Source organism: Dreissena polymorpha, chromosome 10 (genome assembly GCF_020536995.1).
Source record: "Dreissena polymorpha isolate Duluth1 chromosome 10, UMN_Dpol_1.0, whole genome shotgun sequence".
NCBI lineage: Eukaryota > Metazoa > Mollusca > Bivalvia > Myida > Dreissenidae > Dreissena > Dreissena polymorpha.
The window spans coordinates 33917529-34487631 of record NC_068364.1 but is presented as its reverse complement, the minus strand read 5'-3'; the positions used below and the strand labels follow the sequence as shown (position 1 = coordinate 34487631).

At 35.9% G+C, this 570103-nt stretch overlaps 11 protein-coding genes, 2 long non-coding RNA genes and 3 other non-coding genes across 21 annotated transcripts in view; 7 read left to right on the top strand and 9 right to left on the bottom strand.

Moving 5' to 3' along the window:
- The first annotated feature begins 12100 nt into the window (after nt 1-12100).
- On the top strand, nt 12101-13227 carry LOC127849035 (uncharacterized). Its single transcript, XM_052381760.1, has 2 exons — nt 12101-12475; nt 12571-13227. Exons 1-2 carry the CDS (start codon nt 12101-12103, stop codon nt 13225-13227), a joined length of 1032 nt encoding a protein of 343 aa, XP_052237720.1.
- Nucleotides 13228-36853: 23626 nt separating this feature from the next.
- LOC127849034 (clumping factor A-like) lies at nt 36854-48268 on the top strand. The gene is made up of 4 exons (XM_052381759.1): nt 36854-36924; nt 37247-37595; nt 39551-39721; nt 47370-48268. Exons 1-4 carry the CDS (start codon nt 36910-36912, stop codon nt 48266-48268), a joined length of 1434 nt encoding a protein of 477 aa, XP_052237719.1. The 5' UTR covers nt 36854-36909.
- A 6725-nt stretch (nt 48269-54993) lies between these two features.
- On the top strand, nt 54994-63175 carry LOC127849033 (uncharacterized). The gene is made up of 3 exons (XM_052381758.1): nt 54994-55135; nt 61238-61975; nt 63165-63175. Exons 1-3 carry the CDS (start codon nt 55087-55089, stop codon nt 63173-63175), a joined length of 798 nt encoding a protein of 265 aa, XP_052237718.1. The 5' UTR covers nt 54994-55086.
- A 3774-nt stretch (nt 63176-66949) lies between these two features.
- Nucleotides 66950-69517, bottom strand: LOC127847229 (uncharacterized). The gene is made up of 3 exons (XR_008033871.1): nt 69421-69517; nt 68034-68155; nt 66950-67243 (listed from the first exon to the last, which is right to left on the bottom strand). It is a non-coding gene; the product is annotated as an uncharacterized LOC127847229 (long non-coding RNA).
- A 13648-nt stretch (nt 69518-83165) lies between these two features.
- LOC127847198 (uncharacterized) lies at nt 83166-91239 on the top strand. 3 transcript variants are annotated; one of them, XM_052378933.1, is made up of 6 exons: nt 83166-83329; nt 85428-85506; nt 85734-86408; nt 86801-86959; nt 87319-87517; nt 87717-91239. In XM_052378933.1, exons 3-6 carry the CDS (start codon nt 85875-85877, stop codon nt 90131-90133), a joined length of 3309 nt encoding a protein of 1102 aa, XP_052234893.1. In that variant the 5' UTR covers nt 83166-83329; nt 85428-85506; nt 85734-85874; the 3' UTR covers nt 90134-91239. The 3 variants fall into 3 exon arrangements, with proteins under 3 accessions (XP_052234893.1, XP_052234892.1, XP_052234891.1); XM_052378932.1 differs by having other exon boundaries at nt 85428-85562; XM_052378931.1 differs by lacking the exon at nt 85428-85506.
- A 12830-nt stretch (nt 91240-104069) lies between these two features.
- LOC127849032 (uncharacterized) lies at nt 104070-145774 on the top strand. The gene is made up of 8 exons (XM_052381757.1): nt 104070-104208; nt 113846-114827; nt 115290-115448; nt 115822-116020; nt 116250-117400; nt 131258-131456; nt 132569-132837; nt 145730-145774. The coding sequence occupies exons 2-8, from the start codon at nt 114294-114296 to the stop codon at nt 145772-145774; spliced, it is 2556 nt and encodes an 851-aa protein (XP_052237717.1). The 5' UTR covers nt 104070-104208; nt 113846-114293.
- A 6288-nt stretch (nt 145775-152062) lies between these two features.
- Nucleotides 152063-157872, bottom strand: LOC127847220 (uncharacterized). Its single transcript, XR_008033863.1, has 2 exons — nt 153033-157872; nt 152063-152974 (listed from the first exon to the last, which is right to left on the bottom strand). It is a non-coding gene; the product is annotated as an uncharacterized LOC127847220 (long non-coding RNA).
- Nucleotides 157873-160934: 3062 nt separating this feature from the next.
- LOC127847203 (frizzled-2-like) lies at nt 160935-169138 on the bottom strand. The gene is made up of 2 exons (XM_052378949.1): nt 168741-169138; nt 160935-166115 (listed from the first exon to the last, which is right to left on the bottom strand). Exons 1-2 carry the CDS (start codon nt 168963-168965, stop codon nt 164577-164579), a joined length of 1764 nt encoding a protein of 587 aa, XP_052234909.1. The 5' UTR covers nt 168966-169138; the 3' UTR covers nt 160935-164576.
- Nucleotides 169139-177577: 8439 nt separating this feature from the next.
- On the bottom strand, nt 177578-177650 carry Trnai-aau (transfer RNA isoleucine (anticodon AAU)). Its single transcript has one exon. It is a non-coding gene; the product is annotated as a tRNA-Ile (tRNA).
- A 394-nt stretch (nt 177651-178044) lies between these two features.
- Nucleotides 178045-178118, bottom strand: Trnai-aau (transfer RNA isoleucine (anticodon AAU)). The gene has a single exon. It is a non-coding gene; the product is annotated as a tRNA-Ile (tRNA).
- Nucleotides 178119-182340: 4222 nt separating this feature from the next.
- Trnar-ccu (transfer RNA arginine (anticodon CCU)) lies at nt 182341-182413 on the top strand. Its single transcript has one exon. It is a non-coding gene; the product is annotated as a tRNA-Arg (tRNA).
- Nucleotides 182414-190702: 8289 nt separating this feature from the next.
- Nucleotides 190703-237270, bottom strand: LOC127849031 (collagen alpha-1(I) chain-like). The gene is made up of 27 exons (XM_052381756.1): nt 237267-237270; nt 236280-236830; nt 233177-233284; nt 229233-229484; nt 227991-228179; nt 227536-227842; nt 225847-225932; nt 221994-222056; nt 221562-221720; nt 219583-219756; nt 218416-218532; nt 216053-216257; nt 215088-215311; nt 214383-214487; nt 213027-213116; nt 211775-211915; nt 210633-210668; nt 209860-209967; nt 209283-209462; nt 206751-206882; nt 206195-206236; nt 202711-202731; nt 197985-198056; nt 196771-196968; nt 193182-193297; nt 192245-192331; nt 190703-190829 (listed from the first exon to the last, which is right to left on the bottom strand). Exons 1-27 carry the CDS (start codon nt 237268-237270, stop codon nt 190703-190705), a joined length of 3894 nt encoding a protein of 1297 aa, XP_052237716.1.
- A 26374-nt stretch (nt 237271-263644) lies between these two features.
- LOC127847215 (frizzled-7-A-like) lies at nt 263645-326865 on the bottom strand. The gene is made up of 4 exons (XM_052378968.1): nt 326720-326865; nt 326187-326263; nt 266299-266441; nt 263645-265772 (listed from the first exon to the last, which is right to left on the bottom strand). The coding sequence occupies exons 1-4, from the start codon at nt 326728-326730 to the stop codon at nt 265488-265490; spliced, it is 516 nt and encodes a 171-aa protein (XP_052234928.1). The 5' UTR covers nt 326731-326865; the 3' UTR covers nt 263645-265487.
- A 4679-nt stretch (nt 326866-331544) lies between these two features.
- LOC127847193 (uncharacterized) lies at nt 331545-558564 on the top strand. Of its 3 annotated transcripts, none has more exons than XM_052378918.1 (49): nt 331545-331601; nt 333660-333723; nt 334701-334813; nt 335037-335105; nt 338240-338334; nt 340692-340847; nt 346510-346591; nt 348408-348464; nt 353242-353325; nt 358744-358796; nt 364211-364271; nt 371412-371475; nt 373245-373333; nt 376672-376779; nt 378418-378513; nt 380634-380708; nt 383924-383990; nt 385096-385196; nt 391164-391229; nt 393224-393454; nt 400039-400130; nt 402873-402984; nt 405835-405903; nt 406822-406937; nt 429826-429901; nt 431221-431270; nt 433018-433163; nt 436902-437015; nt 443096-443320; nt 445007-445101; nt 462305-462391; nt 480947-481124; nt 493687-493844; nt 495623-495807; nt 496193-496364; nt 497782-497910; nt 501843-501959; nt 503392-503509; nt 510090-510147; nt 510630-510725; nt 519114-519199; nt 525883-525953; nt 533688-533769; nt 534232-534315; nt 541061-541254; nt 543811-543884; nt 547862-548029; nt 549146-549368; nt 558265-558564. In XM_052378918.1, the coding sequence occupies exons 2-49, from the start codon at nt 333702-333704 to the stop codon at nt 558433-558435; spliced, it is 5235 nt and encodes a 1744-aa protein (XP_052234878.1). In that variant the 5' UTR covers nt 331545-331601; nt 333660-333701; the 3' UTR covers nt 558436-558564. The 3 variants fall into 3 exon arrangements, with proteins under 3 accessions (XP_052234878.1, XP_052234877.1, XP_052234876.1); XM_052378917.1 differs by having other exon boundaries at nt 400009-400130; nt 510090-510132; XM_052378916.1 differs by having other exon boundaries at nt 400009-400130.
- LOC127847205 (uncharacterized) lies at nt 445506-448884 on the bottom strand. Its single transcript, XM_052378955.1, has 3 exons — nt 448367-448884; nt 446964-447952; nt 445506-446752 (listed from the first exon to the last, which is right to left on the bottom strand). Exons 1-3 carry the CDS (start codon nt 448696-448698, stop codon nt 446406-446408), a joined length of 1668 nt encoding a protein of 555 aa, XP_052234915.1. The 5' UTR covers nt 448699-448884; the 3' UTR covers nt 445506-446405.
- An 11416-nt stretch (nt 558565-569980) lies between the features above and the next one.
- The window catches only part of LOC127847195 (uncharacterized), a 16240-nt gene continuing 16117 nt past the window's right edge, over nt 569981-570103 (bottom strand). For both annotated transcript variants that reach the window (XM_052378924.1, XM_052378925.1), the window contains one exon: nt 569981-570103. This exon is cut by the window's right edge. The gene's annotated coding sequence lies outside the window, so the exon portion shown is untranslated.

The following is a 570103-nucleotide window of genomic DNA, read 5'->3' as shown; positions in this document are numbered from 1 at the left end:
GGCCAGCTGTAATATATACTTGGATGCAGTTTGTGCTTCAAAAGGAGCCACTTTTCATGTCGGTCTATTGTTTGTAAGAATCACTAAACACGAAACTAGACTAACTAAACACGTTGCAATACTGTATATTCGAAATAGTAAATAAATATAAATCATAAATAAATATTTATAATTAAATACCAGTTGAAATTTGAGAGCGTAAACGATTTAAAATAAACGCTGTGAACATTACAAGGAATCGTACATGTAGGCCTACTGTGTGATAGAATTAATCAGGGATAAATTAAAACGGAGTTCGAAGGATCTAACATTTTGAGGAGGACGTCATGGTACAGAATGTAATTTGGGTGACATAGCCAACCAGATGATGAAGTTTGAAACGGCACAAAAAGAGACAGGTGCACAATCTTTAGCAAAGCAAGTTTTGGTGGTGATGTTGAGAAGTGTTTATGGGAATATGTGCTATCCACTGTGTGCCTTTGCGACAAACACCATTACTTCTGACTTCCTTTATCCTTTGATTTGGCAAACTGTTGATGCTGTACAAACTGGTCTTAAATTAAGAGTGCTGTTTTTTACATGTGATGGGGCTAGTCCCAACCGACGATTTTTCCATTTGCACCGTGTAGGAAATGAGGAACTCGTATATAGAACAGTAAATCCAAATGAACCAGACCATTACATTTATTTCATATCAGATGTACCCCCATTTGGTTAAAGCCCTAAGAAACAACCTGAGTAATTCGTATTCCCATAACAAGTCTAGGACCTTATGGCGCAATGGAAAAGACATCTCTTGGATGCATGTGGTGCGTCTCTTTGAAGAGCACTGTGAAACCAGTTTATATAATGCATGTCCAAGATTGACAAGGAAACATGTTTACCTTCAGTCATTCAACTACATGAAGGTAAATTTGGCAGCGCAGGTTCTGAGCTCGTCGGTTGCAAATGCCATGCAGGACCTTTGTGGTCCCGAGACTGAGGAAACAGTTCTTTTTTTGAAAACTTTTGATAAGTTTTTTGACTGTTTGAATGTGAGAAGTGTTTGGGAAGGGCGGATCTCGAGGAACCCAAACATGAATCCATACCGTGATCGTGACGACCCCAGGCTTGAATTTTTGACAGTGGAGGTCATAAATTATTTGAATGATTGGGAGAAACAAGTTAACAACAGATGCGGACCATTCACAAAGACCCAAAGAGCAAACATGCTACTAAGCTATCAAACATTAGAAGGTATTAAATTAGCTATACACGCCATTAGCAGTTGTGTTAAATTTTTGTTGGAAGAAGGGGCGGAGTATGTTCTGACAAATCGCTTCAACCAGGACCCCCTAGAGCAACATTTTGGACATTATAGATTAAAGTGTGGTTCGAATAGAAATCCCTCTGTCTATGAAGTACGTAATGTGTTGCGAACAATTCGAGCCGTCAATTCACAGGCAATAGGCACCAAACGAGGAAATACTCAGCGTGACCCTGTTGATGTGCAAACAATAGACAATGCCAAAATCCCACGGAGAAAATAACTTTTTGTTATAATAGGTAGTAGATAAGGACTTCATGAGATTAAACAATCGAGCATGTTCTTCATTTATCCAAATTGCTGCCTAAAATGAACATTACTTGAAAATAAAATTAATCATACTGTAAAATTTTCTTCAGATCCATGATGTATATATGTCCTGCATATGTCAAATCTAAGTGATTTCTACTTCTAGGGAAAAGCATGTAGGCTATTATGTATAAATTGCAAGTAATTCTAATCCAGAGCAGTACTTATCTTAAACAATTTTCAGATAAACAGAAACGTTTAACTCTGTTCATACTTCAATTGCTTGACTATGTTTGTGTTGTGAATGTCAACATGTACATTATAATTTTCTTTGAAATATCTGTATCAAATTGATATTTGTATCACACCAAGCATAAGTCTCCCATTGGGTATTAAGCACAGAACATGAAAGTAACATAAAGGAATAGGTGCTTTTAATGTAGATTTTTACTAAATTTCAATCATTCCCCATTTCAGTGAAGAAAACATGTCCATTTTCCCTATTATAGCAATAATTGCGCTTATACATGTAATATGAATTAATTTTGATGTCAGAGCTTAAATTGCTGCTGTACATTCCATATCTTGTGTTGGTTGACTAGGTAAAAAGTAAAGGTAAATGTGACCTCTCATACAAAACTTCGATATTGAGTCTTAATTGAAAATGAGTCTTGCTGAAACTTTATAAGTACATGATTTATGAATAAGCATATCTATGCGCTGTAAGATGCAGTTTGAAAAATATCTGTATCGGACTCTTTTAGAAATAAAAATCTGAAATTTGAAAATTGTACAGCATTTAATAAAAAGGTTTACCGATAAAAAAATAAATAAGAGTATTTCTTTGTGTGGTGCTAGTCTCAATGAGTTATTTATAAATTGTACATATCCTACATGAAGATACACGTATATTTTGATTCACAGATGAAATTTTCAACCGTCTAAATATACTGCCTAAATATCTATCGGTTGGTTTGGTAACATTTGACCTTTTTGTGTGGAGAATTTTGCCTATGAAATTTTTTTTTTTAAATCTGTCCGCAAACGGTTTCCCATGCAGTAGATAAGTATTTATGTAATTGTTTTGTTGTAAACTAAATTAAGATAAAATGTATAGAGGATATTACATGAGTGTTTTTTCATATTTAATTTATAATTTGGATAAAAGGATAAATTGCGAGGCTCTGCGGAGCTTTTTATCATTTTATTTGACAAGTTTAATAAATTCCATATGAAAAGACGGGAATGTAATATTCTTTCTATATCACATGTCACTTTCATTGCTGAAACTTAGACATATCATGCTTTTTTGCCCTATATAAACGCAGCAAATGCCAAAAACGTCCGTATGCTAAAACAACATAACGTCAAAATTTTTATTACACCAGTGAAATATGAAAAATATGTAATGACTTTATTCCACTTCTGCGAGTCAAACATGTGATAAGTAGAATTATTATGTTGTAATCTGATTTTATAATATATTATGTATAGAATTACTATGTTGTTATCTAAATGTTGATTTTATGTATATAGTATTCTATATGTAGTTTGCATTGCATGTAGAATAGTATCTATAGTTTATATGTGTCACGTTCTGAGAAAACTGTGCATAATACCTGTGCGTAAAGCGTTATCCCAGATTAGCATGTGCAGTCCTCACAGGCTAATCAGGGACGACACTGTACGCCTTATTAAGACTTTTGGTAAGAAGGGACTTTCTTTTAACAAAAAATACCATAAAAGCTGAAGTGTCGTCCCTGATTAGCCTGTGCGGACTGCAAAGGCTGATCTGGGATGACACTTTACGCACATGCATTAAGCCCAGTTTTCTCAGAACAAGGCTCATTTCTATCTCGTACAAATTTATTACTGTTCATACTCATGATAATATAAAAGAAAATTAAAATTATGTTCTCCTGACTACTGTGTTGTTCACTTTAAAGTATTATACTGTAGACAGCACTAATACTTAATAGCTAAATGGACCTTTTAAAACTAGCAAGGTTTTCTTATTACTATTGTAGGCGAAAGACATACATCCATTATTTAAATTAAAAACAGCAAAGAACATATATTTCAAGAAATTATTTCTCATTACATACCTTTCAAGTTTTTATCATGTTTCTTAGTAACATGACCACGGAACCCTGCGACAGTCATGTATTCACGTGAACACTCGGGACAAACATAAATGTCAGAACATTTCTCAACACTTGAACTAGACTTAGAGACACTAGATATATTAACATTCTCTTCGTCGTTTGTATAATCACATAAAAGATCGTCAAGATCAATATCACTCTCCCATGATAAAAAGTTCGGATCTTTTTTACGTGACATAATTACAGCTCACAAAATTTAATTTAAATCCAAACAACAATTTTTATCACCGATTTCAGTTAGACAAGAACAACAAATGGAAGGCGTATGCAAAATATCATACTTAATATAATGTTATGATTTACGAATGTAGAGTTGTACCTATTGAGACCAATTACAAACAGCGGTAATTAATTGCGCGAGAATCTTTAATATGTATTAATTGAAATTAAAATAATTAAAATATAATCTGCTTGATGTTGCGGTTATGAAAAACAACACAACAAAACATGCGTGAATTGTTTGTAACAAGTAAAAAGTCTCATCAAAGACATAATATGAGCGGCTGAATCGGCAAATTTTAGCCGATAATTAACACTTGTTTACAAACACACACAACAAATACACAAAGCATCTTAAACATTTTATTTGTAACAAACAATCTCAACTTCAAACAATTATTTTAACAACACAACGTGATAATCGCCTGAAAATAATTCTTTAAGTAATTTATTTAACCGACATCGGCAAAGCGAGATCGGTTTCCATACACGCGCGGCCATTTTGAAAGGTACGCGCTTGTAGCTAACCACGTGACCCCGCCGCAAGATTATTACGAGAAAGCGCGTGGTTTCCTATCCTGTGTATTATAGGTCTTTGTTTAAAATAAGAAGAATGTTATTTCGATACAATGTCATTGTAACAATGAAAAACATATTAAGATTCAAATTTGATCAGGGAATCAAGGATACAAATTAGAATTGAAGACAGCTGAGGTATTTGTGCATTTTTTCTCATCCTTCCCTCTCAATGAGAAGTAATTGATTTAGTTGCCTATTCCCTTTTAAATCATTTGAGACCAGTAGAGCATAACATAATCGCACAGTTGCTCCTCTAAAACAAGGAGTTTACAGGTGCATAAATGGCGAAATAGTCTATTAGCAGGTGTGTGTGTTTTTTAATACCTTAAGTATTCATTGATGATTGATTACTGTTTAAAATTACCAAGACATAAGCATCAATTAAATTTACCGGTAATAAAAACTCAGTAGATTATTTATTATTTCGCAATTAGTTTTAAAAGTAGACCCCAGGACACTTTGGACTGGTGCAGTACAGGGCAAGTAGTTTTTGAAAATGCATACATATGCGTGTGCACTATTGATGAATGGAATTGTATTGCTATATAGTTCTTATTGAACTGTATGGTTTCTTTCATTGTGAGTTCCAATCCGATTGGAACTATGAATAAACAAATGTTTGCGCGGTCGGAGACATATACCCCCAAAACAGGGCTTTAAACTAGTGACCCCAATTTCAATTGGGGTCATCTACTGTCCAGGGCCAATGCACATAGGAAATATCAAGACAATCAGTATATATATCTGTTGACGAGTCTTTGATTGGAAACGATTTCACTCTTAATGTGCGACAGTGACCTTGACCTAATGACATAGTGACTCCAATTTCAATATGGGAAATCTACTGTCCAAGGCCAATGCATATGGGAAGTATCAATCCAATCGGTGAATCAGTTGACGAGTTATTGATCGGACACCATTTCACTCTTAATGTGTGACCGTGACCTTTGACCTAGTGACCCCAATTTCAATAGGGGTCATCTACTGTCCAATGCCAATTCATATGGCAAGTATCAAACCAATCGGTAAATCAGTTGACGAGTTATTGATCAGAAACGATTTATCTCTTAGTGTAACAATGACCTTGACCTTTGACCATGTGACCCCATTTCTAATTTAATTGGGGTTATCTACAGTCCAAGGCCAATGCACATGTGTACTATCAAGCCAATCGGTCAATTCGTTTATGAGTTATTGATCTGAAACGATTTTCACACTTAGTGTGATAGTAAAATTGACCTTTGACCTAGTGACCCCAATTTCAATAGGGGTCATTTACTGTACAAGGCCAATGCACATGTGAAATATCAAGCCACTCGGTCGATTCGTTGACAAGTTATTGATCAGAAACGATTTTAACACTTACTGTGATAGTGAACATGACCTTTGACCTAGTGACCCCGATTTAAATACGGGCATCTAATATACAAGGCCGATGCATATGTAAGTTATCAAGCCAAACGGTCGATTCCTGACAAGTTATTGATCGGAAACGATTTTAACACTTAGTGTGATAGTGACCTTTACCTATGACCTAGTTACCCCAATTTCAGTGGGAGTCATTTACTGTACAAGGTAAATGCTCATGTGAAGTATCAAGCCAATCTGTCAATTTGTTAACTAGTTATTGATCGGAAACAATGTTTACACTTATTATAATAGTGACCTTAACCTTTGATCTTGTAATCCCAATTTCATTACAGGTCATTTACAGTCCAAGGCCAATGCACTTCTTAAGTATCGAGCCAATCGGTCAGATCGTTGACGAGTTATTGATTGGAAACGAACTGGTTTACCGACAAACCGACCGACATCCAGCAAAACAATATAACCCGTCTTCTTCGAAGAGGGGCATACAAATGCATATTTAGTACTGTTTTATCAACTTATTTTTTGTACATGTTATTTCAAAACGCTGTGTTTGTAAAACACAATACCCCCTACTGCATGTCCATTCGTCGAAAGCCCACAACTGTCTATGATTTTGCCGAAATCAGTAACAGTGAACAAAATTCATATATGAGCTATAATTCCAAAATAATGTTTATTCTAAATTGTTAAAGAACAATGTCTAGAAAACTGTTATTTTATATAAATATGGTAAACTAATAATTGACCGGAACAAAACCCTGCCTTGATCTAAAAGTCATGCACGTAGACTCACGTTCCAAATATCAGGTAAGTATCTAAAAACGTTTTTGAAAACAAATCCGGTTATTTTACAGAAAAGTCCAAGATCTGTAACTTCGTCAAAAATCAAAGGACTGGAACAAAACTCCAACTTGATATGAAAGTCATGTTGGTAGACCCACACTACAAGATATGAACTGTACATGAAAGCGTTGCGGAAATGTTTCCTGAAAAAGTGAGAATTCGTAAGTCCAAACCCGTAAATTTGCCAAAAAATCAACGGAAAGAAACAAAACTCTAACTTGGTCGCTTAGTCATGAAGGTTGGTTCTCACACCTATCATATATATAAATACCTTATGGAGTTAAAAAAAACTTCAGAAATGGATGCTAGACGTACGGTCAGTGCGACTGCTATATGCTTCCCTACCGGGCCATAAAAATGTGACTTTTAGAGTAATACAAGGTTTCACCAAAGCCATTTAAAAAAAATAGACACATCCTCTGGTGGTAAACTTTAAGAACGAAATTGTTTTAAACTTTCTATCAGTTTTGGTTGTGTGAGCCTGGTACATATATCAATTGAAAGATGGTGGTTCCCTATTCTTATTTTGTTTAATGTCTTGATAATTCTTTTAAAAAATCATCTGAAGGCAGACACATGTACACAACAGGAAACCAGCAGTAATATTATGATAAAAACATAACCACAGATAAAACAAACTTCAAAAAGTCAACTTTGAACTTAGACTCCAATAAAGTTTACACAAAAATGCAGACATCAACAGGAACTTACAACTAAAGTCATGTTTGCTAAATTGCTGAATTACACAAAGACAAAATAAATTCTTAAGAATTAACCACTACTTCGGTATGGACTATGAAAGCATACCCAATAATGTACTGGTATGTAACCTACATAAAACAAAGAGATGGAGATAACTGAGAGAAATAGAAATATCAATAAAACCGTTTGATGTTCCCCGATTAATGTGATTTGTCAGTGCCACAGGGGCCAGTCAAAAACGTAGTGTATGTTAGAACAAGAGCTGTCACCATAGGATGACTTATGCCCCCTATAAACGCTTGATAGAAGTTATGAGCTTTTTTCGAAACCTAAACACAGATTTCGAAACCTCAACGCGGACCCTAAGTTCAAGGTCAAGGTCACAGGGGTCAAAATTTGTGTGCGAATGGAAAGTGTCCGTATACACATGCATACCAAATATGAAGGTTATATCTCACGGGACATTTTTCAAAACCTAAACGCAGATTTCGAAACCTAAACGCGGACCCTAAGTTCAAGGTCAAGGTCACAGGGGTAAAAAAAAATTGTGCGTATGAAAAGGCCTTGTCCATATACACATGCATACCAAATATGAAGGTTATATCTCAAGGGACATAGAAGTTATGAGCATTTTTCGAAACCTAAACGCAGATTTCGAAACCTAAACGCGGACGCTAAGTTCAAGGTCAAGGTCACAGGGGTAAAAAATTGTGTGCGTATGGAAAGGACTTTTCCATATACACATACATACCAAATATGAAGGTAACATCTCGGAGACAAAGAAGTTATGAGCATTTTTCGAAACCTAAACGCAAAGTGTAACGGAAAAACAGACAGACGGACAGACAGACGGACAGTCCGATCACTAATAAAAAACACATAAAAAAGTAAGAAAAATTTCCCGGCCTGCGCGCGCATTTTTATACGCGAGCGGGTTGACAGCGATTTTATTATGGGTAATGACGCACTTCCGTTGTTTGAGAAAAGGGCGAGTGGCTTACCTTGTCATTATCTGTGTACATAGTCGAACTATCTTTTTTGTTTTAAGAAGACGTCTCGTCGGAAGATTTTTATTAATTTAGTATATGTATGCATTAAAATAAACCACGGGTAACTAAAACAATAAAAATATAAAAAAATAAAAAATACATTGCCATCGAGCGCCTATGCTCTTAAGGGATGCTTCTTATCAGGTTTAATCAATTTTGGATCATAATTTTGATATTAAGCGACTGAGATCTGGCAAGAAAACAACAGTGTATAGAATGGAAGTAAGGACATACGGACAGGCATATATGATCATGATGATAGGAAATGTGGTTCACAACCAAGCAAACTCAATTCCCTCAAAATAAGAATGAGAACGGACAAAAATGCGACTATGTGCATCGCCTTCGGAGGAGCATAATCCGGCCAATTGATGTTAAAAAGTAACATTTTGATTTTCAAAAAAACATAATGCAATTTTTTACACTATAAAAAGCTTTCATATATACGTTTCGATTCATACACAAACTCCCTCAACAGTAAGAAAGATACTTGCTGTCGTCGTACTTCATGATTTTAGTATTCATTGATAGATTTATGTCCCTTTTTACATGTAAACTCATCTACCACTTTCGTTTGGTGATAAGATAACACATTGACCCACATATAGGTCTCAATAATCATGTGAATGGAGATCATGTGATACTGGTTCAAGCATTAGAATGTCAATTTATCCACTTACACAAAGTGCAAAAAGTAAACTACTAATATGGCCTCCAATTTTGAGAGTTCAGTTAATAGAGGATCAGATTTGTTCTTTGACTTTACTTGTTTCACTTGTCAGGGAAATGACAGAAACACTGAAGCTGAATTTTACTGCGAAGAATGTTGCACGTGTTAGTGTGGCAAATGTATGGAGTACCATAACTATCTTTTTAAAAAGCATGAAACTTTGGGGACAGAAAACATCAACAAGTGGCCTTTTTCCACAGTGAATGCACAAGAGAAATGTCAGGAGCACAGGAAAGCAAAACTGACGGGATTCTGTGAGGACTACAGTGAGCTGATGTCTGCCATGTCTACAATCAGTACAACAATGTTGGCATTTAATGCAACATATTATTAGTATTCTGTGATGATCACAGTTCATAAGGTATTTCTAGCACTGCATGCAAAGATTAAATTAAATTATATTTACTTCAGTTACAATATTTTTGTAATCAAATGACAGTAATTGTTTGTATGTTCGAAAGACCTTAATTAATACAAAAACAACTATTACTTACTATACACTTGATATCAAATTTAATGTATTGGCATTAAGGTGACATATTATTGATATCCTGTGATGATCACAGTGAGATGTTGTGTCATATCTGCCATATGATATTTACAATCATCAGGTAGTTCTATCTCTGTTTGCAAAGATTTCATTAAGTGATGTTTAAAATATGTTTTATTCTTTCAAATGCCAAGTGCCAAGTGCGTTAATGTTCCAATGAACAATTATTATTTCCTATACACTTGATATCAACGCTTATATTTACATAAATTATTTACTAATGAGGCACACTTAATACTTATCAAATCAGCATTACTAAACCAATTTAGATGTTGTTCATGTACATTTGATCTCAAGGATGTACATAAAAAAGTTTTCTCACAGTTAATTTGTTCACAAGCTCAAAGTAACAGTAGTAGCGCTCATTCAGCAGTCTAATCATTGAACACGCTATTCAAATAAATGATAGATCCAAGTGCATTTTTTATGAAAAACTGGATTAAAAGTGGATTATTTTACAGGGAATGCAGCCATGTTGTTATAATTGCGGATAAAGTGAAAGACCTCAACCAGAAAGGAGAATTTATACATTTGTCAGCAAGTCTTAGTTCATTACATCGACAGTTGATTCAAAAGAAAGATGACTTTGAGAAAAGCATGCAGTCACTTGATGAATCATCTTACAAAATTATAGATGAAATCCATGCTTTGCGCAAGGCTATCAATGATTTATTGGATCAACTGGAGACAAATACTATCAAGGAATTGGACACGTTATTAGCTAGGTTGAGGGCATCTATTCAAACTGATACTGAAAACTGCACCATTTCAATCCAAAAAATGACACGTGTACAAGATGATTGGCTGAATGCAAAAGACAAAAGTGAAGCCGTCAACTTGATCATGTATAGAAAATGCCTCGACCAGTCCCTTAAGACTAAAGAAGTTTTAAAAGGAATGACAGTAAAGAATGATATGATATTAACATTTAACCCTGATACAACCATTCAAAAAACCCTGTCTTCCCTATCAGGATTGGGACAAATACTATGTCAGATGAACACAGGCACCAGACAGAACAGACCTAAAGCAAGTGGTACAATATACAGCCAGTTTTACCATGGACATCAAACCAGTGGTTCGAACAAGCCAGACGTGGATTCCAATCCAGGATTGAACACACTTAGACAAGCTGACATTGCAAACCAAACTACTAGGCAAAACAAAACCGGACTTGTGCACAATCCATTGCCCATTTTCTCTACTACTCAGTCTAGCACTGGAAACTTCATTGGTGATCAAAACAAGCCCAGACTGGTGTCCAATCAATGGTCTAGTCCCTATACTCAGTCTAGCACTAGAAACCTCATTGGTGATCAGAACAAGCCCAGCCTGGTGTCCAATCAATGGTCTCGTCCCTATACTCAATATAGCAATAGAAACCTCATTGGTGATCAAAACAAGGCCAGACTGGTGTCCGATCCATTGACCATTCCCTATACTCAGTCTAGCACTAGAAACCTCATTGGTGATCAAAACAAGGCCGGACTGGTGTCCGATCCATTGACCATTCCCTCTACTCAGTCTAGCACTAGAAACCTCATTGGTGATCAAAACAAGCCCGGACTGGTGTCCAATCCATTGGCCATTTCCTCTATTCAGCCTAGCACTAGAAACCTCATTGGTGATCAAAACAAGGCCGGACTGGTGTTCAATCCCTTGGCCGTCCGCTCTACTCAGTCAAGCACTGGAAACCTCATTGGTGATCAAAACAAGGCCGGACTGGTGTCCAATCCATTTTCCAGTTTCTCTACTCAGTCTAGCACTGGAAACCTCATTGGTGATCAAAACAAGACCGGACTGGTGTCCAATCCATTGACCGTCCGCTCTACTCAGTCTAGCAATAGAAACTTTATTGGTGATCAAAACAAGGCCGGACAAGTGTCCGATCCAGTTTCCAGTTTCTCTACTCATTCTGTCAATGGAAACCTCATTGGTGATCAAAACAAGCCCGGACTGGTGTCCGATCCATTTTCCAGTTTCTCTATTCAGTCTAGCAATGGAAACTTCATTGGTGAATAAAACAATGCCTGCCTAGTGTCCGATTCAGTTTCCAGTTTCGCTCTTCAGTCTAGCAATGGAAACTTCATTAGTGATCAAAACAAAGCCGGACTGGTGTCCGATACATTTTCCAGTTTTTCTATTCAGTTTAGCTATGGAAACTTCATTGGTGATCAAAAAAAGTCCTGACAGGTGTCCGATCCAGTTTCCAGTTTCTCTACTCAGTCTAGCAATGGAAACCTCATTGGTGATCAAAACAAGGCCGGACTGGTGTCCGATCAATTTTCCAATTTCTCTATTCAGTCTAGCAATCGAAACCTAATTTGTGATCAAAACATGGCCGGACTGGTGTCCGATCCATTTTCCAGTTCCTCCACTCAGTCTAGCACTAAAAACCTCATTGGTGATCAAAACAAGGCCGGACAGGTGTCTGATCCATTTTCCAAATTCTCTACTCAGTCTAGCACTAGAAACCTCATTGGTGATCAAAACAAGCCCGGACTGGTGTCCGATCCATTGACCATTCCCTCTAGTCAGTCTAGCACTAGAAACCTCATTGGTGATCAAAACAAGGCCGGACTGGTGTCCGTTCCATTGACCATTCCCTCTACTCAGTCTAGCACTAGAAACCTCATTGGTTATCAAAACAAGCCCGGACTGGTGTCCGATCCATTGACCATTCCCTCTACTCGGTCTAGCACTAGAAACCTCGTTGGTGATCAAAACAAGGCCGGACTGGTGTCCGATCCATTGACCATTCCCTCTACTCAGTCTAGCACTAGAAACCTCATTGGTGATCAAAACAGGCCCGCACATTTGTGTCCGATCCATTGACCATTCCCTCTACTCAGTCTAGCACTAGAAACCTCATTGGTGATCAAAACAAGGCCGGACTGGTGTCCGATCCATTGACCATTCCCTCTACTCAGTCTAGCACTAGAAACCTCATTGGTGATCAAAACAAGCCCGGACTGGTGTCCGATCCATTGAACATTCCCTCTACTCAGTCAAGCACTAGAAATCTCATTGGTGATCAAAACAAGCCCGGACTGGTGTCCGATCCATTGACCATTCCCTCTACTCAGTCTAACACTAGAAACCTCATTGGTGATCAAAACCAGGCCGGACTGGTGTCCGATCCATTGACCATTCCCTCTACTCAGTCTAGCACTAGAAACCTCATTGGTGATCAAAACAGGCCCGGACTGGTGTCCGATCCATTGACCATTCCCTCTACTCAGTCTAGCACTAGAAACCTCATTGGTGATCAAAACAAGGCCGGACTGGTGTCCGATCCATTGACCATTCCCTCTACTCAGTCTAGCACTAGAAACCTCATTGGTGATCAAAACAAGCCCGGACTGGTGTCCGATCCATTGAACATTCCCTCTATTCAGCCTAGCACTAGAAACCTCATTGGTGATCAAAACAAGCCGGGCCTAGTTCCAATTCACAGCGCATAGAAATTGATGGCTGTTTATTAAGTGTAATTATTAGTATACAATTCTTTTGTAAATGTGTTATAACTTGTGTATTTCAGAATAGTGTTTACTGTTTTATTGAGAATTATTACATATATACGTATTGTTGTTGTTTCAAGCATTTTACAAACTGTTCTCCATTTTATTATCAACTGATATTATGTTTTAAACAAGTGCTGTCACTAAAATGCCAAATTCTTAAGTATTGCTCTGATCAAAAACTTTGATCTTGACCGTAAAATAAGAGAAAAATAGGCTGAATTTTATTGTATACTTCAATGGCTCTAAGTGTTCTTGTTCAATAAAATAAACTTTTTAAAGAATCCCGTAAATTATATTAGAGTAATGCTCCAATTAAAATAAAATATATGAATGCTGAAAAACGGTGGCTTGTTTAAATAAGTTAAAGGTCACGTTGAGATACATGTATAAGGTATTTTTCAAGAATACTGGATCTTATGTTTAAACTTTAGAGTATTTAAAAGTGAAAAATTTTAGACATTAAGTGTAGTATTTAATAATTAAAGATGATGCATACTTTGAAAATGGATAAAATGAATTAAATTAAATGCTTATAATATAGTGCTGTATCATTTAAAGTAATCAAATATCCTTAGAAGTGTATTATTGGGTTACATAAATATAAGCCTTGGAAAGCTGGGCTCAATGCATGTGTTTGAAGTGTCAACCCACAATAATCTGTTCAATCAGCACAAGCTATTCAGGGACGACACTTTCTGCCTTGACTAGATTTTCGTTTAGAACAGACTTCCTCTTAACAAATTCCATGAAAGCCACACACGTTCTCCTGTATCAGCCAGTGCAGTTTTCAAAGGCTAATCTGGGATTACACTTTATGCCCATGAATTAAATCCAGTTTTCCAAGAATGTGGCGTATATTATTAAGAGTTTCTTGATGTTTCTGGAGATCTAGCAGTTCATACATAATCTTGATCTCAAACACTGACCTCATACAACTGCAGTTTACATCAGATGTCTGGAGCTTTGCTCCACAGAAACTTGCCACATTTAGAGCTTTTACATTCTGAAAATACACTTAACCCAAAAATTGTATTTTGTCCTCAAACATAAAGTAAAAATACCCAGTAATAGGTTTTAGTGAAAAAAATAGGACAAAAGCAAGAAAAAACATATATAAATTTTTAAGTTTCATAGCAAACAAGAGCTGTCACCATAGGATGACTTATGCCCCCTATAAATGCTTGGTAGAAGTTATGAGCTTTTTTTCGAAACCTAAACGCAGATTTCGAAACCTAAACGCGGACCCTAAGTTCAAGGTCAAGGTCACAGGGGTGAAAATTTGTGTGCGTATGGAAAGGCATTGTCCATATGCACATGCATGCCAAATATGAAACTGCTATCTGAAGCGACATAGAAGTTATGAGCATTTTTCGAAATCTAAACGCAAAGTGTGACGGACAGACAGACGGACAGTCCGATCACTATATGCCCTCCTTCAGGGGCTTAAAAATGTCTTAGAATATCAAAAGAAATCAGAAAGCCACATAATCTAGGGAGCGTACACCAGGCTAAATCCTTGAAATGCACTAAGTGACCCTGTGACCTAGTTTTTGACCTGGCATGACCTATATTTGAACTTGACCTAGATATTGTCTTGGTACAACTTTTGACCAAGTTTGGTAAAGATCAGATGAAAACTACTTCAATTAGAGAGCGGACACCATGCTAAATCCTTTAAATGCACTAAGTGACCCTGTGACCTAGTTTTTGACCCGGCATGACCCATATTCGAACTTGACCTAGATACTGACTTGATAGAACTTCTGACCAAGTTTGGTAAAGATCAGATAAAAACTTCTTCAATTAGAGAGTTAACACCACGCTTAATCTTTGAAATGCAGTAAGTGACCCCGTGACCTAGTTTTTGACTCGGCATGACCCATATTCACACTTGACCTAGATATTGACTTGATATAACTTCTGACCAAGTTTGGTAAAGATCAGATGAAAACTACTTCAATTAGAGAGGGGACACCATGCTAAATCCTTGAAATGCACTAAGTGACCCGGTGACCTAGTTTTTGACCCGGTATGACCCATATTCGAACTTGAACCAGATATTGTCTAGATACAACTTCTGATCAAGTTTGGTTAAGATGGGATGAAAACTATTTGAATTAGAGAGCGGACAAGAGAGTGTGACAGAGACAGACAGACAGATAGACAGACTGACAGACGGACAGTGCGAAAATTATATACCCCCTTTTCTTCGAAAGGGGGCATAAAAAGGGAAAATGAAGGAATACATTTTTTAAATGTTTTGAGTTTTTTTTTTAAGTTTTAAGGTTTTCTTTCAAGTTTAAAAAAAATTAAGTTTCAGAGCAAAATAAGGAACATGTAGGGGAAAAAAGTATGAAAATTAGGGAACAAATAGGAACTGTTAAAGACCTGTGAGTAATCCTCCACAAAATAAATGTAACTGACTGACAGACATAACAAGACTATTGTCAAGCAATATGGTCCCCTACCAGTGAAACTCCACCATTGTCAGATTATTATTTTTTATTTGTTACCATAGCAACCAGAATTTTTGACGTAGGAACACAATGAAATGACGTGCATAATCTCCATATTGCCATCTAACCATGCTTCAAGTTTCATGAAAAAATAATAAGAACTTTTTAAGTTATCGCAGGATCCATAAAAGTGTGTGACAGACTGACTGACTGACTGATTGACTGACTGACATACTGACGGACACACAGAGCGCAAACCATAAGTCCCCTCCGGTTTCACCGGTAGGGGACAATAAAGGAAAGGAGGCAATTACTATATGCCCTCCTTAAGCGGCATTAAGAAATGTAGGATTTTGATTAACATCAGAGGTAGTTAGTCTTTATTTCCTGGTGTACTTCACTTATTCCAAACTGAAACATTAACAATGAATACGCACAAAGTTAAAATTACTTTGTTTAATTGTATTTTTACAACAAAAGATTTACAATTACAATTCATAACAATTAAGGTCAAATAACACGCATGATGGATGTATGAAAATGAATATCAAATCATTTCATGAACACATTGTAATATCATATAATTATATTTGGACTTTGATATAAAACTAGGTACATCATGATGGCCCCACATGTTGGGATACAAATGACATGTTGCCAACACTTTATTTTGCTATCAAATTCCTTCAATGATTTGAATAGTGGAGACATAACAAAAGTTACTAACAAAGTTGGAAGACATCCTAATATTTTTAACAGTTGAAACGTGACAAAAGTAACTAACAAAGAAATCCTTATATTTTTTACACTGGAAACGTGACAAAAGTAACTGCTGGTAACAAAGACACCCTTATTTATTGAAGCGAAAAGTCCCCATGATCATTACCAATTTTAACTTCAATCAATAAATCTATGACTGAATGAATAAAACAAAACAATAAATCAATCACACAGTTTCCCCTCTTTGTGAAAGAAAGAGAGAAAATCTACCATCAATAAAGTATGTGTATTAATGGATGTATGTACAAACAGTCATTAAAGTGCATAGCTTAATACCAACTGCTTTATGGGGCATAAAAGGTAACAAAATTTGAGTAGGCCATGAGAGCCCTTGAAAACTTAACTGAGGTCCCTGAAAACTTATAGAGATTTGTGATATGATTACATTGTTTATTGCATGTGCGCAAATTGTCATCTTAGGTTTGCCTGTGCAGTCCGCATACATGTAGGTTTTAAAGGGACGACACTTTCGGCTTATATTGATTTTTCGTTTAGAAGAGACCTATGTTACAGGAAAAAATCAATTAAAGGCCATCATTTCAATTTTGTTTAGAGAGGACGGCCAGATATTGATATACATGTTATTTTTACATTAAATATTTGCCAAATTTAGGAGATTTTTAAAGCAAATTTCTTTTCAAGGAAATATAAACCATGTTACAGCAGGAATCAGGCTTTTGTAGCAGACCACTATAGTATGTTATGTACAAAAATGTGAAAGCACTGGGTCTTGTAGTTTAAAAGATATTTTCAAGTCAATTAACATAAAGAAGGGGAGTGGCCAGTTTTTACCTCAGGTTAATAATTTGAATATTGTGTAGAGGACATTATTTAATGTTATATACCAAAACTCAAAACTGTATGCCTTGCTGTGTCTTTGCTTTACTAGTCATCTGATCCCCACATACCGTAAAATCTGTGCTATCTGTAATCTTCACAATTTTGTCATTTTACTATTAAAGTTCATTTTAACAATGGAGCACCTTAGTAGTAGTACCTTTAGACATGTTTAAAGTAATTTTTCTACTGAAGTCTTTATTTTTCTTCAAACCATGATGTGATTCCTGAAGCAAGGTCAGTATTGACTCCCAAGCAAAATTAAATTTAAATGAACAAAATCTATACAGGACCACTACCGGGTATTGACCTTTTCCCACTTAAATATGTATTTTGACGTGTTTGCAGTCTTTTAGAAAGTTAAATTTAATTGAAGGCCTTTCTTACTAGTTTCAAGTTTTAAAGGTTTCATTTCCATCCCTTAGATACTGATTAGCAGCAGACAGCATAAAACCTGAACAGAGTGACTCGCAGGCTGTTCAGGTTTTATGCAGTTGGACATAGCAATTTTCACTTTGCCTCTGAGTGGGAAAGGGTTAATTGCTAAATACCAAATATGAAACCTCTTGGGTTTGCTGTTTCATCAGCTGTTTTTATTATTATTTTATAAATTGTAGAACGAGTGATCTTCAAGCATAGTTAACTATTTCAGTGTTAACTAAAATCCCTTTATGTGAAGTTGTGAAAATCTGTCAAGGTATTACAAAGAAGCTGTTCAAGTGAAAAGTTGGAGGCATATTAACAGACAAGGGAACAAGGGTGATCACAAAACCTCTGCAATAACACTCTGTGAGCTTATAAGGTTCTAACAAAGGCTTAGACCATAAAATACAGATGAATGTGCACCCTAAAACTCAGTCTGAACTTAAAATAGTGTCCAAATAAATAAAGGTAAAATGTCAAAAAATTATGTTTACACTTCAGCTTTGATTTCACTTTTTAGTTATTTGCGGCTGGTTGATACAACAACGCAGCCTTGGACTTGTCTTGTTTCCTGCTGATGTAACCCTCCAAATCCATTCCATAATAGTAGTCCGAACCATTATAGTAGTCCGCATTATAATAGAAGTCCGAACCATTATAGCAGTCCACACCATAATAGTATTCTGCACCAGAAGTAGTAGTATTCATTGATGTCCTTTGATGTAATGGTATTTACCTGAAAACAGATGGAATAAATATGAGCCTTTCCTGAGAAAATTGGACCTAATGCATGTTCATATAGTATCGTCCTAGATTAGCATGTGCAGTCCTCAGAAGAAATACAAACTCTTACAAACACATACCTTGATCATTTCAGGAAAGCATCAAACAAGAAGTAAGGTTTGTTGAATCACAACACATAAAAATATGCATATATTTCATGTTCTGCTATATACTCTAGACAGAGTTGAACTCATTTTGATCTGTTTACCTTTAGCCTTAAAACCAGTGTTTTTTTATCATCTCAGGAATTGGTTCGGGTGTCTTTGTATTTGAAAAATCACGTTGTTTTTACAACATTAAGGAAATTATTGTTGTAGATTTTTTGCTAACAAATAATTTATAACAGAAGGAAAGTGATTTCAATTTTCACTACTTAGATGAAACCTTTAGAGCTGGATTTGAGATTAATTTACTTTGAGAATCATTAACAAAAATTGTTCGAAACCTTCAATTGGAAATTTAAGCTTCCATTTAGGAAAAATATATACTTTTTTCCATGGGGAATGGGTCCCGGTACCAGGCCCAAATTTTAACCCCAAAAAACTGTAAAACGTGATCTTATCATAGGACCAAGTACCCTTGTTTTTGTGTGCTCTACACAATGATCCATAACTTATAAATAAATGTAAACAATCAAATAATATATACAATATATAATAATATATACAATAAGTGGAGCAAGCTCCTGGGAAAACTAGGCTTAATGCATGTGTGTAAAGTGTCGTCCTAGATTACCCTGTGCAGTCCGCACATGTGTGTAAAGTGTCGTCCTAGATTACCCTGTGCAGTCCGCACATGTGTGTAAAGTGTCGTCCTAGATTTTCCTGTGCAGTCCGCACATGTGTGTAAAGTGTCGTCCTAGATTACCCTATGCAGTCCGCACATGTGTGTAAAGTGTCGTCCTAGATTACCCTGTGCAGTCCGCACATGTGTGTAAAGTGTCGTCCAAGATTACCCTGTGCAGTCCGCACTCCTAGATTACCCTGTGCAGTCCGCACTCCTAGATTACCCTGTGCAGTCCGCACTGGGCTTAATGCATGTGTGTAAAGTGTATTCCTAGATTACCCTGTGCAGTCCGCACTCCTAGATTACCCTGTGCAGTCCGCACTGGGCTTAATGCATGTGTGTAAAGTGTCGTCCTAGATTACCCTGTGCAGTCCGCACTCCTAGATTACCCTGTGCAGTCCGCACTGGGCTTAATGCATGTGTGTAAAGTGTCGTCCTAGATTACCCTGTGCAGTCCGCACTCCTAGATTACCCTTAGCAGTCCGCACTGGGCTTAATGCATGTGTGTAAAGTGTCGTCCTAGATTACCCTCTGCAGTCCCCACATGGTAATCAGGAACGAGACTTTCCGCCTTAACTGAATTTTTGGTAAGAAAAGACTACCTGTAAACAAATTACCACAAAAGGGAGGAAAGTGTCGTCCCTGATGAGCTGTCAGACTGCACAGGCTAGACATGGTGGACATTTTCCAACAGCGCTTATCATGTCAACAAACATTCACACAGAACAAATGGATCTGTAGTTTTATGCTAACAATAACGTACAGTTTTCTCTGGCCACATGTTACAGGTTTATAGTTCAGAGAGACCTAACCTACTTTCACATATTTTGCATAAGTAGTGAAAGAGTGGTTCAGTGTACAAATGGACCCAGGGTTGCCAGGGTGTGTCCAGAACCTAACCAAAAAAAATTAAAAGAGACTTAAGTAGAAGTGTCATTCATGGAAAAAATTGAATACATACATGTAAGATTGTCCAATTGATCTAGCCAGCAGTTTTGGATTTGATTTTAAATTAAGCAGTTTGGCAATCCATGTTTTTTTTCATTCAAATTTGAGTCCTGTTGGGGGAACCATTTACAATAGACAAACAACTTATAAACAAATATTTTTCCCAAACGGTAAAATTTCTAATTGAAGGTTTCAAAAAAAAAATAATATATTTATTTCTTTTAATTAGCCTCAGCATTGAGTTCATCTCCAAGTCCAGCTCTATAAGTTGAAACTTAGTTAGCACATATAGGATCTTGCACGAGTTGTCATATCATACCATATTTTATTAAACGAGTTCAGGAATTTTGTTAGTTACTATTGAATTTTCTATTCTAATAAAATATGGTATGATATGACAACGAGTGTCAGATCTTTTTTTATCACATGCTTTACATGAGCAAATTAAATAAATTTTTACGCAAACATAATGATAAATCCTGAATGTTGTTTACATTTCGTGATGCATTTGACGTTGCAAAGTCATTTCAGCAAAATAACAAAATGCGATTGGTCAATAAACGAAAATTAAGTCAATGAAAATGCTTAAAATGTTGTTTTATACATGTGTAATATAAAAAAAAATGAATGATTATATTACATGGGAAACAGGGAATGGCATGTGATAAAATATTGCAATCATTTTTATTCTCAAAGTACAAGCATTTTCACAATCCAAAGGGACCCTGTTCCATTTACAAAATGGTGAAAAAACACACATGCAATGGAAACAAAACTGTTTCTACATGTATAGCTTTACTATGTTTAAAGGAAACATAAATTGTTTGTAGTGATTTCGAAGATAGTGTACTAAATTTTTGTTTAATCTAGTTAATGGCTTTGAGCCACACAAAAATTCCATTTTAGCATTTTTTTTAAATAATATCAACAAATTTGCATTTATTTAATATAATTATATAACTAGAAATGGCGCAGCAGAGGCCGACACATAACCCCATGCCGCATGTTTTACCCAGGGGCCCCAGGGTTGGTTACAGTAAGGGGCCATGCATAGTTGAGATTGACTGTATTGTCATAAGGGATGTTCAGTATCAATTGGAAGTGATTCAGTGTAGAAATGAAGAACTTAATGTAAAATAACATAAACAAGAGATGTTAGAAACACAATGCCCCCTCCTGCGCTGCTTTGATTTATTTAAAAAAAAATCATTTAGCAGGTTCATTACTTACCTCCCTTTATAGCTTATTACTTCCCTAGGATTAGTTTATCAGACCTTTGACCTTGAAGGATGACCTTGACCATTCACTACTCAAAATGTGCAGCTCCATGAGATGCGCATGCATGCCAAATATCATAGTTGCTATCTTCAATATTGCAAAAGTTATGGCCAATGCACCATACCGGGGGCAAAACAAGAGCTGTCTGAGGACAGCGCGCTCGACCATTCGAGTGCTTGACAGTATAACGTGAGCCATCATGGGAAAATTGTTCAAATTATTCAATTAGGTCAAGGTAATGGTTCAGGTATATTTTCCACAATCTATTGAACATTTGTAAAGACATAAAACAAACTACTAAGATTTTATTTCAAGTTTGATAGCAATAGCTTGTGTGGGCAGTTTGGACGGTCCTTCAAAAATAAAGTAAATAAATATTTTTTGTTTTCATTCATTAGACGATCTTTCAAAAAAGAAAAAAAAAACAAAAAAATATTTTATTTTTTTTTGGGGGGGGAGGGGGGGGGGGGGGGGGCAGGGATTCTAGGTTGGGGTGTGGGGTATTGTTTGGGTGGAATCCATTGTGGTATTCAGGTAAGTGTTGTTTTGTCAAAGTATTAACAAAATCTGATCATAAATAAAGAAGTTATGGAAATTTAACTAAAATTTATTATTCTTACCTTGAGAGTAAGGTCATGCAAAGGTCAAGGTCAAATTAAACTTGCCAGGTACAGTACCCTATTGATAGTAAGAAAGCATTTGAAGTTTGAAAGCAATAGCTTTGATACTTAAGAAGTAAAGTGGATCTAAACACAAAATTTAACAAAATATTCAGTAACTTAGACAACAAGAGGGCCATGATGGCCCTGCATCGCTCACCTGACTAACCAACTACAATCCCAACCCAGTTGTCATCAAGATAAACATTCTGACCAAATTTCATAAAGATTAGATGAAAACTGTGACCACTATTGTCTACACAAGGTTTTTCTAATATTTGACCTATTGACCTAGTTTTTGACCCCAGGAGACCCAAATACAATCACAACCCATATTTCATCAAGATAAACATTCTGACCAAATTTCATAAAGATTGGATGAAAACTGTGACCTCTACTGTCTACACATGGTCACATAAGCTCACCATGTCACTTCGTGACAGGTGAGCTAAAAAAAAGGGCCATTATTCTTACAAAATGCTTGATACAGTTGTCTGCTTTTGTTTATAGATTGGGGTCATGTTAGTAAAGAAGTTTGCAAACTAGGCCTAATTATTCTTGAGTTATCATCAGGAAACCATTTAACTGTTTTGAGTCACTGTGACCTTGACCTTTGACCTAGTGACCTGAAAATTAATAGTGGTCATCTGCCAGTCATGATCAATGTACCAATGAAGTTTCATGATCCTAGGCGTAAGCATTCTTGAGTTATCATCCAGAAACCATTTTACTATTTTGAGTCACTGTGACCTTGATCTTTGACCTAGTGACCTGAAAATCAATAGGGGTCATCTGCCAGTCATTATCAATGTACCTATGAAGTTTCATGATCCTAGACGTAAGCATTTTTGAGTTATCATTCTGAAACCATTTTACTATTTTGAGTCACTGTGACCTTGACCTTTGACCTAGTGATCTAAAAATCAATAGGGGTCATCTGCCAGTCATGATTAATGTACCTATGAAGTTTCATGATCCTAGACCTAAGCATTCTTGAGTTATCATCCGGAAACCATTTTACTATTTCAAGTCATTGTGACCTTGACCTTTGTTCTAGTGACCTAAAATCAATAGGGGTCATCTGCCAGTCGTGATCAATGTACCTATGAAGTTTCATGATCCTAGGCGTAAGCATTCCATCTGGTGGACGGACCGACCGACGGACAAACCGACATGTGCAAAACAATATACCCCTCTTCTTCGAAGAGGGGCATAAACATGAAAGCAATATGTCAAGGGACATGGACAATATTTGAGGTGGTAGGCAAACTTTAACATAGATTTATCAATAATATGCATATTCTAAGTGGAAAAAGGGCCATAATTCTTACAAAATGCTTGATACAGTTGTCTGCTCTTGTTTATAGATTGGAGTCATGTTGGTAAAGAAGTTTGCAAAATATGAAAGCAATATGTCAAGGGACATTAAAAATATTTGAGTTGGTACTCAAACTTTAACATAGATTTATCAGTAATATGCAATATTCTAAGTGAAAAAAGGGCCATAATTCTTACAAAATGCTTGTCTGCTCTTGCTTAAAGGTAGGGGTCATGTGGGTAAAGAAGTATGCAAAATATTAAAGAAATATGTATGTCAAGGGACATTAAAAATATGTGAGTTGGTACTCAAATTTTAACATAGATTTATCAATAATATGCAATATTCTAAGTGAAAAAAAAGGCCATAATTCTTACAAAATGCTTGTCTGCTCTTGCTTAAAGGTAGGGGTCATGTTGGTAAAGAAGTATGCAAAATATTAAAGAAATATGTATGTCAAGGGACATAGGAAATATTTGGGGTGGTACTCAAACTTTAACATTTGCACGCTCACTCTAACGCTCAAGCCGACACCGGGGTGAGTAGGATAGCTCCACTATATATATTTCATAAACAATGTATAATAGTGGAGCTAAAATGAGTGAAAATCTGTGACTCAGCCCCACCCCAACCCACATAACTTTTGACCTAGAGGTCAGATCAAAATTCCAAATAGTGCAGGGTCGCACATATGCTCATAGCTACCATGTGTGTAAGTTTCAAGGTTCTAGTGCTTATAATGTAGGAGGAGATAGTGGCCAGGACGGACGGAAGGACTGACGGACAGACAGACGGCGGAAATAACCACAATATCCCCACGCTTTTCAAAAAGCGTGAAAAAAATTAGTATTTACGGCTAAATTCATGAGATTATTAAGGTCTTTTACTGAAGTTCCCAATAAATCTTTTTAAGTATACCGTCTTTATCCTAATAAACGCTCCCGCCTTAATAAACGTGCCCCTATCATATAATAAAATGAAAGAGTGATCAAAATAATAGCCCCACCAATGAACAAATGCCAACAGGTAAAGTAATTGCATTTTTTTATGTAAAATTATTTTTTGTCATCAACAAGGTAATTGGCAAGAACCTTATAGAAATAAAACATTAATCATAATAACAAAAAAATATATATTTGGAACATATCGATGTTAGGATTAAACTCCAACATGCAGGTAATTTTATTTTTTACACCATGCGTTTAAAGTACAGGGCTTACATTGTATACATACCGGGTAGATTGCAATATAACTTTGTGTAGACACAATGCAGGCTTAACTTAGTAACAAGAGGGCCAAGATGGCCCTAGTTCGCTCACCTGAGAGGAGTCGGTTCATTCAATCTTTACCTAATGTCAAACTTGACCTAGATATTGACCAGACAAACATCCTGGTCAAGTTTCATCATTATTGAACCAAAATTCTGGCGTAGGGAGTGTTTTTGTTTTTGTAAGATTTGAAATGGTGACCTATATTTTGCTTACACTTATTTTGAATGATATAATTAAAATTTGGACAATCTAAGGGCAATAATTATGGCATTAATTGTGTGATTTTGCTCATCATCAAACTTGACTGATATTTTTCAGCAACTTTGATAAAGAATGCTTGAGAAATGTGAATGCTAGAGTGTTAACAAACCAACGTGGACGAACGGACAGCGAACAAAGACCAATCCTAAAACCTCACCTGAGCAATCAGGTGAGCTCAAAAGTGTATTTCACCAATCTGAGCCAACTTGTCCAAGAAATCAATAAAACCAATGTATTGACTAATTTCACGCTGATTAGGCAAAATATGTGACTTCTATAGTGTTCAATCACAAGGTTTCTCTCTATATATAGTCACATAAGGACAACTGCCCCACCCCCCTGGCAGCCATATTTATTGACCCATCGGGACCATTTGCAAACTCATCTGAGAAATATATAAAACCAATCTTTTCACCAAGTTTCATGATGATTGGGCAAAAAATGTGACTTCTAGAGTGTTCACAAGCTTTTTTTTACTATATAAATATAAGAAAACCTCCCCCCCCCCCCGGCAGCCATGTTATTCAGCTGACCGGAACCATTTTCCAACTTAACTCTCGTATCAAGGAAACAAATGTTCTGACCAAATTTCATGAAAATTGGACAAAAAATGTGACTTCTAGAGTGTTCACATGTTTTCACTATAATACATATAGAGAAAAATGCCCCGCCCACCGGCAGCCATGTTTTTTCACTGATCTGGACCATTTTCGAACTCGTCCGACATATCAATAAAACCAATGTTTTGATTAACATTCATGATGATGGGCCAAAATTGTGACTTCTAGAGTGTTTACAAGGTTTTTCTTTAGCCATTTAAGGAAAACTGCCCCGCCCACTGCCGGCCATGTTTTTCAACAGACCGGAACCACTTTTGAACTCAACCAACATATCATTAAGACAGACATTTAGACAAAGTTACATGAGTATACAGTGTTTACAAGCTTTTTCTTTTTTTTTTTACCTAGTGACCTAGTTTTTGACCCAGCATGACCCAGTTTCGAACTCGATAGAGATATCATTATGACAAATCTTCTGACCAAGTTTCATGAAGATCGGACAATAAATGTGGCCTCTAGAGTGTTTACGAACAAATGTGGACGGACAGACGACGGACAAAGACCAGTCACAAAAGGTCAACTGAGCAAACAGGTGAGCTTAAAACAAGAGCTGTCACCATGTGATGACATATGCCCCCTATTAACGCTTTGATAGAAGTTATAGCATTTTTCAAAACCAAAACGCAGATTTCGAAACTTAAACGCAGACCCTAAGTTCAAGGTCAAGGTCACAGGGGTAAATAATTGTGTGCGTATGGAAAGGCCTTGTCCACATACACATGCATACCAAATATGAAGGTTATATCTCAAGGGACATATAATTTATGAGCATTTTCCGAAACCTAAACGTAAAGTGTGAAGGAAAGACGGACAGACAGACAGTCCGATCACTATATGCCCCCTTCGAAAGGGGGATTAAAAACATCCAACCTCAAATAATAATTAACACATAAATGACACAAGTACACGGTATTATGAAAACATTAATAATCAAGGGGAGTAACTACTGTAAACTTAAATGCAATATTTAGAAAAGTTGTCTTGCATGTTACATGACCTTAATTCATGATAGTTAACAAGCCTTTTTACTATATTAAAATAAGGAAAACTGCCACTTCCCCCTGGCAACCATGTTTTTCAACGGACCGGAACCATTTTCAAACTTAACTCATGTATCTAGGAAACAAAAGTTCTGACAAAATTTCATGAAAATTGGGCCAAAAATGTGACTTCTAGAGTGTTGACATGTTTTCACTATATACATATAGAGAAAAATGCGGCCATGTTTTTTCAACAATCTGGACCATTTTCGAACTCCTCCGAGAAATCAATAAAACCAATGTTTTGACCAACTTTCATGATGATTGAGCAAAAATTGTGACTTCCAGAGTGTTTACAAGGTTTCTCTATAGCCAAATAAGGAAAACTGCCCCGCCTACTGGCGGCCATGTTTTTCAATGGACCGGAACCACTTTTGAACTCAACCAACATATCATCAAGAAAAAACATTTTGACAAAGTTACATGAAGATTGGGCATGAAATGTGACTTCTACAGTGTTTACAAGTTTCTTCATTTTTTTTTAACCTATAAACCTAGTTTTTGCTCCAGCACGACCCAGTTTCGAACTCGACCAAGATTTCATTGGGACGAAGCTTATGACCAAGTTTCATGAAGATCGGACAATAAATGTGGCCTCTAGAGTGTTTACGAACAAATGATAAAAGACGGACAGACGGATGGACGACGGACAAAGACCGGTCACAAAAGCTCACCTAAGAATCAGGTGAGCTAAAAACTAAAATTAGGATCTATTTATTGTGTTGCTATAGTTTGTTTTTGTTTTCTTTTTGACAAATAAATATAATCACTATCAACATCAGTGCTTGTGTAGTGATCTTCGCTGTCTATGTCATCAAGGAGTTCGATCCCTGATGTCGTCCCGGCCTTATTATCTGCATATCTTCTCCTGATTTATTGTATTGCTACATGTAAGCCCAATGCAACCAGAAAATTTTATGGTCTGGTTTATGAGGTATCTTCCGTAACCATAAACCTTCACTAATTAACACTATTGCTATCTTGGCCACGCGTATTGTTACAGTTCTCACTACGGTCATATCGACAAAGGCCCTTTCATCTCGTCTGATAATAGGGTGTAGTATTCTGTTTAAACTAATAGTGCTCTGTTTACGATTGCTCAATGAATTTGGAACTTTTCGCAAATACTCGTAAACACATTTTAAGTGTTGGCTCATAATATACCTAAAGGGGGGTGAAATTAACCCGCCCCCTTTGTGATTTGCATTGCGCCCGGGCCCGTTTATTGGGATAAAGACAGTACTCATTTCATTTTAAATTCAATATTTGCACAATTGTATGCATATTAACCAAGGACTGACACACAACAAACATTAAAAGCCTTATTAGCACCCCAGAGGAGCAGTAGGACAACAGGGTGGAAGAGGGTACACAAGGACCACAGTACAGCATCGTGCTATTACACTGTAGATGTTTTGTCTAAACCTATTTAGTTTAACTCCATTGCATCGAAAGCCTATTGTTTATTAAAAAGCTCTAGAGTACAATTTTTGATGTCTTTGGAAAGTCCAATAGAACACTCCCACAGTTGAGATTGGACCAGTGCTCCAGCCTAAATGGAAAGGCGCTGTCTACTGCCCTTGTGATGCCCCACCCTGCCCCTTTATTAATTTTTATTTTTCAGACATATTATAATTTATAAATCTCATATTACATTGTAATTAATTAATTCCTCATTGCAGACATTTTATTTGCAAGGTTTAATATAAATGGCAATAATATATTCTAACAATTATTCGAAACATAATAATATTAAAAAATTTGCAACAGGCAGCATTCCAGATACGACCCCGCGCTATGAAGTGCCCTTTTGACAAATGTCTGTGCATTGAAAGTGCCCTTTTGACAAAAAAGCCCCCCTGCCCTTTTCAATTCCTAGCTGGAGCACTACAACCTGTAGATATTCCCCCTACACACAAGCGCAATGACACCTACTTTTGAGGTATAGTTGCCTCGTCCAGTTCCCGCCTCAGTGCCTCGAGTTCGCGGTCTTGCTGCTCGATTTCCTTCCGTATCTTGCGTCGTTCCTTCATGTCATCTCGCTTCTTATTCTGGACGGCCTTCACGGTCAAGTAGTAGGTGGCAAAACCCGACACAGCTATCAGTGACCTGTGAAATAAAGGAGTTTGTAACATGATTTCAATTGAGCTGAATTCTGGGAAATCTGTACTTAACATTAAACTAGTTTAAAGCAACCTTTGTATTGAAGTGTTTCATTAAATTCTTTATATTCATAAATGTAAACAGTGGATCTAAAAAGCTCCAGCAAAAAACAAGAACATTAAAGAAAGAAAAAAAGTAACTATCAACCGGGTTCGAACCACTGATCCCTGGAGTAAAACTCTTAGACAACTCTGCCATCCGTGCTCATACAATTAAAGATTAACTCTTAATCTGAAATTCTCGTAGTATCACAAAATGTAAGGACAACAGAACTCACCCAAATTATTCAATCCTTTCGCGTTTCAACACTTAATAGTTTGCAGGTTTTTACATCCTCAAAAGATGCATATAATGGATATTTTAGAGCATGGTAAATGTTCAGTATAACTATTTCCTCACAAATATTATGACTTAAACAAAATTTGCAAATCTAATGCATGTGCATAGTATTGATTCAGCAAGCATGCACAGTACAGTGACGTCATTTTGTTTATTTTCATGTCATTTGATGTTTAAGTGTTACTATTTTCAGAAGTATTCTTTTGTAAACAGAAACATTCAAACACAATTGGATAAATAGAATACCAGAGTAAAATGGTTGCCTTTAACAAATTCATCCTTTGAAGTGAATGATTTTACTTTATAGGGTAGTTTCCAGGTATCCGGAAAATTTATTTTTTAACAATGTTTTGCGCATTCTTTGGCATAAATACGCATTAATTTTGTGATGCGTACTTTGCAAAAATACATCAGTATGGAAATTGAGCCAAAGGTTTCCCTGTTAGAAGGTTGGATTGTGCACTGTGGGGAAGGAAACCCCCAAAATAAGGCATTCTGCTGCTCAATTTCCTTCAAACAAAGAAATGGCTTATAGCTACAAGCTTATGTTTTAACTTCTTTCCATTTTCAAAATGTAAATTTGCAGCTAATGAAAATGGCGGCTCTTTTAAACAATCTTGAGAAAATACAAATACTTCCCAGATGGAATTATAATTTTGTTAATGCAGCATGAAAATCACAAAGTTTGGGATTTTTTTGCAGTTTTTCGGTGAACTTTTTGTTGCAATAATTCAAATCTAAGCTTTATAACCCTAAGGGTTTCTAAGAGTAGCAATGCTACGTCTTTTTTCTAAAGGAGAAAAATTTGATTACCAATGCAAGGGCTTAGGAACACTTAAACTGCAAAAACTTATCAACGTTTAACTGTCTAAACCACAAACTCATGCAAATGGTACCATTAAAGCACAACATAATTGCTTTTTTAAATTTTATTTACCATGTTTTTCTTTTGTACTCTCTATCCACCATATCATTAAACTGTTGCGATGTTGCAGCCTTAAAGTGTAGCTATCGATTAGGTTGCAGTACACCGTTTGTTTTTGTTTCTTAAATTACATTTCCAACATTCTGGCAGTGGGTTTGTAATATCAATCAAAATGTGAAATGAAAATATACTATTGTAAGATATTTTATGAAAATCATTACAGGTTGTAAAACCTACACCAAGAAAATCCGCATCTAGGGAGCTTTGTTGGCTGTGAAATGAACTAAGTGTGCTGTAGCATTAGTGGATTATTATGTGGAACATTACACCGTTCCAAATTTCAACAAAAAATGTCAACTGAACAAGAATATTAAGTTGATGCATTGCCATGTTAGTTAGGTTTAATGCAAATGATTACACCAGTAGTTTGCCATTCAGGTAAATTTAACATGTTTTTGAAGATTTGTCATTGCCTTCCTTAAAGGGGCCTTTTCATGTTTGGGTAAATTAACAAAATGGAAAAGTTGTATCAGATTCGCAAATTTTCGTTTAGTTATGATATTTGTGAGGAAATAGTTACTGAACATTCCCCATGTTCTAAAATAGCCATTATATGCATCTTTTGACGATTTAAAAACCCCAAAACTATAAAACGTTCCAACTAGAGCTGCAACGATTCGATCAGATTCATCGAAAATCGATTCGAAATGCTTCGATTCGATTACGATACCAAGCCTACCAAATTGGATTCGATTCTTTAACATATATACATATATATACATAGATACGTAAAGCTCGCTGTATTCTGACTATTGATACGGGAAGGTGAAGGTTTTATCTTTACCTGTAATTACGACGCGCGTGATTGGTTGCTTATTACTTTAGTCATCCAATCAATAAGCGCGTTACGGTCTACTTTTGGAAAAAGCGTCAAAATGGCTGAACAAGTTGTTGCAGACAAATTGAAATTATCAGATGCGCCTAAGAAGCTAAAATCAAAAGTGTGGCAGTATTTTGGGTTTAGGGATGGTAGCCCTACCGATAAAGCAAAGTGTAAACTGTGCTTCACGGATGTGGCGTACGCTAAGTCCGGCTCAACCACTAATCTAATGCAACATGTCAAACGCAAACATAACGTTGATTTAGCAAGACTAAGAGGTCGCACAAGTGTAACAACTGAAGTCGCGAGCCAGAAAAGTAGTTCTATTTCTGTTGGAATTGTGTTAAGTTTATTAGAGAATGTGATTTGTCATACAGGTAACAGGTGATGCTGTCATGACACAACAGGGTCTTCCCCAGGCCATTTAAGCGCCCTTTGCCGGGGCGCTTGAAGTTCGAACTCAGAGTCCCCGGGGCGCTTGAAATTTTCCGATCAGTGTATTCTTCAGTAAAAGAAAGTGGTGATTGTCCAAAAAAATCAAGGTTTCCCTATCAGTGTATCAATATTCCCTGTTTTAAAAGAGCACTCGGTACCTACTTTCACAAGTTATCGCCATAAACACAACACGGGGTAATGGATAATCCACTGATAAGAGAATAGCATGACGCGCGTATCGATTATTCTAGCCACATTACACGGTCATTTAAATGCTGACAAGGATGTATCTGGTAACTTTCCAGTCGTCAAACTGTGAAGTTCATCGTCCAATCGGTTACGCGAATGCTTATGAGGGCGGGGTTAACTATCGACAATTATTTTTGAATGACGTCGGGCATGAAGTAAGAGTTTATCGCAGCTTGATTAGCAAGTAGTTGTACCATTTGAGTAATATAAAACCGGTAATTAGTACAGTACAGAACATAAAAGACGGTTTCGGGCATCATCATCACACCTTTTTACTGTAAACAAGTGTTACCTATGACTCATAATTAATACGAGAAATTAATTGCAAGTGGTAAACAATTAATTATTATAGAGGTTACAATTATGTGATAACAATTTATTTAATTCCAGTACATGTATATTTCAACATGTCCATTTATAGAACCGATTCACCTCGTTTTTCTGACATTTATTCGACACGTAATGCGCTTTAACACATTTTCGTTGAATTAATTACGCACACTTGTAAATGTTTCGTCCGATAATCGATAGTTAGAAGACTGATGATGGCAACCGGCCGTGATCCTCGTGGACAACGTGAATTTCATGCATAATTCCGTCAAAACATTTATTCGACTCGTTAAGTGTGTAAACAAATTATCGTTGAATTTATAACGCAACGGTTAATATTTGTTGAAATCTCAAATGGGAATAATTAAATTTGTAATCCGAAACCCATTACCGTAAGTCGATGTTCACGCGTTTTTTATCCGAAACACACTTCCGAATGTAAATGTTACCGCAACGTTAAATATTTTTGCTTCAAATTAGCAGTGCAAATTTATTTTGTGTCGAATCTTTTTCTCAATTAAAAAGAGCGCGAAAATTATGCAGCATGTACAACGTCGCGTCTATTGCATACAAATGGCGTGTATTGAGCGTTTTAACAAGCACACAACAGGTCAGGGGATTGACGCATATTCAGAGGCAATATTTCATAAAATCTATAAATAGTCACTTAAAAAATGGCAAGGTTTGTGTTAAAGAAATAACTGAAAGCTTTTATCGTAAATATTTACCAGAAAGAGATTGGTAAAAACGGAATAAACGGGATTATCGGGTAATAAATAGAAACTTGAAAAATAGTAATATACAGTAATAGAGTCGGGTTGAAACGGATGTATTGGGGAATCGTTCGAGTCGGGATTTTACTATCTGTGCGGAAAAGTTTTAAAACAATTAAAAAATAAAAAAAAAAATTTTTTTAAATGACTGGGGGATTTTTTTTTGACGAGTCATAGCGCACCAAAGACGTCTTTTGACGCTGTTTTTCTTTGAGTTATAACGCACCACAGAACGTGAATTGACACGATAAATTAAAAAAAATCTACGTCGGGAGGGGACACCCCTCGCGAACCCACCCCCGGGGCGCCTTAACAAATTCCTGGGGAAGGCACTGCACAATGGTAGATATGCTTATAGCGGTTTTGGGTAAAAGTATAATAGTGATAGTTCTACCATTCAACTGATTCCAGATACGTTCTTATAATTATTTATTTATTTTTTATATTATTGTGTAATCAACACAATCTTCTAGCAGAAGTTTTTATATTAAAATTCCTAATTTGCTTTTCTTTTTTATGTGTTTTATTGAAATCACATTTGAACAGAAATGAAAATTTTGAGGCATAAGAGTGATTAAATGATTAAACTAGGTTTGAAGATGAATACAATCGAAAAAATTGGTATCGGAGTGTCTGAAATCGATATCGAATCGAGCTGTTGGTGAATCGTTGCAGCTCTAGTTCCTACGTGAAACGAATTAATAATTTGGAGAGATCTGTTGTTGTCGTTAAATTTTGTGAAACTACGAGGATTGCTTATATAAAGTATAAAATACATCTGTTATTGTATCCGGAAGGATGGCTGAGTGGTCTACAGTACACTCCACGCGTTTTTTTTCTGCTAGCGAGTGTTATGGCACGCCTGAACCACAAAAATGAGAAAAACTAAGTTTAAGTTACTTAAACTAGGTTTTTCTCTACTTAAATTCAATTTAAGTTACTTAATTCGAATTAACGCTGCTTAAAATGAATTTAAGTAGTTTTTGTGGTTCCCGCGGCGTTAACGCTAATTAAAACACCGAAAATGCATTAACGGTGCTTAATGGTAATTTTCTTACTTAAGTTGAATTAATTCAACTTAACAAGGATTTTCTCTATCAATTGTACTATTTTCAATTAAGTTGCGTTAAAATAGGTTTTTCTACTTAAAATATGTTTTTAGTTACACGAATTCAACTTTAGTAAGGAATTTTACTTAAGTTGTAAAGTCGAATTGTTTTGATTGGTCAGTTAATGATCCGGAAGACCAAAGCCAATCAGAAACGTCGTAACAAACGTAAACAGGAAAGGATTTTCTTCTACCGCCATTTACAATTTTGCAATGGATCGGTTACAACGCACGCATTTACCTACAGCTGACAGTGTTCTTGAAAGAGTTTCAATAACACTCAGAGATGTACAGAGAGGCAAACAGAACGGCAACCTTGACGTTTCTGCAGCTCGCACCCAGATCGCCAGTCTTCTTACAAACTTGCAGAGACTTGAAGCTGGTATGACTACTCGTATACAAGACAAGTTATTACTACAGGTAAATGCGATATGACCCGGAAATATATAGACGGGCGGATCGTTTTTGATGTTTATTGCATAGTTACTGACTGTCAGCAAAATTTGATGATGAAAGGGTGTTTTGAATGTTATTCCAGGCTAAAACAAATTTTAGCTGACTTAAGATTCTAATCCAAATTTATAATATCTGTATTTTTTGCTCGTACCACATGGCAATCTTTTTCTTCCGACCTCGGGCATGAATTTATTAACAAACCTGACAACCAATCAAAACGCTTGTTTCATATGCTTATTTTCGGACGCGAGTTTTGACTTAACGATAATTAATAATTCAACTTAAGTAAAAATTTTATTACTTAAGTTATAATTAAATACAATTAACGCTGCGAAAGCACTTAAATTAATTTTAAGCAGCGTTAAATGCAATTTAAGTAACTTAACGGTAATAAAAATCAATTTTTGTTGTTCGGGCGCACTTAACGAGCTAAACTAAGTTTTTCTCTGCTTAATTCATTTTTCTCACATAAATAGAAAATAACTCTTCTTAACTACTTAATGCATTTAGTAGCGTTAATTCGAATTAAGTTACTTAAATTGAGTTTAAGTAGTGAAAAACTAAGTTTAAGTTACTTAAACTTAGTTTTTCTCTTTTTTGTGGTTCAGGCGTGCCATAGAGTGTTCACGCGGAGTTGGAAGAGCGAGGTGAACTTGATAAAACGCTCAGCGTTACGCCGTGTTCGCTAATTCCCGCGACGTGTATTACTTTACGCTAGTCGGTAAATGCAGACACTTTCCGTTCTTATCAGTGATCGCCGCTCAACGCCGCGTTAGCAGTGTGCTACTTGGCATGCCAAAAAATATAAACATTGTTATAATAAATTGTTTAAATACTGTAGTGCATGTATAAAAAAGATAATTGTATAGAAAATTAATACGTATAAAAATTATGTTTTTTAATTCACAGGTACGTCTACAATATGAATAAGTCTAATATAATACATTTGACAAATTAATATTTAAATCATAACACATATGACACAAGAATAAAAAATGTTCCGTAAAATTTCCAAATGAGAATAATAATTAGTAATCCGAAACACACTACGATTTTTAATTGTTAACACGACGTTTACAGATGCTTCCAATATACAGTCATCATGTATATTTCCAGACAAAAGCGCGCGAAAATTATGCTGCAATGTACAAGGTCAAGGTACAATGTATTCTCCTGCAAAGCGTGCGTGTATTGATTTTTTTTATACAAACTTTGTAGCGCAGAGAACATTGAATTTTGTTGATTTCGGTTAAAAGTTTCTTTGGTATTTATTAACAAAATTATATCGCGAATAAGTTGATGTTTCCTCTAAAATAATTTCAAATCGAACACGCCGAATCTTTATTGTTACGATATTTTAGTAGAGTAATTATTTTAACACTAATTTTACTGTAAACTGCTTAAAGAAGACATATGGAACTGGATTTTAAGTGTTTGATGTTATGAAAACACGCAAAGCTTGTCTACTGACCTATTGTGTAGACAGTGTCTGCGGTGTTTTGACAAAAGGGATTAACATGTGTGAATGTCACTCTGCCGATTTGGTCCATAATTACTGGTAAACATTGTTTAGAATGTCGACGCAACAAGAATACAACTGTGAATATTAAATGCAATTATCAACTCAATAGTTACCACCTTTTAGCAATTAATGGAATAACCTACAAACAAAGAGATAATCAATGCATTAGCAAGCAGAGAATTGACTTTGTTCCGACAATTAAAACCATTCCTTATGCATTCGTTGAACGTGTTTACTTGATTGAGTTATGCCTTTAGACAGGAAGCGGCTTTTCTTTGATTACGTCAAACTGTCAATTCACACAGATTTGCGAGATTTTTAGGGTCCTTGGTCATTTGTATACATGTTCAGTAAAGAAAATCACCTGATAACATGAAAACTTTGGATTAAATTATCAAAATAAAAACAATGTTGCAAACTGTGTTTATATTAATTGGTAAGTATTAGTTAAAAGACGACGTTTTGTGTGTCATAAATCAACGAGTTTTCTATACAACAACAACTACTTCTACAACCACGTCGGGATCGATCTATCTTGGTTGTTTTTTTTAATTGTAAATATTATACTAGTATGTACTTGTAATAAATGTAATTTTATTTGAAAATCAGGAAGTCAAACAAAATTAAATTGATCATTATCTCGTAAAATGCGGAGTTTCCCCCGCGTTGCCAACGCCGAGGGCCGCCACGTCGGCTTATCAGTTTTGCCGATCGTTAACCGCCGCGTCCAAAATCATGCAAACGCCGCGTATAGCGGGATTTTCTTAATCTCCCTCCAGGTCGAAACCCGCGGAGTATGGAGGGAAATTGGGGAAAACGCGTGGAGTGTATCCTGTCACAACCCGAATTCGACCACTTCCTGTTTTCGACCGGCCCCGGTAAATTATTCATGCATAAGTAAAATAAGCGAATTTCCGGACGTCGCACGCAAGTTTTGTTTACAAGTGTCGGTGAAATGTCATCCAGGTTTAAATGACGTAAAATGGAGATCCGACAGGTAAAATTGTTTCACTTTAATATGAAATGCTGCATTTTAAAAAGTTTTTACTAATCCCTAATTATCTTTAGCTTCTAGAACGGTTTCACTCGCTTTAAACTTGACCGATGATTTCTCTCTCGTAACGAAGGTGTTTTACATATTTGTCCAGGGCCACCTAAATTGTCGTTTGGTAGTAGTAGTATACTGCGCATAGAAAATTAGGTGTTTTGACCACTGAACCTTATCAGAAAACCATTTTATAACAACTAATTGGATTGTAATTGCTATATATTCATTCTATTGCACATATTAAAATAGAACATAATTGGTATATTTTCAGAAAACTAATCCTGTCCGTGGCCCCTACAGGTCATCCTATGACATTGATGACTTACAAAGGGCCTTTATGGCTGTAAAAGACAATCAAATGTCAATTAGAAAATCAGCATTGTACTTTAATGTCCCCAAAACAACACTTATTGACAGGTTGCATGGGAGAATTAGTATTGACACTGTGAAACCAGGCCCTGACCCACTGTTTACTCTTGATCAGGAGTCTCTACTGGCAAGTCACATCCAAACTATGGGTGAAGTAGGCTTTGGGTACACCAGGCAAGAGACTATAAACCTTGCAAGTGATTATGCCTTCACCTTAGGCCTGAGACCAAGAGAAAAACCTCTTACTGATTGTTGGTTGTACAAGTTTTTGGACCGGTGGCCAGAACTAATGGTGAAAAAAATAAGGAGCCTTGATATAGCCCGTGCAAGATGTGCGACAAGAGATGCTGTTGATCGATATTTCAACAAATTGCATGAAATTCTTGTCAAGTATGATCTATTATCAAAACCCCATCGGTTGTACAATATTGATGAGAAGGGGCTCAGTCTAGAACATAAACCACCAAAAATTGTCTCATCAAAGCATGGCACAACTCCTGCCGTGACAGGTAGCAGAGGAAAAAATGTAACTGTCATTGGTTGTGTAAATGGGGTAGGTCAGCAAGTGCCTCCTTACTTTGTTTTTCCAGGTCAGAGAATGCAGCCAAATCTGTTAGATGGTGTGACACCTGGTACAAATGGAACTGTTTCCCCAACAGGATGGTCTAATACAGAGGTGTTCTCTGGTTATTTGAAAGAGCACGTCTTACAATACTTACCCCTATGATCACAAAATGAACCAGTCCTGATACTTTATGATGGCCACAGTAGTCACATTTCATTGGACCTAATACAATGGGCTAAACAGGAAGATATTATCCTCTTTGTATTACCCCCTCATTGCAGCAGGGCTTTTTTTAAGCGGACGCCCGCTTGCCCGTGCCGGGTTAAAATCTTTGCGGGCAAGTGATTTTCCAAAGTATATAGTCAGCCGGGCAAGTCCGTTTCGTATAAGTATAATTGCGGTATTTTTTCGACTTTTCCCCTTGTATCTATTTATTTTCTTTGGGTCAATATATTTTTTATCGAGTACAAATAAAACGAGATTTGATTGGTCGCTTGCGTTGTATAAGCCAATCTAAACGCTCAAAACAAGTTCTACTCGGCAGACGTTTCAACATGGCGGACGGTAGCGTCCAGCCGATTTTTTTCTATTTTTAATAAAAGTAAACTGGAAACACTCAAAGGAACAAACCAAAACAATCGAAAAAGAAAGGAAGAGAAATATTAAAATGAATCACGAAAGCCTAACTTTCAAACATCGTGGCTTGATGAAATTCCATAATAACAAGCAAGATAAAATGTGTTGGTAGTAACTGTGCTATTCCAATTTTCTTGTGTAAAAGCACTCAAACTGAAACAATTTCAGAACAGTTACTAGAACTGGATGAAGAAGCGTATACTAGTGATAGTGATGTCTGTGAACATGAATATAATAACTGTGAAAAGGATTGTTCACAGTTTGAAAATCAAGTTGAATATGCAGACCGTTTCAAACTTGCTAAGAATGCATATGAAGAGTTTCTCACTATTTTGAACTGTGAATAACTTGTATGTTACATATTCAAAGTTTAAAATAGTGAGAAACTCTTCATCAACGATATCAACATGATTTTCAAACTCTGAACAATCATTTGCACAGTACTATTTTAATCCCTCCCCCCTTTTAATCTTTGCCATAACTTGTATAGATATAGTGACAAGTATACCGTTTTAAAATTTTAATAGTAATAAACTCTTCATATGTATTGTATTCAATAGTGACTATTCAATGAAATAAAACTGTCCAGATTTTGTTTTGTTGACAACTTTATATTATAAAACGATTATTGTTTTATTCTTGATACATTGAATATAGCTGAAATTAAATCTAGCATAATAATGCATGTGAATCAATGCTTTAAAGATCAAATGACAATAAAAAATTGACTTCAAAATAGGGCAACCAGTTTTTAATGAGGGCAAGTAGATGTTCAAAGTAACTTGCCCCCCGGGCAAGTGAGTGTCAATTTCTTACGTCAACCCCTGTGCAGCCACCTATTGCAACCCCTAGATGTCAGCTGCTTTGGACTTTTCGAGGTTGCTTGGAACGCAGCTCTACACAGCAACTTAAGAGCATCTGGGGGTCGTACACTATCACGATATGATGTTGCCAGTTTAGCTTGTAAAGTGTACAGCTCAACACTCACAGCTACCAACATTCAAGCTGCCTTCCGCAAGAGTGGTGTTTACCCATTCAACAAAAATGTGATATCTGATCACCAAGTGGCCCCATCAACCTGTTTCCACGTTACAGCTGCAGGTGATGCTTGTAGTAAAGGGTCTGAGCCGTTGGAGGATAATGAAAAGGCAGATCAGTTTTTACAGAAGCGTGGGGGCAAGATTTTGCAAAATGTGGACACAGCAAAAAACAAAGAAACACACTTAGCAAAGTTGTAGGTGGACAAGCTGTTACTGAAACTGAAGTCCTTAACAAAATTCAGACATATAAACATAATCAAAGTAACAAACGTTCAAAAGATGCAAATAAAGAAAATATCAATCCAAGACCAAGTGTATCTGGTTGTGCCAAAAAACCTAAGGTTATAAGAACAGTGACTGAAAGTGATACATGTAGTTCTGAGGAAGATATAACAGACTCTGAAAAATGCATTGTGTGCAAAAAGTTTAGCCCTGACCTAAGTAAGAGGCCATACATTGTTATTGTGAAATGGGGACAGTGTGACAAGTGTTCTGGCTGGGTCCACCTGTCTTTCTGCACAACTATCAGAGTTATCAGAAGGGGAGACAACTTCTTGTGCCCCCAGTGCTCAACCAATTAACATGAATATAAAATTAAACAAGTACTGTAAATATGTTCAAAATATGTTCCAAAATAAAACAGTTTTTTGCAGTTTAAATTACTTTAGATTATATTTACTGTTGTTTAAAGCACTTTAAAATGATTTTATTTGTGTACTAACTTTTGTTGTGCAGTATAGTTGGAAAAACATGAATTATCTGAAAGTGGTCGAAAACAGGTTGGATGAAAATAAAAATGGCCGATTTGGGCATGATAAAAGAAGTGTGGAATTAAAAGATATAACAAACAGGTAAGTCTATACAAAATCTGTGTTCATACTTTGCTTTGCGTATCAAGTTCATTGTTATTCAAGTTAAACATGTATCTCTTCGTGGATGTAAGCGGTTTTCTAAATAAGTCTTAAGCGGTCGAAAACTGGTTGTACGAGGATACTGTAAATGGATTTTACCACTTTTTACTCCAGGACCATAGGGATCAGTGGTTCGAGCCCTGCTGAGGGTTACCTTTTTTTTCTTTTTTAAATTGTATTCTTGATTTTTTTGCGGAAGCTTGTTAGATTCTATGTTAACATTTATCAATATAAAGCATTTTATGACCAACTTCAAAATGTGCCAAAATCTGTGAAAAGGCCCCTTTAATTTGTCACTAACAACATCTGTTTAGGGAAAGGCTCTGATCAGCTGTGGTGAACTGCAGTTGTGGTTATGAAGGGGTTAATATTGACAGGAGGTTCGTTTATATGGACTAGATGAACTCCATCATGATTTAGTTTTCGTTATGACATGTATGATGGTCATGATGGTTGGTTTTACCTACCGGAGTTACAACGTTCAGATTTATTCTTCATGCTAATAATTTCAAACATATTTTAAATGCATTTCATTTAAATAATTCGACTTTACCAGCCTAAAGCTATTTTCCTTGGCCAATGCATCCCGTTTTTCTCTTACAAAATGTGTAAAATACAAATATTTTCCTTGACTTTCATTTCATCTGTGTCGAAATGTTGCTTGAGTAGGCAGACGCTTGGGGTATTTCTGAGACAATCCGGGCTCAGAACGAAGTGGTCTACATTAAAACGGGATTCCTTAGGTTAGAGATTTGGGAGATAAAGCCATGATAAGTATATATTTATTTTCTGTTGTTTTTTAAGCCATTCGTTTATTGTGTACATATTTAGTCAAAGAAAACATCGTGGATACATAATGCATCCATCGGAGTTGGACGGTATTTTTGCGATATTTAAAAAGGAGTAATCCGATCAACACGCAACAAATACAAATGAAGTTATATATTAAATATTCATCAGATTGCCTATTTGTGTAATATCTTGTCAAATCGGTATAGAAAATTATTAGCGATGTACAGGTCCTAAGTTGTGTAAGAAATTAACATGATACTGCCTTAATCTGCCGACTCTCTAAAAAAGTTTAAACTGAATGGACATTTTTTTGTAAGAAATGCGTTTTTCAAAACAAGTTCTGTTTAATTCAAAACGAAAATCTGTAACTTTTGTTTATTCGATGTAATGATCTATATTGTTTTATAGGGGTATGGTTGAGTAAAGTCGAACATCGAGAAACAAGAAGCTTATAGTACTAAATGTTGTCGGATCAATTAAGTACTTTAGGTACTATCGTAAGATGCGTCAAATATTAAAAGGAGAATTCGATGCCCAAATACGAAATTTAAACAAAATAACAGCTGCAATTTATATAAAGAACGCGACGGTCAGGCGCTTTCACCTTCTTCTGAGAAAAAAACTGTGAAATATATATAGAGAGAGATATATATGAGAGGCGTGGGATTTCATGTTAATTTATGTATTGAATTATTTTTAGTTTTTATAGAAACGAGATTACCGGACATGCACATGTGCATATTATGAAAGTTTCCTAGCTTTCAAGTACAACAAATCTGTCCTGAAATGAAATTATACTGTAAGATAATTCATTTGTTTTGGGCCTGACATTTCGTGGGTGTTTTAATAAATGTATTTTTTCGTGGACATGTAAATGCATGGATAACTGTTTGTTGAAAAGAAAGAAACAAAATAATTTCGTCGGTCATTTTCTGATGTGGTAAATTCATGGATCGGTTAACCCATGAAATCAGAGAAAACTATTGTCCCACGAGTAGCAATGGTGTAACAGTATACGGAACAATTAAATACACGTCTCTTGAATCGAACATAAATATAGTGTTAACAAATGAGTTATGTTTACTTGTACTCTCTTTGTGTTTTTTTTGTTATGAACCACAACTCAAAGACATACATAGAAATACACTTTGTTCCTGAAGGTTAAGAAGTCAATGTACTTTTCAAAATTATTGTTGAATTAAAAGCCTATTATGAATCATTTATGATATTACAACGTCCAATACTAATGGGTAGTATATCTTGTTGGTGTCCGTTGTAAGTGTTACCAATCAATAACGACAGGCGGAAATAATTTCGGTTCGGTGCTTGTTCAGAAACTAACCGAACATTAATTTAGCACGAATGTGGATTGTTGTACATGAGTGGCAAATACCAAGTTTCAATAATTTGCAACAATTATCTATTATTCAATGTTGGCAATAACATCGACGTATTTGGAGAAAAGTTTTCAAAAGGGTTATTCAAAATGAAAGTCTAACCAAATATCAACAGAGGTACTCTTTAGCTTTTTTGCCTCGAGTTTTATGTTACTAGCAGGGGTCTTTGAACTAATATAGCTATTGTAAGCACGTACAATTGTTTCACACGCAACCTATATATAGCAAATTGCAAAACAAAAACATGCACGCAGTACAACACATTGGAAACGCACTATTATAAACCCAATGAGGTGATATTTATTTATTTATCGTAGCTGTTTTAACTTTGTTAATATCCAATGAACAGTTGAACAAATTTCCACGTCAGTAGGAACACATAATTTAGTGAATTTAGTGAATAGAACACACACGTGAATTTGTTTGCACCATTTTAAACTAAACAAAAATACTCATAAATTAATTTTGAATCAAATGTTCACGAAATGTATATGCAGCAAACAACAAAAATGATATAAGTCGGCAGCATGTCGAGCCCGATGTAAAGAGCGCCAATTATTAAGTAAGAAATGTAAATTACTTTTAAGTGTAAGTAAGATTTGAAAATGACTTTAAATTGTGAACTTGCAACATCTCCTGTTGGTGAATATGTTTTGTAAATTAAAATATTTTACATGATTACATAGAGGATATTTGTTGGATTCGGTGGATTATCGATTTTATCCCACTTTTACAGCGAAATCGGTTGATTAAAGCCCCGTTGATTAAATTTCATCTATAATCAACGGCAAGGCTATAATCAATGGCACGAAATGACGTCATCAACTGCCGAACCGGGACTACTTTTTCCCACGCACCTCGTCACCTGTATTTGCCAAGTGCATCAATAATAAAAACAATCTCAAATGTGTGTCAATCTTTATGACCTTAAAACAAAGGAAAGTAGCAAAAACGAGTTTTTTGGCATTTATTGTCATTAAAACCTAGTATTAGGTAAATTTAACACTATGCAAATAGATTCTGTTGTTGTTGCTCCCCTTTGAAGAAGTCAGTTCGAGTTGCTCCCCTTTGACCGTAGAAAACAATCGTCTGGACCAAGAAATCCTGTGTTCATTTACAAGCTGTACTCGGATATGCGTCCATCTGATTTTTCTTCAAAGCATCTTTTCTACCTGGCAATACGCACAAATGACACTGCATCCCGGTGATTCTTGCGTCAACAATTGGGTGTCAACAAGTTAGGTCAGATGCTGAAGGCCATGGCAAAACACCGGCTTTCTCAAGCACAAGAGAATAACGAACCACTCAGTTCGCAAATTACTGGTCCAAAAACTTCGAAATGCAAACATTCCAGCCACTGAAACCATGGCCATAACAGGGCACAAAAATGTCCAGTCCATAACAAATTATTCAAACATATCTGTTGAACAGCAGCAAAAGTGATCATTCTTGCTCAGTCCAGTAAATGTAACAATCCAACAGATTCCTCTTGTTCACCTTCATGCACCGAAACTATGGCCGAAATGCAGCCTAGAAAACCACTGTCTACCGTCGAACAAGTTGATCTTCATGTTCGCCCCACCCAGTCACTTCACCAGCAAATGTCTTTCTCTAGTTCGAACAACTTTGCCTCACAATTCTTTGGTGTCACGTTTAACATTCAAAATGTTAATGTATATAATTAGCTTAAATCCAAGTAATCTTTGTTATTTCGTCACGAATAACCACATATTATAACAAAGAAGCAAATATTGTGCACCTCGTGATCAACTCGATAGTTTGATATCGAAAGTGAATTGTGTGTGGTGTTAGGCTACGTTGTAAACAAATGTAGTTCCTTGTATATAACAACTTAATGTAATATTGATATCATAAAACTTAAAGATTTGCAATTCAATATGATTAAAATTGTGATTAATAACGCTCGACACTTTGTTACAGAACGACATTCTGATTTTAAAAAAATGATTATTTGATCAGCGGTTATTTTTGGAACGCGGAGTAATACACTGACCTTGGTTACACTACAGTCATTATCAAAGTACGACAAACACCCATGAAAACTTATTTTGTTTAAATAAAAAAGTTTACTGAATAAAAAGTGGGATAAATAGAATAATAGGTTAGTGTTGATTATAGATCAGGTTTATCATGCTCGGCACGAAAACGAAAAAGCACTCGCCAAGGCTCGTGCTTTTTGTTTTCTAAGCCTCGCATGATAAACCTGATCTATAATCAACACTAACCTATTATTCTCTATTTAACTCACGAGTGATCATAGAAAATAATATATATATATATATATATATATAAAAATATATATTTTATATGATCACGAGTGAATTAAAATCGATAATCCACCGAACCCAACAAATTTTCTTTTTATTTAATGCTTTTTTCACAGTTCATATACATTGAGTTTAACTAAAGAATTTCGCTGGGAAAATGACGTCATTTCGTCAAAAAAATAACGTCATTTAACATAAACAGTGAATATAATCGATAATTTTCACTGATAATTTTCTTGAGCTACAGACGTCTCGACGAATGTCTGTACCGTATGACTTGGTGATTGCACTTGGAAATCGCCATTACATCGATATGGCAATTTCATAATAGATCTGTTGCAAATTATTAGAAATGGTGTTAACATATATAGTGTCTTAGTATTGGAGCTCGTCAGCTGAAGACCACAAGAGTGTAGCGGATATGGTGTCCGCCTAGCGATCGGGAGGTCTCGGGTTCGATCCCCACCGTGGGAGCATTCCTTACATTCCCCCCATAGACACCAAGTAATGATTCCAGTCCCAGGAAACGGACTCGAGAGAGTTTCAAATAAGCCTGATGCTTTCTATACAATCGAGCTAAAAATTTCACCAACTGTAAACACAACTTTCTTTCCTGATAATATTTCTGGAGTTAAATTATGGCTACCGGTATTTGTTATATCTTACAAATACAACTTTTTATATGTCAAGTAGTAGTCCGTGGCGAATTTAGATGGGGTCGAAACGCATTTGATAACATTGTGAGACATCACAGTTACACAAACATAAGCACTAATAACTTGACAAAAACTGTCGTAAAAAATATATTGTGATATTTCGATGTTTCCCCTTTTTTATTTCGTTCAAAACGTTATTCTAAGCATGTATTACTTACATACATGTTTTTATAGTAATTCATGTGATTAACTTTCACCTTGATCAGGAATTTGTATGACAGCCCTCTCTCTGTACGATTCTTTCGAGAAACATTTACTGACAAGTATAAATACTAGATATTTTAAACAGTTACACGTTGTGCATTCTTTTACAACACTGCTTATGATTGAGACCTCATGGAAACTGTTATTTATAAGCAAAATGTGATGCAGGCATAATTCGGTGTTACGGTCACAACATTTGGTCATATGCAGAGGGGGTAATCACGTGATAGTGAAGATGGCGATGTCCATGCCGCGACAGTTATTTTTCACTTTTTTTGTACCCTCTGATATGTTAAGGCGACCTTTTGTCAAAGTTAATGATCCACCTTTGTGTTTGTCTTTGGATACAGGCGTCTCAAAGGGTTATAACGTTTCTGTAAATATGTACAGGCGATATTACATGAAAACTCTCGCCATTAGTATAGAATCGATATAGCCATGCTTATACAAAGCACCAGTTCTATGCATATCTATTTAAAAAATACTCCGTATTGTATCGAAAGGGTGTCTTATTATTAAAGCATGTCACCTCATTTTCAAGATAAATGCAGCACTTGTTTGGCTAATTGATCCACCATGGGTCGCAAACCAAATTCGAACACCGAAATATTTGCTTTAATTTAAAGTACATGTTCAATGGGGAATGAACATGCCATATAATTTATACTAAATTTCATGTATATTGATTTTTTCCTCGTTAGTATTATACTGTTTATCACGGTTGAATCAAGAAGTTGTTATAACCCTTAATCAAGAAAAAACAAACAAGTAACATTAAAAGGCAAATTTTCGTCGTCGAGATGGAATGTTTATTTAGGCATGAGATGTTTATGAAAGCATTTTTGTTTGGAAGTTCTTTACTTTTATTTGATGCCTATTTTGATATTTATCTACGCAAGTGAGTAAATAAATTAACATTGCTGATGAAACGGCTTTATAAGCCTGAATAAAAAGTTGGAAATATAAATTATATCAAAATGCAAATGTCCATGACGTAAAGACGAAAAACGTACAGTTTTGTGTTGATTTTACAATTGTCATTATCATTAATAACTTAGATAGTAAAATTTGTTGACAATGAGTATTATTATTATATTTATAATATACTTTATAATTGTATTAACACGACAAACAAAAGCATTACGTCGGCGCGGGTTGTTTTTTTAAGCGAACACAAAACAAGGCAACGTGATCGAATAGAAAAAAATATACCAGCGCACGTGTAATATTGTGTATGTTCTTCATCGAAACAAGTCGTTTAAATTGCTTGTTTTCCATTCAATTGACCGATCATATTTGTTTATTCCGAACGTAAACGTTGATATAGTTTTGCAAATTGAGTTTGATATCTGTTTACAGATTCGACCATACTCTTTAAATGTATTTAAATGTACTGAAAAGAGATTTGGAAAACTTCTGTGATTATTATTTTAATAGGCTTATAACTCCTGTATGGTAAAAACGATAATGACACAGACGAAAGCGACACAGACGTTAGCGACACAGACGTTAGTGACATAGACGTTAGCGACACAGACGTTAGCGACACAGACGTTAGCGACACAGACGTTAGCGACACAGACGTTAGCGACACAGACGTTAGCGACACAGACGTTAGCGACACAGACGTTAGCGGCACAGACGTTAGCGACACAGACGTTAGCGACAAAGACGTTAGCGACACAGACGTTAGCGACACAGACGTTAGCGACACAGACGTTAGCGACACAGACGATAGCGACACAAACGTTAACGACACAGACGTTAGCGACACAGACGTTAGCGGCACAGACGTTAGCGACACAGACGTTAGCGGCACAGACGTTAGCGACACAGACGTTAGCGACACAGACGTTAGCGACACAGACGTTAGCGACACAGACGTTAGCGACACAGACGTTAGCGACACAGACGTTAGCGACACAGACGTTAGCGACACAGACGTTAGCGACAAAGACGTTAGCGACACAGACGTTAGCGACACAGACGTTAGCGACACAGACGTTAGCGACACAGACGATAGCGACACAAACGTTAACGAAACAGACGTTAGCGACACAGACGTTAGCGGCACAGACGTTAGCGACACAGACGTTAGCGACACAGACGTTAGCGACACAGACGTTAGCGACACAGACGATAGCGACACAGACGTTAACGACACAGACGTTAGCGACACAGACGTTAGCGACACAGACGTTAGCGACACAGACGATAGCGACACAGACGTTAGCGGCACAGACGTTAGCGACACAGACTTTAACGACACAGACTTTAGCGACACAGACGTTAGCGGCACAGACGTTAGCGACACAGACGTTAACAACAGAGACGTTAAGCCGGCGTACATACCATATATTTTTTCGAAAAGTTAGTAAAGCAAAATCTTAATACCATCTCTTAGTAATGAGACAATTTTCAAAAATTACCTTGCATAAACGCTCATTTAAAAATATGAATTACAGGAACGTTTAGCAATATCCTTCCGAGATATCAAGTTCTGGTTTCTCACAGGAAATGGGCTCGATAGTATCTGAATACGCCTAAGGCCTTTGATGCAGCCGAGCATAAATACATAGGTTTAACTTTAAACTAAATATGTAAATGTATTGCCTTTCAAAACGAAAATGAAGTCTCGCCAACACTTCCAACATAATCAAATTCCCTTTTTATGTGAATGGACTTAATTCATTTTACTTGTTTAAATGTATTTAGATTACATTCATACAATCTTTGTATATATAAAATAAATTATTCATATATATTTAATTGAAACGGAGATAACTGACACGCGAAATTTGTAGTTAAATGAAATGTAAGTAATTAAACACGAGTTTCGAATGTGGTACATTTATTTTACCCAAGACTTACAGTGCCAATTATTTAACGTTCAACATTGGCAACCCTTCAAAAGGACCACGCATTTAGAGAAAAGTTTTATAAAAAGTTATTTTCGATGAAAGTCTTAACAAATATCGAAAAACTTGAAACTTGGGCTACGTTAGCGAGAGTCTTTTGTTACTAAACATAACCTACAACAGCGGGAGTTTTCTGTCAATAGAATCACAAAGTCCTTCCTAAAGGACGAATTAAGCGCCCCACTATTGCATATTATTGAATAATTGAACAAGAAATATATTTAAAGAATAAATTTGAAAATTAAAAAAAATTGAATTCAAAATGGCCATGTATGCATATTAATTAAATAGAGAAAATCTTCAAAAGCTTAACCGGTATCAATTTTTATCCGCCATATATAGCCTGTAGGTCAAAACTAACGGGCCATTTATTTCCACAGGCATCGCACTAAAATAGGTAGGTAGGTTGACGACACTTTTTTTCTTTTATCGATATTATATTACACGATTTTTTTTCCACTTTAAATGTATGGGCTGAAATACAAACATCTTTTAAATATTTATTTAATAGTATGTCTACAGTTAATATATAATTAATGACGAGAATATGATCGAATGTACAAATTATAACCGCAGTCTCAATAGTTAAAGGGGCCTTTTCACAGATTTTGGCATGTATTACAGTGTGTCATTAAATGCTTTATATTGATAAATGTAAACATTGGATCTAAAAAAGCTCCAGTAAAAAAACACAAGAATATCATTAAATGGAGTAGAAGTCTACCACTAAGACCACTCGGCCATCCGTCTTCATACAATGAGAAGTGTATTTTATACTTTATTCAAGAAATCCTCGTAGTATCATAGAATATAACGACAACAACAGAACCCTTCAAAAAATTCAAAAGTTTCGCGTTGCAACGCTTTATAATTTTCAGTTTTTTAAATCGTCAAAATATGCATATAATGGATATTTTAGAGCATGATAAATGTTCAGTATTACTGTTTCCTCACAAAATTTCATACCTACAACAAAAATTTGCAAATAGGATACTAGTTGTTTTTTTATTTACCCAAACGTGAAAAGACCCCTTTAATAGTTAAGATAGCGGATGATGATGATCGAATGAAGCAAAAATGCTCGAAAAGTCAAATTGAATACCAAAAAGGTTTTACATCACAAAAAAGGTCGGTCGGTCTAGCGGAAACTAAATGCTTTGTTTTTGCTATGGAATTATGATCCACACAAGAAACGAACTATACACAAAATAAACAAACGGCAATAGCTACACAAATGCTGACAAAAGAGTTGTGGTTCTTGTACTATACATGTATTGCTAATGTCCTATTTAGATATACACAGTTTTATATGAGTACCTCAATTACTAAGCGAGTTATGCTTCACACAAGAAACACTTACTACGTACTTTTTACTCTGCCCTTTAATCTCTATGTTAAATGAAGTTGTTGTTTTTTAAATATTGGAATCTCTTAAATACTGACTGAGCTATGCTTCGCACAAAAACACTTACAGCGTACTTTTTACTCTACACTTTCCCTTTTAGCTCTATGTCAAATGAAGTGTTTTTTGTTAATATTGAAATTATGCCCCGTACAAGAAGAAGAAAGGGACAAGACAAAAAACAAAAAAGCAAAGTGTAATTACTGAAAGTACTTTTAATAGAATTGTGTTTTTTGTACTTTGAAAATGCACTTTTATTCGTAATAAGGCAGGTTTACATCATAATTAAGATACAACTAGTCGCAATCAAGAATGCACAAAACACAAGAAGAAAGCACATATCATAAAGATATAAAGACATAGAATAAAGGAAGGATTAGTAATAATAGAAAAATACAAGTTTAAATAAGGAGCCCCGAGTCATAATAAATAATGCAACAACATAATTAAGACACCACATTTTATTTAAAAAAGGCAACTTCTTAAAAACAAAAATTGAGCCATGTGCATTTATCGATGTAAATGTTGGTGATGTCTTATATAAATTTATGTATTATAATTATAACAAAAATGGGATTGCCGGCCATACAAATTTGTATGATAATGAAATACCATTGTTTGCAATTTACACACATATTCTGCAAAATAAGTTCCAATATAATATGACAACTATCTAGCCTTAAAGGGATCTTTTCACGCTTTGGTAAATTGACAAAATTGAAAAAAGTTGTTTCAGATTCGCAAATTTTCGTTTTAGTTATGATATTTGTGAGGAAACAGTAATACTGAACATTTACCAAGGTCTAATATAGCCATTATATGCATCTTTTGACGATTTTAAAACCTAAAAATTATAAAGCGTTGCAACGCGAAACGATTGAATAATTTGGAGAGTTCTGTTTTTGTCGTTAAATTTTGTGAAACTACGAAGATTGCTTATATAGGGTATAAAATACACCGAGTATGTGTACACGGCGGAATAGCTCAGTAGGCTAAAGCGTTTTTACTTCAGGACTCTGGCAAGACTCCAGGGGTCACTGGTTCGAAACCTGCTCCGGGCAATGTTCTTTTCCTTTTTTTAATTTTATTCTTGATTTTTTGCTGGAGCTTTTACGATCCAATGTTTACATTTATCAATATAAAGCATTTAATGAATAAGTTAAAAAATGCCAAAATCTGTGAAAAGGCCCCTTTAAATGTTGGTAATTAGGACGCATTTAGAGAGCAGTTTTCAAAAGACTATTTAAAATAAAAGTCTAAACACCTTAACTGTAGTTTTCTGTCACAAGTATCACGATTTCCTTGTTTTATCGAGAGTTGAGCTCGAAACGACTGTATCAAATACATATTTATTTTTAAGCAGATACATTATTTTCACACACACATATAGTTATAGAAATATATATACATATATAAACACAATTGGCATTAAAGGGGCCTTTTCACAGATTTTGGCATTTTTTAACTTATTCATTAAATGCTTTATATCGATAAATGTAAACATTGGATCGTAATAGCACCAGTAAAAAATCAAGAATAAAATTTAAAAAAGGAAAAGAACATTGCCCGGACCAGGTTTCGAACCAGTGACCCCTGGAGTCCTGTCAGAGTCCTGAAGTAAAAACGCTTTAGCCGACTGAGCTATTCCGCGGATTACACTAGATGATGTATTTTATACCTTATATAAGCAATCTTCGTAGTTTCACAAAATTTAACGACAAAAACAGAACTCTCCAAATTATTCAATCGTTTCGCGTTGCAACGCTTTATAATTTTTAGGTTTTAAAATCGTCAAAAGATGCATATAATGGCTATATTAGACCATGGTAAATGTTCAGTATTACTGTTTCCTCACAAATATCATAACTAAAACGAAAATTTGCGAATCTGAAACAACTTTTTTCAATTTTGTCAATTTACCAAAGCGTGAAAAGATCCCTTTAAGTACAACGCTTTGGAAATACAATAATATTTGCGAAATTCGGTGGTATAAATGTTGTTTTTTGGCGAAGCTGTCTGAAACCAGGTTTGGCTTATGTTAGGCGCGTACGAATAAATGAACAACAGCAATACTGTGTAATATTCTGATTTTTCCATCAAATAAAATGAATGACAAAACTCTAAAATTTGTAATGAGTAGCAAAAAATTATATCCGACAAATATCAAGATCACTGTCGGTAACAGGTTGAGTCCGATATAAAAAATACCAATCATTAAGTATGATTTGAAAATGAACTATATGTGTGAACTTATAAACGTTTCCATATAGTGAACTATTGTTCTATCGCTGCGAAGTTTAAAACATAGCTTTACAGTATTTACCAATTATCAACCAATTAAAATTGCAATGTAAAATGTACGGTTCATTACTGATCTATGTTTTACGGATTTCAATATTCTTTTGATGTCTTAAGGAAGTCTGTTACTAATATGACGAAAAAGATCCCAACCACCTACTGAGACCGTGTGACCCACCACTGAGGACAGTGTGTACAACTACAGAGAACTTGATTGATTGATTGATTGATTTATTTCGGCATGGAATACACATACATGGGCATTTAATACAGAATCGTAATGCAAAGCATCAAAGGTCGTCGGGAATTTCAGTGTAAAAGGCACTCAATGAAGTTACATGGAACGATTTTTTTTCTACTGTAAATATTAACATATTGGTCGATTATTTTAAACAAAATAGAAAAAGATACTGGTATAACCGTTATCTATGAAATTTATGTTATAACCCCCAAATAATCATTATCTATGATGTTTTGTTATAACCCCCAAATAACCATTATATATGATTTTGTGTTGTAACCCCCAAATATTTCATAGTTCATTTTATTTACGTTGGTTTACTTTTTTTAACTGGCATCTATGTTCAGTTTTCATTAATGGAACAGAACTGTGTAGGTTTTAAAAAATCTGCTTCATCCTGTAAGCGTAATTTCATATTTTTCTCAACTTCAAGGGGAGATGATTCTGAACTTATTCTTACGTTGATCATTTACGATAGGGGTTGAGTACTCATTGATATGAAAACACTGTAAAAGTTTTAATGTGTTTACGAACCCCCCCCCCCCCCTCTCACACATATATTTCATGGGCATAATAAAAACAAAAAATTGTTACATTAAAACAGCATATTTATTTAAATTAAAATGTCTACATCAAAACAAAAAGTTAACATAGAACACAAATAAAATAATTTGATTCTACTGGGGCTCGAACCTTGGGCCTTTCACATGTGAAGCGAGCGTGTAACCACTACACTACGGAGCCGTCTGAAAAATCACCTTCTAACTAAGACATTAATAAGTGACTGTGGTGTAACGGTAACGGTTATCAATAAAGCAATAAACAGTGTAATCGCTGTCGTGTTGTAAAATTGAAGAACATACGCGTTAACCAAAACTCGAACATCAAAAGTCTGCGCTATTGTTAGAAAAACCACAAAATAAATATATTTTGATTATTAGTATGTTTTGTTTTTATACAAAACCAGAAAGTCTCACCGGTTCGCGTATTTGCCCAGTCCCTGTGATCTTTTATTATTGCCCAGTCCCTGTGATCAGTTATAAATTAAAAGAATTAGCTTTGCATTATTGGCAATAAATGTTGTAGTAAATGTAATAGGCACAAATGCAGTACTTATTTACACTAATTTACACAAAAAATCACCACTATGCAAGATATTCTGACAACAAAAATATATTGATCCGTAAAATAACTTCTCCTCCCATAAGCGAAAAAAACCGTATTACATACGAGTTGCCGCACTTCAGTGCGACGCCAATAAATAAACCATGACATGCACACCAGCACCAAGGATAACACAAACAAGAGCGACTCTTATTATTATTGTGGTCTTTTGTGCTGGTGGCATGACATAGAGAGCTTTTTACTGACAAAAAGTAGCTTTTAAACGTTAACCTTATAATAAAGTTCATATTAATAAACCTTGTAAAATGGAATGATATCACAGACAAATGGCCTAGTTTTATTATCACTGTACAAATCTATATTTGGCATTGTGTATTCACAGTAGGGAATAGACTATAAAGGAATATAAAGAAATATATTTATGGATTTCAAAAAAGCTAGAAAATACTTGAAATTAAGAGACAACTTGCACATTTAGTAATGTCCCTAAAACCTAATAAAAATAATTTAATATAAATTAAACGAAAGCTGATAAAAATAATATCACAGAACAGTGTGAACTGTGTTTATTTACAGTATGACGAATAAGATCCCAACCGCGCGCTGACGACAGTGTGAACTTTTTTTATTAACAATATGAAGAAAACAATCCCGAAACAATTCTCTGTGAAATGTCTGAACAATGACAGTTTGTACTGTTGTCTCCTCGTCATATTGTAAGAAGTTCATGGCTCACCTTTAAAACTTGCTTTAGCTACAGACGCCACATGTTTATGTACCGTCTTACCTGGTGATTGTTCTTGAAAATCGTCAGTACTTTTAAATCGATATGGCAAGGTATCATACTGATCTGTTGCAAAATACACCAAATGGTATTCAAAGTGTGTCCTATTATGAGAGCTCGTCACCTGTTTGTTCAGGACAAGGTCAGCACTTGTTTGGCGTATGAATTTACCACGGGTTCCAAACCAAATCCGAAAACAGAAACGTCTGCTGATAAATATTAAGTTTGAAGTACATATTTGATCAGGAGAGAACATGAAAGATCATGAGGGAAGAACATGCAAGATAATGTTTACCAAATTACATGTATATTGCTTTTTCTCTCGTTGATATAAAAGTGTTCATAACTGTTTGGTCGCATACGAGTAATAAACCTTGATATAGAAGTAAATAAGTTACATTAAAAAGCAATATTTCGTCGTCGATATGGAATGTTTTGTTTGGCATAAGATGTTAATAAAAGCATTTTTGTTTGGTAAGTTCTTTGGTTTTATTTTGTGTCTACATGCATTTTGATATTTATCTACACATATGTGTAAATATATAAACTTTGTTTTTGGAACGGCTGTGAACAAAAGTTGGAACTAATAATAACTATGAACTATCTATGTGTCTTTAATTAACAATATTGAAGTTATCGTACAATATTGTAACTAAATTTTTACATTAAATACAAACATCTAAACTCTCTTAACATGAAATGTCCATGACGTTTCGACATGAGTTAAATACGTTCAGTTGTTATGCAGATTTTCAAATTTACATTGCATTAAAGGGGCCGTTTAACAGATTTCACGTTTTGGCAAATTGAAAAAAATAAAAAAAAGTTGTTTCAGATTCGCAAATTTTCGTTTTAGTTATGATATGTGTGAGGAAATAGTAATACTGACCATTTACCACGCTCTTAAATATCTATTATATGCATCTTTTGACGATTTGAAAACCTGAAAATTATAAAGCGTCGTGCGTCGCGAAACGATTGAAAAAGTTCTGTTGTTGTCCTTATATTTTGGGAAACTACGAGGATTGCTAATATAGGTAAATAATACATCCGCTCTAAGCATGAGCATGGATGGTCGAGTGGTCTAGGCGGGAGACTTTTTACTCCAGGACTGCAGGGGTCAGTGGTTCGAGGCCTGTTGTGCGTTACTTTTTTCACTTTTAAAAAATTGTATTCATATTTTTTTACTGGAGATTTTTAGTTCAAATGTTGAAATTTATCAATATAAAGCATTTAATGACAAGCTTCAATACATGCCACAATCTGTTTAATGGCCCCTTTAATTATTGAGAGTGTAAAATAAGTTTAAATATAGTTTAGAATTGTATGGAAACGATACATAACTTTCCAGCATATTTGTATTTGTACTGATTCACTGTGTGATGTCCATCCTGTACCAAAATATATTTTAAACATGAAGCAGTAATGTTTAATAGTGACGTTACTTCATGATTAAAAACTATAATAGGATTCTTCTGCTACAAAGAAGGTTAAAGGGGCCTTTTCACAGATTTTGGCATTTTTTTACTTATTCATTAAATGCTTTATATTGATAAATGTAAACATTGGATCGTAAAAGCTCCAGTAAAAAATCAAGAATAAAATTAAAAAAAGGAAAAGAACATTGCCCGGAGCAGGTTTCGAACCAGTGACCCCTGGAGTCCTGCCAGAGTCCTGAAGTAAAAACGCTTTAGCCTACTGAGCTATTCCGCCAAGTACCCAAACTTGGTGTATTTTATACCTTATATAAGCAATCTTCGTAGTTTCACAAAATTTAACGACAAAAACAGAACTCTCCAAATTATTCAATCGTTTCGCGTTGCAACGCTTTATAATTTTTAGGTTTTCAAATCGTCAAAAGATGCATATAATGGCTATATTAGACCATGGTAAATGTTCAGTAATACTGTTTCCTCACAAATATCATGACTAAAACGAAAATTTGCGAATCTTAAACAACTTTTTTCAATTTTGTCAATTTACCAAAGCGTGAAAAGATCCCTTTAATAAGAAATACTTCATATAACTAGTGCAAACGTGATGCATGTAAAGGCGCCATTTCACGTTTTGGTTAATTGACAAAATTAACAAATAGTTGTTTTAGATTCGCAAATTTCCGTTGTAGTTGAAATATGTTAGCAAACAGTAATACTTAACATTAACCCTGCTCTAAAATATCCATTATATACACCTTTTGCGATTTAAAAATCTGCAAAATTATAAAGCGTTGCAACGCAAAACGATTGAATAATTTGGAGAGTTCTTTTGTTGTCGTTATATTTTGTGATACTACGACGATTGCTTATATAAAGTATAAAATACATCATTCATTGGACACGCGCGGATGGCCGAGTGTTCTATGAGTTAGACGTTTACTCAAGGGGTTAGTGGTTCAAGCCCAATTGAGAGTTACTATTTTTTCTTTCTTAAATTTTAGTCGTGTTATTTACAGGAGCTTTTAAGATCCAATGTTAACATTTATCAATATAAAGCATTTAGTGTCAAACTTCAATACATGCCAAAATCTGTGAAAAGATCCATTTAAGTGATTGTTAATGCGTTGGTACGTGATAGCCAAACGAACCCATCACGTGGGCTTTCTTGAAACAAAAAAGCACCCACGAAACAAGGTTATGTGATCGCACAGGATAGAAATAAAGGTAGGAAAGTTCGCACGCTTAACCTGTTTTTGAAAGTTTACTTACCCTACCTGCAATACTTTGGGAGAAATACGTACCACAATTTGATTAACGTATTTATTTTATTTCATTTTTTGCGAAAATGGGGCGATAACTCCATTACTTAGGTTATGTCTAAAAAATATGGAAGTGCACAAGGCTACATGCTTCCTAATATGTTTGGACTAGCCATTCCGAAAGACAACGGACCTCCATTTCCAAAATAGAGGCCCTCGTGTCAGACAAAAAAGATATGTTAAATTTGTTAAGGTTGATCATAAACACAAAACTTCGAATCTGTCAAAAATATTGATTTGTGTAGGTTTATTTTACTTAGATAGATGGTTTTGCGATAAAAAAGAACGGTTCAATAATAACCAGTCTAGCCAAATTGCTATCTGTGCTGGTGACTTAACAAACTCAAGCGCTTTTTCTCAGAAACAGTCAAATCCTGCACGGAGTTTTGTGACAATAACAAAACACAACAGTGGTAAATTGGTTGAACTGTCGTTTACTGGTTTTATCCTTGTTATGATCGTAAGCATAAGCGGGGAACCAAACGACCTTCGCCTTGTCGTTGACCTTGTCAGTATAATTATGATGTGAAAGTAAGAACATCTTGCGGCTGTAAAATTTCACCGAGTATTATAGTGTTTAATATTAATATAATTTAAAATACGTGCAATATAAACAAAAACGACAAAGCAGTATTTACTATTTATTGATAGTTTTTGCCATATTTATAAAATAATGCGTCAACATTTAGTTTTCACTGTATTTTTCATTGTTAAACATCGTTAACGTCAATACGATAAAAATAAACAAGATACAATTTATTGTCTATGTTTTGTGTAAAAGTTAAAGGACATAATGTCCTGTTAAATGTTTTGTCTTTCAAATGGGTTGGTTTTGACGAACGGACGAACAAAATAAAATCTATATGCCCCTTCCCCTCTGAAAGTGGCGGCATTAACAGTGCTTTTTATGTAGTTTTATGGATCAAACCGTATTTTAACAATCATAATATGTATTTTTTATTTGATTCTCGTTTGAATACTGTGTACGGCATAAAACGCGGGTGAAAGTTTTTTGTTCAATATTTTAAGCAGATTTAAAAAAAAAACTTTTTAAAAAGTAGACCATTTTTTAAAGGACTTCTCGTTGTAAACTATTTTAATGACGGAATCGAGGTCCACTTTAGAATGCCTTACAAATCAACTTAACTACCCAACAACTAACAATTAAAACTGAAACAAATAATATCTAGTTGCTCGTCTGCGTCGATATAGAGAGGCAGGGATTTTCTAAGATAAATAATGTATTTGTGTTATTCAATTGAAACGAATTACCGAACACGCGAATAAGTATGATGATGAAATGTCAGCAATTAAACACGAGTTTGGGCTGTGGTATATTTGTGTTCTTAAGATTGTGAAGTACAAATATAGTGTACCAATTATTTAACCTTCAATATTGACAACTGTCCAATATGATCACGCATTTGGAAAAAACTTGTCAAAAGAGTTATTTTCGATTAAAGTCTAAACAAATATAGAAACATGTGAAACTGTAGCTGTGTTAGCGGGAGTCTTCTGGTACTAAACAAATATAGAAAAATGTGAAAGTGTTCTACCATAGCGGGCATTTTAGTCAATAGCAGCACGGATTCCTTCACATATCGAGAGCAGATTCCGATGCTGATAAACGATATGATATGATATATATATATATATATATATATATATATATATATATATATATATATATATATATATATATATATATATATATTCTAGCCGCCGTATCGCGTTGAGGCCAAAAGCGCGTTGAGGCCAAAACTAAGATGCCATTTCTTTCCACAAACATCGCAGAAATAGGTAGCTCGGCGAAACTTTTCTCTTTAATCTCTTTATATTACTTATGTAAGGGTCGATCGGTATAGTGGAGACAAAATACTTGTTTACGCTACGGAGTCATGTTCTACACAAAAACGAACTTTACACAAAATAAGCAAATGGCTAAAGCTGAAACAATAATGACAAAAGAGAAGGGTTCTTGAACTCTACATTTATTGTCAATGTCTTTTATCGTTGTACACAGTTTTATATAATTACCTAAACTTCTAAATGAGTTATGCTGCGAACAATAACATTTACTATGGACGTTCTTCTCTGTATTTGCCTTTAAGCCCTCTGTCATATGACTATTTTATTTGAAGTCCTTCAATACTTCCTGAGGTATATAAATATTAAAAAATTAGTGTTAAAGGGGCCTTTTCACAGATTTTGGCATTTTTTAACTTATTCATTAAATGCTTTATATTGATAAATGTAAATATTGGATCGTAAAAGCTCCAGTAAAAAATCAAGAATAAAATTTAAAAAAAAGGAAAAGAACATTGCCCGGAGCAGGTTTCGAACCAGTGACCCCTGGATTCCTGAAGTAAAAACGCTTTCACCTACTGAGCTATTCCGCCGAGTACACATACTAAACGTATTTTATACCTTATATAAGCAATCTTCGTAGTTTCACAAAATTTAACGACAAAAACAGAACTCTCCAAATTTTTCAATCGTTTCGCGTTGCAACGCTTTATAATTTTTAGGTTTTAAAATCGTCAAAAGATGGATATACATGTAATGGCTATATAAGAGCATGGTAAATGTTCAGTATTACTGTTTCCTCACAAATATCATAACCAAAACGAAAATTTGCGAATCTGAAATAACTTTTTTTCAATTTTGTCAATTTACCAAAGCGTGAAAAGATCCCTTTAATACTAAAATAAACTGATAAAGACAATAGCGTTCTGGTTCTTGTAATTCACACTTTGTCTAAATGTCGCCTATCAATGTACACACTTTTATTGAAATACCATCAATACAAAGAGAGTAATGTTCCGCACAAAATGTTACCAAAATGCAATAACGTTGTACATCCTGATGTGAGAGTTATTGTCCTTGTATAAATTCATTTGAATCCCTTCAATATCTCCCGAGGTCTACTCCGCACACAAGCGGGGCAGACTATCGAGCGGAAGAACAGACGGAAGGACGGACGGACGATGCCATTACTATAAGCCTCCTTTTGGACTCCGACCAGTCATTCGACACTATTTTGTGGAACGTTTGCATCGAATGCTTACCTTTCTGACCAAAAACACTTATTACGAAATCGAAGGACATGTCGGAGAGATATATTTGTATATGTTATCGAAGTTAGGCATGATGCTTTTATATCTTACTATTAAATAGACCACCACGTCCGAATTGTTGCCACTAAAATACAGAGAGTCCAGCTTAAACTGGTGTGATTCATCATAGAAATTACGTCACACGAGATTCATCATATATTAAATGATCAACGGAATGACAACAAAAATACGGAACGCTGACTCTGTAATCAATGGTAGTGAATAAACCCAATAGGATGATATGTAATATAAATGATGACACACGTCAGAGCTTAGCCGTTTGTCTTTATTCGTACCCAGTCGCATGTTTTGGGATATTTAGTTCAAATTAACCAATAAAATAATAGTATGTATTCATTCGGGCCTACTAGCGTGAAATTCCTCTTACATTATATTGGATATTCGCCGCTATTGAAATTAATCAAAACATGGATAAAACAGCTACGCAAAAAATACGTTCAATGTTTGCTCGATTGGTTATTGTCGGCTCAGGTACTGCTTTAAAATACCCCGGGTACTCATAAAAAGTATCCGAGGTACGGACAATATACTAAAAAGTGCTCCGGAGTTAGGTCGGCTACCTTTATGTGTATTTTTCGTACCCGGGGTAGATTGTTGTGTATTTAGGAGTGAACGAGGTTATTTTCAGTATTACCGGAGCCGTCACTGACAAATTGGGATTATTATAAAGTGCATGTATTGCAGTTGCAGCCAATGTCGTCGCCGTCACAAATACTGTCTCCTACGAGCCTCCAGTACTGGTTTGGCCACTAGCTCCTTCATCACCAACGACGGAAATTAAGTTAGGAGTGATTTCGGAAAATAATGGCTGCAGTCTCGCTTCCGGTCCACATACATCCGGATTAGACTATCCGTCATTGAAGTTTACCGGAAAAATTGGTTCCTTTGTAGAATTAGACCTCCAGCTCACCCCTTGGCAAACTGACTTCTCCTTCTTAGTGTTTATTTCACCGGAAAATATTACCCGAGGCGTTCTTTTGCACTACAAGCAAGACCAACAAGCCATCCAAGCATCCAATGACTTTTTTGGCGAGTTGATAGTATCTTACAATGGCGACACCCTTTCGGGAATTGGCTTTGACCAAGCCGGACAAGTAGTCCATTCTGTTAACATACCAAATCCCTTTGCTGCTCAACAAACGGGGCAGTGGTACGGTGTTGCCTTGAGTTATGACAGACACCAAAAGGAGATGATTCTTTCACTTAATGAAACGAGCGTGTCAACTTCAGGGAGTAAAAAGTTTGGTCTCGGTCTTCCCGGAAAGCTTAGAGTTGGTGGCGCGTTTGACAACGCCATGACCCGTTTCAATGGTAGTATGACATGTGCACAAGTGAAACAAGATGAGACGCGTGTCCACCATTTTGAAATTGCCATGCAAGAGTGCCTAACAGCTAAATGGCCAACTGTGACGGCTTCGGTTGGTAGGTACTTATGCGTATCAACATATTCCATCATAGGAATATTAAAATAGCCATAGCAGCGCGATCTGGGCATAATGCATGTGCTTAAAATGTCGTCCCAGATAAGCATGTGCAGTCAGCACAGAATAATCAGGGGCGACACTTTCCGCCTAAACTGGATTTTCTCTAAGAAGATACTTTCTATAAATAGAAATGAAGATACTTCCTATAAATATAAATGAAGATACTTCCTATAAATAGAAATGAAGATAATTCCTATAAATAGAAATGAAGATACTTCCTATAAATAGAAATGAAGATAATTCCTATAAATAGAAAAATACCATAAACGCGGAGCTTCGTCCAAGAATAACATGTGCGAACAACTCATGTAAAATTGCAACGACACTTTACGTACATGTATTAAACCCAGAACGAGGTTCATAGATTAAAAGAACCCTTAACGCATGTCGCTGTTTAAAAAAATATAGTCTAAGTAAAAAATATAGTCTAAGTACACACTTTTCTCCACAGTTTTCTTTATCGTTAGTCTGCAAGTAACCCAATTACTGCTGGCTTCAATACATGCTTTTGTATAATATATAATATTTATGAAACCGCAGACTCGTTGCCATTCAAGAAAATCTTATCCCCACACACAAGTCTTTTATTTAAGACAAGTGACCAATTGCCTATACAATGCATTGTCCTGGGGGCCGTTTCATAAACGTTCGTACGACAATGTTAACTTACGAGAGAATTTTGAAATCTTAACACGTAGACGAACTAGCTCGTCATGTTCGTCAAATATTTACGGCGCTTGAGATGCCAATGTAATTAATTAAGTACTGAAAATTGATTATCATTTTGATATGGGCTTTAGCAATTATGTATCTTCGAAAAATGTATCGTATCGTAAATGTGTACTACGATGTTTATTGAAACTGTCCTGAGGACGATGCATACAACGCACATTTAAATTGGGGTCATCGCCTTGGTCGACTTACCGGTTGCATGACGAGTCGATTCTTACATTTAGCAAATAATCAATCACAAACGCACACTTGTAAGTAAAAACCTCGTATATTGTTATTACAAGTTCCATGCAATTAAAAGCAAATTGTTTAAAATTTACAAGAATAACAGCTTTATGCGGCACGATTCAATTAACAACATAAACATATCAACTAAATTCATTCTTGTTTGCAAGATTTGATGTAGCAGCATGGTATATAGTACAAACCCTAGATAATCGCAATGCATATCAGGAAAAATATGTGATAAAAAAGATCTCACACTCGTTGTCATATCATACCATATTTTATTAAACTCGTCCAGGAAATTCGTTAGTAAGCTCGCAAAAGTCTCGCTTACTCACAAAATTCCTGCACTCGTTTAATAAAATATGGTATGATATGACAACTCGTGCCAGATCCTATATATATCAATTTAAATTGCTTACCATTATTCTCATTCCAACGTAACAATTGCTCTGTGTGTATTGCTTTGTTAATTGAATCATTTGATATTTCTAAAAAAAACTCTCCTTGTTTCATATATACCCAGTGTCGTTGTTTTTAGCACCGACAACCTGTTCAAGAGACAAAGTCAGTTTTTACCAGGTGGCCAAGGATAAACGTCCGCACCCTAGCGTGGAAGCGTTTTACGTCGCGACTGACGTTAAGTCCAAACTCAAGTGCGGTGACGTATGCATAAAAACGGAACGCTGCGTATCGTTTACGTTTATGACGTCACTAAAGGAATGCATACTTTACGACGATGACCAACAGACGAACGTTGTTACTGCAGTGGGGACGTCTTATTACGTCAAGAAAAACGTCTGCTGTTAGACACTTGTGATATTTTGACGTTCTTATAACAAGTATATGTTCTTGCGTACAGACGTTTAAAATCGGTTGCAAAAACATTTTACCAGCCAGTTTAATATGCTGTTTGTGCAGTTCTGTTGTAATTAATTTATACTCTTTTTACGAACCCCATAAGTTTGTTTCTTCTTTAGCAGGTAAATTTCAATGTGAAGACCTAGATCTGAAAAGCTCATCTATTGAACGTTACCACGATTTCTATTATAATCGGAGACTGCTAACAGTCCTTCCTCGTTTAAATTTATTTTATTTTCGAAACTCCCCACTACAAAGATTACAACTTCAACGACTTCCTTCTTGTTTTACAGTGCTTTGGCCTTTTTATTTGAATACATTCATTTTTGTGACAAAGTACGAATTCAATGTTCAGAAGTACAAAAAAATCTATAAAACACATAGAAACTCGGTATGTTTAGATTTAAAATCGAATTAAAATGAAAGAAAGCTTCTTTTTTAAATCTTCATTCAATATCTGAAATTCCGTTTAAGTTGTATGATATTAGTCGGTAAAATAACCTATGTGTTCTCGCACAAGATGAGTTTATCTAGTTTTAATATCGGTTTTAATATCGGTTCTTTTTAACGATGATATTTAAATTTGGATTTTTTTGCACACTTACGTTTATTTGATGGCGTTATACACCTTAACAGTTTCTTAATATTCGTCAGATGGATATTGTTTGATGCGTTCTCCTGATTCGAAAAGAATACGCAGTTATTGATTTTGAAGACGCATTTAACGTTAAAGTTTCTAATACACATTTTTAGTACGTGTCATATGTTTATGTCTCGGATCTGTTTCTTATATACATTATAAGTACGTGTCAAATGTTTATGTCTCGGATCTGTTTCTTATATACATTATTAGTACGTGTCAAATGTTTATGTCTCGGATCTGTTTCTTATATACATTATTAGTACGTGTCAAATGTTTATGTCTCGGATCTGTTTCTTATAAACATTATTAGTACGTGTCAAATGTTTATGTCTCGGATCTGTTCTTTTATACATTATTAGTACGTGTCAAATATTTATGTCTCGGATCTGTTTCTTATATACATTATTAGTACTTGTCAATTGTTTATGTCTCGGATCTGTTTCTTATATACATTATTAGTACGGTTCAAATGTTTATGTCTCTGATTTGTTTCTTATATACACTATTAGTACGTTTCAAATGTTTATTTCTTGGATCTGTTTCTAATGTACATTATTAGTACGTGTCAAATGTTTATGTCTCGGATCTGTTTCTTATATACATTAATACTACGTGTCAAATGTTTATGTTTCGGATCTGTTTCTTATATACAGTATTAGTACGTGTCAAATGTTTATGTCTCGAATCTGTTTCTTATATACATTATTAGTACGTATCAAATGTTTATGTCTCGGATCTGTTTCTTATATACATTATTAGTACGTGTCAAATGTTTATGTCTCGGATCTGTTTCTTATATACATTATTAGTACGTGTCAAATGTTTATGTCTCGAATCTGTTTCTAATGTACATTATTAGTACGTGTCAAATTTTTATGTCACGGATCGACTACGTAACGCGTGTGTTTTATATTACACCTAACTAATCATATTTATCGATATGGTATATTCATTGTAATCAGTTAAATAGAAAAATTACATTTACTTTTATGTAACATACGTCGTGATAAAAAACATAATAATGATAATAATGATAAAAAATCTAATAATGATAATATTAATAATATCATTATTCTCATAATTGTCAATAGAACAAATAATAATAATACTTTTATTATAATAAAACATCATCATAATCATCACGCATTACATTTCTATAGCATAGAGATAAAAATGCGATTAATATGTTTCGATTTTCGTTGTGTGTGTGGGGTGTGTGTGTGTGTGTGTGTGTGTGCGTGCGTGCGTGCGTGCGTGCGTGCGTGCGTGCGTGTGTGTGTGTGTGTGTGTGTGTGTGTGTGTGTGCGTGTGTGTGAATTTAATTGGTGTAACACATTCGTTTTGGGTCGAATTAAAAATCATACGTCGCACAAATAAATAACATTTTATGTGGAATAATTGTTTGATGCGCGTGTTACAATTCCGATCCGTGAAATATACAGATCAACAAAGCTTTAATGTTTATACTTGAATAGGTGGGTTGAGATGTTCACGTCGTCTTGAGACGTTAATATTCAGCCAAAAGTCTCACAACACTAATCGATTAATTCCTTGTTTTTTAGCATGAGTACTTGGATAACAATTCGCACAATCTCACCTGAATGAGTAAATTTTGAATTTTTGACTTGTGTTTTAATGAAAGAAAGCGGTTGATCTCAGGTATTACTGATACAATTTACATGCATGTTATTTGTGATATGCGGTGACGTCTGTAATGCACACTCTAAGATATATCGAAACTGAAAACGAATTCGGTCAATTACAATGGAAAAATGAAGTTTGTCCACTTTCTACTTCAGAAGTTCGGAGTGACAGATTTCGCGTGAAAACGAATAGGCTTGTCTCGTTTAAATTGGCTTAAGGGTGGAAGTGTCTCTGTTTATTTTGCCTGTCTCGTGTTCTTAGATTGGTTCGGTTTTCAGAGAGATGTTGTTGTACTTGAAACGCAGAGGTTTTGCGATTTGTACATCATTATATTGATAAATACGCGCATCATATGTGAACAAGTGCGTTATTATTATTTAAAATGTGCTGTTCTACCTTTACATTCCGACATCCTTTTTGCAGGAAAAACAAATCGCTACCTCGCAGCAACGATTATTATACCCAGTTTGATGCGCTGCCGTTAAACTTGGCCAACGCTATTACGTCAAAACTAACTTGGGGTGACGTATGCATAAAAAAGGTCGATTGCGTAGCGTTCACGTGCATAATGTTAATTAAGGAATCGACACAGTTTGATGATGGCTATCAGACATACCTGTTCACTATGTCGGGGACATCCAATCGCGTAATGAAACCCATGTACTGTTAGAAGAACGATCACGAAATAAAACAGCCTATACAGATTTGTTCATGTCAATAAATTATGAGAACAAGTCCGATCAAGTGTTTATGGAAATTTATTATATCATCTATGATTCATTAAGATGTTTCTTTTTTCGTGTTTTAAATCATACATTGATCCAGTTTCTTCAGATGTACAATAGTGCTGTTTTCATTAATTTTCAACTACAAATGGTGATATACAGCAAAGATTATAATGTCGAAAGATTATGGGAACGAAGCTTGTAAGAGAACTCCTGTAAAAGACGTCATTCTTGCGTTGTCATCACCAAACACAGGATGATTTGAGTCATGTTCATACGAAATCCAGACTTCGTCCCCCACATCAAACCGAACAACCTCGGTATTGCTGCCTTGATGGTCGTCCCATTCCAATCGCGATTCGGCCATAGCTCCTAGCTTTTAAATTATATTATAAAATAATAGATCATTGGTGCTTGTTTAATGTATCTAACAGATGTTACATCAACACACTTCTATTCTATACTACTTCTGTTGCTGCGCTGCTGCTGCTGCTACTGCTATCGCTACTGCTATTACTTCTACTACTTCTACTTCTGGTACTGTTGTTACTGCTACTACTACGACTTCTTCTGCTACTTGTTTACAATTTCAAATAAGTAACTGCAATAACTATCGTTCACGCAGCAATGAACATTATTTGAAACAATATAATATAATATATTAAATGATTCATGGTAGATTCTTGCACAGCTTATCTAGTAAATTTTCGCATCAATTAAATATATTACTACTACTGATGTTGATGCGCTGCTACTAATATAACTTATACTTCTTCTACTAGTACTACTGCTGCTGCTGTTATAACTGCTGCTGCTGCTACTTCTACTTCTACGAGTAATATATAGTATACAACTGCTACAACCACTGCATCTACTACAACTGCTACTTCTACTACTACTACAATTACTACTACTACTACTACTACTACTACTACTACTACTACTACTACTACTACTACTACTACTACTACTACTACTACTACTACTATTACTACTACTACTACTACTACTACTACTACTACTACTACTACTACTACTACTACTACTACTACTACTACTACTACTAGTACTACTACTACTACTACTACTACTACTACTACTACTACTACTACTACTACTACTATTACTACTACGTCTACACCACTATTTGATAAAATGACTCAAACCTGTCGTGAACCGTTGACAATTAGTCGCGCCCACACGTCAAATACAGGATCGCCCGCCTCATGCCTTGCACCTACTGCTCAAGAAAACGAGAACAGGCACGCAACATGTGACCTGAAAATGCCTAAGAAATAGAGAGATTTGATGTAGTCATTCAATATTAAAAAAGCAAATTCGTTGAATTAGTTGATATCCCCCGCCATAAATTTTGTGTTTGTGGATGGGTGCAAAACCCTTGATGATTTGGAGAATCCTACCAAATAACAATAACTATTATTTAAAAAAAAAGTAGGGTTATGGTTCTTTTGCATGGAACGTTTTTCCTCATTTATATGTATACACCAATGAAATTTTATGTTGAAATCGTGTGTCGTATCTGAGATGTGGCCCTCACAAGTAACAGCACACACAAAACAAAGAGCAATAACTCTTATATAAGAAAATGTCGGTTTATAATGCTTGTGCATGGCAATTCTCCTTATTGATATCTATGCACAATGAAGTTTCATGTTGAAATCTTGGATCGTCTCTGAGATGTAGCCCTGAAAAGTTAAATCATATAAAACAACAAAGGCCAATGCCTATTATCCAAGAAACTGTAAGAATGTGGGTTTTATGCACGACACTTCTTTTCATTGATATATAAACACCAATTGAGTTTCGTGTTGAAATCCTGTCTCATTTATGAGATATAGCCGTGAACATTTTGTGAAAACGGACGGATACGCCAAAACTGCATCCCTCCGCCTTCGGCGGGGAATAATAAGATAAAACCATTAGTCTGTGCACTTTTTTTACTTATTAATATTACTCAAGAAGAGTAATCGATTAAACAATCAATTTCAACAGTCAGAGATATGTGATAATTAGCTGTAAACAAACGTTTAAAGTGGTGGCCGATAATTGTAAATATTGCTCCTCCAAACTAAACGATAAAAAATCTAATGGTATGCAAACTTACCAGAATTGCCACTGTAGGCATGTCCTTCGTTAAGAAGGACAAGATTGAAAACAAGCGTTTGGTCCGGGCACAGTGTAATTTTGTGATCTAGAAACGCACTGAAGGCAACTGGAGGAAGGGTAATATCTCGTGTTTCTTAAGTAAATTCGAGAATTAAAGCAAGTTTGTACAGTGTTCCACCAGTCAACAATTGTGACTACCATATATATGCGTTCGTATAAGTCTGAATAAACTATTTGTCTGTCTATCTGTCTGTTATTGTAGGAAAATATGTACGAAATATCTTGGTCACAATCGGCTCGGGGCACAAATATGCATAATTTATACAATAACATAGACAGGTTTGCATAAATACGTACGGTGATATGCAGATCTTAATGTTTATATTTGATCGAAGATAACTGTATATGCAAGGTTGTAACACCCACCTGGTCTAATTTGATAAGTACAGCTTGGCATTCGTTGAGGCCAATCAAACACTTCTTGTCACTGAGTAGAATTTTCAGCGTTTGAATGACGTTAAACATCTCACAGTCTGGCATATCCGTCTCAGAAGCATGTCTTATGTTTCGTAACACGTCTCTTGCCTTGAATCGGTACGATTGCAGTTAAAAATTCATAGCAAAAATACTAAAATACTTTCTTTGTTTGTTGTTTGTTCTTTAAACACGAATATCTATTAAGGAAAATAATAGATCAAGAAATGTTTCTACAATTACTGTTAGAAATGCATAGTCGTATGGTATTTATTGAACTTACCTTTACACAGATGTTCGTCGTTTGTCTCTGGTTATCATCAGACTCAGCTTCGAATTCCATGCAGTTTATGATTAAATTAATTATCCCATTGAAATCAGAATCGCCAGTAGAATGTTTGTCTGCGTACCCATCCGGTGGAAGGAAACATTTTGCAAGTTCCCATGGGTTTGTGAGCCATTGCTTTGCGTCTGTGTTGTTCAATGATGGTTGTTGAAAGCGATGCAAACTGAATATGAAATCTCTGGCTTTAGTGCATACTGTCTTTGTGCACGTTTGGTATTGATGAACTTTATTATACTTGCAGGGATTTGCACGACATATGCCCTGAGTTTTGCATTTTATAAGGTTCGGTGTTGAGCAGACACCACAGTTAATATTTCCCGTCTGTTGTAAAAGTGACTTGTGCAATTTCGCTATTTTATCGTTGACAAACTTCTTTAGTGCATCTCTGGTAACAAATCCTTCTATAAATCACTTTAGCAGGTAAGCCATATTCCGGTCTCTTATCGCATCACCCAGATTGATATACTTCGTAGACTTCCGTCCTTAAAATGTGTACCATTGAATTATTTAGCTTTGTTTATTGTCCGATAACAATTGTTCACAGAGTAAAGATTGTACATGAGTTGGAAGTTTGTTAAATATACATGTATAAAACACGCGTGTCTCTCGGACGTATTAGCTAGCTATTATGCTTATAGTTCTTATATTTCTTTTTAACTTATTTTGTTTTATTATAGACCGATGGCATTTTTCCTTCCTAATCTTAGAGAATCGCAGTTGTTCACATTTGAGACGTTCGCGACTCAAACTTCCACAATTAAAAGAGGTTCGGACCTTAAATTTTCACAATTTTAGAAAAGTTTGCCAATCAAATTTGAACGTTTCGCGACTCATTTTTTAACAGAATGAGGGGGCAAAGGTCGCCTTACAAAGATGGGGGAAAAGCCCTGAGACTATATCCAAGAAATAAGTCCCATGACTAATCAGAATTTTCTTTCAAATATATTATGAATGCGGATGCTTTACAAAAAAAGAGTTTGGAATATGCCTTAACTAATGTATTACATTTACACGTTGCTCGTGTATATATCTTTCAAATGATAGTATAGATTTATAGTTCTATATATTTCATACGGTGAAAATACTTCATCAAGAGATGATCTTTGGACTTGAACACGAATTTATGTTTTGTGGAGTTAACGAACGCTATACAAATTCATAACTTAATCGTTAAATTATGTTGATTGTGACCTCTTAGGTTGTTGTTAAAACTAAACTGTAAACTAATTTTCACCGGTAATAACACTGACTGTTGTAAGTTTGATTTTCCTACTTCACGTGCTGGTGATTATTTTCGCAACTCTAGTTCGTATCGAACTACTACTGCTACTACTACTACTTCTACTACTACTACTACTACTACTACTACTACTACTACTACTACTACTACTACTACTACTACTACTACTACTATTACTACTACTACTACTACTACTTCTACTACTACTACTACTACTACTACTACTTCTACTACTACTTCTACTACTACTACTATTACTACTACTACTACTACTGCTACTACTACTACTACTACTACTACTACTACAACAAACTACTACTACTACTACTACTACTACAACTACAACAACTACTACTACTACTACTACCACTACTACTACTACTACTACTACTACTACTACTACTACTACTACTACTACTACTACTACTATTACTACTACTACTACTACTACTACTACTACTACTACTACTACTACTACTGCTGCTACTACTACTACTACGACTACTACTACTACTACTACTACCACTACTACTACTACTACTACTAGTAGTACTACTACTACTACTACTACTTCTACTACTACTTCTACTACTTCTACTACTACTACTACTACTACTACTACTACTACTACTACTACTACTACTACTACTACTACTGCTACTACTACTACTACTACTACTACTACTACTTCTACTACTATTACTACTACTTCTACAAAACTATTTAATAAAATGACTCAAACCTGTCGTGAACCGTTGACAATAAGTCTCACCCACACGTCAAATACAGGATCGCCCGCCTCATGCCTTGCACAAACTGCCCAAGAAAACGAGAACAGGCCCGCAACAGGTGACTTGAAAATGCATAAGAAATAGAGAGATTTGATGTAGTCATTCAATATTTAAAAAGCAAATTCGTTGAATCAGTTGATATCCCCCGCCATAAATTTTGTGGATGGGTGCAAAACCCTTGATGATTGGTAGAATCCTATCAAATAACAATAACTATTATTTAAAAAAAAAATTGGGTTATTGTTCTTTTGCATGGAACGTTTTCTCATTTATATGTATACACCAATGAAATTTCATGTTAAAATCGTGTGTCGTATCTGAGATGTGGCCCTCACAAGTAACAGCATACAAAAAACAAAGAGCAATAACTCTTATATAAGAAAATGTCGGTTTATAATTCTTGTGCATGGCCATTCTCCTTATTGATATCTATGCACCATGAAGTTTCATGTTGAAATCTTGGATCGTCTCTGAGATGTAGCCCTGAAAAGTTAAATCATATAAAACAACAAAGGACAATGCCTATTATCCAAGAAACTGTAGGAATGTGGGTTTTATGCACGACACTTCTTTTCATTGATATATAAACACCAAATGAGTTTCGTGTTGAAATCCTGTCTCATTTATGAGATATAGCCGTGAACATTTTGTGAAAACGGACGGATACGCCAAAACTGCATCCCTCCGATAATAAGAGAAAACCATTAGTCTGTGCACTATTTTTTACTTATTAATATTACTCAAGAAGAGTAATCGATTAAACAATCTATTTCAACAGTCAACGATATGTGATAAATAGTTGTAAACAAACGTTTAAAGTGGTGGCCGATAATTGTAAATATTGCTCCTCCAAACTAAACGATACAAATCTAATGGTATGCAAACTTACCAGAATTGCCACTGTATGCATTTCCTTCGTTAAGAAAGACAAGATTGAAAACACGCGTTTGGTCCGGGCCCAGTGTAATTTTGTGATCTAGAAACGCACTGAAGACAACTGAGGGAAGGGTAATGTCTCGTGTTCCTTAAGTAAATTCGATAATTAAAGCAAGTTTGTAAAGTGTTCCACCAGTCAACAATTGTGACTACCATATATATGCGTTCGTGTGATTTAATCTGGTTATTAAAGGGAGATAATACGATTTTGTAAAATATTTATGAATTTATATAAATTGTATAAAAAAAACTTATTATACATGTATTTCAATATCAATTAAGATAAAAGTTAAGAAGAACATGTGTCGAAAAATGCGAAATAAGCCAGATATTTAATTCTGAAATCGAAAATGTCAATATCATGCATGTACGATGTGAATCTACATTTAGTTTTACGGATCATTTTAATTTCCTGCAACGATATCTATTCATACGACACACGAACACTAACTGTGATGCCCCCAGCCTCAAGCTGGGAACCAGGCGATTTCGAAAATCAAGTTTCTTGTTGGTTATTTTTCTTGAGCTTAATTTTTCTTGGGTGTAAATAGGAAAATGATTTCCGCGTCCGGCTAATACTTTTGGCATGTTACGTAAACACATTTTGGTTTAATTATCTCTCATCATCTTGATGCTAAAGCCCATGGCGTGAGTATTTTACATATTATAACATTTTTGTATTAAAATTGTTTTAGATTTAAATCTTATTTCCTAAAGAATGTTGAATTTAATGATGTATTTTGCATCGATATTTTGGTCTTTCGTAGAAAGATTTAGTTTACTTGTTTATGAGGTATTTTGTACATACTGGCAATCGTTGTTGTATTGCTAAGATTAAGTTAACTTTTTCTTTGTATGTTTCAGTAATTTACCACATACACGACTGTCTTAACATCTGTAAAATAAAAGAATAACACGGAATGTTTGGACTTGGTAACTGGCGTCTTTTCGTAGACAGCACAGTAAATTAGCCAGGCGTTATGTACCACACATCGAGGTTATGGGAACCACACAACGAGGTTATAGGAACAACACATCGAGGTTATAGGAACCACACATCGAGTTTTTGCTGATGGCAGCTGGCCTCAGGGTAAGCAGAAAAATGACGGGAAAAGCTATGGAGAGAGAGAAGGTAAGGATAGATGAAGAAGAAAAAATACAAGCGGCAGCTGTCGCAAGACGTAAATCGGAAGTTCAGATACAAATAAAACTGTTAGAAAGTAAAAGAGAATTGAAAACAGAATCTAAAGCAAGTACCGAGTTAGACCTACCTATTGAAAACAAATATGCAAGAACAGCAGACTATGTTACACAGACATCTACAGTTAAACATGAACATTCTGATGATCATGAGTTAAATATGCCTGCAAAGGATATAACAAGATACCTTCTTAGAAGAGACATTATTATGTCGAGGTTGACACAGTTCAATGACAGACCAGAAGATTTCCATGCTTGGAAGGCGACTTTCATCTCGGTCAAGACATAAATAAGTGCTTCTCCAGCAGAAGAAATTGACTTGATGATAAAATATTTGGGTAACCACTCCAAAAGACAAGTTGTTGCTTTAAAAGGTGCATATATCAATAATCCAAGTGCTGGTTTGGAAAAAATTTGGTCCCGGTTAAATGAAAGATATGGTGCAGCAGAGAATATATACAGTTCCGTTATGAAGAAATTGGATGCGTTTCCAAGGTTTACAATACGAAACCCACAAAAACTGTATGATCTATCAGATATTTTGGTTAAAATCCAAGGACTTAAGCAGGATCCCAGCTATTCAACCATTTTGTCCAGCTTCGATTCATTTGTAGGCGTGTCTCCAATTGTGGCCAAGCTGCCTCCAAGTATGCAAGAAAAGTGGGCTACTTTTGCAAGCACATATAAGAAAAATAAAGGGTGTATTTTCCCTCCATTTACAGTGTTTGTTGACTTTGTGAACGACCAAGCCAAAATTAGGAATGATCCTAGTTTCAGATATGACCTCACAACAAGCAATAACACCAGAAGCGGTCTCACATCAGTCTTCACGAAGAAGTCCTTTGATGTCATGAAAACTGAAGTACCAGCTGAAACCGAAAGTGTAAAAAGTGATAAGTTGTGTCTAATTCATAATGCTAATCATAGTTTGATTCAGTGTAAAGTATTTAGATACAAGTCATTAAATGATAAGAAAAGGTTCTTGTTTGAAAACAAGATATGTTTTAAATGTTGTGTTTCAAAGAATCATAAGTCTAAAGAGTGTGATGTTAACATAAAGTGTGAAGAGTGTGGTAGCACCAGTCACATTACGTTGATGCACAAAAGTTCACGTTTCGGAGGCGAGGTGCAGCATGGCGGGGAGGGAAAGCAGTCCACTCCTGTGAATTCCAGATGTACAGAGATTTGTGGAACTGGTGTAAATCACCCTAAGTCTTGTGCCAAAGTGTTACTTGCGAAAGTGTATTGTAACGATAACCCAGATAATATTGTACAATGCTATGTGATCATAGATGATCAGTCTAACAAAACTTTAGCAAAACCAGAATTGTTTGATAAACTTTGTGTAAAAGGTGATAAGTTTGATTATTGTATCAATTCATGTTCAGGCACCTCTTTTGTATCTGGTCGCAAGTTAAATGATTGTACAATTATGTCACTAGATAATAAAGTTAGCTACAAATTGCCAACTGTATTAGAATGTGATGATATGCCTGGCAATAAGGATGAGATTTGTTTGTCAGAATATGCATGCCAATTTGCACATTTAAGTCATGTTGCAGATAATTTGCCATCTCTTGATACCAATGCTGGGGTACTAATGCTTATTGGTAGGGATTTAGTTGATGCACACCATGTTTAGAACAGGTCACAGGCCCTCCGGGTACACCGTTTGCTCAACGTCTTGGTTTGGGTTGGGTTGTTGTGGGTGAGATGTGTTTAGGTCAATTTCATGCCAGTAATACTGTGAATGTTAACAAGACTCATTTGTTGACAAATGGACATTGTTCTTTGTTTAAGCCTTGTGATTCACAGCTTTTGATAAGTGAAGCTGGGTCTCTTCAGAAGGATTCTGATATGAATGATGTTTCAGAGTGTGAGGCTATTTTTCACAGAAGCAGAGATGACAATAAGATTGGACTGTCAATTGAGGACCAGGAGTTTCTAGAAGTTATGGACAAAAACTTTTGTAAGGACGTAAGTGGTCATTGGATTGCCCCCCTTCCATTTAGAAAAGATAGGCAACGTTTGCCCAATAACTATGAGTTAGCCTTGCATAGGGCAAGGAGTCTGCATGCGAATTTGTCAAAACACCCAAATAAAAGACTTATGTTTGTAGAGTTTATGGCCAACATCTTTGATAAAGGGCATGCAGAGGTAGCCCCTCCTTTAGCAAATGGAGAAGAGTGTTGGTATTTGCCTATTTTCAGTGTGACCCATCCACAAAAGCCTAATCAAGTTCGTGCAGTATTTGATTCATCGGCTCAGTTCAAGGGCATGTCATTGAATTCAGTTTTGTTACAGGGTCCAGATCTGACCAATAGTTTGGTAGGCGTGTTGCTAAGATTTCGCCGCGAACAAGTTCCTATTATGGCTGATGTAGAACAGATGTTCTATAGTTTTTTGGTCACAGAGAAGCACAGGAACTTTTTACGGTTTCTTTGGTACATGGACAATGACCCAAATCTTGATCTGATAGAGTATCGTATGTGTGTCCATGTTTTTGGAAACAGTCCTAGTCCAGCGGTAGCTACTTACGGCTTGAGGAAGTCTGTAGAAAATTCTGATCTTGATGTTCGTGAATTCGTTAACAACAATTTCTATGTTGACGATGGTTTAACGTCACAACCATCTGTGGAAAGTGTTGTAAGTTTGGTCAAAAGAACTCAAAATGTGTTAGCTGAAAGTAAAATACGTTTGCACAAGTTGGCATCTAGCAATGTTCAGGTGTTAAAGCAGTTTCCAGAAACTGACCTAGCAAAAGGTATCAAGTCTGCTGACTTTGATAGAGAAACTGATCATGTTCAACGTAGTTTAGGAGTTAGTTGGGACTTATGTTCAGATAAATTTATCTGCAGAGTTCAGGTCTTAAATCATCCTATTACCAGACGTGGGATCCTTGCTTCAGTAAATAGTGTATTTGATCCACTAGGCTTTTTGGCACCATTTGTTTTGCTTGGAAAGGTCATTCTGAGACAATTGGTGATTTCTGGTAAATCTTGGGACGATCCCATTGACCCTGACATTGAATTAAGATTTTTAACTTGGAGGAACTCGCTGGATGACCTTAGTGTAATAACAATATCCAGACCCTATTTCAAGGTTTCCATGAACTGTTTGAAACATTTAGAGTTACATGTTTTTTCAGATGCATCGGAGACAGCTGTTTCCGCAGTAGCATATTTAGTAGGAGTAAGTGAAGGTGTCAAACATGTAAGCTTTGTATTAGGGAAGTCGAAACTGGCCCCTACGAGCGGACACACCATTCCTAGGTTGGAACTTTGTGCTGCTGTTTTGGCAGTAGAGTTAGCAGATACAGTCACTGATAAGTTAGATGTCTCTGTTTTCAAAACCACCTTTTACACTGATAGTAGAATTGTTCTTGGTTATATTAATAATCAGTCCAGACGTTTTTACACGTATGTCTGTAATAGAGTAAACAGGATTAGACAATCTAGTATCCCCACACAATGGTGCTATGTTCAATCGTGCATCAATCCTGCTGACATTGGAAGTCGTGGTGCTAACCCTCAGCAGTTAAGAAGTAGTACATGGCTTGAGGGTCCCACATTTTTAAAGGAAATTGTGATTGATATACCAGAGTTCTTTCCACTTTTGAGTCCAGATCATGACAATGAGGTTCGATCTCAAGCTAAAGTGTTACATTTAAGTGTTCGTGAAACTTCACAGTTAGGAACAAAAGGTTTTGAGAATTTCTCTTCATGGAAGAGGTTGGTTGGTGCAGTTAGTGTTCTCAGACATGTGGCCATTTCTTACCATGAACGTCTACAGTGTAGGGGCTGGCATATTTGCAGTTCTGCGCAATCTAAGGAAGAAACTAAGAGGTTCATTTTGAGACAAGTGCAACTTGAAGTATACCCCAGAGAGTTTGAGTGTCTTAGCAACAATCAATCTCTTGACAAGAATAGCTCTATCCTGTCATTAGACCCTTTCCTAGATGGTGGCCTGTTAAGAGTTGGCGGTCGTTTAGGTAGAGGTTATCTCCCTGAAATTGAAAAACACCCTATTATACTACCTGGTAGGCATCATGTTGGTAAGCTCATTGTCTTTCATTGTCATCAGGCTGTACATCATCAGGGCCGTCATTTCACAGAGGGTGCTATTAGGTCGAGCGGCTACTGGTTGATTGGTTGCAAGCGTGTGGTTGAAAGCATTATTTTCAATTGTGTCAAGTGCAAAAAACTCCGAGGTCAGTTCGAATGTCAGAATTGCCTAAAGAAAGGGTAACCCAAGCAGCTCCATTCTCATATGTAGGAGTAGATGTATTTGGTCCGTGGCAGGTGGTTGCTAGACGGACTAGATGTGGACAAGTATTATCAAAACGATGGGCAGTTCTTTTTACGTGTTTAACAATCAGGGCCGTACACATTAAAGTTATTGAAGAAATGTCAGCATCTGCTTTCATAAATGCTCTCAGACGATTTAATGCCATTAGGGGAAAAGTAATGGTTTTTCGTTCGGATCGTGGAACAAATTTCGTTGGTTCTACAGCTAAAATTGACGTTATCAATGTTGAAGATGGCAAAACTAAGAGTTTTCTATATCATTCAGGTTGTGTCTGGTTGTTTAACCCACCATATAGTTCACATTTTGGTGGTTCGTGGGAAAGAATGATTGGTGTCGCACGTAGAATTCTTGATTCTATGCTTACAGGTTGTGGACATCTCACACATGATGTTTTGGTTACAGTTATGGCAGAAGTTATGGCTATCATAAATGCTCGCCCTATCGTGCCTGTGTCAAGCGATGTAGATGATCCAAGTGTTCTTTCTCCAGCTGCACTTCTTACTCAGAAACTCCAAGGTGATGAACAGTTTGTTGGTAATTTAGATCTCAAGGATTTGAACAGGGATCAATGGAAGAAAGTCCAGTTTTGGGCTGATCAATTCTAAGTTCGCTGGAGCCGTGATTATTTGCACACTTTACAGAAGAGAATTAAGTGGAATATTGAAGAAAATCCTGTAAATGTTGGGGACATTGTTCTTTTGAAGGATCAGGAATTGGTTCGAAATAGATGGCCATTAGCTCGCATAACTAGGGTTTTTCCAAGCGCTGACGATCGGATTCGTACAGTGGAGGTTGTAGTGTCAAAAACTGGAAAGAAATCCTTTTATACTCGGCCTATTGTCAATATGATAAAATTGGTTTAAACTTCTGTAATTAGTAACAGTAACTTTTCATTGTCTAACAGAACCGAATAACCTGTGTTGTTGATTGACATGAACATAGTTTAGAAGACTTATACACACGATTTTGTTATGCAATGCGTAAGACTCTTGTATAGGAAAATAAATTCCAGCATAGTGTACATATTGTTAACTACAATATTGAATTGAATTGTATTATGATGACACAATGTATGTGGGTCATTTTGTTTTCTATTGTATTAAGGTATGTTTGTTTAATTTGAGACTTAAGTATTAATTTTTCTTTGTGATACTTAATGATTCATAATTTTTGGTGATATTTGTTATATCAGGCGGGGAGTGTGATGCCCCCAGCCTCAAGCTGGGAACCAGGCGATTTCGAAAATCAAGTTTCTTGTTGGTTATTTTTCTTTAGCTTAATTTTTCGTGGGTGTAAATAGGAAAATGATTTCCGCGTCCGGCTAATACTTTTGGCATGTTACGTAAACACATTTTGGTTTAATTATCTCTCATCATCTTGATGCTAAAGCCCATGGCGTGAGTATTTTACATATTATAACATTTTTGTATTAAAATTGTTTTAGATGTAAATCTTATTTCTTAAAGAATTTTGAATTTAATGATGTATTTTGCATCGATATTTTGGTCTTTCGTAGAAAGAGTTAGTTTACTTGTTTATGAGGTATTTTGTACATACTGGCAATCGTTGTTGTATTGCTAAGATTAAGTTAACTTTTTCTTTGTATGTTTCAGTAATTTACCACATACACGACTGTCTTAACATCTTTAAAATAAAAGAATAACACGGAATGTTTGGACTTGGTAACTGACGTCTTTTCGTAGACAGCATACTAACTCCGATCCTAATAAAAAGACGAATGCTTCGGTTATTAAAAAAAAGAAAAAGGAAAAAAAAAGAAAAGAATTTGTATATTTTAGTTAAAGACGATGTACTGTTGTATAAGTCTGAATAAACTATCTGTCTGTCTATCTGTCTGTTATTGTAGGAAAATATGTACGAAATATCTTGGTCACAATCGGCTCGGGGCGCAAATATGCAGATCTAAATGTTTATATTTGATCGAAGATAACTGTGTATGCAAGGTTGTAACACCCACCTGGTCTAATTTAATAAGTGCAGCTTGGCATTCGTTGAGGCCAATAAAACACTTCTTGTCACTGAGAAGAATTTTCAGCGTTTGAATGACGTTATACATCTCACAATCTGGCATATCCGTCTCAGAAGCATGTCTTATCTTTCGTAACACGTCTCTTGCCTGAATCGGTACGATTGCAGTTTAAAATTCATAGCAAAAATACTAAAATACTGTCTTTGTTTGTTGTTTGTTCTTTAAGCACGAATATCTATTAAGGAAAATTATAGATCAAGAAATATTTCTACAATTACTGTTAGAAATGCATAGTCGTATGGTATTTATTGAACTTACCTTTACACAGGTGTTCGTCGTTTGTCTCTGGTTATCATCAGACTCAGCTTCGAATTCCATGCAGTTTATGATTAAATTAATTATCCCATTAAAATCGCCAGCAGAATGTTTGTCTGCGTACCCATCCGGTGGAAGGAAACATTTTGCAAGTTCCCATGGGTTTGTGAGCCATTGCTTTGCGTCTGTGTTGTTCCATGATGGTTGGTGAAAGCGATAAACTGAATATGAAATCTCTGGCTTTAGTGCATACTGTCTTTGTGCACGTTTGGTATTGATGAACTTTATGATACTTGCAGGGATTTGCACGACATATGCCCTGGGTTTGGCATTTTATAAGGTTCGGTGTTGAGCAGACACAACAGTTAATATTTCCCGTCTGTTGTAAAAGTGACTAGTGCAATTTCGCCATTTTATCGGTGACAAACTCCTGCAGCGCATCTCTGGTAACAAATCCTTCTATAAATCACTTTAGCAGGTAAGCCATATTCCGGTCTCTTATCGCATCACCCAGATTGATATACTTCGTAGACTTCCGTCCTTAAAATGTGTACCATTACATTATTTAGCTTTGTTTATTGTCCGATAACAATTTTTCATAGAGTAAAGATTGTACATGAGTTGGAAGTTTGTTAAATATACATGTATAAAACACGCGTGTCTCTCGGACGCATTAGCTAGCTATTATGCTTATAGTTCTTATATTTCTTTTTAACTTATTTTGTTTAATTATAGACCGATGGCATTTTTCCTTCCTAATCTTAGAGAATGGCAGTTGTTCACATTTGAGACGTTCGCGACTCAAACTTCCACAATTAAAGAGGTTCGTGCCTTAAATTTTCACAATTTTAGAAAAGTTTGCCACTCAAATTTGAACGTTTCGCGACTCATTTTTTTAACAGAATGAGGGGGCTAAGGTCGCCTTTCAAAGATGGGGGAAAAGCCATGAGACTATATCCAAGAAATAAGTCCCATGGCTAATCAGAATTTACTTTCAGATATGAATATGAATGCGAATGCTTTACAAAAAAAGAGTTTGGAATATGCCCTAACTAATGTATTACATTTACATGTTGCTCGTGTATATATCTTTCAAATGATAGTATAGATTTATAGTTCTATATATTTCATACGGTGAAAATACTTCATCAAGAGATGATCTTTGGACTTGAACACGAATTTATGTTTTGTGGAGTTAACGAACGCTATACAAATTCATAACTTAATCGTTAAATTATATTGATGGTGACCTCTTAGGTTGTTGTTAAAACTAAACTGTAAACTAATTTTCACCGGTAATAACACTGACTGTTGTGAGTTTGAATTTCCTACTTCACGTGCTGGTGATTATTTTCGCAACTCTAGTTCGTATCGAAAAGGAAACATCGCACTTTGAGTTTGTACACAGCAAATCAACAATAAACGTAATTATAATTTATATTCCATTACATTGTATAACAAACATAAATTATTTATCATCTAACCATTAACCATACTCTGAACTGAGAAAATGGAGTATAACAAGTATACTTGTTTATGTCCGGAACCAATGTCCCTTTCTATCTCAAGTCATCGGTATGCTCTCATAAAACTCACTGAAACACAAAAAGTATAATATTAACCTAACAAACAGAGCATGAAAAAATAAAACGATTTCAATCACGTCAACGCTCTACCCTGCTTGCCTGTCGAATTACCAAACCTGCAAATCTGTGCACGAGGAAATCTTGATTTCCGCACCAGTGAACATGCAACGCCTTCAAAACCTGTATCACCAGTTTATTCCTTCCATCACACAACGATAATAAATACATTTGATCTGGTAACATATTGCAAATACGGAAATGCAAGTAATCGCCTTTACCACGGGAAACTCCCTTAAAAACACGGTGATAAAAATAATAATAAATTATGGAAGCGTGATTGTGACATGCTGAAGTCAAGGTTGATTTAGATGACTTCTAGAAGTGGTAGAAGCACTAGTATTAGTAGTGGTACGAGTTCTCGATTGGTCATTGTCGGCTCAGGTACTTCTTAAAAGTTCACCGGATACTCTTAAGTAAACTACAAGGTATACGGGGTACGGAATATATGCTAAAATTACCCCGGAATATGGCCGGGTCATTAAGCGTACATTTTAGTATCCTTAAGAGTATCAGGGGTACTTATAAGTATTACCTGTTGTTGTTGATGTTGTTTTTCTTTATAAATGCAGCAGCAGCAGAAGCAACAGCAGCTATTGTTGTCTTTCTTTGGTGGTAATGCCCTTAAGCGTCGCAAAAAGCTTGCCAGGAAATTTAATTTTGAATTCAGAACGGCTGGATTCTGCATTAACTTTTTGACAAGCATGATGAAACCAATAGTTCTGTGAACAGATTTTACTGCTGATATAATTTTGTTGGTAGATTATCAGCGTCATAAACCGGCCTCTTCGTCGTTGACAAATATTTATCATCCTAAAGTAAATAAACCAGCAGTTCTAAAACGACGTGCATGAATGCGCTACCTCCTCCACGCTTCCATAGACTGCAAATAACGGGAAGTTTTCATATAAACAACGCAATCACTAAACCGATTTTCAGTAAATGGGAAGTGATTGTATAGCACGTTAATAAATACGCGTAAGGAGAAAACATTCATTTAATGTGAGTTGAACACATAGAGCAAAACAACAGATTATGTGGTCTTGACGTGGTGCTGATGGACGAGAAACGGCAGCGTGCATTAGGCATTTGGTAAGTTTATACTTATTTTGGATAATTAACGCGGTAGTTTTAGAAAGTGTGTACAGCCTGTTTTCAACATGTGGTTTTCGTTTCGTGGTAACAGCTGACGATGTTATTGATATTGATCACATCAAGACAAGTATCGAGAAAACATTGAAATAGAATATCGTTGTAATGCTTTCCTTTAGTAAGTATTCTTATTATCAACAAATGTTTCAGAAGAATCAAACTGTGTTCCTAAATAATTTCCTACCAGTGCTACTGATTGTTAGTTCTTACACGCACACAGACTGCTGTTTGACAGTCTCTATAGTGTTCAAATGTGCTTATGTGGACTCGATTTTTACATGTTTATTAATCTTTGTTTTCGAAACAACGGCTGTTCATTTGACGCGTCATGCGAAAATTGGTCTTATGTCATAGGCGGCAAGTGGAGCTCCATGCCATCACCTACATTGTCCGCTTATGAGACAACGCGACCTTGCAGAAGTTTATAGCGGAGAGCGTATCTCCCTCCCGACCAGATTGCGCGATTGCGCAGGCTGGTCTAGAGCTACGTTGGCCGCATATCATGGCATAAGACCCTTTTTCGCCTTACGTGGCTCACTTTATCTGTCACGTATGCTGTTACTACCAAAACGTAATGAATAAATGACTAAGCGTTTACCGTGGGGTTGCTTTAATATAAAACAGGGTGGCGACTTAAAACGAATCGTGTGAAATGTCGCACATACTTTAAATAGAGATAACATAATCATTTATGATTAGATTGTCTTAAATGTAACTCACAGCTTAACTGTTTACAAAATGCACCATACAGTTATAGAAACAACTTAAAATTCTTTGTGGTTTACAACAACACATTCCTAAGCAATCATTGAATCTTAGATGGTCGCATCCGGTTGGCCTTTTAAATATATATGAGCCGTGCTCTGTGAAAAGGGGGTTTAATGCATGTGCGTAAAGTGCCGTCCAAGATTAGCTTGTGCATTCCGCACAGGCTAATCAGGGATAACACTTTCCGCTTTTATGATAGTTTTCGTTTATAGAAAATCTCTTCTTCGCGAAAATAAGTTAAGGCGGAAAGTTTTACACTCCTTTCGTCACTGCACCGCATTTGCTGTATCGTAAGCGTTCATTTCCTCAACACGGTCATTAAATACATCCGTGCACAATGATTACTAATACAATTTCCAAATATGAGGTGTTCATATCAAAATGTAATATATGGCAAGCATCAATGAAATAACGAACGCACGGATTGGTCATTATATTGTTGGTTGCTAAAAACCGAAACTGAAATTGAATTAATTAAATGATTGTTTCTTCTGACGTTTGAATATGCTGAGATATAAACGCTTTTAACATTGTATGGCTTATCATCTGAATACTAAACATGTTGAAACAAGAAAGAGTTAACTGTATGATAATACCGTCAACATTTTACCGGGCTTATCAGTTCTAGTCAGGCTGGGGTTGTCGAAACCTTGAGAACAGAAAGACATTTGTTGCAAATGAAGTCGGCAGGCAACAGTAACATTTATTTGTGCATGCATGAGCAAATAATTTAATTTTATCAGAGGTTGAAATATTTAAACAAATCCCTGTCACTTTACCCACCTTGTTTACAAAGATGTATTCTTGTTGCTTTAAATTTACATATGAACACATATTTAAAACATATTGAGTTAATGCTCCTTTACATATGATTTATGTCATATGATTACCATTCAACAAACTGCCACAGTTTGCAAAGTTGAAACAAAAGAAAACAACGATGCACGGGTGCCATGTACCTAGAGAACTTATTTCGTCAACTATAATAAAAGATGGAATTCTATATTTTTCATACACTAAAAATAACCCATTTAATGGAAATAGCATATTGAACACCAAAAACACTATAATATGTAATGTTTTTGTGAATACAGTAAACATATCATATAAAAATGTGGAAGGTGTGTTTGCTTTAATGCATTGTATTTGTGTTGTGTGTGTTGCCGATACAGTAGAGTTGGTAATATTGTAATAGCCTGTACTTTTTATAATTGTAACCTACATTCTAAATATATAAACAATATTCAACGAATCTTTTTTTGTTTTGTAGACATTACCAACCTCGAGTGCGGTTGAACAAAAGAACACAAACGAACCACTACTTTCAGTGAAAATATGAGCGCAAATATGTAACACATATCCTTATTCAATAAACCAAGTTGAAACAGCTATGAAATGTGAAACGGTCTGGTTTGAAATCATCGTGCAACACTTTTTTCAACTTAGCTTTTGGTGCATTGTTGAATCACTCATTATGTTCATAAACTGAAGAGATAAACGTAGTTGAACATAAATAAATTGACATCACCCCAAAGTTTGATATTCTTAACTTATATACAACAATCTATTTTTGCAGGTCATGAATGGTGCAGTCACATATCAAGCATTTATATCAGTACTGGTAGCAAGAAACGCCATTAAGCATGTAAAGCGTGAATACGAAATAGCAGTAAAACATACAGACTAGGTGGCTAGGTAGAGATACTTTTCATAAAAAATGACGGATCTGAAAGAAAAAATCAGTGATCACAAAATGGTCAATTTGATTAAGTGCATTCTTGCCGGGTTTGTAACCAGGGAAGCTCTTATACCATTCGTCACGAATGTTATGGAGGATGTAAAGGAATGCTTAAGACGTCAAACTAAAAATGTAACATGCGGTATTTGCTCAACACCAAATGTCATTGATTGCCCAGCGAAGGGCACATGCAATATATATCAACGAAAGTGCTCCTTTCATTTGAAACATAAGTTCAAGAAGTGCGTATCAGGTGTTTGTCAGACGCTTAGAGACGCCATATCAAAACTACACCGCCATGAAAACCCAACTTGGTGTAATACGGACGCCACAATATGGTTGAAAGAACCGTGGGAAGTCGCAAAGTGTTTTCTTCCTCCAAAAGGCTACGTTGGTAAGGCCAGTGCTGATGAAACAGATATCAATGGAATAATAAATTTGATCATTAACTGTCGACACTTTGACAACGAAATTGGTGACGACCTTCGCAAGCAGGAAAACGTTTGTACCATCGTAAGTTTTATGCGACCTATTCAACTTTGCTTACACTTAATATATTCTGTAAAAAGTATCACAATCCTCATCTTACATAAATAGTTTAAATTGTGCATCGTATAAGTGCATAATTAAATAACATAGCAATAAGATAATTTAACGGCAATCATATGTTTGTCGAAAAGTAGTTTCGTTTGTCTGTGCATAAATTGTACTAGTTTTGTATTTTTATTCCGTCAACAACAAATTAAGCTGATAATGTGAGAAAACTAGTTGAAAGCAATGACTTCCAAGCAACGGTTTCAGTTCATTAATAACCATGCAGGTATGTATTCACCCGCAAATTAAAATACGCCACTTCGTACTACTGTCGATGCTTATTTATATTTACTAAGAAAATGCCCTTTCAGGTAAGAGAAAAGATGCGAGATATAAGACACGCGTCACAGACTGATGTTTCTGATGACGTCATGCATGACGTCATTAACGCGTTGACCAATCTTCTGAAAGATATAAGACGCCCTGACAGTGTTCCAGAATGCATAAAGGCAATACATAAACTGAATGAGGTAACAAACATTATAAAACAAGCTCTTTTCAAACCAAATAGAAAACGTACATTAATGAGTTAGGATCTCTGTATAATGAAGGATAAATGAAACTGCTAAACTTAGTCTGGAGATTATTTGTATTACCTCCTGTTGCTAGATTTTCATTTATGGCAGGTGGATAATTACCTATACCATAAAGGGTAATGAATTTAGCCTTGTTGTAAACGTTGTCCATGTAAACAAAAACAGCTAAAAGAGGTATACATCCGATCTAATTCCTAAACCTTATTTGCCATTTATCGAGCTCGATATATTTAAATAGGTCTTTCTCTCAATGAATGTACTACTTATACGTTCTTTTTTTATGAATTTTGTAGATAGAGCAAGACGATTACGACATCAAATCTGAAAGTATCGATGTACAAAATGACGTGTTGAAAGAGCTTGTGTCATTGAACGTAGAGGACAAAGTGGAATATTTATACCATCACTTTAGCAAGAAGCTCCAAATTTTGAGTACCGAAATTGCGAAAATGAAGGATGCACCAGAAACAAATCATGCTCGTCTGACAGAAGGTACCAATTAAAAATTACACTCTGAACTCAAATAGTATATTGTCAATTTTGCACATAAGAGAAATTTCTAGAATAAATTCACTAGTGTATAATATCTTTCACATTACATTTAATTGTTGATTTTGGTAAATATGTTCACGTACATTAATGATTTATAACATTTAAAATCCATGTATTTATGGATCAAATTATTTTACAGACTTCCAAGAAGATTTGAAAAACTTTTATATCAAGTTCAAAAATCAGCTTCCCATCTATCCATTACCGCCGCGTGTGAAAGGGACGGTAGAACACCTTTATGTTACGCCAAATGTTATCAGACTTGACCACGGAAAATTCAACAGAGAATCACAGCACCGCAGACATTCATTTAGAAAGTCATACTCAGCAGATGAATTACACCTGTCTGACGTTCTACTCGACCATGGCAACATCGTTAACGTAGTTTATATCGAAGGTGAGCCAGGGGTTGGAAAAACCGCCTTTTGCGTGAAAACTGCATTGGCATGGGCTTCAAATCATGACCCTACAGACACTGACAGGTTTTTTCAGTCTGAAACGCTTGGTCAATTCAAATTCGTTTTCTTGGTGTTCCTACGGGACTTCAGTGGTCGTGAATGCGATATTGACAAGATGATTTACCACCATATTCTTGCAAACCTGCCGGCCAAATACACTGATCAATTTCTACAGAGGGTGCTTGATGAAGAAGTTTGTCTCATTATTCTGGACGGACTGGATGAGTGGCGACATAGGAACAACAGTGATTGCTATTGTGGAGCACAAACAATGATTCCACGGCGAAGAATGCGCGACAAATGTTTAGTCCTGACAACCACACGACCGTGGAAAATGGCATTCGCAAGGATGTCGTCCGATATCGAAATTGAACGAGTTTTCGAAATAACTGGTGTGAAAGATCCACGCGACCTTGCAGAAAAGGTTATCCAATGTCTTAACAAAAAGACAGGAAGAAATGTGTTGCCAGATGATTTCTTCAACTCGGTAGAGGACCACAATTTGACACACTGTCTTAACGTGCCAGTGCTCAACATGCAACTCCTGTATCTTTGGTATACAGGAGGAAAACTTGGATCATCCGTGTGCGACATCTATAGGAACATGATAGATATGTTGTTTGGGCAACTTAGAATGCGTATGTCATCGGGCAGTGATATGGAGCAGTTGCGAGACGATGCAAATGACAAAACTCAAGATGACCTTTTAGAAAAACTGCAAAAACTAGCGTTCGACACCTTGATTGACCATGAAAGAGAATCGTCAATTGTGTTTGACCAATCTGTGGTTGACAAAGCCTTAAATTCAGAAGAAAAGAAAAAGGCACTACAAGTTGGGATTTTAACCCAAAGATCTTTTCTCCAACCGAACGCTCAACATGGCTCAGTTTTGTCATTCTTACATAAAACATTCCAAGAGTTTCTTGCAGCACGCCACATTGCTAAGTCGGTGTCTCAGACAAACAATTTAAAGAAATCAATTGCAAATCTCGATGGACACTTGCTCAAAATACATGACATCGCAACCTTTTTCGAATTTTTGTGCGGCATTGACAGCGAAAAAGCAGTTGCGTTCTCGGCATCTCTCATGAACTTTGTTTCTAATGATTGTGAAGCAAACTTAAATGCTATTGGTACAGAAAACAGTGTACAGGACTTACAAAATCTGCATATAATTCAGCAAGCACAAGACTTGGTTCTCAAGGGACTCAGAGAATCAAAAAGCAATCAGCATGAAGCGCATTTATATCTTACCCATGTGACTGACAGACACGTGAAAAACACAGAGGTATGGAGGGAGCTTGTTAAAAGAAACGAAACGAGGATCGTATCGGTGTATTTAGAGGAACTCAATGACAAACCGACCATTGATGTCTTCAGATCAGTTTTTTCATCGTCGAATGATACACTTGTGTACGTAACACTGAAAGAGCGATGTACGGAAATAGATCTTAGTGTATGTAGACATTTGAAATACCTCTGCATCGCTGGAGAAAAAGAGCCAGCAAAAACTACCGCGTCCACAGAGAGTATGATTACCTGTAGCCTTGAACGCGTTTCGGAAGTGACAGAAAAGGTTATGTTTGCGGCATTATCGAAGAATTCTGAATGTTTGCAAAATCTACACGTACATCAATGTAAACATACAAATGATCTTGTCAACATGCTGCCGGAATTGACGCATCTTAAACGCTTGAAAATATGCCACATTGACTTTACGAAAGAGCCAATTGAACGACTTTCGGGAACATTGACTTATGTGTACTTTGAACTTGTAACTATTAACGTTGTTACGATAGAGAGGCTGACGATGTTATATGAAGGATCCAACCATTCCGTGACCTTTAAACTAAAAGAATGCAATGTTGTACCACATCAGGAATTCATTGCTTTTAAAAAGAAAATCAGTTCTTCTAACAAATATAACGTCATGAAAGACGGGTACAAAATGCAAGCGCAAAATCTCCCCTTAGATTACGTCTTTGATGGAATGGACGAAATGTATGTATTCAAATACTCGCTCAATCCGAACACTAAGTTAAATACAGATGACAGCAAGTGCACTACGCTATATGATAGAACCGTTTCAAGCGTTTGAGATAACCATAGATGTATATTCTTTACATATTTGATGACAGGTCTATTGAAACAATCAAGAACTATAACAAAAGAATACGTTGAATTTACGAGCAAAGCTCATTATTTGCCCACGGACGAATGGACATCATCTAATCAGGTTGGCTTCGATAAATGTTCATATTATGACATAGTTACACCTGTTTTTCATGACATAACATGTTACACTGAGCACTTGCACAGTCTTCTACGACAAGTAGATACATATGTTTGTAGAAAATGATGCAAACTTCGGACAAATGGAAGAACAATTATGTCATATTGCAGTTTCTCTTCAAACAAGAATTGTATTGGAATGAAATAATCTGTGTATTTTTGTAACATATGTATTTTTGTTTATGTATAGAATTTAAATTGTTTGACGATCTTCAAATTTCGTATATTGTGCATATACTAGTATATTTGCAGCATATACTAGTGTATTTGAAGCATATACTAGTGTATTTGAAGATTTTGATATGTGCATAGTATGTCTAAAGTTTAGATCTGTACGAGCTGTGCGGTAAAACATTTTCAAAAATAAGACAATCGTTCAATAAGTATTTATAACATTATTGCCTAAAACATGGTCTAATTTTGCTCAGTACAACATTATTTTCTATCATTCTAGAATTTTTTTCGTCGGTTCATTTCCAGCTAACGGAAATGAAGTGTTGACAAAATTCATTTTAGTTTGAAACTCCTTTCTTGAGGCGCAAGTTGGAATCTCGCTTGGGCCTTGTATCGAAACATAGTTTTGGAGATGTTCACACATTTTTCTTAAAGATAAGCGTTATATTTTAATTGCTGCTGAAAACATAGTGTAATAGTGAACAGTGGGAATATGAATTATTGTAATATGTTTCTAAATGTTTGGGGTAACAGCGTCGATATGCCCCTTGAATTCGAAACAAAGTGGTTTGGTTTTTGTTACCTTTATAATACAAGAGATCTTATTGCCATTTTTGACAATCCGTAATGTTGCGGTCATGATTGATAGCTGACAATTTTAATTGTGCTTTGTACACAAGTTGTAATGTTCACATAATTTGCATAGTATATGTATTTAATAAAATATTTTGGATTTAATGACTTTTTTCATAATACATAAACCTTATGTAATGCAGTATAAAACGTATAGCAAAAAATGAAGTTGTTGTTTTGTTTGTTTGATAATTTTTACGATAAAATTCATGTAACTGTAACGTGAATATTTGTAAATAATACGTTATCAACAAGATGGTTCACAAACGACACCTTTCATCAAAGACAAAAAGTGGCCTACACTATCTGTAATAAAACACGTTTTTTTCATGTTACAAATAAAGAATGGTTGCCACAAAGTATTTTGAATCAAGATTTGTTATAATCCCATTATTCTTCTTAAATAAGTGGTAATATATAATACACATGAAGTGAGACTTAAGCTGCACCAGCTGGAGAGCAAACCCTTATAATACAATGTGTAATTTTCACATAATATCAGGACGATCGTACGCATAGATGATATAACTGACATTTGGTACATATCTATTTCAACCACTAAATAGTTTCATCCAACACTGAAATAGTACAACACACAAGCAATTGAGAAATACCCATTTAAATCTAGAATGATACACTTCTCAATTTTAATAAAGGGTAGTTGTTTGGTCACAGCCAAAACTCATTTCTCTACGATCACCTACACATTAATGCGGAACTAATAGATGTTCGAGGAACAAAGTCCGAATTATATGAGAAAGAGCGTACGTACAACTGATGTAACTGACATTTGGTACATTCCTGTTTCAACCACTTTATATAATCAACACTAAAAGAGTACGAAACAAAAACATTTGTCGAATACCCATTCAAATTTGGAATTAAGAACTTTTCAGTTTTCATAAAGGCTATTTGTTTTGTAGATTGTTTATGAAACTTAAATACCCACTTCGTGAGGGGGAACACGGGGTAAAAGCATTTACGAAATTACGAATATTCACAAAAAGAACAATACCTGCGTCGAATATAGTTGCCTTTATATGACCACGCACCAGAATAAAGACCGGGGAAATTGTCAGAGGTGTTTTGAAGTAAGTGTGATCATAAATAACATATTTATCCTCCAGTGCTTTGATTTTGCATTTGTTTTGATGGTAAAATATCAACACAAAGAATGCTCAGGATTGCATAATGCGACTTATTGCAAAACCATGGGATGAGTCAGACGAAACAGAAATCCGCATGTAATTGGGCCTCTCTCTGGTTCGTTACTATGCAATACACTGCATAACAAACATTTCGTGTGGTGGATATCAACAAACAACTGAAAACAAGACCAAAACAAACTACTTTTGATTTAGTTATCTCAAAATGTTAATGTTAAATCTTTATTTCACGTCGCTAATGAAAGTTTAGTTTTTTTTCTGATTTTAAATCATAAATTGACCCAGTTTCTTCAGATGTGCAATACTGCTGTTTTCATTACTTTCCAAATACAAGTGGTGAAATACAGCACAGATTATAATGTCCAAAGATTATGGGAACGACGCTTGAACTCCTGTAAAAGATGTTGATCTTGCGTTGTCATCGCCATACAGAGGATGATTACAATGTTTATGAGCTATCCAGACTTCGTCCCCACCTTAAGACGAACAACCACGGTATTGCTCTCCTGATGGTCGTCCCCCTCCGCTCGCGATTCGGTCATAGCTCCTAACTTTTTATTATATGATATAATATTTGATGATTTGTGAAAGATGCTTGCACAATTGATATAGCAATTTTCACCTCAATAAAAATCTATTACTTCTACTTATGTTGATGCGCTGCTATCTCCCCTTGTTATAGGTCACAATATACTAAAATATTTCCGTAACAAATTCAACGTGAAAGCAATAACTTTAACAAACAAGAAACCGTCGGAGACGGGTGATGCTCCCAAAAGTTTCTTTTTGTCACAACATTGCACTATATATTCAGATAAAAGGAAACGTCTTGAGGGGCATAACTTTGGACAAAATAATACGATGGATGGTTTAGCAACTTAGAAATTTCAAAGGGCCATAACTCTCTAAACAAGAAACCGTCGGAGACGGGTGATGCTCCCCAAAGTTTTTTTGTCACAATATTGCACTATATATTCAGATAAAGAGAAACGTCTTGAGGGGCATAACTTTGGACAAAATAATACGATGGATGGTTTAGCAACATAACCGGCTGATAATATGCACATCTCCTATTGGTAGTGAAGCTTCCCATAAAGTTTCATTGAATTCCCGTAATAAGTTGCTGAGAAATAGCTCGGACAAGAATTGCACTATAAGTAGAATGGAAAATTTCAAAGGGCCATAACTCTGTGAAAAATCATCCGACCAGAACCGGCTGATAATATGCACATCTCCTCTTGGTAGTGAAGCTTCCCATAAAGTTTCATTGAATTCCGGTCATTAGTTGCTGAGAAATAGCCCGGACAAGAATTGCACTATATGTACAGTTAATGGAAAATTTCAAACGGCCATAGCTCTGTGAAAAATCGTCCAACCAGAACTGGCTGATAATATGCACATCTCCTCTTGGTAGTGAAGCTTCCCATAAAGTTTCATTGAATTCCGGTCATTAGTTGCTGAAAAATAGCCCGGACAAGAATTGCACTATATGTACAGTTAATGGAAAATTTCAAAGGGCCATTACTCTGTGAAAAATCATCCGACCAGATACCGCTGATAATATGCACATCTCCTCTTGGTAGTGAAGCTTCCCATAAAGTTTACTTGAATTCCGGTCATTAGTTGCTGAGAAATAGCCCGGACAAGAATTGCACTATATGTACAGTTAATGGAAAATTTCAAAGGGCCATAACTCTGTGAAATCTCATCCGACCAGAACCGGCTGATAATATGCACATCTCCTTTTGGTAGTGAAGCTTTCCATAAAGTTTACTTGAATTCCGGTCATTAGTTGATGAGAAATAGCCCGGACAAAAATTGTGCACTGACGGACACACGGACGGACAGACGAAGCGGCGACTATATGCTCCTGGGGGGAGCATAAAAATAAAGTCACAATTTGCGCGCAGACACCATCATAACCGTACCTTTTCTTAAAGAGCATTCCAAGCCTAATTGATTTAAACAATAAAAAATATAGGTCATAAAGTATGTAAAAAAAAGAACTCGACGCGAATCAACGGTCACTTTTTAAGGCCATCTTTTTATCGGCTTCTCTCTAGTTGATGAGGGTTTTCCGCCATCTGTCAAAGTCTCATGTAGTCTCCAACCTAAAAGCAAAACACTGAATTTGTAGTATACAACAATATTTTCCCTACCACATGCACACAGAAATATTCAAAAATAAAGCAATGGCTAGTGACCATACAGAGAATTGTGTCTTCAAATAAATGACGTTCCATTTTTTAGAGGGAATAGAATTGAACACCAAAAGTATTTAGTATACTGTAACCTTATATATATATATATAGCATACACCTGCTACAGCCACTGCTTCTACAACAACTACTGCTACTGCTACTACTTCTACTACTATTACTACTATTACTTCTACTTCTACTACTACTTCTACTACTACTACTACTACTACTACTACTACTACTACTACTACTACTACTACTACTACTACTACTACTACTACTACTTCTACTACTACTACTACTACTACTACTACTACTTCTACTACTACCACTACTACTACTACTACTACTACTACTACTACTACTACTACTACTACTACTACTACTACTACTAAAGTTCATATTTCAGTATATTCGGTAATACAATTTCGTGATGTGAAATCGAAAGTACATCACAAAAATGGGTGACATAACGATATACACACTATAAATAACGCAAGTATATTGATCATTTTATATATAAAATATATACAATTCACTACGCATGCACAATTTGCATTCCTGTGTTTACCACGTGACGATGATGATCAATCTACGTGCGTGATTTATAGTTAACTGGTAGTTACCTGGTACCAGTACCCAGTAAAAATTATTACCGAATATAGTGAAAATATGAAAACTTAACAACTTTTTTCAAGAAATGTAATATACCAGTCGTGATATTTAAATCAATATAAACTAATTATTGTAAAAGTACGGTATTTTAGAACTTTTCTTTGTTCGTCAATCGCGGTTGACGGTCCCTTTAAAGTGGTGGCCTATAATTGTAAATAGTGCTCATGCAAACAAAAACAAACGAATCAAATGGTAAGCAAACTTACCAGAATAGCCACTGTATGCGTGTGCTTCATTACGAAGGACACGATTGAAAATAATTGTTTGGTCTGGACCCAGTTTTATCCTGTGGTTGAGAAACGCACTAAAAGCAACTGGAGGAAGGTCTTTTTCCCAAAGTAAATTAAATAAAGAAAAGGAATTGTTTTTATTTACATAGTGTTCCATCAGTCAAAAAATTGACAATATCATATACATGTGCGCGTGCGATTTATTCTTATGATTAAATGACTATTTTTTATGCTGCCTGTCATAATTAAACTTGATTTAAAACAATGATAATACATGTTTTGCTCAATGGGACACCACATAGCATATCACATTATTTAATACACGCACACTTATTTTAATCATTTTGTTTATGAGAACTTAGTCGTAAAATATTTCCAATACCTAGAATCCGCCATTGTTTCTGATCATTGTCTTTTTGCTTTCTTCCTTTGACGTAATTTTCCAAATCCTCCACCCGTTCTTGCATATCTGTCATCTTGCGCATCATTTCCTTCATCTTGCTCATCATTTCAACAAGGTCAGTATTATCGTTATTTTGCAAGACATTTTGTTGGGACTCATCCGTCCAAATCGTCAGAAGAAGAAGGATAATGAACGCTGTCATAGTTAAACACTTCGTCCTGAAAAATGACAGTTTTGAGTTTCTTTTTAAAAGCAGGTAAACTTCACATACTGATAAGTGCGTGACAACGTGGCGATTAAAATGGCAACGGGCAATCATATTCAGTAACTTACTTAATAACTGATACAAAATTCGGTCTTCTTCTTATAGTTTCCCATTGAGTACGCGTAATTTAAGCTCTGCGGGGTAAAAAGTAAAACTGTTCAAGTGCATTTTACTTTCGATGGATTAATAAAACATATGTATGTATTGCTCAACTACTCATTAACAACGCAAAAGGTAGTCCCGTGCCCGAGAAAAGCTTACTTAGATATAGTTCTCATTTTAAGTAAACGTATATTTAAGAAATTATGATAGAATCGAAACAATTTTTGCATTACCGTCATATATTGGTTATTAAACAAATCTGTGTCGTTCTGACGGCTTTTACACACCATTTTTAAAAAGTCGAGCGAACGCTCTTTTGGTTAACTTTTCATGCACACGAAAGCTGAAATTTTTTTTTACCATCTAACAATGATAACTCAAACATTATTCAATTAACAACTTACTGTTGTCATACGGTACTTGTCATACGGTTCTCATGAATACGCACTTCTTCCGACGCTGCCCGAAGCTAGTCTTGTGTTCTCTCGTAAATGTTCGGATATCGTCGCGGGAAATTGACACGGAATATATTGTGGCAAAAAAGAGCATTTTGTACCTCGTTAAATCTATGTTCACATACCACATCTCGCGTTGAAATGTAGGCTTATACTATAAGAAACACTGATTTTATGGGTTAACTTTATTTTACGAAATATTTTGCAAAATATTCGTTGATTTTTAGTATCTATGTGACTTTCATGTATTTTTAAATAAGTTATGTCACTTCATAGTAAGAAGTATTGGTTACAAATTAGCATAAAGATCCATTGCAAATAGTTTCAATACAGTACTTCATATTTTAATATCCAAAGATCAAGCTGGTTTTATTAAAGGCCGATGTTTTGTTGTAAACACAAGAAACCTTACGAAATCTTAAAATATAAACTAGTATGATATTGAAGTTACATGGCAAAATGACATCAGATGGGTTTTTATTAATAAAATTATATAAAGCATTTTCAACACAATTACATGAAATCTTTTGAAATATAAGCATTTGGTTTGTATTCACCAACGCATCCCTTTTAGTTAATAATAAATTATATATTAATTAAACTTAAATTCATATGATTTTGTTAATATGTTTTATAGCGACGTCTTAATTGAGGCGTTTCACGGGCGTTCCTCACGTCTAGAATAAAATGTTGTGCCAAGAACACATAACATTCACTACTGATTAGCAGAACAAAGCAAACATGCGAAATATAAATCATTTAGAACAAGAAATATATTTTGAAAAGTTTGGTAAGATAATACGGAGGAAATAAAAATGTCTCCTCCATTATTATCACCTCTCTCTTTTTCTTGATCTTATATCAATTAACTAATCGGGTGTTCTCAATGACATGATTTATGACATTCAATAAGCATGCTTTGTTCAAAAATAATATTCTCAAATTGTTCGATGCTAACTTTCTTGAAACGCAGGCTCTTATATACAAAACAGAAAATGAATCATGGTCATTTTCAAAACCGCAGAATAAAAATAACATATTTAGGAATTCTCCTTATGGGAATAACGTTATGAAAGAGCATATTTGTGTTGTACCAGTAGTATCCCCTATTTGCAGGTACACAAGTCAAATTTTAAACATATTTATAGCAATTCTAATTGCTAAACCTAAACAAATGTAAATGCAAAAAGGACACCACGTGCCTTTTTCTCAGTTAAGACATCTTTAGATATGCAAATACGTTTAATCTTTAGACACATATTTAGTTTAACGCTCCGGCTAGTCTCCATAGATCTTTATCACATCCGTCTCCATGCATCTTCTGATTAAATAAATGCATGTGTTGCCGATTTGCTAAGTCATCAACTTCAGTTTGTGATAAGGCAAGGCCATCTCTTTCTTCAACAGTGATCTTTAATGTTCATATTGCTGAACATGTGATTAATCATTTGTTTACGTCGTGCACGTCGCAAACGCGTTCTGGGTAAAGTCACTCAAACATTTCTGGACGCCTTTGTCGTTTAGGTATACATTTTGAAGCACATAAAGGTCCAATCTGCAACTTTTAAGTGTTTACCGTTGTTAAACATGACATACATTAATTGTGTTAAATGTAAATAAGGAATCAAAATAACATCACATACCTAATACGCCTTTAACACGTATAATATTAAAAGTACTCTAGCGTCAGCAAAAAACAATATTCACTAGTGTGTATCCATAATATCAGTTTCTTCATCATGGTTAAATTGTTCACTTATGTAAGGATTCACCGAGTATTTGAAGATGCGTATCTCATCGTCACCGACGAAAACATCGTTTACATTAGTTATTTTGTACCCGTCTTTTTAAACATTGTATCTCTCTGAAGATTTGATCATTGTTTTGAACGCCTCAAACTGATCATATGGAATAACTGTACTTAATTCTTAAGTTTGAATGTTACTGAGTGTTTGGAGTCTAATAAAATATTTGTGACTGTTTCCAGAGTATCTGCATGGATTGTTACGTTTTGAAATAAAATGTATCTTAGAGAGACGAGTCAGTCGGCTCTTTGTTAAGTCCACATGGCAAACTTTCAAACGTAACAATGTTCCCAAAGACGGTAACATGCTAACGAGTCCGTCGACATTTCTACATTGATGAATGTGTAGATTTTGCAAGCGCTTTGACTCTTTCAATGAAGCTAACATGTGTATTTCTGTTTTTTCGGAAACACGATTGAGACAGCATACTTTTTGAGTTTGCCAATGTTTTAGCATCCTTTTTTATACAGATATATTTCACCATTGTACACTGACTCAAGTTAATTTCTGCATGCTGGTTTTTTTAAACTTACATAGACCAAAGAGCCAAACGTGTGCGCAAAAACTGATATCAGAATATCAGTTATTTCCGTTTCATGGTTCTCTTCAAAATGTACGGAGACAATTCTGTTTTGGTTCATCTGGACATGCTTTTTCCAAAGTTCCAAGGTGCCACTCTGTTTTATGTTTCTGTCGGTAAAGTGTGTTAGATAGAGCTCGGCATCCACTTTGTTGCTTGCAGCTTCTGTGTACCCTTTAAGGATCAAATCTTGCGCTTGTCGAATGAGAGCGATATTCTGTAAGTCTTGAGCACTGTTTTCTGTACCAATTGTCTGAAATATTTTTCCGCATTCTCCGGAAAAACTTTCCATCAGCGATTCCGAATATACCGTAGCTGAATGACCATTGATACCACACATGAATTTAAAAAATACTTCAACGTCATGTATTTTGATCATTTGTTGCTGAAGGTTTGCAAGGGTCTTCCCTTCGCTATCAGGAGTCGGCGTCGAAAAAGCGATATGTCGTGCGGCGAGGTATTCCTGGAATGTTTTATTTAAGAATTGAATAGCATTTTTCTGCATTTCATCGGTGTATGAACTGTCGGGAAAATTACGCCTAATTGGCATAAATTAGGTGTATTTTTCCCGACAGTTCATACACCGATGAAATGCAGAAAAATGCTATTCAATTCTTATAATTACAACACAAAATGATCTTAAAGCTGAAATTATATCGTGGTAAGGGTCATAAAAGTCCTTTTTAATCTAGCGTATGAATCTATTTTCAGTTTCGGTTTCATCTCCGTTAAAGTTAAAAGGTAAAGTTTGCACAAAAAATATAACGTCATTTCGCTATTGACCCATAAAAAAACAACGCCATTAAGTTTCGCGCAAATCATAACGTCATTTTGGCAACTTGTTTATGACCAGAAAGTAGCGACATGAATATTCATGTTTAAATTTGGATGATGGAAAGATGTACTATTTTGACGACCACAATACCCTGGAAAATGGCGTAAAAGGGGCCATGATTCTGTCAAAATGCTTTATACAGCTGTCTTCTCTTGTTTATAGATTGGGATCATGTTGGTAAAGAAGTATGCAAAATATGAAAGCAATATGTCAAAGGACATAGAAAATATTTGAGGTGGTACGCAAACTTTAACATAGATATATCAATAATATGCATATTCTAAGTATAAAAGGGCAATAAATATGTCAAAATGCTTGATACAGTTGTCTGCTCTTGTTTATAGATTGGGGTCATGTTGGTAAAGAAGTATGCAAAATATAAAAGCAATATGTCAAAGGACATAGGAAATATTTGGGGTGGTACGCAAACCCATTTGCACGCTAACGCTAACGCCGACGCCGGGGTGAGTAGGATAGCTCCACTATATATATTTCATATATAATAGTCGAGCTAAAAATGCGTTCGTTCTCGTTTTCCGCGGCGGAGTTGTATTATATTCGGTGTTACATATATATCCTCTATCTTTTCGATTACCTCTGGCACAAGCGGAAACATCGGAATGGAACTTTTGAATTTTTTGTAGAATGCCCGAAGATCTTTTTCAAAATCTGAAAACATAAAGATATTTAAAGATTCAAAATACTTTTATAAATGATTGAAAAAAAATTTATGACTAGTCATGTGTTACCATTGCGGCATTTATGTAGTACCAGACTTCATTTTCTTGTTCGATGTCTTTTCCGTGCTCTCGACTTTAGCGTTAAGATCGTCCAGTCTACTTTCGATGACCACTGTCTTTAATCTATAAAGAACATTTCGATAATCATTTTCCACTGTACGTTCATGAAAAGATAACTCTGTTTAAAGTTAATAAGGCCTTAAGCCGTTGTTTTCCGAGCGAATTTAACGTTTGTGCCGACCATAAGATATTTTATTTACCCAATATTCGTCTTACTGATCCTGTACTTTATGTTCATGAAATATGCTAACGCGGGAAACATATCAAACTGCAAACAAAAACGTTGGGTTCCCAGCTATGATATGGGTTTATTATTAACAACAAAGATCGTCAATTTGTATGACGTGGCATTGAATTACAAGGCGTTCTGCAAATATCGGTCGACTTTATGCGTGCTAAAATTAGAGACAAAAATCAGCTAATGTTTATAAATACGTAAGCATTCGCTGTAGAATTATGATAAACTTCCATCTATACATGCTTCGATAAATCTAACCCCGACGATATTGCTTTCAATGCATGATGGCAATATTTCAATCAATGGCAAATATGCATTATTTATACAACAACATAAACAGGTTTGCATAACTGCGTACGGTGATATTCAGATCAAAATGTTCATATTTGATCGAATGATACTTTATATGCAAGGTTGTAACACCTACCTGGTCTAATTTAATAAGTGCAGCTTGGCATTCGGTTAGGCCAATCAAATATTTCTTGTCACTGAGAAGAATTTTCAGCGTTTGAATGACGTTAAACATCTCAAAATCTGGAATGTCCGTCTCAGAATCATGTCTTATGTTTCGTAACACCTCTCTTGCCTGAATCGGTACGATTGCAGTTTCAAATTCATAGCAAAAATACTGAAATACTTTCTTTGTTTGTTGTTTGTTCTTTAAACACGAATATGTATTAAGGAAAATTATAGATCAAGAAATCTTTCAACAATTTATGTAGAAATGTATAGTCGTATGGTATTTATTTCACTTACCTTTACACAAATGTTCGTCGTTTGTCTCAGGTCGTCAGCAAATTCAGCTTCGAACTCCGTGCAGTTTATGATAACATTTATTATCCCATTGAAATCAGTATCTCCAGCAGAATGTTTGTCTGCGTACCTATCCGGTGGGAGAACAATTTTGCAAGTTTCCATGGGTTTGTGAGCCATTGTTTATGCGTCTGTGTTTTGATGGTTGGTGAAAGCGATGCGAACTGAGTATGAAATCTCATATGCATACTTTTTTGTGCAGGTTTGGTATTGATGAACTTGAGGAAACGTGCAGAGATATCCACGACGACGTATGCTCTGAGTTGGGCATTTTATAAGGTTCGGTGTTGAGCAGACATCCAATTAATATTTCCCGTCTGTTGTAAAAGTGACTTGTGCAATTTCGCCATTTTATCGGTGACAAACTCCTATAGCGCGTCTCTGGTCACAAATCCTGCTAGTATACACTTAAGCAAGTTAGCCATATTCCGGTCTCGTATTTCTTCGCCCAGATGACCTGTGGTACACGACGCCATAGTGTACGAACAACTAATTGATTTATGTACTTTGTAAATGTCCGTCCTGAAACAATGTGGACATTGGAATTATTTAGCATTCATTTTGTTCCACAATACATTTTCAAATAGTAAAGATTGTGCATGTGTTGTTGTTTTTAATATAAAAAAACACGTGTCTCTTGGACGTTTAAGCTAGTGACAATAATATCTCTTACTTGAAAGTAAGAAAATAGTTATTTGTACTATTCTTAAAGGATATTGTCATTTTCTTTAAAGCACATATTAATTGAAAAAATATTAAAACACGAATAATTTGAAATAGATTTAATGTTTCAACAGCGTAATTTTTAGTTTACTTACCACGAATCATATCCGAAACGGTGCAAAATCACTTCTGTTTGTGTTTGCGTAAACAAGTGTATTGATTTCAAATTTCTTGGTATGGCTTTTATTACAGAACATTCGCGCTGCATGATACGAATTAATGCTCCTTGCGCCGTATTATGACGCGCAATAATTACTCATGTTCCATATCCAGGTATGTTCTAGTTCCAATATTCTTTCACCGGGTATGTATCTTGCAAATTATACAAATGTATAACTTAGAGACTGTATACGGCAAAGAATTTCAATGAAAAGATGAGCATTGCACTAGAACGCAAATCTACGTTTTGTGGAGTTACAGCAAGCTATACAAATTCATAAGTAAAAAATTAGATTGTGTTGATGGTGACATTTTATGTTATTGTGAAACCAAAGAGTAAACTAATGTTCACTGGCAATAAAACTGATTGTTGTGATTGTATTGTTTCCTAGTTCACTTGACGGTGCTTGTTTTCGAAAAGCTCGTTCATAATAAACAGGAAACGCAGCAAATGAGTAAGTGCACAGCAAATGAAAAATAAACATTATTGATTCGGTAACATCATGCAAATACGGAAATACAAGTAATCGCCTTTTCCACGGGAAACTCCCTAAAAAACCGCGGTGATAAAAATAATAATAAATTATGGTAGCGTGATTGTGATATGTTAAAGTCAAGGTTGACTTCTAGAAAATGTAGAAGCAGTAGAATTAGTAGTGGTACGAGTGCTCGATTGGTCATTGTCGGCTCACATACTTCTTAAAAGTTCCCCGGGTATACTACAACGTACCCGGGTTACATAATATATATTACAATTACCCCGTTGTATGGCCGGGTGCCTTTAGCGATTTTCCGTACCCGGGGTACTTTTTAGTATACTTAAGAGTACCACGGTACATATAAGTATTACCTGTTGTTGTTGATGTTATTGATTCTTATAACTGCAGCAGCAGCACAAGCAACAGCAGATGTTATTGTCGTTGTATTTTTGCGTGTGTGTTTGTTTGCGGTAATGCCCTTGACGGTCGGGCGGGAGAGCGTCGGAAAAAGCTTGCCAGTAAATTTTATTTTGTTTTCAGAAAGGCAGGATTTTGCAATAACTTTGCAGATTTGCCTAGCGTCTAGAAAAAAATCCTTGGCAAACAGCGTAGACCCTGATGAGACGCCGCATGATGCGGCGTCTCATCAGGGTCTGCGCTGTTTGCTTAAAGTTATTTCTGTAAGAAATATTCTAAATACAGAAATAAATATACTAGACATCCCTAATTTTGGAAATAAATTGATCCAATTTAGAAGGATGGGAGAGTTCACTAGGCATAAATGGGTAAACTTTGCAGATTTGACAAGCATGCTGAGACCAATAGTACTAGGAACATGTTTTGATGCTGATATAACTTCGTCGTCGATAAATATGTGATCATTCTAAAGTAATAAACCAGCCGTTGTTTAACAATGTGCATGACTGCGTTACCACTTCCACTCTTCCATAGACTGCTCATAACGGGAAGTTTTATATAAACAACGCAATCAATAAACAGATTTTCAGTAAACGGGTAGTGAATACAGGACACGTTGGTTAATGCGCGTAAAGACAAAGCAATCAGTTAATGTGCCTTGAACACAATGAGCAAAACAACAAGTTGTGGCCGTTAAGTGTTGCGGGTGGACGTGCTTTACTCATTTGGTAAGTTTATACTTATTTTGGATAATTTACGCGGCAGTTTTAGAAATTGTAAGTACTGCCTGTTGCATATGGTTGTCGTTTCGTAGTAACATCTGATGATGTTATTTTCAATTGATGAATAAAACATGTGGATCGCATTAAGACAAATAAAAAGAAGACAATGAAATATTATTTCGCTGTTGTACTTTCGTTTTGTAAGTATTCTTATTATCAACAGCTATATGTTTAGAATATTCAAAGTCTGTTCCTAAATAATTTCCTATTATTAGTATTGATTGTTATTTTTTACACAAATACACAAACTGCGTTATGTTTCAGAGCCTCTATAGTGTTCAAATGTGCTTATGTAGACTCAATGTTTACATGTGTATCGATCTTTATTTTCAAAACATCGGCTGTTCATTTGATCCACGTCATGCGAAACTGGGTCTTATGCCATAGGCGGCAAGCGGGGCACATCTGTCGGACCGTATTTGGTACAAAAACGAATATGGTACATTTATACCATATTCGGCCGAATATGGTACAAATGTACCATACTCGGACCGAAGATGGTACAATTTTCGACCGAATATGGTACAAACATTGTACCATATTCGGTTGGAATAAGTTTTTCTATGCTCGCCAAAACGTATTTGGTACATACCAAAAAAACTCATAAAAATGAAAATGGCCTACGTATATGGTACATAAATTATGTATTTCTTAATAAATGAAATAGTCTGCCGATGTGTAAACTTTTTTTCAAACTCAAATACATTGTATTAACCTAATATTGGAAGTGACAAAAGTATCATCATCATCATCATCATCATCATCATCATCATCATCATCATCATCATCATCGTCGTCGTCGTCGTCGTCGTCGTCGTCGTCGTCGTAACTAGCAGTAACAGAAACAGCTAACCTAACCACACTTTACATGGATTTTGCTGGTTGTGTAACTGTTTCTCCGGCGAGCTCAGTCGGTTGCGCGTCAGATTGGCACGCAGGCGGCCTGGGTTCGATTCCCGGGCGGGCCAGATACTTTCGCTGAGATCATTAATAGCAATTTATTTTCAAATTTTTAAAACTTTTTTTTTCGAAAGTGTATTTTCACCAAAATCCGATTTAAGAGATTTTGAGCTCTTTTAAATGAATATATCTCTCCAAAAATAAGGATGTTTGACTGGCTGCTTTAGACAGGTGTGACTGTATTCCTAAACATTACTTTGTAAAGTTGATTTGTCGTTCCGACGTCATATTGCTGAGAAGCCGACAAAGCTTTGAAGTTTCCGATTTTTTCTTTGATAACGTGCCGCTTTAAAAAGGCGGGAATTTTGCACACGAGTCTTACTCAGAAGTCAGTAACCATATTTGACTTGGCGGTCGGCAAGAAAAGTTGTGATTTTCGACTAGAAAGAATTGAAATCCAAACTTTCTTCAAACTTCAAAAGAATTCTTGACAGTAAGTACTGTACATAATTTTAATTTTCAGTTGTCTTAATATGCATTGATGTTTTAACATGCATTGATTTTTATGTTTTATGCCCCCCCCCCCCCCCCTCAGAGTGCATTTGCAGTTGTCCGTCCGTCTATCCAACTGTCCGTGGCATTCCTTCCGGGTGCGTAACTCCTAAACTGCTAAAATATTTAAGCTACAGTCATTTTTTCGAAAGTGTATTTTCCACCAAAATCAGATCGAGCTCCTGTAATCTGTAGATTTGAACATTTTAAATTTTATGGAGTTTATAGGTCTTTGACCTTCGAACCCTGCCTAGTCGTGACTTCTGGTGAGCGACCTAGGCCCCCAGGGCCCCTTCTTTATATCCCTTCCATCCACGTAGCATTGGTTTCTACAGACCGTTTGTCCGTTGACCGCCATAAGTTTGCCCGCTATTTTTCCCCTGAATTTGAATTCGGTTGGATTTCAATGAAACTTTACATGAAGTACTTGCTACTTTCATTGCGCATATTGCCCGGAAGTTCGGATTGTAAATTTTAGCGGAGCTATCAGACGAGTGATTTTAGCTCAGCTCATGTCGTGAGACATTCGTTTTCGACACGCGGTGTTCAATACAAGCTCTATTAACTAATGAAGTATAAATGTATAATAACTTATTATATTATTTCAGATGAAGGAAGCAATTAGGAGAAAAAGGAAGCAATTAGGGTGCTTGCCCAGGTCGAAGTACGACATTATTGTCATATGTTTAAACGGATCGTTCGATGTCCCTGTGAAGAAACGGACACCTGAAGAGAATAATTGTTTGGCCATGATTAGAAAACGTAAGGACTTCGAGCTTGGTGACCGGGGTTCTTTATTGTGTGGCGGAAAGCAAGTCCTTGTGAAAGAAGATCTTCCTAGATTTGTTGAGAAGATGTTCATGGAAAACAAAGGATGTGGAGCAAGGGTTATTTACAACAAACTGAAAGTAAATTACACGGGGTTCTCGGAACAAGCTATCCTTGAAATACTGTACAATAGCAAGTATTACCATGAGAAGTATCCGAGATTTACAAACAAGCCAAAGCCAAAGACAATTTCAGAAGAGAAACCAGGCAAAAGATGGCAGATTGACATAATTAACATGAAAAATCAAAGTGTTAGCTACAAGGGGTCCACATACAGTTATATTCTACAAGTCGTGGACGTTTATTCTAGGTACGTTATGCCAAAACCCCTGAAAACGAAGAGTTCGCGTGAAGTTGCAAAGGCATTAGAGGACGTGTTGATGGTTAACCTTGCCCCTGACATCATCCAATGTGACAACGGACTGGAATTTAAAGGCCCTAGTATGAAACTTTTGTTGAACAAGTACAACATCAAAATGATCAATAGTAGGCCGTATCATCCTCAATCACAGGGCAAGTGTGAAAGGTCAAACAGTGTTATAAAGGCCAAGATTCTATTTGCAACAAAAAGTAAACGTGGATTTAACTGGGTCGAAGGGCTTCAAGATTTAGCCTATGCAATAAACACAAGTTTCAAACGAGTTCTTGGGGGTCTCACGCCCTTTGAAGCCTACTACGGAAGAAGTCATGTTTTTACCAAAGAACGTCATAGTTCTCGTGAAATAAAGAAAACCATACGGCGAGCAAATAAAAAGGCTTACAGGTCGCTGTTGAAAAACGCAACTTCCCCAAGCAAGTACAAAGTAGGAGAGACAGTATTAATTCGCTATCCCTTTCGAAAATCCAGGGTGCCAACCAAAAGATATGTTATCGAAGGCAAGGTAGAAAAAGTAAAACGAAATGGTGTTTATATCGTGTCATTTCAAGTACCGAACAAACCCGAACTTGGATTCGTAAGCAAATCGGTTGGGGTCGAAAACATGACTAGCCTAACTGTTGCGTTAGAGAAACAACGAAAAATTAAAAAACATTCATTAAAACAGAACCGCTCAGAGAAACAAAATCACAGAACTAAGTACTATCATGTTTTAACACACCATGAAAATCTGCAGTTGTTGGATGGGGTGAATATTGCCATGGACCCAAATCCGGATGGAAATTGTCAATTTGCTGCTATATCGCATCAACTTGGTAAAATTGGTATATACAAAGACGTAGATGCTTTACGTAAGGAAGCAGTCCATCACATTGTAGAAAACAGATATTTCTATGAAACTTTTGTCTATGATGAAACATTTGATGAATACGTTAAGAATATGTCTAAGAATGGGACATACGGCGACAACCTCACGCTCATTGCACTTATGAGAGAATATAATTTGCAGTGCCTGGTAGTTTCTACCCGAGGACTAGAACACTCATCAATTGTGTCAGCAGATGGAAAGTTCGATGGTGATGTTGGAACAATTGCATTGGGGTATTTCCCAGAAGGATTTGGCATGCATTACGTTAGTATCCGTATCAATCAACGCGTGTACAAGGACATAATATCACGCTTAGAACAGTCGTATGACAACGGTGACTCTGGCGACAGCGCTGCGTCTGGCGACAACGCTGCGTCAGGCGACAACGCTGCGTCTGGCGACAACGGTGACTCTGGCGACAACGGTGACTCCGGCGACACCGCTGCGTCTGGCGACAACACTGCATCTGGCGACAACGCTGCGTCTGGCGACAACGGTGACTCTTGCGACAACGGTGACTCCGGCGACAACGGTGACTCCAGCGACAACGGTGACTCCGGCGACAACGGTGACTCCGGCGACAACGCTGCGTCTGGCGACAACGGTGACTCCGGCGACAACGCTGCGTCTGGCGACAACACTGCATCTGGCGACAACGCTGCGTCTGGCGACAACGGTGACTCTTGCGACAACGGTGACTCCGGCGACAACGGTGACTCCAGCGACAACGGTGACTCCGGCGACAACGGTGACTCCGGCGACAACGCTGCGTCTGGCGACAACGGTGACTCCGGCGACAACGGTGACTCTGGCGACAACGGTGACGTCTCTGTGTGTTCAGCCCTGAAAGAGCTTCAAGATATGATAAACAATAGGAGGGCACAGAAGCGAACGACTTTTCCATTTCTGATGTTACCACTTCACATTCAAGTTGAAATTTTTAAGTTCTGCATACAATCAAACCCGTCAATCCAGTTTGTGTTGGCGAAGGTCGGCAAACCCTTTAGAGATTTAATAAGGTCAATGAGTTTGCAAACACCTAGAATTTACATTCGGCCGGATATTGGACTAGATACTAGTAACAGAAATCCTGTTAGCGTTCGTTTCCTATTAACAAGAGCGGGCAGAAACAGCGGTCTTATTTCGGCAATAAAAGAAATCATCAAGGGGCCAAAATGGGCAAACGCATGGCTGCGTTTGCGTGTTAGTGGAATCGGTTGGTATGATATCATAGATGTCATGTACAGACATTACAGGTGAAATATACATGTATATCGGTGTTTGGAAACCTGTTATGTTATTTTTGTGATTGATGATTATGTTTTTCTACCGGAAATTTGTTGTCATTTGCTCATTTACTGGTAACTTTTTACGAAGCACATTTGGGATATTTTGGCTGCTACTAAAATGAATGTATATATGTATATTATGTCTTGTCAAAATGCTACAGTTGGATTAAAATTTAAATGCTGTTCTATGTTCTTCAATATTACTTTGAAAAATCCTGTCAGTATACCAATAAATGAAAAAAGTACAAGTTTGTTGAATCTCTTGAATGAAACAAATTATAAAATACAAAATGTAAAATGAATATGTGATGATGATGATGACAAAACATTTGTGATGATGATGATGGTAAAAAAATTGTGATGATGATGGTGGTGGTGATGATGATGACAGTGGTTATGATGATTGGGGTTTGATGATTGTGGTGATGATGATGATGGTGATGATAATGATGATGATGATGATGATAACAAACGTTTTGGGATGATGATGACAGCGATGTTTATCGGACGATGATGATGGTTATAATGATGATGATAAGTTTTTAGATGATGATGACGGCGATGTTTATCGGCCGACGATGATGATAATGATGATGATGATAACAAAATATTTGTGATGATGATGATGGCGATGTTTATTGGCCGATGATGATGATGATATTCTCATCGTCGTCATCATCATCACAACATCCTCATTATCGACCGAAAACATCGCTGTCATTATCATTACAAAAAAAACTTTTGTGACCACCATTACGATCATGATAATGGATATGATGATGTTGGTTTTGATGGTGATGATGATGGTGGTGTTGGTAAAGATAACAACGATGATGATCATTGGGGTGTTGATAATTGATGTGATGATGATGATGATGATGATGATGATGATGATGATGATGATGATGATGATGATGATGATGATGATGATGATGATGATGAGATAACGATGATGATGATGATGATGATGATGAGATAACGATGATGATGATGATGATGATTACGATGATGAGTGTGTATCATATTCGGAACGAATGTGGTACATTTTTCATCCGAATATGGTACAAGTTTGTACCATATTCGGTCAGGCATTTTACCCCAAAACTGCAGATACGTATATGGTACAATTAGACAGTTGTACCATATTCGGCCGAATATGGTACAAACTTGTACCATATTCGTTTTTGTACCAAATACGGTCCGACAGGGCTCCATACCAGCCTGCGCATCAGCTACATTATCCGCTAATGAGAAAACGAAACCTTGCATAAGTTTATAGCGGAGAGCGTATCCCCCTCCCGACCAGTTTGCGCGATATTTCAGACTGGTCTAAAGTACGTTGGCCGCATATCATAGCATAAGACCCTTCTTCGCCTTACGTGGCTCAATTTATTGTTCACGGATGCTGTTACTTCCAAAAAGTAATGAATAAAAATAAATGACTTAGCGTTTACCTTGGGTCTTTCTTGAATTAAAACAAAAACAGAATGTGTGAAATGTCGCGCATATTTGCTCTATCGCCCAAAGTTAAGATGCATTGTGCTTACCAAATTTTAAATAGAGATTCCTTAAATAACATGATCATAAATGTTTAGATTGCCTTAAATGTAACTCACAGCTTAACTGTTTACAAAATGGGCCATACAGTTATAGAAACAACTTAAAATTCTTTGCGGTTTACACTAACAATTTCTTAAGCAATCATTGAATCTTAGATGGTTGCCTCCGGTTGGACTTTTAAATATATATGAGCCGTGCTCTGTGAAAAGGGAGTTTAAAGCATGTGCGTAAATTGCCGTCCCATATTAGCCTGTGCAGTTCGCACAGGCTAATCAGGACGATACTTTCCTCTTTTATGATAGTTTTCGTTTAAGGAAAGTCTCTTCTTAGCAAAAAAAAGTTAAGGCGGAATGTGTCGTCCCCGATTAGCCTGTGCGGACTGCACAGGCTAATCTGAAACGACACTTTACGCACGCGCATTAAACCCATTTTTCACAGAGCATGGCCCATATAGATATTGAGAAATTTTTCACTCCTTTCGTCACTGCACCACATTTGCCGAAACGTAAGCGTTCATTTCCTTAACACGGTCATTAAATACATTTAGGTCGGTTTATTTGTGGTTATGTATCGAGATATTTAGTTAGATTTTTTATCTTTCGTGTACAATGATTACTAATAAAATTTCCAGATATGAGGTGTTCATATCAAAAGGTAATATATGGCAAGCATCAATAAAATAACGAACGCACGGATTAGCCATTATATTGATAGTTAAAAAAAAGAAACTAAAATTGAATTTATTAAATGATTGTTTCTTCTGACATTTAATATGCTGGGATATAAAAAAAATACATGTTGTGGATTATCAACTGAATACTAAACATGTTAAACAAGAAATATCTTTTTTTTAAGATATACGGCGTTGATTGTGGTAGGAGTTGGTGAAAGGTAAAGGGTTCCATGAATGAGATCAAAGATAGCGAATGTCTTTTTATGTGCAGTTCTTAGCTGCATCACAGGCAGTACGGGATGTTACGCGGAGTTTTCGCGGCTTATTTTACATTATCACATATTGCTGGTCATAAACCTATAGATACAAAACAGAAAACCAAAACAAGAATGGAAGTGAAATTAAAAAATATGAGTCAACCGGCCACACGCGAAGTATCCGCACATATTTTAAATATTTATGCGCGCGTTCTTCGAACAAAGCTGTTTTAGTTGTTTGTCGGGCATTGCTATTTGATTCGATTATTAACAGTATCGAGAATCATCGCGCTCATGCTTAATACATTAGTCAATATGGTGGACTAATTCTTGTTAAATTAATCAAAAATAATATTTATCATGGTATTGTTGAAAAACACATTAATAATCTATTATTGACATACCATAATTATATCGCGGAATATCTTCATTTAACATATTTCTGGTCTAAAGAAAATTCCAGTTCACAAAGTTCACGCGAAAGCGTCTATATTATATAACGATTATTGTACTGGCCGCGAATTGACCCTGATACCTTGCGGATTGGAATGCAATGCATTAAAGGGAGGCCACGCTTCCACTGCTGGAACGACAGCTTGTTTCAACCTTTATACTTTTACATGTTAAATGTTCAATTTCGAAAACAATTTAAAATGGTTTGGCAAAACCGAATATCAGAATAGGGAAAAACGATACTGTTATGAACTTAAATATACTAATACACAGACAGGAATATGGAAGTAATTACAAAATATGAGAACATAGCCTTTAAGTACAAACGCTCTGGCGCTGACAATCCTCTGAAAATAAAAGGTGCACGCACAAACTGTAATGATGTCGAGAGTTGAGTGTAAAACTGTTCTATCTATCAAGCTTTTTCATTAGAGATCAAGTTGTTTCATGCTGAACACGCAGTAAAACAGTGTTACAAAGACGCGTTCATGTTTCCAATGTTCTGGTGGTATGTTCAAATCAGCCAATTGAATAAATGAAGTGTATTCATTCGTATCTAGCCGCGGGAAATTTTATTTGAATTTTATTGGACACTTACAAAGGTCAGGTAAGGTGAAAAGCTGGCTTATGGTCACAATATACCAAAAGATTTCCTACACAAATTTAATGTGAAAGCAATAACTTTTACAAAAAATAAAGTAAAACTTTTGCGCATAGAGACCCCCATAACCATACCTTTTCTTAAAGAGCATTCCAAGCCGCAATGATTAAAACAATAAAAAGGTAGGTCATGCGTTATGCAAGAAAGAACTCGACGCGAATCAGCGGTCACTATTTTATGGCCATCTATTTACCGGCTTCGTACCAGTGGATGAGGGTTTCCCGCCATCTGTCAAAGTCTCATGTAGTCTCCAATCTAAAAGCAAAACACTGACTTTGTAGTATACAACAATGTTTCCCTACCACATGCACACAGAAAAATTCAAAATTAAAGTCATTACAAGTGCCCATACTGAGAATTGTGCCTTCAAATAAATGTCGTTCCATTTTTTAGATGGTATAGCATTGCACTCCAAAAATATTTAGTATATTGTAACCTTATACAGCTGTGCCGAAAACGAAAGAGTTAACTGTACGATAATAAACTCAACATTTTACGAGGCTTATCAGTTCTGACCAGGCTGAGATTGTAGAAACCTTGAGAACAGAAATACATTTGTTGCAAATTAAGTCGACAACAAGCAACAGTAACATTTTTATGTGCACACAATGTGCAAATAATTTAATTTTATCAGAAGTTGAAGTATTTAAACAAACCCCTGTCACTTTACCCCCCCCCCCCCCACCCCCACCCTTGTTTACAAATATGTACTCGTATAGCTTTTATTTTGCATATGTACACATATTTAAAACAGATTGAGCTAATGCTTCTTTACATACATGTATATGATTCCCATATAACAAACTGCTAGTTTACATAGTGAAAACACAAGAACACACTGATGCACGGGTGCCTTATGCCTACATAAGTAATTTCGTCAATTATAGTACTAGTTGAAATTCTAAAATGTTCATTCACTAAAAATAACTCATTAAATGGAAATATTATATTGAACGCCAAAAACACTATTATATGTTAAGTTTTTCTTAATACAGTAAACATATCATATAAAAATGTTGAAGGTGTGTTGCTTTAATGCATTTTATTTTTGTTGTGTGTATTGCCGATACAGTAGAGTTTGTAATATTGAAAAAGCCCGTACTTTTATAATTGTAACCTTAATTCTAAATATAAACAATATTCAACGAATTTGTTTTTGTTTTTAGACATTACCAACCACGAGTGCGGTCAAACAAAGAAACATAATCGAACAGCTACTGCGCAGCGAAGATATGAGCGCAAATATGTAACACAAATCCTAATTCAATAAACCAAGTTGAAACAGCTGCGAAATATGAAACTAACTGGTTTGAAATATTCGTGCAAACAATTGTTCAACATAGCTCTTGGTGCATTGTTGAATCACCCATAAACTGTTCATAAACTGGAGAGATCAACATAGTTGAACTTAAATAACTTGACATCAACCAAAAGTTTGACTTTCGAAACGCACATACAACAAGATCTTGTTTCAGGCACTGAAATGTGCAGTAAAATAAAATGCAAGTAAACCAGAACCGGTAGCAAGAAACACCATTAAACGTATAAAGAGTTAATACGAAATAGCAGTGAAATATACAGACGGCCTGGTGGCTATGTAGAGACACAACAAAAATGGCGGATCTTAAAGAAAAAATCAGGGATCACAAAATGGTTAATTTGATTAAATGCATTCTTGCCGGGTTTGTAACCAGGGATGCTCTTATTCCAATTGTCACGAATGTAATGGAAGCTGTGAAGGTATCCCTGACGCGCCAAACTGGAAATTTAACATGCGGTGTGTGCTCGACCCCGAATGTCATTGATTGTCCAGCGAAGGACATATGCGATAGAAACAAACGAAAATGCTCCTTTCATGCCAAGCAAAAGTTCCAGAAGTGCGGAAAAGGTGTTTGTCAGACGGTAAGAGACGCAATATCACAACTACACCGTCATGAAAACCCATCTTGGTGCAATACGGATGCCACACAATGGTTGACAGAGTCGTGGGAGGTCGCAAAGTGTTTTCTGCCTCCACAAGGCTACGACGATAAGGACAGTGCTGATAAAACAGATATCAACGGAATATTGAACTTGATTATAAATTGTCGAGACTTCGACAACGAAATCGGTGACGATCTTAGCAAGCGGGAAAATGTTTGCACCATCGTAAGTTTCCTGCGACTTAGACTTAAGATATTATGCAAAATACTGTAAAATCATTTGCATTCGTCGGTATGAAATTGTGTGGCTCTCTCAAAAATTCGTGTATTGGTCAATCCATTAAATCAACTTACACTAATGTAACATAACAAATAATGATTTTACAGTAAATCATTTTGCTTATCTTAAATATATATTGTACATGTATATATATTGTTAAGTGTAAACCTTATAATTTCGGGATTAACCAACTCAGCGATACAATGTTATAAGGCGTTACGGCAATCCTATGTTCGTTAGTTACTTATTCTGTGTGTTTGTTCGTAATTTGAAGTAATTTTGTTAACACACTATGCTGATCATGTTAGAAAACGAGTTGCAAGATATGACTTCTACATCGTGGTTTAGTTCATACAAACCCGTACAGGGATTTATTCACAAACATACAAAACAAAAATAATCTTTCAGGTGAGGGAAAAGATGCGCAGTATTAGACACGCGTCACAGACTGATGTTCCTGATGTCATTATGCATGACGTCATTAATGCGTTGACCAATCTTCTGAAAGATATCAGACGCCCTGGCAATTTTCCAGAATGCATAAAGGCAATAAGTAAACTGAATGAGGTAACAAACTTGGATCATTATAAAACAAGCTCTTTTCAAACCAAATAGTTATGGTACATTTATGAGTAAGGATCTCTGTATAATGAAGTATTAATGACACTGCTAAACTTAATCTGGAGATTATTCTTATTACCTCCTGTTGCAAGACTTTCATTTATGGCAGGTGGATAATTACCTATACAATAAAGGGTAATACATTTAGCCTTGTTGTAAACGCCTTTCATGTTTTAAAAAAGGCACAGATAGTAGAGGTATATATCCGATCTTATGCCAAAACCTTATGTGCCATATATTGAACTCTATGTAGCTAGTTAAATCGGTCTTTCTAACTCAAATAATATTATACTTATATTTTTTATATTTTTTTTTGTAGATAAAGCAAGGCGATTTCGACATCAAATCTGAAAGTATCGATGTACAACAGGACGTGTTAAAAGAGCTGGTGTCAATGAACTTAGAGGAAAAAGTGGAATATTTATACCATTACTTTAGCAAAAAGATCCAAATAATAAGTACCGAAATTGCGACCCTGAAGGACGTATCAGAAACAAAACACGCGCGTCTGACAGAAGGTATCTATTTAACATAATACACTGAACTCAAAGAGTATATTGTCAATTATGCAGATAAGTGACCATTTTAGTATTAATTCACTACTGTATAACGTGTTAAAGATTGCGCAATAAACAACTGTAAACAACGCTATCATCTTAAATTGTTGATTTTGGTAAATATGTTGACGTACATTAATAATTCATAACATTAACAATCCATGTATGTATGAATCAAAATATTTTACAGACTTCAAAAAAGATTTGAAAAACTTTTATATCAAGTTCAAAAATCAGCTTCCCATCTATCCATTACCGCCGCATGTGAAAGGGACGGTAGGAGACCTTTATGTTACGCCAAATGTTATCAGACTTGACCACGGAAAAAACAACAGAGAAGTACAGCCCCACAGACATTCATTTAGAAAGTCGTACTCAGCAGATGAATTACACCTGTCTGACGTTCTACTCAACCATGGCAACATCGTTAACGAAGTTTATATGATAGGTGAGCCAGGGGTTGGAAAAACCGCCTTTTGCGTTAAAACTGCATTGGCATGGGCTTCAAATCATGGCCCTACAGACACTGACAGGTTTTTTCAGTTTGAAACGCTTGGTCAATTCAAATTCGTGTTCTTGGTGTTCTTACGGGACTTCAGTGGCCGTGAATGTGATGTTGACAAGATGATATACTACCACATTCTTGCAAACCTGCCGGCCAAATACACTGATCAATTCCTACAGAGGGTGCTTGATGAAGAGGTTTGTCTCATTATTCTGGACGGACTTGATGAGTGGCGACATAGGGACGACAGCGATTGCTATTGTGGAGCACAAACAATGATTCCACGGCGAAGAATGCGCGACAAATGTTTAGTCCTGACAACCACACGACCGTGGAAAATGGCATTCGCGAGAATGTCGTCCGATATCGAAATTGAACGCCGTTTCGAAATAACTGGTGTGAAAGATCCACGCGACCTTGCAGAAAAGGTTATTCAATGTCTTAACAACAAGACAGGAAGAAATGTGTTGCCAGATGATTTCTTCAACTCAGTAAAGGACCACAATTTGACACACTGTCTTAACGTGCCAGTGCTCAACATGCAACTCCTGTATCTTTGGTATACAGGAGGAAAACTTGGATCATCCGTGTGCGACATCTATAGGAACATGATAGATATGTTGTTTGGGCAACTAAGAATGCGGTTGTCATCGGGCAGTGATATGGAGCAAATGAGTGACGATGCAAATGACAAAGCTCAAGATGGCCTTTTAGAAAAACTGCAAAAACTAGCGTTCGACACCCTAATTGACCATGAAAGAGAATCGTCGATTGTGTTTGACCAATCTGTGGTTGACAAAGCCTTAAATTCAGATGAAAAGAAAAAGGCACTTCAAGTTGGGATCTTAACCCAAAGGTCTTTTCTGCAACCAAACGCTCAACATGGCTCAGTATTGTCATTCTTACATAAAACATTCCAAGAGTTTCTTGCAGCACGCCACATTGCTACGTCGGTGTCTCAGGCATATAATGTAGAGAAATCAATTGCAAATCTGGATGGACACATGCTCAGGATACAGGACTTTGCAACTTTTTTTGAATTTATGTGTGGCATTGACAGCGAAAAGGCAGTTGCGTTCTCAGTATCTCTCATGAACTTTGTTTCTAATGATTGTGAAGCAAAATTAAATGCTATTGGTACAGAAAATAGTGTACAGGACTTACAAAATCTGCATATAATTCAGCAAGCACAAGACTTGGTTCTCAAAGGATTAACAGAATCAAAAAGCAATCAGCATGAAGCACATTTATATCTTACCCATGTGACTGACATACACGTGAAAAACACACAGGTATGGAGGGAGCTTGTCAAAAGAAACGAAACGAGGATCGTATCGGTGTATTTACAGGAACACCATGACAAACTAACTATAGATGTCTTCAGATCAGTTTTTTCATCGTCGAATGACACTCTTGTGTACGTAACACTGAAAGAGCGACGTACGGAAATAGACCTAAGTAGGTGTAGACATTTGAAGTACCTCTGCATCGCTGGAGAAAAAGAGCCTGCAATAACTACTGCGTCCACAGGGAAAATGGTTACCTGTAGCCTCGAACGCGTTACGGAAGGGACGGAAAAGATGATGTTTGCGGCATTATCGAATAACTCTGAATGTTTGCAAAATCTACACGTACATCAATGTAAACATACAAATGATCTCGTCAACATGCTGCCTGAACTGAAGAATCTTAAACGCTTGAAAATATGCCACGTTGACTTTACCAAAGAGCCAATCGAACGACTTTCGGGAACATTGACGTATGTGTACTTTGAACTTGTAATTATTAACGTTGTTACGCTAGATAGGCTAACGAAATTATATGAAGGATCCAGCCATTCTGTGACCTTTAAACTAAAAGAATGCACTGTTGTACCACATCAGAAATTCGTTGCTTTCAAAGAAAAAATCAGTTCTTCTAACAAATATAACGTCATAAAAGACGGATACAAAATGCAAGCGCGAAATCTCCACTTAGATGACGTCTTTGATGGAATGGACGAAATGTATGTATTCAAATACTCGCTCAATCCGGACACTAAGTTAAATACCGATGACCGCAAGTGCACTACGCAGTATGATAGAACCGTTTCAAGCGTTTGAGATAACCGTAGATGTATATTCGTGAAATATTTGATGACAGGTCTATTGAAACTATCAAGAACTATAACAAAAGAATAAGTTTAATTTACGAACAAAGCTCAATATTTGCCCATGGATAAATGGACATCCTCTGATCAGGTTGGCTACGATAAATGTTCATATTATGACATAGTTTCTTCTGTTTTTCATGACATAAAATGTTACACTGAGCACTAGCAAAGTTATCTACGACAATTAGATACATGTGTTAGATGAAAATGATGCAAAACTTCAGACAAATGGAAGAACAATTATGTCATATTGCGGTTGCTCTTCAACCAAGAGTTGTACTGTAATGAAATAATCTGTGTATTTTTGTAACATATGTATTTTTGTTTATGTAAAGAATTTAAATTGTTTGACGAACTTAAATTTTCGTATCTTGTGCATATGCTAGTATATTTGCAGCATGTACTAGTGTATTTAAAGCATATACTAGTGTATTTGAAGATTTTGATATGTGCATAGTATGTCAAAAGTTTAGATCTGTACGAGCTGTGCGGTAAAACATTTTCAAAAATAAGACAATCGTTCAATAACTATTTATAACATTATTGCCTTAAACATGGTCTAATTTTGCTCAGTGCAACATTATTTTTTATCTTTCTAGAATGTTTTCGTCGGTTTATTTCCAGCTAACGGAAATGAAGTGTTGATAAAATTCATTTAAGTTCGAAACTCCTTTCTTTAGGCGCAAGTTGGAATCCCACGTGGGCCTTGTATCGAAACATAGTTTTGGAAAAAAATTCACATTTCTCTTACAGATAACCGTTATATTGTAATTGCTACTGAATAAATAGTATATTAGTGAACAGTGTGAATATGAATTATTGTAATATGCTTCTAAATTGTGGGGGTAACAGCCTCGATATGCCCCTTGCATTCGAAACAAAGTGGTTTGTTTGTGTTACCTTTAGAATAAAAGAGATCTTATTGACATTTTTGACAATCCGTAATGTTGCGGTCATGATTGATAAGTTGACAATATAATTGTGCTTTGTACACAAGTTGTAATGTTCACATAATTTGCATAGTATATGTATTTATTAAAATATTTTGGATTTAATGACTTTTTTCATAATACATAAACCTTATGTAATGCAGTATAAAACGTATAGCAAAAATGAAGTTGTTGTTTTGTTTGTTTGATAATTTTAACGATAAAATTCATGTAACTGTAACGTAAATATTTGTAAATAATACGTTATCAACAAGATGGTTCACAAACGACACCTTTCATCAAAGACAAAAAGTGGCCTACACTATCTGTAATAAAACACGTTTTTTTCATGTAACAAATAAAGAATGGTTGCCACAAAGTATTTTGAATCAAGATTTGTTATAATCCCATTATTCTGCTTAAATTAGTGGCAATATAAAATAAACATGAAGTGAAACTTAAGCTGCACCAGCTGGAGAGCAAACACTTATTATACAATGTGTAATTTTCACATAATATCAGGACGATCGTACGCACAGATGATATAACTGACATTTGGTACAGATCTATTTCAACCACTAAATAGTTTCATCCAACACTGAAAAAGTACAACACACAAGCAATTGAGAAATACCCATTTAGATTTAGAATGATACACTTCTCAATTTTACTAAAGGGTAGTTGTTTGGTCACAGCCAAAACTCATTTCTTTACGATCACCTACACGTTAATGGGGAACTAATAGATGTTCGAGGAACAAAGTCCGAATTGTATGAGAAAGAGCGTACGTACAACTGATGTTACTGACATTTGGTACATTCCTGTTTCACCCACTTAATATAATTAACACTAAAAGAGTACGAAATAGAAACATTTGTCGAATACCCATTCAAATTTGGAATTAAGAATTTTTCAGTTTTCATAAAGGCTATTTGTTTTGTAGATTGTTTATGAAACTTAAATACCCACTTCATGAAGGGGAACACGGGGTATAAGCATTTACGAAATTACGAATATTCACAAAAAGAACAATACTTGCGTCGAATATAGTGTTTGAGTTGCCTTTATATGACCACGCACCAGAATAAAGACCGGGGAAATTGTCAGAGGTGTTTTGAAGTAAGTGTGATCATAAATAACATATTGATCCTCCAGTGCTTTGATTTTGCAATCGTTTTGATGGTAAAATATCACCACAAAGATAGCTCAGGATTGCATAATGCGACTTATTGCAAAACCATGGGATGAGTCAGACGAAACAGAAATCCGCATGTAATTGGACCTCTCTCTGGTTCGTTACTATGCACTGCATAACAAACATTTCGTGTGGTGGATATCAACAAACAACTGAAAACAAGACCAAAACAAACTACTTTTGATTTAATTATCTCAAAATGTTAATGTTAAATCTTTATTTCACGTCGCTAATGAAAGTTAAGTTTTTTTTCGTATTTTAAATCATAAATTGACCCAGTTTCTTCAGATGTGCAATACTGCTGTTTTCATTACTTTCCAAATACAAGTGGTGATATACAGCAAAGATTATAATGTCCAAAGATTATGGGAACGACGCTTGAACTCCTGTAAAAGATGTTGATCTTGCGTTGGCATCGCCATACAGAGGATGATTACAATGTCAATGAGCTATCCAGACTTCGTCCCCACCTTAAGACGAACAACCACGGTATTGCTCTCCTGATGGTCGTCCCCCTCCGCTCGCGATTCGGTCATAGCTCCTAACTTTTAATTATATGATATAATATTTGATGATTTGTGAAAAATGCTTGCACAATTGATATAGCAAATTTTCACCTCAATAAAAATCTATTACTTCTACTTATGTTGATGCGCTGCTACCTCCCCTAGTTATAGGTCACAATATACTAAAAGATTTCCTTAACAAATTCAACGTGAAAGCAATGACTTTAACAAACAAGAAACCGTCGGAGACGGGTAATTCTCCCAAAAGTTTTTTTTGTCACAACATTGCACTATATATTCAGATAAAAGGAAACGTCTTGAGGGGCATAACTTTGGACAAAATAATACGATGGATGGTTTAGCAACTTAGAAATTTCAAAGGCCCATAACTCTCTAAACAAGAAACCGTCGGAGACGGGTGATGCTCCCCAAAGTTTTTTTTGTCACAATATTGCACTATATATTCAGATAAAGAGAAACGTCTTGAGGGGCTTAACTTTGGACAAAATAATACGATGGATGGTTTAGCAACATAACCGGCTGATAATATGCACATCTCCTATTGGTAGTGAAGCTTCCCATAAAGTTTCATTGAATTCCCGTAATAAGTTGCTGAGAAATAGCTCGGACAAGAATTGCACTATAAGTAAAATGGAAAATTTCAAAGGGCCATAACTCTGTGAAAAATCATCCGACCAGAACCGGCTGATAATATGCACATCTGCTCTTGGTAGTGAAGCTTCCCATAAAGTTTCATTGAATTCCGGTCATTAGTTGCTGAGAAATAGCCCGGACAAGAATTGCACTATATGTACAGTTAATGGAAAATTTCAAAGGGCCATAACTCTGTGAAAAATCGTCCGACCAGAACTGGCTGATAATATGCACATCTCCTCTTGGTAGTGAAGCTTCCCATAAAGTTTCATTGAATTCCGGTCATTAGTTGCTGAGAAATAGCCCGGACAAGAATTGCACTATAAGTACAGTAAATGGAAAATTTCAAAGGGCCATAACTCTGTGAAAACTCATTCGACCAGAACCGACTGATAATATGCACATCTCCTCTTGGTAGTGAAGCTTCCCATAAAGTTTAATTGAATTCCGGTCATTAGTTGCTGAGAAATAGCCCGGACAAAAATTGTGCACGGACGGACACACGGACGGACAGACGAAGCGGCGACTATATGCTCCCCCCCAAAAAAAATTAGGGGGGAGCATAAAAATAAAGTCACAATTTGCGCGCAGACACCATCATAACCGTACCTTTTCTTAAAGAACATTCCAAGCCTAATTGATTTAAACAATAAAAAAGATAGGTCATAAAGTATTTATAAAAAAAAAGAACTCTACGCGAATCAACGGTCACTTTTTAAGGCCATCTTTTTATCGGCTTCTCTCTAGTTGATGAGGGTTTCCCGCCATCTGTCAAAGTCTCATGTAGTCTCCAACCTAAAAGCAAAACACTGAATTTGTAGTATACAACAATATTTTCCCTACCACATGCACACAGAAATATTCAGAAATAAAGCAATGGCTAGTGACCATACAGAGAATTGTGTCTTCAAATAAATGACGTTCCCTTTTTTAGAGGGTATAGAATTGAACACCAAAAGTATTTAGTATACTGTAACCTTATATATATATAGCATACACCTGCTACAGCCACTGCTTCTACAACAACTACTGCTACTGCTACTACTTCTAATACTATTACTACTATTACTACTACTTCTACTACTACTTCTACTACTACTACTACTACTACTACTACTACTACTACTACTACTACTACTACTACTACTACTACTACTACTACTACTACTACTACTACTACTTCTACTACTACTACTACTACTACTACTACTACTACTACTACTACTACTACTACTACTACTAAAGTTCATATTTCAGTATATTCGGTAATACAATTTCGTGATGTGAAATCGAAAGTACATCACAAAAATGGGTGACAACGATATACACACTATAAATAACGCAAGTATATTGATCATTTTATATATAAAATATATACAATTCACTACGCATGCACAATTTGCATTCCTGTGTTTACCACGTGACGATGATGATCAATCTACTTGCGTGATTTATAGTTAACTGGTAGTTACCTGGTACCAGTACCCTTAATCCGTTGTTTGTTTTCACTTACCCGACCGAATTGAGCGTTTGAGATAAGATATTTTATTTATCCAATATTCGTCTTACTGATTCTGTACTTTATGTTCATGAAATATGTTAACGAGGAAAACATGGAAAAATGCGATAAAAACGTTGGTTTCCCAGCTTTGATATGGGTTTATTATTTACAACTAAGATCGTCGATGTATGGCGTGGCATTGATTTACAAAGCAGTCGGCAAATATCGTTCGACTTAATGTGTGCTAAAATAAGCGACAATAATGAGCTAACGTTTATACAGAAACATTCGCTGTAGAATTATGATAAACTTCCATGTTAAAATGCTTTGATTATTCTAACCCCGACGATATTGCTTTCAATGCATGATGGCAATATTTTAATCAATGGCAAATGTGCATATTTTATCGGTGACAAACTCCTGTAGCGCATCTCTGGTCACAAATCCTGCTAGTATACACTTTAGCAAGTTAGCCATATTCCGGTCTCGAATTTCTTTCCCCAGATCACCTGTGGTACACGACGCCATAGTGCACGAACAACGAATTGATTTATATACTTCGTAAATATCCGTCCTGAAACGATGTGGACCATTGAATTATTAAGCATTCATTTTGTTCCACAATAACTTTTCAAATAGTAAAGATTGTGCATGTGTTGTTGTTTTAATATAAAAAAACACGTGTGTCTCTTGGACGTTTAAGCTAGTGCCCATAATATCTCTAACTTGAAAGTAAGAAAATAGTTATTTTTACTAGTCTTAAGAGACTTTGCCATTGTTTTAAAAGCACACATTTATTAAAACTATTAAAACACGAATAATTATAAATAGATATAATGTTTAAACAGCGTAATTTTGAGTTTACTTACCACGAATCATATCCGAAATCCGAAACGGTGCAAAATCACTTATGTTTGTGTTTGTGTAAACAAGTGTATTGATTTCAGATTTCTTGGTATGGCTTTTATTATAGAACATTCGCGCTACATAATACCAATGAATCATAGGCAGATCCAGGGGGGGGGGGTCGCACGCGGGGTACGCCCCCCCCCCCCCCTAAAATCGCCAAAGTAAAGTCAATTCATTTGAGGTTTCACACTTAACTAGATCTAAATCACCTAAATAACCTATTTAAACTCATTTTTCTTCTTTTTCTTACACACCATTTCCCACTTATCACAGACAATCGCTAAATGTTTTAACTTTAGACTTTTTGTCGCCCGGTTGTTCAAGTCGAACTTTGCGAGTCTGATGGATCCCTCCTTCAAAATCATTAAAATCATGGAGCTTCCGGGGGGCGGACCTGAACCGCCTAGCAGGGCTATGCTCTGCACCCAGAAGGGGCCCTAGCGGCCCCCTGGACGCCCAGCAAATCTTTCGATATCTTGCCTCCCCCCCCCCTGTCAGAAATCCTGGATCCGCCCCTGTGAATGCTCCCTGCGCATTATTATAACGCGCAATAATTAGTCATGTTCAATATCCAGTTTTGTCCTATTTACAATATTCTTAAATCGATTAAATTACCAGACATTCATGTCATTGGTTTTGCATGTCTTAAAAAAAGAATGACAATGCACGATGTATTATAAGGCACATTTGGAAACATAATAATGGGCCATATGTTTAAATAAACATATAGCTAAGACTCCTACTATCATATCACCATTCTATACTTTCATTTCGGCTCTTCGAACACTTACCCGATGCTATGAATAATTACCTGTTACTTTAAATTATAAAGTTGAATATGAATGCTTGAAAAAAAGACATTACAATTTGTCTTAGATAATTAATTACATTTAATTTTTGACCGGGTATGTATCTTGCAAATTATACAAACATATAACCTAGAGATTTCATACGGCGAAAAATTTCAATGAAAAGATGAGCATTGCAGTAAAACACAAATCTATGTTTTGTGGAGTTACAGCAAGCCAAACAAATTCATAAGTAAACAATAACATTGTGTTGATGGTGACATTGCATGTTGTTGTGAAACCAAAGAGTAAACTAATATTCACTGGCAATAACACTGATTGTTGTGATTGTATTGTTTCCTAGTTCACTTGACGGTGCTTGTTTTCGAAAAGCTCGTTCATAATCAACAGCAAACGCCGCAAATGAGTAAGTGCAGGGCGAAGGAACAATAAACATTATTGATTTGGTATCATCCTGCAAATACGGAAATGCAAGTAATCACCTTTTCCACGGGAAACTCCCTAAAATACACGTGATAAAAATAATAAATTTTGGAAGCGTGATAGGACAAGCTGACGTCGAGGTTGACTTAGATGACTTCTAGAAAATGTAGAAGCAGTAATATTAGTAGTGGTACGAGTGCTCGATTGGTCATTGTCGGCTCAGATACTTCTTAAACGTACCCGGAGTACGGCATATATAGTAAAATTACCCCCGGTGTATGGCCGGGTGCCTTTAGCGTATTTTCCGTACCCGGGGTACATTTTAGTATACTAAAGAGTACCCGGGGATAATTATTACTTGTTGCTGTTGATGTTATTGTTTTTTATAAATGCAGCAGCAGCAAAAAACAACAGCAGCTTATGCTTTCGTTGTTTTTGTTTGTGTTTTTGATGTTGTGGTAATGCCCTTGACGGTCGGGCGTGAGAGCATCGGAAAAAGCTTGCCAGGAAATTTTATTTTGTATTCAGAACGGCAGGATTTTACAATAACTTTGTATTCAGAACGGCAGGATTTTGCAATAACTTTGTATTCAGAACGGCAGGATTTTGCAATAACTTTGTATTCAGAATGGCAGGATTTTGCAATAACTTTGTATTCAGAACGGCAGGATTTTGCAATAGCTTTGTATTCAGAACGGCAGGATTTTGCAATAACTTTGTATTCAGAACGGCAGGATTTTGCAATAACTTTGTATTCAGAACGGCAGGATTTTGCAATAACTTTGCAGATTTGACAAGCATGATGAGACCAATATTACTAGGAACAGATTTTGCTGCTGATATAATTTTATTGGTACATAATCGGCGCCATGTATCGGCTTATTCGTAGTTGACAAATATATGATCATTCTTAAGTAATAACCCAGCCGTTCTAAAACAACGTGCATGAATGCGCTAAAACTTCCACGCATCCATAGACTGCATATCAACGGGAAGTTTAATATAAACTACGCAACCAATCACACTCTGTCAGCAGAGAGTTGGTAATACGCGTAATGACAAACCAATCATTTAATGTGATGAACACATAGAGCAAAACAACATATTATGTGGTCGTGCAGTGGTGCAGATGGACGAAAAACGGCAGCGTGCTTTACGCATTTGGTAAGTTTATTTTCTAATTTTGGATAATTTACGCGGTAGTTTTAGAAAGTGTGTGTACTGCCTGGTTATTGTGGTTTTTGTTTTCTGGTAACAAGTGATGAATTTATTATTAATTGATGAACAAAGCATATTGATCGCATTATGACAAACGGAAAAAATCATTGAAATAGAATCTCGTTGTTGTACTTTCGTTTAGTAAGTATTCTTAATATCAACAGTTATATGTTTAAGAATATTCCAAGAGTGCTCCTAAATAATTTCCTATCATTAGTATTTATTGTTAATTTTTTCACAACCACACAAATTGCGTTATGTTTCAGAGTCTCTATAGTGTTCAAATGTGCTTGTGTAGACTAAATATTTACATGTTTGTTAATATTTGTTTCGAAACAACGGCTGTTCATTTGACGCGTCATGCGAAAATTGGTCTTATGTCGTAGGCGGCAAGTGGAGCTCCATGCCATCACCTACATTGTCCGCTAATGAGACAACGCGACCTTGCAGAAGTTTATAGCGGAGAGCGTATCTCCCGACTAGATTGCACGATTGCTCAGGCTGGTCTGGAGCTACGTTGGCCACATATCATGTCTTAAGACCCTTTTTCGCCTTACGTGGTTCACTTGATCTGTCACGTTTGCTGTTACTGCCAAAACGTAATGACTAAATGACTTAGCATTTACCGTGTGGGTCTTTCTTTAATATAAAACAGGGTGGCGACTTAAAACGAATCATGTAAAATGTCGCATATATTTGCACTATCGCGCAATGTTTAGATGGGTTGTGCTTACCAAAATTTAAATAGAGATTCCTCAAATTACATGAGCATAAATGATTAGATTGTCTTAAATGTAACTTACAGGTTTACTGTTTACAAAATGGACAATGCAGTTATAGAAACAACTTAAAATGCTTTATGGTTACAACAACAAAAATTCCTAATCAATCATTAAATCTTAGATCATAGCTTCCGGTTGGCCATTTAAATATTTCTTACAAGATATTGTTTACTCCTTTCGTCACTGCACCGTATTTGCCGAATAGTTAGGCGTTCATTTCCTTAACATTGTCATTATATACTAGTACATTGTGGTCGGTTTATATGTTGTTACGTATCGGGATCAGTAGATAGCTTTTTTATCTTCCGTGTACAAGGACAACTAATAAAATTTCCAAATATGATGTGTTCACATTAAAAAGTAATATATTGCAAGCATCAATGAAATAACGAATGCACGGATAGGCCAGTATATTGATGGTTGTTAAAAAACCGAAACTGAAATTGAATTTATTAAATGATTGTTTCTTCCGACATTTGAATATTCTGAGATATAAACACTTTTAAGATTGTATGGCTTTTCAGCTGAATACTTAACATGCTGAAACAAGAAAGAGTTAACTGTATGATAATAAACTCAACATTTTACGTGGCTTATCAGTGCTAGTCAGGCTGGGATGGTCTAAACATTTAGAACAGAAAGACATTTGTTTCAAACAAAGTCGACAAGCAACAGTAACATTTTTATTTCCACACATGTGCAAATTATTTAATTTTATCAGAAGTTTAAGTATTTAAACAAACCCCTGTCACATTACCCACCTTTTTTACAAATATGGACTCTTACTGCTTTTATTTTGCACATGTTCACATATATGAAACATATTGAGTTAATGCTCCTTTATATAAATATGTCATATGATTCCCTTTCAACAAACTGCCACTGTTTACACAGTCGAATCAGAAGAACACAACGATGCACATGTGCTATGTGCCTACAGAAGCTTAGGTAACATAAATACCCAATAAACGAATATTTCGCAAAATATTTCGTAAAATAAAGTTTACCCATAAAAAATCAGTGTTCCTTGTAGCAAAAGCTAAAATTTTAACGCTATATGTGGTATGGTAACATAAATTTAACACGATACAAAATGCCAGTTATTATTTTTCTGTGACACAATATATATCATTTAATTTCCTGCAACTATATCTATTGATACGACACTCGAACACTAACATCGTACATGAATATGTGTTGAATATGTTGTCCCACAAAAAAGAAAAAATGATAATTTTGTATCTTGTTAAGTCTAAGGTACAAGACCACATCTAGCGTTGATAATTTGGTCATTGCTATAAGGAACATTGATTTGTTATATGCTAATTTTATTTTTCGAAATGGTGAACGAAATATTCTTTGATTTTGAGTGTTTAAGGGCTTTTTTGTTATTTCCACTATAATAATAATTGAAATAATATAATTTCCATTTCACACATTAAGAAAAATACCCATTTTATGGAAATATTATATTGTTCGCCAAAACCACTATTATATGTAAAGTTTTTCGTAATACAGTAAAAATATCATATAAAAAGTGGAAGGTTTGTTGCTTTAATGCATTTTATTTGTGTTGTGTGTGTTGCCGATACTGTATAGTTGGTAATATTGTAATAGCCTTCACTTGTATAATTGTAACCTACATTCTAAATATGAACAATATTCAACGAATCTGTTTCTGTTTTGTAGACATTTCCAACCTTGAGAACGATTAAACAAATGAACTAAATCGAACAACTACTGCGCAGTGAAAATATGGGCGCAAATATGTAACACAAATCCTTATACAATAAACCAAGTTGAAACAGCTGCGAAACTGCCTGGTTTAAAGTAATCGTGCAAAATAGTGTCCAACCTAGCTCTTGCTGCATTGTTGAATCACTCATAAACTGTTTATAAACTGGAGAGATCAACAACGTTGAACGTAAATAACTTGAAATCACCAAAATATGAACATTCGAAATTAACAAACAAAAAGCTCTTGTTTCAGGAACTAATAGGTACACTCGAATATGCAATTATATCAGTACTGGTAGCAAGAAACACCATAAGGTGTGTAAAACGTGAATACGAAATAGCAGTAAATATACAGACGGCCAGGTGGCTAGGTAGTGACACAACAAAAATGGCGGATCTTAATGAGAAAATCAGGGATCACAAAATGGTTAATTTTATTAAATGCATTCTTGCCGGGTTTGTAACAAAGGATGCTCTTATTCCATTTGTCACGGATGTAATGGAGGCTGTGAAAGAATCCCTTACGCGCCAAACTGGAAATGTAACATGCGGTGTGTGCTCGACACCGAATGTCATTGATTGTCCAGCGAAGGGCATATGCGATAGAAACAAACGAAAATGCTCCTTTCATGCCAAGCAAAAGTTCCAGAAGTGCGGAAAAGGTGTTTGTCAGACGGTAAGAGACGCAATATCACAACTACACCGTTATGAAAACCCATCTTGGTGCAATACGGATGCCACACAATGGTTGACAGAGTGGTGGGAGGTCGCAAAGTGTTTTTTGCCTCCACAAGGCTATGACGATAAGGACAGTGCTGATAAAACAGATATCAATGGAATACTTAATTTGATTATTAATTGTCGAGAATTCGACAACGAAATATGTGACGATCTAAGCAAGCGAGAAAACGTTTGCACTATCGTAAGTTTCCTGCGACTTAGACTTAAAATATTCTGCAAAATATTGTAAAATCTTTTTAATAGTCGGCATGAAATTATTATGCTTTCTCAAAAATTCGTGTATAGGTCAATCCACGAAATCAAAAAACACTAATGTAACAAAACAAATGATGATTTTACAGTAAATCATTTTGCTAATCTTAAATATATATTGTTAAGTGTAAACCTTATTATTTTGGGATTTACTAGCTCAGCGATACAATGTTATAAGGCGTTACGGCAATCCTTTGTTCGATAGTTACTTATTCTATGTGTTTGTTTGTAACTTGTAGTAATTATAACACTATGCCGATAATGTTAGAAACAAGTTGTCAAATATGACTTCTACGCCGTGGTTTCAGTTCATACAAACCCGTACAGCGCTTTATTCACAAAAATACAAAACACAAATAATATTTCAGGTGAGGGATAAGATGCGAAATATTAGACATGCGGCAAAGCCTGATGTTCCTGATGTCATAATGCATGACGCCATTAATGCATTGACCAATCTTCTCAAAGATGTCAGACGCCATGGCAATTTTCCAGAATGCTTAAAGGCAATTAGTAAACTGAATGAGGTAACATACTTGAAACATTATGAGCTCTGTTCAAACCAAATAGCAAACGCACATTTATGCGTTAGAATCTCTATATAATAAAGGATTAAGGAAACTGCTAAAGTTAACCTGGAAATTATTCTTACTTCCTCCTGTTGCTAGACTTTCATTAATGGCAGGTGGATATGTATCTATACAATAAAAGGTCATAAATATAGCCTTGTTGTAAACGCTGTTCCTGTAAAACACAAGCACAGATAAAAGAGGTATAGATTCGTTCCAATACCTAAACATTTTGTGCCATATATTAAACTATATATATTTAAATGGTCTTTCTAACTCAACTAATGTACTACTTATATGTTTTGATTGTTTGTAGATAAAGCAAGGCGATTTCGACATCAAATCAGAAAGTATCGATGTACAACAGGACGTGTGGAAAGAACTGGTGTCATTGAACTTCGAGGACAAAGTGAAATATTTATACCATCACTTTAGCAAACAGATCCAAATTATGAGTACCGAAATAGCGACACTGAAGGACGCATCAGAAACAAAACACGCGCGTCTAATAGAAGGTACCAATTTTACATAATACCCTGAACTCAAAGAGTATATTGTAAATTATATAGATAAGTGAACTTTTTGGTATTAATTCACAACTGTATAACTTGTTAAACATTGAGCAATAAACAACTGTAAACAACGCTATCATCATTAATTGTTGGTTTTTGGTAAATATGTTGACATACATTAAGAATTCATAACATTTACAATCCTTGTATGTATGGATCAAATTATTTTACAGACTTCCAAGAAGATTTGAAAACCTTTTATATCAAGTTCAAAAATCAGCTTCCCATCTATCCTCTACCGCCGCATGTGAAAGGGATGGTAGGAGACCTTTATGTTACGCCAAATGTTATCAGACTTGACCACGGAAAATACAACAGAGAATCACAGCACCGCAGACATTCATTAAGAAAGTCATACTCAGCAAATGAATTACACCTATCTGACATTCTACTCTACCATGGCACCATCGTTAACGAAGTTTATATCGAAGGTGAGCCCGGGGTTGGAAAAACAGCCTTTTGCGTGAAAACTGCATTGGCATGGGCTTTAAAGCCTTTCCCTACCGACCCTGACAGGTTTTTTCAGTTTGAAACGCTTGGTCTATTCAAATTTGTTTTCTTGGTTTTCCTAAGGGACTTCAGTGGCCTTGAATGCGATATTGAGAAGATGATTTACCACCACATTCTTACAAACCTGCCGGCCAAGTACACTGATCAATTTCTACAGAGGATTCTTGATGAAGAGGTTTGCCTCATTATTCTGGACGGACTTGATGAGTGGCGACATAGGGACAACAGTGATTGCTTTTGTGGAGCACAAACAATGATTCCACGGCGAAGAATGCGCGACAAATGTTTATTACTGACAACCACACGTCCGTGGAAAATGGCATTCGCGAGGATGTCGTCCGATATCGAAATTGAACGCCGTTTCGAAATAACTGGTGTAAAAGATCCACGAGACCTTGCAGAAAAAGTTATTCAATGTCTTAACAACAAAACACGGAGAAGTGTGATGCCAGATGATTTCTTCAACTCAGTAGAGGACCACAATTTGACACACTGTCTTAACTTACCAGTGCTCAACATGCAACTCCTGTATCTTTGGTATACAGGAGGAAAACTTGGATCATCAGTGTGCGACATCTACAGGAACATGATCGATATGTTGTTTGGGCAACAAAGAATGCGGTTGTCAACGGGCAGAGATATTGAGCAGTTTCGGGACGATGAAAATAACAAAACTCAAGATGACCTTTTAGAAAAACTGCAAAAACTAGCGTTCGACACCCTGATTGACCATGAAAGAGAATCGTCCATCGTGTTTGACCAATCTGAAGTTGACAAAGCTTTAAATTCAGAAGAAAAGAAAAGGTCACTACAAGTTGGGATTTTAACCCAAAGGTCTTTTCTGCAACCAAACGCTCAACATGGCTCAGTATTGTCATTCTTACATAAAACATTCCAAGAGTTTCTTGCAGTACGCCACATTGCTACGACGGTGTCTCAGACATATAATTTAGAGAAATTTATTGCAAATCTTGATGGACACATGCTTAAAATACAGGACATCGCAACGTTTTTCGAATTTGTGTGCGGCATTGACAGCGAAAAGTCAGTTGCGTTCTCGGCATCTCTCATGAACTTTGTTTCTAATGATTTTGAAGCAAAATTAAATGCTATTGGTACTGAAAAAAGTGTACAGGACTTACAAAATCTGCATATAATTCAGCAAGCGCAAGACTTGATTATCAAGGGACTAAGAGAATCAAAAAGCAATCGGCATGAAGCACATTTATATCTTACCCATGTGACTGACAGACACGTGAAAAACACAGAGGTATGGAGGGAGCTTGTTAAAAGAAACGAAACGAGGATCGTATCGGTGTATTTACAGGAACACCATGACAACCCGACCATTGATGTCTTCAGATCAGTTTTTTCATCGTCGAATGACACTCTTGTGTACGTAACACTGAAAGAGCGACGTACGGATATAGACCTTAGTGGATGTATACATTTAAAATACCTCTGCATCGTTGGAGAAAAAGAGCCTGCAAAAACTACCGCGTCCACAGAGAGTATGATTACTTGCAGCCTTGAACGCGTTACGGAAGGGACGGAAAAGATGTTTGCGGCATTATCGAATAATTCTGAATGTTTGCAAAATCTACACGTACATCAATGTAAACATACAAATGATCTCGTCAACATGCTGCCTGAACTGAAGAATCTTAAACGCTTGAAAATATGCCACGTTGACTTTACCAAAGAGCCAATCGAACGACTTTCGGGAACATTGACGTATGTGTACTTTGAAATTGTAACTATTAACATAGTTACGTTAGAGAGGCTGACGAAATTATATGAAGGATCCAGCCATTCCGTGACCTTTAAACTAAAAGAATGCAATGTTGTACCACATCAGGAATTCATTGCTTTTAAAGAGAAAATCAGTTCTTCTAACAAATATAATGTCATGAAAGACGGGTACGAAATGCAAGCGCAAAATCTCCACTTAAATGACGTCTTTGATGGAATGGACGAAATGTATATATTCAAATACTCGCTCAATCCGGACACTAAGTTAAATACCGATGACAGCAAGTGCACTACGCTATATGATAGAACCGTTTCAAGCGTTTGAGATAACCGTAGATGTGTATTCGTTAAATATTAGATGACATGTCTATTGAAACTATCAAGAACTATTACAAAAGAATAAGTTGAATTTACGAGCAAAGCTCAATATTTGCCCACGGATAAATGGACATCCTCTGATCAGGTTGGCTACGATAAATGTTCATATTATGACATAGTTACACCTGTTTTTCATGACATAACATGTTACACTGAGCACTTGCACATTCTTCTACGACAAGTAGATACATATGTTAAATGACAATGATGCAAAACTTCAGACAAATGGAAGAACAATTATGTCATATTGCAGTTTCTCTTCAACCAAGAGTTGTATTGTAATGAAATAATCTGTGTATTTTTGTAACATATGTATTTTTGTTTATGTAAAGAATTTAAATTGTTTGACGAACTTAAATTTTCGTATCTTGTGCATATGCTAGTATATTTGCAGCATGTACTAGTGTATTTAAAGCATATACTAGTGTATTTGAAGATTTTGATATGTGCATAGTATGTCAAAAGTTTAGATCTGTACGAGCTGTGCGGTAAAACATTTTCAAAAATAAGACAATCGTTCAATAACTATTTATAACATTATTGCCTTAAACATGGTCTAATTTTGTACAGTAAAACATTATTTTTTATCATCCTAGAATGTTTTCGTCGGTTTATTTCGGAAATGAAGTATTTCGGAAATGAAGTGTTTGACAAAATTCATTTAAGTTCGAAACTCCTTTCTTTAGGCGCAAGTTGGAATCCCTCGTGGGCCTTGTATCGAAACATAGTTTTGGAAATGTTTTCACATTTCTCTTACAGATAACCGTTATATTGTAATTGCTGCTGAATAAATAGTATATTAGTGAACAGTGTGAATATGAATTATTGTAATATGTTTCTAAATTGTGGGGTAACCGCGTCGATATGCCCCTTGAATTCGAAACAAAGTGGTTTGTTTTTGTTATCTTTACAATAGAAGAAATCTTATTATTGACAATCCGTAATGTTGCGGTCATGAAGCATAGTTGACAATTTAATTGTGCTTTGTACACAAGTTCTAATCTTCACATAATTTACATAGTACATGTATTTATTAAAATATTTAGGATTTACTGACATTTTTCATAATACATAAACCTTGTGTACTGCAGTATAAACCACATAGCAAAAATGAAGTTGTTGTTGATAATTTTTACGTTTAACTTCTGAATAATAATAATAATAATAATAATAACATCTTTATTTAAAGAAGATAGACTTGTTAAGAAATACATCAGATGAAATTACATAATATGCAATTTATATAATACATTTCTTATTTTCAACAAGGTCTTCTAACAAGAAACAATTTACAACAAATACATCATATTTCATCTTGAGCAATAAGAACAAAACATAAAGAATCATATATGCATACACATATAATGATATATATTATAATTAAAAACAAAATGACAGACATAAAACTACAATAACCATTTATGCAAGAACAGTATTTAAACATTAAACTAATGTTATTTACTAAAACAACATGAAGCATGTTCAGTTTATTTCATAAAGTGTGGAAGAAAGATAAGCTTTCAATTTTTTCTTAAATGTAATTAAATTGTTTGTTTGACGTATAGATTGGGGTAACGAATTCCAAATTGTTTTGCTAGAAAATTCAAACGATTGTTTGAAATAGTTTGTTTTTGGTATTCGCACTAGCTTTAAATCCCCCTTTTCGCAAGATCGCAAGTTATAGTGAATATTTTGTGATGGTGTCAAAAGGTCACGTATGTGTGTTGGGGTTTGATTGTGAAATGCTTTAAATACAATAACTGACGTGAAATAGTGATTACGCTGTTCGAAAGTCAACCATTTTAGATCTTTAAATAGTGTTTTTGAATTTGTGCTGTACTTTTTATTTAAAATATGTGCACCACAACGCTTTTGTATTTTGACTATTTTATTAATTTCCGTTTTGGCCGCTGAACTCCAGGTAACGCATGCGTAGTCGGATATAGGTGAGATATAACCATTATAGAAGAGCTTACGCATTTCAAGGGTTAAATATGGTTTTATTTTTTGCAAAAGAAACATTCGTGATGACATTTTTGAACAAACGCTGTTAATGTGTAGTTTCCAAGATAGAGTATTGTCAATATAAAGGCCAAGAAGTTTTTGACAATTTACTGTTTTGATCACTGTATCTGAAATTTTAAGTTTTAGATCTGTCATGTTTTGAGCTTTCCGTTTTGACCCTAATACCATACAAGTAGTTTTTAGTGGATTAATAATCATGTTATTAGTTTGGCACCAATCATTTACAATTGAAAGATTTGTTTGTAGCTTATTTTGAAGTGTTTGAATATTTGTTCCCACAGTGTGCAATGTTGTATCATCAGCATACATTGCAGAATCACATGTAAGATCTAGCGAAAGATCATTAACGTAAATAAGAAATAGAAGAGGTCCTAAAATAGATCCTTGGGGAACACCAGCAATGATGCTTTTACAAGTAGAGGTAGTGTTTTCTGCTTTGATAAACTGAAATCGATTGCGGAGATATGAAGAAAATAGGTCGCATGAACTATCATTAAAATGATAAAGTTTTAATTTGTGTAAAAGAACCCTATGGTCCACAAGATCAAATGCTTTTTTAAAATCCAAGAAAATTGTACCTACCAGATTTCCATTATCAATTTGTTTAAGCCATGAATCAACTATATTAATCAATGCTGTTTGACAAGAATGATATTTGCGAAAACCCGACTGGGTTTTGTTTAATAGACCTGTAGATTCTAGATATATATGCAATTGTTTAGCTATATGCTTTTCAAATATTTTAGATATAGTAGGTAAAAGTGATATTGGTCTATAATTATTGGGATCTTCTACCGATCCACCCTTGTATAAAGGTATTACGTTTGCAATTTTAAGCATGTCGGGAAAGGTTCCATGTGATATACAGTTATTTATAAGAGCAGTGATTGGTTGTATAATGAAATCTTTGCAAAGTTTAATAATGCTGGGTCCTATACCATCAGCCCCAGCAGATTTGTTTGAATGAAGTTGATTAATTAAAGTACTAACTTCTGATGTGGTAATAAACTGAACAGAGAAATGCTTAGACTCTAGCTTAGCATCCAGATATGTTTTAGTGAGTGGAAATCGTGTTCAGCAAATTTAGTCTTTTTAATAAGTTTCGAGATGTCAACAAAGTGATCATTAAGTGCATTAGCTACATTTGTTTTACCAGATATTATCCGATCATCCTTCCTTATTACATTTGGCAAAATAGAGGATTCTGTGTGTTCATTTGATGCTAATTTAATAGTTTTCCAGAGCGATTTCGCACTTGTTTTGTTTTGTACCGCATTCGAAAAATATTCTTTTTTAGCCATTTTGATTGCACTGTTACATTTATTACGCCACAACTTATATTGTGGCCAATTAGATTCACGTTTATATTTATCCCTTAAAGACCTTGCTTGTTTTACGTTTTCGTTGTACCAACCAGGTTGTTGTAATCTCTTCACTTTTTTATATTTGATAGGGGCATTCTTATTAAGGACTGAGTTTAATATGTTATAAAATACTTCAAATGCCTCATTAGCATCCTCTATTGTTTCAACCATATCAAAATTAGCATTTGCTAAGTCATTTTGAAAATTGATTTCATTAAATTTGTTAAAACATCTGTACTTAATAATTTTATGATCATCTGTTTTAACAATTTTACCTTTGACGCTTAATGTAAAAACTACTGGGTAATGGTCACTTATGCCTATTTTTGGTATGATTATCTCAGAAATGTTGTCATATTTTGAATACAAATGGTCTAATATTGATGATGAACGTTCCGTAACCCTTGTTGGAAAAGACACGTGTTGTTTTAAATTAAAATCAGTGATAAGTTTTTCCCATTTCTTATTGTTAAATATGTTTTGGCTTAAACAATGAAAATTAAAATCCCCGGTTGAATACATATTACAATCTTCCATGTCTGCCTTATTTATCTGTAATTCAAATGAGTCAATCCAAGATTGAGGGCTATTTGGTGGGCGATAAACAAAGTTAATTAGATATGGTTTGTACTTTACAATGTTGATTTGTAGCCAAATAGATTCAATATCGTCACTTTCTAAATCATGTCTACGTACAAAAGAGATGCTATCTTTTATATAAACTATTATACCGCCTCCAGCAGAAATAGCCCTATCACGTCTTACAATGCTGTAACCGGAAATGGATATTGTATTAATCTCCGTTTTATCATTTAAAAATGTTTCACAAAAGCCTACTATATCTAAAGAACTATTTTCGTGTAAGTAAACACGAATTTCATCCAATTTAGGCAATAAATGTTGGATATTCAAATGCATAATATGCAAACCTTTATATGTAAATGGAATATAATAATCATTATTTATGTTACATTTTAAAGTAGATTGTATGTGAGATTCCATAAGAACGTTACTATCCAGGGATGATATATCAGTGTCTAAATTATTTATTGTGCTACATTTAATATTATTCAATCTTAAGCAATGTGGTTTATGTTGATTTGTATCATCATTAGCAATAATTAAACTACACTTACATTTGTGCGAGTCACATTGGTTACATACCGACGAAAGAATGTCAAATTTATTTGTGCTATATAACGATGTAGTACGTCTGTCATCAGTAACCTATTGTCTTTTGGGTAGTCTGCAGTCACGTGTAACATGATTTTGACGTCCACAGTTCGTGCAGTGTCGACTGTTTTCATGATTGACGTGTCGACGAACGTACCGGAAGTCACGATTTTCATTATGACAATCCTGATATTCACTCCGGGTGTCCAGGTGTGCGTTCCTTAGATCATGCTGCCTGAAGAAGTTATGGTGCCCATTACGGAAGTCATGATGCCCTTTCCGGAAGTCATGATAACCGTTCCGGAAGTCACGATGCCCGTTCCTAAAGCCATGAAGCCCGTATTGGAAGTTCGGTTTAGCGCTCCGGTATTCACGATGCCCGTTTTTGAAGTCACCGTTAGAAGTTCGCCTCCGCTGATTTTGATCAAGTTGACGATGTTGTTGTTGTTGCTGCTGCATTCTTTTCTTAGTTATATGCACTACTTCATTGATTGCTGCCACAAGTGAACTTGATCCATAATTACTTGGGTGAATTCCATCAGGTCTGAATAGTCGATTCGCCAATTGTCCGTTTCCGTACACAAAACAATTATAACAATCGATCAGCTTTACCGGAAGTTCGCTTGATACATCTTCTAGCATTGAGTTGAAATCGCGTACATCAACATCACGTCGAGGACTTATTTTACAAATAAATATTTCACAATTTGTTTGATCTTGAATGCATTGCGAAGTCTGCAAGATTACATCTTTGATTATTGAAATTGGCTGGCCATTCGAGACATCATTCCCACCAGCAAATATTATTATTTTTGATAAGTCAAAGATATTCATTTTTCGCAGCTTTTCACAGATATCCAGCATTGTCTTCCCTGGCAAAGTGCATATGTCCACAGATTCGCATAATCCTCGCTTATTTATGCCTCTCAAAATTGAATCTCCAATCAGTAACGTCTTCGACGTTTGTGGCGTAATGTTCGATCTATGCTCGCCTTTATTGGTTTCTTCTTCAAAATGCACAGTACTTTCTTGTATATCGGAGATTGCTTGTGGGCTAGGCTCAAGTGTCATTTGTTCGGTTTCTAGTAATGTGTCATTTTCAACGGAATCATCGGACATCCGTTTACTTGTTGCTTCTACAGAGCCATTCCTATAACCTTTGGAAAGAACACTTGGTAGGGAGTTTGCCTTAAGTATATCTCCGAGCGATTGAATTTTTTTCTGTACAGATATATTTAATTGGTCGAGTGTTTGCTTCAGGTCTTGAACGTTTTCCTGTAAACAATCGCATTTGTCTTCCGTACCTCGGGAATTCGTTGTACTAATTACTTTTACACTATGGATAATGTCTTTCATCTCATTGAATCCGCGATTGGTGTTTAAGCTGTGCTCACATACATCTTTGCGCATATCACTTACAGACTTTTGAATGGTTTGAATCAAACAAAAAAGTGTTTCAAAATCAAATTCAATCCCAGTGCTCTCCGTTTGAGTACTTGCGTCAATTTTCACGTGTTGAACTTTTAACACCGATTCGAAATGTTCAGGTTGCTTGGTATTTACCATGAAATTGAAATCATTTATTTCCGGTCTCAAACAACATACATCTTTTTCTTCAGTTTGTTTATTTGTCAACACTAGCATGCATTCTTGAAGAATTTCTTGAAATTTTGCGTTCACTTCATCGACGGTCAAGTTTTCTGTTATTAATTTATTTGAAGTGAGTTGTATGATTTCTAATAAGTCACTTTCCGCAAACTGATTCACCATTTTCCCATTAACCAGACACGAACATTTTGTGTGATACAAGTTAATTGTATACACACCATTTCTTCCGGATGATAGCCTGTATTTAGTTTCCACTAAACTACCAATATTATCATACACTGGTGTTTTTTGACATTTAAATTTCAAAGTTTCAGACTGGTAAAACTCATCAGCACAGCTTTTGAAAAGTTCATACATACCAGTACTAAATTCGATTTTCAGCCCACCACCAGTCACCTTGACAATCGCGTGGTCCCTTGTGGTCGCATAGAGTTTCTTTCTCATTGCCTTTTCACTATTTAACTCGTAGTCTCTTGTTTCCATCGGTCCACTTGTTGTTTCAAGTCCGGATTTTTTTGTAGCGATCAACGCGCAATTCTGTATCCGTTCTGCCATGTTCAATTGGTATCAAAATGACCGCTGTCAAATACTCTATTATTTACATTAAATTTCACATTGATATCATTGTTATTTTCTGTAAAATCTTAGATAAAGCGCATAATTTAACGGAGCTTTTTAAAACTTGTTATGCCGGAAGTAACGTCATGACGTCGCGCGTTGTGCAGACCTTGGTACAACTTAAATTGTTTCAATCCGTTTTCTAATCACATAAATAAAGGGTACTTGTTTGGTCGTAGTCAAAATTCCTATCTTTGCGATCACCTACACGTTAAGGTCAATGTAGGAACTACCGGTAATCGCTGTTCAGGGAACAAAGTCCGCATAATATCAGAAAGATCGTACGGGCAACTGATGTACACTCCTGTTTCAACCCCTTAATATTATCCAATATTGGAAGAGTACGAAACAAAAGCATATCTCGAATACCCATTCAAATGTAGAATTAGGAAGTTTTAAGTTTTTGTAGAGGGTTTTCATGTTTCAATAATGTTTATGACATAATGATATAAGTTGTTATTGTAACGTACAAGAGTTTACGAAATTACAAACTCACACAAAAAGATCATCAGAGATCTAACAATAATTGCGTTGAATATAGTGTTTGTGTTGGCTTTATATGATTTCGCACCAGAATAAAGACCGAGGAAATTAGATTTAGCGTCTGTTTAGCCATTCGAAATGCAATTGTTTTATTTCTTGACCAAACATCTTCTATAGTGTGACTACGTTTGTCAAAGGTGTTTTGAAGTAAGTGTGATCATAAATAACACATCGATCTTCCATTTCTTTTATTTTGCAATCGTTTTTTATGGTAAAATATCACCCTGTGATCCTAAATAATACATCGATCCTCCAGTGCTTTGATTTCGCAACCGTTTTATCGTAAATTGTCACCGCAAAGCAAGCGCAGGATTGCATAATGCGACTTATTGCAAAACCATCGGATGAGTCAGACGAAACAGAATTCCGCTTGTAATTTAGCCTTTCTCTGGGAAAACAGGGTTTAATATATGTGCGTAAAGTGTCGTTCCAGATAAGCCAGTGCAGTCTGGCTAATCAAGGACGAACACATTTCTCCTTAACTGGATTTTCGCTAAGAAGGGACTTCATTTAAACGAAATATTCCATTAAACCGGAAAGTGTCGAGTAGCCTGTGTGGACTTCACAGGCTGATCTGGGACGATACTTTACGCACATGAATTAAGTCCAGTTTTCTCAGAGCGAGGTTCAAGTTGACTGGAGAATCTTAATGCGGGGGAAATAACTGGTACAATGTAAATATCACATCCTGTAGAGTCGTTCCCCTTAATAGAATTCCAAATGTGTTATTTTTGCTCTGAGGGTTTGAAAATGGCCATTCTTCGTTTCCTGTATTGTAGGTAAGAGTCAGCGTTTTGAGCTAGTTTACATCGAACGTTTTTAGAGAATTCCGTTTTTAACAAAGCATTCTTAACGAATTTCATAAAGTCACGCACTTAAGAACATCCGTAGTGATAAGTTAATTGTGCCTGAATCTGGTAAAACGGGACTTATGTGCAAATATAGTCGTCCCATATTAGCCTGTGCAGTCCGCACAAGCTTCTTAGTGACGAAACTTTCCGCCTTAACTGGATTTTCGGTAAGAAAAAAAATCTTTTAACCGAAAAATTCCATAAAAGCGGACAGTGTCGTCCCCGATTAGTACCAGAGAACTATGCAGGCTTAACTGTGACGACACTTCATGCACATGCATTAAACCCTGTTTTCCCAAAACGAGACTTGATTGTTATAAGATCCGGAAAAAGAGGGTAATGATGATAAAATAAAATACTTTTTATTTGTGTCATATTATCTAAAACAAACGTTTTTAAGCAGTGTTCTAAACGATTTTTCGTGCATATGTATTCAGCTATACAGTAGTGAATGTTAGCTTTACATTTACGCTGAATACTTTATTAGGATTTTCCTTTCAAACATGTCTACGAACTCATATCAATCTAAGTTTTATTAATTTTTTAATTTATTCTAAAATGGAGAAATACGCTGATGAAAAAAAGCAGTATGCTTTTTAAAAAGATTGCATTACAGGTAACATTCTCGAAAATGTTTACTTTTCTGAGCTAAAAATCCCTTTTAACGAAATTGACATTATAACTACAATAACATACATAGTTTGTTTCTGTTAAACTAGTGAGACTAGTACGTGTGATCTTTATTGTATGGTACTGTATTGTGTTGTATTGTAGTGCATTGTACTGTTTTGTATTTTACTGTGTTGCATTGTACTGTATTGTATTGCACTTTATTGTATTATATTTGTGGTTTCTCTAATATTTTATTATAGTGTACTATGCGTATTGTAGTAATACTATTAGTGTAATCAGCATTTCATTGCAGTGCTTGCATAATATTAGTTTGCATAGCTATATTAGTTTTGTATTGTTAGTATTGTTTGTATGATATAATATTGTATTTTTAGTGTGTTTGTATTGTATTGTACTATATTGTTTTGTTTTATATTATATCGTTAGTATAATTATATATATAACATTGTATTGTACTGTATTGTATTGTACTGTACTGTTTTTGTTGTTTTTACAATATTGTTTTTTGTTGCATTATGCGTATTGTAGTATTACTATAAGTATACTTAGTATTGCATTACAGTGTTTGCATAATAGTGTTTGTATTGTTATATTAGTTTTTTATTGTTAGTATAATTGTATTGTAGTAAATTGTATTGTGTTATGCTGTGCTGATATGTGATGTGCGCAGAGCTGATTGTGGTGTGTTATGTTGAGCTATGCTATGTTGTGATGTGGTGTTTTATGATGGGCTTATCTATGCTGATTTGTTTTGTGATGTTTTGTGTTTTTGTGAAGTTTTGTGTTTTTGTGATGTTTTGTGGTGTGCTATGCTATGTATGTACAAATCTACTGTGCACAGATGTACTTTAATGTACTGTGATGTGCTGTACTGTACCAAGAAATAGAAGTGAATAACTTTATATCATTCAGAACACAATTATTATCAGTATAAAGCATAGACGGTTCAATAATGATACAATCAGCTCCGTAAATTCGAACAGAAAACTATAAACTTAAGAATTACGTCTGCTTCAAACGCGCCACGTGCAGGCGCGTCTGTTTAACGAATAAAACGTGCCTCTGTGCACTTGCCGCGCATTCCTTCTATCGAGAGAATGTATTGCTAAAACACATGAGGCCGCTCGCTATCCACCTTCATCTCTCCTCATAATTATAAGAATCGCTCTGAGAACACGGGGCGTAATGCATTTGCGTAAAATGTCGTCCCAATTCAACCTTTGCAGTCCGCACAAGCTAATCAGGGACGACACTTACCGCTTTATTTTATGATTTTTTTTTTTTTAATGAAGTCCCCTCTTAGTGAAAATCCTGAAGGCGGCTCAATACTATTTGATACACTTAACTCAACACTATTGGGACCATTTACATAGAAATCTCTTATAAAAACATGACGACGTATAGTTTATAGAGCAGAGGTGGAAACCAATGTTTATATACCGTGAAACAAAGTATTCGTCGGACACAAATTTGTGTGGATTTTCGTGGGCCCTCTCAAAGCCGAAAGCAATCGTTATCCTCCGTAAGATAGGCACATTTAAGCAATAAATCGCCTGCTGATCTAGAGTGAGACGAAAGCAAATGTCAAATGAACACGCAAGTCCGTAGTCAACTATCAGTCATAAGTAAAACAATCATCGATTTTAAAATTAAACGAAAATACCAGATTTTATGAATGCGCGGAATGTCATGTCAACGAAAATAAAAGAGCCTACAGTAAAACATATCGGTGAGCTTGACCGTTGAACAACAATATCAATAGAGATCATGTGAGATGTGGAATCTTTTAAACTTATAGTTCTCAATACATTAAACAGACACAAAATATTACAAAAGTTTACCACGTGGCATTGACCTTTGACTCACAGAAACGTAAATTAAGAGAAGTCACGTCTTTATAACAACCAATCAACATGTGAAATATCAAGTTAAATATAAATGAAAAGTTTTCAAGACATTGAAAAGAAACTAAATATTGCATAAGCGATCCCCGTGGCCTCAACCTTTGCCTTGCATTACCATAAATTAATAAAGTTCATAAAGACCAATCACCATGTGAAATATGATAGCTCTTCGTGAATACTTCTAACGATACACAACGGACCGAATGTCATGGTGGACACGTGTTACGTTGACCTTTGAACTATAGAACCTAAAATCAAAAGTCGCCTTTCAGAAAGACCAATTAACTCATGAAAAAGTAAAGCCCTACAAATATTTTTTTTCAAGATATTGTGCGGAATCGAATTGTGACGGCGCATTGACGAAGGGACGGACAGAAGGGCAGACAGAGAGGGAAAATTCAATATGTATCCATTTGGGTTGAGGGGAAAACATATCGTTACACCATGACGCAATGAAAAACATCATAAAAGCCAATGACTTTAATACGACATTCTTAAGAACAGTATAGTTAGAATTAAACGAAATACACACGCACATCGTATAATGTAGAGTACCCGGTATGCTGTAGTTGTTTTTAAATTTTAACTACATGTTTGCAGGTTTAATTCACGACGTGCTGTAAATTATGCACAATTTGATACTTTTCGTATCCAGCTTAGTCAGAAATGTCATGGTTCAGACGACGGTGTTCGTTTCATGTACGGGAGATCACACAGTACACGACAAATAGTTTGGGTGATGTTTAAGATGCGGTGTCTTGTGTGCCATTTACTCGTAAACCAAGTTTGCGAGTTGGTAACTTTCGTTGTATTGCGCCTGTTATATTAACATTAATTACATTATGTTTTTCCAACAGAGGGCAGAGGCGGGACGAATAAAAGACATAGATGTCCGACGTTAATAGTCATTCACGATACAATTTACTTACTACTAATTCGTCTCTAGACTTTACTTGCTTTCACAGACGTAAATCGTAATCAGGCAATGATTGAGTAGCAAATTAAGGTGTATTACTATTAATACAGTAGATAATAAAATATTTTTAAGCTTCTTATGAGTATTCATTATAATGATATCGTTATTGGTATTTTTATCATCATTAATATCGTTATAAGTATTACTGTTTCGTGGTATGCAAGCGGCATTTGCGTCAGTAATTTTTAGTTAGATGCTCATAACCATAAGCAATTAAGCCAGTTAAGTGCTATTAAAACGTCACGTACGATTAACATTAATTGGACTTAATCTTTGTCAGCGGTTGACAAGGCAACAAAAACTAAACTTCAAAATTACCGACATTCATTGCTTTACAAGAAGCAATTCGTGAGCGTCTGTTAATTAAGTGAATTACGTTTTTTGTAATTCTATGTCCGATTTAGGGAAAAAGAGAGAAGAAGGATGTGAATACAAGACGACCAAATGACACAGTTCGCTCGTCTGACACTTGTTAAAACTTAACTGTACTATGCAGCTTCAGTGATTTTTCCAGAACCATATTAGAACAAAGCCAATATTGCATTATAACATGGTATTCGCAAGTTTTATACTGGTTCAGTCTAAAAACTGTCTTCTATGTGGTTCGCCGTGTTTCACTAATAATTGCCATATAATATCAAGGTGCAGAATCAACGGGGTTTTCAGGGATTTACACACGGGCTGGACTGAATATAATCACATCGTTAAGAACTTTATTTTTGCAAATATCTCAAGTTATTGAAATACATTTGCAAAAGTCTTAAGTGCATAAACGTCAGTTGTTCTTGCAGTTTGTACCGATGTCTTACGGAAAAAGAATAAATCCTTGAGTATGTATGATATCGTTGACAAAATTTCAGGTTCCGTGAAGCATAACCGTGTAGTACAAATCGAATTTTGAACAGAACACAGGCGTATTAAATAAAGTAATTCTGATGTATTTCACATTGCCATAGGCAGCAAAAAAGGTCAGTCTTTCGAGAACTTGTTGAAATTCATAAGAATTTTTTTTCAAAAAGCTATTTGAAATAAAGCACTAACTAACCGTCGTGTTTAAATCCATTAAAGCTAAAAGGGGGAACCCCACAAAGTCCCATGATCCTACAACATGGTAATGTGCAAGTTTCATACTAATTCAGTCTAAAAACTGTCTTCTATGGGGGTTCGCCGGGTTTCACGTAGAATTGCCATATTACCAGTATATGGTGGCCTTCTTTTCCACCCCAGGAAACCCGATACCTTGCGGGTCGTGTAAAACCATAGGGGACAGTGCTGTGCAGTTTGGCATGAACGTACATAGAGTAAGTAAATTGGAAAAATTAAAATTTTCAAAGTCCAATCTGAAACAACATATGGTTTCCTGGTTTTCCCCAGATGGTACATGTATCAATGATTTCCCAACATGGTCATTAAAAACGCAAATTTCTCCACAATAAATAGTTTTCTGGAGAAATGCTGCTGAGAGGTTATGGCAGACATGTGAAAGTTTTATAAATCCTTTAAAAATGGTAGTGGCTTGCAAATTAAAGGAGTTTTTTCTCCTCTAAATGCCTGAACATGGCCCGTTTTGCCCGATCTTCTACTTCAGAGAGCCACATTTCGCTAATTTTTTAAAGAAAATTTGTCAGGATTTTTTCTACATGTAGGCCAATACCTTTGTTATCAATGTTAATACACAGTTGTTTCAAAGTGGACTTTGAAAAGAATTTACTTTTTCCAATTTACTTACCCTATGTAAGTTCATGCCAAAATGCACAGCACTGTCCCCTATGGTATTACACGACCCGCAAGGTATCGGGTTTCCTGGGGTGTTTTCTACGGTCTTTCAACCTCAACCAAGTAATCATTAGAACAAAAACTTCTTGCATGTTTTATGAGGATTATGTTGAGGAAGAGGAAAATGGAAGGGAGGAGAAGCGATTGCACCAACCACTGAGTTAGCCGTATTTTTGAATATTATCAGTACATTAATTTAGCTATTATCGTAAAAATCTTAATCAATTTAATCGATTGCAAGCAACATCAATATTTTCAACCTCCGCACAGAGATTTGACGGGAACTAACATAATAGTAGCTGGATCAAATATGTGAGACCAAGAAACGACAACTCTGCGTGGAGATTGCAATATTTTCTAGGCCTTCATATTCGGGCTTAATATATTTTAGTTTGCGACCATGACACACTGGGAAGACGGGAAGAGAATTCTCCACAGTCATCGTCAACAAAACTAGTCATTTAAGCTATAAAGCTAAGTGCAACGTGTTCTTAAACAAAAATGGTCGATAAACAATCAATATTTAGCAAAACGTGTTCTGAAACGATGTTTATATTTGTAACCGAAATTCTCGCATTCCAATCACCGTACTTTCCCGTCCAGGATTTTTTAACCGAACTATACGCATTCCAATCACCAGTCGTTTTCTGTCCCGGATCAAATACCTTCGGATCTCCTCGCAAGATCGATACGACCTGTCATTCCTCCGAAGATATTGCCTTTAATGGGAGGAATGCAGAAAATGAGAACATTTGATAGCGACACCGGGAGCGTCTGTGCATTTATCCGTGATTAAAATAAACTTGCGGAAAACGATATCGAGATCGGCGATTTTGAGTTTTGTGTGTGCGTCAAATGGAATGAAATGAATAAGACTGCTAACGCTTTGATTTATGGAGTGGGCATTGGTTGGGGTGTATTTAATTGTGTGCTCTTTGTGGTTCCAAATTTTGAATTCGGCTTAAAATGTAAAATACATGTATGTTTGATATTGGCATCTGAAATCGCAATAACGTGACTAGTTTGCAGATCCTACGTAGAAATGCATTACTCAGTAACATTTGCAAATTAAGATATATATTCGATTTTGTGTAGATTTATAGGCGTGCAGTCGTATGAATACACACTTTATGTCGTCGTTTTTATTTTCATTGACTTATACTCATATTTTATTGTCCGCCTATTGCTTGTTTCTGTTGCTTTTTATCTAAAAACCTTTGAGTAATCTTTGCTTTCATGTTATGTGTCTGTTAATGGCTGATCAGAATGCGCGTAATGATAAGAGTCGTGTTCTGACAAAACTGGGTTTAATGCATGTGCGTAAAGTGTCGTTCCAGATTAGCCTGTGTAGTCCGCACAGGCTAATCAGGGACGACACTTTCCGCTTTTATGGTATTTTTCATTTTAAGGAAGTCTCTTCTACACGAAAATCCAGTTAAGGCGGAAAGTGTCGTCCCTGATTAGCCTGTGCGGACTACACAGGCTAATCTGGAGCGACACTACGCACATGCATTAAGCACAGTTTTCTCAGAATGCGCGTAATGATAAATCTCACGTCAGTTACTAATGGGAAAACGTGACTTCTTTCGTGTGCGTAAAGTGTCGTCAAAGGCAAATCAGGGACGATACTTTCCGCCTTAACTGGATTTTCGCTAAGAAAAGACTTACTTCAGACAAAAACCCATTACAACGGACAGTGTTGTCCTAGATAAGCGTGCGCAGACTGCACATGCAAATTTGGGTTGACACTCAATGCACATGCATTAAGCCCCGTTTTCACAGAGCTAGGCCAATTTTGATCCAAAGATTTTCACGGACTAATTCCGCCAATACATGTACATATACTTCGACACTAGGAATATGTTAAGAGCTTGGATTCACGGCATATACCCAATCGTTTCATTTATCAACCAAGTTCAAACTCACCGCGAACCAAGACCTTGTTTATACAACCCCGGTAACCGACGGCTTCAATTTCATAACGCGGCTCTCTTCAGCGTGTATTTGATGTACCTTTGTACTAGTTCGGCGGGGATCTTCTTATAAAACCTTGCGATGACGCGCGATTTTCGTCAGTAATCTGATATCCTTGCGCCTTCTGACGATTTAAAGCTCAGCACCTGTTTTGTGAAACAGCAAAATGTTGGTTCGAGGTTCTCGATTAACATCGTATGCGCGTATATCTTTATGCCATATACTGTTGAACAATTTGCTTATCAGTGCTGAGAAATTTATTGTCTGACATGCAAAGACGTTGAATTGATATCACCCGCCAAAAAAATAAATTGTGTTACTGGATGAGTGCAAATTGCTTGAAGTATGGTAGAATCCTAACAATTCTTGTATCGTATCTGAGACATAGCCCTGAAAAGTTGCATCATAACAAACAAAGGGCAATAACTCTTATTTGAGAAAGTGTGCAGCTATGGTTCTCGTGCATGGTACTTCACAAAATTGATATCTATACACCTATGAAGTTTCATGTTAAAATCTTATATACATGTAGTTTATGAGATTAAGCCCTGAAAAGTTTTTGACAAAAGGACGGACAGACAACGCAAAAGCAATACCCCTCAGCTTTTGGCAATAGATCAAAATACGTATCATTGCGCAACGGTTAGTAAGAGCGTGTATACATAATACTAGTATCAATAGATGTTTGTAAAACATATATGCCTTGGACTTGCGGTCAATTCGTCAATAAGTGCAATTGTTCAGCAATTGTTATCAAAAGCTGAAGACCTGTGACCTTTACCCTTTTTGTATTGATCGAAAAAGTCGATATAGGTCACCCTTCCATCAAGACAAACCAGCATTCTAAAATATGATTATGAACGGTCTCTTGATCTTGTATCTACAATATTAAAATATGCATAACCCAAGCCCCGGTGACCTTGACGTTTGACCTCAAAATTTACAAACGTCTTCTTTTCGTCCCAAGCGATCAACATTCCGTTATAGACGAGTGTAGGTCACAGCATTCTAAGGCCATCGTGCTGAAACCAAAGTTCATGTTACACGGTCAATTGACCTTTGCTCTCAATATCAAGTTTTCGTCCTTTCCTTTCAAGTAACCTATATAGTATCGATTAACATGATTGTAGGACGAAGCGTTTTCTTAATATCATGCAAACACAAAACGATCTACGGACCAACCATCCGTCTGACTGATACATACTTATACTGACTAACAGATTGATTCAATTTTTTAGCTGGAATAAAATATAAAACAAAGGCTGTTTGTAAAACATGCATGCCCCCCATATGGGCTGTCGATGTAGTGGCAGCCATTGTGTGAATACGTTTTTTGTCGCTGTGACCTTGACCTTTGACCTGGTTACTTGAGAATCAATAGGGGTCATCTGCCAGTCATGATCAATGTACCTATGAAGTTTCATGATACAAGGCCTAATTATTCTTGAGTTATCATCCTGAAACCATTTTATTATTTCGAGTCACTGTGACCGTGACCTTTGACCTAGTGACCTGAAAATCAATAGGGTCATCTGCCAGTCATGATCAATGTTCCTATGAAGTTTCATGATCCTAGGCGTGAGCATTCTTGAGTTATCATCCGGATACCATTTTACTGTTTCGAGTCACTTTGACCTTGACCTTTGACTAAGTGACCTGAAAATCAATAGGGGTCATTTGCCAGTCATGATCAATGTACCTATTAAGTTTCATGATCCTAGGCCTTAGCATTCTTGAGTTATCATCTGGAAACCATTTTACTATTTTGAGTCACTGTGACCTTGACCTTTGATCTAGAGACCTGAAAATCAATAGGGGTCATCTGCCAGTCATCAGCAATGTACCTATGAAGTTTAATGATCCTAGGCCTAAGCGTTCTTGCGTTATCATCCAGAAACCATCTGGTGGACGGACCGACCGACATGTGCAAAACAATATACCCCCTCTTTTTCGAAGGGGGCATAATAATGCTTTGTTCCTCATGAAATGCATTCCAATGTTTGTAGTTTTTGAAGGGGGTACATGACTCGCAATACTTCCTATTGAGCCCCACTTTTGGCACTAATAAGAAGATGCCTCTACTCCCATAACAAGCGAGTATACAATACTCTGAAATGTATGCAAGTACATGTTTTGCGTCCTTGTACTAAGACTTATACAACATCACTATTAAATTGTACCGAGCTCTTAGAAAACCGGGCATACTGCATGTGCATGAAGTGCCGTCACACCTTTACCAGTGCAGTCCACACATACAAATCAGGGACGAAATTTTCCGTTTTTATGATTTATTTTTTTTAAAGTCTCTTCTATACAAAATGCAGTCTAGGCGGAACGTGATGTCCCTGATAAGCATGTGCTGACTGCACAGGCTAATATGTGACGAAACTTTGCGCACATGCATTAAGACCTGTTTTACCAGAACGCGGCTCATTTCTAGAGATATTTATGACAACAATGCAAATATGTTCCACATTTATTTTATACAAAACGAACAAACGTCAATATGCACTACACAAGTTTATACCAACACTTGTGCCTTGAAATGACTCGAAAGCGTGAGGATATACGTATATACTAGTTAAGTACGCACTGTACACCATTAATAACTAATTGAAATGAAATAATGAACACGGGACGCGTTCAAAATGCAAATAAAACAAAACGCAAGTACAAAACTTGGCAGGATGATAAAATAACAAAGTAACACAGCTGAGAATGTACATGTACTAAAATATAAAACCTGCACAACTTCAAAAAAAAATCTTTTAAAATCAAAATGGTATTGCTTTCTTAACAATTGCGCAATCATATATACTAGTAGCTATCATCGCCGAAATAATTGGGAGTAACATAAAACTAAGTTTCAACTATAAAATGAGGTAAAAACGGTTTCCTTGGAAACATGAAAAGAAAAAAGCCCTGCTGTCTAACAGACGAATGAATTCTAGCAACAACAAAAAAAATCAACTTGGAAGCAAGACTACTGCAGAAACAGGCGGTGACCTAAGCAACAACACACTTACATTTGAACCACACTCTCGGAAAAATGGGGATTCATGCATGTGCGTAAAGTATCATCCCAGAGTAGCCTGTGCAGTCCGCACAGGCTTATCAGGAATGACACTTTGCCCCCTAGACTGTTGTTTCGTTTACAATATGTTGAACGAAAAAAAGCTGAAAGTATTGTCCCTGATTAGCCTGTGTTAAATGCACAGGCTAATCTGGGACGACACTTGACGCTATGCATTGAGACTAGTTGTACCAGAGCGAGGTTCCTTCAGTTACACAGTTGACTCAGAACATTGCATTGAAAACCTGCAGAAACACATTACATAATGCTTGAAATCTTGCAACAGAACATTGCATTGAAAACCTGCAGAAACACATTACATAATGCTTGAAATCTTGCAACAGAACATTGCATTGAAAACCTGTATTGCAGAAACACATTACATAATGCTTGAAATCTTGCAACCAGTTTACATTGTTTCTATCAAAGCACTGGGGGTCCATATTACAGATGAATACCATAAAGCACACAATAACAGATTCAAAAGCTACATTTGATATTTATATCACTAGAAATCTCCAAACGCTTTTTTAAGCTGCTGTTTTTATTTTAAGCCTTTGCTTATCAAAACAGGTAGAAATAAGTTTTGCAAGATGCAGGTATAAATCAAAGCACAGTAAAACTGCAAGCATTTTAAGTCTATACAAAGAAAACATAATTATTGGAAAAGGCCACAACATAAAAACCATTAACAAGATTTTATTCTACAAACATGAAATTCTTCTATTAGCATTTTAATATCAAAATCATTGAAAGAAATTGATTGAAATGTTATTAAAAGTACTCCAAAATGTAAGGCCCAGTATAGGCAAATGTGTACACAACTTATTCAGATTAATACATGGATTGTTAAAAAAGCATTTTCGTATTTGCATTGTGCACTTGAAAAATGGTTTTAGCTTCATCATTGTGGGAAGCAAACACACATCATTTATAAATGGTCCAGTTCGCTATATGAATATACATGTGTGTATATTATTTATATGAAACACATACCGAATAGTTAACCCTCTGTCTAGTTTATGCACCAGATTGATTTATCTCTGATTGTAGTGTATAAACAAAGCAGTAGTAATTAACCCCTGTACCTCCCACATTTTTTCCTTTCTTTCATCCACAACTGATTACGAGTTTCAAATTTCAGCCAGTGGTATGGTAAAGGCAGATATCTTTTAATGGTGAAAATGTTCAGTACAATATAAGAAATACAAAACCCCAATGAGGGCCCAATCCCTTAATAGTGACCAGCCAGGCAGCCCCAAAATGTTATACAGTGTGTTTTTTTCACAATTTTGGGAATGGGGCCGGGTCACTTTGGATTGCGAAAATATGCAGCATTTTGACTAAAATTGGGAAATTAGTGTTGTTGTTTTGCTAAAAAATACTTCACAATTGAGAATACGTGTCTTCAGTATTATATTTACTAAGTTTAAACTTATTCATAATTGAATTGTATGAGAAATTACACAACATGATCAAAGTAGAAATAATAACATATAAAGTATACCAGTAGATAGTAACATGTGCATGCATTTAGAAATAACATTATTATTAACATATTACTTTCATTACTATTATAAATCACATACATCTTTTAATTAATACTAAAACACTGTACAATGAAATATGTATTTGAATGTCCTATGAAATATGTTACTACATATATGTAAAACAAGAGGGGCCAAGATGGCCCTAGTTCGCTCACCTGAGAGGAGTCGGTTCATTCAATCTTTACCGAACTTCAAACTTGTACAGACAAACATCCTGGTCAAGTTTCATCATTATTGAACCAAAACTCTGGCATATGGAGTGTTTTTGTTTTTGTAAGATTTGACCTGGTTACCTTTATTTTGAGTTGAACCCCTTACCAAACATCAAACTTTGCTTACAAAAATAAATATTTTGAGCCAGATGCATAAAATCTGAAACAAAATTGTGACCTCTAGAGTGTTTACAAGGATTTTGTATAATATAAAGAAAATTTGGACAATATAAGGGCAATAATTATGGCATTAATTATGTGATTTTGCTCATTATCAAACTTTACTGATATCTTTCAGAAACTTTCATAAAGAATGCTTGAGAAGTGTGAATGCTAGAGTGTTTACAAACCATAAAACCTCTTCTGAGCAATCAGGTGAGCTAAAAAGTGTGTTTCACCAATCTGAGCCATTTTCCAACTTGTCCGAGAAATCAATAAAACCAATTTATTGACTAAGTTTCACAATGATTAGGCAAAAAATGTGACTTCTATAGTGTTCGATCACACAGTTTCTCTCGAGTCACGTAAGGAAACCCCCCCCCCCCCCCCCCCCGTTTTTTGACCGATCCGGACCATTTGAAATATATATAAAACCAATCTTTTCACCAAGTTTCATGATGATTGGGCAAAAAACGTTATTTCTAGAGTGTTCACAAGCTTTTTTTATTTTTTACTATATAAATATAAGAAAACCGCCCCCCCCCCAGCAGCCATGTTATTCATGTCATGAAAATTGGGCCAAAAATGTGACTTCTAGAGTGTTCACATGTTTTCACTATATACATGTACATATAGAGAAAAATGCCCTGCCCACTGGCGGCCATGTTTTTTCACTGATCTGGACAATTTTCGAACTCGTCCGAGATATCAATAAAACCAATGTTTTGACCAACTTTCATGATGATTGGGCAAAAATTGTGACTTCTAGTGTGTTAACAAGGTTTCTCTATAGCCAAATAAGGAAAACTGCCCCGCCCACTGGCGGCCATGTTTTTCAACGGACCAGAACCACTTTTGAACTCAACCAACATATCATTAAGACAAACATTTTGACAAAGTTACATGAAGATTGGGCATGAAATGTGACATCTACAGTGTTTACAAAGTTTTTCTTTTTTTTGACCAAGTGACCTAGTTTTTTACCCGGCATGACCCAGTTTCAAACTCGACCGAGATATCATTGGGACAAAGCTTCTGACCAAGTTTCATGAAGATCGGAATAGAGATGTGCCCTCTAGAGTGTTTACGAACAAATGTAAACGGACGGACGACGGACAAAGACCGGTCACAAAAGCTCACCTGAGGAATCAGGTGAGCTAAAAATGTAAGGGAATTACAAAATATGTTGCACTTCAAAAAAATCAGAAATGCAGGGAGAGCTATTATGTAATACTCTTTACATCCTTTCAAGTGATAACAAAACTCTTTGTACAAAATATAAAAGTATCAGTCCAAAAAAAAACCACACAGTCTTGTATATTCAACAAAATGTTTTATTGCCAAAGGCAAACAACAGTATTATAAATACTGCTATGCAGTGTGAAAAAACTAAATTGTAAACAGGGTTGAAAAAAAATCAAACAAGTGAGGAAAGAAAGAACAATGATGATTATATATTTATCATTCAAATGAAAACTTGTTTGCTTAAAATATTGGGATAACAAGAAATGTTTCACAGACATTGATGCCCCCACAAGACATGTTAGGACACTGTATAATCCGCAGAATATGCTTTTAAACAAGTTAGTAAAAAATCGAAAAATGTAGTCCTCATATACATGTATTTGTAATTACAAATGCCACAAATGCCCAAAGTTTCCAGAGTTAAAAACAGATGACAGTTAAAAAGATAAAAATATCACTTATATATGAAGCTTCCTAAAAATGACAAACAAACATACATAAAAATTATACAAGTTTTTTTTTTTAAATACATGCAAACATATATTTATATACATTATTTAGTAAGCCATTAACATAGCACACTTGTATGTTTTACGTTCCAGTATTATTTACTTCAGTTTCATACCAGATGCAATTATGGGCACTGTGTCAGTGAAATAAGTCATTCAAATTTCAACTCTATGCTATGCATACATGTATGAAAGAAGAGTGATTTTTTAAGCACATATTTACAAACATTAAATCTTCACATCATATTTTCAGACACAATACTTCCGGTGAACATGTCCATAAAAGAAATAATTCACACAAAATAAAATAAATACATAAATTATACTGAAAATGGAAAGATATAGAGCAAAATGCTTCAACCTGTTCCTTTTTTTTTATCCCCCCCCCCCATGCTTAAAGGCATTTATTACAAGTGTTAAAGTGGTTATTTCCAATCTTTGAATTTAACATATGTTATGAAAATAATTCCAGACTGGTGCAGCTTTCCACCCTGCCCAATATCAGCTTCACCTTGTAACCATGGTGATCAGAGATCTTAAAGACTTAACCATTATGTAACCATCATATTTTGTTCTTAATGAGGAAAACTACTCCGCCCACTGGCAGCCATGTTTTTCAACGGACCAGAACCACTTTTGAACTCAACCAACATATCATTAAGACAAACATTTTGACAAAGTTACATGAAGATTGGGCATGTAATGTGACTTCTACAGTGTTTACAAGGTTTTTCTTTTTTTTGACCAAGTGACATAGTTTTTTACTCAGCATGACCCAGTTTCGAACTTGATCGAGATATCATTGGGACAAATGTTCTGACCAAGTTTCATGATGATCCGATAAAAAATGTGGCCTCTAGAGTGTTTACAAGGTATCTCTATAGCCAAATACTGAAAACTGCCCCGCCCACTGGCGGCCATGTTTTTAACGGACCAGAACCACTTTTGAACTCAACCATCATATCATTAAGACAAACATTTTGACAAAGTTGCATGAAGATTGGGCATGAAATGTTACTTCTATAGTGTTTACAAGGTTATTCTTTTTTTTGACCTAGTGACCTAGTTTTTGACCCGGCATGACCCAGTTTCGAAATCAACCGAGATATCATTGGGACAAAGCTTCTGACCAAGTTTCATGAAGATAGGAAAAGAAATGTGCCCTCTAGAGTGTTTACGAAACAATTGTTAACTGACGGACCACGGACGGACGACGGAAAAAGACCTGTCACAAAAGCTCACCTGAGCAATCAGGTGAGCATAAAAGATTTCAAACCCTTAAAACAAGAGAGAAAATTCTACTGGCCACATTGCTAATACATGTACAAACATCTGAATTCGACAGTGGACAAAGTATAGAGGGAAAACACCATGTACATCAAATGAATTATTAACTGCTAAGACAAAGTAAAGTGCTATATAAATGCAGCAAAAATTCTACAATCTGTACTAACTGGGGTACAAAAATAATTATTACAAAAGTCAAAAGTGAAAGCATAGAAGTATCTTAGAAGAGTAACTGAACACTTAACAAGAACAAAAATATCCTTTCTACAGTTTAATGCTAGCTTCTAAGTACAAGATTGAAGAAATAATTGTCCTTGATATTTCAAATCCATTGTCACCATGCATTATGATGGATGAAGTATACATTTTCACAGAATACAATGAAAATGTCAAAACAGCAATTGACATTTTGAGATTCATTCAGCTTGTCTACTGTTTTACCACAGCTGTCCTTTCACACCTACTTACAATGATCATTTACATGTAATACTTCAGACCAATGGAATTTAAATTTCATGAGGTGACACGCAAACTGTCTCTGGTATAATTAGCTCTTTAAATTTGCAGCGTAAATAAAAGTAGGCATATTTCGGTCTTAATGCGGAGACAAGAATTAATTACATCTAACACAATTAATGCAAGATTTAACATACACAATACACCACATTCATTAATGATTTAACTTAAGTTATGCTTTACGCTAATTTCAATTTTCTAAGAGGCAATGCTTTTTACTGAACAAAAACGGAGCATCACTTCAATAACCTCGAGCAATTGTTTCTTTTCTTTTCTGTATTTAAGAAATATGTTAATTACTAACATGCACTAAAATTTCAAACTTCAATCCAATAGCCCAATAGCGCAGGCTTAATGCATGTGGGTAAAGTATTGTCCCAGATTAACCTGTGCAGTCCACACAGGCTATCCAGGTACATGTTGAAATTCAGTTGAACGATACTTTCTGTCTGGATTTTTTTTCCTTTAAAAGAGATTTTCTTGAAACGAAAAATTGCCTTAAAAGCAGAAAGTGTAGTCACTGACTAGCCAGTGGGGACTGCATACAATCATCTTTGAAAACATTTTACCCACATGCATAAACCCTGGTTTTACAAAAGCAAGGCTAAAAAAAATAGGTCTATGAAACTTCTCTGAAAGATAAATAACCTTGCCTTAGGTACAGTGTAATTGCATTAATTTACAACCAAAAGAACACATTCAAAGGTTAACATGATCCAGGGGAAAAAACTAAACTTGCTTAGGGCAAGACTACATTCAGCCAAACAAAACCTTCCCATGTTCACTTACAATTGAAAATGAAAACCCAGACATTTAATATACATCACTCATGATGCAGATTTGATTTTTTCAAGTGAGTGGAAACCAAACTTAGCCTTTTCCTAATGGCTTTTCTAAAACACACTACCACAACAGCCAAATTGTTTCCTTTATCAGGAGTTATCAGTGTTTAACAACCCAACCAGTCTTTTTACTAACCATCAAAACGGTAAGGGTCAATTATTACCTTTGATGTTTTCTGCTTCATGGTAAATATGCAAATTGAAAAGTCAGAACTCTGTCAAAATGCCACTGACTTTGATATGAGCACGACCCAGTTTTGAAAACGTTAATCACAACACACAAAAGCGGTGTAAAATAGTACAATTATTGTGGCAAGTTAACAATTGCTATTTGTGTGCATCATTACAAACATCAGCATGCTTATGATCAGCTTCCATTAAAAAATTGTTCCATACCAAACCAAAATGCTTTGTAAACAGTAACATTATTTTGTGTTATCAATAATGCTTGAAAAAGATGGCCATTTTGAATTGTGGAACAGTTATTATTATTATTATTTTAATGTCTACAGCTTTGAAAGAACCATTGTTTCAAGAGAAATGAAGTCATCAGTGTCCTTGGGTTGTACCAATGGCCCATCCTCCCAAGTTTTATTAAGATAAGATAAGACGCCTCTGCGCTGTTTGCTGAAAGGAATTTCTGTAAGAAATATTCTTAAAATAGAACTAAAATTAATATACAAGACATCCCTAATTTTGGAAATAAACTGATCCAATTAAGAAGGATGGGAGAGTCCACTAGTCATAAATGGGTTAATCAGATGCAACAGCAACCAGTGTATCACATTACAACAGCTTATAATCTGCAGCACAATTTTCTGCTCAGAATCTGTACAAGTACCTCACCAAATTGCAGATTTGTACACAGAAACCCCTTAATCTGTGATTTACTGCTTATAACTCAGGGAAAGTGCAGTTTAAGGATGCAACAGCCAAACTGTTTTATCTACTTCACACTTGTATAATCACATACAACAGTTGTGTACTCAATTCTAGATTTAACAATGTTCATGTGAAGCCATGAAGCATCAGATACAAGAGATAGAGCCAGATGAGAGGTGTCTCTTTCAATCAAGTTTCTACAGATTCTCTCTCCATTTCTCTCAACAAGCACCCCATTTATTGATTTCTCCCACCAACAGATAGGAAGCTATGCTGCTGAATGGATACAGACTTTCACTGTGCAAAAATAGCATAGGGGCGCATTAAACTGCAATCTAATTTGTAAAAACGTTGAATTTGAAGCTAAGTTTGCTAAAATTCTGTATAAACTAATACCGGCTTGTACAGTGTAATATACATTAAACTGCAGACTACTTTTGTTGCAATATTGAAGTCCGAGCTAGTTTTACTGGAAATTCTGAAGTATGATTGCAAAAAATGAAGGGAATATAGATACCGGGAAGCATTAACTGGTGTGGAATGCAGTCACAATAACCCAACAAGCATTCATGTGAATATTTTCTTTCAACTGTTATAACTGATAGCAAAACCAACCCCCATTCCAAACCCCTTCCATTTTACACTTTAACACAACAGGTCTGGAAAATGCATCCACTGGGAAACAAATATGGCGAGGCATTGAAAGTTATAATTTATAATATATGACATTGATTGTAAAGATACATGTATCTCATTTAACAAGTAAAACTCATTTCTATTCTTTCTTATTGTTTTGGAAAAATTTAACTTGTCTCAACAAAAATTACAAAACAATTATTATGAAATAGCCAAGGCCCATGTAACATAACCTAGCAAAGTCACTTCTTAAATACATGTAACTAGACATCCTTATCTAGCGAGGTAAGGTATTTAATTACTGGATGTCCAAAAAAATCTCAATCCAACTGCAATTTGAACCAAAAATTATCATTGAAACCCAAAGTTGGAATTTGAACAAAAAGTTATGGCTAAAGGCCAGTTTAGGGGGGGGGGGGGGGGGGGGGGGCAGACTTGCAATTTATATCTTGGGAGTGGAAGAAAATTCATTCACTCATCTGTTTAGGTTAGGTTATTCTTAGATTTCTTCAACAGCATCTGGCTGGTAGGAGATTTGAAGACCAGCTAAACATGCACATGCTTTTGTTTGAAGAATCTCTCTCAATAATTATAGAACAAGAAACAATGTCTTTCAATTTCAAAAGCCTTTTTGAGCAGCCGTTTTCGAAGTTTTGCTTTTCAACGCTTACAGTAAGAAGTAAATGATAGTACAAAAATGTGTTGACTTTGAAGAATGCAGAAACATCAAATTTAATGAATGAACCACCCTCTAGGAAAACTGGGACTAACGCATGAGCATTAAGTGTCGTCCCAGATTAGCCTGCGCAGTACATGCAGGCTAATCAGATACCACACTTTCCAATGCAATGGTATTTTCCGCTTTGAGGAAGCGTCTTCTAAACGAAAATCCAGTGTAGGTGTAAAGTGCCATCTCTAATAAGCCTGTGCAAACAGACTGCACATGCTTAAGTGGGACAACATTTGACGCACAGGCATTAAGACCAGTTTTCTCAAAAGGTACCTCAGTCACCATTCGCAGGACACGAAACCAGAATTAATTTCATTCTGCCTGATTGATCCTACAATCATTAAACAAAATATGAACAGGGTAGGCAAATCCCATCATCTATCAGGTCTCAAGGTTTATAGCAGAAACAGTAGTTCTTAATGGTGCAACGGGCTCTCTTATGTCATTTTTGTTCAAGCCTTTCAAAAACGCCTCAAGTTGGCAGATGTTTCCTAAGCACATAACTTCTCATTAGTCATTATGTCTGCTAGAGCTGTCTGGTGGAATGGAAACCATTGAAATGGGGAGAATTAAAAGCAAGCTTTCAGTTTGGAAGTACACGTATGTCCCAATAAAATGAATGGTAAGTTGGTGTTGGGCATTGTTTATGGATCGTTAACTTTTGGTCCAAAACAAGGCTTGTACTAAAATAAATTATATGCATAGGTATTTAGAAGACAAAATGTTATTACAAAATGAAATTATATCCAATCCAGGTACAACAGAAAATGATAGGGAACCAATTAGAGACATTATCACAAAGAAACTGTTCCCCAGTATGGTTGGTAAAAGTGTAAAAGGTTTAAAATTAAATCAAATGCTAGCAGTTTTACAATTAACATAAACAGTTACATATAATGAAGTATGACAAAACATAAGTTACTAAACAATAATAAAACAATTGACACAGAGCCTTTGCTGCTTTAAGGGGTGTTGCTGCAGTTTTACTGATTTTTTTCCACCAAGTACTATATGCAAATACTATATGAAAAATGAAATAAAAATATTGGGTCACCGGCCTTCTTTTGATTTTATTCACCATTTTATAACATGTACTTTTTCATTTAAACTGGAAAATCTCTAATTGCATGCCTCAAACCAATTAATAACCTATGAAATAGACAACATATAGATATTATATAAACTGAGATACATAAAATACCATTTAATTTAACAACACAATGCCAAACAAATGGAGAACAAAAGTTAAATAAAAAAAATATTTTTTTTTTAAATTTTTATGTCACCCCAAAAAACATCAATTTTTTACTATTTTTAACACCAAAATGTAATTTAAAAAAATTCTGTCAAATAGAATTCTGCAAAACTGCTCATATATGATCATCTACGTGTTGTCATCATAAAACACAAATAAAAAAAGGGGGTCACCGAACTTTTAACCGAGATTTTTTGTTTTAACTATCCCTACCGTCTATGTCAACATTTATAAAAATACATCAATTAGGCAAAACCCAAGTACCGGTACATAGATTGTTAGAAATATGCATAAACATTAGAAATTGTTTACAATCTTAACTGCCAACTGGGATCACAACAGCTTACCAAAAGACATTAATAAAAACCAATATTTAATCACAAACATAATACCATACAGTATCAAACTCGACCTTAATCATTAATAACTTACATGTACTTGATCACAGATTTCGGCTTGTTTTGAAGTTTGTGATTAACCCTTTGCATGCTGGGTAATTTGTCTTCTGCTAAAATGTCGTCTGCTGAATTTCTAAAATTAGCATTTTCTTCGATTTTTTTCAAAGAATACTATCAGAATAGCAAACAGTTTGGATCCTGATGAGACGCCATGTTCTGTGGCGTCTCATCAGGATCCAAACTGTTTGCAAAGGCCTTCAAAATTCGGTTCCCGCACTGAAAGGGTTAAATGCTTTAAATTGATTAATAAGATAACATGACTAAAAAGCTCCAGTATAAAACAAGAATGAAATTAAAAAAAAAAAAAAAAAGTAAAAAAAAAAGTTAACCCCACCTGGGATCGAACCACTGACAATTGAATTATGAACCAACTCGGTCATTTCTGATGATACTGATAACAAAAAAATTGAGTTGTGATAATAGCATCATCGGTGTTGCTATAAATATATTCTCGGTTAAATAAACTGCCGCAACACCCCTTAAGATCTACTGCAAACATGCATACAATAACCATTTTATACAGTAAATTACTTAACATAAAAAAAATCATTTTACAACTAAAATAATATACATATACCGAACAGTGCGTCGGCTAAAAATCCTCAAAAGTCATTATCTTAATTCTTATAAATTAGTAATTAAATATTTATTACTAAAATAATAGTAGTTTTTCTTAATTTAATTTGAAATTATAAAACACGAACAAGTTACTATGTGGATTGAAAAAACATGTACATCACAAAATCTGACATGAAAATACATGTAGTGCAAATGCTTTACTTTTCTATCTCAATTTACTGACATAACAATGAACAAGCAGGACTGGAGTCAATAACTTCAGGGAGATGTAGAGAATTTATAATACTGTAAAATCATTATTACATGTATTTGTAGTATTGTATTATTTTTCGTTGATTTAATGGGTTGATCTATCCACAAATTTAGCACAAACACTTTGGAAAATGACCGATTCCTTAAGTCAGAAATCTCAAATTTAAGTATTCACAAAACTAACATAAAATGATGTTACAGTAAAGAGACTTCATAATACAGAACAAAAGGCTGACGCTCAAACAAATGCTACTTTCATTTCAGATATGGACAACGTTCTTTGGCAAAATGCATGGTCACTTTTAACAGGCCATACAATACACATCATGACATGCATGCGCCGGCAATCACACACAGCTATTGTTTTACACAAATTACATTTAGTAATATAAGTCATAATCTTAAATATCATAATTAGATACCAGATTATGAGATAAATGTGTTTCTGGCCTTCCACTAAGTCTTGTAAAACTGATGCACAAATGTCAGAGCTTTGCTAGAGTGCAAACAGTTTTGCATTTCAGAACAAAATACCAAATTCCTTTTGACTGTTTGAATTTCACAATTCACACTATGAAATGCACATAAAATACGTGTCCCAGGTTTGCAGAATGCAGATACACTGCAATTTTGCATTTCAGAATAAGACACCATATCCCATTCTTACTTCTTGAACTGAAATGACATTTTGAATTTCACAACTTGACTACAGAACATGTAATTTACACTATGACATGCACATGGTTCAATACTTTGGTGGGAAGACCCCATTATTACATGTAGTCGATATCTTTCACACAACGGCTTCATGATTACGGTGGGACCGGGACCCACAAAGACGTGCGTAAAACCCTTGCCAGGAGTTCAAAGTCTTCCCCGTCCAGATCCAAACTCCTGAGGTGATGCCAACAATCACCGACATCAAGTATTTGATCATGAAAACATTGAAATCTGGTGATAGCTGCTTAACGTCCGTCATTTGGCACAGGTACTCGCTTCCTGATGTTTTAAAGCCTTTGCAATTAGCCGCCCACCAAGATGTCATCCAGGCATCTCTGGACGATTGTTCGTAGAAATAGCAGGCGATAACTATCGTCGCTGGCACGGTATACAAAACAGAGAAAATACCGATTCGCACCATGAGTTTTTCGAGCTTATCCGTCTTGGTACCGTCAGACTTCATAATGGTGCGAATCTTAAATAGGGACACGAAACCTGCCAAGAGGAATGACGTGCCTATTATTAAATAAACAACCAATGGGGCTATAAGGAATCCTCGGAGCGCGTCTACATTCGAAATACCCACATAACAAACTCCACTCAACACATCACCATCCACTTTCCCCATCGCAAGAATGGCTATGGTCTTGATGGCAGGGACAGCCCAGGCAGCCAGATGGAAGTACTGTGAGTTGGCTTCGATGGGCTCGTGACCCCATTTCATGCCTGCCGCCAGGAACCAGGTTAAGGTCAGAATAACCCACCAGATTGAAGAGGCCATACTGAAAAAGTAGAGCAACATAAAGAGGATTGTGCACCATTCCTTCTTCGTTCCTTGCGTGATCAGCGGGACACTCTGCGTGATACTCGAGACACCCAGCTTGTCTTTGTGCGTGAAAACGCTACAGGCGTATTCGTCTTTCAGGAAGAATCCAATCACGTAGGCGAGCGCAACCATGAAGTAACACCCTGACAGGAATATTATCGGTCTTTCCGGGTAACGAAATCGCTGCATGTCTATCAAGAATGTCATCACGGTGAACATGGTGGAAGCCAGGCACACGAAGGACCAGATACCTATCCAGTGCCGCGCAAAGCTTCTCTGGTCATCCTTAAAGAACATGTCCTTACATGGTGCTCCACAGTTGTCAATCTCTTTCGGCCCAACTCGCAGTTTGTATTCGTATCCTTCCAGCACTATCTGGTCCAGGGGACATTCCAAATCCTCTTTTCTATAGCTTGGATTGATAGTAACTCCACCGCCACTGCCACCAGAACCACTACCACCACCCGCTGACCCTGATCCTCCACTACTTCCACCACCTCCAGACGGTTTATTTGGTGGTTTGGTGGTCGTTATTGCATGATCAGTGGTGTTTTCTCCAACGCAAAGCCCGGTTACCGGAAACTGCTCACATTCCAAGCTGGCCGGCCACTCAAACCCGAATTTATTCATCAGTGTTTCGCATCCGGTTCGGGCCTCTACGCACAGACTACGGCAGGGTGGGATGGCTTCTGGAAGCACTGTGCACACAGGAGCGTACATGGTGCACAGGAAAAACTTGAGCTGTTTACTGCACTGAACTTTGACGAGTGGAAAGAATTGATGAACCTTGAATAAAAATATAAAAACATGCTGAAAATTGAGAAATTAATATTATATTGTGAATTGTTGCAACATGAAAAATGGTCTGTATAGACATAATTTTTTGTACGAGTGCATCATACCTTTGGCTATGAATTATCACCATTATTAACCCTTTACCACTCACACATATATATATATATATATATATATATATATATATATGTGTGTATTTTGACGCATTTGTAGTCTCTTAGAAAGTTACATTTCATTACATGTAATTACCTTTCTTACTAAATTCAAGTTTTAAAGGCTTCATTTCCATCCCTTAGTTCCTCTTATTAATGAGCAGCAAACAGCATAAAACCTGAACAGGCTGCGAGTTACTCGCAGACTGTTCTGGTTTTATGCTGGTTGCAAAAGCAATTTTCACTTGCTTTTTATGGAGGGAAAGGGTTAACCCATTTATGCCTAGGCTAGCGTCTAGAAAAAAGGTCACCTGTGTCTGCGCTGTTTGCTTAAAGGAATTTCTGTAAGAAATATGAAATATTCTTAAAATATAAATAAATATACTAGACATCCCTAATTTTGGAAATAAAGTGACCCAATTTAGAAGGATGGGAGTGTCCACTGGGCATAAATGGGTTAATGTTCACAATCACTATCCATAAGGGAGCGTGACTGGGCTATGGAGTTCAATCCGGACGAGTGTGAGGTGCTAAGGATCACCCGTAAAAAAACCACCATCGTCCAATTTACCCTACATGACAAAACCCTAAAATCCGCTGATACTGCTAAGAAGCTTGGAGTAACTATCTAAAAAGACTTAAACTGGACCCATCACATCAATAAGATAACCTCCAAGGCAGAAAACTCTCTAAGATTCATACAGAGAAACATCAAAACTCAAAATAAGGAAATAAAGATCCCAACTAGAATAGTGCTCTGTAATTTGGCACCCTTGGCATAAAAATCTTACTAACAATATAGAAAGTGTCCAAAGAGCTGTAGCTAGTAGCGGCTAGATATGTGTGTAACAACTATAATTTCCAAAGTAGCGTAACACAAATGCAGCGCCCGCACACTACTTTGGGGGAAGGGGTCCGCAGCCCTTACTGCAGGGCCCTCACACTACTTTGGGGGAAGGGGTCCGCAGCCCTTAGGAGGGGGAATTTTCGCGGCGTTTCCCTTTTTGGGGGAATTTTTTACTTACTCTCTCATTATTTCATTTGTACATGTCTGCACTATATTCATTGCATTTTTCATAATTTAGTATGTTTGAAACTATTAAATTGAAATAGAATTGAGATATAATTATCATGAGACACATCTTTCTATTTAAAAAAAAAAAAAATTTTTTTTTTTTTTTTTTTTAGGGGGAATTTTTCCCCCCAAAAGGGGAAAAAGTATACTTTTCAGGTGGGGGACTGACGCCGGAATTCGGCGGCAGATTTGATAGATTGAGGGCCCTGTAACTTAGTAAGGGGAATTTTTGCGGCATTTCCCTTTTTGGGGGATTTTTTTTTACTTACTCTCTCATTATTACATGTGTACATGTTTGCACTATATTCATTGCATTTTTCATAATTTAGTTTGTTTGAAAAGATTAAATTGAAAAAGAATTGAGATATAATAATCATGAGACACATCTTACTATTAAAAAAAAAAAAAAAAAAAATTTTTTTTTTTAGGGGGAATTTTCCCCCCCAAAAGGGGAATAAAGTATACTTTTCAGGTGGGGAACTGTCGCTGAAATTCGGCGGCAGATTTCATAGATTGAGGGCCCTGAAATACTAAATGATCTTGGTTGGCCCACCTTAGAAAGCTGCAGACTGCAAACCTCCATCAACAATCATCATACTATATAAAATTTAGTATAACCTAGTTTATGTTGACCATGTCCACCTCACCCCTTCCCGTAACTTGAACTTCCTAATCCCTCATTACCGTACCCAGTACCACCTAAACTCCTTCCCCAGAACCCTAAGGCATTGGAATAGTCTCCCATACCAGGTCAAGTCCAGTCCCAGCCTAGATATCTTCAAAGATATGCTGGTGACAGTTAAAGTCTAGCCACCTTACTATGTTATTTTTTTTATTTTTATTCTGCACACTTTTATCTTTGAACTTTCATCTTTTAACTTGTCCTCATATGTTATTTTTAACATAGTTTTCTTGACAGCACCTCCCAGCTATAGTCAGAATTGATTGTTCGGGAGTAACACGTAGACGTATGCATGGGCTTTAACATCGAGATTCTATATGTAAAATACAAGCAGGCTCCAGTAAATTTACGGATATCAAGTAAACAGAACTTGCAGCTCAATTAAATTTACATTAGATATCTTATTAAATTAATATTGAATAACCTGAATGTGTTTATTAGTTAATTATTGATAGATAACACAATCTAACTTATATTCCATAATATTGATCTTGTAAATATTAGATAACTTGAATGTATAAATTAATTATCAATGAAGGGTAACGCTGGTTCGAGTTCAGCAACAGACCCTGCATGATCCCCATAGCATTTAATTTAGATTTTTATATATTTTATAAAGTTGATCAAATTAATAATTGAACAACTTGCATTCGTTAAATTAATTAATCAATCAAGGAAGGGTAACTCGGTTTTCATTTCAATCTCACCTCCATCCCGGCGTCTTCTTGTTTTGTGTGTGTCAAAAGATTCGGCATGATAGTCTGGTTGTACTGTATATCCTTACAGAGGGGAATATTTATCGGTTCACATCTGCCGTGGGGTTCCATATCCTCGCCACCACTTACGACTTTGGTATATTCGTTACTCGTTACAAATCCGAAACCAAGAATAGTCCAAACAATAGGGAAAAATCCGATTTTTCTGCTCGCCATTTTCGTTAGATGTGCGTTAAGACTGGCAGAAATATTCAGCTATTTTTTGTTTGTACTTATAACACTTTATTCCGAAATGAAATGTCACATTTTAGGCACATAGACGCTGTTTACTTACAGTTGAAGTATTTTACTAACTCCCAACAGTAAAGATGGCTGCCTTTGTTCGCCACTAATCATACACAGACAGTTTCTAGATCCCCAGCGAGTATTCTTCGCGTATTAGTCTATTGTAAGTGTAGTGCGGGGTGGAAGAAACGGTCCTATTACTGATTGGTCCTTTGAAATCAATTATCATTTTTGCTGTTCCGTTTGCCTCCAGTGTGTACGTAATAAATACTTCGAGTTTGCCAGAGATTACACTTGTAGTAAAATTAATGCAAACTGCAACATATATTCGAACAATTAATATTTTATTTCCTACATACTTTTGTTAAATGACTGAACAACTATAGTTGATGTTGTTTAAACAGTAATTTAATGGAGCGCATAATTTAACTTTTAATGTATGATAAGATTTAACTATAAAGTTAGCTATAAAGTTAGTTGTATATGTATATTTCGTTGTTCAAAAACACGCTGACAATTAAAATGCACATGTTGGCTATTTCGTGCAATTCTTATACGCGTTTGACATAACATTGTACAGTCTTTTTCTTGGAGATAATTTGTCCCATTTGCATGTGAATTTTTGCCACGATTTACATCATTATTTGGCAGTTCGGGCCATTTTTGGAAAAAAATATACGTTCGGGATTGTGAATTGTATTTTTATGCTCCCCCCAAAAAAATTTGGGGGAGGGGAGCATATAGTCGCCGCTTCGTCTGTCCGTCCGTGTGCAAAATTTTTGTCCGGGCTATTTCTCATCAACTAATGACCGGAATTCAATGAAACTTTATGGGAAGCTTCACTACAAAGAGGAGATGTGCATATTATCAGCGGGTTCTGGTCGGATGATTTTTCAAAGAGTTATGGCCCTTTGAAATTTTCCATTAACTGTACATATAGTGCAATACTTGTTTGGGCTATTTCTCAGCAACTAATGACCGGAATTCAATGAAACTTTAAGGGAAGCTTCACTACCAAGAGGAGATGTGCATATTATCAGCCGGTTCTCGTCGGACGATTTTTTTTACAGAGTTATGGCCCTTTGAAATTTTCCATTAACTGCACATATAGTGCAATACTTGTTTTGGCTATTTCTCAGCAACTAATGACCGGAATTCAATGAAACTTTATGGGAAGCTTCACTACCAACAGGAGATGTGCATATTATCAGCCGGTTATGGTCGGATGATTTTTCACAGAGTTATGGTCCTTTGAAATTTTCTATAAACTGTACATTTAGTGCAATTCTTGTCCGGGCTATTTCTCCCCAACTACTGACTGGAATTCAATGAAGCTTTATGGAAAGCTTAACTACCTTGAGGAGATACGCATGTTATTTGTGGGTTCTGGTCAGATGATTTATTTAGAGAGTTATGACCCTTTAAATTTTTTAAGTTGCTAAACCATCCATCGTATTATTTTGTCCAAAGTAATGCCCCTCCTTTTATCTGAATATATAGTGCAATATTGTGACAAAAAAAAACTTTGGGGAGCATCACCCGTCTCCGACGGTTTCTTTTTTTTTTTAAATTTCGATTTGTGAATGGGGCCGTTCGACTGACCCGTAGATACGCCCGGGAAAGGCCTGCAGTGTACATGCCGTGGAGAGATGTTCTCAATACAACAGCTTGTACTGGTCCACTATTGCAATCAACAATATATATCTGGAACATTAATTTCAAATTATTCTGATTGACAATACTTCACAAATCTTTTTATTATTTCGATGCACCCTTGATAGGCATGAAAGTGTGTGTTTGTGCTTTGAAGTTTACGAGGTCCCTCCGCACCGTATGCTGCTTTATGTCAGAAACCGGAAAGCATCCAAGCACTCCTATCAAAGAAATTGCTAGAATTGAGATGCAGTTTGAATAAAGCTTCCCTTTCTAGCTTAATGTTTACTTAAAGATAGGAATTTAATTGTGATGCGGTTTTCGTGCTGTGATCGGAAACCGGATTACCCGGAGAAAATCCCACATGTCCGGTATGGGAACCCCTAACCTAGCTCACATGGCCAGCGAAATGTGAACTGGTATTCAACCCGGGTCGGCAATGTGAGAAGCACATGTATCAACCACTGCTCTAACCGGACAGTTATGGCACGAATGTTATCTTCATATCTTCAAATACATTGTATACCCGAGCTAATTATAATAGTCAATTAGTCAAATACATTTTATACCCGAGCTAATTATTATAGTCAATTAGTCAATACAATTTATACCCCAGCTAATTATTATAGTAAATTAGTCAAATACATTGTATACCCGAACTAATTATTACAGTCAATTAGTTGAATACATTGTACACTCGAGCTAATTATTATTAGGTGAAACCGGTAGGGGACAAAAATATGAGGAGGGGGGGCGGGGAGAGGAAGAAAACGAAGAGGAATATTGTTCACCAGACTGACTGACTGACTGATTAAGTCACACAGTTAAAATGTAGATATCCACACATTTCGTTTATTTTGTAATTGCCCTTTTTGACAATTAAGGCGATGACAACACATTAAGAATGTAAGTCACACGGATAGAAATGTCTCATCTCTTGAATTTTCGCCGTGAATGATCGGGTCGCAATGTTACAATGCACGCATTGTCATTTTCCGACAAAGTCACGGTGCCTATACCACGTGACTTTTTAAGATCTGTTTTGGGAGAATAAAGCGCGACCCAGTTAACATTTAAAATGATGTCTTTTAAAATATTTCACCATTTTTTATGGAATAAAGTGGAGAGCCCGCTCATTCGTGAGAGTTTTCTATAGGTATCATAACCTTTTAAACAAATAAGTATTTTTTCAGTATAGTGCAACCGCGCGTTTGTAATTTGAAGTCCCCACACTGATCCGACATTTTTCAAACCGTTCAAACGCGCGGTTGCACTTTACTGAAAGAAAAATACTTATTTGTTTAAAAAGATCGTGATACCTATAGAAAACTTTTACGAATGAACGGGCTCTCCACTTTATCCATTTAAAATGGTGAAATATTTAAAAAGATATACTCATTTTAAAATGTTAACTGTGCCGCGCTTTATTCTCCCAACACAGATCCGAAAAAGTCACGTGGTATAGGCACCGTGAAAGTGGCGCTATTTAATCCCGTTTATTCTGTGTGTGTTTTTTTTTCGTTCGAAAAGCCTTTGTTTCGTCTGACACCTTTGCCAACATTGGTACCTAGACAACAATGCGCGCCGCGGCTAGCGTCATTGTTGTTGACATTATTGTATTTTTGGTGAAAACAATGCCAACACGCCTTTCAATCTTCGGCTTGCACCAAACCTAGATTATTTTCAGTGCAACAATAAAATAAAAAGGTATACTTAGGGACTTTTCTAACGCATCACTTTTCAAACTTGAATATATCATTTATGAGTGAAGATATTGATTTAACATTTTACACACGATCATTTGACTACATTCTATGCAAGCTCACGATAAAACCATTCATCCAAGGCGATTGGACGCTTCAGCACGTGGGGTAGGTGTGGTTTCATATTTTTGCACGTGGAAATGTTGAAACGCGATTTAATGCTAGTTTTATTTCAATTTAATTATTTTAGGTGGGTTCTTACACAAGGAAAACATAAAATAAATTTACAAAACAATATAGCTCGTATGAATATTCAGGAGCGCTATCGAGCACTTTGCATTTTAAAGGCTACCTTTCCCACTTGCTAAAGCGTCCGATCGTCACGTATGAATGATTATATCGATAGCTTGCACATATTCTGATCACAGGTGCAATTTTAAATAAAAATATTTACTCATTACTGAGATATGTTAGTTTTTAAAGTGTTGCGTTAGAATAATTACCACGTGTAGTAAAAGGCGATATACATGTTATTCCAATTTATTTTCAATTTCATAATTCTAGGTAAGTTTTTACACAAGAAAAACAATATGGCTCATATGAATATTCAGGAGCAAAACGGCTCAATCAGCATGTTGCAAGCCGGTCAGTTATTAAGACGTGTAAGTTTATGCGTTTTAGTTTTACGAGTTTGCGACTTTGACTTTTGAAGTGACGTTTTTAATTTGTTAAGTTATATATTTTGTTGTTTTTCAGTTTCAATTAAATTTTCAGGAGTTATCAGATATGTGTTGAATAATTCTTCGTCCAAATTTCAACACAAGTCGTTCAAAAATAAGGGAGCTATATTGATTGGCGTCGCATATGTAATGCAGTTTTTTTCGCTTATGGGAGGAGAAGTTATTTTACGAATCAATGTATATATTTTTGTTTTAAGAATATCTTGCATAGTGGTGATTTTTTGTGTAAATTAGTGTAAATAAGTACTGCATTTGTGCCTATTACATTTATTACAACATTTATTGCCAATAATGCAAAGCTAATTGTTTTAATTAATAACTGAACCACAACTGATCACAGGGGAAAGATCACAGGGACTGGGCAAATACGCGAAACTTTCTTGTTTCGTATAAAAACAAAACATAATAAAAACATATTTATTTTGTGGTTTTTCTAATTTGCTTATTTAGTGGAGAATCAATGTAGAACGATATTTGACGACCTATCGGGCAAGCAAGTTTATTGGAAGGCGTAGTGGTACGAAAACGTACAATGTATTAGTTTAGTATTAGACATATAATAACGATCGCTATACACAACTTCACCAAATAGCAGTACATAAATGCTGTCAGCCGGAATAGCTCAGTTGGGAGAGCGTTAGACTGAAGTTGTTAACGCAACAATCATCTAAAGGCCCCCGTCTCAATCCCGGGTTCCGGCACGAACGGAACAGTTCGGCGGCTGACAATTTTTTTCAGTCAGGTAAATAAATATAATAAAGCTTTATTTTTTGTCGACATTTTAAAATCCATTTTACTACAATTGGACATTTTTATTAAAATTAATGGATGCCGCGTGGTGACAACGTTAATTAAAATCTCTTACATCACTTGAATATCTTATAAAAAATAAACATGTTTTTATATTAACATATAAATGCAAACAACACATCTATTATACATGTCTTTTTATGGTTGTCTATCATAGGCCCTAAGTACTATCCCTACCACACATAGAGCGCGAAGCGCGGCACGTATTATTGATTGTAACAATGAGTTGCGATACAGGAAGCAGCCGCTTATCAAGGAGGAGCTGTGTCCCAGCAACCCGTTTCCCTAGAGTCAAGCACTCATCGGATTTTTTTTTTAAGAACCACATATAGAGCGCGAAGCGCGACACGTATTACTATCCAGGTGGTTTGGGCCCTTAAGCATTATCCGACCATTACGTCCATAGTTATCTTCCTTAGAATTTGAGAAATTTTGAAATCGTTGTTCGAAGTCCAAAATTGTTATCCGATTCCCAAACTTGCACAGGTTTTTTTATCAATGGGGACCCAACCCAAACTTTATATGAGCAATATCGGACCACACGTTTAGAATTATGTCTCTTTGAATTTCAAAATAAAAGTGAAAAACTGCTTGGTTTGGTGGTTATGCCAACATTTTTCAGCAGATTCTTTCCAAACTTACAGTGTCTTCATATTAATGAGCATTTTTCCTCATTTAAAATTAGAAACATAGGGACAATAAGTCCAGATTTTTTTCTATTAAATTTGACAAAATAAACAAGTTCCACATGTTTAAAAGATTTCACAACTTTCGTCTGAATCTTTCCAAACTTGTTAAGTGTTTTTATATCAGTATTACTCGAACCCTATTGAAAATGATGAATATCGGAGCAATAAATCTATTATGATCTTTTACTGAATTTCAAAGTATTGTGAAATGCAGCTTCTTTATGCAAATTAGTTTCCATTCATTTTTTTCAAACTATTACATTGTTTTCATATCAATGAGTACTCAACCCCTATCGTAAATGAGCAACGTAAGAATAAGTTCAGAATCATCTCCCCTTGAAGTTGAGAAAAATATGAAAATACGCTTACAAGATGCAGCAGATTTTTTTGAAACCTTCACAGTTCTGTTCCATTGATGAAAACTGCACACGGATGCCAGTAAAAAAGGAAACCAATATAAATAAAATGAACTATGAACTATTTGGGGGTTACAACACAAAATCATAGATAATGGTTATTAATGGGTTATAACACGGCATCATAAATAATGGTTATTGGGGGGTTATAACACAAAATTATAGATAATGGTCATACCAGTATCTTTTTCTATTTTGTTTAAAATAATCGGCCAATATATTAATATTTACAGTAGAAAAAACATCGTTCCATGTAACTTCATTGAGTGCCTTTTACACTGAAATTCCCGACGCCATTTGATGCTTTGCATCAATACTTATCTTGTATGATTAAGTGATGCGTCAGCAAAGTCTCCAAGTGTATAATTAAGGTATTTTATCTAAAAATAGAATCCGAACAGCATGTGGAATCAATGAGAAACCATGGAACGCCATAACTACCTTTTGCTCAGAGAAAGTGATGTTTTTGGTAAGTTTAACTTATATTGGGTCAACTTAACATTACTTTGGCTTATGTTAACATAATGCTTCGTTAAGTTGAATTTATTTTGGGTTTAGTGGATATTATGTTGGGTTAAGTTGACATTATGTCGGGTTAAGTTGACACTATGTTAAGTTAACATTATGTTGGGTTATGGTGACCCCGTCACGCCCAAGGTCTCACATGATTTATGTAGGCTCGTAAAGTAAGATGCCTTAAAGGGGCTTTTTCACGTTTCGGAAAATTGACAAAATTAAAAACGAGAGCGCCGACGGCGTTTCAAGTCCATTGGCAAGATGCCGGGAAGTTTGTGCTGAAGTAAATGTTAAAGGAACAGTTGACTGAATGAAAATCTAAAAGGCTATCAAAAAGAAAAGTTAAAAAAATAAGTACACATAAATGAAACAAGAAGTGTAGAAATATTGCAAACTATCCTATATCAATCGGAAAATCAGAAATATGGTTCAATGGAAATCGGTATTTTGAGAGAAAACTAAGACTAAATGTCCGGATGTTAATATTATTTCTGATTGGCTAGACGTGTATTTATGCTCTTGTTTTAATTAACCTTAGCATTACATAATTAGAATTTACGGGACTGAACGACATTTTTATTCGGATGGTAAGATCAAAGTTGTATCTTTGTTTTTCTTGTTTTGTTACTATTCATTATACTGTTACGATCGCTTCATTTTCATTTAATCAGAAAGGTGCACTGCGTCGATGTTATTGTTGTGTTGTTGTTGCAATATTTACGCAAAATATAACGTGCACGCTAAATTTTGAGCACACGTTCTGTAGGTGTGAATCCTTATTCAAATTATTAAAATAATTTCGAATAATATGCAAAATAATTTGCAGATTAATTTCAAAATATTGTAATACTGTCTAAGCGGTAGACTTTAACTCCAGGGGTCAGTCGTTTGATCTAGGTTGAGGGTCACTTTTGTCTTTCTTTAATTTTATTCTTGTTTTTGTTTACTTGATCTGTTAAGTTCCAGTGTTTACGTTTATCAATATAAAGCTTTAATGACAAACTTCTATACATTCCAAAATATGTGAAAAGGTCCCTTTAGAAATTATATATAATGACAAGTGAGGAGTAATATTTGGCATGTACATCGTTTTGATGGTCCTATACTAAGTTTGTTTAAACATGTCACTAGCGTTAAAATTGGCCCGGGGCTATCTTGTTTCCCTGTCTGAATCAGCAAGGCCTTGAGGTTTGGTATTTTGCACGTAATATCATACTCTTAATTTGGAGTTTTTTAAAATTATGTTTTATTTATGTTTTGTCCACATGTTTTTTTTTAATTTAATTTTCGGTGTATTTCTGAACAAAATAAAACAACGCGTGCTGAGCTAATTTACGGAGTTACATCTCCAGGGTTATTTACAAGATTAGACAGGTTTCTATGATGGACTTCTAGTGTCAGCCGCTAATAAAATTATTGTTCTAACCATATGAAATTTATAATATATAATTGCTCGTAAAAGTTCGGATATGTTCGTGGGTAATTCACATAGAATATATTGCGACGCAAAAAAATGAAAACGAGCATTTTATATTTCACTAAATCTATGTTACCAGACCACATCTAGCGTTTACAGTTTTGCTTTTGATATCTATAAAGAACTGAACACTAATTTTTTTATGTGTTAACTTTATTTTTCGAAATAGTTTACGACATATTCGTAAATTTTGAGTGTTAATGTGGTATTAACCCTTTCCCATTTATATACGTATTTTCACGCATGGCTGTTGTCCCTATGAAAGTTAGATTTAATTTAAGACCTTTCTACTAGAATCAAATTGTAAAGGCTTCATTTTCAACCTTAGATACTGATGAGCAGAAAACAGCATAAAACCTGAACAGACAGCGAGTTACTCGCAGGCCGTTCTGGTTTCATGCTGTTTGCAAAGCCTTTTTCACTTTGCTTCTTATTGGAGAAAGGGTTAACCAAAACGTAAGTTAGTAAATAGGGTCGGATAATCGGAATGCATATACCCTGTTCTGTACACAATTTAATTAACGCCCACTTTAAAACATTGGCCAGTAGGGGGATCAAACCCATGACCTCGCGTTATTAGCACGATGCTCTAACCAACTGATCTAACCGGCCACCTGATCCATGGCCAGTTATGTTTGAGGAAACAACCATGATACATTTTCCAAATCTGTATTTATTTTTTTCTCTATCTCTATATAAATATATTTATATATGTTAAGTAAATTTTGCGAATAATGTTACCAAATGTACCTCGTGACAATTATTGATTTCGAACGAACATCAGGAAGGATCAGATAAGAGGAATGAACCTTTTTTTTTAGTATTTGTGGAAAACCAATAATTATATTGAAACGTTAGTAAGTAGATAGATATAACAGGGAACCATTTCGCCCTTTGAAAGGCAATCGGAAGCTCAACTTATAATAAGTTGTTTTTATTTCTATACAAAATATTGAAGGTTATTTCGATAGTCAAATAAAATGATACAAAAATGTGAAAAAACGTATGGCCATTGGGGGGATCGAACCCACGACCTTCGCGTTATTAGCACGACGCTCTAACCAACTGAGCTAAACGGCCACATGCGCAACTTCCGTTTTTGTAAATCTCTAAACCTGCACTACCGAGGTTTACACTAAAGTCTTAACTGAATAACGCAATGACGTTTTCACCTATTTATAGTATAAACATGCGTCTACATGAATTATGAAGAATCGCATTTCTTCGGATTCCTCCGTAAGATACTATATGAAGGTGATCGAATATGAAAATAAGTTAATCAAGAATAAAATGTATGTTACGTCTTATGGTGTTAAACAGCTTACTCATCATTCAACGAGGTTTATTAGTATTTGAAAGCCCTATGGGTAGTACCGTTACAATGCTATATATTTTGTCCACAGGATAATGCCATTGATTTCGGAAGAAATAATTAAAATATAGAGATCGTGAATACATTATGGTAGACACACATATGTGGAATATAAATTATTGATCCATTATGATCATCTATTGAGTTATGCCAAATGGTTTCTTTGTGTTTAAAAGTTTAGTTCTTCCTGAATGCTCCGAGCTTGTATGAGAATTATGCGTACAGCTCGGAGAGTGAATACGGGTAGCTGTGAGTTGGATTATTGCAACAATTAAAAAAAAGACATGTGAATACAGTACATGCTATATCTAGCGTTATTTAAGTTAAAACGGATTGGATGGATTTTAACAGCAGCGTCATAGTCTTATCCCTGCCAAAAGACCTGCTTTATTGTCACCGACATTACATGATACAAGATAAATAGCTTGCAACTGTGCTTGAAAAATGGTACAAGCTCCAAACGAAAATCCTGGATCAGCCCTTGACCCACAGGCAGACCACCGTCTAGATTTCCATACGTTGCAAACATGCCAGCTGGTGTTCGCTAAGAAAGGGCACGTCATGTGGGCATTTCAATGTGAGCCTCGGTATGGGAAATAAACATAATGCATGTGCGTAGAGTGACATCCCACATTACGCTGTGCAGTTCACACAGGTTAATTTCCTTTAAGAAAATACTTCATTTTTTAAAAACAAGAACATTCACATAAGCGGAAAGTGTCGTCCCTGATTAGCATGTGCGGACTGCACAGGTTAATCTGGGACGACATTTTATTAACATGCATTAAGCTCTGTTTTCACAAGACGACGCTCATTTAAGCATTACCTGTTATGGCGAGAGAACTGCATATACATGCACCAACATGATGTAGAAACACGTGTTGGAATACGACAGCCACTGTCTGGTGCCGAAGAATGTTGATTTTTTTTGGTCAATAGTTTTGAGCATATCGTATAGTAAATAGTATTTTGAGAATATAGTATTTGAGCATATAATAGTTTTGATTTTAAATACATATAGTATTTTACCATATCATATAGTTTTGAGCCATCGTTAAAATGCTTTCACAATTAAAACTGATGTTTAACATTTTACCACTTTCTTGATTATGGAAAATTATTATATTGTGCTACTTGTGATATAATTGATAAGTGTGCTTCTTCGTACCGATTCAACGAAACGGCGAAGAGCTTGTTGGGATGGTTATGCTATATTTATGCTTATTTATAAATTTAATTCAACTCCTCCGCTTAGCGACCGGGAGGTCACGAGTTCTATCTCCGCTGTGAGAGCGTTCTTAGGATCCCAAACCATGGGCACCAAGTACTGGTTCTACCCAGGAAACGGGCTCGAGAGCGTTTCAATAAGTATTAGGCTTTCGATGCCATCTAAAACAAAAAGGTTTAAATCAACGCTCGAGTAAGGATAAGTCTTGGTACGGATATGTCAAGTCGTTCTCGCATTCCCGACGACTTCAAGGTAAACCGTCCTGCTGAGTAATATTTTAAACTTATAATTATTTAAAAATAACATTGTTAAACTTAGCTTGTGTTTGATTTTGAATGCTGAGAAACTCATGTTTAGTGACACACAGGACGCGACTATCTTACGGAAAGAATATGGCGAGAGATTTTGCGGTTTTAAACGGACATACCGGGTAATGGCATTTACTCTACTGGTTTCTAGCCTTATTCCCTATAAACGTGATTTCGTGCAACCTATTCAATTATTTACTTTGACGGAAATACGATACGCTTCTTAATTATATGTACGCACCTACTTGAACCGGGGTTCAACAATTACCCGTCAATGTAAACATCGGCGACACGGGTTGGTTTGATGTAGATTAACAGTATCTGGTTGCTTTATTGTGAATCTGCAAAGATTTTATCAGTGAAATAATGTCCGAACTATTTTAACCATAGACAACCAGCGGTTTGGAAGTTAAAATTTTGTGTGAAACAAGATCCGCTCTTGTATGTGCTTTTGTTCAGCACAAGAAATATCATTTGTATAACAAGTACGCACCATCGACTTTAATGTTAATAAAAGATACGGCCATTAATATAATAGTAGCGACACTAATAAACTAATATGATACATACCAAAATGTTTGTTTAAGACAACCAGACTCTAAAACATTTTATTTAACATGTAAGGTTTTAATTTGTTTGATTTTTTTTTAAGTTGGCTTTCCATATCTTGTGTTATTTATACTAAAATGCGTTTGTTTTATTATAACCCTATCTATTTCAAAACAACGTGTTAAACATATTACAGATATATCTACCGATTCTTACTCGATTTTTTCTTTTCTTTTAATCACGTTCAATGTGATCGTAAGATCCCAATAAATATGAATGTTTAGTCCCGAATTACCCTTTAGGCAAAGTAGGCAACTGCCTATGGGACCCGCGACTTATAGGGGTCGCATACGAAAACGACGATAGAATTTGTTTACTTACTTAGCCTGCAACACGGTAAGCTCGCGGTAAACACCCATATTTACATACCAGATAAATGAATGAATACATAATCATTTTTGAATTTACATATTTTTAGAATAGCTTTTTTATAACGAAAATCCATAAATTTTAACTGTTCATAGTCACAACAAAAACAACACCGCATGGGCCCTAAAAGTTTCACTGCATATGGGCACCACGGTGCCTAAGCCGGCACTGTGAATGTTAAAACAATACGACATAAAACGTATCACGTGTTATGATATTTATTAACCCATTATAAAGAAGGTGCAATGTATAGATGTAAAGATTTCCCCATTTAGGATGTCCGTATTGTGTTGTTTTATAAAAATGTGCTAGTCAAGCAGTTGTTTATCTGTTCAAATAATTTATTGCCGCCAAAATAAACCGCCTACACTGCCCATGCCCCTTGAATGGTAGAGGATACAAATTGCGAGTTTAATGTACAGTATAAGTGTTTGTTAACAAACGAAAACGCCGATTAATCGAAAATTAGAATAAATGGTCAGAAGAAGTAGAACGGGTAAACAAACGAAAGTTCAGCTGTACTCAATTGCAAATAATGTTCTGCCGTAGAGCAGAAAAAAACAACTTCAAGCGCACATGACATGTAAACTGATGATAAAACTTCATTACTGCAACATCTGCAGATTCGTTCATACGACACATAGACCACAATTTTCGTCCTGCAGCATAGCGAGTAAACGTGTTCGTATTCACTATGCATTTAAATAAAGTAAACAATATTTTTTATTGTATCATATATAAAAAGATTTTTCATTAATTTATTCAACATTCCACGTTCATATTCATATATTGGTTAAAGAGATGGTGAGGATAAAATGTTGACAACGAAATCGTGTTATTATCGCTTTTAACTGTATTATAATTTTTCGAAGCCTTATTAATATTGATTTTGAAGCCAAAGATAAATTAACAAAAATATTTCCGTCTAGTTACAATATTCCAACTCCAAAATATTTCCGTCTAGTTACAATATTCCAACTCCCAGCTATCGACCCTCTGGATCTGTACGTATATAGAATTCACTGAAAAGAACTAATTTCCAACATAACCCAGATGTAAGATCTTATATCAATGCCGCTCATGTTTATTTTTAGTAGTGTGTAGCCAGAAAAAAACGAGATATACACATCGGTCCATTGTGTCACACCGGTCACAATAACGTAGTGACGTCACCATCTATGTATAGAATGCACATCGGTCTTGCTGACAATAACGTAGTGACGTCAGCATCTATGTATAGAAAGGATATAAAAGTAACAATTACATAAACAGTAAATATTGACACAAAACTATGAACAAAATAAAAATTATGTTTATTCGAAAAGTAAAGGTGTTTGTTTATATCGTTGCTAAGGAACAGAGTGACTGACATCAATTAAAGAACATGTTGCAATTTATTTGCCACGAGTAGTAACAGCCTCTGTGGCCCAATGGATAAGGCACCGGCCTCCTAAGCCGGGGATTGCGGGTTCGAGTCCCGCCAGAGGTTGAACTTTTTAAAAATTAATACCGATTCTTTTTTATGCGAACTCATTGAATGCATTTAAAAAAAAATTGCACGATCACGTTAAAAAAAAAAATTAACAAATATTTTCATATGCTTAAACGCAGCGACCATTTATTTTAAGACTGGAGCGTATCGATAGAATCGGCAATTATAATATATGCCGCATTTTAGGCTACTTTATGTGGCGAGTACAGCCGTTTCATAAATATCTTCATCTTGACAGTTGTGTACGATCAGCATTGAAGAAACCTGACTAAATACAACCGACCCAATGCAAAACGAAATGTTAGATCAATACAGACTACAGTAAGGTATATTATCTGGAGAAAAATATGCGACTGGTTGAAAAACGCAGGCATGCATTCAAATTTCGACAGCTGCTAGCTATCTAAACGCTCAACTAATTGTTTTTGTTGAGAACACAGATAAAGATCAAAGGCATACCTTAGTTGCTCCAGAAAATCTGCCAATTATTACGAGAAATATATTTTCTTTTTTGAACAATGGATACACATAATTAAAGGGAGGCGACTCTTATAGATGGTGAGCGTCAACTGTTTACAGTATTCTCCCCTAATACGAATTTCTTTTGCTTTGGGGTAAAATAATGTTTCGGTTGTCTTGATTTAAAGGGATCTTTTCACGCTTTGGTAAATTGACAAAATTGAAAAAAGTTGTTTCAGATTCGCAAATTTTCGTTTTAGTTATGATATTTGTGAGGAAACAGTAATACTGAACATTTACCATGGTCTAATATAGCCATAATATGCATCTTTTGACGATTTTAAAACCTAAAAATTATAAAGCGTTGCAACGCGAAACGATTGAATAATTTGGAGAGTTCTGTTTTTGTCGTTAAATTTTGTGAAACTACAAAGATTGCTTATATAAGGTATAAAATACGTCAAGTATGTGTACTTGGCGGAATAGCTCAGTAGGCTAAAGCGTTTTTACTTCAGGACTCTGGCAGGACCTCAGGGGTCACTGGTTCGAAACCTGCTCTGGGCAATGTTCTTTTCCTTTTTTTAATTTTATTCTTGATTTTTTACTGGAGCTTTTACGATCCAATGTTTACATTTATCAATATAAAGCATTTAATGAATAAGTTAAAAAATGCCAAAATCTGTGAAAAGGCCCCTTTAAACAAATGATTTACTTAACAAAACTGACACGGGGTAATCCGGAAATTATTTCAATATATAATCCTTTCTAGTGTGTATGACCTATTAACATGGCAATACATGACACGGTTAGGAAATCTATGTACGATAATACGCATGCAACTTTGAGGCACAAAGAATTCGTTTCATTTTGCTTTAAAATATATTGAAGTTGTTTATGAAAACGGATTACCGAAAAAATATTATTTAAAAGCAATTGGACTTTTGTTCAGAGCAGGTGGAGGCTGTAGGCATTGTCTGTTTTTTTGTGTGCTAAATCGTCGAATTGACGTAAAACATGCCAGCAAATGCATATTGCGTCTAACTTGATTTGAGTGAATGTTTGTGCCGATCGGTTCACTACTTTATATAAAAAACAACTTCAAAATATGGCGGATTTAGTCACTGCACTAGAGCGCAGGCTTAACATTTATTTTGGGGGAATTTTTACCAAATGTTAGACAAAGTTTCAGCGAAACTCAGGTGTAGTCTGATATTACAATTTTAGCTATACAAGTTTTAGCGAGTTCGAGCCATCGGGTTTCGACTGTATCTGCAACTTGATTTCTTTCTGATGTTGCATGTGTAACTGTCTGCTTGTTCGTCCGCACCGCGCCCCATCTTGTCTGACACGTTTAAAGAGAATTCGGGAATTCCAATAATGACGTCAATTTTGCGCGTACGTATTTAACGACGGATGTGACGTCACACCAACTTCTCCTTCCCGTAACCTACCGACGTGTGTTTGCTGGAATGGCAAAAGTCGATCGAAGTAACACAAAAATGTCGCGTTTGATTAACCCCCACTGGTTTGCACTGGAAAATCTTTTGGGGTTGAAAATAAGGTCAGGGTCATTACAATCAAGTTGGGCAAATTAGATATGGACAGAAATGCCATTAGCAACAACGGTGAAAGAGTTGAGGCGACAAAGCGATAATAATATCTTGTTCGTACAGACGGGGTTTGACCGACCAAAATGACCCACGGCATCAAAATATCGGGCGTTTGGGTGGAGGGAGGGGGTCAGAGTGGAGTTAAGAAAAACAAGTAAATGTTATTTACAAAGTTTTATTAAGAGAATACAGGCAGCCAATGATGTGCGACAATTTTCATGCTTTAGAGAAAAGTTATGAGAAACTACACAGCTTGCATATAAGCCGCACTTTGGGAGGACGGGGTTTAATGCATGTGTGTTATGTGTCGCCCTGCTTTAACCGGATTTTTCCTAAGAGAAACTTCCTTTACACGAAAAAATCCGAAAAAGCAGAAAGTGTCTAACCTAATAAGCCTGAGGGGACTGTATTCGTTTATCTGTGACGACACTTAATGCACATGCATTAAGCCCCATTTTCCCATAGCGATTATGAAAACTCAGTCCTTAGTAAGGTTGCTGACTTATTTACAAACTGTACAGCATTGTACAAAATCAGTGAATCTGACATTGTTGTCAGATCAGAGAATATAAGAGGCAGAAACACATTGTGAAAGCTAGTTAACTTAGTTACCAAATTGTTACTTATATAAGGTTAACATTTTTGGTAAACGCACACTTTTTAATAAAAAAGTCATACATATGAACTTGAAAAATGGATAAGCAATTCTGGTGTATGAAACAAAAATAAAAATGCTGATAAATGAATGTTTATGCTCACCGTAATAAAAGCTATGGTACAACATGCTACAGTAGAACGTTTTGGACATAGTAAGAGTTGACTTATATTATAAAATATCATGAAACTTGTTGGTAAAAATATTCAAAGAATAAGATAGTTTTCCCCTTAGTGGTTTATTGAAATATATAAACATACCGGTAATGATACCTTATCAGGCATCATTTGTTTTATTTTTACTACTCAATTTCAAAGGGAAAAGAAATACTTGTACGAAAAGAAAATACAAAAAATAATACTGGCCAATTAATCGCATGCAGCAAAGCATTTTTAAAAAGTTTGCTCTAATACAACAATAAATCAAAGAGAACATAAAGCTTCTGTTTGCCATTATCCTTGATAATTTTGAAAAATGAATTCTATTTTTGGTATCAGTAATACAGCTGTATGATCGTGTTAAAGTTGCACTTCATATCTGTTTAAATTTTTTCAAAACAAATTGAAGGAGAACTATAGTTTGGTCAAAACAATTGTATGGGTAAGTTTCAAAGCATACATGTAGAAACATTATTTTATTATAAGCATATTTTACATGAAAATTTATACAGTGGTATACAGTAACAATCTAATTTTCCAGAAAGAATGCACGTCTAGCAACAAAACATACAGACACATTGATTAAATAAAATGATTATGCTACACAAATAGTTGTAATAAAAATAAATTACAAGCAGTATTGAAATAGAAGCAGTAAATTGTAACATACATAGCATCTTCACTGGATAATATTCTCTCAGCACTCATAATCCAACATAAGCATAATTATCAACTAAATTAGTTTTCTATATTTGCATTCTGTTTCATTCCCAAAACATAAAAAAAGAACAATGTTCTACATGAATTGAAAACAACTTTGGCACGGTTGAAATATGTTTGCATTCACAACTAATGGCGCATTCACTCGAGAAGGGGAAATCTATTCAAGTATTCTAACCATACCCTTGAAATACCAACATCATTTGTGAACAAGATGTGTTTGTGAAACACAATGTCCCCCTATATATGACCTTGACCTTGTGAAGGATGACCTTGACCTTGTGAAGGATGACCTTGACTTTTCACCACTCAAAATGTGCAGCTCCATGAGATACACATGCATGCCAAATATCAAGTTGCTATCTTCAATATTGCAAAAGTATTCATAAAATAAGTGATTTAGGCCACATATATTTGACCTCTGACCTTGAAGGATGACCATGACCTTGACCTTTCAACACTCAAAATGTTAGCTCCATAAGATACAAATGCATGCCAAATATCAAGTTGCTATCTTCAATATTGCAAAAGTATTCATAAAATAAGCGATTTGGGCCACATATATTCGACCTCTGACCTTGAAGGATGACCTTGACCTTGACCATTCAACACTCAAAATGTGCAGCTCCATAAGATACACATGCATGCCAAATATCAAGTTGCTATCTTCAATATTGCAAAAGTATTCATAAAATGAGCGATTTTGGCCACATATATTTGACCTCTGACCTTGAAGGATGACCTTGACCTTGACCTTTCACCACTCAAAATGTGCAGCTTCATAAGATACACATGCATGCCAAATATGAAGTTGCTATCTTCAATATAGCAAAAGTTATTACAAAATGTTAAAGTTGGCGCAAACAGACCAACAGACAGACAGACAGACAGGGCAAAAACAATATGTCCCCCACTACTATAGTGGGGGAAATAAAAAGTGGTTAACAAATTAATATGTTTTGTTTTTTGAGTAAAAATATAATTCCCTCACTATGTTACCTTAGAAAATAAAGCCATACTTTTCTGTTAGTCTTTGATGGGAATATTTCACGAATGTATTTTTACATTATATTTCGAGTAAGTATAAATAACAATTCAACCATTGGTAAACATTAAATCAATGGATTTCACAAAGTAAATTTTTTCATACATTTTTACTTTAGAACAGATAGTCAGGATTTAATACTACATTTTATGATGATAAGAAAAGATTTTTTGACACTACTGCCCACAAATAAAATTCAAGCCCAAAACAGGCACAAGTGTTTTTTGTGTGTTTCTTGTTACATGACAAAAGAACACACACTAATTTAATGCGCTGAAGATAACATTCCTCCCACTTTTACTACAAAACTTTTTTCCCGAAACAGGCTATAGCGGATCTGTGTGTGTGTGTGTTTATTGTTACATGACAAAAAAAAACAACACTTATTTTACACGATAAAGATAACTTTCCTCCCACTTTTACTACAAAACTTTTCTTTTGCTACTTTTACTACAAAACGTTTTTTTCACTTAAGGTCTGGGGACCGTTTCAATAAACATCGTAGTACACATTTACGATACGATACATGTACATTTTTCGAGGATACATAATTGCTTAAGTCCATATCATATGTTAATAAATTTTCAGTACTTAATTACATTGGGAAATCAAGCACCGTATATATTTGACGAGCATGGTGAGCTAGGTCGTCTACTTATGAAGAGTACAAAATTCTCTTGTAAGTTAAAATTGTTGTACGATCGTTTATGAAACGGCCCTCAGGTTTGCAAACTTATATGTAGACAGATCAACACAAAATGTAGTAAAACATTGGAACTTATCTATATTTACCACGACTGTTTCTCCTTTAGGTACACATGGCCTTCGGCCCAACAGTGCCCAACATAGAGTTGAAACAGACCATCAGAGTGAATGTAGGATAAACGGAATTCAGGAAGAACTTTGCTTAAAGCATGAGTGTAAAGCATCGTCCCATATTAGCCTGTGCAGTCAGCGCAGGTTAATTATAAGGGATGACACTTTTTACCTAGACTGGATTTTCTTTAGAAGATTTTTTTTTCATTTAAACAAAATTCTGTAAAAGTGGAAAGTATTGTCCCTGATTAGCCAGTGCAGAATGCACAGGCTAATCTGAGACAACACTTTACACACATGCCTGAAGCCCCGTTTTCCCATGAGGGAGGCTCATTTGATGGCAATCTAATTTGATCAATTTCTTATGGCAGCTCTAAAAAACAATATCATGTAAAGAGCTCAAATGTATTGCATTAACTTTCACATTTTAAAACTGCTGAAATCTGATTAAATCTGAAAACGTAAAAATAAAATTACAATTGATTTAATTGAAAAAAGCTACCCCCCCCCCCCACCCCCAAAACAAAAAAAGACATAAAAAACTAACGCATATTACATTTAAGTCTGTTTCTAACACATATAATAAATTTCATTGAAGCTATTTTTATAGCTTATAATAAGAAATTATAACTTAACAATTAATGTTGATGCTTTGCTTAAAAAGCCACTCAAAATAAAAGACTTTTGAAACAATCTGACTTCAAGATGCAATTTAAAATTCAGACCTCTGAAAACATACACACATGTTAAGCTGACATGAATTGATATACAATAAGCTAGTAGGCACTGTTTTGGAAACTAAACACAAGCATTTTATCAATGGTAAGAATAGATACAGACAAGTAAAGTCTTATGATGAAAATACACAAAAATGAAAGCAAGTAACGCATGTTCAAAGCAAACTATACATGTACAGGGCATATTAATTAATTAAAATGATTAATATTAATGAACAATGCTTGAAAGTCCATATAATGACAAAAGGCACTTTTGGTAAAGCCATTTTCAACATAGATATAGAAAATAAGAATTTTAAACAGAAGAAAGGTATATTCAAGCAATTAAGTAATGCATTATTCCATTCCTATTGTTATATTTGCAATTAACCTGATAAGCAAAATACAACGATTTGGACACGCATCAGCCTCAGTGTTTGATTTCAACAATTTTCAGCCTTCACATTTTTTAACAATCTTAAGCATTCTAAATTTTTTAAACAATCTTCAGTCTTAACATTTTTTTACAATCTTAAGCATTCTAAATTGTTTAAACAATTTTCAGCCTTCACATTTTTTACAATCTTAAGCCTTCACACTTTTTGACAATCTTAAGGTGACATAATGCAATTTGATGACTTTTGTGCATTTAGAAAAATCTATATACAACGTAAAATTGTCATGTTTTTTATCAGTCAAGTGTTACTAATTACAGACCTGAATTAAAAATATTTTATTGTATAGCAAGCTTAAACGCAGTGGCAACACATAATATCAGCTATTGATATTATACATATGGAAAATGATCAAGGCTACACAAAATTTGCATAATTTGTTTATCAGCAGTTACATAACAATTTTCTTCAGACTTTAAATTCTTTTTCAGACACACGTCATTATTGAACTCGACAGAAAAACATCGAAACACAACAACATACATTAAATGTTGCATTCTTATGTTTCAACTATGTGCACGTCATTGATCAAAGCTTAACAGTTGTTCACTTGCCAATATATAATATTATATAGGTTTGAGTTTAAAACTTATGCATCTGCCTTTATATTTTAATCCCAGATACGCTTGTATAAAACTCAACACTAAATTCAGTATAGTTGTTATTTTAATGGAATTATTAACATTAGCTAAATATCTATACACTAAAAGTCTGTTCACGCGATTACAAAATATTTTATTCAGAAGCGGACATAATGCGCATTTACAATCATTTGTGGGCACTATATATATTCTCTATTTAAAGCTTTGTTCATTTGTAGATACTGGATACTGATAAGATGTCTGCACGAGCTAAAACTTCTAATCTATTTTTATGTCAATTGACACTATGGCAACTCACAAATACTGGATTTTCATTGGTCAACCGAAATTCAAATCCTCCAATCAGATCACTGTTTACTTTTCAAATCCATTCACTGCAGATACGAGTGACAGTACATATATTGATTTCAGAAGTAAGGTTATCACAGATTGTTCTTTCAAAATTACCATTTATCAACTTACACAAGTTAATTGATATCAATATAGTTTTATCTAAAATCTCCAGCAAAAAATATATAGCTATGGGTATAAACATATTTTTTTGTATCTTTTAGACCACAATAACTCATCATACAAAAATCCTATCCAAAAAAAAGGAAAATATTCCTGTTTAATCATGTTTATGTTTAATTAATCGCATAACCAGATTTTATTTAACAATTCCAATGAAAAATTCCCATTTCTCGCTGAATTTCCTGACCAGCGGATTCTTTTACATAAAAACAATTCCAGCTAAATAGTAGTGCTTCATTTCCACTGATTTTTTTAAAACAACTCCAACTAAACAGTAACTCGCTTCATTTAAGGATTCTTTTTTTTTTTTTAACAGTTCCATCTAAAAAGTCACACGCCGCCTCATTTCCGCAATTTCTGTTGACTGGTGATCTCCATACACAGAATAAAAAACGTGTAAAAAATGGGAAAAAATCCCGTTAAAATCATCTTCATTTTAAATGGGAAAAAAATCCCTTTAAAATCAGTTTTGTGTTTGTTTGTTCAACTTCAAGACCGGATATTTTTTTAAAAACATAACTTAAGTCAGACAACGCCTCATTTCCGCAACTTCTGTTGACTGGTGATCTCCACACACAGGATGACGAAGGCGTTGTTACAGCTGTACTCGTCCATATCCATCATCTTCCCATCCATGAGAGAGCTGCCCAGGCCGCTTGAATACCTGAAGTGTTAGCATAGTTTAACTAGCCATATAAGAGCAACTGCCCCGCCCACTGGTAGCTATGTTTTTCAAGGAACTGGAACCATTTTTTAACTCAGCAGATATATCATTAGAACAAATATTCTGACAAAGTTTTATGAAGATTGGACCTTAAATTTTAATTCTAAAGTGTAAACAAGGTTTTACTATAACCTTAACAGGAAAATTGCCTCATCCCCTGTCTGCAATGTTTTTCAACAGACTGGAACCATTTTGATCACGGCCAAGATTGAATTAAAACAAACAATCCTACAAAGTTTCATGAACATTTGACTAAAAATGTGACTTCTACAGTGTTAACAGTGCTCCCACTTAAAAGCAAAGTGAAAATGGCTATGTGTAAACAGCATAAAACCAGAACAGCCTGTGAGTAACTTGCAGACTGTTCCGGTTTAATGCTGTTTGCTGCTCATGAAGCCTTTAAAACTTGAATCTTGTAAGAAAGGTCTTTAATTAAATTTAACTTTCTAATGGACCACAAATGCATCAAAATATGTATGTAAGTGGTAAAGCTTTCAATACGTATCTAAATGGTAAAGGGTTTAATACGTATCTATCTGGTAAAGTGTTAAAGGGGCCTTTTCACAGATTTTGGCATTTTTTAACTTATTCATTAAATGCTTTATATTGATAAATGTAAACATTGGATCGTAAAAGCTCCAGTAAAAAATCAAGAATAAAATTAAAAAAAGGAAAAGAACATTGCCCAGAGCAGGTTTCGAACCAGTGACCCCTGAGGTCCTGCCAGAGTCCTGAAGTAAAAACGCTTTAGCCTACTGAGCTATTCCGCCAAGTACACATACTTGACGTATTTTATACCTTATATAAGCAATCTTTGTAGTTTCACAAAATTTAACGACAAAAACAGAACTCTCCAAATTATTCAATCGTTTCGCGTTGCAACGCTTTATAATTTTTAGGTTTTAAAATCGTCAAAAGATGCATATTATGGCTATATTAGACCATGGTAAATGTTCAGTATTACTGTTTCCTCACAAATATCATAACTAAAACGAAAATTTGCGAATCTGAAACAACTTTTTTCAATTTTGTCAATTTACCAAAGCGTGAAAAGATCCCTTTAAATACGTATCTAAGTGGTAAAGGGTTAAATACGTATCTAAGTGGTAAAGGGTTAAATACATATCTAAGTGGTAAAGGGTTAAATACATATCTAATTGGTAAAGGGTTAAATACGTATGTAAGTGGTAAAGGGTTAAATACGTATCTAAGTGGTAAAGGGTTAAATACATATCTAAGTGGTAAAGGGTTAAATACGTATCTAAGTGGTAAAGGGTTACATACGTATCTAAGTGGTGAAGCGTTAAATACGCATAAAAGTGTTAAAGGGTTAACAATGTTGTAGGCTGGCGTACCGAGAGTGTGAGCTCCAGCCTCGACACGACTTATCCTCCATGCGGTTACCCTTCCTGTCAGAGCCATGCCAGAGAACCTTCATTGGCCTGCAAAAAAGAGCAACAATACAGTATTGTCGTATGGTAAAAAGAACCCAAAACAGATTTGTCAGGTATGTTAAATGGCAAATAATTCAGTAATGTTTGGAGAGCTGGGGATATAAAAAGCCCTTCCTGTCCAAGCCGACAAGAGCACCTTCATATAGGCCTGGAAAAAAAGCACCGAGCAACAATAGAGTTTTGTCATATGAGCATTCCTCTGTGAAAATGGTGTTTAATGCACATGAGTGTGAAGTTTTGTCCCAGATTAGCCTGTGCAGTTCACACAGGCTAATCAGAGACAACACTTTCTTCCTAAACTTAGCAATTTTTAAGGCAGATGCATTTAATGTTTTTAAGTTTTTGGATCACACTTTTCTCATTTCTCAAGCTATTGAATTTTAACTTTAATTGTGTCACCACCTTGAAGTTAAGGTTGTGCAGGACGTCTTCATTGCCATTTACACAGGGTGTAAAGTATTTTGATTCCTTTGATCATAATGCTCAAGCTGGCACACCAAAGCCTGATTAATTCTTTTCATGCTGGGAAATTTGTCGTCTGCTAAAATGTTGTCTGCTGAATTTTTAAAATTAGCATTTTCTTTGATTTTTTTCAAAGAATACTATCAGAATAGCAAACAATTTGGATCCTGATGAGAGGCCACGTTCTGTGGGATCTCATCTGGATCCAAACTGTTTGCAAAGGCCTTCAAAATTGGGTTCCACCACTGAAAGAGTTAATACACAGCGTTTATTTCGCAATCCAGGGCAAACCAGGTACTAAGCAAAGGGTAGGATTTGAATATGATAAGTATTTTGATCAAACTGCCAGATCAAAAGAGGCGTGATCAGTACGTACCACTGCCGATCATCCTTCACGTTTTTCCCGTTGAAGGAGTAGATGGAGGCGCCGTGGTTGAAGGCCCCGCCCCCGCCATTCAGCATGTCATTCCAGGAGTTGAACAGCAACTCATCCTAGATAAGCATAATGACATGAGTTAAACAGCAACTCATCCTTAAACAAGGGCTGTTTGTAAAACATGCATGCCCCCCTATATGGGCTATAAGTTGTAGTAGCAGCCATTGTGTGAATACGTTTTTTGTCACTGTGAATGGTGGTGGTGGTGGTGGTGGTGGTAGCAGAAGAAATAGTAGAAGTAGTAGTAGTAGTAGTAGTAGTAGTAGTAGTAGTAGTAGTAGTAGTAGTGGTAGTAGTAAAAGTAGTAGTGGTAGTAGTAGTAGTAGTAAAGTAGTAGTAGAAGTAGTAGTAGTAGTAGTAGTAGTAGTAGTAGTAGTCAGGGTTTTTTTTAGAAAAAGGGGAAGACGCTGGACGCTGGGTAAAAGGGGAAAATAGAGCGCGAAAGAGACATATTTGGGGAAAAAGTAAAAACTGTTCATTTCAATGTCTATAACTCACCTACAGACTTCAGGTTTTTTTTAGAAAAAGAGGGATGTCTCTGACCTTTTTGTTCTTAAACACATAACAAGTATGATATTAAAGTCAAAGTCCTAAATAAAGTTGCAGGGGTAGATCTAATAATGGGAAATGTTTTCAACTGGGGCCAGGGAACGATGTCAATATTGTAATTTCAATTTCATGATGAATGGGTAGACGATCTAGATCTGCTACAGTATTGGAAGGAAAAGGTGCGGCAGCTGCCGATTGTCTACTTTCACTTTCACAATAATCCGACAGTATTAATCGATGTTGATTACATGTACCACCAAATCCTGCTGGGTTTCAACGGTTTTTGATGATTCATTCTTAAAAATGCGTCAACGCAATTAATATTTTCCGAGTCCGAACGTTTTATTTTGTTCGTGTATGAACGCCAATTGTGAGACTTTTTCTGTTTTAACGTATATCTTGGCTTTCACATAGCTCGGAAGAAAATTCGACTGGTTTCCGGTAGTTAATTGACGAAACACCCTTCTCGCGCAAGACCGGCATCCAGTAAAATAGTCACATGATTAATACGATAAGTTGCCAGGTTCCATGACGTAATTTAAGAGCTATATTTAGAATCACTGGGATTCCCAGATTTGAGTGTTCGTCAGGAGAGAGAGAGAGAGTGAGATCTTTGTACATGGTACAAATTGGATAAGTGTCGACTTCCCAAAAGAAAAAAAACATTTCTTTGAGGTTAAAATATTATATTTTGGTGAAAAATTATATTTTTGGAGGGGAAATGGTATTTTTAGGGGGAAAATTCTGGTAGGGGAAGACGCCGAATATCGGCGTCACTTTCTTAGTAAAAAAAAACCCTGGTAGTAGTAGTAGTAGTAGTAGTAGTAGTAGTAGTAGTAGTAGTAATAGAGTAGTAGTAGGTGGTGGTAGCAGAAGAAATAGTAGTAGTAGTAGTAGTAGTAGAAGTAGTAGTAGTAGTAGTAGTAGTAGTAGTAGTAGTAGTAGTAGTAGTAGAAGTAGTAATAGAAGTAGTAGTAGTAGTAGTAGTAGTAGTAGTAGTAGTAGTAGTAGTAGTAGTAGTAGTAGTAGTAGTAGTAGTAGTAGTAGTAGAGTAGTAGTAGAAGTAGTAGTAGTAGTAGTAGTAGAAGTAGAAGTAGTAGTAGTAGTAGTAGTAGTAGTAGTAGTAGAGTAGTAGTAGTAGTAGTAGTAGTAGTAGTAGTAGTAGTAGTAGTAGTAGTAGTAGCAGCAGTAGAAGGTAGTAGTAATAGTAGTAGTAGTAGTAGTAGTAGTAGTAGTAGTAGTAGTAGTAATAGTAGAAGTAGAAGTAGTAGTAGTAGTAGTAGTAGTAGTAGCAGCAGCAGCACCAGTAGTAGTAGTAGTAGTAGTAGTAGTAGTAGTAGTAGTAGTAGTGCAGTTAGCCTTACATTTGGTAAAATTTAAATATATTACAAAGGAGGCAAATCTGTAACAATAAATTTAAACTTATTGCATTTGTTTCCCCTGTAGTGTATTACCTCCCCTGTCCTGCTTATATTTATATTAATCAACAAAATTAAACATTAACACAATATTTAATATACAAAATATACAAAAAATCTCATATTCTAATAATATTTTTACTGATCCACTGTATTTTACTAAAAGGATGATGTTTCATTGGACTGATAATTATAGATTTAGGATTACAGACCAGTTGCTTCAGTAATATTGTTCAGAGTGTGCCCTGTTGGCCGCGTATGCATTCTTGAATTATCATTCAAAAACCATTTTACTATTTCGAGTCACAGTGACCTTGACCTTTGACCTAGTGACCTCAAAATCAATAGGGGTCATCTGCGAGTCATGATCAATGTACCTATGAAGTTTCATGATCCTAGGCCCAAGCGTTCTTGAGTTATCGTCTGACAACCACCTGGTGGACGGACCGACCGACAGACCGACCGACAGACCGACATGAGCAAAGCAATATACCCCCTCTTCTTTGAAGGGGGGCATAAAAATAAAAGTTAGAGGAGTTAAACAGCAATTCATCCTAGATAATTATTGTGACAAGAACCATTCAACATGTCATTCAAGGAGTTGAACAGCAACTCATCCTAGAAATCACAGTGACAGGAGTTAAACAGCAACTCATCCTAGATAAGCATAGTGACATGAGTTAAACAGTAACTCATCCTTTAAAATCATAGTGACACCAGCTAAACAGCAATTCATCCTAGATAATCATTGTCACAGGAGTTAAACAGCAATTCATCCTAGATAATCATAGTGACAGGAGTTAAACAGCAACTCATCCTAGAAATCATAGTGACAGGAGTTAAACAGCAACTCATCCTAGAAATCATAGTGACAGGAGTTAAGCAGTAATTCATCCTAGATAATCATTGTATTAAGAACCATTCAACATGTCATTCAAGGAGTTGAACAGCAACTCATCCTAGAAAAGCGTAGTAACAAAAATGTTATGCCCTGTAATAAAGGTGCAATATCGATGTAATAAAGGTGTAACATAGGTGAAATGTTATATTTACTTTAAGTTCAACTTATGGAGCTGGTTGGGGAGATGAACTATATGTTTCAATTTATTTTGAAAAATGTGTGTGTTTTGTAAAGTTCCAATTGGAAATTGTAGGAAGTCTTTAGGGGGAAATATGAGCCTTGTTCTGAGAAAACTGGGCTTAATGCATGTGCGTAAAGTGTCATCCCAGATTAGCCTGTGCAGTCTGCACAGGCTAATCAGGGATGACACTTTCCCATTTTATGGTATTTTTAGTTTCAAGGAAATACCTCCTTACCCAAAATCAAGTTTAGGCGGAAAGTGTCATCCCTGATTAGCCTGTGCGGACTGCACAGGCTAATCTGGGATGACACTTTACGCACATGCATTAAGCCCAGTTTTATCAGAACAAGACATATATAGTCTTTGTGATTGGGAATGGGGCCTAATTGCTGCCCCAAATTTGACCCCTTAACAGCAATGACAGATTATAATATTCTTACAATGACACCAAAGTAAATAATCAATTTCATATCATCAAACCTTTGAATTGACAATGGGAACACTTCGGTCCAGCTGATAGTACACAAGAGAGTCCAAATTCTGGTCAGACGAAGACAGGAACGCGCGGAAAGTTCCGTTCATCCCAGATTCGCGGGCCTCTCTATGGCACTGACTGTCCGCGCCCCGGATTCCACGCATGTGGCCGTTTTGGGGATTGTTCAGTGCAACAAGGTGAAGCTAAAAATAGATTTAATAAAATTTGGTGAAACTAGAAAAAGATTTAAGAAAAGCTAAAAAATTATGTTGTAAGTATTAATTTTGTATTGCAGAATAAACAATGATTTTGAGTTATGAACAAGGTGGATCCATTAAAGATGAAATAAATATGAATCCCATTTTCTGTAATTTTATATTGTCTTATAAACAACAAGTTGTGTACAAGTGGTGCTGAAATTTAGATCTAATATATATAATATATATATAATGTATTTACATGTTTATATTTTTATGATTTATTGTTGTTAATCATCATGTTTAAATGGGATAATACAAACATTTTAGCTCCCTTCTTTTCTTTATTTTTTTTTATGGATTTTTCTCCGCAGACAATTAATTCACACTTTTTCAGGGTAATCTGCTTAACAAATAGTAAGTGAACATACTTGTTCAAAGAAATGACAACAGTTTATACCCTACGCAAATCAGTAGTACAGGGAGAATGGCCATATAATTGATTACATGACCATGCATGCACCACACGATTTCTGTGGCTGGGCCTTCAATCAAAACTATATGCTACATGTACTCAGATTTGAAGGGCAGCATTCTTACATCTGAGCAACCAGTACCACTTACATTTACAGATGAACAGAAATGATTTGAAATCAAAGTCTAACTAAAATATTTTCTATTCATCATGACAGAAATAAAAACCCTTAATACAATATGGACGTTGCTCTGGGTAAATTGGAGTTTGATGCATGTGAGTAAAGTTCATCCCAGATCAGCCGGAGCATTCCAGGCAGGCTAAGCAGGGACCACAATTTCCCCATTTCTGTTATTTATTGTTTAAAAGAAGTCTCTTTGTAATGAAAATCCAGTCTAAGCAGAGAGTGTCGTCCCTGATAAGCCCTAGCGGACTGCTCAGGCAAATCAGGGATGACTATTCACACACATTCGTCAAGCCAAGTTTTACCAAAACGCAGATCATATAAAGTAATAAAAGCAATACATCTACTCTAAAAATGCAGTACCCTTGGTGATCCTGTAATTCTTCCATCAGACTGGTTTTCTGGTACTCGCGAAGGGGGCGTAGTAGTAGGAGGCTGAAATGTAAACCAGAATGTCAACTGAACAATTCAAAAATTCACATGTAAGGGAATTTTAAATTACCAACTCTTGCTTGTTTGCAATAAAGTATATGGGTTACTGGTTGAAATGCTTGGGTCAATTCTAACCTGATTATAGTTATGAAGGCTTGTCTTTTGTCATAAAAGAGCAACAAGATGCAGTCATTTTTGTTTGTCTTATTTGAATGTTTCACCGTTTTTCAACAGTTTTAAAGTCATGTCCAGGCGGTCAATCAACAACTCATTTTTTCTGGATTAGCTTGTTTATCAGTACTGAGTGAACATACGTAAAAAAAACACCTGCTTAACATTATACATGGTAGCACGTTACACGCTGTAACTTACAGTATGCCAGTGAAAGTCCAATGCACATGGGAAGTATCAAGCCAATCAGTCAATTCGTTGAAGAGTTATTGATCGGAAAACGATTTTCACGCTTATTCTCATAGTGACTTTTACCTTTGACCTAGTGACCCCAATTTTAATAGGGGTCATCTACTGTCCAACGCAGATGCACATTTGAACTATCAAGCAAAATGGTCAATTTGTTGAGAAGATATTGATCGGAAACAAAGTGGTCTACCGACAGACGAACAGACAGACAGACCAACATCCAGCAAAACAATATACCCCTTTTCTTCAAAGGGGGGGGGGGGGGGGGGCGGCAATGATGTCAAGTTGGAGCAATAATTCTGGAAATAACAGTTGGCTACATTTTAAGATGCACACATGTCAAAATGGTTTCCATAACAACAGAGGTTCAAGATGCAACCGTAAAAGAAGTGACCGTACTACATTTTAAAACACAATGCTATGTCAACAATTTGACTCAAAGACATAATCATCAAAGATCAGAGCATCTGTTTATGAAACGAATATTTACTCCAAAAATAATATTTCACAAATAAAATAAAATCTGTACTTAATGTTATAGCATTAAACTACGGTAGTAAATGTAACAAACCCAACTCCTACAAACTTAATACAAATGATGCAAAAAGTATTAGTCGCAAAAGCAGCAACTATGTTAAATGCTAGAAACAATATTAGTTCATTCAACCCATGTAAATATGATAAAAATACACGAGCAATGCTCTTGGAAAATGGAGCTTAATGCATGTGCGTAAAGTGTCATCCAAGATTCTTCTGCAAACCACACAGGCTAATCAGGGATGACACATACTACTTTAATTGATTTTTTGGGTAAAGGAAGTCTCTTTTAAAGCAGAATTGAGTCTAGGTGGAATGAGTTGCCCCTGATTAGCCTGTGCGGACTGCACAGTCATGCATTAAGCCAGGTTTCCCAGAACGTTGCTAATCATCATCCATTGAAAGCCAGAAAAGCTTATCAGCTGTTTTCACCTACATTCAAATTTGATAGCTTGGCTTCCAAGCGACTAAATGTGGTTGGTGCTTAAAGCCAAATGAGTGAGTAAATTAAAATCTGTATTATAATTTATAACTAACTACTATAATTAGTAATCCATACACAACTTTGTATTTAATAGGTATCAAACTGTTATCAACCAGTATCATAACTAACGAAACCTTTGCATTTGTATCTGCCAACTTTAAAAAAATAAATAAACCTTCATTCCATAGTTGTTTTTGTTGATATTATTTACTTTTAAACACATATTTTTATAATCCATGCAAACTGCAAAAAAAATCAAAACCACACAAAGAATTAATTTCAAAACAGTGTTTAAAAGAATTCATATAACTGCAAAGAACTTTGCATCTACAAAAGTAATATTACCGTGGTAGGAGGCGGTCTGAGCTGTAAGAGGACCAATGAAATTGAAGAGTTTCAGTATCAATGAAATTGAAGAGTTTCAGGCCAATGAAATAGAAGGGTTTCTGGCCAATGAAATTGAAGGGTTTCATACCAATGAAATTGTTGGATTTCATGGCCAAGTACATTTGTATCTTATAAAACATGTTATGACATAATTGAGTTACCATTACATTTTTATCTTGCAAAAAACATACATACATAAGAAATATTATCAAATTTATGACTTCAGTCTGATTAATATGTTTACATTAATGATAAATATGTTCACATTACGATTAATATGTGTTTTTTTTAATGATAATATGTTCACATGTATTATTAATGTATTCACATTTACAATTAATGTGTTCATATTTTCTATTAATATGTTCACATTTTCTACTAATATGTTCACATTTATGAATTAAATATTCACATTTATTATTGAAATGTTCACATTTATGATTCATTTGTTAATATTCATGATTAACATGTTCACATTTATGATTCATTTGTTAATATTCATGATTAACATGTTCACATTTATGATTCATTTGTTAATATTCATGATTAACATGTTCACATTTATGATTAATCTGTTCATATTATTAATAATGTCCCATTTATGGTTTATGTTCAATTCCTTTTATTAACATGTTTGATTCCAATGATTAATATGTTCAAATCAGTGCTTTCCACAGGATTTTTGTCAGGTGGCCCAGGGCTGATAGGGGTGGTTCGGGAGGGGTGTCCCCTCCCGACGTTGATTTTTAAAAAATTTAACGTGTCAATTGACGTTCTTTAGTGCGTTGTAACATCAAGAAAAACAGCGTCAAAAGACATAATTTGGTGCGCTATGACTCTTCAAGAAAATCCCCCAGTCATTTAAAAATATATATTGTTGAATTGTTCTAAACATTTCCCGCATAGATAGTAAAATCCCGACTCGAACGATTCCCCAAAACATCCGTTTCAACCCGACTCTATTACTGTATACTTACTACTTTTCAAGTTTCTATTTATTACCCAATAATCCCGTTAATTCCGTTTATATAAATCACTTTCTGGTAAATATTTACGATAAAAGCTCTCAATTATTTCTTTATCACAAACCTTGCCATTTTTCTGTTGTATCAAATACATTTTAAGTGACTATTTATAGATTTGATGAAATATTGCCTCTGAACGTGTGTCAATCCTTCACGTGTTGTGTGCTTGTTAAAACGCTCAAATATTAACAGTTGCGTTATGAATTCAACGATAATTTGTTTAAACACCTTACGAGTCGAATAAATGTTTTGACGGAATTTTGCATGAAATTCATGTTGTCCACGAGGATTACGGCCGGTTGCCATCATCAGTCTTCTGGCTAATATTTCTGTGGCAATTACATGTACGTCACGAGTTGTCTGCATGATTTAACTGCAAGTATTGCCTGCCTACTGCTGTCGCTCATACAAAGCGTGGGCTCTCATTGGGCAATATTGATTTTCTAATACAGTGACACTCCGCCTTTAGGCGGGCTTTAAATGGGTAAAGCAACAAAGGATCGTAAATCGGCTTTCAAAATTTTCGGCGAAGTCGATATCTCTTTGAGCTTAAGCTGCAATAACTGATCGGAAAATTTCAGGCGCCCCGTGGACTCTGATTTTGAAATTCAAGCGCCCCGCTGAGGGACCGTTAAATTGCCTGTGAAAAGCACTGCAATTCATATGATTCAGATGTTCAATGCCAATGATTAATATGTTCAATTCAAATGAATAATATGTTCAATTCATATGAATAAAATGTTCAATTCCTACCTGTGATTTTTATGTTAAATTCATATGAATAATATGTTCAATTCCTATGATAAATATGATAACTTGACTGGCTCCAGGCCCTAGTTTTTCCTCTTGTTTTTTCTCAGCATGTGTTACTTTTTTACTTCTTAAACAATTAGTAACTTTTTTCAGTGTTTATATTTTTTTCCCAATGTTAACATGTATTGCATCTGTTCTTATTTTTTAAACTTGTTAATAAACCATTGTACATGTATTACATTTGTTCATGCACAACCAGAGATCAGTGCTAAGGTGAACATTTCAATTGTTTGATGAGTTACCTTACTTTTTAAATTTGCATCACTTTATTATCTTGACATGATTTTGTTGTATTTGTACAAGTTTTTTTGAAAATCACCAGCAAATTGTATGTATGCTGCTGAAAACTTAATAGTTTTTACATAACACATAAACACTTAATGCTAATGCTAAGCATTTACTGCTTTTTTGTAAGGAAATTTCCATAATTTGTTCATTTTGTATTGAACTAGAATTTGTCACAAACACAAATTGTGAAGACTTAAAATCATTTTAAATCATTTAGTTTACAATGTTATAACTTAAAAGATAAAGCTTTACTTTCAGCCTCGTTCAGGGAAAACTGGGCTTAATGCATGTGTAAAAAGTCTCATTCCCAATTAGCCTGTATTTTCAGCATTGGCTAATCAAGGATAACACTTAAAGAAATTATTTTCTAAACAAAAATCTCGTCTAGACGGAAAGTATCATCCCTGATAAGCCTTTGGGGTAGATACTTAATTAAGCACATGCATTAAGCCCCGTTATCCTAGAATAAGTTTATCATTGTATCAGTCTTATGAGAAACACAATCAACCGTTAAAAAATGCATTGCTAAGAAACGTATCTAAACAATTCTACAACAAAAAATATAGCATTTAACATGTGGAAATAAAGAGACATTTAAAAGAAATGCATAAAAATGAAGCATCAAAGAAATGATAACAAATTATGCGATATTAGAACAAAAACAAGAACGGACACAGACTTTGATTTAAGAACATTATATTACCAAGGTTGGTGGAACAATGACCTGGAAGGCGAAACATTTTAAAGAAATGTTATCATGTAATAAAATGTATATACAGAATTGAAAAAAATTGTCTCAGATTTGCACATTTTCGTTTTCGTTATGATATTTGCTAGGAAACAGTAAAACTTAACATTTAAGACTTTTACTCCATGGCTCAGGGGCTCAAGTCCAGTTAAGGATTACTTTTTTTCTTTCATTTTGTTTTCCCTTCTATTTTATTCTTGATTTTTAAGCATTTAATGAAAAACTTCAATACGTGCCAAAATGTGCAATGAGGTCTCTTTAAATTGAAAATGAAATGATACCCATTTATACAACCTGTGAAGCTGGGTATATGCCGTATGATTAACAAATATTTCAAAGCTAGTGTGCAATACATGTACCAAGCAAGACATATAGGCAATTGATACATTATAATAATGCACAAATGACTGTAAGGGACTTAAAAACACAGTGCTTAAATTTAGAATATCAGCCACACATAATTCGTTTTTATCTCCAAAATTTAAATAATTCCACACAACATGTGGTAGATTAAGAAAAAATAATAACCTCAAGGAATCAAGTTTGTACATTAGAAGTAAGAAACAAAACAACTTAATTCTTGAGATCAATTGTTTAATAACTTTTTTACAAATATGCAGACTGATGTATCTGCTTCACATTTCTATACAAGATACAATTGTTTCGCACTCAACCCTCTACAGTGTCACCCAGTAAAAATAGTGTTTGGTTTACCCTTAACCACTTAGATACGTATTTTTATGCATGTGTTGTCCCTTAGAAAGTTAAATTTAATTAAAGACCTGTCTTAATATATTTAAGTTTTAAAGACTTCACTTCCAACCCTTAGATACTGATGAGCAGCAAACAGCATAAAACCTTAACAGACTGCGAGTTACTCCCAGGCTATTTTGGTTTTATGCTGTTGGCACTTAGCCATTTTAACTTTGCTTCTGAGTGGGAAAGTGTTAAGTTAATTTTGCATATCACCATAAACAATGACAAAGATACCAACTCCAATGGATAACATGGCTTGTCATTTGTAGCTTAAACTAAAATACTGTAAACTCATTATTATTTGTGGGAAACTAATTTTCAATTAGTGGGTTTACTGATCCACACATTTATCCCAAAAACAGAGGAAAATCACTGACGCAAATTATTCTTTTTTTCCCCACAAAAATTAGAAATCCACGACTTAATGAGTCTACAAAAGAATTTAAAAAAACCGACAACACGTAATTTATGCCGAAAAATATAAATGATTTTACGGAATATTAAGTTAAGATTTTTTGTAGCACCTCTTAATTAATGTCTTGTTTCGTAATGGCTTCAGAAGTCAATTATTTTTTATTTCCATGAATTTTAAATGAAGCCAGACAATAATTAATCTTACCAAAAGCAGAAACGAAGAATAAGAAAATAGTTTAGCAACTGTTTGAGGTTTGAAGACCGCAGCATAGCATTATAGAAATGAGCAGTGCTCTGTGAAAACTGGGTTAATGCATGTGCGTGTCCCAGATCAGCCTGTGCAGTGTGCACAGGGCTAAATCAGGAAAGACACTTTCCATCTGGACTGGGCTTTTGTACAGAATAGACTTTCTAAAAACGAAAAATTCCATAAAAAAAGAAAAAGTCTTCACTGCACAGGCTAATCTGTAACAGTACTGTAACACACATGCATTAAGCCCACTTTTTCCAGATCAAGACACAATTATTCTGAGAAAGTATTGATTGTAATCTTGAATTTCATAGTAAATTCAAAGTGCATGATTAAAACTTGAATTCCATAGTAAATACAAAGTGCATGATTAAAACTTGAATTCCATAGTAAATACAAAGTGCATGATTAAAACTTGAATTCCATAGTAAATACAAAGTGCATGATTAAAACTTGAATTCCATAGTAAATACAAAGTTCATGGTTAAAACTTCAATTCCATAGTAAATATAAAGTGAATGATTAAAACTTGAATTTCATAGAAAAAAGTGTAAGTGTATGATTGACACTTTAATTTCATAGTAAATACAAAGTGTATGATTACAACTTGAAGTCCATAGTAAATACAAAGTGCATGGTTAAAACTTCAATGCCATAGTAAATATAAAAGTGCATGGTTAAAACTGTGCTACAAAACTGAAAAAGCAGACCCCAAAATGCCATGCCCCTGCCGGATTATAACAACTTCTGTGCCCGCGATCTTTGAAAGGGGGCACAGCAGTGTGTAGAGACATGTTCTAGTACATAATGTGCAAAAACAAATATAACCTTTCTAAATGGGAGGACATTGTCAGTGGTCTGAAAAAACATGGGTAAAAACATGATTTGTCAAGGAATGTTCAAATTAAAGAGAATTGTATTATTATGATAGTAAAAACATAATTATACGATATGAAGACATGTTAAAAATCTAATACTTTTATGTCACAACTACATACTATCATTTTTGTATTATATTATAAGACTTGAGTTGTAGAAATTAACTCCCCAAAGTAATCGCTCGATTGGTCATCGCCTGCTCGGGTAATACTTAAATGTACCCAGAGTACACTAAAGTATACTTACATGTATCCCAGGTACAGAAAATATACTGAAACATACCCGGGAATTCTTACTCTAAATTGGTCCTTGTCGGCTTTTTTTCAAATTAATTATGTTCATTTATTGAAAATAATGTGTAAAATGGCCTCTATTATATATTTTGAGGATATTTGTTGCTTTTTTTTCAACAAGAATTTCGTTTTGCATTCCATAGCGCTTTTTATCAGATTTTAGGCGGGAATAAAAATCGGGTATGGTCTAAATTGGGCGGGTACGTGTTAGTATATTTTCTGTATCCAGGGTACATTTAAGTAAACTTGAGAATACCTGAAGTACATTGTATATAGTACCCAGGCCGACAATGACCAATAGAGAGAGCGTTACTTGACACTAACCTAGTATTTGCAATATTGGCATTCCAATACTTTTGTTTTATTTGTATAATCCTACACATCTAGTCAATGCATACAATCTAACATGTCACACGCAAAAATGTATAGGACCTACCATTTGCTTGCAACAAAAATACTAGTTAATAGTGTCATTCATTCTAGAATAAGTTTACAATATAAGTTTACAATACCACACTCCATCTAATACTAAACATGAACTTTATCAAAATATATTTCACGCTGGTTTGATAAAAAATCAAATGCTTCTATTTATATGTAAGGAGTACATGAGTTACATGTTTATGGAGTCAAACAAAATCCCTAAATATGTGTTAAAATCAGATTTCTTAACTACTTCTGTGTGAATTGGTGTAAGTGAATTATTTGTGCGTGTTGCTCATTTGAATTAAATTTAACGTAGAATACCGGTACGAAAAACATGTCTATATATAAATAGTAAGATAATGGCACAGGGAGGTAATTTAAGTTATAAATGGCAAGATTACAGCCAAGGGAAGTAACTTACCACTGGTGTTTCTGGCAGCAAGCGAATTAAGTCATTTCCAAGCTACAAAGTAGAATCATTAGGAATTAAAACAATTTGTATGCAACACATAACTGTAGTATTACATATCAAAAAGTAATCTTTGTTTTCAAATGCAAATTCTGACAAAGATTCAAGATTTGTCATGCTTTGACAAGAATTTGTGGTGTTGTAGTGGATACGGTGCCCGCCCAGCATCTGTGAGGTAAAGGTTTGATCCCCACCTTGGCAGCATTCTTTAGATCTCCCCAAAGACATCAAAAACAAGTTCTACCCACGACATTGACACATCTTTAGAACCAAGTGCGTAATCCCAATATATACAATACCCCTTCTTAAAAGATTACTCCATTTAGACAAAACTGCATTTTTTTTTTTTACAAAACAATTAAAATGGCTGATTGTGCTCAGAATAAATAATTCTTTCCAGCAAGTAAAATACATTTATCATAAGAAAAAAATTCTAGTCTGGGTTTATTTTCATCTGCCCCTTGCAGGTACACATTTTTACTAAAGGAAATAACTCTGAAATGCTCACCGTTATACTTCTCCAACCCTGGGAAACGCGTATATACACTTGTTCTGTGTTCAGTGCAAAGGCCAGCGTTCCAATTGGAATTTTGCGAGCTGCTCTCTGGAGCTCAGACTCGTCAGCAAACTGAACCGGGGTCTGAAATGAACCCAAAGACACACTGAACTGGGTCTTTGATAAACCCAAAGTCAGTGCAATCTGATCTGGAGTCTGATATTAACCCAAAGACAAACTGATCTAGGGTCTGAGATAATGCCAAAGACAAATTGAACAGGTGTTTGAGAACAACCCAAAGATAGTACCTACAAACTAAACAGGGGTCTAGAAGGTCATGATACACTAAATAGTTTCCCTATATAATTCAATGTAAAAGCGACAACTTTGAGCGAAAATAAATGCAAGATTTTGCACATAGAGACCCCCATAACCACAACTTTTCTTAAAAGCCATTCTAAGCGGAATCAATTTATGCAATAAAAAAGATATGTCATGTACAATGCAAGAAAGAACTTGACACAAATCAAAATCGACTGTTTTTGCAACTTTTTTTTTCGGTCGTTTCTTAGTTGAATGAAACCTTTTCTAGTGCAATGGTTTAATATAGTCTTCACGTGTATCATATTTCAGGGATTCAGTAGTGAACACCTATTCATGCCCTACCATTATCTCCGCAAGATAACACCCGAATAATGGTAAAAAGTGTAAAACATGCCTTCCTGTCAACTATAATATTTTTTTAGAGAGTACAGCCCTACATGAAGCGATCATTTAGTGTATTGTAACCTATAATGAGCTCCAAAACAGTCTGAACTCCAGTCTGAAATGAACCCAAAGACAACTGAACTTAAGTCTGAAATGAACACAAAGACAAACTGAACTGGGGTCTGAAATGAACCCAATTATGACAAACTGAACTGGGAGTCTGAAATGAACCCAAAGACACAAAAAACTTATGAAATTAATCCAAAGACAGTAAAAACAAAAGTAAGGTCTGAACTGAGCCAAAAGAGAGTACAAACTTAACTGGAGTATGAAATAAATCCAAAGACAAACTTAACTAGGGTCATTAATGAACTAAAATGACAAATTGAGCTGGGGTCTGAAATATGACCAGACACAGTACAAACTGAATGCATATATCAAAATACTTTAGCAATAAATTAACGAGCCTTGCACTGAAAAAAATAGGCTTATTGCATGCTGCAAAGAATTGTTCAAGATTAGCCTGTGCAGTCAGGATGCTTAGGGACCACACATCTGGCTTTTATAGGAAATATCTTCCAAACAAGCATTCAGCTTTGGCAGAAAGTGTCATCCCTGATAAGCCTGCGTGGGCTGCACAGGCTTATCTGGAACTACACTTCACACACATGCATTAAGCCTCACTTCACACACATGCATTAAGCCTCACTTCACACACATGCATTAAGCCTCACTTCACACACATGCATTAAGCCTCACTTCACACACATGCATTAAGCCTGTTTTGTCCACAGCAAGGTTTATCTGATTAAACTCATTTGCAAGATGACTATACTAAATTCTAACACGGCACGTGACTTGTTTTCTATAGACAAAGAAGGAAATCAAATGTGGGTTATTCTGCAATAACTTATGGGTGGAGCTTAATGTTGCGAAAGTAGTTCGGAATAAATAAAGAAAATATTGCAGTAAAATGCACGTGCTAAAACCCGCTCTAAAAGAAATGTAATAAATGTAGCATGTATATAAGTGTAATGAAACAACTAATTGTATATTTGGTGATTATTGGCATAACCACGCCTACTAAGAATGTTATTTGTTAGGAAAAGTAATTCAGAAAACATTTATAGCATGTCAGCTTTTCAGAAGCATCAATAAACGTGACGTCATTAAGTTTCTACGATTGTTGTTTTCAATGAAAGTGACGTCATTTGCAAAATATTTGTGAATGAAAACGACGTCATAATTATGTTTGTACAATTCAATGACGTCACTAAATAGTGAACTTTGTACTAAGAAGGGCGGAGTATTGAAAAATAGAGTTCACGTCCTAAAACTTGAACCAAATCAATTAGAATGGTGTTAGAATCGAAATAATATTTTTCTATGGTGGTTTGTTGTCGAATAACCCACAGTAAGTTGTAAAGATGCGTGTTATCAAATCACTCGTGCTTCGCACTCATGATTTAATTCCTACGCATCTATACTCCTTACTGAGGGTTATTCGACAACAAACCATGATAGAAAAATATTATTTCTTAAATTGGAGTAAACTTAATCCATGGCTGGACTACTATACCAACATTGAATTAAACTTAACTCACGGCTAGAATACTATACCAACATTGAATTAAACTTAACTCACGGCTGGAATACTATACTAACATTGAATTAAATTTTACTCACGGCTGGACTACTATACCAACATTGAATTAAACTTAACTCACGGCTGGACTACTATACCAACATTGAATTAAACTTAACTCACGGCTGGAATACTATACTAACATTGAATTAAACTTTACCGGAGGCCGGACCAACACATCCCATACTTACAGCAGCTCCGTCACCTCCAGACCCAGATCCTGTTCCGGGCAGACCAGGTGCTCCGGGTGGCCCTGGTGGGCCCCGCAGTCCAGTCGCATCTCCAGGTGGTCCCGGTGGCCCCATGGGTCCTCTCTCTCCCACACCATCCCGACCTGGCAGACCGTTCTGACCCGGGTATCCAGGTGGACCCTGAGAGGTGAAAGGTTAAAGGTTGTTAAAGTTTTCTAACATTGAATATTGAATTGCATGAAATAAAAATGATCATAATCAAATGTTCTTATATAAAACAGTGAATTTCATCTCCTATTAATAAAATAAAGATCAATATAAAATATAAAACTGAAAGGTCAACATAAATTATACAACTTCAAGGTTATTATAAACAATACAACCGCAAGGTTTATATAAAACTTCAAGGTCAATATGAAATATACATCTTAAAGGTCAAAATAACATATCAAACTTCAAGCTCAATATAAACTTTTAAATTTCAAGATTAAATTATACTATTAAACTTCATGGTCAATAAAGAATATAAAACTTTAAGATCAATTAAACACGTTTTTGATTGACCACACAAACTTACCCTTTCGCCCTTAGGTCCCTCAGGCCCCACGATTTCCCTTCCACCGTCATCACTTTGGATTCCAGGCAATCCCGGAGGTCCCCTAGCACCTGCTTCTCCCTTAGATCCCTATGGGTCACAAGGGACAAAGGATAATGGGGATAAAGGTTAAATAGACCCATAGATGTTGTCTACAAAGGTCTAGAAGCTTCAATGGTCCATGATTACGTTGTAAATAGATCACAAAAGGTCCAGGTTTTTTTCTGTAGCAGCATGCTTATTTTCTGCTGACACTGATTCCATTACAAAAGGCAAGCGTCTTATAAACTTTTATTTTTGTAGTGTTCTGAGAAAACTGGGCATAATGCTTGTGCGAAAAGTGTCGTCCCAGATTAGCCTGTGCAGTCGGCACAGGCTAATCAGGGACAACACTTTCCGCCTATATTGGATTTTTGCTTAGAGACTTCATTTAAACAAAAAATGTCATAAAAGCGGTAAGTGCAGTCCCTGATTAGCCTGTGGGGACTGCACAGGCTAATCTGGGACGACACATAACGCATATGCATCATACCAAGTTTTCTCAAAACGCGTCTCAAGTTGTCAAAATTAACAAATACAATAGGTAAAACTGCATATAATTCATTGTTGATTTTTTTGTTTAATTCAAGATGAATGTCTTATTCCAAATTCATATACTACTTTGTTCACTGGCATTTGTATATTCCCTTCTCTTTTGAAAATGGTAAGTCCCCCAGGGCTATTTATGAAGCTGGTACATTATAAAGAATACTTACATCCCGTCCAGGTTTTCCACCATTACCAGGGTCTCCCTAGAAACAGAGTAACTCATCTTTAGTCACATGGAAGATCCACAAATTTCACACAAACACATTCAAAAATGACAGAAAGAGGCTTTCCATGTAAGTCTCTTTTTTTTTACACAAAATTTTATGCAAATGTTACATAATTAATTCTGTAAATGATTTTACAGTATTTAATATGCTGTAAAATGATTTATTAAAATCAATTATCTATTGATTGGTGTATTAAAATCAATAATCTATTGATCCCAAAAAAAATCCACTATCTCTTTCAGTGCGGGAACCGAATTTTGAAGGCCTTTGCAAACAGTTTGGATCCAGATGAGACGCCACAGAATGTGGCGTCTCATCTGGATCCAAACTGTTTGCTATTCTGATAGTATTCTTTGAAAAAAATCGAAGAAAATGCTAATTTTAGAAATTTAGCAGACGACATTTAAGCAGAAGACAAAATTCCCAGCATGCAAAGGGTTATGTATCTGCTTATGATTTACGATAGTTTTCAGCTTGATCTTTTTTTTTTAAACTTCCAACAACGAATCCAATAACTATTAATTTGAGGTGGCCAATGCATTGCAGGAATAGAGTCCGCCTAGCAACCAGGGGTGGTATTCAAGAAACATCTTAAGTCATTTCATAAATAATTTCCCTTAAGTTCAAAATTACAATGTTTTGTATTTCTTTACTAAATAAGTAAACAATTATAGAAAACAGATGTTTATTTAAATGGTTATCTTGATGCACTCTATTGCAATATGAAATGAAACACTTAAGAAAATTCCCCAATTTAAGGATAAGAATACAAGATGCTTCTGAAATACGACCCCAGGAGGTCACGGGTTTAATCCCCTCTCTGGTAGCGTTCTTTATCCTTCCCTCAAATATACCAAGTACTGTTTCTACACAATAAACAGACTCATAACCTTTTCAATAAGCCTTAGGCTTTTGATGCAATCAACCTTAAAATAAAAAGGTTTAAACATTTGTTGGTTAAAATTTATGATCTGTGGAAACTAATAAATAACTTTTATGTATCTGCAATTTTTAACAGTTGTTTTGAGCTTCATTCTTTTGTCTCACGCTTTTATCCAAGTCACCAATCATGACCTCCATACCTTATCTCCCTTGCCACCCGCGCCAGTAGCAGTCCCAGGCAATCCAGGTGCACCTGTTTGTCCAGGCTCTCCTTTCCGGCCCGGAGTTCCGACTCCAGGATCACCCTTACGACCTGCGAAGCCCCTGACCCCTCTTGGACCCTGAAATAGCATTTTTATATCTAAAATAGCATTTTTATCTCTCAAATAACATTTCTATCTCTAAAAAAAAACATTTTTAGCTCGCAAATACCATTTTCATCTCTAAAATAGCATTTTTATCTCTCAAATAAAATTTTTATCTTAAAAAAAGCATTTTTAGCTCTAAAATAACATTTTTGTCTCTAAAATAGCATTTTTATCTAAAAAATAACATTTTTATCTCAAAAATAGCATTTTCATCTCCAAAATAACATGTTAATCTCTTTTTAAAAGCATGTTTATCTTTAAAATCTAATAAGAGATGACACTTCCCTCTAAAACTGCATTTTATCTAACAAGAGACCTCCTTTAAAGACAACACCATAAAAACTGAAAGTGTCTGCACAGGTAAATCTGTGATGACACTTTTCGCACAAGATTTCTTCAGTGTGTAGTTTGTCTAATATCTTTGCCCTTTTTTCTTATTTTATTTCTTCTATGAAGAAGAACACACACACAAAACTAATAAAGGACCAGAAAGTTTCATTTTGATGTTTTGCAAAAGATAATGACAGCAAGGTAATATTTATTAGGTATGCAAACAATAATAACAGGTAAATCTGTTATTGTAACCGGTTATTTACCTCTTAACTGAACAACCTAAAAATGTTGGAGTATACTTTAAACAAGAGCCGTGTTTGTGAAACACAATACCTCCTAATTATATTCGACCTCTAACCTTGAAAATGACCTTAAACCTTGAAGGATGACCTTGACCTTTCACCGCTCAAAAAGTGCAGCTCCAGGACATACAAACAATGACAGACACATACTTCGACAGACTCATAAAATGACAGACACATAAAATGACAGACACATACAATGACAGACACATACTTCGACAGACACATACAATGACAGACACATACAATGACAGACACATACTTCGACAGACACATAAAATGACAGACACATACTATGTCAGACAGGCAAAAAACAATTTACCCCCAATCATTTGACTGAGGCATAAAAATGTCATATTGCTTGTACATGTTGTCTCTTTAAAAACTAAAGTCATTTTACACCACTTGAGTCGATTATATATAAACAGGTCATTATTTATCAATCTTACCGGGAATCCAGGGTAACCGATTTCGCCCTGTTTTCCCGTTGGTCCTATTGGTCCCTGTGGTCCCATAGGTCCCGGTTTTCCAGGCTCGCCCTGCAAAAGGGAAACAACTCTTGTGTGAAATAAAGATTTAAATGGGAAACAACTGTTTTGTGAATATTGGATTTCAATATTAAACAACTCTTGAGTGAATTTAAGATTTAAATGGGAAACAACTCTTGTGTGAATTAAAGATTTACATGGGAAACAACTCTTGTGTGAATTAAATATTTCAATGGCAATAACTTGTGTGTGCATTAAAGGCTAAATGGCAAACAACTCTTGTGTGAATTGAAGATTTAAATAAGAAACAATTTCAAGTTGAAAGAACTTGTGTGTGATATAAAGATTTAAATAAGAAACAAATGTTGTGTGAATTAAAGATTTAAATGGAAATAACCCTGCAAGCAAGGTGAACATGTCACCTTTTAAACAGCAAGCACTGCTTACAAAAAAATTATAATGATCTACATGGGTCATGCTCTGAGAAAATGGGGTCTCATGCATGTGCATAAAGTGTTGTCCCAAATTAACTTGTGCAGTCCGCACAGGCTAATCAGCGACAACACTTTCTGCCTCAATTGGATTTTTGCTTAGAAGAGACTTCAAACAAAATATATCATACACACAGAAAATGTTTTTCCTTATTAGCTTGTGTGGACTGCACAGACTAATCTGTGACGACACTTGAAACAAATATATTAAACCCCCTTTTCACAGAGAGAGGCTTATATAATTTACAAGAAATCTTCAAGTTTTAGTGGCTTGTCCAGCAAAAAAGGTAAACAACTCTTGAGTGAATTAAAGATGTTAATGGGAAACAAAGCATGTGTGAATTGACGATTTAAAAGGGAAACAACTATAGAGTAAATTAAAGATTAAAAGGGAAACAACTCTTGAGTGATGTTAAGATTTCAATGGGAAACAACTCTTGTGTGAATTTAAGATTTAAAAGGGAGACAACTCTTGAGTGAATTTAAAATTCAAATGGGAAACAACTCTTCTGTGAATTAAAGATTTAAATGGGAAACAAATCTTGTGTGAATTAAAGATTTAAATTGGAAACAACTTTTGAGTGAATTAAAGATGTTAATGTGAATAACTCTGTTTACATGACACCTTTTAAAACAATGGGCATCAAGTGTTACTTTACCAGATCAAAATATAAAATAAAAGTATTAAAAATATATAGTTTGTTAAAAACAAGCAACACAAAGATTCTTAAAATATGTGAAGATTACAATTGATTCACCTAAAACATTTTAGTCAAGTCTGGTGAAAATCAAATAAAAACTGTTTGAAATAAGAAAGCCCTGTTACCGTGACTACTGCCCCCCCAGAAACCAGATTTCCAGGACCCGCCGGTGGACCAGGGGGTCCCACGGGGCCAACAGGTCCCATATCTCCCTTGTCTCCTTTAGGGCCCTGTAAAACAACAAAAACAACTTGCTATAGGATATTAAGCCTCTTTGACATTGAAAATAATCTTTTCACAACAACTGGCAAAACTTTATAAACAATCTTACAACAACAACTTGTGTAACATTAAAACCAATCTTTCAACAACAACTTGCATAACAAAAAACATCAACAACTTGCAATAGGATATAAAGCCTCCATTAAATTATTAAAGAACAATCTTATAAAAAAGATTGTACTCAAACTTTCATTTTGTTTGATGTACAATGCGAGAAAATCTAAGAAACTTATGCCTCCACAACATTTAAAAACAATTTTAAACTAGAAATGTGCTAAAACTTTGACATTTTAACAAATATACATGTATAGTTACACTGCATGAAAATCCAAAAAAAAGTTTGAGCTTAAAATAAAAATCAAACAAAACATACAAATTCATTGAATTAATATCCCCCGCCAGTTTGAAAATTTTGTGACATACATACTAATGGAATGATGGACAACCCCAATTCTATATCACACCACCTTTAGCAGGGGACAACACACCTATTTTTTTTAATTAACGACAATTAGAGAACAGTATTAAACAACATGACCTCTACTCACCATGACACCGTTGATGCCTGGTTCTCCGTCCGGTCCCGGTAAGCCATCTTTACCCGGCTTACCAGGCATACCATCAACTCCGGGCAGCCCTCGTTCACCTTGAGGTCCCGTCAAACCATCAACTCCGGGCAGCCCTCTTTCACCTTTAGGTCCCGGCAACCCATCAACTCCAGGCAGCCCCTGTTCACCGGCAACACCACTTGATCCAGGATCACCTTTCTCGCCTTGTTCAATCAAGAGAAAAAATGAACGAAAACCAGCACAAAAACAAGTACAATGCTTTAAATCGATAACTTAACATAAATATATGTTAAAAAATTGCTTTCTGTTACCAAGCAGATAGTGTGAAAAAAATCCCATGGGAAAATGAAAAATACCATTGGAAAACAAAAAATCCCATGGGAAAATGGAAAATCCCATTAGAAAACAAAAAATCCCATGGAAAAATGAAAAATCCCATGGGAAAATGAAAAAAAAACGCCTTAGAAGACCCACTTTGCTAATAAATTTCATAGCAAAATTGCCTTGTTCAATTATGAAAAAAAAGTGTATCTCACAAATAACATGTTGTTCTTAATGTATTGATACATGTTTTTTTATTTGTTGAATAGAAAGAAACATTTGCTTATTCTAGTTACAGATACGTTACATCCGAATCAAATTATTTTCTAAACCATAATTGTCTTTTATTTGCCCATGCTTAAGAAAATAGGATCTTCATGGCTGTAAAGATAAATTGATCTCACAATGAGCAACGTAACTTAGTGCTCGTTTGTTAAACTGTTAACACTCCTATGCATTCAAATAATGCTGTACCTAAATAAATATTTTCATTACAGTAATGTCAACTTGTAAAAATCTAACATTTAGCACGTCATTTAAATTTTTATTGTATATACCGGTAATGCAAAATGATAAGCTTGTAATGCTTAATTTGAATAAATATTCTGTTCTGTCTTGTTCACCTTTCTGTCCAGGCAATCCGGGCATACTGTTCATCTCACCACTTCCTTCCCCGTCGAAGATCAAATCACCTGCATTTCCGGACAAGTGCCCGGGTGGTCCTGGAGGGCCAGGGGGACCCGGTGGGCCGGACGGACCAGGTGCCCCGGTTGCTCCCACAATTGATGCTCCGGGTAATCCAGTTTCACCTTGATCACCTTTGGTTCCCTGTTAAAATGGAAGAATGGAATTTAAAACCTGCTACAACAATACAACATTGATAACCCTTTTTTAGCCCCTTTATACATGTAGAAAACAGTCACAAAATAATGACTCTATTTTGGGCACCAGGGGTGTCAATTGGCCCAAATTTGAAATCCGGAAAATTAAGCCGTGGGATAAAGGGAAGAGAGGGCCCAACCCCCCGAGCCCTAGGTTATTGTTCTTTTTTTATAGTCTTTCTACAGTACAGCCAAAGCGGAACAAACATATTTCGCGATCCGCGGCGGCAAGGTGAATCGAGTCGATGCTGCGTCAGTCGTTGAAGCCGCGTCAGTAAGTCGCATTTCGCCGCGAAACTTCGCATCTGTCCGCCGAGGCATGCCGCGATCCGCGACATGATGCCGAGTCGATGCGCATCATGAAATAAAACATCTTTTAAAAAATATTAGTTACATGTAGTTAACAAATTTTGAAAGAACAATTATAATAATAATTAAAATCATAATAAATTTATTGTGCGCGGATTGTATTAGCATATACATGTAAGCATAGTTAATGTGTCTGGCCAATTAAGTTTGTTTCCCGCCCATAGTGTATGTATTTCACACATAAACAAGGTCGCGTAAATATGTTTTCGCACATACAAGTGGCCAAGGCTCCAGCATATGATGGATTTATAAATTAATTGCATGTTGATTTTGCTATTATATTTAAGCTGAGAAAATTAGCAGTTTGAAGCCACATCGATAATCAAGACGGTGACGACGTATTTGTTGTTTTGTTAATTATCAGCTTATTATAACTATTGTTTGAATGTGCGTATATAGACAAGTTCTATTTTGATCATATTATACAGTTAATATCGCTACTAATTAACCGATAATCTCGTATATTCCAATTTTGAAGCAAATGCTGGTAAATATTTACGATACACAAACATTCTCGATATTTCCTTTAGTTTCAAATACATTTTGGCATTTGTTACTATTTATAGAGATGATGAAATAAAGTCTAATCGGGGCGTTTTTCCACTGAACACGCAATTTACGCCTGACCTGATGTTCATGTATTTATACAACATAAAATACACCCAAACTTTCCAAACGACGTTCTACATGTCTGCATAATTATCGCGCGCTTTTTATGAAACAAAGGATATTTTAGCACTGTTTATTTGACACTAGAATTTGCCAAAGGTCGCGTTAGCATTAAAATTCGGAAGTGTGTTTCGGATTACAAATTTAATAATGATAAGCGAACAAAACATTAACAGTTGCGCGTAATTAATTCTACGCTACACATACATGTATGTACATGTTGGTGGCTATCTTTTCACTCGATCCGCCGCGTACGTATGCGGCGGATTTACTCCGCGAAAGTACGCGAGGTAAATACAGACTCAGCGTCGATGCGCTGATCGATGCCGAGTGCCACGGCGATACGCCGCGTCAACACACGATTCGGCCGCCGCGTACTAATAATCTGGCCGTGGTGTAGCCGTAGATTTTGTTTGTGCCGCTTTTGCTGTACTGTAGGTGCAATTTCTGGTGAGTACAATGCGAAATATTATAAACCAAACCATCCATAACACCGCAGGTGTATTTGTCATTCTAAACAAATGATATTAAGAACTTCGAAATGTAATTAACAAACCAGCGTATCCGAAAACGACTGTCCGAAAACATGTCGCGATACAAATGTAATTAAATATGCATATCGTTTGACTGCAGAAAATGAAAACCAGTAACCAGTAACCTAGCAAATACGCAGTCAATATATAATTTGATTAACATATTGTTTTAAAATATGATATTGCAGTGCTTTACTTTGCCAGTGCCTGCTCATGTCAGTGCCAGCCGCTTACCAATCAGAAATCAATAAATAAAATCGGTACCAAGCGCAAATGTCCGGAATGCCGACGATGCTATAACAATATTCGTTCTGAAATGATCCCGCACTAAAAGAATTTTGTCCCTACCCCCACCCGCCTTAAACAAACTCATCGGATTTACATTCACCTCAAAATCAGCCCTGGACGGCTCAAATCCGGATTTCCGGAATAATCCGGAAAATTGACACCCCTGGGCACATTTTTTTAATTTTTGATTGCCACAAAATGATTACTAAATCAAGCTCAAATAAATTGGTTTAAACTAAGTGATACCTTCATTCCATGGTTGCCAGGTAACCCAGCGGCTCCTTGACTGCCTGGCAGACCGTCCATCCCTGGCGCGCCCCTCTCTCCTGGCTGGCCCGCAGACCCGGGCTCTCCAACATCTCCCTGGGGATAGTGAAACACAACTGTTTGATTCTCTTTCTGGAAGAACTGGGTTTAAAGCATGTGGGTTAAAAGTCCTCCCAGATTAGCCTGTTCATTATGAACAGATAAATCAGGGGAGAAACTTCAGGCTTTTATATAAGTATTTGTTAAAAGAAATTATTGCATATATTTCTGTAATGAAGTTTACTGTTTTAGATTGCAGTCAAAAATTAAGGCTTTACATAATTCCTTAGATGATCTAAGTTTTTTCATTAAAATATAAAAATGTAAATGTGAAACCAAAAATCAAGGCTTTTTTATAATAACTTATGTAAACTCTATTGAAATATAAAAATGTATATGTGAAGCCAACAATTAAGGCTTTCCTAATTACTTACGAAACTCTATTAAAATAAGAACACGTAAATGTGAAAACAAAAATCACGGCTTTACATAATTACTTTATTGAAATATGAAAGCAGTCAAAGCCCGATTGCTAAAAATTTTAACAGCCATTCAAAGTACAAGTATGTTAACTTTGGACCTAAATAAAATTAATTTTAAAAGGAATTATATTATAATCAAAAGCCAACTCTTTCACCAAAAATGTTTACAATTAACACATATATTCAAGGGTAAACAAGTAAGTCACATAAATAACTTAATTCACAAAATTAATGGTTGTTAACTAAACTGGCCATTAAAACTTTTAGCAACCATGCCAAGAGGCAAGCTCATAACCTTTCAAAAAACATGAGGCATTTAATGAAATCAGGCTAAAATAAATAGTTTTAACCCTATACCACTCATATTCGTATTTTGATGCATTTTCAGTCCCTTAGAAAGTTAATTTTAATTTTAGGCCTTTCTTACTAGATTTAAGTTGTAAAGGCTTTTTTCCAACCCTTAGACATACGGATGAGCAGCAAACAGCATAAAACCTTAACAGCCTGCGAGTTGCTTGCAGGCTGTTATGTTTTATGCTGTTTGCACACATCCCTTTTTACTTTGCTTCTGAATGGGAAAGGGTTAACTAAAATATTTGTAAAAAGTCAGTTGCGAATTCCTTACCCTTTCTCCCTTGAAGCCAAGTGGCCCAGGCAGCCCCTGCTCTCCCCTCTCTCCCCTAACCCCTGTTGGCCCCTGTGGGCCAGGCACACCCGTATCTCCTGCAGACCCAGGCAAGCCTCGAGGACCCACTGGGCCTTGGGGTCCCATGGGACCAGCAACTGACCCGCCCGATACCTGTGAAAACAGTAAAACAAAATCATGAAAAGAACAATATGAGCCTCGTTCTGGAAAAATGGAGCTTAATGCATGTGTGTAACGTGCATATTTCTGCCTGGATTTTCGCTAATAAGAGACTTCAATGAAATTCCATAAAAGGGACAAAATTGTCACAAAACCAGGTTTTCATTGTGAAAAAAAAATCTGATAAAGGGAGAAAACTCAAACTGAACTTTTGAAATGACCAAAAAAAATTAACCCCCTTTGTAAGTTTTTTTTTTTTTTTAAATCTATTTTTAGTCGTGGCGACCTTGACATTGGAGATATTGACGTGATTCTTTCGTGGGACACACCGTCCCATGATGGTGAACAAATGTGCCAAATGATTTTAAAATCTCACAATGAATGACATAGTTATGGCCAGGACAAGCTCATTTATGGCCATTTTTGACCTTTGAACTCAAAGTGTGACCTTGACCTTGGAGATATCGACGTAATTATTTCGCGCGACACACCGTCCAATGATGGTGAACAAATGTGCCAAATGATTTTAAAATCTGACGATGAACGACATAGTTATGGCTCGGACAAGCTCATTTATGGCCATTTTTGACCTTTGAACTCAAAGTGTGACCTTGACCTTGGAGATATCGACGTAATTATTTCGCGCGACACACCGTCCAATGATGGTGAACAAATGTGCCAAATGATTTTAAAATCTGACAATGAACGACATAGTTATGGCCCGGACAAGCTTATTCCGCCAGCCCGCCAGCCAGCCAGCCCGCCAGCCAGCCAGCCAGCAAGCCCGCCCGCATTCGCCAATCTAATAACCAGTTTTTTCCTTCGGAAAACCTGGTTAAAAAGCGGAAAGTGCAGTCTGCACATGCTTATATGGGAAAACACTTCAAGCCTAGTCTGAAATTTTGCTAATTAGAGACTTCAATTTAATTTGGTTAAAGCGGAAAGTGTTGTTCCTGGTTAGCCTGTGCAGACTGGCAGACACTTTATGCACAAGCATTTAGCCCAGTTCCTGCTTGAGGCCTTGAGGGCCAGTCTGACCAACACCTGCCCCTCCAGATACCTGTGAAAGCAGTAGAAGCATCCTTTAATTGAATACTTATATCTTCAATAATTAGATACACATTTTCATATCTCAGAATTCTGATAAAGGGATCAAAATATCTTTTAAATACCACTATTATCTGAGCTCTGAAAACACCCGATTCAAATCTCTAGTATACCCTTTAAAACTGATGGTAGGGGATAAAATACTCTTTAACAAAAAACATCAGGGAGTTCAGTATCCTTAAGTGTAAAATTTGGGACCAATATCATGAAGTTACATTCTCATTTTTTACCTCAACTCAGAAGATGATAATTCGTCCTATTGGTGCAAAAAGGTACCATGTGCCTTCTAATTTCAATATTACCTTTTTGCACCAAGGCGGCTTTATTTGAGTTTCCACTAAGCTTAGTATTGAGAATGTCTGTCAGCTCAAAAACAACTAATCTTACAAATTGAGAAAACCCTCAAACTCGAGTCAAAATATTGACTTAGGTATGTTTTTGATACTAGTCCCTTATCAGAGACACTGAAGGCAATGCCATTTTTTACATTCAATTCCACAACCTTCCTCCAGGACCTGTCAGAGATGGATATTTCTGTTCAATACCGCTAAAATGCTTCATTATTTCTGCCTTTCTCAAGCAAACACTATATATGCATAGAAATATTGTATTCTTAGTGTAAAATCTTTAGTGTAAAATCTTTAGTGTAAAATCTTTAGTGTAAAGTATGCACATTTCAATCCCCGACCTACCTCAACGACCTGTCCCGGAGGACCCTGGGGTCCAGGGGGTCCAGGTCGTCCATCTTTGCCATCAACTCCTGGTTTTCCAGCGGGCCCGGATGGTCCCTCGGGTCCCATTGGGCCCATAACTCCTGCAACACCCGGTTCTCCTTGCAATCCATCATCACCCTATAACAAAGATTGAAAAGCATTTATTTAAACTCGACTTCATTGAAAGCCTAAAACTTATTGAAAAGAACTTGAGTTTTATGCTGTTTGCTGCTCATCAGTATCTTAGGCTAAGAAATAAGTCTTAAATGCTTGAATCTAGTAAGACAGGCCTTAAATTTAAGTAGATTCCCTACATACACATCAGTCAAAGTGTGTACCTGGAATTTAATTAGATTCTCTAAGGGACTACAAACACATCAGTCAAAGTGTGAATCTGCGCGGCTCACTTACCTGTGATCCCTTCATGCCGTTGATACCTGGAATACCAGGCTCCCCTGCTGGCCCTGGCAGGCCCTGAAATACAACATAGCAGTCATTAGCAACAACGTACATAAATCCCATGTCTATCTGCAACAACTAGAACAATGCAGCCGCTTATTGCGTGGGTTTTTTACAATTATTAGAAGTTTTTGCCCCATATTTACACAATTTCGAGAAATTCGCAACTTAAATTATCACAATTTTGACAAATTTGATCGACATTCTTTCAAAAAGTTTGTGACTAATTTTTTTCCTGCCAAAATTGAGGGTCCAAAGGCTGCTCCACAAAGATGAGGAAAAACGCCCTGACTACAAATTATCAGGAAACTTGAGGATACAGAGCCAGGAGTGACTGCTGCTGACAAAAAAAATAAACAAGAGGGCATGAAAGGCCCAAAGTCGCTCACCTGATATACAAAGGAATCGACCTGTTCTGTGCAGCCCAAGATATCATTAGAACAAAAGTTCTGACCAAGTTTCATGTAGATTAAACAAAAATATGACTTATAGAGTATTAACTATTAACTAGGTTTAACTATAGCCATATACAGAAAAATGCCCCGCCCCCTTGAGGTAATGTTTTTCAACACACTGGAACCATTTTCGAACTTGTCCAAGATAGTTTTGGGACAAATCTTCTGACCAAGATTCATGAAGGTCGGACAAAAAAATGTGGCCTCTTGAGTGTTAACAAGGCAAATATTGAGGATGCATGACGTACTATGGACAAATGGTGATCATAAAAGCTCACCATTGAGCATGTTGTGGTCAGGTGAGCTAAAAAAAGGGCATTGGTGTTAAATTGAACAAATAGTTTAAGAAGCTCTCCCATCCCAAATTGTAAGATGAGATAAATGCGGGACACTAAGTGAGTGAGTTGGGATTCTAAATGCAGTACAGTTGGGATTTTAAATGCAGTAAATTTGGGATTATAAATGCAGTGCAGTTGGGATTTTAAATGCAGTAAATTTGGGATTCCAAATGCAGTACAGTTGGGATTCTAAATGCAGTACGGTTGGGATTTTAAATGCATTAAATTTAGGATTCTAAATGCAGAACAGTTGGGATTCTAAATGCAGTACAGTTGGTATTTTAAATGCAGTATATTTTGGATTTTAAATGCAGTACAGTTGGGATTCTAAATGCAGTACAGTTGGGATTTTAAATGCAGTAAATTTGGGATTCCAAATGCAGTACAGTTCAGAGTTGGGATTCTAAATGCAGTACAGTTGGGATTTTAAATGCATTAAATTGGGATTCTAAATGCAGTAAATTTGGGATTTTGAATGCAGTACAGTTAAGATTTTAAATGCAGTAAATTTGGGATTTTAAATGCAGTAAATTTGGGATTTTAAATGCAGTACTGTTGGGATTGTATCATGTGTCTTACTACCACAATGATGTAAGCAAACTCTACACAGGGATTATGTGTGTCATTAATACAATTTATATCATGTAATTGTTGGTCCCTTGAAGAACAAATTGTACCAATTAGCATTAGTATAACAAGAAGGCCATACTGGCATATGGCTAATATTTCACATTTCAGTAGAAATAGTGTCAACAAATTTAATGTGGAAAAGTATACAACACAAAAGGCATGCACAACTTATTTAAACAACATTAGATTAACTGAAAATAGAACAATATAAATGTTCACATAAATGCTTTTCAAATTTTAGCACCTTGTAATACAAGTGACCCATATTTTTGTAAATCAGAGGATGGGACTGCAAGGGTTGGTCCCTTACCATTTAAATCTTTCCCACTCATAAGCAAAGTGATAATGGACTCGCAGTCTGTTCCGGTTTTATGCTATTTGCTGCTCATCAATAACTAACGGTTGGAAAAAAGCCTTTTAAACTTGAATAAAGTAAGAAAAGTCTTAAATTAAATATAACTTTCTAAGGGACTGCAAACATGTCAAATATGTATCTAAGTGGTAAAGGGTTAAACCATTAAAGGATAAGTCAACCTCTTTCTGGAAAATCTGGGCTTTATGTTTGAACATAACATGTTGTCATATATTAGCCTGTGCATTATGCGCAGGCTAATTGTGGACAATACTTTCTGCTTTATAGAATTTTTCCTTATAAGAAAGTCAAATCGAAAGGAAAATCAAGTAAGGAGAAAAAGTGTTGTCCCTGATTAGCATGTGACAGACTGCACAGTCCTGATTAGCATGCGCAGACTGCACAGTCTTGATTAGCATGTGTAGACTGCAGAGTCTTGATTAGCATGTGTAGACTGCAGAGTCTTGATTAGCATGTGTAGACTGCACAGTCTTGATAAGCATGTGTAGACTGCACAGTCTTGATTAGCATGTGTAGACTGCACAGTCTTGATTAGCATGTGTAGACTGCACAGTCTTGATAAGCATGTGTAGACTGCACAGTCTTGATAAGCATGTGTAGACTGCACAGTCTTGATTAGCATGTGTAGACTGCACAGTCTTGATAAGCATGCCCAGACTGCACAGTCTTGATTAGCATGTGTAGACTGCACAGTCTTGATTAACATGTGTAGACTGCACAGTCTTGATTAGCATGTGACAGACTGCACAGTCTTGATTAGCATGTGACAGACTGCACAGTCTTGATTAACATGTGTAGACTGCACAGTCTTGATTAACATGTGACAGACTGCACAGTCTTGATTAACATGTGTAGACTGCACAGTCTTGATTAGCATGTGACAGACTGCACAGTCTTGATTAACATGTGTAGACTGCACAGTCTTGATTAGCATGTGTAGACTGCACAGTCTTGATTAGCATGTGACAGACTGCACAGTCTTGATTAGCATGTGTAGACTGCACAGTCTTGATTAGCATGTGACAGACTGCACAGTCTTGATTAGCATGTGTAGACTGCACAGTCCTGATTAGCATGTGTAAACTGCACAGGCTTATCTGCAACCACACTTTACACACATGTATTCAGCCCATATTCCAAGACCAATGCTTACTTATCCTTAAATGGGTAGGGAACCAACCCTTTCAGATTCACCGTTAAAAATCCCACAATACAACAGTTCAAAAAACAGAAATATAACAGAAAGGAAACACATCAGTAGTAATATCTTACCTTAATCCTTTTGTTTGCAATTTAAGATAGTATTATAATGATCAGAAAATGCAACATAAAGGTCTGTTCCCATTAAAAGTTACTATATTTTTCTGAAGATAATAATGCAATTAATATTCTTAGTGCATTTCCTATAGATATTTGTTTATGTTCAAGCCATGTCCTTTTTTCAAAAACATTAACCTGCAATTAACTTCAAAATGAACATCTTCAATATTTAAATTGTTGGCCTGAATTTGTTTACAAAGTTCTCCGTGTCAAACTAAGTCTCAGAACAAAATATTGACCAATGAGAATGCTTGCTACATTTGAGTCTTGACTTACATTGGTTAACTGATTTAAGAGTTAAATTAGTAATAGTGAAATCAAAACCCAGCTCAGGGTCTGTATTCACCAATCTAGTCTTAAACTTAAGTCTTAGAATAAAGAATATTCTTTAAATTGAAATATCCAGTCATTCCAATTATATTGAATCCAACTTGACATAAATCACGTCTAATTACATATTTCTTTATTTTGGACATTTTGTTACTGACACAGCAGTGTTTTTTTTTTGCAATGTAAAACAGACCATTAAACAGACCCTATTCAAAAGCAAATCGACCCGATCCCAAACCGAAATTGTAAAAAAAAATCCCATTTTTTTTTTTTTTATATAACAATATCTTTTTTAAGAAAGAAGTGTCTTATGATTAATATATTTTGTATACAATTTAAGGCGCATCTGCAATACTTACTGGTTTTCCCTCAGGACCCTGTAAGCCAGGGGATCCAGGGTCTCCCCTCAGGTCTTCTGGGTCACCTTCAAACACCCCTGGGGCTCCTGCAACCATAGAAACATATTGTTCAACTTTTTGTAGCAACCAGTGAAGCTAAAAGCATGTAATTTTTGGATCAAGTTATAATTCATGTTACTTTATTGTGAAACCTTTAAAATATCTGATAATGGCAAACACATTTTTATGCTTTTATAATTTACATTTGTTTGATAACGTAATTTTCTCAAACTTAATTTTATCTGGGTCTTAAGTTAACAGACTGTAACCTTAACTGGCCGTTAAAGTTTTGAGCAACTAGGCCCTGATGTTAAAATTACATTACCTTTAGTTAAAAGATGAAACCTTAACCCTTAACCACTTAGAAATGTATTTAACCCTTTACCACTTAGAAATGTATTTAACCCTTTACCACTTAGAAATGTATTTAACCCTTTACTACTTAGAAATGTATTTAACCCTTTACCACTTAGAAATGTATTTAACCCTTTACCATTTAGAAACGTATTTAACCCTTTATCACTTAGATACATATTTTTACGCATTTGTAGTCCTTTAGAAAGTTACAATTAAATACCTTACTTGCTAAAGTCAAGTTTTAAAGGCTTCATTTCTGACCCTTAGATACTGATGAGCAGCAAACAGCATAAAACCTGAACAGACTTCAAATTACTAGCAGGCTGTTCTGGTTTTATGCTGTTTGCACCTTGTCATAGCCATTTTCACTTTGCTTCTGAGTGGGAATGGGTTAAATTCATAGACAGTAAATTCAAATGAAGATATATCTAAGAAAGGCAAAAATTATCACCATGTAATTAAATGGTGTTCATTTAGAATATTTCAGCAATATATACGAGTGCTTCTGCGAAACTGTAAACGAATTGCATAAATCTGTTAATGGGCGCTTGGTTGTTACAGAAGACAAGCTTTCAATGACAATTTTATGCAAAATTAACATTATGAATACTATTTTGCACAACAACATATACTTGAAAAAAATTAAAGGACTCAACCAAATATGAAACTTAAGCAAGTTATTCTAAAAACTGACTCCAGAATTTGTTATCCATGTTGGGCCAGGAATTGTATCATTTCAAAAAAATGTCCACAAACTACAGATGATTCGCATCCTGGGAATACTGGGCTTAATGCATGTGCACTATGCACAGGCTTATAATGTAATACACTTTCCACTTTTCTGGTACAGTAACTTATTTGGTAAGGACTGTCAAACATAGACCAAACTCTGGAAGATCATAACCAACAAGACTATTGCCAAGCAATATATGTCCCCTACCGGCTTCACCATCCTCAGAAATTTCCACCATTATCAGAATTTTTTTATTTTTTTGTTGCCATAGCAACCAGAATTTTTGACGTAGGAACAAAATGAAATGACGTGCATAATGTCCATATTGCCATCTATCCATGTTTCAAGCTTCATGAAAAAATATGAAGTACTTTTCAAGTTATTGCAGGATCCAGAAAAATGTGACAGACAAACTGACAGACTGACTGACTGACAGACAGAGTGCAAACCATAAGTCCCCTCCGGTGAAATCGGTAGGGGACAATAAATGGCATTTTTATGAGAATCTAATTAGAACAATTTAATTATTATTTTTAAATCCACGACCTACTTATCCTTACCAGGAGGTCCCTGGGGTCCAGTCTCACCCTGGAGCCCTCTTGCTCCAGCCACGCCCGGCATTCCAGCAGGGCCTGCAATCCCTGGTGGACCCTGGGGCCCGGGCACACCGCGATCACCTTTATCACCTTTGACCCCGCCAACCGCGGGCCTGACCTCTCCTGACCCCTCAAAAAGGTCATCATCTGCGATCAGGGATATGGGCTGGGTATGCGCAGGTCCTGGTGGTCCAGGGGGGCCTGGTGGACCCTGGGGACCCATTAAGCCTGGTAGACCATCCCTTCCTGACACTCCTGCAAGGCCTTGGCCCTGAAATTGCGGCTTGCAAAATAAGAAAGTATGTTTTGTTGCCATATTAGGAGATTCTTTTAAACTGGGGCCTGGGCATTTAGAAATTTCACAATGCAAGAGAATCTAAAAAAGTAAAACTTTTATGGATTCTTAAGAATCTTTTTACCGGCAGTCCTTGTGGTCCCACTGGACCCTCTCGACCCGGAACTCCATCTTTTCCATCTTTGCCAGGAAGTCCTGGCATCCCGGGCTCTCCTTTAGGTCCGGGTTCTTCATCGTACGGGCGCGGTTCAGCAGGCAGTCCGGGCAATCCTGGCTCGCCTTTCTGTCCTACAACTGCGAGACCAGGATGTCCCTGTAAACAATGTAGCAATGGCAATGATTAAACCGTTTCCACGGGCAATATCTAAAGAATTCGTCCCCCACGGGCAATAACTTAAGAATTCCCAAGGGAGATAACTCAAACATTCCCAAGAGCTATTTCAACAATCAGCTAACTATGCCCAGATATTATGCCAAGAAATTTGTGTTTATGAAATGCTGATAACCTGATGAAAACTTATGGACTGGAACCTGAAGAAAGTGGTCTACTAATGTACACTGAACGACCGAAACAACAGCAAATGACAAGAACAATGACAATACAGACAGACAGACAGATGGACTGACAGTTCAACTGCTATATGCCACTTTACCAGGGGCATAAACATGTTCTTATATAAGCAGTAATGGCTGCCAGTGTAATATGTTCAGAAGTTTGAATGTCAGATTTGTTGGGCCTCTTTTAAAATATGACGCAGAATCGGTGGTAACCCACCCCTAACCCCCCATATCGGTGGTAACCCACCCCTAACCCCCCATATCGGTGGTAACCCACCCCTAACCCCCATTTGTTTTACATATGAATATGTGACATGAATCTCAGAAGTGAACCCTGGGTAAATTGGATTCACAAATATTTTTGGAAAAATTACATCCCGGTATGATAAAATTACAGTGTGTCTGTACTGAATACAATTATTGTTTAGTGAAGAGTACATTTTTGCTGAAATAATAACAGTGTTTTTACACCATATTGAAAATGGGGCCCATTGGCTTGAGGAAAACATTGTTGTTTTGGCAAAAAATGCAAAATAAGTGGTGTTTTTTGGGAGGCTAACAAATGCTTTAAAAAATAGGATAAAAGTGATTCCAATATAACATTTACCAACGATCAACTTATATAGTATGATCAGAGATCAACAAAATGTTGTGACTTATTTAAGATATTTTTTTGGTCCCATTTGGAAAAAATATAGACTTTTTTAAATTGGGAATGGATCATTCTACAGGCCCAAAATTTGAATGAAAAATACTCTGAATGACCTGGTAAAAACTAAAAAAGCGAAAACAAAGCACAAAAGCTCACCTGTATGCCTTGGGGTCCCTGGGGCCCTGGAATTCCCACATCTCCCCTGTCCCCTTTGGACCCATCTTTGCCAGGCTGACCTGGGATCCCCATGTCCCCTCTGTCCCCTTTTTCCCCCTTCATCCCCAACAGGACACTCGGGTCTGGTGGGGGTTGAGGGGGGGAGGGTATTCCAGGCGGACCCTGGTCTCCCTTCTCACCCTTGGGCCCCGGCTCTCCTTGCTCTCCTTTCATGCTTTGCTTGGGCACCGCCTTGCAATGAAAAAATGAAATAATAATAATAATAATTATATAATTAATGCATACAAAAATGGACATGGCTAATTCAAATAGACAGGCATTGGGAATTCACATGCGAAAAAACAACAGATGGGCATAATGCATGAGCATAAAGTGTCACCACAGATACACAGGCTAATCAGGGACAACACTTTCCGCTTTTATTGTATTTCTTTTTAAAGAAAGTATCTTCTTAGGAAAAATCCAGTTGAAGCAGAAAGTGTCGTCCCTGATGAACCAGTGCTTGGGTACCACCTTGCATTACACAAATACAGGTTGTTTTACAGGTCCACTAGGCGTATTGGATATGGTGTGTGCCTAGCAACCAGGAGGTCATGGGTTTGATCCCCAAGATCACCTCAAAAGACACCATTTTAATACTGGTTCTACCCTGCTGAGGCATGGCCTAAACATGATTTCATTGAAATAGACAATATGCAAACCTGGCCCCGTGTTCACAAAACATTTTTTGCAATCGAAAATCGATTTTGCTTGTCATTGAAAATGGATTTCCATTGAAGTTGATAGGCAAAAATGAAAATCGATGTCAGTTAAAATCGATTTTCGATTGCAAAATCGTTTTGTGAACACGGGGCCAGGACCAAGTATCAGGAACATACTTAAGTCAATATTCTGACACAAGTTTGAGGGATTTTTTTTTATTGATTTTTGATTTTGAGATGCTTTAGACCATCATGCTCAGGCCAAAAAAAAAGGGTCCATTTCTGGTCTCCTAGGGAGAAAAAAAAAGGGTCGGTAGGTTTTTGTTTTTTTTCTGGTACAAAAATGGAAGACTACTAAAGCTTATAATAACAAATACATGTATATATATATATATATATATATATATATATATATATATATATATATATATATATATATATATATATGCTTTGTTTTCTTGATATTACATCTTATATGAACGAAAATGAACTTTTTTTAAATTTATTTTTTATTTTATTATTTTTAAAAATTGTTTGGCAACCCCAATAAAAAGTTGAGGGTCCGCGCCGATTGAGTTTTGAGTGTATTGAGTCTCAGTCACCCTTGAATGCTAGGAGAAATATGTGCATATTCCCATATCTGAGAATTAGGATAGTACCTGATCTTACAAAAGTGATCGTTTTGGCTCAAAATGACAGCCTCTTTCAGGCTGTTTCCTGATTGCAAAAATTGAAGTTTTTTTCCCAAAAATCTTCACAGAATTTCCCCAAAAATGTTCCAAACTTTTCCACTAAACTCAATAATTAATTAACTGAGTTTATTATACAGCAGTATACACCAAAGCACTTTATACTTAAATTTAATAGTACAGTCAAATATGCACTTATGAAAAATTGGATTATTGTTATTTATAATATATTAATAATGTCTCATTTTTTTCTCCAATTTCATGATTTATCACACTATATTTTCCAATCGAAAAAAGGAATGGGCTATAGAATATATACAAATAAAAAATACAACGAAAACAACAACATTTTACTGACTTCAGTGATTTTGTCAATGTTGATATTGATATCATAGCCTTCAACAACAGAAACAACAACGGAAACAACAACAACAGCAACAATAACAACATTTCAAACACTTCAGGGATTTCATCAATGTCGAAGTTGATATCAAAGCCATCAACAACAACAACAACAACAAGTATCGTTGAAAACGATGGATGCTCCCCTTACGTTCATGGTTAAGGTATATTGCTGGACTTTGAATGTTTATAGTTGCATCAACATAAGTTGCTGAATGTTTTAATCATTTGATTGAACGTGTGACTTTGAGAAAATCTATTATTAGCCTCGGTGACCTTGACCCCAGTGATCTCAAACCTCATCAAAAGGTAGAATTCCATGCAAGGTACCTACATGCCAAATATTTAAGTGATCGGTAAAATATTGAAGGCGCTATGAGAAACTGTAACAAAAGTGTGACGGAAAAATCTATTATTAGCCTCGGCGACCTAGACCTTGACCCCTGTGACCTCAAACCTCCTCAAAAGGTAGAGGTCCATGCAAGGTACCTACATGCCAAATATGTAAGAGATTGGTAAAATATTGAAGGCGGTATGAGAAACTGTAACAAAAATATATTATTAGCCTCGGTGACCTTGCCCCCAGTGACCTCAAACCTCATCAAAAGGTAGAGGTCCATGCAAGGTACCTACATGCCAATATGTTAGAGATCGGTAAAATAATGAAGGCGCTATGAGAAACTGTAACAAAAATATATTATTAGCCTTGGTGACCTTGACCCCAGTGACCTCAAACCTCATTAAAAGGTAGAAGTCCATGCAAGGTACCAACATGCCAAATATGTAAGGGATCTGAAAAATAGTGAAGGCGCTATGAGAAACTGTAACAAAAGTGTGACAGAAAAAAATCTATTATTAGCAGGGATCATATTTTCCTGCAACATCAATCGGTCCGGATATAAATGGGGGAAAAAGTATCTGAAAATTTATGTCCGAAATCATGACAAATTACGTTAAAATATATACCATTGATTTTGCCATTCATGAAGGTGGTATAATAAATGTATAAGTAAAATGCCCTTAGGCTATTTTTAAACGGAATGAGTTTTTTCAACTGGTTTTATCATTTGGTATTTCATTGTTGTTTCGTGTGCTGTTTTATCAGACTTTTTTCATCATTGTCAATATTATATTAATCTGTGTAAGTCTATACCGATGCTTTAAATCATTGTCGACTCGATAATAGCTTACAAACATGCACTGAACCAAACCAATGTCTGTGCCTAGGTTGGCTATTGACAATAACAAACCAAATAATTAAGAAAAAGTTTGTTGTCAAATAACCCACGGCAAATAGTTTAGATGCGTAGGGATTTAATCACGAGAGCGAAGCATTTGAAACCACGCATCTAATTTTCTTGTCATGAGTTATTCAATAACAAAGTATAAAGTACAAGAATTATTTCAATTCTAACATGGTTTACTAAAGATTTATACAATGTATATTACTTTTTTGTGTACTATTTTATGTGAAGTTCTGCCCTTAAAAATAACGTTCGGCTGTTCTGTTGATCAGATTTGCAACTTTCATTCATAATTATATTACCAGATTATTACGCTGGTGGAAAATGTATCGGCAGGTTTTGTTTAGTTACAGCGCTTCACAAGTTTTTTATTCTTGGTCTGTTGTGCAATAAACCGGTCCTGACCGGTTTAGAGACTGCAGCGAATGGTTTATCACACCTAATCGAGATAAGAACGTCATTAGGGTGTGTTAGCATGTACACTGTGTAATCGATTTCATGAAATGGGAATTTTAGCGAACAGAATCGGACCAACTGTTTGGGGTTTTTCAATCGGTCTTTCATGACCCCAATCGGTCTAGGACCGACAAAACTGAAAAAAATATGATCTCTGATTATTAGCTTTGGTGACCTTGACCCCAGTGACCTCAAACCTCATCAAAAGGTAGAGGTCCATGCAAGGTACCTACATGCCAAATATGTAAGAGATCGGTAAAATATTGAAGGCGCTATGAGAAACTGTAACAAAAGTGTGATGGAAGGAAGTTAGGAAGGAAGGAAGGACAAACTGGCAACTTTATGCTCCCCATATATATATATATATATATATATATATATATATATATATGGGGAACATAATAACAAAACAACAACAACGTTCCACTTACATCAGTGATATCGTCAATGTCCACCGTGATATCTGAGCCATCGCCGGATCCAGATCCTGCAAACACGTCTACATCATCCCCCGCTGTTCCTAATACCTCGATTTCATTCTGGTTAAAAAAACATGGGAGTCATTATTGTTGCTTTTTAATTTCAGAGTCCTAATGGAAATCTGGACTTAATGCATGTGCGTAAAGTGTTGTCCCAAATTAGCCTGTGAAGTCTACACAGGCTAATCAGGGAAGACACTTTTCCCTTAAATGGTATTTGTTGCTTAAAGGAAGTCTCTTCTTAGTGAAAATTCTTTTTGGGGGAAAGTGTTGTCAATTATAAGCCTGTGCAGACTGCACAGGATAATCTTGAGCAACTCTTTAAGGTCTTTCATTAAGCCCCATTTTCTCAGAACGAGGCTAAAATGTCATCAAATCTGTGTGGGCTTGACAGTAGAGCACCTGCTGCACATCAACTTGGAGGTTTCAGGTTTGGTTGTTCAGGGGGAATCCCAAGATCTTTTCAGAGACTAGGTGCTGGGTCTGCGACTAAAAATTATCTTATTCAAAATGTTAGTCTTAACTGAAAGTACTGACCAATAAAACTGTGTGTAGCTAATTAACATACACTATACGTGCATTTAACCCCATTTTTATGGAGCTAGGTTCGTAAGGAATGAATTCTTAAAAGCAATAGCATCAAAAGAAATAACTTACACATCTTGTTAGAGAGTCTCATGGTATACTGTCCAATAAAGAAATTACTTACACACCTTGTCCGAGAGTCTCATGATATACTGTCCGATAAAGAAATAACTTTCACAACTTGTAGAGTCAGGTGGTATACTGTCCAATAAAGAAATAACTTACACATCTTGTCAGAGAGTCTGGTGGATTACTGTAAGAGAGTCTCATGATATACTGTCCAATAAAGAAATAACTTACACATCTTGTCAGACAGTCTGGTGGTATACTACCCAATAAAGAAATAACTTACACATCTTGTCAGAGAGTCTATTGGTATACTGTCCAATAAAGAAATAACTTACACATCTTGTCAGAGAGTCTGGTGGTATACTGTTCAATAAAGAAATAACTTACACATCTTGTCAGAGAGTCTCATGATCAGGGATCATATTTTCCCACAACATCAATCAGTCCGGATTTTACATGGGGGAAAGTATTCGTAAAATTTCATCCGAAATCCATACATGCCAGAATTGTTCATGTCCAAATCGGGATATTCCATAAAAACTTGTCGGGAAATTCGACCAAAAAGCAGGACACCTAAAACGATCAATCATTCCACCTTTAGTCAGTATATTACTTACAAAAACTCTAATTGCCCAATTTTGACGATACATGTGTTTCAGAAATTCGTGAACACAGCGTTTTCCATTCTACGGAAGTAAACACACTGGTTTCCCCGTATGCCTAGATTTTACATCCAATCGGTACTGGGATATCCCCTTGAATATATGTTAATCTTTGACGCGAAGTGAGCACATCACACACTTTTCTTATTCAACCAATTGTCAATTAACTCTAAATTTAGATTAATGCAATATGTTACAAATTATTTTCTGACTATCAGTCGAAAACGAAAGTTATTTTATGTGAAACATCAACGCGTATTGGTCAGCATCCAATTTGTTTGATGTACACAATCGGTGTTTTGACAGGTTTTATAACCTTAGGTGGTACAATTGTGTCATTGGCGTTTATTTCTGTATGATACATTTTTCGATAGCAATTAGAATTTAGAGACCCCTATCATAAAAACACTGTGGTGTGTCTGTGAATTCCTGCTAAAATCAATAATTGCCGATAAATCGCCGATAAGATGTCAAACAGAACACTGGTGCACTCGAGTAGCAGAAGCGGGTTGTTAATTGGGGGCAATAAAGGGATAAGCGATGGTAAGTTTTAGCCAGACAGATCTTGAATAGCAAATTTTATTCGGAACGTATAGACTTTACATCGTTTTTTACGAATGTCAGGACATAATTGGACCGACTGTTTAGGATTTTCAATCGGTCTTTCATGATCCCAATTGGTCAAGGACCGACAAAACCGAAAAAAATATGATCCCTGCTCATGATATACTGACCAATACAGAAATAACTTACACATCTTGTAAGAGAGTCTGGTGGTATACTGTCCAATAAAGAAATAACTTACACCCATTGTCAGAGAGTCTGGTGGTATACTGTCCAATAAAGAAATAACTTACACATCTTGTCAGAGAGTCTGGTGGTATACTGTCCAATAAAGAAATAACTTACACATCTTGTCAGAGAGTCTGGTGGTATACTGTCCAATAAAGAAATAACTTACACATCTTGTCAGAGAGTCTCGTGGTACTGTCCAATAAAGAAATAACTTACACATTTTGTCATAGAGTCTCGTGGTATACTTTCCAATTTGGTGTAGATCGTTAACTGCGCTAGACTTCCCTGTAACAAACAAACACCAACAATACATGACAGGGGTTCTTCTGCTGTTTAAAAAAGGCCGTAAAATGGACCTGATCCCAAAGCAAACAGGCCAGATCTAAATCAGAAATTGAAAAAAATCCCAATTTTCAATTTTTTTTTGATAAAGAAGTTTCTTATGATCATTATATCAAAACTTTATTTCATAAACATCTAACAAAGTATATAACTATAATTTATATTATTTTGTCCTGACGTGTCAATATTTGTAGATAAAAAAATCTCAATTTGGTCCATTTTGTCCATAAAAAACCCCCAAAATTGCTATTTTATTGATAACAAAAATCACAATTTGACCAGACTCCTTTTCCCAAAATGGCTAGAAAAAAAACCTGCATGATGAATATCTTCAGGAAGCTGGAACAGTCAGTCAATTGGACAAACAATTCCATCGCCTCAATTTATAGGTTTTACATTGTATTTTTATCATTATTATCAATGTTTATTACAGAAAAAAAAAATGGTTAATAATATTATTATTATATTTATACTTCTATTATGTTATCATTATCATTATTATAGTTCTTTATAATTATTAACTTTATTTTTATATTTCATAACAATATGAGAATTTATACTATTTAGGACATCTTCGTTAATTTCCAGATACAAGTTCATACCTTGAATTCGTTGTGAGGAATAAAACCTGATCGCCCTATATACAGAGTGGATCCATCCTCAAAAGCAAGCGGACCACCCCCACCAATCAAATCATCATCGGCTTGAGGTTCACAATTCAAGTACACGCTCAACGATGACTTTTTCACTTGAATATCCAGTTTCACCCATGTATTATAAATATCCGGTATGGTCACATGACTAAAAGTCGACCTGGACTGGGTCCTTGTGTTCGGCGTGTGATATAATATCACCTTCGTCCTACGCCTGCCACTTTCTGTCACGGACTGAAGCTGCACGCCTAAAGATTTTAAATGGTTTGGACTTTCTATGGAAAAAAGCATGGCGTCCGGCGCCTGAAGTTTTAAAACGGCCGTGATGTGAAAGTCACTTAGAGGTTCGCTGATGTATTTTATGACGGGTTCGCTAATGGTGACCCCCTGAATGGGCCGAAGGGTGAAAGCAGGGCCCTCTTTTGCAAAAGTTGTGAAATCTATCCCGCGGGCAGCGTCTCCTGTGCCTAACATCACAAGCAGGTCGACTACTCCATTCTCTGAAAGCATAAAATAAAGTAATTAATTGTTGTATTCAAAGTTCACCACTCACATACCCACTTTGCAGTATTTCAGTCCCCAATAAAATAAATAAAAATGTAAGACCTTTCGTTATAGATTCATGTTTTAAAGGCTTAATTTAAAATCTTAAGGTTTTGATGAGCCACAAATGAATGGTTGCAAGCCATTCACAAGCTGTTCGGGTTTTATGTTAATTGTATGTAGCCATTTGAACCCTTTACCACTTATATACGTATTTTCACACATTTGCAGTCCCTTAGGAAGTTGTATTTAATTGAAGACCTTTCTTACTAGATTCACGTTTTTATGGCTTCATCTCCTAACCTTAGATACCGATGAGCAGCAAACAGCATTAAACCTGAACAGCTGCGATTTACTCGCAGGCTGTTCTTGTTTTATGCTGTTTGCACATACCCATTTCCACTTTTACTCTGAGTGGGAAAGGGTTAACTTTGCTTCTGAGACAGAAAGGTTAAAGGTAAAGGTTTCAAAGGAAATGGACCTTTAACAAGCCTATGTATCCATATGGCCTAGGTTCTTATCCTAGAAGACCCAACTTTATACCTGTTTTTATTAATTTTCATTTTTTTAGTTTTTGTTACTATAGTCCTTGAGCTTTTAAGGTCAGGTGTTCATGTCAATTAAATTAAGATATTTTATGGCAAACTTAACAAGAAATGACATACATTTGTGAACAATTTACTTTAAATGAACAGACCCAATCTGTGTGACATTGACCTTTACTCAAGGTCAGTGGTTTTTAACCCTTTTTCACTCAGAAGCAAAGTGAAAATGGTTGTGTGCAAACAGCATAAAACCAGAACAGCCTGCTAGTAACTCGCAGTCTGTTCAGGTTTTATGCTGTTTGCTGCTCATCAGTATCTAAGGTTTGCAGATGAAGCCTTAAATACTTGATTCTAGTAAGAAAGATCTTTTAGTAAATCTATTTTTCTGAGGGACTACAAATGCATGAAAATATGTATATAAGTGGGAAAGTGTTAATAAAGAGAAAATTATAATTGATAAAAATGTAAGGAAGGTATGTGTATGAGAGTTCATGCTGAAATTATGTTAAAGAACAACAATAAAAGGCAGACATACAAGTATATACTGTGCATACAGCACCCTTGACTGATGTTACAAGGTAATTAAGGGTCAAAGCAAATCTTGCAAGCACAATGAGTTCAAGTAACATGTTACAAGTTTCTAAACAGTTTTTTATTTGAAGCCGTAACATGATTAATAACCGGATATAAATTGACCAGGCCAAAAAAATGACCTTAACCTAAATCTTGAGTCAATGTCTATTACACCACATAAGGCACTAAGTAATTTATGTTTCTAAACTTAGTTATTGCGCAAAAAGTGTGCAAAGACATGTTGTGTCACATGACTTGACCCTGTTTTGCTGTAAAAATCATACATAACAACTCTTGTGAGTCACAATATTGTACCCACTCCTGCCAATGTAAAATAAACAGTGATTCATCAATGAAAATCTACCTACAGATAAGATTCGACCTTGACATACAATGTCAGCAGGATTTAAAGAGACCTTTTCACAGAATATGGCACGTATGCAAGTTTGGCATTAATGCTTTAACTTTACAAATGTAAGCATTAGAAATATATAGCTCCAGAAAAATACAATAATAAAATTAAAGAAAGAAAAAAATGTAATTCTCAACTGGGCTGGAACCACTGACCCTTGGAGTAAAAGACTGGCACTAAAACCACCAAACAATCCATGCTCATACATTGAGTGGTGTATTTTATACTTTATATAAGCTATCCACATAGTGTCACAAAATATAACAAGTTAAACAGAACTCTAAAAAAAAATCCATTGCTACGCGGCTGTAAAAGCTGGAACGACCTTTTCAAATTTTGATAAACATTGTTTCAGATTTGCAAATTTTCAATGTAGTTATTTTTTTTTGCTAGGAAACAGTAATACTAAACATATACCATGCTCTAAAATATCCATTGCATGCATCTTTGTCGATTTAAAACCTGAAAATAATCAAGCGTTAGAAATGCGAAACGATTTTATAATTTTAACAGTTCTGTTGTAATTGTTATATTTTGTGACATAAATTATTAGGAGGATTGCCTATATTAGGAATAAAATACATACAGTGTTTTGTTAGCACAGACGACAGAGTGGTGTTAGCGCTAGACTTTTACTGCAAGGGTCAGTGGTTCCAGTCCAGATGTGGATTACTTTTTTTTCTTTAATATTATTTTTGTTTTAAACTGGAACTCTTAAGTTCTGATGTTTACATTTATCAATTTATAGAATTTAATGACAAACTTCAAAACATGACAAAATCTGTGAAAAGGTTCCTTTAATTCTTTTTAAAATAATATCTTTACGAAAACTCTTAGTCAGACCTCATATAATACAGGCCAAGTCCAATTGCATCAATTTATAAACCAATGTTCACAACAGCCATTGATTGTATGGAAATATCTAGGATAATAAATTGTGCCACTAATACAAGAGTTCCATTCATGAAATTCGGGAGATTAATGGGTAGAGTGTAACCCTAGGCTCAGATCTTACCTGAAATTTATTTCTACAGACAAAATATTGAAGTAATATATCAGAAAAAGTGGGATCACGTAAAACAAAGGTCGCAACAATCCTGTCACAGTATACAAGCAAACCTCAGACTGATACGTTTGTTGCTTTGTGTGGATTTTTCACTTTATTAACCCATTTATGCCTCGCGTCTAGAAAAAAGGCCTTGGCAAACAGTGCAGACCCAGATGAGACGACGCATGATGCGTCGTCTCATCAGGGTCTGGCTGTTTGCTTAAAGGAATTTCTGTACAAAATATAATAAAAATAGAAATAAATATACTAGACATCCCTAATTTTGGAAATACATTGATCCAATTTAGATGGATGGGAGAGTCCACTAGGCATAAATGTGATAAATTGTATTTAAGTCATATCATTGCAGTCAGATAAGCTACTCACACTTTTCCTTTGTGTGTAGGTAGCAACAAAGCGCACATTAAGTGTGTAGGCAGCAACAAAGCGCACATTTAGTGTGTAGGTAGCAACAAAGCGCACATTTAGTGTGTAGGTAGCAACAAAGCGCACATTTAGTGTGTAGGTAGCAACAAAGCGCACATTTAGTGTGTTTTAAAGAAATAAACCAAATTCAACAGAGCATTACAAACGTTGATCAGCTCAAAACAGTCTTAAGTCCCAACTATAGGAATATTTACATGTTTTTCCTCAAGGGTTGAGTCACACTCAAAACTAAAGAACTTTCTGTGATATTCAAATTGAATATTGTTCTATTTTTTCAAAAAGGTAGGATGTGACTTTTATAATTTCAATGTCACGTGGTCCCTTTTGGCAATATGGTCAATAAAAAACTCAATATGATGGTAAAGCTCGCCTCAAAATTGGGAGATACAACTCAAAATTGAGTGAAAATATTGACTTAAATATGTTTGTGGTACTAGGTCATGTACTTTACCCACCAAGCAAGTGAGTTTGACTCATAGACTATTAAGACAGATTTATTCCACATGGAACAAACATTAAAAATGATAAAAGGGTATACAAGTAAGAATGGAAGTATGGAACAAGATGGACTGAAAGGTGACAATCAAACCTATGGTATCCTCCCAAGATATGCCTGTAGGGGACATAACTGTAAAAGTGGTTATCTAAATGAAGCAAAGGGGAGTAACCATATCATGAGTTTGCTAATTAAATAGTCCAGAGTTACCTCTTATTGTTTTCAATTAAATATAATTAATATCAATTACATTTTGTATTAGTAAGACAGTTTACACCAGCATAATAATCTGCATGATTTAATCAAAATATAAAAAAGTGAAAACGTTTTCCTATCAAGACAAAACTAAGAATACACAGGAAATAAATTAAAAAAAGATATTTAAAAAAATACATTGTTTATAAAATAAAAGGAGCCAAAAAGTCGTCTAAGGATCAGCACCATCAGTAAAAACTAGGGATGGTAACGAATATCTGGATATCCAAATAATGGTCATGTAGCTGCGTTATATTGTTTATTAATATATAAAAAGGACTAAATAACATTTTCATAGTGTTGTGATGTTTGTAGCAATGTTGGTATAGTAGTCTTTTGTAGTTAATTTTAAAAAGTATACGGATATCCGGATATATTTGGATACTCGATACCGTTATCCGAACACCCATTTTGGATACGTTTCCCATCCCTAGTAAAAACACCATCTTACTTAAATAGTTTCATTCCCTTTGAAAATATGTATGACATGGTGTATTTTGTTTGATTTTTTTACCTAACTGCTTTAAGATAATTTATATTTGTCTACAAGTTTATGTTTTTATTTTTCAAAAAATGACTTTTTGTGGACAATTAAATTAATTTTTTTTAGATTTCTGATTATTATGGAAAAAAATCATCCTTCATTTTCTGTTTAGTTTTCTGATGTGTTTGTGTTAATTTGTTGATCTGGCGAAGCCATGAAATCAACAAAATAATAATGTCCCACCAATAATGATTTTACAGTATTAAACAACTAAACAGTTTCATTCAGTTAAACAATATTTATGACATGGTGTAATTTGTATGATTTTTTGCCCCACTATTTGCACACATTTGTAAAGTCTACCTTGATTGATCGCTTATTTGACTGCCTTATCAATATCAGACAATCTGTGACAGTCGGTAGCAGGTTCAGTCATCCAAAATTAATGTGACACAAACCACAAACCCACACAGGCACACACGAAAAAGTGCAGTTTTTTTTCCTGTGTAAATAATAGACATTTGACGACACATTCGTGTTGTGAATCATAAAGAATGAAAGAACATTTACTTGCATTTTTTTTTGCTGCAGAAATAATGACAAGCATAGAATTACTTTAAGTTTAGGTTTGAAAAATCACTGAACTTAAATCTTAAAAATAAAATGTGTAAATGTTTTAAAACAATGCACATAATTGAAAATTAAAACTTTTGCCATGAATCTATTTCAAATTAATCATGGAAACATCATTTATATTAGTGCTCCACTTTGTGTAACATCTTGACTTCTCTTGATTGTTAAAATACAATAGTTCTACAGAACATTTAAGGGACCTTTTCACAGATTTTGGAATGTATTGAAGTTTGTCATTAAATGCTTGATATTGATAAATAAATAAGTACTAAATAGCTCCAGTAAAAAAAACAAGAATACAATAAAAAACAAGAGGGCCTGAAAGGCCCAAAGTTGCTCACCTGAGATAACAAGATATTATTGGGACAAATCTTCTGACCAAGTTTCACGAAGATCGGAAAATAAATGTGGCCTCTAGAGTGTTAACAAGGTTTTACTATAGCCATATAAGGAAAAATGCCCCGCCCCCTGGCAGCCATGTTTTTCAACCAACCGGCATAATTTTTGAACTCATCCAAGATATTATCGGGATGAATCTTTTGACAAAGTTTCATGAAGATCGGACAGTAAATGTGGCCTCTAGAGTGTTAACAAGATTTTACTATAGCCATATAAGGAAAAATGCCCCGCCCCCTGGAAGCCATTTTTTTCAAGCAAACATAATTATTTTCACACTCATCCAAGATATACTTGAGACCAATCTTCTGACCACATTTCATGAAGATTGGACAATAAATGTGGCCTCTAGAGTGTTAACAAGGTTTTACTATAGCCATATATAGCCAAATAAGGAAAAATGCCCCGCCCCAGGTGGCCATGTTTTTAAAGCAACCAAAACCATTTTCGAACTCATCCAAGATATCATTGGGACAAATCTTCGGACTAAGTTTCATGATGATCGGAAAATAAATGTGACCTCTAGAGTGTTAACAAGGTTTTACTATAGCCATATAAGGAAAATAGCCCCGCCCCTGTGGTGGCCATGTTTTTCAACCAACCGGCATCATTTTAAAACTCGTCCAAGATATTATTAGGATGAATCTTCTAACCAAGTTTCATAAAGGTTTTACTATAGCCTTATATAGCCATATAAGGAAAAATGCCCCACCCCTTGGCGGCCATGTTATTCAAGCAAACGTAATCATTTTCGATCTCATCCAAGATATTATTTAGACAAATCTTCTGACCATATTTCATCAAGATTGGACAATAAATGTGGCCTCTAGAGTGTTAACAAGGTTTTACTATAGCCATATAAGGAAAAATGCCCCGCCCCCTGGCGGCAATGTTTTTTAACCAACGGGCATCATTTTCAAACTCGTCCAAGATATTATCAGGATGAATCTTCTGACCAAGTTTCATGAAGATCGAGATAAATGTGGCCTCTAGAGTGTTAACAAGATTTAACTATATCCATATATAGCCATATAAGGAAAAATGCCCCGCCCCCTGGAAGCCATTTTTTTCAAGCAAACGTAACCATTTTCGAACTCATCCAAGATATTATTGACACCAATCTTCTGACCAAATTTCATGAAGATTGGACAATAAATGTGGCCTCTAGAGAGTGAACAAGGCAAATGTTGACGTCACACAACGGACAACGCATGACGGACAACGCACGACGGACGATGGACAAAAGGTGATCACAGGGCATTTTTCCTTATATGGCTAAAAACAGAAAAATACTCTTCAACTGTAACTCCTCAATCTTATTGTTTACTTTGGGGTCATGACATAAAAAATAATTACATTATTTCACTATGAAACAGTAACCAAAAAAATCACTCAAGTGAATTATCAGTCTTGAATCACTGATATTTCCAAACAAACCATAGGAATGCATAAAAAAAACACCTGATATTTAAAGCTTTTATAAAATTTGAAAATCTGATTACATAATTTCTTTTCAAACAAAGTAATCTTTTAAAAATGATAAAACAGATAACAATCATCTGTTAACACCAAACACTATTTTTTTAAATTGCTGACATTACTTATCATCTTTAATCTATTGCAAAAATTCATGTTGCAAGCTTTCGTAAGATCATCATGATCAAGAAAAAGCTTGTACGCCAAAAGACTCTGCCAAAACACCTAGCAGCTTGGTCATGCCTCTCTTTCATCCAGATTGCCGGAAAGCTTTATTTTATCCCTTTCATGAGCAAAATGGAAACAACGCATGTTTTTTTTGTTCAACTGCAATAAATTCAACAACAAACGTAAATCAAATAAACATATCTTTCCCAGAATTGTATCATGTAAATAGCACACAGGACAAAAATCACATGTTTTAACTGGAATAGCTTCAACAACAAACAAACATCACATTGAAACTTCTCTCCCAGAACCTCCTGAAGAATGCGTTTAGTTTTTTATGATGAAAACATAGCAGAAATAATAAGAGGAAAATATGTTTAAATTATTTAGACTGTTCACATGTATTTGAGCTGTATTGAAAGCCAGACATGTATTTGAGCTGTATTGAAAGCCAGACATGTATTTGAGCTGTATTGAAAGCCAAACATGTATTTGAGCTGTATTGAAAGTCAAACATAAAACAGATGACAATTTTATGATTGCATGTCTTGGGCAATCTAATATTTAAGGTGCACACGAACATATTTGTGGCTATTTATGAGTACCATTAATAATTAGAAAAAATTGTGAATGCTTTACATTGTCTGTCCTCTGCAGGTGTATATAGACGCAATAAAGTTTTGGTGCATATTTTCCTCATAAAACATAAACATTCTGCAGTAATCAACTGTGAATATTTTCAAGATATGTACACAAATAAGAAGATGCAATTACAATTTTAATGCCAAATATCGTAAAATTTCAAATAACTGCCAGGACACTTATTTCTTAGCATGCAAAAAACAAGATGGACAAACAGCAATTTCCAGGCAGGCTAAATCTTAAATATTTTTAAAGTGTGTAGAATAATCTGCAAGATATGCAGGTTTGAAAGTGGGGAGTTATAGTGGGAGTGGATCTTAATCTCATCAGCCTCAGCCATCATAATGTCAAAATGACATCGTAAGAATTCAACTTGAATTTGAGACAATTTCCCCGACATCCATTAACATTCCTGAGCCAATGAGTTGTAAAGTGCTGAACCAATGTTTTCTCTAACTGAATCACCGCAAAAAAAGGACCATAACTTGGCATTCTAAGCGTAGCAACAATTAGGAAAATTACGCTTCTAATGACAAGAAAAACAAACATTCCTACTAGATCACAAAGCACCTATATGAATTTCGGATAGCATTTTGTCTTGGATTTGTTTTCAATTACCTAATCCAACCCTGAAGACGTTAAGGTATATTCCTAATTGTCTGTTTTACTGGAGTTATCTTATCGCTCAAGCAACTACCAGTAATACTGAGTGCAAATTTCTTACTGATCATGCTACCTGTATTTTTATGTTATTTTCTTACTGATGATGCAAATTTCTTACTGATGATGCAAGTTTCTTACTGATGATGCACATTTCTTACTGATGATGCATATTTCTTACTGATGATGCATATTTCTTACTGATGATGCACATTTCTTACTGATGATGCATATTTCTTAGTGCTGATCATGAAAATTTCTTACTGATGATTCATATTTCTTACTGATGATGATGCAAGTTTCTTACTGATGATGCATATTTCTTACTGCTGATGATGCAAGTTTCTTACTGATGATGCAAATGTCTTAGTGATGATGCAAATGTCTTACTGATGATGCCAATTTCTTGCTGATGATGCACATTTCTTACTGATGATGCACATTTCTTACTGATGATGCATATTTCTTACTGATGATGCACATTTCTTACAGATGACACAAATTTCTTGCTGATGATACACATTTCTTACTGATGAAGCAAATTTCTTACTGATGATGCAACATTTTTATTGATGATAAAAATTTCTTACTGATGATGCACCTTTCTTACTGATCATGCACATTTCTTACTGATGATGCAAATTTCTTACTGATGATGCAAATTTCTTACTGATGATGTACCTTTCTTACTGATGATGCAAATTTCTTACTGATGATGCACCTTTTTTTACTGATGATGCACCTTTCTTACTGATGATGCAAATTTCTTGCTGATGATGCAAATTTCTTGCTGATGATGCATATTTCTTACTGCTTATGATGCAAGTTTTTTTTACTGCTGATGCATATTTCTTGCTGCTGATGCAAATTTCTTACTGCTGATGCAAATTTCTTACTGCTGATGATGCACATTTCTTACTGATGATGCATATTATCTCCTCTATAATGGCAGTATAGTATAACAAAAAGCGATTAAACCAGAATCTGTCTTAAACAAAAATTGCTGAACTTCTTAGTATTTGTTTTTAATGAATTTACTTTGTTAAAAAATCAACAAATTCATATACAAACCTATTTCAAATATGAACTATATATTTTCAAATGATAAAATAATTTTGAATATCTGTCTCAAATATGTCTTGAGTTAAGATAATATTGTGACCTTTTGTGTACATGTTCCCTGACTGAAGCAAAAGCACATCATGTCTAGAATTTAGTACAGCATTTCATGAAAGAACCGCACAGACAACTTCAAAAAAGCAAACTGCATAATGAACAAAAATGTATTCAGCTTTATTTGCTCAAGGATAAAGAACTTTCCACCATTTTGAGTCATTCCCTTTGTATATCCAACCAATGTTTTTAAAGATTGTTTAGCTGAGCTTGTGTCTTCTGCATTTCAATATTGCACTGACAACTGCAGTAAATCTACAATGAATCACAATGTAATACAGTCTTAATAAATCACGAACATTTACAAGCATGGTTTAATCTTAATTTCATTAAATTTATTGCAACTGTTCATGTTTTTGATGCATTTGTTCATGGGAGATATTTTTTATTTGTGAAATCAAATCAATTCATACGACCACACAAAACTAGGTAACTACACACTTTTTGTTAAAAAAAATTCAGTAGAAAAATTGAAAAAGGAAACCGATCAAATTTATTACAAAGTCACATAAAGGTTAAAGAAACTATAGATCTAACATAAAATGAAGAGATTTTGAATATTCTCAATTTGTAAATAAATACACTTTTAATTTAAAGTTTGTCATATATAGAGCATGTATTTGAACATGGGGGGGGGGGGGGGGGGGAGGAGGAAGAATAAGTTTTTTGGTCACATTTTTTGGTAACATAAACTGTTATTTAAAAGCGTTATGATAATACTTTTAAAGAAAATTGAGCATCATCCACACTTTCCTGAGTTGTGTGTCCTTGAACGTAGCATTTATTTATTGCAGAAGCATAAATATTTTATAGCAAACATCGCAGATTCTTTCAGAACATTGAGGCCAGTCAAGAAGATTGCCAATCATTGAAAGGAAATCAACAGCAATAACTATAACAACAATGATTAATAAAACAAGAACAATGATTACAACAACAAAAACAACAACAACAGCAAGGTCACAATGAGCAAGTGCTTAAGAAAAAATTGACAAAAGTTATTAGCAGGCACAGTGAAAAGAGAAAATTGTTGTATGAAACAATATATGCCATGTTCTGGGAAAACGGAGCTAAATGCATGGGCGTTGAGTGTCATCCTAGATGAGCCAATGCAGTATAAACAGGCTAATAATGGATGACACTCTCAGCCTAAACTGGATTTTCATACAGACTTCATTTCAACCAAAAATACCATACAAGCGAAAAATATTGTCAATGACAAGCCTGTGCAAATTGCACAGGCTAATTTTTTATGACACTTGCACTTGCATTTAAAGCCCAGTTTTTTTAAAGCTATGCTTCATTTATTCAGCCCCATTCCTCTCAGTAAACAAGCTGTATAAAATAAAGTACTTTTCTTAGATATGACAAAAATTGCACAAGATATAGGATTTGCACGGTTTGCACATCATTGTAACTCAACACTTGTATCAAATTTATCAATAATTGTTGTAGCAAAATAGAATTACAAACATAGAAAAAACGTATAACAAAAATGTTCATTGAAACTTATTTAACACATTTAACACATTAGAAACAACAAACACATTTTGCAGTTAAAGTCTCCATCCAAAGGTGAACGACAGTGAAAACTAACAGAGGAGGTGACATGCAGAAGCAAAACAAAAACATTTTGCTGTAAAAGTCCCCATTCAAAGGTGAACAACATTGTAAATGAACAAAAGAGGTGTTAGCATGCTAAAGCATGTCTTGCAACATAACATTACTTAATACAGAAATATTATTTTATCCTTATTTAGAACAACACAAACATAAATATTTTTGCCCTCAAAGTCTATGATGATCCAAAGATAACAAAATCAGAAATTCGCATGAAATATTATTTTACACTCAAGCAACAACAACAAAAACAAACATGCTCCAGCAAAACAAAACATTTTGCTGTAAAAGTCTCCATCCAAAAGTGAATGACATTAGAACTTAACAACAGAGTTGACATGCAGAAGCATCTCTGGCATGCTAAAGGGAGATTACTCTACTCACTCTGGCATCTTGACGGCCATTCATCACTGCCATCATTACATTGTGGGATGTCATCGCAAAACTGCGAGGCCAAAAGACACGCAGAATCATCGACACATGGTCGACCCCCTTCTACGCAAAGTCTAGACCCTGAGAAAGTAAGTTTAAACCTTTTTATTTTAGCTTGATTGCATCAAAAGCCTAAGGCTCATTGAAACACTCTCAAGTCTGCTTCCTTGGTAGAACCAATACTTTGTATCTTTGCAGGAGATCTTAAGAATGCTCCAACAGTGAGGATCGAACCATGACTTTCCAGCAGCAAGGCCTACATAAAATCCACTACGCCACCCTGACCTCTAAGACAATGGATTATAACCGAGTTGCCAACATGTATTACCTGCCGTTTGTCAAGTCTGCTAGTTTTTAAAGTCCTATTAGGGTTTTATATTCGGCTACATAAAATTGTCACCACCAAGCTAACTTCCCAGCCCAATACACACACCCCTCCTTACCACCACTAAACCCAATACCCAAGGCAACTGCCCAAACCACAGGTTTTTTTTAGCATTATAGGAGTGGGGAAAAATCACTGTGTCTTGACAAAAATTGGGAAATAAGAGTTTATGTTGTTTTGCAACCAAATGCTTCTTAATTGAGAATAAAGGTGGTTTAAATATTATAAGATTCAACTTATACAAATGATATGATCACATTTTGTGGCCCGCCAATTTTATAACATTGTTGGTGACCCCAATTAATTAAGATTGACAACACAGTCAGAGCAAACTGCAACCTTACAACATCTGTACTACAACCATGCAGTCTTGGCCTATGAAATGCCCAGCAACAGTAAAACAATTGAAGTATTGAAATAAATACTGACAAAAGTCTAATGAAATAAATACTGACAAAAGTCTAATGAAATAAATACAAGTATTTACAGACAAAATGGTAAACACACAAATGCATAGATGTTTTCAATAAATAAACATGACATTTTAATACAAAACTACATGTTCTTAAATATGAAAATGAACATATTACAACTGGGTTATGCAAATAATCAAATATTTGACATTTTATAATTATATTAAATTTATTACTGAATCATTGTTTTTTCTTGTTACTCAGTCAAATGCATATTTATTATCTAATTAATAGTACATATGTAAATGAACCTGTGTTGTAATTGATTTTTAATTTATTAAATTCTCATTGCAAACATGTCATTCAAGAATATAATAAAATGCCAGAAAAATGAGCCTCCTTCTGGGAAAACAGGGCCTGATGCATGTGCGTAAAATGTCATCCTAGAAAAGCCTGCGCAGTCCACACAAGCTAGTATCACGGCTGAATTTAAGTTTCTGCTTTAAGGAATTTTTCATTTATATTTAGACTCTTCTGAAAGAAAATTCAATTAAGGTGGAAAGTGTTGCAGACTGGGCAGGCTCTGGGACGACACTTAACGCACATGCATTAAGCCCCGTTTTACCAGAGTGTGGCTTATTTTAAGTGAATAATGAACAAACTTAAAAACTGACTAAATGCATATAAAACATGCTCAAAAACCTATAATGTCAAACAACTTTCCAAAATGACTCAGGCTCAAATACTGAATGCAATCCAGGCTAATTTTAAGAACAAAAACTTCATAGTATATGAAGCAAGACAACTATTGAACAAAAAAACATGCCAAGCAAAGAAAAACAACAACAAAAACAAACAAACCAAGTTTACTATAACATGTATAATTTTTTCCCACAACAAGCTTGACAAAAGGGACAACTCTGAGATGAGAGAGACCACTCTAGACAATGACGAAAGCGGGAAATTAAAGACTGAAAAATACAACAACGTTTCATGACCCCTCGTATTATCCAGATAATCATATAAAAATTTGTCAAAATTATAGTGCAGCGTAACCTATCCTCATGATCATAAAGCCGCTTAATATTTTGAGAATATAGTTATCAATTCAGTGACATTGATGAATGATAAAATTACTAAGCAATTGTGGAAATGGCGCCGATTTCAATTTTTTTCGTCGATTTTGGCATAAATAAATTGGTTGCTTTTTATATTTGTTAGCATGTTTGTAGAGCAAGGTACCATGGGAAGAATTGAGAAGTCCCACAAAATACAACAATACAAAAATAACACGAAACAATATTTTAGAAAGGGAGATCATTATAACCAGAACATCAATCTAGAAATGGCAAACGACTATAAACATTAGAAACATTAGAACTACATGCTTAACAAGGGAGACAATTGTAATAACAGCATTATGCAAAATAAAGGGAGACAATATTAAACAACATAATTACATTGATTGAACTATATAAAGACAAACATGAGTTAAAAAGGAAGTCAATATTACACAACACAGATTAACATGCTAGGTATAAACAGGAAACCAAGTCAAACAAGGGAGACAACAAATCACAATATTATACAAGGGAGATCACTTTAAAGAGAGACAATATTCAGAATAACATGCTCGCTTAAACAAGAAAACCATGCCAAACAAAGGGAGACAACAAAAACACAATATTATACCAAGAGAGACAACAAAAACACAATATTATACAAGGGAGATCAATTTAAAGAGAGACAATATTCAGAATAACATGCTCGCTTTAACAAGAAAACCATGCCAAACTAAGAGAGACAACAACAACACAATATTATACCAAGAGAGACAACAAAAACACAATATTATACAAGGGAGATCAATTTAAAGAGAGACAATATTCAGAATAACATGCTCGCTTAAACAAGAAAAACATGCCAAGCAAAGGGAGACAACAAAAACACATTATTATACCAAGGGAGACAACAAAAACACAATGTTAGACAGAGGGGATAATTCTGACAAGACCACCATGCCTAGAAAAGGGGAACCATCTCACCAGGACAGTTGTCTTCATCGGAACCGTCCGAACAATCCATTGGATTTGCATCACATCTATAACTACTGTCTATACATTCTCCGCTTCCACATAGAAATTCGCCACCCTTACAACCTGAAATATTAATATTGATTGATGAGGCAAAACCAAAAAGGATTTAACCCTTTGCATGCTGAGAAATTTGTGGTCTGCTTAAATGTTGTCTGCTGAATTTCTAAAATTAGCACTTTCTTTGATTTTTTTCAAAGAATACTATCAGAATAGCAAACAGTTTGGATCCTGATGAGAGGCCACGTTCTGTGGTGTCTCATCTGGATCCAAACTGTTTGCAAAGGCCTTCAAAATTATACAACCTGAAATATTAGAATTGTGCGATGAGGCAAAACCAAAGTAGGATTTAAACTATTTGATGATGATCAGTATTTCCAAATACATGCATGGAGCAGGATGGCCTCGACCTGCACATACTTGTGGACGAGGTAAATATAGTCTACTCTACTGAAATCAAAAAACAAAACAATTTTAGCTGGTTAAACTGTAATAGAATCTACACTATCTATAGGTCCTTTCATGTGTAACACAAGCACGCTGTAACCATGGTTCCAATTTGTTGTATAAATCTTCAGCAGATTCAAGACAATATGAGCTGCATCCATATGCACAAAATTAATAAAACATATGCCATGTGTCGCCATCATAGCTCCAGACCAGCCTGCGCAAGGGCAAACTCTGACCTGGTCAGTAGCTAAGTAACAATGGCCGCTCTAAAGTCATTCAAGGTTTGGTTGTCTTATATACCAAAAGGGTCATTTTTGCAAAACTTTTTAATGATCATTGCAACTTTTATAACTTGTAAAATGGATCAATAATAACGGAATATAGTGTTTTTTTTAAACTCTGGGAAAACGGGGCTTAATGCATGCACCTTAAGTGTCATCCCAGATTAGCCTGTTCCGCTCCACAATTTAAGGCACAACAATGTCCTCTTTAACTTGAATTTTTTTTAGAAGAGACTTCCTTATACACAAAATTTCATAAAAGCGGAAAGGGTTGTCCCTGATTAGCCTGTATGGAGTGTACAGGCTAACCTAAGATGACACTTTACACACATGCATTAAACCCTGTTTTTCCAAATCGATAGTTCAAATAAATCTCTCTGTTGGCCCCATTTTCCATATAAAATAGTGCTTCGTCCTGGTTTTAATAAATAAATGTTTATCGTTGTCATTCATTCAACAGTTATCATCTCCATAACTATCAAAATCACATGCACATCACTGGTATATATTTCTGCAGAAAAACACCCCAGCTCAAGACCTGCTATAAAAGGTTTATTGCGCAATGCATCAATCAGGAAAGATCTCATTTCACCAAAAGACCTACCTATCCTTCTAATCTATTAGTTTGTGTCCGTCTAGACATCATTAATCATTGAGTTTGTGAATTAAAACATGGTGCATGAACAGGTGTATAAATATGGAAAACCTATTAAATACAAGTTTATTCATTGAGTCCAATACATGAGGATTATAAAAGTAATTAATCATTTACTGGGGTAATACCTTATCAGTCAGATAAATAATTAATTTAATCCCAGCTTGTAGTGCAAGAACAAATCATTTGTGCAGTGCTCTGTGAAAAGGGGGTTTAGTGCATGTGCGTAAAGTGTCGTCCCACTGATTAGCCTGTGCAGTCGACACAGGTTAATGAGGGACAACACTTTCTGCCTCAACATGATTTTTGCTATGAACAAAAAACACTTTTCATGTTTGTATCATATTAATCAAAATACACTAAACACATAAAATAGCAAAACACAAGAAATGTTAGAACTTAGTGAAATGTCAACAAGCAGCTCTATATAGAGAGTACATTGCTGCATGGTCGAAGAAAATGGTTTCAGTGGACACGGTTAAAACATACAGTAAAATCACTTATATGTGTCTTGTTCTGAGAAAACTGGGCTTAATTCATGTGCGTAAAGTGTCCGCACAGGCTAATCAGGGACAACACTTTCCGCTTTAATGGTATTTTTAGTTTCAAGGAAGTCCCTCCTTACCGAAAATCAAGTTTAGGCGAAACGTGTTGTCCCTGATTAGCCTGTGCAGACTGCACAGGTTAATCTGGGACAAAACTTAATGCACATGAAATAAGCCCAGTTTTCTCAGAACAAGACACATATTTTCCGCATGCAATATCATGACTTTTTGTGGACAGGTAAATTTGTTGATTTCTGGTTTTGGAAAACAAAAAAGGAATTTGCGTCCTTAACTTTGCTGTTGAGTTTCAGTTAAATTCATGGATGGGTCCACCCACAAAATAAACGAATATATGTATATTCATTTTTTATTTTCAACACATTTTATTTCTAGATTGCAAACAAATACATATACATTTATAAGCAATAACACAAGAATGTAATGCAAATAGAAATGAACAAAATAACATATGCAGTACATCTTAGGTTTTCTATCTAATGCTTCATGAAATCAAGGAACATGCACATCTAAGGTTTTCTATCTATTGCTTGAAGAAATCAACAAACATCATAATGACCCATAAATAATAATGATTTTGTATGTATTCTCCTTCACTGTTTTTCAAACAAGCCAGTGCAATTTTACATTATTGTTGACAATAATTTCTTTCATTCACAGTCAGAAATCAGTTAAGGATCAAATGAAAAGCCACACGGGCATATCAGCCCAAGTTGTGCAGTTTCATCTGACATAATCCGATTCTGTCAGGGATACAATTTTATTTGTATCACATAAGTATCAATTTGTGAAGAAGAAATATAAATTCCTTTCTTGTTTTGTACAGTTCAGCCATGAAGGGCAACCATTTCTAAATTTACAACAATGTGAGTCGTGTTCTGAGAAAACTGGGTTTAATGCATGCGCGTAAAGTGTAGTCCCAGCTTAGCCTGTGAAAACTGCACAGGCTAATCTGGGACGATACTTTACGCACATGCATTATGCCCAGTTTTCTCAGAACGCGACTCACATTAACTCTGTGACAATAAGGTTGATACATGCTAAGGTCCAACTTCAATTCTTACAACACTAATGGCTAATGCTATGTCAAGGTCAGTTGTCTGCGAACAGGAATGGGTTAAAATGATACAATAAATGGGGGCAAATATTGTATGTAATGACTGATCAAAGACTTTAAAACTTTTGGCACAAAGGCTCTGAACACTGAGGTCTGGGAACAGAAATGGGTTAAAATGATAAATAAATGGGGGCAAATATTGTATGTAATGACCAATCAACGATTTTTGCAACTTTCAACACAAAAGCTGAACACTGGAATCAAAATTGCATGTAAGAACCAGTCAAAATTTGGGATCAATTCATAATCTCAAAAAGTAAATACTTTCCTAAATGACTAAAATTCTAAAATGAAGGTCTCCAATTAAAAAATAAATAATATATAAATAATGGCATTTAGTTCATTTCCCTTTCCAGCTCTAAAAGTTGAACCTCAGTTAATATAATATTGAAAACAATTTTATTCTCAGTTTTTAAGAATATGTTATCCAAACAAATGCACACACCAATTTAATAATTTTAGTCAAAACGACGCAAATTTATCCCAATCCAAACTGTTCTGTCCCATTTCCCAATCTTAAAAAAAACAAGAAACCGTCGGAGACGGGAGATGCTCCCCAAAGGTTTTTTTTCTCACAATATTGCACAATATATTCAGATAAAAGGAAACGTCTTGAGGGGCATAACTTTGGACAAAATAATAGGATGGATGGTTTAGCAACTTAAAAATTTCAAAGGGCCATAACTCTCTAAATAAATCATCTAACCAGAACCCACAAATAACATGCGCATCTCCTCAAGGTAGTTAAGATTCCCATAAAGCTTCATTGAATTCCAGTCAGTAGTTGGGGGGACAAGAATTGCACTATATGTACAGTTTATAGAAAATTTCAAAGGGACATAACTCTGTGAAAAATCATCCGACCATAACCGGCTGATAAAATGCACATCTCCTGTTGGAAGTGAAGCTTCCCATAAAGTTTCATTGAATTCCGGTCATTAATTGCTGAGAAATAGCCCGGACAAAAATTGTGCACGGACGGAGGGACACACGGACAGGCGAAGCAGCGACTATATGCTCCCCCCAAATTTTTTTGGGGGGAGCATAAAAATGGCATCGGGCAGAAGACTCAAACCAATATTGCATGCAAGAACAAATCACATATGCATATCATTAATTGTGCCATTAATGTGAAATGGTAGATATTAAAAGCAATCCATGCACAAGAAATGTGCAAATTTGACATTTTTACAGTGCGTGAAATGATATGCAGGAATTAAGTTGCACTAGGTGAATCAGCATCAATAAAACGCTCCAAGATTACTTTCATCATTTTTTGTGTAATGATATGTTTGAAACATGTACTTAAGTTGATACGCTGCTTGTAATACAAGATACTGTACCATATAAATAGCTCAAAAACATTAAAGCATTGCGCTTTATGTTTCATGAATGAAGAAATAAAATATAATTTTAAGGATAATGTTTGTTAAATCTGGAAGTAATTGTCTTGTGTTTTTTTTCAATTATACATGCTTGTTTGTATTATTCACAAAGTTTGTAATTGAGCTGCTGTTCAGTTTCTATCTATGAGCAGGGGTCATGGAAATACGGGCCTTTATATCGCCTACTGAATGTAATAAGTCATGTAACTGACATTTTTATACATTTTTACTTTTTTCCATTTTTTTTTTTCATAAGGTTAAATACATCAACTGTTAAAATATTAAGTCAACCTTTTTGGTAAAAATAATGTTTTTATCAAATTTTTGAAATTGACATAACAAACACATGTCATTTTCTGAATGTAAAAAGTAGCGTAACTGACATTTTGTTAAATTTTCAGGAGAAGCAAAAAATGTTTAATTAAAATAATAAACCTTTTTCCATATTCAAATTTTCTGATTAGGATTATAATAACACTTGAAAAACGAAACAAAACTCCAAATTGATATGTCTTTTTTAAAACAAAAACAAATTAAGAAAGGAGCAGTTACCATAATTTCAATACTGAAATATTTTGAGCGCAAAAAATAACGTAAGTGCTCTTACTGTATTTTGGATAATGTCTGAAAATATGCATTCGTGAACAATTCACAAAATGTCAGTTACCCTAGTTATTACATTCAGTAGACGATATATATATATATATATATATATATATATATATGCTTTACCCCTTTACCACTTAGATACATATTTTTACTTATACATATACGTACTAGTCCCTTAGAAAGTTACATTTAATTAAAGACCTTTCTTACTTAATTCAAGCTTTAAAGGCTTCATTTCCAACCCTTAGTTACTGATGAGCAGCAAACAGCATAAAATCTGAACAGATTGCGAGTTACTCATAGACTGTTCTGGTTTTATGCTGGTAGCAAAAGCCATTATAGCTTTGCTCCTTACGGGGGGACAGGGTTAAGTGTTGTCCCTGATTAGCCTGTGCATTCCACAAAAGTAGTTGTTTTTGTGAAAGAGTTGCAACTGAATAAGTGTACCATACTTGATCAATAGCTAGCATTCAAAACCAGACACACTTCACACTTTTATTTATCAAAAAGATATGTCATTTAGAACAAACTATTATGTAAAGTTTTAATATGACATCTATCTTGGCATAAATTGTTTTCATTTAAGTTGAGAATAATTAGTAAAATACACACTTTTATGTAAAACTGATGCATCATTTAAATTGATATTTCCACAAAACCTGGATGAGGAATTTTCACAAAATTAAACCTTGTTCATATGCAGTCACCTTAAATGAAAAGACACGGAACACTGGAACAGTGCTTAATTATTACACTAATTTTAAAGAAAATTTATAGTTTTGTTTGAAAACTCACCAAAAGAAAGTTCTTTTCAAGTTTGATGGCCTGTTTCAAACCCTTTGATGGCCTGTTTCAAACCCTTTGATGGCCTGTTTCAAACCCTTTGATGGCCTGTTTCAAACCCACATGATACATAGTGAGCAATTGTTCTTGTCCAATTAGGAAAAGTACAGCAGGTACCAGCCACATTGGGAAAAATACAGGTACAAGCCCAATTGGGAAAAGTACAGGTACCAGCCCAATTGGGAACAGTACAGGTACCAGCCCAAATGGGAACAGTACAGGTACCAGCCCAAATGGGAACAGTACAGGTACCAGCCCAATTAGGAAAAGTACAGCAGGTACCAGCCACACTGGGAAAAATACAGGTACCAGCCACATTGGGAACAGTACAGGTACCAGCCCAATTGGGAACAGTACAGGTACCAGCCCAATTGGGAACAGTACAGGTACCAGCCCAATTGGGAACAGTACAGGTACCAGCCCAATTGGGAAAAGTACAGATACCAGCCCAATTGGAACTAGAGCTTTGTCACAGACGTGACGTATACCCCCACGTGCCGCATTGACACAGACTATTTTGCATGCTGTCTTCACAAAACAAGGGAATCTAATTAATGGCAATTTTTAAGAACTATCATGTTATTATCATTTATAGCCATTTTGACCTTTGAACTCTTGAATTCTTCCACATGACACACCGTCCAATGACTGTGAACAAAATGAATGTACAGAGTCATTTTAAAATCTCACATTGAATGACATAGTTATGGTCCAGACATGATCATTTATTGCCATTTTTGACCTTTGAACTTAAAGTGTGACTTTGACCTTGGAGATATTGGCGTAATTCTTTCGCGCAACACACCGTTCAATGATGTTGAACACATGTGCCAAATGATTTTTAAATCTCACAATGAACAACATAGTTATGGCCCGGACAAGCTCATTTATGGACATTTTTGACCTTTGAACTCAAAGTTTGACCTTGACCTTGGAGATATTGACGTAATTCTTTCGCACGACACACCGTCTAATGAGGGTGAACAAATGTGCAAAATGATTTTAAATTCTCACAATGATTGACATAGTAATGGCACGGACAAGCTCATTTATGATCTTTGAACTCAAAGTGTGACCTTGACCTTGGAGATATCGACATAATTCTTTCGCACGACACACTGTCCAATGATGGTGAACAAATTTACTAAATGATTTTAAAATCTCACCATAAATGGCAAAGTTATGGCCCGGACAAGTATTTGACCTTTAAACTCCAAGTATGACCTTGACATTGGAGATATCAACATACTTTTTTCACATGACACACCGTCTCATGATGGTGAACAAATGTACCAAGTCATTTTAAAATCTAACGATAAATGACATAGTTATGGTCCGGACAAACTTTTGGTTTAAAACACACCAAGTGACCCTGTGACCTAGTTTTTTACCTGGCATGACCCATATTCAAACTTGACCTAGACATCATCTAGATACAACTTGTGACCAAGTTTGGTGAAGATCGGATGAAATTTCGGACAGACCGACAGAAATGCTTACAAATACTTTAAAATTGATTACTATGTCTTGTCAAGTTGTCAATTGTATCTTTACTTTGGTTCAAGCCATAGAGGCTTCATAGGGAAATTAAATAAATGTGTTTTATTTACCTTTTATTTATTTATTTTTTTGAAAACCTTTAATTCTAATTTTTTCAGACAGCAATTGGGAAATTTGTAGTTATTTCCTCATTAGGGAAGTGCCAATGGCGGATACTTAATCAAGCAGGAAAAAATCGCTCAGTTCAAAAATTTAGGAACTAGAAACTAGGATTTCATTCCTATGTCCTTTAGAAATGACTCATAATACAATCAAAGACTGAAAGGAAAAGACAAAAAACTATTTATTTTTTTAAACAAAAAACAAAGTCCCCACAGAAGCCTGGGTCTTAAATCGGATGATTGTGTGCCAGGCAACGTAGCTATGTGTGCATGTCGACACACAAACATGCACTTCGTTTCCCACTGTGGATTTTCCCATACTCTGTCTACAGCTTGAATGAATGCTTAACCTAGTCTGTGGTCTGTCGATCTCTTTTGATCGACCCAGGTATTTCTGATTGGATAAAACCAGGTGTCCTCATGTGTTCCGATAATCCAATAATACCAGTTTTATGAATGGGACCATTTTCGAAAAGGTGTGTCATTTGTAATCCATTTGAAACGTTAAACTTAAGACCCGCCATAAAAATTGTTTGTTACCCATGGCTACCAGGCAGTAGCACGATTGGAGGGGTGAGCTCAAAACTATTGTATCTTATGAGCAGTTTTTCTAGTTATTTAGGGAAAAGAAGTCTGGTCAAAGTGGGATTTTTTAAATTGATAAAATGGCAAATTTGTGAATAATTTTGATTTGGGATCGGGTCTGTTTGCTTCGGATTACAATCCGTTTTAAAGCCATTTTTACATAGCATAAAAAACCCTGCTTATATAGAAATGTGAAGACAATAAAACAGTTTATTGCTATGCACAAAAAGCGTAGCCTTCATTCTCATTTGATGATACTAAAATCTCAATGGAAGTGGATTACAAATCCATGTTGAATGAAATAATCCAACATTGTAATTTCAAAACAGGAAATTCAGCTTAGTGCTATGTTACAGTGGTTATCTTCCATAATCCTTTATGCAGTTCTTAACTCTGGTCAGTTTTAATGTAAAAAAAAAACTCAATGGTTTAAGCCATTTCATGGAAACCTATGTGCAACAAACATTTCAACACAGGACTTCAACTTAATAATTTGGTATAATGGTCTTGTGAAATCCTTTACAGGGCTCTTAACTCAGGTGACTGTCAAATAAAACATAGAGAGAATTGTAAATGGTTTTAACTATTTCCCACAAACAAATGTCCAACAAACGTTTCTGAAAAAGAAAATCTGCAACATTTTTAACACAACAAATTTAAAATCTCAACAATATTTCTTAGTTATTATTAAACAATTACTGCACTCTTGGACAATACTCTTTCGTCCATCACAATTATAATAAAGTCACATATACTAGTCTTAATTCCATTTAACCTTATTTATTTTATCACCTGAGTGAGCCAATAAAGTTATATATGTGGCTTCATTGTTCACCTTTTAATGTATGTGTTAATTACAAACAAAATAAGTTTGCTCTGAGAATTTGAAATGGTTAAACCATTGCTTTTAAAATTGATTTTTAAGGGTCTAAAGCTAACAGACTGTTACCTTAAGTGGCTGTTAAAGTTTTGAGCCATCGGGCCGTAGTGTCCATTTTTATGGTAAATAGTGTAGTCAGTATTTCATAAAATTTCACACTTGTCACAACTTATCTGATCGCTGGATCATAATATACTTCAACCATTTACTAGCTCAAAACCCCAGTACTAATGATGTCAATTTAGAGTGATTTACTAAAATAATCAGGGACCATTTCGGCTCCATTTACATGTTTTCAAAGGTCAACAGAGCTAAGCGCCACTGCCCTTCATTGTTCCATTCCAGATATAGACTGCATAGACTGGTATCAAAAGTGGAGAATGGTTTATGTAAAATGGCTGGTTTTACTTACATAAATAATGAACCAGTCTTCTGGAAAACTTGGTCCAAAACAAAAGCAAAGTTTGTTAATATAAATAAGCCTCACTTTGGGAAAATTAGGCTTAATGAATGTGAGTAAAGTGTCGTCCCAGATAAGCCTGCGCAGTCCTATGACCCTTTCTGCCAAGACTGAATTTGCATTTAGAAGAAAGTTCCTTTAAACCAAAAATTCAATAAAAGCAAAAAGTGCTGTTTATGATTAGCCTGTGCAGACTGCACAGGCTAATCTGCAACAATTCTATGTGCACATGTATTAGGCCCAGTTTTCCCACAGCGAGGCTCAAATATTTAATTCATGAAAAAGCATTGCTATGTATCATCAATCATCTTTATCATATATCAGTAACCAGTCTAAAGTGAACATTTTAGGGTTCATTATAAGGGTGGTGTGGTATAACAATTATCATAAAAGCCAGACTGTCACTTTCAAGGTTCAAATGTAGTCTGGAATTATAATCAGAGTTGATATCGGTCAAGTCACTTTTCTTGTTCAAATGTAGTCTGGTATTATAATAAGAGATGATATCTGTCAGATTGCTTGTTTATTTAACTAAAAAAATCAAACCAGTCTACTAGAAAATGTGGCAACAGGGACAAGACTGGTTCACATGCTTTTGATGTTGTAATGTGTTTTTGTGTGTGTTTTTTAACATAGGCCAGACTGGTTGGTCACGGTAGTTGGATGAACATGGTCCTGTCATGTACCAGGGTGTCGAGTTACTGATTCAGTGTGATAAATGACATTACCAGTCACCGACCCTGAGTAGACAGGAAAAGGGGTCAGCGGGTCTGTTAACATCAAGGTCGAAGCTTGGGCACTAAACGGACACACACTGACTGGTGATTGTTTTTCAATATTTTTTGTCACAGTTACAGATGAGGATGAATGGCTCTGCATAACCAGAATATAAGTCCTAAAGCTCTAAAATTATTCGGAATATCATTTCACGTATTTTCAGACCAAAATGGGACATATGCCCACTCCTTTAACCCAGAAGGAAATAATTGACATTTATCGTCAGACATTTAATTTAAAATACAAACTCTAATGTAAACTAATTTCTATTACAACAGACCTTAAGTTTAATTTTTGTCTAAACCTATTTATTTTAGCTTGATTGCAATGAAAACCTAATGCTTATTTGAAACGCTCTCGAGTCTGTTTCCTGGGACTAGAACCAGTACTTGGTGTCTACGGGGCCGATCTTAAGAATGCTCCCACTGTGGGTGAATGAACCCTTGACCTCCAAGTAGGCCGACACCATATCCACTACAGCATGGCAACCCTCAACAGACCTCCAGGTAGGCCGACACCATATCCACTACAGCATGGCAACCCTCAACAGACCTTTAGTTTTCAATATAATACAGTAATCTTCAAGTACACACTGAGAGTGCATCTTTGAACTCATTGACAATCTTTGCATATGGAATCATTCCAAGAGTAATAAAATTTTGATAACAATTTGGCATTCACACCCAGTAATGGAAAGATGCGCTTTATTCACCATATATTATTCTGATAAGATTTTCATAAAAATACTGTATTTGACGAAGCCTTCTACTAGCACAATAAAAAACAATAAATTAGCTATAACTCCCTGTCTATGTCGTTTGCGAATGATGCAACTGGCAATAACTGTTGAACTAGACAGGGCACCAAGTGGAGATAACTTCAGTTAATATCTGAAATCTTGCAAATCTTGCAAATACAGATCAGTCTACAATCAGTAAATTAAGTAAAACATTTTTTCAGGTTTTTGCAATTTTGGAAACATCTTCAATATGTTTTTATACATTAACCCTTTCAGTGCGGGAACCGGATTTTGAAGGCCTTTGCAAACAGTTTGAATCCAGATGAGACGCCACAGAACGTGGCGTCTCATCTGGATCCAAACTGTTTGCTATTCTGATAGTATTCTTTGAAAAAAAATCAAAGAAAATGCTAATTTTAGAAATTCTGCAGACGACATTTTAGCAGAAGACAAATTTCCCAGCATGCAAAGGGTTAAGCTCTTATGAACAAATCTGCAATCTTGCACAAAAGATCCAGGGAACTTATTGTACTCTTGTATTTCGTCTCAGCCTGTTTTGAAAATGATTTTCTGCACGAGAAATATCCCTAGAATTACAGATTTATAAGCGCGCTTTCGGTACATCTAGTAACAAGGTGGTAGTGTTAAATTTTAATTTTTCGTGGGACATGATTTTCGTTGATTTGTGGGTTGACAAATTTAAAACGTCAAATCAAATAATTAGTTTGTATGTTTGTGTTTTGTTTTGGCAAAAATCAGAAATCAATGAATTCGAAAACAAACAAAATTTACTGCTGATGAATTTAAATAATGTTTAAGTATTTGGTAAAACAGTTTGGGTACTTGCATTTCTTGCTATCATGCATTTCTAACAATAATAACTTTTTGATTATCTGGCATGTTCATGTTCCCTCCTTTCCATGCATACTTGAGACATGCATATTTCACATTAACTTCTTGGATGACAGAAATCTATAGATCTTGCAACACTGTCATGATTTTGTCAATGATTGCCTGTAATTTAAGATTCACGGAATCTGGGTAAAGTGTGGAAAAGCATGCACATATCATTGAGCCGCCCTTCGCGAAAACAGGGTTAAAAGCATGTGCAATAAGTGTGGTCTCAGCCTGTGCAGTTCGTACAGGCAAATCAGAGACAACAATTTCTGCCAAAACAGGATTTTTATTTACTTTACAGGACACTTCCTTTAAACTAAACATTAAGTAAAAGAGGAAAGTGTCTTCCCTGATTAGCCTGTGTTGATTGCGCAGGCTAATCTGGGGCAACACTTTACACACATGCATTAAGCTGTATTTTCACAGAGTGATGCCAAGTTATGTCACACTATCTGTGCCATTCTTCAGTGTTTGATGCAAATAACTAGAGCTTTGTCACAGATGTGACATATACCCCCACATGCTGCATTGACACAGACTATTTTGCATGTTGTCTTCAAAAAACAAGAGAATCTAATTTATGGCGATTTTTAAGAATTATTATGCCATTATCATTTATAGCCATTTTGACCTTTGAACTCTTGAATTCTTTCACATGACACGCCATCCAATGACTGTGAACAAAATTAATGTATAGTCATTTCAAAATCTCACAATGAATGACATACTTATGGCCCAGACAAGATCATTTCTTGCCATTTTTGACCTTTGAACTAAAAGTGTGACCTTGACCTTGGAGATATCGACGTAATTCTTTCGCGCAACACACCGTCCAATGATGGTGTACAAAAGAGCCAAATGATATAAAAATCTCACAATAAACGACATAGTTATGGCCCGAACAAGCTCATTTATGGCCATTTTTGACCTTTGAACTCAAAGTGTGACCTTGACCTCGGAGATATCGACGTAATTCTTTGCGTGACACACCGTCCAATGATGGTGAACATATGTGCCAAATGATTTTAAAATCTCACAATGAATGACATAGTTATGGCCCCGACAAGCTGATTTATGGCCATTTTTGACCTTTGAACTCAAAGTGTGACCTTGACCTTGGAGATATCGACATAATTCTTTCGCGCAACACACGGTCCTATGATGGTGAACAAATGTGCCAAATGATTTTAAATTCTCACGATGAACAACATTATTAGTTATGGCCAGGACAAGCTCATTTATGGCAATTTTTTACCTTTGAACTTTAAGTGTGACCTTGACTTTGAAGATATTGACGTAATTCTTTCGCGCAACACACCATCCAATGATGGTGAACAAATGATTTTAAAATCTTACAACAAATGACATAGTTATGGCCCAGACAAGCTCATTTATGGCCATTTTTGACCTTTGAACTCAAAGTGTGACCTTGAACTTGGAGATATCGACGTAATTCTTTCGCGCGACACACCTTCTAATGATGGTGAACAAATGTGCCAAATGATTTTAAATTCTCACAATGAACAACATAGTTGTGGCCCGGACAAGCTCATTTATGGCCATTTTTGACCTTTGAACTTTAAGTGTGACCTTGACCTTGGAGATATCACCGTAATTCTTTTGCACAACACACCTTCCAATAATGGTGAACAAATGTGCCAAATGATTTTAAAATCTTACAATGAATGACATAGTTATGGCTTGGACAAGCTCATTTATGATCGTTGAACTCAAAGTGTGACCTTGACCTTGGAGATATCGACGTAATTCTTTCGCACCACACACCGTCCAATGATGGTGAACAAATTTGCCAAATGATTTTAAAATCTCACAATAAATGACAAAGTTATGGCCCGAACAACCATTTGACCTTTGAACTCCAAGTGTGACCTTGACCTTTGAGATATCAACATACTTTTTTCACACGACACACCGTCCCATGGTGGTGAACAAATGTACCAAATCATTTTAAAATCTAACGATAAATGACATAGTTATGGTCCGGACAAACTTTCAGTTTAAAATACACTAAGTGACCCCGTGACCTAGTTTTTGACCTGGCATGACCCATATTCAAACTTGACCTAGACTTCATCTAGATACAACTTCTGGCCATGTTTAGTGAAGATCGGATGTAATTTCAGGACAGACCGACAGACCGACCGACAAAGTGACTCCTATATAGCCCCCATTACCAATGGTAATACCAATGGTAATGGGGGTATAATTACGATATATATCTGGTTATTACGGTTTTAGGTAAGTTATCATTTTCATCGTAAGGCATATGGTAATTGTTCACGGCAAACAATGACATCCTTTGAAAACTGGAGGGTTAGACAATAGTAAGGTCATGAATATTTAATCACCTAGTGGCTTGGTAGTGATCATTTGTTGATCAGTCATATCTTCTGCAATACAAAGACCATTCTCTGGAAAATTATCACAATTGAACCTATCTGGCCACATAAACCCAAATTTGTTCATCAGCGTTCCACATCCAGTTCGAAGCGCCTTTACGCACAGACTACGGCATGGTGGGATAGAGTCCGCATGTTCTGTGCACATCGGAGCATACAAGGTGCACAGGAAAAGTTGCAGATGTTTACTGCACTGTAGTTTGACCAGCGGTGCGAATTGATGATACTTGAAGCAAAAGAGAAAACGTGTTTAAGAATGAGAAATCAATCCTGTAATGTTGTGCATTCTAAAATGGTCTGTACAGACATATTTTCGTATAACTTCCTCTTACTGATTAATGTTGCACCTAAGGCCTTGTTGGCTATTAATCATTCCATTTCATAACGAAGATGCATTGTTTTAATTACCAATGAAAATAAATTAATGTTTGCCAATGAATTAGATGATCATGATTTATATGTATGGGTTTAACTTAAACATATTTTTTTTTTCAAACAGCAATGTGAAATATGAAATGTGAAATATGAAATGTAAAATATGAAATGTGAAATATGAAATGTGAAAATGAAAATGCTGGATTTGTGATATGAAGCGGGCTTTAAGTGATTTAACTGATAATAGATTAAGAGGACCTGAAGTTCATATTACATGTATATTCCATAAAATCAATTATGTTGATTTTCAATTACTGAAATTAGTTACGCAATTAATCAGTCAAGAAAGGGCCTCTGTTGTTCGATCTCAAACATACCTCCAACCCAGCATCCTCCTGATTTGTGTGGTTCAGTAAATTTGGCATACGAGTCTCGTTATACGGTAAACCCTGACACATGGGGACTTTTATTGGCTCACACCTTCCAACACTTTTTTCCTTGCTCTTTTGTAATTCACTGCCTGCAGCAGAAGAAATTCGTAGAACCTAATATTTATATGAGAAGGTATCTGTTTAAAACAGATTGTTTACCAGTGCCTTTCTCAAAAGACTAATATTTTGATTATCTGGCATGCTTTATTCCATTGTTATACGCACTGATGATTGAATTAATGCCCTTTTCATCTGGTATGACATAGAATTAAAGATCTTATAAAGCTGACCGGATTTTGGATTCTTGTTAGCAATCGCCTGCTATTCACAGAATCTAGGAGAAGCACTTTAACCCTTTGCATGCTGGGTAATATGTCGTCTGCTAAAATGTTGTCTGCTGAATTTCAAAAATTAGCATTTTCTTTGAATTTTTTCAAAGAATACTATCAGAATAGCAAACAGTTTGGATCCTGATGAGACGCCACGTACTGTGGCGTCTAATCTGGATCCAAACTGTTGGCAAAGGCCTTCAAAATTCGGTTCCAGCATTGAAGGAGTTAAGGAGTAATTCAGAAAAATCTACTGAGCAGTGTTGTTGTTTTTTCAACCTTATCGAACCCCAGCCATGATGTTTCCGAATGTTGGCCAATCTTTCTGAGAGCGACCAAAACAGCAATCCTTTTTGGTTCGTCAATAGCAAAATAAAACATTAATTTCGTGCTTACGTCAACCGTCAAAGACGCAAATTTAAATGTTAACACAAGCTTTCTTAAGGCAAGTTGTGTCCTTTTTCTGCCTTAAGTAGCCTTCAAGTTGCTTTTTCACTCGAGGAAAGAACCAAAACTCCTCAAAGAAGTGATTTCCGCTTTGTAGTTTTCCCTTATCGCTGCGTGACCAAGTGCGGAAACAATTTCAGGAGGGTTTCTGACATTTTGGGAAAAGGAGTGTGGTCAATTTTTTTTTTAAATCAATACAATGGCAAATTTGGGATTTTTTTATCAACAAAATCAACCTTATTCAGATTTTTTTATCAACCAATATTGACACATCGGGCCTTTTTCTTGCCTTTTGGGAAATTTTTTTAAATTATACTCATATACTTTGTTAGATGTTTATGAAATAAAATTGTGATAAAATAATCATAAGACACTTCATTCTAAAAAAAAAAAAAAAAAAAAATTAGGAAAAAAGAAATACAATTTCAGTTTGGGATTGGGTCTGTTTTACGTCCTTTTTTACACAGCAAAAAAAAAATCATTCATTTCAAGGGACATAATTGTGTTGTGATTGAAGAATAATCTTCTTAAGAACATTTTCATAAATGCAATACATAAGCTTTGATGTGGGAAAACTGGGCTAAATGCATGTGCGTGAAGTGGTGTCCCCGATAAGCCCGTACAGATCACTCAGGCTAATCAGGGTTTTACATTTTCCTGCTCAACTGGATTTTCGCTAAGGAAACTTCCTTTAAACCAAATATTCCAAAAAAGGAAAAAGTGATCTCCCTGATTAGTCTGTGCAGTCTGCACGCGCAAATCTGGGACAACACTTAACACACATGCGTTAAAACCCATTTTCCTATATCTCATCTAAAATTCAATAAATCTTGTTTCAGCTTACACAAGCTGCCAGCTTTATCATAATCTTACATCATGCACTTGTATATTATAATGAGGTTCTCTCTGACAATGTCAAGGTTAAACACAACTGTTTTATTGCCTAGAACATATCAACAAAACTTGAAAACATTATATTTATCTGCACGGTAACAAGCAATTAAAGTTTATAATTTGAGGCAACCACAATGCTTTGCCAAGTTGTGCTGCAAAAATTGCCACGACAACACGTTGCAAATACACTATTTTTTTGTTGCATAATAACGAAACAGTGGCTCTAACAAACCTGAATAAGTGAATGTAAGGGTTTAAAATTTTAACCCTTTGGATGCTGGGAAATTTCTTGTCTGCTAAAATGTAGTCTGCTGAATATCTAAAATGAGCATTTTCTTTGATTTTTTTTTAAAGAATACTATCAGAATAGCAAACAGTTTGGATCCTGATGAGATGCCATGTTCTGTGGTGTCTCATCTGCATCCAAACTGTTTGCAAAGGCCTTCAAAATTCAGTTTCAGCACTGAGAGAGTTTTAACACTTTACTGACACAAAAAATTGGGTAAATCATTATAAACAGCCAGTTCAACAGATGCAGGGAGCAGTTTATGTAATAAAATACACAGCAATTAAACTGATTTAATATGCTCATTAACATACCATTCATCAAAGGGTGGAGCAGTGGATGATATGTGTAATTTCCGGTTTTTTTGTCGCTTTTTTAGTTGGTCGCGTTAGCGTCCGACTAAAAATTTACAGAGCATGTTTTGCAAATCAGTATGTGCTTAGCTATGCTAAGGATGGTAACTCACTACGCTTAGAACGATTACCGCTGCCTGTCTGCACTGCAGATGACGAATGCTTAGGAGCGTATGCTCTATTACTGCTACTACTGTATTCACCAGCTAAATGTAAGACAACATTGGCCAGTCATGTTTTTATCATTGAAATCTGTACATATTGGCTGCTTTCAGGGAAAACGGGGCTTAATGCATGTCAAATAAGATTAGCCTGTGCACACTGATTAGCCTGTGCAATGTGCACAAGCTAATCAAGGATGACAACAGCGTACAACTTCAGTGCTTCACTGCTTTGATTTTAAATATTGCTTTTTGGTGCAATAAGGTTCTGAATTCATTTCAATGTCTAAAAACTAAGAGTGTTCCTTTCTTTAATATGTCTGCTTCTTTATCACCATTTTTGGGGCAAATTATATATATTTTTTTTAATTTATTATTTATTAAATTGATTTTAACAAATTGTGTCTGTTGGGGAACAAAAAAAATGCATGCTCATTTTGCAATTACTTAAGGTTTTTACAAATATAAACAAAATTGATGTTGATTTTTCATGTTTTAATTTTTGTATGTTTTTGTTTCAAGAAAGGTTAAAAGATGTTAGTTTAATATATTGTCCATGGTGCAATTATTTGAAGAATTTCTGTAAAACTCATCTCAAATGAATTTTTGCTAGACATGCTAATTTCATATTAATTTTAATAAATTCAAAGCACACTGACCCGAGTATGTCTAACCCATTTATGCCAAGTTGACTCTCCCATCCTTCTAAATTGGATCAATTTATTTCCAAAATTAGGGATGTCTAGTATACTTATTTCTATATTTAGAATATTTCTTACAGAAATTCCTTTAGGAAGACAGCACAGACCCAAATGAGATGAGGCATTGTGTGGCATAAATGGGTTAATGTTAGAACCAATTGTTGATCTACAGAAAATCTTACAAAGGTGTGCTATTTTGTAGAACAAAATTATAAGTACATTATCACAGCACATCAGATGAATTCAATTTAGCTGCATTCAATTTGGGCTCCACTGAGCTTTGAAAATACAATTAAATTCTCATTAAATTCGTATGCCCTCCTGTTACAATCAAAACATGATTCTATTACAATTAACATTTGTTTTTCCAGCAACACCTAACACATTAATTAAGCCACCTGTTAGAAACGGTAACCAATACTCATGGGTCAATGACTCATGAATCAGAAGTCAAAGAAAGAACAAATGAAATACCTCACATAGGAAGAAGGGCAAAGATGAATTCACATTAGGCATACACAAAACTGTTTGTTGCCTGGTAACTTTCCCCACCATTCATTATTTTTGGTGCAAAATATTGCCCCCTTGCCATGGTACAAAAGAGTACCATTGTGACATTGAAATTTAACCCTTTGCATGCTGGGAAATTTGTTGTCTGCAAAAATGTTGTCTGCTGAATTTCTAAAATAAGCATTGTCTTTGATTTTGTTCAAAGAATACTATCAGAATAGCAAACAGTTTGGATCCTGATGAGATGCCACATTCTGTGGCGTCTCATCTGGATCGAAACTGTTTGCAAAGGCCTTCAAAATTCGGTTGCAGCACTGGAATAGTTAAGAAGGCACATTGTACCTTTTTTCTCCAATGGGGCCACAATTGGACTCTGGTACACTTTTTTTGGTATTCCAAGCTTGATTTTTGTTCATGATTTATCCTTAAAAATTGATGACATTTGAATAATAAAGTATAGAATATATTTAAAGACAGAAATATGAGTTGCAAAGTGATTTAGCAGTTTTCTGTCATAATGAATACTATTATCAAAGTGGAAAATAAATTGTGTTTTGTTGAAAAAAAGTTAATGAAAAACCTAAAGATTACCCTGTTTTCTAGATGTTTGTAGAAACAAACAATTCTTTTTTTTAAATCATGAAACCTTTGGGCTAACACCTACCCATTGATTATACAGCAATTTGGGAATGCAGCACTTATTTTGAAACCAGATACTATAATGGCTATCATTAGTTGCATGTTAATTAAGCCATATTCATTAGCCACCAAGGGTTTCAAGTATTTTGCTGTGTCAGAAGTATTTGAATCGTTAAAGGAACATTTTTACAAAAATCTGCAAAAGAGAAACATTAAGGCTGCTTTATAGAGACATTTTATTGCTCGCAATAGCAATTATAACAAGGGCTGTTTGTAAAACATGCATGTCCCCCATATGGGCTGTCAGTTGTAGTGGCAGCCATTGTTTGAAAACGTTTTTTGTCACTGTGACCTTGACATTCGACCTAATGACCTGAAAATCAATAGGGGTCATCTGCCAGTCATGATCAATGTACCTATAACGTTTCATGATCCTATGCATGACCTTTCTTAAGTTATCATCCGAAAACCATTTTACTGTGTCAAGTCACTGTGACCTTGACCTTTTACCTAGTGACCTCAAAATCAATAGGGGTCATCTGCGAGTCATGATCGATGTACCTATGAAGTTTCATGATCCTAGGCGTAAGGGTTCTTGAGTTATCATCCAGAAACCATTTTACTGTGTCAAGTCACTGCGACCTTGACCTTTGACCTAGTGACCTGAAAAGCAATAGGGGTCATATGCGAGTCATGATCAATGTACCTATGAAGTTTCATGATCCTAGGCCTAAGCATTCTTGAGTTATCATCCGGAAACCATTTTACTGTGTCGAGTCACTGTGACCTTGACCTTTGACCTAGTGACCTAAAAATCAATAGGGTCATCTGCCAGTCATGATCAATGAAGTTTCATGATCCTAGGCCTAAGCGTTCTTGAGTTATCATCTGGAAACCATCTGGTGGACGGACCGACCGATGGACCGACCGACATGTGCAAAACAATATACCCCCTATTCTTCGATAGGGGCATAAATATTAGTACACTTGTGTTTCCTACTTTTGTTCTTATCAGATGCTTTTGCACAATGTATATTCCTCTATATTCATTTGGATGAAATTAAGTGGTTTTTGAAATCAGTGAAAATTAATGTCTAACAAATAATAATGATTTTACAGCGATTATGAGGCAACACAACTGGAATTTCAGACAGAAAGTAGGGTAATAGGCGGGTCATCTTCTACCATTGGTTTTAATTCCTTGGTAAATCACATTGATTAAGTAAATATATTGTATATTACTTCATTACACACATTTTCTGATGTTATTTACATAAAATAATTTAAGCGCCAAGGGTGGGGGGGGCTCCATTTAACCCTTTATCACTTCGGTATGTATTTCAATGCATTTGTTGTCCCTGAGAAAGTTAAATTTAATTAAAGGCCTTTCTTATTAGAAGTTTTAAAGGAATCTGTTCAAACCCTTAGATACTGATGAGCAGCAAACAGCAAAACACCTGAACAGACTGAAAGTTACTCCTTAGATATTCCGTAACCCCACCGCTTAACAAAATTGGTATCAAATCAAAATATTCAAAATATGCTGACATTTCATGAAATCATAGTTTTAGTTAGCCATGGGGGGGGGGGCTCCATTTTATGCACTTATCATGCAAAAGCTTTTCTTTAGAAATTCTTTACCCACACAGCTTAAAAAATGTGTATCAAATTATGAATGCAAGTAAGCTGTGTGAATTAAGAACCCAGACTCATAAACCATCAATATGTTAAAAATGTGCTGACATTTCATGAAATCATCTTGCAGTTAGCCATGGGGGCTGCATTTAATGCATTAAAGATGCAAACAAAATTCTTTAGTTATTCATTATCCCCATCGCTTAAAAAATTGGTATAATTTTCATGAAACCATACTCCAGCTACCCACAGGGGCTGCATATTATGCATTAAACATGCATAAAATATAACCCTTTTGAAATTCTTTACTCTCACCACTTAAAAAACTTTGTATCAAATTTTGAAAGCAATCCATTTTTGGATGTGCCGACAGTCTTAAGGTAAAACTGATAACGACCTTTTCACGCCTCATAATTATCACACGGAACACTGCACATTCATTCATTTTCACCTCCAAAGGAGAACCTAATGATTATGCAAATATAAAAATATTGTACACTGTCAAAGCTATTCCTTGCCACTGGTATAACTTGTGGTTAGGTATGATAGGTTACAATGAACACCAAAAATAAGTTATACATGTTTGCAATAAACAGTATTTTTTCGAGGGTTGACAAAGTGCATTATCACTATTGAAGAATGCAATAGCTATTTAATTAAATATGTTTTCTTAACCAATCTGACTTAACACATTTTACAATTTCATATTCTTTTTTCAATTTCCATGAAGATCCAAAGCAATTAACACTGAATTGTGGAATAAAATTGTATTTTGATACTTTTGATACTTTTTAAAACAAGTGATGTGTTTGTCAGAAACACAATGACCCCTACTGCGCCGCTTTGATTTATATATATATATTTATTATATCCCTTTAAAAAATATTACTTCCCTTGTAAAAATGATCTGTACCTGCCAAATGATAAATAGAAATTATCTCCCTTTAAAGCTTGTCACTTCCCTTGGATTTGTTTTTTTGACCTTTGATTGATGACCTTGACCTTTCATCACTCAAAATGTGCAGCTCCATAAGATATACCTGCATGCCAAATATCAAGTTGCTATCTTCAATATTGCAAAAGTTATGGCAAATGTTAAAGTTTTCTGACGGACGGACAGACAATTCAAATGCTTAAGCCACCCTACCGGGGGCATACAAAGTGTAACAGGTTACTTTACAAAATACATGTACCTTGCTCTTGGAAAAGGGGTTAAATGCATGTGTGTAAAGTGTAATCCCAGATAAGGCACTATATGCACATGCATTGAATCCAACTTTCACAGATTCTTGCACAGGCTTATCTGGGATGATACTTTACCCATGGCACATGAATTGAATCCTGCTTTCCTAAAGTAAAGATCAGTTAAATGTGGGAGCATACCTATTGCTTTCAAATTGTTCATTGTTTATATCTTCTTCATCAGGCAGCAATTTACCCTGTGCTTAATGGTACACTGATAGACTACTTATGTAAGCTGCCAGACTGGCTGTCACAGGTCTGGTGTTTTAAGCTCTTTTCAACATTTTACCACTTAGATACGTATTTTGACACATTTGTAGTCCCTTAAATTGTGAAATATAATTTAAGACCTTTCTTGATAGATTCTTTAAAAGCTTCATTTCCAACCCTTAGATACTGATGAGCAGCAAACAGCATCAAATCTGAACAGACTGCGAGTGCGATTTTATGCTGTTTGCACATAGCCATTTTCACTTTGCTTCTCAGTGGGAAAGGCTTAAGACTCATTCCCAGATTGTCGAGATCACAATTTCTAAACTTTTTGGTGGTAGGTTTAAGGTTTATGAGTTTAATAAAAGTAAAATGAAGCTATAATAATCTAATGCTGTCAATAATTAACAAAACCTTTCACAGCAGTTGTAAGCAATTATTAAAATTGATGTAAAATAAATGACACAATCTTCATTATTTCTTATGAACAAATTAAGAACATCAGTTATTTAACAAATAATTGCCACACAAGGTTGAATACAGATATAAAGTTAATTGCAAAATGAAGAATAAAGATACAAAAAATCATAATAAATTGACTTCAAATTTATTTTCACTGCAATTCTGAAAAAGGTACACCTTGAAACATAACATAAATCAAGAACAATGTTCAACTGAATAACATTTTCATTAATGAATAGCTTGTCATCAATTGTATAGACCCAATATTGTGTTACTTGTAAAATGACATATAAAAAGATACAAAAAGTCATTACAGACTGAATTAAAGTTAATTTGCAATAATGAAATATGTAAAATATTAAACATATAACAAATCAACATCAGCGTTCAACAGAACAAATAACATTTTTCGTTCATGAAAAGCTTGTCATTAATTGTATTGACCTTAAGTTTTGTCACTTACACAAGGAAGTATAAAAAGATACAAAAAGTCATTTACAATAATGAAATATGTAAAATGTTAAACATAAAACAAATCAATCACACTGTTAAACAGAATAAATAACCTTTTCATTCATGAAAAGCTTGTCATCAATAATGTATTCACCCAACCTTTTTAAGGTGGGGGGGGGGGGGGAAAGTTTTCCGAAGCCAACTACAAGAAGAAATAGGAATCACAATATGCGACCTTAAACCTTTTGATGTTGCAAACCACCAGATTTCATGACAGATTATCCTTCTAATTACATATTAAATCAATTTATTTGAAAGGGTAGCCTATAATCATTTGCACCAAAGTCCACAATTTTCTCTCCCAGTGGATTTCAATACAGCAAGACTCTCAAATTACCCCTTTTTTTTTATAGCACTTGACCTGATGAAATGATGTTTAATTCTAGTTGATCCCCCCATCTGACTGGGTCAGGTGTTTTTGTGACTTCACAAAAGCATTTGACCATTCCCACAGCTCTCTGCTGTCATTGAACACTCTGGCATGCAAAACTGCACAGATTTTGATTGTCAACCCACAGCAGGTTAGTGGACCCCTGTCACTAAGCCTATGGGCCTTTTGGCACTTTAAAAAAAAAGGTTATCTTAACCCTTTTCCACTCAGAAGCAAAGTGAAAATGGCATAAAACCAGAACAGCCTGCAAGTAACTCGCATTCTGTTCAGGTTTTATGATGTTTGCTGCTCATCAGTATCTAAGGGTTGGAAATGAAGCCTTTAAAAATAGAATCTAGTAAGAAAGGTCTTTAATAACAATAGACTTTCTGAGGGAGTACAAATGCCTCAAAATAGTATCTAAGTTGGAAAGTGTTAACTCTTTGTTGCTAAGATACTGCTAAGATACACATTTTGGCCAAGTTATTGTACCCCAGAAAATCAAGTTAAATTAAAGACCATTTGAGGCGTGTTCTGAGAAAACTGGGCATGATGCATGTGCGTAAAGTGTCGTCCCAGATTAGCCTGTGCAGTCTGCACAAGCTAATTTGGGACTACACTGTCCGCTTTTATGGTATTTTTCGTTTAAAGGAAGTCTCTTCTACACGAAAATCCAGTTAAGGCGGGAAGTGTCGTCCCTGATTAGCCTGTGCGGGCTGCACAGGCTAATCTGGGACGAAATTTACGCACATGAATTATGCCCAGTTTTCTCAGAACGCGAATTATTTAATCATTTTAAGTAACTTTTGTACATTAAAAACACATTATCTCTTGTTTGTGCTCTTGTCTAATTGCTCTGGGAACACGGGGCATGATTTATATGCATTAAGTATTGTCCCAGATAAGCCTGTGCAGTCAACACAGGCTACTTAGGGATGACACTTACTCCTCAGTCTGGATTTTCGTTTAGGAGAGACTTCCTATTGACGAAAAATGCCATAAAAGTGGAAAGGCCCCGATTTCCGAAAGCAAGTCTCAAATATTAAGTCTTTATAGTTGAACACTTTATGATATATCAGATGTATACTTGTCTTTAATAAAATGGACAAACATTCTTTAATATACAAGCCTGCATAATAGTGTGATATCAGGGCAAATAAACAATACCCTTAACTAAAGTGACACAGGCTTTAACAAGTTAACTTTAACAACACACTATTAACAGCTACCTTCAACAGTTTAACTGTACCAATTACCCGATTGCAGCAAATCATACCGTTGATAGAAATTTTCAACATTAGGTGTCTTAATTTCTTGATTTCAAGTTACGAAAATCCGTTATCATTTGACAGGTGCAGAGGCCAATCATCACATCACAGACTATCCATTTGCAGTATTTAACTCCAAAAATGTATTGATTAAAAATCAATTAGAATATTTCAAATAATTTAATCCAAGTCATATCGAATACAAATCAATTCTACTCATTTGATCAAAGGCGCGTGGATTGAAAATCAATTCTAGTCATTTGATCATGAAATAGTAGTGACAAAAGCTAACATTTTCATGGACACGAAAACTTTGCAATAACCTTCAGAAGCATGCATACCAAAAGACTTGAAATATATTTCAAAATGAGCCTTGCTCTGTGAAAACAGAGATAAACGTCCAAGATTAGCCTGCGCAAACATCACTAAAGACTATAACCTTTATATAAATAGCAACAGATCAAAACTTATGAATAAATCAATTATTAAAACTGTGTTTCACTATGTATAATCCTACTAAGTCCTAATTATAAATCATTTATATGTTGTCTCAGACATTTCCCACTAACAGGATTGTGTTTTATTAACCCTTTCCCACTCAGACGCAAAATGAAAACGGCTATGCACAAACAGCATAACACTAGAACAGCCTGCAAGTAACTCGCAGTCTGTTCAGGTTTAATGTTGTTTGCTGCTCATCAGTTACTAAGGGTTGAAAATGAAGCCTTTAAAACGTGAATATAGTAAGAAAGGTCTTCAATTAAATTAAACTTTGAAAAGGGACTACAAATGTGCCAAAATACTATCTAAGTGGTAAAGGGTTAAGGACGTATCTGAGTGGTAAAGGGTTAAATACGTATCTAAGTGGTAAAGAGTTAAGGACGTATCTAAGTGGTAAAGGGTTAAGGACGTATCTAAGTGGTAAAGGGTTAAGGACGTATCTAAGTGGTAAAGTGTTAAGGACGTATCTAAGTGGTAAAGGGTTAAGGACGTATCTAAGTGGTAAAGGGTTAAGGACGTATCTAAGTGGTAAAGGGTTATAAAGGTGAGGGCGTTTAGACTGCTTAACACTTAATGATTCAGCAATACTTCTTAATTTTCCTATGTTAACCCATTACCACTAAGATACGTATTTTTACGCATTTGTTGTCCCATAGAAAGTTAAATTTAATTAAAGACCTTTCTTACTAGATTCAAGTTTTTAAGGCTTCATTTCCTACCCTTACCGCCTTAGATACTGATGAGCAGGCTGTTCTGGTGTCATGCTGTATGCACAAGCCATTTTCATTTTGCCTCTGAGTGGGAAAGGGTTAAACCATATAGGCTGGCACCCAAAATGTCTTTCTGTCTTCAGAGTTTTCTTGTGGACAAGATTTGACACCATGCCCACGGATGCCATATGTTTTGTAACAAAACTCTTGCAATAGTCTTGTGTTCTCAAAATTGTATGATTATGCTTCAGTCCTTTTAAAGAATTTCGACATATTAGAGTTCCTTTTCATTGATTTATAGAGAACAGCAAAAAAAAATCAGAGAAGAAAAGTCTTAACAAGTAAACTGGCGTATTAACAACACAACTTTGAGGCAAATGTTGATGGAATCCCAGACATTTACTTATCATGTTTGTTACCGAGTAGATCTGTAAAATTTGAGTATTTAAATTGGTTTACGCATCTCCACAATTAAAAGAAAAAGAATTGACATGTTGCACCTGCTAAAATTATTTATGTTTCAGACATGTGCAGTTGTTTCAGACTTGCATGTGCAACGATCTATCGTACAAAATATAAATATTTGTACAAATTTCCTGGGATGAAGCATAAGTTGAGTCATCTATAAACAAATCTCTTGCATGTCCCTTAATTCTCGTTTTATTGGCAAGAATGTATCTTCCATCAAAGGGGAGACATGCATTTAATTATTGCAAACTGATTTACATCATGGCATCCAAGAGCTTGCATGAATTTGAAAATCAAGATTTTTGGAATGAAACTGTCAGAAATGCTTTCGATTTTTTGAATAAGATACTACAGCACAGCGCTGGAATGTTGATCAACAGTTGAATTAACCCTTTGCATGCTGGGAAATTTGTCGTCTGCTAAAATGTTGTCTTCTGAATTTCTAAAATAAGCATTTTCTTCGATTTTTTTCAAAGAATACTATCAGAATAGCAAACAATTTGGATCCTGATGAGATGCCACGTTTTTTGGCATCTCATCTGGATCCAAACTGTTTGCAAAGGCCTTTAAAATTCGGTTCCAGTGCTGAAAGGGTTAAAAAATAAATGTTATAAATATTTATCATTTCTGTAATAGATTCGATGGTTTTGCACTCAACTCTCTATATAATTTTCCCACAGGATCGAAAAGATACTTGGCAAACTAAAACTTCATGAATAGACTACTGATTGTGCTAAAAAACAAAAATGCTTAACCCTTCACCACTTAGATAAGTATTTTACGCATTTGTAGTCCCTACAAAAGTGAAATTTCATTAAAGACTCACTAGATTCAAGTTTTAAAGGCTTTATTTCCAATCCTCTAAGTTATACTGATGAGCAGCAAACAGCATAAAACCTGAACAGACTGCGAGTTACTCATAGGCTGTTCTAGCTTTATGCTGGTTGCAAAAGCCATTTTCTCTTTGCTACTTATGGAGGAATGGGTTAAAACAGACAGAATGTTACAGAATATTTGAACCATGGGCACCTTGACTCCCTTATTATGTGATGATTTAAAGAGCATGTTTGATTTACGGCCACAGTCTGTAGACTGGTCCCAGCTAATTGATTCTGCAGCTGCATTTAAAACTTGCCAATTATCCCAGACTGTCTCATACCCTGAACAACTGTGAACAATCTCATCGGGTGGGTGGGGATGAAGGTTGGTGGGGATAACATTTCCTTGGTAACATAGAATTTAGAAAGTGTATTATTAACTACAAACACATTTGAAAAGAAATTCCAGAAAATTAATCAGAATTTGAAATTCATAACTTGTTAAATTCCAGACTCTCAGATTCCCTAAGCAGAGCTTTGTCACATGATTAATCCCCAACCCACCCAGCCACCCACACAACAATGGGAAAAATATGGTTCTTCTTTCCTTCAGTCAGCATAGTCAAAACAAATATAAGAAAACACTGCTTCCATTCTTTGACAGGCAGATTCATTCATTCACTTGCTGGAAGACACTCGAACATGTGTTGCTACAGTATAATAAATACTGTACAATCATATACCGGTAGATTCATTGGCATGATATTTCATGGTTAAAAAAACGCCTCTTTTCATGGACAATGTAAATTCATGATTTTCAGATTTTGGAGAAAAAAAGCAATTTGCTTTGTTCATTTTACGATGTGTTTGTGTAATACTCATGGATAGGTAAAACCACAAATCAACATACATTAAGGTACCACGAATATGAATGATTTAACAGTATATGAGAGCATGGTTTCCATTCTTTGCAAAGAAGAGTCATTCATTCACTTGCTGTAAGACATTCCAACTTGAGTGGCTACACTAATTGTTCTGTTATCAGTAAATAATGCGCCCACTGTTTGTTATCACGGACAGCTAATGGCTAAGATTGTTTTTGAAGCGACCCCACTTGTTATTACTTGAGGCCATTGCCATCATAATCATGAGTCTGTGTAACCAATCCCTGCATGCTTGCATGTTTTTTTGTCATGATTCTGAGAAATAGATCATTTTTCTTAACCTTAATAATTGATAAGTGCAATGCAATATTCTCCAAATAATCATCTTGATTTTCTGGAAGATATGTTTTCAGTTAATGACATTCTTTTTGTTGTTCTTTTTTGGACCTGTGTGCTAGGAAAGCACCAAGAATCACTGTTAATGTTTTAAGATTGGTGACTGCAGCCGGGGAAACTTGCGCTAAAGGCGATTTACAATCAACTAACATGACTCAAAGAAGTTAATCTGAAAAAAATAACGTTGAACAAGATGCGTTTGTGAAACACAATGTCCCCCTATATGATGTTTGACCTTAAAGGATGACTTTGACCTTGTGAAGGATGACCTTGACCTTGACCTTTCACCACTCAAAATGTGCAGCTCCATGAGATACACATGCATGCCAAATATCAAGTTGCTATCTTCAATATTGCAAAAGAATTCATAAAATAAGCGATTTGGGCCACATATATATGACCTCTGACCTTGAAGGATGACCTTGACCTTTCACCACTCAAAATGTGCAGCTCCATGAGATGCACATGCATGCCAAATATCAAGTTGCTATCTTCAATATTGCAAAAGTATTTATAAAATAAGCGATTTGGGCCACATATATTTGACCTCTGACCTTGAAGGATGACCTTGACCTTTCACCACTCAAAATGTGCAGCTCCATGAGATACACATGCATGCCAAATATCAAGTTGCTATCTTCAATATTGCAAAAGTATTCATAAAATGAGCGATTTTGGCCACATATATTTGACCTCTGACCTTGAAGGATGACCTTGACCTTTCACCCCTCAAAATGTGCAGCTTCATGAGATACATATGCATGCCAAATATGAAGTTGCTATCTTCAATATAGCAAAAGTTATTGCAAAATGTTAAAGTTGGCGCAAACAGACAGACAGACCAACGGACCAACAGACCAACAGACAGACAGGGCAAAAACAATATGTCCCCCACTACTATAGTGGGGGACATAAAAACAGTGAACTTTGATTAGAGTAAAGTTGTTTCTTAAATACCCCATGACATGCCTTTTTTCTTAGGTGCATAAGGTATGAGCAGCAAACCGCATAAAACCTGAACAGACTGCGAGTTACTCGCAGGCTGTTCTGGTTTAATGCTGTTTTCCTATAGCCATTTTCACTTTGCTTCTGAGTGGGAAAGGGTTTAAAAGGTATCTATACAGCATCCCACTAAAGAAATAACACAATAACAAGATGACATTATGAAAATTCAATCTCCAAATTATCAACTCATCAAAAGCCAAGATAGATGATGCAATATAACGAGTATTGTGGTATTGTATGTTAGTGTTTTGTAACCACCAGAGTAAATAGAAGTTTCAAACATATATAATAAAGACTTATAATAAAGACTTTTTGCTTCCATTGTCAGTCAACAAATACATAATGCATTATTATTTCAAGTGACCTACTTTTTTTATTTCAACAGCATTTCAATACTTGAAACATAACATTTAGATAAATAAATAACAAGTTTCCTAAATAATGTTAAGAAATAGAATCCAACTTCCCTAATACAAAAGTCGATTTTTAATAGCATTGAACATACATACGTCATTTCTTGCAAAGTTTACGAAAAAAAACTATTTTAAGAACCATGAAGCATAAAATATGGCCTGAACGTTTATTTGTTTTGTTGTTGATGTAACATTGTCGTGTTGGTAGGTCAATACTCTAGTGCACGTTCCTTTTTAATGCAAAACCAAAAAAATCTATAATTTATGTTTTGCATTGAAAAAATGTACAAAATCTGTTGTTCTGTAATTTATTTAATATTTTCTATTATAATGTCCTTTCTGAATAATGAAGAAGTTTTATTACAAAATAGTTATTGTCTGTTATTCAGTGATTAATTCAGCGCCTTTTGTTTACATAATCTTCAGGTTATTCTAACTTTAAGACAAGAGCACCGCCTTGCGGGTGCAGACCGCTCATCTATTTTCTTTTTAAAGGTGAAGGGACTCTCATTTTCAATCACAAAGGAGGGAGGAGTGGAGTGAAGAGTGGTGTATAGTGTGGGGTTGTGGACATTTATTACATTATCTTCCAAAAAAGCGAAAAAAAAATAATAAAAAAATCGGGTGGGGGGGGGGGGTTTGGGTGCGATGGTTGGACGGTATTTCAAACATAACCGTTTTTAAAAAAAATGGGGGGGGGGGGGTATAGTGTGAGGGTGTGGTGATAATTTGTGAGATGATCTTAAAAAAAAAAAAAAAAAAAAAATATCAAAAAAAAAAATTGGGGGGGGGGGGGGTATAGTGTGAGGGTTGTGGTGGTCATTTGTGAGATGATCTTAAAAAAAAAAAAAAAAAAAAAAAATTAGGGGGGGGGAGGGGGGGGAGGGGGGGAGGGCACAGGGGATGGTTTGGGTGAAGTCTATTGTGGTATGTCAGGTAAGAGTAGTTTCATCAAAGTATCAATCAAATCTAATCATAAATAAAGAAGTTATGGCAATTTTAGCAAAATTTAATAATTTGACCTTGAGAGTCAAGGTCATTCAAAGGTCAAAGTAAAATTCAAGTTGCCAGGTACAGTAACCTCATGATAGCATGTAAGTATTTGAAGTTTGAAAGCAATAGCCTTGATACTTCGAGTGGATCGAAACACAAAATTTAACCATATATTAAAAGTTACTAAGTCAAAAAAGGGCCATAATTCCGTAACAATGACAACCAGAGTTATGCAACTTGTCCTTTTACTGTACTCTTATGATAGTTTGTGAGTGTTCCAAGTATGAAAGCAATATCTATGATACTTTAGGGGTAAAGTGGACCAAAACATAAATCTTAACCAAATTTTCAATTTTCTAAGTATAAAGGGCCCATAATTCTGTCCAAATGCCAGTCAGAGCTACATAACTTTGCCTGCACCGTCCCCTTATGATAGTTCATAAATCTTGCAAGTATGAAAGCAATAGCTTTGATACTGTAGGAATAAAGTGGACCTAAACACAAAACTTAATCAAATTTTCAATTTTCTAAGTATAAAAAGGGCACATAATTCTGTCAAAATGCCAGTCAGAGTTACATTACTTTGCCTGCACAGTCCCCTTATAGTAGTTAGTAAGTGTTGCAAGTATGAAAGCAATAGCTTTGATGCTTAAGGAATAAAATGGACCTAAACACAAAACTTAACCAAAATTGTCAATTTTCTAAGTATAAAAAGGGCACATAATTCTGTCAAAATGCATGCCAGAGTTATCTAACTTTGCCTGCCCAGTCCCCTCATGATAGTAAGTAAGTGTACCAAGTTTGAATGCAATAGCATTGATACTTACTGAGAAAAGTGGAACTAAACGCAAAACTTAACCAAAATTTTCAATTTTTTAAGTATAAAAAGGGCACATAATTCTGTCAAAATGCACGCCAGAGTTATCTAACTTTGCCTGCCCAGTCCCCTCATGATAGTAAGTAAGTGTACCAAGTTTGAATGCAATAGCATTGATACTTTCTGAGAAAAGTGGACCTAAACGCAAAACTTAACCGGACGCCGACGCCAACGCCAACGCCGACGCCGACGCCAAGGTGATGACAATAGCTCATAATTTTTTTTCAAAAAATAGATGAGCTAATAATGAGGGCTTTTTCTAGAAATAATTTAGGCCGTGCTCTGTGAAAAGGGGGTTTAATGCATGTGTGGAGTCAGCACAGGCGTATCTGGGACGACACTTTCCGCTTTTATGATATTTTTCATTTAAAGAAAGTCTCTTCTTGGCAAAAATCCAGTTACAACAGAAGTGTCATCCCTTATTAGACAGTGCTGACTACACAGGCTAATCTGGGATGACACTTTATTAGACAGTGCCGACTACACAGGCTAATCTGGGATGACATTTTATTCACATGCATGAAGCCCCAATTTAACAGAGCGGGGCTCATTTTAATCTGTTATTACAATAAGATAAATAAACTCCCAAGTACCGGAAATTTCTGCACACATATTTCTACCATTTGGCTCTGCAAACATGCAAAAAACTCAGTAATCTTTCAACTCCAGTTACAAACATAATTGGTAAGAATGCTGTTTTTTTTCTCATGAAAAGTGATGGGAGAAATTTATCTTCCAAAAAAAACAACAGAGCAGTTTGAATTATTTCAAAATAGTTTTTTTAGGGTTTACAGCAAGAATAATTTGAGTTGGCAGTACTAAAATACATATTAGTATTTGTAATAGACAATCTTCTGATAAAAACTTTGTTTCCTGGTAATTATTTCTTCATTGTTATGCCTTTTATACTTATTAAATTCTAAAACAATATCTATTGCATCTAAAAGCATTTATGATTTTTTTTTCTATAAAATTTTACAACATTCAATTTAGTAAATTGGGAAAATAGTTAAGCTCTTTTGTTTTGCTAAAAAAACACTTTAATATTGAGAATACAAATGATTTTAATAAATTTACTAAAGTTTAACTTATAGAGCTTGGTGGGACATGAACTAAAAGTTGAGTTGAATTTTTCAAATTATTTGTTTAAACCTTCAGTTGGGAACTTTAAGGTCCCATTTGGGATAAATTATATTCTTTTTCTTCCATTGGGAATGGGTCTACCTACAGGCCCCATATTTGGATGAAAAAAAACACACTCTGCTCTGTCAATACAGTCATGCTACAGACATCTTCCTACAATTCGGAAAAGTAAGAAATCTCAGGTAATAAGAAGTGGCGGATTTTTTGGGGGTAAGCCTTTAGTGTTCCAGGCGTGTATCTTAATAGAACAAAAAGTTATGAATTCCTGAATCATAACCTTTGTGTCAGAATGTGAAAAAACAACAAAGAAATGTTTTTCCGCAGATACAATTTTTTGCCTCTTTTCTTTAATTACTATGTCAATCACAGTCCCTGAAAGGAACATTTCACACCATTGGTGCAAACAGGTACCATGTGCCTTCTAATTTCAATGTCACATGGTACCTTTTTGAACCAGTTTTGTGACCTATTTTGCTCAGAGTTGTGAATCAGTAACATAACAGGCTTTGCTTCCCCATGAGGCTTTATATAAAATATTGTGAGTTTCTCATCCTGCTATCTTTATTCCTGTAGAAAATGTTCCATATTGCCGAAAATTGATATCTCAAAACTGTTTGAATTTACTTTTTTTAATAAGGGAGGCGATTCTTCCCCTACGAAATGTTGTTCTGCAGTTCACAAATAATTCGTGAACAGTTCATGAACTGTTCGTGAACCGAGTTCATGAATAGTTCACTAATAGTCAGTGAACAGAAAATGAGCCACGTCTATGAAATGTTCTTGAAATTTTAGTTCATGAACTGTTCATAAACACTATTGGCATGAAGTGTTCATGAAATATTCTTGAAACCTAATGGCATGAAGTGTTCATGAACTATTCTTGAACCATAATGACATGAAATGTTCATGAACTATTCTTGAACCCGTACGGCATGAACTGTTCATGAACTATTCATGGGGGTCCAAACAAATAAATTGAAACAAGCAAATTCATTGAATTGATAGTCCCTCCTCCAAATGAATTTATGGATGAATGCAATCCCTTGATATAATTATGGTATAATCCTAAAAAAAAATAAGTGTAGGGTTATTGTGTTTGTGCATTACAATTATCCTCATTGATAATCTATACATCCATGGTTAAAGCTCATATCATCTGAGATCTAGCCCTGAACAGTTGCATTATTATACAAACACCATAAAGGGGCAATATCCCTTACTTAAAAACTTGTAGGGTTATGATTGTAAAGCATTATATAGCACGCCTCATTGATATCAATATACCCATGAAGTTTCATGTTGAAATCTTGTAGTGTATATAAGATATAGCCCTGAAAAGTAAATTCATACAGAAAAGGGCAATAACTCTTATTTAAGAAAGTGTAGTGTTATGGTTCTTACGCATGGTACTTCTCCTCATTGATAGCAATACACCCATGAAGTTTCATGTTGATATCTTATACTGTTCCTGACATATAGCACTTAAAAGTTTGTAACAGATGGATGGACTGACAACCCTGATTCTATATCCCTAGACAATGTGAGAAATGTTTCCAGACTTCAAATTACTGTTATGCAATAGAAAGCTGTTGTTTTTTTGGCGACATTTGCAGAGACAATAAATGTTCTGTCTGACCAAACATATGAATACACCATACAAATGACAGTTTACACAAGTAACACCAAAGTTGTTTAATTGCATAAGAAAGAGAAACTTGGCCTGGCATCAAAAATGCGAATGAAGGTATTCATTTTCACAAAATACTGTCAAATCATTTATATTTGTTGTCATTAAATTTTGTGGTTTAAAAAAGAAGACTTTCTGTTGTTGACTTTTAATTCGTGGATTTCTGAAACTGGAAAAAAAGACGAATTTGCGTCTGTCAGATTCCTGTGTTTTGTAAAATTCGTGGATCAGTGAACCCACAAAATGAACGTAAAATTAATGTCCCACAAATAGTAACCGTTTAACAGTAAGTGCTAAGCTGGTAGGAATTAAACTGAGCGATGTGTTACATTGCTAAGGGCAGCAAACACCAAGAATGCAGACATATATGGTTTCTAACTGTAATATCAAATAAATATGTCAAAAAGGCATATTTTTATTCATCATCTGTGACGAGATAGTCCCAGTGACATATTTATAGATATAACAGTTTGTATGGGTTTTGCAAACACTTTAACCCATTTATGCCTAGCGTCCTGAAAAAAGGACATTGCAAACAGCGTAGACCCAGATGAGACGCCGCATAATGCGGCGTCTCATCTGGGTCTGCACTGTTTGCTAAAAGGAATTCCTTTATGAAATATTCTAAATATAGAAATAAACATACTTGACATCCCTAATTTTGGAAATAAATTGATCCAATTTAAAAGGATGGGAGAGTTTACTAGGCATGAATGGGTTAATTTGTTCAAAGTTCATCTTAAATCTTTAAATTTCAGAATATTTTTATTTAAACAAATTTTGTAAGATAATATTCCCAATTAGAAAGCATTTAATCATATGCATCATTGATGAAAAATCTTCATAATATTATAATTCAATCGTTGAATGTATGTCGAAAACATTTTTTTTTTAAACAAATATATAAGCCAAATGCATTTTGTTTCTATTATAACTCTTTAATATTGAATTCTAAAATAGGTAACATGAGACCATCATTGTAAATCACATGAATAATGCCTGTTTTAGAAAGTAGGACAAAAATTTGTTTGTCATTAAATTTGCAAATTTGTGCACAGGTCACATTTACCCAGTTGAAAAAGCAAACACTTGAGAAAGAAAGGGGTGCAGACACACGTGTATCAGCAGGAAAGAATTCACCCTGTCAGCACGATGCAAAAAAATTATAACAGCTGATAATGTTTACTTCCATTGCAGGCGTTATATGGCCTCCAGACTGATCAATGTGATGTCTGGGTATACCCAGTGTTTGCCCCGTTTTGGTCGACTTCAAACATTTTTTAAGTCTACCTTTCATGAATGAACCACATGCAATGGCATCAAAAGGGGAATCACAGGTTTGACACAATGAATCAGATGTCAAAACAGAATCTTTGGATTTTGAAAAAGAAATGCTGACAAGACCGCCTCTTAAAACAGTGATTTTCGTTTGGCTTCATATCTGACAACCTGTGCCTTTTGGATTGGGAAAATAGTGGGATAAACCACGAAAATGGGAAAAATGAAACATTATTTATATGAAAATAATTAACAGTATCCGAATTGTTTATACGTAAATGTTTAATTGCATTCTAAAGTTTATGTTATAAAGTGTAACAGAATTATATCCCTGTAAAATAAACTCAATAAACCAATAATTAAATTTATTTGAAAAGTTCTGCATCTTTTTTTTTAAATATTGGTAAGATTTTTGGGAAATGTGTTTACTTTTTGCGATTGGAAAGCAACCTGCAAGAGGCTCATACTTTTGGGCAATAAAATCACTGTAAAAAGTACCCTATGATGTAAGGAAAGAACATTGAATTGTTTGGGCTGTAATGCATAAAACATAAGAGGGCCATTTTTACAACACATTGACATACCATTATACAAAAATGTGAAGTGACACTTGGGATAGAAAAGGATTAAGAGCAGCAAGCCAATTAAATCAGTTGACACTTAATATTTTGTTGTTACAGCCTTTTTCTTTTGGTGTAGGCGTTTTGGCTAATCGTTTTAGTTCTTTTTTCACGTTTTTCTGTGCTGTTTGAAAGAAATTCTTAATACTGTCCTCAACATGACTTAGATGTAGCTTTATCTAGCTTTAAAGTGAAATGTATTCACTATATGAGCTGACCAGATCCACAAATGCTGCCAAGAGCTAACCATACCAACAAACTATGCCAAGAGCTTACCATACGCATAGATTTTGCAAATTTATTAACCCCAAGAGCTATAAATAGTTACAATACCCACAAAATCTGCAAAGAGCTAATCATACCCACAAAATATGCCAAGAACTAACCATACCCACAATATCTGCCAAGAACTAATCATACCCACAATATCTGCCAAGATCTAATCATACCCACAATATCTGCCAAGAACTAACCATACCCACAATATCTGCCAAGAACTAATCATACCCACAATATCTGCCAAGAACTAATCATACCCACAATATCTGCCAAGAACTAACCATACCCACAATATCTGCCAAGTGCTAATCATACCCACAATATCTGCCAAGAGCTAACCATACCCACAATATCTGCCAAGAACTAACCATACCCACAATATCTGCCAAGTGCTAACCATACCCACAATATCTGCCAAGAGCTAACCATACCCACAATATCTGCCAAGTGCTAATCATACCCACAATATCTGCCAAGAGCTAACCATACCCACAATATCTGCCAAGTGCTAACCATACCCACAATATCTGCCAAGAGCTAACCATACCCACAATATCTGCCAAGAGCTAATCATACCCACTATATCTGCCAAGAGCTAATCATACCCACAATATCTGCCAAGAGCTAATCATACCCACAATATCTGCCAAGAACTAATCATACCCACAATATCTGCCAAGAACTAACCATACCCACAATATCTGCCAAGAACTAATCATACCCACAATATCTGCCAAGTGCTAATCATACCCACAATATCTGCCAAGAACTAACCATACCCACAATATCTGCCAAGTGTTAATCATACCCACAATATCTGCCAAGAACTAATCATACCCACAATATCTGCCAAGAACTAACCATACCCACAATATCTGCCAAGTGTTAATCATACCCACAATATCTGCCAAGAGCTAATCATACCCACAATATCTGCCAAGAGCTAACCATACCCACAATATCTGCCAAGAGCTAATCATACCCACAATATCTGCCAAGAACTAATCATACCCACAATATCTGCCAAGAACTAATCATACCCACAATATCTGCCAAGAACTAACCATACCCACAATATCTGCCAAGAACTAATCATACCCACAATATCTGCCAAGAGCTAACCATACCCACAATATCTGCCAAGAGCTAATCATACCCACAATATCTGCCAAGTGCTAATCATACCCACAATATCTGCCAAGAACTAACCATACCCACAATATCTGCCAAGAACTAACCATACCCACAATATCTGCCAAGAACTAACCATACCCACAATATCTGCCAAGAACTAACCATACCCACAATATCTGCCAAGAACTAACCATACCCACAATATCTGCCAAGAACTAATCATACCCACAATATCTGCCAAGAACTAATCATACCCACAATATCTGCCAAGAACTAACCATACCCACAATATCTGCCAAGAACTAACCATACCCACAATATCTGCCAAGAACTAATCATACCCACAATATCTGCCAAGAACTAATCATACCCACAATATCTGCCAAGTGCTAATCATACCCACAATATCTGCCAAGAGCTAACCATACCCACAATATCTGCCAAGAACTAACCATACCCACAATATCTGCCAAGAACTAATCATACCCACAATATCTGCCAAGAGCTAATCATACCCACAATATCTGCCAAGAACTAACCATACCCACAATATCTGCCAAGAACTAATCATACCCACAATATCTGCCAAGAACTAATCATACCCACAATATCTGCCAAGAACTAATCATACCCACAATATCTGCCAAGAACTAACCATACCCACAATATCTGCCAAGAGCTAATCATACCCACAATATCTGCCAAGAGCTAATCATACCCACAATATCTGCCAAGAACTAACCATACCCACAATATCTGCCAAGAACTAATCATACCCACAATATCTGCCAAGAACTAATCATACCCACAATATCTGCCAAGAACTAATCATACCCACAATATCTGCCAAGAACTAATCATACCCACAATATCTGCCAAGAACTAACCATACCCACAATATCTGCCAAGAACTAATCATACCCACAATATCTGCCAAGAACTAATCATACCCACAATATCTGCCAAGAGCTAATCATACCCACAATATCTGCCAAGAACTAACCATACCCACAATATCTGCCAAGAACTAATCATACCCACAATATCTGCCAAGAGCTAATCATACCCACAATATCTGCCAAGAACTAACCATACCCACAATATCTGCCAAGAACTAATCATACCCACAATATCTGCCAAGAACTAACCATACCCACAATATCTGCCAAGAACTAATCATACCCACAATATCTGCCAAGAACTAATCATACCCACAATATCTGCCAAGAACTAATCATACCCACAATATCTGCCAAGAACTAATCATACCCACAATATCTGCCAAGAACTAACCATACCCACAATATCTGCCAAGAACTAATCATACCCACAATATCTGCCAAGAACTAATCATACCCACAATATCTGCCAAGAGCTAATCATACCCACAATATCTGCCAAGAACTAATCATACCCACAATATCTGCCAAGAACTAATCATACCCACAATATCTGCCAAGAACTAACCATACCCACAATATCTGCCAAGAACTAATCATACCCACAATATCTGCCAAGAACTAATCATACCCACAATATCTGCCAAGAACTAATCATACCCACAATATCTGCCAAGAACTAATCATACCCACAATATCTGCCAAGAACTAATCATACCCACAATATCTGCCAAGAGCTAATCATACACACAATATCTGCCAAGTGTCAATCATACCACAAATTCTGCAAAGAGCTTACCATACCCACAAATTCTGCCAAGAGCTTACCATACCCACAAATTCTGCCAAGAGCTTACCGTACCCACAAATTTTATCAAGCACTTATAATACCCACAATTTATAATCTGCCAAGAGCTAACCCACAATATCTGCCATGAGCTAACCATACCCACTAATTCTGCAAAGAGCTAACCATACCCACAAATCCTACCAATAACATTTAAACGTACAGCTGTAGGTAGAATTGAATGCAAATTTCTGACAGTCTTCACTAAAATGAATAATGAGCTTGCAATTTTTGTACAATCTATGGCCAGTACAATATTTCAATGTCTTCCAATTGACTTGTTGTAGTCTGATTGTAATTTCTGTCATTATCACCTCAGACACTCTATTCAAGAGTAAATGATTTTTGTAACTTGATTTTGTTAAAAAATGTCAATCAATATTCAACCGTAGACCACCTGGTTAACGCAGGAGTGCTTTTTATAGAAAGTTAATAGGTCGTTACGCCAATTATCTACTCACACAATGTCAGTGTCTGACAAAAGTGTCTTTCGTTGTGAATATTTGCTGTCACATTTGCTATACAGCAAATCACTGGCCATTAACCCTTTGCATGCTGGGAAATTTGTCGTCTGCAAAAATGTCGTCTGCTGAATTTCTAAAATTAGCATTTTCTTCGATTTAAAAAAAAAAATACTATCAGAATAGCAAACAGTTTGGATCCTGATGAGACGCCACGTTTTGTGGCGTCTCATCTGGATCCAAACTGTTTGCAAAGGCCTTCAAAATTTGGTTCCCGCACTGAAAGGGTTAAAACGAGCATGGTATTACCCTGTAGGTCGTTACGTGAAAAATGCTTTACTGACAAGACAACTAAATATGACATTGGTAGCAACACATGTATCCAAAAGACTCTCAGCGCTGAAATTAGCAGAGTTAGAATTGTATTTACAGTATAATAGACAAAATAGATAGTCAATTAAATATGTTAATATATATGATGCAAAATTGTGTTGATTCAAGTTTTTCATCTGGCGCAGTTTAAGACGTTTTCACAAATATGAAAATTCCATGAATTCATTCCAACCAACTGGATCGAAATTAATACTCAAGATGTTATTAGACAATATTAAAAGTCAAGAATGGTTTAAACTTGGGAAAGACAGCTAGGCACATAAAAAAAATTCAGTCTCTGTGAAGAAATATATTCTGATTTAAACATAGTTATGAGCATGACATCGTTCATAAACCGCTTTTGCCAGTTTGGTTTTAACCTATTTATTTTAGCTTGATTGCATCGAAAGCCTAAGGCTTATTGAAACGCTATCGAGTCCATTTCCTGGGCCTAGAACCAGTACTTGGTGTCTATGGGGGAGATCTAAAGAACGCTCCCACTATGGGGATGGAACCCATGACCTCCCCGGTAGCTAGGCGGACACCATATCCATTACACCACGGCGCTCAATTGTACTCTACTGCCACTTACAATTGCTTCTGCATGGAATTGTCGCAATAAATCTTGGTCAACAGTAATGCAGAAAAGCTGTATGAGTGTGTGTTTTTTTCCACCATGATGGGAATGGGGCCGGGTCCCTTTGGATTTGGAAAGTTAGCGGCGTTTTAACAAAAATTGGGAATTTTGTGTTTTTTGAAAACCTTAAATTGGGAATTTTAAGCTCCCATTTGGGAAAAATTTATACTTTTTTCCATAGGGAATGGGGCTATTACCGGACCTAATTTTGAATGAAAATACACTATGTATGGATATTGTAATTTTTGTTAAGGTGAAAACAAAATCACAAAACTTCATGCCAGCAAAGATGAATGACTTAATTTGCAGTAGTCAAGTAGTTAGCTACAACAATATGTGAACATAACCTCACATAGCAGAATAATGATTAATAAGAAACAGAAAGACATAAAAAAAAACGAAGTCATTGTTCAAACAGTTCACACAATATGTGATATAATGATTACCATTATAGCATTTCATCAAAAAGTTAACCATTGCAATAAGTAATCATTTCACATATCTAACCCTGTAAAATACTTGTTCAAACCAAATTTGTTGACATTAATGTTACATTGAGGTAGCAGTTTAAGTGATACATAACATGAAATTTATGCGTTTCAATTTCAAATGTCACGGCAAACCACCATTTAATTAATGGCAAACCACCATTTAATTGATGGCAAAGCGTAACAAATTTCTTGCTTCATAGCCTGGGACTTGCATTTTGGGTTTCCTCCAGTTGACTGAAAATCCCTTAATCTTACATTTTTTTTAACATATTAAAGTCTCTATAACGCTCAAAATCAACGAATAGTATTTTGTAACAAGAAATATCTTTAAAAAAGATATACGGCGTAAATAGTTTAATGAATGAGATCAAGGATAGCGAATGTCTTTTTCTGTGCAGTTCTTAGCTGCATCACACGCAGTACGGGATGTTACGGGGAGTTTTCGCGGCTTATTTTACATTATAACATATTGCTGGTCATAAACCTATAGATACAAAACAGAAAACCAAAAGAAGAATGGAAGTGAAATTTAAACATATGAGTCAACCGGCCACACGAGAAGTATCCGTATTTATAGGCGCGTTCTTCGAACAAACCTGTTTTAGTGGTTTGTCGGGCATTGCTATTTGATTCGATTATTAACAGTATCAATTATCATCGTGCTAATGCTTAAAGTGATATTATGGGCATTTTGCACTGTTGAATTGAGCTGAAAAGAATTAACAGGTCAAAATAGTTAGTTAAAATGTGGTTACTGATTAATTATCTGCAACTCACCTTGCTACCAGTTGTTTATAAAAATATATTCTATATTCGATATTCTTACGTGACCCACCCATGCAATGCTCGTTTTTATTTATTTGTGGCCACACTTAATTCCCGCGAATATATCTATTCATACGACACACGAACACCATTTTAGTGTTCATGTGTCGTATGAATAGATATGCAAACAATAATAAAAACGAGCATTTTGTATCTACAAACATCTATTTTACCAGACCACATCTGACGTTGAAATTTCGGCAATTGCCATAAGGAACACTGATTTTTAATTGGTTAAGTTTATTTTACGAACAATTGCACGAAATTTTCGTTGATTTTGTATAGTAATGTTACTTTAAATAATTGATTTCACGTACTTAATTGCACTTCGAATAAGTATTTAGATGAAGCTGCACATTCGGCTACTGTTTTGTATAATTGGTTTCATTTGCAAACTTGGCCACTGTTTTGTATAATTGGTTTCATTGTGGCATTTAATTGGTCGTTTTATATGCCACATCTGCTTGTCTGGTGATTGAATTATGATGAAAGTTTACCCAAGTTATCCCATGCCAGATACAATTACTCCTGATGCAATTTATGCTGATTGTGCGTGAAATGATTGTATCTCTAATAGAAATGTTCAGAATAAGTGCAATTATAATACTAGAAACATATTTATCGGGAAGTACATTCTTGTCACTTTTTTAGATTGCCTTTTGTTTGTCCTGCCTCATTAATCATCAGTATTTGTCTTGTGAACACTTAAGACACCAAATTGGGTTATGTGGGATCTAAAACAAGGTCACTAGGTCATAGGAAGAAAAAAGCTTGTTGACACAATTTCCCAATCCTCATGAAACTTGGTCAAAACATTTGTTGCAATGATATAATGGCCCAGTTTAAAACTAGGTCAAATGCGATTGCAAACTAGGTCATTAAGTCAAATAAAAAATGAAAGCTTGAAAACACTTTTGATGTTACATATATTGTCCAATCTTCTTGAAACTATGTCAGAACATTTGTCCAAATTAAATCTCGCCTGACTTCCAAAATGGGTCATGTGGGTTTGAAATCTAGGTCACTAGGTCGCATTGAAGAAAAAGCCTTTGAAAGCTATAGAAGTCCTTTTTTGTGTATGTGGGGGGGGGGGGGTGTTTAGAAGATCAAGTGATGGGGGTTAAGATGGCTTCCTTCATCTCCTCAGGAACCTGGCCATTAGCATTTTGGGCAAAACAAATTCCAAGCAGGGAATTGAAAAATGAATGAAGCTTAAATTCCGCCATAGAAATGCTTGAAAATTCCCGTCTCAACCATCAACCATAACTGTGCCATATATGGATGGATTTTTCATCAAGTGGACACAAATTAACCATAATAAGATGACATTTCATGAGCAACTCCCATCTCTTGTATTTAAAAATCAAGGTCACACTTGAAGGGTCAAAATTGACATTAAAACAGCTTGTGTTATTTTAATTAATGGAGTTTTGAGACAAAACTCTTTAGGATTCTACTTTATTCCAAACGTTGAACGAGTAAAGTCAAGATAAAGATCACTTTGTTGCCAATATTGCTGAAAAGTGGGCAGCATTTTAACAATAAATAAAAGTAATAATAGGTATAATCAAAGCGCTGAAGGCACTGAAGATGTTCGCTATTGCATAATTTAACACGCAATTCATTTTTGAAAATCAATCGCAAGTTTGAAATGAACACACGCCATTCAACTTTATAAAGTGTGTGTCATAGCGCACGGGTCGAGTTTTGTGTGCACTTTTTATCAGCCTTATTATTTCATAGAAATAACTCAGACAAAATAAAAACAACATGCTTTTTGGAAGTTCTGAAAGCATAGAAAGTATGATGAAAATGGTAATGATACCTTAAAATAAAGAAAATTTGCAGTCACCATCATATTAAAGGAATATTTTTTTCTAATATCAAATGACTATCACACCAAGAATATAAATTCATAATGAAAGTTCCGTGTACAAAACTTTTGATTTTTGACACCATATACAAATTCAAAATATACAACAATCTTCGTATCTTGTATATGGAGGAATAAAAGTATATAAACATTGCTGTTTATGCTTTACTTATTACCCGAGCAGTTCACACGGTGTCAACAACGCTAACATAAACATAGGTATAGAGCACTAATGCGCTTTTAGGCGTAGCTGTTTCAGTTTTCATCTTAGTGACTTTTACATAACGCCAACAGAATTCAGGCATGAATATTTTCGAATATTTAATAAGCTGATTCGAGATACAACCTCTGAATTTTTGCTACATCACTGCGTATGTGCTCAATTCAAAGGATGTAGCACTGTTCAGTGTAAGGAATTCCGGACTACACACTGTATGCTCAAACGACAAAAATTGTGGCCCTGTTACAATTACGCGTTACAATCCATCTCGCAGAATTTCACTTTCGCCTCCAAGATGAGAAAACAATCATTAGCGAAATAGTATAGTGTCACGACAAGAGAAAATCGTTTAATTATCATACCACAATGTTTGCCGAACTTGGTCAGCACGTCTGGAAATCATTCCTTAATGTGTGGATAGGCTGCCATTATTAACAAGTTTGCTATTTTCAATTCAATTTTGTATCAAAAAGCATTGTTCTTAAATGTGGCATTTTCAATTCGCAATGAGATTTGTAATGACCCTCGTCATGCGAAAATGGGTCTTATTCCATATGCGCCCATCATATAAATAGCCCACTCAGCTATCTCTCCTTCTGGTAAGGAGAAACATAACATATTGAGTGATTTTAAAGCGAACAGCATCGCCTATGGCCTGACTGCGCAAAAGCACATGTTGGGTTTAACAAACGCTTGCCGCAACGCATAAGACCCATTTTCGCATGACGGCGCTATTGACGTGTGATTTAAATGTGTCGAAAGAAAACTGCGTTTAAATAAAATATAAACATACGATATATTTCGATAGTGAAGAAAGATACTCATAACAAGGCATATGAGGACACATATGAAGTGCTCTACCGTAGTATATATTTTATTTACTCACACTAATGTGTGGTTTGACAATGCTAACACACATTTCATGCGGTGAATATGCAGCTTACAAGTGAAAAACACAACACAATAGTTTAACTTTTGTTTAATTGTATTTAATTATTTAGAAAAGTAAATTGCTAATTTTATTTCAAAGTCAGCGTATACGCCGACTACATTTTTAAAAGACATTTATTGTTATAAATATATTTAATATAATATATTAAGTTGTTTTCGGTTTTAGCGATTAAAAAGCATTTTCAAGATTGCCTATAGTATGCCTGTAGTAATTGATGAACTCATATCCAACTGTCTATGTATTGAGAACTGTGAATAAAACAAGCTTAACCTTCTACTAACCTTCTACTATTGCATTCGTATTATTATTATAAATTGTTTGTTATATTTGGGTTAAGCAATAATGAAACTTTTTTTTGTCTATCGTATCGCTGAAGTTATTGTTGAACTTATGTTCAACATTTTATTAATTGAGAATATAAATAAGCGTCAACTTTTTCCCGAATCTCTCAATTTACGTTGTTATAACCCGTAAACTTTCCTTTGTTTATCGACAGGCGCATCTATTAATAGCCTCATATCATGAATGCCAAAACAACCGGGAAAAAGAACCACGTGACCAAATAGGACGCAAAACGCAAATACCATGCGACTACGACTTTTATTATGTAAGAACGCTCCGCAAATCCTTTGAAGTCGGAGCCTTGTGATTGCTATTACGTAAATAACTGACCTCTAACTGAAGTAAGCTAAGGAAACGCAGCACCTAATTGACCCATTCCTTCTATGTGCGAAGGCAGATTGAATTTTACTAATGTATGGTTTGCCTATTATAACACACATTATAATGCGGTAAATATGCGACTAACAAGTAAAAAACACTATAATTAAACTTTTGTTTTGAATTAAGTTATTTAGAAAACATTATTCCAAACCTTATTTCAAAACAGCAAGACTACATTTTTTAGAGAATATTATTGTTATATTTAAATGTTTTTTAACAATTTCAGCGATAATGAAACATTGTTGTATGTTGTCTATCGTATCCCAGTAATAATTGTTGAACTCGTGGTCAACGTATTATTAATTGAGACCTGTGAATATAAACAAGCGTAACCTTATACTACTGCGTTATTCTCACACGGACTCCCCTTTGTTTATCGCCAGCCTCAGATTTATGAATGAGCTGAGCGAAAATACTACGTCACGCACACGCAGCAGAAAGTGAACTATTTTAATCATTCATAAACAATCTCCTCCGCGACACGTACAATACAATCATTGTTTATTGATTCTTTTCTATAAAACACCGTTCGAAAATATTGAATGTAACACGATATTAATATAATGCTTCCATTTGTGAATACACATAATTGAAGAACTCAAACCTCTTGCATAAATTATACAACTCATTCTTGCGCGGATACGCAACGGGTATTGGGTTAATCATACCTAGGCCGTATCGACCTGAATTTCACACTAAGCACTTTAAACGGGCGCTAAAGCGCCCATCTAAAAACGGTGTACACTGGTTGTCTCGTCATGGACATCGCCATCTTGTTTGTCAGGTGATTAACCCCTCTGATACAGTGGTAGATGGGTGTGGGTATTACTGTGGGATATGTGATTGATGCCAGTCCATTACTTCTGTCTAGTTAAGTAAATACTGGCTATAAGAGTGCATACATTATAGCTTTGTACAAGTGACTGCGAGATAAGCAGATCACCCATGACTGTGTAAATTCTCAATAAAAGCTAAATAAATATTTTGATTTCAAAGTGGTAGGGAATGTGAAGATCCTGTACGTATCATTAGATAAAATGGTTTATCATATTGGCAAGACACCTTACAAAAAACAAAAGTTGCCAGTTGATGTACTAACTCATAATTTATGAAATTTATTAACAAGAGCTAGGCATAACGGGCGCCACCATTGGCTGCGAAAGCTTGTTATATTTTTTTTATTTAGAGGTCACAGTGACCTTGACCTTTGACCTAGTGACCCAAAATGGATGTGGCGTGTAGAACTTATCAAGGTGCATCTACATATGAAGTTTCAAAGTTGTTGGTGGAAGCACTTTGATTTTAGAGCCAAGGTAAAGGTTTTATCACGACGCCGGCGGACGGCGGACGACGAGCAGGCTATGACCATACCTCAGGTTTTCTCCGAAAACAGCCTCGCTCATAAAATCCACATTCTGTTCCCTGTATGGCATTTTCAACATCATCAGACAAGGTGTCTTCAAATTCAATCTAGAGTGAGTCATACTGCTTCAATAAATAACCTAGACAACTGTTGACAATTAAGTATTATTCTATTAAAAGGGTTCTTTTGAGAGGGAAATTTAATTTTAATACAGTTTATTAGTGAAGTGTGTTTTAGATTAAATTTCAATTAGGTGTTATATTTAAAAAAATGTTTTTCAAGACACTTTGTCTGATGATGCAAGATGCAGATGTTGTTTACTACAAAAATGCACTCACACGAACTTTAGAACTCGCTCGGAAAGGTATGTAAACAACAATATTGGTAAAGGGAAATTTTCAACAACAACAAAACATTTTGAAAATATGTATTGCATAACACAAAAGGAACAAACAACTGGTTGCATGCAAGTACATTACGCCTTAGCGATTTTTTTCCTTCTTTATAAAGTACCGGAAAACGGCACTTTCCCAATCAGGAAAAAACTACAAATTTCCCAATGGCTGTCAAAATAATTCCCAATTGAAGGTTTCCACTCGCAGTCTGTTCAGGTTTTAAGCTGTTTGCTGCTCATCAGTATCTAAGGGTTGGAAATGAAGCCTTTAAAACTTGAATCTAGTAAGAAAGGTCTTTAATAAAATGCAACTTTTTGAGGGACTACAAATTCGTCAAAATGCATCCCTGAGTGGTGAAGGGTTGAATCTTCTGGAAAACATTTATTTGGTGTGATGTTCATTGATGTTTTATTGCAGGGCATGGAAATCCATTAGACAAGTGGATTATAGCCCTGCCTAAAAGGCTTATCATTAATGGCTAAAACATTGTGGTATTTAACCTAAGGCATGCCCTCTGTAAATGTAGTGGTAATTAACCTTATTATACCCTAAATATAAAATTATTTCATCCCAGGCCAGTGAACTTAGTTATCACAAGTGGTGCTATGATTTATCCCTTTACAGCTTAAATACTTATTTTGACACATTTGTAGTCCCTTAGCAAGTTAAATTTAATTGAAGACCATTCTTACTTGATTCATGTTTTAAAGGCTTCATTTCCATCCCTTAGATACTGATGAGCAGCAAACAGCATAAAACCTGAACAGTCCGCGAGTGACTCGAGTTACTCGCAAGCTGTTCTGGTTTATGCTGTTTGCACACAGCCATTTTCACTTTGCTTCTGAGTGGGAAAGGGTAAAATAATTTACCTCCAGCCTAAAAGAAATGTACTTTACAAATGTACTTTACAACACACATGAAGTAAATGCATGAAGTAAACATTGGACTTTCATAAAATGAAAGTAAGCGATTGAAACAACAGCATGTGGGTGGTTGATAGTTGCCAGGATTAAGCATTAGACATCCTTCTTTAACATCAACAGGCACTAAATGTTTATGTTACCTCAGTTCAAACAAATCTAAAGTTTGCTGATGACATAACCAAGCCATATCAATGCATCCCAAGAGTGCAGTATAGACATAGAAACCTATCAAGTCAAAGAATGGAAGGTGATAGATAAATGAAGCCAACACAGAATCCAGACAAACAAATTATAATTAATCCAAAGAATAAAATTAGCAAAATGATCTAAGAATTAACCCAAAGGATAAGAAATCAAGCCAAAGACTACTAAGCTTACAGATTTAAGAAAACAAATGAGGAATCCGGCTATGTACATTAATAAAGTATATAGCATAAACAAGAAATCGAGTAAGACAGTAAAAAAACATATAATAATATTTAATCCAGTCAAATAATATGGGGATTCTGACAAAAAGGACGGATTTTAGATTCCATTGAAAGAATATAGAATCAAATCCATGACTCCACTTAATAAGAAATCAAGTCAAAGAATAAAGAATCCAGCTAGGAGTCACAGAATATGAAATACAGAATACAGTCAAAATTGCTAAATTGTATGAAAAATCAAGTAAAAGAATAAAGAATCCAGTCACAGAATAAGAAATACAATCTTGCCAAATAATGAGAAATCAAGTAAAAGAATACACACAATTAAGTGTCATTCAATAAGAATCCAACCAAAGAAAACAGAAAACAAACTGGCAAAGGATTAATGTAAACTACAACATTTACACTACTGGCATACCATACAAATTAACACAAACATCAATACCTATACTAATGACCCAATCATTATACAAAATAATGATAGTCAATAATGCAATACTTCAATGGAAATAATGTGACAGGGTCATTGTATTATTGTCATAAACCTGCATAGCCGGGTTATACAAACCTCTGCTGGGTCATGATAAACCTTTGAAAAGGTGGTTGTTTGGTTTGTTTGACTCTTTCAGTGCTGGAACCAAGTTTTGAAGGCCTTTGCAAACAGTTTGGATCCAGATGATCCAAACTGCTTGCTATTCTGATAGTATTGTTTGAAAAAAAATCGAAGAAAATGCTAATTTAAGAAATTAAGCAGACGACATTTTAGCAGACAACAAATTTCCAAGCATGCAAAGGGTTGATCTTAAGTGTGTCATTTGCTTGATGGGACACCTTGCTAATACAGGACCTTTGATACATAAATTAATTACCGTTGGAAATAGATTAATTATCTAATATATATTTGAAGGTCGGCTACAAATGAATGGATAATAAGATAGGACATGTTAAGAATTTTATTTATTTGAAAACGTTGAATAAATTTAAAGTTGAATAAATTTCATATATATAACGGATGGGTGCAACTGAATGTCTGATGATGGAGTTGTATGGATTGGTGAATTTTAGCTTATGTAATTTTATTACACTATGACATTCTTTATGGCCAATATGAATGCTGATTTTGAGGGGAATAATGAAAAGTGAGATGTTTGAGACTGCTGAGGTTAATGATCACTATATCAGGGTTACACATTGAAATGAAGTTCACACTGTATGGTTTCTTGGTTACTGATCACTATATCAGGGTTACACATTGAAATGAAGTTCACACTGTATGGTTTCTTGGTTACTGATCACTATAATATCAGGGTTACACATTAAATGAAGTTCACACTGTATGGTTTCTTGGTTACTGATCACTATATCAAGGTTACACATTGAAATGAAGTTCACACTGCATGGTTTCTTGGTTACTGATCACTATAATATCAGGGTTACACATTAAAATGAAGTTCACACTGTATGGTTTCTTGGTTACTGATCACTATATCAGGGTTACACATTAAAATGAAGTTCACACTGTATGGTTTCTTGGTTACTGATCACTAAATCAGGGTTACACATTGAAATGAAGTTCACACTGTATGGTTTCTATGTAGTAAGAGAAGCATTAAAATTTGAGTAGCGTTCTGGGAAAACTGGGCTTTGAGCATGTGCGTATAGTCTTGTCCCAGATTATGGTTTGAGGGTTGGGTTGAAGCGTCCTCATGTGCGTATAGTCTTGTCCCAGATTATGGTTTGAGGGTTGGGTTGGAGCGTCCTCATAAGTATTGAACTGACTTCAACATTTGACCCTTTCCCCCATAAGAAACAAAGTGAAAATGGTTTGCATTTAAACCAGCCTAAAACCTGAACAAACTGCGAGTAACTTGCAGTCTGTTCCAGTTTTATGCTGTTTGCTTCTCATCAGTATCTATTATAAAGGGTTGGAATTGAAGCAATTAAAACTTAAAATATTATAGTAAAAAGTCATTTAATTAAATGTAACTTTTAAAGGGACTACAAATGCGTTTAAATACGTTTCTAAGTGGTAAAGGGTAAAACCACTTGACCAGCTGTGCTCGTATGTTGAATGGTGTATTATACTTTATACCAGCAATCCTCATCATGTCATAAAATATAACAATAACAACAGAACTCTCCCAATTATTGTTAGTTTTGCATTTGTAAGGCTTTATAATTTTCAGATTTTAAATCGTCAAAACGTACACATCCTGGATATTTTAGATCACAGCAAACATTATTACTGTTTCCTCCCTACTATCATAACTACAACGAAAATTTGCAATTTTGTTAATTTAAAGAAATGTGAAAAGGTCTCCTCAAACTCATTCATGAAAATCATTTTCTCAAAACTTTGAAACTTTCCCCAGTCTCCCATCTGACATCCAATCTCATTTAGAATGCAAAGGTTGCAGGGAATCTGCAGAATGTTCAAACAATCACAAACTCAAGGAAATTCTTCCCACAAAAGGCAATGTGATCCATGCGCCATTCCTCACAAACATTTGGGCAATGCTCTGTGAAAAGGGGGTTTAATACATCATGTGTGAAAAGTGTCGTCCCAGATTAGCCTGTGCAGGCCGCACAGAATAATCAGGAAAGACACTTTCCACCTCAACTTGATTTTCGCTAAGAAGAGACTTTCATTTAATGAAAAATATCATAAAAGCGGAAAATGTCGTCCCAGATTAGCCTGTTCGGACTGCACAGGCTAATCTGGGACGACACTTTAAACACATGCATTAAACCCCCTTTTCACTTTAAAGTCATATTGATATTTATGATCTTGATAATATGTCATGACGATACTGATAATCATTGATGATGATGAATGGTGTTGAAGAGCGGAAAAACAACATGAAGAAGAAGATGCTGATGTTGATGCTGCTACTGATGCTGCTGCTGATGATGACGGATTTGATGTCAAATAGGACATATCCTTCAAGTAATTTTATTACATCACACGCATGTTTATTTCAGACAAATGGCAAACAATGGTCCAGTTTATGAAAATCAGTAATATAATATAAGTCAGATTGGGTTTGAAAGCTGTAAGTCTTTTTTGCTAATTGTGCATCATTGTTTTAAGGTTATATAGTCTATGGGTCTTATGTTTAACCCTATAAGCGCTGGAGCTGAATTTTAAAGGCCTTTACAAACAGTTTGGATCCAGATGAGACGCCACAGAACGTGGCGTCTCATCAGGATCCAAACTGTTTGCTATTCTGGTAGTATTCTTTGAATCTTGACCAAAATTATGGCAGGCATGTGTTAACTTTGCCCTATCTCAAAATCATAAATCACCTGCGATTTAAGCAATGGACACATTGTGACTAAAATCTGTGGTTGTTTTTGTTGGATCCTCTTTAACACAGTATCTGTCTGTAATTGTTTAAACAGTCATTGATTGATGTGACACTCAATAGCAGGTTAATTTCAAGGATCAAAGAACTTTACCAATCAAAGAAAAACAATAAGCTGATGATTAAAGAAAAACAATAAGCAGGCATGGCATTGTGGACTAATAACATGGTCTTGGTTCCTTAGGTCTTTGGAGACAACCTGTGAATGAAATTCATATCCGAGACCGTGGTACATTTGAGACCCTGTATTTAACTTGATCACTGACAAATTAACTTTTGTAAAACGTTTGTAAAACCTTTTGACAGATTTGGACTTGTGTCAATCAACATTGAGGTCTCGGTAGTCAATGAGAGATCTGCAGTCTAAATGAAAATGTAAAGGTTGGATATAAATACTTAAAAATTGTGTTTTTGTGAACCTTGCTCTGGTAAAACAGGGCTTACTGCATGTGTTTAAAGTGTGGTCCCAGATTAGCCTGTGCCATCCACACAGGCTAATCAGGAATGGCGTATTCTGCATTAACTGCATTTTTGCTAAGAAGAGAATTTTTGTTTAAACAAAATAAAATCATAAAACCGCAAAGTTCCTTCCCTGATCAGCCTGTGCATACTACACAGGCTAATCCAGAACACTTTATGTACATGCATTAAACCCCATTTACCCAGAGAAATGCACATTCATTATTCTTATTAATGATTAGTTAACAAGACAACATATTTTACAAATAGCTATTGCAATCATCTATGGAACTTAAAAGAATTTTATGCAAGCTTTAAAGGAAATTTTAACAGAAATCAAAACATGTCACTCAGTATACAAGAAAGCAACAGTTCTGTCACTGTATAAATGAAAGCAACAGTTTTGTGACTGTACAAAAGAAAGCAACAGTAATTCTGTCATTTTATAACAGAAAGCAATAGTTTTATCACTGAAGCAACCTGTTTTAGCATGCATAATCTTCTTACACCCACACATCTAAATAGCAGTACTAATAGGTTAACACATTGTTCTATGTACAGGTTCATCACCTATGATACTAAGTATCATGTAGCCAGAATGTCAGGCCAAACTTTGCTTTGCTGATACTGTCATGCTGGTAACTCCTTCTGCTGTCTGAGTTAATCCAGGGATAATTAACATCAGAAATGGAAATTAATTGGAGACCCAAATAGGTTTCTATTCTAGGTGGTCGTGAGGGGGGGGGCATTATGACATTGCCGCGGTGATTTAAACCTTTCCCTGGGACTCAGAAGCAAAGTGAAAATGGCTATGTGCAAAAAGCATAAAACCAGAGTTACTGGCAGTCTGTTAAGGTTTTATGCTGTTTGCTACTCATAAATTGCAGTCACCAAATCTGGGTAGAGGGATCGAACTGCACAAAAACATGGCAGGGATCCCAGTAATGCCACTTGTCTCCTAATATCCCTGATCTGATTGATAGCATCCACTTGTGCTAAATGAAGCAGTTTAACCAATTAATGCCTAGTGGACTCTCCCATCCTTCTTAATTGGATCAATTTAATTACAAAATTAGGGACGTCTAGAATATTTATTTTTATATTTAGAATATTTTTTACAGAAATTCCTTTAAGCGAACAGAGCAGACCCTGATGAGATGCTGCATCATGCGGCGTCTCATCTGGGTCTATGCTGTTTGCCAAGGTCTTTTTTCTAGATGCTAGGCATAAATGGGTTAATTCAGGTTCTTGTGCATGTTTGCAACAATGACCTATGAGAACTAGAGGCCCACTGTAGAGGTTAAGACATTTTCAAGCTACTTGATGTAATGTTCTATATAGTAGATGCAATCATTGGACTGCAGTTGTTTTTTTGCAGTTTACTTTTAAAAACTGGACAGAATTTTGTAGTTGAAGTTGATTTTTTTGGCACAACCTTGAAAACCCTTTCCCACTAAGTGGCAAAGTGAAAATGGCTATGTGCAAATAGCATAACTCGCAGACTGTTCAGTTTGTATGCTGTTTGCTGCTTATCAGTATCTGAAGTTGGTAATGAAGTCTTTAAAACTAGAATCTAGTAAGACAGGTCTTAAATTAAAAACTTTAATTTTCTAAGGGATGACAAATGCAATATCTAAGTGGTAAAGGATAAATACGTATCTAAATGGTAAAGGGTCAACATTAACGAATCAGTCAACCCACCAAATCAACAGACATTAATGCCCTACAAATTATGTGAATTTGCTTTGTGAAAAGGGGGTTTAATGCATGTGTGTAAAGTGTGGTACCAGATTAGCCTGTGCAGTCCCCACAGGCTAATCAGGGACGACACTTTTCACCAAAACTGGATTTTTGCTAAGATGAGACTTTCTTGAAACGCAAAACATCATACACAAAACTTCATACACAAAACATCATACACAAAACATCATACACAAAACATCATACACAAAACATCATACAAGTGGAAAGTGTCAGCCCTGATTAGCCTGTGAAGGCTGCAAACGCTTAAAAAATCTTCAACTACGCTTTACGCATATGCATTAAACCCCCTTTTCTCAAAGTGCGGCCCATATTGATTTGACAGTATCAGTTAACATGCTTGCCAGCTTGAGACTGCATGGGAATAATTGAAGCTCTGATAGTTATCTTAATGCAACTTTAATGACATTCACACTGTCTATGCAGTCAAATGATAAAAACTAATTAGCATTAAAGAGCATTGTTTCAAGGTATTTCGACTTATTCCTTGTTACCTGCCTTTGTCATTCTGTGCCAGTGCACCGTTTGTTGTTCGTTAACTTGATTTGCCATCAGAATGGGGTATTGTGGAAGGATCAAAATTCATCAAATGGGGAGATGTCATAAATAAATGAGATATGTCAGTTAAGGAAAGATCAGGTGACAATGGCAGGCAAAGGACTGTATTCTTAGGGCATATATTCGTAAAGGAACAACTTACAGAAGTTTTTGAAATTCACAAAATTCATAAAGGGTCTGACTGTTTCTTCTTTGGGTCTCTTTACATTAACCCTTTCAGTGCTGGAACCGCATTTTGAAGGCCTTTGCAAACAGTTTGGATCCTGATGAGACGCCACAGAACGTGGCGTCTCATCAGGATCCAAACTGTTTGCTATTCTGATAGTATTCTTTGAAAAAAAATCAAAGAAAATGCTAATTTTAGCAATTCAGCCGACGACATTTTAGCAGACGACAAATTTCCCAGCATGCAAAGGGTTAAATTGTCTCCAACAAGTTCATGTTACTAAACCCTTCACCACTTAGATAATAAAAATTTAGTATTTTGATGCATTTGTAGTCAGTGTTAGAAAGTTAATTTTAACTAAAGGCCTTTCTTACTAGATTCAAGTTGTTATTAGGCTTCATCTCCAAACCTTAGATACTGATGAGCAGCAAACAGCGTAAAACCTGAACAGACTGCGAGTCACTCGCAGGCTTTTCTGGTTTAAAGCTGTTTACAAATAGACATTTTCACTTTTCTTCTGTGTGGCAAAGGGTTAAGGGTCTTGCTGTTGCATGTTTGGGTCTCTTTAATACATTAAATTGTCTAAAACAAGTACATTATTTTTCGGAAAAGGTTAATATTGTATCATTATCAATATATAAGCAGAAAGCATTGGATTTTACATAGCAAATTTGGTTTGAACTTTTCTTTTTTCAAACCAAGCACCCGATTTCGTTTTCCTAGAGCTCACATTACATCGGAGATGGTTTGATTAAATTGACAGGCTACTGATCTTTACAAAAAGATCAACGTCTGGGATGCAACAATCTTACAGTTTGTTTACATACGCCAGAGCATTGGTATGCCCTAAATTGCCTGTGGACAATGTCACACCAGTGTATGAATGGTTACTTAATATCATCCTCGCCTGCCGCAACAATCTTACAGTTTGTTTACATACGCCAGAGCATTGGTATGCCCTAAATTGCCTGTGGACAATGTCACACCAGTGTATGAATGGTTACTTAATATCATCCTCGCCTGCCTTAACTGTTAACGGTTCCTTTAATAACTGACAGGAGTATAAAGGCACCAGCATAGTGTTAACAGGTTTGTATGCTGTCCGCTCACAGTAAATATTTACTTTGGCGGTCATTTTAGGCTTAACCTAAGTAATTGATACACATTGAACTCAATGCATTTATCTAATGGCAGTTAAATCAAAATGACCCAAAGAGATTCGGACTTAATCCCCCTGGGTTTATTTGACCTTAAATCTTCTGGTATCAACGGATAAGCATTTAATCCCTTACTATCAAGTAAATAACCAGGCTTTTGTAGAGTTATGTACAGGCCATTCAGAGACATCCCTGTATTAGTCATTAAAGATTTAATGATAGAAAACTTAACACTCCTTTAACCCTTTATCACTTGGATACGTATTTTTACGCATTTGTAGTCCCTTAGAAATTTATTTAATTGAAGACCTTTCTTACTAGATTCAAGTTTTTAACCCTTTGCATGCTGGGAAATTTGTCGTTTGCTAAAATGTTGTCTGCAGAATTTCTAAAATTAGCATTTTCTTCTATTTTTTTCTGTGGCCTTTCATCTGGATCCAAACTGTTTGCAAAGGCCTTTAAAATTCGGTTCCCGCACTGAAAGGGTTAAAGCGTCATCTCCAAATCTTAGGAACTGATGAGCATGAAACAGCATAAAACCTGAACAGTTTACGAGTTACTCACAGGCTGTTCTGGTTTTAAGCTGTTTGCTTATAGCCATTTTCACTTGGTTTCTGAGTGGGAATGGGTTAAAGGGACCTTTTCACAGATTATGGCATGTAGTTAAGTTTGTCTTTAAATGCTTTAAATTGATTAACATACACATCAGTAATAAAAAAGCACCAGTAAAAAAAACTGAAAAAAATTAAGAAAGACACAAAGTTTTTGTTAAATGGGCTTGAACCACTGATCCTTGGAGTTAAAAATCTAACATTTAAATACTAGGTCATCCGTGCTCATATAGGCAATGGTGCATTATATACTTTATTGAAGTAGCCCTTATAATGTCACACAATATAACGTTAGAAACAGAACTCTCCAAAGTATTCAATCATGTCGTGCTTGTAATTTCAGATTTCTAAATTGTCAAAAGACGCATATACCTGCATATCGTCGCTGTCGTTCTCAAACCTTGTAGCTCCAAAATTTTCAGAATATTTTTTTCGTCTTTTCCAAATATATGAAGTCTGGCGCGTGTTTTGTGCTTTATCAGAGTCGTAGCTCTACGCCAATCAGAGCCCTTGAAAAAGCCACGTGACGAAATGTTGTAGAATGATTGTTGGCTTTTTTCCCGGCGAAAAGTCGTAGCGACGCCATTTCACCTATAGGTACGTCGTTTTGTTTGGACAAATTTGACAAAAATGTTTTTATAAAAAAAATTATTTGCAACTACGAGGTTTCCTATCAGGACGAATTGTCGTACCTCATAAAAATGACAAAACTGTGGTGACAAAATATCGTAGCTACTATGTCTGACTGTCAGTATGACTTATCAGTATGACTTACGCGTCTACGGCTTATACCGTATTTTGCAGCTTCATTTGTTTGGTATTTTTACAGAATTTCAATTTCTAAAACATCGTTATAAAAAAAAGAGACGGTTTTTCTCTCTCCTGAAAAGTTGGCATTTTGTAGCTACGAGGTTTGAGAACGACAGCGACGATATACCGGGTAATGGGTATTTAAGGGCATAGTTTATGTACAGCATGACTGTTTCCTGGTAAATATAACTACAACAAACATTTGCAAATCTGAAATAGTTTTTTCTAATTTTGTCTATTTACCAAAATGTGAAAAGGTCCCATAAAGAAATGTACTTGAAAAATTGTGGTAAGACATATGTAAGAGAAACCATTAACTTAATATGTTTATGCCTAGTGGACTCTCCCATCCTTCTAAATTGGATAAATTTATTGCCAAAATTAGGGTCTAGTATTTTTATTTCTATATTTACAATATTTCTTACAGAAATTCCTTTAAGCAAACAGCACAGACCCTGATGAGACGCCGCATTATGCATCGTCTCATCTTGGTCTACGCTGTTTGCCAATGCCTTTTTTCTAAACACCATGCAGGCATAAATGGGTGTTTGTATGCCTTATCACATAAGTAAATTTTCTGCACACAAAAAAAACTACATGCCTTCACATAAATGATTTTTTTTTAAATAATTATATCCTAATTGAAACATCTTCTTAGTTAAATTAAATTAATTCTCAATTTCTGAAAACTTTCTATTAAGTACAGTTTTCATCTTGTGTTTTAATAAAGGAAATTAACATAAAAAATATATAACATGAATGATCATTTCGGGCAAAAGTGAATGAGTGAGAGCAAACATACCACATTTATAATTTAAAAATACCACAGTTTTTTGCAATAAAAGCAATAAATAAAATGTTATCATAATGGAAAACCAAGTACCGTAAAATAAGGTACAGTAAAAATGTCTTTTGACTAGATACATTTACATCCACGACCACATATCTTCATACACAAGTGTGCGAAACTGTTTTATGATCGTTCATCATCACTCATTTATCAGTGTTATTACAGACATTAAATTGTTCAACTATTTTTATTATATTTATGTTACATACCGCTTATATAATGAGCTGTAATGCGATTTATTTAAGGCAAGTTAAGCTTAATTTTTCCATTTTATTTTTTTCATGAAAATGTTTAATCTTTCTGAACATGCCATAATAATGTCTACACATAAGAAGTTCCATAACTAAAGCTCTTTATAAAACAACATCGGAATGTGATTGAAACAAGAGGCCTCCAGCTGTCTGTATGATGACAACATTGTTATAAAACTTAGAACTAAACGTGAGCACAAACATTAAAATTACTATAAAACCTAAAAATAGCCACAATTACTAGTCATGTTGTTTTTAAGGGTTTCAGGCTCCAAAGAATCATAAGTAAACGTAACATCCAGCAGCGCCATACTACTTCATGAAATATTTTCAAGTGTTTTTCATAATAAATCATGGTGATAAGCCTTAAAAAATGCGTAAAAAACTACGCCTAAAACGCCTTTGACTAGTCGCAGTGACTGTTTCCGGGACAATTATTAGTTTCTAATATATTTAAAATAATGCTTTAAAATGTCCATTAACCTAGCAATCATTTTATATTTTATAAATGACTTAAAATTCATCATGATTTATAGACCAATAAACAACAATTTGGATTTCAGACCCTCCAATTTTTACGCAGATGGCTTCTCAAGACACTCTTAATCACAACAACTTCATTACAGGGAACTTACAGTTTACGGCTTTACCAGTACAATAATGTGCCAAGTGGTTTTTGCTAATTGACGCATCCGTTCGAATTGGCTCAGTGCACCATAAGTCATTCAAAATCGACATGGAAAGTTACCATTTTTTGCGAAGACACTAATGCCTACAATTACTGAAACATCCAATGTTGCAACAATTAACATGTAGTTTCTCTAATACAAAACAGTTTTCTGACATTTTGCTAGGAATGCATATACTACAAACTATTACTGAAACATACAAGCACATCTACAATTGCTTATTAGAAATTTATTGCAATATGGAGTTGATGGACATTCATTGACAATCATGGCTTATAAGACAACGATTTGAATTAAAAAATTCTACATCTTAAACTTTGAAATTTTGTATTTACAGAAGTAAAATAATAATTTTATGAGCAGGGAAGGCTTATCAGGAACAACACTTTCAAAGAATTTTTAACTTTTAAGTCTCTTCTTAAAGACATCCTGTCTATACAGCAGTAAGTGTCTTTCCTAATTAGCCTGTTCAGACTGCACAGGCTAATCTGGGACAACACTGTAAGCACATGCATTAAGCCCCATTTTCCCAGAGCAAGGCTCAACTGTGTTCATATGTGTACAACAATCAATTAATGGTTACCCATCAGTTTCAGGGATTTCAATTGAAGCAGAATCCTGTGTTCATATGTGTACAACAATCAATTAATGGTTACCCATCAGTCTCACGGATGGTGTTCACATGTGTACAACAATCAATTAATGGTTACCCATCAGTCTCAGGGATGGTGTTCACATGTGTACAACAATCAATTAATGGTTACCCATCAGTCTCACAGATGGTGTTCATATGTGAACAACAATCAATTAATGGTTACCCATCAGTCTCAGGGATGGTGTTCACATGTGTACAACAATCAATTAATGGTTACCCATCAGTCTCACGGATGGTGTTCATATGTGAACAACAATCAATTAATGGTTACCCATCAGTCTCACGGATGGTGTTCACATGTGTACAACAATCAATTAATGGTTACCCATCAGTCTCACGGATGGTGTTCATATGTGAACAACAATCAATTAATGGTTACCCATCAGTCTCAGGGTTCACATGTGTACAACAATCAATTAATGGTTACCCATCAGTCTCACGGATGGTGTTCATATGTGAACAACAATCAATTAATGGTTACCCATCAGTCTCACGGATGGTGTTCATATGTGAACAACAATCAATTAATGGTTACCCATCAGTCTCACGGATGGTGTTCACATGTGTACAACAATCAATTAATGGTTACCCATCAGTCTCACGGATGGTGTTCATATGTGTACAACAATCAATTAATGGTTACCCATCAGTCTCACGGATTTCAATTAAAGCAGAATCCTGCTTTTTGATGCAAGCATTTTGAAACTTTGTCGCTTTTGACTCCTCGAAATTATCTTTCTTGCTTCATTTTGATGCAAATGTTACCATGAAACTAATACATAACATGTATGTTTTATCACACAAAAAGTTGGTTTATAGTAAAGCAAGATGTACTAAAAGTTATACAAAGCAATATTTGTAGAGCAATCAACTAATATCTATAAACAAAATATCTAGATATCAGTATTTTGACCTCTGAAAAATCCATTTGACTCCAGAAATTTCAAGCACAGGGTCATTTGACTCATGATTTTCAAAAACTATTGAAATCTCAGAGTCTCCAAAAAACATTGGGTCTGAAGCTCGGCATTCAGACACTGGGAATGGATAGGAGACTGTATTTTTAGGGCAATGAAGCCATAAATGTGGGATATAACTCAATCAAACTTCATCAAGTCTGACATTTATATCAATGCAACAGGTTTCAGTAGCAAATGTGAACCCAGCCTCTGTAAACAAGTACTTAGTCGGTTGCCTTAACTTATTTATGCCTAGCGTCTAGAAAAAAGGCCTTGGCAAACAGCGTAGACCCAGATGAGACGCCGCGGTCTGCGCTGTTGACTTAAAGGAATTTCTGTAAGAATTATTCTAAATATAGAAATAAATATACTAGACATCCCTAATTTTGGAAATAAATTGATCAAATTTAGAAGGATGGGAGAGTCAACTAGGCATAAATGGGTTAAATTTGTTCAAGTTTCAACTTGTAACAACCACTTGCTATTGGTAATATTATCTTTATGTGCTTAAATGTTATTGCTGTTATTAATTTATCATCAAGTTTTCAGCATTTGTTGACAAAAGGTCTAATTTAACTTGATAGAAGTTTCGAACAGCTTCTTAAAGTGACATTAACATATTTGCTGTACAGGCATAATTCATTTGCCCGATTTACTAGAAAAGGTCATTCAACTCAATTATTTCAACGACCATGAATCAGGTGATGCAATGACTGTACCTATAATGTAAACACAAACACAAATTGGCTCTTTACTGTAAAATCATAATCATTAGTGGGACTTGAATTTTCAGTGATTTTGAGTTGACAATTAACCCTTTACCACATAGATACATATTTAACCCTTTACCACATAGATACATATTTAACCCTTTACCACTAAGATACATATTTAACCCTCTACCACTTAGATACATGTTAAACCATTAACCACTTAGATATGTATTTAACCCCTTTACCACTAAGATACATATTTACCCCTTTACCACTTACATACGTATTTAACCCTTTACCACTTAAATACATATAACGTCATGCATTTGTAGTCCCTTAGAAAGTTTAATATAACTTAAGACCCTGTTTCTTACTAGATTCAAATTTTGATCCACAAATTCCCCCCCCCCCCCCCCCCCGATCCAAAAATCCACAAATTCATGTGTCCACAAAAGTCATTTGAAAACAAAAACACACAAGATATTTCATGTTGACAAATATAAATGATTTTACAGTATACGACAATCAATTTCAAAAGAGAATGACATAACACTCACTTATTTCAATGACCACTAAAGGTGATGCAAAGACTTATCACATGTTGTATGATAGCAAAACAAACACAAATTGGCTACTTATAATACCACTAACAATATTTACAGCAAATGACTGCCACCTCAGTCTGTCACATATGCTTTGATGACTGCAAAAAACTGCTTTCAAAAAAGGGGAGGCAAAGTCTTTGCCAACAAACAAAATTGGCGTCTTATAACACCACTTATGTCACAACAGCAACATTAATAAGCTGCCCATTGCACCTCTTTTGAAACAACAGCAACATTTATTAGGTTATAAATTAGCGGGGCACCGCCTCCGTCCCTTAGGGTGGCCACTCACCTAATAATTGGTTCTGTCACATGTAACTTGTACAATGAGACCGTGGCAGTGTCAAGTGTTGGGTACAGATGTTGTTTAGGTTGTGTACCTGATTTATGCGTGTAGGGCAGCCAAAAAGTGGTATTTGTGGTGTTACTGTAGCAACAGGGGGCAATTTTATCATGTCACATGGCATTTGTTTTGTATTTGTATTGTTTTGGCATTGATTTTCTTTCAATTGTGATTTTATTATGTTTCTGTGTTTGTACCACTTTTAAAACTGAAATAAACGTACCAGAATAATGATGGAATAATAAAATAAATATTTTTGGAGCAATTTTTTTGCGAAATTCTATACACTATTTTTTTCACATTATAATAATTTTCACATAACAATTGACTTTTTATAAAACTTTTTTGATAGAGATATAAAAAAAATCTAGTTTGGACCAATGTTTTTTAATATTTCAAAACCTGTTTGTTGCAATGTTATGGCCTATTTTTTTTCACCTTTTTTTTATTAATGCCATAAACTATTTTTTGCAATTCTATAGCCTATTTGTTCTCCATTGTTTCACCAATCCTATAGACTACTTTTGGAGCAATGCTATAGCCTTTTTTCACCTATTTTTCACCAATGCTATAAACTATTTTGGAGCAATTGTATAGCATTTTTTCACCTATTTTTCACAAATGCTATAGACTGTTTTAAGAGCAATGCTTATTTTAAGAGCAATTCTATAGCCTATTTTTCACCAATACTATAGACTATTTTTGAAGCATTGCTATAGCCTATTTTTTCACCTATTTTTCACAAATGCTATAGACTATTTTTGAAAAATTTCTATAGCCTATTTGTTCACCTATTTTTCACAAATGCTTTTGATCTTTTTTTGCAGATTTGATATAGCCTACTTTGTAACCTATTTTTCACCAATGCTTTAGCCTATTTTTTCACCTATTTTTCACCAATGCTTTAGCCTATTTTTCACACAATTATTTGGCCGCCTCAGTTACCAGTAAGTAGCATAATGACTACATGTTTTTATTGCTAATAACCCTGCTTCTCCAATTAATTATTACTGGAACAGTAGGGTGTTTTATATCCTTTTTGTTTGAAGAGGCTTATTTTATGTTTTCTAAATCATGACCAGAAAACAGAAAATGTCAGTGCAACTCCATGCATGCACATCATGCTTTTACTCAACTGCAAATTCACAGACATTTTTCTGTAAACAATTTTAACTGCAAATTCCCAGACATATTTCTGTAAAACTCATCATACTTAACTTTAATCTGCTTTAATGAATTGTTTTTTTCTACACTTTTTATCTGATTTTTTTCTCATTTATCGGTGCAGTTTAAGTGAAAATTATGCACTTAATTTTCTGCAGTGATTGCAAAAATTATAATTTGGGTACAGCTTCAAGGACTTAAGCTGCCTGTTGATTTAAGACTGATACTCAAAAGATGATAAGCAAACAGGGTGATATGGAAAGCTGCCAGTCAATCTACCTTGCTGTAAAACTTTCTCAGTTTCTGCAGTGTGCATATCATGAAAACTAATCTTTCAAAAAATTAATTGCCATGCTGTCTTAATCTTTAAATCTCAAGAAATGTTAAGTTATCAAATTGAAATCTCTTAATGTGATTTCATTCCATGCTGGTTTATTTACTCAAATATATTTCCCAGATTCCCTGCAGGCGTGTGAATGCAGATATATATTATCAACCAAAATTAAAATAATAACACTAACTATGCATATATAAAATACAGTTTCTTTCAGTTTATCTGGCATAATTCCTAACAAATTATATTAGCAATTCATCTCAAACAACCATATTAAAAGGGATATCTTTACACTTTTGCAAAATCACAAAAATTTGCACTTTTACAAAATCACAAAAATGAGTGAAGTGCTCCTGAGCTACATCTGTATGCCTACCCCACAGGTCACATGCTCCTGAGCTACATCTGTATGCCCACCCCACAGGTCACATGCTCCTGAGCTACATCTGTATGCCCACCCCACAGGTCACATGCTCCTGAGCTACATCTGTATGCCTACCCCACAGGTCACACTGAGCTACATCTGTATGCCTACCCCACAGGTCACACTGAGCTACATCTGTATGCCCACCCCACAGGTCACACTGAGCTACATCTGTATGCCCACCCCACAGGTCACATGCTCCTGAGCTACATCTGTATGCCTACCCCACAGGTCACAGCACCTTGCAGTGCTCCTGAGCTACATCTGTATGCCTACCCCACAGGTCACACTGAGCTACATCTGTATGCCTACCCCACAGGTCACACTGAGCTACATCTGTATGCCCACCCCACAAGTCACATGCTCCTGAGCTACATCTGTATGCCTACCCCACAGGTCACACTGAGCTACATCTGTATGCCTACCCCACAGATCACATGCTCCTGAGCTACATCTGTATGCCCACCCCACAGGTCACATGCTCCTGAGCTACATCTGTATGCCCACCCCACAGGTCACATGCTCCTGAGCTACATCTGTATGCCTACCCCACAGGTCACAGCACCTTGCAGTGCTCCTGAGCTACATCTGTATGCCTACCCCACAGGTCACAGCACCTTGCCCATCACCCAAACCTGCGCCTCGCCCAAACCTGCCCCCTCCAAGCCCCAACAGACCCTTTTTTCATCTGATCACATAATTGTACAGCAATTTTATTTGTAGTTCTAATAAATTAAAATTTCAACATTGAAAACTATTTTAATAGTTTAGTTCTTTTTAGTAACAATTAAAGCACCCAGCCCTCTTCAGTGCAAGTGTATCTCACTAAATGTCACTTAATCTATACACATTATTTTGCATTTCATTCAGTCTAAATGGATTATATTTTGCACCAAATATATTGCCCGCATATTATTAAAATGAGTATAAAACTAGTTTACGAAGAATTATAAATCATCAGATAAATCTCATCTCAATTTGCAGAGGCTTAAATATCTGCAAGGAGAAAAGCTCAAAGTATGTCACACTAAACTGCCACTCTGGCTCAGTATAAAAAGTTCAAACAACGCAGTGTGTTTTTTTTCTCACCAGTTTGGAAATGGGGCCGGGTCCCTTTTTATTGAGAACAATCGTTTTGATTACAATTGGGACATCAGTGTTGTTGTTTTTTTTGCTAACAAATACTTTAGAAAATACTTTTAGAAAATTTAGAATACAAAAGTTTTCAATAAATAATAATTAACTACGGTTCAACTTAAAGAGCTAGGTGAAAGATAAACTTAAATGTTGCGTTTAAAAACAAATTACAAAATTGTATTTTGAGACCTTCAATTTGGGAATTTTTAGAGCCCCATTTGGATTTTTTTTTTCTTTTTTCTATTGGAATGGGGCCGTATATCTTCCCCAAATTAAAACAAACAAAACACTGCAACATTATAAACCTAAGTGTATAAATTTTAAAACAAGGCATGTTTGTATTCAACAGCGATTAATGACAAAAGTAACACCAAGCATGAAAACAGTCTGGTTAAAAGTTGCATGTTAGGGCACTTTTTTGTGAGAAATTGAAGTTTTTTCTGCGCGTAATGCGGGTTATATGGCAAGTGAAACATTTCAGGCATTCTAATTGTGTGTTACGTCTGAAACTGCATACCACCTATGTTGAAGCGAGGGTCGGATTCAGTTTCATTTTACGAGCTTCTAGATTTTACTGTCGACCCAAGCCCAAATGATTTTCATTAAAAAGTTTTATTTCTAAACTAATGTTATCTGATATCCAAATCTTGAACAGTCTGAACAAGCTCAAGACAATTATGTGGTGGAACATTGGCAATATAGGGGTGGCCAGTGGGACAGAAAAACCTGATAAACTAGCTTGCTATTTTGTTTGTATTCCTGTCAGCTTTGCATTCCTAACAAGTGCTAATTAGGCAAGGGGTTGATTTAACTTTTAACCCTTTGCATGCTGGGAAATTTGTCGTCTGCTAAAATGTTGTCTGCTGAATTTCTAAAATTAGCATTTACTTTGATTTTTTTCAAAGAATGCTATCAGCATAGCAAACAGTTTGGATCCTGATGAGACGCCACGTTCTGTGGCGTCTCATCTGGATCCAAACTGTTTGCAAAGGCTTTTAAAATTTGGTTCCAGCACTGAAAGGGTTAAATAACTGCCAATTAGACCTTTCATGTAAACCCTTTCTATACAAGCATGCTCCCATGATGGAAAACTGCAAGAGACTTTATCTCATGGGCAACATTTCCACTCCTGTTTGCATTAAGTGAAATCAAACAGGATTAAGAATTAACAAAAAACATTCAAACCTTGGGCAAAATGCAGCAGATAACAGTACAGTATTTAAATACTGTAAACTCATATTATGCGTGGGACATTTTATTTTCTTGGATTTGCAGTTTGCACAGGCTAATCTGCGACACCATTTTAGAAACAAAAAATTAACATCTGTTTACTTAAGGACAAAGACATTAGACAAACTAATAAAATCTCTTGCTAGGAAACAAAATATTTAAATCAAAAGCTCAAATAGATATCAAAGTGAACATAACAGGTACATCTTAGAAATCTGATACTGATGTAGTCCAGTAGATACTGATGTAGTCCAGTAGCTGTCTGATACTGATGTAGTCCAGTAGCTGTCTGATACTGATGTAGTCCAGTAGATACTGATGTAGTCCAGTAGCTGTCTGATACTGATGTAGTCCAGTAGCTGTCTGATACTGATGTAGTCCAGTAGATACTGATGTAGTCCAGTAGCTGTCTGATACTGATGTAGTCCAGTAGCTGTCTGATACTGATGTAGTCCAGTAGCTGTCTGATACTGATGTAGTTCAGTAGCTGTCTGATACTGATGTAGTCCAGTAGCTGTCTGATACTGATGTAGTCCAGTAGCTGTCTGATACTGATGTAGTCCAGTAGCTGTCTGATACTGATGTAGTCCAGTAGCTGTCTGATACTGATGTAGTCCAGTAGCTGTCTGATACTGATGTAGTCCAGTAGCTGTCTGATACTGATGTAGTCCAGTAGATACTGATGTAGTCCAGTAGCTGTCTGATACTGATGTAGTTCAGTAGCTGTCTGATACTGATGTAGTCCAGTAGCTGTCTGATACTGATGTAGTCCAGTAGCTGTCTGATACTGATGTAGTCCAGTAGCTGTCTGATACTGATGTAGTCCAGTAGCTGTCTGATACTGATGTAGTCCAGTAGCTGTCTGATACTGATGTAGTCCAGTAGCTGTCTGATACTGATGTAGTCCAGTAGCTGTCTGATACTGATGTAGTTCAGTAGCTGTCTGATACTGATGTAGTCCAGTAGCTGTCTGATACTGATGTAGTCCAGTAGCTGTCTGATACTGATGTAGTCCAGTAGCTGTCTGATACTGATGTAGTCCAGTAGCTGTCTGATACTGATGTAGTCCAGTAGCTGTCTGATACTGATGTAGTCCAGTAGCTGTCTGATACTGATGTAGTCCAGTAGCTGTCTGATACTGATGTAGTTCAGTAGCTGTCTGATACTGATGTAGTCCAGTAGCTGTCTGATACTGATGTAGTCCAGTAGCTGTCTGATACTGATGTAGTCCAGTAGCTGTCTGATACTGATGTAGTCCAGTAGCTGTCTGATACTGATGTAGTCCAGTAGCTGTTTCAAAACCCCAACCTGGCCACAGAAGAAGATCAGATATCAAGTATCTAACAGTCTATAACGCTATGTCATCTATATGTGCCAGTAGGCTTTTAAAATGACTCATATTTTAATGTCTTCCTAAAGCTATATAACCAGTACTGATTATTGTTTTCATTCAACAATGCATTATATGTCTCTGATTTTAATGTCTTCTAATAGCTGTGTGTTAAAATGGGTTTATAATATATATAAAATATTATGACCAAAACATCAATTATCAACTGTAAAACTTATTGTGTACATGCAACAATAAATTTCATATGCATTTTTGAAAGGCTGCTTAAAAAAGGTCACAGTGCATAATTGTATATAAGTTGTGCAAGTTCTTTTTTAATGGAATCAACGCATTTTTTGCTGTGGAGATAAGTAAGGTCAGAGTTACAAAATGAACCTTTAATTATCGCAAGTAAGTTTAACGCAGCATTATAATCTGGAGGAGTGACATTATTATAACTTATTAAAAGTCAGACATTATTATTAATTATAATGTCTTAAACTTTCATAATCTTGCATTTGAAAAAATGGATTATTAACACAAGACTGATTTCAATGAAACCTGCCTAACTAGTACAAGAGTGATCGTAAGGTATTAAGAGTCCTTCAAGTCAAAGACACAATAAATATTGCACAAGAATCTCGTAAATGAATGTCATGGCATTGTATAAATCTTTATTTATAATTATATGCCTTGTTCAAGTGAGACAATGTTTAAAAAGCTTATAACATTTGTTTAAACTTATAAATCATGTTTTCAAAATTGTATGTAGTGTTATTAATACAGCAAATGGACTGTGAAAATTGTTTGAGAGCATTCGCCTTCCTTAACTTTTCAACAGTCAAAACATCTGCATTTCAATTTAAAAGACTCAAAGTCAGTCAACAGCAAATTTCGCAAATAAATGTCAATAATCATCAAACATTCATGATCCAAACATGAAAATTTGAGATGATCAGTTAATAATTAAAAAATAATAACAATCTTTCCAATGAAAATCATAGGCAACAACACAGAATTTGTGTGGTTATTTTTCATAGCCAGTCTTAATTTTTATTTTTATTTTAATCAATAAACTGTTCTACATTCTATTATATCGCCCCCAATTTATGGCAAAAAGGTACCATGTGCCATCTAATTTCAAAGTCACATGATACCTTTCTACACCAAGGCCCGATATATAGTTCAAAGGCTATGAATACTGGGCAAGTTGTAAACACCAATTGATTACAGAACACATATTGGGGTCAAGTGCTTCAGAAAGGGCATCTTTAACCCTTTGCATGCTGGGAAATTTGTCGTCTGCTAAAATGTCGTCTGCTGAATTTATAAAATTAGCACTTTCTTCGATTTTTTTCAAAGAATACTATCAGAATAGCAAACAGTTTGGATCCTGATGAGACGCCACGTTCTGTGGCGTCTCATCTGGATCCAAACTGTTTGCAAAGAGCTTAAAAATTCGGTTCCCGCATTGTAAGGGTTAATGCTAAATTATGGACAATTGTGAATACAAAATTAAATGTTAAAGGTATTCCTCTGTAGCTTGAACACCAATTAAATGGAAATAAGCTGGTTAAGAGTCATTAACTCCAAGTATGTATATTTCTGCTCACAATTGGTTTGTAATTCACAGTACTGTTACACTGGTCACCAAAAATCCCCGTACAATCAATGAAACATGGCCACTTTCATGATCACCATAAATGTATTGGTTTATACTATGCAACCATTCAATTTGGACACTTGAGCGGCGCTCTGGACAAATTAGGCTTGAAGCATTTGCGTTAAGTAATTCAATATTAGCCTGTGCAGTCCACACTGGCGTAATCTGGGTAAACACTTTACCCTTCAATGGAATTTTTTCATTTACAAGAATTCATTTACAAATGACAATCTTGTCTAGCGCAAAAGTGTAGTCCCTGATTAGCCTAATCTGGGACAACACTGCACAAATGTATAACGCCCCATCTTCCAAGAGCGAGGCGCACCTTGTTTCAGATCCAGTGTTGACGTGGACATGGTGTCCACCTTGTGACCACGATGTCTTGGGTTCAATCAACATGCAGGCAACATTTTCAAGAATATCCAATGACACCAAGGACTGGGTCTTCACAGAAAACCGACTCCAGGGAGCCTCAATTAGTATTAGACTTTCAACACAATTCCACTCAAATAAATAGGTTTAAACCCTTTTCACAAAAGTCGACAAATGCATGATAGTAAATATAGTGTTTCAAAAAGCTTTTTATAAAGAAAATCTTCTCTGTGATCTGCTTTGCTCGTCTTTATCATAAGTATTGCTTGTACATGTATATTAAATGCTCTCTTCATTTTCAAATATCATCACAAGGCTGTGAAAGAAATGCCTGTGTATCTTGAAACAGTTCAGTTGTTCCATTACAACCACTGCATAATTTTATCACAATTAAGCAGTATTACATTATAATAAAACGATCAGTAGCTACAATACTCAGCAATTCAAAACTCTGAAAGACCTGCACATCAGTGATCACTATGTGAAATTATTAAATGTGCCCTGCACCTCAGTGATCACTATTTGAAATTATTAAATGTGCCCTGCACATCAGTGATCACTATGTGAAATTATTAAATGTGCAAATAAGGAAAGCATCATGTTACTCCTTCATACAAATATCAGACTGAAGTTAACCTAGGCTTCATAATTCATACAGCATGAGGTTACAATTCACACAGCAGGTTACAATTCACACAGCAGGTTACATTTTTTAGTAAAATAGTCTGCTTCGCATCCCAACCTGTAACATAATGCTTATGAATGATTAAGCATTATTTGATGCAAAATATTACAGGTGCAAATGGTATAATTAAGCCAGCAGAACATTTAAAACGGATGACAGTTCATGTTTAACTACCCAATACCGAGGCTGGTATTAATAACACTTCTGCACGTTTTACTAACATATACCCAGGCTGGTATTAATAACTCTCCTGAGAGAAATCTTAACTTAAGATACATTTCATATCAGATTCTATATATGATATCATTCTATCAACTCATTTCCATTAACTGCAATGCAAAATACTAAATAAAATTGTTAACAAGTCCTTAATTTTTATTAAGGTATTATAATACCAGTACACACAAAGGGCAAAAAGATGTAAAGAATTCAGTGAATTTATGGAATTCACTAACTCCACATGTAAATAATTGCCCATGGAATCTTTGCAGCACAAATGATATGGGCCCTACTACACAAGAACTTGAAGACACCAATTCAAAGGAAAATGTCACATTGGTTTTGGTGTAAAACGAACAACAAAAAAGTATATTGTATCAAGAATTACTGTAATATTATTATTACTCGTGGGACGTAAATTTTTGTTGAAAGTTCCGGTTGACCAATCCAGGGAAAGACCCTTAAGAACAATTAGTTTGCTGGTTCTTTGGCAAAAATCAGAAATCCGTGAATTTATGCCACCAGGAAATGGTCCTTTTAAAAAAAAAGAAGTGTCATGCCCACAAATATAAATGAGTTAACAGTAATTGCTCTCTTCATGCCTAACCATCCTCTTCAAAATCTGATTTAAATCAATATTTAATTTTGATCAAACCTGATCGGGCATTTACAAATGTGGGAGTAACACCAGGGTTTGCATTTAGCATTTGTGGCATTGTGCATACACCAGACAGATAGAAATCTTGTTTGCAAAGTGATAAGCTGTCGTAAATACAGGCACTGCAAAGTAATTCACTGAAATGGTGGTCCCATGCTGTTATATGAGTTACAATACAAGAAACATGACATGTAAAGTAAGATGAATAATACAGGTAATGCAAATGTATACACTGAAATCAAGGTCCAACACTGTTACTTAACCCATTTATGCCTAGTAAACTCTCCCATCCTTCTAAATTGGATCAATTATCATTATAATCATTATCAAATATCAATAATCATTATTTCCAAAATTAGAGATGTCCAGTATATTTATTTTTATATTTAAAATATTTCTTACAGAAATTCCTTTTACCAAACAGGGCAGACCCTGATGAGACGCCGCATCATGTCCTTTTTTCTAGACGCTAGGCATAAATGGGTTTAAGTTGTAATATCGTTTTGTTACAATATTAAAAATCATTAATTTTAGTATGATGTATTACATTGACATTTGCATAGCATTGAACTGTATATTAAAAGTTGTATTTATTACTGCTATATTGAGAATGGTATCGTATTCTTTCAATCATAATTTTAAGAAATGCATTAGCAGTGATTTTTTTTGCTTTAATTTGTAAAAGCCTGTGCCTTTTGAATTGGGAAAATTAGCGCGATAAACCGTGAAATTGGGAAAAATAGCGCGATAAACCATGAAATTGGGAAAAATTAAGCATTATAAATAGGATTATAAGTAACAGAAGTGATATTGTTTTTAAGTGCATGTTCAGGGAGTTTTCTAGAGAAGGAGTCTGGTCAAATTGGGATTTTTTTTAATCAATAAAAGTGGCAAGTTTGGGAATGATTTATGGACAAAAATGGCTAAATTCAAGTTATATATTTTGTAAGATGTTTAAAAAATAAAGTTGAGACCTAGATTTAAGAAATCATAATTAAGTTATATGAGACTTCTTTCTAAAAAAAAAAAAAAAAAAAAAAAAAAAACTTTTTTTTTTTTTTTTTGGAAGTTGGGCTTTTTTGGGGGAAATTTTGGTCAGATTTTTGGGAAAAAACGTGTATTTTTGCGATTGGGAAGCAGCCGAAAATCGGCTGTAAATTTGAGCAAAAAAAATCACTGATTAGATCAGAGACTTTATCTATATACACAACAAAATCTGCGATTACTTGAACCATAGAATGGGTAATTTAACAGGTTCTATATGAATAGGTTCAAATAAGAATAAACAGTAAAAGACTTATCAATCATATTTTAACATCATAAAAAACTAATTTAAGGACTCATTACACCATTAGAATCACATTATTGGTAATTAAGTTTGGCCTGTTACTAGTCTACATACAGGATCATTTTGGGTTATATATATATACCCACGTTTTTTTGAGTTTACATAAAACTACAAACACAATTCTTAGTTTGAATATCACTGAGGTAATTTGACATTCATAATTTGTGTTCTTATGTGTTTTGTTTTTTAGATTTAAACAACCGCAAGGAAAGACAAATCACTACATGAACAAATCACACATATATGGCACAATAAACTAAGAAAAAACACTACATGAACAAATCATAAATATAAGACACCATCAAATAAATTATGAGATAAATAATAACCGAATTTTGGTAGATATTAATTACCAATTTTCGTTACTGTACTTCAAAATATGATATCAGAGACACATACCATTTAATAATAAAAAAAAAAATATGGGAACCCAAGACAGTGACTGGCCACAAAAGCTCCCCTTTCAACACGAAAGACTTTGTGTTAAGGTGAGCTCACTGTAACATACATAAAAAAAAGTAAAAACTGGTGTGTATCAAGACACATTTAATAGGGCCCTGGCTTCTTTGTGGTATTCCCATATATGCACTTGTGAAGACACAGCTATCCAGACGTAAAGGGACCTGTAAATTAACTATTATATACATACACAATAGGGCCCTCTGCTAGTTACATTTTCTTACCAGTGTCCCCTCTTCTTTTTTGTGCCAAGGTGTTTCCAATTAGCCCAATTACCAGGCAGGCCACTGTTATCAGCGCCCTGGAAAAATGTGTTACATAGATTACTTTTAGTAAGTTTTACTACTAGAGATATCATCTGGGTAGTGTTTAGCATGACTTACACATTCACTGATTTTCCTAAAGACAATTGCTATTGGGTGGTCAATTCGGATTACAATAAGTCATGATATACGGAGTTCTATGTCATAACTAATTAAATTAATCATAAATGTAATTGAATTCTTGTATAATAATGCAAAAATCTTTTCCTTAATGGTCAATACCATTTTCCGTTAGTTCAAATCTAACAAATACAGCTTTTTAACACATGATATGTCCGAATTGCAGACAGAAGGTAACGCTCATTTCATTTGCATTAAAATTCAATTAACCGAATAAAAACACCTGTACGGTGACAGTTGTTTTTAATCGATTAATTTGTCAATCAGATATAGTAACATTTTAATATAATACACGAAATAAATAAATGTCTCACCTCTGTGTCATTATAAAATGTATTTAATAATTAAAATCCGAGAAGTATAAGCCACAGATAGAAAGACACTCACTACATCGCGCTGTGTAGTTTACAGCGGACACAATAAATAAGAAGTATAGGAGACGGTGTATACCTAAGTCGCTTTATGCGCCTATGGAACATGTACTGCGTAAATGCGACTGGGCCGTCTTCGTTGAATTATTACTAGCGGCAGAAGCTATTATAGATGCAATTCATGCTAACATAAAATCAGAAAGTGCATATATTCCCCACGGTTTAGTGTCGCAACTTATATAAATTAACGTAATTTTACTTGACGTTTTAATTCACTTAAAAAATCTGAAGTCGAAAATTCCATTTAAAGGGATCTTTTCACGCTTTGGTAAATTGACAAAATTGAAAAAAGTTGTTTCAGATTCGCAAATTTTCGTTTTAGTTATGATATTTGTGAGGAAACAGTAATACTGAACATTTACCATGGTCTAATATAGCCATTATATGCATCTTTTGACGATTTTAAAACCTAAAAATTATAAAGCGTTGCAACGCGAAACGATTGAATAATTTGGAGAGTTCTGTTTTTGTCGTTAAATTTTGTGAAACTACGAAGATTGCTTATATAAGGTATAAAATACTTTGTGTGTACGTACTCGGCGGAATAGCTCAGTAGGCTAGAGCGTTTTTACTTCAGGACTCTGGCAAAACTCCAGGGGTCAGTGGTTCGAAACCTGGTCCGGGCAATGTTCTTTTCCTTTTTTTAATTTTATTCTTGATTTTTTACTGGAGCTTTTACGATCCAATGTTTACATTTATCGATATAAAGCATTTAATGAATAAGTTAAAAAAATGCCAAAATCTGTGAAAAGGCCCCTTTAAATTTGCATTTATAACTGCAAAGTCGTCGAGTCAACTGGTCTTAATTGTTTTACTTTAATAAATAAAGTATGAAATATGTTTTACTTTAGTCAAAAGCTTCGTGAACATAAAAGCAGCATAGATATTAAACAATATGTATAAAGTACGCATAAGATATATCAATAAACATTTTAACCGATTGGTCTTAGCATACAATAAATTGTAAGTATGTTTAATCAATTATATAAGTCAAATCTTCGAATATGTAAATGCATTCTTTAGAATATTTGAAAAATATTAATATATACGACTGCAATTGTGACTAAAAAATATAACGATTACATCTCAACTTATAATTTCTACAATTTAAAATGTTAATACATGTTAATATATCTGTTAAAATGTTTATATATCTGTAAACATGTTAATTTAATACGTAATAGCTTCGACGCCCACGTACATTTCACGCAACCAAAGACCTATAAGTGTTAAGGTGTTTGACGCAAGGAACATGCAAATCTTGCATTTTTGTTGACAGGAACGTAAAAAACGTTTACAATTACGGTCTTCTTAACAACTTAGTGATTTGCATAATTTCATAATTTACACCTAATTATAGTTTGCCCGTGACAGTGATGCAATCATATAATTTTCGTTTTCATTTGAGATAGTTAACAGATGCGTTCTTGTTATTATGATTCTAAAGCATTCATTAACTTGCGATTTGGCCTTTTCAGTTTATTTCTTTGTACACACAACACAGTGTTTTGCTATTTGTAATATAATCAGCAATAGCTGTCTCCATAGGTTGACCCTAAGTTCAAGGTCAAGGTCACAGGTGTAACAAATTTTGTGCGTATAGAAAGGCCTTGTCAATATACACATGCATACCAAATATGAAGGCAACATCTAAAGCTACATAGAAGTTATGAGCATTTTTCGAAACCTTAACGCAAAGTGTGACGGACAGACAGACGGAGGGACGGACGGACAGCGCGATCACTATGTGCCCTCCTTCGGGGGCATAACAATCAACGCATTGTTCTCAGCATACCTTAAAATGTCCGAGTAAGATATTATTTTTGGAGATAGTTTGATTAACTTAATTATGTTATAAACTTAATTTTATATTAAATGATTTTAATTGGAATATCGAATTTAATGGGTGAAAAAAATCGATTTGGAACAAACAATATAAGAAAATAACTGTTTTCGAAGTGTAAAAATATTAGAAAAAATCGCAATACCTTTCAAATCGGTCTATAAAAGTCCGTTACTTTCTCTGACAAATAAAAATACTTGTAGAATATTCACAACCATTTTATTTACAATAAATTCATGAAAATATCAACAAAACTATTTTTAGCAACAACGACGAAAATTTTATTAATTCTTGCTACTTTATGACAATGTGCCTATATATTGGCAAAGTTATCATGCATGCTCGTAGTGCGTGTACGGTTTTATTTGTGTGTTTATTTATTTGAGCTAAAGCATTTAATATTAAACAAAAACAATGTTGTTTTCAAAGTATGTTCAGTTCACTCTTGATTAAAAAAAAAGTAAACTTCCATTCGTTATTTTTTTTAGCTCACCTGAGCACAACGTGCTCATGGTGAGCTTTTGTGATCGCCTTTTGTCCGTCGTCCGTCGTGCGTCGTGCGTCCGTCGTAAACATTTTGCCTTGTGAACACTCTAGAGGCCATATTTATTGTCCGATCTTCATGCAACTTGGTCAATCATTTGTCCAAATGATACTTCGACCGAGTTCGAAACTGGGTCATGCTGGGTTAAAAAACTAGGTCACTAGGTAAAAAAAGAAGAAAAATCTTGTGAACACTGTAGAAGTCACATTTGATGCCTAATCTTCATGTAACTTTGTCAAAATATTTGTCTTAGTGATATGTTAGTTGAGTTTAAAAATGGTTTCGGTCCATTGAAAAACATGGCCGCCAGGGGGCGGGGCAGTATTCCTTATATGGCTATAAAGAAACCTTGTAAACACTCTAGAAGTCACAATTTTTGCCCAATCATCATGAAACTTGGTCAAAACATTGGTTTTATTGATATCTCGGACGAGTTTGAAAATGGTCCAGATCGGTGAAAAAACATGACCACCAGTGGGCGGGGCAGTTTTCTCTATATGCATATAGTGAAAACATGTGAACACTCTAGAAGTAATATTTTTGGTCAAATCTTCGTGAAATTTGGTCAGAACATTTGTTTCCTGGATGCGTCGCGTGAGTTCGAAAATGGTTTGGACCGGTAAAAAAACATGGCGGCCGGGGGGTCATTTTCCTTATATTTATATAGTAAAGAAGCTTGTTCACTGATTTTCCTAAAGACAAGAAGTCACATTTTTTTTCCTAATCATCATGAAATTTGGTCAAAACATTGGTTATGTGGATAGCTCGGACGGGTTTGAAAATGGTCGTGATCAGTGGAAAAACATGGCCGCCAGGGGGTGGGGCAGTTTTCTCTATATCTCTATATGTATATTGTGAAAACATGTGAACAGTCTAGAAGACGCATTTTGTGCCAAATCTTCATGACATTTGGTAAGAACATTTTGTTCCTGGATACGACGCTTGAGTTTAAAAATGATTGAGATCCATTAATAAACATGACCGCCGGGGGTTATTTTCCTTATATTTATATACTAAAAAAGCTTGTGAACACTCTAAGTCACATTTTTTGGCCAATCATCATGAAACTTGGTCAAAACATTGGTTTTATTGATATGTCGGATGAGTGAAAATGGTCGTGATCAGTGGAAAAAACAAGGGTCCCAGGGGATGGGGTAGTTTTCTCTATATGTATGTAAGAAGCATTTTCCTTATATACATATATTAAAAAAAAAATCTGGGTATTAAAAACATGGCCACCAGGGTGGGTGGGGTAATTTTTCTATATATGCCTATTGTGTATTCTTTGGGACACCTTACTTTTAAAGTCAGTCTTGACATACCAATAGTTTGAAATATTTACTGAATAGTTTTAATCTTTGTTTCTTTCCATCTTAGTCTCTCAGGTGAGCGACCAAGGGCCCTTTGGGCCTCTTGTTTTAAATTATAACTAGTGGATTAAAATACGATAATACACCGTGTTCAACAAAAATCCGCAATATCTTGTGCATATACTCGTCTGACACGCATTTTTACGATAATTTAATGGTCACGTCTGCTTTTGTACAATTATTGCAATATTTAATAAAGAACAGTATGCTATAAACATCAATACCAAACTTTACCAATGAAATATCAAGCAACCACGCAAAATGTCGTAAATTAATTCGTTAGTGTTTTCGGAGTGCAAAAAGATGTAAATTAATCATCGAACATTTAAGAATGTGTCTTTCTGTGTAAAGTGGCACAATCCAATAAAGCCCGAGATACTGATTTATGATGTACCTGTAATACGAGATGTACGTGTGTGCTTGATATTAAATAATTTATTTTGTTTTACTCACTAGAATTCACGTTTTTTCCTTACAATGATATTTTAAGACTTATACATTTTGTCGAAGGTAAGGGAGAATACTCACACAATTTGTGGACTAATTTGAATCGAAATTGTTACTCTTTAGGATACGTGTGATATTCATTCCATAGTGGCAAAAATGGGGGATTAGAGCAGCGTGATCTTTACGTAATTTCTTCACATTTCTGGTGAAATTTGCGAAATACTGTTAGCGTCTATCTTCATTCTAAGCTGTAAATGTTGTATACATTATAATAAAAACAAAGAAAGGATACGCTTAAAAATACAGTTGTTTTGCGTTTTATGTTGAGAATCAAAAGCGATATTATTATTCTCGGAAATCATTATATAAACATAAACGCCAGAAATAAACATCTGCGCAAACAAATATCGAAATATTAGTGTTAAGTTGCCAAAAACCTAAACCGGTAGCAGAAATTGGCTGTCGTAACAATCAACTGTGTACAATTGTGACGTCACCGTTAGAAACCAAGAAATTGCACATGGCGGAAGCATTTGAAAAGGGAAAATGTCAATATGAAAAGTAACAATGATTAAAAACATATACACTAACAAACTTTTTGATGCAGAATTATTTTAGTAAACGCCTGTTACAGCACACTTAATTTTGCTGCGAACTTCGTATTGGACTGACAGTAAAAATAAAGAAACCCTAATTTTAAGCGACTTGTTTACAGATTTTCGAAATGACATTTTTCCAACTTGTTCAGTTTTTGTCTAACATTCAAAAAGTAAAACAACCTAAAAAATCTTATAAATTAAAGCTAATTGTGTAGACTTTATTCATACAGATATTTAAATCAGGAGTAATTAAACATTGAAATTGATAAAATTATAAAAAGTTACATACACAACATCATTTAAAATGTTTCTATTGTTTTCGTTAAATATTTAAGTGAATGAGGTAATATGATATTATGGATAGCCAAGTGGTTATGGTGATAGCTGTTCAATCCAAACAACAGTGGTACTAGTGCCAATGGACATACTTTTCTGTAAAACTTCTATTTTTGTTTATATAGTGGAGCTGCTTTGTTGTGATTTTAATGTTTGTTAATATTCCTGACCAAATACAATGGGAAAAAAACACACAAAATCTTTGAGCAAATCCCTTAAAATACAACAACAGCACATGCACTGATCTATAATTAGATGAATGAATTTAACTCTGTTTCTTCCATTTAACTTAAAAAAAATGAAATGCCATATTTTACTCTTGGTACTTCCCTGCAAAGATATTTAGTTCCACTATTATAAGCATTTATCATGCAAATAAAATGATAAAAACTTGTACATTTGTTGTTTTTGTGAAAATTGACATCATACAGAGTAACAGTCATATAAACAAAACTAAAACCAGCTGTTCTGTTAACTCAAATGGTAGAATATCATCATACAGAGTAACAGTCGTATAAACAAAACTAAAACCAGCTGTTCTGTTAACTCAAATGGTAGAATATCATCATACAGAGTAACAGTCATATAAACAAAACTAAAACCAGCTGTTCTGTTAACTCAAATGGTAGAATATCATCATACAGAGTAACAGTCGTATAAACAAAACTAAAACCAGCTGTTCTGTTAACTCAAATGGTAGAATATCATCATACAGAGTAACAGTCTTATAAACAAAACTAAAACCAGCTGTTCTGTTAACTCAAATGGTAGAATATCATCATACAGAGTAACAGTCGTATAAACAAAACTAAAACCAGCTGTTCTGTTAACTCAAATGGTAGAATATCATCATACAGAGTAACAGTCGTATAAACAAAACTAAAACCAGCTGTTCTGTTAACTCAAATGGTAGAATATCATCATACAGAGTAACAGTCATATAAACAAAACTAAAACCAGCTGTTCTGTTAACTCAAATGGTAGAATATCATCATACAGAGTAACAGTCGTATAAACAAAACTAAAACCAGCTGTTCTGTTAACTCAAATGGTAGAATATCATCATACAGAGTAACAGTCGTATAAACAAAACTAAAACCAGCTGTTCTGTTAACTCAAATGGTAGAATATCATCATACATAGTAGCAGTCATATAAACAAAACTAAAACCAGCTGTTCTGTTAACTCAAATGGTAGAATATCATCATACATAGTAGCAGTCATATAAACATAACTAAAACCAGCTGTTCTGTTAACTCAAATGGTAGAATATCATCATACAGAGTAACAGTCGTATAAACAAAACTAAAACCAGCTGTTCTGTTAACTCAAATGGTAGAATATCATCATACAGAGTAACAGTCGTATAAACAAAACTAAGACCAGCTGTTCTGTTAACTCAAATGGTAGAATATCATCATACAGAGTAACAGTCGTATAAACAAAACTAAAACCAGCTGTTCTGTTAACTCAAATGGTAGAATATCATCATACATAGTAGCAGTCATATAAACAAAACTAAAACCAGCTGTTCTGTTAACTCAAATGGTAGAACATCATCATACAGAGTAACAGTCGTATAAACAAAACTAAAACCAGCTGTTCTGTTAACTCAAATGGTAGAATATCATGCATATGTCGGCTAAACTCGTAAAATAATGCAAAATTCTTGATTTGCTTTCAGAAACGTAATACCAAGGGATCAGAAGATTTTGCAGTTAAGAAAATGAAGGAGTTAGGAAAACTAGGTATGTCAGCTAATTATTCAAGTCATTCTCAATGGAATACCAAAAGTTATTTGACATATTTGTGTTAACCCCATTCCCACTTAGAAGCTAAGTGAAAATGGCTGTGTGCAAACAGCATAACACCAGAACAGCCTGAAAGTTGTTTGACATAGTTGTGTTAACCCCATTCCCACTTAGAAGCTAAGTGAAAATGGCTGTGTGCAAACAACATAAAACCAGAACAGCCTGCGAGTTATTTGACATAGTTGTGTTTACCCCATTCCCACTTAGAAGCTAAGTGAAAATGGCTGTGTGCAAACAGCATAACACCAGAACAGCCTGCAAGTTATTTGACATAGTTGTGTTAACCCCATTCCCACTTAGAAGCTAAGTGAAAATGGCTGTGTGCAAACAACATAACACAAGAACAGCCTGCAAGTTATTTGACATAGTTGTGTTAACCCCATTCCCACTTAGAAGCGAAGTGAAATGGCTGTGTGCAAACAACATAACACCAGAACAGCCTGCAAGTTATTTGACATAGTTGTGTTAACCCCATTCCCACTTAGAAGCTAAGTGAAAATGGCTGTGTGCAAACAACATAAAACCAGAACAGCCTGCAAGTTATTTGACATAGTTGTGTTAACCCCATTCCCACTTAGAAGCTAAGTGAAAATGGCTGTGTGCAAACAACAGAAAACCAGAACAGCCTGCGAGTTATTTGCAGACTGTTTAGGGTTTATACTCTTTGCTGCTCATCAGTATGTAAGGGTTGGAAGTGAAGCCTTAAACAATTGAATCTAGTAAGAAAAGTCTTTAATTAAATTTCACTTTCTAAGGGACTACAAATGTGTCAAAATATGTATCTAAGATGTAAAGGGTTAGTTTGTATGCATGTCTTGTATGTGTCATTTTCAAAGTCTTTGGAGCTTCCTGATTCCACCAAAGCCACAACACAGTGGCCCCAGATGTCCTAGCTAATTTTTTTTTCATCTCAGTTGCACGTTGGGACAAGCTAAAGGGCTGGAGCTCTATGCTAGAAGAGATTTCCAACAAACTGAACACGGGCAGTATGGAAGACGAGAGCATAACTCTTGAAGTTGGCCCGCAGGTATGTTCAAATTTCTGTATCTGTTTCCCTGTGTGATATATAATGCGGTAAGAAAACATACCATCCATTTTCCCTCCAAAGTTCTATTATATTCGCATAGAAAGAATATTGGTTAAAAATGTATGCATTTTTGTTACAGCAAGTTTTTGTCTATAAAACCAGCTGTTTACATGGTAAATATAGAGTCATAAAAATGAATCACAATTCTTCATGTTTGTTGCAGTTATTACACACTCTCCGCCATCCATGTGCAATAAGATGCTCAGAGATTACATGCAGTAAACTGTGTCAGGTATTTATACAATTTATATGAATATATGAGCCATAATCTTGGAAAACGGGGCTTAATGCATGTGCATAAAGTGTCGTCCCAGATAAGCCTGTGCAACCTGCACAGGCTTATCAGGGACAACACTTTCTGCTTTTTTATCAAATATTCAAATTAATGGATGTCTCCTCTCAATAAAAATCAAGTCAAAATGGAAAGTCTTGTCCCTGATTAGCCTGTGCAGATTGCACAGTCTAATCTGGGACAACACTTTACGCACATACATTATGCCCCTTTTCCTTAGAGAGCAATATATATAATATTCTCAGAGTACATTCTCCATCATGGGGTAATGGGGCCAGCAAGGCCATTCCTTGGAGGGAATGTTTACGTGAAATACTTAACCGTCTTCTGAGTGGGAAATAATTAACTCCTGAGTAAAACTAGACAATTGCTTTGCAGCAGTTTGATGTAATGAACATGTTGAATTGCATCAGTATTTTTGTTATCTGGTTTAAAACTAATATGAGTAATATCTTAACTAGTCAATTATTGAAAGCTGTAGTTTTCATTTTCCCAAACTTAAACAATTGTATAACATTTATGAGCAATATTTTTCGAGCAAATTATCTAATATTAAAGTATAAACTTGTCTAAACTGTAACAATTTTTAGCTCATTATCAGGGATCATATTTTTTTCGGTTTTGTTGGTCCTATACCAATTTGGGTTATGGAAGACCAATTGAAAATCCCAAACAGTCGGTCCGATTCTGTTTGCTAAAATTCCCATGTCAGGAAATCGATTACACAGTGCACATGCTAACACACACACTAATTACATTCTTATCTCGATTAGGTGTGATAAACCATTCGCTGCAGTCCCTTAACCGGTCAGGACCAGTTTATTGCATGTCAGCCTTCTAGTATCAGAGTATGACCCCAAGCAGCGAAGATTCGCACGGTTGTGTATTAGTCATGCGTGAATGACCACTTGTCAATATCAATTGATAATTTCACTGGCTTATACCTAGCACACTTATCGGTCCGTAATATGTACTCGTCCACGATAAAATCGTTGATAGTTACTTCGGAGATAAAAACCTCGATGTTATCCTCGTGGAAATTGTGCATTTCATGTATGATACAGTAAACTTAAATATAAACAAAGAAGAAAATCGGTTATTCTGCAATAATTATGGGTGGACCTTATACACTGAAAGCACGCGCTGTAACTAAACAAAACATGCCGATACATTTTCCACCAGCCTAAAATTCCGGCAATAAATGAATGAAAGTCGCGGATCTGATCGAAAGGACAGCAGAAAGTTATTTTTTTGGACGGAACTTCACATAAAATAGTAAACAAGAAAAATAATATACATTGTATAAATCTGTAGAAAAAAATCGTGTTAGAATCCAGCGATTTTCCTTGTCCAATTGGGAAAAGTACCCGTACCGGTCCGATTGGGAAAAATTGAGTCGTGAAAACCTCAAAATTGGGAAAAATCGAGTCGTGAAATCCTGAAATTGGGAAAATCGCGTCGTGAAGTTTGGGTCTTATTGAATACATCATACAGTTCATACTTAATTGAACATACCCATTTAAATAATCATTTGCAGGCATGCCTTAATGACCATTAAGTTATAAAGTTTATATAAATAACAAAATATTATAAAGAACACACCAAATCAATTACTAGTTGTTTTAATCTCTTTTAAAGCAATGTCTCTCTCTTTCATTTTTGTGAAAATTTCAACAATCTTTGATGTTTGATCATCACTCAGTTGCTTGCATCCCTCCCTGCACAGCATCATTATTGCTGTCAATGTGTCCTGTGATAGATGGTTCCGATTGGTTTTTTGGCATAATATTTGCTATTATGACTCATTTCAAACTACGATAAGGTTACAAACCGACGTAAAACAGTACGCTGGCTGCCTGGCAAAAGAACCGGAAACAGTAACAACTCTATTGATTGAATGCGCTGAATAATAAAACCCGAAATTAATCGAGCGCGTGGTTACACACAACTATACGATTTTCTTTGTTCGCTCGCCGAAAGTTGGTTTTTTACGAAACTTTCTATCGTTTTGAGAAAAAATTCGAACGCTGATTGGGATTTTTCCAGATGCCGATTGGGAATTTGGGAATTTTCGCTCGATTGGGAAAGTACCGTTTTGGGAATTTGGGAATTTTCGTTCGATTGGGAAAGTACCGTTTACCGGTACTTTATAAAGAAGGAGGAAAATCGCTGGAATCAAAATAATTCATGTACTTTATTGTTTGTTGTTGAATAACCCACGACCGGAAGTTTCGATGCATGGTTTCAAATAACTCGTGCTTCGCACTCGTGATTTAATCCCTAGGCATCTTAACTATCGGCCGTGGGTTATTCGACAACAAACTATAAGATACACAAATTATTTCTTAACTTTTGGTTTTGTTTTTGTCAGTAGCCAACATACGCGCAAACATTTGTTTGGTTCAGTGCATGTTTGTAAGCTAGTATCGAGTCGACAACAATTTAAAACATCGGTATAGACTTACAAAGATTAATATTAGTATTGACAGCGTTGAAAAAACAGTCAGATTAAACAGCACACAAAACATCAATGACATAGCAAATGATAAAACCAATTGAGAAAACTTGTATGTTCCGTTTAAAAAAATGCCTAAGGGCATTAAACTTGTACATTTACACCTTCATGAATGGCGAAATTAATGGTATATATTTTAAAATAATTTGTCATGATTTCGGATATATATTTTCGGACACTTTTTCCCCATTTAAATCCAGACCGATTGATGTTGCAGCAAAATATGATCCCTGCTAATTATACATTAAAAATTATACTTGTCCAAACGTTTACAATTTTAAAACAGTTACATGCAACGTTTTTCAAGCAAAATATCTTTTATGAAAAATTTCATTTGTTCAAAAGTTTATAATTTAAAAACAAATATGAGCAATATTTAAGAAGCAAATTATCTTATATTTAGTTTGAGCAAATTATCTCATATTAACTTATTAATTTGTCCAAACTTTTTACGACATATAAAATGAATGTGCAATATTTTTTATGCAAACGATGTTATATTAAATTTGAGAAAATTATCGTGTATTGTTATGTTTATATGTCAATACATTAACGACAGGTGTTTACGTGCCACTATACGAAGGGGGCCACCCAGGGGGTGAAAGTTTGGCTGCTGGAATCCAAGGAGAAGTCGGAGATCTGCACAGCCTCCAAGTTTGTATACGCAATTTCAGGTTTTTTATTCCCCCGGATCGAAAGATTGGGGGCATATTGTTTTTGGCCTGTATGTCTGTCTGTCATTCATTCATTCATTGTGTGTGTCCCAAAACTTTAACCTTGGTTAAAGTTTTGCAATAACTTTTGTAATATTGAAGATAGCAACTTGATATTTGGCATGCATGTGTATCTCATTGAGCTGCAAATTTTGAAAGGTGAAAGGTCAAGGTCATCCTTCAAGGTCAAATATATGGCTTCAAAGCGGCGCAATAGGGGGCATTGTGTTTCTGACAAACACATCTCTTGTTTCCTTCTGTGTGAATGGCTGTTTTTCACAATTTTGGAAATTTGTGACTCAAATTTTCACAATTTCAAGAAAATCGAGGCTCAATTTTTCACAATTTCAAGAAGTTGGCGACTGTAATTTTCACAATTTTAGAAAGTTTGCGACTTATTTTTTCACAATTTCAAACAGTTTGCGACTCATTTTTTCCCAAAATGGGGGGGGGGGGGTCAAGGCTGCTTCACAAAAACAGGAAAAAAAGCCCTAAACCCTAAATTTAAGTACTTGAGACTCGTTTCAGGAAAATGTGAATTATGCAGTCTGCACAGGCTCATTAGGGACTTAGTGAAGACACTTTTTGCTGAGAACGGATAGTTGTTAGATGAGCCTTCCATTTGAAAGAAAAATATCATATAAGTGAAAAGTATCTTCCCTCAGGGGTGGCGAAATCAAATGTCCGAGTTGCCCGAGTCGTACCTTTGCTTGTCTGGGCAACTGATTTTTTTCAATGAAGTTGTCCGTGGACAAGAAGTTTTTTAAAAGTCGGGTCCAGGTATACAAAAAAATACATTGTATTAAAGCCGTAATTAAGTTTTACAAAACCGATTGTTGACATGCGATTACATTGTCAGTGCTATTTGCGGAGCAAGCAAGCTTAAATACGGGCACTCTCATGCGCAGTGATCTCCCTTATTCTATAAGAGACCAGGAGCATGCCGCATTTTAAACATTCGGCCCGACTGTTAGACAGTGTACAGACATTTTTCTTTATTTTTACAATCAGACAGAAATAAAAAGTATCAAAGTAAGATAATCAAAACACGGTCTACCTTGTTATTTAAGACGACTTTAATGGTAAAAATGGAACATTTTGTTTTTTTAAATCTTCAACAATGGAGCAGAAATCTGAAGCTTTGAGCAGTCCACCTCCCAAAAAAACTAAGAAAGATTATGATAAAAAATATGATCTAAGTAAACGCACCAGAACTTTTCAAGAAACTTGGCTAACAGATTTTCAATGGTTACCAGTTGATGATAATCAAATTGCTACCAGTAGCGGAGCCTCAGTCTGATGAGGTCCACATATTGGACTAGTTTAATTTGTTAAGATTACAATGTACTTATGTTCAACACATGTTTTAATAACACTAGCTTTGCAAGATTGAAAGTTTTAGAAATTTTTATAGTGTTTATAATATACTGCTATAATGAATGTACTATTGAAATACAACTATAAACAAAACTAGCAAATCATACTCGTTTTGGTATATTCCACATTGTTTTACATTAATAAAAAAATGCGTTTATAATTTATATAAACATTAACGGACAAGTGTAGTTCAGCAACGGACAAGTTAAATTTCCTAAATGGTTGTCCGTGGACAAGTATAGTTTTTTTGAGATTTCGCCACCCCTGTTCCCTGATAAGAATCTGTGGACTGCACAGGCTAATCTGGGATGACAATCCCTTTTTTTCCAGAGCAGGCTCATTGTCTTTCCTTTTTTATTTAATTATTATATTCTACAAAGCCAAGTACAAGGGTTATATACTGGATGTACAATAGATGTCTGTCTGTCTGCAGTATTTTTTTTCTCACCATTTTGGGAATGGGGCTGATTTTGAAGTATTTGTTAGCAAAACAACACAAATTTCCCTTTTTTATTCAAAACACAGTGATTTTTCTAAATCCAAAGGGATCGGGCCTCATTACCAAAATGGTAAAGGGATCGGGCCTCATTACCAAAATGGTAAAGGGATCGGGCCTCATTACCAAAATGGTAAAGGGATCGGGCCTCATTACCAAAATGGTAAAGGGATCGGGCCTCATTACCAAAATGGTAAAGGGATCGGGCCTCATAAACAAAATGGTAAAGGGATCGGGCCTCATTACCAAAATGGTAAAGGGATTGGGCCTCATTACCAAAATGGTAAAGGGATCAGGCCTCATTACCAAAATGGTAAAGGGATCTGGCCTCATTACCAAAATGGTAAAGGGATCGGGCCTCATTACCAAAATGGTGAAAAAACAACACTTGCCATATCTATAATGCAAAGATGATTCCATTGCAGTTTTGAGACAAATCACGTTCTCACGGCCATGACGTACGTGTCAAAGCACCGCGTGTACTTGACGTTCGGCGCCGATCTGGTCCTGAGATTGTTCACGGACTTTAACGGAGGCTTTAAGGAGTTAGAGAACATACCAACACTGGCGACGACCCTGTGGTAAGAACTGTGTTCATATATATATATTTATGAGCCATGCGCTATGAAAAGCAGGTGTAATGCATGTGTGTAAAGTGTCGTCCCAGATTAGCCCCTGCATAGGCTCGTCAGCGACAACACTGTCAGCTTTTACGATATTTTTCATTTAAAGAATGTCTCTTCTGAGCGAAAATATAGTTTAGGCGGAAATGAATACCGTAGGTTTCCTCGTATAGCGCGCCCCATGTATAGCGCAGGCTGTTTTTTTAAATGCAAAAATGGAGAAAAAAATATTTAAAGACAATAAAACCCCCAAATCAGACCGAAAATGGCCGCCATTTTACTATTGCACAATCCAATAATCCGGGGAATTGGAAAGCTTTATTAAGCATTCAAAATAGGAAGGGTCATTATGATTAGGAGCATGGGTTGCATAGCACTATACTTTTCTGACAATTTTGTAATTTTCTAGCAAAAGATTTACAGTCAACGTGCATTTCATGAAAAACGTGAGAAAATAAGAATTAGAGTACATTGTGTGATTTTTCCTTGGGGAAAGCATGGGCATTAAATTTGAATGTCGCATGGGAGACAGGTATACAGTTGTTGAGGTATGCGGGCGTAGCACTATATTTTGACATTTTTAATGAATCTTTGAAACGCCACTGTTGAACGTTTAATATTTATACACACAAAAAGCGATTGCATATTTTCACGTTCTGAAGTGTGCAATTAGTGTCTCAAATGTCAATTAGCGTCTTAACAAGTCGTGGCACATATTACTCAATAACATCTGCCAATTAATTACGAGGTGCAAAATGACCCCCTTTCACACCTACCGTTACCAGCAAAAAAGACCTCGTTCGCTCCTACCCTTGCCTGCACTACGGAATGTCGACAACAGTCCCCATTGGAATTCATCAGTTAAGAAGTGTAAAAACACAAACAAAGAAATGTCCGCAAGTTTATTCAAACAAATTTATTTTTGACCAAAACTTCTTCTACCGCGTTCATATCTACCAGTAGTGACTTCTTGTTGTTTCGACAATGGCCCCTCAGTCTGTACAATTATAGGGTGGTAGTTTTCTGGAAAATAAATGGCGGCCATTTTGATTTTTTACTATTACAAACATATTTTTACCAATTTAGCAGCCAGGATAGCATAGTATCAATGTATAGCGCGCACCAGCTTTTTAATTTGAATTTTGGAGGTAAAACACTGCACGCTTTATGAGGAAACCTACGATACTGATTTCCTCATCTTGACCATCTCAACATGTAGGCACTGAAACATTCCCATTCAGTGGGAACATAGGTTCTGTGGGCATATTAAAATCGCAATGTCCGTCAGTCAGTCAGTCAGTCAGTCAGTTAGTCGGTCCGGATTAGTTTCTGCTCAATAAGTCAAGCAATTGTCATCAGATCTTCTTCAAACTTCATCAAAATGTGTAAGGCAATAACATCTAGGTCAAGTTCCATAATCGGCCAAATTGACCAACACACTCCTGAGTTATGGCCCTTTATTCATCGTAAAATTTGTTTTTTTCTCGTTTCCGCTCAATAACTCAAGCAAAATTCATCAGATCTTCACCGAACTTCATAACAATGTGTAAGACATAACATCTAGGTCAAGTTTGATAATAGGACTAATTGACCTAGACACTTCTGAGTTACGGCCCTTGAATCATCGAAAAATTGCGTTTTTTTTTCTGTTTCTGCTCAATAACTCAAGCAAATGTCATAGGATCTTTGCTCTACTTCATGATAATGTGTAAGGTCATAAGATCTAGGTAAAGTTCGATAATCGGCCAAATTGACCCAAACAATCAAGTTGCGGCCCTTGTATCATAAAAAAAAGAGTTTTTTCTCGTTTCCGTTCAATAACTCCACCAATTGTCATCAGATCTTCACCAAAATTCATAAAAATTTGTAAGGCAATAAAATCTAGGTTAAGTTTGATAATCAGCAAAATTTACCCAGGCACTTCTGAGTAACGGCCCTTGAATCATCAAAAAATTGGTTTCCGCTGGAAACATGCTCATAACTTCTATGTCACTTCAGATGTAACCTTTATATTTGGTATGCATGTGTATATGGACAAGGCCTTTCCATACGCACATAAATTTGACCCCTTTGACCTTGACCTTGAACTTATGAAGGTTCCGTGTTTAGGTTTCGAAATCTGTGTTTAGGTTTCAAAATGCGTTTTTAGGGGCATATGTCTTCCGATGGAGACAGCTCTTGTTTTCATCCTAAGTCGGGTCCGGTAATTCCCCTGGTTTCCCTATAGAAAAAATGTATATATTTTTCCCAAACTTCAACCTCAGGTCATGAAATATTGAAAACACTCGATTGTGAAGTATTTTTAAGCAAAACAACAACACTAATTTCCCAATTTTAGTCAAAACGCTGCAAATTTTCCCAATCCAAAGTGACCCGGCCCCATTCCCAAAATGGTGAAAAACAACACTGCCATTATTTATTAGTCCCCTACCGGTTTCACCGGAGGGGACTTATGGTTTGCACTCCGTCTGTCAGTCTGTCTGTCTGTCTGTCACACTTTTCTGGATCCTGCGATAACTTTAAAAGTTCTTAATATTTTTTCATGAAACTTGGAACATGAATAGATGGCAAAATTGACATTACCATAATTACTCTATGTTTTCTGACACTCAAAGTATTTGGACACCCCTTTTTTTAGCAAAAATAATTATTTTTCTTGACTCTTAATTTCCCGACATGATTTTTTGTCCATAATTAATGTCTTTAAGTTTTCGGACAGTATATTTTACAGCGCTATTTTACCAAATTTTGGTCCTGTCTCCAATATTTAATCTTCGATCATGGGGTTTTACAACCAGATTAACATCATAAAACATGGCAGGTGCATGCCTTAGGGCAACGGACCATTACATTTTTGTTATTGGGTAAAGTACTAGACGCTTGAAAGTATGATGCACCCTATTGCAAGTTTTAGGGTAACTAGATTTACCGAAAGCGCGCGCTTTCGGTATTGGTACCGAAAGCGCAATAGCATTACCGAAAGCGCACTGGATATATGCGTAACGTATACAATATTAGGAGAATTAGTAACATACTGTTAAAACAATTGTTTCTGTGTTTCAAGTCACATATTAAAATGTTTATTGTTTATATTTTGAGATACATTTGATAAATTGTTGAAATTATTGCGGCATGCTGTATAGCGCCTATTAGTAGGCGACAGCGTTATTTGACACAATGAAGCGTGCTTAAGATCGAATTTGTACGATAAAGTCCATAAAAAATGCATTAATAAACATGTTTTTGGTTATTCTTTAATAGTTTTTTTCACGTAATTTACATTATACAGTGCGGGTTCGGTACTGACATTGCGCTTTCTGTACCAATACAGCGTTAATTGACATAATGTAGCGCTCTTAAGAACAAATTGGTACGAAATATTCCATGAAAAATGCATTAATAAACAAGTTTTCGGTTATTCTTCAATTGAAACTTTAATTGATTAACTGATTATTTCCATATTTTACAGTGCGCTTTCGGTACTGACCATGCGCTTTCGGTACCGATACCGAAAGCCCGCGCTTTCGGTAAATCTAGTAACCGCAAGTTTTACAAACAATGGAAGGTGTAAGACAACAACTATCGGAAATGAACAAACAAATAATGCATATTTTGCTTTTTTTATTGCGTCAAAGTACAACCTTGTTGTAACTTTCTGTCAAATAAATTAAGCATTTAAAATTATTTAAAATCAGTGCAAACATATATTTATAACTGAAATTTATACTAAACGGAATGGTATTTTACAAGCGCATGCTATTACCGGTAGTCATTCATACAATTGAAGCTATTTTCGGACACTTCAATTTTCGACTCTTAGTTTTCGGACACCTGTATTTTGTGAATATTTTTCGTATCTAGGTTTTTGGACACGAAAAAAATAACAATATTTTTAAGTGTCCGAAAACATAGAGTTATTACGGTATGCACGTCATTTCATTTTGTTCCTACGTCAAAAATTCAGGTTGCTATGGCAACAAATTTATTTTTTTTAAATTCTGAAAATGGTGGAATTTCTGACAATGGTGGAGCCGGTAGGGGACTTATATTGCTTGACAATTAAGTCTTGTTTAAACTGGGATAAACAGATACAGTCTCTGAAACATATGAGCTTTGCTCTGGAAAAAACAGACATGCATGTAAAGTATTGTCCCTTATTAGCCTGTGTGGACTGCACAGGCTTATCTGGGATGACACTGTATGCATCCATGAAGCAAAGTTTTCCCAGTAAGTGACCCATATGAAACATAGGACAGTGTTTTCTTCGCCTTTTTGGGAATGGGGTTATTAGTTCCCTTTGCATTGGTTAAAATTGCGGCGTTTTGACAAAAATTGGAAAATTGGTGTTGTTGTTATACCCCCACAAACGAAGTTTAGGGGGGAATATAGGAGTGAACTTGTCGGTCTGTCCAGTCTGTCGGTCTGTCTGTCTGTCTGTCTGTCGGTCCGTATTAAGTGTCCGCTCTCTAATTCAAGTAGTTTTCATCCGATCTTCACCAAACTTGGTCAGAAGTTGTATCTACATGATGTCTAGGCCAAGTTCGAACATGGGCCTTGCCGTGTCAAAAACTAGGTCACTGGGTCACTTAGTGCGTTTTAAACATTCAGCATGTTGTCCGCTCTCTAATTAAAGTAGTTTTCATCCGATCTTCACCAAACTTGGTCAGAAGTTGTATCTAGATGATCTTAAGGCCAAGTTCAAACATGGGCCTTGCCGGGTCAAAAACTAGGTCACGGGGTCACTTAGTGCGTTTTAACATCACAATGTTGTCCACTCTCTAATTCAAGTAGTTTTCATCCAATCTTCACCAAACTTGGTCAGAAGTTGTATCTAGATGATGTCTAGGTCAAGTTTGAAAATGGGTCATGCCGGGTCAAAAACTAGGTCAGGGGGTATCTTTGTGCGTTTTAAACCTCACCATGTTGTCCGCTCTCTAATTCAAGTAGTTTTCATCCAATCATCACCAAACTTGGTCACAAGTTTTATCTAAATGATCTCTAGGACAAGTTTGAACATGGGCCATTCTGGGCCTAAAACTAGGTCACGGGGTCACTTAGTGCGTTTTTTAACATTCTGCATGGTGTCCGCTCTCTAATTCAAGTAGTTTACATCCGACTTTCACCAAACTTGGTCAGAAGTTTAATGGAGATGATCTTAAGGCCAAGTTAGAACATGGGCCTTTCTGGGTCAAAAACTAGGTCAAGGGGTCACTTAGTGCGTTTTAATAATTGAGCATGGTGTCCGCTGTTTTTTGTGAAGACGACATGCAAAATATTATGTGTCAATGCGGCATGTGGGGGTATTCGTCATGTCTGTGACAAAGCTCTTGTTTTTTCAGAATTATATTTAATAAGGTTGAATTTATAACTGGATGGAAGACAAACAAAATGTTAAGATCTTAAAAACAACAAAAATGTTTTTTTTTTAAACCTTAAATTGGGAATTGTTAGGTTGCATTTGGGAAAAATGTATATTTTGTTCAATTGGGAATGGGGCGGAATATAACCAGACCCGATTGTGAATGACAAAACACTGTAGGGTAAGAACATTTGTCCAGACCCGATTGTGAAAGACAAAACACTGTAGGGTAAGAATATTTGTTTGTTTCTGCTTATACAGCCTGGTGTACAACAAAGAGGAAGATGAAGTCTACGCTGGTGGCATCGGCTTCGTTGATGAGTGGAAAGTTCAGGGTGCAGAGGTAAGAACTAGCAGGATAGATTGGCGCTAAGAAATCTCACTTAGTAGCCAAAATGCTTGTTATTTAGCAAGTTAGCTGAGAAAGGTCAAAATCTTCCATATTTTATAATAATTTACACCCGTTTTATAAGCTTATTTGATAATTAAGTAGACACTTTGAGATTTAAGTATGCATAACAGCTATTTTGGCTGTGGGTAATGTTAATATTTTGCCGTGCGATAGTAAATATGGTGTCCGCCTAGCGACCGGGAGGTCATGGCAGCGCCCTCACACTACTTTGGGGGAAGGGGTCCGCAGCCCTTAGGAGGGGAATTTTCGCAGCGTGTTCCTTTTTGGGGGATTTTTTTACTTACTCTCTCATTATTACATTTGTACATGTTTGCACTAAATTCATTGCATTTTTCATAATTTAGTATGTTTGAAAAGATTACATTGAAATAGAATTGAAATATAATAATCATGACATGAGACACATCTTTTTTAAAATTTTTTTTTTAGGGGACAAAAGTATACTTTTCAGATGGGGGACTGCCGCCGAAATTCGGCGGCAGATTTGATAGATTGAGGGCCCTGCATGGGTTCGATCTCCACTGTGGGAGTGTTCTTTAGATCTCCCCTATAGACACAAAGTACAGCGCATTTCAAATAAGCCCTAGGATTTTGATGCTATCTCGCTAAAATAAATAGGTTTAAACTAACACTAATTTTACAATTTTAGTCAAAATGCTGCAATTTTTCTCAAGCCAAAGGGACCTTGCCCTATTCTCAAAATGGTAGAAAAAAGAAGCTGTTTTGTAAATATCACCTCTAGACTCATTGTATGTGCATGTTAAATAAATCTCAGAGGAACAAAGTAATATTTGAGCCACATTCTGGGAACAATGGTCTAAAAGCATGTGCATAAAGTGCATAATAAACAGTGAAAGGTGTTGTCCCTGATAATCCTGTGTGGACTGCACAGGCTAATCTGGGATGACACTTTACACACATGCATTAAGCCCCGTTTTCCCAGAACCAGACTCATATTAGTCTTAAAAATCTCTTGTCAAGCCTGATTCAAATCTGAAGTAATTTTTAGACTGTTTTTATAAAGGTGTGTCATATTATGACTATTACGTAGAATCTATCATATATGGCTGTAATATGAAATATTTGTACAATATAACAATTGTATATAGTAATTTACCATAAATTAAGGGCACTAGTATGCGGTGTACTGTATTAAGGACTAATAAATGTCTATTATAGATATCTGTGATATCAAATTTTTTTTGGATATATTGCTTTAACATCAAATGTTTGTACACTTTAATATTTGTATATCCTAATTTACCATTTATTAAGCAAAGTATACGGTGTATTTACTGGTATATTATTAGCTTGGCTGTTTTCATAGCCAGCTCGTCTGCCGTACGCGTCGTGCTAAAACCCTAATATTGGCTCTAAAATCAAAGTGCTATCACCTACAACTTTGAAACTTCTTATGTAGCTGCACATTGATGAGTTCTACACGCCACACCCATTTTTGGGTCACTACGTCAAAGGTCAAGGACGCTGTGACCTCTAATTAAAAAAAAAAAATTCTGACAAGCTTTCATTTAATTATTCAAAACTGCACCCGCAGCCAAGTGTTGGCACCTGCTATGCGGTGCTCTTGTGGATATTTGTGATAGCAAAATGATTTTTTTGCAAATTAGCTGTCAGAAGAGGGTTGTATTGATTTATAACATGCACCAACTTTAAAAAGAAAAATTGGGGGATATAAAAATTGTGCATAATACATCGTAAGTTACAGTAACCATGCTTTCTGTTTTAGCATGCAGCATTCATCGTACCAGGAAGAAAATTCTATGCAGAACTGACAAGAAATGATGTAAGCTTTAATTCTCTCTAAGAGTCATATATTCTTAGCACCCATTTATAAATTCCTTATTTTAGAGCTAGATTTATTATGTCCCCCACTATAGTAGTGGGGGACATATTGTTTTTGCCCTGTCTGTTGGTTGGTCTGTTGGTTGGTTGGTCTGTTGGTTGGTTGGTTTGCGCCAACTTTAACATTTTGCAATAACTTTTGCTATATTGAATATAGCAACTTGATATTTGGCATGCATGTGTATCTCATGGAGCTGCACATTTTGAGTAGTGAAAGGTCAAGGTCATCCTTCAAGGTCAGAGGTCAAATATATGTGGCCAAAATCGCTCATTTTATGAATACTTTTGCAATATTGAAGATAGCAACTTGATATTTGGCATGCATGTGTATCTCATGGAGCTGCACATTTTGAGTGGTGAAAGGTCAAGGTCAAGGTCATCCTTCAAGGTCAGAGGTCAACTATATGTGGCCCGAATCGCTTATTTTATGAATACTTTTGCAATCTTGAAGATAGCAACTTGATATTGGGCATGCATGTGTATCTCATGGAGCTGCACATTTTGAGTGGTGAAAGGTCAAGGTCATCCTTCAAGGTCAGAGGTCAAATATATGTGGCCCAAATCGCTTATTTTATGAATACTTTTGCAATATTGAAGATAGCAACTTGATATTTGGCAAGCATGTGTATCTCATGGAGCTGCACATTTTGAGTGGTGAAAGGTCAAGGTCGAGGTCATCCTTCAAGGTCAAATATATGGGTCAAAATTTCTCATGTAATGTCACTTCTGCAATATTGAAGCTAGCAATTTTATATTTGAAATGCACGTGTATCTCATTGAGCTGCACATTTTTAGTGGTGAAGGGTCAAGGTCAAGGTCATCCTTCAAGGTCAAACGTCATATAGGGGGACATTGTGTTTCACAAACGCATCTTGTTGTAAATATGATGTTGTAACAATTCATATCATAATGACCAAAATATCCAATGCTTAAACCAGGGGAATTATTGATATTGTTGTTTCATATACAGTTTCTAATTATTGCATTTTAAACTTTATCCTTCCAACGTACCCCTCTTAAGATGATTGGAAAAGATTAATAGCAAAATTGTAGTAACCTCCTTATTTTTTATTCCACCATTCCGACAATCAGGAAAGAAAAAGAACAAAATCCTTAGCAATTTAATATATTTTTGCATATGTTCGAAGTCAATTGAAAATGCTATGCTTTAAAGACTTAAACACAAGTGTTCAACTAAGGAATTCCATAGATTTTAGCATTGATTACAAAATGTCCCCCTGGATAATATTCTCAAAGTTTCTTTTGGAAATTTTAATTTAAGTTGAACATAAGGAAACATTTTAGATAAACTTTTCTGTAAGAAATCAGGTGTTATCTGCTTACAAAAGGTTAAAATATTACTCACTGTAGTAATATTTACCTTTTTTTAACATATAAATCTCAAAACTCCCTAAAAAATAACATAGCCAGAAACATAATAAATTTTAAGAATGTAAAGAATTTCCTAAGGTTTTCACTAAAGAACTTTGCAGTGTTGTTTTTTATACCAATTTGTGAATGGGGCAAGGACTTTGGATTGTGAAAAATCATGTTGTTTCGACTTAAATTGGGAAATTATTGTTGTTGATTTTTTGGCAACAAATACTTGAAAATTAAAAATAAAAAAGATTTCAATATTAATTTACCACGGTTCAACATATATACTGTGAAACCATTTATTTTCGACAACACAAAATTTCGTCATTTTTATAAAAATGACGATTTCGTCAGCACTTAAATTCGCCGATTTCTGATTTTGAATTTAAAAAAAATGCGTCAGTCAATATCCGATTTGTGTGTAATACATATTCGCGATCAATCGCAGTTTTGAAAAATCGTGGTACGAATGCGGGAGCACACTTGAGCATCACTGCAGGAGGTGGGGCCTGTTTGTCACATGCCAATTAACTAGTTTTGTTTTCAAGGGACAGTAATGGACCCTCTTAATGTATGCCATTCACACGTTCATTGTTATGATAAGCGGACAAGTGGGATCGAATAACCGTTAACGAGTGTTTGTAACAACGAAGCCAATTGCCAATTAGTCTTATTCTATTATTATAATTGCCATACTGATAACAATCGTACCTTTATCGGTACCAATTAGGGAAGGTGCGAACAATATGGGTTAAAACTAGTGTTAGGAAATTATTTTATCACTTTTCAATAAAGTTTCAAGCGTTTTGCATCGTACATTTTTGATAATTTTAAGAATAGTAATTGGTCTCAAATGTCACTGTTTCTTTCAAATAAAATGCTGTGAAAACCGGATTAATCTTGATTACGAAACAGCAGTGAATGTGTGCATGGATTTTGTTGGAATTTAATGCCTAATGTATACGGTAAAGTTTTAAAATATTGTTCAACTTAGTGTTTGTTTTTGTTCAAACATAGAGCATGTTTGTTCGTAAGGATCTTAAATTCGCCGATCGGTCGACTGACGAAATTTATGAAAATTAATGCCTGACGATTAATAATGGTTTCACAGTAGCTGGAAGGGAGATATAATGTTGAGAACTAAATTAAAGAGGGAACTAAATGTTGAGACAAATTAAAACCCAAATTTTAAGGGGGGAAACCTTCCATTGGGAATTTTTAGGTCCAGTTTGAGATTTTTAACCAGGTTTTTGGAAGGAAAAAACTGGTTATTAGATTGGCGATGTCGGCGGGCGGGTGGGCGGGGCAACTGGCGGGCGGAAAAGCTTTTCCGGGCCATAACTTTGTCGTTCATTGTTAGATTTTAAAATTATTTGGCACATTCGTTCACCATCATAAGACGGTGTGTTGCGCAAAAGAATCACGTCAATATCTCCAAGGTCAAGGTCACAATTTGAGTTTGAAGGTCAAAAATGGCCATCAATGAGCTTGTCTGGGCCATTACTATGTCATTCATTGTGACATTTTAAAATCATTTGGCACATTTGTTCACCATCATTGGACGGTGTGTCGAGCGAAAGAATTACGTCAATATCTCCAAGGTCAAGGTCATCCTTCAAGGTCAAAGGTAAAAAAAAAAAAAAAAAAAAAAATTCAAAGAGGTGTTGTCATGAAGTTGCACATTTTGAGTGGTGGAAGTTCAAGGTCAAGGTCATCCTTCAAGGTCAAAGGTCAAAGATAAAATAAAAATTCAAAGCGGCGCTCTCATGAAGCTGCACATTTTAAGTGGTGGAAGTTCAAGGTCAAGGTCATCCTTCACGGTCAAAGGTCAAAAAAAAAATAAATCAAAACGGCGTTCTCATGAAGCTGCACATTTTGAGTGGTGGAAGTTCAAGGTCAAGGTCATCCTTCAAGGCCAAATGTCATTTTTTTTATATTTCAAAGCGGCGCAATAGGGGGCATTGTGTTTCTGATGAACACATCTCTTGTTTTTTCTAATTGAAATCATGGTCAGTTTTACACAAGGGGGTTAACAATACATATTTTGAATTGTCTCCCTTTATCAGCCTTTTTTCAACTGAAAACCTGGTTTTGTGACAATTTTGTCCCTTGTTTTTTATTGGGAATGATTCCCCTTACAGCCCCAAATTTGAAAGAAAGAAACACTGCTTTGTGAATATGGGCATTGGCTGGTATTGCTTAACACCCTGCTTTACACCCTGCCCCATTTTTGAGTAGCACCCTTATCCTCAATCTTTTTCTAGTTATTTGCCGACAAATGCAGAGGGATTTAGAATTGGCGATTTCCATGCATTTGTCACTCATCTGTCACTCAGTCCATCCGTCCATCTGTCACAAAATGTTAAAATTTGCCCGGGATATCAATGCATTGAATTTGCTTGTTGCTATTTAGAACTACCCTATTGGGCTCTTTTATGACTTTTATCATGGCAAGGCTCAGTTATTTAGCTAAACCCCTTTCCTGCTCTGAAACAAACTGAAAAACGCTATATGCAACCAGCATAAAACCAGAACAGCCTGCGAGTAACTCACATCCTGTTCAGGTTTTATGCTGTTTGCTGCTCCTCAGAATTTTATAGTTGGAAATGAAGCTTTTAAAACTTGAATTTATTTAGAAAGGTCTTTAATAGGCTTAGAAATGAAGCCTTAAAACTTGAATCTATCAAGAAAGTTCTTTTTTTTTAACCAGGTTTTCCGAAGGAAAAAACTGGTTATTAGATTGGCGAATGTTGGCGGGCTGGCTGGCGGGCGGGCTCCAAGGTCAAGGTCACACTTTGAGTTCAAAGGTCAAAAATGGCCATAAATGAGATTGTCCGGGCCATAACTATGTCATTCAATGTGAGATTTTAAAATCATTTGGCACATTTGTTCATCATCATGGGACGGTGTGTCACATGAAAGAATCACGTCAATATCTCTAATGTCAAGGTTGCCACGACTAAAAATAGATTTATTTGATAACAAACTTACAAAGGGGGTTAATTTTGTTTGTTCATTTCAAAAGTTTAGTTTGAGTTGTCTCCCTTTATCAGATTTGAAGACCTGGTTTTGTGACAATTTGTGTCCCTTGTTTAATGGTATTTTCTAAGGGACTACAAACATTTCAAAATGCGTATCTGAGCGGGAATGGATTATATGTCCAGAATGGGATAATGTCCGGAATGTATATAACATGTTCATAGCAATTTAGGGTAAAAATGAAATAGATTACAGTTAATTTCTTCGTTTCTTAGTTCTTCATTAGAGGTAATCCCTCAAGACATCATTATGTGTAAAATTAAGGAAAGCCCTACTATTACTTTTGTATTTCCACATTGCAGTGGGTGTGGGATGTACAGATTGTGCGCCAGAACAATCATCTCGTACTTCAACACAGCAACGGCCTTTGTGTTCTAAACCTCAAGGTAAAATATATGTTCACAATGGTAACACTTTGTGTTCTAAACCTCAAGGTGATATATATATGTTCACATTGCAGCAATGATAACAAATTGTATTCTAAAACACAAGGTAACATATCTGTTCACAATGGTAACACTTTGTGTTCTAAACTTCAAGTTAAAATATCTGTTCACATAGCATCAATGGTAACACTTTGTGTTCTAAACCTCAAGGTAAAATATATGTTCACATAGCAGCATTGGTAACAATTTGTGTTCCCAACCTCAAGCTAACATATCTGTTCACAATGGTAACACTGTGTTCTAAACCTCAAGGTAAAATATCTGTTAACATAGCAGAATTGGTAACAATTTGTGTTCTAAACCTCAAGCTAAAATATTACTTGACATTGCAGCAATGGTAACATTTGTGTTCTATACTTCAAGGTAAAATATTTTTCACATGGCAGCAATGGTAACAATTTGTGTTCTAAACCTGAAGGTAAAATATGTATTCACATAGCAGCAATGGTAACAATTTGTATTCTAAACCACAAGGTAAAATATCTGTTAACATAGCAGCCATTGTATCAATTTGTATCCTTAACCACAAGGTAAAATATATGTTAACATAGCAGCATTGGTAACAATTTGTGTTCTAAACCTAAAGGTAAAATATGTGTTCACATAGCAGCAATGGTAACAATTTGTGTTCTAAACCACAAGGTAAAATATCTGTTTACATAGCAGCAATTGTATCAATTTGTATTCTAAACCTCAAGGTAAAATATATGTTCACATAGCAGCATTGGTAACAATTTGTGTTCTAAACCTCAAGCTAAAATATTACTTGATATTGCAGCAATGGTAACATTTGTGCTCTAAACTTCAAGGTATTTTTTTTCACATGTCAGCAATGTTAACAATTTGTGTTCTAAACCTGAAGGTAAAATATGTGTTCACATAGCAGCAATGGTAACAATTTGTATTCTAAACCAAGGGGTTTTTATCTGATTTTGGGGAAAGGGCCTGGCCTTTTTTGAGGGGAAAAAATCGCGCAAAATGCCGGATTTTGGGGGAAAAAATCACGCGAAACGCCGGATTTTGGGGAAAATAAGGAAGGTCTTAAATAATCAATTCAACATATTTTGCTGTTTTTAAATCAAAATTAATGCAACAGATAATTTAATTATGCAATATGTTATATTTTCTACACTGGATCAGGTTAACGTATGTATTTAAAGTTAAAAAAAAAAAATGAAGTCTGGGGGAAAATTTACCTGCTGAGGGGAAAAAAATCTGAAGGGAAAGGGCCAATTTTCGGCGGGTCCCAAAGAAGGAAAAAAAGCCCTGAAACCACAAGGTAAAATATCTGTTAACAAAGTAGCAATTGTATCAATTTGAAGTCTAAACCACAAGGTAAAATATGTGTTCACATAGCAGCATTGGTAACAATTTGTGTTCTAAACCTCAATGTAAAATATTACCTGACTTGCAGCAATGGTAATATTTGTGTTCTTAACCTCAAGGTAAAATATCTGTTCACATACAAGCAATGGTAACAAATAGTGTTTTTAACCTCAATGTAAAACATCTCTTTACATTGCAGCAACAGTAATAGTTTGTTGTTAAACCTTAAAGTAAAAAATTTGATTACATAGCATCAATGGTAACAATTTGTTCTAAACCTCAAAGTAAAATATCTGTTCTCATAGCAGCAATAATAACAATTTGTATTATTAACCTCAAGGTAAAATATATGTTCACATAGCAGCAATGTAAATAATTGTGTTGTTAACCTCAAGGTACAATATCTGTTCACATAGCAGCAATGTAAATAATTGTGTTCTTAACCTCAAGGTACAATATCTGTTCACATAGCAGCAATGTAAATAATTGTGTTCTTAACCTCAAGGTACAATATCTGTTCACATAGCAGCAATGTAAATAATTGTGTTCTTAACCTCAAGGTACAATATCTGTTCACAATAGCAGCGATTGTAAGCTGTTGGGAGTTGTAATAATCAGCTGTGTTCTGGGAAAACTGGGTTTAATACATGTGTGTGTAAAGTGTTGTTCCAGATTAGCTTGGGCTCTCGGAAACGCTTAATAATGCGTATTTGTACGCATAAATTTGAAAAAGGACGCATGTTCCACAGGCCTCGACACTAACGGTGGTCCGGGAACCCTAGGCCCCCAGATTGTGGCGAGGGTCACCAGTTTTTTCAAGCTGGGTGATCCTTCGGGAACCCTTAATTTATAGAACCACTTCATTGATTGACCATTTGAATCCGCGTAATTACCTTTTATTTTTTATAAGTTTATAAGAAGAACTTCTGAAACGTTATGTAGTGTATTTTTAATATCTCGGACCAGTTATTATGTGGTTCATGCGCGAAGTATTCCGATAATTCGAAGGCTAACAACTGCATACCAGTAAAGTGCAATCTAGCCTGAGAAGGGAAGTAACTCGTGATCGATTACTAATTGGTTTTCGCTACCCCACAACACAAACAAAACTCACTTTTTAATGTGATAATTTAAAAAAAAAATGTGGAAAATACCTCGAGGGTATTAAAGAGCCCGCACCCCAAAAACGAAAACTAATGCAGAGCTGTTGGAAACTCTTAGGTGTTACGAGAAAAAGAAACGAAATCGGCATTTTCAGGATGATTGGGCAAAAATCTTGTCTTGGTTATCCTATGATCAAGAAAAAAAACCCACTATGGTATGCACAATTTGCCAGAAATATGACAATGAGGGGCCATTTGCCACTGAGGGGGAAGTAAAAACTCTAAAAAAAAGAGCTGTCAGAAAACATGCTGAGTCTGAAGGCCACAAAAAATGCTCTGTGGTAAAAGGCAGAAACTGCAACTACCAATAGTACAACAGGTAGCAAAACCATTGGTATGTTAAATAAGGCTGCAATAAATAAGCTACGTATACTCTTTAGACATGCCCATTATGTAGCCAAATTACGCAGGCCATACACTGACTATGTTTCAAGACAAGGCTTATGAGCTATTATTAATGGGTCTGCTTTAAATGGCAACTAAATATGGGAAATAAAAATGTGTACAATACTAGTATGCTTTTTGTACTTATATGCCCCTACGCTGTGTCGCTGTGCGTCGAAACAAGACGGAACCCTAGTTTGGGTGAGGTTCACCAAAAACTGAAAGTAGGGTTCCCTCCGGGTACCCTGTCAAAAAAAAAGTTTGTGTCAAGGCCTGTTCCAAACCAATCGAGAGTCCCTGGTACGCACGTTTTTTGCAATAAAAATATCGAAAATTGCGTCATATCATGCAGCTGAAATGTGCCGAAATTGTCCGCCATTCAAATCCAGACTGGTTTTCAATTTGGTTTCATTGTCAGTGTAAACATTTAAGCAAAAAGCGAAAACAGCTGGTCTGCACCATAGTAAGCGACCATGCGTGACCTATTTTGTTATGGAAGCGCGCATGCTAGCTGGGCCAATCAGTATCAAGCTTGCTTACACATGAGATAACTTTGTTGAATGAAATGTTAGAATGGGCAGAGCTAATGGTTCATAATTCGAGTTAGACACAATATACACTGAAAGCAATAATATACATTGTATAAATCTTAAGTAAAAACCGTGTTAGAATCAAAATAATTTGTGTACGTTATAGTTTGTTGTTGAATAACCCACAACCGGAAAATTAGATGCGTGGTTTTAAATCACTCGTGCTTCACACTCGTGATTTAATCCCTACGCATCTAATCTATCGGCCATGGGTTATTTGACAATAGACTATAACGTACACAAAGTATTTCAAAGTAGCCAACCTTGGCACAGACATTTGTTTGGGCACGGAGCGTATATTGATCTTGAGTCCGTGGTTTGGGTCAGTGCATGTTTGTAAGCTATTATCGAGTCGACAACGATTTAAAACATCGGTATAGACTACACAGATTTAATAATATTGACAACGATGAAAAAATGTCTGATCAAACAGCACACGAAACAACAATGAAATAGCAAATGATGAAACCAGTTGAGAAAACTCGTATGTTCCGTTAAAAAAATGCTTAAGGGAATTTTACTTGTACATTTATTATACCACCTTCATGAATGGCAAAATGAATGGTATATATTTAAACGTAATTTGTCATGATTTCGGATATAAATTTTCGGACACTTTTTCCCCATTTATATCCAGACCGATTGATGTTGCGGGAAAATATGATCCCTGCGGTTAATGGCACTGATAAAAAATGTGTTATGTTAATTGTATCATGACCACTGATTAAAACTAGACATTCAAGTAAGGACTAGTGTAATGTGGGTTTTTAATAATAAAACCAATAATAAAATTATGCAAATCTTCCTGAAAATTTGAAGATGTGTGCATAATACAACTGGACTCCTGCTTTTTCCTTTTGGACTCCTACTTTTTCCTTTTGGACTCCTACTTTTTCCTTTTGGACTCCTACTTTTTATGTCCCCCACTATAGTAGTGGGGGGACATATTGTTTTTGCCCTGTCTGTTGGTTGGTTGGTTGGTGTGTTGGTTGGTTGGTTGGTCTCTTTGCGCCAACTTTAACATTTGCAATAACTTTTGCTATATTGAATATAGCAACTTGATATTTGGCATGCATGTACGTGTATCTCATGGAGCTGCACATTTTGAGTGGTGAAGGGCCAAGGTCAAGGTCATCCTTCAAGGTCAAACGTCATATAGGGGGACATTGTGTTTCACAAACACATCTTGTTCCTTTTGTACTCCTACTTTTTCCTTTTGGACTCCTACTTTTTCCAAGGAAGTAGTCCATGGACTCCTGTTTTAAAAGCCTAGCGAGAGCCCTGCCACACATGCTAATCTGGGGAAATATATTACGAACAATCATACAGCATTTCCCAGAACAAGGCTCTTGTAATCACTTTACTTTGATAAGCTGTTACTGAATGCTTACACTACTTTGACAAGCTGTTACTGAATGCTTATTTCAGACTGGCTCTTGTAATCACTTTACTTTGATAAGCTGTTACTGAATGCTTATTTCAGACTGGCTCTTGTAATCACTTTACTTTGATAAGCTGTTAATGAATGCTTACACTACTTTGATAAGCTGTTAATGAATGCTTACACTACTTTGATAAGCTGTTACTGAATGCTTACACTACTTTGATAAGCTGTTACTGAATGCTTATTGCACACTGGCTCTTGTAATCACTTTACTTTGATAAGCTGTTACTGAATGCTTACACTACTTTGATAAGCTGTTACTGAATGCTTATTGCAGACTGGCTCTTGTAATCACTTTACTTTGATAAGCTGTTACTGAATGCTTACACTAATTTGATAAGCTGTTAATGAATGCTTACACTACTTTGATAAGCTGTTACTGAATGCTTATTTCAGCCTGGCTCTTGTAATCACTTTACTTTGATAAGCTGTTACTGAATGCTGATTTCAGACTCGAAGGGTAATTGAACGGATTCCAAGCAGCCATGATGGTCCTTTAAAGTGGTGAGTTTACCTTTATCATTAACCCTTCACTACTCTGTTACACCTTTTGACCCGTTTGTAGTCCCTTAAAGAGATCAATTTCATTATTTGGTATTTTTTAAAAAGTGCCGTTAAAACAAATTGACTTACAATACTGTAATATTTGGATAGTTTGAAATATTTATGATTGAAGGGTAAAGATCAAATTAAATAAATAATTCCGCTCTGTTGTTCAAGCCCTGGACCACTTAGAAGCAAAAGCGTTCTACTACTACACCATGCCAGCTTTTGAATATGAAATGTTCTATCCATACGGCATGTTAAGCTAAATTAGTGTTGAACAGCGTTACAAGCGCTTTAATTATTATCACCCGCCAAAGACGGAGGGATATAGTATTGGCATTGTCCGTCAGTCTGTTAATCCATCAAACCGTCCGTCCGTCTGTCTGTCATACAATTTTGTAAGGGCTATATCTGAGGTGTTATACAAGATCATCATGAGTGTATAGATATCAATGAGGTGCGGTGCCGTGCACAAAAACGTTTCTTAAATAAGAGTCATTTCCCTTTGGATTTTTATGCCCCCGGATTGAAAGATCCGGGGTATATTGTTTTTGGCCTGTCTATCCTTGTATGTGTGTGTCCCAAAACTTTAACCAAAACTTTAACCTTCTTCATAACTTTTGCAATATTGAACGTAGCAACTTGATATTTGGCATGCATGTATATCTCGTGGAGCTGCACATTTTGAGTGGGAAAAGGTCAAGGTCAAGGCAGAGCTCCAGATAAGGTTTTGTGAAATTCTTAACGTTACTACCAGATTTTCAAAAAGAATTCTGAACTCTGAAATTTTATTATTATCGTTATTACTAAGTTTTGGAATATAATTCTTAACTTTTCTAAAGACCTAAAAATAAATAATGGTTATTTTCATGCAAAAAATCAAAATAAACATACTAGCAACTTTATTTATACGAGTTCAACAGTGTCTATTCAGTATTATACAATTTTATTTTTCAAATACCTTCATATGCCCAAACTGTGCTTAGATTGCATGCCTTCGATGAATTTGTACATATTTCACAATTAAAACGGGTCTCCCCTTCAATCTTTTCAACGATTAGCCACGGGAATGGCCCCTTTGATTCGTTCAATGTTTTTTTTGGTTTATGTTTGGACCCGTCTTGTCGCGTTTTTTAGCTTTTCCGACTGTGTCGGCAACTGAACATACAACATCGTATAAGATCTTTTCTATAATGTCTGTCTTAACATTCAACTTCGGCTCACTTTGCGTACAATATGTTAAAAGCGTGTTTTTGCACGCTTTGCAGTTTTTTAGGACGCTCTCTGGGCGCCGCCATTGTTTTTTGACAGATAGACTGTACACGCTGCTTTTATTGGAAAAAAGCACTTATAAGCACCGAAAAGATCTTTAATACGCAAAATTACTCAATAAAAATCGATATGAACCGATGTAAAAATAATATTCGTAACTTGATTTTGTAATTCTTAATGGTACGACAAGATTTTAAAATAAATACGTAATGGACTTGAAAATAATTTGTTAACGAAAATACGACCTATATCTGGAGCTCTGGGTCAAGGTCATCCTTCAAGGTCAAAGGTCAAAAAAATAATATCTAAACTTTAACCAAAACTTTAACCTACTTCATAACTTTTGCAATATTGAACGTAGCCAGTTGATATTTGGCATGCATGTGTATCTCATGGAGTTGCACATTTTGAGTGGTGAAAGGTCAAGGTCATCCTTCAAGGTCAAAGGTCATTTTTTTTCAAAACTTTAACCAAAACTTTAACCTTCTTCATAACTTTTGCAATATTGAATGAAGCAACTTAATATTTGGCATGCATGTGTATCTCATGGAGCTGCACATTTTTAGTGGTGAATGGTCAAGGTCAAGGTCATCCTTCAAGGTCAAAGGTCAAAAAAATAATTTCAAAGCGGCGCATTAGGGGGCATTGTGTTTCCGACAAACACATCTCTTGTTTTTGTATGGTGTAACTTTTCAGGGCTATATCTTAGATACGATACTAGATTGCCACATGACATTTCATGGGTGCATGGATATCAATGAGGAGAATCCCATTGCACAAGAACCATAACCCTACACTTTCTTAAATTATATAGTCATTCCCTGTTGTTGCTTTTTAGCTCACCTGAGCGATAGCTCGAGGTGAGCTATTGTGATCACTCAGCGTCCGGCGTCCGTCCGTCCGTCCGTCCGTAAACAATTTGAAAACATCTTCTTCTACTAAACCATTGAGCCAATTTCAACTAAATTTCATGTGGAGCATCCCTAGGTCATGGGACAAAAGAATTGTTAAAAAAAAATTGATCGCATAACCAAGATGGCCGCCATGACCATATATGGTAAAAACCTTAAAAAATCTTCTTGTCAGAAACTGCTCATCAGATTTTCAAAAAATTTCACAGGGATGACCTTTGAGGGCTCCCCTTAAAAAGTTGTTCAAAGAAATTTGATTCATCAAAAAACATGGCCGCAGGAGCTCGTTGAACTCTGCATGTTTATTCGTTTATGCCTATTTTGTGAAAACTTTCAAAAATCTTCAACATTTTTTGTCCGATCCTTTCCAAATTTGCACAGTGTCTTTATATCAATGAGGACACGAACCCTACAAAAAATGAGCATTATTGGTCCATGAAGTACAGAATTACCTCCCCTTGAATTGAGAAAATGGTGTTTATGCAATAAAGTCCAAATTTTTCATCCAATTCTTTCCAAACTTGTAAGGATTTAGCATGGTTCAAACAAGGGAAACAACTACGGTTTATGCATGTTCTTTTTATTACAGATTTGCCTCCCTTTAATTCATTCAAAATCTCATTTTACAGCAGAGATTCCAAATCTGACCTGTAAATGAGCCCCATATTTACTGCTGGTGCTATGTTACCTTTTCCCATTTGATCATTCTTGTATTGGTCTTGTAATGCTGCTACTGCTACTGCTACTGCTACTGCTACTACTACTACTACTACTACTACTACTACTACTACTACTACTACTACTACTGCTACTACTTCTACTACTTCTACTACTACTACTACTACTACTACTACTACTTCTACTACTACTACCACTACTACTACTACTACTACTACTACTACTACTACTACTACTACTACTACTACTACTACTACTACTACTAGTACTACTACTACTAGTACTACTACCACCACCACCACCACCACCACCACCACCACCACCACGTCTACTATTACTACTTCTACTACTACTGCCACTACTACTACTACTTTTACCACTACTACTACTACTAATACTACTACTACCACTACTACTACTACTACTACTACTACTACTACTACTACTTCTACTACTACTTCTACTACTACTACTACTACTACTTCTACTACGACTACTACTACTACTACTACTACTACTACTACAACTACTATTACTACTACTACTACTACTACTACTACTACTACTACTACTACTACTACTACTACACCACCACCACCACCACCACCACCACCACCATTCACAGTGACAAAAAACGTATTCACACAATGGCTGCTACTACAACTTATAGCCCATATAGGGGGGCATGCATGTTTTACAAACAGCCCTTGTTTCTATGGGATTTTAACCACAACTGTTCATTTTTATCTCCGACACATATTTTTAGGTCACCTGTCATGAAGTGACACGGTGAGCTTATGTGATCGTGTGATGTCCGGCGTCCGTTGTGCGTGCCTGCGTTTGTCTGTGCGTCCGTCCGTCAACAATTTGTTTGTGTAGACAGTAGAGGTCACAGTTTGCATCCAATCTTGATGAAATTTGGTCAAAATGTTTATCTTGATGAAATCCGGTTTGGGATTGTATTTGGGTCATCTGGGGTCAAAAACAAGGTCACTAGGTCAAATAATAGAACAACCTTCTGTAGACAATAGAGGTCACAGTTTTCATCCAATCTTTATGAAATTTGGTCAGAATGTTTATCTTGATGAAATCTGGGTTGGGATTTTATTTGGGTCATCTGGGGTCAAAAACTAGGTCACTAGGTCAAATAATAGAAAAACCTTGTGTAGACATTAGAGATCACAGTTTTCATCCAACCTTTATGAAATTTGGTCAGAATTCTTGATGAAATCTGGGTGGGATTGTATTTGGGTCATCTGGGGTAAAAATCTAGTTCAAATAAATAGAAAAACCTTGTGTTGACAATAGAGGTCACAGTTTTCATCCAATATTTATGAACTGTGGTCAGAATGTTTATCTTGATGAAATCTGGATTGGGATTGTATTTGGGTCATCTAGAGTCAGGAACTAGGTCACTAGGTCAAATCATAGAAAAACATTGTGTAGACAATAGAGGTCATAGTTTTCATCTGATCTTAATGAGTCAGGTGAGCGATTCAGGGCCATCATGGCCCTCTTGTTGTATGATGTAATTTTTGAGGGCTATATCTCAGATACGCTACTAGATTTCCACATGAAACTTCATGAGTGAATAGATATCTATGAAGAGAATTGCAATCAAGAAAAAATAACCCTATACTTTATTTTAAATTTTTATAGCAATCAGGTGAGCTATTATTTATCGGTCTTTGTCCGTCGTCTGTCTGTCTGTCCACATTTGTTTGTAAACACTCTAAAGGCCACGTTTCTTGTCCGATATTCATGTAACTTTGTCAAAATGTTTGTCTTAATGATATCTTGGTTGAGTTCAAAAGTGGTTCTGGTCTGTTCAAAAACATGGCCGCCAGCGGGCAGGGCAGTTTTCCTTATCTGGCTCTTGAGAAACCTTGTAAACACTCTAGAGGCCACATTTCTTGTCCGATCTTCATGAAACTTGGTCAGAAGATTTGTCCCAATGATACCTTGTAAACACACTAGGTGCCATAATTTTGGTCCATTAATGATGATATTTGACCAGGATGTTTTTCTTGATGATAAAGTTTGACATTGGGTAATGTGGGGTCAAAATATTGGTCAGGAGGTCCAAATCTTACAAAAACCTTGTAAACAAATGTAGAATTAGCATTACTTGCAAATGTTTGCATGCAAAAAACCTATGCAAATAGACAGTACTCAATCAGAATTAATGATATTCTCACACTGCAAAAGTAAATAGAAACGAACCAATCTAATATGCTCTAGACTAGAGTACTAATTTTTAACTAAGCAATGAACAAGGCCTTGTAAATAAAGGTCAGCGAACAAGGGCCCTCTTGGCCCTCTTGTTTATTATTTTACCATATATAAAAAAAATTTCACCCATTCATAAACAAAATTTAATTAGCGGGTGATGTAAATTCACCGAATTTGGTTGTTTCTGATTTTGAAAGATGATAATCGATGAATTAATACATATTACAACTGGACACGCTCTATGTAGACATTAATATCAATGTGCATTCTCTCTTTTAGCTGTTGTTACTATCCGCCCAATGATTTCCTCATCACTGGGGGGGCTGATGGAAAGATCAAGGTAAGTCCGGCTAAATTTATTTAAATTTCTGAGCCTTGTGGTTTCATAGTAGCAGATTCTTAAAATGTTCATTATTAAAACACCTTTTTGGGCGCTTTGACCTTATTCTATTTCGTCATATCACTGTCAATTTTAAATGAGATTGTGCGGCGCATAGGCAAATCAGTGTGCTGACGTCGTTTTGCAGTGTTTGTGTTATCAGGCGTTAATTAGCTAAGAAGAATTTTCATCGATTTCTAGGATTTACGTGTTATTTTAATAAACTTTTAATTATAAAATACTCTTGTTGGGAGTTTTTCTCCATTAGAGATAATTTATATCGACCAATCTATCGGATTCGGTCAGAAACAGCAGTTTTCGACAGTGGTTTATTCGTCACGTGGGAAATACAAAAACAAGATGGCGGACGGCAAAGAGGCCGTGAAGCAAATTTCAGTTAAAGACAAAGTTAAACTTCCTGAAAAGAAAAAAGTGCAATCGAAACCAGTGTCGGAGACGCTCGACACTTCCAAATGTCAGGAGTCAGCTAATCAAGACTCGCCGAACGTTGAAATGTTAGCGATCTTAAAAAGTATGCAAGACTCTATAATAAAACAAAGTGAGAAAATGACCGACTTGGGAGCACGACTTGAAAAAGTCGAATCGCATAACTTTGACACATATGATGATTGCTACGGTTATTACGAAGAAGGTGAGTTATTCGAGTCGGATTATATAGAAGAAATCCAGCCTGTCCGGCATGGCTCAGAAACTAAAAACTTGCGAAAGCGACCGGCTGATGAAGCAAGCCATAGCAGATTTGAATGGATGGCCAAAAAAATTCGGCCGATGGAAACAGTTGATAAAGATATCGATCAGACATTAGCTGACAATATCAATGATCTTTTCCATAACGGAATCGATGACGATCGTTACGATGAATTGATCAAAGATGAGAAACTTGCAAGGCCAGGAAATTGTGAAGGCCTTTCAGTAGTTAAGACAAATAGGCTTATTTGGGATGCCATCTCACACAACGCTATAGGTTGTCAGACAAAAAACTTCAATACATCGAAATATCAGTGATTAAGGCAGCTACTATTTGAGCTTAAACAGTGAATGAAATGGCGTGTCTAGAACAGGGGTCTTCAAAGATGAACCCCCTTGTGGACCAATGCAACAATGCCTTAGCCCTTTTGGGGCACATTAATTTCACAAGGAGAGATCTTCTTAGGCCAGAACTGCGTAGTGACTATGCTCATCTTTGCAATCACTCTTTGCCATTCGGAGCTGTTCGGTGACAATGTAGGCAAACAAGCAAAAGAGATCGAAGATTCTAACAGAATCTGTAATCGTGTTCAGACAGGCTGTTACGGAGGTAGTTTCAGAAGACCAGGTTTCAGAATGCGGTCACAGGCAAGCCCACGGGGTTATACGAGGGGACGTGGTTCCTATGCATCACATGGACCTAATCCATCGTTCTCCAGCCCGCCAAAAAACGTGATGAGACGGGGGCAGAGTCGCCCTCTACGCCAGTAACAAATCAGGTCAGTGAATCAAATTTTGAAGCCGGAAGGCTTAAATATTTTGTAGATGAATGGCGCAAGCTCACTAGCGATCCCATTATTCTTGATATGGTTGAACATTTTCATGTTGTTTTTCATGAGCAATTTTATAATACAAAAAATGAATATTTCAGTCAAATACCATTTAACACTGGTGATTCAGATATAATTGACACTGAAATTCAGAAACTTATGGATCTTGGGGTAATAGTAAAGGCTGTGTATGAGCCAGGACAATTTGTTTCACCAATTTTTATCAGACCAAATAAGAATGGTGAGCATAGAATGATTTTAAATTTGACAAAATTAAACGGGTTTATTCCTTATCACCATTTTAAAATGGATACTTTCGAGAAAGCCTTGAATTTAATCACAAAAGACACATACATGGGATCTATTGACTTGCGCCATGCATACTACTCTATTGGTATTGCCCCAGAACAGCAGAAATACTTTAGATTTGTTTGAAAAGGTCAACTTTTTCAATTCACAGCCTGTCCCAACGGGCAAGCATGCTTGCCAAGATTATTTACAAAGCTACTCAAGCCAGTATATGCTAAACTTAGCAGTCAAGAATATGTCAATAGTGGATTTATTGATGATAGTATTCTTTGTGGGGATAGATACCAGCTGTGCTGTGAAAACATTGTTCATACAGAAGACCTCATGTCCTGAGTTGGGTTTATCATAAATCTCAAACAATCTGTTAGAATTCCCACCAAGAGGCTGGTGTTCTTGGGCAATATCATCGACTCTGAGCAAATGAAAGTGTTTTGCCCCAAAATAAAATTGATCAAATAGTTTCGGAATGTACGCAGTTGTATTATGCAAAGCAAGCAAAAATTAGGGAGCTAGCACATCTAATTGGCTTGTTAGTGTCGGCATTTTCAGCAGTGCAGTTTGGCAAGCTACACAATAGACAGCTAGAAAAGGGCAAAACTGTTGCGCTGAAGCTTGTCTGTGGTAATTTGGACGCAAAGATGGTTATTAATTGGAAGATGAAAAGGGAACTCAATTGGTGGATAAAGCATGTCCATGAACAATATAGGGTTATAAGTCACGGCAATCCAGACCTTGTTTTACAGACTGATGCTTCTTTGTCAGGTTGGGGTTTTGTCATTGATAGTAGAACAGTAGGCGGTAGGTGGACTAAAGACGAAAGTTCTGAGCATATTAATGTCCTAGAACTCAAAGCAATATTGTTCGCTGTTAAATCATTGAAAGAGGAAATCATAGGGAAACATGTTAAGGTTTTAACAGATTCCTCGACAGCAGTGTGCTACCTAACAAATATGGGTGGCATTCGCTCTGATAAATGTGATATGGTTACAAAGCAAACTTGGTTTTGGTGCATAGAAAACAATGTCTGGTTATCATGCTCTCACATTGCTGGGAAAGAAAATTTGGCCGATGAGCCCTCTAGGAAATTCAATGATCAAATTGTATGGTCCTTGTGTCCTGATGTGTTTGAAAAAATTTCTCAAACTATTGAAAAACCGGAAATTGATTTGTTTGCAACAAGGCTAAATGCTAAGTTGCCAGTTTTCTGCTCTTGGAAGCCTGAACCAAATTCTTATTTGGTAGACGCATTTACAACTGATTGGAGTGTATTTTCATGCTCTTATATGTTTTCTCCTTTCAGCATGCTGGGACGATGCGTTCAGAAGATTTCCTTAGACAGAGCCAGGTGTTTGATAAAAGCACCCCTGTGGCCAACACAAACTTGGTCTTCAAAACTAATGGGAATGATTGTAAAGGAGCCCTTCATTCTTCCGGCAACTGAAAAAGTTCTATATCTACCACACTCCGATCAAACCCATCCGCTGGCAAAAGACCTAGTTCTAATTGCATGTCTAGTGTCCGGAAATCGTTCAGATGTCAAGGTTTTTCTAGAAGGGCAACCAAAATACTCATGTCTTCATGGCGATCCGGAACCCAAAAACAATATCAGACGTATATATCAAGATGGTTTTGGTATTGTGACAAGTGCAAAATTGATTCAGTTTCGGTTTCTATAAAGGACGTAGTGGAGTTATTTACTGAAGAATTTGAACGCGGAGTAGGATATAGTGCCCTTAATACAGCCAGAGGAGCTTTGTCATCGTTTTTAAGACTTGAAAAACGTTCCAGCAGGTTCTCACACAGTAGATATTAGATTCATGAAAGGAGTATTTAATTTGCGGCCCTGCAAATCTAGGTACACCAAGACTTGGGATTTTCAAAATGTACTAACATATCTGAAATCACTTTCGCCAGTGAAACACCTGTCATTGAAGGAATTGACTCTGAAATTAGTCATGTTGATTGCATTAACGAATGCCGCTCGTTCCCAGACAGTTCATTTGTTGAGTGTAAATAAGTTAATTAAAGAAAAATCACAGTTTGTTGTACAATTCGATTCATTGTTAAAACAAAGCCGGCAGGGCTTTGATTATTCAGTTCTATTGTTAAAATGTTACCCTCCAGATAGGAGGCTTTGTGTATACAGTCCAACCCCACTTAAGCAGCCAGTCAGTGGAAACAGCTGAATTTGCTGCTTAAGCGGGGTGGCCTCTTAAAAGGGGGTTGGGTCATAGGGTGTCTGGAGTTGATGAGTGCATGGCCAACTGTTCAATTTTTGTATAAACAAAATTGTAAATATGTGTACATATACTAAACAATGTATAGACTTGAAATAATTTTATTTCTTCCTTTCTAAAATCAGCTATAAAATAAAATTTTCATTCAAAAAAATAATATTCATCTTTCTTACTATCATCAATATCATCCTCATCATCAGAATCAAGTCAATGAAAAAGAATCATTCTCATGATTCATTGTTTACACAATGTGCGTTTTATGGCCCCAATGCACTTAAGATGGAAACAGTTGTGAATCAGTTATGCGTGAATAACTCCCGTGTCACTATCAATCGATAATTTAATTGGTTTATTGCAGAATTATGGCTTTGTTATACCTACCGCACGAATTGGTCCCGACAGTGATCTCCACGATAAAATCGTGGCCATTTACTTAAGAGACTGATAATAGCAACCGGGTGTAATCCTCCTGGAAATCGTGATTTTCATGCATAAATGATAAAAACTTTTTTTCGCCGCATAAAGGGTTTTATCAAAATTAATAGATTGAAATCATTTAAATATAAAACAAATATAAATGTTTTGTTAAATTCCCAAATGAGAATACCGTAATAATTTTTAATCCGAAACACAATCCCAATTATTTTATGTTAACGAGATGTTTACAAATTCTAGCATCAAAAAAGTCCTCATGTATTTCCTTTGTCCCGACAAAAGCGCGCGAAAATTATGCACCATTGTACCATGTCACGTGAAAAGCGTGCGTGTATTGATTTTTGGATAAAAACTTTGTAGCACATAGAACATGTAGATCAGTTGATTTCAGCTAAATGTTTCGTTGTTCTTTTTAACTTTTAATTGGCCGATAATTGTCATAATGTGTGCTTGAAATAGTATAATTAACAACTTCTAATAATAAATTATAAATTAAGAAATTTCTTTTCCAGTAATAATAGGTGATATTCACACATGCGGAAACAAAAATCAAACGGTCGCATATTGCTTTTAACCTGATAACCCGATAATCCGCCGCTAATTAATTGCAATTTGCAAACTGGCTGTCAAAATGTTTATCACACATCACGCTTCAGTACTACAGTGCCTAAACCGCAGACTGGAAGTAAGTATCGATTGTATTGCCGTTGCGTCGGTGTAATTTTGGTAATGTACATGACTGACTTACTCGCGCGAGACCACTCATATGGGGGAAATTTAACATTTGGGATGCAAAATTGCTGGCCGCTGGCCGGAGAAACGGGGTTACTGCTTAATAGGGGTGCATTATATAGTGTTTATCGACGGTCGCGGCACAGAGAGCGATGAGGGGTGACCGGAAGTAGGGGTTGGACTGTACACTGTTATGAAAGAGTATTTGAGTCGAACTAAGAAAGTCCGACCATCCACAAATAAGAAACTGTTAATCAGCTATATTAGGCCGCATGGGCCTGTTTCTAGAGACACAGTATCACGTTGGATACGGACAGTTATGATTAAGTCGGGGATTGATGTAACAGTTTTTGGTGCTCACAGTGTCAGGAGTGCATCAACATCAAAAGCTAGAGACAACAATGTGCCAATAAGTGCTATAACGAAGTGTGCTGGTTGAACAGCAGATTCTACATTCAAGAAGTACTATTTGTTAAACATTGAAGACAATTCAATGTTTGAAAATGCAGTTTTACAGTAACATCATTAGAGTACATGTAAGTACTGTATTACATGGTTAATTTTGTCATATCAGCTTTGAAATCTTATTTATGACTGACAGTGATATGACGAAATATAATTTAAAAATTAAACGAGACTTACCTTGGTCAAGTCAATGTTTGAATGTAATTCTATGAGTCATAGACTCACTGGAGGGATTAGATGCCCCCCTCCCTCCCCACACATATTTGGTAAAGGTTTTTAGAACAGCAAGTTGTACACTAAGTCGTTAGATTTATAGCACCACGACTTACTTATGGATTATAATGACAAAATTTCTTTAAAGCCTGATCTGCGCATGCGCCGCACAATCTCATTTAATCCCTCCAGTGAGTCTATGACTCATAGAATTACATTCAAACATCGACTTTACCAAGGTAAGTCTCGTTGAATTTTAAAATTAATCAACAAACTTAAACTTTTCATTTTTAAAACCCCTCTTTGCACCCTTTGACCTAATTAATCAACAAACAAGAAGTATGCAGATTCTTTAACTTTTCATTTTTAAAATCCCTTTTCTGGGCCCTTTGACCTAATTAATCAACAAACAAGAACTATTTGGACAATATCCATACAAGACCATGCAAGGAACATCCCTGTGAAGTTTCACTAAATTCTGCTCAACAAAATATTTGAATAATTTCAAATACTAGGCATCATTACACAAAATAGTCCCAACACATTGGATATTTTGTACTTTACACAGTCATTTTTTGCCCCAAATTACAGTCTGTCTGTCAGTCTGTCTGTCAGTCAGTCTGTCACACTTTTCTGGATCCTGCGGTAACTTTAAAAGTTCTTAATATTTTTTCATGAAACTTGAAACATGGATAGATGGCTATATGGAGATTATGCACGTCATTTCATTTTGTGCCTGAAACATGGATAGATGGCTATATGGAGATTATGCACGTCATTTCATTTTGTGCCTATGTCAAAAATTCTGGTTACTATGGCAACAAATATCAATTTTATAAATATTATTTTTTTACTGACAATGATGGAGTTTCACCGGTAGGGGACCAATTTTATTGCTTGGCAATCTCTCATTTATAATAATATTAATAATGTATATTTTTTCCCAATTTCATGGTCATCACGCTTTTTTAACCCAACCAAAAAGGCACAGGCTGTAAAATATAAAGCGAACACAAAATGGCTTCACTACACAAGAGTTAAAAATACTCTTCATTTGAATACTGTTAGTTATAGTCAAACTAATAATGATTTATTTTCCCTAGTTTCCCAATCAAAAAGGCACAGGCTTTGCAATATAAAGGCGAAAAAAAAAAGATTGTTCTTTGTTACAGTTGTTCAACGGGTCGGTGTTCAATCTGATGAATTCCTTCATTGCCCATCATGGACCTGTCACAGGTTAGCCCTTTGCATGCTGGGATATTTGTCGTCTGCTAAATTGGCATCTGCTGAATTTCTAAAATCATCATTTTCTTCACTTTTTTTCAAAGACCACTATCAGAATAGCAATCAGTTTGGATCATGATTCAAAACAAAACGTGGCTTCTGATCTTGATCCAAACTGTTTGCAAAGACCTTTTAAATTCAGTTCCAGCGCTAAAATGGTTAATGTAATGATAGTAGGTGTCAGAAACTGATACGCAGCAGATATTCTCCATGTTTAACTTTTAATTTGGGAAAATTTGCATAATTTTAAAGAGAATTCTCTTGTGGAATTGTGCCTGCACTAAAGAAGAAAAACAACTGAGATTGAATCTTGTATTTTTTATCAAATCTTTTCATTAGAGCCCCATTCTGGGAAAACAGAGTTTTATGCATGTGCACAGGACCCTCAATCTGTCAAATTCACGGCCGAAGAAATACGGCCGCATTCACCCACCTGAAAAGTATACTTTTTTCCCCTTTTGGGGTGAAAAATTCCCCCTAAAACATTTTTATATTTTTTTCTTTTTTAAATAGATGTGTCTCATAATTATTATATCTCAATTCTATTTTAAGTCAATCTTGTCAAACATACTAAATTATGAAAAAAAGCAATGAATATAATGCAAACATGTACAAATGTAATAATTTGAGAGTAAGTAAAAAATCCCCCCAAAAAAGGAAACGCCGCAAAAATTCCCCCTGCTTTGGGTAGCGACCTGCTTCCCCTTAAATGGATTGAGGGCCCTGGTGCACAAAGAGATGCAGACTGCAGGGATGACACTTTCTGCTTTTATTGAATGTTAGGTTTTAAATGAATAGCCAGTATAAGCCGAAGCTGTTGTCCAAGATATGCCTGTGCAGACTGAACAGGCTAATCTGGGACAACACTCTATGCACATAAGTTAAGCCCAGTTCTTTACTCGTTGTTACTCAGAACTGTTGTCCAAGATATGCCTGTGCAGACTGAGCAGGCTAATCAGGGACAACACTCTACGCACATAAGTTAAGCCCAGTTCTTTACTCGTTGTTACTCAGAACTGTTGTCCAAGATAAGCCTGTGCAGACTGAGCAGGCTAATCTGGGACAACACTCTACGCACATAAGTTAAGCCCAGTTCTCAAATCGTTGTTACTCAGAACTGTTGTCCAAGATATGCCTGTGCAGACTGAGCAGGCTAATCAGGGACAACACTCTATGCACATAAGTTAAGCCCAGTTCTTTACTCGTTGTTACTCAGAACTGTTGTCCAAGATTAGCCTGTGCAGATTGAGCAGGCTAATCTGGGACAACACTCTATGCACATAAGTTAAGCCCAGTTCTTTACTCGTTGTTACTCAGAACTGTTGTCCAAGATAAGCCTGTGCAGACCGAGCAGGCTAATCTGGGACAACACTCTACGCACATAAGTTAAGCCCAGTTCTTTACTCGTTGTTACTCAGAACTGTTGTCCAAGATAAGCCTGTGCAGACCGAGCAGGCTAATCTGGGACAACACTCTATGCACATAAGTTAAGCCCAGTTCTTTACTCATTGTAACTCAGAACTGTTGTCCAAGATATGCCTGTGCAGACTGAGCAGGCTAATCTGGGACAACACTCTACGCATATAAGTTAAGCCCAGTTCTCAAATCATTGTTACTCAGAGCTGTTGTCCAAGATTAGCCTGTGCAGATTGAGCAGGCTAATCTGGGACAACACTCTATGCACATAAGTTAAGCCCAGTTCTTTACTCCTTGTTACTCAGGTCTTGAGGCCCACATGAACGATCCCCTGTTGTTCTCTTCCTCCCATGATGGCACTGTGAGAATCTGGCGGCTGGACACTTTACAGATTGTGAGTATTGTTTTAATTTTTAGCCGGATTTTTTTCGAAAAAATCTCGGCTTATAGATTGATGTTGTCGGGCGGGCGGGGGGGGCGGGCGGGCGGGCGGGGTGGCGGCGTGCTCGAAAATGTTAAAGTTCTTATTTCATGGTATAACTTTGGTATGCTTGGACCTAGAGTCTTCAAACTTGACATGAAGGTTGGCCAGGATTAACAGATGACCACTGGTCATTTCAAGGTCATTCATTTGAAGGTCAAGGTCACTGTGACCTTCAATATAAAAAATGTTAAAGTTCTTATAACTTTGGTATGCTTGGACCTAGAGTCTTGAAACTTGACATGAAGGTTGGCCATAACTAGTTAGTAACCACTGGTCATTTCAAGGTCATTCATTTGAAGGTCAAGGTCACTGTGACCTTGAATGTAAAAATGTTAAAGTTCTTATTTCATGGTATAACTTTGGTATGCTTGGACCTAGAGTCTTCAAACTTGACATGAAGGTTGGCCAGGATTAACAGATGACCACTGGTCATTTCAAGGTCATTCATTTGAAGGTGAAGGTCACTGTGACCTTCAATATAAAAATGTTAAAGTTGTTATAACTTTGGTATGCTTGGACCTAGAGTCTTGAAACTTGACATGAAGGTTGGCCAGAACTAGTAAGTAACCACTGGACATTTCAAGGTCATTCATTTGAAGGTCAAGGTCACTGTGACCTTGAATGTAAAAATGTTAAAGTTGTTATAACTTTGGTATGCTTGGACCTAGAGTCTTGAAACTTGACATGAAGGTTGGCCAGAACTAGTAAGTAACCACTGGACATTTCAAGGTCATTCATTTGAAGGTCAAGGTCACTGTGACCTTGAATGTAAAAATGTTAAAGTTCTTATTTCATGTTATAACTTTGGTATGCTTGTACCTAGAGTCTTCAAACTTGAAATAAAGATTGGCCAGTACTAGAAGATGACCACTGGTCATTTCAATGTCATTCATTTGAAGGTCAAGGTCACTGTGACCTTAAATGTTAAAATGTTAAAATTGTTATAACTTTGGTATGCTTGGACATAGAGTCTTCAAACTTGACATGAAGGTTTGCAAGCACACTTAGATGACCACTGGTCATTTCAAGGTCATTCATTCTAAGGTCAAGGTCACTGTGACCTTGAATGTAAAAATGTTAAAGTTCTTATAACTTTGGTAGGTAAAAATGTTAAAGTTCTTATTCCATGTTATAACTTTGGTATGCTTGTACCTAGAGTCTTCAAACTTGACATAAAGGTTGGCCAGTACTAGAAGATCACCACTGCTCATTTCAATGTCATTCATTTGAAGGTCAAGGTCACTGTGACCTTCAATGTTAAAATGTTAAAATTGTTATAACTTTGGTATGCTTGGACCTAGAATCTCAAACTTGACGTAAAGGTTTGCAAGCACACTTAGATGACCACTGGTCATTTCAAGGTCATTCATTTCAATGTCATTCATTTGAAGGTCAAGGTCACTGTGAACTTAAATGTTAAAATGTTAAAATTGTTGTAACTTTGGTATGCTTGGACCTAGAATCTCAAACTTGACGTAAAGGTTTGCAAGCACACTTAGATGACCACTGGTCATTTCAAGGTCATATTTGTGACCTTAAATGTTATTGTTGTTCATGTATATGCATGCATTCAAAACATAACACAAGGTTTGCTCATGCCTTGAAAAGTACTTACATTTCATTTTGACCTTTGAACAATATTTCAGTAATTTAAGTATTGCATTGACAAAAACACGAAAGGTACTTTCCTGTCATTTAAATCAAAAATCCGGCTTCAATGCGGTCATCTCCGACCGCGGAACTCTTGTTAATTTGTTGTTTTCAAAGAGAAAAAAGTTGTTCCTTAAAAATGAGTTTTTTTTGTGAGTGAAAAAATTGGAATATGAAAAAATCAGGAGTTGTTGCTCCTATGCTGGCACGTTTCGAATCTTGCTGCTTGACACTTTGGCACGTTTCGTATCTTGCTGCTTGACACTTTGGCACGTTTCGAATCTTGCTGCTCGACACTTTGCAGATTGGGATAATTTATGGCACTGTTGGAATCTTGCTGCTTGACATTGCTCCTATGATGGCTCTGTTCGAATCTTGCTGCTTGACACTTTGCCAGTAGTTGTTGCTCTTATGATGGCACTGTTCGAATCTTGCTGCTTGACACTTTGCCAGTAGTTGTTGCTCCTATGATGGCACTGTTCGAATCTTGCTGCTTGACACTTTGTGGCACTGTTCGAATTTTTGCTGCTTGACACTTTGTGGCACTGTTCAAATCTTGCTGCTTGACACTTTGTGGCACTGTTCAAATCTTGCTGCTTGACACTTTGTGGCACTGTTCAAATCTTGCTGCTTGACACTTTGTGGCACTGTTCAAATCTTGCTGCTTGACACTTTGTGGCACTGTTCAAATCTCGCTGCTTGACACTTTGTGGCACTGTTCAAATCTTGCTGCTTGACACTTTGCAGATTGGGAGTATGTTTAAGATTGCTTTCTTTTAAAAGATTAGTGGTCCATCTAAGTGAGTTATTATACAAACAAAGTTTAGGGGGGTATATAGGAGTGAACTTGTCTGTGGGTCGGTCTGTCGGTCGGTGTTAAGTGTCCACTCTCTATTTCAAGTTGTTTTTGTCCGATCTTCACCAAACTTGGTCAGATGTTGTATCTAGATGATGTATAGGTCAAGTTCGAATATGGGTAATACCGGGTCAAAAACTTAAGAATGTTTTTTTTCCAACAAACAAGGAACAATTTTCGAAGATTTTATTGAAGCATGTTAAGAGAGCAAATTTCATTTAACAAACCTGTGACTTCTTGAGGGTTTGCAAGTTTTTTGTCTTGTGCCATTTGCTGCCAGAGTAATGGCAGACCAGCCTGTGCTTTTGCGCAGGCTGATCAGGAGCTACTCTGTCCCCTAATGAGACCAATGAATCATGACTTTATAGCGGACATGGTAGCTACTGACCAGGCTAAGCAAATGAGCTGCACTGTCTTCTAATGAGACCAATGAATCATGACTTTATAGCGGACATGGTAGCTACTGACCAGGCTTAGCAAATGTGGTGCTGGAGTGGAGCTACACTGTCCTCATATCGCATAAGACCCATTTTTGCTTAGCGTTGCTCACAGAGATGGTTTGCTGAATATCTACTCATATAATTGTTGTGTGTTGCGGACATGGTAGTTACTGACCAGGCTTAAGCAAATGTGGGGCTGGAGTGGAGCTGCGCTGTCCTCATATCGCATAAGACCCTTGCTTAGCGCGACAAGTATGAGGTTTACTGAATATCTACTCATAAAGTTATTGTATGTGTTGCAGTTCACGAGGCTTGATGTAGGGGAGAAGATCTACAAAATGGGACTGCTGTCTATCGCAGAGTTCTATATCCAAACCAAGAAGGATATACTGGTCTACAGTCTTAATCAGGTATCGTGGTTGTTAACATTGGCAGTTAGATATTACTTTCTTTTTCTAGAGTACCATACTTTACCATGTATTACTTGCAGTTGTATATCCCCCTGTTGCGCAATAGGTGCCGAGTTTCTTTACAAGACAACTTTAATTTCCGCCATTTTGGCATTACAAAATTAGGTTTTAATTCATACATGCCAGACATTCGTTCACAATAAAATTCACTTTTCAAGCTCTTTTTGGCTAAAACTTACCATCGCTAATCCCTTTATTGCCCCCAATTAACAACCCACTTCTACTACTCGAGTGCACCAGTGTTGTTTTTGACACCTTTCAGCGATTTATCGGCAACTTATTGATTTAATCAGCATTCACACCATGGTGTTTTTTTTATAGGGGTCACTAATTGCTATCGAAAGATGCATCGTACAGAAATAAACGCCACCTGCGTTTGTATTTTATGGCCCAATCAAGTCCAACGATACTATTATCCTGTGTATTATACAACCTAAGGCTATAAAACCTGTTAAAACATCGATTTTGTACATCAAACAAATTGAATGCTGACCAATACACATGATGTTTCTCACAAATTACCTCTCGTTTTCGAATGATTTTCAGAAAATAGTTTGTACATATTGCATCAATCTAAATTAAGAGTTAATTTACGATTGGTTGAATAAGTATAGTGCTCAATGCGCTCACATCATGTCACACGATTTACATATGTTCAAGGCGATATCCATGTACAGATTGGATGTCAATTGAGGCATAAGGGGATACCCCACATTTCAGTTTATGGAGTGTGTTTACTTGCGGAAAATGGAGAACGACTGTGTTCACGAACTTCTGAACACACATTTTTCATCAATATCGGGCAGAAATTAAGAGTTTTTGTAAGTAATATACTGACTACTGACAAAAGAAAATGTGGAATGATTGATCGTTTTAGGTGTCCCGCTTTTTGGTAAAATTTCCAGACAATTTTTTATGGAAAGTCCAGATTTGGACCTGAAAAATTCTGTCATGTATGGTTTTATATGAATATAGGAACTTGTTCATAGTATATTGCATTTTTTGATGTTCATTTAATGGTTAAAATTGATTAATGTAAACATCAGTACTTAAGAGCTCAAGTATGATACAAGAGCAGGATTTCAGAATGATTTTTTTCTACCCCCCCTGTCCTTTGGATAAAAAAAGTATTGCATAAACCACTCAGCAATTTAAGCTGTTCAATACAACATGCCTTTGATATTTTGCAATCCACATATTGTCACAAAATACAACAAAGACATCAGAAGCATTCCAAATTATTCAATTTTTTTCCGGTTTGTAACGGTTTATAATGTTATCAGTTTCCAATTATGATTAATCATGAACAAAAATGTATTTTCAGTGCAAGTCTGTTTCATTTGCAGTGATTTTTTTCACCATTCTGGGAATGGGGCCGGGTCCCTTTGAATTGGAAAAACTCGCAGTTTTTGTATTATTTACTTTTTTCCATAGGAAATAGGGCCATATACCAGACCTGATTTTCAACGAAAAAACATTGATTTGTGTTATTTTGCTCCCTGATTACTAAACTTTTCCATGATGCGTGTACACGTCTTATCCTGAACTCTTGTAATGGCGCATAATTTTTTTTCGCAGTTCTACCAATTCTTCTCACCTGTTGAGTCTGAGACCAAACGGCTGATGAACTGCCGAGCCAAAGGTCGTCAAAACAGAATTCTAGGATCCACTGAGGTAAGAGAATTGTCTGTCTAACAAAGGCCGTCAAAACAAAATTCTAGGATCCACTTGGGTGAGAGTATTGTCTGTCTAACAAAGGCCTTCAAAACAGAATTCTAGGATCCACTGTGGTAAGAGAATTGTCTAACAAAGGCTGTCAAAACATAATTCTAGGATCCACTGAGCTAAGAGAATTGTCTAACAAAGGCTGTCAAAACATAATTCTAGGATCCACTGAGCTAAGAGAATTGTCTGTCTAACAAAGGCCATCAAAACATAATTCTAGGATCCACTGAGGTAAGAGAATTGTCTGTCTAACGAATCGTCAAAACAGAATTCTAGGATCCAATGAGGTAAGAGAATTGTCTGTCTAACAAAGGTTGTCAAAATAGAATTCTAGGATCCACTAAGGTAAGAAAATTGTCTGTCTAACAAAGGTAGTCAAAACATAATTCTAGGATCCACTTAGGTAATAGAATTGTCTGTCTAACAAAGGTCATCAAAACAGAATTCTAGGATTCGCTGAGGGAAGAGAATTGTCTGTCTAACACAGGCTGTCAAAACAGAAATCTAGGATTCACTGAGGTAAGAGAATTGCCTGTCTAACAAAGGCTGTCAAAACAGAAATCTAGAATTCAGTGAGGTATGAGAATTGTCTGTCTAACAAAGGCCATCAAAACAGAATTCTAGGATCCACTGAGGTTAGAGCATTGTCTGTCTAACAAAGGCCATCAAAACATAATTCTAGGATCCACTGAGGTTAGAGCATTGTCTGTCTAACAAAGGCCATCAAAACAGAATTCTAGGATCCACTGAGGTTAGAGCATTGTCTGTCTAACAAAGGCCATCAAAACAGAATTCTAGGATCCACTGAGGTTAGAGCATTGTCTGTCTAACAAAGGTCATCAAAACAGAATTCTAGGATCCACTTAGGTAATAGAATTGCCTGTCTAACAAAGGCTGTCAAAACAGAAATCTAGGATTCACTGAGGTAAGAGAATTGCCTGTCTAACAAAGGCTGTCAAAACAGAAATCTAGAATTCAGTGAGGTATGAGAATTGTCTGTCTAACAAAGGCCATCAAAACAGAATTCTAGGATCCACTGAGGTTAGAGCATTGTCTGTCTAACAAAGGCCGTCAACACAGAATTCTAGGATCCACTGAGGTTAGAGCATTGTCTGTCTAACAAAGGCCGTCAACACAGAATTCTAGGATCCACTTAGGTTAGAGCATTGTCTGTCTTACAAAAGTTATCTGCTAGCCTGAATAATTCTGCAATAACAATAGACAGTTCAAATTTTCTCTAATCTTTGTGCTTAGATTTAGAAATTTTTACTACCGTAACACGCTGTTTATAATGCGCATTTATGTTTAACGCACATCTACTTTTTGAAGCAAAAAAATCTGGAAAAAAATAACGGGGAGCAGAACGGTGTGAGTTACCGTAACTCGGTAACTGACAAGGAAAAAATCTCTTGGCATGGCTGTAGTGGTGTATAATGCGCATCAAATTTTAAAAATTAAATTTTGGGGTAAAAAAGTGCACGTTATACACAGCGTTTTACGGTTGCTCAGAGTTCAAATTAGCATCATTTTGGAAAAAACCATGAGGCTTAATTGTTATGCGTAAAGTGTCATCTAAAATAAGCCTCTGCAGTCTGCACAGGCTAATCAGGGATGACTCTTTCTGCTTTCAAGAAATTATTCTTTGAAATTGAGTTTCTTTTTATAAAAAATCTAGTTTGATTTTATGATGAGGATGATGATGATGTTGATGATGATGATGATAATGGTGATGTTGATGATGATAATGGTGATTGTGAGATGATGATGATGATGGTGATGATGATGATGATAGTGATGCTGATGATGATGATTGTGTGATGATGATGATGATGATGATGATGATGATGATGATGATGATGATGATGATGATGATGGTGATGATGATTGTGAGATGATGATGATGATGATGATGATGATGATGATGATGATGATGATGATGATTTTGAGATGATGATGATGATGATGATGATGATGATGATGATGATGATGATGATGATGATGATGATGATGATAAAGCACTAAGCCCTGGTTTTCCAGAACAAGGCTCATTAATACAAACTATGTTTCAGGACGGCAGTGTCCGATTGTTTTCACCAGTGACCGGCCTCACGCTGACCATCATATACCCCATGGCTTCATTCCAGGTATACTTTGGAATTATATATTCATTTTTAGCTGCAACATGTGAATTTTTCTTATACCATATGCCACCAGCGTTAAGTTTTTTCACCATTGTTTTGCGATGGGGCCCGGTCCGTGTGGATTGGAAAAAATTGCGGCGTTTTAATTAAAATTGGGAAATAAGTATTTCGGTTTTTCTAACAAATGATTCAAAATTGAGAATAAAATAATTCTTTTAATACTACATTTTACTAAGGTAAATGTTATAGAGATGGATAGGAGATAAACTAAATAATTACATAGATCTTTAGAAAAAGGGAAGAAATTTTTGGAAACTTTCCATTGGAAATTTTTAGGTCCCAATCAGGAAAAAAAATACTTTTTTCCATTGGGAATGGGGCCGTATACCCATTATATAAAACACTAGCGTTGCGCCAGACCAGCTTGCGCAATCCCAGAGTCTTGGGGAATGGGGCGGTATACCCATTATATAAAACACTAGCGTTGCGCCAGACCAGCTTGCGCAATCCCAGAGTCTTGGGGAATGGGGCCGTATACCCATTTTATAAAACACTAGCGTAGCTCCAGACCAGCTTGCGCAATCCCAGAGTCTTGGGGAATGGGGCCGTATACCCATTATATAAAACACTAGCGTTGCGCCAGACCAGCTTGCGCAATCCCAGAGTCTTGGGGAATGGGGCCGTATACCCATTATATAAAACACTAGGGTTGCGCCAGACCAGCTCCCTTGTATTATATAAAACACTATAAACCACTAGCGTTGTGCCAGACCAGCTTGCGCAATCCCAGAGTCTTGGGGAATGGGGCCGTATACCCATTATATAAAACACTAGCGTTGCGACAGACCAGCTTGCGCAATCCCAGAGTCTTGGGGAATGGGGCCGTATACCCATTAAATAAAACACTAGCGTTGCGCCAGACCAGCTCCCTTGTATGATATAAAACACTATAAACCACTAGCGTTGCGCCAGACCAGCTTGCGCAATCCCAGAGTCTTGGGGAATGGGGCTGTATACCCATTATATAAAACACTAGCGTTGCGCCAGACCAGCTCCCTTGTATTATATAAAACACTATAAAACACTAGCGTTGCGCCAGACCAGCTTGCGCAATCCCAGAGTCTTGTTTGGAGCTACCTTGTCCTCTTTAAAGTCATGCAAGGTTTCTTGGTCTCATTTGCGGACAGGTAGCTCCTTACCAGACTGCCTGAATGTGCAGGCTGGTCTGGAGCTATGCTGGGTGCATATGTTATAAGACCATTTTTCCCATACTGCGCTAATTTATTGTTGTTTATTGGTTGATAGGCAACAATTTTGAGTCTTGAGCGAAGGTATTTAAATACAAGGATTTTTATGCAAGTTAATTAAAAGCCATGCATCAAAGCTACAAAGAACTGTTTATTGACTGATGAATAATGATAATCTGAATATTATTTTTATTCTCACATGACAGTGCTCCAGCTAGGCCTAAATCGAAGGGCGCCGCGCCCTGCCCTCCCGAACCTCCGCCCTGCGCCCCCGAATCTCCGCCCTGCCTCCCCCCCCCCCCTCAAAAAAAAAAATGGGAATAATACAATTATTTATAACATATAAATTAACATGCAATAGAAAGCATTCCAGAAACACCCGCGCGCTCGAACGTGCCCTTTTCACAAAATACTGCGCGTCGAAAGTGCCCTTTTGACAAAAAAGCCACCCTGCCCTTTTCAAATTCTAGCTGGAGCACTGCATGATTTTATTAAACATTTTGCAATTTATATAAATAACTAAATTTTGCTCACTCATCACAGCGAAGATATTTCACTCCACTCTGCTTTGTGTCAGGACTACTTTAAAAAAATTGTTAATGAGTAATAAAATAAAATTATATATTCTATGCAATATACAATTATAAAAAAACTACTTTTCAATTAGATGTTGATATAGGCCTTTTTGTGAGAAAACGGAGCTTGATGCATGTGCATAAATTGTTAGTAAAGTGTTGTCAAAGATTAGGTCGTGCAGTCCACACAGGCTAATCAGGGACTACACTTCTGTCTAGAGTGGATTTTCTTAAAATTACAAGAGAATTCTTTAAACAAACAATTCCATGAATAAGAAAAGTGTCTTCCCTAATTAGCCTGTGCACAAGCTAATCTGGGCAGACACTTTACACACATGCACTAAGCCCCATTTCACAAGCTAATCTGGGCAGACACTTTACACACATGCACTAAGCCCCATTTCACAAGCTAATCTGGGCAGACACTTTACACACATGCACTAAGCCCCATTTCACAAGCTAATCTGGGCAGACACTTTACACACATGCACTAAGCCCCATTTCACAAGCTAATCTGGGCAGACACTTAACACACATGCATTAAGCCCCATTTCACAAGCTAATCTGGGCAGACACTTTACACACATGCACTAAGCCCCATTTCACAAGCTAATCTGGGCAGACACTTTACACACATGCACTAAGCCCCATTTCACAAGCTAATCTGGGCAGACACTTTACACATGCATTAAGCCCCATTTCACAAGCTAATCTGGGCAGACACTTTACACATGCATTAAGCCCCATTTCACAAGCTAATCTGGGCAGACACTTTACACATGCATTAAGCCCCATTTCACAAGCTAATCTGGGCAGACACTTTACACACATGCATTAAGCCCCATTTCACAAGCTAATCTGGGCAGACACTTAATACACATGCACTAAGCCCCATTTCACAAGCTAATCTGGGCAGACACTTTACACACATGCATTAAGCCCCATTTCACAAGCTAATCTGGGCAGACACTTTACACACATGCACTAAGCCCCATTTCACAAGCTAATCTGGGCAGACACTTTACACACATGCATTAAGCCCCATTTCACAAGCTAATCTGGGCAGACACTTAACACACATGCACTAAGCCCCATTTCACAAGCTAATCTGGACAGACACTTTACACACATGCACTAAGCCCCATTTCACAAGCTAATCTAGGCAGACCCTTTACACACATGCATTAAGCCCCATTTCACAAGCTAATCTGGGCAGACACTTTACACACATGCACTAAGCCCCATTTCACAAGCTAATCTGGGCAGACACTTTACACACATGCACTAAGCCCCATTTCACAAGCTTATCTGGGCAGACACTTTACACACATGCATTAAGCCCCATTTTCCCAGAGTGCAGCTCATTTCTATTTGATGTTGATATTTTCCTTCACAGGTGTTGACTTCCTTCTCATATGACATTCATCAAGGCAGACTTCTAACAGTGCTTACCGATGGATCAGGTAAAGTTCTTAGATGACTCAGATATACGTTTTCATGTTGCCTTTTTACACTTTTTCAGTTGTCACTTCTTTCTCTTTAGCTTTTGCTGTTTCTTTATTTTTATTCCCGTCAAATTTTTTTTCGGAGGGGATATAGTAATTGGTTCTGTCCATCTTGTCCTCCGTCCGTCCGGCCGAAACTTTGTCCGGAGCATAACTTCAAATCTATGCAATGGATTTACTTTAAACTTAGAATATAAACGGATGGCAACTAGGAGAAGTGCAGTGACCAAGAACCATAACTCTATCTACCTTAGTTTTTGAATTATCTCCCCTTTTATATAACTTTAAAGTAATTTTTTGTCCGGAGCATAACTCTAAATATACTAAAGGGATTTACTTGAAACTTGAAATATAAACAGATGGCTAGTAGGAGAAGTGCAGTTACTAAGAACCATAACTCTATCTACCTTAGTATTTGAATTATCTCCCTTTATTTTATTTCAAAGTAAATTTGTCCGGAGCATAATTAATTATCTCCCTTTATTTGTTTTTTCAAATATTATTCTACTCTCTAAAACAAATGTTGTCCTACAAGCAAACACATTTTCGGCGGGGATTTGGCACTACTGTGACAAGCTCTTGTTTCTCTAAGCTTTTCCTGTTCTCTGATTTATTTAGTTTTTACTGGAGAATTCCATGCAAAGCTTTCTTTTTTCTATGATTCCCTTTTCAGCATGTTGTCTTTACCACTATATCAATTTCACACTTTTTGTCGTTCAACCTATGAAGTTATGATATTTAAAACCACAACTAACCAATGCATTTAGTTCTTTCTAACGCAAACTGTATCTTATTTTACTTTTTCTGAAATTTTGTATTTCATCGGATTTCACACTTTCTCTTATTTCACACTTATGATTTTTTACCATTTATTTTTTTCTGAAAACTTCTCTTTTTTCCACATGTAGTTTTATTTAGTGCTTTTTCTGATTTCACACTTTCTCTTATTTAACACTCTCTTCTTTTTAACTGTATATGATTTTGCACTTTCCCTTATTTCACGCTTATTTCACACTTTCTTTTATTTCACACTCTTATTTCACACTTTCCCCCAACAATGCAGTGATTGTGTTTAACACGACCACCAATCCTTGCAAGGCTAAGGAGCTCTGGAGCCCCAGCAGAGAGGATGAGCAAGTCAACATTCTGCTGCAGGTCCCTGTGGTAAGTGAGCAGGTCAACATTCTGCTGCAGGTCCCTGTGGTAAGTCAACATTCTGCTGCAGGTCCCTGTGGTAAGTCAACATTCTGCTACAGGTCCCTGTGGTAAGTCAACATTATGCTGCAGGTCCCTGTGGTAAGTCAACATTCTACTGCAGGTCCCTGTGGTAAGACCTGTGCCGCATTACTTAAAATGGGCTTAATGCATGTTCTTGAAGGGTTGTCCCAGTTTAACCTATGCAATCCCCAAAGGCTAATTAGGGACAATTTCCAATAAAACTGGATTTTCTGTTAAGGCAGACTGATTTTAAATGATAAATTCCATGAAAAGCAGAAAGTTCAAACTTCACAGGCTAATAAGGGACAAACTTGATTTTTGCGAAGATGACATTTCCTTTAAGTGAAAAATGCAATCCAGCTGAGAGTCTCGTCACTGTGGACTGCACAGGCTAATATTGCGCAACACTTTACATACATGCATTAAGCCCCATTTTCCCAGAGCAAGGCTCAAATGTAAGAACTCTGGACCCCCAGTGGAGAGGAGGAACATTCTGTCATCAGATTGCCATGGTAGGTCTGGGGCACACAGTCAAAAAGCTCCTTAAAATGGTAGGATAGCAGTGCACACACTGATTACATTCCTAAACCACAACCAACCCATGCATAAAGATCCCTCTCTGACATGCTTTCTCTTATTTCACTGGTTCTATTATTTTGTACTATCTTTACATACAACATGCTCCTTAAAACATTGAAAATGCCTAGTGGACTCTCCTATCTTCTAAACAATTTATTTCCCAAATTAGGGATGTCTAGTATATTTATTTCTATATAAAGAATATTTCTTACAGAAATTCCTTTAAGCAAACAGTGCAGACCCTGATGAGACGCCGCATCATGCCACGTCTTATTAGGGTCTACGCTGTTTGCCAAGGCCTTTTTTCTAGACGCTAGGCATAAATGGGTTAAAACATTGAAAATGCCTTGCATTAGAGCTGTACTTTTGTTTTGTTTTCAAAAGGTAGTTAGTTGTTATAAAACATGTTCATTATGCCCCCCTTCAAAGAAGAGGGGGTATATTGTTTTGCATATGTCGGTCCGTCTGTCCGCCGGTCCGTCGGTCTGTCCACCAGATGGTTTCCGGATGATAACTCAAGAACGCTTAGGCCTAGGATCATGAAACTTCCTAGGTACATTGATCATGACTGGCACCTATTGATTTTCAGGTCACTAGGTAAAAGGTCAAGGTCACAGTGACTCGAAATAGTAAAATGGTTTCCGGATGATAACTCAACAATGCTTAGGCCTAGTTTGGTAAGAGCTGAACTTGAACAATTGTTCAGTAAATACTGGTTGCAGACCTTTTCCTGGCATATTTACAGGTCCCTTTTTCATACCAAATTGTTAAAAAAAAAAGTGATTTTTCTTCCCCAATTTCCCCACCAATTAAAAATATATATATATACTCTCATTCTTATATCTCGATTTGTTAAAAAAAATAAATAAATATGGTATGATATGACAACGAGTTACCAACAAATTTCCTGGACGAGTTTAATAAAATATGGTATGAAATGACGAGTGTCAGATCTTTTTTAGCTCATCTATTCATTGAAAAAAATTATGAGCTATTGTCATCACCTTGGCGTCGGCGTCGGTGTCTGCGTCGACGTCGGCGTCCGGTGAAGTTTTGCGTTTAGGTACACTTTTCTCAGAAAGTAACAATGCTATTGCATTCAAACTTGGTACACTTACTTACTATCATAAGGGGACTGGGCAGGCAAAGATAGATAACTCTGGCATGCATTTTGACAGAATTATGTGCCCTTTTTATACTTAGAAAATTGAAAATTTTGGTTAAGTTTTGTATTTATGTCCATTTTAATCCTTAAGTATCAAAGCTGTTGCTTTCATACTTGCAACACTTACTAACTATCATAAGGGGACTGTGCAGGCAAAGTTATGTAACTCTGACTGGCATTTTGACAGAATTATGTGCCCTTTTTATACTTAGAAAATTGAAAATTTGGTTAAGTTTTGTGTTTAGGTCCACTTTATTCTTACAGTATCAAAGCTATTGCTTTCATACTTGCAACACTTATTAACTATCATAAGGGGACTGTGCAGGCAAAGTGATGTAACTCTGACTGGCATTTGGACAGAATTATGGGCCCTTTATACTCGAAAATTGAAAATTTAGTTAAGTTTTGTGTTTTGGTCCACTGTACCCCTAAAGTATCATAGATATTGCTTTCATACTTGGAACATAAGGGGACAGTAAAAGGACAAGTTGCATAACTCTGGTTGTCTTTTTTTAGAATTATTGCTTTTTTTTGACTTAGTAACTTTGAATATATGGTTAAATTTTGTGTTTCGTTCCACTTAACTTCTAAAGTATCAAGGCTATTGCTTTCAAACTTCAAATACTTTCATGCTATCATGAGGTTACTGTACCTGGCAAGTTGAATTTTACCTTGACCTTTGAATGACTCTCAAGGTCAAATTATTAAATTTTGCTAAAACTGCCATAACTTCTTAGTAACATCACACTATACCCCCCCCCCACCCCATCCCCCCCCCTGCAAGTATTTTTTTGGAAATGGTTAAAAACACAAATATTTATTTTTAATATTTAATTTTTGAAATACCGTCCAACCATCGCACCCAAGAATCGCCTCTCCCCCCACCCCACCAACCCCCCCACCCCCACCAACCCCCCCACCCCGATTTTTTTTTTTCATTTTTTTTCCGCATTTTTGTAAGATAATGTAATAAATGACCACACCCCCACATTATACACTCCTCTTCACTCCGACCCTCCCTCCTTTGTGATTGAAATTGAGAGTCCCTTCACCTTTAAAAATAAAATAGATGAGCGGTCTGCACCCGCAAGGCGGTGCTCTTGTTATCACATGCTTTTACATGAGCAAATTAAATAAATATTTACGCAAACATAATGATAAATCCCGAATGTTGTTTACATTTCGTGACGTCATTTGACGTTGCAACGTCATGACAGCAAAAGTAACAAAATGCGATTGGTCAATAAACGAAAACTAAGCCAATGCAAAGGCTTAAAAATGGTGTATTACACATGTGTAATATAAACAAATACGTAATGGTTGTATTACATGGGAAACAGGGTATAGCATGTGATAAAACAAAGTATAAATCTATAATTTATATGATTTTGTTCTACTAATTTGAAATATTATAAAGTGTAAGGTGTAAGTAGTTTTTTCCAAATAAATAGACTTTGTGCATGAAGAAATTCCCAATCCCTTAATTGCATTTTTTCCAAAAGTGGCCTGGAAAGGCCTGCGTTGATACACAGTATAACAATATACAGTTCGATATAAGCAATCAATGTTTTTTTTCGTTATAAATCGGATCCTGTATTCGGCCACACATAAAAAGTAAATATTTTACCCAAATGAATTTTTTTTTGTATATCTCAAAATTTTGTTCATCTGCCATCCAGCCATATAAGTTAAACCTTAGTAAAAAATAATGCTCAACACTTCTATTCTCAATTTGAAGCACAACAGCAACAATTCTAATTTCCCAATTTTAGTAAAACCGCTACAAATTTTCCCAATTCAAAGGGACCCCCCAAATATGGTGAACAAAAACACTGGCAATAGTAAACCCCACTTCTGGCCCTATGGCATTTTATTGACCAGCTTGGCAGCCCATAACTGGCCAAACTAAATTGAGCACTTTAATTGACCTCTGCATAACCTTAGTATTTGGTCTATAATTATACAATATTAGGCTTCCTGGACAGCACTTTTTTTACTATTTTGAGAATGATGCCAGATAGCTCTGGATTGGGAAAATTTGCAGCGTTTTGACAAAAATTGGGAAATTAGTGTTGTTGTAGTTGTTTTGCTAAAAAATGCTTCAAAATTGAGAATGAAAGTGTTATCAGTATTATATTTAGTAAGTTTGAACTTATATAGCTGGAAGGGAGATGAACAAAGTAATGAGAGGGGGGGGGGAGATTTTAATTGGAAATGTTGAGGTCCCATTTGGGGAAAATATATACTTTTTAGCTCATCTATTTTTTGAAAAAAAATTATGAGCTATTGTCATCACCCTGGCGTCGGCGTCGGCGTCGGCGTTGGCGTTGGCGTCGGCGTCCGGTTAAGTTGTGCGTTTAGGTCCACTTTTCTCAGAAAGTATCAATGCTATTGCATTCAAACTTGGTACACTTACTTACTATCATGAGGGGACTGGGCAGGCAAAGTTAGATAACTCTGGCGTGCATTTTGATAGAATTATGTGCCCTTTTTATACTTAAAAAATTGAAAATTTTGGTTAAGTTTTGCGTTTAGTTCCACTTTTCTCAGTAAGTATCAATGCTATTGCATTCAAACTTGGTACACTTACTTACTATCATGAGGGGACTGGGCAGGCAAAGTTAGATAACTCTGGCATGCATTTTGACAGAATTATGTGCCCTTTTTATACTTAGAAAATTGACAATTTTGGTTAAGTTTTGTGTTTAGGTCCATTTTATTCCTTAAGCATCAAAGCTATTGCTTTCATACTTGCAACACTTACTAACTATCATAAGGGGACTGTGCAGGCAAAGTAATGTAACTCTGACTGGCATTTTGACAGAATTATGTGCCCTTTTTATACTTAGAAAATTGAAAATTTGATTAAGTTTTGTGTTTAGGTCCACTTTATTCCTACAGTATCAAAGCTATTGCTTTCATACTTGTAAGATTTATGAACGATCATAAGGGGACCGTGCAGGCAAAGTTATGTAACTCTGACTGGCATTTGGACGGAATTATGGGCCCTTTATACTTAGAAAATTGAAAATTTGGTTAAGATTTATGTTTTGGTCCACTTTACCCCTAAAGTATCATAGATATTGCTTTCATACTTGGAACACTCACAAACTATCATAAGGGTACAGTAAAAGGACAAGTTGCATAACTCTGGTTGTCATTGTTACGGAATTATGGCCCTTTTTTGACTTAGTAACTTTTAATATATGGTTAAATTTTGTGTTTCGATCCACTTTACTTCTTAAGTATCAAGGCTATTGCTTTCAAACTTCAAATACTTACATGCTATCATGAGGTTACTGTACCTGGCAACTTGAATTTTACTTTTACCTTTGAATGACCTTGACTCTCAAGGTCAAATTATTAAATTTTGCTAAAATTGCCATAACTTCTTTATTTATGATTAGATTTGATGAAACTACTCTTACCTGACATGCCACAATAGACTCCACCCAAACCATCCCCCGTGCCCTCCCCCCCCCCCTCCCCCCCCCCCTATTTTTTTTTTTTTTTTTTTTTTTTTTTAAGATCATTTCACAAATGACCACCACACCCTCACACTATACCCCCACCCCACCCCCCCCCACCCCACCCCCCCCAATTTTTTTTTTTTATTTTTTTTTTATTTTTATTTTTTAAGATCATCTCACAAATTACCACCACACCCTCACACTATACCCCCCCCCATTTTTTTTTTAAAACGGTTATGTTTGAAATACCGTCCAACCATCGCACCCAACCCCCCCCCCATCGCCCCCCCACCCCCCCCCCTTTCCCCCCCGATTTTTTTTTTTTTTTTTTTTCGCTTTTTTGGAAGATAATGTAATAAATGTCCACAACCCCACACTATACACCCCTCTTCACTCCACTCCTCCCTCCTTTGTGATTGAAAATGAGAGTCCCTTTACCTTTAAAAAGAAAATAGATGAGCGGTCTGCACCCGCAAGGCGGTGCTCTTGTTACTATTCGGAATCAGGCCGAATACCAGACCCGATTTTGAAACAAAAAAAAACTGCTTGCTTTTCACTATTTTTTATAATAAGTGCCCTTAAGGAGGTCTATATTTCTTAATGATGGCACCAAAATCTTGTTAAAATAACAAAGACTAATATATTTATAGAAGACTTTTGTATTATAAATTATCATGTTAATTACCCGATATGTTGCAGGAATTCACCACAGATGAGGGTCCAAGTTTCGATAATCTGGTGCTAGCTGGTCTAAGAAACGGGCAGGTAGTGTAGAATAGAATATAAGTATACCCCCTGCAATGAAGGGCAGGGGGTAAATTGATTTCATCATCGATGTTCGTCTGTCTTTCTGTTTCATCCAAATACACAAATTTTTCTGACAAAATACTCCTACACTGTTCAACAAACATCATTAAGATTATCAAATCAAGTTAACCTTGTTAAATTTTAATTAATCTTATTTAAAAACATTTTTGATTAATACTTTTAAATCTTTATAACATAATTATAAAAACTTGATGCATGTTACGAAAAGCGCTTGTCAACAATTAATTAAGTAACTGTTCTACAGTGTTAAAACGGCCTGATGATTATTTGAGATTGTAAATGACCCTCACTTTGTGAAAACAGGGCTTAATGCATGTGAGTAAAGTGTCAGTTTGGGAAAACAGGGCTTTAGGCATGTGAGTAAAGTATCAGTTTGGGAAAACAGAGCTTGATGCATGTGAGTAAAGTGTCACTTTGGGAAAACAGTGCTTAATGCATGTAAGTAAAGTATTACTTTAGGAAAACATAGCTTAATGCATGTGAGTAAAGTGTCACTTTGGGAAAACAGAGCTTAATGCATGTTAGTAAAGTGTCACTTTGGGAAAACAGGGCTTAATGCATGTGAGTAAAGTGTCACTTTGGGAAAACAGGGCTTAATGCATGTTAGTAAAGTATCACTTTGGGAAAACAGAGCTTAATGCATGTGAGTAAAGTGTTACTTTGGGAAAACAGAGCTTAATGCATCTGAGTAAAGTGTCACTTTGGGAAAACAGGGCCTTATGCATGTTAGTAAAGTGTCACTTTGGGAAAACAGGGCTTAATGCATGTAAGTAAAGTATCACTTTGGGAAAACAGGGCTTAATGCATGTGAATAAAATGTCACTTTGGGAAAGGGCTTAATGCATGCTAGTAAATTATCACTTTGGGAAAACAGGACTTAATGCATGTGAGTAAAGTGTCACTTTGGGAAAACAGGGCTTAATGCATGTAAGTAAAGTGGCACTTAGGGAAAACAGGGCTTAATGCATGTGAGTAAAGTGTCACTTTGGGAAAACAGGGCTTAATGCATGTTAGTAAAGTGTCACTTAGGAAAAAAAGGGCTTAATTCATGTGAGTAAAGTGTCACTTTGGGAAAGGGCTTTATGCATGTTAGTTGAGTGTCACTTTGGGAAAACATGGCTTAATGCATGTTAGTAAAGTGTCACTTTGGGAAAACAGGGTTTAATGCATGTGAGTAAAGTGTCACTTTGGGAAAACAGGGCTTAATGCATGTAAGTAAAGTGTCACTTTGGGAAAACAGGGCTTAATGCATGTGAGTAAAGTGTCACTTTGGGAAAACAGGGCTTAATGCATGTGAGTAAAATGTCACTTTGAAAAAACTGGGTTTAATTCATGTGAGTAAAGCGTAATCCTAGAGTTTCCCTATGCTGATTAGGGACTCAACGTTCCGCTTTTAAAAGATGTTTTGTTTAAAAGAAGTCTCTAATTTATAAAAATTCAGTTTAGACAAAAAGTGTGGTCCCTTATTAGCCTGTGGAGAATGCACTGGCTAATCAGGGACAGCATTTTACTCATATGCATTGAATGGTGGTCATTTGGTGATAAAATTTCCGAAAAAAAACAAATTTAAATAAACCCAGTGTTTTTTCCACCATGTTAGGAATGGTTCTGAGGCCTTTTTCATTGGATTGTGGTGTTTTGACTAAATTGGGAAATCAATGTTGTTGTTTGGTTTTTCAATATTATATTTACTAAGGTTCAACTCATAGAGCTGCATGGGAACTAAATGTTGAGATCTAAAAAAATAATTTTTGTTTTGGGGTTGGGTGGGGGAAAGCATTCAATTGGGAATTGTTACGTCCAATTTGGGACAAATGTTAACTTTTTTCGATTGGGAATAGGGTCGAATTTAAACAAAAAAACACCACTAACACCACTATAATAGATGGTTATGTTAAAAAAATAGACTACCAATATTGCTACGATTTCAGATCACACTCTGCGAGGCGGCAGTTTGCTCCCTTCATGAGCCAATTCAAGCGCACGAGGGTGCGGTAATGTGTCTCGAAAGCTGCCTCAATGTAAGCGACAGTGGCAAGCTTCTGCGTGATACGGTGGACCGGATAGTGTCTGGCGGCACCGACCAATACGTGAAGGTTTGGTCCGTGGTCGTTCAGTTGGAACGGAAGAAGCTATTTGTGAACGTTACCCTTGTGATAAAGGTAAGACGACAGCTCATTTAAACACACAATTCCATGAAAGCGGAAAGTGTTGTTCCGTAGTAGCCTCCCCAAACTGCACAGGCTAATATGAGACAAAACTTAACGCATTTGCATTGAGTCAGATTTACCTATTGCCTGACTTAATCATAGTTTTATACCCTGATTGCAAAAAATATATTCACCTTCCTTACACTTGTGCTCCATTCTCCTTTACTTTTTACATAAGTTTGAGGTGGATTTAGCCCATATCTAAGTAACAGTTTGGGTTTTTAATAGGTAGTCGCGTTAGCGGCCGACTAAATTTACAGATGTTTTGCAAATCATTATGGGCTTAGCTACGCTAAGGACGGTAACTCACTACGCTAGGAACGATAACCGCTGCAGACGATGAATGCATGGGAGCATTTGCCCTACTACTGCAGTGTGTGCATTTACCAGCTTGTAAGACAACATTGGCCAATCTAGTGTTTATCATTGACATTTGTACATATTGGCTGCTTTCAGGGAAAACGGGGCTTAATGCATGTCAAATAAGATTAGCCTGTGCACACTGATTAGCCTGTGCTATGCGCACAAGCTAATCAAGGACGACAACAGCGAACATCTTCAATGCCTTCAGGGCTTTGATTTTCCATGGTTTATTCAGCTGATATCATTGATAATTATCATGACATTGTTCCTTGTTTGGAAATTACGGTGAAGTTAAGTTTTGAGCTGTAATTTGCAGCAATTAGTTTAATTTAGCTCATAGGATTTGCCTGAAAATATAACTGAAGCTGAAAAACTGGCTATTACTTCAATTTTGAATCAATTACAGCAACTGCTAACACATTCAACCACTGTTATAAAGAACAATCAAAAGGTCAAAAGCTTCCCACCATATATGAGCATGGTGGTGTCATCTTGTGTATAGACATGAGTATCCTCTATCTGTAAATCTTTTGGTTTTCTGGGCTTATACCTTTCAGCATTGGAACCTAATTTTAAAGGCCTTTGCCATAGAACGTGGTGTCTCATCAGGATCCAAACTGTTTGCTATTCTGATAGTATTCTTTGAAAAAAAAATCGAAGAAAATGCTAATGTTAGAAATTCAGCAGACGACATTTTAGCAGACGACAAATTTCCCAGCATGCAAAGGGTTAACAAGGTGCAAAAACATAATATCACATACAAGTGCGGCCTATTGTTTTTAGGGACATAGCTTTACATTTTAGGTGAAGTAATTGTGTGACCATCCAAGTTTACTACCAGTATTTGAACCTAAATTTCATTTGAGGTGAATCCGGTTGAAACTGTTGAAACCCAATCGTGCATGAAGACACTGGATTTGTTTAAATAAATGCTGACAGTGAACAAACAAACAAAAGCTTAACCCATTTATGCCTAGCGTCTAGAAAAAAGGCCTTGCCAAACAGCGTAGACCCTGATGAGACGCCGCATGATGTGGCGTCTCATCAGGGTCTGCGCTGTTTGCTTAAAGGAATTTCTGTAAGAAATATTCTAAATATAGAAATAAATATACTAGACATCCCTAATTTTGGAAATAAATTGATCAAATTTAGAAGGATGGGAGAGTTCACTAGGCATATATGGGTTAAAATGTATCCTCGTTCTCTTTTTAAGGTGACATTTTTTCCAATTACTTCCCATCCAAGTTATCATGTTGAAGTAGGTTTTTGAAAAAGCCTTAATTAAAAAAAAAATGAAAACCTGGACACTGGGGCAAACATCCAAATTGAGATTTGAAGTTAAACAAAAAGCAACTTCTGGGTATGCATGTACAAATAATACAGTTTGAGTTTTAAATTTTCATTTTATGAAGTCTTTGAACACTTTGTATTGCAAATCAGTGCTATCCACAGGATTTTTTCAGACGCCCCGGGGCCGTTTAGGGGGGGGGGACTTATTACTTTTTCCGTCACTACTCATTACCGGATAATCTCGTATATTCCATTTTAAAAAGCAAAATCTGGTAAATATTTATGATAAAAGTGCTCAAGAATTTCAAGAAACACAAACATTTGCCATTTTTCTTAAGTATCAAATGCATTTTGGCATATGTTACTATTTATAATGATATGATGATATGTCCAATCGGGGCGTTTTTTTCCCCTCTGAACACGCGTTAATCGCCTGTAGTGATGTTTTCCTTTTTATACAACACAAAATACACCCACACTTTTCATGCGCTGTTCTACATGTCTGCATAATTTTCGCGCGCTTTTTATAGAGACAAAGGATAAAGCAGTGTTTATTTGTCGCTTGAATTTGTTAATATTTGTTAGCATTAAAAAAATCGGAAGCGTGTTTTGGATTACAAATTTAATAATGCTCATTTGAGAATCGACAGAAACATTTACAGTTGTGCGTAATTAATTCAACGATAATTTGTTAAAGCGCATTACGAGTCGAATACATGTTTTGACCATATTATGCACGAAATGCACAATATCCACGAGGATTACACCCTGTTGCCATCAGTCTTCTTAGTAAGTGGCCGAGACTCGTCGTATGCATGATCTTAATGCCGGTATTACTGCCTACGAGTGTTGTCACTCATTCAAAGCGTGCGCTCTCATTGGCCAATATCGATTTTCCATTACAACGATGATCCGTCTTTAGGCGGGCTTAAGGTGGGTAAAGAGATACATGACGTAATTGACAGAGGATCATAAATTGGCTCTAACAATTTTCGGCGCAGTTGATATCGCTTTTATGTTAAGAATGCCTGGTTGCAGTATAAAATATACACACTGATCAGAAAATTTCAAGCGCCTCACAGACTCTGATTTTGACTTTCAAGCGCCCTGGCGAGGGAACGTTAAATGGCCTGTGGAAAGCACTGCTGCAAATCATAAAGTCAGATGTAAGCTTTTCATCCATCTGAGACCTTTTTTGTTGCAACTGAAGTCTAAGTTTTGGAGCCCATTTCTTGCAATTTACAAAAAATTGTTTAATTTGTAAACAGTGACAATAATTGTGTTTAAACATTTTGTAAAAAAATTAAGAGAGCCTAACAGCTAATGTGAGATATTATTTGTACTTAATGGTTTTATAAAGTTATTCCGATAATACTGTTGGTTGACCAACCTCTCAGTGCAAACATGTACATAAGCAACCTAGAATGCTTAATTCTAGGGCTCTTGACTACCAAACTGAGGATTGCTGGTTAAATTCCTACAAACATGTTACTTGTGTGGTGATTGATCATGAAATCAATTCTCGAATAATTCATTGTCCTTAACTCTGATTTAAATGGGGCAATTGTAAGTTACTTGCATTAGTATGCGTACACAGTAACTGTTTAACAGACTTGAAACATTTGAATCCCTTTGGTGACCACCTTGACTTAATAACTGTAGTGAATTTGTTAGCTCAAAGCTGTGACTTAATATCTGTACCATTGTAAATTGTGAACAAATGTGTCCAGTTCTGAGAAAACTGCAGTCCGCACAGGCTAATCGGGGATGACATTTTTTTCGCATAAATTGGATTTTTGCTAAGAAGAGACTTCATTAAACGAAAAATACCATAAAAGCGTAAAGTGTCGTCCCTGATTAGCCTGTGTGGACTGCACAGGCTAATCTGGGACGACACTTTACGCACATGCATTAAACCCAATTTTCTCAGAACAAGACACAAATACATACATAACATGTAGAGTATCCAAGCCTTGTTGATACCTCCTAAGTTGAAGAGGCATATAAGTGGAAGACATCAATGGTCGTGAACATATATGGAAACATTTATATTGTCTAATAAGTGGGTCGTTTCCTGTCATTATTGACACACAATAAGTTCCTTGTAGATGTTGAAGATTTGTATGTTTGCTGGTGTGAAAGTAAAGACTAGTAATTATTGACTATAATAATTATCTCAGTTCAAGTTGAACCAAATTGCTGTGAGAAATTTCAATTCTTCTTATTATTTATGTCGCAGATACATTAAAAATCATCTACAGTGTCCAGTTATATGCTAAAATTTATCTGGTTTATTTTCCTTCCCTCCTTCCCATTTTTTATACGCCTGTTGAAAACGGGACGCATTATAGTTTCACCCTTGGCGGGTGGGCAGCGGCGTCCACAGCAGTGTTCGCCTTCTTATTCAAATAGTTTTTATATGATCTTCACCAAACTTGGTCAGAAGTTGTATCTAGACAATATCTAGGTCAAGTTTGAATATGGGTCATGCCGGGTCAAAAACTAGGTCACGTGGTCACTTAGTGCATTTCAACGATTTAGCATGGTGTCCGCTCTCTAATTGAAGTAGTTTTCATCTGATCTTCACCAAACTTGGTCAGAAGAATGATATCTAGGTCAAGTTTGAATATGGGTTATGCTGGGTCAAAAACTATGTCAGGGGGTCACTTAGTGCATTTCAAGGATTTAGCATGGTGTCCGCTCTCTAATTGAAGTAGTTTTCATCCGATCTTCACTAAATTTGGTCAGAAGTTGTGACTAAATGATATCTAGGTCAAGTTCAAATATGGTTCATGCCGGGTCACAAACTAGATCACAAGGTCAATTAGTGCATTTGAAGCATTAAGCATGGGGTCCACTCTCTAATTGAAGTAGTTTTTATCCGATCTTCTCTATATTTGGTCAGAAGTTGTGTCTAGATGATATGTAGGTCAAGTTCAAATATGGGTCATGGTAAGGTTATCAAGTTGTCCAAAACCTTCAAACGGGCCTATCTTGTGACAGTTTGGCACTCTTGTTCCTCCTTATTATCCCCCGCCATAGGAAGAGGGATATTGTTTTGGCGTTGTCCGTCCGTCCAGCACATAATATATATGATTAAGAGGATGATGCACGCCAAACGGGATTGTACAACATCTGTTTATAACGGAGTTATGGCCCTTTGTATCTTTTAAAAATGCTTTTAATATAAGCTTAGAGCTCTATCTCTATTAACACATAAGCCAGAGCCATGACACTTGCCATTGTTGTTCCCAATCATCTCTGGGTGCTTCACATTCAACACCCATAATCCTAGGGTCAAAGGTCAAGGTCACACATTGAGGTCAAAGGTCACACATTTCATGAATAATTCATTATTTAGTCTTTCCTTTACTATGCATCGAGGGATTGTGTCATAACTGTCCACAATCGTTCGCCATTATCTAGACAAGTCAAATATAAGATCCAGGCTGCTAGGGTCATGGTCAAAGTCACACTCGAAGGTCAAAATCAATCATTTTGATAAAATATGCCTTATTTGGTAAGGATTATACCATACTAAAATGGATTCTCAAAATGTCCTGATGTAATTGTTCTCAATTATCAGGCACAACCCTTCACTTATACCTTTTCTTTTAGTTCTACACCCATCCATAAACACAATTTATTTGAAGTGGGATATAAATTCAACGAATTTGCTTGTTTCACTTTGTTTACAATTTTACGCTCAATTATTTAATTGACTGATCGGGCTATTTAATATGCATTTATGATCGACGGACTGGCCCAATAATCGAATCAGGCTTTGGGCTTATAGGCTAATACGAAGACTGGATAGCATTTTTTTTAAGTCATTAGTGACTTAATTGGGTGAAAATTGTCTCATCAAAAGGGTATAAAAATAATTGTTAATGCTTTTTTAAAACTTCAACTTATTAAGTTTCTCAAGTTTCAAATGTTCATTTGTTTCAGATCCTCTTGTCAAGTGTAAATTTGTTTCAGATGTCATTGTCAAGTGTTCATTTGTTTCAGATGTCATTGACAAGTATTCATTTATGTCAGATTGTATTGTCAAGTGTTCATTTGTTTCAGATCCTCTTGTCAAGTATTCATTTATTTCAGATCGTATTGTCAAGTGTTCATTTGTTTCAGATCCTCTTGTCAAGTATTCATTTATTTCAGATCTTATTGTCAAGAGTTTGTTTTAACACTACAGTATGGCGTTGTGAGTATGGTGTTCGCCAAATACTGGTTCTACCCAAAAACAAACTTAAGGGCTTTACAATAAGCCGTCAGCTTTAAGCTGGGTTCCCACTGCCGATCAGATCAACTCGATCAAGCCCGACCAAGCGGTCGGGTACTGGTCTGGTTTGATCAGCATGAGTGGTCGGGGGTGGTCGGGTAGTTCAGCATTGGTCTGGCTTCCTACCCGATATTTTTTGACATGTCAAAAAATATGTATACCTGTTTTAGTCGAGCTTGGGCGGGAAATTTTGGTGATCGGGATGATCGAGTTGATCGGATCGGCAGTGGGAACCCACCTTTAGATACAATCAATCTAAAAGAAGTAGGTTTGAACTAAACTTATTGTTCATTTGTTTCAGATCATATTGTCAAGTGTTCCTCTATTTCAGATTATATTGTCAAGTGTTCCTCTATTTCAGATCATATTGTCAAGTGTTCCTCTATTTCAGATCCTATTGTCAAGTGTTCCTCTATTTCAGATCATATTGTCAAGTGTTCCTCTATTTCAGATCATATTGTCAAGTGTTCCTCTATTTCAGATCCTGTTGTCAAGTGTTCCTCTATTTCAGATCCTAATATCAAGTGTACCTCTATTTCAGATCCTATTGTCAAGTGTACCTCTATTTCAGATCCTATTGTCAAGTGTTCCTCTATTTCAGATCCTGTTGTCAAGTGTTCCTCTACTGCTGTGCATGTATAGCGATATTGTGTGTGTGGCACTTTTTGAGAACAAGGAATTCAGACGGAGGTGGTAAGTGTCAAGATTTTTTTTAAAATAGGGGTTTACTGCTTTTATAGAAAGGCCTTAAAGCGGACCTGATCCAAATCCCCCCCCCCCATTTTTTTAAATCTCATAATATCCCATAATCTCTTAACTGTATAACTTTAATCTACATGATTTTGTTCTCCTAATTTGAATTATTATGAAGAGTTATATTTGATTAGTTTTTCTCAAATCAGTGGACTTAAAGTTAGAACTTAATTTTTCCAAAAATTCCCAGGAAATGGCAGGATGTGTCAATATTTGTTGATAAAAATCCCAGTTTAGTTAATTTTGTTGATTAAAAATTCCCAAATTTGCCATTTTATCGATTTAAAAAATCCCAATTTGACCAGACTCCTTTTCCCGAAATGGCTAGGAAAACCCTTGTAAAATTACAAAATTTCTGAGAAATGTAATCTTTTAGTTGAATAATTTAAATTCTTTTGTGATCTACCAAAAGTTACCTTTGTTTGAAAGTGTTGTTTTAATTTAGGAGATATTTTGATGTCCCTGTATGGAAGCATTCTTTATAGATCTCCTCCATAGATGCCAGCAAAGCTTAGAAAAGCTGAGCTACGAGCCATTTTGAGAGGTTCATGTTTAAGTCTGAGCCAATCATTTAACTTTTACAATAAACAATAAAAAAGCAACACTTAATGACATCATGACATATTGGCAAGATGATGTTGGTGGACAAAAAGTTCTTGGATTTTTATAATGGAGATGAAATCAAACAAAGTCTATTTAAGTGGGTGTGTTGTTTTTTTCTTGTTATTGTGTGCCTTATTATAGGATAACAGGATAAGTGATCTTCGCTCTGGTAAAATGGGGCTTAATGATTCAACAATATTTTTTTAGAAATGAGCCTTGTTTGTCGTATAATTACCCCACTTCATTTTTTTTTCCAATTTACACCAATCTCATAAATGACCCCTGAGTCAATCAGATTTTTTAACACTCGCGGGTCCATGGAAAGTCATGACCTTGACATTTGGGGCCAGTTGGGTCAAGTTCAAGGTAACTGTAAAAAATGATAAAATAATAAAAATACATCAACTTGTGGTTTCCGGTCAATAACTTTCGTATGCATGGTGAAACTTGATGAAACTGAGAAAATAGCAAGCAGGCATGGAGACCTTAATGAGTTTAATATGAGAACGTTTACTATGAGGTCAAGTAACAATTACTTAATCACCCTCTCATTCACTCAATCACCCGAGCACATACTTAATCACTTGCACACTTATTCAACCGCTCACACACTTAATCACCCACTTACACACCCATCACCCTCTCATATACAAAATCACCTGATCAAATACTTAATCACTTGTTCACACACTCAATCACCCGATCACATACTAAATCACTTGCTCACACACTCAATAAACCGCTCACATACTTATCTACCGCTCACAAACTCAATCAACCACACACACTTAATCTCCCGCTCACAAACTCAATCAACCGCACACTCACTCAATCAACCGCACACATACTTAATTTCTTGCTCACAAACTCAATCAACCGCACACTCACTCAATCAAGCCCTGTAAGTTGTCAATGCTTTTACTTATAAGTTAAAAAAAACAACACCAGAGAATAGTTGTTTATTTATTCATTTACAAGTGCTGAGAATTTTCAGTACATTGACTTTGAAATATAAGCGCGTCAAACATCCATGGCATATGTACCATAAATACACGAATATAATACGCCCTCATGTAAAATACACACCCCTGAGTTTGGTCCAAATTTATCGGTAAAAATTGAAAATCCGAGTAAAATATGCACTTAAAAAAACAGTGTCTGAAATCGTCCATGACGCTGTCATTTCCGAAAAAAATGTGTCAATATATTTTTGTGTTGTGATAATAGCGAATCAATTGGTCGTTAGCAACCATCTGTTTCACAGTAATACACCGGCTTTTATCAACACCTCAAATACACAGGTCTAACTGACAAGCGATGGCCCTTCTCAACACCTTAACCAATAACACACGGGCCACCTGCTGACATCCGGGTCAATTAAGCAGTCATAATTGCAAAAGAAAGAAACAGAGACGCTGTTTTTTTATAACATTTAATTCCATTTGACAATATTCAGATCGATAATAATTATAATAATAAAATAATAAGTATTATTATTATATATCTATAATTCCGATGGTTGGTTTAATTACCGCAAGCACAGTTGCCCCCCCCCCCATTGATGTAATGGTGTAATTCAAAATGTCTGACACGCAGCGATTAACAACGATTAATTTGAAAATTTTCACATGAACATTTTTGTTCTGCTCTACATTCATATATAATACGCACCCCTTAGTTTATGAAAAATTTGGCAGGTAAAAAAGTGCGTATTATATTTGTGTATTAACAGTATTTATTTTTAAGACGAGCATTTCTTTAAATTATATATTTCAAATTAAATCACATGATAAGTAAAACAATCAAAAATTTTCTCATCTGTAAAATCTAATAAAATGATAAATAGCACATAATTTGATCCGTGTGAAAATTGCTAATTTAAGCCCTGTTTCCCTAGAGCAAGGCTGATTTAAGCCCCATTTTCCTAGAGCAAGGCTAATTTAAGCCCATTTTCCTAGAGCAAGGTTGATTTAAGCCCGTTTTCCTAGAGCAAGGCTGATTTAAGCCTGTTTTCCTAGAGCAAGGCTGATTTAAGCCCCATTTTCCTTGAGCAAGGCTCATTTTTAACCTTTATTCAAGGCCTCTGGTGATGTACAAGCTGGTCCCCATGAATAGAACGGGACGGAGCAGCCCAGGGTACGTGATGCCCCTGCAGATGTCACATCCTGTAGACGAGGATCATACGCAAGAGGTTGGTAGACAAACGTTTTCAAGGGTCGTCAAAATGTAGTTGAGAAACAGAGAACGATATGTGGTTTTTCACAAGAGGTTTGTGGCAAAATGTTTTCGAGGGTTGTACAAAGTGTAGTTGAGAAACAGAGAGCGATTTGTGGTACTTCACAAGAGGTTTGTAGCAAAACGTTTTTGAGGGTCGTCCAAAATGTAGTTGAAAAACAGAGAATAATATGTGGTTTTCACAATAGGTTTGTAGCAAAATGTTTTTGAGGGTCGACATAATGCAGTTGAGAAACAAAGAACGATATATGGTTCTTCACAAGAGGTTTGTGGCAAAAAAGTTTTTTATTTTGGTTTAAACCTATTTATTTTTGCACGATTGCATAAAAAGCCTTAGGCTTATTTGAGACGCTCTAAAGTCCATTTCCTGAGATTATAAGTTAACACTATACTTGGTGTCTATGGGGGTAATCTAAACAACGCTCCCACAGTGGGGATCAAACCTGTGACCTCCCGATAGCTAGGCAGACACCATATCAACTACACTATGGTGATATTATAAGTTAACCAGTACTTGTTGTCTATGCGGGTAATCTAAAAAACGCTCCCACAGTGGGGATCAAACCTGTGACCTCCCGATAGCTAGGGGGACACCATATCAACTACACTATGGTGATATAGGCAGACACCATATCAACTACACTATGGTGATATTATTAAGTTAACCAGCACTTGGTGTCTATGGGGGTAATCTAAAGAACGCTCCCACAGTGGGGATCAAACCTGTGACCTCCTGATTGCTAGGCGGACACCATATCAACTACACTATGGTGATATAGGCGGACACCATATCAACTACACTATGGTGATATAGGCGGACACCATATCAACTACACTATACTTGGTGTCTATGGGGGTAAATCTAAAGAACGCTCCCACAGTGGGGATCAAACCTGTGACCTCCCGATAGCTAGGCGGTCACCATATCAACTACACTATGGTGATATTATAAGTTAACCAGTACTTGGTGTCTATGGGGGTAATCTAAAGAACGCTCTCACAGTGGGGATCAAACCTGTGACCTCCTGATTGCTAGGCGGACACCATATCAACTACACTATGGTGATATAGGCGGACACCATATCAACTACACTATACTTGGTGTCTATGGGGGTAATCTAAAGAACGCTCCCACAGTGGGGATCAAACCTGTGACCTCCCGATAGCTAGGCAAACACCATATCAACTACACTATGGTGATATAGGCGGACACCATATCAACTACACTATGGTGATATTTTTTTAGCTTCATCCAAAATGTAATCAAGAAAAGGAGAACGATATGTGGTATTTCTCTTTTTTAACGTTTTCCAAAACTAATTTGACCTTTTGTTCACAGCTCCCACCTATAACAAAATAGGTTATATATAAGTCACTGTTGTGTAGTGGATATGTTATGTTCCGAGCGACTGAGAGAGATCACGGGTTTGATCCCCACTGTGGATACGTTCTTTAGATCTCAAGATTCCAAGTATTGGTTCTACCCACTATATGTTTTTGATGGTTGTCCAAATTTAGTTGAGAAAAGGAGTACAATATGTGGTATTTCTCTTTTTTTTACATGTTTTTCAAAAACTAATTTGACATTTTGTTCACAGCTACCACCTTGCAACAACATAGCCTAGCAACCAGGAGGTCACGGGTTAGATCCCCACAGTTTGAACTATCTTTAGGTCTACCTAAAAGACATCAAGTACTGGGTCTATCCAGGAAACAGACTTGAGAGTGTTTCAATAAACCTTCGCCGTTTGCTGCTCTGGAGCATAAATAAATAGGTTTAAACTTAAACTAAGAGGAGCATAGCTAAAAATTGTTACAGTTCTACACTAATTTGACAGTAACAAGATGCTGGTAGCCAAATGGTTTGAGAGTGGTCCAAATGTAGTGGTGACATGAAGAAAGCCATGTAGTATTTTGCTTGTTTCAATATATGGACTGTTAACTGGGAAAATGGGGCTTAATACATATGCTTAAAGTGTCATCCCAGATAAGCCTGTGTAGTCCACACAGGTTAATCAGGGACGACACTTTCTTCCGAAACTGGATTTTTGTTTAGAGGAGGCCACCTTAAAACGAAAATTCCCATACAAGCTTAAAGTGTCATCCCTGATTAGCCTATGCAGACTGCACAGGCTATTCTGGGACAACATGGAACGGAAATGCATTAAGGCCCAGTTTTCGAGAAAAAGGCTCAAATGTATATGAGGGTCGTCCAAATTTGGTGGAGAAATAAGGAACAGTTTGTGGTATTTTGCTGTTTTTACATATCTTTTTTTTCAGACACACATTGAATATCCTATTCAAGGCTCCCACCTTGCAAGAAAATACTGTAAAATCATTATTACTTATGGTAGCATTAATTTTGTTGGTTTTGTTGTTTGTCAATTTCACAAACTTTACACAAACACATTGGAAAATGATGGAAAATTTCTCTTTTTTGCTCCTCAAAATCAGAAATCCACAAATTTATGTGTCCAAGAAAAAGTTTTTTTTAAACCGCAAATTTGTTTTGAAAGTATATAAATGAACCACACTTTGCGAAAAGGGGGTTTAATGCATGTGCGTAAAGTGTTGTCTCAGATTAGCCTGTGCAGTCCGCACAGGCCAATCAAGACGACACTAACCTGGATTTTTGCTAAGAAAGGACTTTCTTTAAACAGAAAATATCATAGAAGCGTAAAGTGTTGTCCCTGATTAGCCTGTGCGGACTGCACAGGTTAATCTGGGACGACACTTTGCGCACATGCATTTAACCCCTTTTTCACAGAGCACGGCCCAAATGATATTACAGTGTCTTTTATTTCAGCTGACTGCCTTGGACAAGTGCCCCATGATCAACCTGGTCGTGACTTCGGGAAAGGACGGTTTTGTAAAGGTGGGCGGTGTAATTTTTAAGCATTTTAAAATGGGGCCGGGTCCCTTTGGACTGGGAAAATTTACAGCATTTAGACTAAAATTGGGAAATTGGTGTTGTCTTTGTTTTGTTTCTAATAAGTGCTTTGAAAAAAGAAATTAAGTAAGGTTCAACTTTTATAGCTGGATGAGAAATGAACAAAATGTTGAGATCTAAAAAGATTTTTTTTTTTTTTTGAACTTTCAATTGGGAATCTGTAGGTTCCATTTGGGAAAATTACATACTTTTTTCCATGAGCAATAGCGCCGAATAATTAACCCGATTTTGAATGAAAAAAAAACACTAATGGGTGTAATAAAGCTTCAAATACATGTAATATAGAGTGAATTTAAGTATTCCAAAATAGACATTTATTAATGTTTTAATTAATCATGTTATGAACCAAAACATACATATATTTGTGAATATTGTTTACATTTCCATTAAAAATATTTAAGTAGAAGACATAACAAGACAATTTAGAAACTACTAAGTACACAAATGTACAAAGGGCAAAAATAAACAAAATGTAGCCCCTAAACTCGTGTTTTTTAATATTTGGGCTGTGAGACATCTTTGTTAATAGATTAAAAAGAGAGATCTAATATTTGCACTGATTAGTCAATTAATTTAATTGACAAATCTTATTTTGCCAGTTCGCACAACTTGGCTTCTGTAGGCATATTACTTATTTTTGTGCAGTGTTTTATTTCACAATTTTGGGAACGGGGCTGGGTTCCTTTGGATTGGGAAAAATAGCAGCTTTTTGATTAAAATTTGGAAATAAGTGACATACTTTTGCTAAAAATGTTTCAAAATTGAGAATAAAAGTGTTGTCAATATTATATTATTATTTTATTCATTATTTAATTAATTGATTAATAATACATTATATTGAAGGTTTGGTCCAGAAACAATGAGTTGCTCAGGGAGATGAACTTTGCCACGCCCATCTACGCTGTGTGCTTTGCGAACGACAGAGGCGACATTCTTGTTGGATATGGAACAAACGTCTGGTACGTATTTTAGAGAGATGGGCAACTATCGAGGGCTTTTTTTCTTGATTTTATGAAAGGGCCTTGCCTTCCATTTTCGGAGTAAAAATTATTGACATAAATGACAAAGTGGAATTTTTTCCCCAAAGTTAGATGAAAATTTGGGGAAAATTGCATCATTTTAAAGAAATTCTTTTAGGGGAAGGGGATTTTTCTTGGAAGAAGGTGCCTTTATAAGGCCCGTTCTAAAGATGGAAAAAGCCTGCATTAATACAGTTGGTGAATAAAACCTATACAATTAACAACTGCAATATGTATCAAGAAAATTGGAATATAAATGCTATTTGTATTGAAACTGTATGAAGACTGCATGAAATTTGGTCAGAACATTGGTCTCAATGATATCTTGGATGAGTTTGAAAATGGTTACGTTTGCGTAAAAACATGGCTGCCAAGGGGCGGGGCATTTTTCCTTATATGGCTAAATATGGCTTTAGTAAAATCTTGTTAACACTTTTAGAGGCCACATTTATCTGATCTTCATGAAACTTGGTCAGAAGATGTATCCCAATTATATCTTGGACGAGTTCAAAAATTATGCCGGTTGGTTGAAAAAACATGGCCAACATTTCCGATCTTCATGAAACTTGCTCAGAAGGTTTGTTCCAATGATATCTTGGATGAGGACAGAAATGGCAACCTGTGCTTGAAAAACATGGCTGCCAAGGGGCGGGGCATTTTTCCTTATATGGCTATAATATATAGTAAAATCTTGTTAACACTCTAGAGGCCACATTTATTGTCCGATGTTCATGAAACTTGTTCTGAAGATTCATCCCAATAATATCTTGGACGGGTTTAGAAATGATGCCCTTTGGTCGAAAAACATGGCTGCCAGGGTGCGGGGCATTTTTCCTTATATGGCTATAGTAAAACCTTGTTAACACTCTGGAGGCAACATTTATTGTCCAATCTTCATGAAATATGGTCAGAAGATTTGTCTTATTGATATCATGGATGAGTTCAACAATGGTTACGTTTGCTTGAAAAACATGGCTTCCAAGGGGCGGGGCATTTTTCCTTAAATGGCTAATTATTAAAATCTTGTTAACACTTTAGGCCACATTTACTGTCCGATCTTCATGAAACTTGGTCAGAAGATTCATCCCAATAATATCTTGGAAGAGTTAAAAAATGATGCTGGTTGGTTGAAAAACATGGCTGCCAGGGGGCAGGGCATTTTTCCTAATATGGCTATAGTAAAACCTTGTTAACACTCTAGAGGCCACATTTATTTTCCGATCTTCATGAAACTTGGTCAGAAGATTTGTCCCAATAATATCTTGTTATCTCAGTTGAGCGACTTTGGGCCTTTCAGGCCCTCTTGTTTATTTAAAGGATTAGTTTTTTCTAGGCCAATATCCAGTTTAAGTGAAATGTGTAGTCCCTGATTAGCCTGTGCGTATAATTATTGCATAGACTAATCTGGGACAACACTAACGGCACATGCATTTAGCCCCATTTTCCCAGAACAGGTCTTTATATTTAATATTCTATATAATACTGCACTGGTGTGGGTGTTACTATTAAACATTATTAAAGAATTGATCTATTGAAATCTATATAAATATTAACATAAATGAGCCTTTTAATCCATAGCACAGCTGCATGCCATATTTGGATATTGCCATTGAATCTTCCTCTATTTTGAGAACTCAAATAAACTGCTCTATGTCATTGTTGACTCGATACACAAAGCAAAAAAGTAGCAATTTATTATCGACAAAAACTTTAATTGCAGGCCGTATGTCATACTATTATTTAAAGCGTGTCTTAGATAGGGATGCATTATTTGAATTCAGCGGAATGTATTGGTATCAATTTTATATCTAATCCTGTCAGACAATTGTTTCTTTTGAGGAGTTTAAATTAGGTGTATTATCTATCTTGATTGATTATGCTCAGTTATTACAATTTTTCCATTGTTTGTGAAGACTGTAATACACTGGGAATGGAACCCAAAGAGAATAAGAGCAAATAAAGCCAAAGGAGTTGAATATAAGCACAGATAAATTATGTTTAACGTGGATGAAATATGTTTCAAGGGATAAAACATAGTGACAGTATTGGATATTATTAGGCAACTCAGTATGATATATATTTCTTAACTTACATTTATTTGTATACACAATCTCTTATCTTGATTCTAAACTTGTGATAAAAAATGAAAATTTCAGTTTTGAAAAAACAAACTTAAGAACTTTTTTATTTATATATTGTCTTCTTAGATTGTTTAAAAGAACAATTTTATTGCAAATAATATATCTTGAATAAAGCAAAATGTCCAATAAGCATAATGATTCAATAAAATCAAAATTATTTGTAATTTTTTATTGAGCACTTGTCTGATTTATCATGTTATGTAATCAAACTAGAATGTGATATTCGCCCAACCATATATTACCTACATATTCTTGCTTAATTTTCATTTTGATATGCCGCAGGCCTTGGGAAAGTGGAAATATTATGAAGACTGAAGTAGTAATTCATTTTGTGTGTCATAAGAGAATAAATATTTGTGTACCGAACGTTAAAACATATGAGAGTTGGAACAAAACAGCAATACACTGAAACTACCAACAAGGGCAAAGATTTTTTATCCCCTGCCAAAGGCAGAGAGATATAGTTTTGGCATTGTCCATCCGTCAGTCTGTCAGTCAGTCAGTGTGTCCTTCTGTCACAAACATTTTAGGGCTATATCTCAGAAACTATATAAGATTTCAAAATGAAAATTCATATGTGTATTGATATAAATGAGGAAAAGGCGGGGGATATCAATATAACAAGTTTGCTTGTTAGAATTAAAACACAGATTTCATCAAGTTATCCTGGCCCACACTATATACTACTAGAACTGTTTTCAAGAATAATGTGTTTATCCTGGCCCACACTATATACTACTAGAACTGTTTTCAAGAATAATGTGTTTATCCTGGCCCACACTATATACTGCTAGAACTGTTTTCAAGAAGAATGTGTTTATCCTGGCCCACACTATATACTACTAGAACTGTTTTCAAGAATAATGTGTTTATCCTGGCCCACACTATATACTGTTAGAACTGTTTTCAAGAAGAATGTGTTTATCCTGGCCCACACTATATACTGCTAGAACTGTTTTCAAGAAGAATGTGTTTATCCTGGCCCACACTATATACTGCTAGAACTGTTTTCAAGAAGAATGTGTTTATCCTGGCCCACACTATATACTGCTAGAACTGTTTTCAAGAAGAATGTGTTTATCCTGGCCCACACTATATACTGCTAGAACTGTTTTCAAGAATAATGTGTTTATCCTGGCCCACACTATATACTGCTAGAACTGTTTTCAAAAAGAATGTGTTTATCCTGGCCCACACTATATACTGTTAGAACTGTTTTCAAGACTGGCCCACACTATATACTGCTAGAACTGTTTTCAAGACTGGCCCACACTATATACTGCTAGAACTGTTTTTAAGAAGAATGTGTTTATCCTGGCCCACACTATATACTGCTAGAACTGTTTTCAAGAAGAATGTGTTTATCCTGGCCCACCCTATATACTGCTAGAACTGTTTTCAAGAACAATGTGTTTATCCTGGCCCACACTATATACTGCTAGAACTGTTTTCAAGAAGAATGTGTTTATCCTGGCCCACACTATATACTGCTAGAACTGTTTTCAAGAACAATGTGTTAATCCTGGCCCACACTATATACTGCTAGAACTGTTTTCAAGAAGAATGTGTTTATCCTGGCCCACACTATATACTGCTAGAACTGTTTTCAAGAATAATGTGTTTATCCTGGCCCACACTATATACTGCTAGAACTGTTTTCAAGAACAATGTGTTATTTTAATGCCTACACAGAGTGGGATTCATTATTCTGTATCATCAGTCGGTACTTTTTATGTAGCATTGGTCTGTACTTATTCTGTAGCATTGGTCTGTACTTATTCAGTATCATCAGTCTGTACTTATTCTTTATCATCAGTCTGTACAAACATGTATTTTGAATCACCAGTCTGTACTTATTCTGTATCATCACTCTGTTCTTATTCTGTAGCATTGACCTGTACTTATTCTGTATCATCAGTCTGTACTTTTTCTGAAGCATTGGCCTGTACTTATTCTGTATCGTCAGTCTGTACAAACATGTATTCTGAATCACCAGTCTGTACTTATTCTGTATCATCACTCTGTTCTTATTCTGTAGCATTGACCTGTACTTATTCTGTATCATCAATCTGTTCTTATTCTGTAGCATTGACCTGTACTTATTCTGTATCATCAATCTGTACTTATTATGTAGCATTGGTCTGTACTTATTCTGTATCAGCAGTCTGTACTTATTCTGTAGCATTGACCTGTACTTATTCTATATCATCAATCTGCACTTATTCTGTATCATCAGTCTGCACTTATTCTGTAGCATTGACCTGTACTTATTCTGTATCATCAATCTGTACTTATTATGTAGCATTGGCCTGTACTTATTCTGTATCATCAATCTGTACTTATTCTGTAGCATTGGTCTGTACTTATTCTATATCATCAATTTGTACTTATTATGTATCATCAGTCTGTACTTATTCTGTAGCATTGACCTGTACTTATTCTGTATCATCAATCTGTACTTATTATGTAGCATTGGTCTGTTCTTATCTGTATCATCAATCTGTACTTATCTGTACCATCAGTCTGTACTTATTATGTAGCATTGGTCTGAACTTATTATATATCATCAATCTGTACTCATTCTGTATCACCAATCTGTACTTATTCTGTATCATCAGTCTGTATTTATTCTGAAGCATTGGCCTGTACTTATTCTGTATCATCAATCTATACTTATTATGTAGCATTGGTCTGTACTTACTCTATATCATCAATCTGTACTTATTCTGTATCATCAGTCTGTATGTCATGATGCTTCTGTTTTAAACTTGTCTATAACAAGTGGGTGGACTTTGCTCATATATTTACAGTTAAATAGCCTAAATGTGTAGTTGATTTTATCGAAAGGATTTTGGGTCTCAATGATTTTTTGCAGAATTATGGCCCTTTGTCTGATTTTCCAACATAACTTGAGCCTCGCTCTGTGAAAAGGGGTTTAAAAGCATGTGCTTTAAGTGTCGTCACAAATAAGCCTGTGCAGTCTGCGCAGGGTAATCAGGTGGACACTTTCCACTTAAACTGCAGTCCGCACAGGCTAATCAGGGACGCCACTTTCCAAAATGATGATATTTTTGTTTAAAGAAAGTCTCTTCTTAGCAAAAATCCAGTTTAGGCGGAACCTGTAAATTCCCTGATTTGGGACGCCACTTTACTCACATGCAATAAACCCCCTTTTCGCAGAGCAAGGCTTGTATGAATATATGTACTTGACAACTAATATTATTTGTTCATTTGAGAGAAACACTCATTAAAAAGGAACATGAATTATCAATGCAGTCAGTTTAGGTGCCACCCCTGAAGGCCAATGTTACATCTTTCAGGCACTCAAGCATGCAATTTCAGCATAAACTCTATGAATAATATATGTACTTGCTTTCCTGGAAGTGTGAAAGTTGTAACATGTTTGTTTTGTGAATGTTTTAAGTTTTGGGGAGCAGTCAAACAAAGGTAGGATGATTGGATGTTTAAATTATTTAAAAAAAAAACACTTGTTTTAGTTATTGTCTTATTTGAGATGAGATTATAACTAATACAAGATAAATAAAACAAGTTTTAATTATGTTATTTTTATTTATTTATTTTAAAGGTTTAATCACAGTTTATTAGTTTCGGATAATATTAATTGGAATGTATAAAACACTAGTTCATAGTGGGACAGAAGCATAAAAATGGGGCAAAAAAAATCATATATTCGTTATAAAATACCAGATACAATGCAGTCCATAACATTAACAGATATCAATGTTTGTTGAAATCATTTGCTTAGAAAACTGAGTATAATTTTAATATGAAAATTCAATAGTTCTGTTGACAGAGCCCTGCTGAAGAGGGTTTAAGCATTCTTCAACATTTTGCTACTGTTTTGAATATCAGAAAATCATGTTTAACGACCGTCTCTATCAAATGTTTGCTTAGTTCTCGTATTGTTTAATTAATACTCTAATTACTCGGGTAATTTGTTTATACAATCCAGGTACGGTAAACTGTTGTAAAACCGTGTTTCAGTGACAGTCCAGCGTTTGAAATCCAGTGTAGTTAATTTATGCATGTTCCCATGCATGTTTATTTAAAGTACTTAACTGGTTGGCAGTTGGTCTGGATAAAAATACAAGACACTTTCATGATTTCAAAGTTGAATATTCTGTAGTTTAAAAAGTTTGGATAAACATGGGACTATAGCTGGAGGAGGATTCCATTAAGGTTGGAAGAGAGGAGAGAATTGTAAACAGTTTGAGGGTAATAAACAGAGGTAATATGTTTGCTTTTGGATTAAGGTCGGAAGAGAGAAGGGGAATTGTAAAAAGTTTGAGGGTAATAAACAGAGGTAATATTAAGGTGGGAAGAGAGGAGAGAATTGTAAACAGTTTGAGGGTAATAAACAGAGGTAATATATCATTTGGATGGAGGATTCCATTAAGGTGGGAAGAGAGAAGAGAATTGTAAAAAGTTTGAGGGTAATAAACAGAGGTAATATGTCTGCTTTTGGATGGAGGATTCCATTAAGGTGGGAAGAGAGAAGAGAATTGTAAAAAGTTTGAGGGTAATAAACAGAGGTAATATGTCTGCTTTTGGATTAAGGTCGGAAGAGAGGAGAGAATTGTAAAAAGTTTGAGGGTAATAAACAGAGGTAATATGTCTGCCTTTGGATTAAGGTCGGAAGAGAGGAGAGAATTTTAAAAAGTTTGAGGGTAATAAACAGAGGTAATATGTCTGCTTTTGGATTAAGGTCGGAAGAGAGGAGAGAATTGTAAAAAGTTTGAGGGTAATAAACAGAGGTAATATGTCTGCTTTTGGATTAAGGTCGGAAGAGAGGAGAGAATTGTAAAAAGTTTGAGGGTAATAAACAGAGGTAATATGTCTGCTTTTGGATTAAGGTCGGAAGAGAGAAGGGGAATTGTAAAAAGTTTGAGGGTAATAAACAGAGGTAATATTAAGGTGGGAAGAGAGGAGAGAATTGTAAACAGTTTGAGGGTAATAAACAGAGGTAATATGTCTGCTTTTGGATGGAGGATTCCATTAAGGTGGGAAGAGAGAAGAGAATTGTAAAAAGTTTGAGGGTAATAAACAGAGGTAATATGTCTGCTTTTGGATGGAGGATTCCATTAAGGTGGGAAGCGAGAAGAGAATTGTAAAAAGTTTGAGGGTAATAAACAGAGGTAATATGTCTGCTTTTGGATTAAGGTCGGAAGAGAGGAGAGAATTGTAAAAAGTTTGAGGGTAATAAACAGAGGTAATATGTCTGCTTTTGGATTAAGGTCGGAAGAGAGGAGAGAATTTTAAAAAGTTTGAGGGTAATAAACAGAGGTAATATGTCTGCTTTTGGATTAAGGTCGGAAGAGAGGAGAGAATTGTAAAAAGTTTGAGGGTAATAAACAGAGGTAATATGTCTGCTTTTGGATGAAACTTATTGAGTGAAATATTGTTTATGTCTAGGTTATACTGAATGTATTGTTTCATTATGCATGTATATGTGAAGTACTTTACAAGGTTTGGCAGCTGATTTGGATAAAAAAATACAAGCAACATTCGTGATTTGAAAGTGCATGTGGCTATTTTGTAAGGTTATGATAAAAATGGGACAAACTTGAGAATTCTATTAAACCTTTATCACTAAGTTGCGTATTTTCACGCATTTGCAGTCCCTTAGAAAATTTAATTTAATTCAAGATCTTTCTTATTTGATTCAAGTTTGTAAGGCTTCATCTCCAAACCTTAGAAACTGATGGGCAGCAAACAGCATAAAACCTGAACAGACTGTAAGTTACTCACAGGCTGTTCTGGTTTTATGCTGTTTGCACATAGCCATTTCCACTTTGCAGGCTGTTCTGGTTTTATGCTGTTTGCTTATAGCCATTTCCATGTTGCTTCTGAGTGGGAAAGGGTTTAGGCTGGATGTAAGGGGATGATTTTTCAAAGTAGATGGGTAATGATCAGTGATGTTTATGCCCTCAAATCCAAAGATCAGGGGTATATTGTTTTTGGCCTGTCTGTCTGTCTGTCTGTCATTCATTGTGTGTGTCCCAAAACTTTAACCTTGGTTAAAGTTTTGCAATAACTTTTGCATTATTGAAGATAGCAACTTGATATTTGCCATACATGTGTATCTCATGGAGCTGCACATTTTGAGTGGTGAAAGGTTAAGGTCAAGGTTATCCTTCAAGGTCAAAGGTCAAATATATGCAGAGCTACAGATAAGCTGCGTATTTGCGTAAATACGCAATAAAAAAAATGTGGATACGCAATCTTTTCAAAATCTTAGCGTACCGGTACGCAAAACAAATCGCCGATATCCAATTCGAGCCACCTTCTATGCATAATAAAAAAAAACGTTTAGGTTTGGCCGTTTTGACTCGATCGACAAGCACTTGTTTTATATTGTAACGTATTTCCCAAGCATTTAGATGATAACACATGCGAGTCAAACAAAATGGCGTCACAAGGCAGACGGAAAGTTCCGCAAAAAATACAAAAAACCTGTATAGATTCCTTTGTCGTGGTAAATAAATTTGATGGCGAAACAATTGCAAAGGGTATTGTTAATGACCTTATTGAACAACCTATACTTCAATTGAATACATAACTATATGTAGGTAAGTTTTTGAGAAGCTAAATGAATGTTTTATTGCAGTTACCCTATTCAATTGTTTGTTTTGGTACAAATACCCAATTATTTTTAATATGAGCGGGTATCATAATTTTGGATACCCAATCACTTTATTCATTACCCAATTCATTCTTATTTTGAAGGGTATTACCAAATTTCCCAAAAAATCTTATCTGTAGCTCTGAATATATGGCTTCAAAGGGGTGCAATAGGGGCATTGTGTTTCTGACAAACACATCTCTTCTTTTTGCTTTATATTTTACAGCCTGTGCCATTTTGATTGGGAAAAAAAGCATGATAGACCTTGAAATTGAGAAAATTAAACATTATTAATACCATTATAAATAACAGTTAACCAATTGTTTATAAGTCATACATGCCAGACGTCCTGATCTCGGCGGGACAGTCCCGCTTTTGAACCCTTTGTCACGGCGTCCCGATATGAGACGATTTGTCCAGACATTCGTAAAATAGGATGTAAGGTCTATAGGTTCCCAATAAAATTCGCTATTCAAGCTCTGTTTCACTAACACTTACCACCGCTAATCCCTTTATTGCCCCCAATTAACAATCCGATTCTACTTCTCGTGTGTACCAGTGTTGTTTATGACACCTTATCAGCAATTTATCAGCTAATTATTGATTTTATCAGGCAATCACACCATGGTGGTCTTCAAGATAGTGGTCGCTTATTGCTATCGATAGTTGTATTATAATGAAATAAATGTTGAAAATGTGTTTGTTTTTGTCTTTGTTTGAAACGGTTTACAAAACAATTGCTTTGTAAAGTTATCTCCACGTCATTAATGAGTCTTTTACAGAAATCTGGGCCATAGAACGGTTGAGGCGTTGTTGGCAGTTAAAATGAACACAAAGACGGTTTGCTTCCACCAAAAACCTACCTCGGAAATGTGTTCAACCGCGCATTCCGTGTCAAGCTGATGTAACTGTTCGGTAGATAGTTTACTGTAACCCGTACTTTGAGTGTACTGGATAGCCTCCCCTGCGTTAATGTTTGCCATTGAAAGTAATATAATGAGTATTGTTGTCGTAATGTTCCAGATTTTGTTCTCTAAAAAGATGAATATTATCTTCGTTGTTTGCTATTGTCTTATTTAATAAAACTGTTATTGTTATGTTTAAGATTTCATGCTTCATATCAGATGTTTTATGTCTTGAAATAAAGTATCAAGAGTTTTTGTTAGTACTATACTGATTACAGTAAAGGTGGAATGATAGATCGTTTTAGGTGTCCTGCTTTTTGGTCAAATGTCCAGACAATTTTTTATGGAATGTCCTGCTTTGGACCTAAAAAAATCTGGCATGTATAAGTGCATGTTTTACTGTTTTTTAAAATTCATATTATCAAATGCTATCGAATTAAATTGCTGTATAATAAATTCAATAAACCAAGTATTGAGTTAATTGGAAAATTTGGGCATATTTTTGTGGAATTTTTTGCCGAATTTTTGGGAAAAAATGTTAATCTTCTGCCATTGAAAAACAAATACATCACAGTATTGAGCAAGAACATTAATTGAGCCTCATTCTGGGGAAAATTGGCTTAGTTCATGTGCAGACTGCACAGGCTAATCTTGGATGGCATTCTCCGCTCAAACTGGATTTTTACTACTAAGATACTACCTTTGAATAAAGAATGCCTTAAAAGTGGAAAGTGTCATCCCTGATTAGCCCATGCAGACTGCACAGGCTAATCTTGGATGACATTCTCTGCACAAACTGGATTTTTACTACTAAGAGACTACCTTTGAACAAAGAATGCCTTAAAAGCCGAAAGTGTCGTCCCTGATTAGCCCATGCAGACTCCACAGGCTAATCTTGGATGACATTCTCCCACAAACTGGATTTTTACTACTAAGTGACTACCTATGAACAAAGAATGCCTTAAAAGTGGAAAGAGTCGTCCCTGATTAGCCCATGCAGACTGCACAGACTAATCTTGGATGACATTCTCCGCTCAAACTGGATTTTTACTACTAAGTGACTACCTTTGAACAAAGAATGCCTTAAAAGTGGAAAGAGTCGTCCCTGATTAGCTCATGCAGACTGCACAGGCTAATCTTGGATGACATTCTCTGCACAAACTGGATTTTTACTACTAAGTGACTACCTTTGAACAAAGAATGCCTTAAAAGCGGAAAGTGTCGTCCCTGATTAGCCCATGCAGACTGCACAGACTAATCTTGGATGACATTCTCCGCACAAACTGGATTTTTACTACTAAGAGACTACCTTTGAATAAAGAATGCCTTAAAAGCGGAAAGTGTGGTCCCTGATTAGCCCATGCAGACTGCACAGACACATCTTGGATGACATTCTCTGCACATACTGGATTTTTACTACTAAGAGACTACCTTTGAACAAAGAATGCCTTAAAAGCCGAAAGTGTCGTCCCCGATTAGCCCATGCAGACTCCACAGACTAATCTTGGATGACATTCTCTGCACAAACTGGATTTTTACTACTAAGATACTACCTTTGAACAAAGAATGCCTTAAAAGCGGAAGGTGTCGTCCCTGATTAGTCCATGCAGACTGCACAGACTAATCTTGGATGACATTCTCCGCACAAACTGGATTTTTACTACTAAGATACTACCTTTGAACAAAGAATGCCTTAAAAGCGGAAAGTGTCGTCCCTGATTAGCCCATGCAGACTGCACAGACTAATCTTGGATGACATTCTCTGCACAAACTGGATTTTTACTACTAAGAGACTACCTTTGAACAAAGAATGCCTTAAAAGCGGAAAGAGTCGTCCCTGATTAGCCCATGCAGACTGCACAGACTAATCTTGGATGACATTCTCCACACAAACTGGATTTTTACTACTAAGTGACTACCTTTGAACAAAGAATGTCTTAAAAGCTGAAAGAGTCGTCCCTGATTAGCCCATGCAGACTACACAGGCTAGTCTTGGATGACATTCTCCGCTCAAACTGGATTTTTACTACTAAGAGACTACCTTTGAATAAAGAATGCCTTAAAAGCGGAAAGTGTGGTCCCTGATTAGCCCATGCAGACTGCACAGACACATCTTGGGTGACATTCTCTGCACAAACTGGATTTTTACTACTAAGAGACTACCTTTGAACAAAGAATGCCTTAAAAGCGGAAAGTGTCGTCCCTGATTAGCCCATGCAGACTGCACAGACTAATCTTGGATGACATTCTCCGCACAAACTGGATTTTTACTACTAAGATACTACCTTTGAACAAAGAATGCCTTAAAAGCGGAAAGTGTCGTCCCTGATTAGCCCATGCAGACTGCACAGGCTAGTCTTGGATGACATTCTCCGCACAAACTGGATTTTAACTACTAAGATACTACCTTTGAATAAAGAATGCCTTAAAAGCGGAAAGTGTCGTCCCTGATTAGCCCATGCAGACTTCACAGACTAATCTTGGATGACATTCTCCGCACAAACTGGATTTTTACTACTAAGAGACTACCTTTGAATAAAGAATGCATTAAAAGCGGAAAGTGTCGTCCCTGATTAGCCCATGCAGACTTCACAGACTAATCTTGGATGACATTCTCCGCACAAACTGGATTTTTACTACTAAGAGACTACCTTTGAATAAAGAATGCCTTAAAAGCGGAAAGTGTCGTCCCTTATTAGCCAGTGCAGACTGCACAGACTAATCTTGGATGACATTCTCTGCACAAACTGGATTTTTACTACTAAGAGATTACCTTTGAATAAAGAATGCCTTAAAAGCCGAAAGTGTCGTCCCTGATTAGCCAGTGCAGACTGCACAGGCTAATCTTGGATGACATTCTCCGCACAAACTGGATTTTTACTACTAAGAGACTACCTTTGAACCAAGAATGCCTTAAAAGCGGAAAGTGTCGTCCCTGATTAGCCCATGTAGACTGCACAGACACATCTTGGATGACATTCTCCGCACCAACTGGATTTTTACTACTAAGAGACTGCCTTTGAACAAAGAATGCCTTAAAAGATGAAAGTGTCGTCCCTGATTAGCCCATGTAGACTGCACAGGCTAATCTTGGATGACATTCTCCGCACAAACTGGATTTTTACTACTAAGAGACTGCCTTTGAATAAAGAATGCCTTAAAAGCGGAAAGTGTCGTCCCTGATTAGCCCATGCAGACTGCACAGGCTAATCTTGGATGACATTCTCTGCACAAACTGGATTTTTACTACTAAGAGACTTCCTTTGAATAAAGAATGTCTTAAAAGCGGAAAGTGTCGTCCCTGATTAGCCCATGCAGACTGCACAGACTAATCTTGAATGACATTCTCCGCACAAACTGGATTTTTACTACTAAGAGACTACCTTTGAACCAAGAATGTCTTAAAAGCGGAAAGTGTGGTCCCTGATTAGCCCATGCAGACTGCACAGGCTAGTCTTGGATGACATTCTCCGCACAAACTGGAATTTTACTACTAAGAGACTGCCTTTGAACAAAGAATGCCTTAAAAGCGGAAAGAGTCGTCCCTGATTAGCCCATGCAGACTGTACAGACTAATCTTGGATGACATTCTCCGCACAAACTGGATTTTTACTACTAAGAGACTGCCTTTGAACAAAGAATGTCTTAAAAGTGGAAAGTGTCGTCCCTGATTAGCCCATGCAGACTCCACAGACTAATCTTGGATGACATTCTCCGCACAAACTGGATTTTTACGATTAAGAGACTACCTTTGAATAAAGAATGCCTTAAAAGTGGAAAGTGTCGTCCCTGATTATCCCATGCAGACTGTACAGACTAATCTTGGATGACATTCTCCGCACAAACTGGATTTTTACTACTAAGTGACTACCTTTGAACAAAGAATGCCTTAAAAGCGGAAAGTGTCGTCCCTGATTAGCCCATGCAGACTGCACAGACTAATCTTGAATGACATTCTCCGCACAAACTGGATTTTTACTACTAAGAGACTGCCTTTGAACAAAGAATGTCTTAAAAGCGGAAAGTGTCGTCCCTGATTAGCCCATGCAGACTGCACAGGCTAATCTTGGATGACATTCTCCGCACAAACTGGATTTTTACTACTAAGAGACTGCCTTTGAACAAAGAATGTCTTAAAAGCGGAAAGTGTCGTCCCTGATTAGCCCATGCAGACTGCACAGGCTAATCTTGGATGACATTCTCCGCACAAACTGGATTTTTACTACTAAGAGACTACCTTTGAACAAAGAATGCCTTAAAAGCAGAAAGTGTTGTCCCTGATTAGCCCATGCAGACTGCACAGGCTAATCTTGGATGACATTCTCCCCACAAACTGGATTTTAACTACTAAGAGACTACCTTTGAATAAAGAATGCCTTAAAAGCGGAAAGTGTCGTCCCTGATTAGCCCATGCAGACTGCTGAGGCTAATCTTGGATGACATTCTCCCCACAAACTGGATTTTCTACTAAGAGACTACCTTTGAACAAAGAATGCCTTAAAAGCGGAAAGTGTTGTCCCTGATTAGCCCATGCAGACTGCACAGACTAATCTTGGATGACATTCTCCGTACAAACTGGATTTTTACTACTAAGAGACTACCTTTGAACAAAGAATGCCTTAAAAGCGGAAAGTGTCGTCCCTGATTAGCCCATGCAGACTGCACAGGCTAATCTTGGATGACATTCTCCGCTCAAACTGGATTTTTACTACTAAGAGACTTCCTTTGAACAAAGAATGCCTTAAAAGCGGAAAGTGTCGTCCCTGATTAGCCTGTGCAGACTCCACAGTATAATCTTGGATGACATTCTCCCCACAAACTGGATTTTTACTACTAAGAGACTTCCTTTGAACAAAGAATGCCTTAAAAGCCGAAAGTGTCGTCCCTGATTAGCCAATGCAGACTCCACAGACTAATCTTGGATGACAGTCTCCACTCAAACTGGATTTTTACTACTAAGAGACTGCCTTTGAACAAAGAATGCCTTAAAAGCGGAAAGTGTCGTCCCTGATTAGCCCATGCAGACTACACAGGCTAGTCTTGGATGACATTCTCCGCTCAAACTGGATTTTTACTACTAAGAGACTACCTTTGAACAAAGAATGCCTTAAAAGCGGAAAGTGTCGTCCCTGATTAGCCCATGCAGACTACACAGGCTAGTCTTGGATGACATTCTCCACACAAACTGGATTTTTACTACTAAGAGACTACCTTTGAACAAAGAATGCCTTAAAAGTGGAAAGTGTCGTCCCTGATTAGCCTGTGCAGACTCCACAGGCTAATCTTGGATGACATTCTCTGCACAAACTGGATTTTTACTACTAAGATACTACCTTTGAACAAAGAATGCCTTAAAAGTGGAAAGTGTCGTCCCTGATTAGCCCATGCAGACTGCACAGACTAATCTTGGATGACATTCTCCGCTCAAACTGGATTTTTACTACTAAGATACTACCTTTGAACAAAGAATGCCTTAAAAGTGGAAAGTGTCGTCCCTGATTAGCCCATGCAGACTGCACAGACTAATCTTGGATGACATTCTCTGCACAAACTGGATTTTTACTACTAAGAGACTACCTTTGAATAAAGAATGCCTTAAAAGTGGAAAGTGTCGTCCCTGATTAGCCCATGCAGACTGCACAGACACATCTTGGATGACATTCTCCACTCAAACTGGATTTTTACTACTAAGAGACTACCTTTGAATAAAGAATGCCTTAAAAGTGGAAAGTGTCGTCCCTGATTAGCCCATGCAGACTGCACAGACACATCTTGGATGACATTCTCCACTCAAACTGGATTTTTACTACTAAGAGACTACCTTTGAATAAAGAATGCCTTAAAAGATGAAAGTGTCGTCCCTGATTAGCCCATGCAGACTGCACAGGCTAATCTGGGAAATCAATTTACACATGTGCATTTAGCCCAGTTTTTTTCCGGATCCAGAATGATTTGATAATTTGAGTGGCATTTAGGTGAATGATTTAAACCAATCCTTCAAACAGTTTAGATTGCAAATGTTTAAACATTATTTATTGTAAACAAGTCAGTTATGGCTGTAATAGTCTATTGTTTCACGTCTTTAATGTATATCTAGGAGGCTGGGATTGGGTAAACATCTTATTCGTAAACAACTTTTTATGGTTCAAGGTCTAGTCGCACAAAACTTATAGGACCAATTAGGCAACACTTATAGGACCAATTAGGCAAAACTTAATTGCAAACAAATTTATTTTTTTGGATCAAGTTTTTTGCTTTTGTTAATCGTTTAATAAATGTGTTAATTGTAAACAAATTAGTATTATTAGTTACACCGTTAGTAACTGATGTATGGGATATACACCTCAGTAATTTCATACCATACAAGAGCAAAGCTCGGGCTTCTTAACTTTGTAGCTTTGTATGTAATGGATAATGTCAAATAAAACCTTGAAAATAGGGAGAAAATTTGAATCTTTTTGTTCATTTGCTTGTATAAATTTTAATTATTTCTTCAATAATATTGAAGATTATTAAATACCAACAGTACTTTAAGATGATGATAACTGAATATTACACTATGAAGTTTTATATTGAAATTATATGAAATAAATTAAAAGTATACATTTTTTTCCTGCAAAAATATATTAATTTTTTAAAGCAAATTCCTGTTCCTGTGGGAATTAATCATGAGGATAAAAGGCCAAGTTGTTTAAAATAGTTTAACATGAAAATGACACAGCATTGTTTATTGGCTAATAAACAATGATAACGCACAGCTGATTTTGATTCTTAAATTCGTATAAATATTTATGCAGTTGAAATGTGGAATATGTATTTTTCTGTTTTAGGTCACCTTTTGCATTGTTTAGTTGCGTAGTTATTGGGCAAAATTATTTTTATTTTAAGTAAGGTAATGAAAGAAATAGAGTTTGGTTAGGAGGAAGGCAGTTGGAAGGACAGATTAATGTCTCGAGTATCATTCTGGGAAAACTGGGCTTAATGCAGTATCATCCTGGGAAAACTGGGCTTAATGCAGTATCACTCTGGGAAAACTGGGCTTAATGCAGTATCATTCTGGGAAACCTGGGCTTAATGCAGTATCATTCTGGGAAAACTGGGCTTAATGCAGTATCATTCTGGAAAAACTGGGCTTAATGCATTATCATTCTGGGAAAACTGGGCTTAAAGCATGTGCGTTCTGTCCCCTCTGATCAGCCTGTGCAGTCCAGGCTTATGTGGGAAAACACTTTTGATGATGCACGTGCATTTAGCCTAGTTTTCCCAGAAAAAGCTTTGTAGAAAAATCAGCCAGTTTATCATTTAAGAATAAAAATACTAATACTTAAGCTTGTCTCAAGAATTTGGTGACTTTAAAATCATACTATTGAACAGAAGGTATTTCATGACCATGGCCAATTAATCGTAATTGGATCTATTGATTTAACTATTTCAACCATCAGTGCAGTCATTTTAAATTGACGAAATTCTTAAAATACTTTTAAATGCTTCAATGATGTTGATTATTGCGATTTGGACAGACAATGTTATTTGAAGTTTATTGCATTTGTTTTACCCAACATTATTTTACTTCAAAGTTGGAAAATTGTGTCATTATACTAAATTGTAAAACAAAATTATAATGTTTTTATGTCCCCCACCACTATAGTGGGGGACATATTGTTTTTGCCCTGTCTGTTAGTTGGTTTGTTTGTGTGTTTGTTTGCTCCAACTTTAATATTTTGCCATAACTTTTGCAATATTTAAGATAGCAACTTCATATTTGGCATGCACGTGTCTCTCATGGAGCGGCACATTTTGAGTGGTGAAAGGTCAAGGTCATCCTTCAAGGTCAAATATATAGCTTCAACGCGGCTCAAAAGGGGACATAGTGTTTCTGATAAACACATACATTATCTTGTTTTAACACAATTCTGAACAGAAAAAAACAATTTATGACACTGTTGTTGATAATTTTCAAAATTAAAATTTTATACATGTATAATTCGTACAATGCAGTTTCAGTTAAAGTTTGTTAAAGTGTATAATTTTATTTATTAGCTCGGCTGTTTTTGTAGAAAATCCGAGTTATTGTGTCATAGCCAGCTCGCCGTCTGCTGTAGGCGTCGTGCTTAAACCTTAACATTGGCTCTAAAATCAAAGTGCTTCCACCTACAACTTTGAAACTTCATATGTAGATGCACCTTGATGAGTTCTACATGCCACACCCATTTTTGAGTCACTAGGTCAAAGGTCAAGGTCACTGTGACCTCTAATAAAAAACTTAAACATAGGCTCTAAAATCAAAGTGCTTCCATCTACAACTTTTAAATTTCATATGTAGATGCACCTTGATGAGTTCTACATGCCACACCATTTTTTGGTCACTAGGTCAAAGGTCAAGGTCACTGTGACCTCTAATATAAAACTTTAACATAGGCTCTAAAATCAAAGTACTTGCACCTACAACTTTGAAACTTCATATGTAGATGCACCTTGATGATTTCTACACGCAACACCCAGTTTTGGGTCACTAGGTCAAAAGTCAAGGTCACTGTGACCTTTTATATAAAACTTTAACATAAACCTTCACATTCTCCGTAAAATCAAAGTGCTTCCACCTACAACTTTGAAACTTTATATGTAAATGCACCTTGATGAGTTCTACAAGTCACACCCATTTTTGGGTCACTAGGTCAAAGGTCAAGGTCACTGTGACTTCTAATATAAAACTTTAACATAGGCTCTAAAATCAAAGTGCTTCCACCTACAACTTTGAAACTTCATATGTAGATGCACCTTGATGAGTTCTACACGCCATACCCAATTTTGGGTCACTAGGTCAAGGTCACTGTGACCTCTAAACAAATTTAAAAATATTTTTTTCCTACAAGCTTTTGCAGCCGAGCGTTTTCATCAGTAATGCTGTGCTCTTGTTATCTTCATTTGTAATATCTCCAGTTTCAATTGACTGTTTTAGCCTCTTTAAGCAATGGAAAGGTAGGACAAAATTAGGTTGATTTATTATTAAGGTTTGACTACAAATAGAATTTAAACAACTGATTTAACATTTAAAAGTGTAAGACTTTTTTTTATTTTTCTGTGAAAGGTTTTACAATGGAAATTTAGTTCTTTGTTTAATGGAAGTTTTAAAAGGAATTTCAGCAGGTATCCTGTGCGACTGTAAAGTTGATGAATAATTTATTATGCATCTGCATTCCAATATTTAAGTGCATGTTTACATTACCCATTTACAACACGACATTTGGACCAAATGGACCACTTTGCCTCAAGTGAAATAACAACTGCAGAAAGTTTGCAATTGTTCAAGCAGCAAGCCCACTTGAAACACATTCTCAGAGAAATAACAACTGCAGAAAGTTTGCAATTGTTCAAGCAGCAAGCCCACTTGAAACACATTCTCAGAGTTGGCCCTCATATATTTGGTCCGTGATCTGTGAAAATGGGGTTTAACCCATTTATGCCTAGTGGACTCTCCCATCCTTCTTAATTGAATCAATTTATTTCCAAAATTAGGGATGTCTAGTATATTTATTTCTTTATTTAGAATATAACTTACAGAAATTCCTTTAAGCAAACAATGCAGACCCTGATAAGACGCTGCATCATGCGGGGTCTCATCTGGGTCTACGCTGTTTGCCAAGGCCTTTTTTCTAGATGCTAGGCATTAATGGGTTAATGCATGTGCATAAAGTGTCATCTAAGATTAGCCTGTGCAGTCCGCACAGGCTAATCAGGGACGACACTTTCCGCCCAAACTGGATTTTTGCTAAGAAGATACTTTCTTTAAATGAAAAATAACAAACGCGGTAAATGACGTCCCTGATTAGCCTGTGCAGACTGCACAGGCTAATCTGGGATGATACTTTACGCACTTGCATTAAACCCCCTTTTCAGAGAGCACCGTCCAACAACACTATATTTGCATCAACCTATGTGCAAGGTGTTTTAAATGAGCCTTACTGCTGGAAAACTGGGCTTAATGCATGTGGTTAAATTGTCATCCAATATTAGTCCACACAGGGACAATTAACACTTTTGACTTTTATGAATTTTTTGTTCAAAGGAAGAAGTCCATTCTTTACCATATCCAGTAAAGGTGGAAAGAGTTGTCCTTGACAAGCCTGTGCGGAAGGCAGAGGCTTAACTGGGATAACTCTTCACACATCCATTTAGCCCCACTATCCCAGAGTGCTGCTTGTATGTATTTAAATGGTGCGGTGGGATAAGGTTGATTTTAATAAACTTTAAAGCGCTAAATTTATCAGCAGCTTTCTCCTGCAAATCTTAATGAAAGGGATGTTAATATTTAATGTTTTGCTAATGAACAAATGTGTCAGTCAGTACATCAGAACTACTTTTTTCTGCTCTCCTGCCGTTTTTGGTCAAATGCTTTTTTTTCAAAATACGCACAGTAACTGTTGAAAGATTCCCTAATTCTCAATCTGTTGAGGTGATGAATTCATTCCCAAAACAGCAAGAAACACATCACAAGAGACAAAACATTTGAGAAATACAGACTTTTATGTAGACAATATTTTATTTTTGAATAGTTCAAGAGTGCCAAAATGTTTTGCACACAATTGTTATTGAATCTGATGGCTGTAAAGTTGGAGTGGGGTATTTGTCTTCAAAACATTTACGAGTACTTTAGTACTTTTACGAGTACAATCTGAGAGGCCTGATTGTGTAATATGTAAATAAAGTCCTCAAAGATAACATGATGTTGATACTCGAAGTCAGACAAAAACGTCCATAGCCTTCAGTAAGTTTCCTTATCATATATGCTGATCTGTTTAAACGTCCATAGCCTTCAGTAAGTTTCCTTATCATATATGCTGATATGTCTTCATTGTTTGTCAAATATTTTAGCCTCACTCTGGCAAAACTGGGCTTAATGCATGTATGTGTAAAGTGTAGTCCCTGATTAGCCTCGGCAGTCCCCCAAAACTGGGCTTAATGCATGTATGTGTAAAGTGTAGTCCCTGATTAGCCTCGGCAGTCCCCCACTGGGCTTAATGCATGTATGTGTAAAGTGTAGTCCCTGATTAGCCTCGGCAGTCCCCCACTGGGCTTAATGCATTTTTGTGTAAAGTGTAGTCCCAGATTAGCCTTGGCAGTCCCCCACTGGGCTTAATGCATGTATGTGTAAAGTGTAGTCCCTGATTAGCCTCGGCAGTCCCCCACTGGGCTTAATGCATGTATGTGTAAAGTGTAGTCCCTGATTAGCCTCGGCAGTCCCCCAAAACTGGGCTTAATGCATGTATGTGTAAAGTGTAGTCCCTGATTAGCCTCGGCAGTCCCCCAATGGGCTTAATGCATGTATGTTTAAAGTGTAGTCCCTGATTAGCCTCGGCAGTCCCCCACTGGGCTTAATGCATGTATGTTTAAAGTGTAGTCCCTGATTAGCCTCGGCAGTCCCCCACTGGGCTTAATGCATGTATGTTTAAAGTGTAGTCCCTGATTAGCCTCAGCAGTCCCCCAAAACTGGGCTTAATGCATGTATGTGTAAAGTGTAGTCCCTGATTAGCCTCAGCAGTCCCCCAAAACTGGACGTAATGCATGTATGTTTAAAGTGTAGTCCCTGATTAGCCTCGGCAGTCCCCCAATGGGCTTAATGCATGTATGTGTAAAGTGTAGTCCCTGATTAGCCTCAGCAGTCCCCCAAAACTGGGCTTAATGCATGTATGTGTAAAGTGTAGTCCCTGATTAGCCTCGGCAGTCCCCCACTGGGCTTAATGCATGTATGTGTAAAGTGTAGTCCCAGATTTGCCTCAGCAGTCCCCCAAAACTGGGCTTAATGCATGTATGTGTAAAGTGTAGTCCCTGATTAGCCTCGGCAGTCCCCCAAAACTAGGCTTAATGCATGTATGTTTAAAGTGTAGTCCCAGATTAGCCTCGGCAGTCCCCCAGTGTGTAAAGTGTAGTCCCAGATTAGCCTCGGCAGTCCCCCAGTGTGTAAAGTGTAGTCCCATATTAGCCTCGGCAGTACCCCAAGGCTAATCAGGTAAAACATTGTCCGATTTTATGGGTTATTTATTGTTTAATGAAAGTCTCTTCTTAGCCAACATCCAGTTTAGATGGAAAGTGTCTTCCCTGATTAGCCTGTGCAGACTTCACAGGCCAATCTCTAATAACACTTTAAGCACACGCATTAGGCCTTGTTTTCCAAGAGCAACACTCATTTTGATGTTATTCACTGATTGAGTTATGTTGCCAATTCATTACAGTTGGACAACAAAGGAAATGTTTGCTTGGTATTTGCTGTCAGTATCATGGCATCCTTTTTTGAGTTCCTGGCTGCTGATTTACTTTTGTTTTCTCTTTTTGTTGTTCTAATGATGATTTTTTAATAAATTGACATTTCTTTTATATATTTTTTGTCTTAGTCAGGAGTTTACTTTTACTTATTTGAATATGAAGCAAACATTTTTTAATTATATGAATTTTCCGAAGAAAAGAGTCAATTTGCCAAACTGTGAACCATTTAACTTGAATGTTCTCCCTTTGATATTGTCCATGTCTTTGTCAGTGACCAGTTATGTACTTTGATGAGTTCAAATTTATAGATTGTCTCCCTTACAAATATGTAAATGAACTCCATTTACATGATTTTTCTCCCTTTGACATATTTCAGCTCTGTGTCAGTGGCCAGTTATGCCCCTTCATGTGTTCAGCTAAACTGATTTTCTCCATAAGATATATGTAATTATTATACATTTAGCATGAGTTTTCTCCCCTTGGTATTTCTATTCTCTGTGTCAGTGACCAATTATCTCCCTTTGACTCTTTCCAGCTCTGTGGCTGTGGTCAGTTATCTCCCTTTTACAATTTCCAGCTCTGTTTGAGTAGCCATTTTTTTTATCTCCCTTTGTCTTTGTCAAGCTTTTTTCAGTGACCAATTATCTCTCTTTGACTTTTTTCCAGACCTGTGCCAGTGACCAATTATCTCAAATTGACATTTTCCAGCTCTGTCTCAGATTTTAATTATCTCCCTTTGACATTTTCCATCTGTGTGTCAGTGACCATTTATCTCTCTTTGACTTTTTTTACAGCCCTATGTCAGTGACCAATTATCTTCCATTGACATTTTCCAGCTCTTTGTCAGTGACCAATAACCTCCCTTCGATATTTTCCAGCTCAGTGTCAGTGGTCAATTATCTCCCTTTACGATTGTTAAAGGACCTTCTAGATCTTGGCAGCTACACTTACAAGGTAAGAAGTTTGCAGGTATACAATTCTAGTGCAAGAGATATGTTGAACATACAAAATATGAAACTCTGGGAAAACAAGGCTTTATGCATGTGCGTAAACTGTCGTCCCAGATTAGCCTATGCAGTCTGCATAAGAAAATCTGGGTTGACACTTTACGCACATGCATTTAGCCCAGTTTTCCAAGAACGTGGCTAATTTACCTTTTTTTCTTTAAGGCACACAATTAGGTCATTTTTTGTTTCTTTATAGCCTTCCCTTAATTTCACCTTCAGTGATCACGTCTAGTAATTTAATGATGTTAGTATTCTATTCGTTAATATTATTTTTCTATCCATCAAGACCTTTTTGTCCAAAGAAATTGTGTATGTAAAATTATTTGGACATTATGAAATTTAGTGGGAAAATCATCTTTGTCTGTGTAACTATAATTCACCACCACTTTTACTGGTTACACTTATTTACAGTAAGATAAATGCATTTGATAATTGCATATAGTGACACAGTCTAATCAATTGACACAAGTGCAGGTTCAAAATTAAAGTGCTGAGTGACCTGAAAATAGCAAAAGAATTAAAAGGGACTTGTTCACAGATGTTTGTAAAATGTCATTGAATATGTCAAACAAATATTTAGTGTTTTGAATAGTCTTATTTAATTATAATAGAAATAGCAATAAAAACAGTTGAATAAAATGTTAAACCTTCCTCAGGTTTGAAACAAGGGACCTCTTGAAGCTAATGCTAATTCCCTACCACTGCGCCATGCACGCTTTCATACTTATTTGCGGAAAATTAACACAATACTCAACGTATTTTCCAAATTATCAATGAAAAGAGTTGCAAATGCATTATTATTTTACTGATTTTGAATGATGATTTTCCATTAAAGAAACAATATTAAAAATAAAATTACTCGTCAGGAGTGTTATTTGGCTTGTTTAAAGCATAACATATACATTCTTTTTTTTCGTCCATATCAATTATTTTGAAAAACTTAATTTTACCATACCATGAACAAGTTTCTTTAATGGCAAAGGTTTAAAATAGTGGTCTATCAGGGCCAGTTTACAAAATAATTTTTTTCATGACAATATTAACCCTTTCCCCCATAAGAAGCTAAGTGAAAATGGCTTTTGCAACCAGCATAAAACCAGAACAGCCTGCTTGCTGCTCATCAGTATCTAAGGTTTTGAGATGAAGCCTGAACAACTTGCAGCCAGTAAGAAAGATCTTGAATTAAATTTAACTTTCTACGTGACTAAAAATGCATGAAAATACGTATCTAAGTGGTAAAGGGTTAACTTCATATTTTATTTACAGAAGGACATCCGTGAACTCCCAGTGACCTTTGAGAACAGGCGTGAAACCTGGTTAGTGAAGGGGTTGGGCTCAGAGGGGGTAATCATGTGATAAAAAAGATGGGGACGCCCATGCCGAAGCAGGTTTTTTTCTCACTGCAATTATTATTTTTGCCTCACAAAATTACAGCTCTGGCTAAGAAAATTTGCAGTGAGTAAAGTCGAGATAAAGAGCGAATGTTGATACGAAATAAACGATTATCATTTGTTTGCTGACATCGCTGGAAAGTGAGCGCCATTTAAACAATTTATACAAGTAATCAAGGGTATAAAACGGTGAAAAATACCTGTCTCGGCATGAAGGATGCCATCTTGTTTGTCAAGTGATTACCCCCTCTGGCACTTTTTTGACTTTGATATACTGGGTAATACTGGTTTCAGTTTGGCCGTCTGTAAGTCTGAATGTCGTATTTCATTTACAGGGCATATCTTGCAAACTGTTTGAGGTTACTTCAAACTTCACTGGTAAATTGATATCATGGAGCGGGAAATGAAGCGCACAAGAACCATATCTGTTGCCCCCATATTGTTAGAGTTACTGCCCTTTGTTAATTTGTGTACTTAACTTTTGTCAGAGCTTATTTAGAAAACTAAATGAGGTATCAGCTTTAAAAGTTATAGGTAGATAAATCTCATTGAAGGACTGAGCAGTGCACAATAACCATAACTCTTGCTTCCATTATTTCAGAGTTATTGCCTTCTGTTTATTTTTTGTTTTTAAGTGCACAACCGTCATAACTCTTGCCCCCATAATTTAAGAGTAATTGCCCTTCACTTATTTGAAAATCTAAATGCAGTTCAAGGTTGAAAATGTATAGGATGATAGATGTTCCCATTTGCAGGAAGTGCAATGCTTTAGAGATTAGCTTTCCCTTTCTTTTCTTAGCTCGCCTGTTTTCAGAGAAAACCCGAGGAATTGTCATAGCCAGCTGGTCTGCTGTCTGACGTCCGTGTCGTGCTAAAACTTACCATTGGCTCTAAAATCAAAGTGCTTCCACCTACAACTCTGAAACTACATAATTATGTTGCTGCACCTTGATGAGTTCTACATGCCACACCCATTTTTGGGTCACTAGGTCAAAGGTCAAGGTCACTGTGACCTCTAATATAAAAAATAAAAATAATAATTCTTCTGACTAGCTTTTATTTATTCAAAACTGCACCGCATCCCAGCATTGGCACCCGCTATGCAGTGCTCTTGTTAATAGTTATTGACTTTTGTCAGCTAATATACTTTAAGATTGTCTGCCCAAGGCCTTTAAAACTAAAAATTGTATAGGCTGGAATCATGTAGATATCGTAAAGGGGATGTGCAGAACACAAGAGCCACAACTCCATGTGAACATAGTTTTAGATAAAGTTCCCTTTCTTTATTAATTACACTAAGTTTTGTCTTGTGCACATGGTGACCAAACCTGACTTCTTTTCTGAGTCCTACGCGACCTGCTTCGATCCCAATTCCTTCAAGCATGTGAATTTCAGGTCGGTGACTTTCGGCTTTCCCCCCTCAATACTAGAGCACACCAAAGTTAAAAATTGATCAGTAACAACTTAATTGCTTGAAATCGCAGCTTTACTTCAACATATTTTTTCGGACTTTCGGGAGTTTAGTAAGTTGATTAGGTAGAAGTACTGGGACACACTGAAGGTCCTCACCTTATGCAGCCTCAGGCATGGAAGGACCTCGTAAACTTTGAAATACATACAGACAGAACCAATTTTAACAATAAGCAACAATACTCTTTGTTGTCTCTTTAAGGCTTGACCTAACCAAACTAAAGTCATACTCGCTGGATATTTATAATCGCCGTCGGCAACGTCTAGAGGAGGACATAATCCAGCGTCTGAAACACGCCACTGAGAAAACCACAACCCACAGAAGATTCGTGATCTACATCGACGGGGGTACGACAAAGTGTTGTTTTCCACACATTTATTTCAAGATTGCAAACAAATTCATATACAGTTTGAAAAATACCACAATAATCAGGGGTGCAATTCTCCTCATTTCAGCTGATTTCCTCCCTTTCAATAAAAAAAAATTATAATTAGTTCTTAACTTTGCTGGATCTCTCTCTCTATATATATATATATATATGATGGGTTGGGTTAAACCCTGTAAGGAGGGTAGGGCATTTTCCTCACCTAAGGTGGTTCTTAATTCACTCTCCACATAATTGAATGCATATATATATATGATGGGTTGAGTTAAACCCTGTAAGGAGGGTAGGGCATTTTCCTCACCTAAGATGGTTCTTAAATCACTCTACAGATAATTGAATTCATATATATATGATGGGTTGAGTTATACCCTGTGAGGGGGTAGGGCATTTTCCTCACCTAAGGTGGTTCTTAAATCACTCTCCAGATAATCGAATGCATATATATATGATGGCTTGAGTTAAACCCTGTAAGGAGGGTAGCGCATTTTCCTCACCTAAGGTGATTCTTAAATCACTCTACAGATAATTGAATGCATATATATATGATGGTTTGAGTTAAACCCTGTAAGGAGGGTAGGGCATTTTCTTCACCTAAGATGGTTCTTAAATCACTCTCCAGATAATTGAATGCATATATATATGATATGTTGAGTTAAACCCTGTAAGGGGGTAGGGCATTTTCCTCACCTAAGGTGGTTCTTAAATCACTCTCCAGATAATTGAATGCATATATATATATATGATATGTTGAGTTAAACCCTGTAAGGGGGGTAGGGCATTTTCCTCACCTAAGGTGGTTCTTAAATCACTCTCCAGATAATTGAATGCATTTATATATGATGGGTTGAGTTAAACCTTGTAAGGGGGGTAGGGCATTTTCCTCACCTAAGGTGGTTCTTAAATCACTCTCCAGATAATTGAATGCACATATATATGATGGGTTGAGTTAAACCGTGTAAGGGGGGTAGGGCATTTTCCTCCCCTAAGGTGGTTCTTAAATCACTCTTCAGATAATTGAATGCATATATATATGATGGGTTGAGTTAAACCCTGTAAGGGGGGTAGGGCATTTTCCTCACCTAAGGTGGTTCTTAAATCACTCCAGATAATTGAATGCATATATATATGATGGGTTGAGTTAAACCCTGTAAAGGGGGTAGGGCATTTTTCTCACCTAAGGTGGTTCTTAAATCACTCCAGATAATTGAATGCATATATATATGATGGGTTGAGTTAAACCCTGTAAGGGGGTAGGGCATTTTCCTCACCTAAGGTGGTTCTTAAATCACTCTCCAGATAATCAAATGCATATATATATGATATGTTGAGTTAAACCCTGTAAGGGGGGTAGGGCATTTTCCTCACCTAAGGTGGTTCTTAAATCACTCTCCAGATAATTGAATGCATATATATATGATGGGTTGAGTTAAACCCTGTCAGGGTTTTTTTTTAGACAAAAGGGGAAGACGCTGGACGCTGGGTAAAAGGGGAAAATCGAGCGCGAAAGAGACATATTTGGGGAAAAAATAAAAACTGTTCATTTCAATGTCTATAACTCGCCTACAGACTTCAGGGTTTTTTTTAGAAAAAGAGGCATGTCTCTGACCTTTTTGTTCTTAAACACATGAACAAGTATGATATTAAAGTCAAAGTCCTAAATAAAGTTGCAGGGACAGATCTAATAATGGTAAATGTTTTCAACTGGGGCCGGGGAACGATGTCAATATTGTGATTTCAATTTCATGATGAATGGGTTGACGATCTAGATCTGTTACAGTATTGGAAGGGAAAGGTGCGGCAGCTGCCGATTGTCTACTTTCACTTTCACAATAATCCGACAGTATTAATCGATATTGATTACATGTACCTCCGAATCCTGCTGGGTTGAACGGTTTTTGATGATTCATTCTTAAAAAATGCGTCAACGCTATTAATATTTTCCGAGTCCGAACTTTTTATTTTGTTCGTGTATGAACGCCAATTGTGAGACTTTTTTCTGTTTTAACGTTTATATCTTGGCTTTCACATAACCCGGATGAAAATTCCACTGGTTTCCGGTAATTTATTGATGAAACACCCATCTCGCGCAAGACCGGAATCCAGTAAAATAGTCACATGATTAATAAGATTAGTTGCCCGGTTTCCATGACGTAATTTAAGAGCTATATATAGAATCACTGGGATTCCCAGATTTGAGTGTTCGTCGGGAGAGAGAGAGAGAGCGAGATCGTTGTACATGGTACAAATTGGATAAGTGTCGACTTCCCAAAAGAAAAAAACATTTCTTTGAGGGTAAAATATTATATTTTGGTGAAAATTATATTTTTGGAGGGGAAATGGTAGTTTTAGGGGAAAAATTCTGGTAGGGGAAGACGCCGAATATCGGCGTCACTTTCTTAGTAAAAAAAACCCCTGCCTGTAAGGGGGGTAGGGCATTGTCCTCACCTAAGGTGGTTCTTAAATCACTCCAGATAATTGAATGCATATATATATGATGGGTTGAGTTAAACCCTGTAAAGGGGTAGGGCATTTTCCTCACCTAAGGTGGTTCTTAAATCACTCTCCAGATAATTGAATGCATATATATATGATGGGTTGAGTTAAACCCTGTAAGGGGGTAGGGCATTTTTCTCACCTAAGGTGGTTCTTAAATCACTCTCCAGATAATCGAATGCGTGTATATATGATATGTTGAGTTAAACCCTGTAAAGGGGGTAGGGCATTTTCCTCACCTAAGGTGGTTCTTAAATCACTCTCCAGATAATTGAATGCATATATATATATATATATATGATGGGTTGAGTTAAACCCTGTAAGGGGGTAGGGCATTTTCCTCACCTAAGGTGGTTCTTAAATCACTCTCCAGATAATTGAATGCATATATATATATATTTGATGGGTTGAGTTAAACCCTGTAAGGAGGGTAGGGCATTTTCCTCGCCTAAGATGGTTCTTAAATCACTCTCCAGATAATTGAATGCATATATATATGATATGTTGAGTTAAACCCAGTAAGGGGGTAGGGCATTTTCCTCACCTAAGGTGGTTCTTAAATCACTCTCCAGATAATTGAATGCATATATATATGATGGGTTGAGTTAAACCCTGTAAGGGGGGTAGGGCATTTTCCTCACCTAAGGTGGTTCTTAAATTACTCTCCAGATAATTGAATTTATATATATATATGATGGGTTGAGTTAAACCCTGTAAGGGGGTGGGGTATTTTCCTCACCTAAGGTGGTTCTTAAATCACTCTCCAGATAATTGAATGCATATATATATGATGGTTTGAGTTAAACCCTGTAAGGGGGGTAGGGCATTTTCCTCATCTAAGGTGGTTCTTAAATCACTCTCCAGATAATTGAATGCATATATATATGATGGTTTGAGTTAAACCCTGTAAGGGGGGTAGGGCATTTTCCTCACCTAAGATGGTTCTTAAATCACTCTCCAGATAATTGAATGCATATATATATGATGGGTTGAGTTAAACCCTGTAAGGGGGTAGGGCATTTTCCTCACCTAAGGTGGTTCTTAAATCACTCCAGATAATTGAATGCAATCAGAGATAAAAAAGCATATGCAACACACCTAAAGATATCTATATGATAGAAGTTCATGACATACAAAACATAGAGTTTAGTTCAGTGTCACTGCCTTTAATACACAGACATAAGACACTCTTAAACATTATACACAGGTACAACGAAGTTGATCAGGAATGACTTGGCCGATAGACTTCTTAGTTGGGCTAGAGGCGTGAATAAATCCAAGAGGTCAAAGAAGAGGCCATACGATTTGGTCAAGATCGCAGGTATTACAGTAATGGTAGTCGAGTCTCGCTGTTGGAAAATGGGGCTTAATCCATGTGAGTATTGGGTACGACACTTTCCGCCTAAAATGGATTTTCTCTAAAAAAAGACTTCTTTTGAACAAGAAATACCATTAAAGCAGAAAGTGGCCTCTCTGATAAGTCTTTGTCGTCTGCTTGGGCATATCTGGGACACTGTGCACAAGCATTAAGCCCCATTTTCCTTGAGAGGGTTACAATAAAGTTGATAAGGAAGGAACTGGCTGATCCACTGCTCAATTGGGTGAGGGGTATCTTTAAGGCCAAGAAGTTTAACTAGAGACCATATTATTTGGTCAATATTACAGGTATCACGGTAATGGTTGGATAGTGCAAATGTTCTAGTCGTTCCTGACTAGCCTGCGAGGATGACAGTTTCCTTTGTACCTGGATTTTTGCTAAGAAAACACTTCCTTTAAAAGAAAAAAAAACATTAAAAAACAGGCAAGTGTCTTTCCTGCAAACTGCACATGCTAATCTGTAATGACACTTTGTGCACAAGCATTAAACCCCATTTTTCAATAGAGGTGCTTGACAAAGTTGATAAGGAAGGACGTGGCTAATGGACTGCTTATGTGGGTGAGGGTTGTTAATAAGGCCAAGAAGTTTTAAAAGAGACCGCACAATTTGTTTGGATAACAGGTATCACAGTAATGATTGGGTAGTGTAAATGTTATTGTTGTCCCTGATTAGCCTGCGCAGATGACACTTTCCATTGTTAATGGATTTTTGCTAAGAAAAGACTTCCTTTAAAAGAAGAAAAACATTAAAAAATCAGGAAAGTGTCTTCCCTGCAAACTGCACAGGCTAATCTGGGATGACACTTTAGGCACACGCATTAAGCGCCAATTGAGGTTTCAGGTTTGATCCCCATCTCAAACGTGTTATGGATATAGTGTCAGCCTTATTAGATGGAGGTTCCAGGTTTGATCCCCATCTCAGACGTGTTATGGATATAGTGTCAGCCTTGCTAGAGGGAGGTTCCAGGTTTGATCCCCATCTCACACCCATTTTCACGATTATTCTTCACAAAGTATTGGTTCTTCCCATGAAAGGATCTTGAGAGGCTACGGTTTTGTTTAAATATAGCTGAAATACGCATGGTATCTATTCTTAATAAATTTAGAATCATAAAAAAGATTGGGCATTGAGCAAAGCATTTGTCCGTCCACCACATCATTTTTCAATGGCGGACACCCGTTAAGTTCAGTTTTCACAAATCGCGGCTCATATATATAACCGTCTGTGTCCAAACATGTCATGGGGAAATCTGTATCCATGGTATGAATCTAGAGACATTTACATTTTTATTTCACCATGCTTTCTTTAAACACAAAATCTGTCAAAGTTCTACTAATGTTTATTCTGTCTATGGTAGGGTTATTAGAATGGATCATTTTGTATGACAAATCTATTAAATCATGGAGTTTTCAACTTCAACCAATATATTACCCCATAAATGTTTATTCAAATAATATGCATACAAACCATTGATGTAAATTGTAATGCTTAAAATATTTCTCATATAACATGATCCTCAAGTGGGGAATAAACCCAGAATTTTCATTTTCTACATTTGTGCTATTATATTATTTATGAAGCTGACAGTCAATTAGGTTAACACCAATTAAGACAACAATTCCATAAGATTACCCTGGTCACTTGTCACTACTCTATCATACAATAGAGGAGAACAATCAATAAGTCTATTGTGGCATTGACATCTGAAATGCATCTTGTATAGAGAGTTTTAAGCTGATGAATTGGCAGATCATATGTGTCTTGTTCTGAGAAAACTGGGCTTATATCATGTGCGTAAAGTGTCGTCCCAGATTAGCCTGTGCAGTCCGCACAGGCTTATCAGGGATGACACTTTCTGCTTATATGGTATTTTTAGTTTCAAGGAAGTCCCTCTTGACTGAAAATCAAGTTTAGTCGGAAAGTGTTGCCCTGATTAGCCTGTGCGGACTGCACAGGCTAAACTGGGACGACACTTTACGCACATGCATTATGACCAGCTTTCACAGAACAAGACACATATGATGTGTCATCTAGCAGAAATGTTAGTTTATTGACCACTTTTGTCTTTACTTGTGCTGGTAAACATGTGCTTGTTGTTTAAAACTCTGTGATTTTCAAAGAGCTGTTCAAAGGCTATGAATCTGGAATGGAATACAAATATATGATGAATATTTAAGAAATTGTGAAGTTATTTAATTGGACTATTAAAAGAGTATTTTACAGATAGAACATGAATATGTTTTTTATGAAGAAGCTAATAGAAGCAAGGGATTTTTGGGTCACATTTACAATGGATAGTATAAGTTTCGTTCCCAATTTGAGTCCTTTAATTTCCATATGAAGGTGTGGCTTCTCATTGTGTTTAAAAGAGCTCTTTGTTGGGTTTTCAAATGTGTTGAAATAAAAGGTTTTTGTTTGTTTTCAAATGTGTTGAAATAAGAGGTCTTTGTCTTGTTTTAAAATGTGTTGAAATAAGAGGGTTTTATTTGGTTTTTAAATGTGTTGAAATAAAAGGTTTATGTTTTGCTTTCTTATTTGTTAAAGTAATAGGTCTTAGATTGGCTTTCCAATTTGTTGCAATAAAAGGTCTTCAGTGTAAAAATAATTATTGTTGAGGTTGTAATGGGAATTGTCATTATTGGTTGTTTTTCAGAGCATTATGTTTGTATGCAGTTTTATTTATAATTCTATAAGATAATATAAATGTTCTAACGTTTAGGTTAGTTAGTTCATTCCCTATACAGCCTCATTCTGCGTCGATTTGGCTTAATGCATGGGCGTAAAGGTCATCCCAGTTTAGGCTAATTCCCCATACAGCCTCGTTCTGGGTCGATTTGGCTTAATGCATGGGCGTAAAGGTCATCCCAGTTTAGGCTAATTCCCTATACAGCCTCGTTCTGGGTCGATTTGGCTTAATGCAAGGGCGTAAAGGTCATCCCAGTTTAGGCTAATTCCCTATACAGCCTCATTCTGGGACGATTAGGCTTAATGCAATGGGGTAAGGGTCATCCCAGTTCTGGGTCGATTTGGCTTAATGCATGGGCGTAAAGGTCATCCCAGTTCTGGGTCGATTTGGCTTAATGCATGGGCGTAAAGGTCATCCCAGTTTAGGCTAATTCCCTATACAGCCTCGTTCTGGGTCGATTTGGCTTAATGCATGGGCGTAAAGGTCATCCCAGTTTAGGCTTATTCCCTATACAGCCTCGTTCTGGGTCGATTTGGCTTAATGCAAGGGCGTAAAGGTCATCCCAGTTTAGGCTAATTCCCTATACAGCCTTGTTCTGGGTTGATTTGGCTTAATGCATGGGCGTTAAGGTCATCCCAGTTAAGGCTAATTCCCTATACAGCCTTGTTCTGGGTCGATTTGGCTTAATGCATGGGCGTAAAGGTCATCCCAGTTTAGGCTAATTCCCTATACAGCCTTGTTCTGGGTCGATTTGGCTTAATGCATGGGTGTTAAGGTCATCCCAGTTTAGGCTAATTCCCTATACAGCCTCGTTCTGGGTCGATTTGGCTTAATGCATGGGCGTAAAGGTCATCCCAGTTTAGACTAATTCCCTATACAGCCTTGTTCTGGGTAGATTTGGCTTAATGCATGGGCGTAAAGGTCATCCCAGTTTAGGCTAATTCCCTATACAGCCTTGTTCTGGGTCGATTTGGCTTAATGCAAGGGCGTAAAGGTCATCCCAGTTTAGGCTAATTCCCTATACAGCCTCGTTCTGGGTCGATTTGGCTTAATGCATGGGCTTAAAGGTCATCCCAGTTCTGGGTTGATTTGGCTTAATGCATGGGCGTAAAGGTCATCCCAGTTCTGGATCGGTTTGGCTTAATGCATGGGCGTAAAGGTCATCCCAGTTTAGGCTAATTGCCTATACAGCCTCATTCTGGGTTGATTTGGCTTAATGCATGGGCTTAAAGGTCATCCCAGTTCTGGATCAATTTGGCTTAATGCATGGGCGTGAAGGTCATCCCAGTTTAGGCTAATTGCCTATACAGCCTCATTCTAGGTCGATTTGGCTTATTGCATGGGCATAAAGGTCATCCCAGTTTAGGCTAATTCCCTATACAGCCTCATTCTGGGTCGATTTGGCTTAATGCATGGGCGTAAAGGTCATCCCAGTTCTGGGTCGATGTGACTTAATGCATGGGCGTAAAGGTCATCCCAGTTCTGGGTTGATTGGGCTTAATGCATGGGCGTAAAGCTCATCCCAGTTTAGGCTTAATGCATGGTCGTAAAGGTCATCCCAGTTTAGGCTAAATCCCTATACAGCCTCGCACTGGGTCGATTTGGCTTAATGCATGGGCGTAAAGGTCATCCCAGTTTAGGCTATTTTATCTGCAGAGGCTTATGAGTAACACTCTGTTTATATGACATTTTTCATTTCAAGAAGTATCTTCTAAACAAAAAACCAATGAAAGCAGGATTTGATTGTGCTTGCCTGTGCGAACTGCGCAGGCTACTTTGGGATGACACTTCATGCACATTAATTAACCTTTAATTATCATGGAAGAATAGTTTTATAAGGATTGAATAAGTTTAGTCAGTGAATCAAGATGTACAAGGGGAAAAACACTTTAGAAAATAAGAGCATTTAATAACTGTAGGCAAAGGCCACTTTAAATGTCAAAGCAACTGAAATGTTAGGAATAGAGGTATTACAGTAACCAGTCTGTATTAATGTTGAACTGGTCTCAATGTAACATGTTCTTTCTTGTAAATGATAAAATTAAAATAAGATGATCAAAATCGTTATCATCCAGTCTGCAATGGTAAATTGCTAGCAGCCTTTGCTTTACAATGGTCAAATTTGAGCCCAATTCGCCCTGCGATGGTCAAATTTCAGGCCAGTTTGCTTTGACATGTCAAAATTAAGCTGTATCAACTCTGCCTGGTAAATTGTGGGTCCAATGTCCCTAAGATGGTCAATTTTGAGCCCAGTTTCGGCCCAATTTTTCCTGCAGTGGTCAAATTTGAGCTCAGTGTGCTTTGAGTTGTCCAAATTTAGCCGTATCAACTCTGCCTGGGTCCAGTTTTCCAACAATGGTCAATTTTGAGCCCTGTTTGCTCTTCCTTGTCAGTGTTTGCCTAGTTTGCATTGATTGGCAATTTTAAGTTAAAATTGCTCTGTCTTATTAATTGATAGCAAAGTTTGCTCTTTCTGGTTACTTTTGATCACAGTTCTTCAGCATGGTTAAGTTTTAGCACAGTTTACTCTGCAATGGTCGATTTTTAAGCCCAGTTTTCGCTACCTGTTTAATTTTGAGTCCTGTTTGCTCTACAGGGGTCAACTATTTTCCCAGTTTGCCATGCTATTGTCAATGTGAGCCAAGATTGATCTGGAGTTGTCATTTAAATCCCATTTTTCCCAGTATTGATCAATTTACGAGCCAGCCCTGTTTGCCCTAAAATAGTCATTTTATTTTTTATTCCATTTTCTTACTTGCAGTTGTACAGTTTGAGCCCATATTTTTATTCTATGTCTATTCTGTATAGGCAATATTATATTTATTTTATATGCTTTTCAGTAACAAAATAAGATGTTTGGCTTGCTGCTCTTTACTGCACATTTTGACCATTCTCTGTGAAAACAGGGTTTAATGCCAGCACAGGCTTATCTGGGACGACACTTTACCCGCAAACTTGATTTTTGCTAAGCAAAGGCTTTCTTTAAATGAAAAATATCATTGACGAAAGTGCCGTCCCTGATAAGCCTGTGCGGGACCCGGCCCCATTCCTAAAGTGGTGAAAAAGCACACAGGTTATTTGAGCCTTCACCATTTAGATATATGACTCATTTGTAGTCCTAGAGAAATTTAAATTTAATTAAAGACCTTTCTTCCTAGATTTAAGTTTTAATGCTTAATTTCTTACCCTTAGATACTGACGAGCAGCAAACAGCATAAAACTTGAACAGACTGCCAGTTACTTGCAGGCTGTTTTGGTTTTTTGCTGTTTGCGCATAGTCATTTTCACTTTGCTTCTGAGTTAAAAAGTGTAAAATAGCTCTGTTTTGTTGTTTCAGGCGAGTCGGTGAATACTTCACCAACTTCCAATCAATCACCAGAGTCCACTGAAAGCTCACAAAAGCTTGAGTTCTTTGACTCGGAAAACCTCCTGCAGGTGTACCCTTCTGAAGTAGGGGTCGCAATAAGGTCCCTGGAGTCGCACCTGCCCAAGGGACCGATAGAGATGAGGCTGCTACAGGAAAGGGATCTCCTGAAGAAGGAGCCAATCATAGCACCCGATGGTAATTGTCCTCATTACTTTAGTTTAAACCTATTTATTATACCCCCACAAACGAAGTTTAGGGGAGTATATATAGGAGTGAGCTTGTCTGTTTGTCAGTCGGTCGGTATTTAATGTCCGCTTTCTAATTCAAGTTGTTTTCATCCAATCTCCACCAAACTTGGTCAGATGTTGTATCTAGATAATGTCTAGGTCAAGTTGGAATATCGGTCATGCCAGGTCAAAAACTAGGTCCAGGGTTACTTAGTGCGTTTTAAACATTGAGCATGGTGTCCCCTCTCTAATTTAAGTAGTTTTCATCCGAGCTTCACCAAACTTGTTCAGAAGTTGCATCTAGTTGATGTCTAGGCCAAGTTTGAATATGGGTCAAGCCGAGTCAAAAACTAGGTCACAGTGTCACTAGTTTAAACATTGAGCATGGTGTCCGCTGTTTTTTGTGAAGACAACATGCAAAATATTCTGTGTCAATGCAGCATGAGGGGGTATTCGTCACGTCTGTGACAAAGCTCTTTTAGCTTGATTGCATCGATAGCCATCAGGCCTATTGAAACTCTCTCGAGTTTTTTTCCTGAGCATAGAGCCAGTACTTAGTGTCTTTGAGGGAGATCTAAAGAACGCTCCCACAGTGGGGATTAAAACGGTGACCTCTAGGTTGCTGGGTGGACACAATATCCATTTCACCATGGCGACCTCAGTACTTTAATTGTGATTTCAATTGCCAGATGGTAATTTTGAAGCCCCTAGTTTTTTTCTTGTCTTTGTGAAGTGGCTTTAGCCCCTCAATTTGTGAAAAATGAGTTGCCACCTTGTTTAAATTGTGAAAAATTACTTGCAATCTTTTCAAAATTGTTGAAAAATGAGTCCCAAAGTTTTTATAAATGTGAAGATTTAAGAGTCCTAAACTTGTAAATTTGTGGATGATTTGAGCCGCAAATTTCTCTTATTTGAGGAGAAAAAAAACGGCTATTTTTTAAGATAAAAATGCTCTGTTTAATCGTGATTGCTACAGGAACCTTGTGCAAAAGACTTATCTGGTATTTGTTTCCATTAAATACTCACACTTTTCCCTAGATATAGGTGACATATTCATTTCTGTTCACCTTGGATTGTAAACATCACCATTTTGTCATATGGTAATTGCCAGCACATTGTTTGTGCGTTCTTTTATGTATCATACAGTAAAATCATTTGTAGTTATCAACATTTTGTGGTTTAAAATGTTGATTTCTGATGTAAAAAGAAGACCTATTTGCATTGGTCAATTTCCAATGTGTTTTTAGTTAAATTTGTGGATCGGTGTACCAATGTAATCAACCGAAATTTATGTTCCACAAATAATAATGATTTTGCATTTTTTAAATTGCTTAACACAGGACACATCCCAAGTGCCATTGGATAATATTCAGGGGTTTTCCTGCTATTTAAAAAGGCCATAAAATGGACCTGATCTCAAAGAAAACAGCCCCGATCCTTATTGGAAATTGTAAACAAAATGTTAATAGAAAGAAGTGTAAAATGATTATTATATCTAAAACAAACTCTTTTTCCCAAAATGGCTGGGAAAACCCCTGATTTTGCAGACTAGTTAAAATATGATTTGCATTTCTGAGAGCATTTATGGAATATATAGCTGGATAATATCTAAAATCGTTATGAAATAACAGATGATTGTTTCATTACATTCTAGGTTACATTCCAAACTCTGTAATCCGGAAGAAGTTCAAACTAGAGAAAGCAACTCCAAGATGGACGGAGAAGGAGAAGCCATTCGAGCTAAAACCGGTTTGTGTGATTTGTTCATACCGGTTTGCTTGATTGGTTAAACCGGTTTGTGTGATTGGTTACACCTGTTTGTTTGATTGTTTACACCTGTTTGTGTGATTGGTCATTACGGTTTGTGTAATTGGTTATACCTGTTTGTTTGATATGTTAAACCGGTTCGTGTGATTGGTCTTTGGTTAAACTGGTTTGTGTGGTAAAACCGGTTTGTGTGATTGGTTAAACCAGTTTGTGTGATTTGTTATACCATTTTTGTGTGATTATTTATACAGGTTTGTGTGATTGGCCTTGTTTTCCCCTGTTGAATAATTTGAGCTATGGCCTGGGAAAGTGGTGTCTCTTCTTGACAAAAATCCAGTGTAGGCGGAAAGTGAATAATCATTTAATGTACAAGTAACATTTCCAACTAATTGTAATATTTTATTGAATTCAAGTTTCTTCTAAGACAGAAGTTTTGTATTATGATTACTGAAATAGGCTATCAGAGGCACAAGTACCAAATATAAAAACTTTTATTGAAAAAGAAAACATAAATGATTAAACATATTTTTCTCAAAATAATTGTTAACGGATAATTCAACATATTGATCAGATATATACATGATATAATAGGATAATTCAACATATTGATCAGATATATACATGATATAATTGGATAATTCAACATATTGATCAGATATATACATGATATAATAGGATAATTCAACATATTGATCAGATATATACATGATATAATAGGATAATTCAACATATTGATCAGACATATACATGATATAATAGGATAATTCAACATATTGATCAGATATATACATGATATAATAGGATAATTCAACATATTGATCAGATATATACATGATATAAATAGGATAATTCAACATATTGATCAGATATATACATGATATAATAGGATAATTCAACATATTGATCAGATATATACATGATACAATAGGATAATTCAACATATTGATCAGATATATACATGATATAATATTAATACATCTCAATAATTGCTTAACATATAATACACATGAAACCGTATATTATTTATAAGATTTTTTTACATGGCAAATCTGACATGAAGCGAGACAAAAGAACAAATCATCATCACCATAGATAGTTGTCATACATTGTACTATCTTAGGATCATTAAACATTTCATTTTAAAAATAAATTTCATTAAAAGTAAAAAGTATATGTTCATTTCTTTACCTAGATATAAAGTCGTTAAACTTAATGCATCATTCATAGAAAAATTTGAAATTTCATTCATAACAGCGTTTATAGAAATGTTTGTTCCACTAGAAGCGCTATTTCAATTTCATAACAATGATTTTATTGTTATCTTGCATCCCTACGATGATCTGGTGACTGTTGGAGTTGTAACAGACAGACAGAGGGTGGCTCACTCCCTCTTTCTGTGAAGCTAGAGTGGCCAGTTTCGTTCTCCCCTCACAATCCATCTGAATGACAGTATGAGACCAGTATCCAATGACTTGTCCTATAGGTGTGACATTTAAACCAGTTGGCTCATTCAGTTCAGGGTCAGTGTACGTTGATAGCAGGCTGCCATCTGTGGCCAGTGTGAGCAGCTTGTGCTGGCTGTGGTTGGTAACATAGATCCTGTCACCAGTAGGACTCACTGCACACCTCGAAACTACAAATCATAGAACATGTTATGTATTAACACATGATTATTAAAGACATTAACACTTAAAAAAAATTCTCCTCAAAGGACATTATAGTTTAAAATATCCACAGTAGCGATTATATAATATGTTTAAATATTTACATATATACTAGTATACATATGTTTTTACAATATGTTCCATATGTTCAATATTCAACAATATTTTCAATACATTTACCTCTCCATCCATCTGATTTGTCCTCATAAAGCATTTTCACAAGTGCCCCAGTCAGGGTGTAGTGGTAGAGAGCTTGGCCAGAAGTGATATACAATGCTCCCTTATGGTGGGCAATGCCAAAAGCAAAATGTGGTAACTGTAACTTCCTCCCATTCACCAGCTGCCCATTGCTCACAGACATAAACTGCACACCGGTAAAACCAAGAGCCACAGCCACCTCACTCCATGTTATTGGGCAAATGTCATATGGGTTATCAGCCACATCACAGTGACTGGACACATTGTAATTCTGATCCAACAGTTTTACTTTCTTATTGTCGAGATCTGCAACAATGACATGACCACTAGGCAGGCTGCAAATGCCTATTATAGAGCAATTTGATTCTGTGTCACTTGATATTTTCACATTATATTCGGACTTTCTCTTTACTGTCAACACCTGGTTTGGATTCATCTTGAGTGTGAGAATCTTTCCAAGACTGGGCTGTTTAGTCAGGTACTGGTCAATGTCAATGTTTGCCTTGAATATTATGGAACTCTGAACCTTGACTGAGTTCTCCTTTAGATATGACTCTGACTCGAGTATCTTGTCCAAGCATTTCCTGCTGGCTATGAACTCAATGTCCTTCTTGCTCTTATCACATAGGTCCTGTACAGCCTCACTGAGTTGTTGCAGTTCATACTTCAGTCGGCTGCAGTTGTCAACATCTTTTTTGAGAGAGGTTTGCAATGTAGACCTAATTGTATCTAGTTCTTTCAAAGTTGAATTTTCTAGTCCATCCAAATCAGCATTTAATTTCTTACGCACCTCTCTGATTTCTTGCAGTTTTTCGCTGTATGATCCCTCCACGAAATGAATGCTGGCCTCTTGCGCTCTCTTAAACGTATTTAGATCAGCAAGAATGATTTGAATTTTGTTTGACAACTGCTGAATATCCACTGACGAATTTTTTACTGATTCAGAAATTAGAGCCACATTCTTACATTGTCTGAAATAGCAACATAAATCTTAACTATCTATTATCAAATTGACATAAAAAATATCTAGGTGAAATTCAAACAATTGGTCGAATTGATAATATTTCAGCAAAGGTTTTTATAATTAGTTTGAGTCTAATTTAGTCTAAAGTAGTCTACTACCAGTTTAAAACCCTTATGAAATAAAAAATTACACTACAAAATAAAACATATTTTGTGATTTAGATGTCTGGAAAAAAATGTCTTCTAATATAAAATATTTAATAATTGTTTAAAAACAACTCTTAAAATGATTTAAACAAGTAAACTACGCGTATGAAACTGCTTCTTAATTTTGATATTGTTTTGATACAAGTTTTATCCACCTACTTTTTACAAATGTGGTCACCTTCAACTTCCTATAAGTGTGTAATAGTGTCACTTACCTGTGATTCACTAAAAGACAATCAGAGCAGCACAGCTGACTGTGGTCCTGGCAGAACATTGTCAGAGTCTTGCTGTTGTGAACATCACATTTCAGTAGCAAATCCTCGGTTGTCTTTGTTAAAGGCCATTTATTTGATTCTCCTCTTCCATATGTTACATGGTTGACAAACATTTGATCGTGGTGATAAAGGCATGTTTGACAGAAACACTTCGAACATGTTTCACAAAAGATATCAGCACTTAGTTCGATATTTTTACTTTCGCAAGCAACACAAGAATAGTCCTTCACAAAGTCTGAACTGTCATTAACTGAATCTACAGATGTTGCCATTTTCAATAGATATTGTGGACTGACCTCTGATTAAAAAGTTGTGTCTTCACTATGAGTTTGACTATTAATATGAAATACGACAATGCTATAAAAATCTAAATGTGTTGCATGAAGGCACACACAGTTATAAATTAGTATAATAATGTACCTTACTTATAACTGGTAATGGCTGAATTATATTGCCCCGTTAAGCAGAAAATCCACTTAAAAACACAATGAAGTACAAAGTCCATAAAAAAATAACAATGAGATATTGTTTATAGAGTGTTTAACACTTTTCGGAGGACAGGGTAATAACTGTTTTCTCAGAATGGGCGACAATTTTTATACAAGTGGTCAGTAAAAGGGCATTGTTCACACATTTTTAAATGTTAAAAAAAGTTTTTGTTTTGTTTAATTTTAACAAATGTCCAATATTTGGAGTTATAGTGTAAGATAATATTTAAAGCAAGAAAAAATGGTGCTAAAATTGACTTGTCCAAAATGCATATATCTTGAATTTTTGAAAGCCAAATTCAATGTGCTACCATTACACTGAGGATTTTAAACTTTTAAACAAACAGTCAAACAATAACTCTTACACATATTTCCAATTTTTCAATGAAAAGCGTTACAAACGCTAAATAATTGTACTGATTTTGTTTGATGATCGTCCATAAACGATCCAATATTTTTCTTAGTACTGAGTGTCATTTTGCTTGTTTTGAAACAATTAATGGCTACTTCTTTTTATACAATCGCTTGCACATTTTAACAACTCATAATTTCTTTTCAGAAGTTGATTGACAAACTTGCAATAACGAGCAATATGTAGGACAAAAATGTCAACTTCAGAGTCAACCTTGTCAAAATTAAGGAAGTCAGTCACACAATTGTGTTAGATCTGGATCTTAGTAAACTCCATGTGATATTCATCTGCATTTCAGAGTTAGAAATCAACATCAAATCAATTGAAAAAGGAGAAGAAAATCAATTTTAGTGCTTAACCCTTTTCTCTATAAGAAGCAAAGTGAAAATTTCGCTGTCTGTTCAGGTTTAATGCTGTTTGCTGCTCGTCAGTATCTAAGGGTTGGAAATGAAGCCTTTAAAACTTGAATTCTGTAAGAAAGGTATTTAATTAAATTTAACTTTGTAAGGGACTACAAATTCATCAAAATACGTATCTAAGTTGTAAAGGGTTAATAAACATACCAAAAACCAACTTTGCAATAATAAATGAAAATGTTTTTGGTAGATTTAGATACCGATAATACTAAGAAAATGCACGTTATATAAAGCCTTATGATGGAAGTCAATGGTGAACAGGTCTCTTTTAAATATTGTTGTATAAAATTGTTTAAAAATTATAACCCGCCGACTGGTATAGAAAGCAGCACCCTTTTCAGTCATGCCAGTGCAGTCGAAAATGACCTAATGGCCACTTGAGAATAACAGTCAACTGCAGACAATGGTCAGTCCGGATTCCCCTCCGATGAAAATCACTCTATATTACACTTGAGAATAACGGTAAATTGTCCATAACGTCCAATGGCCACTTTATTCCACTCCGAAAGACGTGTTTGAACTGAAAACAATGGTCAAGCAACAGTAGTTTTCGATTCGCAAAAATTAAAAACACTGCACATCATTTGTCCGTCTATATTGCGGGTAAAGCATCTGGTATTGGTAATTGCCTTTGATAGTTCTATGATCGAAAGTCATGTTGGAACTGAAAACAACGGTAACGCATCAGTCGTTTTGAGTTCCGAAATTAAGAACAAAAACGAAACAGGTGCACATAACAATAAGAATGTGTATAAGTAGCAATTATCGGCTGCATTCATAACGACAAAGCATGAGCGCGTGACAAAGTTAATAAATCTTTATAGCTGATAAGATGTTAAAACAACACTAAGCTGTCGAGTGTTGTTATAAGAAGGCGATAAAAATAATTTGTGATTATCTATTCAGGAAAAATGTATACATAACTGCAATTTTTATAACAAACTAAATATCTTTAACCAGATTTTGGTTGGTCTTTTTCTTTGAATTAGAACGATGCGGTTATACAATACTGTCGGTTTATGACAGCGAATCCGCTTTTATAATTGTTTGAATGTGACGTCATTGACACGTTACAATCTTTATTTTAAAAAAACATCCCAATGAATGTAATACCAACTGTAGGATTTATTGAATAAACCTACTATCGGTTTATGACAGCGAATCCGCTTTTTAGACTTGTTTGGTCGTGACTTCAATGGCATGTGACAAGCTTTATTTTCTGAATGAACGAGATGCATGAGTAAACAATTATACTTGCATTGAAAAAGTCATTTATTTAGTTTAAAAATATTAAATAAAATCAATTTATAAGATATTATTCTGTATTTTTAATGTAAGTTAATTATGTTATTAGGCTTAGTTATTGGCAATGAACCTTTGTTTCACACTGTATGCAAATGACTGGGTGGGGTTACGACGTAAAAATATCCTAACTGACCAGCCATCTAAAAATTGTGATCCGAAAACAACAGTCACCTGTGGACGATGGCCACTTTGGTCATTTCTCTTGACTGACCGCTGTTCTCAGGTTTGAATTTATTAAAGTCTCAACAATAAATACAATTCTTTTAAAATAAGATTTAGGGTGTTAATGTTGGTGAGTGTTGAACGATAGTCAGCTTTATCAATCAGATCAGAGATCATAGCTGTTTTTATAGACGCAGTTCTTAGCTGCATCACACCCAGATCAATAACAATGTTTTACTCCAGTTTTGGTTACTTATTTCTCATAATTAGATACTTTTGATAATGTATCAATAGATGAAAAACAGAAACACCATGTGAAAATAAAATAAACACTAAACGCAAATGATCCATACACGTTAAAATATTTAAACGCGCTTTCTTTATAAGAGCTGTTTTTGTTTTTGTTGTTTCCCGTAAATAGCTATTTGATCTCAATAAGCTATCGCCTTGTGAATTATCATGATCATTCTAAATATGTTAGCCAATCTCATGGAATTCTTCTTATTAAATAGATTAAAAATGGTATCTATAATGTTTTTTTCTAAATTCATTAAGGATCTATTGTTTACCTTCCATGTGTGCATGAATATCTTTTTTTAAGGTATTTCTGGTCTAAGAATAAATAGCCTAAGTAAATGTGATAGCCTTGAAATAACAATGTTCAGACAGGCTGACCAAACACAGACCATGAAACTGTGAGAGATGGATTGTGCATGTCAGCCATTAAAACAGAGGTCCTTATTGCCCAGCTGGAACAACGGCTTTTGTAAAACCCAATGCTTAAACATGTTTAAAGTTCAAGTACAAAAAACAATGTATTTTTGTAAACACAAATTTATCAGCATAGGCAACAACAATACTTAATTTAAATGATATAAACTATACGAATACACAGATGCAATATGAATAAATAAATATGAGAATATAGCCTTAACCCATTTATGCCTAGCATCTAGAAAAAAGGCCTTGGCAAACAGCATAGACCCAGATGAGACGCCGCATTATGTGGCGTCTCATCAGGGTCTGCGCTGTTTGCTTAAAGGAATTTCTGTAAGAAATATTCTAAATATAGAAATTAATATTCTAGACATCCCTAATTTTGGAAAAAAAATGATCCATTATAGAAGGATGGGAGAGTCCACAATGCATAAATGGGTTAAAGTATTAACACTCAGCTGGCAATGTGCCAAATATAAAGAGGCAACACAAAATATATTGTTCCTTACCAAGAATAGAGTGAACAATTGTTTTGACCACTTAGCCTTTTCACTGGAGAAACAATAGTTTCACTCAATTGACATTGTTTAAAAACCAATCCTGCGTCCATATACTTGTCAAATCAGCGGATGCAGTATTTTGTTTACGCTATACTACAAAAATAGTCAATTAAAATATCTGTTATTGTAAATGGATAAACATTTTGATGATTGGACTTTTTCTAGTTTACGCAGTTTTGGTATTTTTCAAAAATATAAAAATCCATTTATTCATTCTGGCTTTAACTGGCCGGAAATTATTCACAAATGCTCCCAAGATTTTATTATTTTTTTAAAACTTACAAAGTTTGAGTAAGTTCAAATTCTACACCAAAAACGTTTTCTTAGACACAGTCCTTGTATTCAAAGCAGTTTCCTTTCATGTATTTAAGGGACATTTCACGTGTTTTTACATAGACAAAATTGAAAATAATTGTTTCAGATTTGCAAATGTTCAAAGTTGTAAAATTTGCGAGGAAACAGTAATACTGAACACAGAGCTACAGATAAGCTGCGTATTTGCGTAAATACGTAATAAAAAATAGGTGGATACGCATTTTTTTAAATCTGTGCGTACCGGTATGCAAAACAAATTGCTGATACCCAATTCGAGCCGCCTTCTATGCGTAATGAAAAATCCTGTTTTGTTTTGGCCGTTTTGAATCGAGTCTTAATCGACAAGCGCTTGTTTTTATCTGGTAACGTATTTACCAATCGTTTAGATGATAACAAATGCAAGTCAAACAAAATGGCGTCTCGAGGCAGACGAAAAGTTGCTAAAAAAAATACAAAAACATTTAGATTACTTTGTCGTGGTAAATCAATCTAAATATAAAACAATTGCAAAGGGCATAGTTGATGACTATAATGAGTTATGTTTGGGGCATTTTCGGTCAAAATACACTATATTATACTACCACAATACCGTTCCAAACCCCTATGATGGGGTGTGTTGGGTTTCTAAAACAAAAGTACTTGCCCATATTATTGGAACAAAAACAAGTAGAAACACATTCGATGAGTGGGTTGAGAAATTCCCTTGTCTTCAGATTGTTGAATCTGATAGCAGAAAGATGGAACAACCTATACTGCGATTGAATACATAACAGTGAATTTATGTAGGTACGGTTTTGAGAAGCTAAATTCACGTTTTATTGCAAATACCCAATTCACTTGTTTGTTTTGGTACAAATACCCAATTATTTTTTATATGAGCGGGCATCATACTTTTGGATACCCAATCAAGTTTTCCATTACCCAGTTTTACCCAATTACCCCAAAAAGCTTATTTGTAGCTCTGACTGAACATTTACCATGCTCTTATTAATATCCATATATGCATCTTTTGACGATTTAAAAACCTTAACATTATAAAGCGTTATAAACGCGAAACAATTGATTAATTTGGAGAGTTCTCTTGTTATCACTATATTTTGTAACATTACCACGATTGCTTATATAAAGTATAAAACAAGGGACAAAATTGTCACAAAACCAGGTTTTAATTGTGAAAAAAAATCTGATAAAGGGAGAAAACTCAAACTGAACTTTTGAAATGAACAAACAAAATTAACCCCCTTTGTAAGTTTGTTTTTAAAAAAAATCTATTTTTAGTCGTGGCGACCTTGACATTGGAGATATTGACGTGATTCTTTCGTGCCACACACCGTCCCATGATGGTGAACAAATGTGCCAAATGATTTTAAAATCTCACAATGAATGACATAGTTATGGCCAGGACTAGCTCATTTATGGCCATTTTTGACCTTTGAACTCAAAGTGTGACTTTGACCTTGGAGATATCGACGTAATTATTTCGCGCGACACACCGTCCAATGATGGTGAACAAATGTGCCAAATGATTTTAAAATCTGACAATGAACGACATAGTTATGGCCCGGACAAGCTTGTTCCGCCCGCCCGCCCGCCAGCCAGCCCGCCAGCCCGCCCGCATTCGCCAATCTAATAACCATTTTTTTCCTTCGGAAAACCTGGTTAAGAACAGCCCTGTTACTTTTTTATGCTCCCCCAAAATTTATTTTAGGGGAGCATATAGTCGAAGCTTCGTCTGTCCGTCCGTGTGTCCAAGTGTCCGTCTGTGCACACTTTTTGTCTGGGCTATTGCTCAGCAACTAATGACCGGAATTCAATGAAACGTTATATGAAGCTTCACTACCAAGAGGAGATGTGCATATTATCAGCGGGTTCTGGTCGGATGATTTTTCACAGAGTTATGGCCCTTTGAAATTTTCCATAAACTGTACATATTGTGCATTTCTTGTCCGGGCTATTTCTCAGCAACTAATGACCGGAATTCAATGAAACTTTATGGGAAGCTTCACTACCAAGAGAAGATGTGCATATTATCAGCGGGTTCTGGTCGGATGATTTTTCACAGAGTTATGACCCTTTGCAATTTTCCATTAATTGTACATATAGTCTATGTTAGCGTTTCCAATCGCCAAAATCGCCAAAGGCGATTGAATCTTTTAGCTGGCGATTAAAGTTTAAAATGTTAATGAAAATGGCGATTGCAAAAAACCCTGATATTTCTCTATAAGTATATAATATTCCCTACTTTTAAAGAGAACTCGGTACCGATTTCCACATGTAATCGCCATAAAAGCTTCAGGTGGTAATAGATAGTCCATTGATAAGAGAATTACCGGATGCCCGTATCGTATATTCAAGCCACATAACACAGTCATGTATGCTGACAGATGCATTACGGGAAATTTTCGGGTAACTTTCCAGTCGCCAAACTGTGATATTTAACGTCCAATCGGTTACGAGAATGTTTATGGAGGCGGAGTTATATAGCGATTATTATTTTTGATTGACGTCGGTCACATAGTAAGCGTTTATCACAGGTTTATTAACAATGAATCACAGTTGTAGCATTAATACGTGATATAAAACCGGTAAATAAAGCAGTACATTAAAGGCGGTTTCGGGCATCATCATCACACCTATTTACCGTACTGTAGAGTTGAGTTCAAAAATGGTTCCGGTCCGTTGAAAAACATGGCTGCCAGGGGGTGGCTTTTATTCTCTATATGTATATAGTAAAAAAAGCTTGTGAACACTCTAGAAGTCACTTTTTTTGCCCAATCATCATGAAACTTGTTGAAAGCATTGGTTTTATTAACCAGGTTTTGAAAAAAAAGTTATTAGATTGTCGAATGTCGGCGGGCCGGCGGGCGGGCGGAACAAGCTTGTCCGGGCCATAACTTTGTCGTTCATTGTCAGATTTCAAATCATTTGGCACATTTGTTCACCATCATTAGACAGTGTTTCGCGCAAAAGAATTATGTCGATATCTCTAAGGTCAAGGTCACAATTTGAGTTTGAAGGTCAAAAATGGCCATAAATGAGCTTGTCCGGGCCATTACTTTGTGATTCATTGTGAGATTTTTAAATCATGTGGCACATTTGTTTACCATCATTAGACAGTGTGTCGTGCGAAAGAATCATGTCGATATCTCCAAGGTCAAGGTCACAATTTGAGTTTGAAGGTCAAAAATGGCCATAAATGAGCTTGTCTGGACCATTTCTATTTCATTTATTGTGACATTTTAAAATCATTTAACACATTTGTTCACCATCATTGGACGGTGTGTCGCGCAAAAGAATTACGTCAATATCTAAAAGGTCAAGGTCGCCACAACTATAAATAGATTTTGAAACAACTATGTTACTATGAACAATCAGTAACAATGCACATTTTGATTTTGAGTTGTCTCTCTTTATCAGACTTTTTATGCCCCCAGCAGGGTGGTATATAGCAGTTGAACTGTCCGTCAGTATGTGTGTATGTCAGTCTGTCCGTCCGTCCGAAAAAAACACTTTAACGTTGGCCATAACTTTTGCATTATTGAAGATAGAAACTTGATATTTGGCATGCATGTGTATCTCATGAAGCTGCACATTTTGAGTGGTGGATGTTCAAGGTCAAGGTCATCCTTCAAGGTCAAAGGTCAAAACAAAACAAAAAAAATTATATTTCAAAGCGGCACAATAGGAGGCATTGTGTTTCTGACGAACACATCTCTTTTTTAGCTCATCTATTTTTTGAAAAAAAATTATGAGCTATTGTCATCACCTTGGCGTCGGCGTCGGCGTTGGCGTTGGCGTCGGCGTCCGGTTAAGTTTTGCGTTTAGGTCCACTTTTCTCAGAAAGTATCAATGCTATTGCATTCAAACTTGGTACACTTACTTACTATCATGAGGGGACTGGGCAGGCAAAGTTAGATAACTCTGGCGTGCATTTTGACAGAATTATGTGCCCTTTTTATACTTAAAAAATTGAAAATTTTGGTTAAGTTTTGCGTTTAGTTCCACTTTTCTCAGTAAGTATCAATGCTATTGCATTCAATCTTGGTACACTTACTTACTATCATGAGGGGACTGGGCAGGCAAAGTTAGATAACTCTGGCATGCATTTTGACAGAATTATGTGCCCTTTTTATACTTAGAAAATTGACAATTTTGGTTAAGTTTTGTGTTTAGGTCCATTTTATTCCTTAAGCATCAAAGCTATTGCTTTCATACTTGCAACACTTACTAACTATCATAAGGGGACTGTGCAGGCAAAGTAATGTAACTCTGACTGGCATTTTGACAGAATTATGTGCCCTTTTTATACTTAGAAAATTGAAAATTTGATTAAGTTTTGTGTTTAGGTCCACTTTATTCCTACAGTATCAAAGCTATTGCTTTCATACTTGCAAGATTTATTAACTATCATAAGGGGACGGTGCAGGCAAAGTTATGTAACTCTGACTGGCATTTGGACGGAATTATGGGCCCTTTATACTTAGAAAATTGAAAATTTGGTTAAGATTTATGTTTTGGTCCACTTTACCCCTAAAGTATCATAGATATTGCTTTCATACTTGGAACACTCACAAACTATCATAAGGGTACAGTAAAAGGACAAGTTGCATAACTCTGGTTGTCATTGTTACGGAATTATGGCCCTTTTTTGACTTAGTAACTTTTAATATATGGTTAAATTTTGTGTTTCGATCCACTCGAAGTATCAAGGCTATTGCTTTCAAACTTCAAATACTTACATGCTATCATGAGGTTACTGTACCTGGCAACTTGAATTTTACTTTGACCTTTGAATGACCTTGACTCTCAAGGTCAAATTATTAAATTTTGCTAAAATTGCCATAACTTCTTTATTTATGATTAGATTTGATTGATACTTTGATGAAACTACTCTTACCTGACATACCACAATAGACTTCACCCAAACCATCCCCCGTGCACTCCCCCCCCCTCCCCCCTCCTCTCCCCCCCCCCTAATTTTTTTTTTTTTTTTTTTTTTAAGATCATCTCACAAATGACCACCACAACCCTCACACTATACCCCCACCCCACCCCCCCCACCCCACCCCCCCCCCCCCAATTTTTTTTTTGATTTTTTTTTTTTTTTTTTTTTTAAGATCATCTCACAAATTATCACCACACCCTCACACTATACCCCCCCCCCATTTTTTTTTAAAACGGTTATGTTTGAAATACCGTCCAACCATCGCACCCAAAACCCCCCCCCCCCCCCCCCCCCCCCCCCCCCCCGATTTTTTTTTTTTTTTTCGCTTTTTTGGAAGATAATGTAATAAATGTCCACAACCCCACACTATACACCCCTCTTCACTCCACTCCTCCCTCCTTTGTGATTGAAAATGAGAGTCCCTTCACCTTTAAAAAGAAAATAGATGAGCGGTCTGCACCCGCAAGGCGGTGCTCTTGTTTTCTAATTGAAATCAAGGTCAATTTTACACAAGGGGGTTAACAATACACATTTTGAATTGTCTTCCTTCATCAGACTTTTTTCAACTGAAAACCTGGTTTTGTGACAATTTTGTCACTTGTTTATATCTCAGATGTCGAAAATGGTCCCAATCGGTCAAAAAACATGACCGCCAGGGGGGGGGGGCAGTTTTCCTTGTATGACTATAGATAAACCTTGTGAACACTCTAGAAGTCACATTTGTTGCCTAATCATGGTGAAATTAGTCAAGAAATAAGTTTTATTAATATCTCGAACAGGTCGGAAAATGGCTCTGATCGGTGAAAAAAACACGCTTTTTAGCTCATCTGATTGCTCAGGTGAGGTTTTAGGTTCAGTCTTTGTCCGTCGTCTGTCCGTCGGTCCACATTTGGTTTGTGAACACTCTAGCATTCACATTTCTCAATCATTTTTTATCAAAGTTTCTGATTAGCTATATGGCCACAAGATCTCAGTCGAGTTTGATAATGAGCAAAATCGCATAATAAATGTGTTTGTGTGTGTGCATGTTTGTGTGTGTTTGTTTTTTAGGGTATCTGGCCTATTTTATGTTGACATTTATGGTACATTATTACAAATTGCTTGCAGTGTTCAGGATATCTGGACTATCTTCTGTTGACATTTATGGTACATTATTACAAATTGCTTGCAGTGTTTTCAATACTTGCTTGTTTGGTAAGGTTGTCAATTTTCTTCAATAAAAATTTGTAGTTTGATTGGTTTTTCATTCTGTGTTCTTAACGTATCTCCTTTTTGTGATTACATAAGATTTGTACAAACCCTTTCTCGGTGTTTTACATTTAATAAGCCTGTCAAAAGGCAGCATGTAGATAGAGACAATACGAGATTGATGCCCTTTACTTTCTTTTTTCCATCTGTCCATTTGTCTCATCAACTATAACTGTCCTTAATGAACTCAGAAGCTTTAGAAGCTGTATTGTTATGTCCCCCAGTCTGTACTGGTTTGTTGAGTTGTGTCAAACTTTAACATTTTCCATACCTTTTGCAATATTGAAGATAGCAACTTGATATTTGTCATGCATGTGTATCTGGCATGGAGGTGCACATTTTGAGTGGTAAAAGGTCAAGGTCATCCTTAAAGGTCAAAGGTCAAATATATGGGGGACATAGTGTTTCACAAACACAGCTAATGTTCACCTAATACTTGAGTATTTTAAAAGAATGATTTTCTTGATGCAAATCAAAGTAATAATCGTATCTGACTCATCTGGCTCAAACACTTGATCACTAGCTCATATTTTTGACAAAGATTGAATAAATCCACTCCTCTCAGGTGAGAAAACTGCAGGGCCATCTTGGCCTTCTTGTTTTCTTTTATTTCTGGATCTATTTAGTTCCAATGTTAACATTATCAATTTAAGGCATTAAATGGCAAACTTCAATATATGCCAAAATCTGTGCAAAGGTCCCTTTAAAGTTGGAATATCAATTAAGATACTACAATATAGTGACGGCACTACATCAAGAATTTTGAACCTCAGCCCTTATTTTAGGTTGTATGTTTGCCTTAAGGCTGCAATCACAAACCTGAATATATGTGATCTTTTGAAGTTACAGTAGGCTTGATTGTTCTTGTGTACATCATAAATAAAGATGAAAATGTGATCTAAGATTGCAAAATAAGTCTTATGAGCTCTTATTGAATTCTTGTTACCTTGTATTGTATTCTCACAGTCATGCTCTGCAAAAACAGTGCTTAATGCTCATGCAGTATAATTGGTGTCTGCAGTAATATATCTGCAGACACCGAACATGAGAATAAGCAGTTTGAACAGACGAACACAATGGCGAACTTTCAGAAGTTAGATAAATGAAAGTGAAACTACAAGCAAAAGAAAAGTAATTATGGAAAGTAGTTCCAAGATAATTCGAATTTTCTGTTGAATCATTTGAAAATGAAAATAAATAATATGTGCGATAAATTTGTTAACTTAAAAGATGGGATGAAATATAATTAAGGAATGTAATTGTACTATAAGAATATATGACCACTATCTGAGCATGGGCATATGTCTCATTTATGATGAAAAAAATATTTGTATATTTATTTCATTTAGATCGTTATGTGCAAGGAATACGTTTAGATTTTCTTGGAAAATCCGTGTTAGTTGCCGATCTGCCTGTGCTTGCAAGTTTGAGGTGAACTTTGTCTGTGTTTTACGACACTAAATTTTAGCCTATGCAAACTGAACAGACTAATCTAGAATGGCAGTTTTAGCACATGCATTAAATCCTGTTTTCCCTGAGTGTCTTTCTTTCTATGCCCCCTCATCAAATGATCGGGGGTATATTGTTTTTGGCCTGTCTGTCTGTCATTCTGTCACTCTGTCATTCTGTCCCAAAACTTAAACCTTGGTAATACCTTTTTCAATATTGAAGATAGCAACTTGATATTTGGCATGCATGTGTATCTAATGGAGCTGCACATTTTGACCGGTGAAAGGTCAAGGTCATCTATCAAGGTCAAAGGTAAAAAAATAAATAATCAAAATCGCTTTAGGGGGCATTGTGTTTCTGACAAACACATGTCTTGTTTTTTCATTGTATGAAGTTACAAAATGACGCTGTTGTTGGATCAGAAATGTATGGATATTTCTTTATAATGTCGGGAAAGAGACTGTGCACGTAAATGTTTGTTGGACATTTGATTGTTTGGGGTAAGAGGTGCTACGAAAATTATTTAAATTCATTGAAAATTTGTGAAAGATGAATAATATTGGTTGCACAGTTTAAGAAGGTCTTTGTTGTGCTTAAGTGCCTGCAAATTAATTGTTTCAAATTAAAGAATTGCAAAAACAATGTATATGATTTATATGATGTATTACTCCCTTCTTTTCTTACTATTAAGGCCAACATTTCCCTTTTTTCTACCACTGTTTATACTTATGCTCTTATACTACAGTTTTAACCCTTTCCCACTTAGAAGCAATGTGAAAATGGCAATGTGTAAACAGCATACAACCAGAACACAGTCTGCAAATAACTCACAGTCTGTTCAGGTTTTATGCTGTTTGCTGTTCATCATTATCTAAGGGTTGGAAATGAAGCCTTTAAAACTTGAATTTAGTAATAAAGGTCTTTAATGTAACTTAATTTCTTGGGACTAAACATATGTCAAAATACACACCTAAGTGGTAAAGCATGGGACTACACATGTGTCACTTGAATTAAGTAATAGAGGTCTTTAATTTAGCTTTATTTCCTGGGACTACACATGTGTCAAAATACACACCTAAGTGGTAAAGGTCTATAATTTAACTTAATTTCCTGGGACTACACATGTGTCAAAATACACACCTAAGTGGTAAAGGGTTAAGCTTTGTGAGAAAATGAGACGCTCTCTTGAAAAACCTGTCTTAATGTATGAGCGTTAAGTGTCGTCCCAGATTAGCCTGTGCTGTCAACATGGGCTAATCAGGGGTCTTAATGTATGAGCGTTAAGTGTCGTCCCAGATTAGCCTGTGCTGTCAACATGGGCTAATTAGGGGTCTTAATGTATGAGTGTTAAGTGTCGTCCCAGATTAGCCTGTGCTGTCAACATGGGCTAATCAGGGGTCTTAATGAATGAGCGTTAAGTGTTGTCCTAGATTAGCCTGTGCTGTCAACATGGGCTAATCAGGGACCACTCTTTCCGCCTGGACTGGATTTTTGGTTTAGTAGAGACTTCTTTTAAAGGAAAGATTCCAATTTATTGGAAATTGTTGGCCCTGATTGCACAGTCTTATCTGGGTCGCCACTTTGCCTAACGCACAGAATGAGGCTCTACATTGTCCTATGATGTTTGTTATATGTGCCCAATTGTCCTATTATGTTTGTTATAGGTGCCAATTGTCCTATGATGTTTGTTATAGGTGCCCAATTGTCCTATGATGTTTGTTATAGGTGCCTCTTCATTGTCCTATGATGTTTGTTATAGGTGCCCCTTCATTGTCCTATGATGTTTGTTATAGGTGCCCCTTCATTGTCGTATGATGTTTGCTATAGGTACCCCTTTATTGTCCTATGATGTTTGTTATAGGTGCCCAAGGTGAACCCCTCCCACATGCCTTCCTGGTGGGGATATGATGATGGGAAAGGAACAACCAAGGACACAACCACGCCTGTGGTAAGTGACACTTATTTGTCGTTGTTTTTTTTTTAAGGGTAGAAAATTAAAAAGTTGAGGGTGAAAGTCTTCAGCAGCCCTTGCAATAACTTTCAGATCCAGCAGATTATTTTCCATCTTGATATGGGACCAGTTAAAGATATTTTCCCAATCAACAAAAAATTTAAATTTTTTAAATTGCCTTCTGAAAAATTCCCAAAAGGCTTGGTATCAAACTTCAGGTAATAGATCACTTTAGAATACGACAAAATACTCTCACATTTAACAAGTAAAATCTTTTAAAACATTGAAGGGTACCCATTTCCGGGTCACAAAATGGGACGATACTCCGTCCCCACCCCCTGGGGCCTCGGCCACACCGCCTGTGGCCTTCTCCCCTGCCCAGGGGTCAGTGCGATCCCGAATGTCATCAATATCCCTGGAGATAGAGTCGCCAGTGAAAAAATACATCGTTGCCAAGAGCAAGACCACTAGTCCGAATTTGCTCTCCGGAAAACTGGTCCAGTCGATGTCTAAAACTAAGAGCGACGTTGTCGCAAAAAAACGCCAGGAGGACAACTGGGTTGATAGCGTGAAAAAGATGGCGACAGCGAATAAGTTGAGCTTTAGAAAGCAGAAGGTATCAGTGTGGTTGTCTGCCTGGGTTTTTTCGTGAAGTAATCTTGTGATTTGAGTTTTGACCACTAACACACGTGCGCTTGGATGAGTTTCAGATTAACTCTCTAACCATACATGCCAGAATTTTTCAGGTCCAAATCAGGACTTTCCATAACAAATTGTCGGGACTTTTACCAAAAAGCGGGACACCTAAAACGATCAATCATTCCACCTTTTCTTTAGTCAAATCAATAGTCAGTATATTACTTACAAAAACTCTAAATGTCTACCCGATATTGACGATAAACGTGTGTTCAGAATTTCGTGAACACAGACGCTCTCCATTTTCCGGAAGTAAACACACTCCATAAACTGAAATGAGGGGTATCCCCGTATGCATCGATTTGACATCCAATTGGTACAAGAATATCCCCTTGAACATATGTAAATCTCGTGACACGATGTGAGCGCATCAAGTACTGTTCTTATTCAACCAATTGTAAATTAACTCTAAATTTAGATTGATGCATAATGTACAAACTGTTTTCTGAAAATCAGTCGAAAACGAAAGGTAATTTGAGAGAAACATCAATATGTATTGGTCAGCATTCAATGTGTTTAATGTACAAAATCGGTGTTTTGACAGGATTTATAACCTTAGGTTGTATAATACACAGGATAATAGTATCGTTGGACTTAATTGGGCCATAAAATACTAATGCAGGTGGCGTTAATTTCTGTATGATACATCTTTCGATAGCAATTAGCGACCCCTATCATAAAAACACCATGCCGGTCCATGGCGTGAATGTTGATTAAATCAATAAGTTGCCGATAAATTGCTGATGAGGTGTCAAAAACAACACTGGTGCAATCGAGTAGTAGAAGTGGGTTGTTAATTTGGGGCAATAAAGGGATTAGCGATTAGCCAGAAAGAGCTCGAAAGCGAATTTTATTGGGAACTTATAGACCTTACATTGTTTTTAACGAATGTCGGGACAAATCGTCTCATATCGGGATGCCGGGACCAAGAGCCCAAATGCTGGACTGTCCCGCCAAGATCGGGACGTTTGGCATGTATTCTTTCTAACAAATGTTAGTTTTGGTAGTTTGGGAGTTTGAACTCTTTCAGTACTGGAACCGAATTGTGAAGGCCTTTGCAAACAGTTTGAATCCAGATGAGAGGACACAAAATGTGGCATCTCATCAGGATCAAAACTGTTTGTTATTCTGATATTATTCTTTGAAAAAAAATCGAAGAAAATGCTAATTTTACAAATTCAGCAGACAACATTTTAGCAAACGACAAATTTCCCAGCATGCAAAGGGTTAACAAATTTTGTGTTTTTGCGACGCAGTTGGAGTTTCAGAATGGCTCTAACAAATGTTTTTTTTTTGGCAATTTTGCGGGAGTTTTACGAATCTTTTTGTTTTGCAGCGCAGTGGACGTATATCCGTGGCATAAAACTGAGAATCCCTCCCCCAAAAATGTTGTTGAAATTGTACATGCACATAAAAAAGACTGCTTGAATGCAGAATACCAAACCATACAGTGGAAGTCTATTTTTATAAGCGCTTTCCTGAACATGCCAAAATAGTGCATTTTTCTTGGTTTTGCTCTTTTATTGTAAAGTGATGCTTTTGATTTGAAGTGTTTTTCTAACATTTGTGTTATAATATCGAGGGGTTAGAGCCAGAACGTAATAAGTCCATTTTTCAAACAGTGGAGAAAATCGCAAAAGAAGGTTTGACAAACTACAACTTTTATTTGAATATGAATATTAGCATAATATGATGTTACGCTATTAGGTAAAAGATTTGTTATGGCATTATAAACATATCATAATGCTTTTGTATTCAAAATAGCGTTGACTTCATTATGGCATAAAGGTAAAACATATATATTTTCTGTGTGCCACTGTGTTAAGTGCACTTGGTGCTACTTAGCATAAGAATAGTACTCTGCTTTTCCTATGCCATACAGGTCTAAGTTCCCTTAAGGCAAAACAGCCCTGTGCTATGCATCTATTTTGAGAGACTGAACGAAACATGTGCACTTAGCACAAGTTCATATTAATATTCATAATACGAGATATTATTATACAGAAGTACATTATTATTTCCTTTTGCATTCTAGATGTTAACAGTACATACACATGTAACAATACATATATCTGTTAAGTTTCAACTCTTATCGTGTTTAATTTGGTTGTAATTGTATCTATGAACTATGATGTACATAATAGCAATACTTAACTATCGGCCCTTCACAGTCAACATTTAAGTATGCCCTTTCGTTTACCTGATCTGCTTGCTGCTCCTCACTAGTAGTTATTTCCGTTGATCTTGATTGTAAAACCAAATTGTATGTGGTACTTACAGTAATATATTAAAAGTAGACCCAATCCGAAAATATTGTGTATGCCCCGGTATTGACTGACTGAGAGGTATATAATGATTGACTCATCCTTCCATCTCTACATGGTTAACACAAAATGACACATTCCATAGAATATCAATTATGTTTCCTACACAGCTTTCATACTTGCATGGATGTTGTCCTTGAACACTATCAACACACCCACTCTAACCTTACCTCATGTTGCTGTTGACGCTGACCTACATTCGGCTCAGACTAATGCAGAGTCCAATCTCTTGTTAACCCTTTTCCACTTAGATACATATTTGTACACATTTGTAGTCTCTTACAATATAATATTAAATTAAATTAAATTCCTATTTAACAAGATGCAAGTTGTAAAGGCCTCATTTTCAACCCTTAGATACTGATTAGCAGCGAACAGCATAAAAACCTGAACAGTCTGCAAGTTACTCGAAGGGTTAGATTTAGAACAGTATTTTAGAACTTTTCTCTTTTCGTCAATCTGATTGACTGTCCCTTCAAGGCTAGTGACTAAGTACTGACAACACTGATCTATACGTCGTATCTTAAAATCTGTTTCTTGTGCAAAGTATGCTGTCTCATCATGTGTCTTTAAAAGTCCTTTTTTAGACAGAATTTCACTACCAACACCCTACCAGCTCACATGGAAATATGTATAATAGGTGCCCAATATACATAATTATGTATCTTTATCAAGACATGGCCGTGGGGAAAGATTCGTGCTTAATATCATTCAACATGTATTTCTATGAAGTCAGTCAAGAGCCACTAATTCAGAAAACGGATGCAATTTTTATTAATTGCTATTTCCAGCCATCCACTATTTAAGTACTCACAGTCAACAAGGGTGTGTGTTTTACTTGTTGTTTTACTGTAGCTGTCTTATCCAGAGGTTTTGACCTAGATTCCTTTCCATACTTGTATGCAGCGAGAAAATTGATGGCAGATATAATTGCGCACATGTTCATGTTTTTTGTATGTTCATGCTATTTGCATCTTCCTCCCATGTCAACATTAGTAGATTTCACGCAAACAATCTGCCTTCCATGTAAACTTAAGTAGATTTTACGCAATCAATTGAAGGCCACAATTTACTGTACATGAAATATTAATGCTAAACATTGTTTAATCTATAAAAAACATTTTAGTTGGCAATTTTGTTATGCTCTCTTCCAAAAACACTTTTAATAATTTAACATTCAGACTGGAGGAGGATGAATGGTAGATTGTTCTCAAGTGGTTCAATACAGAGTCATGAATGCATACTTCAACCACTAGTTAATTACTAGAAGTGTTCTCCTCAACAAGGAAGATTTTATTCATAATGAGAAATGTTTAATTGAATCTTAAAGTGATTTTTGAAAGACACACTCAACTTAACAATACCATCATTCTGATTATATACTTGGAAAAAGTATTTTGAGTATGAAAACCCACCAATGGTTAAAGAGGTTTGTTTTTAGAAAATTCAGTTCGTACACTTATTATACAATTTTAAGCAAGCTCCACAAGATGCTTTGCAAATTATTTGTAATTGACTGACATGTATAGTTTAATCATATAGAATACAAACATGTGCTATGTTAACTCCTAGATCATCTATGGCAGTATAGTACTTGCATATTTCTGCATATAAATTTTTTATCATTTGTTTTCAATGGTTTTTATACCTCAATATAAGCAATAATTTCCTTTTGCCTTATTAAAATGGCATGAGCAAACATTGGGTTCAAAAGTATAAAGTGGATTTTAACAAGTTTACAATTCCACTGCAATTTACAGAATCATTTTTAATTTGCTTTAATTAATTATCATTCTTCCACCACCCTTACCCATATTATGTAGACAGAGTTTGACATTAAAGGTTATTTTGCGACATATCAAGTGGTTATACTGCAATACATTATGGAGTTATTCTGCTATCAAAACCTGTAAATGTTGTAGGGCTTTTTTTCCTACTTTGCGTGTGGCCTGGGTCAGCCATCTCACAGTTTTGATGCAAGCATTTCACAAATCTAATATATCCACACTATTTTACAAAACCAGCCTTTGTATGTTGTTTGACATTTAACAGACATTTTATATTCAAAAGTACAATTCATCCGTCTGTCTGTCACAAACTTTTTAGATTATATCTCAGAAACTATTTAAGTTTTTTAACATGAAACTTCATAGGTGTCTATATATATCAATGAGGAGAAGGGGGATATCAATTCAACGAATTTGCTTGTTGTTAAGGAATTACAAGTATGAAACTGGTGAAACCAGTGTTGTAAGGTTAGTTTGGCTAAAAACCACACCAATGCATTGGACCGTCAGTAAATTTTATAATAAAACTTGAGATCCTTTGTTTAAAAAGTCAGCATGGGGATCCAGATTTGTTTGAATGAGGAGTCACTTTAAAGATATCACAGTAAGATTTAAGCATGCACTTTTACATGGGAAATACCTTATATCAGAAAGATCATGTGACGAAAGTGAAAACACTTGAGTAATGTAGTACTGGCAGAGAGCGAGGCAAGGGCAGCAATTTGGAGTAGATTTTTGTATTCTTATCCGTTTATATGTGTAAATATTCTTTAAAGCTTAAATAATTTCTTTTCAAATAGATTAAATTGCATTTTCATGAAATGCATTTTAATGTCAAATATTGTTAATATGTATGATTTATAGGGAATCCTATGCGCATGTGACATGGCACAATTGTTATTGACAAAGGTTTTAAACCTGGAAAAATTATATGGCTTACATTTCTCACAAGAGAACTAAAATTCAATGTATAACTAATGTGTCTAGCCACACAACAGAAATCTCATAGACAAATTTTAATGTTTGTCAAAAGTATTGACTATGGATCATTGAAGATACAGTTAAACCTGTCAGAATTTACTTGCTCATATGATGTATGATTTTATTTTTCGAAAGCAAAAGTGTCCGGCCAATGAAAACATTTTACTTTACCTATGCATAAAAATCATCATTTTACAATTTCTATGTGAATATTGTTGGTAAAATTTTGAGGAGTTTGTGACTAAATTTCTCACAATTTTGAAATTTGTGGGATTTTTTTTTCAAATAAATTGAGCGTCTTACTTTTACTTCACAAAAAAGGAAAGAGAGCCCTCTGTTGTCAGGGTAATTCAAGAAATTCCCGGATGTTCCGTTCAGTAAAATGTGCCTCCTTAAATATGTGATATAGGAGACTTTGACAAACATATCATTTCTGCATTCGGCCCAGTGAAACCATATTTAAGTAGTAAAATGTTCATACATAAGTTACCAAACCTGTTTACTTGGTACACATTTTGCATGATTAACTTAATATTTGTATTGAATGTAATTTCCTCAAATAATCTTAATGAACCTGACAAAAGTTATTATAATTTAAGTGTGTTGTCGTCATGAAAACACATGTATGTATTTGTTTGTGGAAAAGGGGCATCACCCTGCAGGGCGAGTAGGCCTGACAATCTACTCACCTTCACTTTAATCTACTCTCCCTGCATTAAAAAAAAATATATATATATTTATCTATATTTATAGTTATGATCAACCAGAACCTTTTTAACCTCCGTAACATAGTGACACTAAACTGCAAACAAATTAACTACATTATATGATAGATTTTATTTGCTTTCCGTACGTTTTATGCACATGTTTCCTTTTTTCTGCTTCTCGTTTTGATGACCTTTCTTTCTGTTCCCTGTCTCCACCACCTTGCAGATATTTTAAAATAGAACCCTTTTCCATGCTGAGTTTTAATATGTCAGACGAAGTTTTACTGAAAGACACGCTTGATTGACAAATGGTTACAATATGGTAAATTTTGGCTACGGCTTTTGATCACAAATTATTCTGTTTATTAATAATTGTTGTTTCTATTTATTTTTAGCTCATCTATTTTTTGAAAAAAAAAATGAGCTATTGTCATCACCTTGGCGTCGGCGTCTGCGTGGGCGTCGGCGTTGGCGTCCGGTTAAGTTTCGCGTTTAGGTCCACTTTTCTCAGGAAGTATCAATGCTATTGCATTCAAACTTGGTGCACTTACTTACTATCATGAGGGGACTGGGCAGGCAAAGTAAGATAACTCTGGCATGCATTTTGACAGAATTATGTGCCCTTTTTATACTTAGAAAATTGAAAATTTTGGTTAAGTTTTGTGTTTAGGTCCATTTTATTCCTTAAGTATTAAAGCTATTGCTTTCATACTTGCAACTCTTACTAACTATCATAAGGGGACTGTGCAGGCAAAGTAATGTAACTCTGACTGGCATTTTGACAGAATTATGTGCCCTTTTTATACTTAGAAAATTGAAAATTTGGTTAAGTTTTGTGTTTAGGTCCACTTTATTCCTACAGTATCAAAGCTATTGCTTTCATACTTGCAACACTTATTAACTATCATAAGGGGACTGTGCAGGCAAAGTTATGCAACTCTGACTGGCATTTGGACGGAATTATGGGCCCTTTATACTTAGAAAATTGAAAATTTGGTTAAGTTTTGTGTTTTGGTCCACTTTACCCATAAAGTATTATAGATATTGCTTTCATACTTGGAACACTCGCAAACTATCATAAGGGTACAGTAAAAGGACAAGTTGCATAACTCTGGTTGTTATTTTTACGGATTTATGGCCCTTTTTTGACTTAGTAACTTTGAATATATGGTTTAATTTTGTGTTTCCATCCTCTTTAATTCTAAAGTATCAAGGCTATTGCTTTCAAACTTCAAATACTTTCATGCTATCATGAGGTTACTGTACTGGCAAGTTGAATTTTACCTTGACCTTTGAATGACCTTGACTCTCAAGGTCAAATTATTAAATTTTTCTAAAATTGCCATAACTTCTTTATTTATGATAAGATTTGATTGATACTTTGACAAAACTACTCTTACCTAACATACCACAATAGACTCCACCAAAACCATACCCCGTGCCCTCCGCCCCCCCCCCTATTTTTTTTTAAGAGCATCTTACAAATGACCACCACACCCTCACACTATACCCCCCCATACCCACCCCACCCCCCCACCCCACCCCACCCCCCAATTTTTTTAAACGGTTAAAAAACACAAATATTTATTTTTATAAATTTATGTTTGAAAACCGTCCAACCATCGCACCCAAGAATCCCCCCCCCCAATCCCCCCACCCCATCACCCCCCCCCCCCAATTTTTTTTTTTTTTGCATTTTTTTGAACATTTTTTGAAGATAATGTAATAAATGTCCACACCCAACACTATACACCCCTCTTCACTCCACCCCTCCCTCCTTTGTGATTGAAAATGAGAGTCCCTTCACCTTTAAAAAGAAAATAGATGAGCGGTCTGCACCCGCAAGGCAGTGCTCTTGTTAATTAAATATAAGAAGTATTATAATTAACAGTTATGTATTTTTTTTTTATAGTTACATTTAAATGAAATTTAATTCTTCACAGAATGACCAATATAATTATTATTTAACTGTTTTTTTTTCACTTTTTATCGATTAGCTAAGAGCTCTGACACATACGAAAAGAGCGCAGCAGATTTTGAGAATTATTTTTACTGTGCTCGTGACGTCATTTTTCATTGTTAAAACGAAAGTGCAGTTTCTTTGTGTACTAAACCTATTTTTTGTTCGTTGGAAACATTGTTTGCAATTTGTATTGATGTGGCAGGAGTTCTGGAACTGAATTGTTATTTCTCAACTTGACAAACAGCACTCGCCCGGTCGGTCGAGTATTTAACAAACTTTACTCGCCCAACCGTCAACTACACTCGCATATGCGAGCGGTCGAGTGAATTGTTCAAGGCCTGATTATTATGTATAAACAATCATGTTAGATTTTAAATTATATATAGCTTACGTTGTTTTTTAAGGTAATAACCAACAATTTGTTATTCTGATGCTTGTTATTAATTCCTATTCATTGGAACTCCAAACCGTTGGTGATTACCTCACGAAGACAATTATGAATTCGCTTCTAATTAACTCATGCCCATTTTGTCTGGGTAAATCAACAAAAAATGCAAAGTTTAATACTTTCATGCCATCAAAGTTGGGACCTACAAGGATTTCATTACAGTTCATGACACCGACAGCAAAGTAGAGCAAAGTTACAGTACAGATCTAATAAAGCAAACTCCGATTTTCGGTTAAGGCCAAATAAAATATAAAAGTAAAAATGTTTATCTCAACAATATTTAAAGTAAAATTTGGGCCAATTGATATCAAAAACCTGGTCAACAGGTTAAAGGTTACGCTAAAGTTGTAACAACTGTAGAAGCTACCCTTATGACTAAATATTGATCACATTTGGTAAGAATTTGTATCATCACAATATCACAACAAAGATGAAATCTAAGTAGTGTATTCAAAACTTAGGTTACCATGTCAAATATAAGAAAAAGCTTATGAACACTATAAATGCTTTGATTGTTTTAACTTAGTCAAATGAAATATAGCCTGAATGGTTTAGGGTCGCATGGGTTATATAGATTTTATAAATATCAACATAATAGTCAACATCAGCGCATTAAAAATGCAATGCCAATAGGTTTCATATTATATATATTGACTAACATCCTTGTTAATTATGATCCTGGAGTCTTTCCATTCCGCACTCCAGGGACAACATCCTTTTTAAACACATCGATAGACGAAAAACTACTTATAACTTATTATATTCTGAACCGCCTTGTCACTAAGGTTATGTAAATTGATGCCTATGTTGTAAATGCATAGTGATTCTCTACAGCAGTTGTTTAAATGTGAATGCAGTGGTAAAAGCTGGTCACAAAACGAGGTTCACATAATTTGTATAACAAAATTAAGAGATTTACCGAGACTTACCTAAGTGACCCTTGAGGTCACATGACTTATAAATTATGTATAAAAAAAACTTACATTTTTTCGAGGACTCACAGTTTACTACTTGGTATTATGGATTGCAGCGATTTTTTTTCCTTCTTTAAAATATACCGGAAAACGGCACTTTCCAGTTAAGAAAAAAGTACAAATTTCCCAATTACTGTCAAACAAAATTCCCAATTGAAAGTTTCAAAAAAAAATTTGTTGCATTGTTGAATGGATTTCTATAATTTATACAAACCTTGCCCCTGTATTAATATTAATCACTGGGAATTCCCAAAGGGTCACTTATTTTCAATTAATAACTGGGAATGCCCCAGGGAGTCGCTTATTTTCTATTAATAACTGGGAATGCCAAAGGGAGTCACTTATTTCATACATGCCATACGTCCGGGATTGTCCCGGAAATCAAGAACCTGTCCCGCAGTCCCGGAAATCTGTCAAATGTCCCGGATTTTACAAAATTCATGTAAACATGTACCAAATCTAAGGCTTAACTGCAACTCTAATCACTGTGTTCCTACTAATCCGCAGCATCTCCATGGCAATGCCTACCCGAATAGGTGACTAAGCTACGTGTCAAAATCAATCAATTAACAGGGGTCCTGTTATCATATCGATTGTCTCACGTTCGCAGTCAAACCGAAAAGGCGGCATTGTTTAATGTGGTTGTTAATTGGCTTTAATACACGGATTTAATGGCAGTTTGTTGGCGCACGCTTTGAATGAGCGACAACACTCATAAGCAGTAATACCTGTACCTGCAGTAAGATCATGCAGACGACAATCGAGTGACGTAATTTTCATTATCGTGTGATTTTATGGCAGTTTGTTGAATTAATTACGCTCAACTGTAAATGTTTCGTTCGATTCTCAAATGAGCATTATTCAATTTGTAATCCGAAACATGCTTCCGAATTTTAATGCTTACGTGACATTAACAAATTCTAGCGTCAAATAAATAGTGCTTTATCCTTTGTCTAAATAAAAAGGCGCGAAAACTACGCAGATATGTAGAACGTCGCATGTAAAGTGTGGGTGTATTTTGTGTTTTATAAAAACAAGAACTTCACGTCAGGCGATTTACGCGTGTTCAGGGGAATAAAACCCGCCTTGATCGAACGTTATTTCATCACATCTTTAAATAGTAACAAATGCGCTACAAAGTTTTTATGCCGCAGTGGATACGCCAACGCGTTTCCTGCAAATATGTGACATGTACACAAAAGCAATTTGGTGCTCTTTTTTTAACACGAAAAACACGTGGCTTGTATATAGTAACGGAAGTAGTAATGTTTTATTTGACGTTAATAGATCTTGTGTATTTCGGATAGTCTTTCAAACTTAGCAATTTGCAAAGTGAAAAAATTGCGTATCAAAATGCATATATGTCTATATATATATTGCTATATGTATACATGTCCCGGAAAATCGGCAAAAGTCCCGGATAATTGAGCTCAATGTCCCTGAATTGGTCTGAACAATTATGGCATGTATGCTTATTTTCTATTAATAACTTGGAATGCCCCAGGGAGTCGCTTATTTTCTATTAATAACTAGGAATGCCTCAGGGAGTCGCTTATTTTCTATTAATAACTGGGAATGCCCCAGGGAATCGCTTATTTTCTATTAATAACTTGGAATGCCTCAGGAAGTCGCTTATTTTCAATTAATAACTGGGAATGCCCCAGGGAGTCGCTTATTTTCAATTAATAACTGGGAATGCCTCAGGGAGTCACTTTTCTGCGTCAACTTGCAAAACATCACTACGTGCAATATCAAGGGCTATTATATTTTGGGGGTAAGGAGACAGATTTCATTTTACAATTTATTTTCTCATGATATACATTTTTGGTTAGCTATTTTAAAACTGCATGATGAATGAGGTTACAGTTTGGAAAAGCATTTTTATTACAAAATTAAACCTTGGAGCTATAAGTATGATCATGAAATTTTAGGAAGGTATACAAGTGTTTCACTTGACACACTTTATCATTTTAGTGGTAATTTTTGGTAAAATATTATAAAATTAAGTTATATATGACATGTTTACAATCAAGAAAAAATGTGATACCTCCCAATTCAACATTTGACCTCAATGTGTGACCTTGAACTTAAAGCTCCTGAAATGGCTGCACAAGCAACCCATTGTCATATAATGGTGAAGTTGTGAAGTTGCATTATTGAAACATGCCCTTTTTACTGTATGGTTAGAAAGAGGTTTTACCAACATCAATTTTATATGTTTCTTTCAATTTTAATAAATGTGTTAATAGTAAGCAATTTGTCTCTTCAAATAATTTGAAAATTTGAAGTCGCCGTGTCATAGCGGATCAGGTGTCCGCCTTGCGATTGGGAGGTCACGGGTTCGATCCCCAATGTGGGAGCGATCTTTAGATCTCCCCGATAGACACCAAGGAAACGGAATCGAGAGCGTTTCAAATAAGCCTTAGGCTGTCTATGCAATCGAGCTTAAAAAAAAGGTTTAAAAAATAATAATATTTTAAATGTTTGCTTTCAAAATTAATTGTATTTTGGTCTGAAGTTAGCAGACTGTTTTCTAAACAAGCCGCACACATTTTAAGAAACATATGATAAAAAAATTATTTGTCATTTCAGAAAAATAACATGTTTTCGTCTAGTTGTGATTAAAAATAAATATGCCACTCATTCAAAATTCATTTTTTAAGAAAACTGCAAAAGCTAAACCAATATGTGAAACAACAAAAAACAATATGACACCATAATTATTAACAAACTCCTTTGCATTGTTTCTTTTGGACAATATTAGTCAATACAAGACATATTTTTACATTGATTTTCGTAAAATATGTCATTGACTCGATCATTCATTGATTTTAGTAAAATATGTCATTTTGCATAATTTTTTGTGTTTTTGTAGAAGCAGTATTCTAACAATGACACAATCTTGCCATTGAAACTGACATCATATCATTCTTGAAAAAAAAACTAACTAAAAAATAAATAGTGTTGTGTAATATTTGTGTGACCTACAAATGTAAGTCGCCATGGTGTAATGGATATGGTGTCCGCCTAGCGACCGGGAGGTCACGGTTTTGATCCATATCGAGGGAGCGTTCTTTAGATCTCCCCCCATAGACATCAAGTACTGGTTCTAGGCCCAGGAAACAGACTCAAGAGCGTTTATATAAGCCTGAGGCTTTCGATGCAATTGAGCTAAAATAAATAGATTTAAACTAATATTTGTGTGATGTGTATTTAGTAGGGCTGCAACGAATCCAAAAAATTTGTTCGGATCCGAATCCGAATCCAAATAAGGTTTCTTCGGATTTTTTTTGGATCCGGATCCCTCACATAAGACTAACAGAAAATAAGAAATTCTGTCCAAATTAAAGAAATCAATGTTTTAGACATTCAATTTGACTAAAAAACATTAAACATTTATTAACAAAAAACAAAATTCTCGTTTAACATTGTAGCAATGTCAGAATAAAACGAAACCTCAACACTTATTCACTTAATAGTTTGCTCGTTAACATACACTTTTCACTGTTCATGCAGTTTGATGTTTGTTTTCACAAAAATTTAAACTAATATTTGTGTGATGTGTATTTAGTACGTATGTGTGTTCTGTATCTTAGTGGTGTTACTTACATCAACTCAAAAACGTGCTTCTTAAAAACTAGCTGATCAGTAAAAAAACATTTATATTATAATATTAGATCAATAGATGTATAACTGTTTAAACATATTAATATATACAAATACTTAATAATTATTTTTTGTGTAAATTCATATGAAGTAAAAAAAACACAGAGATATGGCACTATGAATACTCTTCCACTGGAGAGGCAAATCTGCTGCAGACTTATGTATGTAAACACATTATATAAGAAATATGTCAGAAATTATAGTTAATTGGCTCAAAGTAGGCTGGCAAAAAAGTTGACTTTTCGGGTCCCACTTAAACTTTGATTCATTCAGTTTGAATGTAGCAATCTGCACAGGCTAATCTGAACGACACATTACGCACATGCATTAAGCCCCACTTTGCTAGATCCGATGCTCTTATATATATTATGTTGCAGTATTAGTGGGAGGACAGCACATTGTCCGACCAACATGAAATGGTATATAGCCCCACTTTGCTAGAACCGATGCTCTTATATATATTCTGTTGCAGTATTAGTGGGAGGACAGCACATTGTCCGACCAACATGAAATGGTATATAGCCCCACTTTGCTAGAACCGATGCTCTTATATATATTCTGTTGCAGTATTAGTGGGAGGACAGCACATTGTCCGACCAACATGAAATGGTATATAGCCACATTAGGACAGCACATTGTCCGACCAACATGAAATGGTATATAGCCACATTAGGACAGCACATTGTCCGACCAACATGAAATGGTATATAGCCACATTAGGACAGCACATTGTCCGACCAACATGAAATGGTATATAGCCACATTAGGACAGCACATTGTCCGACCAACATGAAATGGTATATAGCCACATTAGGACAGCACATTGTCCGACCAACATGAAATGGTATATAGCCACATTAGGACAGCACATTGTCCGACCAACATGAAATGGTATATAGCCACATTAGGACAGCACATTGTCCGACCAACATGAAATGGTATATAGCCCCATTCTGGGACAACTGAGCTAAATGCATATGTGTACCTTTTAAACAAAATTCAGACAAGATGGAGAGTCTTATCCCTAATTAGCCTGTGTAGCCTCTAAGATGTGTAAAGTATCGTCCCAGATTCAGTGTTCGACACTAACTATACTGATTAAGGAGTTCTTTGGATTCCCTTTTTCTGAAATGTTGGAGTCCGACCATACTTCAGGAAGTCCAAAAATTATGACATTTTGTATACCGTGTTTGTCGGTTTATGACACATCTTAACCATAAATTGTTAAATCCTCTTTCTCGTTTGGTTTCCAATCGAATTTCAACGTGACTGCAATTCAATCGTTGTCATTTGTTATCTCAGATTGCAAAATTACTTTACACATGCCAGTAATATTTAAGCTAATTATTGTAATTAAGAACAATATCATTTTCTATAATGCATTAATATATGCTTGCTTTTTGAGCTTCGGGTTTTGTTGTAACAGCGAATTGCTTTATACATGTTTCCTATTATAGTTAACATAATATAACAAAGCCAACTAAGCGCCACAAAGACTCTGAAATTATTGATTGATAGTGATATGGGGTTATTTACGCACAACTGATTCACAGTCGTTCCCATCCTCAGTGCCTAGGGACCGTTAAACGTGCACAATTACAGGCATTATGATGATGTTTATAGTAATTAGAGACTGTTCAGCGAAAGCTAGTTTTACAATCGAAAATATCTAAGTAAAAAACCACCAAGATTGGGTTGATTCAGGGTTCTAGAGTTGCTCTTATTGCTACTCGCAAGCACTTCGACAAGGAACGAAAATACATAATTTCGATTGTTTTGTTTTGTCAATGTTTTTAAGCAGATCGATGAGTGGCTTTTTATCGGATGTTTAAAGGTGCGGAGAATCTGATCTCGCGATACGAGATTTTTCCATATTTCACAGATGATTCCGTTGTTGTAAGTGTTTAACCCAGGCACATGATTTAAGAAAACTTATTAGAAGAAAAGAGGAAAATTATTTTAAGTTGCACACCAAATATCAAACCCCTGACCCTTGCGGTTTGAAAGAAAATTATTTTTGAAGTTATAGATATTTACTATACAAGTCTTTATAAATGATTATTCCCTGCCTGGATGTGGCAAGTTTTGACCCCAGGGGGCATTATTTGAACAACTGTAGCAGTGGACTTTAATAAGACGTTACATGCAAAATAACAAGCCTCTGGACCCTGCTGCTTCAGAAAAGATTTTCAAAGTGCTCACTAATGCATATAATTAAACAAGTAACCCATAGGGCTGGGTCAATTTTAACCCAAGAGGGATGATTTTACCAAAGTTATTACAGGACCAGTATACGATGTTAAACAAAAAATAAATCCCTGCCCTAACGTTTTGAGAAAAAAACTTATTTTTATATGTCTTAAAATATGTCTTCATCGTATGGCGTGGCCAGTTTTTACCCGAGGGACGATATAAAAAAAAATCTTGGTAAAGGACCACAATAAAATGATACCTGCCAAAACCAAACTTCTTGGCCTTGGGGTTTCAGAGAAGACATTGTTTAAGTGTTTGCTCCATACATAACAAGCAAGTAACCATAAAAGAGGGGCACATTTTCACTCTAGGGTATTATCAAACACACATTTAAACACTTCGGACGAACTGAACGATTAACAAGAGTAACTTCTAAATAATTCCTCCCTAAACTATTTTCACCTTAAGTCGTTTTTTGGAACGGGTAGAATCAATTGCGTATTTAGTTAAATATCATGAGTACAATGTTTCTGATTGTTTCATGATGCTTTAACAGAACATTTAAATTCTAGATTGTTTAAAGTGTAACCCGCATAAGGAAAACGTCTAAGCCCACTGGTATTCATATTTTCCAGTAGACCTGAACCCTTTTCAAACTCGGAAGATTTACACAGCGTTCGAAGCAAGTTCCATGAGGATTTGGTAAACATGTTACTTCGGGAATGTTAAGAAATTTATCATTTAATTTGACATGGTAACCAAGTTTTTGAATGCAGTTTTGTAATTTTCCCAATTGTCATTTAGACCAATCTTCTTACAAAGTTTCTTATAAATTGGAAATAAATATAATCTCTAGTGTTCACAATGTTTATGTTGATAACAGATCATGTAGGAACGATGATGAAAAATGTGCAAAATGTAATCACAAAAGCTTACTGTAAGTAAGTTGTGCTCATTAGATCTAATAAGGGCCCTTGCTAGGTACATCTTATTAAGATATGACAGAGCACTGTGAACAGGGTTTTTATTTAAAAAAAAAAGTAAACAGACTGGGGTCCTTTCCGTTCCAATGTGTTTCACTAAAACTGGTAAATGGAATTTCATTTTTTTGCTTACATAAACTATACAATTGACAATAAAAGTTGTTTCATCATTTTAATATAAGTATAAACAATGCATCTTCTGAAAACAAACGTGTAGACCAGACAGGGGTTTTCATGGAATAAAAGAAAAATAATGTTCAAGTGCATAGTCACAATGATGGTATTGTTCTGGTTTTGTACATGCTTCCGACATCACTTAGTTTTAATTGAACACTTCTCACTATCAATATACCAGCTGTCTATAATCTTCCTTGTTGGAGGAACTCTTTACAGTTCTCAAGCACTGGTTGAATTGTGAGGTCATGACTTGGTATTAAAAACTTCCTTCTTCAGTATGTAGAGGGTGAATATTAAATTATTACAATTTTAATGTAGCCAAAAAATGCAACTTCAGGTTTTTATAGACAGTGTTCGACAATAACCTTTTCTGAGTAAGATATTTTTAACAGGCATTCTGATTTTGCGAAACGATGGGATTTTTTTATATGATTCAAAGATGATTTTGAAGGAGTCCGACGGACATCTTTGACACAAAAACAAGGAGTCCGAGTCTCATTTCCTGGAGTCCCGGACCACCGGACTCCCGTTAGTGTTGAACACTGAGATTAGCCTGTGTATTCTGCACAGGCTAATTAGGGTTGTTATTTTCATTTTTTTGAATTTTTTATTTATAGAAAGTGCCTTTTTAACAAAATTCAGACTAGATGGAGAGGCTTATCCCAGATTAGCCTGTGTATTCTGCACAGGCTAATTAGGGATGTTATTTTCAATTTTTTAATTTTTTTATTTATAGAAAGTACCTTTTAAACAAAATTCAGACTAGTCTTATCCCTGATTGGCCTGTGTAGCCTCTAAGAGGACATATTGCACTCATGCATTTAGCACTGTTTTCCCAGAACATGATCCAGTGTTTTTTTTATGGCAATTTCGGGGCCGATATTCGGCCCCATTCCCCTAAAAAAAGAGTATATATTTTTCCACCATTTTGTAAAAAAAATCCCCTCGAGATGTAAAAAAAAAAAAAAATATATATTTTTTTTTTTAAATAACTGTCTCATAATCGTGATAAATATATCTCAAATTTATTTCATAAACAACTAACAAAGTATATAACTATATTTTATATTATTTTGAATTATTATAAAGAGTTATATTAAATTGTTTTTTCCCAAATCAGTGGACTTTTCACATTAATTGCATTTTTCTCCCAAAATGGCCAGGAAAAGGCCTGATGTATCTATATTGTGTCAATATTTGTTGATAAAATCATTCCAATTTGGTCCATTTTATTGATAAAAAATGCTAAAATTTGCCATTTTATTGATTTAAAAGATCACAATTATACTCAAAATGGCTAAGAAAATTGAGACTGTGCATGAAGGCTGAACTGTCTGAAACTAATGTTGAAAAAAACATTGATATATATTTTAATTTTAAGAAAAAAGACAAAGACATTCAGCTGTTAATATTATATTCATATAAACATGTGTATTGATATAGTAAATATCATTACATATAAACAAGTGAATTTTTAATTTTCCCCTTTTCCTAAAAAACGACTCATTTTTTCCCCTTTGGACGGGCCCCGCCACCATTCCCCTACAAGTGAAAAAAAAACTGTGATCAATTAGCCTGTGTAGCCTCTAAGAGGACATATTGCACTCGTGCATTTAGCACTGTTTTCCCAGAACATGATCAACTCTGTTGCAGTCTGCGTGGGAGGACAGCACAGTGTCTGACCAACATGAAGTGGAGGCAACGGGCGGGCGGTCATTGCCACCGTCTGCAGTCAGCCAGACCCGGTCGGCAAGGAACCTGTCGGCAGACTCGCAGAGTCACATGAAGGGACAGCAGAAACTTGCTACGACCACTCCAACATCGTACAAACGTAAGTATGTGGATTCTTGTGTAAAACTTATTGAAGGTAAAGGGTGAGCTTAATATTGATGATGGTTTAATATTGATGATGGTACATCTTCAGTGGACTTACCCCCCGATCACTGGGATATGACCCGTCCATTTACACTCGGAGCAGTATGCAGCCACGGCATATTGGCTTATTTCCCTCACAGGTACCCATTTACACACCTGGGTGGAGAGGAGCAATCAGGGAATAATTTTGTGCTGAGAAAAATTCCAGTGTTCTTAGGGTGATTGAACCAGAAACCTTCTGATTCCTAGACCAGCATGCCGCTAGACCCCTGTTCCCGAATTTAACCAGCCTAGTGTATTCAAAACCTATTTACATATCTAACTATGTACTTTTTTAGCATAGGTGCGTTTACGCACCTATGCTTATGGTATATACCACATTTCGAAAATCCACATCGGTCGGTTGCCCTTTATGAAGCCTTACCTGATCAAAAATCAGACGAAATATCTATTTAATTTAGTATATGGTCATTCTTACAAAAAAAATTTGAAAACGTTTTTCGAGCGTTTTCTTCCAAGAATATTGCTGACACCGGTTTTAGTGAATTTTTCTAAGACCGTTTTATGTTAAAAAATCTTCTTATAACCTAAAACAAATTTCGTTCGTAAAACAATTCTATCTGCACAATAAATCTCAATCTCCTACGCAGTGGCCTCCCTTATACTAGAAGTTACTGACCGGGCGAAGCAAGGGAAGTAACTGCTGTGAGGAGTTTCTATAAAAATCTGCATTCAGAAATCTGTATTCATAACTCAATCTGTTGTGCACGTCTGCATCTTACGCTTACCACAAGTTTTACGACAAATTCTTGACGCAGACGAATAGGGTAGCGTCTATTTTCATTTGTGAAAAGAATAGTTCGATACAGATCTGTCCGTGCTTAAATTTTGAAAGGCTTGGGTAATTATTGTTCATAAGCGTTTCAAACACTGATGTAAATGGAAAGATTATCTATTTAAATAGTCGGTAATTGTTTGAAATTATTGATTTGAGAAATTCGCGGATGGCGATATCGAACTACATTATACCACGTAACGCCATTCTTCCCTGTATCTTGCACCTATGCTTTTAACGCCATCGGCGCTCTCGTTTATGCATGTATTCCGCAATTGCAAGTGCGCTAAGTGGAGAACAGTTAAATTGGTATAATGCCTTTGAATGGGAAAAGGCCCAATTACAACATCAGTGATTTTTTGCCCAAAATTATGTGTTACAGGCTGTTTCCACATTGCAAAAAGTAAAATTTTCTATAAATCTGACCTAATTTCCCCCAAAATGATGCCAAACTTTTCCAATCAACTCAATTATTAGTTAATTGAAATAATCTTACAGCGAAATAATTCCGTAGCAATTATTTAAAAAAAAAAAAATAAAAAATAACACATACAAACAATTGGAATACTGTTATTTATAATGGTACTTTTCCCAAATTTCATGGTTTATCACGCTATCTTTCCCTATCCAAAAGTCACAGGCTGTCAAGTATAAAGCTGGTCAATTATGTATATAAATGAGTTTATTATCTTTACACTTGTCAATTATGTATACACACTGCATAATTATGTTTATGACAAGTTAATTATGTATATACACTGGTCAATTATGTGTATGAATGGTCAGTTATGTATTCGTACTGATCAAGTATGTAATGAATGGTCAATTATGTACACTGCAACGCGGATATATCGCGGTTAGTGGGGTCCAAAGATCGCGAGCGCGATATATCCAGAGCGGGATATAACTCGAGAAATGTCTAACTTAATTGTCCTGCGGTTAATCTGTCAAATTTCCCAAGTGTTTTCATATTTTATACGGCGCTGCTACATTTGTATAGTAATAATTGCAAACCAATTCTACAATAAACATTTTCATAACTACATACGTATCTGTATTTATCATAAAAACCAAAATGTAAATCATATTTTTTATTTTCTTTTACGATAGCTGGCGAATCAGCTAAAAAGAATAATTCTTACTGTCAAAAATGTATAAAATATAATTCAAATTTACCCTTTAATCTTATAAATAGTCCTAATCAAGGAACTGAAACAGCGTAACGGTAACAAAACAGCATGTTTAAATTATATTTTATTAAGAGGAAATGTCAATGCCACATAATTCGCGAGACACCGCAGTACTTTATTTAAAATTTACAATCAAACTTTTAATGGAAATTATTTTATCTCAATGTTGTACCCGCTACGAAATTTTTATTTACAAATAAATACACCCATGCTAATTTTCGCGCGCTTTTAATCAGGACAAAGAAATGCATGACCTGTGTCGAAATTTAACGATTTATATACCAGTAAACTGCCATTATTACCTTTGCAATGACACTAATTGGTTATTTCTTAAATGTTAAAAACAACCCCAGCACTGTGTAAACAACACTGTCACTTATCGACTGTTTTTCACGCTTCACTGCGTGCCATAGTAAGCCGCAAAATAAAGGGTGTTAATACTAGCTAGAACCGTTTTTTTGCTTAAGTTAGCGAATTCTCAGATTAAAACATGTCATTAAGTGATTATGCTCATAGGATTTTTGGGAGCCTTAGCCAACGCGCAATATATTGGACAGTGCAATATACCGGTCTGCGATATATTGGCGTTGCAGTGTATATACACTGGTTAATTATGTGTATTTAACACATAGTCACACTAGTCAGTTATATATAAACATTTGTCAGTTATGAATGTAAAGTGCTCAATTATCTTAAAATGCTGGTCAATTAAATATCATCATCAGTCAGCTATGAATATTCTCTGGTCAGTTATGTGTAAACGCATTAATTATGTGTATGCAATAGCAGAAATTGTGTATATGCTCTGATAACTTGTGTACATAAACTGGTCAATTATGTATATAAATTGGTAAATTGTGTATATATACTTGTCATTTATGTTTATACATTGGTCAATTGTGTATATACACTGGTCAATTGTGTTTAAGCGCTGGTCAATTATGTACATACATTGGTCAATTGTGCCTATAAACTGGTCAATTATGTATGTGCAATGTTCTGTGATATGAACATCAGCCTTTAAATGTTGACAAGTAAGTCTATACATTTATATGTTGATTTATGTAAAAATTGTACATTGAATAATTAATGTAAGAAGTCTATATGAGTTATTGGTAATAGGAGAAAGTCTATATTGATTGATGGTTTTAAAGTCTGTATTGGCAAATGAATAAGAGGCTGTATTAGATTATGAATTCAAGTCTATATGAGTTAATGGTAATAGGAGAAAGTCTATATTGATTGATGGTTTTAAAGTCTGTATTGGCAAATGAATAAGAGGCTGTATAAGATTGTGAATTCAAGTCTATATGAGCTGCGCTCTGTGAAAATGGGGTTTAATGCATGTGCGTAAAGTGTCCTCCCAGAATAGCCTGTGCAGTCCGCACTAATCAGGGACAACACTCCGCCCAAACTGGATTTTTGCTAAGAAGAGACTTTCATTAAACGAAAATTATCATATAAGTGAACAGTGTTGACCCTGATTAGCCTGTGCAGACTACACAGGCTAATCTGGGACGACACTTTACGCACATGCATATAACCCCCTTTTTACAGAGCTAGGCTAAAATCTATTGATTTATGTTAAAAGATTCCATTGAATAATTGATGTTAGTCTATATGAGGTAATGGTAATTAATGAAAGTCTATGTAGAATAATGAATGTAAAAAGTCTGAAGTTGATAATTAATGATAGACTATACAAGATAATTAATGAAAGAATGCCTATATAGAATAATGAATGTAAAAAGTCTGTATATGATAATGAATGATAGACTATATTAGATAATTAATGAAAGAATGTCTATGTAGAATAATGAATGTAAAAAGTATGTTTATGATAATGAATGATAGACTATATTAGATAATTAAAGTAAGAAAATATATATGGAATAATGAATGTAAAAAGTCTGTATATGATGATGAATGATAGACTATATTAGATAATTAATGAAAGAATGTCTATATGGAATAATGAATGTAAAAAGTATGTATATGATAATGAATGATAGACTATATTAGATAATTAATGTAAGAAAGTCTGTATGGAATAATGAATGTAAAAAGTCCTCATGTGATAATAAACGATAGACCATATTAGATGATTAATGTAAGATGTCTATTATAGATGATTATGAATTAAAGTCTATATATAATAGTTTATTTGAAAAGTTTCTCCGGAATTATGAATGAAAGTATGTAGCCGTTAATTCTGCAAAAGTTGCGCAGTTGATTTACGTAAAATATTTTATTTCAGTGAAGGTTATTTCTCCATCAGCATTGATTCTGACTCCTAATATTCAAAAATTTAAAGAAGGTAACTACAGTCTATGTAGAGTTTGAAAAATGTGATGGATCTTTGGGACCTTGTTCATTTGTGCTTTATTTGTTAACAAGTCTATTGTCTTTTTATCCTACAGCGAAATGATTTTATAGCAGAAAACTTTGGGGGTCTGATTAACTTGGCTTCATTTGTAAACACGTTATTGCTATTGTCTTGTATATGTCTGACATTGGTTTAGGTTTTGTTTTTGTCTTTTTGATATGTTTTGCAGTGGATTGTTTTAAGTTTTAAAGTGGAGTTAGTAAGTTTGATGTCAATGGAGTAGTAATGTTTTTTTTATGCTTTCCAGTAGTTTATAGAGAAATATCAGTGAATTATAACTGATAATTTTACTGTTTTAAACAGTGCCAATTAACAGTGAAAATTTTCGATAATTTCCACTGTTTACTGTGAAATGACATCATTTTTAGCTCGACTATTATATTTGAAATATTTATAGTGGACCTATCCTACTCACCTCGGCGTAGGTGTTTCCGTTTCCGTTAGTGTTAGCGTTAGCGTGCAAATGTTAAAGTTTTCGTAATACCCCATTTATTTTCATTGTCCCTTGACATATTGCTTTCATATTTTGCATACTTGTTTACCAACATCACCCCAACCTATAAACAAGAGCAGACAACTCCATAAAGCATTTTGTCATAAGTATTGCCCCTTTTATACTTAGAATATGCATATTATTGATAAACGTATGTAAAAGTTGGCGTACTATCCCATATAGTTCCTATATCCTTTGACATATTGCTTTTATATTGCATTTTTAGCTCATCTATTTTTTGAAAAAGAATTATGAGCTATTGTCATCACCTTGGCGTCGGCGTCGGCGTCTGCGTCGGCGTCGGCGTCCGGTTAAGTTTTGCGTTTAGGTCCACTTTTCTCAGAAAGTATCAATGCTATTGCATTCAAACTTGGTACACTTACTTACTATCATGAGGGGACTGGGCAGGCAAAGTTAGATAACTCTGGCGTGCATTTTGACTGAATTATGTGCCCTTTTTATACTTAGAAAATTGAAAATTTTGGTTAAGTTTTGCGTTTAGGTCCACTTTTTTCAGAAAGTATCAATGCTATTGCATTCAAACTTGGTACACTTACTTACTATCATGAGGGGACTGGGCAGGCAAAGTAAGATAACTCTGGCGTGCATTTTGACAGAATTATGTGCCCTTTTTATACTTAGAAAATTGAAAATTTTGGTTAAGTTTTGTGTTAAGGTTCATTTTATTCCTTAATTATCAAAGCTATTGCTTTCATACTTGCAACACTTACTAACTACCGTAAGGGGACTGTGCAGGCAAAGTTATGTAACTCTGACTGGCATTTGGACGGAATTATGGGCCCTTTATACTTAGAAAATTGAAAGTTTGGTTAAGTTTTGTGTTTTGGTCCACTTTACCCCTAAAGTATCATAGATATTGCTTTCATACTTGGAACACTCGCAAACTATCATAAGGGTACAGTAAAAGGACAAGTTGCATAACTCTGGATGTCATTTTTACGGAATTATGGCCCTTTTTTGACTTAGTAACTTTGAATATATGGTTAAATTTTGTGTTTCGATCCACTTTACTTCTTAAGTATCAAGGCTATTGCTTTCAAACTTCAAATACTTTCATGCTATCATGAGGTTACTGTACCTGGCAAGTTGAATTTTACCTTGACCTTTGAATGACCTTGACTCTCAAGGTCAAATTATTAAATTTCTCTAAAATTGCCATAACTTTATTTATGATTAGATTTGATTGATACTTTGACAAAACTACTCTTACCTGACATACCACAATAGACTCCACCCAAACCATCGCCGGTGCCCCCCCCCAACCCCCCCCTATTTTTTTTTTTTTTTGTTTTTTTTTTTTTTTTTGTTTTTTTTTTTTTAAGATCATCTCACAAATGACCACCACACCCTCACACTATACCCCCCCCCCCCCCACCCCACCCCCTCCCCAATTTTTTTTTTAAACGGTTAAAAAACAAAACTATTTATTTTGATTATTTTATGTTTGAAATACCGTCCAACCATCGCACCCAAGAATCCCCCCCCACCCCCCCCTCCCCCCACCCGAATCCCCCCCCCCAATTTTTTTTTTTTTTTTTTTTTTAAGATCATCTCACAAATTACCACCATACCTCACACTATTCCCCCCCCCACCTCACCCACCCCCCAACCCCCCAATTTTTTTTATGAAACGGTTAAAAAACACAAATATTTATTTTTATTATTTTATGTTTGAAATACCCCGGCGAAATGTTGTTCATGATTTCATGAACACTTCAAGCCAATCAAGAACTGTTCATGAACGGTTCTGAAAAAGTTCCTGAGCTTGGTTCATGAACTTTTGGACATGAACTGTCCTTAAGACTTGTTCATGAACTGTTTATGAATTATTGTTGAACATTTCAAAGTTCATGAACAGTTCTTCATCTAACCATAAATACTTAGTGATGAACATTTCATGCACAAGTATTTCTAATGACTTTTTTGAGACAGACTTTAAGGATCCATCATGAATAATTCATGAATTCCTTTGTGCTAGATGTTTCATACATATTTTTGAAAGTAATATTGAAATGTCTAGCATACAAATCTTGTAGATTTGTGAAACCTGTGAAGTTAGTATGAATATGCATAGTACTTTCACCACTGTAAGTTAGAGTTCTTGACCTGTTCTAGAGAATTTTAAGAACATTTGTACAAGAACTGTTCAAGAACTGCCTTCAGGAACACTTCAATAACATTTTAAGGACCTTTCCTGTTCTTGAATTATTCTTAAACTATTCTTGAACACTTTAAGAACTTTTTTGAACAACATGTTTCCTTCTGATGTTCTTAAACAGGTCTACACAATCTTTTTGAACGTATGATGGACTTTTTAAGAATCCAATATGTTCTTAAAAGGATCTGTCATTGTTCTTGGAAGACTTAAAAGACAAGTTTAAGAACGTTTAAAGGACATCTTATTTCAAGAACAGTTTAAGATGATATCAAGAACTCAATGTACATTGCATTGCTGTTTTTACAAAGAAAGAATATTGTGTGCACAGGAAGTTGAAACGAAACACATGGTTTATGTTATATTTGAAAATGTATGTCTTTAATAAATTACCGGCTGAACTGATCAACCATTGGTTCCATTTCAAGTTCTTTGGCACTGTAAGTGTAACCATTTCAGGGAAACCATTGATTAGTAAATGATTCTTGAACTGAAAATGAGACTATTCATAATCTTTTCAATACATGAATTATTCATGAACATATAGTGCAAAGTTGTATTATGAAATTTAAAGAGTATTAGCAAACCACTTGTATCTCATTTATTAGTGTTATATTTAAATTATTGTTCTATGTTGCTATCGATATGTTAAGTGCTAATACAAGACTTGTTTCTTCTTACCCTGACCTGTTTGTTGAGCTTTGGTAACACTTATGATAACCTTTGCATAAATTGACAAATTCTTGTTCATGAATAGTTCATGAACACTTAATGCCACCTCAGTTCATGAACTCTTGAAGAACTATGGTTCATGAACTATTCACTTACAGTTCGTGAACAGAAAATGAGCCATTGAAAAATAGAAGGAAAATGTTCATGAACAGTTCGTGAACAGCAAAACCCTGAAGAATTTTTCAAGAATTGTGTTGTTCATGAACTGTTCAAGAACACTTCATGCCATTGATGTTCATGAATAGTTCATGAACATTTCATGCCATAATGGTTCAAGAATAGTTCATGAACACTTCATGCCACACGGGTTCAAGAATAGTTCATGAACACTTCATGCCATAAGGGTTCAAGAATAGTTCATGAACACTTCATGCCATTAGGTTTCAAGAATATTTCATGAACACTTCATGCCATTAGTGTTCATGAACAGTTCATGAACTAAAATTTCAATAACTTTTCACAGACACGGCTCATTTTCTGTTCACGAACTATTCGTGAACAATTCATGAACTCAGTTCACGAACAGTTCATGAACTGTTCACGAATTATTCGTGAACTGCAGAACAACATTTCGCAGGGGTTACCGTCCAACCATCGCACCCAAGAATCCCCCCCCACCCCCCCCCCACCCCCCCGATTTTTTTTTTCCTTTTTTTCGCATTTTTGGAAGAAAATGTAATAAATGTCCACACCCTCACACAATGCACCGCTCTTCACTCCACCCCTCCCTCCTTTGTGATTGAAAATGAGAGTCTCTTCACCTTTAAAAAGAAAATAGATGAGCGGTCTGCACTTGCAAGGCGGTGCTCTTGTTACATAATTATGGCCCCTTTTACACTTAGATGATTGAACATTTTGCTTAAATTGCCATAACTTCTTTATTTATGATCGCATTTAATTATTATTTGACAAAACAACTCTTACCTGAATACCACAATGGATTCCACCCAAACATTACCCCACGCCCCTACCCAGAATCCCCCCCCCTGTAACCTCCCCCCCCTTAATTTTTTTTTTTAAATCATCTTATCAATTACCACACCACACATTATACCCCCCTCTCATCCCCCCTACCCCCCCCCCCCAAATATTTTTTTTTGTTTTCCTTTTTTTATTTTTGAAAGACCGTCTAATAAATGACCACACCCCACATTATACCTCCTCTCACCCCCCCCCCCCCCTCACACACAAAAAAACAATATTTTTTTTTCCTTTTTTTATTTTTGAAAGATCGTCTAATAAATTTCAAGTACTCGAATAGTCGAGCGCGCTGTCCTCTGACAGCTTTTGTTTTACGAAATGACGTCATTATTCCAGCGAAATTCTTTAGTTAAACTCTTTATCAATGTATATAAACTGTGAAAAAAGCATAACATAAAAAGAAAATTTGTTGGATTTGGTGGAATATCGATTTTTATTCACTCGTCGTGAAAAACTGATAATTTACTGAATCCAACAAATATCCTCTATGTTTTTAATGTTTACCTGGGTTTTGGTTCACATTTACCATAATCTGTCAACAAAACAGAAAACAATGGAAAAAAAACAACTTATAATCAAAGAAATTTTTTTTTACTTATAAGTACTTGCAATAAAAAATCAAATGAGTTCAGTATTTCTTAAATGTATTTGAGATTTGCTCTGGGAATGGGGCTTAATGCAATATATCGAGGGTGAACAGAAGACTGTTGTATCTCATATTAAATAAAGAAGACTGTACAGTCTGCACCTGCTTTTGCCTTTTTTTTTTATAAGAAGTCAATTCTTAGCATGCGTGGAAAGTGTCATCCCAGATCAGCCTGTGTGGAATGCACAGGCTAACATGGGGCAAAACTTTACGCACATGCATTTAACTACAATTTGCCAGAGTGGGGCTCATTTTAAAAGGGTCAGCTTGTGTTGTACCCATGGGTTAGATTCATGGATTTTCCTAACTCTAGCATATTCTACAGTAAGTATAAAGGGTCAGCTTGTGTTGTACCCATGGGTTAGATTAATGGATTTTCCTAACTCTAGCATACTCCACAGTAAGTATAAAGGGTCAGCTTGTGTTGTACCCTTGGGTTAGATTAATAGATTTTCCTAACTCTAGCATATTCCACAGTAAGTATAAAGGGTCAGCTTGTGTTGTACCCATGGGTTAGATTAATGGATTTTCCTAACTCTAGCATATTCCACAGTAAGTATAAAGGGTCAGCTTGTGTTGTACCCATGGGTTAGATTAATGGATTTTCCTAACTCTAGCATATTCCACAGTAAGTATAAAGGGCCAGCTTGTGTTGTACCCATGGGTTAGATTAATGGATTTTCCTAACTCTAGCATATTTCACAGTAAGTATAAAGGGTCAGCTTGTGTTGTACCCTCGGGTTAGATATTGGATTTTCCAAACTCTAGCATATTCCACAGTAAGTATAAAGGGTCAGCTTGTGTTGTACCCATGGGTTAGATTAATGGATTTTCCAAACTCTAGCATATTCTACAGTAAGTATAAAGGTCAGCTTGTGTTGTACCCATGGGTTAGATTAATGGATTTTCATAACTCTAGCATATTCCACAGTAAGTATAAAGGGTCAGCTTGTGTTGTACCCATGGGTTAGATTAATGGATTTTCCTAACTCTAGCATATTCTACAGTAAGTATAATGGGTCAGCTTGTGTTGTACCCATGGGTTAGATTAATGGATTTTCCAAACTCTAGCATATTCCACAGTAAGTATAAAGGGTCAGCTTGTGTTGTACCCATGGGTTAGATTAATGGATTTTCCTAACTCTAGCATATTCTACAGTCAGTATAAAGGGTCAGCTTGTGTTGTACCCATGGGTTAGATTAATGGATTTTCCTAACTCTAGCATATTCTACAGTAAGTACAAAGGGTCAGCTTGTGTTGTACCCATGGGTTAGATTAATGGATTTTCCTAACTCTAGCATATTCCACAGTAAGTATAAAAGGTCAGCTTGTGTTGTACCCATGGGTTAGATTAATGGATTTTCATAACTCTAGCATATTCCACAGTAAGTATAAAGGGTCAGCTTGTCTTGTACCCATGGGTTAGATTAATGGATTTTCCTAACTCTAGCATATTCTACAGTAAGTATAAAGGGTCAGCTTGTGTTGTACCCATGGGTTAGATTAATGGATTTTCCTAACTCTAGCATACTCCACAGTAAGTATAAAGGGTCAGCTTGTGTTGTACCCATGGGTTAGATTAATGGATTTTCCTAACTCTAGCATATTCCACAGTAAGTATAAATGGTCAGCTTGTGTTGTACCCATGGGTTAGATTAATGGATTTTCCAAACTCTAGCATATTCCACAGTCAGTATAAAGGGTCAGCTTGTGTTGTACCCATGGGTTAGATTAATGGATTTTCCTAACTCTAGCATACTCCACTGTAAGTATAAAGGGTCAGCTTGTGTTGTACCCATGGGTTAGATTAATGGATTTTCCTAACTCTAGCATATTCCAAAGTAAGTATATAGGGTCAGCTTGTGTTGTACCCATGGGTTAGATTAATGGATTTTCCAAACTCTAGCATATTCTACAGTAAGTATAAAGGGTCAGCTTGTGTTGTACCCATGAGTTAGATTAATGGATTTTCCTAACTCTAGCATATTCCACAGTAAGTATAAAGGGTCAGCTTGTGTTGTACCCATGGGTTAGATTAATGGATTTTCCTAACTCTAGCATACTCCACAGTAAGTATAAAGGGTCAGCTTGTGTTGTACCCATGGGTAAGATTAATGGATTTTCCTAACTCTAGTATATTCTACAGTAAGTATAAAGGGTCAGCTTGTGTTGTACCCATGGGTTAGATTAATGGATTTTCATAACTCTAGCATATTCCACAGTAAGTATAAAGGGTCAGCTTGTGTTGTACCCATGGGTTAGATTAATGGATTTTCCTAACTCTAGCATATTCCACAGTAAGTATAAAGGGTCAGCTTGTGTTGTACCCATGGGTTAGATTATTGGATTTTCCTAACTCTAGCATATTCTACAGTAAGTATAAAGGGTCAGCTTGTGTTGTACCCATGGGTTAGATTAATGGATTTTCCTAACTCTAGCATATTCCACAGTAAGTATAAAGGGTCAGCTTGTGTTGTACCCATGGGTTAGATTAATGGATTTTCCTAACTCTAGCATATTCCACAGTAAGTATAAAGGGTCAGCTTGTGTTGTACCCATGGGTTAGATTAATGGATTTTCCAAACTCTAGCATATTCCACAGTAAGTATAAAGGGTCAGCTTGTGTTGTACCCATAGGTTAGATTAATGGATTTTCCAAACTCTAGCATATTCCACAGTCAGTATAAAGTTTATTGAATTAATGCAACCTGATAAAACAAGTACCAACAGTAACTTAGCCATGTTTGTACATAAAGCATCAACTTTAGTCAAAGAAACCTGAAAAATATTATTGTGATTAATTGTGTTTTATGTATTACTCAAACTTGACTTCCAGCTCTCTTGTAGATTTGTTTGCGGTGTTTGTTATGTTATCATTGTTTAATAGATTGTAAATGCAGAAATCCAATTGTCTTAGACCTTTTCCTGTATTGATACTTTATTTAACAACTTATGAAATTCAATACCAATCACATTTCATGCCTTTATATATGTTACTATGTTTTGAACATGTATTCTCATGGACTGTATGCCGTTACATATATTATATTGAAAAAACATATTTGTAATGTTTCCCAGTGAAGAGCAGGCGCATTGAACTGAATCGGGTTGACCTTGAAATTCGAACGCCGGAGGTCAAGCAAAAACATCGAAAGTCTGCGAAAAAAAGCATAGAAAAGAAATCTCAGGAAACACCAAGTCTTCCAGCTGAGGAGAACAGTAACGTCCAAGAAAAGGTATGGCAAAATAAATAAACTGTCTTGTTTTCTGTATGAAAGGTAAGCCCAAATGAAGGAATTGTCTTTTTAACGTCCAAGAAAAGGTAAGGTCAAATAAAGAAACTGTCTTGTTTCTGATAGCATCCAAGAAAAGGTAAGGCCTAATAAAGAAACTGTCTTGTTTCTGATAGCATCCAAGAAAAGGTAATGCTAAATAAATAAATTATCTTGTTTCCTGTATAAAAGGTATCTTGTTTCCTGTTTAAAAGTTAAGCCCAAATGAAGAAATTGTATTTTTTATGGTAAGGAAATGCCAAAATAAAGAAATTGTCTTGTTTCCAGATCCAAGAAAAGGTAAGGGCAATTAAACAGAAATTGTATTGTTTCTAGAAACAAAGGTAAGGCCAAATTAAGATGCTGTCTAGTTTCCCATAAGGTAAGGGTAAAGAAGGAAACCATCTAGTTTCCCATTACCTGACACAACAAAAGGTAAGGCTAGGGTAAGAAATTGTCTTGTTTCCCTTCATTTAACAAAAGAAAAGGTAAGGCAAAATAAGGACATTTTCGTGTTTACTGTACAAGAAAAAGTAAGATCAAGTGAAAAATGGTCTTGTTTCATGTAAGATAACATCAAATAAATACATTGTCTTGTTTCCTGTTTTGTTAGGCCAAATAAATTGATTTTATTTTTTCCCATAAGGTTATGCCCAATAAAAACATGGTCTTGTTTCCTTTATATTAAAACATAATAGAGGAATTGCCTTGTTTCCTGTCCAAGAAAATATAAGGCAAAGAAAAGAAAGTGTCTTGTTTTCTGTACCAAGTAAAGGTAAGGCCAAATAAAGAAATTGTCTGGTTTCCTGTCCCAAAAAAAGGAAGGCAAAATATAGAAACTGTATTGTTTCTTGTCCTCAGGAAAGGTAAGGCAAAATAACGAAATTGTCTTGTTTTTCCTAAGGTAAGGTAAACAGAAGACATGCATTAGTTTCCTGTCCAATGAAAGTTAAAGCCAAATAAAGAAACTTTCTTGTTTTCTGTCCAAAAAAGGTAAGGCCAAATAAAGAAATTGTCATGTTTCCAGTTTCAAAGAAAAGGTAAGGCCAAATAAAGGAATTTTATTGTTTCCATGTTTGTTAATAAAACTAGTCAGATGGGGATCATGCAGGTTAAGTGTCACTAAAACAAGAAAAACATACTTGTTTAGCTTACTGATAAGTTTAGTTTGAAAAAAGTTTGATTTCCATTGTTCTTGTTCTGTTTATTACAGCACTCGCCTACGGAGTTTGTGAAAACAGACCTTATTGAATTACATAAAATTATTCAGATTTCCATTGTTCTTGTTCTGTTTATTACAGCAGTCGCCTGTGGAGTTTGTGAAAACAGACCTTATTGAATAACATAAAATTATTCAGATTTCCAATGTTCTTGTTCTGTTTATTACAGCACTCGCCTGCGGAGTTTGTGAAAACAGACCTTATTGAATTACATAAAATTATTCAGATTTCCATTGTTCTTGTTCTGTTTATTACAGCACTCGCCTGCGGAGTTTGTGAAAACAGAACCTTATTGAATTACATAAAATTATTCAGATTTCCATTGTTCTTGTTCTGTTTATTACAGCACTCGCCTGCGGAGTTTGTGAAAACAGAACCTTATTGAATTACATAAAATCATTCAGATTTCCATTGTTCTTGTTCTGTTTATTTCAGCAGTACCCTGCAGAATTTTGAAAACAGACCTAATTAAATTACATAAAATTATTCAGATTTCCATTGTTCTTTTTCTGTTTATTACAGCAGTCACCTGCGGAGTTTGTGAAAACAGACCTGATCAAACAGCTGCTACAGGAATCCTGGATGCCGAAGATGAACGCGGACAGCGAGTTTGACGACATCATGTGTCAGTTCGTGGCCCTCCTTGATGACAGCAGCAACCCAGTCGTGTTTGCAAGAATGTGCGAGTACCTGATGAAGATATGCACGTAAGCTTAATTGGAAAATTATTGTCCCAATTACACCAGTTTGACTATTTTAAAATACTCACTTCATTAAGTTTTATTTGAGAAATTATCTAAGGGAGGATATGCCTGTATGTTTACCCTGTCATGTAAGCTTAATTTGACAATAATAATGATTTAGCTTGTTTGCATGTGAGTACCTAAGATCTTTTTTTAATTATTTTTTTATTATTAGTTTTATTAGAAAAATCATGGCTTGTTTTCACACAAAGGGAGATCAGTGTCCCTCAAACCATCATGGATAGGATTGTCTGCAAGATGAAGTCCATTTTGGACTGGGAGAACAGAGTGGTGAAGAAATATTTTGATTTTTAGTATACTGTAACCTTTATGGGTTGTTTTCACACAGGGTGCTCGGTGTCCCACAAACCATCATGAATATGATTGTCGGCAAGATTGGGTCCAATCTGGACAGCGAGAATGGGGCGGTGAAGAAGAACACAATCAAAACTCTGCAGTTCATAGGTCAAGGTCGTCCAGACGTGATGCTGCTACTACTGCCACAACTAATCAGTGGCGAGGTGGGTTCCTTTATGGGGTTTTAAGCATTTGCATTAAGTGTCATCCCATATAAAGTTGCACAGGCTCACCAGGGGAAACACTTTCCACTTTTTTGAGTGTTTTTTTTTAAGGAAGTCACTGCAAAAGAAATTTCCAGTCTGGGCGGAAAGTGTTGGCCCTGATTTGCCTGTGCAGACTATACAGGCTAATATGGGACGACCCTGAAGGCACTTGCATTACCGTAAGCACTGTTTCTGAAAGTGGGGCTAATTTGAGATGGATTCCAGACTCTGCAGTTCATAGGTCAAGGTTGACCCTTCTTGATGCCACAACTGATCAGTGGCAAGATGTGTGTTGTAGTTTTCTTGTTCAATATATTTAAACATTTGGTACATTTAACCATTAAAAAATAACATGACAAATAAACAACATTATTAATTAGAGAAATAATTGAAAATACACAACTTGCAATGTCCCTTATCACAATTGTCTGAATACGAACCTTTATGAGTGAACATGCAAACCTTATAGAAAGCATAGGCAATTGTGTGCTCAAAATTAAAGATACTTATTATTTATAAAGATCCATAAACACAGTTATATTTTGCCCAGCATACACTTTGATTTGTGCACCCTCTTTTTTCTTGCTGAATAGCTAAGAGCAAGACGACCACGCTTCAGCACCGCTTATTAATAACATAATGATTGTTCATGAGCACTACATCGTGCTTCGACGCTACCTGAAGCCAATCTTGCATTCACTCGTAAAAGTTTGGATATCGTTGCTGGAAATTCAAATGGAATAATTATCACAAACAAAAAAAACACCAGCATTTTGTATCTCATTAAGTCTATGTTACCAGACCACGTCTAGCGTTGAAATTTTGGCCATTGCTGTAAGAAACACTGATTTTTATGCGCCCGGTAGGGTGGCATACAGCAGTTGAACTGTCCGTCAGTCCATTTGTCAGTCTGTGCGTCAGTCTGTTTGTCAGTCTGTGCGTCTGTCTGAAAACTTTAACATTGACCATAACTTTTGCAATATTGAAGATAGCAACTTGATATTTGGCATGCATGTGTATCTCATGGAGCTGCACATTTTGAGTGGCGAAAGGTCAAGGTCATCCTTCAAGGTCAAATATCAAACATATGGCTTCAAAGCAGCGCAGTAGGGGGCACTGTGTTTCTGACAAACACATCTCTTGTTTAATTGTTAACTTTATTTTACACAATATTTTACAATATTTTTGTTGATTTTGTTGGTTTATGGAGCTTTACAACAATGCCTGTGATATGATACAATTTTGGGACTTTAAAGATCCAAAAACTGACTGAACTACCTTTAAATTTTGTAAAAACAATAACAGCACTGTCATGTACTCCCTTATGTGTAGCATCTGTCTATATCTTGATTGTGAGACAAACCTCTGAATCCAGGAGCACATCAGAAGGGCCGCAGCAGACGCCATAGCGACCCTTACTGGGGCCAGGGACAAGGAGCAGTTGCTGATTACCCTGGAGTCAATGGGGATCATACATGGGGCCTACAGCAGCAAGGCTGATGAGGTAGGGGCCATAGAAGGGGTCATAAGGTGTGAAACGGGACATATTAGGCTTAAAGGGACCTTTTCATGTTTTGATAAATTGACTAAATTGAAAAAAGTTGTGTCAGATATGCACATTTTGTTGTAGTTATGTTTTTTGCAAGGAAACAGTTATACTAAAAATTTACCATGCTCTAAAATATTCATAATATATGAATCTCTTGGTGATTTAAACCTGAAAATTATCAAGCGTTACAACGCGAAACAGTTGTATAATTTGAAAGTTCTATTGCTATAGTTAAAATTTGTGACATTACACGGAGTGCTTATTTTAAGTATAAAATACCTGTAGTAACATGTCAGCATGGATAGCCAAGTTGTTTTAAGCGTTTCAGTGCTGGAACTGAGTTTTAAAAGCCTTTGCAAACAGTTTGGATCCAGATGAGACGCCACAGAACGTTGCATCTCATCAGGATCCAAACTCTTTGCTTTTCCAATTTTAGCATTCTTGAAAAAAATCGAAGAAAATGCTAATTTTAGAAATTCAGTAGACGACATTTTAGCAGACGACAAATTTCCCAGCATGCAAAGGGTTAAGCGTTAGACTTTTACCCTAAGGGTCAGTGGTTCAAGCTCAGGTGTGAATTACTTTTTATTTCCTTTATTTAATTGTACTTTTGTTTTATACTGCAAATCTTAAGTTAAATTGTCTGCATTTATCAATAAAAAGCATTTAATGGCAAACTTAAAAACATGCAGAATTCTGTGAAAAGGTCCCTATAGTGAGGCAATTGGGGCAATCAGATAGGGTCATAAAAAATAAAGTGAGTAATGGGAAATAACGGCTTCATGTATAAAATTTTGGCCTTTTTAAGGAGGGTTAATACAACATAAGGTGTGTTATTGGAAATCAAGGCTGAATGCATAAAGTTGGAATAGGTTCAAGGAAAATGCATAAATATGGGTAAGTTGATATATATCCTGGGGACAATAGAGATCATATATGAGGCCTATAGCAGCAAGGTTGATGAGGGAAGGTCATCAAATAGGGGTAATAAAATGGTATCCGGTGTGTCAAGGGTAATGTTGGCCCTTAAAACTCTTACCTGTGTAAAATGTGATGGTCGCACAAGCCATTATGGATTAAACTCTTTTGTGGTATTTTCTATTTCAAGAAAGTCTTTTCTAAACATGAATTATGAATGTCTATGGGTTGTGACCTTGAACTTCAGTCAGAAGTTAATATCAGTACATGTACGTGTCTCATATGCAGATCTTTGTTAAACTAGGTCTCTTGAGTTGTTATCCAATCCACTGAAAGATCCTCCATATTGGGACATAGTAAAAGACTGGGTTTATTTGAGACCATGGTTTAAATCCACACCCATTTTAGCCTCTCAAAGACAACGGGGTTTTATGCATGTGCATACAGTGTCCTGTAAAATTAGCTTGTTCAGTCCCAAATGGCTAACCAGTGACTACACTTTCTGCGTTATTGGTATTTTTCGTTTAAACGAAGTCTCTTTGCCGCGAAAATCAAGTTTAAGCAGAAATAATAATAGCCTCTGGTACTATTTTTATTGTGTCTGGTTGAGGAGTATGCTATGTTGGTCCTGGCTGAGCGGTTTGCTGACATCACTGCTTAAAATAGGGCTAAATGCATGGGCGTAAAGTGCTGTTCCTGATAAGCATGTGCAATCCCCACAGGCTTATTAGAGACGACATCCCTGATAAGCATGTGCAATCCCCACAGGCTTATTAGAAACGACATCCCTGATAAGCATGTGCAATCCCCACAGGCTTATTAGAGACGACATCCCAGATAAGCATGTGCAATCCCCACAGGCTTATTAGAGACGACATTCCTGATAAGCATGTGCAATCCCCACAGGCTTATTAGAGACGACATCCCTGATAAGCATGTGCAATCCCCACAGGCTTATTAGAGACGACATCCCTGATAAGCATGTGCAATCCCCACAGGCTTATTAGAGACGACATCCCTGATAAGCATGTGCAATCTCCACAGGCTTATTAGAGACGACATCCCAGATAAGCATGTACAATCTCCACAGGCTTATTAGAGACGACATCCCTGATAAGCATGTGCAATCCCCACAGGCTTATTAGAGACGACATTCCTGATAAGCATGTACAATCCCCACAGGCTTATTAGAGACGACATCCCTGATAAGCATGTGCAATCCCCACAGGCTTATTAGAGACGACATCCCTGATAAGCATGTGCAATCCCCACAGGCTTATTAGAGACGACATCCCTGATAAGCATGTGCAATCTCCACAGGCTTATTAGAGACGACATCCCAGATAAGCATGTACAATCTCCACAGGCTTATTAGAGACGACATCCCTGATAAGCATGTGCAATCCCCACAGGCTTATTAGAGACGACATCCCTGATAAGCATGTGCAATCCCCACAGGCTTATTAGAGACGACATTCCTGATAAGCATGTACAATCTCCACAGGCTTATTAGAGACGACATCCCTGATAAGCATGTGCAATCCCCACAGGCTTATTAGAGACGACATCCCTGATAAGCATGTACAATCCCCACAGACTTATTAGAGACGACATCCCAGATAAGCATGTACAATCTCCACAGGCTTATTAGAGACGACATCCCTGATAAGCATGTACAATCCCCACAGGCTTATTAGAGACGACATCCCTGATAAGCATGTACAATCTCCACAGGCTTATTAGAGTCGACATCCCTGATAAGCATGTACAATCTCCACAGGCTTATTAGAGACGACATCCCAGATAAGCATGTACAATCCCCACAGGCTTATTAGAGACGACATCCCTGATAAGCATGTACAATCTCCACAGGCTTATTAGAGACGACATTCCTGATAAGCATGTGCAATCCCCACAGGCTTATTAGAGACGACATCCCTGATAAGCATGTGCAATCCCCACAGGCTTATTAGAGACGACATCCCTGATAAGCATGTGCAATCCCCACAGGCTTATTAGAGACGACACTAGCCCCATTTATGGTAAGCATGTGCAATCCCCACAGGCTTATTAGAGACCACACTTACCCCTTTTATGGTATTTTTTTGTTATAAATAAGTCTTTTTAAAACAAACAGTTTAGACAGACTGCATTATTATAGGCTAATTTGGGACGAACTTTTATGAATAGGCATAAAACCTTGGTTTCCTTAGTTTAAACCTATTTATTTAAGCTTGATTGCATTTTAAGTACTTACTACTTATTTGAAACACTCCCGAGTCTGTTTCCCGAGACTAGAATCAGAACTTGGTGTCTATAAGGGAGATCTAAAGAATCGACCCTGTGACCTCCCGGTTGCTCGGCAGACACCATATTGTCAACTATGCAACGGCAACCTTATGATTTTCTGGATGAAGGTTAATTAGTCCCCTACCCGTTTCACCGGAGGGGACTTATGGTTTGCGCCCCGTCTGTCAGTCAGTCTGTCTGTCTGTCTGTCACACTTTTCTGGATCCTGCGATAACTTTAAAAGGTCTTAATATTTTTTCATGAAACTTGGAACATGGATAGATGTCAATATGGACATTATGCACGTCATTTCATTTTGTTCCTACGTCAAAAATTCTGGTTGCTATAGCAACAAATATATATAAAAAAATAATCTGAATATGGTGGAATTTCTGACAAAGGTGGAGCCGGTAGGGGACTTATATTGCTTGACAATAGTCTTGTTTTTATTGTGTTAACTTCAGGAGCATGGTTTAATCCAAACCCATACTGATTTCATCTGCTTGAACATACATTTAAACCCAATCCATTTTCATTGCGTCTGCTTCAGGAACACATTATGTCGATCTATGCTGAGCAGTTCTGTCGGTTCACTCATATGGGTTAAACCAAACCCATTCTTCTTGCATCTACTTGGACCTTCATTTAAACCCAATCCATTTTCATTGCGTCTGCTTCAGGAATACGCCATGTCGATCCTTGCTGAGCGGTTTGCTAACACCCCTGAGGACCCCCAGCGTCACATCAGGATATCTGAATGGGTACAGGACACCACCCCGGGGGTCTTCGACGAAGAGGTGAGTTAGTGGGTTTTGATTCTTTTTTATATCGTAATTACATGTTAGTTTTTACCTTTTCATTTTAGTTCGATTACATCGAAAGCATCAGACTTATTGAAACGCTCTCAAATCCATTTCCTGGACCCAGAGCCAGTACTTGGTGTCTTTTGGAGAAATCTAAAGAATGCTCCCATAGTGGGGATGGAACCCTCGACCACCCGGTCACCTTATCCATTACACCACAGTGACTATATGTTATTAAGACCAGAATCTTTTTTTATATTGTTATTAATAAAGACCAGCAGATTTTTCATTTCATGTTAAACCTTTTTATTGAAGCTCGATTGCATTGGCAGCCCAGTGCTTGTTGAAACACTAGAGTCTGTTTCCTGGGTAGAGCAAGTACCTGGTGTCTTTGGGTGATTTTAAGTAGCTCCCACATCGGGGATTAAACCAATGAACTCCCGGTTGCTAGATGGAGACCATATCCACTATCCCACAGCGACCTATGAATGATTAGTTCTCCTGTCGTTTGTGTATCATAACTAATTTTAATCAGCAGAATTTTCTTTTTGCTGACTCAGATTCAAGTTTTTAAGTCTTCATTTCCAACTCTAAGAATAGATACTAGGAAGCAGCAAACAGCATAAAACCTGAACAGACTGTTCGCTTTGCTTCTGGGTGGGAAAGAGTTACAAACATTTAAGATTCAGCCGTCCCATTTTTGCCTTAAAGGTGTCTGTTCTTAGAACCACAAACTAGTGGGACGAAGTCCTATTACACTTGTCAATGTAAAACCTTCAAACCCACATGCATGTATGATTTTAACTTATTATATGAAGTCATGTAGTTGAATTTTGTGTAAGCAAATGCTATGCACATTTTCCACTGACAGTTTTATAATTTCTATATCACAGTCAGTCTGTCCGTCCGTCCGAAATTTTTAACATTGCCCATAACTTGTGCAATATTGAAGATAGCAACTAGATATTTGGCATGCATGTGTATCTCATGGAGCTGCACATTTTGAGTGATGGAAGGTCAAGGTCATCCTTCAAGGTCAAAAGTCAAATATATGGCTTCAAAGCAGTAGGGGGCATTGTGTTTCTGACAAACACATCTCTTGTTATGTGCTAAATATCAAAATTTGTCAATAAATCTTCTGAATTTGGGAATGGACTCCTTTGTCCCAATTTTTTGACAACAAACTCACAATAATTTGGTGTTTGATAGCAGAAGAATGCACAATCTGTGATAAGATCATTTTTAGAGGGAAATTCATGTTTTGTTAGAATTTTCCCTTAAAAAACCCACTTTTACTGTAATTACTTTTAAGAGAAATAAGTTCATATTTTTGTGTCGTAAAATGTACAAAAGTAGAATTCTAATAACATTCCACTGTCTGCAAATTTGGAGTCCTTAATAATGCTGTTATTATTTTGCTCTTCAGTTGGACGTTGATCAGGTCATGGGCAGGTCAAGGTCACAGAAATCCTCAAACCAGGGGAGGGAACCATCATTCTTGTCAGAGGGGAGGGAACTCTCATTCAAATCAGAGGGGAAGTCAGGTGAGCTCCCTTGGATATTTGTTATTATATGTGCAGCGTTCTCTGAAAACAGGGATAAATGCATGTGCGTTAAGTGTCATCCCAGATTAGCCTGTGCATTCAGCAGGCTAATCAAGGATTACAGTTTATGCCTTAACTGTATTTTTATTGAGAGACTGCCTTTAAAGTAAAATACCTGTAAATGCTGAAATGTTGTCCCTGATAGCCCATGCAATTGGCACAGGCTCATCTGGGACGACATTTAGGCACAGCATTAAGCCCAGTTTTCCCAGAACAAGGCTCATTTTACAGTGCATGGCTACAACTATACCCTTGGAAGTGATTGTCGGTATTTGGTTATATTTGTTGTATTTCTTTTTTGTTTTTCAGATCACCATACTTAATTTTTGTTAGAAGTTTTTGTATTGCTGATAAAAATCAACATTAAAGGAGTGTTGTTGTAGTTGACCTTTTTTTCAAATCTTCTTTTCAACTTTTTGTTTAAAAGATTTGTTTTCCTTGAAAAAAAAAATATAAAGGGATTGTTTTTGTAGTTTACCTTTTTCAGATCAGGATAATTACTTTTTGTTAAAAGATTTTCTGTTGCAGGAAAAAATCAACATAAATCAAATGTTTTTGTGGTCTTGTCAGTGGTCGGGAACACATTAGTTTTTGAAGTGCATGACCTGGGAGGTTTTTGTGACATTATTAGTTATATCAATTTATTTTATGCTTTTTGGTAATTTAAAGAGAAATATCAGTGAATTAAAACCGATAATTTCACTTTTTCAAACAGTGAAAATTATCAGTGAAAATTATCGATAATTTCCACTTTTTACTGTGAAATGACGTCATTTTTTTACGAAATGACGTCCTTATCCCAGCAAAATTCATAACTTGAACTCTTTAACAGTGTATATTAACTGTGAAATAAAGCATAAAATAAAAAGAAAATTTGTTTGATTCGGTGGAATATCGATTTTAATTCACTCGTGATCATAGAAAATATATATTTTCACTCGTGGCTGCGCCACTGGTGTTAACTGTTGTCCCAGATTAGCCTGTGCATCTTTGTAAACTCTTGTCCAGATTAGCCTGTGCATCTTTGTAAACTGTTGTCCCAGATTAGCCTGTGCATCTTTGTAAACTCTTGTCCAGATTAGCCTGTGCATCTTTGTAAACTGTTGTCCCAGATTAGCCTGTGCATCTTTGTAAACTGTTGTCCAGATTAGCCTGTGCATCTTTGTAAACTGTTGTCCCAGATTAGCCTGTGCATCTTTGTAAACTGTTGTCCAGATTAGCCTGTGCATCTCTGTAAACTGTTGTCCAGATTAGCCTGTGCATCTTTGTAAACTGTTGTCCCAGATTAGCCTGTGCATCTTTGTAAACTGTTGTCCAGATTAGCCTGTGCATCTTTGTAAACTGTTGTCCCAGATTAGCCTGTTCATCTTTGTAAACTGTTGTCCAGATTAGCCTGTGCATCTTTGTAAACTGTTGTCCCAGATTAGCCTGTGCATCTTTGTAAACTGTTGTCCCAGATTAGCCTGTGCATCTTTGTAAACTGTTGTCCAGATTAGCCTGTGCATCTTTGTAAACTGTTGTCCCAGATTAGCCTGTGCATCTTTGTAAACTGTTGTCCAGATTAGCCTGTGCATCTTTGTAAACTGTTGTCCCAGATTAGCCTGTGCATATTTGTAAACTGTTGTCCCAGATTAGCCTGTGCATTTCTGTAAACTGTTGTCCCAGATTAGCCTGTGCATCTCTGTAAACTGTTGACCCAGATTAGCCTGTGCATCTCTGTAAACTGTTGTCCAGATTAGCCTGTGCATCTTTGTAAACTGTTGTCCAGATTAGCCTGTGCATCTTTGTAAACTGTTGTCCCAGATTAGCCTGTGCATCTTTGTAAACTGTTGTCCAGATTAGCCTGTGCATCTTTGTAAACGGTTGTCCCAGATTAGCATGTGCATCTTTGTAAACTGTTGTCCAGATTAGCCTGTGCATCTTTGTAAACTGTTGTCCCAGATTAGCCTGTGCATCTTTGTAAACTGTTGTCCCAGATTAGCCTGGGTAATCTGCACATGCTAGTCTGCACAGGCTAATCAGGGACAACAATTGTAGCTTTTTCTGGACTTTTTTATTTAATGAAATTTCTATCTGAACAAAAATGCAGTTTAGTCAGCAAGAGTTGTCCTTGGTTAGCCTGTACAGTCTGCATTAAGACCCATTTTCCCAGAGTGCACTGCAACTGTAAATGTATATTTGACTAAATCATATGTAAAAGTGTAGTACCTGATTTAAAAAACAAACCTATCCTGTTACCAGCCCATTGCCTATAATACCTGGGGCCGTATTCACCAAACATATCTTAGACTTAAGTCTTAGAATAAAGAGCATTCTTTTAATTGGAATTTTCAAGATTGACTTTAATTTTGAGTCAAAATTTGCATTTACCACCAGTCCTGTATCTACATCATTCTTCATGTAAAACATTGTATTAACCCATTTGGGCCTAGCGTCTAGAAAAAAGGCCTTGGCAAACAGCGTAGACCCAGATGAGACGCCACATGATGCGGCGTCTCATTTGGGTCTGCTCTGTTTGCTTAAAGGATTTCTGTAAGATATATTCTAAATATAGAAATAAATATACTATACATCCCTAATTTGGGAAATAAATTGATCCAATTTTGAAGGATTGGAGAGTCCACTAGGCATTAATGGGTTAATGACATAATCACCAGCGCTATCTTCTATATGTTCAAACGCTGGAGGTATTTTTCTTGGTTCTAAGTATATTCTTTCAACCTTCCACACTCAGAAGCAAAGTAAAAATGGCTATGTGCAAACAGCATAAAACCAGAACAGCCTGCATGTAACTCGCAGTCTTTTTAGGTTATATGCTGTTTGCTACTCATCATTATCTTAGGGCTGGAAATGAAGCCTTTCAAACTTGAATATATTAAGAAAGGACTTCAATTTAATTTGATTATTTTAAGGACTTCAAATGGGTTAAAATACGTATCTGAGTGGTTTAGGGTTAAGCTAAAGTCTAAGAATGTGTTGGTGAATACGGGGCACTGTTTTGAACTTTCAGTGATAGATATGTGTGAATCGAGTGGTAGAACCACAATGTACGCAGAAATGCCACCTACCCCAGGCTATTCCGAGGAAAACTCCGAATTACTTTTCTCGCGAGGCGTGAGCATGGTTACAAATAAAAGCGCCGATAAATCCGATAAAAGTCGTTACAATGCGAGAATGGAGCTGTTTGATCGTGCAGGGGCATCTGTTGTGCCTAGCGAACGGTTTGAACCACCGACGCCTTCGTCTGATATTGAAAACGATGCATTTATGCTCGAGCGTCGGATACCAGAGGAGTATGATGATAGTGTCAGCCCCTTTATGAAAGACCCGTTGGCCCTTTTTGATGAAGATCAAGACTTCAGATTCGATCGCGAAGAGCTTGTTAAAGGTGTCGGCAATTCAATGAACAGGGGATTGATGAAAGGCGGAGATTCACCGCAGAAGTCCTTCGAAGATCTAAGATTGAAGGAGCGAAATTTGACGGATTTATCAAGTTTATCACAGGTGGGGCCGCTCCCAAAATTCATGACAAAGGACAGCCTGTTTCGTAACGTTGAGGAAGTGTCGTCTGCTGATAGTGCGATCGGGAGTGGAGCAGTCTCGGTGAGCGAATATGGAGCGTCGCATTTCTCCGAGAAAATGACCATGTCAAATATGTCGCATTTGGATCTGCAGAGCTCACGGCATAGTCAGATATCGGATGATATCAATAACATGTTTGATGTGGAACATGTTTCGAATCTTGATTATGAAGGTGAAGTCGATGATTTCTTTTTTGAGACTAATGGTAACAAAAACGTAACACGCATGCAGCATGAATTAGCAGATTTAGAGTTTCAACTGTTGAATGAATTGGAAAATTTAGAAAATATAAAAAATCAGAGTTCAAGTTTGATTCGTGGTAACATGCATGTACATGTTTACAGCATGGGTTTGCCGTTGTTAGAGAATAACTACCTCGTTGGTTTGGAGACTATTCAGGGATTAGAGACTATCCAGAGTATGGGAATAGAAAGCGAGGAAGAGCATACGAGTCCGCCTGTAAAGGAGGAAGAAAGGGAAAACAGACCGATTTCTGTGATAATAACGCCTCGAGGGTCCAACATGGCTACCCCATCAGGTTCTGTGCTAGGTTTTCCAGATGTTAAAGATTTTTTTGGTATACCAGTGCATCTGCTGAGAGAATTTTGCGAATTGTTGAGCTTTTATTAACATATTATGCTTAGCTTAAAGCCGTGTTGTAAAAAAAAAAAGCCTGCGCCAATGTTATGTTTGTCCAAGGCTACATGTCCAAGGAATTGCCAGATGTTCATCACTTGTATTTAATATATGGTATGGGCAAGTCACACTTACTGTTTGAATAACACAATACTATGTTTGGTCAATGACCTATTGAATTTACAGAGGTATAATAGTTTTTTTAATTAGATTTGTATTTAACTGTGTATAATTTCTAAGTTTTGTCTTTGTCAGCATCTATATGTTTTGTGCGTTGCTGGGTGTGAAATAACATTGTTTAAAGCATCTATATATTTTGTGCGTTGCTGGGTGTGAAATAATATTATTAGCATTTAAATGTTCTGTACATTGCTGCGTGTGAAATAACATTGTTAGCATTTAAATGTTTTGTACACTGCTGCGTGTGAAATAATATTTTTCAATATTTAAATGTTTTGTATATTGCTGGGTGTGTGAAATAACATTTTTAACATTTAAATGTTTTTTACATTACTGGGTGTGAAATAATATTTTCAGCATCTATATATTTTGTGCTTTGCTTTATGTGAAATAACATTTTCCGAATTAATATACTTTGTGCATTGCTCCATGTGAAATAATATTAACTTATGTTTGCTGTGATAATGTTATTTATTTATATGTAATAACTGTATAACTTTAATTTAATTATTTTCTTTTTAAATAGCTATAAATTATTTATAAAAAATGTTTTCTTCTTTCAATTTTCAGATGATTTTTTTTGGAAAAGCAAGATAACTTCTTTTTTGAGTTCAACCTTTTTCAATATTTGTTGATTAAATCTAGTAAAATATTTAACCAATCTGAAATAATGTGTTCATATATCTAATTAAACCTTTCCCACTCAGAAGTAAAGTGAAAATGGCTATAAGCATCCAGCATAACACATGAGCAGCCAGTAAGTCAATCTCAGGCTGTTGAGGTTGTATGCTGTTTGCTGCTTGTATATAAGGGTTGGAAACTAAGCCTTATAACGTGAGCAGCCAGCAAGTCAATCTCAGGCTGTTGAGGTTTTATGCTGTTTGCTGCTTGTATATAAGGGTTGGAAACTAAGCCGTTATAACATGAGCAGCCAGCAAGTGACTCTCAGGCTGTTGAGGTTGTATGCTGTTTGCTGCTTGTATATAAGGGTTGGAAACTAAGCCTTATAACGTGAGCAGCCAGCAAGTCAATCTCAGGCTGTTGAGGTTTTATGCTGTTTGCTGCTTGTATATAAGGGTTGGAAACTAAGCCGTTATAACATGAGCAGCCAGTAAGTCAATCTCAGGCTGTTGAGGTTGTATGCTGTTTGCTGCTTGTATATAAGGGTTGGAAACTAAGCCTTATAACGTGAGCAGCCAGCAAGTCAATCTCAGGCTGTTGAGGTTTTATGCTGTTTGCTGCTTGTATATAAGGGTTGGAAACTAAGCCGTTATAACATGAGCAGCCAGCAAGTGACTCTCAGGCTGTTGAGGTTGTATGCTGTTTGCTGCTTGTATATAAGGGTTGGAAACTAAGCCTTATAACGTGAGCAGCCAGCAAGTCAATCTCAGGCTGTTGAGGTTTTATGCTGTTTGCTGCTTGTATATAAGGGTTGGAAACTAAGCCGTTATAACATGAGCAGCCAGCAAGTCAATCTCAGGCTGTTGAGGTTGTATGCTGTTTGCTGCTTGTATATAAGGGTTGGAAACTAAGCCTTATAACGTGAGCAGCCAGCAAGTCAATCTCAGGCTGTTGAGGTTTTATGCTGTTTGCTGCTTGTATATAAGGGTTGGAAACTATGCCTTTATAACATGAGCAGCCAGCAAGTGACTCTCAGGCTGTTGAGGTTGTATGCTGTTTGCTGCTTGTATATAAGGGTTGGAAACTATGCCTTTATAACATGAGCAGCCAGCAAGTGACTCTCAGGCTGTTGAGGTTGTATGCTGTTTGCTGCTTGTATATAAGGGTTGGAAACTAAGCCTTATAACGTGAGCAGCCAGCAAGTCAATCTCAGGCTGTTGAGGTTTTATGCTGTTTGCTGCTTGTATATAAGGGTTGGAAACTAAGCCGTTATAACATGAGCAGCCAGCAAGTGACTCTCAGGCTGTTGAGGTTGTATGCTGTTTGCTGCTTGTATATAAGGGTTGGAAACTAATCCTTTATAACATGAATCTATCAAGAAAGTTCTTTAATTGTATTTGATTTTCCAAGGCACTATAAGCGCGTCAAAAGGAGTATCTAAAAGGGAAAGGGTTAAATTGAAGAAGGAAATTTACATTATGGGATGTTTTTTATTTTGCAGGCAAAAAGGAGTGGGCTCCAAGAAGCAAGCGCAATGAAACAGGGTATGTTCAAACAAGGTATGTTCAAACAGGGTATGTTCAAACAGGGTATGTTCAATAGTCAATTGAACCGCGATCTGGGAAAACTGGGTTTAATGCATGTGCGTAAAGTGTTGTGCTAGATTAGCCTGTGCAGTTCACACAGGCTAATCGAGATTATAGCAAATATTAATACGAAATAAACACTAGTAACTTTGTTGAAATAATAGTAATAATATTGATGATTGTGTTACCAGCTGTTATCACCAATTACCGTACTTTACAATGAATTACACACAACCATATGAATCGAACACCAAATTTTTAATAATAAAGAAAAATGGAATATCACACAAGTGGCTGCAATTTTGCTATTGCACGATAGTTTGAACAATTTAATAGTGTTGTATTGATTTATGACCTGCCCCAACTTGTCGTATTGAAAGAGGGTATAAAACTGCACTTAATACATATTAAAGTACAGTATTGTGTTATAATGATCTGCCATTGTTATCGTTCAGGGCCAGTTTTCGCAGGAAGAAGTTCCAGGACATCGATGGATTCTCCACCATTTCTGACCGCAGCTCTTCCAGCAGAAAAAGTCGAAGAAGTGGCAGGTAAAATGAAATAATGTTTTGTTTTAGAGTTCTACTAGTAGTTAGGTTTATGATGCTGCTAACTAACAATAACGCTGCATTCTGGTGAACCTTTGCATGTGCATTAAGTGTTGTCCAAGATAAGCCTGTGCAGTCAACACAGGCTTATGTGGGACAACACTTTACACTTTTAGGGATTTTTGTATGTAAAGGAAGACTCTTCTTATCAAAAGTCCAGTCAAGGCGGAAAGTTGTGGACAACAAAAGTCCAGTCTAGGCGGAAAGTTGTGGACAGCAAACGTCCAGTCAAGGCGGAAAGTTGTGGACAACAAAAGTCCAGTCTAGGCAGAAAGTTGTGGACAGCAAAAGTCCAGTCAAGGCGGAAAGATGTGGACAGCAAAAGTCTAGTCTAGGCGGAAAGTTGTGGACAGCAAAAGTCCAGTCAAGGCGGAAAGTTGTGGACAACAAAAGTCCAGTCTAGGCGGAAAGTTGTGGACAGCAAAAGTCCAGTCAAGGCGGAAAGATGTGGACAGCAAAAGTCTAGTCTAGGCGGAAAGTTGTGGACAGCAAAAGTCCAGTCAAGGCGGAAAGTTGTGGACAGCAAAAGTCCAGTCTAGGCGGAAAGTTGTGGACAGCATAGGCTAATCTGGGGACATATTTAATGCACATGCAATAAGCCCCGTTTACCCAGAATAAGGCTTCACTAGTGGTTAGATGTATTATAATCTGGGGGCATATTTAATGCACATGCAATAAGCCCCGTTTACCCAGAATAAGGCTTCACTAGTGGTTAGATGTATTATGCAGCTTATAACTTACAATAGACAGTGACCATGGGTTGCAATAATGAGGCTGGGCTCATCAGGCTTGCTAGCTCTATCATAGTCATACTATTAATTCTGAAAAAAAAGCCTTGTTCTGGGAAAACTGGACTTAATGCATAAGGGGCAACACTTTCTCCCTTAACTGTATTATTGTTCAGAAGGTACATCTTTAAAAAAAGATAACAAAAAGTAGAAAGTGTTGTCCCTGATTATTCTGTGCAAACTGGGATGACAATTACGCAAATGCATTAAGACCAGTTTTTCCAAAACGATGCTAAAAAATTTAGGGATATTGAATTTCAGTAGTAATAAACTATAATCCTTCAGTAAGTAAGTTGATTTTTAACAAGGATTGCTTGTCTGAAATCGTCACAGCATAAAGGAAAATGCTGTTTTGAATTTGATACATTAATTTTTTTAATGGGTAATAATGATGGTAAATTTTTTCAAATGCTACTAAACATCTATGTATGTACACATTTGTGTGTTTCATTTATGCCTTCTTCATAGAGTGTTCAAAGTCATAAAAGCTTTTTCCCCCAACACCACCAGACCCCCCCCCCCCCCCATATTTTTTTAATGAAAAAAAAACACTCTAAAAAACAACAACAACAAGCTATGTATCTACACATGCATGTTTCATTTGTGCTACTTTTCTAGATTGGGCAATACAAGTCAGGCAGATTTCGTTAGGGCATGGAGTGTTGAAATCCCCTTGCCTATAACAATTCCCAAACGTGACCCTAACATGACCCTGATCATGTCACCTGTTGGTTACCATGACAACAGCAGAAAAATGCTGACCCCAGATCTTTTCTCCAAAAAACTCTTGCCTATAAAAGAAGAGACACAGCGGTCAGCTACCTGCCCGCCGGCAGTTTTTTACCCAGAATTGAGCAGTTCTACGAAGATCTCTCAGAAAAATGAGAATTATTCTGTTGCCATGGATGCAATAGAAAGACTGGTTGCTGAGGAAAGTTCTGCTGAGGTAGGAAATACCCAGGAAACTGTACTGACAGCGAGTACAACAACAGCTATTGTGGAAAGTTTAAACCCAAGTTTCAATGTGGCGTCAAATAATTCTCCTGCATCTGGTGGAGCCTTGGACAATTCTCCTGAGTCTGCAGCTAGTGGGAGTGAGTACCGATTGGAAATGAAATTGGTTGATGATGAACTGGAAGGTTTGTCAGGAGAAGATCTTCTCGGTGATGAAATTGACACTTCTGATTCTGGTGGGAAAGTTTTGAATGATAACCATGACTTATCTGCCAGGTATAAAGTATTGTTGTATGGATTGTTGTTGTTCTCATTGTTTGTTGTATTGTTTCACCTTGAATCTCTTTTGTGTTGTTTTGTGTATTGTTCCTTCTTGAATCCCTTTTTTGAGGTTTGGTGTATTCACCTTGAATCCTCTTTTGTGAAGTTTGGTGTATTGTTTTGTATTGATTCCCTTTTATGGAATTTGGTGTTTAATTTCCCCTTGAATCCCTTTTTTTATGGTTTGATGTATTGCTTCACCTTGAATCCCTTTAATGAGGTTTGGTGTATTGTTTCACCTTGAATCCCTTAAATGAGGTTTGGTGTATTGATTCACCTTAAATCCCTTAAATGAGGTTTGGTGTACTGATTCACCTTGAATCCTTTAATGAGGTTTGGTGTATTGATTCACCTTAAATCCATTAAATGAGGTTTGGTGTATTGTTTCACCTTAAATCCCTTTAATGCAGTTTGGTGTATTGATTCACCTTGAATCCTTTAATGAGGTTTGGTGTATTGATTCACCTTGAATCCCTTAAATGCAGTTTGGTGTACTGATTCACCTTGAATCCCTTAAATGCAGTTTGGTGTATTGATTCACCTTGAATCCTTTAATGAGGTTTGCTGTAAAGTTTCACCTTGAATCCCTTTTCTTGAGGTTTGGTGTATTGTTTCACATTGAATTCCTTTTATGAGGTTTTGTGTATTGTTTCTCCTTGAGGTTTGATAATCTTGAGACTTTACAAAATATTCCAATGAGATCTTGTTTTGCCATGTCATGTATCATTTTGTTGTATGCTGTTCCTCTTCATCCACATACCTTATCCTCATTCTGCCGATTTTAAGTTCCAGTTAGGACTATTTTTTTTTAGCTGTGGTCTGGGATGGATTTTCCAAACTCTCATTGTTTCTGCTTTCATTTTGCACATGTTCTGGGTTGTCAACACAGTTTCAACAGTTCCAGCATTGCAACAAGTTGCTTTATTCACAGAGTGTGTTTGTGTGTATTTTTGAAGTTTATGAGGTCCTTCCGCATTTGAGGCTTCATGGTGTAGGGACCCGGAATGTGTCCCAGCTTTGAACTTTCCTACTTTATTTACTTACTAGACTTGGGAAAGGTGGTACAAATTTTGAATTATAGCTACAATATTCAGCTTTTAAATTGTTATTGAAAGATGTTTTTAATTTTTGGTGTGGTCTTGGATATTGGGGGGAAGCTGATTTACCAGGAGGAAACCCCACCTGTCCAGTATGGGTGTGGTCTTGGATATTGGGGGGAAGCTGATTTACCAGGAGGAAACCCCACCTGTCCAGTATGGTGACCACTAACTACCAGGAGGAAACCCCACCTGTCCAGTATGGTGACCACTAATCACACTCACATGATTCCTGCACCCTTTATTCACTGACGGTATTACCGTAATTACTCTATGATTTACCAGGAGGAAACCCCACCTGTCCAGTATGGTGACCACTAACCACACTCACATGATTCCTGGCACCCTTTATTTACTGACGGTATTACCGTAATTACTCTATGATTTACCAGGAGGAAACCCCACCTGTCCAGTATGGTGACCACTAACCACACTCACATGATTCCTGGCACCCTTTATTCACTGACGGTATTACCGTAATTACTCTATGATTTACCAGGAGGAAACCCCACCTGTCCAGTATGGTGACCACTAACCACACTCACATGATTCCTGGCACCCTTTATTCACTGACCGTATTACCGTAATTACTCTATGATTTACCAGGAGGAAACCCCACCTGTCCAGTATGGTGACCACTAACCACACTCACATGATTCCCGGCACCCTTTATTCACTGACGGTATTACCTGTACCAGTAACAACAGTATTGTGAATTGTCAGTACCTGTGTCTTCACTTGTTGTGTTTCTGTTACTGCTTTGACATTTTTAGTACTTCATTTGTCAATTTCGTCAGTAATTTCAGTACCATTTTTAGCACCTGTTTGAACTCTGCCACTGTTCAAGATTGCCACTTTCACACTTGTGTGCATTTTCGCCAATAAAATCAAGATATTGCTGTGATTTTATTGGAAAATTCTGTTCCCTTTTTTGTTTCATTATTAAAATAATGCATATTATTTATTTATATTTAAAGCAATGTCAATTTGTAATAATAATTAAATTTACAATCTTTTCATTATTGTCAATTTAGACCAAAATCTCTAATTACAATCTTCAAGTTAAAGCAAAGTCATGCTATAATAGCAAGTTCAATTTACAATCTTTAAATTAAAGCACTGTCATTCTATAATACAAGTTCAATTTACAATCTTTAAATAAAAGCACTGTCATGTAAAAATAAAAATTCACTTTCATTCTGTTAATGAAAGCACTGTAATGTAAGAATACACATTCAAGCACTTGTTGCATCATTCACCATTTAAAACAATGTCTCCACAATTCTTGCCCGAAGTGAGGCCAGCGATGACAGCTTCGGGGACCTGCCTGCTCTGCCTCAGAGTGGCGACTCCAAGCGCTCCAGGGGCTCCAAGGGCTCCAAGGGCTCCAGAACAACTACAGTCCCATATCCTCTGCGGTACACATTGTGTTGTATTTGACCATGTGGACCTTTTGTTGTTCAGTGTTTTGAGTGGTCAAATTTGGGCTGAAATCCACAACAACTACAGTCCCATATCCTCTGCAGTACACATTGTGTTGTATTTGACCATGTGGACCTTTTGTTGTTCAGTGTATTTGATGGTCAAATTTGGGCTGAAATTTGTCCCCATTCCAAATCTCTAAAGGTATATTTTCCCAAATGAATATAGCCCTTAATTCCCAAATAAAGGTTCAACAAATAATGTAAAAAATCAACATTTGCTGTTAGTTGATTTTCCTACCCAGCTATAGAAGTGCAACCTAAGTAAATATTACATTGAAAACACTTGTATTCTCAATTTTTAAGTATTTGTGTGAACAACAAAACAAAAAACTTTTTCCTAATTTTAGTAAAAAAGACACAATGTTGCCCAATCCAAAGGTCATGACCCCTTTCCCAAAATGTTGTAAAAAAACTGGCTATTGTATTTGTCCATGTGGACTTGTGTTTTCTGTGGCGGTTACATCCTTTGTGGTCATGTTTGATAGTCAAGTTGCTGTTGTTTCACAAGTTTGAGTCCTTAATTCACTACAGCAAAAAGGTGCTAACAAAATTGTGTAAAACGTTTTCATAATCATGAGAACAGACTTTTAAGTCTCATTTCAACTGCCTTGGTCAGTGTTATGACAAATACTTTTAATTATTTTTGTCGACAATAATGTTTTGCTGGTGTATTTCTTAGCAGTTCAACTGGAAATGACCATAAGACTAACATCCTTCTACAAACATCTATTTGACAAACAACAGAGTGTTTTATAATGTGCAACTGTTTTACAGAGCATTTCACAATCTTCACAATATGTTTAAACAAAAAATTAAAACCTGACACTTACTGTAAAAATGTTCATATTTGTCAGCATTAAACTTTACACTCAGAAGCAAAGTGAAACTGGCTATGTGCAAACAGCATAAAACCAGAACAGCTGAGAGTAACTCACAGTCTGTTCAGGTTGTATGCTGTATGCTGCTCATCAGTATCTAAGGGTTTGAAATGAAGTCATTAAAACTTGAATCTAGTAAGAAAGGTCTTTCATAAAATTTAACTTTCTAAGGGATTTCAAACACGTCAAAATATGTATCTAAGTGATAATGGGTTAAATTTCTTTTTGTTATGCCCCCGGATCAAATGATCTGGGGTATATTGTTTTTTGCCTGTCATTCGGTTACTATGTCATTCAGTCACTCTGTCGTTCTGTCCCAAAACTTTAACCTTGGTCATAACTTTTGCAGTATTGAAGATAGCAACTTGATATTTGTCATGCATGTGTATCTCATGGAGCTGCACATTTTGATTGGTCAAGGTCATCCTTCAAGGTCAAAGGTCAAATATATGGCTTCAAAGCGGCGCAGTAGGGGGAATTGTGTTTCAGACAAACACACACCTCTTGTTTTTATACTACTTAACCTTGACACGTAAATTCCTGGATTTCTGATTTTGGAATAAGTACTTGGAATTTGTGTTTGTCATTTTCTAATTTATTTGTGTTAAATTCATCGGTGAATCAGCTAAATGTATGAAAATTAATGTCTCATAAATAATAATGATTTCACAGTACTATTCCTATCTGTTTTTGGCCAAACGTTCATGGTATGCACAATTGTTGTATTAATGCATGGAATATAAGGGTATTTTGTCTCTGAAGTGTTTAAAGGCTGCTTTGTATGAAAAAGGTTTAAATGTCCACATTGAACGTAAACAGAAGAATTAAGTAATAAATAAATGAATAGCTCTGCTTTTGTATGATAATGACAAAATAAATTGGTTGTTCACAAACTTTATCAGTTTGTTGAACTAAAGACAACATTTAAACATCAGTATAAAAGAAGTATTTTCTGAAAGATTATGCTTGTCAATTCTTTTAATGAGTTGTTTGTTTTAAATTATGTTGTATATAAATCAGAGATTTACGGGTTGTTTTTTTAAGAGCATTGACATTTGCATTTTGAATAAATTTCATTTACTCTGCGAAAGTTACAAAATAAGCAAGGGAAAGAATTTCAAAGAGATTTTTAAAAATATTTTGGAAACAAGATTTTGGAATTAATATTTGGATTATCTTTGAAAATTATTGAGTACACTGAAAACAAGTTTAAAAAATGTCTTTTGGATCTGGAGATGATATTCCTTTCACCATCAAATGGTGGTAAGTTAAAACAATGTGTTTCAATTATCGAATAAAATATCATTTATAGACATTATCTTAAGCTATATAATGAGCCAGAAATCTTGAAATATCATTAAGTGTACAAAAGTTCTTACTAAATAATTGTGGATTTTTTTTTAATTACATCAGTATTAAATGTTCTATGTTTACCCACAATACTTAGTACATTATTGTAAATCGGGTATCCTGGAATCACCATGGACAATATCAGCCTGTCTGTTTCAGCGATTTTGTGCCTTCTTTATAAAGTACCCGAAGCAGCACTTTCCCAATAGGGAAAAAATTTAAAAATTCCCCAATTGCTGTCCAAATATATATATATATATGTTTTATGAAATGCAACGTTTAGTTTATTTCCCTATGCAGATAATAGAAAATTGACAATTTGACAACACTTAGTTATCAATTTGAAATTATTTGTTAGCAACAAATAAATACACTAATTTCCCAATTTTAGTGTGTTTTTTGTTTGCACTAATTTTTTCCAATTTAGCTGGTACCGGTACTTTTCCCAATAGGGCAAAAATACTTTCTCCTTAGTTTTTCAATGTACAACATTCAGTTTAAGCCTATTTATTTCCGAATAGAAAGACTTATTGAAATGCTCGCGAATCCTTTTCCTTGGTAGAACCAGTACTGGTGTCTTCGGGCATATAATGACATGCAGGGACTGGGGTTTTCTTTGTATTTAAACAAAGGCCTTAAAATGGACCCGATCACAATACCGAACCAAAATTGTAAAAAACAAATCCCTTTTTTTTCTTTTTTTTTATAAGAAAGTGTCAATGCTTATTTCATAAACATCTTACAAATTATGTAAATATAATATATATGATTTGTTCCCAAAATTGCCAGTAAAAGGCCTGCATGGTATTCTTAGTCACTAGTACTCACGCTCTATATCAAATTTGTAAGCTATATACAAATGTGCAGTTTGAGTGAACAAATGAACCATATTCAACTTTGCCCTGAAGTGGAAAAGTCAAGAAACAAAGTGTTTTTGGGAAAACTGCATGCGTTCTGAGAAAACTGGGCTTAATGCATGTGCGTAAAGTGTTGTCCCAGATAAGTCTGTGCAGTCTGCACAGGCTAATCAGGGACAACACTTTCTGCCTAAATTGGATTTTTGCTAAGAAGAGAATTCATGTCATAAAAGGGGAAAGTGTCGTCTCTGATTAGCCTGTGCGGACTGCAAAGGCTAATCTGGGATGACACTTTACGCACATGCAATATGCCCAGTTTTGTCAGAACGCGGCTCATATAAAATCTTGATTTAGAGGTCTATGTGGGGTAGTGGGTTTGTTGTCCACCTAGCCACTGATAGGCCATGGGTTGGACCTCCCAAAAAAGATACCAAGTACTGGTTATACCCAGGAAACGGACTCGAGAGAGGTTAGATAAGCCTTAGGCTTTCGATGCAATCAATCTTAAATAAATAGGTTTAAAACTTAAATTCTTAGAAAAACATATTGTCTTTATGGAAACATAATTATAATAACATTCGTTTTTTTACTCACAATTTCAGGTTTACCCCTAAAGACCCGAAGTTGTATCATTACTATGACAATCTAATTGCGAACAAAGAGGGACAACCCAAGAATAAACTCCAAGGTATGTTTTATACATTTTACCTCCCTTTGCTTAAGCGACATTCATTGAGAGGTAACACTCCACCAAGATCTTGACTATTTCAGATACTGTGCTGTTAGTTCTTCCGCAAAACTTATGAAGGATGAGTTGTAGAGCATAGATTATGTATGGGCACTATTTTATCTGAGTATGTACACATTCAATAATGAAATAATATACATTTAATTCACTATCAATATTTTGAAATGTAAGTTTAACTAAATTTTTCTTATGTTTGTCATGATTAACCATAGAGAATGGTAATTCTTTTTAGCTCGGCTGTTTTCCGAGAAAACCCGAGGTATTGTCATAGCCAGCTCGTCGTGTCCCTCGTCCGCGTCGTGCTAAAACCTTAACATTTTGTCAAGGTTTTGAACATTGGCTCTGAAATCAAAGTGCTTCAACCTACAGCTTTGATACTTCATATATAACTGCACCTTTATGAGTTCTACATGCCACACCCATTTTTGGGTCACTAGGTAAAATGTCAAGGTCACTGTGACCTCTAAAAAAAACAAAAAAATATCTGACAAGCTTTCATCTATTAAAAACTGCACCCGCAGCCGAGCGTGGCACCCGTTATGCGATGCTCTTGTTGTAACAAATTTTTATATCAAGGAAGATAATCTTGCATTTTCCACTTTAACAAAATATTTCATTGCACAGGCTAGTCAGGGACAACCCTACACACATGTATTAAGCCCAATTTTTCCAGATCACAGCTCATTTATTTAATAAAAAAGTCTCCATCACAAATGTCAACCTAACTTTGATTTGAATGATGTGGCAGTATTTGCAAATTAATCTGTTTGTAATGATAATAACGATCAACATTAACCCTTTACCACTTAGATATGTATTTTGACGCATTTGTAGTCACTCGGAAAGTAATATTTATTTAAATACCTTTCTTACTAGATTCAAGTTTTAAAGGCTTCATTTCCAACCCTTAGATACTGATGAGTAGCAAACAGCCTAAATCTGAACAGACTGCGAGTTACTTGTAGGCTGTTCTGGTTTTATGTTGTTTGCACATAGCGATTTTCACTTTATTTCTGAGTGGGAAAGGGTTTACTTACCTGTCATCAAACTGTTTGTAGTTTTGAGGCAAAAGATTGAACACTTATAGTTCATGAAAATTAACATCATTAAATGTTAAAAATAAAGAAATTCTCTATTTATTGCTTTTCAGAGGCTTATAGGGAAATTTCAGTGATATATTAACGTTGATTCGATGTTTGAAACAGTGAACTATAACAGTAAACAATTATTGATAATATTCACTGTTTTACTGACAAATGATGTCATTTTTGACATCGTTATGTAAATATTACAGCAAAATTGCCCAGTTAAACTCTTGTAAAATGAAAATAATCAATGGACAAAGGTTTTAATGAAACAATAAATGTGTTGGTTCTCTGTAGCTAGATATATATATATTCATAACTCGTTATCAAATAAAAAAATGTAATCAGTTGAGGCCCAATTATTAATTTCTCTGATAACTTGTGAATTAAAATCAATAATATACGTATTTTAAGATGTATTCTCTATTTCTTCTTTAAATTTCATATCAAATAATTAAGTAAGCTAATAGTTGTATTGCTATTATCAACAGGATATACCTTTGCAATATTCAATAAGACTGCAGTGTCCTTGATGTTCATTCCTCTGTGGGTAGTTCTGGGTAAATATATGTGATCCCATAGCTTTGAAAATGTGTATTTATGTGTTTACCTCCCTTTAATGGGTTACTTCCCTTGCATTGTTTGGAGCACTTCGCAGTCTCTCCTGATCTTTGTGCTTTTGTCCTGTTAGAAATAATGAATCTTGTTTTGTTGTGTATTGTCAATCCATAAGTGTTTCTTTCTGTATGTAGTAATGCTGACATCTAAGTTTATTTTACACCCAAAATACACAGTTTAAACATTTCCCCCATAAGAAGCAAAGTGAAAATGGCTTTTGCAACCACCATAAAACCAGAACAACCAGTAACTCGCAGTCTGTTCAGGTTTTATGCTTTTTGCTGCTCATCAGTATCTATTGGTTGGAAATGTAGCCTTTAAAAGCTGAATCTAATAAGAAAAGTTTTAAGTTATATATAACTTTCTAAGGGGCTACAAATGCGTAGAAATAAGTATCTAAGTTAAGGGGATATATGAGAAGCGTTCTGTGAATGCGCGTGCGTCAGGTGCCCCACGTTAGCCCAGTCTGCACAGGCTAATCAGGGACGATGCTTTCCGGCTTCAATGGACTTGTGTTCAAAAGAGACCTCATTAAAATGAACAATTCCATAAAAGGGCAAGTTTTTGTCCCTGAGTGACTTGTGCCAACTTCACAGGCTTATCTGGGAGGGAAATACTCATTTGCATTAAGCCCCCTTTTATCAGATCATGGATCATGCTGGGATTTATTTTTATTATACATCCAACACACACAGCTTAAATGGGTATATTGATTGATCATGCTGGTATTTATTTTTTATTATACATCCAACAAACACAGCTTAAATGGGTATATTGGAGTTTGCATGCAGTTCTGTTAGTGTTCATGTTGTTCAGATGCTTGCACAAGCTATTCTGTTAGTTTTAAGGTCATTATGCCACTTTAAACCCCTTAAAATGTGATCTACCCTGGAAGAATATAATACTGTATTAAAAAAATAACATGTGTTGTATAAGCAGTTGCCGTAATCTCACAAGACAAGCTGCTGATAGGTATAAAGAAATTTACTAATTGATGATCCAAGTGTGCATTTGGAACCAAAGTTAATTTCTGACAAGAAAAGCTTGAATCTTGTCAATTTGTCAAAGTATAAATAGATCCATTTATTTTATGCTTTCTGGTGGTTTATAGAGAAATATCAGTGAATTAAAACTGATACTTTCATTGAATCAGTGAAAATTATCAGTGAAAATTATCGATAATTTTCACTGTTTACTGTGAAATGACGTCATTTTTTTTACGAAATGACGTCATTATTCCAGCGAAATTCTTTAGTTTAACTCTTTAAAAATGATTATAAACTGTGAAAAAAAAGCATAAAATAAAAGGAAAATTTGTTGGATTGGGTGGAATATCGATTTTAATTTACTCATGATCATAGAAAATATATTTTTTCACTCTTGGCTGCGCCACTCGAGAAAATATTATTTTGTATGATCACTCGTGAATTAAAATCGATAATCCACCGAAACAAACAAAATCCTCTATGTAATCTTAAAACGCATGATGCTAAAAACTAGGTAATCACTATATAAATCAATAAATCATGCTCTTTTAATATCCAGAGTTGCCTTAACCCTTTCCCCCATAAAAGCAAAGTGAAAATGGCTTTTGCAACCAGCATAAAACCAGAACAGCCTGCGAGTAACTTGCAGTCTGTTCTGGTTTTATGCTGTTTGCTGCTCATCAGTATCAAACGGTTGGAAGTGATGCCTTTAAAACTTGAATCTAGTAAGAACGGTCTTTAATTAAATTTAACTTTCAAAGGGACTACAAATGTGTCAAAATATGTATCTAAGTGGGAAAGGGTTAAAAATCCAAATGTGCATTTGAAACCAAAGTTAATTTGTGACAAAAACGTTTGAATCTTGTCAACTTGTCAAAATATGAACAGGTCCCTGTAATCTTAATACGCATGATGCTAAAAACAACGCTATCATATTTAATGAATAAATCAATCATGCTCTTTTAATATCCAGACTTGCCTTAATTCCGATCTAATGCCACATTGATGGTGAACCTCTTATGGGTATCACTTTTTTGAATATCTTTTCTTGATGATCGATGCTTCATGATATATATGAAGGGGTGAGAATGTGCCACCAATATCAGTTTAGTATAATCTCAGCATTTTGTGTGTTTGTGTTTTAGTGATATGCTGTTAAATCATTTAATCTAATGAGACCACAAATCTTGGAGCTTATTTGGCCCCATATGGCATACATGTAAGACCCATTTTTGCATTATGAAGTTCATATATACCAACCATTTAAGACCGCTTTTGCATGATGCAGTTCATAATTACCAACTATGTGAGACCCATTTTTGCATGATGCAGTTCATATATACCGAAGAATATAAGACCCGCTTTTGCACGAGGCAATTTATATATCAACAATATTAAACCTAGTTTTGCATGATGCAGTTCATATATACCAACAATGTAAGACCCACTTTTGCATGATGCAGTTCATATATACCAACATGGTAAGACCCATTTTTGCATGATGCAGTTCATATTTACCAACAATGTAAGACCCATTTTTGCATGATGCAGTTCATATATACCGAAGAATATAAGATCCACTTTTGCATGAGGCAATTTATATATCAACAATATAAAACCTAGTTTTGCATGATGCAGTTCATATATACCAACAATGTAAGACCCACTTTTGCATGATGCAGTTCATATATACCAACATGTAAGACCCACTTTTGCAGGATGCAGTTCATATATTTACCAACAATGTAAGACCCATGTTTGCATGATGCAGTTCATATATACCAACAATGTAAGACCCATTTTTGCATGATGCGGTTCATATATAACAACAATGTAAGACCCATTTTTGCATGATGCAGTTTATATATACCAATAATGTAAGACCCATTTTTGCATGATGCAGTTCATATAACATAGATATGTTATATGGTACTGTTTTAGAGATATGTGTGTGAGTGTGTCTCGTTCTAAGGATAAGTAAAAGTGCTATATTGATTCAGCATAGGTGTAATTATGGGAATTTAAAGAATTCTAGACATAATTCAGACTGAAGTACTTGACCAAATTGTTAATGTATATGATTTCACAGGATTTTTCAGTTATTATTGCTATTTGAATAAAATGTATTGGAATTTGTATATTTTCCAAAATATGTTCTGCTCACAACATGGTACATACTGTACTTTACCGTGTATAAGCACAACCATGTATAATGTGTCCAGATTTATAAATGCCAAAATAGTCAAACAAGTTGTTTATTAAAGAAAACATTCAAATTTGCCGTGTATAAGCACAACCATGTATAATGTGTCCAGATTTATGAATGCCAAAATGGTCAAACCAGTTGTTTATTAAAGAAAACATTCAAATTGGCCGTGTATAAGCACAACCATGTATAATGTGTCCAGATTTATAAATGCCAAAATAGTCAAACAAGTTGTTTATTAAAGAAAACATTCAATTTGGCCGTGTATAAGCACAACCATGTATAATGTGTCTAGACTTATAAATGCCAAAATAGTCCAACAAGTTGTTTATTAAAGAAATCATTCAAATTGGCCGTGTATAAGCACAACCATGTATAATGTGTCCAGACTTATAAATGCCAAAATAGTCAAACAAGTTGTTTATTAAAGAAAACATTCAAATTTGCCGTGTATAAGCACAACCATGTATAATGTGTCCAGATTTATGAATGCCAAAATGGTCAAACCAGTTGTTTATTAAAGAAAACATTCAAATTGGCCGTGTATAAGCACAACCATGTATAATGTGTCCAGATTTATAAATGCCAAAATAGTCAAACAAGTTGTTTATTAAAGAAAACATTCAATTTGGCCGTGTATAAGCACAACCATGTATAATGTGTCCAGACTTATAAATGCCAAAATAGTCCAACAAGTTGTTTATTAAAGAAATCATTCAAATTGGCCGTGTATAAGCACAACCATGTATTATGTGTCCAGATTTATAAATGTCAAAATAGTCAAACAAGTTGTTTATTAAAGAAAACATTCAAATTGGCCGTGTATAAGCACAACCATGTATAATGTGTCCAGATTTATAATTGTCAAAAAAGTCAAACAAGTTGCTTATAAAAGAAAACATTCAAATTGGCCGTGTATAAGCACAACCATGTATAAAGTGTCCAGATTTATAAATGCCAAAATAGTCAAACAAGTTGTTTATTAAAGAAAACATTCAAATTGGCCGGTATTTTACTATTGCACAATCGGTTGTATCAATGTACAACATACGCCAACTTTTTAACTCTTACCCACTCAGAAGCAAAGTAAAAATGGCTATGTGCAATCAGCATAAAACCAGAACAGCCTGAGAGTAACTCACAGTATGTTCAAGTTTAATGCAGTTTGCTGCCCATCAGTATCTTAGGCTAGGAAATGAAGCCTTTAAAACTTGAATCCAGTAAGAAAGCTCTTTAATTAAATTTAACTTTCTAAGGGACTACAAATGCGTAAAAATACGTATTTAAGTGGTAAAGGGTTAAATTAAAAAGAATGGGTATAGAACTGCGTTTATTTAATGCTTTCCTGTGGTTTATAGCGAAATATCAGTGAATTAAAACTAATAGTTTCACTGTTTCAAACATTGAAAAATTAACAGTGAAAATCATCGATAGTTTTCACTGTTTACTGTGAAATTACGTCTTTTTTTGATGAAATAACGTAATTATCCCAGCGTAGTTCTTTAGTTAAACTCTTTAACAATGTATATACACTGTGAAGAAAAGCATAAAATAAAAAGAAAATTTGTTAGATTTGGTGGAATATTGATTTTAATTCACTCGTGATCATAGAAAATAAATATTTTGTATGATCACTCGTGAATTCAAATCGATAATCACCTAATCCAACAAATATCCTCTATGTACTACATGTTAATTGTGCTGATTTTTGTGTGTGATCTTTTACAGAGGATGAGGACGAGGACATCACACAGAAGGATTCTGCCTTCCATACTCTCTCTAACATCACTAGCAGTCAGGTGGGGGATATTTTATAAATATTGTATGGCTTAGTTTGAGTCTAGATCTGACAAACTGGGATAATTGCTTTAAGAGGCGTCACAGAAAAATCTGTGCAGTGCGCACAGGCTAATCAGAGACTATCTTTCCGCCTTAACTGGATTTATGCTATGAAAAGACTTGCTTTAAATCAAAGATACCTTCATAGCGGAAAGGCTTGTCCCTGATTAGCCAGTGCAGACTTCACAGGCTAATCTGTGATGACACTTTATTCACATGCATTAAGCCCAGTTTTCCTGGCACATGGCGTAGTCTGACTGTCCTTTAAAATGTGTGTTTGGAGACAGACATAATTGACAGGGCAATACAGGTAAATCTATCAATTTCTTACTTAACAGGCAAAAATAAAGTAAAAATCTGCAAATGTTAGCTATATTATTAAAATTCATCCAAGTCTTAATGAGTCTTGTTAGTTAATCAGGTATGAGTGGTGGGACACACTCCGGGTCCTCACATAAAGCAGCATCAGCTGGGACACACTCCGGGTCCTCACATAAAGCATCATCAGCTGGGACACACTCCAGGTCCTCACAAAAAGCAGCATCAGCTGGGACACACTCCGGGTCCTCACATAATGCAGCATCAGGAGCTGGGACACACTCCGGGTCCTCACATAAAGCAGCATCAGCTGGGACACACTCCGGGTCCTCACATAATGCAGCATCAGATGGGACACACTCCGGGTCCTCACATAAAGCAGCATCAGATGGGACACACTCCGGGTCCTCACATAAAGCAGCATCAGATGGGACACACTCCGGGTCCTCACATAAAGCAGCATCAGCTGGGACACACTCCGGGTCCTCACATAAAGCAGCATCAGCTGGGACACACTCAGGGTCCTCACATAAAGCAGCATCAGCTGGGACACACTCCGGGTCCTCACATAAGCAGCATCAGATGGGACACACTCCGGGTCCTCACATAAAGCAGCATCAGCTGGGACACACTCCGGGCCTCACATAAAGCAGCATTAGCTGGGACACACTCCTGGTCCTCACATAAAGCAGCATCAGCTGGGACACAATCCGGGTCCTCACATAAAGCAGCATCAACTGGGACACACTCCGGGTCCTCACATAAAGCATCATCAGCTGGGACACACTCCGGGTCCTCACATAAAGCAGCATCAGCTGGGAATACTCCGGGTCCTCACATAAAGCAGCATCAGCTGGGACACACTACGGGTCCTCACATAAAGCAGCATCAGCTGGGACACACTCCGGGTCCTCACATAAAGCAGCATCAGCTGGGAATACTCCGGGTCCTCACATTAAGCAGCATCAGCTGGGACACACTACGGGTCCTCACATAAAGCAGCATCAGCTGGGACACACTCCGGGTCCTCACATAAAGCAGCATCAGCTGGGACACACTCCGGGTCCTCACATAATGCAGCATCAGCTGGGACACACTCCGGTTCCTCACATAAAGCATCATCAGCTGGGACACACTCCGGGTCCTCACATAAAGCAGCATCAGGAGCTAAAGTGCCTTGTAAAGTTTGAAACACCTCACATCAAGCAGCATCAGTAGCTAAAGTGTCTTGTAAAGTTTGAAACACCTCACATAATGCAGCATCAAGAGCTAAAGAGCCTTGTAAAGTTTGAAACACCTCACATAAAGCAGCATCTGCAGCTAAAGTGCCTTGTAAAGTTTGAAACACACACTAGCATCTCTATTTTATAATGCTTTAGTAGTGATCACGATTGCTCCTTGTATTGTTCATTGGGTAGTTTAGATGGAATGAGATGAATAAGATGAGCCTTACGCTGGAAAAATGGGGCTTGATGCATGTTACACTTTCTGCTTTAATATTGTTTTTGTCATTTAACCCCTTGCATGCTGGGTAATTTGTCGTCTGCTAAACTGTTGTCTGCTTAATTTCTAAAATTACCATTCTTCAATTTTTTCAAAGAATACTATCAGAATAGCAAACAGTTTGTATCCTGATGTGACGCCACGTTTTGTTATAAATATATATATATATATATATATATATATATATATATATATATATATATGCTTTATATATTTTAAAAAGAGCTTGTATAATGTTCCAATAAAGAAATTGTATTTATGGACAACCAATTAAATTTAACTTCCACTATTTGCCCTATACTGTGCGGCTAAATGAAATGATCGATTTCAGAAAGGTGTTAAGTTCTATTTAACTTTCTAAGGGACTACAAATGCGTAAAAACATGTATCTAAGTGGTAAAGAGTTAAAGCGACCCAGGGCATTTAGAATTTAATTAAGGTGTCAGGTGTTACATAAATGGAACATTTCAAATATACTAGACGATTAATTTCAAAATCAATTACTGTGAAAGAGACCCAGGGCATTTAATATTTAATGAAGGTATCAGGTGTAACATATATGGCATAAATTTCAAACATACTTGACGAATATTTAAACTTGTACACATTTCTGTTTGTTGGTTTTTGAGAATTAAATATTTAGAATGTTCAGATATTTTTTTAATTATTTATTTTAACAGTTGTCTATAGGGTACAGATGGACTCAATTTAATATTTCCTGGTTTTTTATCTGCAAACATTTCACTTTTAAATTAATTGCTGAAAAACAAAATTGATATCTTATATAAAAATGTAAATGTACTTTGAACCAGTTGCACACTATAGTAAAACACTTTTCTTTTTTTTCTCCAGGAAATTACATTTTGATGAACATCTTTTTTTTTCACTGTTGACAATTTTTTAGGTTTTGAGAATCATTTAACAAACATGAATCTTTAATTGATTTCGTACTGTAAGTCATTGTCCAATTGATAATTAATTTTTGCGCAAAAAATGTTTTAATCCTTTCCCTCATAAGAAGCTAAGTGAAAATGGCTTTCGCAATCAGCATAAAATCAGAACTATGATAGTCTGTTCAGGTTTTATGCTGTTTTCTGCTCATCAGTAACTAGCGGTTGTAAATGAACGCTTTAAAACTTGAATCTTATATATATATATAACTATGATTGTCTGTTCAGGTTTTATGCTGTTTGCTGCTCATCAGTAACTAGCGGTTGTAAATGAACCCTTTAAAACTTGAATCTTATATATATATATATATATATATATATATATATAGTAGCATGATATGATAGTCTGTTCAGGTTTTATGCTGTTTGCTGCTCATTAGTAACTAGCGGTTGTAAGTGAACCCTTTAAAACTAGAATCTTATATATATAAAGTAGCATGATATGATAGTCTGTTCAGGTTTTATGCTGTTTGCTGCTCATCAGTAACTAGTGGTTGTAAGTGAATCCTTTAAAACTTGAATCTTATATATATATATAGTAGCATGATATGATAGTCTGTTCAAGTTTTATGCTGTTTGCTGCTCATCAGTAACTAGCGGTTGTAAGTGAACCCTTTAAAACTTGAATCTTATATATATATATAACTATGATAGTCTGTTCAGGTTTTATGCTGTTTGCTGCTCATCAGTAACTAGCGGTTGTAAATGAACCCTTTAAAATTTGAATCTTATATATATGTAGTAGCATATGATAGTCTGTTCAGGTTTTATGCTGTTTGCTGCTCATCAGTAACTAGCGGTTGTAAATGAACCCTTTAAAACTTGAATCTTATATATATATATAGTAGCATGATATGATAGTCTGTTCAGGTTTTTTGCTGTTTGCTGCCCATCAGTAACTAGCGGTTGTAAATGAAGCCTTTAAAACTTGAAGCTAGTAACAAAGGTATTTAATTAAATGTAACTTTCTAAGGGACTAAATATGCGTCAAAATATGTATCTAAGTGACAAAGGGTTAGTCATTATATATCCAATTAACAGGTAATTTTTGCACAAAAAAAGTTTTGATCATGATAAGGCACAGTTTCAGCCTTTAATTTTGGTGATCTTTAAAGTGGTTTAAATTTCAGCCTTTACTGTGGCTGATCTTTAAAGTGGTTTAAATTTCAGCCTTTAATGTGGCTGATCTTTCAATTGGTTTAAATTTCAGCCTTTAATGTGACTGATCTTTAAACTGGTTTAAATTTCAGCCTTTAATGTGGCTGATCTTTAAAGTGGTTTAAATTTCAGCCTTTAATGTGGCTGATATTTCAATTGGTTTAAATTTCAGCCTTTAATGTTGCTGATCATTAAATTGGTTTAAATTTCAGCCTTTAATGTGGCTGATCTTTAAATCCGGTTTAAATTTCAGCCCTAAAGTCGCTGATCTTTAAATTGGTTTAAATTTAAGCCTTAAATGTCAGTGATATTTTAATTGGTCTAAATTTCAGCCTTCAATGTGGCTGATCTTTGAATTGGTTTAAATTTCAGCCTTCAATGTGGCTGATCTTTAAATTGGTTTAAATTTCAGCCTTCAATGTGGCTGATCTTTAAATTGGATAAAATTTCAGCCTTAAACGTCTGTGATCTTTAAATTTGTTTAAATGTCAGCCTTTAATGTTGCTAATCTTTAAATTGGTCTAAATTTCAGCCTATATTGTCGCTGATCTTTAAATTGGTTTAAATTTCAGCCTTTAATGTTGCTAATCTTTAAATTGGTCTAAATTTCAGCCTTTATTGTCGCTGATCTTTAAATTGGTTTAAATTTCAGCCTTTAATGTCGCTGATCTTTAAATTGGTTTAAATTTCAACCTTTAATGTTGATGCTCTTTAAATTGGTTTAAATTTCAGCCTTTAATGTTGCTGATCATTAAATTGGTTTAAATTTAAGCCTCAAATGTTGCTGATCTTTAAATTTGTTTAAATTTCAGCCTTTAATGTTGCTGATCTTTAAATTGTTTTAAATTTCAGCCTTTAATTTCCCTGATCTTTAAATTGGTTTAATTTTCAGCCTTTAATGTAGGTGATTTTTAAATTGGTTTAAATGTCTTTGTGGAGTATTCTCTTATTGTTTCTTACCTAATGATCGCTTTCATAATGCGTAATTTGAGCCAATTAAGTAGTTTTAAATTATCAGTTTACAGGTTTGATTGTGATTTGATACTCTGAGCTGGATTGTACAAACAGGAATAATGAAACTTTTTACACGAGTATATCAACTTTGTTTATCAACTTTGTGTTTAGCTAATGTGAATAAAAAGCATCATGATTGTGAACCCTATAACACGGTTGTAAATAAGTAATGAAAAAGTAATGAAGAATTAAGCTTGGACATAAATATCAATAGCATACATAAATACTTAACAAACCGTTGAAGTTGAACACAAGAAGCCAACTGTAGTAGATCTAATACAGAAAAGTGAGTTATGCTTGGACATAAATATCAATAGCATACATAAATACTTCACAAACCGTTGAAGGTGAGCACAAGAAGCCAACTGTAGTAATACAGAAAAGTGAGTTATGCTTGGACATAAACAATAATACCATTAGTCACATCACAAACTGTTGAAGGTGATTAACAGAAAGTAAAATATATATAAAAGGTTACAACTAAATATGGCGGACGCAAAAACTCTGAAGTCAGTAAAGACATCTGTTGATTCTGGTTTCGAGTCGAGACACTCGGCAAAATCCTATCGAACATTTATAACACTTAAAACTAGACACAGCAGCGAAAGTGCTGTGACCTTGCACTCGAAGAAAACTAAAAATAGCTATTTGTCTCAGTCATCCAAGAGTCTACACTCGAGCAATACCAATCTGAGAAGTTTACGTGGAACATGTAATACTCCCAAATCGTCAGAAAGTGACAGAAACCTAGAAAGTCGCGAACGCCGGGCAATAATGGGTGTGTTGCCTACGATAAAGGAGTTTAATAGAAAGAAAGAGCTCGAGGGTTTGATAAGGGATCCAGTGTATAATAGTAGCGAGCAGCTCGTATTTTATGACAGTCATGGAAGGCAGGTAATGACACTGGATGAATTTATCCTTTACCACTTGGATATATATTTTGACGCGTTTGTAGTCCCTTAGAAAGTTACATTTAATTACAGACCTGTCTTACTAGATTCAAGTTTTAAAGGCTTTATTTCCAACCCTAAAATACTGATGAGCAGCAAACAGCTTAAAACCTGAACAGACAGCAAGTTACTCGCAGGTTGTTCTGTTTTAATGCTGTCTGCACATAATAATTTTCACTTTGCTTCTGAGTGGGAAAGGGTTAATGAGCTGCGTTCTGGGAAAACAGGGCTTAATGCATGCGTGTAAGTGTTGGCCCAGATTAGCCGGTGGGGTCATCATAAGAGATATAGTTTAAACAAAAAAACAACATATACTGTGAAACCATTATTATTTGTCCGACATTAATTTTCGCCTTTTTCGTCCTTCGACCGATGGACGAATTCAAGATCATAACGAACAATCATGTCCCATATTTGAAACAAATAAGACTGAATTACCGTAGGCATGAGGCATTTAAATCTAGCGTAATCCACGCATATACACAGGGCTCGAAATTAACACTCTCACACTCGCAAAATGCGAGAAAAAAAGATTGCAAGGTAAGTTATAAGCCACTAGTATTTTTTGCAAATAAAGAAATAGTGAAAAAAACGAGTTATATTGCTTAATGCGTTCGACGGCGTGAACGCTAAACCGTAGGTCAATTTTTTGAACGTCCGAATACCCATATGCGGAAGCGCGCACCTTGTTTGTTGACTGGTATACTTATAATACAGATACACAGATGGTATTGATACAAAGAACATGAAACAGTCGACTATTCACACTCAAGTTAAATCCGGTTTTGACACAAAGGGGTGTTCATTATACAGTGTACTGACAACTGACATTTCCTGTAAAACGCGAATGCAATAAGGCTGTATCGAATGCGTCGACTTCGTTTAGGTATAATAGTGTTGATTAGCGCTAATTGTTAACAACTTTATTACCCATTGTGTGTATTGTGTTTTTCAGGGGTGTTGCAGATTATACAGCCTACACGCGGCGAATCCGGATTAAAGACAATACTATTAAACGCAATTAAAATATGACGATGTGTGATCAACACCTGCCTGAAATATATTCAGCGCTTTGTTACAAATTAATAAAGAACATTTTGATTTGTGTTTAATTTGACTTTAATGAAATATGACCAAAATAATTTGCTTACGCTAATTATAACCCATAATGTTCGCACCTTCTCTAATTGGCGCCGATAAAGGTAAGATTGTTATCAGTTTGACCGTGATAGTAATGGAAAAAGACTAATTGGCAATTGGCTTCGTTGTTTAAAACACTCGTTAACGATTATTCAGTCCCACTTATCCGCTAATCATAACAAAAAACGTGTCAATGACATAAAATAATAAGGGACAGTTACTATCACCTAAAATAACAGACTTGTTAATTGGCATATGCCAAACAAGGCCCACCTCCTGCAAGTGACTACCAAGTGTCACCTCTCTTTCCCCAGCACGATTTTTTCGCAACCACGTATTACATGTATTACAAACAAATCGGACGTTGTTTTTTTTCAAAACCAGAAATGGACGAATTTAAGAGCGGACGAAATAGTCATTTTTATGAAAAGGGCGAAATTTTGTGCCGACGAAAATAAATGGTTTCACAGTAAGTGGAAAATTACATTTCTGTTTAGCCATGTTTTCCCAGAGTGCACCAAATTTCTGTTCTTTTAACACAGATTACAAAATGTCGTCTCAACTTTTACACCTCTGGTATGCGCAAGAACTTTGCCTTGCCTTTTGACAGATTTTTAAAAATAATTTGCACCATGCTAATATTTACTTCATTTGTCATCAGGTGACAGATCGACTGAGCAGTTATGACTCTGGTATTACAAAGGAAATATCGGACATGAGCTATCAACGTGCTGGTCATCAAGGTAGGTGGCACCGTTTATTAGTCTATGGTGGTATTCCACAAACAACTTACCTTAAGTCATTTCTTAAATAATTTCACTTAAGGTCAAAGTTACAATCTCTTGTATTTCTTTAGTAAATAAGGAAACACATGTTGTTTTTTTATATTCCTATAATAACATTGACATAATGATGTTATTTTCATGTAAATCTTGATGCCAATTTATTGCAATATGAAATGAAACAGTTAAGAAATTTTCCCAATTTAAAGATAGAAATACAATTTTTCATAAGATACTTCTGGAATATGACACCAGTTCTGGGTCCGGTATCATGAATGTTCTCAATTTGTAAAGCTCAACTCAAACAATGAAGTTTTGAGAAAGTGAGGAAATAGTGAAAATTCTCCTGTGTCAATTTACTTTTATCCCTATTGGATACAAAACTAATTTTCTGACTATTATTATATGACTGGTCAATTTCAGGTTTTGGTGCTATGCTGTCCCCTGTCAAGTCTGAGTCTGCCAGCCCGAGACCGCGCTCACATACCAGTCCACAATCCTCGAAAGGTAGGTCAGCTAATCAAAATGTAGGTAACTCAATTACAAGGTAGATCAGCTAATTAGAAAGTAGGTCAGCTTAAAAGAATGTAGGTCAGCTAATTGAACAGTATGTCAGCCAATTGAAATGAAGGTCAGCCAATTTAAAGGATAAAGTTTTGCCGTATTTCCATAGTCCGAGGCGGAGAGTAGGCTATTCGCACCTGACACTGTGAGCCACAGCGTGGGCGCCCGAAACACCACCACCACAACCGGTTCCACGTCATCACCCAAACATGCCTCTACCGGTATTATCTCGCCCCAAACCGGGAGGACATGTCCTATAGTTGAGGGGCTAGTGGGTAAGAGTACCCCCCTCAACCCATTAATACGGACCCCCCTCCCCAAAGTTACTCCTGTGGAACCGGTCTCCAACCACACACCGGAAATGCGCACTCCCCCCTGTATCACCTATCCAGGGGGATTCACCTACCCAGAGAGGCCCTCCTGTGGCTACCAGGGGTCCGACCCATCCACCCTTTTGTCTGACGGTGCTAGTGACACCACTTGTAGTAGCACTACACTGTCGGACAACTCCATGTTTGATGTGACGGGGCACGACTCTCTGGTGTCGGTGCACTCCGGTATATTGGAGAACCTTACAATCTTTGGTGTCTGCGAAATAGAGGAGGAGCCCCGAGTAAGTATTCCCCCTAACCGTCCCAGAATGGTCGACACCCAGACATCCCCAATGAGCTCCCCTACCGTTAACACCAGCAGACATAACTCGTTTGCTGGGGAATCATTTATCAAAATTAAGGATCCGCCAGCAACAGGTCACACATATAGGAGCATACATCTATGCGAGCTGACGGATCTGATAGCTGAGATATTAAAGGACCGAAATAGGCCCACTGGGTGTCGTGTTATTTTCTACATTTATAATAAAATTGATTCTCGGTTCAAAAATTGCAGATAATCTCTAACAAAGGTCATCCCCCCTGACAAATACCTATCTAATAAAATCTATTCTGGAACTGGGGATCCTCCAATAATAGCAGATCCAGGATGCCCCCTCCGGCCAGCAGTCCCCCCTCTGTTTACAAGAAACCCGTCCGGCCGGCAAGGACCCCCACGAAACTCAAAGGGGCCTGTGCCGGTCATTAATTAAGAGTTAAATCTCCACATCATAACCTCAATCAGTATAAACGCAAGTTAATTTCACTCCAATATGGACAGTAATCTGCAAATCATTTCTTAAGATGTTGGTGGTCTTACCACCAACAAACATACAGAGGAGCTGAAGTATTTTCTTGACAGTAATCCCAATATACATATATTATGCCTCCAGGAAACCAAATTTTCCAATAATAATGTTTAGCAAATTCCTGGCTTTTACTGTGAAGTTAAAATTTTTGGTATCTTAAACCATCATATTGCTGGTGGTCTTGCCATTGATATTAAAAATACTATTAATAATGAATACCCGGGAGTGAACAACCAATTAAAACCGGATAGTAGCATGGCTATTGAGGCATTAGCAATTAAATTGGTTATTGATAAGAACCGGCCTCTTATTTTGGTCAATATTTACTCAAGAGGATGTGATTTTGAAACTTTGAACGGCCTCTTTAAGGAATTAAGGACCATTAAAGAACCCTATGATGTAATATTCACAGGGGACTTTAATGCACATCACCCTGCTTGGGGTTCCAACAATTCAGATACAGTCTCGAAGGTCAGGCGGTTATAGAATGGTTGGACGAGCAAGACCTTATACTGCTCAATGACGGTTCTCTTACCAGACTTAACCCCACTGGTTTAAACTCCCACATTGCCCTTACTGCTGTTAATGCCAGGATAGCCAGTGCGTCTGCATGGGCAACCGTTAATGATACAATGGGATCTGATCACCTCCCACAACAGGTTACCCTGCACAACTATATTGCACAGGGAACTGATGCCCAATGCTCAGGGGAGCACAAATTCTTACTTGAAAAAGCTAACTGGGCTCAGTTTAGGGACCTCTGTTCAGATCTCACAATTTCCTTATTTTTGTGTTAAATTGCTATTTTCTATAGCACATTTCCTTATTTTTGTATTAAATTGCTGTTTTATATAGCAGATAAGGTTCTTTTGTACTATTTTCTCTCTTGTTATCCCCTATATTTAAATAATATTGGTTGGATAAGAGCATTTTGTGGGTTTTTACCTGCATTGAGGTATTAATTGGGTTTTTTACCAATTTTATATCACACTGATTTAATCTTCCTTTAATTATATTCATACTATTCTTCATCTACCGTGAAATCCATCTGGTCCATGGGAAACAACCGTCGTTGACTCCACCTCCACAATTACCTCCCTTATGCCAAACTAGTGGTAATGCCCCTGCTGGTTTATTCCCCACTCACACCAGCCTACACTTCCAAATATCTCCTTCCTTTAACCCTCCAGGGTAGCAACTTGTATTTTATATAAATAAATGCATATAGTACTTCTTTTATGTATGAGTTTATCTGTTCTGTCTTTTTTAACTGTAAAGTTCATTGTTTTACTTATAATTTTTATGTTGCCCTATAAAGTTGTCCGTTTGGCGACACATCATTGCCCTTATTATATAAGGGTTATTACTGTTATCCCTTTTTAATATTTTCTTAATGCCACTCTTGGGGGTCGTCTCTTCTTCATAGCCCAATTCTAATGAGGTTCCAAACAGACAGGGTCTTATGTTGGGGCATTATGGCTATATTCACTGTCTGCAAGTGTTCAACATTGTGCCACATTTACGAATACATACCAATTACAAAACAAAATATAATTTAAAACTAAATTACAATTTCCAAATACATTTTTTTTTTGTTATATTTCGATACAATTGCATGCTTACATGCAAATTCCCCTTTCCTTATTAGAGCTATTAAATCAGGCTCTTCCTTCCCTATTAATTAATGTTTATTAATCTTTATATCTTCCAATTGCTAAGAGTTCTTTGTATAACATATAACTCTAACAACAAATTCCCATCTATCCATAGTTTTAAGACATAGTGGCAATGTTAAACCACTTGGTGATCTGTAAAATCCTAAAATATTAATAATTGTTGCTTATTTCTAATATATTACACTTCCGTGTATTTCTTTTCTTTTATAGAAACATAAAATTAAAGTAATTCTATATTGTTTTAACATTTAAAACACAGATCACAAAGTCTAAAGACTCCAACAAACCCATTGCAGTATATACTGAACAGTGGGTCTAGTAATGATGATGCCACATAAAACAATATGTGTTTTCACCATCTTTACTTATAAAAATTGGGCTATTCTCTCTATTCTCCTTCCTTTTAAAAACATCCAATAACAATATCATATTAATAATAATAAGAAGAAGAAGAATAACAATATAACATCAACATAGTAATTTATTACTATAAAACAATTCATGTATTTCATTAAAATTCAAGTTCATTTGGATGTAATTATCCTTTTTCTTTCAACTGATATATTTCCTGAACAGAAATCTTATTGTTTACAATCTGTAAAGTGCACTCAATGTCAAGGTCATCTGCTGGGAATTTTTTCTATTTTAAAACAGATTGACCTACTTGTAATTTTTAACAAGAAATTTCGGCCAATCAGCGCCATCGTTATATAAGCCTTTCAACCAATAGAAACGCCACTTTTTAACAGGGATAGGCTCAGACAATATGCAGTTTATATTGAGTATTGTGTTTATAGCGCATCTTATTTTATTATAAGTAAAGCTATTTTTAGACTACTAGATTTTTATCAAAGCACCGCATCCACACTGCAAAGTATTTTATATTATAAATGGTACAGCCCAGTAAAATCAGGCTGACCATATTTTGGCCGGTTTCGGCTTTTTTACGCAGAGTTTTATGTTAAGCAGTGTGCTCGGGCAATGGTTTCTAACCGAAGTCCCGATGGTAAATAACCCCATTAGTCAGTCGTATTTCCACTCTGTTGAATACCGAAACACATGGACAGTATTACGTTATTAAGTGTGTTTTTCCTTAATTTATTTTCAAATGAGATGGAGATAATTATGGAGATGCTTAATGGGATAAAAATAATGGGATAATAGGATACTTAATGGGATAAAATGGGATACTGTAAAATCATTATTTGTGATATACTAGTTATACCCTCACAAACGAAGTTTAGGCGGTTATATAGGAGTGAGCTTGTCTGTCTGTCTGTCCGTCGGTCCGTCCATATTAAGTGTCCGCTCTCTTATTCAAGTTGTTTTCATCCGATCTTTACCAAACCTGGTTAGAAGTTGTAACTAGACGATGTCTAGGTCAAGTTTGAATATGGGCCATGCTGGGCCCAAAACTAGGTCACGGGGCCACTTAATGCATTTTACATATTCAATATGGTGTCTGCTCTCTATTTCAAGTTAACTTTTCATCCGCTCTTCATGTGGGGGTATTCGTCATGTCTGTGACAAAACTCTTGTTTTTGTTGGTTTACTGATGCAGGAATATATCACACACACCGTGGAAAAAATGACCGAGACACAAATTTGTTATTCATTTCCAAAATAAGACATTTAACAATGTAATTGACCACAAAAAAGTAATAAAAAAACAACAGGAAATTTCATGCCAACGATGTTATAGTACTTGACACTAAGTGTTGAGTACAGAGAATGCTATTTTCATTTGGCATAACTACCATTAAATCACCAACTTAAGTTGGACTGATTCTGGTTAGATAAACTTGAAAATAACATTAAAGTCTTGATGACCAAGTGGTTTAGGCTATGCCAGTCTGTTTTGAGGCTGATAATTGCCAATGAAGACAAAGTAATTAACTTCTTTTCCTTCAAACATGAAACGAGCTGCCTTATGCAAAAAGGGGTCATATTCTGCCAGCATTGGCACCTTCTCAGCCTTCCTACCACACAGTATTTCACTGGAGCTACTATGTCCACTAACGAGACCCGGAAACGTTAGGTTTTAAGGACATGGTAGCCCCTGACCAGACTGCCATTGTACAGGCTGGTTTGGAGCTATGTAGTCGGCATATGGCATAAGACCCATTTTCACAGGATGCGGCTCGAATCAGTCTAGAATCCTGGGGCACCACACCACAAAAGTGATTTTTATCGGACTGATTATCGTATTTGGCTATTAAAGCCACACACCTTGAAATGAAAGCAAATTTAAGTATAACTAAGAAACATATTTTATCTATGCCAATTAGAATATATCTGGTGGTTAAAAGGTAGAACTCCATTGTTTTGCGCTTTAGAACTTAAAAATTATCGCGTTTGTCGAAATGGACGTATACGTCTAGAAATTCTTCTTTTGGTTTTAAAAGTGGTATCGTTTTAAAAATAATAAATTACTTGCTAACTAGGCTATAGATTTAATTTTATCTATGCTAATTAGAATATATCTGGTGGTTTCAAGGTAGAAATCCGTCTATTTTGCGCTTTAAACTTAAAGATAATCGCGTTTGTCGAAATTGACGTATACCGTATAGAAATCCTACTTTCGGTTTTAAAATTAAAAACAAGATGTGTTTGTGAAACACTATGTCCCCCTATATGATGTTTGACATTGTAGGATGACCTTGACCTTGTGAAGGATGACCTTGACCTTTCACCTCTCAAAATGTGCAGCTCCATGAGATACACATGCATGCCAAATATCAAGTTGCTATCTTCAATATTGCAAAAGTATTCATAAAATAAGCGATTTGGGCCACATATATTTGACCTCTGACCTTGAAGGATGACCTTGACCTTTCACCACTCAAAATGTGCAGCTCCATGAGATGCACATGCATGCCAAATATCAAGTTGCTATCTTCAATATTGCAAAAGTATTTATAAAATGAGCGATTTTGGCCACATATAATTGACCTCTGACCTTGAAGGATGACCTTGACCTTTCACCACTCAAAATGTGCAGCTCCATGAGATACACATGCATGCCAAATATCAAGTTGCTATCTTCAATATTGCAAAAGTATTCATAAAATGAGCGATTTTGGCCACATATATTTGACCTCTGACCTTGAAGGATGACCTTGACCTTGACCTTTCACCACTCAAAATGTGCAGCTTCATGAGATACACATGCATGCCAAATATGAAGTTGCTATCTTCAATATAGCAAAAGTTATTGCAAAATGTTAAAGTTGGCGCAAACAGACCAACAGACAGACAGGCAGGGCAAAAACAATATGTCCCCCACTACTATAGTGGGGGACATAAAAATTAATAAATAACTTGCTAATTAAGCTATATATTTAATTGTATCTATGCCAATTAAAATATATCCAGTGGTTACAAGTTAGAAATCCGTCTTTTTGCAATTTAAAACATAAAAAGCATTGCGTTTGTCGAAATGGACTTTCAAGTATAGAAATCCTACTTTCGGTTTTAAAATTTAAAAAAAAAAATTAATTGCTAACTAGGCTATAGATTTAATGACAATTTTGCGCACTTTCAAATTGTATCTATATGTATTGATAAACATGTATTTCATTTCAAGGTGTGTGGCTTTAAGCATAACCAAATAAATTGTAGGTCGCATCAGCAATATGGGTATGTTGTCCACCTAGTCGTAACAGGTTTGATTCCCATTGTGGGTGTGTTCTTAACATCTCCCTCAAAGAAATCAAGAACTTGTTCTATCCCAAAAACTGACTCGAGAGCATTTTAATAATCGTTCTGCTTTGAATGCAATCAAGCTGTAATTAATAGCTTTGAACTAAATCAATTTGCTTTTGTTGACCAGATTGGCGTAAGTTCTTTGACATGGTGCCAAACGCTGCAGAGCGCAGGCAGATGGAGCAGATCCGGCGGGAAATGGAGGCGGGAAAACTGAAGCCCACGACACTCCCGCCCATCTCATATTTCGCAGAGGACCTTCCCATGTTGCCTGGCGAGGCAGGAACCAGGCTCCTGCAGACAGTCAGAGTCGGGGAAAAGGTAAGAATGAGTCTTGCTTTGCAAAAGCAGGTTTTAATGCATGTGCGCTTAGTGACATCCCAGATTAGCCTGTACATTTTCAAAAGTATATTTTATTAGACAATACCAAAAGAAAACTGTTATAAAAGATCAAATGCTACAAAATATTTGGAAAAGACAGCGACATTTGTGCCTTGCTGTGAAAAATGTGGGCTTAATTCATGGGTGTAAAGTGCCTTGCTCTGAGAAATGGGGGCTTAATGCATGGGTGTAAAGTGCCTTGCTCTGAGAAATGTGGGCTTAATGCATGGGTGTAAAGTGCCTTGCTCTGAAAAATGTGGGCTTAATGCATGGGTGTAAAGTGCCTTGCTCTGAGAAATGTGGGCTTAATGCATGGGTGTAAAGTGCCTTGCTCTGAAAAATGTGGGCTTAATGCATGGGTGTAAAGTGCCTTGCTCTGAGAAATGTGGGCTTAATGCATGGGTGTAAAGTGCCTTGCTCTGAGAAATGTGGGCTTAATGCATGGGTGTAAAGTGCCTTGCTCTGAAAAATGTGGGCTTAATGCATGGGTGTAAAGTGCCTTGCTCTGAGAAATGTGGGCTTAATGCATGGGTGTAAAGTGCCATGCTCTGAGAAATGTGGGCTTAATGCATGGGTGTAAAGTGCCTTGCTCTGAGAAATGTGGGCTTAATGCATGGGTGTTAATTGCCTTGCTCTGAGAAATGTGGGCTTATTTCATGGGTGTAAAGTGCCATGCTCTGAGAAATGTGGGCTTAATGCATGGGTGTAAACTTTCATCCCAGATTTTTGAGATTTTTGGTTTTAAGGATTTAAGGCTCATCGAAACGTAAATAGAGTTTAAACAGAAAGTGTTATCCCTGATAAGCCTGCACTGACTGGGCAGGCTAATCTTGGATAACACTTTACTAACTTGAAGCTTTCACAGAGCAATTTAAGAATGTTGTGGTCTTTTGCCAAACATTTTGTAGCGTTTGATCTTTTTATAGCATCAGTTTTTGGTATTACCGTAAAGTGTCGTCCTAGATATGCCTGTGCAGACACTTTGGCTTTAATAGTATCTTTTGTTTTAAAAGAAGTAGCAAAAATCCAGTTTGGGTGAAAAGTGCAGACTGCACAGGCTAATCTGTGACAACACTTTGTGCACATGCATTCAGTCCTTTTTTATGCTCCCCCAAAACATTTTGGGGGGAGCATATAGTCGACGCTTTGTCTGTCCGTCCGTGCACAATTTTTGTCCGGGCTTTTTCTCAGCAACTAATTTTGGAATTCAATGAAACTTTATGGGAAGCTTCACTACCAAGAGGAGATGTGCATATTATCAGCGGGTTCTGGTCAGATGATTTTTCACAGAGTTATGGCCCTTTGAAATTTTCCATTAACTGTACATATAGTGCAATTCTTTTCCGGGCTATTTCTCAGCAATTAATGATCGGAATTCAATGAAACTTTATGGGAAGCTTCACTACAAACTGAAGATGTGCATATTATCAGCCGGTTATGGTCGGATGATTTTTCACAGAGTTATGGCCCTTTGAAATTTTCCATACACTGTACATATAGTGCAATTCTTGTCCCGGCTTTTTCTCCCCAACTACTGACTGGAATACAATGAAGCTTTATGGGAAGCTTGACTACCTTGAGGAGATGCGCATGTTATTAGTGGGTTCTGGTAAGATGATTTATTTAGAGAGATATGGCCCTTTGAAATTTTTAAGTTGCTAAACCATCCATCGTATTATTTTTTCCAAAGTTATGCCCCTCAAGACGTTTCCTTTTATCAGAATATATAGTGCAATATTGTGAAAAAAAATCTTTGGGAAGCATCACCCGTCTCCGAAGGTTTCTTGTTCTCATAGAAAGGCACAAATGTTGTTGCCTTTTGCTAAACGCTTTGTAGCATTTGATCTTTTTAAAGCAGCTTTTGTTTTGGTATACACTGTTGAAAATGTACACATATTTTAACTATAAATGAATGTTTTTTTAGTCTTTAGGTCTGTAGAACATTCAGCTACTTACAATTTTGTACTCTGCAAAACGTTTTTGGGGTGGCCAGTCCACAAAAAATGTTATCACTTTGTGGAACGAACTATTTGAACTTTTTCAAGCTAATTAAATAACAGAAACATGTGTGAAAGTTTCAAACTTTGATAATTTCACATGGTAAGTATCACTTAAAAATGGTGTTTTGCGTTTAACAAATCATAGAGTTTTCTCTAAACAACAATAATGGCTAGGTTTGATCTTTCATTGAATTTCATAAAAAAAATTCCTTAAACACCTGATACGTTAACACTGTAATTTTAATATATATTTTAAGGGGAAAAATCTGGACATATGACTTTTTTTAACATATGTATTTTTAAGGGAAAAAATATCAACATTTGACTGTTATTTTTTTAACATATATACCTTTTAATGGAAAATATCTCGATATTCGACTGTTCTTTTAAAATATGTATTTTTTCAGGGAAGCAATCTTGACATATGACTGTGTTTTTAGGATAAGCTCAGATGTGTGTCATATGTAAGCTAATGGAATTCTATCCCTTGCTGCAGGTCCCTCATCCAGGTGATGGCAGACACAGAATCGAGTCCGTACCCGGGAAGCTGGCAGTCCACACTCAGAATGAGTAAGACAACATTTGTATATGTTTTGTTTTTTACTGGGACATTTATACGTAAAGTGTCGTCCCAGATAAGCCCGTGCAGTCCGCACTCAGAATGAGTAAGACAACATTTGTAAATGTTTTATTTTTTACTGGGACATTTATACGTAAAGTGTCGTCCCAGATAAGCCCGTGCAGTCCGCACTCAGAATGAGTAAGACAACATTTGTAAATGTTTTATTTTTTACTGGGACATTTATACGTAAAGTGTCGTCCCAGATAAGCCCGTGCAGTCCGCACTCAGAATGAGTAAGACAACATTTGTAAATGTTTTGTTTTTTACTGGGACATTTATACGTAAAGTGTCGTCCCAGATAAGCCCGTGCAGTCCGCACTCAGAATGAGTAAGACAACATTTGTAAATGTTTTGTTTTTTACTGGGACATTTATACGTAAAGTGTCGTCCCAGATAAGCCCGTGCAGTCCACACTCAGAATGAGTAAGACAACATTTGTAAATGTTTTGTTTTTTACTGGGACATTTATACGTAAAGTGTCGTCCCAGATAAGCCCGTGCAGTCCGCACTCAGAATGAGTACGACAACATTTTTAAATGTTTTGTTTTTTACTGGGACATTTATACGTAAAGTGTCTTCCCAGATAAGCCCGTGCAGTCCGCACTCAGAATGAGTAAGACAACATTTGTAAATGTTTTGTTTTTTACTGGGACATTTATACGTAAAGTGTCGTCCCAGATAAGCCCGTGCAGTCCGCACTCAGAATGAGTAAGACAACATTTGTATATGTTTTGTTTTTTACTGGGACATTTATACGTAAAATGTCGTCCCAGATAAGCCCGTGCAGTCCGCACTCAGAATGAGTACGACAACATTTTTAAATGTTTTGTTTTTTACTGGGACATTTATACGTAAAGTGTCGTCCCAGATAAGCCCGTGCAGTCCGCACTCAGAATGAGTACGACAACATTTTTAAATGTTTTGTTTTTTACTGGGACATTTATACGTAAAGTGTCTTCCCAGATAAGCCCGTGCAGTCCGCACTCAGAATGAGTAAGACAACATTTGTAAATGTTTTGTTTTTTACTGGGACATTTATACGTAAAGTGTCGTCCCAGATAAGCCCGTGCAGTCCGCACTCAGAATGAGTAAGACAACATTTGTAAATGTTTTGTTTTTTACTGGGACATTTATACGTAAAGTGTCGTCCCAGATAAGCCCGTGCAGTCCACACTCAGAATGAGTAAGACAACATTTGTAAATGTTTTGTTTTTTACTGGGACATTTATACGTAAAGTGTCGTCCCAGATAAGCCCGTGCAGTCCGCACTCAGAATGAGTACGACAACATTTTTAAATGTTTTGTTTTTTACTGGGACATTTATACGTAAAGTGTCTTCCCAGATAAGCCCGTGCAGTCCGCACTCAGAATGAGTAAGACAACATTTGTAAATGTTTTGTTTTTTACTGGGACATTTATACGTAAAGTGTCGTCCCAGATAAGCCCGTGCAGTCCGCACTCAGAATGAGTAAGACAACATTTGTAAATGTTTTGTTTTTTACTGGGACATTTATACGTAAAGTGTCGTCCCAGATAAGCCCGTGCAGTCCACACTCAGAATGAGTAAGACAACATTTGTAAATGTTTTGTTTTTTACTGGGACATTTATACGTAAAGTGTCGTCCCAGATAAGCCCGTGCAGTCCGCACTCAGAATGAGTAAGACAACATTTGTATATGTTTTGTTTTTTACTGGGACATTTATACGTAAAATGTCGTCCCAGATAAGCCCGTGCAGTCCGCACTCAGAATGAGTACGACAACATTTTTAAATGTTTGTTTTTTACTGGGACATTTATACGTAAAGTGTCGTCCCAGATAAGCCCGTGCAGTCCGCACTCAGAATGAGTACGACAACATTTTTAAATGTTTTGTTTTTTACTGGGACATTTATACGTAAAGTGTCTTCCCAGATAAGCCCGTGCAGTCCGCACTCAGAATGAGTAAGACAACATTTGTAAATGTTTTGTTTTTTACTGGGACATTTATACGTAAAGTGTCGTCCCAGATAAGCCCGTGCAGTCCGCACTCAGAATGAGTAAGACAACATTTGTAAATGTTTTGTTTTTTACTGGGACATTTATACGTAAAGTGTCGTCCCAGATAAGCCCGTGCAGTCCACACTCAGAATGAGTAAGACAACATTTGTAAATGTTTTGTTTTTTACTGGGACATTTATACGTAAAGTGTCGTCCCAGATAAGCCCGTGCAGTCCGCACTCAGAATGAGTACGACAACATTTTTAAATGTTTTGTTTTTTACTGGGACATTTATACGTAAAGTGTCTTCCCAGATAAGCCGGTGCAGTCCGCACTCAGAATGAGTAAGACAACATTTGTAAATGTTTTGTTTTTTACTGGGACATTTATACGTAAAGTGTCGTCCCAGATAAGCCCGTGCAGTCCGCACTCAGAATGAGTAAGACAACATTTGTAAATGTTTTGTTTTTTACTGGGACATTTATACGTAAAGTGTCGTCCCAGATAAGCCCGTGCAGTCCGCACTCAGAATGAGTAAGACAACATTTTTAAATGTTTTGTTTTTTACTGGGACATTTATACGCTAAGTGTTGTCCCAGATAAGCCCGTGCAGTCCGCACTCAGAATGAGTAAGACAACATTTTTAAATGAAGACTTCTAAAATAAAACACGTAAAAATCCAGAGTGAAGCATATTTTGTTTTCTTTAAGCAAACATTTTTTTTATTTTTCCAACAGAAGAATCTTTTATGTCATCAAAATTGTTGGGGTAGCAAATTTTGTCCATATGCTCTTTTATTGGCCTGCTTAAATACAATTGGCTTTTATTGCTATAGGGCTTAATGCATGTGTGTACAGTGTCGTCCCAAATTAGCATGTGCAGTCCACACAGGCTACTCAGTGACATCTCTTTCTGCCTAATCTGGATTTGTTAATCTGTTAGAAAAGACTTCCTTTAAACAAAAGATTCCATAAATGCAGAAAGTGTCTTTCCTGATAAGCCTGTGTCATCTTCACAGATTACTAACAAAATTCCTGAACTCGTTTAATAAAAACAACTCATGCCAGATCCTATATATATATATATATATATATATATATATATATATATATATATATATATACACTTCAACATCGTTATTTCCAACACCGATAACCCGAAGTCATGGTTATTTCGAAGTATTTTTCTGGTCCCGATCGTGATTCTTATTTGTTTAATGTAAAATTTCATTGTTAATCCGAACTTCGTTAAACCGAAGAAATCCTTAATTCGAAGTGATTCTTTCGGTCCCAACACTATAATTCGCACCTAATTATCAATCTTTAATCCGAAGTCAAAACTGCAAAATACTGAGCATAATTTCACACGTGGCGCGTCAAAAGCCGATAATTACACCTTTGTCGTCTGCGCGAACGCCGGTGTTCAGATAGACATCGCGTATTATTAAAAAAGGTTAATTCATTTCCGAAAATGTATGTATGTCTGATAATTTGTGCTATTCGTTTTATTTTATATGTTCTGTAATTAGAGAAAAATAAAAACAAGAAAAAGAATCAGTTTATTCCCCCGTTTGTTACGAGTAGAAATATATTGCTATCTGACTAGTTTACGTTTTAAAGTAAGCGTGTAACCAAACCATGCAAATTCCACGTTTTATTTTTAAGGAATCAAAGAAGTCATCTGTCAAATGTTTATTTCGAATTATCGTTAATCCGAAGTTTTTTTAACGGTCCTGACGACTTTGAAATAACGGTGTTGAAGTGTGTATATATATATATATATATATATATATATATATATATGCAGCAAAACACAATAATGTCCATGTTGAGTGGAGGTCTAACAAGTACACATGGATTCATCCCCTTTTTTCCCAGATTGAGGCTCATTTACTTAAGCCCTTTTTTCCTAGATCCAGACTCATTTGCTTTTATCCCACACGTGCAGGCATGCGGGTCTCAGCAACTATGGTATCCTACAAATGCAGTGGACTACAGAGGTGCCCTCGATGCGCGACCGTTCTCAACCGCCAAGGAAGATTCCCCAGCATCGCCCCCAGGGGATGATGCCTGACAACAATTCGTCCGACGTGGTACAGATGCCTAATAGTAACAGGTAATACCGCTGTGACCTTTTCAAAAGCAAAAGCCCCCACCAGCCCTTATCAATAAAATCTACAATACATGTTGACAAAATTTCTCTGTGACCCTCCGACTGCGCTTGATTTTTCTCTATAGTTTACATGTTGAATTAAGTATTTTCATCATGTTGGTTTAATCTATTGCAGTGCTCCCATCCAGGGAGGGGTTGATAAACTGAGTTTAATAGATGATATTTGTTTGATTTGGTGGAATATCGATTATAATTCACAAGTGATCATAGAAAACTTTTTCTATAATGACAAGTAATCCATATTCAAACCAATCCAACAATTTTTATTTTTATTTTATGCTAACAAATGATTATTTTGTGTATTTAAACTGGAGAATTACGCTAAAGTAATGACATAAAAACAACAACATTTTTTCACAGTTAAATAGTAAGAATTATTTATAATTTTCACTGTTTGAAACAGTGAATTTTCATTTTTTACTCAAAGATTTTTCACAATAATCCACCGAAAAGCATAAAATAAAGTTTGTTATCTTCATTGTTATTCTAAATAAAAATTGCAACAAAGTAAGAAATCTATATCTGTAACAGAGTTATTTACAATATTATAACAAAATAATTGATAACTACATGTAATCATAAACCATAATAGTATACCCATAGCTAAGAAAAGGGAGCTATCATGCAATTATAAAAAGGCATCGAGGGAAATAGTCCCTTTTTTTGTACAAACTGCACATAAAATACTCTCTAACCCTCAAGACTCTTAGAGGTAAACAATAGTCTTCAACTACAGAAAGCTTAAGCAATGCGCTTACCTCTAAAGGTATTTTTTTTATTTAAAATAACAATGTTTTACAGAACATTAGAGTAAATCGTGCAGTTATTCCCCTTTTTTCCAGTGAAACTGTCACTTGAAAGAGTTATTCCCCTTTTTCATTCCAGCGAAACTGTCACTTTAAAGAGTTATTCCCCTTTTTCATTTCAGTGAAAGTATCACTAGATAGAGTTATTCCCCTTTTTGTATTCCTGTGAAACTGTCACTTGGCAGAGTTATTCCCCTTTGTCATTCCAGTGAAACTATCACTTGATATAGTTAACCCCCTTTTTCCATTCCAGACTTCGAGAGTTCTCAGACGAGGACCTGCGTCTGCCACACCTGGAAGCCGCCACCCCTCAGCTGACCAATCAGCTGTCAGCGAACCATTATGAGTGGGCGCTCCCTCTACCGCCCCCGCCTGCAAAGGAATCCCGCACGAACGTGGCCGCCGTCAAGAAAGACCATGACGCGTACTGCAAGTACTATCAGCTTGTGAAGAAGAAACTACATCTGTATACATCGGTAAGAAGTCAAAAGTAAATAAAGTAGATAAAAGTCAAATTAGCAAAATGTCATCTAAGTAGCCAAAAGTCATCTAAGTAGCCGAAAGTCATCTAAGTAGCCAAAAGTCATAAGAATCTCGATGTCATAAATAGCAAAAGTCATCTTAGTAGCCAAAAGTCATCTTAATAGCAAATTCATAAGTAGCCAAAAGTTGTCATAGGAAAGCCAAACTTGAAAAGTAGCCAAAAAATCACTTAGTCAAGAGACATAAGTGGCCAAAAGTGATTAGTAGGCAAAAGTCAAAAGAAGCCAAAAGTGCTTGGTCAAAACTGTTCTCCTTCGCACAGATTTTAAATTGAGACTGAATTTAGATGTTTGGTATTTTGGATACTCGTTTCCTCTCTGCAAACTTTAAATGTTAATATAATCTTGATTATAAAATTTGATACTGTAGCTCAAATGTAACATGTTCTCACAATGGTTAAAACTGTAAAATATTCTTTTTTTGTGGGACAATAATTTATGTTGATTTTGTGGGTTGACCAATCCACAAATTTAAACTTTCACAATGCAAAAGACCAGCATAGAATTCCTGTTATTTTCTTCCAAAATCAGAAAACAACCAATTTATGTGGTCAGGAAAAAGTTATTTTTAGCTCGGCTGTTTTCGGAGAAAACCCAAGGTATTGTCATAGCCAGCTCGTCGTGTCGTGCGACGTACGCTGGCGTTGTGCTAAAACTTTGGTATTTTGCTCTAAAATCAAAGTGCTTCCACCTCCAACTTTGAATCTTCATATGTAGATGCACCTTGATGAGTTCTACACGCCACAATCATTTTTGGGTCACTAGGTCAAAGGTCAAGGTCACTGTGACCTCTAAAAAAAAATCTGACAAGCTTTCGCAGTCGAGCGTGGCATCCGTTATGCAGTGCTCTTGTTTGAATAACCATGACATTTTATGCTGACAAATGTGAATGATTTTACAGTAATTACACAAATACAATTACCGAAAATTAGCAAATTTAATTATTTTTCTAACAGTTTCTTTTATACTAGATAATCAATATTTGAAATATGTAATATTTATTATTAAACTTGTAATGCTTTTAACTGGTAATTGGCAAAATATGTGTAACGCAATGCATTCAAAATATGCTGCTAGGTAAGTTTAAAATGCCCTGTAAAAGCTTGTTGGATTTTCTCCGAAATATAGTGGGTTTAAATCCCTGCAAAGGCAAACAATAATCAAACGTATTTAGCTTGACTATTATATATGAAATATATATAGTGGTACTATCCTACTCACCTTGGCGTTAGCGTTTGCGTGAGCGTGCAAATGTTAAAGTTTGCGTACTACCCCAAATATTATCAATGTCCCTTGACAAATTGCTTTCATATTTTGCATACTTCTTTACCAACATGGCCCCAACCTATGAACATAGGGCAGACAACTCTATCAAGCATTTTGACAGAATTATTGCCCCTTATATACTTTGAATATGCATATTATTGATAAATCTATGTTAAAGTTTGCGTACTACCCCAAATATTTCCTATGCCCCTTGATATATTGCTTTCATATTTTGCATACTTGTTTACCAACATGAACCCAACCTATTAACAAGAGCAGACAACTGTATCAAGCATTTTGACAGAATTATTGCCCCTTTTATACTTAGAATATGCATATTATTGATAAATCTATGTTAAAGTTTGCGCACTACCCCAATTATTTCCTATGTACCTTGACATATTGCTTTCATATTTTGCATACTTGTTAACCATCATGATCCCAACCTATAAACAAGAGCAGACAACTGTATCAAGCATTTTGACAGAATTATTGCCCCTTTTATACTTAGATAATTGAACATTTTGCTTACATTGCCATAACTTCTTTATTTATGATCAGATTTTATTAATACTTTGACAAAACAACACTTACCTGAATACCACAATGGATTCCAGCCAAACAATACCCCACACCCCAACCAAGAATCCCTGCCCCCACCTCCCCCCCCCCCCCCAAATTTTGTTTTTTCCCTTTCTATAATTTTTTGAAAGATCATCTAATAAATGACCACACCCCACATTATACCCCCCTCTCACCCCCCTTACCCCCTCAATTAAAAAAAAATCCTTTTTTATTTTTGAAAGATCGTCTAATAAATAACCACGCCCCACATTATACCCCCTCTATACCCCCCCTGCACCCCCTTAATTTTTTTTTTCCTTTTTTATTTTTGAAAGATCGTCTTATAAATCATTGAATATGAACAATTTGCCCATGATGGCTTACGTAATACTGTCAAGCACTCGAATAGTCGAGCGCGCTGTCCTCTGACAGCTCTTGTTTCTTTTCTTATCATTTTAGATTATTCCAAACATACAAGTTTTGTTAGCAAATAAGTTTTTTGTTACTTACATGTAGTAAGTTTTGAGTTCTTTTGTTGCTATAGAAACTTGGCTTTATTCGTGCTTTTATTGAGGCTGAAAAAGCACGACCACAACATAAGGTATTTAAGTACTAGGTTTTGCATGCAAATAAGTGTAACTATGTACAATGCCTTGCATGATATTAACCTTTACCACGTATTTACATGTATTTTGACGCATTTGCAGTTCCTTTGTAATTTAAATTTAATTAAATACCTTTCTTACCAAATTCAAGTTGTAAAGGCTTCATGTTCAACCTTAGAAACTGACACGCAGCAAACAGCATAAAACCTGAACAGACTACGAGTTACTCGCTTGCTGTTCTGGTTTTATGCTGGTTACAACAGCCATTTTCACTTTGCTTCTTATGGGGAAAGGGATAATTTAAACAGTTTCTGGGAAAACGGGGTAAACTGCATGGGCGTAAAGTATCATCTGCACAGGCTTATCAGGGACGACACTTTCCGCTTTATGGAATTTTTGTTTTAAAGGAAGTCTCTTCTAAATGAAAATCCAGTCTAGACGAAAAGTGTTGCCCTTGATTAGCGTTTGGAGACTTCACCGGCTAATCTGGGACGATATTTTATTCTCATGCATAAAGTCCTGAGACTTCATCGGCTAATTTGGGATGATATTTTATTCTCATGCATAAAGTCCTGAGATTCACCGGCTAATCTGGGACGATATTTTATTCTCATGTATAAAGTCCTGAGACTTCACCGGCTAATCTGGGATGATATTTTATTCTCATGCATAAAGTCCTGTTTTACCAGAGTGTAGGCTTATTATGAATACTTAACCCTATGTTTGTCATTAATTGGTTTTAACTGAAAATTATATGTTAATGATTATCTAACATAGCTGGTCTTTGATCCATGACGATACTGGTTTTAAAACTAATAGTCATACCTCAAAAGATTGAAATCTTGGTAACCTAAATATATAAATGCTGCACGAATATTCAGATCCAGTATTTTCACATCATGTTAAATCTGCATCCAAAGTAATGACTTGTTATACACATGTAATCAATGTTTAAAATGGTATAAAAACATGAACTAATTCAAATTTTGCCTAAAGCATATAAATTCACTCCAGGGATGGAAATAAGCAGGTGCCCACTTACCAATGGCCTCCAAATGTTATAGTTTCCAACCCTATTTGATTTATTTTGCTGTCTCTGCAAATGTATGTCAACCAAGTTTATTTTAGCTTGATTGCATCGCAAGCCTTAAGCTTATTGAAACACTCTTTTCCTGGGTAAAACCAATTTCTTTGAGTGAGATCTATAGAACAGTTTCACCATGGGGATAGAACCATTAGCCGCTAGAGCTTTTTTTTCTGGGTCAAGGGGTCAGCACCACTGCACAATGTCCAAGACAACTCCCTAAATACTGCATGGCCCTTGTTTGTTTTTTTATTTTAGGTCAGTTATAATGCAGTTGACAGTCAAGTCCTTCCTGTTCTAGTTATAATTATGCCCTCAAAGAGGAACATATAGTGATTGGACTGTCCGTCCGTCAGTCTGTCCGTCACACTTTGCGTTTAGGTTTCGAAAAATGCTCTTTACTTCTATGTTGCTTCAGATAGCAACTTTATATTTGGCATTAATGTGTACCTCATGGGGCTGCACATTTTGAGTGGTGAAACGTCAAGGTCATCCTTCAAGGTCAAAGGTCAAAACACTAATCCAAGGGTAGAAATAAGCTTTAAAGGGAGATAATTATCTATACCTGCCAAATGATAAAAAAAGTAAAATAAATCAAAGCGGCGCAAACACCGGTCTTGTTCTGAGTGGAACAGGCATTGTGGAATTATTTTTATTGCTTTCCACATTTTTGTTATGAGAAATCATTTTGGAAATAATTTCTATCCAAGGTGACCCGTTACTTAAAGAATATCCAGCTGGTGGAGACTATATATAACGATGTAAAACTGCGAGGTATCATAAATTGTTGTCAACATGTTAGGCACGCAAATCACATGCTGCATAGTAGTTAAACACTTTGATAAATCATGTATTTATATTGTTTCTTGATGTTAAAGCACCCTCACCGTCTGGTCCATATAAACGGACTCCCAGAGCCTTTGATAATTTTTGCTATGGCGGCTCTCAGCAACCCATTGGGTTATAAAGCTGAGAGTTAAATTATTGCAACTACCTCACCGTTCAAAAAAAAAAAATATATATATACTTCAAGGCAACAGACGGAAATGTAATTCTTCTTGAAATGGTTCTCACCATTATTGACTTTTGTTTTCACACACATTTGAATTTTATGTTGCATGTGTGCATGAATGTTTAGTGTTATATGACATATTTTTAATAAGTTACATCTCTAACTTGATCTTATGTTCCCGTAGAATTAAAACGCATGCCATTGATTTTATAACACTTAACTTAAAATACCAATGGATTCTAAGTTTGAATTATTGTGTAATATCTGCAAAATAAATATTGATTTTGAATAAAGAGATTTGAAAATGTAAATTAACACTATTACCGTAGTCCACTGTCTTAAAATAAATATCAAATGCTTATTCAACATTTTCATGCAAGAAATACGAACGTATTAGTCCCTTAGTCTTAAACAGAAGGAGACTGTTGGTTTTTTCCTGATTTGTTTGCATGAACAAACACTGATCTTGTGCTAATTAAAAAAGTATGCAAGCTTGATGAAACTTGGAGTGTGGATAGTCGATGGTCATTATAATGGATAATTACGTTTTTTAAGTTTTTTTACTCGCAAAATTGTGGTTGCCATAGTAACAAATGCTATGGTAACAGAAATAATGAAATGTTTTATCTGGAACAAGTTCTGAAGCGAGGTTGATATAACTCAGAATATGGATAAAGGGTCATATGGGGAATATGCACATTATTTCAAGTTTTACATTCAAGGACAAACATTGTGATTGCTATGGTAACAGAAATAATGAAATGTTTTATCCCGAACAAGTTCTGAAGCGAGGTTGATAAAGCTCAGAATGTGGATAAAGGGTCATATGGGGAATATGCACATTATTTCAAGTTTTATTCTCAAGGACAAAAAGTGTGATTGCTATGGTTACAAAAATAATGGAAAACTAAAATGTGCCAACTGACCTTACTCATACAACATTTACCTGGCAGGGGACTTAAGTTTTGTCTGTGACAAAGCTCTTGTTGAAAATTTTCTATGTTGTAAGATGTTTGTAAGTCTGTCTATTAAAAAACGTGTATGTTTTGAACGAAATAAATTAATTTCATCAATATAAGAGCATGTGTTTTACACAACTAGATTTCTTCCTTAAAGTAAAGGTCATAGGTTAAATGTCAGCATCATTGTCAGTTATTGTTACCTGGTCAAGGTCATTGGTTTCAGATTTATAGCCAATGATTGATGTATTGTTTTGTAAGCCATTTATTGTCGTCTTTTCTTTTAAACTTCAATTAATTTCATGTAAACAGGGTCAGTAGTGCAATAGATTTTAAAGTGCAGATGATTTAACCCTTTCCATCTCAGACAGCATTTTGACCCATTGGTAGACCCTTAAAAAATCTAATTAAATGAAATACTTTTTTCATAGATTCCAGTTTTAAAGACTTCATTTTCAACCCATAGATACTAATGAGCATCAAACAGCATACAATGTCAATTTACTTCACTCGCAGACTCTTATGATTTTATGTTCAGGTTGCATAAAGCCATTTTCTCTTTCCTTTTGAGCAGTAAAGGGTTAATTTTGTTCTGCATCTGCTGCCATTTTAAGGGTATTTTTGCATTTAAAAGTGTGTAAAGAGGTGTAATTTGACTACTCAGTGGTTGGGGTTTCAATTTATTATGCTCCCCCACAATTTTTGGGGGAGCATATAGTTGCCGCTTCGTCTGCCCGTGTGTCCGTCCATGCACAATTTCTGCCCGGGCTATTTCTCAGCAATTAATGACCGGAATTCAATGAAACTTTATGGGAAGCTTCTCTACCAACAGGAGATGTGCATATTATCAGCCGGTTATGGTCAGATGATTTTTCACAGAGTTATGGCCCTTTGAAATTTTCTAAAAACTGTACATATAGTGCAATTCTTGTCCCCCCAACTACTGGCTGGAATTCAATGAAGCTTTATGGGAAGCTTAACTACCTTGAGGAGTTGCGCATGTTATTTGTGGGTTCTGGTTAGAGGATTTATTTAGAGAGTTATGGCCCTTTGAAAATTTTAAGTTGCTAAACCATCCATCGTATTATTTTGTCCAAAGTTATGCCCCTCAACATGTTTCCTTTTATCTGAATATATAGTGCAATATTGTGACAAAAAAAAACACTTTGGGGAGCATCACCTGTCTCCGACGGTTTCTTATTTTACTCTGTTGTACGAGTGTTTTCATTAAAATTTGTTCATTATTAGCCGGATTTTTTTCGAAAAAATCTCGGCTTATAGATTGATGTTGTCGGGCGGGCGGGGGGGCGGGCGGGCGGGCGGGGTGGCGGCGTGCTCGAAAATGTTAAAGTTCTTATTTCATGGTATAACTTTGGTATGCTTGGACCTAGAGTCTTCAAACTTGACATGAAGGTTGGCCAGGATTAACAGATGACCACTGGTCATTTCAAGGTCATTCATTTGAAGGTCAAGGTCACTGTGACCTTCAATATAAAAAATGTTAAAGTTGTTATAACTTTGGTATGCTTGGACCTAGAGTCTTGAAACTTGACATGAAGGTTGGCCATAACTAGTTAGTAACCACTGGTCATTTCAAGGTCATTCATTTGAAGGTCAAGGTCACTGTGACCTTGAATGTAAAAATGTTAAAGTTCTTATTTCATGGTATAACTTTGGTATGCTTGGACCTAGAGTCTTCAAACTTGACATGAAGGTTGGCCAGGATTAACAGATGACCACTGGTCATTTCAAGGTCATTCATTTGAAGGTCAAGGTCACTGTGACCTTCAATATAAAAATGTTAAAGTTGTTATAACTTTGGTATGCTTGGACCTAGAGTCTTGAAACTTGACATGAAGGTTGGCCAGAACTAGTAAGTAACCACTGGACATTTCAAGGTCATTCATTTGAAGGTCAAGGTCACTGTGACCTTGAATGTAAAAATGTTAAAGTTGTTATAACTTTGGTATGCTTGGACCTAGAGTCTTGAAACTTGACATGAAGGTTGGCCAGAACTAGTAAGTAACCACTGGACATTTCAAGGTCATTCATTTGAAGGTCAAGGTCACTGTGACCTTGAATGTAAAAATGTTAAAGTTCTTATTTCATGTTATAACTTTGGTATGCTTGTACCTAGAGTCTTCAAACTTGAAATAAAGATTGGCCAGTACTAGAAGATGACCACTGGTCATTTCAATGTCATTCATTTGAAGGTCAAGGTCACTGTGACCTTAAATGTTAAAATGTTAAAATTGTTATAACTTTGGTATGCTTGGACATAGAGTCTTCAAACTTGACATGAAGGTTTGCAAGCACACTTAGATGACCACTGGTCATTTCAAGGTCATTCATTCTAAGGTCAAGGTCACTGCTAGAACTGGTGTGATAGAAACCTTTTGGAGTGATCATAAGGCTGTCTGGATTTCTGTGTAGGTATGTGAAAGCAAAACAATAAATAGTATTATTTCATCTAAGTTTATTTTCTTACATTTGATAATGAAATTGATGGAAACTTCAAACAATATGTCACTAATTTGCTAATAAAAAAATTGAGATCAAACTTTCCTAATTGTCAATTCAAGTTCATATTTGTGACCTTAAATGTTATTGTTGTTCATGTATATGCATGCATTCAAAACATAACACAAGGTTTGCTCATGCCTTGAAAAGTACTTACATTTCATTTTGACCTTTGAACAATATTTCAGTAATTTAAGTATTGCATTGACAAAAACACGAAAGGTACTTTCCTGTCATTTAAATCAAAAATCCGGCTTCAATGCGGTCATCTCCGACCGCGGAACTCTTGTGTTATCAATTTTTCTAAAAATGCATTTTAAGCGTTTTGTATCAATTATGAAGTACCAGGCAAACAATTGTTCGATATTATAGGCCCTTTAACAATAAAGGAAAGTATATTAAATATTTTAATTTCATCTACAAAGGAAAGAACCTAACAAAGGAACATAACTTGGAAGGTCACAATATACTAAAAGATTTCCTTGACAAATTCAAAACAAAAAATAAAGTTAAACTTTTGTGCATAGAGACCCTCATACCCGTACCATTTCTTTAAGAGCATACCAAGCCAAATTGATTTGAAAAATAAAACAGATGGATCATGTGGTTTGTAAGAAAGAACTTGATGCGAATCAACTGTCACTGTTTTTACGGCCAGTTTTTTACCAGCTTCTCTCAAATTGACAAGGATTACCGACCAACTGTCAAAGTCTCATGTAGACTCTAACCTCAAACAAATGCTGTAGATTGTGTTTGAAGAGTACAGCATTTAACACCATACAAATTGAGTATATTGAAACCTTCAATATTTTATTTTCAGCAACAAAGGGAAAGAACACAACATCTTCCTGAAGTGTTTGTGAAACAGCTGAAAGAAGGTCAGCCGAAATTGAGCTCAAAGCGTCCACAACGGTCTCGAACTCTCACCAAGTCTGACCTCAGTCCTTCACATTTTCCTCCAATCAAAATTGGCCAGCTCATTCGAATTTAGTGGACATAAATGTTGTTATCTATATTTTCTTTTTGGTGTTGACTTTGGTATAAGTTTCATATATCAAAATAACTTTTTTCTGAGCCTTGCATTACTATTTGTTAATTTTTATTAAATAATGAAAAATGTCATGATAGTTAATTGTGATTTATTCTGTGATACGATTTATTTCATAGGATGTATGTTTTTAGATAGGTTTTCTTAATATTTATATTGTTAATTGTTTATTGTTGATATTGATTGTTAATGTTCTATTGTTACAATCTTTTGCCATGCTGTTTTTGCTATATTAGTTTTATATGTTGTTTGTAAAATATGGTAATACATAATTATTCCAAATCAAAAACAAAAAATGACTTCCAATTGACAGAAAAAATTAAAGTATTTTGTATTGCTAAACTAAAGTTCCTGTTTATCAGTATGAAAATAATGTGTTTGTTGTTTGTCAACAAGATAAACAATTAGTAAAGGAGATATAACTCAGGTATAAAAACGTCTGTTCATATTGTTTTCTTTACTGTCTGCGTTTTAAGTTTCTGTGATTATTTACCTTGTTTATAAATGTAATGATTAAAAACAAAATTTGTTATAGTAACACAAGAGTGAACATTTCAAACTTGCCATTTCATAGGTGCACATACAAAATTAACCCTTTACCACTTAGATACGTATTTTGATGCATTTGCAGTCCCTTAGAAAGTAACATTTTATTCAAGACCTTTCTTACTAGATTCAAGTTTTAAAGTCTTAATTTCTAACCCTTATGTACTGATGAACAGCAAACAGCATTAAACCTGAACGGACTGCGAGTTACTCGTAGGCTGTTCTGGTTTTTTTGCTGTTTGCTTATAGCCATTTCCATATTGCTTCTGAGCGGGAAAGGGATAAAGAAGAGTTACAAGTATATTGTATATAGAAACTTGTTAATGCTCCCTTGAAGGGTGGGAGAATCAATCACTTCTTTGTCCATCTGTAAGAATTCTAATCTATATGAATTTGATTTGCAGGGGTCTAAAATAAATTTCCCTGATCATTGATTCCCTCTCTTAATTTCGGTACCTCTTTTGGTCATGTTTTTCTTGTCGCGCAAAATCTGAGACAAGAATTATCCAAATTGTATAAAACTTAATCTGCACTTTTAGGATACACATGTTCATACATATTGTCAGGTTGTTTTGCGTATTAGATTTCTTAGGGAGTTATTTCTTTGAATAATAATTCCTTTCTGTGTCTGACCTTGGACACTTATTATCATTATTGTGGAACACTTGTTTGGAGAATCCTCATTGATTGGACATACATATGAGCGTCGCTCTGTGAAAAGGGGGTTTAAAGCATGTGCGTAAAGTGTCGTCCCAGATTAGCCTTTGCCATCTGCTCTGTGAAAAGGGGGCTTAATGCATGTGTTGAAAGTGTCGTCCCAGATCAGCCTTTGCCATCTGCACAGGCTAATAAGGGGAGACGCTTTCCACTTTTATTTAAGGTTTTGTTCTAGGAAGACTGTTCTCAACGAAAATCCAGTTGAGGCGGAAAGTGTCGCCCCTGATTAGCCGGTGCGGACTGCACAGGCTTATCTGGTACGACGTTGTATGCACATGCATTAAACCCTCTGTTCACAGAGCAAGGCTCATATAGTTTCAGGTTGTTTTTGCTCCAATAATAAAGGAAGTTTTAGCCCTTTGTTTAATGATATACAGAATTACATTTTAATTATTAAAATAAACGTTTCTGTGAAAGTTCACACAAATAATTGATCAGCTTTCGATTAAACTTGATATGAAGAATCCATTAAGGATGGACAAGCTCATATCCTTGTTTATCTTCATTAAGTATTAATGACTTATAGCCCTTTGAAAAAGTAATTAGTTTCCATTCAATATTTTTTTACGCGAATGATCTGCATTTGTGAAACCCTATAGGTTGGGAATTTGCATATTACTAGGTTGTTTCTTGATAAAGGATTTTCATGAAGTTATTACATTAATAATAAAACATTTCCAAATTAATTTTTAGTTTTTGCAATGCATATCTCGAGAACTAATGATATAAGTTTGATGACAATTTCTATCAGGTATTCATATATTATATAATGTACTGGTGGATATGTTCATATTGTCAGTTAATTCTGCATCAGTGATAATTTAAGGACTTCAAATAATAATTTGACATTCTGCGTGAGATCTTTGAAAATAATAATCCAAATTTGAAAACTTACTAGCAGCAAAAGTTGGACATACACATATTGTCTCATCATCAGGTTTAATGTCAGGTCAGTGTAGCTCGATTGGTCATTGTCGGCCCGGGTACTACTTACATGTACACCGGGTACTCTTAAGTATACTTACATGTACTCGGGGTACAGTAAATATATTTAAACATACTCGGCCAAGTTTAATTCCGGCCCTAAATCAGATGTAGTAAAAACGTGCTACCGATTACCGTTATTAGGAAACAAACTTCTATTTAAAAAATGACGCCATAAACATACTTTTGAGTATAAATTTTCGATAATATAGATGCCATTTAACAGAAAATTGACTTAAATATGAACATTATTAACTTACAAAATAGCCGTCAACGACCGATTTAGCATTAAAATTTCCAGGTACGTTTGAGTATATTTACCGTACCCTGGGTATATGTAAGTATACTTTAGTGTACCCAGGGTACATGTAAGTAGTACCCGAGCCGGCAATGTCCAATCAAGCGTCAGTGTAATTGTTCTGGTCTGTTGATCTTCACGCAGAGTTGTTGTTCCAAGATCTAACATACAATCTCTGCCATCACAAAAAAATCCTACCAAGTTGGTAGGAATTTTTTTTAAAGGGGCCTTTTCACAGATTTTGGCATTTTTTAACTTATTCATTAAATGCTTTATATTGATAAATGTAAACATTGGATCGTAAAAGCTCCAGTAAAAAATCAAGAATAAAATTAAAAAAAGGAAAAGAACATTGCCCGGACCAGGTCTCAAACCAGTGACCCCTGGAGTCCTGCCAGAGTCCTGAAGTAAAAACGCTTTAGCCTACTGAGCTATTCCGCCGAGTACACATACTTGATGTATTTTATACCTTATATAAGCAGTCTTCGTAGTTTCACAAAATTTAACTACAAAAACAGAACTCTCCAAATTATTCAATCGTTTCGCGTTGCAACGCTTTATAATTTTTAGGTTTTAAAATCGTCAAAAGATGCATGTAATGGCTATATTAGACCATGGTAAATGTTCAGTATTACTGTTTCCTCACAAATATCATAACTAAAACGAAAATTTGCGAATCTGAAACAACTTTTTTCAATTTTGTCAATTTACCAAAGCGTGAAAAGATCCCTTTAAAGTCTTAATTATGAAAAGTAGTGTTGGTTTATTAAATATTTTGAAAATACTGTATGAGTTAGGTTCATAATAATCATTTTAAAAAATACCTAAATTGAAACAAGAAATATCTTTAAAAAGATATACGGCGTTGATTGTGGTTGGAGTTTATGGAAGGTAAAGATTTAAATGAATGAGATCAAGAATAGCTAATATCTTTTTCTGTGCAGTTTTTAGCTGCATCAAACGGCTTATTTTACATTATTACATATTGCTGGTCATAATCCTATAGATACAAAACAGAAAACCAAAGTCAACCGGCCACACGCGAAGTCTCCGTACATATTTTAAATATGTATACGCGCGTTCTTCGAACAAACCTGTTTGAGTGGTTTATCGGGCATTGCTACGTGTATTTGATTCGATTATTAACAGTATCGAGAATCATCGCGCTCATACTTAATACATTAGTCATATGATGCAATAATACATTAGTAAATATGATGGAATAATTCTTGTTAATTGATTAAAAATAATATTTATCATGTTATTGATGAAAACACATTAAGAATCTATTATTGACATGCCATAAAATAATATCGCTGGATATCTTCATTGACCATCTTTCTGGTAAAGAAAATTCCAGTTCACCTAGTTCACGCTATATATAAATATTATGTTACTGACCGCGAACTCCGATCAGCACATATGGACCTGTATATAAACTCTGACATTCAAATACACTAACCGCGAACTGACCCCTTATACCTCGCGGGTTGCATTAAAGTGAGGCATCGCTTCCACTGCTCTTTATACTTTTACATATAACATGTTGACAGGAATATGGAAGTCAGTACTAAATATGAGAACATGGCCTTTAAGTACACAACGTTTTCGAGCTGGAAATCCTCTGAAAATAAAAGGTGCACGCACAAACTGTATTGATGTCGAGATTGAGTGTAAAACTGTTATATCTATTAAGCCCTTTAATTAGAGATAAAACTGTTTCATGCTGAACACGCAGTAAAACAGTGTTACAAAGACGCGGACATGTTTCCAATGTTCTAGTGGTATTATCAAATCAGCCAATGCAGTCAATGAAGTGTATTCATCTGTACTTAGCCGCGGGAAGTTTTATTTGAATTCTATAGGACGCTAACAAAGGTCAGGCTAAGGTGAAAAGCTGGCGTATACAGCTAACGCCGAAAAAAGTAAAAGTAACACATGGAAAATTATTGTACCACGTGGCTCGGCTATCATCAACTGGTTGTTTATGAAGGCAGGGATTTGATCCAGCTGTGCTGGTTCCAGTAGAATCTCGCGGAGGTTCCTTATCGTTCCAAGGCCTTCAATTAACGCTGGATAGGTTATTGTTGGCTCGGATACTACTTAAGTGTAACCCAGTACTCTAGTATACTAAAATGAACCCCGGTGTAGGGATCCATTTTTTCCCCCGGCCAGTTTTTCCCCAGGGAAAGATTCGCCTAAGCCAGTTTTTCCCCGGGGAAAGATTGGCCTAGAACGTTTTTTCCCCCGGGGAAAAAATGGTCCAGGCCATTCTTTCCCCCTCTAGGCCAAAATTCTCCTTAAACAAAGCCTGCATTGACATGCTTTTTTGAGTACATGTTTCATTAATATAGAGGCCATTTTTACAGAATATTGACATAAATATGAACATAAATAATTTGGATAAAAAGCTGACATTTCAGGGTATGTTTTAGTTTATGTAATTTTGCCTATAAATTGAAGAAGTAATATAAAAAAAAATAAATCAATTGATATTTGAAGATAAATTATAACCTCATAAACTTGTTTTCTTCAATAATTATATGGTGCACATTTTGTTTGAATAATATTCTTGTTAAAGTCACACTAGTGTATGCTATCTTAAAACTTAGTGTAATAAAAGTTTCCCAATTTTTGTAAACATATGAACATGTAAAATTGCTGGAAAAAATCATGTGTTTCAAACAAGGGATACGTTGTTTAATGTATGACATTGACATTCACGTTGGGATTACTAGTATTGTTTTGCATAATAAAACTGAATTTAAAAAATAAATGTAGACAAGTTTTTCAAATCTCCAAATACCCATATTATTTGTGTTATGGGTAAAGAATTGGTTTTTATGCTCCAAAAAGAAGGCATATAGTATTTGCACTGTCCTTCCTTCTCTCCCTCAGTATGCCCAACTTCTTGTGCAAACAGTTACTCAGAAAGTTGCCAATGTTACCCATTTATGCCTAGTGGACTCTCCCATCCTTCTAAATTGGATCAATTTATTTCCAAAATTAGGGATGTCTAGTATATTTATTTATATGTTTAGAATTTTTCTTACAGAAATTCCTTTAAGCAAACAGCGCAGGCCTTGATGAGACGTCTACGCTGTTTGCCAAGGCCTTTTTCTAGACGCTAGGCATAAATGTGTGAAGGGATTAAAATCAAACAAGAGATACTTTTAACTATGACATTCATTATATTTGAGTTACAAGTATTGTTTCGCATTTTAAAACAGAATTTAAAGTATTGTAGAAAGTTGATTTTAAATCTTGAAATTCCCGATAGTTCACATGTTTTGGATAAATAAGTTGTTTTTATTCACCCCAAATTATGCCCTCAAATGGAAGCATTCAGTAATTGCATTGTGCTTATTCACATCTTTGCTTTTGTTCGTTTGTCCTATATCCCTTTTCTTGTGTTGATTATGACTAATTATATTGAAAGGATTCAATGAAACTTCATGTAATAATAGAGTGGAATTGCGGAGTAAAAGGAAAATTATTATCAGTTCACAATATACAGAGTTATATGCCCTTTTGACAATTTCCTTAGCGGAGCATTATCACTGTAGTATTAAAGCGAGATTATACAATTTTGTAAAATATTTATGAATTTATATAAAATGTGTAAAAAAAAACTTATGTATATATTTCAATAAAAATTAAAATAAAAGTTGAGAAGAACATGTGTCAAAAAATGCGAAATGAGCCAGATATTTAATTCTGAAATTTAAAATGTCTGTACAGTCGAATTCGCCCGCATATTTATCATGCACGTACGATGTGAATCTAAATTTAGTTTAATGGTTCATTTTAAATTCCTGCAACGAACTCTATTCATTCGACACACGAACGCTGACTTTGATCCTAATAAAAAGACGAATGCTTCGGTTATTGTAGGAAAATATTTACTAAATATCTTCATCACAATCGGCTCAGGGCACTAATTTGTCTTTGCTGCATTTTATGAAATAAGTCTTCAATGTATAATTTTTCTTGCCTATTTTGTGTTATTGCAACATATTTTTATGCCCCCGGTAGGGTGGCATATAGAGTTGAACTGTCCGTCAGTCAGTATGTGTGTATGTCAGTATGTGTGTATGTCAGTATGTGTGTATGTCAGTATGTGTGTATGTCAGTCTGTCCGTCCGTCCGGAAAAAAACCTTTAACGTTGGCCATAACTTTAATAATTATTGAAGATAGAAACTTGATATTTGGCATGCATGTGCATCTCACAGAGCTGAACATTTTGAGTGGTATAAGGTCAAGGTCATCCTTCAATGTCAAATGTCTAATATATGGCGTCCGTCTGTCCGTCGAAAAACTTTAACATTGGCCATAAATTGTTCACTATTGAAGATAGCAACTTAATATTTGGCATGCATGTGTATCTCATGGAGCTGAATATTTTGAGTGGTGAAAGGTAAAGGTCAAGGTCATCATTCAAGGTCAAATGTCAAATATATGGCGTTTGTCCGTCCGAAAACTTTAACATTGGCCATAACTTGTTCAATATTGAAGATAGCAACTTGATATTTGGTATGCATGTGCATCTCACGGAGCTGCACATGTTGAATGGTGAAAGGTGAAGGTCAAGGTCATCCTTCAAGGTCAAATGTCAAATATATGGCGTCTGTCCGTCCGAAAACTTTAACATTGGCCATAACTTTTTCAATATTGAAGACGGCAACTTGATATATTTGGCATGCATGTGTATTTCATGAAGCTGCACATTGTGAGTGGTGGAAGTTCAAGGTCAAGGTCATCCTTCAAGGTCAAAGGTCCAAAAAAAATCAAAGCGGTGTTCTCATAAAGCTGCACATTGTCAGTGGTGGAAGGTCAAGGTCATCCTTCAAGGTCAAAGGTAACAAAAAACAAACTTTTCAAAGCGATGTTCTCATGAAGCTGCACATTTTGAGTGGTGGAAGTTCAAGGTCATCCTCCAAGGTCAAAGGTAATTAAAAAAAACAAAGCGGGGTTCCAATGAAGCTGCACATTTTGAGTGGTGGAAGTTCAAGGTCAAGGTCATCCTTCAAGGTCAAAGGTAACACAAAAATAATTTTCAAAGTGGCGCAATAGGGGGCATTGTGTTTCTGACGAACACAGCTCTTGTTATCAATATATAACAATTTAACACATAAAAATCGTATAATCTCGCTTTAACATTATTTTGAATAAACTCCATTTATAGAGGAAATAAATAGGAATTGCAGAGTACAAGAACCACTACTATTGCCAGTATTTTTGGATTTATTGGCCTTTTTTATGTCCCCCAGTCTAAACTGGGGGACATATTGTTTTTGCACTGTTGGTTTGTTTGTTCGTTTGTTGGTTTGTTTCCGTCAAACTTCAACATTTGCCATAACTTTTTGCAATTTTGACGATAGCAACTTGATATTTGGCATGCATGTGTATCTCATGAAGCTGCACATTTTGAGCGGTGAATTGTCAAGGTCATCATTCAAGGTCAAAGGTAAAATATATGGGGGACATAGTGTTTCACAAACACATCTTGTGTTCAATTAAGCTGATAATGATTGCCTCCATTAAATGACATTGAAAACTACTAATGCGCACATTGAATTGTATGATTAAATCATTAATGCCTAGCGTCTAGAAAAAAGGCCTTGGCAAACATGATGCGGCGTCTCATCAGGGTCTACGCTGCTTGCTTAAAAGAATTTCTGTAAGAAATATTCTAAATATACAAATAAATATACTACCACATCCCTAATTTTAGAAATAAATTTATCCAATTTAGAAGGATGGGAGAGTCCACTAGGCATAAATGGGTTAAATCTTATTGAGAGCAAAACATTTTGTTATGCAAACATGGTGACGGATTCAGACTTATTTAGTTTTACACTATTTATATACTTGTATTCTGTAATTAATAGTTGTGGATTGTCTCACATAATGCATTCATAGGCGCGACAGGACCTTATAAACTTTGAAATGCACATATTTGTTTCATTAGAAATAATTTAAAAAAAATGTACATGTCGATGTTAAACTCATAAACAACATAACAAACACGATTAGTTGTTCCCATATTTGATGAAACATAATCGAATGTAGTACTCATGATTATTGCATTATTTATGGTTAACACATGTCTTGAGTTATAACATAAGTTACAGTTCTACTTAACGCTGAATAACAATCACTAAAAATCACATCCCAAGCCGCACTCTGGGAAAACGGGGCTTAATGCATGTGCGTAAATCGTCCGAAATAAGCTCTAGGCTTATGAGAGGCGACTCTATCCACCTAAACTGGATTTTCGTTTGAAAGAAACCTCTTTAAAACAAAACAGTCCATACAAACGGTGTTCAGTGATCGAAACCAATTAACAGTAGAGTAATGGAACAGAGTTCACTGTGCACGTTTAATCTACCGGTATTCAATATAAAGCAAACATGAAATACATATCGTGTAACATTATAAATGCTGTAAGTCAATTCTGGTAATTAACTGCAAATGACAAAATTCTTCAAGTAAACCGTTTTCTTTAGTAATTACCATGACCAAGTCAGTTTAGTTTTTAGAAGGGTGTAGTTCAAATAAAGTATTATTTATTTAAACTATCATTTCCGATATTACTACGCTATTGATGGACACATGTATGCATGTGATGTCAGTCGAGGTTTCTCATATAATTACCATAAAATAGACGTTGGAATACATGGTTATGTCGTTGTCTTTTAATGTGTACACTAGATAAGAACATGCGGCTAACGTGTTCGTGTTATATATTCAACAGTGTTTAAACCGTCCGTACAGATTCCACAGGCTAACAGCTTATCCTTGCGTCGCGACCATGGACCGATGTCCACTTTGTTGCGGAACCTTCCACACGCCGAAACTTCTTCCGTGCCCGGATACCACGTGTTTCACGTGCCTCGATGAGTACGTGCTAAGGCGCGAGCGCATCAGGGACCTTCCCGTGCCTATTGTGTGGCTTGGAACTTTCGGTACTGGAAGGCGGCCTGTGCAAATTCAACATTAACCAGAACATCAAGGTGGAACAGACAATCGAGCGCGCCCTGGCGGCCCCGGACGGTCCCGTGCCGTGCGAGTTGAAAATGAGCTAAGGGCCGCTAAGTATGTTTTATATAGAAGTATTTGTTATGTATTTTTGTTTATCGGCAGACCATGAACAACGATTCGGATGTTTCTGAGGTGTATAAATGTAACCGTCTTTCAAATTTGCTGCTTGAACTTCATTGTGTGATAGATTATGCGATTTCAAAATGCGCGCGGTTAAATCAAGCAATATACATGCATAGACAATTTATGCTGAAGAGCAGTTCTCACACGGTTTGTGATTCGTTATAATATGAGCCGTTCTGGGGAAACTGAGCTTAATGCATGTGCAGTCCGCATGGATAATCAGGGACGACACTTTCCGCTTTTATGGAATCTTTCGTTATAAGGAAGTCACTTTTTAAAGAAAATCAAGCTTAGACGAAAAGTGTCGTCACTAATGAGCCTGTGTGGGCTGCACAATCTTATCTGGCAAGACTCTTGACGCACATGCATTAAGTCCAGTTTTCATAAAACGCGACCCCAAAATTGCCTAGTGCATATTTATTGGTAATATAATTATCGAGATATTCATTCATGCTACAACTTTTGAATACAATCTTATTAAAGTGGTTTCTTATAACCATATAATAAGGATGTTTTTTAATTACAGTCGGAAAAGGTAAAACTACTCCGTAATAGTTTCCATACCATAAAAAGCACATTATATCAACGGTTATCGTCAGAACACATACGCTAGACTTGTATTTCCCATAACACCAGTGTTTCCTAAACGCCTGTGTTTCCCATACGTCAGTGCGTCCCATACGCCAGTGTTTCCCTCTCCACAACCCCCATACGCCCGTATTCCCCCATAACCCATACCATAGTGTTACCCATACGTCTGTGTTTCCCATTGACAAGTGTTTCACATACATCCAGGTTTCCCACCTCCAGATGTGCGAAGAAGAAAAAGGACGCCAACCAGCTTGCCTTGACTGCGAGCAGAACTTCTGTGGAGCCTGTAGCCGGGCACCTCTGCGCCTGAACGTGGTTTGAAATCACGTCCTGGTCAACCTGTTCGGGAGAGCGGGAAGGCACTTCATTATGACCACTGGTGGGCGGTCGGTTTCACAGTGGCAGGTCTTTTCTCCCAAGATTGTGTTTATGTACAGGGGCATAGAACAGCTGTTGGGTGCATGTATGCACGGATGCACGGGAGTAGTACCATCAAATATCTCTTTTTAAGTGTGAGCACGTGCAAATACAACTATTGACATATAACAAGTTTTAACCTCACATCTAATCTGCTCACGGACTCTAGATGACAATATACGCTCCGTGCTCTGATAGAATATGCCGTTTCTGAGACGATTCTATTTATACATTTTATAGTAAGAAGTGTAAGAGTGTAGTGCGTTCAATTTATTCATATACGACACATGATTACATATAAAATCAGATAAACAAATAAAGGGAAGTTTATAATGAATATTAACTACATATACTGCATACAAACAGCACACTATATTGTCACATTGGGTAGATTACTTAAACACTGGAAAACAGAATATATGGACAATAATTTTAGTGACGTAGTTAAGTTGCATATACAACTCTAGAAGGGCGAGTAACAAGAATTAATCTGTGAGAGAAAAACTACCAAAGACCAAAACACGAATTCGTTAACAATAAACTCTTCACCCGTGTTTCGATAAGTATTTACGTCATGAAGTTGCATACATTCATGATAATAATTACACAGTAAGGTAAAATCTCATTATTTTACATTAAAGGGTGTTGTTTACAGTTTTTGCATTTGTTAAATCAAGCGAGAATCATTTAATAATTTATAAAAGCGAATTTGGCGTCAGCACAAAATTTAAAGAACACGAAAGCAAAGAACAATTCCAAATCGTTCATTTTTCGTTTTTATAACTCAACATAGCTCTGAATAATTATATCAATTTCAAATGATGAATCGAATGTCACTTGTCAATTTTTTAAACGTCCTTAGTATTATAGCTCTCCAGTGTTATTTTCAT

Bases quoted from the DNA above. Each gene is read 5' to 3' on its own strand.
- LOC127849031 (XM_052381756.1), bottom strand. The intron at 219,757-221,561 runs GTAGGTCGGGGA...CTGTTTTCACAG, and splicing joins CTCCGGGACAGGTCGTTGAG to GTATCGGGCGGGTCAGTTGC. The intron at 209,968-210,632 runs GTAAGTATTCTT...TGTGACCCATAG, and splicing joins GTGGAAAACCTGGACGGGAT to GGATCTAAGGGAGAAGCAGG.
- LOC127849035 (XM_052381760.1), top strand. From the start codon at position 12,101: ATGGCCGGACTGGTGTCCGATCCATTTTCCAGTTCCTCCACTCAGTCT. The intron at 12,476-12,570 runs GTTGGTGATCAA...TGATCAAAACAG, and splicing joins GGTCTAGCACTAGAAACCTC to GCCCGCACATTTGTGTCCGA.
- LOC127847193 (XM_052378916.1), top strand. From the start codon at position 333,702: ATGAAGGAGTTAGGAAAACTAG. The intron at 400,131-402,872 runs GTAAGTGTCAAG...CCTTTATTCAAG, and splicing joins AAGGAATTCAGACGGAGGTG to GCCTCTGGTGATGTACAAGC. The intron at 501,960-503,391 runs GTGAGTTAGTGG...TTTGCTCTTCAG, and splicing joins CGGGGGTCTTCGACGAAGAG to TTGGACGTTGATCAGGTCAT.
- LOC127849034 (XM_052381759.1), top strand. The intron at 37,596-39,550 runs GTTGGTTGTACA...CCAACATTCAAG, and splicing joins AGAAAAACCTCTTACTGATT to CTGCCTTCCGCAAGAGTGGT. The intron at 39,722-47,369 runs GCAAGATTTTGC...ATAATGACACAG, and splicing joins GTTTTTACAGAAGCGTGGGG to ACGAAAGCGACACAGACGTT.
- LOC127847205 (XM_052378955.1), bottom strand. From the start codon at position 448,698: ATGGCAACATCTGTAGATTCAGTTAATGACAGTTCAGACTTTGTGAAG. The intron at 447,953-448,366 runs GTAAGTGACACT...TTGCTATTTCAG, and splicing joins TGTCTTTTAGTGAATCACAG to ACAATGTAAGAATGTGGCTC. The intron at 446,753-446,963 runs GTAAATGTATTG...TATGATTTGTAG, and splicing joins CAAATCAGATGGATGGAGAG to TTTCGAGGTGTGCAGTGAGT.
- LOC127847215 (XM_052378968.1), bottom strand. The intron at 266,442-326,186 runs GTAAGAAAATGT...CTTCTGCTGCAG, and splicing joins AAAAAGAAGAGGGGACACTG to GCAGTGAATTACAAAAGAGC. The intron at 265,773-266,298 runs GTATGTTTGAGA...TTTTGCTTCAAG, and splicing joins AGGAGGATGCTGGGTTGGAG to TATCATCAATTCGCACCGCT.
- LOC127847203 (XM_052378949.1), bottom strand. From the start codon at position 168,965: ATGGCGAGCAGAAAAATCGGATTTTTCCCTATTGTTTGGACTATTCTT. The intron at 166,116-168,740 runs GTGAGATTGAAA...TTTTTATTCAAG, and splicing joins AAGAAGACGCCGGGATGGAG to GTTCATCAATTCTTTCCACT.
- LOC127849032 (XM_052381757.1), top strand. From the start codon at position 114,294: ATGGCGGATCTTAAAGAAAAAATCAGGGATCACAAAATGGTTAATTTG. The intron at 114,828-115,289 runs GTAAGTTTCCTG...ATAATCTTTCAG, and splicing joins GGGAAAATGTTTGCACCATC to GTGAGGGAAAAGATGCGCAG. The intron at 116,021-116,249 runs GTATCTATTTAA...AATATTTTACAG, and splicing joins ACACGCGCGTCTGACAGAAG to ACTTCAAAAAAGATTTGAAA.
- LOC127849033 (XM_052381758.1), top strand. From the start codon at position 55,087: ATGGAATGTTTTGTTTGGCATAAGATGTTAATAAAAGCATTTTTGTTT. The intron at 55,136-61,237 runs GTAAGTTCTTTG...CATGTATTGCAG, and splicing joins AATAAAAGCATTTTTGTTTG to TTGCAGCCAATGTCGTCGCC.
- LOC127847198 (XM_052378931.1), top strand. From the start codon at position 85,875: ATGACGGATCTGAAAGAAAAAATCAGTGATCACAAAATGGTCAATTTG. The intron at 86,409-86,800 runs GTAAGTTTTATG...ATGCCCTTTCAG, and splicing joins AGGAAAACGTTTGTACCATC to GTAAGAGAAAAGATGCGAGA. The intron at 86,960-87,318 runs GTAACAAACATT...TGAATTTTGTAG, and splicing joins CAATACATAAACTGAATGAG to ATAGAGCAAGACGATTACGA.